At 46.5% G+C, this 576,716-nt stretch overlaps 5 protein-coding genes, 2 long non-coding RNA genes and 2 pseudogenes across 19 annotated transcripts; 5 read left to right on the top strand and 4 right to left on the bottom strand.

Moving 5' to 3' along the window:
- Positions 1–1,129: 1,129 nt before the first annotated feature.
- Positions 1,130–103,171, bottom strand: WASHC4 (WASH complex subunit 4). Of its 4 annotated transcripts, XM_077111894.1 has the most exons (33): positions 103,067–103,171; positions 100,283–100,422; positions 94,851–94,904; positions 94,683–94,748; positions 94,054–94,099; positions 93,096–93,163; positions 65,780–65,862; positions 64,438–64,480; positions 63,858–63,961; positions 63,157–63,277; positions 61,926–62,049; positions 61,690–61,817; positions 60,740–60,900; positions 59,443–59,569; positions 52,586–52,711; positions 44,809–44,916; positions 44,159–44,305; positions 43,949–44,028; positions 35,101–35,206; positions 34,399–34,515; positions 33,397–33,565; positions 32,861–33,015; positions 30,952–31,026; positions 30,600–30,704; positions 23,375–23,509; positions 21,679–21,787; positions 17,082–17,148; positions 16,557–16,643; positions 11,122–11,269; positions 7,081–7,177; positions 6,255–6,451; positions 5,728–5,827; positions 1,130–3,280 (listed from the first exon to the last, which is right to left on the bottom strand). In XM_077111894.1, the coding sequence occupies exons 1-33, from the start codon at positions 103,125–103,127 to the stop codon at positions 3,213–3,215; spliced, it is 3,522 nt and encodes a 1,173-aa protein (XP_076968009.1). In that variant the 5' UTR covers positions 103,128–103,171; the 3' UTR covers positions 1,130–3,212. The 4 variants fall into 4 exon arrangements, with proteins under 4 accessions (XP_076968009.1, XP_076968010.1, XP_076968011.1 ...); XM_077111895.1 differs by lacking the exon at positions 30,952–31,026; XM_077111896.1 differs by lacking the exons at positions 5,728–5,827; positions 6,255–6,451; positions 7,081–7,177.
- LOC143642904 (splicing factor C9orf78 pseudogene) lies at positions 37,179–38,192 on the top strand (annotated as a pseudogene).
- On the top strand, positions 56,526–57,747 carry LOC143642905 (dihydrolipoyl dehydrogenase, mitochondrial pseudogene; annotated as a pseudogene).
- Positions 103,172–124,401: 21,230 nt separating the features above from the next.
- ALDH1L2 (aldehyde dehydrogenase 1 family member L2) lies at positions 124,402–168,606 on the top strand. Its single transcript, XM_077111893.1, has 23 exons — positions 124,402–124,515; positions 134,420–134,564; positions 136,271–136,505; positions 137,979–138,144; positions 139,715–139,816; positions 139,998–140,087; positions 141,400–141,534; positions 142,209–142,334; positions 143,109–143,200; positions 145,512–145,659; positions 149,291–149,410; positions 149,949–150,076; positions 152,082–152,232; positions 154,208–154,278; positions 154,397–154,502; positions 156,621–156,708; positions 157,108–157,201; positions 158,567–158,666; positions 160,898–160,996; positions 163,197–163,362; positions 165,243–165,348; positions 166,260–166,459; positions 167,748–168,606. The coding sequence occupies exons 1-23, from the start codon at positions 124,468–124,470 to the stop codon at positions 167,801–167,803; spliced, it is 2,772 nt and encodes a 923-aa protein (XP_076968008.1). The 5' UTR covers positions 124,402–124,467; the 3' UTR covers positions 167,804–168,606.
- A 5,928-nt stretch (positions 168,607–174,534) lies between these two features.
- On the bottom strand, positions 174,535–199,520 carry NOPCHAP1 (NOP protein chaperone 1). The gene is made up of 4 exons (XM_077111891.1): positions 199,311–199,520; positions 198,033–198,119; positions 181,172–181,308; positions 174,535–179,650 (listed from the first exon to the last, which is right to left on the bottom strand). Exons 1-4 carry the CDS (start codon positions 199,423–199,425, stop codon positions 179,447–179,449), a joined length of 543 nt encoding a protein of 180 aa, XP_076968006.1. The 5' UTR covers positions 199,426–199,520; the 3' UTR covers positions 174,535–179,446.
- Positions 199,521–211,921: 12,401 nt separating this feature from the next.
- On the top strand, positions 211,922–219,458 carry LOC143690328 (uncharacterized). Its single transcript, XR_013179137.1, has 3 exons — positions 211,922–212,199; positions 218,619–218,664; positions 219,348–219,458. It is a non-coding gene; the product is annotated as an uncharacterized LOC143690328 (long non-coding RNA).
- Positions 219,459–235,092: 15,634 nt separating this feature from the next.
- On the top strand, positions 235,093–449,896 carry SLC41A2 (solute carrier family 41 member 2). Of its 10 annotated transcripts, none has more exons than XM_077111884.1 (11): positions 235,093–235,168; positions 272,716–273,335; positions 298,980–299,087; positions 313,743–313,814; positions 316,215–316,359; positions 318,820–318,966; positions 328,665–328,812; positions 335,085–335,164; positions 352,673–352,804; positions 354,146–354,294; positions 391,922–392,300. In XM_077111884.1, the coding sequence occupies exons 2-11, from the start codon at positions 272,877–272,879 to the stop codon at positions 392,105–392,107; spliced, it is 1,626 nt and encodes a 541-aa protein (XP_076967999.1). In that variant the 5' UTR covers positions 235,093–235,168; positions 272,716–272,876; the 3' UTR covers positions 392,108–392,300. The 10 variants fall into 10 exon arrangements, with proteins under 10 accessions (XP_076967999.1, XP_076967997.1, XP_076968002.1 ...); XM_077111882.1 differs by lacking the exon at positions 235,093–235,168 and adding an exon at positions 236,008–236,157; XM_077111887.1 differs by lacking the exons at positions 235,093–235,168; positions 391,922–392,300 and adding exons at positions 251,085–251,312; positions 449,717–449,896.
- LOC143642898 (uncharacterized) lies at positions 349,176–351,017 on the bottom strand. Its single transcript, XR_013155966.1, has 3 exons — positions 351,000–351,017; positions 349,505–349,712; positions 349,176–349,425 (listed from the first exon to the last, which is right to left on the bottom strand). It is a non-coding gene; the product is annotated as an uncharacterized LOC143642898 (long non-coding RNA).
- CHST11 (carbohydrate sulfotransferase 11) lies at positions 448,747–538,804 on the bottom strand. Its single transcript, XM_077168296.1, has 5 exons — positions 538,640–538,804; positions 538,289–538,508; positions 537,833–537,936; positions 524,251–524,337; positions 448,747–453,370 (listed from the first exon to the last, which is right to left on the bottom strand). The coding sequence occupies exons 1-5, from the start codon at positions 538,802–538,804 to the stop codon at positions 452,516–452,518; spliced, it is 1,431 nt and encodes a 476-aa protein (XP_077024411.1). The 3' UTR covers positions 448,747–452,515.
- Positions 538,805–576,716: the final 37,912 nt, after the last annotated feature.

Here is a 576,716-nt window from a genome sequence, read left to right as displayed (position 1 = left end):
CATTCCTGAATATCTCGCCACTGATGGGAGATGGAGGGGATCAGGTAAAGTATGTGGTAAAGGAGAGCCAAACTACTGAATTAAAGGAAAAATATCCATTTACTTTGTTCTACTTTATTTTTTCTATACTGTATATGATTAAGTTAGGGTTAGGGTTAGTTTTATATAAACCTGCATAAAAGGTACAAGGAATTAAAGGGCACAATGAAAGCACAGCAAAAGAGATGTCATATGAAAATCTATGCAAGAAGAGTAGAATACTGTGAACCCAAATGTCAAATTAAAAATGCCAAAGTTTTTAAAAGGTGCAGATTTATATAAATTAAGCTCTAACATAGCCACCACCATCTCAAGTTCACTGCATAGTCCTAGGACTTCAATAAATCTCCATAGATTTCCACTTATTTGGATCCCTTTCTTTTCTTATTTGAAATAGATTAAGCCTATTAACTTGTTCCTAACATCTAAAAACCTTTGTTAAAAACAAATGCAGTACTAAAGCTGCCATAAGAAAAGAAACAGCATCAGTTCAAAAACTCTTGTAATATGAAGCCGGAAAAATAATCAGGCTAAAATTGATTAAAGTCTACCTTTACATTTAGTAAATCCACATAAAAGAATAACATGATGTATGTGATGGTATGACGTCATCTTTCCAACAATCTTACAAATTTACTGTCTCAGAAGAAAAAAACCTAATTAAGCCCTTCCCATGAGCAATTTCTCCAGTGCAGTATTTAAGCCTCTTGTATTACTGCTTTAGTTCAATTCAGGTTTGCCAACAGTACTACCATTACTTCTAACATACTAAACTCTGCAAGCTATGGTCCCTTCCCATGATCAGAATTTAAGATAGAAAATTCATATAAATTCTTTTTACTTGCAAACAGCAAGTAATGGAAAGATTAAGAATTTATAAAAGAAAAAAAAAACTAAAGATCGTCACCTGGGATACATGGAGCAGTGCCAATCTCCCCTCAGTTTACACCTGAAAATTCCTGCCTATGTGTTTGCAGGCATTTTTTTTTAAAACAAATTCCATATATTTTATTAGATCAAAGGAGACCCCAAAAAGGTCTACTGATTTAAGACACTGAATTGTAAACATAAAAATCCAGGGGAAGAACACTTCTGAAATTACATTTATTGATGTTTAAACATATAGTTTATTCTTAGAACAGGGGCCTGGGTGGACATTCAAGAGAAGTTAACAAACTTACATCTTTTACAAGTTACTTAGAACTCACAATGCTACAGTTAGTCCTTAATTCCTGAGAATCTGAATATCACTAAGTTTTCTGTGAGTTTTAACAAATGCTCACATTAGTTTTTAAATTATATTAGTACGTCTGAAAACAATTTAAAAATAACATGTTAGTAAGGAATAGCATTGTCTAAATGTATATATTAAGTGTGAATATACTTGATCCCTGTAACTCTGAAGTTTAATACCATTTAAATATGCTTAATCTTTTCAGAGATTTTATTTCAAATATAAGAATTTATCATAATTTGTCCAGACTGCAGTGACAAAGGCAAAATAATAATCTGTCGTTTTCTTCTTGATTGGAGGTATGCAGGAAGTAAGCATGTGAAATTTATGTAGTATGTAATAAAATAATTTACATGTGTGGGGATAATGAACAGAAGAGAGTTTATCTGATTCTCTTCTAATTCTAATTTGTCAATTAAAGGGGAAGATTTTGAGTAGAGAAGAAAAACAGAAATGGTGACTAATCTGATATAGTCAAATACAAGATCATTAATAAAATACAATAATGAAAACGTTTGAAAATATAATTACGCAGCATGCTTTAGGGCTATTTCTACAGTTAGTATGAATTATGAATATTAAGTGCCTTCAATCTATCCATTAGCCATAATTCTGTAAATCAGGTTTACATAAACAAACAAAATTTCCTACAATGAAAGTGTTTACCTTGGGCTGGAAAGTTACCCTGACTGTAACCAATAAACACAGAGCACTGGACACCCATTCTCAATGCTGGAAATCAAAGAATGTCAGAATTACTTCTAGGATTTACCCAAAGAAATGCTGAACAGGCAAGTACAATGAAAAAAATCAAACATTTCCCAAAATGATACCGGTATTACATTTAAAGTTTTTAACTGTTTCAAAACTCACTGTAAAGGTATTATTTTATTAAAAGAATATAGGTAGGCCACAAGTAGCCATTTTAGTTACTAACTTGCATAACCTTGACAAAAATAAAGCTTAGTAGCTTGCCAGAAACTAAATTTACTCAAAATCTTCCTGTACTTTTTAAATCAATAAATGATTTCATTACTAGAACTTTATTCTCAGTGTTAATAATGATTCACTCTGATGTCTTAGCTTATACTTGCATTTTTAAAAAGTCTGCCCAAACCACCACCAAGATTTCAACTCAACCTTAACAGAGAAATGAATGGAGAAATGAGAGTTCATTTCACTTCCTCTGACACTGGTCACAAGGCCTTCAACCAGAAGTGAAGCTTCAAGCAGGACTCTATGGTTTTATCTGAATTTTCTCTCATCTTGAGTGCAAGTACATCTTAAAGCAGCTGTTGAAGGTTAAATGTTCTCAAAGCCATGTGGACTAGTTAGTTGTAATTTGTCTCAACAAAGATATGAGCAGCTCTTGTGAGTCACAAGAAATTAACAATGAATGAATAACCATTGGTTTATATGGTACATACAATACCTAACAGATTTATGCCTCATCTCTAGTATCAAAGCCATCTTCATAGATTTATTTTATAATAATGATATGTATGCATCATGAATTTTAGGCTCAATTCCTTTTTTTAAAGCATGTATTTACTGGCTGTACATATTATATGCATTGAATTTCCAATGACTTCAGACAAATATGAATCAAAGACCTATGTAAATACAAATTATGAATTCTCACATAGATTATAAGAGAGCTAAGGTGGCAGTTTAAGAATTTGGATTTGCCTTTCTATAACTTCAAGTCCAGAAAAAATCCAGTTTTCAAATCTCATTCTTAGCCTCTGGAAAGTAGGTTTTGGAAAAAGAACGGAAAAGTTTAGAAGACTGCCTTCAGAAGCTGCAGTATCTAAATATTCCCCAGAGATGTAACCCAGAAGTAATTCATCAACAGCTTACTACCATCCAGGTAACAGTGTAGTGGCCACACTATTAACAGATTCTGATGATTTCACATGGGCAGCTCATACCATCGTCATCATTTCACAACAGGATCAGCAGGTACAGTACTGTCGGACAGGTCTCCATTGCTCGTTTTAGTGTCTTCTGGAGGCATGAATTGAAAATAACAATGGACATATTCATGCATTTATGTTCATTTGAAAAGCTGAATTTAAAAATAATACAGTTTGAGAAGAAACAGAGCTATGTTGCTAAATTTCAAAGTATGAAAACGTATCCACCAAATATTTCTCTAATATCAAAAAACATATGTAATTTATCTTCATTTAAATGAGAAAAAAAATCTAGACTAAATAATGCAAATACAAAGTTTCAACTGGTTTTTAATGGGGGTCTGGAGTTGAATGGTCCAAGCTGCATTTGGGGCAGACGTTCTCATTGCACAAATGCCCTCACCTGAGGGGCTCCGTGCCCTTCTCCCTAAGGAAGGCACATGCCCCACAGGCCACAGTGAGCGCTGGATTGCTGGAACACACTGCACGCTCACACACCCGAAGTGTGCAGAGTGGCTCACTGGCCATTTGGAGATCTAATTTATTTCTAAAAGCAACTTATGTTTGTGAGAACAAAGTACTGGCTTTCTGGGCAAAATGTCAAGTGCACATATTTCATTAACAGATTAAACTATTTGACTAATGTATCCAGCAACTACGACTACGTCTCTGACCAGCCTTTACTGAAACAGAGTCTTACAACAGAAGAGCAACCCAGGCGTTCTGAGTGGTGTATACATCAGATCCCTAGAGAACGGCTTAAGGAGGATGGACCAAACTGGGAAGTCTCACTGCCACGAGCTGAAGGTTTTGTTTCCTTTTGTTTTAATGCTTTGGGTCTTAAAGCAAATACCCAATACATCCAAACAGCTGTCCAATCACATGGACTGGACAAGGTTCTGGCATCATGAAATGCCTAAGAAAAAAGTACATAGGAAATAATGGAGGTTCTTCACAATTTCTATTATACTCAATTCAAATTCTTCCAAGGGGCTTTGCTAAATATTCTTAGTCTTGAAAATGAACTTAAAGATAATACATGCAATTTTCATTTGATAACAAACTGAAATAATTCACAAGCACATGCATACTACTTATTCAGTCTAGATTCCAAAAATGCCCTAATATGCTCCTAAGTAACATGTAACTTATACAAACTACCTAAGAATAGGGTGTTCACGTAAGTAGGTCTGCAAATGAGTCACCTCACTCAATGTGAAAAAAAAGTATATTTAAAATTTTAATTGACTTATAAAATAAGGTTAATAAAAACATGAAATTTTATGAAATACAATTAAGAAAAGAGAGAGAAGGGCAAACATGAAATCTGTAAGGATGAACGGAGTGGCTCTACTTATTTTTGAGCTTTCAAGCATACCAAAAGAAAAATGTGTTGCATAAATTCAATGACAATAAAAGGGGAAATGGCTGAACCTCAGGGAAAGTAATTGTTCCTAAATTTCAAATTGGAGAGAAACGCATCATGGGGAAATTAGGAGCAAAACACTGAGCAATGTTCTCAAGCGCTGAGATGTGTAAGTGCTTTCCTACCATCCCATATGGAATTCAATGGACAAAAATTCAGTTCCTTAGCAGCTGGAGCTCATGACTATGATGGTGCATTAGGACAGCTATAACGCAGGTGTGCAGGAACTGCCCTCAGCAGCCTCACACGACACCTGGCCCGTGCGCTCTAGCCGTGCACAACACCCGGCCAGGACATCCTAGCCATGCATGACATCAGGCCACGACATCCAGGCCACGTGCTCTAGCCGTGCACGACACTCGACCCGAGTGCTCTAGCTGTGCACGTTACCCAGTCAGGACGGTCTAGCCATACATGACACCCAGCCAGGACGCTCTAGCTGACCTGGCCTGCACATTCTTAGCCATGCATGACACCCAGGCCATATGCTCTAGTCAGATACGGCACCCAGCCAGGACACTCTAGCTGACCCAGCCCTCATGCTCTAGCCACTCATGACACCCGGCCGGGGCGCTCTTACCATACATGACACCCGGCCCACGTGCTCTAGCCATGCACAACACCCGGCCGGGGCGCTCTCACCATACATGACACCTGGCCCACGTGCTCTAGCCATGCACAACACCCGGCCGGGGCGCTCTCACCATACATGACACCTGGCCCACGTGCTCTAGCCATGCATGACACCCGGCCCACATGCTGTATTCCTCAGCAGCTCTGCTGACAACCCGGCCGCATTTGCAGCTCCTCGTCTAACTGGCTCCTTCCAATCTGACAGAGGTCCAGGGTGAAAAAACAAACCTCGGCTTGTTAAACTTCATTTACATGAAGATGAAACTGAGTAAGGGCCTAAAGTACATAATCTTTGTAACCTCTTTTCAGTGTCACACATGATCCACATAGGCTTTTCTTTTTGGTAGAGGCATTTCTAGGTCTTGTTATTTTCCAGAAGGACAAGAAAGCTGAAAAGTCTGAACAGATAAGATGGAGCATCAGCATCTACTACTCAAGAAAGATTTACTGGTCCTTCTGAATTTAAACCACTCACTGACCTTCCTTTTCTTTCTTTTCCTGGTTTTCTTCAGCTGCAGTCTTGTCTGCTCTGAAGAAAATTCTCGCACTGCTCAGTGAGAAATACAGCAACTCAAACTCCTAAGTAAGCAAAAATGATTTAAAATAAAAGCTGAAAAATTAAAGGATCAAAAGTATTTATATTTTAACATCTATTTTTTATTATTTTTAAAAGCTTAAGTAGAAATCATAAATACAGAAACTGAACTAAGTAAACTGTTCTCAATATCTGAGTCCCATGGTTTCCAAATATCATTCATTCTAAAAAATACTCTTTTTACTTATTTATTTCACTTGTTAAAATGGAGATTACTGTATGGGTTATGTTTCTCAGATATCAAGAAGTAATGGCTATCAAAAAATAAATCAGAGGGTGGACCACGGTAGCTCAGCAGGCAGAATTCTCGCCTGCCATGCCAGAGACCCAGGTTCAATTCCCGGTGAACCTGCCCATGCCCAAATCAATCAATCAATCAATCGAGTCTATTTGACCATTACTCTCCTCTACCTGTAGATAGACATCCAGACGCTTCTGTGTGAGATTCATGGTTTGCAGCAGTTTCTCATCTTGACTAGCTGACTGCACATTCTGTTGCTTAGCAACGGCTCTTATCTCCTTCAGGTACTTTTCTCTAACAGACTGGAACCAGTGAAGTGAATCAAACTCCTGGTACTGATCCAAAAGTTTTAGAATGTAAGCCACACCTGCAGTCATTAACAAAACTACAGTTAAACTGCATTGGGTCCAGTAGTTTTAGTCTATTCTTTCACCAATAACTTCTATCACTAAAATAATCATCTCGAACTAACATTTTTTCAAGTTATACATTTTATAGCACAGGTGACTAAGTTTATCAACATTGCTTTATTCTTCCTTATTAAAAAAAGAAAAAGATGCCAAGGAATAAAGAACTAACCAACCAACTAATGTGCCAACCAGGGAGAAAAACATAAAAAGTGGCCACAAATTCACCTGGAGAAACATGACTCTAAGGGTGGGAAAACCTCTTGAGGTAAACAGAGAAAGCTAACCCTGTAAACCACAACACGACAAAACAAACACAAGATGCTAACCCTGTAAAACCACAACAAAAGCGAAACCTAGCATTAGGTCAAACCAGACTAAGTGATTAGTAATACCAAGAGGACAGTGATAGGTGTAAATGACGGAAAAACAACACTGTCAACCAGATGGCTCAGCAAAAAAACAGTAAACACTGCTTGTGAAAAACACATCTATAAAAACATATAAACCTGTTCTCTAACAAATATTCCTAAGAATCCATTATAAAGTGAATATGAAATTAATAGGAAAACAATTTCATTAAGCTTACCCATGGCAAAACCATCATCAGTAAAAGCAGCTCCAATTTTATTTTTTTTATTCAATTTCTCCTTGCAACTGATAGAATGTTCTACAAAGTTGAGAGTCTAAAAAGAAATACATATTAGGAAAAAAATGTGCTAAAGAAAACTTCAGAATTTAGTTCCCAAAATTATAAATTATAAATCAATTTATATTTGCAACTTATAATCTATCCTTTTAATTCGAAACATTTGCTCAAAGAAATAGTTCCTTGGTAAGGATAAAAATCTGTATAAATCTCTCTTAATGGCTCTTTCTCTTTCCAAGTCCTTTAAACAGGAATACTCCCTCAGTCATCACTTAACCCTAGCATAGTGCCTTACATAAATTATTTGCTAATAAACATCATCCACATTTCAGAAACGAGGGTGCTGAGGCTTGGGAGACTTACGAAGTCACATACGGAGAGCAATTGGAGACAGATGCAGTCCAGCTTCACCACAGCACACACATCCTTCCACCCTCAAACACTACTACTCGTGGTCCTAGTTACAAAGGATCAGTGTCTTCTGGATAAAGACTGAATTCCCCAGTCCAAATTTCATGCCTCTTATGACTGTTATTCACACTTCCTTAAACAAACACACTGCCACAAATCTCATGTACCTGTCACACCACAAGGTTTGTTTCATTCTAGTTTTGCCACTTAATAGCTACATGACCTGGAACATGTCAATCTTTTTGAGGCTTGCGCTCATCTGGAAAAGCAGATGACGAAAGCACCCATTTCTCAGGGCTGTGCGAATTAACTGAGATAATTTCCATAAGAACTCGGTGCAATGGCTGGCCCAGCACTGTGCAGGGACGCGGGGGCAAGGAGCAGAACGGCGCTACCTGAACAGAACAGCACTTCCTCTGGACACTCAAGTCCTCCAAAATACCTTAGCTATCACATAATTTACCTGACAAAGATTTACTGTAGCTTACCATACACCAGCCATTATTAAGCACTTCCAATAAAAAATTTAAGGGAAGAATACCATCAGTATTCCCACTCAAGAGTGACATTGCCGCTACTCAGAGCTGTTGGCACTGATGGTCGACTTCAGCAGCCACTGGACACAGGGGGCCAAGAGTGCTTTACATCTGACTAGTGCTCCTGAGGAAATACACTCTTAATTTTATCAAATGTCGATTAATCTAAATTTAAATAGTCTCATGGACTACACAGGGATGAGGGGTAAAGAGACGTATTTAAAAAATAATTATGATACAATGTGATAAGTGCTATAACCTATTGGAAACAAAATATCACTTTCACTTTTATTGCCTACAACACTTATTTGGCAATTAATCACATATCTGTGACATCTTTACCAACTATTATTTTAATCTTTTGTAGCTAGCTCATTTATGACTGTCTTTTCCTGGAACTAGAGAACGGTGTCCTACACCTCTTTTTTTTTTTTTTTTTTTTATGATTTCCAAAAGTTTATTTAAATGTAACTATGCTTACAGAAATACTCATATCGGTTAATAGAATGCAATTTAAATTTAACTTATGCTACACAATTTGAACCAAAAACTTGGTACATGGTTTAAGATTTTAAAAAAAGAAAGTATTTGCAATCAGGTTTATTTTTTATCTATTACAAATGTATAAAAGATTCTATTCTCCCTCGAATGCTGCTATTGCAGACGGCAAGAACCATGAGAAATTTACCTTTGGTTTGCTTCAGAACAACACGTATTGCACTGTAAAAGTTTTAAAAATTGGTGCAACAAAACACGGTTGTAATGTTTCAATGCCAGCTTACAAAGTTCAAAAACTAATGGATGTGTATGGGGAAAGGGGAAGGGAGTGGGCAGCCTATGTACACACAGAAAACTGCAAAAGCTATCTGATTTAGTTAATATTGCATGTAGACTGCAAATCTACACAAACCAAGATTCAGATAATTCCTTGAGCCTGAATTAACACTATCAAAACTTCAGTTCATCTGCTGAGGTCAAGAAGGAAATTCGGCAGATTGGCTGCAAGTTTTACTGATTTATACGGAAAAGAACAAAATGACATTTCATTCCAGCTTTTCAGTCCAGAGCTAAAACTATTTCTACAGGAAAGGTACTCCTCCTCCAGAGTCAACATTCATGGTGTGACATGCCATGGATCTACTTAGGTGGAAATTTGTATCAGCACTCACATGCAAAATAGTCCCCAAAGTTCAAAGACCACATGACTTGATAAGTGACACAAAAATTAAAAGGGCCTTTCTTGGAAGACTACAGCAGAGTATTCATCCAGTTAAAAGAAGCCTTACCAAAACATTTATCCCCTTGTGAATTTCACCTCAAAAAGAAGAAAAAAAAAAAGGAAAGCAGCCAAAGAAATAAGTAGCTCTGAAAAAGAAAAAATTTAATTTAAAATACCTTGTAAAGCAATGTGAAAATATGCTCAAAAGATGGCTATGGGATATATTTTAATAAAACTACCTAGGATTAGGCTTATAATGTATTCTAGTATTTCAAGTTTTCTCTAGATACGAAACATCAATTTACTAGCAACATGTTCATTTTTTGCTCCTTTATCAAATGGAAAACCTAGCTTAAATTCTACAGGAAGGGGGATGAGAAAATTAACAACTTCCATACAGATATCATGTCCTACACTTCTTTTCAGTGCTCTTAACCCATTTTGTTTTCTTCACCACTAACAGAATTCGGACAGCTGTCCTATAAAACGTCAGCCCCTTCTCTATGCAAACAAATGGTTCATCAACGTTTACTATGCACTGCTTGAGTATATCACCCTTCTAGTTTCAAGAAGGATGCTGAGAATCACCCTAAGTTAACTACACGTGATCAAAGTACGCCTACATCAGATTCCCTTCCAGTCTGAGGTGTTCTTAAGATGATAAACAATGTTATCAGACGAATATGGACACTTCTATTACATCATAATTATGAAATAATTATGATACAGAACAATACATATATATACACAGAAACAGTAAAAAGTAATGAACAGAAACAGTAAAAAGGAAAATTCACTATGTGAATGTCTATGGACCATCAGCTGTTTTCAAAGGGTGATAATAGTTATAATATGTAAGATATGTGTTAATAACAGTTAAGGCAATAATATGAGAAGTTCCTTTTTTTATAAGTTATAGGTTTTACAGAAAAATAATGCAGAAATTAGTGTTTTCAATTACCTCCCCACCCCCCACCACACACAGTTTTCTCTATTATTAATACTTTGCATTAGTATGGTACTTTTGTTACAGTTGATGAAAAATATTATAATTAAACTATTAGCTGAAGTTCATAGTTTACATTAGGGTTCACTGTTCATTTTGCATGGTTCTATGGATTTTAAAAATATTGATTCTGGTAACATAAAAACCCCCTAAATTTTTCCATTTTAGTCACTTTCAAATATGTCCCTTCAGTGGTGTTAATTACAGTCACAAGGTTGTGCTGCGACCACCACTATCCATAACGAAGACTCTCCCGTCACCCCAAACGGAAACTCGACCAGTTAAGCACGGCTCCCTATTCCCTGCCCCACCCCGGGCCCTGGTAACCTATATTCTCGTTTCTCTCTATGATTTGCAAAATTACTGCTCTGTAATCAAAAGCTAATCTGCTTAGTGCTATATTTAGATTATAGAGCTACACACTTACTATTTTTTTTACATGTATTATAGAAACTTTCAGAGAAAAAAAATAACTCTCATTGCTATAAAGGTGTAATTCTGCCCAAAGATAATATGGTCTACATATATTGGTATGCACTCAAGTAATTTATCACACTAAGATTTCTCTGAAAGCTGTTACCAGAAAAGAATCTATTTTAACCATAAATAACTTTTATTCAGCATGGCTAATAAGCAAAATTTCTAATCCACATTCACTGAGATCAGATTTGGTTTCATCTACAAAAATAAAGTCAGCAATATAGTCTGTATGCATTTCATGGGCAAATACACTGGATTTATTTATTATTAATTTGTTTTTTGTTTTTGTTGTTGCTTAAGGATTCATTTTAGGTACCAGAGATACTCACCAGAGGAGGAACAATGATATAGAAATTTCGGAGATGTATATTCTTTGGCCTTCGAAATTCTGGCGCAAAAACATCCACAAGCATTTTGAAATATTCTGTGCCTTCGGCCGAATTTCGCGTGTGATCACTAAGGACTGAATCCAAATGCCTAAAATGCAAAAAAGAATTTACTTGGTTCCTTTCTTAAAAGAAGGTGTAGCTTTTTAAATTCATCTCTCATCATGTTACATGAGAGCACTCAAAATAGTAAACATTGTGACGTTTAACTGTTAGAGTTCAGAATGAATTCATTTTCCTATGGGCAGAAATTAAATAATAATGTTCATTAACCTAGTCCCTAAAATAGAGTATGTAAGGCATCTTGGAACTTAAGAGAATTTTGTATTTCTTCTTCACACGTTGGGCCCAGGAAAACCCCATTTCATTGTAAATAAATTCCTCTTCATCTTAAATCTCTTCACCTAATGCTGCATTTACATGTCCTTCCCTTAAATGAATTTAGGGATGTCCCTTAAATAAATTCAGAATTTAGCACTCCTTTCAACCTTCAGAGACTGATCAGAGGCTTTTTCTTCTGTAACCCTCAGGTACAGCTGCTGCTCCTTACAGATTGGTTCCTCCACCCTTGGGAGGCAGAAATCTCTCACATGGTCCAATACTACCACCTAACTACTCCCTTCTGAAAGCAGGCTTCCAGTGCCCTCTTTATCCTCTGACCCACATTTATCTAGGACTTTAATATCTGCTCCAGTTCCCCTCCATCATTCTTTTGACTTCACTGTCCATTTGGATAAGCTATGTGGTATCATAACCCCAAAACTCCTGACTTTGCCTGCAGTTACTTTTATTTCACTTTCTATCAGCCATCCACTCCCTTGGACAAATCTGGGCCTTATCATTACCAGAGACAGTTTCTACCATAGGGAACCTTAGAAGAATATATTCCACTGTCTGACTTCAATCTCCTTTTAAGTTCTCATTACCACTTTATCAAAATTTTTAACTCTTTACCATATTCCTAATATCATCAGTAAATATATAATTCTAGAACACCATAATACTTGTGCTGGTTTGAATCTTGTGTACCCCAGAAAAGCCAAGTTTTTCAATCCTCACGTAATTTTGCTCAGTGGAAGTTTTTGATTATCCATGGAGATGTGACCCACCCAATTGTGGGTCGTAACTTCTGATTAGATGGTTTCCATGGAGAAGTGTCTCCACTCACTCAAGGTGGGGTTGTTTATTGGAGCCCTTTAAGAAGGAATCACTTTGGAAAAAGCTACAGAGCCCATGCATTAAGAGATCTTTGAGATGAAGAAGGAAAATGCCCCTGGGGAAGCCTGATGAAACCAGAAGACTGGAGACAGCCAGCAGACGTCACCATATTCACCATGTGCCTTTCCAGTTAAGAGAGAAACTTCATCGGCCTTCTTGAACCAAGGTATCTTTCCATGGATGCCTTAGATTGAACACTTCTATAGATTTGTTTTAATTTGGACATTTTCACGGCCTGAGAACATGTAAACGTGCAACTTAATAAATTCCCCTTTTTGAAAGCCATCACATTTCTGGTATATCGCATTCCGGCAGCTTGCAAACTAGAACAGTACTCTAAATAAGTTATTTGTTAAATGAAGCTAAATGACAGTCTATCAAAATTGCCTTCAATCTAAAAGCATAAAACACAGTAGTTACCAGATATCTGATACAACCCTGCATCTAATTCTATATGTAAAATTTTCTATAACTGTAACCTGAGAATTCCTTATTTTCATTCTTTAAAGCAGGGCATCTACAGACCAGTACTAATCTGAACTATCTGTAACCAGTTTATGATGAAATAAAAATAGAAATTGAGCATATATTTAGAGACTTTCATAGCAACTTAACAGAGTAATTATTTCTGATGAATCTAACAAAAACATTGGGATAGTATTTTATACATCTTTGAGGTTTTTCATCTGATTTTTCTAGTAATTCATTTTCATTAAAGTAAAATACAAATAAAAACGTACTACACTATGGCCAATCGGAAATTTAAAACACTGACTTCATACCACAGATAGTTTGAGAAAGCACTGCTACAGAACAGTCACATACTTCTTGGAAAGTTGGATTAAAGCTAAGAATTTTTCATCCAGTGCATTTTATTTTATTGGAATCATGATGATATAAAACAAGGTTTAAAATAACTGCCCTGGTCTTACTTTTTTGTGGAAAAAAAAGGTAAAGTTATATCCTTCACCAAGAAATACATTTTAATTCTGCTCAAAAGTAAATTTTATAAAACAGAATTTTTTTTTTTGGCTTGAATAAAAAGTTAATATTCTTCAGTGATCTTTGATATGGCAACAAATTATCTATCATATCTACTTTTTACTTCTTATTTCAAAGGCAGCAATGAGTAAGAGTAAGATAACTCTTACTCACTAGGGGACACAACAACAAACAAAATCAGAGACCTCACAGCCTCTTTCCTCACAAGGATTCTACAGTGTTTCCAGGTATTTACCAATGTCCACCTCCAGAGCAAGTGAGAAGCTTGTCCAATCTTAAGTTCAGTCCCTAAAACACCTCCTGCAGCATGATCTGTACTTCCGAAAAGCACTACCTTAAAGAGCATGGATTTCCACATTTACCTTATATAATGGTTCCTGGATGACATGTGTTAAAAATCTACTTCAGTCATAAGGCTGAAAACACCTACCACCCACCAAACTGGATCGAGACTTAACTTAATTCTTATAAAACTCTTCTATATAAAGTAATTTGACAGGGAAAATTCAGACTATGCTATAAATTGGAAAATCAGTCAAGTGCTTGTCCTTTGGCACATCTGGAGTGAAACGGACTTGAGAACCGTACAGAAGAACTTCACCAAATCTCTTAGAAAAGGGAGAAGCAAGGCCCGGCTACAGCAGTAAACAAGACATTTCTAAAGACTGCCGACAGAGTTTTTGTCGCCAATGGAAAGCAAAAATTCAAGACACACAGTACTTCTTTTGTCACCAAGGCAATAAAAGATAAATAAGATACACAAGCCATGATTATCTTCATCATTTTCAGGGCATACTGACTTCAAATGGCTTATTAACTTGTATGTAACTTCCTTAATTTGGCAGAGAACTAAGCTACTTATTGGTTATTTCAGAACAAAGCTTCTGTGTTGGTGTCTTATTCATAAAAAATATGCACACATTTTCTGGTATATTTTCTTTTTCTTCCCCCTTTTTTTTTTTTTGTGCATGGGCAGGCACTGGGAAGTGAACCCGCGTCTCAATGGGCATGGCAGGCATGAGAACTCTGTGTGCTGAGCCACCGTGGCCAGCCCTCCCCTAATTTTTTTATTATTAAAAATTTCAAGCTTATTGAAAAGTTAAATATAGTATAATGAACACCCAGATACATCCTTCAATTAGATTCACCACTTAACATAGTGTCACATTTATTTTCTCTCTTTCTGAAACATTTCAAAGTTGTAGACCTTGTGTTTCACCCATAAATACTTCAGTATGAACCCACCAAGAACTAAGCCTACAAAGTCACAAAAGATTTCACACCAATAAAATACAGTATCAGCTAGTATATAATCCATATTCGAATCTCCCCAATTATGCCTCAAATGTCTACTGTAGCTATTTTTCCCCTATTTTAGATCCAATTAAGGATCACCCATTATAGTGGGTTGTTGAATCTCCTTTAATCACTTTTAATCTAGAGCAGCCTCCTTGCCTTTTTCACTGTTTGTGACATCTGACACTTGTTAGGAGTCTATGCTAGGTATGCTGTAGAATGTCCACATTCTGGATCACTCAGACTGTTTCCTCATAATTAAATTCAGAGAAACACATATGGCAAGAATCCAACGTAGACATCTGCCATCATGCTGCATCAGGCTGTCTCATTGTTGGCGATGCTGAGCTGATCACTTCTTAAGGTGGTACACATCAATCTCTCCATTGTAAAGACATGTTTCCCCCTTGTAATTAATTAGCAATTGTGGGATGATATTTCTTTTTAGACTGAATGTTCTTCAACAACTTTTCACCCAATGTTTCATGCCGACTTCAAGTATTCTAACAGTGGCTGTAAAATGGTGAATTTTTTTCCCTAAGTTTTCTCATCCCTTCTAAATTTATCAGTGGGGTCTTCTTCTGTAAAAGGAATTTAACCTCTTTATCCCCACCTTTCATATTATCACTATGACTCATGAATTCATTTTTTATTTAATGTATCTAATGTATTTCCACATTATTTCTTTTTCATATTCAAATTATTTCTACTGTATTCCGGGGTACCCCTTCAGGCCTGATTCAATAAATTGTTATAATTAATAGTAAGAAAATCAAGTTTTCCAAATAAATTCTTATCAATTCTGCATCCCTCACTCAAGTTTCAAATTATGTTACAAAATCACTACTGCACTGTCCAATGTAATACCCACTAGCTATGTAAATTAAGATTAAATTAAATTAAACAAAGTCAAATTCCTCAGTCTCTCTGGCCTTGAAATTTCAAGTGCTCAACAGCCACAGGTGATGGTGGCCACCATTCTGGACAGCACCACTCTAGAACAGACAAGAGGGACTGGCATTCTAGAACTGTGCTGGCAAATAAAAACATAATGTAAACTACATATTTAATTTTAAACTTTCTGGCAGCCACACTGGAAAAAAGTAAAAAGAAACAGGTGAAATTAATTTTATGCATGAGCTATTTGCTATTCCTTTTTTGTACTAAATCTTCAAAATTAATTAATTAATTAATTGTATGCAGACTGCACCTCTCAATTTGGACTAGCCACATGTGGCTAGTGACAATCACACTAACAGCATGCTCTAAAAGATCCCTTTCTAATGTCATTGGAAAGAGCTCAGAATACCAGAGTCCTAAAATAGAAAAAAAATCTTTTCTCATAATCTGAAACCCTAACTTGTATAATAAAAACCCTGACATGTAAATTATTTTATACATTAACCTCCAGTCTTCTCCTTAATGTTTATCTAATTTCAACATACCCTTTTAAAATCTCTAAATTTAGATTACTTCAAAATTATAATGAAGGGTCTTGGGTCAGCCCAGAACTAATCCACCCCAAGCCCTGAGTCATCTTGCTGATGAGACCGGACGGAACCACGTGGGCCGCCTGACATGCGCAGTAGCTCAGACTGTAACCCAGTCACCAGCCCTCACGCCGCCGTCTTCTCACGCACTTTCTGTGACTCAGCCCGCTCTCAATCTGCGCATGTGCAGTCATCACCTCCCCTCCGATCACGTCATCTGATCTGAGACCCTGTGCTCAGTATTCTAAACCCTGCCCATCTTTTTCTCTAATAAAATTGTTAAGACAGACTTTAGGCTGCTAGGCCATCTGCTCTCCTACTAGGTGCCTGATAATAAACTCTTTCTCTCTTTGAAAAAAAAAATTAGATTACCTTGCTGCTTTTAACGTTTCTTCAGCAAGACCTTCTTCTTTTACTAGTTCTTCAAAATTTACAATATCTTCAAGATCAGGGACAAATCTACATAATAATTTGAAAAGCAATTTATTAGGGCAAGTAAATTATATGCAAGTGATGTGGATATGAACGGGGCAATGACGTAGGACCAAATTTTTCAACTATATACTTGGAAAGAAATTTATATTTCAGTTTTATCATTAATTCATGACTTCAGTTTCAAAGGTGACTCTTAATCATTTTAATCCTCAAAATCAAGCAATCTTTAGAGCCATTCCTAAACTGCACTGATAAAATTAACTCTAAACTTAACATAAACATTTTCAAAGGTAAGGTCTGCTGCTGTCTTAAAATTCAAGGAGAAACAAAACAAAACATTTAACTAACAGAATTAACGGCTTTACTTTCCCTTCCCTACATCACTTCCAATAAAGATAGACTTGAATGAGCTAAATTTTAAAATTTGCATAAAGAAGGCAAAAATGATATTTGCATCCATACCTAATGGCATTGCTGCTACAATGAAGACCACCAGATCTTATCATTCGTACATAGCCCATAGCATTACCTTGAAAACCACACACAAAAAAACAGATATTTATATAAATACAGCTAAACTCTAATAATAGTTACATATAGCAGTCAATTACAAAGTGTCCACTCCTAAGTACCAAATGATTCTCTTGTTTTAATTCAGTTGTTCATAAAAAGCAAAACTGTTAAATTTTTCTGCACTTAAAATGTAAATTTAAACAAAAATTTTTAAACAAAATTTTAATATAAAAAAATTTGAAAATGGCATCTACAGAAAAACATCAAATATTTTAGAATTAACATATTAAGAATTTCTTCACTCTCACATTGAGACCCTCTCTCTCACAAACCCACATGCATGCGCACGCACAAACACACACAGATGCATGTGCACGCACAGGCACACACAGATGCATGCACACGCACACACCGGCACACACGCACACACCAGCACACACACCCACACGCATGTGCATGCATACACAGATGAATGCACACACACACAGACATACACCCAGATGCATGCACACACACACACAGGCACACACAGATGCATGCACAGGCACATACCCACATGCATGCGCACGCACACACACGGCACACACGCATGCGCATGCACACACAGGCACAAATGCATGCATACACAGGCACACACCTACATGCATGCGCACATACAGGCACACACCCACATGCATGCGCACGCGCACAGGCACACACACATGCATGCGCATACATACACAGGCACACACACACAGATGCGTGCACACGCATACACAGGCACACACACACACACATGCATACAAAGAGACATACTGCTGGGAATGAAATCAAGAAAGCTTTATTAGATAACTCCCCACATTTTTATCTATAAGCGAGTATTTTTTATCCAATGCCTGCACCTACATGTCTAAGAAGAATTTTAAACTTAGTATGTTCTGGTCAAACTCAAGGCCATAACACCCAGCTACACTGCCTATCTCAGAAAAAGGAAAGTCCGTTCTTCCAGGTGCTTCAGGTCAAATGCCTTGGAGACATCCCTGACTCCTTTTTTTTCCTCTCATATGTTATCTGCTATCGGTGGGCAAATTATGTTGGTTCTCCTTCAAAAAATAATCAGAATCCAATTTATTACCACATTCCCAGCTATTTTTCCAAACCAATGCCATTTCCTACCTATACATAGACCACTGCAATGTGCAATGGCCTCCTGGTTTCCGTCCAATGGCCTCCTGGTTTCCGTCCTTCCACCCTTAACATCATGTCCCATGCCTCACCTCCCCCCCCCCCATCTATGTAACAGCAGTTAGGCATTCTTTTAAAACTAAACCTGAGCGTGTCATGACTTTTCTAAGAAGACTAAAATGGCTTTACATCTTAGAATAAAATCCAAACTCCTTACATGGTCAAAGTAGCCCTGCATGACCGTGCAGCCTGCTAGCTCTGACGTCATATCCTACCACTCAGGTCTTCACTGACTCTATTCCAGCTTCTCTTGTACCTGAAAAGCTGCTAAGCAGACTCCATTTTGTACAGCATGTTTTTCCCCTAAATATGGCACTTTATTTAAATCCCAGCTTAAATGTCACCACCTCAGAGTGTTCCCTGAACATCACTGCATAAATAACACACCCAAGCCTCATTATATCTAGCTGCTCTACTTTTATTTCTTTATAGCACTTATCGCAAACACAAAATATATCCTCCTGTTCGCATCTTCCCAAACTAGAATGAAAGATTTATGAGTAGGGCCTTTGTCTTCTTCCCTCCACTATCCCTAGATCCAACATAGTAAGAACTCAGTAACTATTGTTGAATTGAACTGAAATAACTTGGAATGAAGACAGATAAAAAGGTAAGAGCGGTCAACATTTCACAAGCATTATAATAACGTATGTTTTACATACACCATTGCATCTGATGTTTTAAAACAATCCTACAGAGCAGAACCTGTTTTATGGTATATCACAACTTGAGAAATGGTATTAAAATGTTTTATTTTTTCAAAACGTGCATTTTAGAAAAACAGTATATTATTTCATTGTTTCCCTTTCAATTCAGATCAATGTCTGAATTGATCAAAACGTGTTAGTGAGAGGCAAAAAGCAGAATCCTGGTGAAGAGCAAAGCTCTGAAGCCAGACTACCTGGATCAAATATGGACCCTGCTATTTATTAGCTACTAAGACCCACAGCAAGAGCTTAGTAGCAACGATGTGCTGGGTTTCCTCATCTGTTCAATCAAGTCCATAAGGACAGAGATTTTGTTTGCCACCATATGTATATCACCAGCTCTTAGAAACATTTTCTGTCCTCAATAAATACTCACAGAAACCATGAATGGAAATTATAATTACCTCTTAGTGTTGCTGTAAGTTTTTTGTTTATTTGTTTGCTTTTTAGTATAAGTTTTAAATGAGCAAAAACACATAAATAAAAAGAACAAGAACAGCCCTGGGACACAGGAGATGTTCAATAAATGTTAGTGGTGATGGTATAATTTCATCAGGCAGGATTTTAAAGAAAAGGACTTTTCATTATGCTTCCAGCTATGAGATTCTTTACTCCTTTTCTCAATTCATAAGAACATTATAGGGATATAAGCAGAAACAAAGAATTTGTATTTTCTAAGAGAAAGAATAAAATACTGGAACAAAGCAAGAAGGATAATATTTCCCAACTGTGGTATGCGTCCTGGAGGTACCCCAGGTGAGGTTAGATGGCACACTAATGAACATGTATTTTAATGTGTATTAGGGGAAAAATGACTAGCACACTAAACCTATGATTTGATAACTGTTATTTTAGAACAAAATTATCCTTTTAAAAAATATAAAAACACAAAATAAATAAAAATACAGGTAATTATTACATGGGGCAAAAACTGCAATATTAGTATGTGAATAAAAGTTTAAGAAACACTACTATAAAAAACAAAACAGTTTTTGTTGACCACTCAACACAAACAGGGAACCCTAATGTAAACCATGGACTATATAGTTTATAGCATAATTATAATAATATTCTTGTATCAATTCTAACAAATGTACCACACTAATGCAAGGTGTTAATAATATGGGGATACATGGGAATTCTGTGTTTTCTGTGTGTTTTTATGTAAACCTACAACTTTTCTTATAAATAAAGAAAAGAAACACTGCTCCAGAAGAACAGCTCTTTTTCTGTGATCCATGAACCCTAGCATTAAGGATCTTAATTCACATACGTTACATGCAAAACTGGAGACATATGTGTATATACAGACACTGTTCTGGATGACTCAATCCGGAGCTTTTATCAGATTCTCAAACTACTGCTCCAGAAGCCTGCCAGTTAATATGACATCAAATGTCTCTTTAAAGAAAATAATACTTGTCTGGCAATATCTCATATTAAGTAGTTTAAAATAAAAACTTATGAAGGTTAAGTTCTTGTAACAGTTCTTGTACTAAGCCTAACAGAAATGCCTAATATGCAAACAAACTGATTTATAAAATTTAAGCTACTGATAAGTGATTTCTTGTACTAAGCCTAACAGAAATGCCTAGTATGCAAAACAAATTGATTTATAAAATTTAAGCTACTGATGAGTGATTTTACTCCAGAACTAAGTGGTTGTAATGTCTTTCCCACTAACAAATTTCAAGCCTCTTTTGAGCAAACGTTCTCATCTTTGGTATCCCCATCACTAAGCCAAGTATATGGTATAATAGATTCTTAATAAATGTTTTACAAATGAATGAATGAATCTCAGAAGGCATAATTTTACCAAAATATAGCCAATAAAGATTTACTAACTTTTCAGCGTCTACAACTGTGAAGAATATAATAAAACACCACTTACATATTTCTCTGAGCTCCTCTCTTTTCATCTTTAAAATATAATTATATGCTTATCTCACAGGTTTATTGGGTAGAAATTTACAGAGAGGATTTATATGAAAAACTTATAGAAATACAATATTTTGTATATCTATGATTATTTATAAATGTCCCTCTTACTTTAAATATACTGGAATATATTTCAGAATACAAGCTCAAAAAATTACATGGTATGGCATAAGGACAATACAAGAAATTATATGCATAAATGTGAAATGATGTAGTATAAAAACTAATATTCAATATCCCATCTTTACATGTATAAGTAACTTATTAACTTAAATTATTAGTTAACTTTTCATTAAATCTTTTATACCTTCCCATTTAGACTGCAATCTGAAGGAACCTCCTTTAAGAAACTCCAAACAGCAACTTGTACCATCTTATTCAGCTCTTACCAACTGAGTATTAATTATGGACATGGTCTCTGCAATGAGTTACTTACTAAATATATTTTTTATTTTATTGAACAGGTTTTATTTAACTTGTATTAGTCCCACAGTCAATCAATTATTTCTGCAGCAATAATCATAACCTGAAAACATTTTGGTAATAAAAGAAGAGAAAATTCCTCTAGTGGAATAAAGCTGAACTCTAACATTCACATAATAAGCTGTTTATCAGTATGAAATATCTAATACATGAGATAAAGTCTTAGGATTTATACGTTATTTCCCAACACTTACCAATCTGGCTGATGAGCTGCCTGAACTGATCAAGGTAACTCTGTCCCTCTGGTGTTATTCCAAGTTTTCTGATGCCTCGATTGAATTTTTCTGCTCTTTCAAAAGGATACTAGAGAGACAATTTTAAAACTATCTGAAAGACTCCTAAGGCATAAATGCCTACTAAATCAACCATGTCAACTTCAATTTTCTTTCTAATTTTGTATTTCCATTATGCCTAAAAAAAAATCACGTCTAATGAAAAAAAAAACCCTACAGAGCAAAAAGTACCAGTGTTCAAGGTTAATGTAAACTTTTTTTTTTATTTCTGACTTTAGCTAGGTAGAATAATAATCAATGCCATCAAACAATTTTTTCATGACTATTTGTCTCCTAGCACCCAACTCCTATCATGTAGATAAAGGAAACCAATTCCACCTACACACACTTGTTCAGAGATAAGTGACCAGGTTCCTGTATGCTGAATAAGTATTAGGGACCCAAACACATTCCTTCCCAATTAATACATATCAATTGGGCTAAAACTTGTAGTTTTATTCACCAATAAAAAATTACCTTTTCACATTTTGGTTGATTAAAAGATTTAGGAAATTACTCATTTTATAGTAAAACAAACACAAGAAATTCTTATACAACAATAGCATGATTATGTCACTGAAAAACAGTAATTTCTGTTCCAATAAAAATGTGATAGCTTATAAAATTCTCTACTGATATCTATAACCTAATTTCATTAGATTATTTTTATAGAAGGTAATACTTAGCTACTCTTAACAGTGAAGAGAACTACCAATCATTAAATGAGAGAACCGTAAGAAGGGTAATTAAAATGGCTCTGGGCGTACCAAATTGCAGACAAGACCTCTTGAGGCCTGCTGGTTCTCTATCACATTCCTGTGTATAGTAACCACTTACAGCTCAACAGGCTTTCAGTTCTCAATGAAAACCTCAACCCACAAGATGCAGGGAAGTAGAATTCTTATAAATTATTGGTGGAAATGCCAGCTGGTATAGTATTTTTAAGTGCTTGGCAATATGTGTGTCAGAATTTTAAATACTCATATTCATTGTCCTGGGAATTCCTCTTCAAGGAATCTTTCTTTCAGAAATAGTCTCAAAGCACACAGAAATAGATGTGTATGAACATTATCCCCAACCCTGAACAATGAAGAGTCAGAAAAGCCTAAATGTCCTTCAATAGGAAAAGAGTAAATAAGTTATGATATCGACCCATATTATCAATGCTTAAAAATGAGGTAGATCTGTACATACTGACATGTGACGAGAACAATATGTACAGAACTACTCCATTAAAAAAAACAGTAATAAATGTGCATGTAAATATACATATGTTCATCAGGCAGTTTTCTGAAAGCCATCATATTATATTAACAGCATTTACCTCTAGAAATGGAATTGAGAGGAAAGAGAAATGAGGGAGAAAGTTTACTTTGTGCACTCTACCGTGTTTAAATGTTTCCAAATGAGCTGTATTACTTTTATATTATTTTTAAATAAATAAAGACAAGTAACACTTGGCTACATTGATCATTTAATTTTTCCTTAAACTTTCGTCAACCACTGTAGTAAGAAAACTAAAATCCCCATAGAGATCTAAACAATGAATTTTAGCATAAACATTTACTATACACTAAACAATTTAACCAAACTATCTCAAAAAGAATATACAGAATACCTTATGATCATTTTGGTCCTTGATTTCTCTGAAAAATCGAATATCTTTAATCAGTCTGGATTTGATATGTTCATCATACATAAATTGGCTAAAAATATAGAACTTCTTTTTCAAAAACTGGTAGGTAAAATTAACCTATAAAAATCAAAATTCAAAAATAAAGTTAATATGAAAATAAACTTGGTTCCTGAATAACAATTATCTAAAACCACTGCAGCTTATTACACATTTGTCTTGAAAATATTTAAACAAAGTTTCTGTATTACCCATGCAAATCTAAAGAACTTTCTACATTTCTTATACATTTTTACTAAAAAAGAAAAAAAGAATGGGAAAATGCTATCATGCTAAGACTAGCTGTAGTAAGAAATGGTAAGCCAAACTCAAGAACCTGCTTTTTAAACCTTAAATCACAGTCAGAAGTTTCTATGCTTCTCCATTTACAAGATTACAGATCTAGACTACCTGAAAGTGAGAAGTGTGATGCCCTTTGAACTTTCCTGAAGGAAGACAATAAACATCCAGGTATTTCCCACAGGTATTTCTCAGTGCCTCACACGTGCAAGGGAAAGTGCTTGCTCTCCTGCCAAGTTTACCTTCCAGCAAGGGGGCAGGCATTTTAAAACAAACAATGTTGAATACATTATTAATCACAACTGGAGCAAATTCTAAAATGTAAATCTCAACTTCAGAAGTACAGGCGCTTTGAGAACATATAACAAAAGGCCTTGACAAAGCACTCAGAAAACCCTGAGAAAGTAAAACGTGAGCTGGGAATGAAATCAAAATAATAGAAGATGAATTCTGACCTACAGATGAGAGCCCTGTATGAATTTCCATCCCCATCACTCGCAGACACGCTAATGGCTTGGCAAATGTATGCCCACTTTACTCAGTCTTCATTCATCCAGTTAAAGAAATAGATGCTTTCTCAGACTTTTCTGATGGCTTTAACATTGCACTCTCCCAGCTCCTTTTCTGGGTCTTTGTTTCCTCTTTTGTAGTCTTTTCTTTCTCCTTCCATTTGTAACAGTGGTTAGCTCTGCCGGTCTCTGCCTCTTACCCATCTACATTCATTTTATCATCATCAGACATATTTTTGCATGCCTGTTAGGTACAAGGCAGTGAACAGATACTGGGAATATGATCAGTATAAGACACTTCTCTTGCTTTAGACACTGCTCTCAAAAGGGAGGCAAGGCAGACATACTTAAAAATTAAGAGGCTAGAGAATGTGAGAGATGGAATGATCACTGATCATGTATACTGTGAACCATGTCCTTGAAGAGAGAAAATTTAAAGGAAAAAAGATCAGCAAGCTAAGCTGGCAACCTTCAAATACTTCAATTTCAGATGAAGGAAAAAGAAACTGAACCACGAGAAAAGGAATCAAAAGTGATCAAGGAAACAAAAAAAGAATCATAATAGTACTGACTCTTAAGACTAAATGTTAAACCAATGAATCCCAGTATATTCTGGATCTTTCTATCTACCTGCCTAACACACATTTCCTCTTAGATGTCTCAAAGGTACCTCAAGTTCAAAACATCTAAGAAAAAATTCATGATCTCTATTACTGACCCTCCTCCCAAAATCTTTAGCATTCTCTATCACCACTGGATGATTCCAAATTTTAACTTTCAATATTTCATTTCCATATTGGTAAGGAGCCAAACAGAGCTCCAATAATTTCATTCATCAACTCAAACACTCCAGCAGATTCCCCACTAAAACGGTCCTGACCTAAACTTCCAGGCCTCTCCCTAATCTCTCCCTCCCAAATTGGATTAATATTATTTTGCAACCTAAGCATGTACACTCTTCCCTCATGGAGAAATTCAATATGCCCTGAAAACCAAGTAAATTCAGACTTTTCTTTTTCCACAGAGGGAAAACAAGTGAACAAGTTCAAGAGATCTATCAAGTGACTGGACGTCCATTTCTAAGAAGGTTCAAAATATTCTTAGTAAGTTCCTATTTATTTGGATATCACATAATTAACAACCCCTCCCCAAGAAAGATCTCTATGATGTTAAACAAACTGCTATCTAGGATTTACCTGTAAAAGCAACTTTCAGAGAAATCACATAGATTTTACTATCTCAGGGACATCATTATAAATGATTGGAGATGTGAGAGCTCCATCATTAAATTAAAAAAATATGACTCATCTACATACTGCTTCCAAGAGACTGATTTTAGACCCAAAGATACAATTAGGTAGAAAGTGAACGGATAGAAAGAGACATTCCACTCAAACACTAACAAAAAAAAGCCAGAGTAGCTAAACTAGTATCGGAAAAAATAGACAAGAAATTCAAAAATGTTACAGAGACAAAGAAGGACATCATATATTAATAAAAGGGGCAAATAACCAAGAAGAAAAAACAACCATAAACATCTATGCACATCAGGACTCCCAGGATGAGCTGGGACCCAGCATCAAGGGACTGAGAAAGCCTTCTTGACCAAAACTTTACACCCAAAGCACAAGCAACAAAAGAAAAAACAGATGAACGGGAACTCCTCAAAATCAAATGCTTCTGCACCTCAAAAGACTTTGCCAAAAAGATGAAGAGGCAACCAACTCAATGGAAGAAAATATTTGGAAATCACGTATCAGACAAAGGTTTGATATCCTGTCCACATAAGAAATTATTCAACTCAACAACAAAAGAACACAACCCAATTATAAAATGGGCTAAAGATATGAACAGACATTTTTCTGAAGGGCAAACAGATGGCTCAAAAGCACATGAAGACATGCTCATTTTCATCAGTTATAAGGGAAATGAAAAAGATCAAGACTACAATGAGATACCACCTCATACCTAAGAGAATGGCTGCTATTAAACAAACAGGAATCTATAAATGGAGAGGACGTGGAAAAATTAGGACACTTATGCACTGTTAATGGGAATGTGTAATGGAGCAGCCACTATGGAAGATAGTTTGGCAGTTCCTTAGGAAACTAAATATCAAGTTGTCCTATGACCCAGCAATAGCACTACTTGGTATATACCTAGAAAAGCTGAAAACAATGACACAAACAGACATTTGCACAATGATGTTCAGAGCAGTATTATTCACAATCGCCAAAAGATGGAAACAAACCAATACCTAACAACAGACGAGTGGATTAACAAAATGTGGTATGTACATGATGGAATATTATGCAGCAATAAGACGAAATAATGTCCTGAAACACATGACAAGACGGATGAGCCTTGAGGACATAATGCTGAGTGAAATAAGCCAGACATAAAAGGACAGATAATGCTATGATTCCACTTTTATGACTATAGTAAAGGTAAAACCAGAAGCTTATAATACCAAAATATATGGGTCTTAGAGATACAGAGAAGCTAGAGATGGGTGAATGGTTAGCTAATGAAGTCGAACTCCAATGTAAGGGAATAGATAGAAGTAAAGGCGGTTTTCTAGTGGGTCTATAAGTGATATTACCATATTGAAGATGAACAAGATTGAAAGGAGTTGTATAGACCTATGTGGCCCACTGATTAACACTAGAAATATAAATTAGCTCTTGCAAGTACTTCAAAGGTATGATTCATGTCAATGAGTGTTTGAGTTCAGGTTACAGGGGAAAACTGCTATTGTATGCTATGGGCTATGTTTAAAAAGAAAACATCCACACTACCAAAGCAACAGCACAGGTAAATAATGAGGGGAAAGTTAAGAGGAGGTTTAGATTTCCTATTTGGTGATGGTATGTTTATTGGTTATCTTTCTCCTGGGAACAATGAAATTATCTAAAATTGAGAGTGCTAATGGACTGTAGACTTTGGGCATTATACATGATGCCTGATGAATGTAGGTGGCTGAAGGATGCACTGACTGAGAAGTAGATTGGCGAATGATGGTGTATACACATGATCGAACGCTGTGTAACTACAAAAAGGAACAAAGTCTGAGGCATGCAATGTTGCAAATGATCAATCGTGTGGGACAACTGACTAGAAACACAACAACAAACTACACTGACTCAAGAAGAAATAGACAACCTCAGCAAACCACAAATCACAAGCAAAGATATAGAACCATTCATCAAAACCTCCCTAAAAAGAAAAGCCAAAGACCAGATGGCTTTAGACGTGAATTCTAGCAATCATTCCAAGAACAATTAATACTATTCCTATACAAATGCTTCCAAAAAATTGAAGAGGAGGAAATGTTACCTAACTCATTGTATGAAGTCAACATCACTCTAATACCAAAGTCTGATAAAGATATTATAAAGAAAATTAAAGACCAATCTCTCTGATAATGTGATACAAAAATCCTCAACAAAAACTTGTACAGAGATTCCAACAGCACATTAAAAGGATTAAATACCAAGGCCAAGTGTTTTATTCCAGGTATGCAATGGTGATTCAAGACAAGAAAATCAACCAATGTAATATATAATATTAACAAATTAAAAGGGAAAAAAAATCACATGAGCATCTCGATTGACACAGAAAAAGGCATATGGCAAAATACAGCATCCTCTATAGATAAAAACACTTGGAAAGGTAGGAATCAAAGGAAAATTCCTCAATCATGATAAAGGACATGCATGAAAAATAGAGAGCTAATGTCATACTCAATGGTAAGAAATCAAATGCTTTCCCTCTAAGATCAGGAACAAGACACAGATGCCCGCTGTCACCACTGTTACTCAACATCATGCTAGAACTTGTAGTTAAAGCAATTAAGCAAGAAAAAGAAATAAATGGCATCCAAATTGGAAAGAAGAAGCAAATTCTCACTATTTGCAGACAACATGATCCTGTATTTAAAAAGTCCTAAAAAACCTCTAACAAAGGCACTAGAACTATAAATTAGTTCAGCAAAGTAGCAGGATACAAGGTCAACATGCAGAAATCAGTAGTGTATCTATACACTAGTAATGAGCTAATCGAGGAGGAAATCAAGAAAAAAAATCCACTCACTGTAGCAACTAAAAGAATAAAATATCTAAGAACAAATGTAACTAAGGACTTAAAGGACCTATATTCAGAAAACCCCAAAACATTGCTAAAAGAAATCAAAGAAGACCTAAATAAATGGAAGGACATTCCTTATTCATGTTTTAGAAGCCTAAATGTCATTAAGATGTTAATTTCATCCAAACTGATGTCAAGATGTCAATTCTACCCAAATTGATTTACATGGTCAACACAATCCGAATCAAAATTTCAGCAGGCTACTTTGCAGAAATGAAAAAGCTAAGTATCAGATTTATTTGGAGGGGCCTCAAATTGCTAAAAACATCTTGAGAAAGAGTAATAAAGATAGAGGACTAAGACTTACTGACTTTAAGGCATATTATAAAGCTATAGTGGTCAAAACAGTATGGTGCTAGCATAAAGACAGACATATTGATTGACGGAATTACATTCATTTTTTAGAAATAAACCCTCACATCCATGGTCAACTGATTTTTGACAAGGCTTCCAAGTCCACTCAACTGGGACAGAACAGTCTCTTCAATTAATGGTCTAGCAGAAATGGACATTCATAGCCAAAAGAATGAAAGAGGACCTTTACCTCACACCTTATACAAAAATTAACTCAAAATGGACCAGAAACCTAAAAATGAGAATACCATAAAATTCCTAGAAGAAAATGTAAGGAAGCATCCTCAAGATAGAGTGATACGTGGTGGTTTCATATACCTTATATCCACGGCACAAGCAACAGAAGAAAAAAAACAGATAAATGAGACTGACCACCTCAATTGAATACTTCTGTGCTTCAAAGGACTTTGTCAAGAAAATGAAAAGGCAGCCAACTCAATGGGGGAAATATTTGGAAACTATATATCTGATAAGGGTTTGATAATCAAGAACACAAAAAGAAATCCTACAACTCAACAATAAAAAGACAATCCAATTAAAAAAATGGGCAAAAGATATGAATAGGCATTTTTCCAAAGAGGAAATACAAATGGCTAAAAAGCACATGCAAAGATGCTCAACTTGACTAGTAATTAGTGAAATGCAAATCAAAATCACAATGAGATTATCAGTTCACACCTACTAGAATGGCCACCATTAAACAGGAAACTACAAGTGTTGGAGAGGATGTGGAAAAATAGGAACATTTATTTACTGCTGGTGGGAACACAAAATAGTACTGCCCCTGTGGAAGACAGTTTGGCAGTTTCTCAGGAAGCTAAGTATAGAACTGCCATGTGATCTGGGAATCCTGCTACTAGGTATGTACTGAGAAGAACTGAGAACAGGAACGCAGACATTTGCACACTGATGTTCACAGCAGTAGTCACAATTGCCAAAACATGGAAACAGCCCTAGTGTCTATCAATTAAAAAATGAATAAACAAAATGTGGTATATACATATGATAGATTATTATTCAGGAGTAAGAAGGAATGAAGTCTTGAAGGGACAACATGGATGAAGCTGGGAGACATGTTGAGTGAAATAAGTCGGACACAAAAGAACAAATACTATATGATCTCACTAATATAAACTAATTATAATAAACTCACAGAGATAAAATCTACAATATAGGTTACTAGGAGACAAACTGAGGCTAAAGAATGGGGAACACATGCCTAATGTGTGCAGAATTTTTAACTAGCTTGAATTTAAACATTTGGAAATAGATGGAGGCAATGATAGCACATTATAGTGAGTATAATTAACAGCAATGAATTATGCACGTGATTGTGGCTGGAAGGGGAAGTTCAGAGTCATGTATATCAAAAGAAGGAAAGCTAGAGGATAAAACACAGACTGTGTATCACAGCGAACCCTGTGGTGGACAATGACTAATCAGTAGTACAAATTTAGAAGTGGTCTTTCAGGAACTAGAACAAATGCACGTCTTTATTACAAGGAGTTAATGACAGAGCAGTACATTGGGGGGAAATGCACCTATTGCAAATATGAACTACAGTTAGTAATATTTTAATATACTTTTATCAACAGTAACGAATGTACAACACCAATGCTAGGGGTCAATAATGGGGGGGGAAAGGGGAATGGGATGTTTGTTTCTTTTTTTTTAGTAATCAAAACATTCCAAAACTGATTGTGGTGATGAATGCACAACTAAATGATGATACTATGAACCACTGATTGTATACTTTGGACGGATTTTATGGTATGTGAATTATCTCACTAAAACTGCAAAACAAACAAAAGCAATAGGGGGGTTGTTACCCCGACCCCCATCCCGCAAAAATAGGTTCTTACTGTTGTATTCATGATTCCTGTGCCATGTGTTCGAATTGAATTAGCAATGTGCCGAATATTAATAGTATTCAAATGTTTGTTATTGCTTGTTCGTTCAATAAAAATCTGCAATGAAACAAATTTATGCTCAATAACACAATTTTCCAAAGAAAATTTTACTGTTTCATTTAAGATCATTTAATTGAAATGCCATTAGAACATAATGCATAGCAAAGGAAAAAGCAGATAATCGCAAAATAATATTTTTTCTTTATTTTACTATTTTTCACACTTGAGAAATAATTTCTTGCCCTTCATCCTTCCCATTATAAATCCACCCAAATTCGAAAATAAAGCTCTAAAACTTACCCACCTGATTGTTGAGATTATAGAGGTATCGAGACACAAATATATGAATGTTTCTCATAATTTCCAAAACATCCAGACCCTACAACACAATCCACATAAAAGTGCTACTATTATTAGTTTAAGATAATCAAGGAAACTTGCATCAACATAGTGATTATGTTGTTTCCTAATATTACTAAATTATTTAAAGAAAGAACACTATACAAAAGCTATGACCAAAAGTTAAAAACACCTTATGACACAGGCAATCAAGACCATCTCCTTGGTGAAATCTGACTGCTTGTTTACTCATCTGTTTTGTGCAGATAGAAACAAGTTTGAATATGCAAAGATCTACGACTCACAATCATTTTCCCCACCATCCTAAGATATCTGTTTTCCTTGCCAAGGATATTTTTCTGTATTTTTTTAAAAAGTAAACTAATGGCCATATTCTAAAAGATAGCTGGGAGATGCTAGAGAGCATTTACAGAAACTGCCTACTAATTTTCCACCACTGTGCAAGGTTCTTTATATGTAATTCTCAAAAAATGACGTATAAAAAAAAAGAGGTGTTATTCTCAATTTTACTTTTTAAAATCCCACCAGACTGTAAGTACAATACCTGGAACTGTTATTTATCTTTCTGTCCCTAGACCTAGTATGTACTAGGTTCTCAATAAATATTTGATGTATAAATAAATGAATGAAAGGATATTCAAACTCATCCTGGAAATTTCAGTGAAGCTAAGAGATTTCTCCAAGGTCAAATAGCCAGTAAGTGGTAGAACTTGGGGATTTTAGAAAAAGACTAATTTCAATCCTTATTCTTTTTCTGATTATACCTGACTACCTTTAATGTATAAGTTATTTATGAAGAATTCTTCATTCTTCAGATACTACTTTAATACCTCATGGCATCACATAAATTGTTCCACGGCTTTTCAAACTGAGTCTCAAAAAAAATCACCGTGTCACTTTGATTACGCTTTCATTATAGCTTTTATCATGCTCTATTCTAAAAATCTGCTCAGTCATTTTTTAATCTCACTAGGTTATAAGTACAATATTTGGAACTGTTATTAATCTTTGTGTCCCTATGCCTAGTCTGTAGGAGGTTCTCAAAAAATACCTGACATATAATTAAGTGAATTAAAGGATATACAATGAATCCTGGGAATGGTTCTTACATGTAAGAGGATGAAGAAAAAATTATGGAATTCTACACACGCTTTTGGTAAATATATGAAACAGGCCTGGGTTACTTTATCAAGAATTGCATGCAAATTAACGGGTAACATAAACCATTAGATTCATGCAATATTGTCACATTGTAAATTAGTTCACTGAACTAGCAAAGTTAAGTGTTTCTTTGCACTCCTCATTTCAAGAACAAATACATTTTTAATCATATTTTAAACCATTTTTTCTAAAATATTAAAGTTTACATATTATATTCAGGTCTGAAATCCTTAACTGAAATCCTTTATTATGAGCTTTACTGAACTTTTTGTAATTCTGCAGAAGTCACCTCACTATCCTAATGCATTTCTAAAAAGTTATATCTGGGTGGGCCACGGTAGCTAAGCAGGCAGATCTCTTGCCTGCCATGCTGGAGACCCTGGTTCAGTTCCTGGTGCCTGGCCATGCAAAGAAAAAAAGTTATATCTAAGTCTATGTATATTTCAAATGTTCAACAGTAGGCTGATTATCAAGTAGGTTATGATAAGTTTTTTCATTAAGCAAATTAGCAAGCATCTAATTTTTGTTCTTGTCAAGTATGAGGTTATATATATATATATATATATATATATATATATCAGGTATTTACTTTAAAAGACTACATGCTAAATAAAGTTAAAAAACAAGATTTCCTAAAGAAATGCTGTTACCATGCCACAGTAAGACTATGTTAGAAACATGTTACACTATACCTGTTCCAAAGTCTGACTAGGAAGATGTGCCTCTGTCATAACCAATCCGTAACGCTGAGTAGCCAAGTTTCTCATTTCACTGTAAGTGGCCCAGTCATGGAGAGCAACTGTGGTTAGATTGTAGAATGTTTTGTCTAGGTAGTGAGTTACATATGCTATAAAAATAAAATACAGAAGAATTCTGACTCATTCAACAGTAGAAAAAATAAATATAACTAAAAAGAAAAGTAAACTTGTCATGAACATTAAATTTCTTCCTTTAAAATATGGTGCTAACAAAATTAAAATGGAAAAAATAGGAACAAAAGCAATTAAATAATACATGATTTAACACAAAAGAAGATATCCTCAAAGTATTGTTTTATTTGCTTTTTTTTTTTTTTTTACATGGGCAGACACTGGGAATTGAACCTGGGTCTCTAGCATGGCAGGCGAGAACTCTGCCTGCTGAACCACCAGGGCCTGCCCTGTATTTTTAATAATCAGGGTAAAAGCTACAGAATATATGACTCTAGGAAGGAAAATAGAACACTCACCTCGAATGTCAATGAAACGATTGAAAAACCGAATTGGGTTCAAAGAGAAAAAAAGGGCCAGATCTTTCATGCCAACTTTGAAAGGATTTCGGTCATCCAGTTTTAAATGAGTATGCACAGAAAGCCGCAGATCCTTCTCTATTTCTTTGCACAACTTGTCCAGCAGATGCTATTCATGAAAGAATCGGATCCATACCCTTAATTTTTCAGCATGATATTACAATTGTATTTAACCTCACGTGTATATGCTTTGACTTTAGAGTTTTATAATTAATGCACTGATGAAAAAAATTGTTGAACTTTTTAAGAGTCTAAACACTCCATCGTAAAATCATATTTTTACTGACAAAAAATTGTTGTGCTCTCCATTTTAAGCCAATTTTCTTTTGTTTTGTTTTGATCAGGGAGCAGATAAATGAATTCTAAGCCTTTATTTTCATTCATACTGTAACTTTACCACCCTTGAAAAGAAAATGTAAAGCAAATAACTGTTGGCTTCATTAATAAGGAACATGTAAAATTAACATATAAACAAAAAAAAAAGTACAAAATCAGGGGAACCAACCACAAATGAGGAAAAGCCCTGAGAACATGAAAGGGAGGAAAGAAAAAAAGCTTTCTTGTAATAATCATTAAAAATCAGAAAGTTCATCAAACTAGAGATAAAATAAATCATCTTTTCTGATCTATCATGGAGTTATAGAAAATTAAATTGCCGTAACTGTATTACCATTAGAAGCACTCAGCATTCAAACCAACTTTGCATATGCAATCTTCTAGGAAATTTCAAAATTCCTGGTCTGGGTTTCTACATAAAAATTAAGAATTACAAACCATCTTAACATAGTAGTGATAGTATAACTAAAATTAGTTCCTTTGTTCTACCTAGTGATTCATAAATGATAATTTCAAACTTAATGAAATCTTGTTCTGATCAAAAAACTTTTTAAACACTGGATTCCAAATTAATTTTAAGTTTTTCAATTTCAAATATGCTGTTACCTCATTTAAAATTTCCATAATTTCCTTGTCATAGCAATCGAGAAGTATTTCATAGGATTCTAAATGTCTTGAATGCATCATAGCAGGTACACAGTCACGTAAAGCACTGAACATGTACTAAAAAGAAAATTGAAACGTACATGAGTTTAGAAAAACCAGATTTCTAGTCTAAATTACATAACAAAGGCTAATGATGTCTTGAAGGCAAAACCTGAAGAATGTTTTTCAACAAAACCATCTTACTTTCCTAAATATGCGAAGAGTCAGATTTTATTCTCAAAGGTATATAAACACTTCATTGTATTCAAAAAATTCACGCTCATTCATCCTTTCCTATCTTGAGCATTCAAACACATTTATTCCCATAAAGAAATAGGGAGATTTGAATAACATGTACTTTGCTGAAGAGTAAATGTCAGGTTATTGTGACACAAGCTAAATCAAGTGAAATGGGAATGATCAGGAATGAGAGGATGAGATAAATAAAATATATTAAAATTAACTTCAATCAGTACTAATATTAAACTAAACAACAGAATATATAAAAGTTGACTATGGGTGCATTATGTAAAACTTATTAACAGCCAAGTTTTTATATGACTCATTAAGTCAAATGGTCTGCTGTATTTTAAACTAATTAGAATGGTTTGAACAGTGACTAAAAAAATGACGTGTTTACTCTTTGCATTGTTCTTTACTCACATGTAATCTGGCTGCATCAACAGCATTTTCATACACATCATCTAAATAAATTGGGAAGACAGCTCGATGCCAGTATAAAAAACAACAGTCACATTGTGTTTGGATGCTACAATGTAAAAGTAGTAATTAGTGGCGACAAAATTGAAGTATCCCAAACACCAACAAAAGGAATAGTGGACATTATATATATAAGGGTAAGACCTCTTCTTTCATCATTTTTGCATTCCCTACATCCCTTAACCCAAAACTTAGTACAGCAAAGCCACAAAATTAATATATTTCAAATTAGATGAAGCTAATAAAAAACTCCATAACTGACATTGCCAGAATTCTGTACATATCCTGTAGTTTTCAAAGATAGTGGAGGGAAGCTCTTCTTAAAAAAAAGAAAGTTGAAAATTAATACCTTTTAAATGGGGGATTAAAATAAAATTATTTTCCATACTATTTGCTATGACTACAGACTGACAGTATGGGCATCATGTGTATCATTTTACCTAAATCAAAGTGCAAAGCTAAATCTTCCTAAAAATTATGGTTTAAAAAAAAAGTCACGCGTTACACTTCTATAACCTTTGTCAAGTGACCAATTCACACCTCAGGGGTCAAAGATATGATCTCTAAACCTCGTATAATGAAAGTAAATAGAAGGTTCAAGTATGGAAAGCTAAGTGCTACCAACTACAAAAAAGTCAGCCTCTCAGAGCAGTAAAAAACAGTGTGAATATAAGGATTCATCTAGGAATCAAAATTCAAACCCATTTTTGCTTCGAGAAACTTGCTGCTTATTCAATGATCAGAAAACAGTAAAAAACCGCAAGAAGCTAAAAAAAATGAGCCTTCCAAAAATGAATTCAGAGTCATGGTATGACTCTGATGGATGGTAGAGTAAGACTCTCCAAGACTCCTTCCCCCCAGAGAAACTTTGAACTACCAAAAAGAACTGACAGAAACTTCTTCGTCAAAGTTCTGGAAAACAGTTAAAAGGTTGCAGTAACAGGGTAAATGTAGATTGAAGAAAAGGGCCACTTAAAAGCAGTAGGAAAATCTCCTGGTGCCCGCCAGCTGCTCCCTTGTCCTCACTCTCCCCAGCTGGCATGGTGACAACCCACGGCTCCAGAGGAAGCAGAATAGGCACTGTGCACAAATGAGGGTGCAGGTATGTGTAGCCAAGCTGTCTAGTGATGACCCGAAAGGCTGAACCAAAAAGGCTGAACCAGGAAGAGCATCGCAGGGCTGCCACTCCAGGACAGGCTGGCATGCAGTGGAGGTCAAAGCGTTCCTACACACAGCTGAGGGGGATCACTCAGACAGCAGCTGCCTGGGCTGCCTGGGCAAGCAGCCCCAGCTGGGGGGTGTGCACTGCTGCACCAGAGACATGACAGAACACTAGTGTAGTAGTTAGGTTCAGGTGTCAACTTGGCCATCTTGGCCAGGTGAAGGTGCCTAGTTCTATTGCTGTGGACATGAGCCAATGGCGTGTGAAGCTCATCTGTCACTGATTACATCTGCAGTCAGCTAAGTGGCATGCCTGCTGCAATGAATGATGTGCTGTTTGATTTAATTGGCTGGATGCTTAAATGAGAGAGCTCAACATAGCACACCTCAAGCAGCTCAGCATACCTCATCTCAGCATCGCAGCTCAGCCCAGGCCTTTGGAGGTACAGAAAATCATGCCACGGAAGGATGTTGGAACCCAGAGGCCTGGAAAGAAGGCCAGCAGAGATCGCCTTGTGCCTTCCCATGAAAGAAAGAACCTCAGTTGAAAGTCAGCTGCCTTTCCTCTGAAGAACTATAAGTTAACTAAATAAATCCCCTTTTATTAAAATCCAATCTATCTCTGGTGTGTTGCATTCTGGCAGCTTTGGTAGACTAGGACAGATTTGGTACTGGAGAAGTGGGGTTCTGCTGCAGTTTGCAAATACCAGACAAGTTGGAACAGTTTTTTGGATGATAAGGGGAAGATTTTGGAGGAACTGTGAAGAGAATGATGGAGAAGTGCAGGAGTGCTTGAAGAGACTGTTGGTGTCTCGGCTCCGCTGCGGGGCGGCTTGCCTCTGGAGGGGGCCGGCGTGAGTATGCCGGCCACCAGGAAGGCTTTTCGACGGCACCGTGCTGACTCGGAGTAGGAGTTGGATGAACAAGACTCAGAGGAAGTTCGGTTAAAACTGGAAGAGACCTGAGAAGTGCAGAATTTGAGTAAGAGGCCCAATGGGGTGAGTGCTGTGGCCCTACTGGTAGGAGAGAAAGTACAGGAAGAGACTACTCTAGTGGATGATCCCTTTCAGATGAAGACAGGTGGTATGGTGGACATGAAGAAACTGAAGGAAAGGGGCAAAGATAAGATCAGTGAAGAGGAAGACCTCCACCTGGGGACATCATTTTCTGCAGAAACCAACCGAAGAGATGAGGATGCAGACATGATGAAGTACATTGAGACAGAGCTTAAGAAGAGGAAAGGGATTGTGGAACACGAGGAACAAAAAGTAAAGCCAAAGAATGCAGAGGATTGTCTTTATGAACTTCCAGAAAATATCCGTGTTTCCTCAGGAAAGAAAACTGAGGAAATGCTTTCCAACCAGATGCTGAGTGGAATTCCTGAGGTGGACCTTGGCATCGATGCTAAAATTAAAAATATCATTTCCACAGAGGATGCCAAGGCCCGTCTGCTGGCAGAGCAGCAGAATAAGAAGAAAGACAGTGAGACGTCCTTCGTGCCCACTAACATGGCTGTAAATTATGTGCAGCACAACCGATTTTATCATGAAGAGCTCAATGCCCCCATATGAAGGAATAAAGAAGAACCCAAAGCCCGGCCTTTGAGAGTAGGTGACACCGAGAAGCCAGAGCCTGAGCGGTCCCCTCCAAACCACAAGCATCCTGCTAATGAGAAGGCCACTGATGACTATCACTATGAGAAATTCAAGAAGATGAACAGGTGGTACTGAGGGTGACCGAAGAGAAGAAGTGCAGTACAGGGATGCAAACAGCACCTTTCCCTCACCCTCTGAAAACAGGTTTCCTGGACAGAAGCCTGCTGATTTTACTAGTAGACATTTCCAAACTACAGGCTCTTTTAGTGTTGCTTACCTGCTGGATTTTCAATCACTGAATTTGTAACTTTTTGAAACAAAACCTTGTGCAGTTTTCCTATTTGGGGACAAACTATTCTTGTGACCGTTATTAAATCTTATTTGTAAAAAAAAGAGACTGTTGGTGTAAACAGAACCACTGCCAATCTGGACAAAGGGGACACACAAACAGGGCAAATTGGAGTTTGCAGAGTGAGAACCATGGAAGCTCGGGTCTGAAGCCAAGAAACCTCGGGCCAGGAGAGTGGACCCACCCATACGCATGGAAAGGGTGTTTGCCCTGAAGGCAGAGGATGAGTCTCCCACCTCGTTGCAGTGGGGGAGATGTGCTGCTCAGGCCTTGGAGAGGGTACATCACACTCCCTGGGGACTGGGGAGAGCCTGGCTGCCACCATGGAGGGGTAGAGTGTGTGCCCTGGAGATGGCCCCAATGCTTGGAGGGGGTGGAACTGAGAAAAAGGTGGTCTCCTCAAAGTCCCCTGAGGTTGATTCAGAAAGAGGCGGGCCACTGCATAGGCCCTTGGAGGGGGTGGGTCTGCCACTATTTAAAGCCGAAGGATAAATGACTTTCAGACTTTGAAATCCAATGGTATTTGCCCTACAGGTTTTCAGAACTGTTTGGGTCTTGTGACTCCTGTATTCCTTCCAATTTCTCCTTATGGAAATGACAACATGTATCCTGTGACAGTCCTCCTTTGCATATTGGCACCAGATAACTTGTTCTGAGATTCATAGCCGGAAGAGAATTTTTGCCACTTTAATGTTTAAGGTGATGCGTATAGTTGCCAAGTAGACAAAAGGTGGATATGTGGTGGTTAGGTGAAGGTGCCTAGTTCTACTACTGGGGGACATGAGCCAATGGCATGTGAAGCTCATCTGTCACTGATTACATCTGCAATCGGCTAGGTGGCATGCCTGCTGCAATGAATGATGTGATATTTGATTTAATTGGCTGGATGCTTAAATGAGAGAGCTCAACATAGCACAGCCCAAGCAGCTCAGCATACCTCATCTCAGCACTTGCAGTTCAGCCCAGGCCTTTGGAGATGCAGAAAGGAATCACCCTGGGGAAAGTTGTTGGAACCCAGGGGCCTGGAGAAAAGGCCAGCAGAGATCACCCTGTGCCTTCCCACCTAAGAACCTCAGTTGAAAGTTAGCTGCCTTTCCTCTGAAGAACCATACATTAACTAAATAAATTCCCTTTTATTAAAAGCCAATCCATCTCTGGTGTATTGCATTCTGGCAGCTTTGGAGGACTAGAATGAGGACCTTCTTATCTGTGTAAAAAGAATAATTCCTAGGGCCACATGTGCATGCCCAGAACAAAACACAGTCATAGAGAAGCAATTTTTGCCCCAGAATATTATCCAAACTCATTACGAGGACAAGCATTTGCATAGGCACTGAGACAGCTATTTTCTTTTTCTTTCCTTTTTATTTTTTAAACTACCTCCTGGCATTCAAGAAATATATGCCATATTACTCGCTGGTTACAAGCTTACAGAACAGATACTTCAGAGTCTAAATTCCAGAAATTACATGTTAAAATAACAAAATGTTCCAGCTGCAGCAAAAGATTATTAAACATACAAATAAACAGGAAAGTTCTGGCACATGTAAAGGAGAAAATCAAAGCATTAGAAACTATCAATGAAGAGGACCAGACCTAGGATAAACCAAACAAGAATTAAGAAAAGAAAAGTTTCTAAATATGCTCAAAGAGCTGAAGGAAAATATAGAAAAAGACTAAAGGAAATTAGGAAAACAACAGATGAACAAAAAACCTGTCAATAAAGAGATATAAATCAGGAAAAGGAACAAAACAGAACCACGGACCACAGTAAGAAATTAAAAATTTCAGAGAAGGGTTTAACAGCAGAGTGGAACTGGCAGAAGAATCAGTAAACACCATCAAACATGGCAATGCACACATTATGGGATTCCCAGAGCAAGCAGAAAGGAAGGATCTGTGAGAATGTTTGAAGAAACAATGGGTGAAAGCTTCCAAATCTAATGGAAGACATACATAGGGGCAAGAATCTAGTGGAATAACATATTTAAAGTCCTGAATGGAAAAAAAATTGCCAACTAAGAATTCTATATCCAGCAAAACCGTCTTTGAGAAAAGGAGGGAGAGATTAAGACATTCCAAGAAAAACAGAGCCGAAGGGAGTTTGTCACAATTAGACTGGCCCTATAAGAATACTTAAGGGAACAGTTCAGGTTGAAAGGAAAGGACATTAGGCAGTGGATTAAAGCCGCATGAAGAAATCAAGCCATCTGTCAAAGGTTACAATATGGGTAAATATAAATCCCAGCACTGCTGTATTTCTAGTTTGTAACTCTACATTTTACTTCCTATAGGATCAAAAGTGTAAACACATAAAAAGTAAAGATAAATCACTGGTTCAGGCCTCATCACATATAAATATGTTATCCATGACAAGAACTTCATAAAGGTCCAAGGACAGAAGGATAACAGAACGCAGCTTGTGCATGCTTTTGAAGTTAGTATCAAACCAAACAAGTTGTTACAGATTTAAGATGTTAAGCCTAAATAATTAAACCATATAGGCAAAGTCCCTTGGGAGAAGATATACAGAACCATGAAACTTTATCACCAGGAAACCCCAAATACTCTAACATTAGGGACTCCCAAGTCAATAGGCCAAGGCCAAGCCCTTGATCTTGAGGCTTGCTCTTGTGAAGCTTATATATGTAGTGGAGTAGCTAAGGTAGTATAGTTATGCTTCAGTTACTTCCAGAGGATCTCTTTTGTTGCTCAGATGTTGCCTCTCTCTCTATGACCAATTCTGCAGGTGAAATAATTGCCCTCCTCCCTAAGTGGGACATGATATCCAGGGGTGAAAGTTTCCCTGGTACCATGAGGATATGACTCCCAGGCATGAAGCAGGCCCTGGCACCATGGAATCAACAGTGACTTCCTCATCAAAAAGGGAAAAAGAATTGCAACAAATAAGGTATCAGTGGCTGAGAGGGCTCAAATACAAACAAGAGGCTACTCTGGAGGCTACTCTTATATAAGCTTCAGCTAGATATTGCTCTTTATCATGGTTTGCCAAATCCCAACCAAAACCATCCCTACCAACCCTAAAGAACCTAGGGCTTTATCTGAGATTCTACAAAGGTTCCATGCACTATAATTACTTTCCAGAAACCTACAACCTCCAGACAGGTTCCTAGGCCAGATTAAGCCCTGAACTGCAGAGTGCCCAGCCTCTCCAGAATATCAACTAGTTCCACTGCCTTATCCCATATTATCAACAGCTCATTCCAACATGAAAAAATCAGAATGGGCATGGCCCAAATACCACTAAAGATTAGGAGAAAGATCAAAGGAGAAGGTGGAATTATAACAGAGAAGATAGGATTTAACAAATGAGTATGACTGCTGAATCATATACTGATATTTCTTTTAGTCTCCAGTATCTTGGAGCAACTAGAAGGAAAAAGCTAAAACTATGGAACTGTAATTCATACCAAATATGTTCTATAGCTAATTGTTCTGGTGTGCTTTAAGATTTATTGCTTTTCTGGAGATATGTTATTTTTCACAATTAAAAAAAAGATGTTTCAAATGGTATCTAAGTTAGTGTTTAATACTTAGAATTTAGGAACTCTGCTATTTGAATATGTAGATGTTTTTACTTATTGTCTTAATTTTAAATTGGTTTATGAAACTGTAAACACTGGCTTTACAATGATTATATGGATACTTTATTTAAATATGCCTATGGTTAAGCTGACAAAGATATCCATTTTTGGTGTTCTAAATGGATTGTTTGTTTTCTTAAATAAAAAATATGTAAACAACAACAAAAAAAGACATAATGGGTAAACCAGAGGCACTTCTGAAATGACACCCTGTGGTTACCATTTCCTCCTTAACAAGCCCAAGCCACAAATCTACTTCCTTGCTACCCAATCAGACACTAGTAGCCTAGTGGAGAAACTGGGGCAAGAAGAGGGCGAACAACCATCTCCGCAAGTAAAATGATTACACTCCCCCCTATATGGGACATGACATCCAAGGGTGTGAGTCCCAAGGATGAGCCTAGCCCTGGCACCATAGCATCAACAATGCCAACCTAACCAAAACGGGGAAAAGAAATGTAACAAAATACAGTATCAGTGGTTAAGAGATTTCAAATAGAGTTGAGAGGCTATTCTGTAGGTGATTTTCATGCAAGCCTCATCTAGATATTGCTAAGTCTCATGGTATGTCAAATCCCAACCAACAGTATTCCTGTAAACCCTAAAGAATACCCAGGGCTCTATCTGACAGTCTATAAAAGTTTCAGTCACAAAGTTTATTTTTCAGAAACCTATAACCTCCAAACAGTTTCTAGGCCAGAGAAGCCCTGAAACCCAGAGTTACCACTCTCTCCAAGAGCATCAAACAGTTGCATCCCTCTAAAAGAGGATTATAACAGAAAAGATAGGATTTAACAAATGAGTATGACTGCTGAATCATTATATTGATATGTCTTTTTATTCTCTTGTGTCTTAGAACAGCTAGAAGGAAACACCTGAAATGGTAGAACTGTAACCCACGCTGTATTATGAAATTCATTCTAAAACTACTTGTTAAAATATACCTTGAAACTAATCATTTTTAAGTATATATATATTTCACAATGAAAAAATATTTTAAAAAATGTTAGGCTTAATGAGTGGAGAGTTTCTGTTTGGGGAGATGGGGAAGTTCTGGTAATAGATGGTCATGAGGGTAGGGTAACATTGTAAATGCAATTAATCCCACTAAATGGTATGCTTGGAAGTGGTAGAGGTGGAAAGGTTTAGTTGAATATATGTTTCCACAATTTAAAAAAAGAGCAACTAAAGACAATGACAATGAAATGCAATACATGATCTTGTACTGAATCTAACAATGAAAAAGAAAAGGCTCAAAAAAGATGTTACCAGAATATGAAAAACTGGAATACAGATGGCAAGCTTTCTATCAATGATAAATTTCTTGAACTTAATAACTGTACTTAAGGTAGTTACATAAGTCAATATCCTTGCTCTTATAAGAATGTACAGGAACTATTATATATCCAAGGAACATGACATACACCTACCTTTGAATGTTTAGAAAAAGGTAGGATGGACAGACTGAAAGATGGATGGACAGAATGACATTGCAAATACGGTAAAATATTAAAGTTGATGGATCTGGGTATTGGGGTGAGAGGTGGTATGCTAGATTCTTGGTATCAGTTTTGCATTATTTTTGCAACTGTCCTGTATTTACTTCAAAACAAAGTTTATTTTTAAAAAGATGGTAGGGGTGGGCGGGATCCTAATTCAACTTAGTGACTAGCTATTGACACTATAATTCAAATTCATGTCTCAAAATCACAGATTATGTGTTATGAATCTCTAAAGCACCTCATAAATAAATGAAACCTTGTCAGAAAGCAGAAAATGTTAAAGTCCAATAGAGATACACATCATAACCACAATATGCATTAGGATCTGCTAGTTGCTGTGATGTTGCATCTACTTTTTCTCATGTAGCTTCTTCCAGAAATTATATCCTTAATCTAGAAGCAAAGCTAAAGAAATATGGTCCCTGACCTCAGTCACATTTTGGTTATGCTCAAAGAGTTACTAGAGGAACTAATGATCTATCTGGATTTTACCACTTCTCTTACTACACTGAAAAGAAAAATCCATGTTTCTCTTACCACTGTCTTTTGAGTAGCATTACACATCCCAGTCTTACTTACCGTTCTCTGAGTTCACTGATAAGATCCAGTTTTTTCATAACTACTTGAAGTGGAAAGAGTTCTTCATCTTTAAATGTTTTCTATCAGGAAAGGGAAAAAAAAGGCAGAGAAGTTTCACTGAGTATGGACAGGTTTGTTGGACCAATATCAAGGAAATTTTGAAAGCTCAGATACCATTTTTATTTCATAAGAAAATAACAATATACTTACCATTTGTGTGCCAACACTTAGTGCCAAAGAAACAATAAGTCGTCGTTGCTTTGTGCTTGGTCCATTCAGAATATTTTCAGCCAAAACTAGAGCAGAGAGTACATCAAGACGCTGTTCACTATATTTTTTGTCAGAAATTACTCTTTTCTTAATGACAAAAACAAAGCAGAAAACATTAGTTTTATTTTTGATGCAATTAACAAAAGATTCAGCAGAAAAACTACATTTTTTCAAAAATACAATTTAGAAGAGCTTAGTTAGGCAAAATCTTTCCACGCTGAAATCCTTCTGATAGTGTTGTGCACTTAACTTCTGTAGAACTGTGAGGAATAGCAAATCTATTACTGATGCTTTAAAATTTCCATAGAAATTTAATAAGTAATCATTTCTAAAACATAATGCATCAAACACAAAGACTATGTATAATGTCAACTTTTAAAAGAGGTGTATTAATATATTATATGCTGCAATGTCAGAGTAAAGATAACCCTCATAATTCTCAGTAAAAATCATAAAATACTAAAACTGGAGAAACATGATCAAGAATATTATATCTGAAGGAATGGAGTACACTAGAAAATACATATAAAACAATCTAATTATGTTGAAAAAATAATCGTTTTGTATTCCATTCGTCACTTAACTCATACCTTGGCTACAGAAATAGAATTAAGAGCCTGATGTTGAAGGTGCTGTGTGATATGGGAAACCGAATCAGCCACAACCATGCTTCTTCTGTAGAACATATGCTCTATGGCCTAAAAGGAAACAGAAGTAATTATGCACATATTAATTATGTGCATTTAAAAAATGCTTTCCACTCATTTTTATTATTGAAATTATTTTTATTTACTTGTACAACCATCCAAAGACACATAAACATGGATGTTCAAAGTATTATGTGTAAAAAGGAAAAAATTATTCGATTCCCGGTGCCTGCCCATGCAAACAAAAAACAAAAGGAAAAATTGAAAACAGATTACATGATTCATAACACCTCATACAGGGAAGTATGTATGAGATGGAATACTATGCAACCATATAAAGAATGAGATATGGACAAATCTAGGTATCATTACAATTAGTGAAAGAAAGCAGACGAGAAAGAATGCATGCTAAATAATTCTATTTAAATAATATTCTAGGAAATGAAAACTAACCTATAGATACAAAAATATTAGATTGCTGAGTGCCTGGAGTCAGGAGTGTTGGGAGGGATGGACTGAAAGCAGCACAAAAAAATGTTCGTGGGCTATGGAAATGTTCTTGTGATCACAATGGTGATGTTTTCAAAGGTATATATATATATATATATAGATTACCAAAATATATCAAATTATATACTTTACATGTAATATTTATTGTATAGAAATTATAACTCAATAAAGCTGATTTAAAAAAATGAGGCAAGCTATATGTCCAGGTACAAAAAAAAAAACCAAACCATATTGTTATGCAAAAAAAAGGTATTTAATTTATAGTCCTGTTTGTGCCATATATTTTTTTAAACATGTATGTGCATATACTTTTATATGATAAAGCAAGTTCTAGAAAAATACATAAGATATTAACTGATTTTAATGGTAAGTGGAGACAGGGAGTTACAGGGACTTTCATTACATACATCATTCCATTCTATATGAATATTTAACCATATTTAGGAAACAATATCAAAAAGTCATCTTTTTTCCCTTTTCATTGTCTGTTACTATATATAGCTGAATTGAAAATAAAATACTATTTAGAAACTGCTAAATCAGAGACAGTTTGCCATTTTATATTTATATAAATTTTACCTGAATAACAATTTTAAAATTACTCAGGCATGCCAGCTACTACAAAGACAAAGAAAATAAATATTACAGATTTAGTCAATTTCAAGCAAAACTCTTATAAAATAAGGTGGCTTTCACAGGTACAACTTAGATAACACTGGATAACATTATAAATGCTCCTATTTGCAAGCCAATTATTAAAAAATAACTCCTTAGAAATATATTCCTTAAATATAACAAACCAATTCATAAGTATGTGCCAAAGAATCTGAAAACCTCAAAGAAATGGACAAGGCTATATTGTAAAAAATCAATTATATCAAATAAATCAACAAAACTAGAAGGAGGAAACTAATGAATAAATTATAGTTAAAGGAAATTCAAGTCTAAGAACAACCTGCAGAAATGTTTTCAGACTCTAGTGGATTTATCTAGTAAATCCTATCTGGTTTTGAGTAAAGCTAGTTTTTATGCCATTTAAATTGTGTCAAGACACAGAAGAAAAGACGAAAATTAAATTATATGATGTGTTAGAAGCAGGTAAGTATTAACAGAAAAAGAAAAAGTAGAGCAGGATAGAACATTCTCAACACTGCTTTCTCCCAGTCCCACCCATATCTACTTGGCTAACTTCTTTCTCTCTCTCCCATCTCTGTCCAGCATCTTCTTAGTAATGCCACCACCCCACCTCCTAACTCCCCAGCATCCTTAAATCACTTTTCCCTTCTCTACTTTTCCTTTTTCCCATAATACTTATCTGCTTCTAACACACCATGTAATTTACTTACTACTTTTATTGTTTATTGGCACTGCTAGAATACAAGCTGCAGAGGGCAAGCCAATTGTATATACCAAGTAACTCCTAGTGCTTATAATAGATTAGGCATTCAATAAATATGTCGAATTCACTAATTAACTTTGATGTCAAAAGATGCCTACAAGCACAAGAAAAACAAAATGCAACTCATTTTGCATATAGAGACCTTAAGCGCATGGACTAAAGCCAGATTACTTGAGTTCAAACTCTGATTCCATCAGTACTAGCTATGTAACCTCAGGCAAGTCAATTATCCTTCAGGTGTTTCTCAGTTTCTCATGTGAAAACGAAATATAATAATCTTATCGACTTCATAAACCAACTGAGGGTTAGCTTTAATACATGTAAAGCACTTACAGACCTGCTAAGAGTGTGCACTTTGTCAGCTACTTTCTATTGCTTTTTATTTGTTTGTTTGTTTGTTTTGCATGGGCAGACTCCAGGAATCAAACTCAGGTCTCCAGAATGCAAATATACTCTTCTACTATGACAAATAAAACTTACAGCTACAAAATAGGGCATTATTACAGCAATGTGAGGATAATTCAAGACAGGAAATATTTCTTTTATTGTGAACATTCTGAACATACTAATTTTCAAATAGGGAACAAGAGAACTTTTGTTCACAGCTAGATACCCAATTCCTTATAGTGTGTGTGGCGTACAGGATAAGCTAATTGATTCAATGAGTTTAATAACATATAAAAAACAAAGTGAGCTCAAAATATAATTAAATTAAATTCAATAAAATTTAATACCCATGCCTTAAAAAAACAAAACGCTAACACTCAGAGTACAAAGCTACTTAAACAGGCTGAGACTAGAGAATATCTACTTTCAACCTACAGCTAAGAAGATACTTAATGAGAAAATATTATCAGTACTATAAATAAATCAAGATTAAAAAGAGAATGCGTATTATCACAAATATTAGTTAATAGTATTTTGACATTTCTAGCTAATAAAATAAAGAAAAAATATTGAAAGGTGAGAAGAAACATTACAATAATATATGCTGTTTTAATGAAAAAATTTTCAGGATTAATAAAAGTTTGATAGTTAGATTTAATATTACAAAATAAGAAATATTTTTACATACCAGGATTTAGGACCAGAAAATAAAGTTAAAACTGCATTCACTGGCTATAATGATTAGTTCACATCAGCGACACTGATTAGCTGAACCAATACAAAACAAAACTGCATCGATTCCAGATGTGTTTACAAAATGCATAAAGAATGCAAAAATTAATTCAATTTTATATCAATGCCAAAGGCTGAGTCCCCGTTGTTAAATAAAATCCAGTGAACAGAACACACAGAAAATGAGGAAACATTTTTGTTCTTAGAAATATGGGACACTGGATACCCACATAAATCTTTCAAGTATAAAAGCTCTAAAAGTGCTACAGAAAATTTATTTTTAAATATCTTTATATGCACACTGGTGAGCTTACAGGCAAGTAAGGGAAATCATCAGAAGCCTAAAGAACAAGGAAACGTAAGTCCAGAGAGGTAACTAACCAATGAAGTTAGCGGTTGTCAAGAAGGCCATCCACTCGCTGACTACCTACAACTTCTGGTTTTAAAAGCCACATTTGAGGGCTGGAGACAGGTAGGAAGTAGCAAGGTAAGGCCCCCCGTGAGATCGGACATCATAAAATAACACCCTTAAAAAAAGGACTAAACTGAAAAGAAAACTGCTTCACCTAAGTAGACAATAAGAAAATTGCTCATCCAGGCCTAGGTGCTGAGTGCTAAAACAGAGAAGTATCGCTCCATGATTTGGGCCAGAATTCATGTTACTCTTATGGCCTAAAAAAAAAGCTCCCAGATTACCACTACTTCTCTGGAAGAATTTATCATTAACCTAGACCTCAAAATATCCATAGAAATAAAGTTCCAACAATCATGAGCTCACAAAGAAAATTTTCAAAATATATGAGTAAAATAAACCAATATGAACTGGAGTCAGCAGAAACAATAAACAACAGAATTAGACTCCAACAAAGATTGAAAAGGACAGAAAAAGAGAAAACTCTCCCACACTTTATAAAGATAGCAAAACCCTGATAACTAAACCAGATAAAGGCATTATGAAAAAGCGAAAATACATGCCCATCTTCTTATGAAAATGGTGCAAAATGCTTAACGTATAATAAGAGATAACACATCAGGAACAAACTGCATCTATCTCCAGAATGTAAGGTTGGTTTACCACTGGAAAGTCAACTAACGTAATTCATAATTCACCATCTTACCAGCTAAAAGTGGAATAGCTACATGAACACCTCAATAAATGCAGAAAAAACATTTTTATCAAATTCAACCTCCATTCATGTTGGAAACTCTTAGCAAATTAGAAATAAACGGGAATTTCCTAACCTAGAAAGGGTCATCTAAAAAAATACCCTAGAATAAACATCATGCTTATTGCTAAAACGTTAAAAAGTATACCCTTTAGGTGAAAGTCTCTCAGGCAGCGTGGGAGATGACTCGCAGGGATGAGTCTGGCCCTGGCACCAAGGGATCAACAATCCCATCCTGACCAAAAGAATCTTATACCAGCTTCAGTTAGACATTGCTACCTACCATAACTGCCAAACCCCAACCAAAATCATTTCTGCCAACCCTAAAGAACACCTAGGGCAATATATAAGATCCTACAAAGGTTCCATGCACTAGGGTAACTTTCCAGAAACCTCCAACTTCCAGATGGGTCCCTGGACCAGATAAGTTCTGAAACCTAGAGGGCCCAGCCTCTCCAGAACATCAGCTAGTTCCATCTCCCATCCCATATTATTGGCAGCCCCTTCCAACATGAAAAAGCTAGAATGGCCATAGCCCAAACACCCCTAAAGAGTGAGAGAAAGATCAAAGGTGATGGTGGAGTTATACAGAGAAGGTCGGGTTTAACAAAAAAGTATGACTGCTGATTCATTATACTGATATTTATTTTAGTCTCTAGTATTCAGAGCAGCTAGAAGTAAAAACCTAAAATTGTGGAGCTGGAACTCATACCAAAATCTGAAACCTGTTCTATAACTAATTGTAATGTGCTTTTACTGCTTTTTTGTATATGCTATTTTTTACAAAAAAAGAAAAAAAAAGTCGGTTGTGATGATAAACACACAGCTATATGATGATACTGTGAACCACTGAATGTACACTTTGGATGAATACATATGTGAATATATAATATATATCAATAAAAATAATTTTTTAAAAATGTATATTAAATATTAATATAAATTTCAAAAAACATATACAACTGCACAGATTTAGCAACAGCACCTCAAAATATATGGAACATTTCAAAAATTTGGTGTCATACTTGCGCAGGGGCCATGCATGTTATTGTGAGAATAATTATCAGTGCTCAATGGAGTGTGAGTGTAGTGGAAGGGGGCAAGTTTAGAGCCATGAACACCACCAGAAGGAAAGTCGTGGGTTAGGACATGGGAATGTTTAACAAAATGACTCTTGTGGTGGACAATGTCCATGATAAACGGTAAAAACATTAAAAAGTTCTTTCAGAACTAGAGTGGATATACGACACTATTACAGGAATTAACAAGAGAGAGGTATATGGGAAAGGATGTACCTGCTGTAAACTAGACTACAGCTAGTGGTAATACTGTGAGAGTCTCTCATCAACAGTAACAAAGGGACCACACCAACACTACAGGTCAATAATGTGGGATAAGGAATACAGGAGGATTAGGGTTTTCTTTTTTCTTTTTATTTCTTTTCAGGAGTAATGAAAAGGTTCTAAATTTGATCATGGGTTTGTATGTACAACTATGTGATGATACTGTGAATCAGTGACTATATACTTAAGCTGGTTTGTATGCTGTGTGAATATCTCAATAAAACTGCATTTAAAAAAACATTAACAACAATGTATGGTTATAATTCATCATACATGGTAAATGAAAAAAAAAGCATTAAATTCAGGACAATGGTTTCCTATGAAAGGTACAGGGAGAAACACAGGGGACTTTGAAAATATTTGGTGACTTCTCTTTCTTAACTGAGATGGAATGTGTTTTAGCATTTATTTTATTATTTTCAAAAACTATACTTACGCTATATATGTATGTATATTTATGTACATATACATCAGTATATCTCATAGAACATATATTTAATTACAAATTATATGTCCTAAAGAAAAAAGTCTGAAAATTAAAAGTCATAATCTTCAAAAAAAATCTTTGTTCCCTAAGTCTAAAATTATTAGTAGAAATTTAGCAGCAAATCTTGATTTCAATTTTTATAAAACATTAGGTGTGCCACAAGAGGTGTTATTTTTTTACTTATACAGAGTATGCTAAGAAAATTTTACTGTATTCCCAGAAGTGTGTTTTGATTCTTAATTCATTTGGCTACCTCTACAGACTCCTATTCAAACCACAAAACTACAGCACTTCTAAATTACAAAATAAACAGCCTCACGTTAACGAGCCTCATATGCATTTACATACTATGAAATCATGGATAACGTCCCATAAGTACTTTTAAAACTCATGCAACCTGTTTAAACTCCTCCACCGTCCCTGCCATGCAGACCTTAGTCCCCACCACAACCTTGTCCAACAGGGAGAAACACCTGTTCAACTTGAAGTTTGTACCAAAGAACTCAGCAGAAGTGCCAAGACACACGACAAGGACTGTAAAAGGCCAAAAAGGCCAAGTTTTAAAAAGCCGTTCAGAAAGGCAATGGAAGTTGTTAAGAGTACACGTGGAAACGCCATCCACCAGAAGAACCAGGCAGTGGGCTTACTGAGAACAAGTGCATGCATGGACGTGGACCAGAGTCCAGATGACGGACAATGGGCAAGGTGACCCCGCCCGTGCCGGTGTGGTAAGTCTATGGACAGGACATGAAGAACATGCACCTACAGACCTCCGCCCAGACAAACAAACATGGGCATCAGTGTGATACGCCACCAGCATGACGATGCCAACTCCTCCCCAAAGCCAAGTGGATGTGCCACTTCAGGAGAGGCAGACGAGGCCTCAATCTCCACAACTCCTTCCTCTTACTGAAAGACCACTCCATAAGAGAGTTCCAATGTGTCAAAAAAATAATTATAGGGATTCTCCTGAGTCCTCTGAAAGATCCTAACCAAGTATTCACCATTATAATATATTTCCCATTGTGAATGAGTGTGTTCAAGAAAAAAACTACTAACAAGCAGATGAGGAATGAACTTCATATTCTACAGGTCTTGACTGCTTGCCCAGCATCTCTTCTCTAGAGATCACATGTCCTCTCTCATCCCTTTGATTGTAACAGAAGCAGCATGAATCTCATCCCCTCTTTAGACTGGAAAAAAAGTAATTACAACTTAAAAACAATCTAGTGTTGGATCCACTGGGAGATCAAAGACCCATTTATATGCTAATATTACCAACAAAATTAATATATTTTGTGGGATTAAACAATGTATATGCTTGAACTTTCTTAAAATATGTTCATCTCAAACTAGCAGAATGTACATTTCTATGAACCATAAATAGTATTTTCAGAAGCAAAAAAAAAAACTTCCACGAGTAAAACTTCAGTAATACTACTCAAGCTAGCCAATTACTTTCCTATTTTCTCTCTCACTTTAATAAAGTTTAAATATATTCACAGGAAGTTACTCAGAAACTATTTTCAATGGCTAGTTCCTTTATCCAAGCGAGAGATAAATTCACTTTCCCATAATTTTTTGCTCTCCTATAAAACTAAACAAATCCAAGAAGTCAAATCTTACAAGACCATTATAATTTAAGCCCTAGTTATTTCTCAATTATGATGGCAAGGTAAAATAATCTAACACCTACCTTGAGAAGTTCAACAAGCCTGCATAATGCTTTGACGGAGGTTTTGGTCATTGGCTTTTGCATGGACATGTAGAGATTCATTGTGGTTTTGATAATGGTACTAATACTGTATGCATACAAGAAGCCCTATAAAAAAAATAAAACATTATATTCACAAGCAAAAGATTTCACTTTTATGCAATAATAAGTATTTCTCAATTTAATAAAACCTACTGTTTCAAAAGTTCATTTTAAAGCCAGCGTTTAAGAATTTGAACTATTCTTCCTCACAGAGATAATGCTAAGCATGGTGGTTAACTGTCAAAGCATCCCTTAAAAGTTTATTTAGCATATCATATACCAGATGTTTCGTACTGTTGAAATTATAGTGTATAACCACAGTTAAAGATTTTTTTCCATTAAAAACAAACCTTCAGAGAAACGATTTAGGTGATAGGAAGTTATCTACTCATCCTTATCTTACCTGCCAGTCAGGGGGATAGAGACTCCTATCTACTATAGCTTAGGGCAAGAGCTCAGGATTCTAAGGACCTAAGAACTGAAGAATGAGGAGGAGGAGGAGAGCTGCTCTCTAACCCACACATGAACCCAGGGGTAGATCTGAGTTGCAAGCCAATTTCCCCTTTTCCTTTTCATAGACCAGTCCCCACCATCCACTGCGACCATGTCCCCTACCTACTTTGGTTCTAATCAGGCTCTCTCTCCTTCCAGCCCAATGAGAACAGATTCTAGCCTACCCTTCTACTCTGAAGGAAATACATAGGTCTTGTGAATCTTTTAAATAGTTTTAGTGCCAGTAAACACCAGGAAACAGGGTAGAAAAAGAAAACAGGAAAAACTAGTACTACTTATGAAATATGTTTTCATTTAAACCCAAAAGGGACACACAGAAATAAAAAGGTAAAAATGGGGATTCTTTGGGTTTAAGAAAGACTAAAATAAGATGCATGCACAGTTTAGAGATCAACCTAAACTCCCTTATTTTGAGTATATTCGAGAGCCTGGGGTGGAAGTCAGTGAATCTCAACCCTTTTCTCCTGACCCACATTAGATAAGGGATACAGTACTCTCTCATCATTAACAGTGGGTCATTAAGAGTGACGTTCAATGAGAAATAACGAGAGGTGGGAGTTTCCCTGACCATTAATAGGACTGTAGAAAAGAGATGTGCTAAATTTAAAAAAAAAACTAAGGAATGAGAAAAGGGAGCATTCTACAACAGTCACAATAAGACCAAAGTTTGGGGCACACATGAAGGAAAGGCAAGTCCTGCCTTATCAGCTATGAGGATTACTAGGTGCTGCTCTATTGCAGCACTGGGAGAAAAAAAAAAGGAAGAAATAAGGATGGCAAGAGCATAATCCAGGCAGCCAGAAAAAGGAATCCCTCTTTTGAAGGGAGAGGGGATTCAGCTTAGAGTTCTTGGGCCCATACCACCTCATTCTCAGATGGCCATTAAATTGTGGAATAACATACATAAAAGATGTATTTAAAAACCTAAATTGGGTAGGAAGATTTGTTTCTGTTAATAGAAGAATGAATGTAGACCAACCCTCCCACTGAGAACACGGAAATCTGGGAAAAATATTTTTTTTAATCTCTTGAAAAGCACTGAAGAGATATAAAGAAAATAAAGATCTAGGAGAAGACAGAAACTCAGAAAAGTGAACCTGGTATTTGAGTCTGCTTTCCCTTAGAGACAACTTTCCCTCCAAAAGAGGAAAACGAAGACTGAGAAGCCAAACATCTTCTATCACCTCACAGGAAAGGGGATGAAAATGGTAGTTCATGGCCCATAAATGAGGGGAGGGAAGTCCTGGCAAACTGCCTAGGCTTTGGGGTGGGTCCTGAGAGATGGCCTAAAAGGAAGGACGAATCCATGACTAGACTGAGGTATCTGGGCTAGTTGTCCTAGACTACCCCAAACAAATATAAATCCTCTCTGGAGGAAGAAAACAACATTCAGATCCTCAAATCATGTCTACAGCTTTTCGCATGCAATATCTGGCATAAAAACATAATCTGACACATGAAGAAAGAAGATATTTCCAAATACCAAGAAAACCAAGAGATAAAAACAATTAGGCTATGTTGAAAGAAAAAAACACAAAAGTATTTCAGACTAGAAGTAGAAACTACCAAAAAAAAAAAATTAGTAAAATAATTAAAATTAAGAACTCAGTAGAGGGGTTTAAAAACAGAATAGACATAGCAGAAGAGAAAATTAGGAGAGAGAGAAAATAGAACAGAAGCAGTATTTGAAGATTTAATGGCTGACAAGGTACATCATAATATTGCTGAAAACCAAAAATTAAATCTCACAATCAGCTATTAAAGAAAGACACATGTCCCTAAAGCATCAATACCAAGAGCTGACTTCTGAACAAAACAAAGGCCAAAATAAAACAAAACAATACCTTTAAAGGCTCAAAGAGAAAACTCACCTGCCTAGAATGCTATACCCGGCAAACGTCCATCAAAGAATGAAGTGCAAATGAGGACTTGAGACAAAAACTGATAATTCATCAAGAGAAGCATATTAAAGGAAATATCAAAGGGTATTCTACAGATAGGAGGCGGAAGGCTGAGAGATGCAAGAAGGATGAAAGTAACAATGTGTAAATATGTGGGTAAGTCTAAACAAACAATGACTATGAAAAGAACATCATAATGTCTTGCACAGTTCATAATATATATAGAATCAAAGTATACACTATCACCACAAAAGGTGATGGAGGGTAAAAAGAATTAAGATGTTCTATGGTCCTTACACTGTCTAGAAAGTGGGAAAACCACTTTTGAATTTGAATAAGTCAAAGATGCATCTTAAAGTCTCTAGAGTAACCAGTAAAAGAATATAAAATTAACAAACTAACAGAGAGAAATAAAATGATAAAAAAAATCCAAAAGAGGGCAAAAAAGGAAAAGAGACACAAAATAAGTGAATCAAATATAAAGCAATGAATCAGATGGTAGTTTTAAATCCAAGCATATCAGTAATGACTGTGTCAAATAATTTAATTTAAAAGAAAAAATTTTATCAGACTGGGGAGAACACTGCTGCTTATAGGAGAGACACATTATAAGAAGCCAGAAAGTCTGAAAGTAAAAGGACCAAAAAAAGATACACCATGAAGACATTAACTGAAAGAAAACTAATATATTTATGTTCATATAAAAGACCGAAGGCAAAAAGTTTTACTTGAGGTAAAGAGGAACTTCATACAATAAAAGGTTCAATTCACCAGAAAATACAACCATTCTAAAATCATGATGTGCACTTACTTAGTTCCAAATCATATACAATAAAAACAGACAGAACCACAAGGATAAACAGACAAATCTACAATATTCACAGGAGATTCTAACTCAGCAATCTCAGTAACTGACAGCCAGCACGCAAAATAATTAACAAATATGACCTGTTTGACATATATAGAACCACACAACAAACATGAAATGCACATTCCATTATTTAAGTATACATAGAATGTTTATCAAAATTAACCATAGACTGGATCATAAAGAAAATCTGAAAAATTTCAAGGCACTTAAATTTAAATTACCATTAGTAATTTAAATTACTGTTAGAAATCAGCAATAAAAAGATAACCAAGGGCAGGAGATGGTAGAAGCCTGAACTCAGAAGACAGAGGAGAGAAATCATCAGATGATGATGATGATGACTGCCTTCAGCAGAAGACTAGCAACTCGGGGAGAAAGCATGACCTTGCTGATATCTTGATTTAAATGTTTAGGTTTTAAAACTGTGAGATGTTGATGCTGAGGTACCAGTGATAGGTTCTGTTCCTGGAGGATATGTTGCTGCTCTTAAAGCTGCCCAGTTAGGCTTCAAGACAGTCTGCACTGAGAAAAATGAAACCCTTGGTGGAACAGCTTGAATGTCGGTTGTATTCTTTCTAAGGCTTTATTGAATAACTCTCATTATTACCATATGGCTCATGGAAAAGATTTTGCATCTAAGGGAGTTGAAGTGCCTGATGTTTGCTTGAATTTAGAGATGATGAAGCAGAAGAATATTGTAGTAAAAGCTCTAACAGGTGGAACTGCCCACTTGTTCAAACAGAATAAGGTCGTTCATGTAAATGGATATGGAAAGATAACTAGCAAAAACCAGGTCACACTACAAAACCCGATGATACAAAGAACATTCTTACAGCTACAGGTTCAGAAGTTAGTCCCTTTCCTGGAATCACGACTGATGAAGATAGAATAGTGTCATCTACAGGTGCTTTATCTTTCAAAAAAGTTGCAGAAAAGATGATAGTGATTGGTACAGGAGTAATAGGTATAGAATTGGATTCAGTTTGGCAAAGACTTGTTGCAGATGTGACAGCAGTTGAGTTTCTGGGTTATGTTGTTTGAGTTGGAACTGATATGGAGATATCTAAAAACTTTCAATGTGTCCTTCAAAAACAGGGATTTAAATTTAAATTGAATACAAAGGTTACTGGTGCAACAAAGAAGTCAGATGGAAATACTGACGTTTCAATTGAAGCTGCTTCTGGTGGTAAAGCTAAAGTTCTCACTGTGATGTACTCTTGGTTTGCATTAGCTGAGGACCTTTTACTCAGAAGTCTAGAAGACTAGAGGAGTTAGGCATTGAACTAGAGCCCAGAGGTAGAATTCCAGTCAATTTCAGATTCCAAACTAAAATTCCAAATATCTGTGCTGTTGGTGATGTGGTTGCTGGTCCACTGCGGGCTCACAAAGCTGAGGATGAAGGACATGTGTGCTGAAGGAACAGCTCGTGGTGCTGTGCACACTGACCACAACTGCATGCCATCAGTGATTTACACGCATTCTAAAGCTACTTGGGCTGGCAAATCAGAGAAGCAGTTAAAAGAAGAGGGTGTTGAGTACAAAGTTGGGAAATTCCCATTTGCTGCTAACAGCAGAGCTAAGACAAATGCTGACACAGATGGCCTGGTGAAGATCCTTGCTCAGAAATCCACAGAGTATTAGTAGCACATACTCTAGGACCAGGTGCTGGAAAAATGGTAAATGAAGCTGCTCTTGCTTTGGAATATGGAACGTCCTGTGAAGATATAGCCAGAGTCTGCCATGCACATCTGACTTTATCAGAAGCTTTTAGAGAAGCACACCTGGTTGCATCATTTGGGAAGACGATCAACTTCTAAGTCTTTTTTTACTCTGAAGCTTTCTGGAAGATTTTATAAAAGTCACGTTTCTGAACAGGAAATGTTCACGGCTCCCAGAATTTCTCAGACTGAATTAAGAAACTTTTGGAAGGTATTTAATAGGTTCGAACACAATGGAATAATCACATATTTTTAAAAAATTTGATACTGTTTCAGTGCATCAATATTTCAGGGAAAAAAAGCTACTTATAATAGCACCCTAGACAATTTTCATTAGCCCATGGTTCATGCTGTTCAACTTCACTGAATTTACATTAAGTATCTTTTACCCCCAATACAGTAAAGTTGAATTTACTTACATGGATTTTTAAACTTGGTTTTCACATTGGAAACAGATGTCAAGACATTAAAATGAGATTCACATATGTATAAACCAAACAGATGTAAATAAAAAAAGTCTCACACTTGCTTTAACCTCCAAATTCTTATAGTTTAGAGGCAGAATTTATTTAAGAGATTTCTGAGGTTCCTGATGTCTACAAGTGTGAAGGAGAGTTACTAAATTAATGGAATTTATCTATGAAACTCAGATATTAAGTGGAGACTCAAATGTATTACCACGGAATGAAGATACAGAAATAAACATGTCAAGCATTAAAAAAAAAAAAAAAGATAACCAAGTGTGCTGTTTTGAAATGATGTATGTACCCTAGAAAAACCATGTTTTAATCCTAACCCCATTTTGTAAAGGCAGCCATTTCTTCTAATCCCTATTCAATGCTATATGTTTGAAACTGTAATTAGATCATCTCCTTGGAGATGTATGTGATTTAATCAAGAGTGGTTGTTAAGCTGGATTAGGTGATGACATGTCTCCACCCATTCAGGTGGGTTTTTATTGGTTTACTAGAGTCCTATAAAAGAGGAAACATTTTGGAGAATGAGAGATTCAGAAAGAGAAGAGAAGAAATGACATAGCCACACGAAGCAGAGAGAACCAGCCAGCGACTTCTGGAGATGAAGAAGGAAAACGTCTCCGGGGGAGCTTCATGAAATAGGAAGCCAGGAGAGAAAGCTAGCAGATGATGCCATGTTCACAATGTGCCCTTCCAGCTGAGAGAGAAGCCCTGACTGTGTTTGCCATGTGTCTTCTCACTTGAGAGAGAAACCCTGAACTTCATCGGCATTCTTGATCCAAGGTATCTTTATCTAGATGCCTTTGATTGGATATTTCTATAGACTTATAATTGGGACATTTTCTCAGCCTTAGAACTGTAAACTAGCAACTTATTAAATTCCCCTTTTTAAAAGCCATTCTGTTTCTGGTATACTGCATTCCGGTAGCTAGCAAACTAGAACACCAGGAAATGCTCAAATATTTGCAAATTAAGAAATGTCTTTCAAAATATCCCACAGAGCAAAGAAATCACAATGAAAAATTTAAAATATTTCAATTAAAGGATAATAAATATACAACATATTAAAATGTATGAGACGCAACTAAAAAGCCATGTTTGACAGAAATGTAGAGCATTAAAGGCAGGTATTAGAAAATTTAAATTAATGTGTCCTATGCAGATCATCTAAATAAAACCAAATCCATTTCAGTGTCTGTTTTAAAAGCAAAAATATATGCTATTATTTCCCAGTTCTTTCCAAGTCTCTATAACTTCTATATATCAGATAAATAAATAATTGCCCCCCAACTTATTTTAAGCAAGAAGATATTACCACCTGTATAAAAATATTACATCTATTGATGAGGTCTTCAGCAAATTTATCCATCTTCTGCTCTTTAGATAAAATAGATTCCATTTTCATCATCCATGAGCTCACAAAGACGTAGTAAGACTGTACATCTCTAACGAAAGAAAGGGGTTACTCAAAATTTACTTTCATTTCTTCATATTTTCATTTCTTCATATTTCTGCATATTTCCTTACACCAGCGATTTCATTTCTCTGGTTTCCAAATAATAGATATCAATATACATATACAATTTAAGCACTCAACAATCACTGAGTACCTATATAACCCAAGCACTGTTTTTCAGCACTGGGAATAATACAGTGAAATCAACAGTAAACAAAACAGGCAAAAAACCCTGCCTTCATAAAGCTTACATTCTAGAAATGAGAGTTCTATTGTCAAGAAATCAATAATTAAAATCTGCAAGATGTCAGATGATAACTGCTATGGAAAAGGGATAGGGTCTAGGGTGGGTGGGGTGCACAATTTTAAATAGAATGATCAACGAAGACTCACTGAGAAAGCAATTTTGAGCCAAGACTTGTATAAGATGAATCTGAAAGAACAGAATTCTAGAAAAGTAACAAATGCAAATATCCTAAGGCAGAAAGTGTGTCTGGCATGTTCAAATAATAACAAAAAAGTCAGTATTTTTTTATAATGTGAAAGCTCCATGGTTCATGCTGTTTATGAACCATGAACATCCCTCTCTGACAGAAAAACAGGGCAAGGAAAATCAAACATAATTTATCCACTTCTCAACTCTTCTTGGACTGCATTAGGGCTTTCAGAAACTCTTGGGACACTTGCGACAGGGATGAGAACAGAAAAGGAGAGCAGATAGATAAATGTATTTAAGGCCCCATAAGGAGCAAGGACTTGGTGAATGAGATGGGAAAACCACTAGGTTTGAACATGATGATTTGGTCTAACTTTGTTCTTAAGAGGATCATTACCACTTTAGTTTATGTGAAATAAACTATAAAAGGGATGGAGGTAGAAGCAGGGAAAACTTGGGAAGCTACTGTAACAATGCAGGAGAAAGCAGACGACAGCTTGAACCAGAATGGGAGCAAGGGAAGGGACCAGAATCTGACTATAAACATCACTACAAAAAAGTTCCTAGTTTTCCTGGAAAATAAATCTCCTGGAGAGTGCCCAACCCTTTCTCTGGTAATGAGTAATAATAATAAATTGTAGTGCAATTCCTCTCCATACATTTAGAAAGAGTTGAAAATATAAGCTCCCTTACTATGTTCATTATGGTTGCTTATAAACCTACTTGGTAAGGGACTGAGCTTTCTGCTGCAAGAAAGTATCCCTGTGCATTTTAATGGCTTGAAGATTTTTTCTATCTAGAAGTTTGGCAGCTGCTGGTATCTTCTGGATCAGAAAATTATCAGGAAACCAAATAATATTAGCTGTTAGAGTGATGGCTGGTACCTAAAATAGTAAAGGTAAGGGGGGAAAATCATTAAGTGCAGGCTACATGATATGCTGTTTAAAAGTTCTTCAATACACAATAGAAAAGTTTTCATTTCAAGAAAAAAATAAACACAAAAAATATTAATATATCATATGACTAATATTTTACTATGGCACAAATCTATATCTAAACCTATATCTGTGTTGAGCTTGAAAATAATTTTATTCTACCTAAATATTAAACAACAGATGTATGCACATTATAAGCTAATGGATTTTCAAATGAATAAAATATGCAAAAAAGTAGAAACTTTTAATACCTCAAGACCCTTACTTTCACTTTACATTAATGAAAAAAATTAAAATTAGACACCCAAGATGGCTGGGTTCTCAGGGTCACATATCACATGACTCTATACACAAACAAAATTTTCAATTGTGAAATCATGTGGCATACATCATGGAAATAGCAAAATTTAGAAAAACATTATTTTAAGCTTTTTCTGTATCAATAATGAGGATGAGGCAAGAAGAGGACAACAGAAAGAGAAAAGAAGAGAGAAAAAATAGTACTGATAGCAAAAATAGCAAGTTAATGTTCTGAAAAATACATACCAATATGTATTTACAGAATTATGGGTATTTTCATTTACTATGTTACTTATTTTTGGAATGGCTGGATATTTTAAATGAGTATTATGAAATTTTAGCTTTTGTAAGAAGGAATAAAATACATTTTTAAATATCTATTTTTACCAAAATCTTTTTATCTGATCAAATTGAAAAAATAAAATTCCAAGTACTTACTTTCTTACAAATGTCCAGTAAAGATTTATAAAACTTTTTATCAACAGTTCGAAAAATTTGAAAGTGTAAGACAAAGAGTCCACAAATTCCAACATACTTGTCTCTCTGGTCAATTTCAGAAGGCTCTCCTTTTAAAAAAGTAACATGAAAGAAAAGGAAAATAGATATTTAAATTCTGCTTTTAAGAAAATGCAAACCTTATTAAAAAAACAAAAAAAAAGTGCATTTTACATTACCAAGTTTGGCTTCTACATTTGCAAAAATTGAACGAATACTATGTGCGAATTCTTCAGCAAAAGTGCTATTTTTTGACACAGACACTCCTCCATTGAGAGAATCAAACTGCTGCTCTATACAGGACTAGACAGGAAACGTGAAAAAAAAATTTAGACTCTTATAAGATATTAAACAGACCCAGAGTATATGAAAAATTTCTACCTTGATCATTTTAATTTTACTAAAACTGAAGCTCAAGTATTTTACCTTAATCTACTACAACATTTAAATCCAAATCCTTGTTAATGGAATATGGATATATATTTTTATATTTTGAGTACCAATTATGTGAAATAAAACTGAACCAAAAATCTATATTTTTGTGTAACGACATGGGATGCTCAATGGTATACAGGCAATATATCTGATAAAGCACTGGAAAACATGTTTTCTATTTTACTTTACACTTAAGAGCAACTTATTTTTTCTGTTTACAACTATCTTCCCTGCACTTCTAACTCTAATGAACTAATTTAGTTAAATGGACATAAACAAGAATCAGAATCAATCTGTTAAAATTGTAATCATGTATAATATAAATCAGAGGTAGCCTTGAAGCTTGAAGCAGATTTAAAATGGAATATAATTCAATTTCTGGTGGAAACTACCCAAAGCAGTACTGTCCAAAAGACTTTTCTGTGTGGATGGAAATGTTCTACATCTGTGCTGCCCAACATGATAGCAAGCCAAGAACTATCAAGTGCTTGAAATGTGACTATCAAGTGCTTGAAATGTGGCTTGTGTAACCAAGGAAGTAAAGTTTTTATTTTACTTCATTTTAATTTAATTTTAATTTAAATAATCATATGTGGTTACAGGCTACTATACTGGACTGTACAGAACCGAATCATATTTCCTGAGTTTAGGAAGAATCATTATTTTAAAAGGTAGTCTTATAAAAAACTAAATCAAGATGGTAATAGAAAACAGAAAACTGAATACCACTGCTTGAATAGCTTCTAAGATCCCTGAATAGTTTTATTCTTTTTATACAGTTGGGGGGGAAAAAAGCCTTATACTAGTACATTATTAATTTTGCTTGATACTAGATAATGAAATAATTACATTACAGTACACTAACAATTTAAGCCAAAACACTGTTTAAAGAAAAACATGGACAACAGTATTATATTAAAGAGTCTCCCTAGAATTCTGAGTTGGTCAATGAAAATAGCCTGGTATTATACTTACCTGGAATATCATTCCATCAAGTAACTGCCCTTCTAGTTTTAGTAAGAACTTTTCAAATGGCTTTAATTTTTCTTCCTGAATCCCAAATTTTGAAGGATTGTGATGGATAGATTTCAGTAACCTTGTGGAAGAACACAAAAAAGAGTTTATATTTGCCTACTAAATTCTTAAATTAAAATTTCCCCAGAAATCAAAATTCTATATTTATGATTCTTGTTTGAATTTACACATTGGAAAATGTGAACAAAAACAATACTAGTATATTTAATTTTATCATGTCTTTTTACAGTCTTAAATTTATATGTCTAGTGCTCTGGACATACTTATAATACTGAAAAAAATAAGACCCCTTCATCTACAGAAATCTTGGAAAATTTAATAAAATGAAACCAAGGTCAGGTAAAAAACTGTCATTCTGATAAAACACAAAACAAAAATATGAGTTCTAAAGGTAGGCAAATGAACATCCTATTACAGTTTAAGAATCAGAGTGCTTTATACAGGTATACAATACCCTCAAACAAATTTACCTGAAACTAAAGAATGGCTACTGTCTTCATAGAAACATCTGATATGAGATCCTTCTAAATATAAATCTCCAGGTCTTTTAAAGGACCTGCATTATTTATACTTGTTTATTTTTTATTAACACATTAACTATACAGTATAGAGAATATTTTAAAATATTTTATTTGGCTCACCTTTTGTACATAGTCCAGTGGTCTTTCAATGTGATATGATTATCAATAATTTCATCGAGGGTGAGCAAAACTGTTAACAGCTCTCCCAGATGTTCATACATAGTCTGTCAAAAAAACCTTTAATGATTATCACTTAATCACTAGTTAGAAGTTAAGCTTCATGGGGATTTTTAAAGCAAAACCCATTTGGACAAATTATTGAAATTAACTAATTTAGTTAACTAAATTAAGCTACAGGTTTGGTCCTCAGGCGGGACTATGAGCCTTAAATGGAGAAACATTTGGCCTTGCGTATTTGTTTCACTGTCCAAATTTTAACCTGTAATTTGTTTCACTGTCCAAAGAGACAATCTGGACAATCTAAATTGCGTCACTACTGGGAAAAGGAGTTACCCTGGGTCAATAAGGCCTCATCACCTCCCAGATGAAAAGAATGAAGAAAAAAAAAATTTAGTATTCCTGCTGTAATTGTTGTGCTCCCCAATCAAAAACATACTAAAATTCAGAGGTTATATATATAAATTCCAAAGTGAAATACCATAAAAATTAGTTTTAAAAGGTCAAGTTAAATCACTTTTACCTGAAAATGAACTCCAGTTGTCTCTATAATTTTGGGTGCAATCCTGTAATAGAATTAACATCCAGGTAAAAAAAAGTTTCCTTTTTGTTACAGTTCATTTTTATTTCAAGAAATGTACATAGCAGCAAAAGCTCTTGGAATTTTAATATGCAATTATCTTTATTAAGGCTTTAGTTACTAAAATGTAAGAGATACAAGGAATTACTACTACAACTTTCCCAAAAGAGTCTTCCTCTCTTCAGTCAGGTTTATTTCTGAGTTCTCATCCTTACTGAAAACAATTCATACTCCTAGAATTATACTAAAATCATAAGCCTCAGGATAATTCAAACATTACTTTATAAAGATTTAATTTGCTCAAGGGTAAATAATGTAATATTCTTATATTAAAGCAAATAACAATATTTTACAAAATAAAGCATTTTTTGAAGACTAAATACAAAATTCAAAAAAATTTCCTCTGGGAGGAGAGACTCCTCTTAGGAGAGCTAGGCTCTTCTACCATAAGGGGAACATTCGTGAAAGACAGAATATTAAAAAAATACACCTTGACTGAAGAAGAAAACATGGGAACAGAAGCAGTTAACAGTTTTCCAGTGCATCTTAAAGAGTGAAGATAGCACAGCAGAGTGACAACAATGGATGGACGAGTGACAAGAAAAACAGATCTAAACTGCCATGCGATTTTGGCAAACAACTTCTCTGGGCCTCAGCTACTTGTTCTGATAATTGAGACTATCCAGTCATATATCTAAACAAAGTTATTGTAAGGATTTTAGGTATAACACTTAATCAAATATGAGATATTATTTTGTGGTAATAAGAATAGCAAGGGCTCTGTGAAAATCTGATCATCTTTCTTGATTTAGAACAGTAGTACCCAAACTTGGATAATCATTAGAATTACTGGGGACTTTTTTTTAAATGTAGATTCCCTAGTCCCAGTCCCCAAGATTGTACATTTTAAGAACACTCACAAGACACTAATGAGCCAGGAACCATTAATTTAAAAGAGAAAGGAAAGGAATAAGGATAGAGAACCTGGTCCTCATACTAACTCCACATGAGTCCTTTTCTTTATAAATGCATTTCTTTGCTAAGATTATTCTGTTTACATTCTCATCCAGACAAATGACGGGTTCACTCAACATGGTAGGGGCTGTCTTATTAACCTTGTACTATACACATCAATTAGCATTTGAACATCCTAAGTGTTCAAGAACGCTGAATAAGTGAATAAATAAATGAATGAGAAGAAAAAAACTATTTCAGGTAATTAGCAAGTTTCAGTAAAACATTTCTCTCATCTCTAAAATGAAGAAGTATTTCTGAAGTCCATTACTTGTTACTGGTATAGAGGGCAGCCAACTGATGGACTACATTCACCACCACTTCACAGCACCGCGTGACGAAACAAGACAGTTCCTGAAATGACAAGTTGAGTATATGTTATAAAGTTGCTTTTCAACTGCCACCATTCTGACTGAATTTTACGGTAATAAATTCTAAACACAAAATAATTTTCCAGTAAAATCTCCAGTTAACCAGCACCCAGACAACTCAGGCATGTCTAAAGCAATCACTACGTAGGACTCACCTCCTGCATTCCAAGGTCAATTCTACCTCTGTGCCCCAACAGCATTTCACTCACACTTTCAGTATGCTTTACTTGCTCAAATAACTCCTAAATGACAGGGACTGTCTCATTCCTTCGAGTATCCACTGCCTAGAACCGTGGCTAGCATGCACCTGCTTCTCAAAAAAAGGATGTCCTAGTAAATGAAGAAATGAATGAATAGCTGAATGAACGAAGGAGCTTAAAAGGTACCAGTTGAGAAAGCAAGGTGATGAGAGGAAGGGGCCTCCAGAAATTACTCTGAAATAACTTCATATGTTTCTTACCTTTCCCCATACCCATCATCAGACTTAGCACAAACAAGTGAAATATCAATTATTCTTGGGATATGTTTATCATTAACATTTAGCTGCCATATGCCAAGTCCCCAGACCTTCTAAAAATCTGTATCTAAATTATTTAAATCTGATTAAACCTAAGCTATTCTAAATTTTAAGCTCTATACAAGCAGGACCTGTTAGTTTCAAGAACCACTGTATTCCCAGAACCAAGAGCAGTTTCTAACATATATTAAAGGCTCACAAAAAGTATTTGTTGAATATTTAAAAACTGAATTTTATGCAGCTGTCCATGAGATCCAAAGCAATTTTAGACTTAAAGTTTATAAAAATGAAAATCACTAATACATCTCAATTGTATTTCAAAGAGCTGGTCTTATATCTTATTAAACTTCTAAAACATTTGCATTTCTTACTTTCAATTTCCATGAAATTCTAATTTCTTCCACTATACAAGTTCAACTCAAGAAAACTGAGGGTCAATTTTGAATATTTACAATATCTCTTTCAAAGTATTTCACCATTTTCATAGGTCTGTTACTCAAAATTATAAAAATGGAGAGATTCATTTTTCAAATATATGGTTTAGATATAAGTATCAATCTATATATATATTTGTAAAATAGTTCAATTCCCTATTAGGTTCTGGCAATTTGCAAAACTTTAAAGGGAGAGTTAATAAAGTCAGCTAGTCCCTAATATTGTGACTTTGGTGATATGAGTTTGTTGCATGTTAATCCACAAGAAAAAGATCTACCACCCATAAAAGGGGTGGCAGATCTGCTCCCCATTTTGGGGTAGTCTAAATATTTAAATACGTAAGATATTCTCCAGTCAAAAGTTAAAAAAATGGCAGTTCATATGAGAAGATTGTTAATTTTTTTCAGATACTGCAGAGTAAGTTTACCAATCTATCTTGAATTTTAACATATGCTCCTATTAACAAGGTACATTCCATAGTCAAATTTATATTACACTGAATATAAATGTTTAAAGTTATCTTTCATCAGGATATAACAGCATCCAATTCACTAACCAGAGAAGTATTTTTCTTATTTAAGTAAGAATGACATTCCTTTTCTTAAACAACATAGATGCCCTAAATACATGACAGAAAAGCATTTTATACTGTTCACTATCCATTCCTCTTAAAAATATCCAGAAATTGAGGGATAAATGCAGACTTCACCTTGATTAAAAAAAAATCACAAGTCAAGTAGCAACTTCACCCTAACAGTATTTTATAACATAGCATTTTATTATTAACATAGCACCCTAACATATTAACATGGCACCCTAATAGCATTTTATAACATATGCTATAACATTTATAGCATAAATAACAGGATTTCCCAAAGTGTATTTTGAAGAACATGGAATACTCTCGGGTACTGTGTTATCCAGGGATAAATAACATCTAGAAAACATAGTTCTGAGTAAAGTCAATTGCAAGGCAAAAACTACCTTTTCTCATCACTATCAATCATAATACCAAAAATCAATCCCACGAAGCAAGTAGAGAAAAAACACATGAGGGATAACTCTAAGAAAGGATGTTGTAAAATTAATGTTTTTAAATGAACTGTCTTATATTTTCAAAATAGAAAACTGAAAAAAAATGGAAAGTATTAAAACATTATAATGGCCAGTAGCAAAATAAAAATACAAAAGTCAAAGCTTTCCTATGTAAAGAATAACACAATTGTTATTTAGAAATGTCCTGAGTGCATTCTTGTGATTAATATAACAGAACGAGAAAGAAATACAAAAATTTCGTTACTAAACAGATCAATCATCAAATGAAAAACATCTGATATTGTGGAACACTGTGAAATCCTAAAATGAGAGCAGTTGGACCGGGAAGACTTGAATGGAAAACCAAAGTTCTGTAGCAATATGAGTCTGGGCAATAAAGTGAGGAGTACCACTTATTAAATATATTTCTGAACTCTAATAAAGCCTAGAGAACAATGATACTGCTTTGTTTTCAAAATAGTAAGTGTATGTAACCATAAACTACTATAAAAACAGGGTGCACAGGTGGTTCAGCGGTAGAATGCTCAGCTTCCATGCAGAAGACCTGGGTTCGATTCCCAGATCAAACATCTGCCCCACCCCAAAAAGAAAAAAACTACTATAAAAGCAAAAGACAAACAATGGAAAAGGTATCTGTAACTCTTATCATAAAGGGTTAATTTCCTTACTATATTTTTCAAAAACTTCCAGAAATTAATAAAAGACAAAATATCCTACTGAAAACACAGAGATAAAAATTACAAAAGGAGGCATGAAGAACTGACTAAAATTTCTAAAATACATCTAAGTCCAGAAGGAAAACAGAGAGAATGAGGAAGAGACAGTATTCAAAGAAACAATGGTTGAAAACTTTCTATAAGAGATGGAAATAAATCCATAGTTAGAAGAGTATCAAAATCAGGATAAATTCAAAAGAATACCTAGGTTTCCATGCACTATTGTAACTTTCCAGAAACCTACAACCACCAGATGGGTTCCCAGGCCAGCTAAGTCCTGAAACCCAGAGCGGCCAGCCTCTCCAGAACATCAACTAGTTCTATTCCCTTATCTCACATTATCGTCAGCCCTTTCCAAAACAATAACGTGAGAATGAGCAGAGCCCAAAAACTCCTGAAGAGAGGGAGAAAGATTAAAGGTGTTGGTGGAGTTATAAAAGAAACAATAGGATTTAACAAATGAGTAGACTGCTGAATCATTATATTGGTATTTCTTTTAGTCTTTAGTGTCTTGAAGCAGCTAAAAGGAAAAACCAAAAATTATGGAACTGTAACCTATACCAAACTCTGAAATCTGTTCTATAATTAGCTGTTGCAGTATGCTTTGAGATGATTGCTGTTTTGTACATACATCATTTTTCACAATAAAAAAAAAACTTTTTTTTAAAAGCAGGATAAAGAAAAAGGCATTCTAATTGAAAACCAACAAAGCTTAATAATTATACATTAAAGTACAATGAAGAAAACAGAGATAAAGAGAAGATCATAAAAGTTGGCAATAAAGGGGCACAAGGATAGTTCAGTGGTAGAATTTTCACCTGCCATGCGGGAGACCCAGGTTCGATTCCCGGCCCAGGCATGTCATTAAAATATATATATATATCAACAAATAGTGCTACAATAATGGGATACTCACATGGAAAAAGAATAAAATGTAACCTCCCACACACCAAAAAAACAAGTAGCCCATAAAGAAAAGAGAGATTTCCTATAAGGAATAACAAAAAAAATGATAGCAGATATCTCATCAGCAATAATAACAAAGCAGAAGCCAGTAAAATAATGTCTGCAAAGTACTTAAAGAAAATAATTGTCAAATAAGAACTGTGGATCCAGAAAAACTGTCTTTCAAGAACAACAGATACTTTCAGATAAATAAAACCTGAGAGTTCACCAACAAATCTTAAAAAAGAACTAAAGGATTTACTTCAGCCATGAGGAAAATGATCCCAGAAAGAAGACATGAAATTGAAGGAGGGAGGTCAAGAAATTGGCAAAAGATACAGATTATATAATGAAACGCTTTATAAAATAAAAATGTCTTAGTTAAAAAAAAAAAACTAGAGGAGGGGGCCAAGATGGCGGCTTAGCAATGTGCACATTTTAGTTTGTCCTCCAAAACAACTACTAAATAACCAGAAACAGTACAGAACAGCTCCCAGAGCCACGTCAGTGACTGGAAATACAGCGTACCCCAGTCTGGACCAGCTGGACCGGCTGCAAGCCTCCCCAAAACAGTGAGTTCCCCAAGCCGCGGCGTCTGGCACCCGGTGCCCCTCCCCCACAGGCGGCTTCCCAGAGGGAAAGGAAAGACACTCTAAACCTGCTCAAGGCAGAATTTGCTCATTGGGCTCACGGAAAAAGAGGAAAGGGGAGGAAACAGAGGTTTTAGTGGCTGTGTTTCTACAGAGACTTGGCAGCCTCTGGATTCAGCGGCGGGACTACTCGGGCTGCAACGGCCCCAGTCATAGGCAGAAACGGGCTGCTTTCAGGGCTGTCTCCCACCTGTGCCTTCCCCAGGGGAGGGGTGAAGCCCAACTCAGGTGGAATCCCTCTCTTAAGGAATTCAGAACCCAGGGCTCGGCAATTGGAAGCCAGTAAAACCAGCCAACAACCTATCCTCCGTCTCTACCACGCCCACGGCAGGGAGAGTCTGCCAAAGTTAAAAGTGCTGTATCATCTTCTGCTGGTGCGACCCGCAGGCAGACGTGCCATATACTGGGCAGGATAAGAAAAAACAGAGCCCAAAGACTTCACAGGAAAGTCTTTTAACCTGCTGGGTCTCACCCTCAGGGAAAACTGACGCAGGTGACTCTTTCCCCCTGATAGGAGGCCAGTTTAGGCCAGGAAAACCTGGCTGGAGTCTATAATACCTACGTAGACCCTCCTAACGGTGGGGAGGGAAAAGGCACCATACAAACACGGCAAGAAACAAGAAAACAGGAACTGAAAACTTATCCTCTGTTGAACAAAATCTAAGCTAGAGGTCCAGAAAAAGCTGAACTGAAGGTCAAAGAACAGATAGACAACAACCTCATCTAGCAAGAAAACCCTAGGTAAGAGAAGTGAAAGCAATCTCCAGAATAAACTAATTAAGGTAATTAAATGTCTAGATGCCACCAAAAAATAACAAATCACACCAGGAAAATTGAAGATATGGCCCAGTCAAAGGAACAAACCAATAGTTCAAATGAGATACAAGAGCTAAGACAACTAATTCAGAATGTACGAACAGACATGGAAAACCTTATCAAAAACCAAGTCAACGAATTGAGGGAGGATATGAAGAAGGCAAGGAATGAACAAAAAGAAGAAATGGAAAGTCTGAAAAAAATCACCGAACTTATGGGGATGAAAGGTACAGCAGAATAGATGAAAAAAACAATGGAAACCTACAATGGTAGATTTCAAAAGACAGGTTAGGATTAGTGAACTGGAGGATGGAACCTCTGAAATTCAACAAGATACAGAAATTATAGGGGAAAAAATGGAAAAATATGAGCAGGGACTCAGAGAACTGAATAATATGAAGCGCACAAATATACGTGTTGTGGGTGTCCCAGAAGAAGAGAAGGGAGAAGGAGGAGAAAAACTAATGGAAGAAATTATCACTGAAAATTTCCCAACTCTTATGAAAGACCTAAAATTACAGATTCAAGAAGTGCAGCGCACCCCAAAGAGAATAGATCCAAAATAGATGTTCTCCAAGACATTTACTACTCAGAATGTCAGAGGTCAAAGAGAAAGAGAGGATCTTGAAAGCAGCAAGAGAAAAGCAAACCATCACATACAAGGGAAACCCAATAAGACTATGTGTAGATTTCTCAGCAGAAACCATGGAGGCAAGAAGACAGTGGGATGATATATTTAAATTACTAAAAGAGAAAAACTGCCAACCAAGAATTCTATACACAGCAAAACTGTCCTTCAAAAATGAGGGAGAAATTAAAACATTTTCAGACAAAAAATCACTGAGAGAATTTGTGACCAAGAGCCCAGCTCTACAAGAAACACTAAAGGGAGCACGAGAGACAGATACGAAAAGACAGAAGAGAGAGGTGTGGAGAAGAGTGTAGGAAGAAGGAAAATCCGAAATGACATATAAAATACAAAAGGCAAAATGGTCGAGGAAAGTACTACCCAAACAGTAATAACACTAAATGTTAATGGATTGAACGCCCCAATCAAAAGACACAGACTGGCAGAATGGATTAAAAAACAGGATCCTTCTATATACTGTCTACAGGAAACACATCTTAGACCCAAAGATAAACACAGGTTGAAAGTGAAAGGTTGGGAAAAGATATTTCAGGCAAATAATAAACAGAAAAGAGCAGGAGTAGCTATACTAATGTCCAACAAATTAGACTTCAAATGTAAAACAGTTAAAAGAGATAAAGAAGGATACTACGTACTAATAAAAGGAACAATTCAACATGAAGACATAACAATCATAATTATTTATGCATTATTTATGCACCGAACCAGAACGCCCCAAAATACATGAGGCAAACACTGCAAACACTGAAAAGGGAAATAGACACATCTACCATAATAGTTGGAGACTTCAATTCCCCACTCTCATCAATGGACAGAACATCTAGACAGAGGATCAATAAAGAAACAGAGAATTTGAATACTACAATAAATGAGCTAGACTTAACAGACATTTATAGGACATTACACCCCACAACAGCAGGATACACCTTTTTCTCAAGTGCTCATGGATCATTCTCAAAGATAGACCATATGCTGGGTAACAAAGCAAGTCTCAACAAATTTAAGAAGATTGAAATCATACACAACACTTTCTCAGATCATAAGGGAATGAAGTTGGAAATCAGTAATAGGCAAAGCGCCAGAAAATTCACAAATATGTGGAGGCTCAACAACACTCTTAAACAACCAGTGGGTCAAGGAAGAAATTACAAGAGAAATCAGTAAATATCTCAAGGCAAATGAAAATGAAAACACAACATATCAAAACTTATGGGATGCAGCAAAGGCAGTGCTAAGAGGGAAATTTATTGCTCTAAAATGCCTATATAAAAAAAGAATAAAGGGCAAAAATACAGGAATTAACTGTCCACTTGGAAGAACTGGAGAAAGAACAGCAAACTAACCCCAAAGCAAGCAAAAGGAAAGAAATAACAAAGATTAGAGCAGAAATAAATGAAATTGAGAACATGAAAACAATAGAGAATATCAATAAAACCAGAACTTGGTTCTATGAGAAAATCAATAAGATTGATGGGCCCTTAGCAAGATTGACAAAAAGAAGAAGAGAGAGGACACAAATAAATAAGATCAGAAATGGAAGAGGAGACTTAACCACTGACCCCACAGATAAAGGAGGTAATAACAGGATACCATGAACAACTTAATGCCAATAAATACAACAATGTAGATGAAATGGACAACTTCCTAGAAAGGCATGAACAACCAACTTTGACTCAAGATGAAATAGATGACCTCAACAAACCAATCACAAGTAAAGAAACTGAATCAGTCTTTCAAAAGCTTCCCAAAAAGAAAAGTCCAGGACCAGACAGCTTCACATGTGAATTCTACCAAACATTCCAGAAAGAATTAGTAACAATCCTGCTCAAACTCTTCAAAAAAATTGAAGTGGAGGGAAAGCTACCTAATTCATTCTACGAAGCCAACATCACCCTCATACCAAAACCAGGCAAAGATATTACAAAAAAAGAAAACTACAGACCAATCTCTCTAATGAATATAGATGAAAAAATCCTCAACAAAATTCTAGCAAATCGAATCCAGCAACACATTAAAAGAATTATACATCATGACCAAGTAGGATTCATCCTAGGTATGCAAGGATGGTTCAACATAAGAAAATCAATTAATGTAATACACCATTATCAACAAATCAAAGTAGAAAAATCACATATCATCTCAATTGATGCAGAGAAGGCATTTGACAAAATTCAACATTCTTTCCTGTTGAAAACACTTCAAAGGATAGGAATACAAGGGAATTTCCTTAAAATGATAAAGGGAATATATGAAAAACCCACAACTAATATCGTCCTCAACGGGAAAAAACTAAAAACTTTTCCCCTAAGATCAGGAACAAAACAAGGATGTCCACTATCACCACTGTTATTCAACATTGTGTTGGAAGTTTTAGCCAGAGCAATTAGAGAACAAAAAGAAATACAAGGCATCAAAATTGGAAAGGAAGAAGTAAAACTATAACTGTTTGCAGATGATATGATACTATATGTCGAAAACCCTGAAAAATCCACAGCAAAACTACTAGAGCTAATAAATGAGTACAGCAAAGTAGCAGGCTACAAGATCAACATTCAAAAATCTGTAGCGTTTCTATACGCTAGTAATGAACAATCTGAGGGGGAAATCAAGAAACAAATTCCATTTACGATTGCAACTAAAAGAATAAAATACTTAGGAATAAATTTAACTAAAGAGACAAAAGACCTAGACGAAGAAAACTACAAGAAACTGTTAAAAGAAATCACAGAAGACCTAAATAGATGGAAGGGCATACCGTGTTCATGGATTGGAAGACTAAATATAGTTAAGATGTCAATTCTACCCAAATTGATTTACAGATTCAACGCAATACCAATCAAAATTCCAACAACTTACTTTTCAGAAATAGAAAAACCAATAAGCAAATTTATCTGGAAGGGCAGGGTGCCCCGAATTGCTAAAAGTATCTTGAGGAAAAAAAACAAAGCTGGAGGTCTCACGCTGCCAGACTTTAAGGCATATTATGAAGCTACAGTGGTCAAAACAGCATGGTACTGGCATAAAGATAGATATATCGACCAATGGAATCGAATAGAGTGTTCACATATAGACCCTCTCATCTATGGACATTTGATCTTTGATAAGGCAGTCAAGCCAACTCACCTGGGACAGAACCGTCTCTTCAATAAATGGTGCCTAGAGAACTGGATATCCATATGCAAAAGAATGAAAGAGGACTTGTATCTCACACCCTATACAAAAGTTAACTCAAAATGGATCAAAGATCTAAACATTAGGTCTAAGACCATAAAACAGTTAGAGGAAAATATAGGGAAATATCTTATAAATCTTACAATTGGAGGCAGTTTTATAGACCTTACACCTAAAGCAAGAGCACTGAAGAAAGAAAGAAAGAAATGGGAACTCCTCAAAATTAAACACTTTTGTGCATCAAAGAACTTCATCAAGAAAGTAAAAAGACAGCCTACACAATGGGAGACAATATTTGGAAACGACATACCAGATAAAGGTCTAGTATCCAGAATTTATAAAGAGATTGTTCAACTCAACAACAAAAAGACAGCCAATCCAATTATAAAATGGGAAAAAGACTTGAACAGACAACTCTCAGAAGAGGAAATATAAATGGCCAAAAGGCACATGAAGAGATGCTCAATGTCCCTGGCCATTAGAGAAATGCAAATCAAAACCACAATGAGATATCATCTCACACCCACCAGAATGGCCATTATCAACAAAACAGAAAATGACAAGTGCTGGAGAGGATGTGAAGAAAGAGGCACACTTATTCACTGCTAGTGGGAATGTCAAATGGTGCAACCACTGTGGAAGGCAGTTTGGCAGTTCCTCAAAAAGCTGAATATAGAAATGCCATATGACCCAGCAATACCATTGCTAGGTATCTACTCAGAGGACATAACGGCAAAGACACAAACGGACATTTGCACACCAATGTTTATAGCAGCATTATTTACAATTGCAAGGAGATGGAAACAGCCAAAATGTCCATCAACAGACGAGTGGCTAAACAAACTGTGGTATATACACACGATGGAATATTATGCAGCTTTAAGACAGAATAAACTTATGAAGTATGTAACAACATGGATGGACCTTGAGAACATTATGCTGAGTTAGACTAGCCAAAAACTAAAGGACAAATACTGTATGGTCTCATTGATATGAACGACATTAGTGAATAAACTTGGAATATTTTGTTCATAACAGAGATCATCAGGAAATAGAAATAGGGTAAGATATTGGGTGATTGGAGCTGAAGGGATACAGATTGTGCAACAGGACTAGATACAAAAACTCAGAAACAGACAGCACAATACTACCTAACTGTAATATAATTATGTTAAAACACTGAATGAAGCTGCATGGGAGAATGATAGAGGGAGGAGGGCTGGGGACCTAAATGAAATCAGAAAGAAAGATAGATGTTAAAGACTGAGATGGTATTATCTAGGAATGCCTAGAGTATATAATAATAGTGAAATGTACAAGGTACAATTTTAAAAATGTTTTTGCATGAGGAAGAACAAAGGAATGTCATTATTGCAGGGTACTGAAAATAGATGGTAATTAATATTTTAAAATGTCACCTTCTGTGTGAGACTAAAGCAAAAAATGTTTATTAGTTACAAAATTTATATTTTGACTAGTGCATTTCCTAATATAACTTATGTAGATAGTTTGATTGAACGCCATAAGTACTTGGAATCTCAGGTAGGACATGAGATTTTGCTGGTTTGTCCAGAGTGATGCTCCGATGAATCCCACAGTGATTGGATCAGTGAGTGGAAAAGTACCTGCAAAGCCCCCTTCAGGAAGTGGTGAGAATGGGGAGAAATTCAACTTTCCCAAGTTGAATTCTTGATATTCTCACAAGCAGTGTGGACAACCAAAGCTATAGGCAGAGCCCCCAGTCTTGGGATTTGTTCATATGAAACTTAACCCCGCAAAGTATAGGTCAAGTCTACTTAAAATTTAGGCCTAAGAGTCACCCCCAAGAAGAGCCTCTTTTGTTGCTCAGATGTGGCCCCTCTCTCCAGCCAACACAGCGAGCAGTCTCACCACCCTACCCCTCTCTACGTGGGACATGACTCCCAGGGGTGTGGACCTTCCTGGCAACGTGGGACAGAGATCTTGGAATGAGCTGAGACTCAGCATCAAGGGATTGAGAAAAACCCTAGAATGAGCTGAGACTTAGCATCAAGGGATTGAGAAAAACCCTAGAATGAGTTGAGACTTAGCATCAAGGGATTGAGAAAACCTTCTCGACCAAAAGGGGGAAGAGGGAAATGGGACAAAGTGTCAATGGCTGAGAGATTCCAAACAAGAGTCGAGAGGTTATCCTGTAGGTTATTCTTGTGCATCAAGTAGATATCATCTTGTTATTCAAGATGTAATGGAGAGGTTGGAGGGAACTGCCTGAAAATGTAGAGCTGTGTTCCAGTAGCCATGTTTCTTGAGGATGATTGAATAATGATACAGCTGTCACAATGTGACTGTGTGATTGTGAAAACCTTGTGTCTGATGCTCCTTTTATCTACCTTGTCAACAAAGGAGTAGAACATATGGAATAAAAATAAATAATAGGGGGAATAAATGCTAAAATAAATTTAGTTTAAATGCTAGCAATCAATGAAAGCAAGGGATAAGGGGTATGGTAGGTATAATCTTTTTTTTTTTCTTTCCTGTGTTCGTTTTATTTCTTTTTCTATTGTCTTTTCATTTCTTTTTCTGAATTAATGCAAATGTTCTAAGAAATGATGAATATGCAACTAAGTGATGATATTGTGAATTACTGATTATGTATGTTGTTTTATTTTGCTTCATTTTTTAATTAATAAATGAATTAAAAAAAACTAAAATATTAAGCAATAGCTTGAAAGTCTGGAGAAGAAGTAATCAACGATAACTCGTCTAAGGTTTTTGTCAGTTGTTTGGAAAGAAGATGAATTGTTAAGAGTAATTAACACAATACTTGGAATAGAGTATTTAATTCGCAAACCAATAGAGGAGTAGGAGGGATAAATTACGAAAGAAATCAACCAACTTTTAAAACTCAGTAAAGAAAAACAAAGAAAAGTAAATAGAAAATGCAGGACAAATGAAAAGAATAAAGTAAAAGATTTCTATCTTTTATACATTATTTACATAATATATACATTATTATAGCTAACGAGGTAACCACATAATGATAAAAGGTTCAACTTATAAGTAATGATTAACAATTCTAAACTCACCAAAAAAAAAAGTCATCAAAATATAAAAAGCAAAATTTGATAAAACTACAAGGAGAAACTGACTCCTTTACTGGAGCCATGAGTACTGCATTGGGACCCTGCAATGTTCACTTTTTAGACAAATATGTCCAGCAGGCTTCCTGCCAGGTTCTGCCAACAGGGGCACTGCAGGGAGGCCGGAAGGCAGGAGAACGATAGATAGCCTTTTATTTCTGATAGGTGGAAGCAGTTCGTTCCAGCTTCCAGCTTTTTCCAGCACTCCAGAACCAACTTCCCAGTTGCTCTCAAAGACACAGCCAGGAAGTACTGCTTCCTCAGACATCTGAACAACAATTTCAGGGGGCTCCTCTAAGCTCTCAGATTCTGGCAACCCCAATCTTTGTCTGTTCCCCAGCTCCAGAGGTGGCATCTACTTCCTCTGGGGTACCTGTGGGTCTCCCTTTTTCCTATATAACCAATTTCCTATATTAAATCTCCCCTTCTGAAGTACATAGTATGATGTGATTTCTGGAAGGCCCTTGACTAAAAATATACCATAAAAGGAGATTTCAACAAACTGCTCTCAATTAGGTCAAGTACATAAAGACAATAGCAAAGTTACAAAACAGCAACATTAGCCTGCTCGCTTTAATGAAAATATATCAAATCTTCCATCCAAAAGAGAGTATTTTCTATTCTAAAACACAAAATATTTATAAAAATTGACTACACATTAGTTTCTCATGCAAGCCTCAACAAATTTCAAAGACTAGGTATACAGATCACATTCTTTGATCATTATGAAGTTAAGGTAGAAGTAAATTACATAAAGAAAATTTTTTTTTCTAGGTCTGAATTCATTTTCTCCTACAACCTAATTCATCTTCATCTTTCCTAAGGATAACCTTACAATTGTTCAATTAAACAACAAAAATAACATACATGATGAAACAAAATTGATACTTTAAAAGAAATATATAGACCTTGATACTCACATAAGAAGAAAACCAAAGATTAACTGGATAAGCAACCGACTTAAGAAACTAGAAGAGTTAAAAAGTCCACAAAAATGATGACAATAATAGAAAGAAGATGGTAAAAATCAAGGGAAATTTCAAAAAATAAATACATAAAGGATGTGATACCAAAAGCAAAACACAGTTCACTAAAGGCTAAAAAAATAATAGATAAGCAATATTAAAAAACATTATCTAAAACTACAAAAGAGATTTAAGAGATCATCTACCTATATGCTATCTACAAGACACTCACTTGGTACAAAAGTAAAAGTCTGGAAGTAAAAGGGTGGAAAATGATACTTCATGGAAACAGTAATCAAAAGAGAAGAGTGGCTGTATTATTCTAAGACAAAATAGACTACGTCAAAAAGTTAAGAGACAAGAAACATATTGTATACTCAAAAAAGGCTCAATCCAGCAGAAAGATATAATGATTATAAATATTTATATACCTCACAACATAGCCCCAAAATATGTGAAGCAAAAACGTAAGGATTGAAGGAATAAACAAATACTTTTAATACAGTAGCTGGAGACTTCAATACACCGGTTTCATTAAATGATAGAACACCTAACCAGAAGATCAATAAGAAAATAGACTTTGAACAACACTGTTAATCAGTGAGACAAAATGGACAGAGAACTTCATACAATATCAGCAGAATATGCATTCTTCTCAAGTGCACATGTGACATTTTCCACAACAGGTTACATGTTAGGCCACAAATCAAATCTTAATAAATTTTAAAATATTGAAATTATACAAAGTGTCTTCTTAGACATAATGGGATAAAGACAGAGATCAATAACAGAAAGAAACCTGGAAAATTTACAAATATGTGGAAATTAAACAACAAACTATTAAACAACTAATGGGAGGTGGGCCACGGTGGCTCAGCAGGTAAGAGTGCTTGCCTGCCATGCCCAAGGACTTGGGTTCGATTCCCGGTGCCTGCCCATGTAAAAAAAAAAAACTAATGGGCCAAAGAAAAATCACAAGGAAAATTAGGAATTATCATGAGACAAGTAAAGAAATAAAAAATACAACATACCAAAACTTATAGGATGCAACAAAGCACTGAGAGGGAAATGTTAATCACTAAATATCTATATCAAAAAAAGAAGAAAGATCAGAGAGCAATAAACTAACTTCACACCTAAAGAAACCAGAACAAGATCAAACTAAACCCAAAATTAGTAGAAGGAAGGAAAGAGAAAAGATTAGAGCAGAAATAAATAAATAGAAAAGAAAAACAATAGAGAGAATCAATGAAACCAAAAGTTGGTGTTTTTAAAAGATCCATAAAATCAACAAACTTTAACCCAGACTAACAAAGAAAAAGAGAGAGGACACAAATAACTAAAATCACAAATGACACTGGGGACATTACTACCAGCCCTACAGAAATAAAATGGATCATAAAAGGGTACAAAGAAAAATTATATGCCACTATTAGAAAAACTAGATGAAATGGATGAATTCCTAGAAACATACATATTTCTTAAACTGACAACAAGAAGAAACAGAAAATCTCAACAGACCTATGAAAATAAAGAGACTAAATCAGTAAGCAAAACCTTGCAACCAAAAAAAGTTCAGGGACCAGACAGTTTCATTGCTCAATTATACCAAATATTTAAGGAAGATCTGACACCAACCCTTTTCAAATTCTTCCAGAAACCGAAGAGAAAGGACTACTTCATAACTCATTCCATGAGGCCAGCATTACACTGATACCAAATCCAGATAGAGAAAGCTCAAGAAAATTACAAAGACAGGGGTTATGGAAGAAGGCAGAGTAGGAGGTCCAGGACTCAATCCTTCCACCAAAACAACTATTAAGCAGGAAGAACCGTCTGTGCAACAATTTTGAAACTCCAGGGGCCAGAAGACCACTGCACAGCATCCAAGGAAGAGTGGGAGGCAGAGGCAAAAAAATTATAGGAAGAACAGTAAACTGCTCTTTCCAGGAGGGGTTCTAGTGCCCACCCCTACTCACAGGTGGCCTCTGCAGTCCAGTTCCTGGCTAAGTCAATTGTGACAGAAAAAGATGTAAAAATCCTCTTTCCGAAGGGGAGTGGTGGGCACAGCCCATCAGTGATCACAGCTCGGATTAGCAACTTCAGACCACTGGGGAATCATTGTTTCAACCCGCCTTGGACAAAAGCCCCAGCAGGCACTTAAAGAGTTACACTTGTTCAGAACTGCGGGGACAGTTATGGAGGGACACATCAGTCAGGCAGGCTAAGAAAGCTCAGCTCTGGCGTGCAGTGGAAGAAGCTTTTGGTGTCCTTCCCGACCTGCTCCCCAAGGCATCCCGGGGAGCCGCTCCCCAGCAGCACCCAACCCTGTGTGCTGGTTCTGCTTCAGCATGGAAAGAACAACCTGGGAAAGTCTCTGGAGAGATCCTCCTCCCAGAATTTACCCACCAGGCAAAAGCAACTGAGACAACAAAAGAAGTAAATAAAAACTACTATAGGAGCAAAGGCTTCTTAAAGGAGAGAGAGAGAGAGCTGTCTCCTAGAAAACAGAGTAGACAGCCAAATTCCTATAAACAGGGGAACTTCAGAGCAACTAACAAATAAAAGCCAGGCACTGAAAGCACTGCATTCACGCCAGGAGGGCCACATGATAGGAGAACTGATGCCCAAAAACACCTCTGTCTTATCACCAGCTGATTACAAAACCAAGACACAGATATCCAGGCAATAAATCTCAGACTTAATGTTTTAAAACATTAAAACATTCAGGCAAAGAGGGGCCAAGATGGCAGCTTAGTGAGGTGTAGAATTTGGTTCATCCTCCAGAGCAGCTAATAAATAGTCAGGAACAGTACAGAACAACTGCTGGGGACATCTCAGTGACCAGAGACACAGCATACACCAATCTGGACAAGCTGGACCTGCTGTGATCCCCCCAGAACCATGAGTCCCCCAAACTGCAGAGGCCACTGCCCCTCCTCGGCAGGCTGCTTCCCAGAGGGGACAGGAAAGGGACTTTACCAGCAGCAGGGGTTGAGTGCAAACAAGCTCCAATTGTGGAATTAACAAATTCTGACTGCAAAAAACAGGCCCCCACCTCAACTGAAGCTCGAGTAAAAGCTGAGGTTGCTGGTTTTTGGCCCACTGCAGAGGGGGCAGGGCTGACAGAAAAAGAAATAAGGAAAAATAAACCAACATTTTTTGGATCGTATAGCACATAATACTTAAAGGGTCTTGGCCTGGAAGGAAAGGAGGGGGCACATAGGACCTGGGGAATCAAAGACCAACATACCAACTTAAGCTCTTGATTGGCTAATCCCAGGAAAGGGGGGCCTGCTCTGAAAAGGATTTTTCTCTCTTTTGTGGCTGTGTTTCTACAGCTTGCTTTGGATACAGTTGCAGGTCTTCTCAGGCACCAACTGTCCCAGGCATAGGCACAATTAAGCTTGTCTGGAGCCAGTACCTTCCCCAGAAGAGGAGCAGGGCCCGGCTCAGGTGGACTCCCTCCATCAAGGAATTCAGACCCCAGGGTCTGGAAAAGTGAAGCAATTAAAGCCAGCCTACAACCTCTCCTGTCTTAACCACACCCCAGCAGGGAGAGTCTGCTGAAGTTAAAGGTACCACATCACCTTATGCTGGTGGGAACCTCAGGCAGAAAAGCACCATGTACTGGGCAGGACAGAAAAACGCAGGGTCCAGAAGCGTCATAAAGTCTTTCAACCTGCTGGGTCTCACCCTCAGGGAAAACTGATACACGGGACTCTTTCCTCCTGAGAGGAGACCAGTTTGGTTTGGGAAAATCTGGCTGGGGTCTATAATACCTAAGTAGACCCTCCCAAGTGTGTGTGGGGAAGCACCACAAAGGCAGGGCAAGAAACAAGAAAACAAGAAAAGAAAAATTCTGATCTGTTAAACAAAATCTAAGCTAGAGGTCTAACATAGGCTGAACTGAATGTCAAAGAACAGACAGACAACAAAGTCATTCAGCAAGAAAATCCTAGGTAAAAAAAGTAAAAAAAATCTCCAGAACAATAATTAAGGTAATTAAATGCCTAGACACCAGCAAAAAATAACAAATTATACTAGGAAAATTGAAGATATGGCCCAGTCAGAGGAACAAACCAACAATTCAAATGAGATACAGGAGATGAAACAATTAATTGAGAATGTTCAAACAAACATGGAAAACCTCATCAAAAATCAAACCAATGAACCAAGGGAGGACACAAAGAAGGCAAGGAATGAACAAAAAGAAGAAATCAAAAGTCTGAAAAAACAAATCATGGAACTTATGGGAATGAAAGGCAAAACAGAAGAGATCAAAAAAAAATGGAAACGTACAATCTCAGATTTCAAGAGGCAGAAGATAGGATTAGTGAACTATAGGGTGGGACATCTGAAATCCAACAATCAAAAGAAAATATAGGGAAAGGAATGGAAAAATATGAGTAGGGACTCAGGGAACTGAATGACAACATGAAGCGCACGAATATACATGTTGTGGGTGTCCCAGAATGAGAAGAGAAGGGAAAAGGAGGAGAAAAACTAATGGAGGAAATTATCACTGAAAATTTCCCAACTCTTATGAAAGACTTAAAATTACAGATCCAAGAAGTGCAGCGTATCCCAAAGAGAACAGATCCAAAGAGATGTACTCCAAAACACTTACTAATCAGAATGTCAGATGTCAAAGAAAAAGACAGAATCTTGAAAGCAGCAAGAGAAAAGCCATCCATCACATACAAGGAGAGCCCAATAATACTATGCGTAGATTTCTCAGCAGAAATCATGGAGGCGAGAAGACAGTGGGATGATATATTTAAGTTACTAAAAGAGAAAAACTGCCAACCAAGAATTCTATATCCACAAAATTGTCCTTCAAAAATGAGGGAGAAATTAAAACATTTTCAGACAAAAAAAAGCACTGAGAGAATTTGTGACTAAGAGACCAGCTCTGAAAGAAATTCTAAAGGGAGCACTAGAGACAGATAGGAAAAGACAGGAGAGAGAGGTGTGGAGAATACCTATAGGAATGAAGACTATTAATAAAGGCAAAAAGAAGAAAAATTAGATATATAAAATCCAAAAGGTAAAATGGTAGAAGAAAGTACCGCCCGTACAGTAATAACACTAAATGTTAATGGATTAAACTTCCAATCAAAAGACACAGACTGGCAGAATGGAATAAAAAAACAGGAACCATCTATATGCTGTCTACAGGAAACACACCTTAGACCCAAGCATAAATATAGGTTGAAAGTGAAAGATTGGGAAAAGCTATTCCATGCAAATAACCAGAATAGAGCAGGAGTAGCTATACTAATACCCAACAAATTAGACTTCAAATGTAAAACAGTTAAAAGAGACAAAGAAGGACACTATGGATTAATAAAAGGAACAATTCAACAAGAAGACATAACAATCATGAATATTTATGCACTGAGCCAGTTGCTCCAAAATACATGAGGCAAACAATGAAAACACTAAAAAGAGAAATAGACACATCTTCCATAATAGTTGGAGACTTCAATTCCCTACTCTCATCAATGGACAGAACATGTAGAGGGAGAATCAATAAAGAAACAGAGAATCTGAATAATACAATAAATGAGCCAGACTTAACAGACATTTATAAAACATTACACCCCACAACCCCAGGATATACCTTCTTCTCAAGGGTTCATGGATCATTCTCAAGAATATACCATATGCTGCGTCACAAAACAACTCTCAGTAAATTTAAAAAGACTGAAATCATATAAAACACCTTCTCAGATCATAAAGGAATAAAGTTGGAAATCAATAATAGGCAGAGCGCCAGAAAATTCACAAATATACAGAGGCTCAACAACACACTCTTAAACAACCAGTGGGTCAAGGAAGAAATTACAAGAGAAATCAGTAAGTATCTTGAGGCAAATGAAAATGAAGACACAACATATCAAAATTTATGGGATGCAGCAAAGATAGTGAGTGCTAAGAGGGAACTTTATTACCCTAAATGCCTATATCAAAAAAGAGCAAAAACTGAGGAACTGATTGTCCACTTGGAAAAACTAGAGAACGAACAGTAAACTAACCCCAAAGTAAGCAAAAGGAAAGAAATAATGAAGATTAGAGCAGAAATAAATGAAATTGAGAATATGAAAACAATCGAGAAAATCAACAAAATCAGAAGTTGATTCTATAAGAAAATCAGTAAGATTGATGGACCCTTAGAGACGCTGACATAAAGAAGAAGAGAGAGGATGCAAATACATAAAATCAGAAATGTAAGAGGATACATAATCACTGCGCCTGCAGAAATAAAAGAGGCAATGAGAGGATATCATGAACAACTTTATGCTAATAAACTAGATAATGCAGATGAAATGGACAACTTCCTAGAAAGGCATGAACAACCAACAATGACTCAAGAAGAAATAGATGACCTCAACAAACCAATCATAAGTAAAGGAACTGAATCAGTCATTAAGAAGCTCCCCAAAAAGAAAAGTTCAGGACCAGATGGGAATTCTACCAAATTCAAGAAAGAATTAGTACCAATCCTGCTCAAACTCTTCAAAAAAAGTGAAGAGGGGGGAAGGCCACCTAACTCATTCTATGAAGCCAACAATATCCTCATACCAAAGCCAGACAAAGATATTACAAGAAAAGAAAATTACAGACCCATCTCTCTAATGAATATAGATACAAAAATCCTCAACAAAATTCTTGCAAACTGAATCCAGCAGCACATTAAAAGAATTATACACCATGACCAAGTAGGAGTCATCCCAGGTATGCAAGGATGGTTGAACATAAGAGAATCAACTAATCAAAGCAGAAAAACCACATGATGATCCCGATTGATGCAGAAAAGGCATTTGACAAAATTCAACATCCTCTCTTGTTAAACACACTTCAAAAGACAGGAACAGAAGGGAAGTTCCCCAAAATGATAAACGGAATATATGAAAAACCCACAGCTAACATCATCCTCAATGGGGAAAAACTGAAAACATCCCCTCTAAGATTAGGAACAGGACAAGGATGTCCACTATCGCAACTGTTATTCAACACTGTGTTGCAAGTTCTAGCCAGAGCAATTAGACAAGAAAAAGAAATACAAGGCATCAAAACTGGAAAGGAGGAAGTAAAACTCTCACTGTCTGGAGATGATATGATACTATATGTCAAAATACTAAAGCTATTAAATGAGTACAGCAAAGTAGTAGATTACAAGATCAACAATCAAAAATGTGAAGTGTTTCTACACACTAACAATGAATAATCTGAGGGGGAAATCAAGAAAAAAAATTCCATTTACAATTGCAACCAAAAGAATAAAATATTTAGGAATAAATTTAACTAAGGATGCAAAAGACCTATACAAAGACAATGACAAGAAATTGTTAAAAGAAATCACAGAAGACCTAAATAAATGGAAGGGCATATAATTTTCATGGACTGGAAGACTAAACATAGTTAAGATATCAAGTCTACCTAAATTGATTTACAGATCAATGCAATACCAATTAAAACCCCAAAAACTTACTTTTCAGAAATAAAAAAAACCAATAACCAAATTTATTTCAAAGGGCAGGGTGCCCCAAATAGCTAAAAGTATCCTGAGAAAGAAAAATGAAGTCGGAGGTCTCATGCTACCTGACTTTAAGGTGTATTACAAAGCTACAGTGGTCAAAACAGTATGGTACTGGCATAAAGACAGACATACTGACCAATGGAATTGAATAGAGTGTTCAGATATAGACCCTCTCATTTATGGACAATTGATCTTTGATAAGTCAGTCAAGCCAACTCATCTGGGAGACAACAGTCCCAGATGAGACACAACACTCTCTTCAATAAATGGTACCTAGAGAACTGGATATCCACATGCAAAAGAATGAAAGAGGACCCATATCTCACACCCTATACAAAAATTAACTCAAAATGGATCAAAGACCTAAACATTAGATCTAAGACCATAAAACTTTTAGGAGAAAATGTAGGGAAATAGCTTATAAATCTTATAATAGGAGGCGGTTTCCTAGACCTCACACCCAAAGCACAAGCACTGAAGAAATAAATAAATAAATGGGAACTCCTCAAAATTAAACTCTTTTGTGCATCAAAGAACTTTGTCAAGAAAGTAAAAAGACAGCCTACACAATGGGAGACAATATTTGGAAACGATATATCAGATAAAGGTCTAGTATCCAGAATATATAAAGCCATTGTTCAACTCAACAACAAAAAGACAGACAACCCAATCACAAAATGGGCAAAAAGACTTGAACAGACACTTGTCAGAAGAGGAAATACAATGGCCAAAAGGCACATGCAAATACGCTCAACTTCCCTGGCTACTGGGGAAATGCAAATCAAAACCACAATGCAATATCATCTCAAGCCCACCAGAATGGCCATTATCAATAAACAGAAAACAATAAGTGCTGGAGAGGATGTGGAGAAAGAGGCACACTTATTCACTGTTGGTGGGGATGTCAAATGGTACAATCGCTGTGGAAGGCAGTTTGGCGGTTCCTCAGGAAGCTAAGTACAGAATTGCCATATGACCCAACAATACCATTGCTAAGTATCTACTCAGAGGACATGAGGGCAAAGGCACAAATGGACATTTGCACACCAATGTTTATAGCAGCATTATTTACAATTGCCAAGAGATGGAAACAGCCCAAATATCCACCAACAGATGAGTGGCTGAACAAGCTGTGTTATATATATATATATATATATATATATGATGGAATATTATGCAGCTGTAAGACAATGAAGTTATGAAGTATGTAACAACATCGATGGACCTTAAGGACATTATGCTAAGTGAGATTAGCCAGAAACAAAAGGACAAATACTGTATGGTCTCACTGACATGAACTAACATTATTGAATGAACTTGGAGAATTTCAGTTAAGAACAGAGGTCATCAGGAGATAGAAATAGGGTAGATATTGGGTAACTGGAGCTGAAGGGATACAGACTGTGCAACAGGACAGACTGTAAAAATTCAGAAACAGATAGCACAATACTACCTGATTGTAGCACAATAATGTTAGAACACTGAATGAAGCTGAATGTTAGAACAATAGAGGGAGGAGGCCTGGGGGCACAAATGAAATCAGAAGGAAAGATACACAATAAAGACTGATGGTATAATTTGGGAATACTTAAGAGTATATAATGATAGTGACTAAAGTAGAAATTTTAAAATGTCTTTGCATGAGGAAGAACAAAGGAATATCAATACTGCAGGGTGTTGAAAATAGATGGTAATACATATTTTAAAACTTTAACTTATGTGTGAGACTAAAGCAAAAAATGTTTATTGGTACAAAATTTATATTTTGACTAATGCATTTTCTAATATAACTTATGTGGACAGCTTAATTGAACACCATACGTACATGGAATCTTGAGTAGCGCATGAGATTATGTAGGTTTGTCCAGAGTGATGCCCTGACAAATCCCAGATTGATTTGAACTGTGAATAAAAAAGTATTTGCAAAGCCCCCTTGGGGGAATGGCAAGAAAGGTGGAAAACTCAACTGCCCCAAGTGGAGAATTCTTGATATTCTCACAAGCAGTGGGGACAACCAAAGCAAAAGGCGGAGCCCTCAATCTTGGGGTTTGTTCATATGAAACTTAACCCCACAAAGGATAGGCTAGCTTACTTACTATTAGGTCTAAGAGTCACACCCAGAGAACCTCTTTTGTTGCTCAGATGTGGCCTCTCTCTCTCTCTCTCTCTTTCAGGCAATAAGACAAGCAAACTCACTGCCCTCCCCATCTCTACGTGGGGCATGATTCCCAGGAGAGTGGACCTTCCTAGCAATGTGGGATAGAAATCCTAGAATGAGCCAGGACTCAGCATCAAGGGATTGAGAAAACCTTTTAGACCAACAAGGGGAAGAGTGAAATGAGACCAAGTATCAATGGTTGAGATATTTCAAAAAGAGTCCAGAGGTTATCCTGGAGGTTATTCTTATGCACTATATAGCTATCACCTTTTTAGTTAAGGTGTTATGGCGAAGCTGGAGGGAACTGTCTGAAAATGTAAAGCTGTGTTCCAGTAGCTGTGTTTCTTGAAGATGATTATATAATGATATAGCTTTTACAATGTGACTATGTGATTGTGAAAACATTATGTCTGATGCTTCTTTTATCTACCTTATGGGCAGATGAGTAAAACATATGGATTAAAAATAAATAAATAATAGGGGAGAAAAATAAACAAATAAATAATATGGGGAATGTTAAATTTAGTAGACTGAAAAGCTAGTGATCAATAAAAGGGAGGGGTTAGGGGTATGGTATGTATGAATTTTTTTCTGTTTTTTTATTTCTTTTTTTGAATTGATGCAAATGTTCTAAGAAATGATCATGATGATCATGATGATGAATATACAACTATGTGATGATATTATGAGTTATTGATTATATATCAAGAATGGAATGATCATATGGTAAGAATGTTTGTGTTTGTATACTGTTATGTTGAATTAAAAAAAAAAAGTAAAAAACAAAAATTATAGGTCATAGCTACAAGGGCTGATGGGGCTACATTGTGGGGGCTCCGGACAGATGGCAGTGGAGACCCTGTCGCCCGACTGGGACTTCGACCGTGTTGACGACGGCTCACAGAGTAAGGGAGCATCACGGCAGGAGCTGCGGGCGGCCGCGCCTGGCCAGCCCATCCCTGAACCCTCACCCTCTCTACCCCTGGGGGCGTGACAGGGACGGTGGTCCAGCCCTACTTCCGGTGTGGGGTCCGCGCGGCGCGGCCGGCTGGCTGACAGGGCTCGCGCTCCAGGCGCTGACGCTCCCGGGGACCCCCACGTACTCCAGTCCGCGCCCACCTCCCCGGTCCAGGGCACGAGAGGCCCCGGGAGACCTGGTGGCCCGGCCGCAAGGCGGCGCCTCTCTGGCTGGTGTTGGGTGGTTTCCTTTCCTCCGCTTGCCCCAGGTTCCCGGAGCACTCAGCTCTTGACGAGGTTGATGTCTGGGTTCCTGTTTCAGTTTCCTGTTTCTCAGGGTTTCCTCCCAAACCAGCTTTTGGAAGGTTGAGTGTTTTTTCTTCCACATTCTTTTAACCCGGGAAAGAGCGAAAAAGAACTCTTGACATGTTAAAAACACATCAATGTCACCTTATCCCCTTCCATGCCTTTTATCGTTAAGTGGTTTTCCCCGGGTCCTGCAGTTAACGGTGCGACTGGAAGACTTCAAAAATTACAACTAATCTGTTTCATATTTTACTTCATAAAATCAAATTGTCTGATTCTAACCAACAACATAAAAAAAAACCTAAGAGATTCAGTTTCAGCAAAATGTAAAGGACAAATAATAATTTTAGTGAAATCTGAGAATGCAAGTTGGCAATCTGTTTTTCATCTCTGGTGGTGTTAATCTGTATAAACATTATGAGATAGTAGGGCTCATTGCTCGGAAATTTGCTTTTTTCATGCCCAGTTTTCCCTAAAAGCAGAACAGTTACTTTTTTAATCCCAGGTGAATTCTGCTTGATTTGTATTACAAAGAAAGACCAATGTCTGTAAAATTAGAGATAGGTTTTATCCACTTCTCAAAGAAAGGTGTACTACATCCCGGATGGCCTGCACTTTTCACAAACCATTCCACAGGGGATTAGCTATTAAGCAGCAGGAAAAAAAAAAAAACAATCTTGGTGATAATGATAAAACATACAGTGTGCAACAAAAGAGTACAAGACAAACAAAGAAACAGGAAATGACAGCCCATCCAAAAGAAGAGGATAAAAATCCAGAGAACACCAAGGAAGACCAGAATGTGGACATACCAAACAAAGATTTAAAAAATACCTCTGGGACAATGAAGAACACCAATATACAGACTATGGGGAGTTCCAGAAGAAAGAGAGAAAGGGCAGAAGGAATATGCAAAGAAATGACAGAGAACTTCCCAAACATAGCAACAAATACGAGTGTGGACATCCGAGAACACCACACAGGACGAATGTGCGGAACAACACAACCCATCACACACCAATCACTCTATGGCATGTGAGGGACAAGGACAGAGCTCGGAAAGCTGCAAGAGAAAAGCAACATGAGGTGTACAAGGAAGCCCAAATTCGACTGAGTGCTGTTAAACCATGGCGGCAAGAAGGCAGTGTGCTGAAATACCTAAAGTCCTTAATGAAAACAACTGCCGACCAAGAATTTTATAACAAGCAAGACTTTCTTACAAAAAAGAGGAAGATTAAGACATTTCCAGATATATGAAAGCTGACAGAATTCATCACTACTAGATCTGCCCTACAAGCAATGTGAAACATTCCTTCCTTCAGGCTGAAAAGAAAGGACACTAGATAATGAATGGTTCAAAGCAGCATAAGGAAATAAAAGACCTGCAGAAAAGGTATAATCAACTGGGTAATTAGAGATGACGGTATTATTGAAGAATACTGTTTGGTATATAACTTCTACAACTCAACAACAAAGACAAACAACCCAATAAAAAAAAATTAGCGAAAGACTTGAACGGACATCTCTCCAAAGAAGATCTACAAATGATCAGAAGGCATGTGAAAAGAGGTTCAACATCATTAGCCATCATGGAAATGCAAATCAAAACCACAATAAGCTACCATTTCACACCCATTAGAATGGGTGTTATTAAAAAAATGGAAAGTAACAAGTGTTGGAGAGGATGTGGAAAAACAGGAACAGTCATTCAATGCTGGTGGCAGCCACTGTTGAAGAGAGTTTGGCAGTTCCTCAAGAACTTCAGCAAAGAACTACTATATGACCCAGCAATTCCAGTACTAGGTACATACAGAACTGAAAGCAGGGATGCAAAAAGATATTTGTACAGATGTTCAAGGCAGCATTATTCTCAACTGCCAAAGAAGGAAGCAACCCAAGTGTCCAGCAAGTGATGAATGAATAAACAAAATGTGATATGTACAGACAATGAAATATTATTTAGCCATAAAAAGGAATGAAGTACAGATACATGCAACATAGGTGAAGCTTGAAAACATCATGTTGAGTGAAATAAACCAGACCCAAAAGGGCAAGTATTTTGTGACCTCACTGATTTGAAACAATCACTGATTTGAAACAATCAGAATAAGCAAACTCACAGAGTCAGAAGCTATGGGTTATCAGGGAATGGGGTGAGGGAATGGGAAGCTAGGGTTTAAAACGTACAGGATCCTATTAGGAATGATGATGCTTTGGTAATGGATGGTGGTGATGGTAGCAAAACATTGTGAATGCAATTAACAACACTGAAATATGTATCTGAATGTGATTAATGGGGGAAATGTTAGGTTGTTTATATGGTAACTGAACAAAAATTTTTTTAAAAAATCCATGGAACTACTCTACAAAACAGTGAATACTAAGTTAAAACATGGACTTTAATTAATAGTACAATTATAAAAATGTGGTAGCATCAATTGTACCAATGTTCCACACAAATGCAAGTTCTTAATCATAAGGTGGTATATGGGAATCCTGTATTTTATACATCATTGTTCTGCAAATCCACTTCTTTAATAAAGAAATGCAAAAAAAAAAAAAACACTCAAACAAAACAGAAAGCAGACTGTACAGTATGCTGTCATATCACTTCTGAAGCCCAAATATCTCAAAAGTGAAGCACATTATCTCCAAGGTAGGTGGAATTACGGGTATTTCTTTCCTAATCGCAAACTTTTACTTTTTTCATACGGTACACGTATTGCCTTTATAAAGGGACCTGGGTGGGGGAAATAAAGTTCTTTCTCCTTCTGATAAAATTAAACCAAAAGACCTAAATGTCTAGGTTTTGCAGTACTGAAGAGCATACCTAAAGTGAAATGTTTGGTTGGAGGCATCAAGTGCTGCTGCTTTTAACAACCTTAATTAACAGCTTAATTATCACCATTACCTTTCCTGAAACAAATCCCTCTTTCCTGCCTCATACAAAGTTTAGATTATTTTAAAAGGCACAGTGACAGCTTGTCCGTAAGCAAAATTAGAGAAATAAACTTATTCTAACACTCATTTCACTTCTGCTAAGAAAATCTTTCAGTATTATGAATTCCTAAACCATAATCCGATGCTGATTAAGTGCCCAACCCTCAGAGCTGGGCACCGTCCTTAGCATCTGAAGCTTTCAAAAGCCTTTTTAATTACTTGTAAATTTACTCAAAGTTTTCAAACATAAAGCTCAATAGAAAGAATTACCTGTAAGAATGAAATAAATCTCCCCATTTGAACTTGGCAATCGCCTTCCACCATGCTGGAATCTGTGGCTTTAAAAGGAAACATAAGGAATTTCACTTCAGTTTTTAAACTCAATCAACAACAAAAAAGAAAAAAAAGTGATTTTTATTTCATTAGGGCATCTAATCTACATAATATTGTAAAGCATAGAATTTTTATACTGAAAAGAAAATGAGACAATCATAAATGTCACAATTAAAATGAAACACCTATCTCACTGATAAATGAACTTAAGGAAAATTCTCATCTAGCTATAGTACTGTATAACTCATAAAAATATCATAAATCAACTTTAGAGCATTTGCAATATTTTCATCACTCAGGTTTTTTCACCTGTCTACCAAAAAAGTAAACAAAGTACTTTAAATGAAAAAAAAAAAAGTACTTTGAACGCTTAGTTTCCTACACTCACACAGTATATAGTCATGCTGGTGTTGGGAATTGAATCATGTTTCCCATAAAAGCATGTTCAAGTCTGTGTCCCCGTGGGTGGGAACCCATTTGTACATAGGATCACTAATACAAACTCATTGATAAAGAGAACCTTTGAAGACCCTATTTAGATGAGCCCAACTGAATCCGGGTGGGCCTTAATTCATAAGACTGGAATCTGTATAAGGAAAGAACTTAGAATGCAATCAGTCAGAGAAAGCACAGAATGGGACCACAAAGACAGACAGCCATGTGATAGATGCAGGGATGCAAGTCAAAGAAGCTCAAGGGCTGTGGCAAGCCAGCATAGAACGCTACAGACTCCAGGAGAAAGCATGGTCCTATCAGGACCTTGATTTTGGATTTCAGGCCTCCAAAGCCACGACACAATAAATTCCACTTGTTTAGTTTATCCTAGCAAACTAGGAAACTATTCATTTCAAGTTCAAGAAAGGTATCACCACAATTTTAAAATTTTAAGACTTACCTCCTTCTCCATAAAACAAGAGACCATTATAAAATTTAGCTTCAGCCTGAGTAAAAAAGATAAAATAAAAGGATTTCAAATGTGTTCTTCTTTTTCCTATGTTCTTTTAGTTCTCCATACTTAATAAACAAAGGACTACATCATTTACAAACAAATTCAATTATACTACTGAGACTCAAATCTATTTCTTGGTTTGTTTACCATTTTCTTTGTCCTATGTGACCTCTCTTTCCCATGTTATCCATAATGGCTAAGGTAAGGAACACAAAATTAAATATTCAAAACTTTAGAAATAAGATTCATTATATCTACGACGCCATTATATATGGCCGGTAATACAAACTTTGGAGGTATGCAGACCTAGATCCAAAACCTTATTACAAGTAAGATGTTAAGCTCAGTTTCCTCATCTATTCTCACCTACCTCCCGGCTGCTACAGGTCTAAAAGAATTATCACAGTGTTTACCACATAGCAAGTAAACAAGGAACAATAATCATTATTACTTATTACTTTAAATAATTCTTTTAACACTCAATGAATATTTATTGTACATTGTACATTTATAGAACATATTTGCTTTTAAATCATCTGCTTTTAAAGTCTTAAGACAATAGTATAAATAATTACCTCATATTTTAACTTCTTGATTTCGCAACAAAGTGCAGCATAAACAGTGATGACTTTGTTTAAGACCTAGTTTCATGCATAAACACATAAAAGAAAAAGTAAATTATAATAAATAACTTTTCTAAAAAGCACTTTTGCAAACAAATTTTCAGGTTTGGCAATCTGTACCTTGTTTTCAGTCTTTATGAGTTCCAAGAGCGAAGACTGTTCATAAGGCATAAGCTATAGGAACAAAGAAAAAGGACATTTCTTTTTAAGATGAAAAATCATTGAAATTTTAAATACACTATTTTTTTAAACTTGCATTAAACCCTGTATTCAGCATCAGCACCACACCAACTCTTTTGTTCAAAGCAACCTCTTAACAGGATAATAAGGAAAGTGAACAAGTTCAACATGACACAATCATGCTGCAGTGACTCTGATGGGCCTCTAGGGCATCATGTAGCTGATGATGAGGGTGGTGTAGAAAAGAAAGGTAACAGTAATATTAGGACCACAAAAAAAGACCTCTCATTGCTTTAGAATTTGCCCTGCAAATATGAATTTAATAAGATATCGTAGCTAAAAGGGTCAAAATAAGTTATCAGACACAAAGAACAAGGTAGAAAAGAGAAAATATTTTGTATAAATCCATGGCACACACACACTTAAAATACAGTGTGCAGTTCACTTATCTTCTAAGCCAGCTGACTTTCCAGTTCCTTCCTGATGATCATCTTTAAATGATCTCATTATTAAGTATAGTCTTAGATCTTCCCTTTGACAGTGATTCACAAGAAAAATTAACTATACAGGTAAATTATATATACCTTTTCTCACTAGGTTGTAATTTTTGTTCAGAGATCTGAGTTTATGGTTTACCCATATTAAACAAAACCCCTGTGTAATAAAGTCACACAAAAAAATAATAATAATTGCCTAATAATAAAACCAAAAAAAGAGGTTTCAAAGAAAGGAATGGTAGAGAATGAAGGACTGGAAGGGAGTGAAGACGTTTCAATGTAAGGAAAATTTTTAATGATTAGAACTCTTCTTTCAAAGATAAAAGCTGAGAGATGATTTTACCTTTTGTAAAATCTGATAGCTGAGACAAACACAGAATTTTATTATAACCAGTGGAGGCCATTAAAGTCCATGAGCAAGTTTTTTAAAAATATAGCATATAATGGCAAGTAATAAATATATGAAACTCATTACTCCCAGAGATAGTAGACTGAAAATGACAATTTTCTAGTGGAAATATTGTAACCAAGAAGTCAGGATTTATGGGATGGGTATGATTACTTAATCATTACATAGATGTCTCGTTTTACTTTCTGATAGATTAGATAGGGAAATACCTGAAATCTATGAAGTGTAATCCAGCTGCCTTGATCTCTGATGATTGTTCAGCCATTATCTTGTGCCCTTGTGATAGTAAAAACCTCATGACTGACCCTCACTTGTACCCCTTTTATTCTGTTTTTCACCTTTAGGGTCTTAGGACCACTACATACATCTCCTAATGTTTAATAATGAAGGGTCTTGAGTCAGCCCAGATCTAATCTATCCAAAATTCCAAACTGCCTTGATAAAGGAAACTGGATCTAACCAAATTGGGCTCGCCTTACAAGCACAGTTTAAATTTAAACCAATAACTGACCAATACCTCATCATAATAATAAAAATTATGCCCATCATATTAAGGCTACCAGTTTCTTCTGTACCTTCTATGACCAATCTGCACATGCTCAATAATTAGATCACCTCTAATTACATTATCCAGACACTGTGCTCATTATCCTAAAACCTGCCCAGCTCTGATACTATAAAACTATCAGAATTACTGCCATTCAGAGAGAGATTTTTAGGCCAATAGGTTGTTTGATCTCCTGCTTGCTCTCAGCAATAAACTCCTTCTCTCTTGAAACACTGGTGTCTCAAGAATTTGTCATTTGAAAGCATTCGGCAGAAAACCCACCACTTTTGATCATTATCAGTATTATAAACAGTGATTCCAATAAAGAGATTAAGAACAACCAGAGACAATGACAAATCCGAGGGAAAAAATTTTAAACTAAGAATATTCAGTCTGCAAAAGTGAGTGTTAAGTAGCTTCAGTTTTCAAATATGTAAAGTATTAGAGAGGTAGATAAGAGTAGTGGAAGGACCAAACTGCCTGATACTCGTTTCTGGCCTTTTCACTTAACCAGATGTATAACTTAATTGAACAAGGTACTTAACATCCTTATCCTATGTATTCTGCATTTCTAAAATGGAGACTGTATTTACTCTATACATAGGGTTACTAGAGTCAATATTTGTCCTACAACTCATCAGTAAAAAGACAAATAATCCAATTTTAAAAAGAGCAAAGGATCTGAATAGACAATACTCCAAAAAAGATACACAAGTGGCCAATAAGCATATGTAAGGATGCTCAACCTCATTAGGCAACAGGGAAATGCAAATCAAAACCACGAGATAACACTTCACACATACTAGGGATGGCTCAAATTAAACAGATGGATAATGAACAAGGGTTAGTAAGGATGTGGAGAAATTAGAAACCTCATACAGTGCTGGTAGAAAAGTGAATGAGGTAGTTACTTTGGAAAACAGTCTGGCAGTTTCTCAAAAAGTTTAAAACATTTTTTCCGATATACCCCTTATTATTAACTCCTAATAGTGTCATACAGCCTATTGCAAGCTATGGACATTAGTTAACAGTAATATTTTAATACTCTTTTATCAACAGTAACAAATGTACTACACCAATACAATGGGCCAATAATAGGGGTGGCAGGGGTGTAAATCTTCTTGGCAATATGGGACATGATTCCCAGGGATGAGCTTGGACTGAAAAGCCTTCTTCACCAAAAGGTGGAAGAGAAATGAGACAAAGTTTCCATGGCTGAAAGATTTTTTAAAAAGAATTGAGAGATCATACTAGAGGTTATTCTTATGCAATATATAGATATCCCTTTTCAGTTTTTGGTGTGTTGGAGTAGCTAGAGGGAAATACCTGTAATCAACAGCCTTGATTCATGAAGACATAATTGAATAACTACAGAGTTTTTACGGTCTCTCAATGCGATTGTGAAAACCTTATGACTGACACTCCTTTTATCTAGTGTAAGGACAGATAAGTAAAAAAAGATAAAAAAAAAAATAAACAATGGGGATGATGGGGAGATAGGATGCTTTGGGTGTTCTTTTTACAATTAATTTTATTTCCTCAAAAAAAAATATATACACACACACACAGAGCTCCTATCTGGAATGATGGCAATGTTTTGATAATAGATAGTGGTGATAATAGCACAACTTTGTGAACATACTTAACAACACTGAAATGTATATCTAAATGTGGTTAAAAAGGAAAAAGTTCTAGTGTATATATGGTAATAGAATAAAAATTTTTGAAAAATCCATGAAACTGCACTATATAAACAGTGAACCCTAATTAAACCATGGACTATAGTTAATAGTACAATTATAAAAATATGCTTTCACCACTTGTAACAAATGTACCACACCAATGCAAGGGGGGGTATATGGAAATCTTGTATTTTATGCATGATTTTCCTGTAAACCTACTCTAATAAAAATTAAATACTAAAAATAATAATCACAGGAGCAAATAAGGGGTATGGGAGGACGTAGTTTTTCTCTTCTATTTTTATTTCTTTTCTAGAGTAATGAAAATATTCTAAATTTGACCATGGGGGATGTATGCACAACTAAGTGATGATACTGTGAGCCAGTGATTGTATACATTGAATGATTTCTATGGTGTGTGAATAATCTCAATAAAACTGCAAAAAAAAAAAAAGTGAAACATACAGTGGCCATAAAACCTGGCAATTCCATTCCATGCATATACCCAAAGAAATAATAGCACAGACATAAAAACCATGAAGGTTTCATAGCAGCATTAGTCATAACAGCCAAAACGTGGAAGCAGTCCAAATGTCCATGAAATGATGAACATATAAATAAAATGCGCGGTACACACAGAATATTATTCAGCAATGAAAAGAAATGAAGTAGTGACACATACTCCCACATGGATGAGCCTTGAAAACATTAAGCTAAGTCAAAGAAGTCAGTCACAATGGACACATATTGTTTGATTCCATTTACATGAAATGTTAAGAAAAGGCAAATTTAATACAGAAAATAGATTCATTAGTGGTTGTGTGGGTCTAGGAAGGGGGATGGAGTTGAGAATGACTACTAATGGGCACAGGATTTCTGAGGTGATGAAAATGTTCTAAAATGTGTTATGATAATTGTTGTACAAGTCTATGTATACACTAAAAGTCACTGAACTGTATACCTTATGTGGATAAACTGAATGGCACATGAATTATATTTGAAGAAAAAACTGTTTTTTTTTTAAAGTCAATATGTGATTTAGGACAGGGCCTACAGAATAAATGCAACAAATATTAGTTATTATTTAAGCGATAAGAGACTACAGTTTCAAAGTTAGTACAAGATAGTAAAACCTCAAAATGGACTTATTTCATACATCAAAAATAATTACTCCTATATTAAGATCCCTTAAATAACATGAAGGATCTTTCTGGAAGTGATGGAAACATTCTATTTCTTGAATGGAATATGAGTCACATGGATATATATGTTCAAAAAAATTCATTAAACTGTACACCCAAAATCTGTGAATCCCAATGTGAAATAACTTCAATAGGAAGAAAAAATAATATTCTATTCCAATTTCATTTTCTTGATGATGAAAATAAAGGCTCATTCAAACATTGGCATTTGTTGTCATTCTTTGATGCTGAAGACACTAAATCAGTGTTATTCTTTAAAATGTGTGAGTGAGGTGGAAGGGGCTGAAGTTTAGAGTCATGTATGTCACCAGAAAAAAAGGTGGAGGTTAAAATATGGGAATATGGGAGTGAATTTTGTGGTGGACAATGTCCACGATTAACTGTACAAATACAGAAAAGTTCTTTCATGAACTAGAGCAGATATACAACACTATTACAAGAGTTAATACTAGAGGGGTATATGAGAGAAAATGCACCTATTGCAAACTATAACTATAGTTAATAGTAGTATTTTAATATTCTTTCACCAACAGTAACAAATGCACTATACCACACTATGGGCCAATAAAAGGCAGGGGGTGGTATGCACTACATGTGTGTGAAGAGCTGTCAATACAAATATAAAATAAAATAAAATAATGGGGGGATAAAGGGTATGGGAAGATTAGCATTTTCCTTTTATTTTTATTTGTTTTCCTTTTATTTTTATTTCTTTTTTAGCAATAATGAAAATGTTCTAAATTTGATTATGGGGATAAATGCACAGCTATGTGATGAGCCAGTGACTGTATTCTTCAGATGGTATCTACGGTGTATGAATATATACCAGTAAGATTGCAATGACAAAAAAAAATCTTTTTTAAGACAGCTTTCCTGAATGCCTTAGAGAAAAGGAAATTACTTTTTTTTAAGTTTCTTTTACTTTTCTAGATTCCAAATAATAAAAATATATTTACATTTTTAAAAATGTTTCCAGGATATGCTATATCCTAAAAGCATACATACAAGCCAAGAAAAAAATTTTTTAAATCAAACCTTTAATGCTATTGGATCAAGATTGAAATCCCAAACGTCCCCGACTGAGTCATCCAGGGCATCTTCAATTCTTCTCAACTGAGATGTATACTCCTCAAGAAATTTCCCATAATTCTTAAGTTGGACTTCAGCATGAATTTCTAAATTTAAATTTTAAAACAGTATGTAATAAGTACAAGTAACAAGTTACAGGACATTTACTACAAACAACTTCAAAAGTCAAAGCAAATTGTACATTGAGCACTGTTAAATTTATTACTTCAGAATGTCTGATGTTCTTGAATGTAAAGTTTTGAAGTTAAACAAAATAACTCAGCTTTCAATCTTTTCCAACTAGATAAAAGAATTTTAAAAGCAGATGTGAGGGCACATTCAGTGGTAAAATGCTCGCCTGCCAGGTGGGAGACCTGGGTTCAATTCCTGGCCCACGTACCACCACCACCACCACCACCCCCAAAAAAATGCAGTAGATGTTATCATACACAAAGATATTATTTTACAACTCTAAAATATTATGAAAAAACCTCTAGCCCTTTACCCCACAAATTAGGGCTTTTAAGCAATCAGAATAAATGCCTTAGGCAACTTAATGTCTTGACTTTATGTTTCAGTTGTAAGCAACTGAAAAAGAAATAATCATGACCTGTTGAGGGTGCAAAAATATCTGCGTTGTCATAGTAAAATGACAATTCTTCTTTCTGTACACAATGATCTGTTTTAAAATACGCCTACAAATTCTATTTTAAATGGAGGTTTTAGACTTTATTCACATTAATGAATATTATTTAGACTTTATTCACATTAATGAATATTATTCCTGTAAGGTCCAACATTTAAGAAGATATTTTATTTCATTATTGTAATAGAGTTGAAAGAGTCTGTAAAGAATATTGGCTAAATAGAGAATACTGTGCTAATACTTAGGGATTCTATATATTATTACATAACTGTAAGATCATTGCAATAAACTGGACAATAAATAAAAAATGTCTATTCCACAAAATGAAAGTAAATGTTGTGGCTTATACATAGAACACATTACTTATTCTCAAAGGCAGCAAATTCAAATTCAACTTAATTTTTTTATTGATGTGACTAGTCAATCTCAGTCTTCTAAACAGGTAGAATTTCTCTCTTCAAATAAGCAATGTGAAGCAAGTCTAACACAAGAAGGTATGTTCTGAACCCTGCTATATTAAAGTATAATGACCTAGCTCCCCCTTCTCCCTGATTTTGCATATAATGCTCTGAATCTTAGGTGGGTCAATTTAGTTCATTAAGGTTCTGATCTCAGTAAATTTTGAAAGACAACTGGTCTACATACAATGTATACTCCAAAAATTAATGAAAACCAGACACAGAAAAGGCATGCAAAGTTTTCTCTTCCCTACAGCTTAAATATGAAAACTGCATGAGATTCTCAAAATCCCAAGTAGACATCTTATTCTCCTTTGCATGAGAAATGACCAAAGCTGCATGTAATCAGCAAACAAGTATTTAAAGATAATGTTAAAAAAAAAACAACACAGCCAATATACTGCTCCTTCACGAAAAATGTCACAAAGCAGCAGGCAACAGAGAACCTATAAAAATACTGTGACGATCCTTGCTGAGAGAAAATGAATAGCTGTAAAATCGGTGACTTAAAACATTTTGAAGAACTACACAGTGATTCTTCAAAGGCAAAATTCTAAAAACCCATTTACATGCTTGTATCCTGCAAAAGACAGTCTTTCTATCATAACCTGGCCTCGGGCCTGGAATGTAACAGAGAACGTCCACTGGGTGAAGAAAATCATTCTACTATAAAGTAAACCATTTTCAAACTCAGTAACCGCTATTGTACCAACTTTTTGTAGACACTTAAATAGGCTTTGCTCATAAAATCCATATATGACAATGTAGTTTCACGTCATAACAGTAAATACAGAACCTTCTGTAAGAAAGATTGAAGGATGTCTGTCATTACCAAAAGGCTGGGTTTGTTTTTCCCCGAGCAAATTCGCGAGCAGTAAGTCCTCCCTCACAACGCTCACACGGACCACAGAGACGAAAACTCATGGCCAAGCTGCATCCCCAGATTTCATTAAAATTAGTATCTGTCCTTTACATTTCGCTGAAACCGAATCTGTTAGGTTTTTTATGTTGTTGGTTAGAATCAGACAATTTGATTTTAGGAAGTAAAATATGAAACAGATCAGCTGTAATTTTTGAAGTCTTCAGTCGCACCGTTAACTGCAGGACCCGGGGAAAACCACTTAACGATAAAAGGCATGGAAGGGGATAAGGTGACATCGATGTGTTTTTAACATGTCAAGACTTCTTTTTCGCTCTTTCCCGGGTTAAAAGAATGTGGAAGAAAAAACACTCAACCTTCCAAAAGCTGGTTTGGGAGGAAACCCTGAGAAACAGGAAACTGAAACAGGAACCCAGACATCAACCTCGTCAAGAGCTGAGCGCTCCGGGAACCCGGGGCAAGCGGAGGAAAGGAAACCACCCAACACCAGCCAGAGAGGCGCCGCCTCGGGGCCGGGCCGCCAGGTCTCCCGGGGCCTCTCGCGCCCTGGGCCGGGGAGGTGGGCGCGGACTGGGGTACGCGGGGGACCCCGGGAGCGTTAGCGCCCGGAGCGCGAGCCCTGTCAGCCAGCCGGCCGCGCCGCGCGGACCCCACACCGGAAGTAGGGCTGGACCACCGTCCCTGTCACGCCCCCAGGGGTAGAGGGGGTTCAGGGATGGGCTGGCCAGGCGCGGCCGCCCGCAGCTCCTGCCCTGACGCTCCCTTACTCTGCGAGCCGTCGTCAACGCGGTCGAAGTCCCAGTCGGGCGACAGGGTCTCCACCGCCATCTGTCCGGAGCCCCACAGACGAAGCCCCGCCCCGGATTCCAGCGGCTCCGCCGAGGAAGACATGCACGTCATTTCCGGCGCCGCCCGCCCATGAGCGCCGGCCGTGGCCGCGGAGGCCGCTGGGAAGGCGAGTCCTGCGCCGCCTCGTGGACGACATGGAAGCGCTACCTGTGTGGACTGAAGGTGGCGGAGCTGGGGGGAGGGTCCTTAGGGGAAGGGGTAGACGACCAGGGGCGCTGATTGTGTTGCCTGAAGATGGCGGCGCTGGGGCGAGGGCCCTCAGGGGAAGGGGTAGACGACCCGGGGCGCTGCCTGTGCGGCCTGAAGATGGCGGCGCTGGGGGGAGGGCTTCTCCCCTGGCTGTGGGCCTGTAAAACTCAGGGCAAGTTATTTGCTGCCAGCATACAAAGGGCGGCCGTCATAGGATAAACACCCCCACTTCCACAGAGAGAAATTGGAAAGAACATGGGGGTCTCCCAAGCAATCTTGAAAACCTGCAGGGCAAACTCCACTGGATCTCGAAGTGTGAGACTCATTCATCTTGGGGGCTTTAGAAAGCGGCAGTCCCACCCTTTCCAGGGGCCTATGTGGTGTCCGGCCTCGCTCCAAATGCAATCTTGGGGCTCACTGGGGAGACCCTTTTTCTCGCTGCACCCTCTCCAGATCGGGGCTGCACTGGGCTCACGCGCAACCCTCGCCGTGGTGGCAGCCAGGCTCTCCCCAGTCCCCAGGGGATGTGCTCCACCCTCTCCAAGGCCTGAGGGCACCGCTCTTCCACTTTCCACATTTAACTTGGAGATCTCTTCTGCTAAGTATCCAAGTTCATGGCTTTTAAAATCTCCCTTCCAGCCAAAGCCACTAGTCAATTTTACCAGATTAACTGCCATTTTAAAACAAGGGTGGCCTTCCTGCCAGTGTACAATAACACGCCTGATTTCTGTCTAGAGCCTCCTCAGAGGTATCTTTAGAGCCCACGTTTCTACCAAAGCTCTTTTCAAAGCATTCTAGGCCTTCTCTGTCAAGCTCCTCACAACTCTTCCAGAATCTTCCGCTTACCGATTTTAAAAACTTCCATCGTGTTTGGTATTTGCGACTGCAGCAGCACCGCACTTTTCCAGTACCAAAATCTGTTCTAGTTGCTAACTGCCAGAATGCAATACACCAGAAATGGAATGGCTTTTAAAAAGGGAAATTTAATAAATTGCGAGTTTAGTTTTAAGCCATGAAAATGTCCCAATTAAAGAAAGTCTATAGAAATGTCCAAATTAAGTCACCAGCAAGAGGTTACCTTCACTCGAGTAAGACTGGTGACGCTCAGGGTTTCTCTCTCAACTGGAAAGGCACACGGTGAACATGATGCTGTCTGCTAGCTTTCTCTCCAGGCCTCTGGTTTCACGGAGCTCCCCAGGAGGCGTATTCCTTCTTCGTCTCCGAAGGTCTCTGGTAGCGTCATTCTCATGACGGCTCTGTTGCTCTCCCGTTGTTGTGAAGCTTCCTCCAAAATGCTTCCCTTCCAAAAGACTCCAGTAAACTAATCAAGACCCACCTGGAATGAGTGGCGTCACAGCTGCCTCTAATGAAAGGTTAATACCCGCAACTGGGTGAGTCACATCCCTGTAGAGATAACCTAATCTAGTTACCAACCTATATCATTGAATAAGGATTAAAAGAAATGGTTGCTCCCCCGAGGTGGATTAGGATTAAAACATGTTTTTTCTAAGGTACATAAATCCTTTCAAGCTGGCACGGGGACTTAAGCCCACAATTTAAATCTCACTTCTATGCAAAATATTTTAATTTGCTTTATATAGCTAATGTCTTTGTTAATTTGTTTCTTGATAGCCAATTAAAATATACCTCAGTTCTAGTTTGCAAGCTGCCAGAATGTGATATACCAGAAACAGAATGCTTTTACAAAGGGGAATTTATTAAATTGCAAGATTACAGTTCAAAGGCTGTGAAAATGTCCAGATTAAGACACTAGCAAGAGGTTACCTTTACTCAAGAAAGGCTGATGATGTTCAGGGTTTCTTTCCAACTGGAAAGGCACGTGGTGAATGTGGTGGTGTCTGCTAAATCTTTCTCTCCAGGTTTCTCGTTTCATGAAGCTCCCCTGGGGAGTTTGCGCTGCAGGTTTTCGAGACTGCTCGGGTCCAGTGACCCCTGTGTTCCTTCTAATTTCTCCCTATGGAAATGGGGATGTTTATCCTATGACTGTTCCTAGTTTGTATGTGGCAGCAAATAACTTCTTCCGAGTTTTATAGGTTCACAGAAAAGAATTTTGCCTTTGGACAGACCATGTCTCTAACTAATTTTGATGAGCTTTTGTGCTGTTTCTGACTTGTATTGCATTTGTATTGTTATTGAAATGCTTTAAGTCTTTCTGATATTATTGTGGGATGAATGTATTTTGCATTTCAAAAGAAGATGTCTTTTGGGGATCCAAAGGGTGGAATGTGCTGGTTCTCCATGGGAACAATAAAAAAGATCCTAGCCAGCAATATTGAATGAGGATTAAAGGACATGGCTTTTCTGGGCCCACAAATTTAAACCAGCACATTCCACCCTTTGGGCCCCCAAAAGACATCTTCTTTTGAAATGCAAGTTCCCATGGAGATGTGTCCCACCCAATTGTGGGTGGTAACTTTTGATTAGATGGCTTCCATGGAGTTTAGGTGGGTCTTGATTAGTTTACTGGAATCCTTTAAAAGAGGAAGCATTTTGTAGAAAGTCCTTTTTTAAAAGGACTTTAAAAGAGGAAGCATTTTGTAGAAAGTCCCATTCTAGGTGGGTCTTAATTAGTTTACTGGAATCCTTTAAAAGAGGAAGCATTTTGTAGAAAGTCCTTTTTTAGACCCATGCGAAGCAGAGAGCCCACGCTACCAGAGACCTTTGGAGATGAAGAATGAAAATGCCTCCTAGAGAGCTTCATGAAACAAGAAGTCAGGAGAGAAAGCTAGCAGATGCTGCCATGTTTGCCATGTGCCGTTCCACTTGAGAGAAAGAAACCCTAAACATCATGGGCCTTCTTGAACCAAGGTATCTTTCCCTGGATGCTTTCGATTGGATATTTCTGTAGCCTTGCTTTATTTGGGACATTTTCATGGCCTTAGAACTGTGGATTTGCAACTTAATAAATTCTGTGTTTTAAAAGCCGTCCTGTTTCTGGTATATCACATTCCAGCAGGTTGCAAATTAGAACAATTACTGTGCTCATATACTTCAATTCTGTGCCCCCCTCCAGACCTCCCTCTCCTGCCTTTTTTCATCAAGTAACAGGGCTCTCTTTTGTATTTCTTGTAGCACTGGTCTCTTGTTGACTAGTTCATGCAATCCTTCTTTGTTTTTGAAGATTTTAATCTCTCCAATTTTGAAGGATAATGTGGCTGGATAAAGAATTCTTAGTTGAAAGTCTTTCTCATTCAGGATCTTAAAAATATCATACCGCTGCCTTCTTGCCTCCATAGTGCCTGTTGAGTAGTCTGATGTCAGGCTTATGTGTTTTCCCTTGTATGTAGTAGATTGCTTTTCTTGTGGTGCTTTCAGGACTTTCTGTTCTCTTCAGCACCTAACAGTCTGATTAGTATGTGTCTTGGGGTGGGGCTGTTCAGATTTATTCCATTTGGAGTTCACTGGGCCTCCTTGATTTGCATATTCATGTCTTTTATAAGGGTTGGGAAGTTTTCTTTGATAATTTCTTCAACTAACTTTCCTAACCCTTTACTTTTTTATTTTTTCTCCTTCTGGGACACCAATGATTCTTATATTTTTGCACTTCTTGTCCATCAACTCCCCAAGATGCAGTTCCATTTTTTCCATCTTTCTTGATGTTTGTTCTTTTGTGCTCTCTGGTTCAATTGTTCTATCTTCTAGTTCACTTAGTCTTCTTTCTGCTTCTTCAAGTCTAATATCGTGTGACCCCAGTATATATATTTTTTGTTTTGTTTTTTAACATGGGCAGGCACTGGGAATCAAACTCGGGTCTCTGGCACGGCAGGTGAGAACTCTGCCACTGAGCCACCGTCGCACCACCCTCCAGTATGTTTTTAATTTGGTCTACTGTATCTTTCACTTCTGTGAGAGCTGACATTTTTCTATTTAATCTCCTGAATTCTTCTTTATGCTCTTCTAGTGTCTTCCTGATATCTGTTATTTCCTTATAAATATCCTTGAGTAGTTGTTCCATACTCTGTGTCCTGTCTGCAATTTTGATTTAGTCATTTGGCTGGGCCATTTCTGCTTGGATCTTTATGTGTTTTGTGATTTTCTGTTATGTTCGGGGACTTTGATTATCTTTATATGGTTATTTTGCAAGTTGGTTTCTTTCATTCTTCCAAAGTTTTGTATTTAGCTTTTGTCAACTGTTTCCTTTTACACTTTGTCAGTTATTCTCTGCCAAATCAAGGTCCAGATCTCATGTAGGGTCTTAGGGATCTATTAGGAGCTGGCCAGGGTGCACGGGTCCTGAAGTGGCAGAATGGCTGCCTGCCACATGGGAGACCCAGGCTTGACTCCCAGCCTATGCACAAAAAAAAAAAAAAGAGAAGAAAAAAGAGATAATAATAATAATAAAGTAAAATAATAATTTAATTAAAATATGAAACACAAAAACAAGAACCCCAACAAAATACACTCAATAGTAGTAGGACCCAGAATCAAAAGGAGACACCCCAGGATATACTAGGGGTTAAATCAGGCTGGTACCCACCAGAGAGAGAGAAAATTTAAGAGAAAAATAATAATAGTAATAATAAAAATAAATGAAATGGAATAATAAAAAATAATATGTGAAATAAAAAATAAGAAATAAAGAATAAAAAGTTAATATAAAATATCTATAAAAATTTTTAAAATAATGAAAAGAACAATTATATTACTCATAAAAATGTATCAAAAGAATATGTTTTAAAAGGGGGGAAAGATGGATGCCTTAGATTGGACATTTCTATAAACTTGTTTTAATTGGGACATTTTCATGGCCTTAGAACTGTAATCTTGTAACTTATTAAATTCCCCTTTTTAAAAGCCAAAAAAAAGGGGAGGGGAGAAAAAAAGGCTATTAAGAAAAATAAAATGAAAGGCCTAGGCAGGGAGAAGTCAGCTTGCCTGCACTTTCCCTTCTACCCAGCAGGTGGCGACCGCGAGGCGCCTCGGCCCTCAAGCTCCCCTCCGGGTGTGGTGCAGCCGACCTGCATTTGCTGCATCCTGCGGGCACACGCCCGCTGGAGTCCCCTCCCCACCCCCACCTCCCCCCAAACCCCCGAAAGACCCTCCTGGCTTCCCCACACCCGGGTGTGGTCAGAGCACGTCCCCCGTCCCCTGCTTGTTTCCCGGAGCAGAGGGGACCACTCCGCTGAGTCCACCGCCTTCCCGGAACTCCTAGTGACTTGCTTTTGTTCTTTATATATGTCTCTATTTTCCAATATTCAACAAGGAATGGAAGAAAAAAAAATCAGTGCTTTCCATCACCTGCTGGCGTGGTACACAAGTCCCGTGAGAATACTTGTTTTGGTGAGCAAACTGATTCCTGGAGCTTCCTAATCCACCGTCTTCCTTCAGCCCTTCATCTGCTTTGCTCTTAACAAGTGACTTAACTCTAAGATTAGTTTGTAACCTCTAATGCCAATCCTTAATCTACCTGAAAATATATTGAGAACTGTAAAATGCAGAACAGGTGCCTGTACGAGTTCAAATCTGTTGTGGACCCCAGAAAAGCCACATCCTTTCATCCTCATTTAATATTGCTGGGTGGGAGCTTTTTATGGTTTCCATGGATATGCGACCCACCCAGGTGTGGGTAATAACTTTTTTTTTTTAATACATGGACAAGCACCAGTAAACAAATCCGGGTGTCCCGCATGGCAGGGAGAACTCTGCCTGCTGAGCCACAGTGGCCTGCCCTTGGGGGTTATAACTTTTGATTAGATGATTTCCATGGAGATGTGTCTCCATGGATGAAAACCATTCAAGGTGGTATCACTGGATCCCTTTAAGAGGGAAGCTTTTGGAAAAAGCTTGAAAGCCCACCAGAGACCTTTGGAGATGAAGAAGGAATACACCCCTGGGGCGTATTCATGAAACAAGAAGCCTGGAGAGAAAGCTAGCAGACATCACCATGTTCGCCATGTGCCTTTCCAGTTGAGAGAGAAACCCCGAACTTCATCGGTCTTACCTGAGTGAAGGTAACCTTTTGTTGATGCCTTAATTTGGACATTTTCACTGTCATAGAACTGTAAACTTACAACTTAATAAATTCCCCTTTTTAAAAGCTGTGCTGGTTGGAAAGGAAGTATGCCCCCTAAGAAAAGCCATGTTTTAATCATATTCCCATTTCATAAAGGTAGAATAATCTTTATTCAATACTGTGTGTTTGAAACTGTAATGAGATCATTTCCCTGGAGATGTGATTTAGTCAAGAATGGTTGTTAAACTGGATTAGGGGATGACATGTCTCCACCCATTTGAGTTGGTCTTGATTGGTTTACTGGAGTCCTATAAAAGAGGAAACATTTTGGAGAGAGAGATTCAGAGAGAGCAACACTACGAAGCAGAGAGTCCACCAGCCAGCGACCTTTGGAGATGAAGAAGGAAGATGCCTCCCTGGGAGCTTCATGAAACCGGAAGCCAGGAGAGAAGGCTAGCAGATGACGCTGTATTTGCAATGTGCCTTCTAGCCAAGAGAGAAGCCCTGACTGCATTCACCATGTGCCTTTCCAGATGAGAGAGAAACCCTGAACTTCATCGGCCTTCTTGAACCAAGGTATCTTTCCCTGGATGCCTTAGATTGGACATTTCTATAGACTTGTTTTAATTGGAACATTTTCTCAGCCTTAGAACTAGCAACTTATTAAATTCCTTTTTTTAAAGAAGCCATCCCTTTTCCGGTATATTGCATTCTGGCAGCTAGCAAACTAGAACACTATGGCTAAGAGATATAAAATGGAGTAGGGGGAACTTCAGGAGGTAACTCTCATGCACAACTCAGCCAGATATCAGAAATGGCCATAAGCCACAAAGTTCCAAAACCCTAAGGACACCTGGACACCACAAGATAAAGAAATCGATAAACTTTCTAATCTGAAGGATGGTTGGTGCACCCAGGATATCCAACAATCCCAGATGATTTACATGCCCATACTATTTTTTTAAACCTTTGCTTAAAAGGGCCAAGAAGGGACACAATTTGGGTTGTTACCTGAATCCCCAAATTGCCATCCTACAACCCCAAATAAAGTTTTTGTTGCCTTTCAGCTCAACTTTTTGTTTCTTAGTCGGCACCATGAAAACAAAAGCAGGAGGACCTAATTTCAGGGCAGTGAGTGCACTGGTCAGATTGCAGCCTTTTCACAGAGCAGGTCTGGAATACTTAGCAACTGAATGAGTAAGCACTATTTCTTCTTCTGGAGTGATGCAAATGTTCTAAAAATGATCATGTGAAGAATACACAACTATGGGACGATACCAGGAGCTAATTATTGTATACCACATATGGACTGTATATGTGTGAATATTTCTCAATAACATTTTAAAAAAGAAGCCCAACAAACTCCAAAGAGGGTAAGTACAAAGAGAACCATGTCAAGACACATCACATTCAAACAGTCCAAATGCCAAGGACAAAAAGAGAGTTTTGAGAGCTGCAAGAGAAAAGCAATGATTTAGTACAAGGAAATCCTAATAAGATTAAGTACTGATTTCTCATCAGAAACCAAGGAGGCAAGAAGGCAGTGGGTTTTAATATTTAAAATTCTGGAGAGGGGGATTGCCAAAAAACAATTTATATCTGGCAAAACTTTCTTTCAAAAATTGGGGGGAAGCAAAAAAAAGTGAGGGGGAGTGCACAGGTAGTTTTGTGGTTGAAGTCTCACCTGCCATGCAGGAGACCAGGTTCAATTCCCATTCCAGGCACTCAAAAAAAAGTTTTCAACAAATGGTGCTGTAATAACATATTCACATGGAAAATAATGAATTGTGACCCCCACCCCACACCGAACAAAAAAAAAGGAGATGTTAAAACATTCTGAGATAAACAAAAGCTAAGGAAGTTTATTACCACTAGGCCTGCCCTACAAGCAATGCTAGAGGGAGTTACACACTGAAAGGAAAGGACACTTGAGACTGGATCAAAGCAGCATCAAGAAATAAAGACCTCCGGTAAAGTTAGCCATATAGGTAATTATAAATGCCAGTACTATTTTGTTGTATTTTTTGGTATATGACTACATTTCTCACAGGTACTAAAATTCAAATGCATAAACAATAATAAAATAATAAATCTATGGATTTGGACATGTAATACACAGATTTGTAAAAATTACAAGAAGAAGGAGGGGGGACAGAGTGCTATAGGAACAGTGTATGTCTATGCTATTGAATTTAAGTTGGAATGTAATCAAATATAGTCATTATAGATTTAGGATGTTAAATTTTAACCACTTAGTAAGCAAAAAGAAAATTTATGAAAAATGTACTCAGAAATGAGAAGGTCTCAAAATGATACAATATAAAAATAAAATAAATATGATACAGCATTAATGGAAGAATTGACTTACAAAGTCAAAATAGCAAAAGGACAACAGAATTCCTGCATTATGAGTGGTTATGTTAAATGTAAATGGATTAAACTGTCCAGTCAAAAGGCAGAGATTGGCAGAATGGATGAAAAAGAATGACTCAGCTATATGCTGTTTATATGACACTCACCTTTAATTCAAAGACATAAGTAGGGTGAAGTAAAGGGATGGTAAAAATATATGCCATGCAAATGGAACTGAAAGAGAGCTGAGGTAGCTATACTAATATCAGAAAAGTAGATGTCAAGTTAAAAATTGTTTTGAGGGACCAAGAAGGTCATTTCATACTGATAAGGGGTCAAGTCAACAATAAGATGTAACTTTTATAAATATATACACACCTAACAGCAGAGCCCGAAAATATACAAAGCAAATATTTACAGATTTGAAGGAAAAATAGATAGTTCTACATTAATAGTAGGAGAGTTCATTGCACCACTTTCAGTATGGATAGACCTGCTAGACAGAAAATCAGTAAGGTATTAGAACACTTGAATGATACTGTAAGCCAACTAGACCTAACAGACATTATATATATATAAAACACTTCCCATTTTATATATATATATATATAACACTATTAACCAATAGCAGCAGAATACACATTAATCTCTAGTGCACATGGATCATTCTCCAGGAAAGACTATATGTTGGCTCACAAAGCAAGTCTTAATAAATTCAAAATTATTGAGATTATGCAGTATATCTTCTTAGACCACAGGAGAATGAAACCAGAAATCAATGACAGGGAGAGAAATAGAAAATTCACAAATATGTGGAATTAAACAAGAGGCTTTTAAACAATTAATGGGTCAAAGAAGTCACAAAGGAAATTAAAAAATAACTTGTAAATGAAAATGAAAACACAACATACCAAAACGTATTGGATGCAGCAAAGGCAATGCTGAGAGGGAAATTTATAGCTCTAAAGGCTTACATTAAAATATAAAAAAGATCTGAAATCAGAGACCTAACCCCAAACTGGAGGATTTAGAAAAACACAAACTAACTACAATGTGAGAAGGAGGGAAATAACAAAGATTAGAGTGGAACTAAATTAAATAGATAATTTTTAAGCAACAACAATGGTAGAATTAACAAAACAAAAACTTGCTTTTAAAGACCAATAAAATTGACAAACCTTTAAATATACTGACAATGAAGAAAAGAGGGAGGACACAAACAGTTAAAATGAAATGAAATGAGAAGGGGGCCAATACTACTGACCGCACTGATGTAAGAAGGATCATAAGAGTATACAATGAACAACAGTATGCCAACATATCAGATAACCTGGATGAAATGGACAGATTCTGAAAAACACACAGTTATTCAATGAGAGATAGGAGATATAAAAAAAACAATAACTAAGGGTGCATGGGTAGTTTAGTGGTTAGAATGCCTGCCTTCCATGTGGGAGACCCAGGTTCATTTCCTGGACCATGCACCCATAAAAAAGAACAAACAATAACTAGGAAAGAGGGACCAGATGGCTTCACAGAGGAATTCTACCAAATGTTTCAATATGAATTATTAATCCTGCTCAAATGCATCCAAAAAAATTGAAGAGGAGAGAACATGACCTAACTCATTCTATGAGGCCAACATCACCCTATTCTCAAAGCCAGACAAGGATACTACAAGAAAAGAAAATTACAGACCAATCTCTCTAATGAATATAGATGCAAAAATCCTAAACAAGATACTTGCAAAAAAATCAAATGCCATTATCAATGGATTTTAGTCCAGTTATGCAAAGTTGGTTCAACACAAGAAAATCAATTAATGTGATACATCACATTAACCAATCAAAAAAGAAAAACCACATGATCATCTAGACTGATGCAAAAAAGACATTTGACAAAATCCAGCTTCCTTTCTTGATGAAAACATTTCAAAAGTTAGAAATCAAAGGAAACTTCCTCAATATGGTAAAGAGCATATATGAAAAACTCACAACTAACATCATACTCAATGTTGAGAGACTAAAAGCTTTTCCTCTAAGATTGAGAACAAGACAAGGATGCCCACTGTCAACACCGTTATTCAACATTGTGCTAGAAGTTCTAGCTAGAGCAATTGGGCAAGAAAAAGAAATCAAAGGCATCAATTGAAAAAGAAGAAGTAAAACTTTCACAATTTGCAGATGACGTGATCCTGTATTTGGAAAATCCCCCCAAAAATCTATGACAAACCTACTTAGACCTAATAAACAAGGTCAACAAATGGTGGGGTATAAGATCAACACCAAAAATCAGTGTGTTTCTATAAACTCATAATGAGCTATAAGGAAGAAATCAAGGAAAAAGTTTCACATACAACAGCAACTAAAGGAATGAAATTTCCAGGAATAAACTTAACAAAGGTTGTAAAGGACCTATATTCAGAAGCTACAAAACATTGCTAAAAGAAATCAAAGAAGACCTAAATAAATAGAAGGGCATTCCATGCTCCTGGATTGGAAAGCTAAATGTCATTAAAATGTCAATTCTACCCAAATTGATTTACATTTCCAACATGATCCCAATCCCAAAATTCTCTCTATTTTTCAGAAATGGAAAAGCCAGTTATCAAATTTATTTGGCTATTGGGGTCTCAACCAAAATATCTTGAAAAAGAAGAAAGAAGCAGAAGGACTCACACTTCCTGCCTTTAAAGCATAGTACAAAGCTATGGCCATCAAAAGAGCAGGTTGGGCTGCCAATGGTGGCATAGTGGCAGAGTTCTCACCTGCAGTGCAGGAGACCCGTGTTTGTTTCCCAGTGCCTGCCCATGTGAAAAAAAGAAAAAAGAGCATGGTACTGGCATAAAAATACACAATGATCAAAGGAATCAAATTGAGAGTCAGAAATAGAGCCTCACATTTATGGTCAGTTGATTTTTGAGAAAGCTACCAAGCCCACTCAACTGGGACAAAACTCTTCAACAAATAGCACTGGGAGAAGTGGATATCCATTTTCAAAGGAATGAAAGAGGGCTCCTATCTCACACTATATACAAAAAATTAACTTAAAGTGGATCAAAGACCTAAATATAAGAACCAGTATCATAAAAGTCTTAGAAGAAAACATAGGGAAGCATCTTCAAGATCTTCTGGTAAGAGGTGGTCTCTTAGATCTTAACATCCAAAGCACAAGCAATGAAACAGAAAATAGATAAGTGGCACCTCCTTCATATTGAATGCTTTTGTGCTTCAAAGAACTTTGTCAAGAAAGTGAAAAAGGCAGCCTACCTAATGGGAGAAAATACTTGGAAACCACATATCTGAATATCTGATATTCATATCCAGAATATAAATTCTACAACACAACAATAAAAAACAAACAACTGGGCAAAAGACATGATAGGCATTTTTTCAAAGAGGAAATAGAGATGGCTAAAAAGCACATGAAAAGATGTACAACTTCACAAGCCACCAGGGAAATAAAAATAAAAATCACATGAGATATCATTTCATACCTACTAGAATGCCTGCTATTAAACAGGAAACTACAAGTGTGGGAGAGGGTGCAGAGAACCAGGGACACATAGTCACTTCTAGTGGGAATGAATATAAGGCGGGATAGCCGCTATGGGAAAAAGTTTGTTGGTCCTCAGGAAACTAAGTATAGAACTGCCATATGATGTGGCAATCCCACTACTGGGCATATAGCCAGAAGAACTGAAAGCAGGAACTCAGACGTTTGCACACTGATGTTCATTATTATAGTTGCCAAAAGATGGAAGGAACCCAAGTGTATTTGTGACAAATGGAAAAACAAAATGTGATCTACATATACAACAGGGCATTACTCAGCTGTAAGGAGTGAAGTCCTAATGCATGAGACAGCATGAATGACGCTCGAAGACCTTATGTTGAGTGGAATAAGCCAGACACTAAATTTGGTATGATCTTGCTAATATGAACTAAATATAATGAACAAACTTGTGGAGTTATTACCCAGAACATAGGGTGACAGAAAATAGAGTGAGAATAGGGATTGGGGAACTGATGCTTATTTGTGTAGACTTTTTTAGTAAATGTTTGGGAATGGCTGGGGCCGTGGCAGCCTGTTGGGGTGTGGAGACTGCAGTGCCATAGGGGGTGTGAAGTGGCTGAGGGGAAGCTTAGAGCCTGCGTCAGGAGGGAAGCTAGAGGGGGAGCCAGGGGCTGTGTGCACAGCAGAGCCGTGGTGGGTGAGGAGGGTGGCAGGTGGCACAAAAGCAAGAACATTCTTCCATGAATTAGAGCAAATGTATGTCACAACCTCGGGTGTTGATAATAGGGCGGTACATGGGGAGATGCAGCTGATGCAAGTTTGGGTTGCAGTCACCAGGGACGTCTGAGCGCTGGTTCTTTGGCTGTAACAGGGGTACTGACACCCAAGCCCAGGCCAGTCACAGGGGCATGGAACGGGTGTGACGTGTTCTTTTCGGTGCTATGAAAACGTTCTGAAATTGATCATGGCGCTCTAAGTACAGCTCTGTGATTATACTGAAACCACTGATAGCACACTTTGGATGCATGGATGGTGTGAATGAAAGTGTGCTGAGGCCGGGCAGGTGGGGGATCCGGTGTGCTGCAGCTTGAAGCTGCCCCTACACGTGGGTGATGGTTTTGAGTCACAAAGCAGAAGCAGGTGTCATCGCCAAACCTCAGCCCCCGAGGCACACTCAGCTCATGAAAACGGCCCTCCGGGAGGATGGGACCCACTGTGACCAGGGCAAGTGCCAAGGGCTGCGGCTGGATGTCAGTGAGGAGATAAGTTGCCCTGCCAGTACCTTTCCTTCAGTGGCCTAAGCCTACCGAGCCAGCCCCACCTACTCCGTGTGCAGCAGTGACCCCACACCAACTTCCAGAAGTGGCTGGAATATCCAGTGGGCAGAGGCAGCTGGAATATGCAGTGGGCAGAGGCAGCTGGAATATGCAGTGGGCAGGTGCAGCTGGAATATCGAGTGGGCAGAGGCAGCTGGAACATCGAGTTGGCAGAGGCAGCTGGAATATCCGGTGGGCAGAGGCAGCTGGAATATCGAGTGGGCAGAAGCAGCTGGAATATCCAGTGGGCAGGTGCAGCTGGAATATCCAGTGGGCAGGTGCAGCTGGAATATGCAGTGGACAGGTGCAGCTGGACTAATGCCTGAGACGCGCGCATGGCAGCCTTCTTGCGCGGGACTCGGCAGCGGAGCCCTGAGCTGGAAGCTGAGCCCCGTACCGGCTAAGCCGCCTCAGACCAGGGCCTCCCCGGCACTGCCCACCTGCCCCCTACCGGCTGCCCACAGTCCGTCTCCCGCCTTCCGTCACCCACTCACTCAGCAAACGTGCATTTATAACAAAATTCTAAATCGTGGGGAAAAAAATGGAGTTGAAACAATATATATAATAAAATATATTTTTAATGAAAAATATTATTGAGGACAAAGAACGATTGCTTATATGAGTTTTATCTATCAGTATTTTCCATGTTAAAAATTAAACAGAAAATTTTTAAATATTTATTTACTAATTCATTTAAAATAAATAATGTTTTTATGAAAAATTATTAAATTTTCCAAAACAAAAATATATTAGTTAGAAGAGTGAAATTGTTTTACTTCTTTTTTCAAATCACTTTAGCATCTGGTTTAATAGAAGACAGCTGGATTCTCAGTTATTTCTATATTCAATCTGTCACAATATATTCTTTTGAATGAAGTATATGCAGCAAATCCAGCCTTATACAGATGTGTAATTAGAAAAAGGAGGGTTTTAATAGACTCCTAAAATAATGTGCGGACATTCCTCGTGGATATCACACTAACACTCAACAAGTGGTAACTTCTCTAAAGTTTAGTTGCAATTTGGAATTTGAACCCGGATAAATGTTTGTGTACCATTTGCTCTGTATTAAAGAAAAAATAAAGGAGCAAAGCAGAATCTCTTTGTGGTCGGGAATGTCTTCCTAATCTCTCAGCAAAATGATTAATCTTCTCAGATGTATGGATTAGAGAAGAGCTAGCAAATATCAATGAAGAAACAAAAGACTAAAAATTACGTAAATTCTACTTGAGGATGCTTCTAATCTATGTATCGATCCTGTGCTATTAAACACACTAATTTACTTGCTCAACAATCTAGTCTCTCATCATAAACATATTTCCTTATAAACTGATGCTTCGATGTATAAATGAGCCCACAATGCATTTTGACTTCTATTTTTCTGCCTGTGGGGGGAAATGAGAAGTTGAAACATTTTTAATAGCAGTGGACATGCTCAAGGGAACCATATGTACATTTTTGGGTTACTAGAAAGCTGTTTCACCAGTGGAAACAAAATCCAAAAGGAACGCTTGGTCCAAAAGCTGGTTTTGTGCAAGTAAAAGATGACAATGAAAATCAGTTTATTTCAGGTTTCTGATGCGCATTGTCATGGTCCGTCATTGTAAAGTTGTCCCAGAAAACATTATTAAAATTCATATGCGTAATCAGATCAAGCACAGAAAAAAGGGAAGTGAATGCTAATGTTAAAGTGCATGCTTAGAAGCGAGATATGTAGTTATTTGCTGGGGACATATTCCGCATACTCTTTGCATTAGGTAATCTAATCATACAAAGCTTAACTGACAACTCATCATAACATTTGAAATTATTTACCAGAATTCAGCTCATCCAGTTTAGGTCCTAGACCTTAAGTGTTTGATTTTATCCTAAAATTATTTTTACTTAAATAATAATCAAGTATTAGTAATAATATACATTTAAGAGCAGTTAATAAAAATGAGAATTTATAAAGAAAACACTATTCTAATGACCATAAAGTGGAGCATCCAGCAGAACAAATTAAATGGAATTGGGATACAAATTATATGCTGTGAGAATCAGTGTCTGCTGCAAGATCTAGAAGCTTGTGCCCTTCCCTTCCTTACTTTTTGCTCTGACTCAGGCAGCAAAAGGCCTTTTCCACTATCCTAAAGGCTTGGTTTACATTTAATTTCTTCCCCACTCAACAACTCATTGTGTCTGTCTCTTCCTGAGTTCCCGACGTCTGTCCCCTATTCATGTCCTGCAGTCTTCTCTTCTCTGTCTGCCTCGCTTCTCCCTACTCAAAGCTTCCAACGTTACTGATTTTCTTTTTCAATAAATTCTGCAAGGATAAAGAAAAAATATATATATATATGCATCTATGTTCCTAAATAGCCAAAACTATTTAGGAACATAAATGACTCAAAACTAGTCTCGAGTCAATTTGAGTCAAATAAGCAACCCCTACAAAAAAAGATTATTCTAAAATCCCTAAAGTTGACTCTGGAAAAAGTACAATTTTTCTACATTAAAAAAAACTTATAAATTACATGACTTGAAATTTCATAAAATTCTGAATGAATGTTCTGTCTTGGGTAAAAATAGATTCCTGAACAACATATATTTTCACAAGGCGCCCAAACATCCCAAATATTAGTCACATGCACAGACTTAGGTTTAGGCAGACTTAGTAAATATTTCAGTTTGGTATCTGTAAGCCCGAGATTATAAACCACTCTTAATATACAAACTCCTGCACTTTTGCATAGGAATGCTTGGGTTTCTAGTTAGTACATCATCTATTTTCTAACGTGTGAAATTAACTCAGACATTTGCAATAAGTTATGCAAATAATTGTATTTACAAAAATGGCACAAAAGAATTCAGCAGCCTGTGCACGTGCACACTTCATTCACAACTTAAAAAAGAAGAAGTACTATAGGACTGTACAACCTGAGGTACACGGGCAGCTTCTAAGTTAGCACTAAAGAAACACAAGGTTACACCAAGAATGGGGAAAATTGCTGAAGAAAAATTCTGTTAAGATGAAACAGATTTATGGCCAATCAAGTTCAAATGTAGAGATACAAATCTTTCAGAATCTCATTTGTTTGCCTATTTGAAATCTGCCCACCAATTTGTGGTCTGATACTTCTGTTTTACAAAATCCAAAAAGAAAAAAGTCAAAGTAACATAACAGTATGTGAAAGATAAAAAATATTACAAGTTTATAATGAAATGAGGAAAGCCAAAACATTAAAATCATAAAGCTTTCTTATCACCTGTTGGAATTATTCTGACACTAGGAGATAGGAAATCTATACATTTACTTTCAGTACATCATATGGCTGTGCTGTGTCTCCTTCACTGGTGCATGGTTCAGCTAATGAGAAGACCCTATCCAGGACACTCACATGTTAAGAAAATAATCCATTAACAGCAGCACATCCCACTGCTACCTGCAGAGTTGTCAGCCTCAATGATTTACTGCATGGAAGGAAAGCAAGAGCAGACAAGTAATACATTAAGGAGAAATAATGGAAATGAGAAGATTGAAAATCCACCGCTTCATCAGCCAGCCAGGCTGTTAAGAACAGGAAGGACTTCCCTGGGATGGGGGTTGGGGGGTCTCTAGGGATTTCCCTCTTTCTGGAGCTGCAATGGGAATTTGCGTTATCTATGTCGTAATCCCCAGAATTTAAAAATAAATAAAAGCAATTTCTGCAACTATTTCCTCAAGAAATCTGAATCTCCAAATTTCCATCCCAGATGAGAAGAACTTGTTTTCAAATCTTGCTTCTTCAGCTTTCTATAGATGAGTTACTTTTTTGTTCATTTCCTTCTGCTCCTCAGCCAAAGTTAACCTGGGGAATGTCTGCAGGGGCTGCCTGCATGCCAAATGCTGGAAAGATGCGAATAATAGGAGGCAAAGGACATGCCACCCGTGCCAACCACCTCTGTCATAATTTAGAAGCACATTTAGTAATTTTCAAAAAGTGCAATGATGAAAACAATACTACCGAACTGTAATATAATTATGTTAAAACACTGAATGAAGCTGCATGTGAGAATGATAGAGGGAGGAGGGCTGGGGACATAAATGAAATCAGAAAAAAAGATAGATGTTAAAGATTGAGATGGTATAATCTAGGAATGCCTAGAGTGTACAATAATAGTGAAATGTACAATGTACAAATTTTTAAAATGTTTTTGCATGAGGAAGAACAAAGGAATGTCATTATTGCAGGGTACTGAAAATAGATGGTAATTAATATTTTTAAATGTCACCTCATGTGTGAGACTAAAGCAAAATGTTTATTAGTTACAAAATTTATATTTTGACTAGTGCAAAAAAAAAGTAGCAATGATGCTAATTATGTATTGATTTCTAGTTAATTCCACTGGTCAAAGACCATACTGTATGATTTTAATTATTTCTACTTAACAATTGGTGAATTTTTGAAAATATTTTGTATGTACTTAAATGTATAGTCATAGTTGAGTACTTCCATGTTTGGTAACTGGGTCAAGTGCATTAATCGTCTTATTAAGATATTTCTGTATCAGTGCTGATTTGTTTGACTGATTCTATCAGCAATTGAGTCGGGTATATTAAAATCTACAAATTGTAGATTTGTCTATTTCTCCTTAGAACTGCTTATTTCTGTTTTATAAAATTTGAGGCTATGATACGTGTATACAAATTTAAAATTTTTATATCTTCCTGTTGACTCAACACTGTATTTTGGTTAATGTTTGAGTAGAGGGTTTTTTTTTATCTTTCTGTCATCCTTTCTGAATTTTTATATTTTAAGAATCTTTTTTGCCAGAGTTTTGTTTTTTAAACAATTGATAATCTTTTCCTTTCAATTAAACATCTAGTCTGTAATTTCTGGTATTTTTAGGCTTACACTTAACTTATTACTACTTTTCTTCTATTTGTTCTATCTGTTCCATGTTTCTTTTTCACTCCTTTCTTATGTTCTTTTGGACTGATTTTTAAAAAATCATTATTATCTTGATGCTTATATGTTCTATTAACTTGGTACATTTTACATTTTAGTAGCAGAATTTCTAACAAAAAAATGGCTCTGGTGGGATCACGTGTCGGTTCCTCAGCCAATCCTGATGGCTAGAAAAACTGGTGTTATGACCAGCCGGGTCTGAACTTATCCCTAGAAGGACTGAGGGACGCGAAGGAGAGTGAATCCCACTGGAAGCACAGGGACTAAAAGGAGGGAAGGGATGCCTCTCCAGTGGGTGCCTCGCTGCCCTTCCAGAGAGAGGACCAGACGAAGCTGGGTGCTGGGAGGCGCCCTCTGCGCTGCCACGCCAGCGCTTCCCATGGGTTGCGGAACTCTGCGGGTTTGCTTTATTTCACACAACCTTGACTATCCAGGTCATAGCTGTACGTCCAGGGCCTGTTGCACTGATAGAGTAAGGGGGAAACTACGATTTACCAGTAATTTCTTACCTCTCAGGGGTTGGGCTCTGGAGCGGGTGGGGACCACAGAGATGACCGGGCAGAAGCTGAGAGCCAGGCTCTGAAATCTGAGCACGTGGCAAGTTTGTTTCCTTTCAAGTGTCTGTTTCCTCCCAAGTGCTGCCTAAGGCTCTGGAGTTACCATTTCCAAAACTTGCCAGCCTATCAGAACGGACTGGTCAAACCTCAAATTATCAAGGGAACTACACTTCTGATTCTTTCAGAATCAAACCTTGGCTACCAAGAATATTTCATTACATTTCGTGGAACATAGAGTCTACACTTCCTGAAGTTGAGACTGGGCATCTATCACCTTGGACCCCTACTCAGGAAAAGCCACACCCTCATCCAGCCTAAGGACAAACTAAAATGAATCCCAATATTAAGAAGCTTAAGCAAAGGAAGAAGTCACAGTGTCCAGTCAGAACAGCGGGTTGGACTGGCGAGGGGCAGCTCGGTCTGCTTGGCCGTGGAGGTGTCTGGAGGTAATAGACAGTGGACTTTCCAGAGCAGGACCCTGGGGGTTTGCTGCAATGCTTCAAGCTTTATGAATTCTTTTTCCTTTTTTCATGTCCTCCTAAACACATTCATTCATTCATTCATTCTTTCTCCCTTCCGACAAGTGTAAATACCGGTCATTCTCTGACCAGTGGTCTCAGATGGCCAGTCCCTGAGACACAGAAGGGTTCCAAGAGAAGCAGGTTCTTGTTAGGGGCAAAGCAAGAGTTCACATGGTCTGTGGGCCTGAAGATCTGTCTCTCAGAGTCTTAGGAGTTCAAGGTTTTTGTAGCTTCAGCAAGGAGAGATGGAATTGTTACTGTTTCAGTAAAAAGCAGAAGCCGAAATAAAGGAAGATGGAGTTATTACGATTTAACAAGTAGACGCAGAAACCAGGGGAAAGGGAGTTATTACCCTTTCAGTACTAGCAGCTTCCACTTAAAAGTATAAAGGAGAGGCGCTGTGCTAGAACCCAGCTAACCACAACAAGACTAAGTCAACGGTTACTTCTGAGCTGACTCAATTTCCTTTAACTGCCTTTGTGATTGTACCATTCTAAAGTTGAAAAAAAAAACTGGATAAAGGCGGTACAAGTGAGGGTCAGCTACCAGGTTTTAGTATCACTCTGTCACAAGATAAAAGCTATATGATTATACAAGCATTATCAAAGATCAAGACAAATGGATTGCAGTTCAGGAATTTCCTCCACCAATTCGAATACACTAGAATGTTTTAAAAAATCTATATAATGATTCAGTAGTCATACTCATTTGTTAAATCCTAACTTCTTGGTTACAGTATTTTTTAATCCAATGTTATTGAGATATTCACACAGCATACAAACCAGCTTAAGTATACAGTCACTGATTCACAGTATCATCACATAGTTGTACATACAAACCCATGATCAAATTTAGAACCTTTTCATTACTCCTGAAAAGAAATAAAAAGAAAAAAGAAAACCCTAATCCTCCCGTATTCCTTATCCCACATTATTGACTTGTAGTGTTGGTGTGGTCCCTTTGTTACTGTTGGTGAGAGACTCTCACAGTATTACCACTAGCTGTAGTCTGTAGTTTACAGCAGGTACATCCTTTCCCATATACCTCTCTCTTGTTAATTCCTGTAATAGTGTCGTATATCCACTCTAGTTCCGAAAGAACTTTTTAATGGTTGTACCGTTCATCACGGACATTGTCCACCACAAGATTCCCTGCGTTAAACATTCCCATGTTCCAACCCCCGACTTGCCTTCTGGTGGCGTCCACGGCTCTGCCCCTCCCAGCACACTCCACCCCACTGGGCACCAGGGAACCTCTACCCGCGCCCCTGCCCATTTCCCGAGGGGCTCGCCGGGCTGGGCACCTGCACGGGCTCGGCGCGGCCACGGGTCTGCAGGAGCTGCCCGCGGTTCCGGCCGCACGCCCCACCCGTGGGCGCCCACTCGGCCCCGAGCGTGCCCCGGGGGAGACGCGTGTGCGAGCGACGGGACGGTCCGGCGGGGACGCTGCGCGGGAGACACCCGGGAAGCCCTTTGCAGTCCCGGGGAGGACGAGGGAGGGAAGAGTCGGGGGGCAGTGTCTCCGGGAAGGGCGCGCGGGCGCTCCTTGGAGGACAGGGGAGCTGCGTCTCGCGGGGGCGGGGGCGCCAGGGACCAGCTGAGCCGGGAGCCGGGGCCTGGGAGGAAACGCGCAGGAGCGGGGGTGAGTTTCCCTGCACACCGTACCGGGGCCGAGAGCGCAGCCCGCGGGCGCCCGATGCCCGCCGCCGTCCCCGCGGGAGGGTCCCCGCGCCGCCGAGTGCCCCGCGCCCCTCAGCCTTCCTGGACCTGGGACCGGGCGTCGCGGGGCCCGCCGGGCAGAGCCTCCCAGCGCTCCGAGGGCGCGGCCGAGCGACCGGCCAGCGGTGGGGGCGCCCGCAGGCCGGGGGCGGGGCGGGGACCGGGCGGGGTTCGGACTCGTCCGGGCGCGGAGCCCACGCGGGGCCGGGGACCGAGGCTGCGGCGGTGCCGAGACGAGCCACCCCGAGATGCTGCGCCGGGGCCCCCGCGCGCTGCGGCGCTTCTCCAGCGGCCGGGTGAGGGCGGGGGCGGACGGGGGCGGGCGGGGGGCGTCGCGGAGGCCGCAGGGCGCGCGGCTGCTCTGGGACGCGGCGCGGCTGGCGCCCTTCGGGTCTCCGCGCGGACACGGGTGGGACAGCCGCTCAAGGGACCGACGCCCCGGGGCGAGGCTGCGGGGGGCCCGGCGGGGCCTGGGCGCGGGGGTCGCGGGCGGGGGTCGCAGGCGGGGCTGGCCTAGGGCCCGCGAGGTGCGGGCGGCTGGGCCAGGACCCGACCCCTCCCGGCGGAGCCCGCGGCGGGGAATTGCATCAGCGGCTCCGGAGGCGGCACGCGAGCCGACGTGGCAGGAGCCGCTTCCTGGAGCGTTTCGGGGGGCCCGGGAGAGGTGCCTTCGTGTGTCTGGGCGGACCCCAAGCTGTTTAGAGAAGGAAGAAAAACCCTTCCTGGGTGCGTTCTCTCCTTTGTGGGAAGGTGCACGCTTGCTGGGTGCCGAGGGATTGGCCTTTTCTTAGGGTCCCTTTGCCAACGGGCTGCACCCAACTGTAAACTTAGGGGCAGAGACGCGCGTGGGCATCACCGAGAACTGCCTAAACTTGAATGAAAGGAAAAGCTCTCTCCTCCCGCGACCCCAGAGAAAGAGAATTCATTTTACCCCGTACAGTGGTGTCAGTTACTTCGGGGAGGGGCCTCCTCAGAAAGCAAGTGTTTCTGTTGAATATTGTGCAGAAATTTGAAACAATGAATATGTGCACTGACGAGGAAAGTTTTGGAACATTGTACCTGTATGATGCTGTGGTGTCATTGTAGAAACACAGGACAACACTTGATGTGTGTGAAGCCTCAGAAGTCTGGTTAGGGCGCACAGCAAGCCGTTCAGCAGTCCTTTCCATGGAGGGGGAGAGGGGCCTGGAAGGGGTAATGACCAAAGGGGGCTTCAGTCTTACCTGTGGCCTTTTTGTTTCTCCTTTTAACAAGGACATTGTGTGTATATGTGTTCTAGTTTGCTAGCTGCCAGAATGCAATATACCAGAAACGGAATGGCTTTTAAAAGGGGTGATTTAATGAGTTGCTAGTTTACAGTTCTAAGGCCGAGAAAATGTCCCCATTACAACAAGTCTATAGTAATGTCCAATCAAAGGCATCCAGGGAAAGATACCTTGGTTCAAGAAGGCCGATGAAGTTCAGGGTTTCTCTCTCATCTGGAAAGGCACATGGTGAACACGGTCAGGGCTCCTCTCTCAGCTGGAAGGGCACATGGCAAACACAGCATCATCTGCTAGCTTTCTCTCCTGGCTTCCTGTTTCATGAAGCTCCCCGGGAGGCACTTTCCTTCTTCAACTCCAAAGGTTGCTGGCTCGTGGACTCTGCATCGTGGTGCTGCAGCATTCTCTGCTCTCTCTGAGTCTCTCATTCTCCAAAATGTTTCCTCTTTTATAGGACTCCAGTAAACCAATCAATACCCACCCAAATTGGTGGAGACATATCATCCCCTAATCCAGTTTAACAACCATTCTTAACTAAATCACATCAACCAGGGAGATGATCTCATTACAGTTTCAAATATACAGTACTGAATAAGGATTATTCTACCTTTTAGAAATGGGATTTATATCAAAACATGGCTTTTCTTAGGGGGCATACTTCCTTTCAAACCAGCACAATATGTTACATGTGCTATTAAAAAATCAATTTCAAAAATTCAGTATAATTACAATATCACAGGTAAAAGCTATGTGCTGAAGTCCTGCCTCTCCATGCAGGCCCTGGGTCTGTCCTTGCTCTAGTCCTTTGGGTGGCCTTTTCCTTTTATTCAGAGGCATCTTTGAAATGTCCCCTTGTGGTAGTTAGAGTCAGTTGTCAACTTGGCCAGGTGAAGGCACCTAGTTCTGTTACTGTGGACTTGAGCCAATGGTACGTGAACCTCATCTGTTGCTCCTTACGTCTGCAGTTGGCTAGGAGGCATGCCTGCTGCAATGAAGGACGTTTGACTTAATTGGCTGGTGCTTAAATGAGAGACCGCAGTGTAGCACAGCCCAAGCAGCTCAGCATACATCATCTCAGCACTCGCAGCTCAGCCCAGGTCTTTGGAGGTGCAGAAAGAAATCACCCCGGGCAAAGTTGTTGGAACCCAGAGGCCTGGAGAGAAGGCCAGCAGAGACCATCCTGTGCCTTCCCACATAAGAAAGAACCTCAGTGGAAAGTTAGCTGCCTTTCCTCTGAAGAACTGACAAAATAAATCCCCTTTTATTAAAAGCCAATCCACCTCTGGTGTGTTGCATTCCGGCAGCTAGCAAACTACAACACCCCTATCACCAGCCTCACCCCACAAGCTTGCTCCTCTCCCCAGATCCAGGACACCCTCTTTCTGGCCTCACCTGCTGATAGGCCCCGTGTTGACATCCCTCTTTTTACAACTGTTTATCCTTTTTTTTTGTCCCAATTCAGTGGATTTGGGGGCCTTACTGAAGATCAGTTGACCGTAGATCTGGTGGTCTACTTCTGCACTCTTGATTTAATTCGGTTGGTCAGTGCTTCTATCTTTGTGCTAGGACCATGCTATTTTGGCCACTGGGGCTTTATAATAAGTTTTAAAATCAGAAAGTGTTAATCCTCCCCCTTTGTTCTTTTTTATATGCTTTTAGCTATTTGGGGTCTGTTTCCCTTTCAGGTGAATTTGGTACCTAGCTTTTCTAAGTCTTCAAAGTAGGTGGTTGGAATTTTAATTGCTACTGTGTTGAATCTGTCAATTTGGGGAGAATTAACATCTTAACTACATTTAGCCTTTGTACCCATGAGCAGGGATTGTTCTTCCACCTATTTAGGTCTCCTTTGATCTCTTTTAGCAATGTTATGTTGTTTTCTGTGCACAAGTCCTTTACATCCATAGTTAAGTTCATTCCTTGATACTTAATTCTTTTGGTTGCTATTTTGAATGGAATTTTTTCCATAATTTACTCCTCAGTTAGGTCATTACTTGTGTATAGACATTATTATATCCCATCACCTTGCTGAATTTATTAGCTCAAGTAACTTTGTTGTAGATTTCTCAAGATTTTCCAAGTATGGTATCATGTCATCTGCAAATAATTAAAGTCTTACTTCTACCTTTCCAGTTTGAATGCTTTGTATTTCTTTTTCTTTTTTGATTCCTCTAGCTCGTACTTCTAGTTCAGTATTGAATAATAATGGTGACAGAGGGCATCCTTGTCTTGTTCCCAGTATTAGGGGCAAGCTTTAGTCTCTCAGCATTGAGTATGGCGCTGGCTGTTGGTTTTTCATATATGCCCTTTATCATGTTGAGGAAGTTACCTTTGAGTCCTGCTTTTTGAACTATTTTTTATCAGAAGAGGATGTTGAATTTTGTCAAATACTTTTTCAGCATCAATTGAGATGATCATGTGATTTTTCCCTTTCAATTTCTTAATGTGCTGTATTACATTGATTGATTTTCTTGTGTTGAACCATCCTTGCATTCCTGGTATAAACCCCACTTGGTAATTATTTTAATGTGTCATTGGATTCAATTTCTGAGAATTTCTGCATCTATGTTCATTAGGACACTGGTCTGTAGTTTTCCTTTCTTATAGCATCTTTACCCAGTTGGGGTATTAAAATGATTTTAGCTTCATAAAATGAGTTAGGTAGTATTCCTTTTTCCTCAATTTTTTTTGAAAAGTTTGAGCAGGATTGGTGTTAGTTCTTTCTGGAATGTTTGATAAAATTCCCCTGTGAAGCCATCTAGCCCTGGGCTTTTCTTTGTAGGAAGATTTTTGATGACTGATTGAATCTCTTTACTTGTGATTGGTTTGTTGAGATCTTCTATTTCTTCCTGAGTCAGTGTAGCTTGTTCATATGTTTCCAGGAATTTGTCCATGTCATCTGAGTTGTCTAGTTTGTTGGCATAGAGTTGTTTATAGTATCCTTTTATGATTTTTAAAATGTCTTCAGGGTCTGTGGTAATGGCCCCCCTCTCATTTCTGATTTTGGGTATTTGCATCGTCTCTATTTTTTTCTTTGTCAGCCTTGCTAGTGGCCCATTGATTTTATTGATTTTCTCAAAGAAGCAACTTTTGGTATTATTGATTCTTTCTATTGTTCTTTTGTTCTCCCATTCACTTAACTTTGCTTTAATCTTTGTTATTTCTCTTCTCCATTTGCTTTGGGGCTAGTTTGTTGTTCTTTCTCTAAATTCTCCAGGTGAGCATTAAGTCCTAGATTTTTGCTCTGTCTTGTTTTTTAATATAGGCATTTAGGGCAGTAAATTTCCCTGTCAGCACAGCCTTTCCTGCATCCCATAAGTTCTGATATGTTGTATTCTTATTTTCAGTCATCTCCAGATAGCTACCCAATTCTCTAGCAATTTCTTCTTTGATCCACAGGTTGTTTAAAAGTATGTTACTGAATGTCCATATATGTGTGAAAGTTCTCATTCTTTTAGTGTTTTTTAATTTATATTATTTTATATAAATTTTAAAAAATTATGTATACTATAATAAAATATTATATACCACTATTGTATATATAATATAATAAAATATATAATGTTATATATATTGTATATATAATAAAATATTATATACCACTATTGTATATAATTCAGTGATATTAATTAGATACACAATATTGTGCTACCATCACCACTGTCCATTATCAAATTTTTTTCCTTACTCCAAACAGAAACTCATACTCATTAGGCAATAACTCCCTAATCACAACCATATTTGACAACTCAAAATCTTCATCAAAGACTTTCATGCTTACTCAGATCCAGCTTCATTACGTTGTGATCAGAGAAAGTGCTTTGAATAATTTCAGTGTTTTTAAATCTAGAAAGACCTGTTTTGTGCCCCAGCATAGGATCTATCCTGGAGAATGGTCCGTGAGCCCTAGAGAAGGACGTGTATCCTTGTGCTTTGGGGTGCAATGGCTTATATATGTCTGTTAGGTCTGATTCATTTATCAACTTGTTCAGCTTCTCTATTTCTTTGTTGATCTTCTGTCTGGTTGTTCTGTCTACAGAGGACAGTGGTGTAGTGAAGTCTCCTGTTATTGTTGAAACGTCTATCGATCTTTTCAGTTTTGCCAATGTCTGTCTCATGCACTTGGGAGCTCCTTGATTGGGAGCATAAACATTCATGATTGTTATTTCTTCTTGCTGAATTGACCCTTTAATTAGTACATAGTGTCCTTCTTTGTCTCTTATGATGTCTTTACATTTAAGGTCTATTTTGTCGGATATTAGTACAGCTACTCCTGCTTTCTTTTGGTTACAACTTGCATGGAAAATTTTTTCCATACTTTCACTTTCAATCTATTTGTATCCTTGTGTCTAGCATGAGTCTCTTATAAGCAGCATATAACTAGATTATATTTCTTAATCCATTCTGCCAGTCTGTATCTTTTAATTGGTAAGTTTAGTCCGTTAACATTCCAAGTTATTACTGAAAAGACATTTCTTGAATCCACCATCTTATCCTTTGGATTTATTTGTCAATAAAAAATACATAGATATTCTTTTCCCTCTTTCTCTTTTTGTCCTTTAAGTTACCCTTACTGGTATTCTTCAATTCTGTGCCCTCCTCCAGACCTTTGTCCGTTCCCTCTCCTGCCTTTTTTTGTTTTTGTTTTTGTTTTTTTTGGCTGGCACAACTCTTGTATGGTGTTTATCCTTTTTATGATGAAAAAATTACACTGGCCAGATATACGAGACAGTCCTCTTTATATAACTCTGCAATAGGAAAATGAAGCTGCACTAGTTTATCATGTATGCTGGTATCTTAAATCTTGCTTGAAATGGGTTTCTCTGGCACAGATTTACCCCTGTTAAAAGTGTGGTTCATTGCTTCTGACTCAGCGTCAGAGTCTGTTATAAGAGGTAAGGAGCGCACACACCTGCTCCCGGTTATGCCTGTGCATCTGCTGGAGCTGGGTGGTGAGGCAGCTTTCCGCACACTCAGTCTGCTCAGTTCTCAAATGCTAGAGGAGCTGGCCCTGCCAGGCACACTTGCCTGGGTGTCTACTCAGCGAGCCGAGCCTGGGCCCACTCCTACTCAGCCACCGTCCTCAGGACCAGGTCCAGGCGGGCCGGGCTGGACTCTGCCACCGGCGTCCCCTGCCCTCTCTGTCGCGTAGGGCCCCCGCCCTGGCTTCCCGGCCTGCGCCCCCTCGGTCGCTGTTCGCGCTGCTGCTGTGGCCTGGGACTCCGGAGGCCGTGCGCCCTCCTCCCGGCCGCGCGCAGGACGCGTCTTCGCAGAGCCAACGAGGGAGGCTGCCGCTCCGAGTGCGCGGCCGGGGCTTCCCTCGGAGCCTCCCCGCTGTGGGGCCGGCTGGGGACGAGTCGCTTCCCTCCGCCGCTGGTCCGGGAAACCCGGAGCCTGTGCCACGGGCGCGGGGCCGTGCGGGAGCTCAGCCTGCGGGGCCGGCGGGGAGGGCGCCCTGAGCCGCATTTCCTCTCGCTGGGTGCCTCCTGCCGGCTGGGTGCCGCCTGCTCGCTGGGTGCCGCCTGCTCGCTGGGTGCCACCTGCCCGCTGGGTGCTGCCTGCTGGCTGGGTGCCACCTGCTCGCTGGGTGCCACCTGTCCGCTGGGTGCTGCCTGCTGGCTGGGTGCTGCCTGCTCGCTGGGTGCCGCCTGCTGGCTGGATGCCGCCTGCCCTCTGGGTGCTCCCTGCTGGCTGGGTGCTGCCTGCTGGCTGGGTGCTGCCTGCTCGCTGGGTGCTGCCTGCTGGCTGGATGCCGCCTGCCCTCTGGGTGCTACCTGCTGGCTGGGTGCTGCCTGCTGGCTGGGTGCTGCCTGCTCGCTGGGTGCCGGCTGCCCGCTGGGTGCCGCCTGCTCGCTGGGTGATGCCTGCTCGCTGGGTGCCACCTGCCCTCTGGGTGCCGCGTGCCGGCTGGGTGCCACCTGCCCTCTGGGTGCTACCTGCGGTATCGCATCAGCGTGCATGGCAGCCGGCAGCGCATTCCGGTACGGCAGGGTGCTAACACTTGCTGCACAGATACTGTCGTCAGTCACTGCTCCAACGCGCCTCGTGCTTGTCCGGCAGCGGCCTTCCAGGTTGGAACTCTCATTACTCCAGTTTAATTGCTGAGGGAAAGTGAGACCCAGCTCCAGACCACACAGCTGGGGGCAGCTGGGCACTGACCTGAGTTCAAATCTCAGGGCAGCTGCTTGTAGCTGATTGCCGCCAGCTCTCTTCAACGTTTTGTCTTACCTTCTCTATCAGTGACACCTGTGTGCGGAGATCATGGCAATCGAATGACATAATGTGCAATGCTGGCACATCCTAGGGGCTCCTTAAGGTATTTCTCTTGTCTCCATCCCTCCTCCGCACCCACCCTCCTCAGGGCAGACTCTCCTGCGGGAAGGCACGCAGGCCCCAAGGCGCAGACACCCTCCCGGGGCTTCAGGTGCCCGGAGCCGCCGGCAGCTCGCGGCAGTGCAGCAACTGGGCCTGAGGTTCTCCCTCAGTAGATTTAGATGGACCCGGGAATCCCCATTTTCAACAAGTCCCCCCGCTGCTTCTGAGATGGACAGTAAATGCTGGGGCCGCACGTGAAGAGCCAGGGGGGATGGGACACCTCCCAGTTAGTTTCTGGGATTCTGCAAACTCAGAAACACAGAAAATCCGAAAATTTCAGAGTGTTAGAAACTCTCTGTGGCAGCTTCAGTTTAGGCATAAAGCCCAGAAAGTGTCTCAATGACGCATCTGGAGATACCAACTGGTTTCCTTGGGAGCCGCCCCTCGGGGGCACCAGGAGGATGGGGGCATCAGCGCCAGCCGCGCCTGGGGCAGCTCGTTTTCCGAAGAAACGTTTTAAACGCTGAAATCTGTTCTGGAACTACTTGTTGAAGTGTACCTTGGAAATCATTGCTTTTTCTTTCTTTTTCCTTTGTATGTATGTTATATTTAACAATAGAAACGTTTTTTTTTTTTTAAGTAGTGTTTTAGATGTCTTAAAATATCTGGCATTGGTGATGGTATGAGGTAAAGCCAAAATGTGTCAGTGGGCCAAATTGTGGGTTCTGTTTCAAGCCATAGCACTAATTACGCGGTTTGAAGATAGAATATTTACAGAATATGTTGATTTTCTGTTGAGGAAATGAAATAGCCAACCATTCATTACCTGTAGGCAAACTGTGCTGTTGCAGAGGTTTTTAATCTGTTTGCTTCCAAGCTTTTTAGACATTAAACCTTAAATTAGGCTCTGTTGGGATACAAATTTTGGCTGGGCTGGGAAAGGATTTTAAAACCAAAACCTTTGGACGAAGCCCTGGCATCATTGGAATGAGAAAGCCTTCTTGACCAAAAGGGGGAAAATAAATGAAACAAAATAAAGTTTCAATGGCTGAGAGACTTTGATAGTGTCAAGAGGTCATTCTGGAGGTTACTTTCACGCAGGCTTCACCTGGCGTCACGAGTTGCTGCAGGACGGCAGGCACCAGCCAGCGGTGCTGCTGAAAACCCCGAAGAGTACCCTGGGCTCTATTTAAGTGTCCATAAAAGTTTTTCTTACTAGTTTATTTTTTCAGAAAGTTAAAGCCTCCAGATTTCCCTCTGCCAGAAACGCCCTGAAACCCAGAGGCACAGTCTCTCCAAGAACATCAGCCAGTTTCAGTCTTCTGCCCAGAAGGTCACACCCTTTCCAGCATGAAGTTAAATAAGTGGTTATTGCCCAGATATTCCTGAAGACTGGAAGAACGATCGAATTAGAGGGAAGAGGTTTGTGTTAGTCAGGGTTCTCTAGAGAAACAGAATCAGCAGGAAACATCTGTATTTATACAGATGTTTTTATATTTAAACATAACTGTATTTATACAGTTTTATATTTAAAATAACTGTATTTATACAGTTATTTTATAACTTATAAAAGTTATAGAAGTGTCTCATGTAACCATGGGAACGTAGAGTCCAAAATCCGCAGGGCAGGCTGTGAAGCCGACAATTCCGATGGAGGGTCTGGACGAACTCCACAGGAGATGCTCGCTGGCTGAAGCAGGAAGAGAGCCTGTCTCTTCTGAATCCTCCTTAAAAGGCTTCCAGTGATTAGACTGAGCATCACTCATTGCAGAAGACGCTCCCTTTGGCTGATTACAAATGGTATCAGCTGTGGATGCAGTGGATGTGATCATGATTTAATTCTATGAAATGTCCTCATCGCGACAGTCCAGCACTTGCCCAACCAGACAAACGGGCACCACCACCTGGCCAAGCTGACACACAAACCCAACCATGACAAGGTTTAAATGAGAAATTTGGATTTAACAAATGATTATGATTACTGATTCATTATATAGATTTTTTTTTTAATTTCTAGTATGTTAGACTAGCCAGAAGAAACTATCTGAAATTGCTGATGTAATCCAGTAGCCTTGGTCTTTATTAGTGATTGTATTATTAGATAGCTCTTATCGTGTGGCTGTGTCACTGTAAAACCCTTGTGGCTGACATTTCCTTTATCCAGTGTATGGAGAGATGAGTAATCAAATAAAGACATGTGTGAAAATGATAATAGCAATAGGTCAGGAATGTGGGGGGAAATGCCCTTTCATAAAACATGGACAATAGTTACAGTTCTACTTTATTAATCTTTCATCAATTGTAACAAATGTAACTACTGTTAAAAAATAGAATTACAAAAATGTGTTGCCATCATCAATTGCACCAACACTTATGTTGGTGTGGGTGGTTGATGGAAATCTTGTATTTTATGTGATTATTTTGTAAACCCACAACTTCTCTAATAATTTTTTTTTAATTTTCTTCTGTTTTTAAATACAAAATATTAATTAGCTTCAAAAGAAACATACGCATGTTAATATGATTTTTGTAGATTTTTCAGGTCATCTTGCTTGCCTTAAAGGTACTGATTATCTACATGTTTTCCATCAAGGCTGACAGCTGTCATCACTGGGTTGTTTTGCAGGCTTATTTCCAAAACAAGCTGAGGCTGGCACTCATCGGGCAAAGCCTCTTCGGACAAGAAGTCTACCGGCGCCTCCAGAAGGAAGGCCACCGAGTGGTGGGTGTCTTCACCGTTCCAGACAAAGACGGGAAAGCAGACCCCCTGGGTGAGCACATGGGGCCAAGGGTCTGCCCTGGACTCTCAGCTCCTCGGCCCCTCGGCCCCGCGCCCTCACAGAGCCGGTCAGCGCCCTGTGCTCCCTCTGCACCAACCAAGGAGCCCAGCTGCCCCCGAGTTCTGCCCTGTCCCTCCCACTTGTCGAAAGCCTTCTCGGGCCATGTCCCTTTGCCCAGGTGACGTGGCTTCCCTGCCCCCCTGCTCCGTGGCTCTTGCCAGCAAGTCCATCACAGAGCAGCCAGGCCTGTGTTTTTTCTGAATCACGCATGGGGCTCCCTAAAGGTGCTAGGGCTCCTTGAGAAGAATGCCCGGTGCAGAGGTGCCAGTGTCACTGGGCAGACATTGGTGTGGGCCGGAGAGAAGGTGCCCGGGCTATAACAGACGCAGGCTCTGCAGCTTGGCTGCTAAGGCGGGGTGAGAAAAGAGCGGTCCCCAGCACCTGCCCCGTGGCGCCAGTTTGCAAGCCATCATTTTGTTGAGAAATGGGTGTAAAACAGAGATGGAAACAATCCCCAGTAGTACAGTGGGGAGTCAGAAGGAGTGACTGGCGATCTTGACTTGCAGCTTACATCTTCATAAATCAGCAGTTTGATGCTGCACACTGGTTGGAAACTGTGATCTGTGATGACCCTAAAATTGTACTGTTTTTCTAACTCAGAAGAAGCTGTGGTGGAGTTGATGCTAATTTTTGTTACCTCTTTTTAAAATTGTATTTTAACTTTTTAAAAGTCAAGCTAAAATTTAAAATAAACCTTTGGCCCAAAGCAAGTATGGATGGGAATTTCATCATGTGAGCTAGAAATTACCCTTGTTTCAGAAAAAGCTCCCTTCAGCCCCGGGAATCTGCAGGAAATGGCCTCCTGGGGTCGTCGCCCCCCTGGGGGTGGGGATGGGGCCGGATTCCTGGGGACGGGGCTGTTCGTCCATGGTTATCTACTCCAGACAGCTCTGGGGAAGGGGGTTTGGGGAGGACCATAGCTGGGATATCAGTTTTATTGTCGAATCGAGAGGCCCCCAATAATAGGAGCTGAAAATACCGGAGGAGTGAGCGGACCGAGGTGGCTGGCCGGGCCGTGATGACCCTCGCCTGGCCGCGGCTCCTGCCGGTCTTGTGCCGCTGGGAATTCTGGGTTCTACCTCATGGCCCAGGGTAGTTGCTTGGGCCCCTACTATCTCCACCGCCTTCCAGCAAGCAGGAAAGGAAAGAGCGGAGCAGAGGGCAAGCCCTTAACGCTTCCTGGCAGGGCTGCTGTGGGGAGTGGGGAGGTCACGGTCGTGACTCGCCTGGCCCCACTCTGGCGCTGAGACGCAGCCGCGCGCGTGGTCGTGGGACGGCCATGGAGAAGGTCGGACCCTGTCCCGGGGCGTCTCCAGACTGTCTCAGTGGAGAGCATTCCTTAAATGAGTCTCCTAAGCTTCCATCACCCCATTTTTCTTGGCTCTCCTAATAGCGTCCCATTTGCACCAGCTTTCCCCAGGCACCATCTGTCCATTTTCTTGCCAGCTGACGTTAGGGTGGTTGACGGTTCTTCCGCGGGTTATGACACTCACGTTGCGCGCACGCTGTTGCGCTCCCGGGTTTCTCTGTCAATGCGCCATGAAGCCGTGCGGCTGCGCTCTGTGGGCCCGCAGCCACGTGGGATCGCGGCACGCGTGTTTCGGGCACAGTAAGTAACCCCCTGTTTCCGTGCTCAGCCTCAGCTGCGGAGGAAGACGGGACCCCCGTGTTCAAGTTCCCTCGGTGGCGCGTCAGGGGCGAGACGGTGAAGGCGGCGGCCGAGGCGCACCGGGCGGTGGGCGCCGAGCTCAACGTGCTCCCCTTCTGCACCCAGTTCATCCCCATGGACGTGATCGCGGCCCCCGCGCTCGGGTCCATCGTTTACCACCCGTCCCTCCTGCCCAGGCACAGGGGCGCCTCTGCGGTCAACTGGTGAGCCGCGCCCTCGGGGTCCGAGCAGCGGGCGGGGGGCGCAGCGGAGCGCACATCCTGGGCCGGGCCAGGCCGATGCGGCGCTCTCGGGGCGGGAGCCGGGGCCTGGCCGCCCCCCACAGGGCCAGGGTGCGGGGTCTCCAGACACCCTTGGCCCCGCACTCCTTTTGCGCCGAGCAGCTCGAGCGCATCGCCGATTTGGGAAGGCCGAGGGAGCCGAGATGACCTTCATCCTGTTTTCTCCTGTTCGACTTGACGCGTCCGGACACCGGGGCCTACGACCTGCGTGTCGTTGCTGTTGAGGTCACCTGCTGCTTCCGGGCTGCTGCTGCGGGCAGACCCCTCCCCCTGGTGTCCCTCGGTGCCAATTCACGGAATAGGCAGAAACTCTGCTCTTGTTTGAGATGTGATGAAAAATACTTGACTGAATTTAAGGTTTTATTACATGAATTAATATCTTTTTTTGCTCTTGTAAATAATACAGCAGTGGATATCTTTGCACTTAAACTTGTTTCTCCCATTCCCCATTGTTCCCACATGGGAATCATTGGATCAAAGTCAATGGATATTTAAGAGCTTTCAGGCCAATTAATTTCTCAGTATCGCTGAGAAGAGCATTAGGCTGTCTGGTGTGGATGTTCGATGCGTGTTTGCATGACTGCATGTACGTATGTCTTGCCTACCTAGTACCTCAGAGAAGTAAAAATGATTTGGACGTAGGACCTGGCTGAGCCACCACCTCACACTCTCTCTGGGCTAGTGGCCCTGATAGGCGTTTCCATGGATTTGACCATTTGGCCAGTATATTGTTGTATATTATTGGCTCCCGTAGGCCCAGCGTTTCTCTGACGTTAGGATTGATGGAGTTGAATTCACCAGCTGCCTTTCACTACCGCTTATGTCCACGATCCACCCCTCAGTGACGTGCCTGAACCGCACAACCTGAGCTGGTCACCAGTTCCCCAGCTCACATTGCACTTGGGAGTCACTGTTCACCGGCCATTGCCTTACCTGCCTGGCGCAGGGCCAGGTGTGATGCAAGGATTGGACTCAGGTGGGCAGGACTCGTTGAGCCTGCAGAGAGGGTGACACCCGGGGCCAAGGAGTGGAGTTAGGATGGACCTAATGCGTCTCAGTTCCCAAAAATCATTGCTCTCAGCTAGCAAGGAAGAACAGAGATATCAGGGAGTTTGAAATCAACACCATTAGACATTGCTTTTGTGTGCGTGTATTTTGTTTTGGGGGTGCATGCGCTGGGAATCGAGCCGATGTCTCCTGCACGGCGGGCAAGCCGAGCATTGCTCTTGGCCAGCGCTCGCATCCCTTCTCTAGCCCCCAGCCCTCCTGGTAATTCCTACTGTAGTCCACTCAGTGCCCGTTTTCCATCGTGGCTCCCATGTATGTCCTGTCGCTGACTCATCTCTTTATGATTCTGCTAACCAACCCTTTCAATTGGTGTTTTTCTTTTCGCAGGACTCTGATTATGGGAGACAAGAAGGCTGGGCTCTCTGTGTTCTGGGCGGACGCCGGCCTAGACACAGGGCCCATCCTCCTCCAGAGGGCGTGTGACGTCCAGCCCAATGACACCGTGGACACACTTTATAGTCGGTTCCTCTTCCCTGAAGGCATCAAGGCTATGGTCAGTATATTTGTGCCACCAAGGAGAATCGACCAAATTCTTTTGAAGCAGGTTTTGGAAATATTTTATTGTGAATTTTCCCATATGAATCTTCAGTAAAAATATAAAGCTGAAAAACAGAATTTAATTTTATGTTTACCAATAGGGTGGCATATTAGAGTAGATATCTGAGCTTTTCTTAATTTCATGATCTATGAGGTTAATTTGTAGTTCTACTGAGAACAGTGATCAGATAGGTTACGTGGCAATTGAACTGCTCCGTTTACTTTGCCAAATACTTGAACGTCCAACCCTGTTTATGATGACTAATCATAAAGCAATACAGGGAATGTCAATAAATTTTGTTCTAACTCTGTGTAATTTTGTAGTTGAAATCAGCCTACATACTGGGGTGAAATCTGCTGTTGCTTCACTTATTCAGATGTGCTCTGGGTGAAAGGTCCAGTGTGTACACACAACAGAGTAAAAGTGTTCCCTTTTTAAACTGCTAAAAGGTTCAGCAAGTGTTCCCGTTGTCGTTTAATTTTTTCCAGAGTTTGGTGTGGCAGAAGGGGTTAGGGCTGGAAGGCACAGACGCAGGCACTGGTCCTGGAGCGGGGAGCAGAGCTTTGTCTGCACCGTTTTAGCTTCGGAAAGATCGGATTTAAGTCCCTCACTCCTCCCTTGTGTGACAGTAGGAAAGTTGCTTAGCACTTTTACCTTCACTTTCCTCACCTAAAATATGTGGAAAATGCCTCCTGACTTGTAGAGTTGCTGTGAAAATCAAATGAAATATTTTATGTAAAGCATTTGCCCGAGAGGCGCTCAAAAACGATAATCACAAACAAAATATTATTTTGTGTTCAGTAGCATTTTGTCTAGCCTGGGTTCCTTTAGCTGACGGTATCCAGGACACATCCCCAAAGGCACACAAACTCATGGATGGATTCTAACTTTTATTTAATCCAGTGTCCTGGGTAAGGGAAAAAAGCTGAATTAATTAAACACAATAATGTATCATTTTCCTGAATCATCATGATGAGCAAAGATAACCAGCAGTTTATTTATATTACAATTATATTCTTGCAACTTCCATTAAAGGGGAGATTGAAACAAGTCACTGTTTTTATCAAAGACACTGTAGGTTTACAGAAAGATCATGCATAAAAAACCGGGTTCCTATGTACCCCCCCCATTTTTAGTACTTTGCATTAGTGTTACGTGTGATAAAAGAATATTACTGTAGTTGTTCGATTAACTACAGCCCGTCGTTTTCACGCGGCTTCACTGTTTTGTACCGGCCCAGGGTTGTTTTTTGAAGATTTTTGTTCCAGCAACATGTAGACCTAAAGTTTCCCCTTTTAACCACCTTCAGATGCATACCCCGCTGTCCCCTCCGGGCAGCTCCGGGGCGCCGACCACAGCCCCTGCGCCCTGAACCGGCTCTGCAGCGGGGCGGGCGGCAACTCCCGGCTGTGCACACCCCGCCCGGGCGGGGGCCTGGGGGCGGGGCCTGAGGGCGGGCCGGGGCGGGGCCTGAGGACGGGGCGGGTCATCGAGGCGGGGCGGCGGTGACCGGCTCTGTCCCCAGGTGGAGGCGGTGCAGCTCGTGGCCGACGGCAGGGCCCCGCGCGTGCCGCAGGCGCAGGAGGGGGCCACCTACGAGGGCGTGCGGGGGAAGGACAACGCCCAGGTACCCGCGCCCAGCCCGGGACACCCGGGGCGCTCGGCTGTCATGCGCTCGGTGGCTCCCGGCGTCCCCCCACCCACTGTCCCCCCCCCGCCCCCCACCCGCCTCCACTCCCCGCCCCCGCCCCTGGCCCCCGGGAGAGGGGAGCGCGGCCACCCTGAGCGCGCTCCTTGTGCCTCCCTAGCTGCCCTGGGACCAGCCCGCCGAGGTTCTACATAATTGGATCCGAGGCCACGACAAGGTCCCTGGAGCGTGGGCAGAGGTCCAGGGGCAGGTACGCGCGGCCTTTCCTTCCCCAGGTGACCTCAGGAGTGACAGCCAGGCCCGGGTCCTCTGCGTCCAGGTGTGGGTGTCGGCGGCCGGAGCTGAAGGGACCCCCCTCCTTTATTCAGTGGCTCAGCCCGGGGCCCCAGGGCTTTAAGGGGAAGGCAGGAGCTTGCCAGACGCCAGACAGGGAGGTGGTGCCCCGCTGAGGCAGGAGGGGAAGGGGGGAGGACGGGCGGGTGGGGGGCAGGGGGAGGGGGCAGGGGCTGGGCCGGGACAGGAGGGGCCTCAGTCCCCACACCCCATCCAGTTGTGGGGCGCAGCTCACGGTCCCCCTCCTCTGAGAATGGCCCCCCGACGCCTGACGGGCTGGGTGCTCTCCCCCCCCCCCACCTGCTCTTCCTGGCGGGCACCTCTGTCCTGGACACTAGAAGGGAACCCATTTGTGTCCCCACCTCATGGCTTCACATCTGGATGTTGATAACCCAGCTCTCAGAAGAGGGGGTGAGGGGGGAGAGGGCAGGGAGGGGGCAGCGTGTAGGGGTGCGATCCAGCTGGGGGGGAGATGACCCCAGCGTGCCCCTGACTATGCAGCCCCGGGCAGGTCACTTACCTGCTTGGCCTTGATTTCCTCGCTGTAAAATGGGATAATAGCTTTGATTAAATGGGATGGTGCCTGTTAACCCAAGGACTAGTTACCCCAGCACAGGGCAACCCTTCGAGTGGTAGTGGGCAGTGGACGTGGGAGAAACTTATTACCACAGGCGCTCCTCGCTGGGCCCTGCTGTCCGGAGCTGGCTGTCCCTTCCCCACTGCACTGACGCGCATTTGCTCCTGGGCCCCCTCAGACCTTCCTCCCCCCAGACCTTCCCCTCCCCCCCAGACCTTCCTCCCCCCAGACCTTTCCCTCCCCCCCACTTTCCCCCAGACCTTCCTCCCCCCCCACCTTCCCCCCAGACCTTCCTCCCCCCAGACCTTCCTCCCCGCCAGACCTTCCCCCCAGACCTTCCTCTCCTCCATACACCCTCCCCCCATGGACTATAAAACTTGTGAGAGCTTTTTATTCCCCATCCCTTTGAACTGGTGTGAATAAGTAAGAAGTACTGGAAGACCCAGAGGCAGGCATTTTTCGGTCACACCTCACAGACCCTCTCTTGCCTCAGGCCATTTCTTCACCAGCCCAGCACAGCGACCTGCAGCCTGGGTGTCCCGTCCCAGGGCGATAACCGCTCTCTCCGGGTCCTGCAGGCCTTGCTGCTTGCACCTGGCCCTGGGACTGCCTTCTCTTCCTGAAGTCACGTCCAGGCCTGTCTCTTTACCAGATGCTCACTTTCTATGGCTCATCGCTGCTGAGTGGCCCTGTGCCCCCTGGAGAGCCGCTGGAAATTAGAGGTGCCAAGAAGTCTGGCCTTGTTACCAAAAACGGACTTGTTCTTTTTGGTAATGATGGAAAAGCGGTGAGTGTTCCGTCTGGTCACTCATGAAACAGCTGCCTTGGTCTCCTTTCACCGGATCTGTCCTGGGCATGGCTTCTGCAAGACGGGCTGGGGGGGGCGCACGTGGGCCCCCATTTCCCCAGGGCTGATCTGGTCCTGGGCCCTAACGGCGTGGGGGTAAATGCGGCCTTGGGCCTGGACCTCTGGTGTCCGTCCTGTGCGGGGAGGGTGGCGCGGGGAGCGTGCGGGGGTCAGCGCCTGTCGCTCCTGCGGCCGCAGTACAGCTCGGCACCAGCTCGGCACCAGCTCGGTGCGCAGAGCCCTCACCCCCCACCAGGAGACGGGGTGGCCCCGCGGCGCCCGCTGGGTCTGGAAGGTCCTCTCCGTACTCACGAGGCCCCTGCGTGGGCCCCAGGAAGGGCAGCTGCCATTGTCGTGCAGATTTTAGCCGGAACACCCGCCTGCAGCTGTCAGGTTTTCAGGGGCTTGTTATCTATGGTGAGATGCATCCACCCCGAACCTCACTTTCTCCTTTCTCCTGCTGTCATGAAAGCGCCATTTCAGGGCTTTTATAGGGTATTTTCCAAAGAAGCTAGTTCTTGTCCCTGCGAGCTTTATGAGTCCCTCTCCAGTCAGCCTCGCTTTCAGGCTGACCCGACGCTCACTGCACCTGCCCGTCTTGTGCTATTTTGTAGCTGATGGTGAGAAATCTGCAGTTTGAGGATGGAAAAATGATTCCTGCCTCCCAGTACTTCTCAGCACGTGAGACGGTGGTGCTGGAGCTCACAGCCCAGGAGCTGGAGGTGGCTGAGCTCATCAAGGTAGGCCTGAGACCCTCCCAGTGCCCTCCCCCTCCGCCTCCCTCTCCCCCTCCCCCTCCCCTCCCTCTCCCCCTCCCCCTCCCCTCCCCCTCCCCTCCCCCTACTGCCCTCCCCTCCCCCCTACTCCCCTTCCCCTCCTCTCCCCCTCTCCTCCCCTCCGTCTCCCCTCCCCCTATGCCTCCCCCTCCCCCCGGCCTCCCCCTCCCCTCTCCCCTACTCTCCTCCCCTTCCCCCTCCCCTCCCCTTCCCCCTCTGCCTCCCCACCCTCCCCTCCCCCTCCTTTCCCTTCCCCTCCCCCCTTCCCCTTCCTCTCCCCTTTCCCTCCTCCCGTCACTCTTCCCTCTCCTCCTCCTCCTCCTGCCGCATGGGCTGCAGAGGGGGCTCTGGTCCTCCCTGCTCCCTCCTGCACTGGCTGTGGTGGGAGCCCAGCCCTGAGCCTGCACGCTCCTGCACAGAATATACACTGACTCCACAGCCACCCTAATGACCCGGGCAGTTCCAGGCTGGCCAGAGGGGGGCGCCTTTGGGGACCCAGGCTGGGCATCTTCAAGGCCACCCTGGGGGCCAGCTCTATTCCGTACCCAGAATGGAAGAGAGCCTGGAGAGCTGCCAGGAGGAGGCTTTGCACGGCTGCCTGGAGGGCTGCCAGGAGGAGGCTTTGCACGGCTGCCTGGCAGGGCTGCACTGCCCACAGAGGCTGAAACCTGGCCGAGCTATGGCCTCTGCCCTGGCCGCCAACCGGATGCTCCCGCATGGGTCTCCCGTTTGGTGCAGGGCATCTGGGCTGGAATTTTAAGCAACATCCCTGTTATTGAAGACTCAACAGACTTCTTCAAGTCTGGAGCGAGCTCCATGGATGTGGTCAGGTAAGACCCTCCCCGTCGGCTCAGCCCCCTTTCCTGGCTCCCACCTTTGAGAATCAAATGCACATCTTCTGTTCTGGGTTCCGTTGCTCCTCAGTACCTGGCTGCTGCATCTCTCTCCCCTTCTCTTCTTTTCCTTCATGGTTGCACACCTGCACTTGTTCCTTTGTTTGTTGATTCTGTATTCCTTGTATACCCCAGTGTTCTTGTTTGCTAAAGCTGCCAGAATGTGATATACCAGAAACAGAACAGCTTTTAAAAAGGGACATTTATTAAGTTGCAAGTTTATAGTTCTAAGGCTGTGAAAATGTCCAAACTAAGGCATCCAGGGAAAGACAGCCCAACTCAAGAAAGGCCTGTGGGTCTGGTACAGCTCTGTCAGCTGGGAAGGCACGCTAGCTTTCCTGTCTTCTGGTTTCAAAGGACTTCCCTGGGGGAGTTTTCCTTCTGCGTCTCCAAAGGTCTCTGGCTGTGTGGGCTCTGTCTATTCTAAGCTTTTTCCAGAAGGGTTCCCTGTTATGGGCTTCAGTGAGCAACCCCATCTGGAATGGGTGGAGACACATCTCCGTGGAAACCATCTAATCAGAAGTTACCACCCACAATTGGGTGAGTCACATCTCTATGAAAACAACCAAAAGCTCCCACCCAGCAGTACTGAATGAGGATGGAAGGACGTGGCTTCTCTGGGGTCCACAACAGATTCAAACCAGCACACCCAAAAAACTCATGCCTCCCGATATTTTTTCTTCCTCTTTAAAATCTGTCCTTGTGTTGTTTGGCTTAATATTTTTTCCCTCCAATGCAACACTGGAACTGGGACACTCCAAAGGGAGATGTGTGAGGATGTCAGGAATTTCCTGTGAAGACTGATCCAGAACATGTGACATTCATTGCACTTCCCTCAGAATTTTTTTCTCCTACTCCCTCAAATTACCTGTAAGAGCTGGAATGAGCGTTTCAGGCTATTTGCAAATGGAGCATCACCCTGCAATCAGAATTACTGCACAGAGGTTTATAGCAAGCCCAAACGCCTGAGAAAACCTTTTGTGGCAAGAAAAAGTGTGCCAGGATTGGGATGGTGCAGAGTTCTGCGGCGGTGGTTTTCCTCTGAGCAGCTGGGATGAGGAGGTAGCGGGAACTAAGCAGGGCAGTGGGGTCGTTCAGCGGTGGCTGCAGGGAGCAGGAGCTCAGGGAGCCAGAGCCACCAGCAGCCACTCCATGTTCAGGCGGAGAGTCTCCTCCCCTCGACTCCTTTGTGTGACAGAGCGGGAGTTCTAAACGAATATTCTGTTTATTCACCCAGTCACTCTTTTATCTTTCAGTTTATTGAACGCCTGCATGTCAAGTACACAGTTTTAGGCGCGGGGTTCTAGTCACGGACAAAGCAAAGTCCCTCCCCTCCTGGAGTTTTTATTCCAGGCATTGAAAGTGGTCACCAATAGTACACAAACAGGATTTTCAGAAGTCAAGAGTTTGACAGATTTTTCAGCTATGATCCGTGAATTATGAGAAAATCCTAATTTGCTCAATTAAATATTTCAATACTGTCCAATTAATAGAATATTTTTTGCAAGGCAAAAATTTCCTGCAGGAAACAGTCGTTCCCTAACTGAGGTCTGACTTAGCTGAACCATCCCATGTTATTACCTCAAACTACCAATCCCGCTCATCTCTCTTAGAGAATAAGTGATTTTAACAACCACCGTGCCGTGGCAGGCTTTCTGCAGTGTAGCTAGTACCCAATTGCTAGTCAGGAAGTGCTAAATAACAGCTGTAATTTGACAAATTAAAGGTAAAAATCAAAGGATTGAGAGGGCTTCAAAAATTATGTGAAAATTTGAAACATGTAATACAAACAATATCTGTTTTATCCTTGTACATGATCTAGAGAAAATATTCTACAATATGACTTTGGTTTCTCATATACATATTTTTTCCTGTAGTTAGGGAGTTTCTTTTATTTATTTCTTGTTTCTTGAAAACATTTGAAAGGAAAGGAATTGACCTTATGCGCCCCTTAGAATTGTGCTTATAAGTACTGACAGTGTTTTCCCTTGACTTCTTTTATTTTTAGCCATGTGTAAAGTTAAAAACAAAACAAAAAATTGCCACTTTCCTTCAAGACATATTTTAAAGTTTTCTTTCCCTCAGTCTCATCAGCGTCTCTGATTATTATCACAAAACATCTTGTAAGATATAACCAGTCCTGTGATGTAATTCTTACTTCAAAACAACTTAACAACAAATGCTACCAGTACAATTCCTGTAAACCTTTCTGAAAATGACCGTAACGTGAGCTGGTTCTTATTTTAAGGTTGGTTGAAGAGATCAGACAGAAATGTGGTGGGCTTCGCTTACAAAATGAAGATGTTTATATGTACACCAAGTTTGAAGATTTCATTCAAAAGGTGGTGAGGAAACTGAGGGGAGAGGATCAAGAAGCGGAGTTCATAGTGGATTATGTAAGATTTACCTTAGTGCTTCAGATTTAAGTCATTACGAGCCATGCTTTTTTCTTTAAATAATAGCCTTACTGAAATAATTCATAAACCATAAAATCCACCCCTTTGAAATGTACAGTTCAGTGGCTTTTATGCATTTACAGAATTGTGCAACCCTCGCTTGTATCTAATTTTAGAACATTTTCATCACCCCCAGGGGAAACCAGCATCTATTGGCACCTGTTAACTTCTATTAGCATCTACTAGCCATCACTCTCCTTCCCGCTTCCTCTAAGCCTTGGCAACAACTAACCTGCTTTTTGTCTCTGTGGATTTGTGTATACTGGTAATTCACATGGAGTCATTCATGTAAATGTCGGGTTTCTTTCAGACAATGTGACATTTTCACGGTTCAGTCATGCGGTAGTGTGCCTCATTCCTCTTTGTGACAGAATAATAGTCCATTTTGTGGGTTAAGGTTAGCTCTGCTGCCCTGGGCATGTGTTTTCAGTTGTCTTGGGTATACACCTACATTATAGGCTAACTCTGTGTTTAACTTTCTGAGGAGCTCACAGATTTTTTCAAGGCAGCTGCACCATCTGACATTTCCGCCCGTACCCGAGGTGCCCGGGTCTCCAGCCCTCGCCCACACATGCTGTCACATTTTTATTCTAGTTATCCTGTGGGTGCGAAGGGAAGGTCTCGTGGTCTCAGCTTGCATTTCCATAGGGGCTTAGGATGTGGAGCATCTTTTCCTCCCTTCCTGGGTTTGCATTTCTTCCTTGGAGCAATGTCTGTCCATTGCTCTTTTGCCCATTTTTAATTGGATTATTTATCTTTTTGCTTTGTTGTAAAAGTGCTTTATATAGTCTCAGTAGTTGTCCTTTATCATGATCTGCAAATATTCCTTCCATTTCACTTTCTTCACTTTCTTGATGGTGCTCTTTAAACAAACAAAAAATAATTTTTGATCAAGTCCAATTTGTCTATTTTTGTTGTGTTGTTTGTGCTTTGAGTTTTATATATAAAACATTGCCTAATTCAAAGCCATAAAAATTTACTGTTATGCTTTCTTCTGAGAGCTTTATAGTTTAGCCTTTACATTTAGTGCTTTGATGCATTTTGAATTCATTTCAAAGTGTGGTGTAAAGTAAAGGTTGAATTTTCTGTTCTTTTGCATGTAGTTGTCAGTTGTTCCAGCACCCTCTGTTGAAAAGATGGTTCTTTCTCTTATTGAGTGATCTTGGCACCTTTTTGAAAATCGTTTGGTCATAAATCAGAGGGTCTATTTCTGGACCCTCCGTTCTAAATGGGGTCTGCTCTGTCTGTCCTTGTGCAGATGCTGCTGTGTCTTGAAATGAATACTTGTGTGGGGAGGGGAAGATGCCCTCTTGCTACTGTGTTCTTTTAAAAGCATTATCAGTTTCTCATATGAAATGCTTTTTAAATCGTTTACTTTTCTTTTTACTACTTTGGAGGGACACGAAGCTTTGAGTCCAGTAGTGCTCTTTCACGTACATTATTCAGAGACATGGAGGTGGGGGTCCCACCCCCATTCCCAGCTGAAAAGTCTTAGGCTTGTGGAAGTCAATTAACTCACCTCAGTCTACTTGCTGGGCGGTGGTACAGAACACAGTTTGGCCAACATATTTGTAACTGAGAGAAAATTAAAATAGGAGAAAGTTTCTTTCTTCAGTAAGAAAGTATAAAAATGTCAAAAGCATTTTCAAAGGTTTAAGTGAAACCAGCGGCTGCGCTCGTCTGTGCTTCCACTAGAGGATGGCGCTTCGCTCTTGGGGAGCTCGTCCCCCGGGGAGGAAACGCTGAGCCCTGGGCCTGGACTGGGCCCCAGACCTGGACTGAGCCCCGGGACTGGACTGAGCCCCAGACCTGGACTGAGCCCCGGAACTGGACTGAGCCCCGGGCCTGGACTGAGCCCCGGGACTGGACTGAGCCTGGGACTGGACTGAGCCCCACACCTGGACTGAGCCCCAGACCTGGACTGAGCCCCGGGACTGGACTGAGCCTGGGACTGGACTGAGCCCCAGACCTGGACTGAGCCCCGGGACTGGACTGAGCCCCACACCTGGACTGAGCCCCAGACCTGGACTGAGCCCCAGACCTGGACTGAGCCCCGGGACTGGACTGAGCCCCGGGACTGGACTGAGCCCCAGACCTGGACTGAGCCCCAGACCTGGACTGAGCCCCAGACCTGGACTGAGCCCCAGACCTGGACTGAGCCCCGGGCCTGGACTGAGCCCCAGACCTGGACTGAGCCCCGGGACTGGACTGAGCCCTGGGCCTGGACTGAGCCCCGGGACTGGACTGAGCCCCGGGACTGGACTGAGCCCCAGACCTGGACTGAGCCCCGGGCCTGGACTGAACCCCGGGACTGGACTGAGCCCCGGGACTGGACTGAGCCCCGGGACTGGACTGAGCCCCAGACCTGGACTGAGCCCCAGACCTGGACTGAGCCCCAGACCTGGACTGAGCCCCAGACCTGGACTGAGCCCCGGGCCTGGACTGAGCCCCAGACCTGGACTGAGCCCCGGGCCTGGACTGAGCCCCAGACCTGGACTGAGCCCCGGGACTGGACTGAACCCCGGGACTGGACTGAGCCCCAGACCTGGACTGAGCCCCAGACCTGGACTGAGCCCCAGACCTGGACTGAGCCCCGGGCCTGGACTGAACCCCGGTACTGGACTGAGCCCCGGGACTGGACTGAGCCCCGGGCCTGGACTGAGCCCCAGACCTGGACTGAGCCCCGGGCCTGGACTGAGCCCCAGACCTGGACTGAGCCCCGGGACTGGACTGAACCCCGGGACTGGACTGAGCCCCAGACCTGGACTGAGCCCCGGGACTGGACTGAGCCCCACACCTGGACTGAGCCCCAGACCTGGACTGAGCCCCACACCTGGACTGAGCCCCAGACCTGGACTGAGCCCCGGGCCTGGACTGAGCCCCAGACCTGGACTGAGCCCCAGACCTGGACTGAGCCCCGGGCCTGGACTGAGCCCCGGGCCTGGACTGAGCCCCGGGACTGGACTGAGCCCCGGGCCTGGACTGAGCCCCAGACCTGGACTGAGCCCCGGGACTGGACTGAGCCCCACACCTGGACTGAGCCCCAGACCTGGACTGAGCCCCGGGCCTGGACTGAGCCCCAGACCTGGACTGAGCCCCGGGCCTGGACTGAGCCCCGGGCCTGGACTGAGCCCCGGGACTGGACTGAGCCCCGGGCCTGGACTGAGCCCCGGGACTGGACTGAGCCCCAGACCTGGACTGAGCCCCGGGCCTGGACTGAGCCCCAGACCTGGACTGAGCCCCAGGACTGGACTGAGCCCTGGGCCTGGACGAGCCCTGGGGAGGAAACCCTGAGCCCCGGGCCTGGACTGAGCCCCTGGCCTGAGGTCCTGAGCCCCAGGCCCAGCCCAGCCCGAGCGCTTCTGCTGTCGCAGGTGCCCCTCCCACCTGCAGTGGCCGCTGGGCACCAGGCGGACGGAGCTGACACAGAGTGTGTCTCTTCCGGGCAGTAGAAGCTAGGACCCAACTTAACTTCTTTCCCTGTGTGACCGAGTAAGCCTCTTTACTGCTATTTGGCATCACGTGGAGAGCGTGGAAATCCAGCCAAACTGTTCACGTGGATCTCGCTCAGGTTTCAAAGGAGGTGAACGGAATGACGGTGAAAATGCCACATCAGTGCTTCATAAACGGGGAGTTCGTCGATGCTGATGATGGACAGACGTATGACACCATCAGCCCAACAGATGGGTCTGTGAGTAGCTTGAGTGGCTGAAGCCACCGCTCTCTAGGTCAGCTCAGGCCTCGCCGCACTCAGTGCCCGGCTGCAAGCGCTCAGTCAACTCGCATTCCAGGCACTTTTTCAACCATTCAGTCCCGTATTGGCTGCTGTTAACTAAACTAATTTATTTAATAGAACAATACTTGTGAAGGATTTAAGCATAACTGTGCCTATAAACCCAGGAGGCACCCCCGCACACACGTACACACAGAGCTATACGGGAGGAAGATTTTCAGATGTTGCAAAGAAATTCAGCTTTCCTATGGCACTAAGAAAAATTATTCTTCTTTCTAAACATCTTAGTGTAATGTGAGATAAATGACATTTCAAGTACCTAATTTTCATGTTAAAATGGTTTCTTTTTCCTCATTACTGAGTATATTAATTTTCCATCATAAAATTATTTGGATTTTGTAGGCACTATTCTATTTTTCCTATTAATATAATATGATTTCCTGGAAGCATATTTATATATCCCTTATGTAACCAATTTTTGCTTATCTTGAAATAGCCAATATGCAAGGTATCCTATGCTTCTTTAGCGGATGTTGACAAAGCAGTAGCAGCAGCAAAAGATGCTTTTGAAAATGGAGAATGGGGAAAAATGAATGCAAGAGACAGAGGGAGACTGATGTACAGGTATGTTTTTGAAAAAGGCAAGTCTGTTAGCTTTTGATAGCCTTTGTATATCAGCTAAGATTGACAAGATTTTAAAAATTTCTTCAAAACTATTCTAGTATGCACTTACTATACTCTGTTACTTGCACTTTATAAATCTAATATATGAACCACTGATTGTATACTTTGGGTGATAATATGGCCTATGATTCTATCTCAGTACAATTGCATTTAAAAATATTTTTAAAAATCCAATATATGCAAGTATTAATCAGGAGCCTGATGGGAAAAGGAGTGAAGGGACTGCTTACAAAATTGGGAGCAAGGTCCAGGGAATTCAACAAGGGTGATAAAACTGCCGGCCAGGCTGGCAGTGGAGAGGGAGGTGCTGGGCTCCAAGGCCTAAGAGATGGAGAGGGAGCGGTTACCACCATGTGCAAACTGTGGTGTTGCTTCCTGTTGAAACAGAGCTCGAAGGATATTAAGGAATGATGAGAAAGAGAGAAAGAAAGGAAGAAAAGAAAGACAGACACAAATGGGTTCAGGGGGTCTGAAGCTTAATTCTACATCAGACATCAGACAACTTTATTCTCAACCAGATCCTGGTTATATACCACAGGATGTCAATAGACATGCAGGCATTTCCTGAGGGAACAAAGTTCTTATCTTTCAGTGTTCTTCATACTTAACATAACCATTTGGGGTAAACATTCTCTTCCTCCCAGACTGCTCTACATAACAATCTCCACAGTTTACTGCCACCATCCTGAGGCCAGCTGCTTCCAACAAATTCTGCAGGTCTTGTTTTAACCCTTGGCTCCTACCCTGTTGGCAGCGCAGTGGTCTCTGGAGAAAGGGGACAGACAGCAGAGGGGACTCTGGAGAAAGGGGACAGCAGCTATGAAGCCAGGTGCATCGGGAGGGAGCGAGAGAACGCACGCCCGGCGGTCCTTCCGGCTGGCTGCCCCGGGGCTGCTGATGGCCTGATGCAGCCAGAAGCCCAGAGCAGAGGGGCCAAGTGACCTAGAAAGGTCACAGGCCAGGGCCGAGAGTGATGTGGACAGCTTGATGGTAGGAAGGAGGAGCAAAGGAGAAAAATACCAAGGCCTGGGCAGAGTTTTATAAATTGGCAACTAAGTATGCCAAAGGTAGTTAGATTCAATTGCAGATTCCCTTTTCTACAAACCTAAAGTCGACGTCTGACGTGGCCTGGCTCCTTGTGGGGCAGGACCTGGAGGAAACACGGGGGAAGGAGGATTTCCAGCCCGGTCTAGAATGGCCCAAAAGGAACAGCTCACTCAGAAAACCATGAAAAGAAGGGAAAAATGCAAAGGATGGGCTTTTATTATTTCATAGTCTTGGATCTTTGTACAGGTCTGCATTTATCTTCCCACAGAAACTGGATACCGAAAAGAAACCTGTTGTGGCATTGGCAGCTCATCTTCATATTTCTAACTTGCCCTCTCCAGTTAGTGCTGAGCAGCCTGGCACGCCCAGTGCTCACTCGCCCTGGGGCACACGTAATGTTAACCTCCCCACGTGCCTTGCAGCCTGGCACGCCCAGTGCTCACGCGTCCTGGGGCACACGTAATGTTAACCTCCCCACGTGCCTTGCAGCCTGGCACGCCCAGTGCTCACGCATCCTGGGGCACACGTAAGGTTAACCTCCCCACGTGCCCTCTGGAACTGCCCACATCCCCACACGCCTTCTCTCACTGATCTCTTTGCATCATCATGGCTCAGTCACCTTTCTGCCTTCCAGGACATAGAGAAGTCATACATGCTTCTAGAACTTTCTACTTCTCCTTTGCAACCCTTGGAACAAATTATTTATGAAAGAATTTGTTTGCCGTGTCTTCCCTGCTACCATAATCACCGCGGGGGCAGAGGTGGTCCACCTGTGTCCACCTCTGAATTCTTCGCCCTTAGACAGGTCCCCTGTACCCAGGAGAAATAAGCTCAATTCATATTTGTGTATTTTTTTCAATCATTGTGTGCTGAATGAATTTATTTCACTGCCTTACAGACTTGCAGACTTAATGGAAGAGAACCAGGAAGAGCTGGCAACCATCGAAGCCCTCGACTCGGGGGCTGTCTATACTTTGGCTCTGAAGACTCACGTTGGGATGTCGGTGCAAACATTCAGATATTTTGCTGGCTGGTGTGACAAAATTCAGGTCAGCACAAATGTTATAAATGAGTCCAAAAGGAAAAAGGATGAAGGTTTGGTTTGAGCAAGGCGCTGTGTCGAAACCCCTCTCTGTATGTCCTAACAGCTTTGCTGTGTCGAAACCACTCTCTGTGCGTCCTAACAGCTTTGCTGTGTCGAAACCACTCTCTGTGCGTCCTAACAGCTTTGCTGTGTCGAAACCACTCTCTGTGCGTCCTAACAGCTTTGCTGTGTCGAAACCACTCTCTGTGCGTCCTAACAGCTTTGCTGTGTCGAAACCACTCTCTGTGCGTCCTAACAGCTTTGTGGTAGAAGAGCTGCAACCCGTTTCTGCAGACGTGGGACAGACGCCCTGGGAAATGGACGGCTTGCTGGCAGCCAGCAGCTGGTGAACCACAGAGCCAGGGCCTGGATTCGAGACTTTCTGAATCTAAAGCCTGACACTGTTCTTTGCTTTTCACTGTAATGTCTCCTGAGGGCATCCAGCAGTTTTTTAGACATAAAAATAGGGATAAGGCTGGTATCATGTAGAGGTGACAGGGTCACGTGCCTGCAGAGGGCAGGGAGCTAACATCGGTGGACAAAGCAGGCTGGGTATAAGGAAAATTTTCATAAACACACCGGTACAATGAATATTTTAGTTCCCTTTTACTCTAAGAAGGTAAATAGCACATGGGTGATGATAAGTGGCAACTATACTTGGCCTCAATATTGTGGATACAAAAGGAGAAGTCAGGGCCTGTGGCAAACTGCCCATAGACTCATGGGAGCTGCTGCAGTACCAGCCATCACAGCCACATCCCACAAGGAAGAGGAGGAAGTAGAGGATGGGAAGAAGGGTAAAGGGGCTTTAAAAGTACTTGCCCTTCCCAATGCCTTACATCTCCCATTGGACATCTCTATCTGCTAAGAAACTATGAAATACTGTATTTTATTTTGGTCCACTGCTACACCAATAGTATAGAGTCCGAGAGACCTGAGCTCATGTCTCAGATTTACACTTTACCAGCTGATGGTGTGAAACTTATTTTACCCTCTGAGCTTTAATTTCCCTGTCTGTAAAATGGGCGCAATAACACAGACCTTGCAGGTTGTGTCGTGAGGCCTAGAAACGTGCATTTATACACCAGAGTTAGCGAGTCTGGCGTAGTAGGTCTGGCTACTATGTAGTAAAACCATATATGTGGTTTATATTATTGTTCAGCCACAAAGTCATCCTATAGCCTCAATGACAAAAATCCACATAGCTTTGACACATGAAAATTTGTTTGATTGCTTCAAACTATTTTGGTATCAAAACCTGACCTGAACCAACATGAATCTATTTATAATAATTATTTATACACGAGTTTACTTTTCTCTCCATTCAAGGAGTCCAGAGGCAGGCAGCCAGGGCGAGTAAGTTAGATGCAAGCCCCTTCTCTTTAGTCCGCCATCCTTCGTGCCCTGTGACCTCCATCCACCCTTTAGTCTTTCTCATGGTCTCATAATGGCCACTGCAGTGCCAGCCATTGCAGCCAAATTCCCAGCAGGAAGAAAGAGGAAGCAGGGGCAGGGGAAGAGGGTCTAAGGGTACTCTTCTGAGTCAGCAAATTGAAAGGGAATTTTCTCCCAGTGCCTTGTCCACGGGTCAGCGCCATCTATGAGGGACACCGAGAAGCTTAGTATGAACGCTGGGCACATGCTGCCCCTACACACATGGGCTTCTCTCATAAGGAGAGGAAAGAATGGGTGTGGGGCGGGCAAAGGACATCTTCTGCTATGCCAGGAAATTGGGGATGGAGGGCGACAATTAGAATAATGTCCATTCTTGTGTTTCATGGTTCTTTAGAGGAGGAAAGAGCAGCTTCTTTTCGATATCAACGTATTTCTTATAAAGGGAGCACTGCCTTTTCATGTCAGCTAAGTCAGGGGGACAGCAAATGGCTTCTTCGAGAAACTGGTCTAAATAGTGAAGCCCCTGCCAACCCTGTACCCCGTAGGGCTCCACAATTCCAGTCAACCAGGCCCGGCCTAACCGCAACCTGACCTTCACCAAGAAGGAGCCACTGGGGTAAGCTGGCGCAGGGCGCGGGGGTGCAGGGGGGTGGGGGGACGCGGGGGGCCGGGATGGGGGCGGGGGGGCCGGGGGTGGGGTGCTGGCGGGCGCTGAGCGGCGCGTGTCTGCGCAGCGTCTGTGCCCTGGTCGTGCCCTGGAACTACCCGCTGATGATGCTGGCCTGGAAGAGCGCCGCGTGCCTGGCGGCGGGCAACACGCTGGTCCTGAAGCCCGCGCAGGTAAGCCATGCTCCCGGGCGGCCGCGGCACCTCTGCGCGTGGGCAGCGGCTCACCCCGCCAGCTGCCTGCCGGTCTGCCTCGATCTAAGTTTTTCCTGGGCAATATATGTATAGAATGCTACGTTTACGTGTGTTTCGCTGGATCAAAGATACGTGCGTGTGTGTGCAGAGAGCCCTCTGCAAGACACCTCGGAGCCTTCAGGACACGCGGGCGCTCAGGGAGGGGGCGGGACCTCTAGTAGCCGCCTCTTTGAATTTTGAAACTTTTAATGTAGCACCGATTTTTTTTAATGAAATTGTTTTTATGAGTAAAACAAGAAAAGATTGACATAACTCCGTGACCGTGGCCGTGCATGGCTCCACGTCGCGTCCCGGTTCGCAGTGGAAGCAGAGCCCTGAGCTGCATCAGTTCTTGCCAAAGGCCAATGTTCAACAGCAGACCTCGTTCAGAGGAATATGATACTCAAAAGAGAAATATTATACAGGTATTCAAATTTTAATTGTCTAAATTATTGTGAAGATGCAGAAGGAGAGAGAAAAGCATACAATTGTGGCAACTGTGCAAACGTGTACGTGTGGATAACAGAGAAACAACTTGAAAAATAGTTTTGGTAAAATATTTCTTTTTTAAAAATCCTTTGATGCTACAAAAGCTTTTCAAGAAAAACTGCGTGGCCGCCCTGGCAGTGGCTGCGAGTCCCCGGGCAGGAGCGGGCGGCCGGCCCCTGTGCACCGAGCCACGAGTCACTGCCCGGCCACGCTCCTTTTGTTTCTTCTCTTAGAACTTAAAAAAAAAAAAAAACAGTTTTCATTGGCATAGCTGTGTGGTCACGGAGTTATGTCAATCTTTTCTTGTTTTACTCATAAAAATAATTTCATTAAAAAAAATCGGTGCTACATTAAAAGTTTCAAAATTCAAAGAGGCGGCTACTAGAGGTCCCGCCCCCTCCCTGAGTGCCCGCGTGTCCTGAAGGCTCCGAGGTGTCTTGCAGAGGGCTCTCTGCGCACACACGCACGCATCTTTGATCCAGCGAAACACACGTAAACGTAGCATTCTATACATATATTGCCCAGGAAAAACTTAGATCGAGTTGTGCTTCCGATGAGCACTAGCGCCACGTGGCACCTGCCCCCGCCGCTGCTGGGCCGTGTCTGCCGGACCCTCCGGCTGGCTGCGGGAGGCTGACTCAGTCTCGGATGGGCTGTGCCGCTTTCTCCCCAGCCCGGGTGAGCTCCTCGGAGCACTTCCTGCACTTTTTAGTGTTGAACGGATGAGTGGCTGTGTTACAGAGCAGGGGAGCCAGGTTTCTCAGTGCTGGAGAAGGGACTTACCCGTGTGAAGAGGGGGATTCTAGATGGTTCCCGAGTTACCGGGAGAGGTATTAGTATAGACACAGGGATTTACATGTATTTATATAGTTAGATTTAAAAGTGGATGCAGATGTGGGGAATATGGAAATGTGCATATATGGAAATGTGGTGAGAGAGGACAGCTTTATCTAGGTAGAGAAACATGGGGGGCCCAGAGGCCGCGTGCTGCGATCATGCCAGTGTCTTGGTTTCTGAGCACCTTCCTCCACTGGAAAGAACCTGCACCCCCTGGAGAAATGGCCGATCCCAGGGCTGGTTCATGGAAAACACAGGGTGAGCGTGGAGTATCTTATGTGGCAAAAAAAAAATTAAGGAAAGGCTCAAAGAATGAAAGGGACATGTGGGGACACCGGGGCTGGGCTGGAGGGGGCACCCCGGCTGATGCTGGGACATGGTGGGCATCAGAGCAAACAGCAGGCGTCCAGGGTTACAGCCTGTGCAGTAAAGACCACTGAGTCCACATTGACAGTAACTAAGCCCTTAACAAAAACATTACAGGGTGGGAAAAAAAGAAAGCATAAAACAAATGTCAAGTGTTGACGTTTGAGGAGCCTGGATGGAGCACAGCTAAGAATTCTTTGTACCATTGCGGCAACTTTGCTGTAAATCTGATGTTAGGTCCAAACGCTTAAAAGATAATAAAACAAAGTAAAAGAAAAGTGGAATGAGTTCTAGTGCAGCCAGCGAGCCCCGTCAGGAGGGCAGGCAGCCGGGTCCAAGGAAGGCCGTGCTGTCTGCTTCCCTCAGGTCACGCCTCTGACCGCGCTCAAGTTTGCGGAGCTCTCGGCCCGAGCGGGTCTGCCCCCGGGAGTCATCAACATCGTGCCGGGCTCAGGTACGGGCGGCGCCCGCTGCAGGCTTGTCCGGAAGGAAAACTGCTAGCCCTAAATGCAGGTTACCACGCAGCTGCTTTAAGGACGAATAGACTTAGAATGTGATAAAACCTTAAAGTGGCCATACATGCTGCGGGAGGGGACACGCAACACGTTAAGTACCCGGAGGAGGTGCCCGGCGATATTTACAGAGTGCCTGGGGTAAAGCCAGGCTGCCCCGACGCTTGGGCTGATGGTTGCACGGGGTGTCGTTTTGGATTGATCACTTTGTAATTAATACAGGAAATGTAAAGCCAGATTCAAACGAGGGCTTGGAAAGGCACCTCACTGAATTCACGCCCGCTCTCATCACGGGCGGAAAGGGGTCGTCCTTTAACGCCTGTTTTGCCGCGGTGCTGCAGGGGGCGTCACGGGCCAGCGCCTGGCCGGACACCCGGACATCCGCAAGCTCGGCTTCACGGGCTCCACGCCGGTGGGGAAGCAGGTCATGCAAAGGTACCGGCGGGTCTTACGTGCGTTGATTTTCTGCAGACCCTGGACACTGTGTTTCTGTTTGCTTTTTAAATGGGGGGAGAAAAAGCTATCAAAGTTAGAAAAGAAATCTACTTATCACTTCTGGGTATTTAAATATAATAAAATGCTCGCCAAAGTTTTATCAGCACAACTCATCCCACATCAAAATCCCACCCCTCTGGCAGCTTCAGCCGCGTGCAAACGCAGGTCAGAGACCGTAGGCCGAAGTGACAAGTCTGGACTACACAGAGTTTAAAAAGCAATGCTGTTAATTTTAAAATTGCAGGCATCTAAACGTCCAGGGTAAGAGGTGGATAAAGTATGTGAATGCAGCGGAGCACTGTGCAGTCAGTCCTTAGTTTAAGGAGAGTTTAAAAAATGTCTTCGTGGAGAAGTTGTGGTTTACGGAATAGACGTGCGTGAAACCCAGGGCTGCCGGCAGCGCCAACCCTTCCCTGGGGTGGAATCGCCTCCCCGCACCGGACAGTAGCCGGGCCGGCCGCCCCCACCCACCGCCCTCGGCTCCCCCCGTCCGCCCCCAGCAGCCCTGCCCTGCCTGGGACACCGCGGACTCTGCTGCCCGGGCTCTCCCCCGTGTCTCCGGCCGGGGGGTGGGGGGGATGTGGGGGGGATCTCGGCCGCGGCCCTGAGCAGCTTCGGCGGTTCCGGACGGAGGTCCCAGCGCCTGTGGCGCCCTCCTCCCGCGTCCAGTGCCCTCGGGGTTCCCAGCCAGGGGCTGGCCCCGTTGTTCCCTGAGCCCGGGGAGAGTCTGGGGGTCCCGTGTCCCCTGGACATTTAACGACATTGAAAAGTGCTGCTAAGTGGTAAATAGAAAGAAAAAGAAGGTATAAAATTCTATGTATAGGGTCACCCCAACCCCTTAAAAAGAAACCGAAGTGGAAAGGATGAGTGATAGGAACACCAGAGTGGCAGCAGGAATTGTCGCTCGGCGTGGGATGAAATTTTAGGGGTTTTCCCTTCCTTATGCGTCTTTGTGGGCATTTTCCAGATGTTTTCACCAGAAACTTTGGTAATGAGGGAAGACTACAGCGCCCACTTCTCTAAGGCATGGCCTTTGCCTCCAGGTGCTCTGGCTGAGGCTGAACCCCTTGCACCCAGAGGTCCCCAGTTTCCACAGAGGCCCCCAGCCCCAGCCCTCAGGAACCCCCACCACCACTTCTCACTATGGGGAACCCTGAGTGTCCACAGACGCGTGGCATATGGGGTGCCCCCCCCTGGCTTCAGTGGTCGTCGCTGTCCCCCTCGGGTTGGACGTGGGGGCGCATTGGCTCGCGTTTCGGGGTGTCGGTTGCGGGGACGCTAACGCCCCCACTTTCCGTCCCCCAGCTGTGCCGCGAGCAACCTGAAGAGGGTCTCCCTGGAGCTGGGCGGCAAGTCCCCGCTCATCATCTTCAGGGACTGCGCGCTGGGCCCCGCCGTGCGGACCGTGAGTGGGGCTGGCGGGGGGGAGGGGAGGGGGAGGGGGAGGGGCGGGGGAGGGGGAGGGGCGGGCGGGAAAAGCCTCCCCGGCTCGTGCGTGCCCGGGGCGCCTGGTATTAAACTGACCGCCCTCCGGCGGCCCCCGCCTGGCGTCACCAGCCCGCGAGGCTGACCCATCAGGCGGTTCCCTCGACGCTGCGGAGCATTCTCGGCCCCCGCCCCTTCGCATTGCCCTGAGCTTTACCGCCGGGCGTCGGGTCGGGGGCGTTGCACCACCGATGGGCCCCCCTTTTTTTCCTATGCTGCATGGTGAGGGCACGTTTCATTTTCTTCCACGTGAACATCCCGTTATTGCAGCACCATTTGTTGAAATTTTGTTTATTTGTTTTGGTGTGTGCAGCGACGGGAACCGAACCGGGTCCCCCGCGTGGCAGGCGAAATCCCTACCACCGAGCACCCACCCGTGGTTCTTACACTGCAGCTTCCCCCGGCGTGTTGGGCTGGGAGAGCCGCGTGGGTGGGGCGCACAGGCGCAGGGCTGCTCCCCCCCGCCCCCCCGGGAGCTGCGGGACCGACCAGAGGCGCAGAGCCGGTAACAGCGCGGAGCCCCCGGCCGCCCTCCCCAGCTCCAGCGGGGTCTCCACGCTGCTGTTTCAGCTCCCTGCTCCCGTCCGCGGCCCGGAGAAGCCCACGGTGAAGGCGTCCCGCGTGGACGCTTTCCCGTCCTCGGCGCCCGCGGCCCCACCCGCCCCTCCTGCCCGTCTCCCCTTCCCCCTCCCTATTCCCCCCCAGCCCTGGACGGAGGAGCGCTGGCTCAGCGGGGCCCCCCCCCACCGCAGCCCCCCGAGAGGGTTTTGTTTAGCGGGGCCCCGACAGCAGCAGGTTGAGGGTCCGCAGCCCAGGCCAGCACCCCTGACCGGACCGCGCAGAGCCTGTGCCCCTCGCCCGCAACTGCCACCATGGCGGGCCCCCGCGGGCCCCGAGACCGGGTGGAGGCCGAGGCACAGCAGCCGGGGGCCGAGCAGCGGGGGTGGCCCGGGGCCCTGGGGTCTGCGCCTGGGAGAGCCTTCGGGGAGGCCCGGAGACTGAGAAGAAGAAGGGAAGGGGGAGCCCGCCTGCCCGGCGCCCACCCACCCTGCACGGCGCCCACCTGGCGCTTTGCGCCCTTCAGAGCTGGACGGGCGGTCCCCAGGCCACACACTCGGGTGAGGTGGCCGGGCCGGAGAAAACGCCTCCCCTGGTCTAGCGCGAGGGTGCCCGGGGCGCCGGGCCTGACTTTACCCAGCGGGGGCCTCTGGAGACATATCGCCCTAAATTGTCCTGGTCGCCACCATTTTAGGGACCCAAAATTCAAGACACTCGACTTGCTTTTGAAAATGTTAACTAGAAAAAATGGATGTGTGTGGAAGACATGCACTTTCTAAAGGGATCCGTTTTAATTCTCAGCTGGTCCAGGGAGGTTTCCTGGAGGAACTGGATGGAACCTAGGGGTGGAGAGGGAGGAGGGAGGAAGGAGAGGGAGGAGGGAGGGGGAAGGAAGAAGAGGGAGGAGGGAGGGGAAGAGGGAGGAGGGAGGAAGGAGAGGGAGGAGGGAGGGGGAAGAGGGAGGAGGGAGGGGGAGGAGGGAGGAAGGAGAGGGAGGAGGGAGGGGGGAGGAGGGAGGGGAAGGGGGGAGGAGAGAGGGGAGGAGGGAGGGGAAGAGGGAGGAGGGAGGAAGGAGAGGGAGGAGGGAGGGGGAAGAGGGAGGAGGGAGGGGGAGGAGGGAGGGGGAGGAGGGAGGGGGAGGAGGGAGGGGGAAGAGGGAGGAGGGAGGGGGAGACGGAGGGGGAGGAGGGAGGCTGCCCACGCCCTCACTCTCCCTAATGGTCACTCCCAGAGGCCTTTTCCTTTCAAAGATCTTTCAAATGTTCCCTTGAAAAAAGACTTCCTTTTTTGGTTGGGGGCGTTTTCTAAACATTTGTGGTTTATATAAATGATGGAGAGATTGCAAATGCAAAATTTGGCATGTCCATATTACATTTAAATTTACGGAAGAATTCAGATTCCTTGCAACACAAAATTCGCCCTTAGAGTTATGTTTTTACTCCTTGTTACGCACATTTTCTTTAAAAAGTGCTAATGGGGCCAAGAGAAGGAAAGGAGAAATAAAACCTCTAAAAACGTGCCTGGTCACGCGGCGCCTCTGCCAGCAGCCCCTAAAGCAGTCCCGGCGCCCCTGCTGACCACGCTGTCCCCCAGGGCCTGGGAGCCGTGTTCTTCAACAAGGGTGAGAACTGCATCGCGGCCGGTCGCCTGTTTGTGGAGGAGTCCATCCACGACGAGTTTGTGACACGAGTGGTAAGGCATCCCACCCGTTTATGAGTCGTAAAGAGATTATTTTTACCTTAAAAGTACTTCTTGGACTATTAATGAATTTCTAGGTGTGACAACAGCGTTTTGGTTATACATGGTATTTTTTTAAGTATTTTTTTATTGTGAAATATGACATATATACAAAGAAGCAATAAATTTCCAAGTACATTTTAACAAGTAGTTACAAAACAGATTTTAAAGTTTGGTGTGGGTTACAGTTCCATGATTTTTCGTTTTTTCTTCTAGCTGCTCCAAGACTCTGGGGGCCAGCAGAAATATCAGTGTAATGATTCAGCAGTTGTACACGTTTGCTAATTCCTATCTGCTCTGTTTTACTCCTCCTCTTTAAATGACATATTTACATAAAAGCAATAACTTTCAAAGTATATCGCAATAATTATTTGTGGAACAGATTTCAGAGTTTTGCATGGGTTCCAGTAACACACTTTTAGGTTATTATTTCTAGCTGCTCTAGGTTACTGGAGACTAGAAGAAATATCATACAATGATTCAGCACTCATGCTCGTTTGTTAATGGTTATACATATTTTAAAATCAGTCCTTGTCTTTTGGAGCTATGTGCTGATGTATTTGCCGACTAAGCTATGCCATGCTAATTGCTCCAGCCCCAGGTGGGACAAATTGGGGCTGGGCTGGTCACTGTGGACTCCGGCTGGGCGCAAAAGAGTCTCTGCGTTACCTGCTGTTGTATATGCTTGTAATTCCTCATAGCGAAAGTTACAGTCTCTGCAAAAAGCTTTAAAGAAGATACTTACGAGCTATTCTGACCTCTGTCTTGCTTTGTACTTTAAATATTATAAGTCTGTGAATTGATTATGAAAGGTCTGCCACAACCCTCACAGATCCCCCATTCACAGCTAGCACAGGATTCCCTCCACTAAAATAAACAGACACATGAGTAAATAAATCATCCTTGTAAATTGAATGTGACTGCATAACTGTGAGACTAATTACTGAACTATTGAAATGAGTTCTGAGGTTAAAGTAAATTCTAAACTACACTAAATTAGATTATTGTGAGGGAATATTAATCATGTATTTGCTTATAATTGCAAAATGAGCACATGGCCTTTTTTTCCCCCCAAAACCTCCTTCTATACCCTCCACTGCTCACCCTGTCCTCACCAAAAAATAAAAAAATAAAAAAGCAGAGGTATTCCTCCCTCCTGAGAAAGGAGAATGAGGAGGGTGGCATGGCGCTCAAGCCTCCAGCCCCCATGATGGGACCGCACCTCGGCAGGGGACAATTCACAGGCCACCTCTCATGGGCGCTCAGGGTTGCCTACAGGCAGCTGAAATGTCAAGTGCTAAGATCAGATGTGTCAAGGATTTGCTGTTTTAGGCCATCAACAGACACATGATGCATACATTATTCCTAGTCATTCGTTCGTCCAAAGGTACTTTTTTTGCACCGGCCAAGTGCCACAGGTCGTGCTGACAAGGGGACCCGAAGGCTGTCCCCAGGCAGGCATGGTCTCGGCTCAGGGCTCCTGACCAGCACTGGCTTACCACAGGGCCCTGAGGGTCAGTGCCCAGATAAAGTCTAATGCATAGCCCTTGATTTCTATCCTGCTGGGTCGGGGTGACTCCCATTCTGTCTTCTCACTAGAATTGGGCTCAACATTATAAAATGCAGAATAGATTCAGATGACTGAGGGGCACGGGAAGAAACTGCAGACCTGGCCGTGAGGGGCCGTGCGCAGCGGCGGCTGCAGAGATTCCTCTGGCTTAGCTGTGCCGTGAGACTCAGCAGGGCAGCCTTGCACGCTCAGGGAGAAAGAGGAGTTACCCTTTGGCCACTTTAGAGCACTTTCTGCTGTGAAGGGTGTGTGCGGTGTTGATGCGCTTTCCAGAACATCAGTTTGCTGTTTGAATGGATTAGCACTGAGAATAATTTAATAGTAATGTATACCTATGCTGGTCAGCAGCTTGGGCTGTCAGTATTTCCTGGGGTGTGCTCTGGGGAAAGTCTCTTAACCTCTCTAGGCCTCAGTTTTTCCACCTGTAAAACTGAAATAATAAATCCCTGCCGCTGGCTGTGAAGGCTGAGCAGTAGCACACCTGGAAACAGCTTTGCGGGGCTATCCCCACCGGGTAGAAAGCCTTCACGGGAAGCTGTCCTTATTATTAACAGAGCATTGTCTTTTGTGACCGGTGACATACAGGTAGAAGAAATTAAAAAGATGAAAATCGGTGACCCACTTGATAGAGCTACTGATCATGGACCCCAAAATCACCAGGCCCATCTGGAAAAGCTTCTGCAATACTGTGAAACTGGAGTGAAGGAGGGGGCCACCTTGGTGTATGGGGGAAAGCAGGTCCAAAGGCCAGGTATGGTCACCTCTGCAGGGTCCCAGGGCACCTGGCTTCTCAAGCGGGATGGACAGACCAGTTTTCATTGCAGCACTATCTTGCCTCAAAAGTAAATAGTGAGGGCAGGCCATGGTGTCTCAGCAGGCAGAGTTCTTGCCTGCCATGCCAGAGACCCGGGTTTGATTTTGGCTCATGCACTTCCCAAAGCAAACAAACAAGAAACCAACAAAAACAAACAATTCAACAAATGGTGCTGCAATAACAGGATACTCACATGGAAAAAGAATGAAATGTGACCCCACCATATAGCATACAAAAGAAAAAAAAAAGAAATAAAAGTAAATAGTGGCATTGATAGTATAATCAGAAAATTAATTTCTAGATCCTGTTTGGTTGTTTATAAGCATGATAGCTTGGACAATGCAATTTTTCTGAGCCTCGGTTTTCTCCTCCATGAAATAGGAAGACATGTACATCCTATTTTACAAGGCTAGTAAAATCAAATAAAATGGATGAAACAGGCTCTGAGCTGTGAACAAGCAAAAATCTTGATTTTTGGTACTTTAATCTTGGCAAACACAGAAGGGGATGGATTTATGTTCTCTAAAGCATGGCCTGCTACTGAAATATTTCAATGGCTCAATGTCATGATACTCAAAAAGAAAGACAAGCAACAACTTCAAAAATTCATTTTTCATCTTTGTAATTTGTGCACCAACTCCTTACTTTGAAAATTAGTAATTAGAAGAAAAATATTCAGTATTTATCCTGTATTTCCTATAGCTACTGAATTTCAGGGTAATTGAGTAACTGATAAAAGGTCTCCCTTTTTAAAATTAGAATTTCTGCTAATTAATGTAGAAAGTATGATAGAATAGAAAGATCTTTGCTTTGTGCCCCTAAATCAATGAAATAATTGACCTGGGCAGTGCTCATTAATAGAGATTAAAGTTATTGGATGGAATGTTGATAGGGGACTATTAGTGAGGTGCTGACGTGTTGCCCCCCAATATCGTTCAACACACGCACGAGGGGAGCCACTTTGCAATGGAGGGGTCCTGCTGCTGCTGCCTGGAGCCAAGGGTCAGTTGCAGCATCACAGGGATGGTGGGTCTCTCCTGGTGGGATGCAATGCTAATACATAGCAGCAGCCATTTTTCTTGACAAAAATGTTTAACATGAATCTAATCATGCCTTTAGGTCAAATGCCATTCCAGGAGATATGAGGGGTAGGGGAATACTTATACCACCCCCAGGAAGCAATGACAAATAAACAATGGGAGATATTCTACAGGACCATTGACCCACTTCTTTTTTTAGAAAAGTCAATGGCATGAAAAAATAAAGGGGAAAAGAAAAAGGCGGAAATGTTCTAGATGAAAATTAGACATGTAAGAGATCTAACAACCAAATGCAATGTGTAGACTTATTTTAATACTGAATCAAATAAATCAACTGTGGAAAGATATTTTATAGGTAATCAAAGAAACTGAAATATAAACTATAGATAAAGAGTTAGTATTAATTTTGTTAGGTGTGATAATGTACAGTGGTTATGTAAGAAAATACACTTATTTTTTCCAGATTCATACTGAGATACTTGGGGGTGAAAGTTATGATCTCTGGAATTTGTTTTAAAATATCTCAGCAGGAAAAAAAGAGAATCAACTATAGCAAAATATGAATAAGTATTCAGTAGACTATTTCCCCTACTTTTATATATTTTGAAATTTTACAATATATAAAAAAGCAGACATTAGAAAGCTGGAACCTAGGAAGGCTCTTGCTAAAGAGAGATGAAAATCTTGGTTTTGCTGAGCAAAGGGGAAGAGACCGTGATGAGTAACCCGACTGTTAGCTGGCGGCTGCTAACCGGTCACCGGCCCCTTCTTCCCGAGGCTTCTTCTTGGAGCCCACGGTGTTCACGGACGTGGAGGATCACATGCAGCTCGCCAGGGAGGAGGCCTTTGGGCCCGTGATGATCATTTCCAAGTTCCCGGACGGGTGCGTGCTCCGTCCCCGGGTCCCGACGCGGGTGTGCGCCGTCCCCGGGTCCCCGCGCGGGTGTGCGCCGTCCCCGGGTCGCTGCGCGGTTATGTGCGGGACCCGGGTCCCGACGTGCGTGTGTGCCCGTCCCCGGGTCCCGACGCGGGTGTGTGCCCATCCCCGGGTCCCGACGCGGGTGTGCGCCGTCCCCGGGTCCCCAAGCGGGTGTGCGCCGTCCCCGGGTCGTTGCGCGGGTGTGTGCCCGTCCCCGGGTCCCCAAGCGGGTGTGAGCCGTCCCCGGGTCCCCAAGCGGTATGTACGGGCCCCGGGTCCCGACGTGGGTGTGTTCTCCGGGCACAGTTTCACTTAGGCTTCCACTAGGCATGTCATTTTTCCTCTGCCTTGCACTAAATAGAGCATGAAATCAGTGAGCACGCATTCTCTACCCCGAGAATAACCAACTGGATTAGAAGTCACACTTTCACTCCCAGGCCGCACCCCGCCGCTCTGGACGCGCTGACCGCGGGGGTCCGGCCACGCTCCGGATCTCGCGCTAACCCGCCTCCTCCTGCTGCTGACCCGGCGCCCAGCGGGCGGGAAGGCAGGGCGCCCCGAGGGCCACGGAGGGCGGCGCAGGGGGGGTGGCACCCGGGGTCCTCGGCCCACTGACGCCCCTGCACCCCGGTTCCTTTCCTGTGAAGCGGGGGTGAAGTGCGTGGTTCGCACCCACTGGCCACGTCGTCAAGTGCGCGGGCGTTTCCTTTGGTGTCAGCCTGGAACATTTCATCGATTAAACGTAAACAGGGTGCTATTAACGCTTTCCTGCTGCTAGAGATGAATCGCAGGGAGGGGAAAATTTCAAATACAAAATGAGAATATTTTGCTTTACGGTTAATGAACTTTCATGTTTTCCTAAAAATACCCTGTAGGGACATCGACAGTGTGCTGCAGCGGGCAAATAACACCGAGTACGGCCTGGCCTCGGGGGTGTTCACCAGGGACCTGAGCAAGGCCATGTACGTGAGCGAGAGGCTGCGGGCGGGGACGGTTTTCATCAACACCTACAACAAGACCGACGTGGCCGCCCCGTTCGGCGGGTTCAAGCAGTCCGGCTTCGGGAAGGACTTAGGTGCGTTCGGTCCCCGCGACGGCGCCCTCCGCCCCGTGGGGCCTGGGGCGCGTGGTCCCCGCAGGCGGAGCTGGGGCTGGAGCAGCCTTCACCGGGGACGGCTGCTAGAAGGGCGCGGCATTTGCTTTAACATAAACTACATACAAAAAAGTACAAAAGCTGCAGGAAAATCCTTTCTTTTTTGAAAAAGAGAAACTTTGAAAGAATGGGGGGAAAAAAGACCCTCTGACAATAAACAGATAACTGGGTGTTTGGTTTTGGAAGTGCCGCCCCGCTGTCCCCGGGCTCGCCTCCCCACCATCAGTCTGACAAATTATTTCAAAAATTGAAAGGTTTGTGATTTACTTGAAATTGCAAGCTGCTAATCTAAGCTTGGTTCATGTGGGGCGTATTTTCCCTTTTCTGGTAATTCTGGCAGTGTGTGTGCAGCGCTGGGCCGCAGCTCCGGTGTCCCCATGCCTGCCCTGGCGTTCTGGACCCTGGGGTGGGGAACACAGGACACTTAGGCACTACTTAGCACACCAGGCGCCCTGTGCTGTTTGCCTTTGGAAGAGTGAGATAAACCAGCTTCAGGTCCGTGCTTTACTGCAAAACACTAGAGTCTGCCTGATCGATTCTTCCTCTCCAAATTTTAAAATCCTTTTTGCTCAGGGGTTCTCAACCTTAGCTGCCTATTTGGTTTGAACCACCTGGGAGCTTTAAAACCAATTCCTGACTTGGAGCAGGAGTGTGAAAGCTCCCCAGGTGGCTCTCGTGTGGAGACAAGAGCCCTTGGCTTCACTCAACTGCCATAACTGCATCCTTGGGTCACCTGTGGGTTTCACCTTTGGCTGTAGAAACACATGGTAGGACTGGCTCAAAATAGGAGCTGCTGAGGAGAGGCAGACCCGTTCCTGCCAGCATATGCGCTTGGCTCTGAGCATACTACCTGCATCAAGGAAATTGTATTTCCTTATCGTCAAAGTACGATGCAACCGAATGGTCACAAACATTCTTCCCTGTGCTTTACTTATTTATTTTTTATTTAACATAATCTGAAGGACAGTGTCCTGGTCAGCCTAAGTGGACAGGACAGAGATGGACTTGGTCATCCGTGGGGAAATGAAGGAGAAAGGCTTGGGGTTTGAGGGGGACAGTCCTGGTTCTCAGAGGCTGGTGACTGGGTCCTGGCCCTGGGCCCTACTTCTCAGACCCCGTCCCAGGCTTGGCAGAGTCAGAATCCGCACCTGCGCCCGCCACACCCACCCGCTCCGGGACCTGGGCCTTCAACTGCTTCTCTCTTCCCCAGGTGAGGAGGCTCTGAACGAGTACCTTCAAATCAAGACCGTGACGCTGGAATATTAGAGAACCTCGGGTCGGGAGCCCTGGCAGACACGACTCCTGGGCTCTGGCACACCGGAGAAGCCCAGCGGGTCGGTGGACGCAGTTACCAGCCAGGGCCCACCCCCCAACAGCGCTCACCTGCGCCTGAGCCTTCTGCAGCTGAAGTGGTCTGCAGTTGTTGGCTTCTGTCTGTTGCATAGTATACATATTCTAAAATACCACGCTGCTTTTGTTCCCACTAAGATTAATCTAGCCATGCCTGGGTATCTTCACACACCGATATCATGCAGTTACAATATAAAGGGCACATTTATTAGAATATTAGTGTAATGTGTTCAGAGCCATACCTTTGGAATTATTAAAAATATTTTATATTATTTCCTCTCAAGGAACAGTATCTCCTGTAAGGAATGTGAATGTAGTATATATAAATTTTTAAATTTGGAAATAAGATGCATCTTTGTGCTTTGTTCTGTTTTTTAACCCACTGTCCTGAGTGGCCAGCCCACAGCGGTCCTTGAGCGCTTGTTGGGTACAAGGTGCTCTGGCATTGTGCGGATCACACGTTTTTAATCGCATGATCTCTGGTCCCAAATAGTTTAAAATCTATACATATTCCAGTACATTCTCCAGTAAATTCTGAAATAGTGGAAAGCTGGTAGCCTCTGAAGGCTGGCTGTTCACGTCGTGCCACTTTACGACCTGTGTGACGTTTCTGCGGCGTCTCTGAGCCTCGGCTCCTTCAGTGTCAGACGAGGAGGCAGCAGCTTCCTCAGGGGTCATTAAGAGGATTCAGTGCAATAATAAAAGTTAAATGCCTTGCATTGCGTGCTTTTTTGCAAATACTCAATAGAAATGAACTGTTTTCCCCATTCTTGTTAAGACCGTGCATTGTGATGAATTAACCAGACGCATTCCCTCCCGGGGCTCTGGAGCGGCCCTCTGGTCCCGCGCTCTTCTCACCTCTGATGCGGCAGCACTGGAAATGCCGAGCCAGGAGACATGGCAGTGGCCCAAGAACGGTTGCTTTTCTCTCTGGGGCCCCTTCCCTGCGTGGGAGACCCCATCTGCGCTTCTCCCCCGCCTGCGCTGCTGCGCGCGGCCGCGCATCTCAGGAAGGAGCCTCCGCGCGGGACGGGATGCGCCGCGTCGGGCGTGGGGAAGGGTCCACGGAGCCTCGTTTGCTGCCTTGTGTGGCTGGAGGGGACGCAAGGCGACGCCAGCAGTGGCCGCTCTGAGCGGAGGGCTCGCAGGTGCTGAGTCCTGGGGCCGCGAGCGGCCCTCGTCTGCGTCCGGGCTCTGGCGCCCGGTGCCTCGTCCTTCCCAGCCGCGCCCCGTGCGCGCCACCGGGCCCCGCGTCTGTCCTCTGGGCGGCCTCTAGCCTCTCACAGGGCCCCCGATGGGCTCGCGCCTCAGGAGGCGGCCGAAGCCCAGGTCCCGCGGGGGCGCCGCGGCGGGGAGGGACCGGCCGTCCCCGGGGAGCCGCGAACCGCCTGGGGCGACGCGGCCGCGGAAGGACGCCCGGAGCCTCGGGACCCGCGGACGGCGGAGGGAGGCGCGTCTCCGCGGTGGGGCCTCTGGAAGCAGCTCCGAAGACCCTTCTCACCCCTACTGCCCCGGCCGACACCCGTCTCCGGCATCGGGGCGCAGGAGCAGCCACTGACCTGGGGCGGCGGGACGGGAGCCGAGGGCCCGGGGAAACGAACCTTCTCCAGGCCCAGATCGGCGGTTCATGTTCCAATAAAGTAACAAGGTCCCCTTGAAAAGGAACCACCTTTAAGGAGAGTGTTTTAACTAATTTCAGGGGATTTAACATATCACTTGGGCCAGGACTTTAAAGGCAGATGGCAGCCGGCTCTGGGCTTCGGGCCGCCGCCTCGGGAAAGCGGTAAAAGCCATGCGCCCTGCCGCCCACTTCTACCCCCAATATCACATGCACCCACATAATTGTGCAACTATGTCCCAGGGACTCACGGTCTCTTGAAGCCCACGCTTGGGTCTCAGGTTCAGAGCTGCTTAAGAGCAAGTTCCGTCAAGTTCTCCCTGGCTGGAGTTTTTACATCTGCTGTCCCATTCAAAGCGCCACAGAATTCCGACTTGCCGAGGGAATCTGGGTGGGATATGATGAGCAGCCCGCTGGGGACTTTGTCGCCACTGGGAAAGGAAATGGGCACCACCCTTCAGATTTTGCTAAGTTGAAAGTAATAAGGCTGTGCACTGATCATCACCTGAATTTGGCATGCAGACACTTCAAGCAGTTCTACATTCCTTTTAATTCCTGGTCCCTTTTGCTCAAACTCCTTTCCTACCTGCCAGCTGGGCCAACTCTCCTCTGTGCGCCCACCACCTCTCGCTTAGCAGGTGGCAGCTGGTGAAACTGTTTGCCTTCCCAACCAGGGGCAAGCACCCCTCTGCTCCCCACCGTTAACCCTGTCGTTTACTGAAGGTCTCCTGTGTGCCAGACGTGATGCTAAGCACTGGACAAATGGTCTCTCATTTAATCTTCACAACTCCACCTGAAAGAGCGAGACACCGAGGTGCTCTTCTTACCCATCCAAATCACGCCCTCCTCCTCTCACTGCCGGGGTCCCCACCTGGAGCCCTCCCGGAAAGTCCTTGTCTGCGGAGAGCCCTGCCATGGCCTCCGCTTTGCTTGGCCACGTCCCACGCGGCCCTGCCCCGGGGCTCACCTGACATCTCCCCTGCAGCCCGGCGGCTCCGCCTGCCTCAGCCTCTGCGCTCAGTGCCACATCTTCCCAGGGGCAAATGGGGGCAACTCCGATGAGCAGCGTCTGGGGGTGACCCTCTCTTGGTCGCTGGGCACCTGCAAACACTCCCTAAGGCTGACGCCAGGCCACCACCTTGACTTCATGTGGAAGCGAGAAGGGACGGCGCCAACCAAGCCCTCCCCGAAACTCTCTCCCCAGGCATAATGCTCAGCCCCACTTCTTCAGTCTCTTCTCAAATATCAAGTTACCAGCCACGTTTCCTGAGTACTCTACATCGCGCATCTGCTCCCACATTCACCCCTCATCTGTTCTGTCGTTCTGTATTTCCCTATCTGCATTAAATTCACAGCCCTATCATTTCCTGATGGATTAGCTAGTTACCATCCATCTCTCCCCATCAGAATGTAACGTTCGATGCTGGACCGTGCCTGACATGCAGTGGCTCAGTAACTACCTGTTTCAAATGAAAGAGGCTAAGTACACTGTCCTAAATCACACAGCTAGTAAGTGGCAGGACAGACTCAAGCCACAAAGCTGGTAGTCTTAACCTGCTGAGGCAACTTTTATTTCTAGTGCCTAAATCAGAGCCTGGGTCGTGAGTGGTAGGTACTCACTTAGTACCTGTCAAACTAAAACCCTGAGTAAAATGGACATTATCTGCAAGAGCTTTTGGGGAAGTGGCTAGAAACCAAATTTGGTTCTCCCACTCTTGCCCCCCCCAAAATGAAAACTATCATGGGAAACCTAGGCTTAAGCAGATACTGTCAGTCGTGAGACATGTTGGATAAGGAGGGTTTTTACTTAGGAAGACTCAACCGTATGTCTTCACACGTAAATAATCACAGGTATCTGGGATTGTTCCAGACATTTTCTATACATGCCTACTTAATACTGTACATAGTTTTATCTGCTTTTTTTCAATTAACAGTGTATCACGAGTGTCTTGCTCTGACAATAAGCATACCTGTATATATTTTCAGTGGCTTTTATTCCATCAAATGGTTGTACCAGTTTACTCAACTTGTTACCCATTATTGGACATTTAGATTCGTTTTTTGCCATTTCAAGTATGGCAATAAAAGTATCTTACATACAAATTTGTGAGCGAATTTAATGAGGATGAATTCCTAGAAGTGGAATTTCTGGGTCAAAGGCTGTACCACTCTAATGTCTCACCGAGTGTTCTAGTTTGCTAGCTGCTGGAATGCAATATACTAGAAACAGAATGGCTTTTAAAAGGGGGAATTTAATAAATTGCTAGTTTACAGTTCTAAGGCTGAGAAAATGTCCCAATTACAAGTCTATAGAAATGTCCAATCAAAGGCATCCAGGGAAAGATACCTTGATTCAAGAAGGCCAATGAAGTTCACGGTTTCTCTGTCATCTGGAAGGGCACATGGCGAGCACGGCGTCATCTGCCAGCTTTCTCTCCTGGCTTTTAGTTTCATGAAGCTCCCTGGGAGGTGTCTTCCTTCTTCATCTCCAAAGGTCAGTGCTCGTGGACTCTCAGCTTTGTGGTGCTTCAGCATTCTCTGCTCTCTCTGAATCTTCCATTCTCCAAACATTTCCTCTTTTATAGGACTCCAATAAACCAATCAAGACCCACCCAAATGGGTGGAGACATGTCACCTAATCCAGTTTAACAACCACTCTTGACTAAATCACATTATCCAGGGAGATGATCTGATTACAGTTTAAAACATACAGTATTGAATAGGGTTATTCTACCTTTATGAAATGGGATTTTGATTAAACCATGGCTTTTCTAGGGGGCATACATCCTTTTAAACCAGCACATCAATTTTCCCCAAATCTTTGCTATTCATAATGTATGAATTTTATAGCGAAATAACACCTCATAACTATTTAGCACTGTTCTAAGCACTTGATATGTATTGACTTTCTCACAAAAGCCCTATGACAGAGATACTATTATCCCCACTTCGTAGACAGAGAAACTGAGATTAAGGCAGCTGGGCTGGGATTCGAATCCAGACAGCTTCCATGCCTGTGCATGTGGCCCAGTGGCTGAGGTCGAATGGCCAGGTGTGTCTGCCTGAAGTTAAATCTTGGTCCCACCAAGATTGAGAGTCCTTAGGAAACTGGCTGAGCATCTCCATGCTAGTAAAATGGATAAAAGCAGCTTATTTCATAAGGTTATTTTTTTTTTCTAACAAGAAAATTTGTTGTGCTACAAAAAGGTGAGTCCAGCGATAGTGCAGTCTATTGGGCCACTTGATGCGATGAGGCTCATGTTCTTTGCTTCTCTGCTCTTTGGTTTGCCCTCAGGCTGGCTCCATTTATGGCCACTAGAAGGCTGCAGGAGTCCATGAATCACACCCAGACGTGGTCAGATAGCCAATCCAGTTCTCACCAGCCATGGGGACAAACAGTTCAACAGGCCGAGCCCTTAATCTTGGCTTTTGCCCCTCTGAAACTTATTCCTACAAAGGAGAAGCTAAGCCTACTTACAATTATGCCTAAGAGTCACCCCCAGAGAACCTCTTTTGCTCAAATGTGGCCTCTCTCTGGGCCAACTTGGCAGGTGAACTCACTGTCCTCCCCCTATGATGGACATGACTCCCAGGGGTGTAAATCTCCCTGGCAACATGGAACCCGGCATCAAGGGATTGAGAAAGACTTTTTGACCAAAAGGGGGAAGAGAGAAAAGAGACAAAGTTTCAGTAGCTGAGAGATTTTTAGTCGAGAGGTCATCCTGGAGGTTATGCTCATGCCTTTTTAGTTTAGGGTATATTGGAGTAGCTGGAGGAAAGCACCTGAAATTGTTAAGCTGTGTCCCAGTAGTCTTGATTATTGAAGACTGTGTATATTTACAGTGTGACCATGTGATTGTGAAACCTTGTGTCTGATGCTCCTTTATCCAGGTGTGATGGTTTAAAAGGATTTATGTACCTAGAAAAACCGTATTTTAATCCTCATCTACTCTTGTGGGAGCAACCATTCCTTCTAATCCCTATCCAGGACTGTATATTAGAAACTTGATTAGATTATCTCCAGAGATGTGACTTGCCCAATTGTGGGTACTAACTTTTGAATAGCAGGAGATGTGACTCCACCCATTCCAGATGGGTCTTGATTACTTTATTGGAATCCTTTAGAAGAGGAAGCATTTTGGAGAAAGCTTGAGAATGACGAGAGCAGGAGAGACACGAGAAATAAAGTCCACTGGCCAGCGATCTTTGGAGATGAAGAAGGAAAATGCCCGTGGGGGAGTGTCATAAAGCAAGAGGCCTGGAGAGAAAGCTAGAAGACACCACTATGTTCGCCATGTACCTTTCCAGTTAAGAGAGAAAAACCCTGAACGTCAGCAGCCTTCTTGAACCAAGGTATCTTTCCCTGGATGCCGTAGATTGGATATTTCTATACTTTGGTTTAATTGGGACATTTTCACAGCCTTAGAACATGTAAACTTGCAATTTAAGAAATCCCCCTTATTTAAAAGTTGTTCCGTTTCTCGTATAGTGCATTCCAGCAGCTAGCAAAGTAGAGATGAGTAAAAAAAGGATTAAAAAGAAATAAATAAGGGGGATAAAGGGTAAAAAATTAGGTAGTTTGAAATATTGGTGGTCAATGAGAGGGAGAGGTAAGGGGTACGGGATACGAGTTGTTTTTTTTAGATTTTTTTTCTGGAGTGATACAAATGTTCTAAAAATGATCATGGTGATGAATACATGTGACGATATTGATTATATAGTTTGGATGGACTGTAAGTGCAAGAAGATATCTCAATAAAAATGTTAAAAAATATATATATACCCAATCCAGTCCTTTCTTCCAAAAACAAAAACCATCCCTTCATGATCCTTTTATGGAATGAGAAATTCCTTCCCGAAAGTCTACTACAGATGGTCCTCCCGCCTCACTGGGAGGGTCTGGGCCACATGCCCATCCCTAACCCAATCACCAACAAGAATTTTACACGGATTTTTTTTTTTAAGAATATAATTTATTACATATTTTACTGTGTTTTGGGGTCTAAGCAATATCAAATTACAGCATGTATTTGTTTTCAACTTTTTTATTGTATAGTATGACATATATACAAAGCAAAGAAATAAAAAAGGAATAGTTTTCAAAGCACTCTTCAACAAGCAGTTACAGGACAGATCCCAGAGTTTGTCATGGGCTACCACATGATCCTCTCATATTCTTCCTTCTGGCTGCTCCAGAATATAGAAGGCTAGAGGGCTTAAATACTTTATCATCACAATCGACTTTTTTTCTTTTTTGTGTGTGAAAAATAGCATATATACAAAAAAGTTATAAATTTCAAAGCACAGCACCACAATTAGCTGTAGAATATATTTCAGACTTTGACATGGGTTACAATTTCACAATTTTAGGTTTTTACTTCTAGCTGCTATAAAATACCGGAGACTAAAAGAGATATAAATTTAATGATTCAGCATTCATATTCATTTGTCAAGTCCTATCTTCTATGTATACTTTCACCATCACCTTTGATCTTTCCATACCTCTCACTGGGGTTGTTTGGGCTATGGCAATTCTAAATTTTTTATATTTTCTGTCACTAATATGGGGTAGGGAGATGGAACTATCTGATGTTCTGGACTTATCTGGACCAGGGACCCATTTGGAGGTTGTAGGTTTCCGGCAAGTTACTCTAGTGCCTGGAACCCTTGTGGAATCTTATAAATTGCCCTAAGTGTTCTTAAGGATTGGCTGGAATGGTCCTGGTTGGAGGTTGGCAGGGTATGACAGGTAGCAAGGTCTACCTGATGCTTGTGTAAGAACAACCTCCAGAGTAGCCTCTTGACTCCATTTGAACTCTGTCATCGATACTCTATTAGTTACACTTCTTTTCCCCCATTTGGTCAGGATGGAATTGTTGATCCCATGGTGCCAGGTCTGGATTCATCCCTGGGAGTCCTCTCCCACGTTGCCAGGGAGACTTTCACCCTAGATGTCATGTCCCATGTAGCGGGGAGGGCAATGATTTCACTTGCAGAGTTGGGCTTAGAGAGACTGAGGCCACATCTGAGCAATAACAGAGGTCCTCCAGAAGTAACTCTTAGGCATATCTGTAGGTAGTCTAAGCTTCTCCACTACCTACATAAGCTTCACAAGAGTAAGCCTCATGATCAAGGGCATGGCCTATTGATCTGGGTGTCCCTAAAGTTTGACACAGTATCAGGGGATTCCCTGAATGTAAGGTTTAATAGTTTTATAGTCTTTCTCCCCTCCCTCAGTGGACTTTGCCAATACTTTTTTATTATCTGCTTAATATACTCTAGGATGTATCTAGGCATTACAATAATCTATACAGGATTAAAGAACCTCTTTCTTATTCTGTGCTTCCTGTGTTTCATTTGTTCAAATGAGCTGTACAGATAGGCTGAAGTAGATGATGCACTACAGAAAACTTCAGTTTCAGATCAAATAAACCTTTCTTCCATTGGTCTCAAAGAGTATGTGTGGTTTTAAAATATACACACAGTCTTCCTTACCCCTAAGTTCTGAATTACTTTAACACCAACCTGTTAGGTTTTGCTCTTATCTCTAAATATCAGGTTACGTATATAAAACAGCCTCTCAAAATCCAGGAATACTAATCACCATTCCGGACTTAATGTGTCTGCTGTAAAAGCTTACAATCTAGGCCCCTGTTTTCTTATAAGCATTTTCCTAAGCTGACCATACCATTGTTGTTTTTTTGTTTCTGGCTTATTTTGTCTCACCAAATGTCCCACATGTTCATTCACATCCTTGCATGCCTCACGACTTTGTCCCTTTTTGTAGCAGCACAACCTTCATTCATAAGTATACACCACGTGTGCCAATCTACTTCTCCGTCAGTGCGTCCTTCAGCCACCTGCATTCATCAGGCACTAGGCATAATGGCCAAAGTCCACAGTCCACCAACATTCTCAATTTTAGATAATTTCATTGTTTTCAAGAGACAGAAAACCAATAAACACACCCTCACTAAAGAGAAAATCTAAACCTCCTCTTAACTCTTGTCCTTACTCTCATTATTTACCTCTGCTGTTGCTGTGGCTGTGCTGATGGTTTCCTTTTGAAACAGCTCATAGCATGCAATAGCAGTTTTTCCCTGCTATTGTACCCTGTTGTACCCTGGACTTAAACACTCTTTATATAAGAATCAAATCTTTGAAATACTTCTTACAAGAACTCACTCCTGCTTCTAGTGTGAGTCAGTGGGTCATGAGGGACACGCTGATCTATACAACCCCTTCAATCTTGTTCACCTTCACTATGGCAGTATTACTTACAGACCCACTAGAGAACCACCTTCGCTCCTATCTATTTCTTTATATCAGAGTTCAGCCTCATTAGCTAACATGAACCATGGATTTTTAATCCAAATTACTTCAACTGGCATGAAGAAAATAAATGGAGCTGTTTTAGAGAAGATTTGTTGTATATTCCACCTGAGTGAAAGGCACTGCAGGAAACACAAATAAAACGAAGACACTTTCTTCTCGACTTTTTAAAACCATAGTAGTGGATACAGGCACAATTATACAAAGTACTCTGCAAGGCAGTTCTTTAGAAGTACCATACATATTTGATGAATATTACAGGGACAGACGACGGATTGAAAATTTTGCCTCAAGGAGCATCACGTGTAATTTTCTGATTTATGACTGTCACAAAGCCATAGAAAAATGGAACCCCACATGTCCAAAGAGAAGGTTTCATCAATCTTAGCAGAAATAGGAGAAATGACAGCTGAGCCATCCGCCAGAGGAGGCACAGAAGTGGACCACCCAAAAGTCCAACAGTGACTGACTTCCTAAGAGACTGCAGTACAAACCGCTAGAAACAGGACACTTTCTACATGAAGGCATTACTGAAACACCTAAACCAGTGTTAAATTTACATACGGATGAGTGGTGGCAACTCTTAAATGAAAACACTGATAATATCTGACACACAGAAAGTGCTAAGTAAGTACCAGCTATTGTTTCACCTGCCAAGTCAGCAGGTAAAACACACCATCTAGGTCTCATCTGCATTTCTTTGATAAATAGGGTTGAAGATATTTTTTTCATGTGAATTTTATTTCTTCATGTCCAACTACTGAGGTATTAGTCCTTTTTTACCAATTTATAAGTGCTGTTTATATACTGATACCCTATATAATGTCGGCTTGTCCTACGCCTTTTAAATTTCTTTGCTACCCACTGGTTTTTCATTTTTAATGTGGTTAAAATTTTATCTTCTTTTTCTTAGTGATGTCAGGCTCTGATTTTATGCTTTCCAAAAAAACCTTTCCTGATTTCATTATTAAATAGTCATCCATATTTTATTATGGAACTCTTATAACTGTTTTTTTTACATTTAAATCTTAGTCCATGTATAATTTATTTTGGCAAATGGTAGTTAGCCAAATAGTTAGCCAGTCCTGATATCACATACTGAATAATTCATCTATTTTACACTTACTTGAAATGACGTCTTTAGCATGTTTCTCTTTAGCATTTATTTTCCTATGTGTCACATCAATGTCCAAAGCACCTGAATTTAGTTGACTCACTTAACTTACAGGAAATCTAGCTACATACACATAAGCTAGTCACGGCAGAAGATAAATAGTAAAATCTTTACACACTAGTAACTATCTCTAGCCTAACCAATTATTCAGTGATAAGTCAGCCATGTCTATATGGGTATTTCAGTGGTTCCTGTGAAGTCACTTCCACAGCCACTGCCTGGAGTGGTCTTCTGCGGTTTAAATGCCCTGCTGCCCACACACCTGCAGACGTGGGTGCCTGCTGTGCCACACGCCACACACCGAAAGGGCAGCTCTTCCCACAGTGAAGCACAATGCCCAGTGGAAGGCGATCTTTCAACATTTACACAACCACTGCCCACAGCTGTGGGGTGCGACGAACCACAGCACGAACCCCTTTAGGGCTGAGAGATTCTCATTGCGGACCTGTTCATTTCGCCCAGGGCAGCTGATGGTTAGTGCTCGTTTCCAGTTTCCAATGAGAAAGGCCAAGCAGACCCTGACAACTCTCCTCATGGTATTTCCAGGGAGCTCAGGCTATCAGGAGAAGGAATAAAGCCCTGGGCTCAAGCAGAGACCCACACACTAGGCAGCAGCTGGATGAGTTCCACAGACTGGAAGGCTGGATGGCGGATAAGATCCCCAACCGTTACCAGGATCAAGGCGGAGGCAGAAGGCAACTGCAGCTTGGCACCACTCTGACCTCTGAAAGGAAAACCAGCCACTGCCCTTCTCTGTACCACACCTCCCCCTTTTCCTGCGCTTCTAGTTTCTGCATTTGATGGGTTTAACTGTGGGCAGCGGTGTGAAACAGTTGTAATAACTCAGATAAAAAGTGTTGCTTTACGAAAAAAGAAAAGAAAACCCACTCCCAACCAGTAAATTCTACATGCATTCAATGGCTGCAGTCACTGGCAATGACCAAACCACACAGCATTGGTTTCCTAGGCTCAAAGTGGAAAGAAATATTGTTTTAAATGTAGGGATATGCCTAAGGATAAATATAAGTAACTTTTTCTTTGCAAAAATATTTTTCCTTAAAAAAAAAAAAAGTCTCCCTCATTGAATGCACTTTGATGGTGACTAAGAAATTTGACTTTATAATAACCTAAAAAAATTTAGGTTTGCTTCATCCAGGAGGACAAGTTAAACAAAAACAGTAAGACGCCAACAAATTCATGCCTCACCATGACAAAGTAAAGCTTTCTAAATGTGAAATCTCTTCAGCATGCAGAGAAGTTAAGTCTATCCCCAGATGATTCCAACTCCTTTAAGCAGCTTTTGTTTCTCTGAGAAACAGATACATCCAGTATGACATAAAAGCACCACAGAGACCTGAAACGTAAAATAACATGAACCCACATTCTTTCTCACAGAATTAGCAAGCATATTATCACCTGTTTCTTTTCAGATAATTTATTCCACTATCTCTTTTTTTTTACTTGCAGGACTGTCCAAAACTTCAATCTTGCCTTTCCCACCTTGGGAATTAGGAAGTTTAATGTTGTTTATGTTGACTTCGTAAGGCAGGCTGTCGTCCTCACCCTCAGACTCTGAGCTCTCCTCTGAACTGTCGTCTTCTTTTGAATCAGACTGACTCATCTCAAATAAGGCGACATCCTGCAAAAGAGTAATGCGCAGGCAATTTATTTCAGTAGCCCCTCGTTAAATTATGATAAAGAACACTGGGAACAAACAACATTCAGCACAAATACTAAAGTGCAAAGGGTAGAAACACTTTTAATACAACACGGCACTTTCGTTCTTTCTGTTGTCAGCGTCCACCAAAATGACTCGCATGTAGTACAAGCCTAAAAAGTCTCCCGTGACCTAATTCTATATATTCTGAACACATTCAACAGCATTCACTCCACAAACTTCAACACGAGCCGAGCACCATACCAGACACTAGAGACTCGACAACATTAGAAACCCTTGCCTTCACGGAACTGACATTTTTGAGCAGTGTTTGGCAAACTTACTGTCTGTAGGCAAAATACAGGCTGTTACCTATTTTTGTTCAGCCTGTGAGCTAAGAACGGTTTTATGTTATTTTAACGGTTGGGAAAAAAAAATCAAGAGAATATCTGAAGGATGTGAAAATTATTCAAATAGTATCCAAAGTAAAGTCTGCAAGTCTTGCTTGTTCATTTACACATTGTCCTCGCTGCTTTCAGGCTGCAGCGGCAGAGGTGCGTGGCTGTGCAACCACATGGCCCCTTACAGAAAACGTGTGCCGACCCTGCTCTAGTGGGGAAAGAGACAGTAAGAGAATCCATAGTAAAACAGTGTCAGTAGTGAAAATAAAGAAAACTAAATGGGGTAATAGCAGGGTCATTAGGGAAGTTCTCTCGATGGGGTGGTAATTGAATAGAGATCAAAGGAGTCAGAGGCAGCCGTCTGGGGACAGCATTCCACAAAGAGGGAAGCCCAGGGAAAGGCTGGACCACGGCAGCTCGAGTGTGTAAGTGCAGGGGCGAAGGGCCTGGCAGGGTCCCACGGGAGACCTGGACTCATCAGAAACGTGCCACACGTACTGGGTGAGCAACAAGCGCGACGGAGGAAGAGGGGAGGGAGGCCTGCTAGATGACCGCAGCAGTCCACGGCAGCTCAGGTCACAGGGGTGGCGGCAAAGGTCGTGTGAAGGGGCTGGGTGTGGGGCATTCCAAAGGCCAATCACCGGATTTGCCGATGAATGTGATATTAGTGTTGACAATGGTGTCAGCCCTTCCAGTTCAAAAACAGATACGAGTATAAACTGAGTGACCGCTTTCACACACGATTTATACACCCTGCCATTCTGTTACACACATCATTTATTTTTGCACACTCAGTGAACCAGATGATCACCTCCTTTGACGCTTGGTTGGAAAAAAGATCCATTAGGACATTAAGCAAATGAATACTACGAGAGAGCAAATGTACTATGTGACTTCAAAAGTTTCCTGTGAGAACTGAACTTCACCTATGAGTACTGACGGACCCGTCAGGCCCTGCTCCACATCACTAAGCACCTAAGGACTGGAAACCTGAGCCGACCTCCAAGAACACCTGGAATTAAATGGAAAAGTTCTCTCTCTTTTTAAGTGAACATGCACACTGACAATCTCCCTTTAGGAAATGAAAGCAAAGCACAGTTACCATTTGTACAATTCTCCCAAGAGTCCCATCAACATTCTCAATATCGAATCGACCAGGTGGTGCAGTTGCCATTTCTCTCCTCAGCTTTTCATTTGCCTGGGCCATCTGTGGAAGAAATGTCCGCACTTGGTCCAACACTAAGAAGAGAAACACAGTATTATTTATGTTAGCATTTGGCCAATCTTCAAATTCTAAAATCCAGGATTTCCTGTAAAATACTTCAGAATTTAGTAATAATCTTTCAAGTCCATTCTGAATTCTTAAAGCAATAGGGCTCCATAACTCAGTAATTCTCTCTCAAATGTTTTATTCAGCTGGCATTTAACAAATCGTACCTGAGTAAGGAGGCAGGAGGCTCAACGGCTAAGTGCAGCAGGCTCTGGGCAGGACGTCGGCCCACTTGATGGAGCCCCAGCTCCACTGCTCATGACCCCGGCTACATGGGCGAGCTCACTAAGGACTGCTGCTCCTGCCTCCCAACACCCGTTTCCTGACTTCTGATTCCATAACCTCACTTTCCTTTTAGGCTCTGTCACTCCTGCATGTTCCAAAACCAGCAGCTCACAGTGACAGTGACCCAGCAAGGGGCTCACAGTGACAGTGACCCAGCGAGGGGCTCACAGTGACAGTGATCCAGCGGCTCACAGTGACAGTGATCCAGTGGCTCACAGTGACAGTGATCCAGTGGCTCACAGTGACAGTGATCCAGTGGAACCAAGACAGCCCCCACCCCAAGCTTTTGCTTTAACCACTGAAACTTCTTTCTGCTGTGGAGTCTAAGCCTGGAGCTGCTGCTAAACTGGCCAAGCCCCACCCTTCAGGTAAGGGCCTGCTCTAGGTTATGACAACATCCAGGAAGCAAAGCTCAGAGATATGAAATTGAGCACCTGGAGGGTTCCTTGTTTTGTTTAATTATTTTCCAATAAAATGAGTCAACCTAATTTCTATTTTTTGTTTACAGCAGTCTGAGCTGAGCCTCAGTCACTTGCAACCAAAGGAGTTCTGACTAATAATACATTTAACACTCTAAACTTCAGTTTACTCACCTGTAAAACAGGGGTGATAACTGCTAGGTAATGTACTAATTACGGAAGAATCAAAGAATGAGTGTATTAACTTTCTTATCTCTCAAGAGACCCAGCACATAGCTATGCAAATAACATGCTCTCAAAACCTGCTAACTAACTAACGCAGGCTACCCAACAGATGACTAAAATGTCCAGAATAAAGAGGAAGAAAGGAAAATGGTGATAAAGGCCAAGCAAATGACCTTGCGTTATAAAATAGGGCTACTGGGAGGATTCAACAAGGATCCCACACTGGCTGGCACAAAGCAGACAGTGAATAAATGTGAGCTCCCACCCTTCCCAGGTACAGAGGGAGGAACTGCAGAGAACAGTTCCCGCATGTTCACACCCATGCTACTGCCAATGCGAGAGCCGGCTCAGACTGCACCGTCTGTCTTGAGCTGGAGAGTCACATGGAACAAGCCCCTGCTGACCTGCACATGGGGCCTGAACCAGGGATCTAAGCAACCAGGTGGTCCCGTGGCACCGCAGGACCAGCGTGGAAGAGTCCACGCTACACCCTGAAGCCGGGCCACTTTTACTACTTTTTGAAAGCACTGGCCATGCACTTGGGGACTCATGTTTTGAGAGCAGAAGAGGTGGTGTATCAAATAAACCTTTTCTTAATCATAAATACAGGAATGTGGCTGTTACATGAGACACCATCTATACCACTCCTGTCCCACGTCTAACCATGCAAAAGCAAACACTGAAATAAATGTCATAAACACAATTTTCAAAAGGCACTTGTGCCAGGACCCTGAGCTCCAGAGGGAAAGCCACAACCACAAGTTCTTGTTTTTGCACCTAGTGTTTCATACCAAATGCGTTTCAGCATGTGACTCTGAGGGCATTCTGATACCACACATGCGATAATCAGAATTTTACCAACCAGACAACAGTCTACTCAGGCAAGTTTATTTCTTTATTCAATTTTTATATCACAGTTAAAATGTTATCTTTTTTGCCCCATTTTTACTGTACTAAAATTGTTATCACCTGGGTCATTTCGATCTCAATTTCAGTGCAATTATTTTCACTCACTGACTAATTTTATGACCATATAAAATACACCATAGTTTTAACCACTGTCAATTTTTTTATGGCCATCATTTTTACCATGTCCAATTTCATAATTTGCAAATTTAAATTCTATCCAGAGGATTTTTCTGACTTTATGTAAAAAGTAAATTTTACTTTAAGATTATTTCTACCAATTCTAATGTATCCTGATCATTTTTTACAGCTTTCAATGTTAATAATAGTAATGCTTTAGGCAATATTTTATCTATAATATGTTTTACCATGTAGTTTTGATGACCATTAATAATATATCTTCCAGGTTAAAATAGATAACATAAAAAATACACAATGGGTCTCACCAATGTCGATTTTCCCCCCGATTATTTATTTATTTATTAAACATAACCACATACAAACATTCTTACCATATGATCATTCTATTCTTGATATATAATCAATAACTCACAATATCATCTCGTAGTTGTATATTCATCATCACGATCACTTCTTAGAATATTTGCATCAATTCAGAAAAAGAAATAAAAAGAAAACAGAAAAAAATTCATACATACCACACCCCTTACCCTCCCTTTCCTTGATCACTAGCATTTCAATCTACTAAATTTATTTTAACATTTGTTCCCCCTATTATTTTTAATCCATATGTTTTACTCATCTGTTGATAAGATAGATAAAAGGAGCATCAGACACAAGGTTTTCACAATCACACAGTCACGTTGCGAAAGCTATATCATTATACAATCACATTCAAGAAACATGGCTACTGGGACACAGCTCTACATTTTCAGGCACTTCCCTCCAGCCTCTCCATTACACCTTGAATAACAAGGTGATATTTACTTAATGCATAAGAATAACCTCCAGGACAAGCTCTCAACTCTGTCTGGAATCTCTCAGCCATTGACACTTTATTTTGTCTCATTTTGTTCTTCCCTTTTTGGTTGAGAAGGTTTTCTCAATCCCTTGATGCTGGGTCTCAGCTCATTCTAGGATTTCAGTCCCACATTGCCAGGAAGGTCCACACCCCTGGGAGTCATGTCTCACATAGAGAGGGGGAGGGCAGTGAGTTTACTTGTCTTGTTGGCTGAGAAAGATAGGCCACATCTGAGCAACAAAAGAGGTTCTCTTGGGGATGACTCTTAGGTCCAATTTTAAGTAGACTTAGCCTATCCATTGCAGGGTTAACTTTCATATGAACAACCCCAAGATCGGGGGTTCAGCCTATACTTTGATTGTCCCCACTGCCTGTGAGAATATCAAGAATTCTCCACTTGGGGAAGTTGAACTTTCTCTCTTTCTCACCATTCTCCCAAGGGGACTTTGCAAATACTTTTTGACTCACTGTTCAAATCACTCTGGGATTTATTGGGGGATCACTCCTGACAAATGTACAGAATCTCATGTCCTACTCAAGGTTCCATGTACTTATGGTGTTCCATTAAGCTATCCACATAAGTTATATTAGGAAATGCACTAGTCAAAACATAAATTTTGTACCAAATAAACATTTTTTTGCTTTAGTCTCACATATAAGTTAAAGTTTTAAAATATTAATTACCATCTATTTTCAACACCCTGCAGCACTGACATTCCTTTGCTCTTCCTCATGCAAAAACATTTTTACATTTGTACATTAGTCACTATCATACACTCTAGGCATTTCTAGATTATACCATCTCAGTCTTTATCATATATCTTTCCTTCTGATTTCATTTGTGCCCCCAGCCCTCCTCCCTCTATCATTCTCACATTCAGCATCATCCAGTGTTCTAACAAAATTGTATTACAGTTACGTAGAATTGTGCCATTTCTGAATTTTTACAATCAGTCCTGTTGTACAATCTGTATCCCTTCAGTTCCAGTTACCCAATATCTTACCCTATTTCTATCTCCTGATGGTCTCTGTTGCCAATGAAATTCTCCAAGTTCATTCACTAATGTCAGTTCATATCAACGAGACCACACAGTATTTGTCCTTTTGTATCTGGCTAATCTCACTCAGCATAATGTCCTCAAGGTCCATTCATGTTGTTACATACTTCATAACTTTATCCCATCATATGTATATACCACAGCTTGTTTAGCTACTCGTCTGTTGATGGACATTTGGGCTGTTTCCATCTCTTTGCAATTGTAAATAACACTGCTATAAACATTGGTGTGCAAATGTCCATTGTGTCTTTGCCCTTATGTCCTCTGAATAGATACCTAGCAATGGTATTGCTGGGTCATATGGCAATTCTATACTTAGCTGCTTGAGGAACCGCCAAACTGCCTTCCACAGCTGTTGTACCATTTGACATTCCCACCAACAGTGGATAAGTGTGCCTCTTTCTCCACATCCTCTTCAGCACTTGTCATTTTCTGTTTTATTGATAATGGCCATTCTGGTGGGTATGAGATGATATTTCATTGTGGTTTTGATTTGCATTTCCCTAATAGCCAGGGAAGTTGAGCATCTTTTCATGTGCCTTTTGTCCATTTGTATTTTCTCTCCTGAGAAGTGTCTGTTCAAGTCTTTCGCCCATTTTGTGATTGGGTTGTCTGTCTTTTTGTTGTTGAGTTGAACAATCTCCTTGTATATTCTGGATACTAGACCTTTATCTGATATATCGTTTCCAAATATTGTCTCCCATTGCATAGGCTGTCTTTTTACTTTCTTGAGAAGTTCTGTGATGCACAAAAGTTTTTAATTTTGAGGAGTTTCCATTTATTTATTTCTTCAATGCTCGTGCTTTGTGTGTGAGGTCTAGAAAACTGCCTCCTATTATAAGATTCATATTTCCCTACATTTCTTCTAAAAGGTTTATGGTCTTAGATCTAATGTTTAGGTCTCTGATCCATTTTGAGTTAATTTTTGTATAGGGTGTGAGACATGGGTCCTCTTTCATTCTTTTGTATGTGGATATCCAGTTCTCTAGGCACCATTTTTTGAAGAGTCCCAGGTGAGTTGGCTTGACTGCTTATCGAAGATCAATTGTCCAAAATGTGAGGATCTATATCTGAATACTTTATTCTATTCCATTGGTCAGTATGTCTATCTTTATGCCAGTACCATGCTGTTTTACCACTGTAGCTTTGTAATACGCCTTAAGGTCAGGAAGCGTGAGACCTCTGACCTCATTTTTCTTTCTCAGGATATTTTTAGCCATTGGGGGCATCCTGCCCTTCCAGATAGATTTGGCTATTGTTTTTTCTATTTCTGAAAAGTACGTTTTTGGGATTTTAATTGGTATTGCATTGAATCTGTAAATCACTTTAGGTAGAACTGACATCTTAACTATATTTAGTCTTCTAGTCCATGACACAATATGCCCTTCCATTTATTTAGGTCTTCTGTGATTTCTTTTAATAATTTCTCATAGTTTTCTTTGTATAGGACTTTTGTATCTTTAGTTGTAAGTAAAGATTGATCTTGTAACCTGCCACTTTGCTGTATTCATTTATTAGCTCTAGTAGTTTTGCTGTGGATTTTTCAGGGTTTTTGGCATATAGTATCATATCGTCTGCAAACAGTGAGTTTTACTTCTTCCTTTCCAATTTTGATGGCTTTTTCTTGTTGTCCGGCGCCGTCTCGCTCAGCTTCTGGTCCCCGGCCGGCGGAGGGAACAGGAGGGAGAGAGAGACAGACGCAGACAAACCGACTCAAGTGACAGACACGGGTTCGAGACACGCTGCAGTTGTGAGCACAGACCTTTACTGGAGCTAAGCTTGCAAGCTCTGTTACAAATTCCGCGCGGGACAGAATACCCCGCGGGGGAACAACCTCTATGCGGCCGTCAGGTACGGCTCCCTATGGGTCGTCTCCCCCCACCCTGTCCGGGTAACCTCTTATATACTGTGCCCAAACCCAATAGGTTAGTGCCACGTATACAGAGGTGATTGGAAGATAGGGTTGGTGGGCGCGTGCGTCATACGCGGAAACAGGATGCGGGTGCCATCTTGACTCACTCGATGGGCGGGGGGGAACTCTAGAGCAGGCCGCAGCGTGTCCACTAGGCCAGACCCGGGAGGCGGCTCTCCACATCTTGTCTAATTGCTCTGGCTAGAACTTCCAACACAATGCTGAATAACAGTGGTGATAGTGGACATCCTTGTCTTGTTCCTGATCTTTGGGAGAAAGTTTTCAGTTTTTCCCCATTAAGGATGATGGTAGCTGTGGGTTTTCGTATATTCCCTTTATTATTTTGAGGAAGTTCCCTTCTATTCCTGTCCTTTGAAGTGTTTTCAGCAAGAAAGGATGTTGAATTTTGTCAAATGCCTTTTATGCATCAATTGAGATGATCATGTGATTTTTCTGCTTTGATTTATTGATATGGTGTATTACATTGATTTTCTTATGTTGAACCATCCTTGCATACCTGGGATGAATCCTACTTGGTCATGGTGTATAATTCTTTTAATGTGCTGCTGGATCCGATTTGCAAGAATTTTGTTGAGGATTTTTGCATCTATATTCATTAGAGATAGGTCTGTAGTTTTCTTTTTTTTGTAATATTTTTGTCTGACTTTGGTATGAAGGTGATGTTGGCTTCGCAGAATGAGTTAGGTAGCCTTCCCTTCTCTTCCATTTTTTTGAAGAGTCTGAGCAGGATTGGTACGAATTCTTTCTTGAATGTTTGGTAGAATTCACATGTGGAGCCATCTGGTCCTGGGCTTTTCTTTTTGGGAAGTGTCTTAGTGACTGATTCAATTTCTTTACTTGTGATTGGTTTGTTGAGGTCATCTGTTTCTTCTTGAGTCAATGTTGGTTGTTCATGCCTTTTTGGAAGTTGTCCATTTCATCTACATTGTCTAGTTTATTAGCAAAAAGTTGTTCATAGTATCCTCTCATTACTTCCTTTATTTCTGTGGGGTCAGGGGTTATGCCTCCTCTTCCATTTCTGATTTTATTTATTTGCATCCTCTCTCTTCTTCTTTTTGTCAACCTCACCAAGGTTGACAAATCTTACTGATTTTCTCATAGAACCAACTTCTGGTTTTGTTGATTTTCTCAATTGTTTTCATCTTCTTAATTTCATTTATTTATGCTCTAATCTTCATTATTTCTTTACCTTCTGCTTGCTTTGGGGTTAGTTTGCTGTTCTTTCTCTAGTTCTTCCAAGTGGACAGTTAAATCCTTGATTTTTGCTCTTTCTTCTTTTTTGATATAGGCATTTAGGGCAATAAATTTCCCTCCTAGCACTGCCTTTGCTGCATCCCATAAATGTTGATATGTTGTGTTTTCATTTTCATTTGCCTTGAGATATTTACTGATTTTTCTTGTAATTTCTTCCATGAGCCACTGGTTGTATAAGAGTGTGCTGCTGAGCCTCTGTATGTTTTGAATTTTGTGACACTCTATTATTGATTTCCAACTTCATTCCTTGATGATCTGAGAGTGTTTTGTATGATTTCAATCTTTTTAAATTTATCAAGACTTGCTTTGTGACCCAGCGTATGGTCTATCCTTGAGAATGATCCATGAGCACTTGAAAAAATGGTGTATCCTGCTGTTGTGGGGTGTAATGTGCTATAAATGTCTGTTAAGTTAGCTCATTTATTGTGTTATTCAAACTCTCTGTTTCTTTATTGATCCTCTGTCTACATGTTCTGTCCATTGATGACAGTGGGGAATTAAGTCTCCAAATATTATGGTAGATGAGTCTATTTCTCTTTTCAGTGTTTACCTCACATATTTTGGAGCATTCTGGCTTGGTGCATAAATATTTGATTGTTATGTCTTCTTGCTGAATTGCTCTTTTTATTAACACATTGTCTCTTTTAACTGTTTTACATTTGAAGTCTAATTTGTTGGATATTAGCATAGCTACTCCTGTTCTTTTCTGATTGTTATTTCCATGAAGTATCTTTTCCCAACCTTTCACTTTCAACCTATGTTTATCCTTGGGTCTAAGATGCATTTCCCATAGACAGCATATAGATGGGTCCTATTTTTTAAACCCTTCTGCCAGTCTATATCTTTTGATTGGGAAGTTTACTCCATTCACTTTTAGTGTTATTACTGTATGGGCAGTACTTTCTTCTACCATTTTGCCTTTTGGATTTTATACGTCATATCTAATTTTTCTTCTTTTTACCTTTACTGATAGTTTTCATTTCTACACTCTTGTCCACACCTCTCTCTCCTGTCTTTTTGTATCTGTCTCTCCTGCCCCCTTTAGTATTTCTTGCAGAGCTGGTCTCTTGGTCACCAATTCTCTTGGTGCTTTTTTTTTTGTCTAAAAATATTTTAATCTCCCCCTCATTTGAAGGACAATTTTGCTGAATAGAGAATTCTTGGTTGGCAGTTTTTCTCTTTTAGTAACTTAAATATATCATCCCACTGTCTTCTCACCTCCATTGTTTCTGCTGAGAAATCTACACATAGTTTTATTGGGCTTCCCTTGTATGTGACAGATGGCTTTTCTCTTGCACCTTTCAAGATTCTCTCTTTTTCTTTGACATCTGACATTCTGATTAGTGTCTTGGAGTATGTCTACTTGGATCTATTCTGTTTGGGGTATGCTGCACTTCTTGGATCTGTAATTTTAAGTCTTTCATAAGAGTTGGGAGATTTTCAGCGATAATTTCCTCCATTAGTTCTCCTACTTTTCTCTTCTCTTCTACTTCTGGGACACCCACCACATGTATATTCCTGTGCTTCATGTTCTCATTCAATTCCCTGAGTCCCTGCTCATATTTTTTCATTCTTTTCCCTATATTTTCTTTTGCTTGTCAGATTTCAGATGTTCCATCCTCCAGCTCAATAATCCCACCTTCTGCCTCTTAAAACCTAACATTATACGTTTCCATTGTTTTTTCATCTCTTCTACTGTGCCTTTCATTCCCATAAGTTGTTTGTTATTTAGACTTTCGATTTCTTCTTTTTGTTCATTCCCTGCCTTCTTTATATCCTTCCTCAATTCATTGATTTGATTTTTGATGAGGTTTTCCATATCTGTTCAAACATTCTGAATTAACTGTTTCAATTCCTGTATCTCATTTGAATTGTTGGTTTGTTCCTTTGACTGGGCCATATCTTCAATTTTCCTAGTATGAGTCGTTATTTTTTGTTGGCATTTATGCATTTAATTACCTTAATTAGTTTATTCTGGAGACACAGAGAGCAATGTACCAACTTAAGCTCTTGATTGGCAAACCTGAGGAACGGGAGTCCTGCTCTGAAGTTTCTACAGCTTGACTACTCTTTAGGTACAGCTGCAGGGCTTCTCAGTCTCCAACTGCCCCGGGCATGGGCAGAATTGAACTTGTTTAAGTCCTATGAGCCTCCTCCTTTCCTTCAGGGCCCAGACTTTTTCAAATCCAAAAAAACCTCTGTTTCTTTTTTCTTTTTCAGTCAGCCCTGCCCCCTCTTCACCAGGGCAAAACCCAGAAACTTCCACTTTTAATCGAGGTTCAGCTGAGCTGGGGATCTATTTTTAGTAGTCAAAATTTGTTAATTAATTCCACAATTGGAGCTTGATTGCGCTCAGCCCCTGCTGCTGGTAAAGTTTCTTTCCTTTCCCCTCTGGGAAGTAGCCTGTGGGGGAGGGGCACTGGCCCTTGGAGAACTCATGGTTCTGGGTGGGTTTGCAACTAGCCCTGCTTGTCCAGATTGGGGTACACTGTGTGTCCAGTCACTAACGTGGCCCCAGCAGTTGTTCCATACTGTTCCTGGCTATTAACTAGCTGCTCTGGAGGATGAACTAAATCCCACACCTTGCTAAGCCACCATCCTGGTCCCCAGGAATCTAGAAAGCCTATCAATGTTGAATTTAACTTATGAAAATTCAACTATATAGGCTGTCATGGGCAGGTTCATGTATCAACTTGGCCATTGGTGGCACCTGTTTGTCTGGTTGGGCAAGTGCTGGCCTGTCTGTTGCAATGAGGACATTTCATAGAATTAAATTATGATCACGTAGGCTACATCCAGAGCTGATTCCATTTGTAATCAGGAAAGGGGGGTGTCTTTAATGAGTGAGGCTTAATCTAATCACTGGAAGCCTTTTAAGGAGGATTTAGAAGAGACAGGCTCTTCCTGCTTTGGCTGGCGAGCCTCTCCTGTAGAGTTCATCCAGGCCCTCCATCGGAATCATCGGCTTCACAGCCTGCCCTATGGATTTTGGACTCTATGTTCCCATGGTTACGTGAGACACTTTTATAAATTTTATGTTTATGAACATTTCCTGTGATTCTGTTTCTCTAGAGAACCCTAATTAATACATAGGCTTAGCAAAAAAGAGGCAGAAATAATAATTTTCTAGCCACATTTTACCCTCCCAAATGAAGACACCTAGAAAACTGGACAAAAGACATGAAACGACGGCTTCTGGACACAACACCAGGGAGCCCACCAGTGCCTCATAAGGGGAAAGGAACAAATGTGGCAAACCCCCCAGTTGTGCTTAAGGCAGGGACCCGAGGCTGGAGGTCTCTAGCTGAGGAGACAGATGTCAAGCTTTGGAAAGTTAAGGTAGCTATAATTTTCAGAGTGAATACTGGGAAGGAGCCTGGAGAGAGGCCTCCTCAAGCCTTGGCCGGCCTGACCTACAGAGCACGTGAGGAACTTACCCAAGTGGAGAAAGAACCTCCTGAAACCAACAGGCAAACAATCTGGCCCGCACAGGGTGGGGGTGGCCTGTACCCCCACTAGAGAGCCATCAGGCGGACCTGAGAGGGACATGCCTTAGCGGCAGAGGCCAGATCAACCCCAAGCAGCAGGGTGGCCTGGACCGAGGCCAGCAACATGACAATAAGCCTTAAGGGATCGAACAGATTCCTAGTAATTTAACTGATCCCAGAACAAAGACTCATGAATTTTTTTTTTTCTTTAGCACGGGCAGGCACCGGGAATTAGACCTGGGTCTGGGTCTCTGGAATGGAAGAGACTCATGAATTTTAATGAAATAAACCCAGCACACATCACAAAAGTCACTATGTCTGGCATCCAATAAAAGATTACCAAGCACACAAAAAAGCCAGTAAATATGATCATATGGAGGAGAAAAAACAACAGAAATAGATTCAGGACAAATACATGACAAAATTAATAAGAATGTTAGGACAGCTCTTATAAATATACTCTATATGCCCAAGAAAGCAGAGGAAAGGATGACTGTGACAAAGAAAGAGATGATAGAGAAAAGAAATGATAGACAAAATAAAAAAAACACTAAAACCAAACTTCTAGAGACAGACACTGCAACAGTTGACAAGTGAAATCACTAGACAGGGTTAACTGAATAGACACTTTCTGAAGGAAAATCAGTATAACGTACCAACAGAAACTAGCAAAACAAAATTTTTGAATAAACCCATCAAGACATATGGAACAATTATCGGTCAATCTAACATATATGTAACTGCAGTCCAGAGAGAGAAGACAGAGGACAGAAACAAAATTTGACAGAAAAATTTTTAAAGCAGCCAAAGGAAAGACATTCTATACAGTGCAACATGTATTAGAAAGACAGCAGACTTCTCATCAGAAAGCATGCAAGCCAGAAAATAATACATCATCTTGAAAACATTCAGAAGATAATCTGTCAATCTACAATTCTACCCTCAGCAAAAATATCTTTCAATAAAAAAAGATAAAAGACTTTTCAGACAAATGTCTAACCAAAGGCTTGTACAAATGCCCATAGCAATTTATTCATAATAGCCAAAAAGTCTTACGTAAATTACACTTCAGTAAAACTCTAAAGGTGACAAAACAAAACTCAGTGGGGGAATAATCTTTTACCTATTATGATCAGATGGCCTGACAGACTTCCTCTTTCAGTCAAGACCAGATTTATCTTCCTGTCTGAAACTACAAAATCAGGGGGTGGGAAAGGGATGACATGATTTTCAGACATTAGACACCACAAAGCACAGTGATCCGAGAGGATAAATATAAAGGATGTCAGCCTCACGTTTGCTCCCTGCTTGCTGTCTGCAGAGTTCCCTGGCCATGACATAGGGAGGGGAAACTGAGGTAGAGCTCAGCAGTCTCCGTGAGTGGGGCAGACAGGACTGGGAATCTAGGGAAGTACACTGACCAGAGGGCTCAGGGGCGGTGGAGGGAGCTTCCCAGAGAGACTCTCAGGACACGCAAAGGCCCCACAAGTCTCCAGCTAAGTCCTGATCACACATGCAAGGAGGTTACTCACCACCAGGGAGGAACCATTCCAGGGAGCAGTGAGAACAGTCCCTGGAACTCACTAAGGTCCAGAACAGTTCGTGTTCACACCAAAAATGTGTAGTTCACGTGATGCTAGGTGGAGTGTTCAGAAAGGTATGCCTCAGTGTTGACAATGCTTAATGCTAGGAGCTCTGGTCCCACCTGACAATGCCTGACTGAAAGGGTCAAGGTTTCCAAGTAACTTAACTGCAACCAGAACAAAGTTAAAAAATATTTGAATTAAAAAAATATCCAGCATCCAACAAGGTGAAATTCACAATGTCTGCCTGACAAACAATACAAAATTACAAGGCATGCAAAGCAGCAGGAAAATTCAACCCATAATGATGAGAAAAATCAAAAGAAACAGACCCAGAAATGTCCTCAATGACAGAATGAGTAGATTTGGACATTGAAGCTGTTATTATATGTACATTCCATGTGGTCAGGAAGGAGAGGAAACACTGAGCATGTTGAACACAGGAATGAGGACGGGCCACGGTGGCTCAGTGGCAGAGTTCTCGCCAGCCACGCCGGAGACCTGGGTTCAATTCCCTGTGCCTGCCCATGTTTAACAAAAATAAACACACAGGAATGGGAGATAGGAAAAAGAACCAACTGAACATCTAGAGATGAAACTATAATATCTGACATGAAAAATACACTGGATAGGATTAAAATCAGATTAGTCAATACATAAGATTCGTAATAGAAATGATCCAAAATGAAACCAAGAAGAAAAAGGACTGAAGAAAAAATAGAACTGCCCATCAGTGAGTTGTGGGATAACTCCCAGTGGCAAAATCACGTGTTAACTGGAGTTTCTGAGGAAAAGGAGAAAGAGGTGGACAGAAAACACATGGAAGAAACAACGGCCATTTCCGAACCTGATGAACACGACAAACTCAGAGACCCAGGAAGTTCAATGACCCCAACGTCGACAATCACAAAGAGAACGACACTGAGACCCAGCGCCGTCAAACTGGTAAAACCCTGGAATACCGAGAAAACTCTCAAAACAGCGAGAAGAAAAAAGAAACACTTAGCTCAACAAAGATATGGATGACAGCAAACTTTCATTAGAAACAACGCAAGTTCTCCTCCGAGTTCTCATGTTCTCAGCTTACAGATGCAGTAACCTTATGCATCATTTACACCGTCACCGAATTCTTACCTCTTTTATAAAATCATTCATTTATATAACTTTATAAAATTGAAAAATGCAACTGCATTATACATCATTTTCCAAAAGCTTTTTAAATTCATTTATCATGGACATAGTTGATATCTCTCTAGATGTAACTAACTCAGTTTTTAAAAAGCTGTATAGACTTCTAATGCACGAATACCACAATTAAATAACAATTCCTCTCCATAACTGTTAAAATAAAACCATAGGAAAGTTTTTTTTCAAGCAAGAATAAATTTGTATTTGTAGTGTTAGTTGGTTAGTCATGGGTTAGTTGGACCCATGATTCTAACAACCCTTTCACACATGCTCGCCTTCAGTACGGTAATATTATTTTCACACATGCTCACCTTCAGTACAGTGATATTACTCTCACACACACTTGCCTTTAGTACAGTAATATGACTCTCACACACACTCGCCTTTAATATGGTAATATTACTCTCACACACGCTCACCTTCAGTATGGTAATATTACTCTCACACATGCTCACCTTTAATATGGTAATATTACTCTCACACATGCTCGCCTTCAGTACGGTGATATTACTCTCACACACGCTTGCCTTCAGTATGGTAATATTACTCTCACACATGCTCACCTTTAATATGGTAATATTACTCTCACGCATGCTCGCCTTCAGTATGGTAATATTATTCTCACACATGCTCGCCTTCAGTACGGTGATATTACTCTCACACACGCTCGCCTTCAGTATGGTAATAATACTCTCACACACGCCCGCCTTTAATATGGTAATATTACTCTCACACATGCTCGCCTTCAGTACGGTGATGTTACTCTCACACATGCTCGCCTTCAGTACAGTAATATTACTCTCACACATGCTCGCCTTCAGTACGGTGATATTACTCACACATGCTCGCCTTCAGTACTGTGATATTACTCTCACACATGCTCGCCTTCAGTACTATGATATTACTCTCACACATGCTCGCCTTCAGTACGGTAATATTACTCTCACACATGCTCGCCTTCAGTACGGTGATATTACTCTCACACATGCTCGCCTTCAGTACAGTGATATTACTCTCACACATGCTCGCCTTCAGTACAGTGAAATTACTCTCACACATGCTCACCTTCAGTATGGTAATATTACTCTCACACACGCTCGCCTTCAGTATGGTAATATTATTCTCACACATGCTCGCCTTCAGTATGGTAATATTACTCTCACACACGCTCGCCTTCAGTATGGTAATATTACTCTCACACATGCTCGCCTTCAGTATGGTAATATTATTCTCACACATGCTCGCCTTCAGTAGGGTGATATTACTCTCACACACACTTGCCTTCAGTACAGTAATATTACTCTCACACACGCTCACCTTTAATATGGTAATATTACTCTCACACATGCTCGCCTTCAGTACGGTGATATTACTCTCACACATGCTCTCCTTCAGTACAGTGATGTTACTCTCACACATGCTCGCCTTCGGTACGGTGATATTACTCTCACACATGCTCGCCTTCAGTACGGTGATATTACTCTCACACATGCTCGCCTTTAGTACGGTGATATTACTCTCACACATGCTCGCCTTCGGTACGGTAATATTACTCTCACACATGCTCGCCTTCAGTACGGTAATATTACTCTCACACATGCTTGCCTTCACTACGGTAATATTACTCTCACACATGCTCGCCTTCAGTATGGCAATATTACTCTCACACATGCTCGCCTTCACTACAGTAATATTACTCACACATATGCTCACCTTCAGTACGGCAGTATTACTCTCAGACACTCGCCTTCAGTACGGTAATGTTACTCTCACACACGCTCGCCTTCAGCATGGTAATATTACTCTCACACATGTTCGCCTTCAGTATGGTACTATTACTTTCACAGAGAGCCTGAGATGGGTGAACAGTTAGCTAACGAGGCTGGACCTAATAGTAACGGAATAGATAGAAGTGAAGGCAGTTCACTACGGAGTTGATAGGAAAGTTTTAAAAATAAGTTAAATTTAATTCTCGTCAGACATAGGAGATGGATTCAAGGAGTGTCAGTTATGAAGAGAGGAAATAATGTTACAAGACTGGACACCATCTGATTTTTCTGGTAAATTTCATACTCTGAAACATCAAATTAATTTAACACATAAAAATGAAGGAATCTAAAATTTTTAAAAGTTAAAGAGTTCCTTCACCTTTATTTATATGTTAACTCTTTTTATTTATTTTAGTTGAAAAACCAAAACAACATACAAACACGAACATTCTTAACAATCAAACTTTGCACACATGGTGTACAATCAATGGCTCACAATGTCATCACACGGTAGCATTGAATTCTTATCTTTCTTCTTTCTTTTTATAATGGTAACATAAATATGACATGAAATTTCCCATTTTAACCACTTTTAACTGCACAATTCAGTGATATTAATTTATTGTACAATATTGGGCTATCATTGTCATCTTTCATTATGACAATTTTTTTTTATCATGAAAACAGAAACTCTTTACCCTCTTAAGCAAAAACTCCCATTCTCCCTTTCCCCTGGCCTCTGGTAACCTCTAATCTTCTGTTACTATGAATGTACTTATTTTAGATATTTCATATTATTGCAGTCATATGAAATGCAGCCTTTTGTGTCTGGCTTATTTCATTTAGCATAATGTTTTCAAGGTTCATCCACGTTGTATCAGAACTATTTCGCCTTATGGCTGAAGAACATCCCAGTGTATGAATGGGCCACATTTTGCTTATCCATTTATCTTTGATGGATATTGGCTATTGTCAATAATGCTGCTATGAATATTGGTTTACAGAGATTTGAGTTCCTGCTTTCGATTCTTTAGGGGTATATACCTAAGAGTGGGTTTATTCTTTTTTTTCTAACATTAAGATTATAGAGACACTGAGTATCACATGAATGCAATGGAAGCACAATCTGAGTGAGGCTCGTATCAGCAATATTACAGAGTAAATAATAAAGAGAATTGACCCCGTTATATTGTGTTAAAAATAATATTTACTATTTAAGTAATTGTCTCCAATTTAATAGAATGTGGCGGTACTTTTTCACCAAAAAATGTGTGAAATTAAATTTGTGTGTATTAAATTTGGGGCGCAGTAACTTCCTCTGAATAATAATAATAATCGTTTTTTACTTCCAAAAATTCACCCTGAAAGGAGTTTTTCAGGGAAAAACTACCCTCTTAAGGCAAGGCAATGATGTAATGAGTTCTACTCTTATACTGATCTTACAACCTAAATCCCAATTACGTAAGAGTTGCTCAAACTCTGTGGCTTGATACCTGACCATGAAGGCAGGAGTTGTTTCATCAAGTAAAGAATTAATTAGGCAAAATTTGGTATTGGAGAGGGCTCTTGAGAAAAAGAAAGAGCAGGGGGAGAGGGTACTTACAGGGACTCCTCTCTACCCGAACTGTTTGAAGAGTGGAGTTCTTTTCGGAACTGGGCCTGGAGTTGATGAGCAGCCTGTCCAATATGCCTGAAAAACACACACACAATTACTATGGCATAAAATACACAGGGCCTCCCAGCAAACCTGCCGCAACCACTCAAGTCTTGATTGTTCTGCAGTCCCTAAAGATGTTTCTTTTTAAAAAAAAGCACACCAAATTCCATTATGAATTGCTCATCATTTTAGCTCCTCATAGGTATCCACCTCCTCTTTCTTTCGCTTCATCCATCTCTGTAACCCCAAAGCCAAGTAATAAATGCACAACTAAACTGCATCTTTCTAGGTCAGGAATCCAGCAGCAGAACCACGTGGGTCTGCAATAAAGGAACCGAGAAAGCAGCGAGGATTGGACAGTGGGTAAGTGAAGCCAGCAAGGGCTGCCGGCTGGGCTGCAGTGGGAAATGCCCTAACCTCCCCGAGCATTAGCTCCCTCATCTGCAATGCGCCCGCAGCTCCCTTTTAGAGACGCACAGCCTGGACAAAGAAGCCCCTGGGGGGCTGCCCTTTCGCCCCACCACCTTTTCAGCCTCGGCTCTCATCACTCCTCAACTCGACCCAATCCCCAGCCCTCAGAGGCCGGCTCCCCCCATCCGGATCCCGTCACAGCCGACAGCAGAGTCCGCACATCGGACGCCGGCGGGTGCCTCCCGCTTACCCCTCGCAACCGGGCGCGCCGGGGGCGCGGACTCCCCCGTGCCGCCTCCCGGCTGTGACCCCGACATGTCACCTGCCTCGGTTTCCTCCTCCCCAAGCCGGAGACGAAGCAGACGCCACTTCACAGGCTTGCTGCGAGCCCGGGGTCGGCAAGTTCTGACTCACCGTGCGCATCACACAAAAGCTCTTCCCTTCTTCTCGGGCCCGGGGCGCTCCGGGCTCTCAGAACTGACCACACCGAGCCTGTGTCCAGCTCCTTCCCGCTCCTGCCGCCGGGAAGGCACCACCCCGCCCCTCGCTCCCGCCCGGGAGAACCGAGGCCCGGACCACCGCCCCAGGCCCCCGCCGCGGCCCAGCTTCTCCACGCCCTCAGGCTTCCCGGACCCTCGGCCGGGTCCCCGGACCTCAAGACCCACGTCGGCCTCTACAGAAGGGTGACGGCCGCCAGGCCCCCGCGGCCCCCTGCAGTCCCCCCACGGCCCCCTGCAGTCCCCCGCGGCCCCAGCAGTCCCCCCGCGGTCCCCTGCAGCCCCCCCACGGGCCCCGCCGCCGCCCGCCCGGCACCTGCGCCGCTGCCACTCCCGGCCGCCAGCAGCTCCTTAGACACCGAGACCCGGGCACAACCCCGGGAGGGGGGCGGGCAACTCGGCACGCGCTGGTTCCCACCGCACAGCTCCATGCTCCCGCGAGCCTCCCGCGCCCGCCTCTGAGGCCCGGATGCGGAAAGAGCCGAGAGCTGGGGACCTGGCGAGGGCCGCGATAGGCGAGAGCGCGGAGGTGGGTGGGGCCAGGGTGAGAGGGAGAGGGCCGCGATAGGCGGGAGCGCGGAGGTGGGTGGGGCCAGGGTGAGAGGGCGAGGGCCGCGATAGGCGGGAGCGCGGAGGTGGGTGGGGCCAGGGTGAGAGGGAGAGGGCCGCGATAGGCGGGAGCGCGGAGGTGGGTGGGGCCAGGGTGAGCGGGCGAGGGCCGCCATAGGCGGGAGCGGGGAGGCGGGCGGGGGCCGCAATAGAAGGAAAGGCGACAGTGGGCGCGCGTGGCTGGGCGCGGCTGCGCGGCGGTGGCCGTTGGATCCCTGCGCTGGCTCCGGGGAGTAGCAGAGCGGTCAAGGCTTGACTCAGCTAAACGTCCCAGGGTGCGGACGTGGGGCGCCAGGCCCTCCTCCACATTCTTTACCCGATGGTCTGGCCGGCAGCCCGTGCCCAGGCCGCGTCCACAGGCTGCGGGCTCATCGCAGAAGCGGAGTCTTGGACCAAACTTTTCCACCCATTTCTAGCGGAGCCGGGATTCCAGTCGGCCGGATGGACCAATCCCCCCAGACCCTTGTGTGTTTGTTAGCCATGCGTCCGCAGGTGGTCAGTCCCCCCAGACCCCCGTGTGTTAGCCGTGCGTCTCCAGGTGGTCAGTCCCCCCAGACCCTCGTCTGTTAGCTCTGCATCCGCTGGTGGTCAGTCCCCCAAGACCCTCGTGTGTGAGCCGTGCGTTTGCAGGTGGTCAGTCCCCCCAGACCCTCGTGTGTTAGCCATGAGTCCCCAGGTGGTCAGTCCCCCCAGACCCTCGTGTGTGAGCCGTGCGTTTGCAGGTGGTCAGTCCCCCAGACCCTCGTGTGTTGGCCGTGCGTTTGCAGGTGGTCAGTCCCCCAGACCCTCGTGTGTTAACCATGCATCCCCAGGTGGTCAGTCCCCCCAGACCCTCGTCTGTTAGCTCTGCGTCCGCAGGTGGTCAGTTCCCCCAGACCCTCGTGTGTTGGCCGTGCGTCTGCAGGTGGTCAGTCCCCCCAGACTGCTTGTGTACCAGCTCTGAGCCTCAGCAGCATGCCCTGTGTTCTAGTTTGCTAGCTGCTGGAATGCAATATACCAGAAACGGAATGGCTTTTAAAAAGGGGAATTAATGAGTTGCTAGTTTACAGTTCTAAGGCCAAGAAAATGTCCCAATTAAAACAAGTCTAAAGAAATGTCCAATCAAAGGCATCTAGGGAAAGATACCTTGGTTCAAGAAGGCCGATGAAGTCAGGGTTTCTCTCTCATCTGAGAAGGCACATGGCGAACACAGTCAGGGCTTCTCTCTCAGCTGGAAGGGCATATGGCGAACACGGTGTCATCTGCTAGCTTTCTCTCCTGGCTTCCTATTTCATGAAGCTCCCTGGGAGGTGTCTTCCTTCTTCATCTCCAAAGGTCGCTGGCTGGTGGACTCTCTGCTTTGTAGTGTTGCTCTCTCTGAATCTCTCATTCTCTAAAATATTTCCTTTTTTATAGGACTCCAATAAACCAATCAAGACCCACCCAAATGGGTCTTGTCATTAAGACATGTCATCCCTTAATCCAGTTTAACAACAACTCTTAACTAAATCGCATCATTCACAGTTCTGATTACAGTTTCAAACATACAGCATTGAATAGAGATTATTCTACCTTTAAGGAATGGTATTTATATCAAAACATGGCTTTTCTTAGGGGGCATACTTCCTTTGAAACCAGCACACCCTGGAAAGCCGGGACCATGGCATGTGCTCAGGCTGCTGTCCAGGGGGCAGGGGGCAGAGCAGTGAAGGGTAGGCACTGGTTGCTGGTTTTCGTCACAATAGTTTAACATTATATTATAACCAATTCACAGGGAGAAAGGACTAAGCACTGAGGAGGAAAACATTAAGCAGTACATTTTAAAATGGATTTCATTGTCTTGACAGAAGAGAAGGGAAGGGACAGTTCCTTTTGTGTGTCCTCAGTGCCTACCTTTCAGTCAGGCACAGAGTTAATGATTCATCTGAATTTGATGACTGAACAGAAAAGTTGACCAATAATTAATTGTTAATTAACTGTTTTATTGATCGATTGCCCAACTGAGAGTATTTTCACCTCAGTCAGCTGGAAGGTCCCAAGTCTCTTGTGAACCCCACAGGAGCAGCACTTACAGAACCCATAGTGGGGCATTGTTGGTTTATAATAGTAATTTTGAATTTCAAATAGTCAGTCTGGCCAAGATAGAGTAGAAGATGCAGTGACAAAATTCAGTCTTCCTTGTAGCAAGTGATGTTGTTAACCAAGCAATAGACATTATAAAAAGCAGGTAAATATAAAATATACTTTTTCCACTTTCAGTCTCTTTAAACAATGATGACTGCTTAAAAGAATATAAATAATGTATAATGGAGATTATAATGTGTAGAAATAAAATGTATGACAAAAATGGCACAGAAGAGGGGAGGTGATAAATAGAGTCTGCTATTGTAAGCATCTTATATTTTATGTGAATTGTTTTAACAGGATTTGAAAGTAGATGGTGATGTTAGGGGTTTATATAGAAAATTCAGGAGTGACTCTTAAAATATTAAAAAGATGAATAGTTAATAAGCCAATAGTGAAGGTAAAACAGTAAGTAGGATAAAAGAAAAAGTGGTGGGAGAACAAGTGGGACAAATAGAAAACCAGTAAGATGGCAGACTTAAGCAATACCCATATCACTAATTACATTAGTTGTAAATTGGTCTATTTAAAAGGCAAAGATTGCCAGACTGGATAAATAAGATTCGACTGCATGCTGTCAACATAAAGACAGAGAATTTAAAAATCAAATGATGGAAACAGAGGAACCCATACTGCGATGCTGCTCCACTGACCAGGGCAGGCACTGGCCTGGCCATTGCTGCAAGGATATTTAGTGGCTGGTTGGTAAACCAGAAGGCTGGCATATTAACTCATCTATCAGTTGATTGCATCTGTGGCTGATTACATCTGCGATCAATTATGGCCAGTCTTCTGCAAACAAGGTAATCCAATCAGATGGATTTAATCCAATCAGTTGAAGACTTTGAAGGGAGAAGAGAGAATTTTTACTTCTTCAGCCAGCTAGCCTGTCCTGTGGAGTTTGGTCAGACCCTTCATCGGAGCCGCCACATTCACAGCCTGCCCACGGATTTTGGACTCTTCCGTTCCCACTGTTGCATGAGACACCTTTATAAATCTCCTATTTACAGATCTCTCCTGCTGGTTCTGCTTCTCTAGAGAACCCTGACTAACACACATACAAACACTAACAAAGCTGTAATAGCAATAGAACTATTAGACAAAGTAGATTTCAAAACAGTAAAGAGGGACATTTCATAATGATTAAGGGTTACAGTCATCATAATAACATAATTACTGTATATGCATCTAATAACAGAGCTTTAAAGTACAGTAGCCAAAAAGTAATAGAATTAACAGAGAGGTAGACAAATCTGAAATTTTGTTGGAGAGTTCTTGTCAGTAGCTGATAGAATACATAAACATTTTAAAATGAGTAAGGATAAAGAAGATGTGAACAGTCAACACACTTAACCTAACAGACACAACACCTACCTGAGAAGAACATATGCTGTTTCAGTTGCACATAGAAAAATCAAAAGATAATGTGTAAGGCCAAAAACAAGTCATAAAAAATTAAAAGGATTTAAGTCATACAAAATTTGTTCATTGCTCTCAACAGATCTAAACTAAAATATGGAAAAGATTTCTGGAAAAGTCTTCAAATACTTGGAAATTAAATACAAAGCCTCAAATAACCCATGAGTCAAATAAAAAAGTAGAGGGAAAATTATAAAATATGTAAAACTCCAAGTAAATAAAAACAGGAAACATCAAGAATTCGTGTGATGCAGCTGAAGAAGGGCATAGAGGAATACACACAGCGTTAAATGTTTACATTTAAAAAGAAAGTCTTGAAAATTTATCTAAGCTTTCATATTAACTGGGAAAAAAGGAGTAAATTAAGCCCAAAGCAAGCAGAAGGAAGAAAATGGTAGAAATCAATGAAATTAAGAAGGAATACGATGGAAAAAACCAAAACCAGCAGATGGTGGCGACGTCCAGGTGTCTCTCGGCCTGTTGTTGTGCAGCTGTGGACTTGAACCACCAGGACGTGAGACTCAGCTATGGCTGATGGCATCTGCCTCTGGCTAAGGGGTGCCTTCCACAATCAGTGAGGTTTAACTTAATTAGCTGGGGGCTTAAAAGACAGAGGTCACTCCAAGACACTAATCAGATGTCAAAGAGAAAGAGAATCTTGAAAGCAGCAAGAGAAAAGCCATTCATCACATACAAGGGAGGTCCAATAATACTATGCGTAGATTTCTCAGCAGAAATCATGGAGGTGAGAAGACAGTGGGATGACATATTTAAATTACTAAAAGAGAAAAACTGCCAACCAAGAATTCTGTATCCACAAAATTTTCCTTCAGAAATGAGGGAGAAATTAAAACATTTTCAGGAGAAAAATCACTAAGAGAATTTGTGGCCAAGAGACCGGCTCTGCAAGAAATACTAAAGGGATCACTAGAGGCAGATATGAAAAGACAGGAGAGAGGTGTGGACAAGAGTGTAGAAATGAAAACTATCAGTAAAGGTAAAAAGAAGAAAAATTAGATATGACATATAAAATCCAAAAGGCAAAATAGTAGAAGAAAATACTACCCGTACAGTAATAAGACTAAATGTTAATGGATTAAACTTCCCAATCAAAAGACATAGACTGGAAAATGGATTAAAAAACAGGACCCATCTATATGCTGTCTACAGGAAACACATCTTAGACCCAAGGATAAACATAGGTTGAAAGTGAAAGTTTGGGAAAAGATATTTCATGCAAATATAATCAGAAAAGAGTAGGAGTAGCTATACTAATATCCAACAAATTAGACTTCAAATATAAAACAGTTAAAAGAGACAAAGATGGGCACTATGGATTAATAAAAGGAACAATTCAACAAGAAGAGATAACAATCATAAATATTTATGCACCAAGCCAGAATGCTCCAAAATACATGAGGCAAACACTGAAAACACTGAAACAAGAAATAGACACGACTACCATAATAGCTGAAGACTTCAATTCCCACTCTCATCAATGGATAGAACATGTAGACAAAGGATCAATAAAGAAACAGAGAATTTGAATAATGCAATAAATGAGCTAACTTAACAGACATTTATAGAACATTACACCCCCACAAAATCAGGTTATACCTTTTTTGCAGTGCTCATGGATTATTCTCAAGGATAGACCATATGCTGGGTCACAAAGCAAGTCTCAATAATTTTGAAAAGATTGAAATCATACAAAACACTCTCTCAGATCATCAAGGAATGAAGTTGGAAATCAATAATAGGCAGAGTGCCAGAAAATTCACACATGTGTGGGGGCTCAACAACACACTTTTAAACAACCAGTGGGTCAAGGAAGAAATTACTAGAGAAATCAGTCAATATCTCAAGGCAAATGAAAATGAAAACACAACATATCAAAATTTATGGGATGCAGCAAAGGCAGTGCTAAGAGGGAAACTTATTGCCCTAAATGCCTATATCAAAAAAGAATAAAGAGCAAAAATCAAGGATTTAACTGTCCACTTGGAAGAACTAGAGAAAGAACAGCAAACTAACCCCAAAGCAAGCAGAAGGTAAAGAAATAATGAAGATTAGAGCATAAATAAATGAAATTAAGAAGATGAAAACAATTGAGAAAATCAACAAAACCAGAAGTTGGTTCTATGAGAAAATCAGTAAGATTTGTCAACCTTGGTGAGGTTGACAAAAAGAAGAAGAGAGAGGATGCAAATAAATAAAATCAGAAATGGAAGAGGAGGCATAACCCCTGACCCCACAGAAATAAAGGAAGTAATGAGAGGATACTATGAACAACTTTATGCTAATAAACTAGACAATGTAGATGAAATGGACAACTTCCAAAACGGCATGAACAACCAACATTGACTCAAGAAGAAACAGATGACCTCAACAAACCAATCACAAGTAAAGAAATTGAATCAGTCACTAAGACACTTCCCAAAAAGAAAAGTCCAGGACCAGATGGCTCCACATGTGAATTCTACCAAACATTCAAGAAAGAATTCGTACCAATCCTGCTCAAACTCTTCAAAAAAATTGAAGAGGAGGGAAAGCTGCCTAACTCATTCTACAAAGCCAACATCACCCTCATACCAAAGCCAGACAAAGATATTACAAAAAAAGAAAACTACAGACCAATCTCTCTAATGAATATAGATGCAAAAATCCTCAACAAAATTCTTGCAAATCGGATCCAGCAGCACATTAAAAGAATTGTACACCATGAACAAGTAGGATTCATCCCAGGTATGCAAGGATGGTTCAACATAAGAAAATCAATTAATGTAATATCCCATGTCAACAAATTAAAGCAGAAAAATCACATGATCATCTCGATTGATGCAGAGAAGGCATTTGGCAAAATTCAACATCCTTTCCTGTTGAAAACACTTCAAAGGATAGTAATAGAAGGGAACTTCCTCAAAATGATAAAGGGAATATATGAAAAACTCACAGCTACCATCATCCTTAATGGGGAAAAACTGAAAACTTTCTCCCAAATATCAGGAACAAGACAAGGATATCCACTATCACCACTGTTATTCAACATTGTGTTGGAAGTTCTAGCCAAAGCAATTAGACAAGAAAAAGAAATACAAGTCATCAAAATTGGAAAGGAAGAAGTAAAACTCACTGTTTGCAGACGATATAATACTATATGTCAAAAACCCTGAAAAATCCACAGCAAAACTACTGGAGCTAATAAATGGGTACAGCAAAGTGGCAGGTTAAAAGATCAACACTCAAAAATCTGTAGTGTTTCTATACACTAGTAATGAACAATCTGAGGGGGAAATCAAGAAAATAATTCCATTTACAATAGCAACCAAAAGAATAAAATATTTAGGAATAAGTTTAAGTAAAGAGACAAAAGACCTATACAAAGAAAACTACAAGAAATTGTTCAAAGAAATCACAGAAGACCTAAATAATGGAAGGGCATACCATGTTCATGAATTGGAAGACTAAATATAGTTAAGATGTCAATTCTACCTAAAGTGATTTACAGATTCAATGCAATACCAATTAAAATCCCAAAAACTTACTTTTCAGAAATAGAAAAACCAATAACCAAATTTATCTGGAAGGGCAAGTTGCCCCAAATAGCTAAAAGTATCCTGAGAGAGAAAAATGAAGTCAGAGGTCTCATGCTACCTGACCTTAAGGCATATTATGAAGCTACAGTGGTCAAAACAGCATGGTATTGGCATAAAGATAGATATACTGACCAATGGAATCGAATAGAGTGCTCAGATATAGACCCTCTCATCTATGGACAATTGATCTTTTATAAGGCATTCAAGCCAGCTCACCTGGGACACAACAGTCTCTTCAATAAATGGTGCCTAGAGAACTGGATATCCACATGGAAAAGAATGAAAGAGGACCCATATCTCACACCCTATACAAAAATTAACTCAAAATGGATCAAAGACCTAAACATTAGATCTAAGATTATAAAACTTTTAGAAGAAAATGTAGGGAAATATCTTATAAATCTTATAATAGGAGGCGGTTTCCTAGACCTCACACCCAAAGCACAAGCATTGAATAAATAAATAAATAAATGGGAGCTCCTCAAAATTAAAAACTTTTGTGCTCAAAGAACTTCATCAATAAAGTAAAAAGACAGCTTACACCACGGGAGACAGTATTTGGAAATGATATATCAGATAAAGGTCTAGTATCCAGAATATACAAGGAGATTGTTCAACTCAACAACAAAAGGATAGACAACCCAAGCACAAAATGGGCAAAAGACTTGAACAGACACTTCTCAGAAGAGGAAATACAAATGGCCAAAAGGCACATGAAAAGATGCTCAACTTCCCTGGCTATTAGGGAAATGCAAATCAAAACCACAATGAGATATCATCTCACACCCATCAGAATGGCCATTATCAATAAAACAGAAAGCAACAAGTGCTGGAGAGGAATGTGGCGAAAGAGGCACACTTATCCACTGTTGGTGGGAATGTCAAATGGTACAACTGCTATGGGAGGCAGTTTGGCAGTTCCTCAGGAAGCTAAGTATAGAATTACCATATGACCTGGCAATACCATTGCTAGGTATCTACTCAGAGGACATGAGGGCAAGGACACAAATGGACATTTGCACACCAATGTTTATAGCAGCATAATTTACAATTGCCAAGAGATGGAAACAGCCCAAATGTCCATCAACAGTCGAGTGGCTAAACAAGCTGTGGTATATACATATGATGGAATATTATGCAGCTGTAAGACAGGATAAAGTTATGGAGTATGTAACAACATGGATGGACCTTGAGGACATTATGCTGAGTGAGATTAGCCAGAAACAAAAGGACAAATACTGTATGGTCTCATTGCTATGAACTGACATTAGGGAATGAACTTGGAGAATTTCATTGGCAAAAGAGACCATCAGGAGATAGAAATATGGTAAGTATTGGGTAATTGGAGCTGAAGGGATACAGATTGTGCAACAGAACTGATTGTAAAAATTCAGAAATGGATACCATAATACTACCTAACTGTAATACAATTATGTTAGAAAACTGAATGATGCTGAATGTGAGAATCATGGAGGGAGGAGGCCTGGGGGCACAAATGAAATCAGGAAGAAACATAGACAATAAAATCTGAGATGCTATAATCTAGGAATGCCTAGAGTGTATAATGATAGTGACTAAATGTACAAATTTAAAAATGTTTTTGCATGAGGAAGAACAAAGGAATGATTGATAATTAATGTTTAAAATTTTTTACTTATGTGTGAGACTAAAGCAAAAAAGTTTATTTGGTACAAAATTTATAATCTGACTAGTACAGTTCCTAATATAACTTATGTGGACAGCTTAATTGAACACTATAAGTACATGGAAACTTGGGTAGGGCATAAGATTTTGTAGGTTTGTCTAGAGTAATGCCCCAATAAATCCCAGAGTGATTTGAACAGTGAGTCAAAAAGTATTTGCAAAGTCCCCTTGGGGGAAAGTTGAGAAAGAGGGAAAATTCAGCTTCCCCAAGTGGAGAATTCTTGATACTCTCACAGGCAGTGGGGACAATCAAAGTACAGGCTGAGCCCCCGATCTTGGGAGTTGTTCATACGAAACTTAACCCCACAAAGGATAGGTCAAGTCTACTTAAAATTAGACCTAAGTGTCACCCCCAAGAGAACCTCTTTTGTTGCTCAGATGTGGCCTCTCTCTTCAACCAATACAAGAAGCAAACTCACCACCCTCCCCCTGTCTACGTGGGACATGACTCCCAGGGGTGTGGACCTTTCTGGCAATGTGGGACAGAAATCCTAGAATGAGCTGAGACTTAGCATCAAGGGATTGAGAAAACCTCAACCAAAAGGGGAAAGAGTGAATTGAGACAAAATAAAGTGTCAATGGCTGAGAGATTCCAAACAGAGTTGAGAGGTTTTCCTGGAGGTTATTCTAACCATTAAGTAGATATCACCTTGTTAGTCAAGATGTAATGGAGAGGCTGGAGGGAACTGCCTGAAAATGTAGAGCTGTGTTCCAGTAGCCATGTTTCTTGAAGATGATTATATAATGATACAGCTTTCGCAATGTGTGTGATTGTGAAAATCTTGCATCTGATGCTCCTTTTATCTACTTTATCAACAGATGAGTGAAATAATGGAATAAAAATAAGTAATAGGGGTAACCAATGTTAAAATAGAGTAGATTGAAATGCTAGTGATCCATGAAAGGGAGGGGCAAGGGGTATGGTATGCATGAGTTTTTTTCTGTTGTCTTTTTATTTTTCTGAATTGATGCAAATGTTCTAAGAAATGATCATGATGATGAATATGTAACTATGTGATGATATTGTGAATTACTGATTATATATGTAGAATGGAATGATCATATGTTAAGAATGTTTTTGTTTGTTAGTTGTTATATTTAAAAAAAAGAGAGAGAGAGAGGTCAAAAGAGAGCTCAGCAGCTCAGCATACCTCATCTCAGCACTTGCAGCTCAGCCCAGATGTTTGGAGATACAGGAATCATCCCTGGGAAGGTCGTTGGAGAGAATCCAGAAGCCAGGAGAGAAGGCCAGCAGAGATCACTCTGTGCCTTTCCATGTGTGCTGGTTTGAAAGGATTTATGTGTCCTAGAAAAGCCATGTTCTAACCCTAATCCATCTTGTGGGAGCAATGGTTTCTTCAGATCCCTATTCAGTACTGTAGGTTGAAAACTTAATTAGGTTGTCTCCTGGAGATGTGACTCAATCAGTTGTGGGCATTAAACTTGATTAGATGGAGACGTGTCTCCACCCATTTTTCATGCGTCTTGATTAGTGCCATGACAGGAAAACAACAGAGCACAGAGTCATGATGAAGCCGAGAGCCCACTCTGTCAGAGACCTTTGGAGATGAAGAAGGAAAACGCCCCCAGGGGAGTTTCATGAAAGAGGCCTGGAGGGAAAGGAAGCAGACAGCGCCATGGGCACCCTGTGCCTTTCAGGTTAAGAGAGAAACTCCCACCATGGTCATCGGCCTTGAGCTGAGCTATCTTTATCTGGATGCCTTAGATTGGACGTTTCTATAGACTTGCTTTAATTTGGATATTTCCACAGGCTTAGAACATGTAAACTAGCAACGTAATATATTCCCTTTCATAAAAGCTGTTCCATTTCTGCTATAATGCATTCTGGCAGCTAGCCAACTAGAACAGAGGCATTAGCCAAGAAAATTAGATAAAGAACAATTGAACACATAAGAATTGGAAAGGAAGAGGTAAAACTATTTCTGTATGCAGATGTTATGATGGTAAGTCTAGAAATAAAAAAGGAACAGAAAAACTCCCTCAAACAGAATTTAGTAAAGTGGCAGGAAATAAAGTGTGTGTACAGAAAGTGATGGTTTTCATATATACACATGCCACCCAGTTAGAGAGTCCAAGTCTCGGAACGGACTTTATTGGGACGCAGCCTGGAGGGGTGCCGACTCCGCCCCCGGGGGAGGGGGCAGTTAGAGGCCCTTTGTATCTGCGGGGCCGCGGGAGGAAGAGCGCTGCGGTAGCTGGGGAGCTCGCAGCGCTTCATGGGGCGGGGGCAGGGGTGGGGCGGTAACTGCCCGAGCCCGGGGGGCTCTGAGTGAGGGGCTGGTCACAGACGCAGGAGCCCGAGGGCGCGCGCCAGGTCGAAGGGTTCCGGCAGAAGTGCGGCCTGTGTTACTGGCTAGAGGGGGAGGCTGAGGGTCCTGGGGAATTCTAACAAAGAGAAAACCCATTTATAATAGGAATAAAATAGAGTGTCTAGTTATAAACTTAACAAAATGTGTAAGTTATATGTGAAGAAAACCATAAAACATTCCTGAAAGACAAAACAATAGATTTGAATAAATGGATAGCTTGGATGGAAAGATTCAGCAACAAAAGTGTGCCAAAATGTTAATCTCCCAAAGTACTTTAGGAATTTTTCACAATCCTGATAAAAATATCAGGCATTTTTTTTCCCTTTGAGTGAGAAACCTGATTATAAAGTTTATATAAAACAAACGCGCATCGGGAAGGGACCCTGCGCAGACCCCGCAGCGCGTCCGGCGCCCCCGGCGCCCCACCCCCAGCGCACCGCCGAGTCCGCCCACGCGGGAGCCCGAGGCGGCTCTTCCCCCTCCGCACGGTGGGCGTTGGGACCCGGTGGGACCCGCACCCCAGGGCGGCCAAGCCGCGGCGGGCCGGCCGCGGGTCGCTCCTCGTCGGGCAGGCGGGGGAGGCCCCGGGCCAGCGCTGCGCCGACCGCGGACCCTCCCGACAGGCCTCGAGGGTGTCCGGCCCGGGACCTTCCTGCGCCTTCGGCGGTCGCCCGGGCAGCGGCCTCCCCTGCAGGGACCGCGCGCCCCCCAAGCCCCGGGAGCTGCGGCAGGAGACGGAGGCTGCGCGGAAGAAGGTTCCGCGTGCGCGCGACGGCGGCCGAGCGGAAGGCTCCGCCCGGTGGGGACCAGGCAAAGCCCTCGTCACGCGCGCCTTCCCCCGGCGCTCTCCGGGGCTGCAGGGCGACGTCCCCGTGGTGAGCCAGTGACTGGGCTGGGGCTGTCTGCAGCCGGACACCTGGAAGATCCAGTCCCCCTGGCGGGCACGGTGAACCTGGTGAACCTGCGGGCCGTAGAGCATGGATCCCATCTGCAGGAGTTAAAAACGTAATTCCCAAAGTGAACGCATCAAATAACAGCTGTCACAGCGCAACTCCAGAAGCGCAGAGATGGCTTTCACAGAACGGCGCCGGCTACCCTCACAAAGGGGCCCTTGTGCGATCATTTAAACTCCTCTGATGCGTTCAGTTGGCTTCCTTCAGGAGCAGGGTCATGGTCATCGACCCCACAAAGCGTGCCCGGCCTCCTCCTGTTCATTCCATCTGCTCTGGCTCCACTAGATGCCTTCTGTTTCCATGTACGCAAATTATAACTCAAACATGGGGGAGACCTTTTCATCTTCCAGAGTTCCTGCCAAGAGCAACCCCTTCTCCCCTGAAGGAAATCGACGATACCTGCAAGTTAGGAGCCAGAGAGCTCACCAGACAGCCCCCCTGTGTCACCCCAGTTCAGCCGGAACCAGCCAGAAGGACAGGTGATTCCCAAGGTTGGAAATAGATATTGTTCTAAGGGGGAAGTTGTAACAGTAACTTTCGAAGTTCAGTAATCTTAAAAGCAAGCTGGAAATTGTAATAGTAGCCTTTACACATAACCTTTAAAATAGCCTCTAAATGTAACTTTAAAATTGGAAGCAAGCAGTGAATAAGAGCTCTTAGTCTCACAACGGAGCGATAAATAAATGTGAAGTCTGCACAGGGATGTGAATAAACTTTCATCTCTTACCCCGGCTTGGAAGCACCTATCTCAGGTTTACAAAGGATGTAAACCCTAAAAGAAGTAGGAAATAACTGAGATTAAAAAAACAAAACAAAAACTTCCGAAGTTCTCCAGACCTCTGTTACCTGTTGATTGAGATGATGACTTCTCTTTGTCTCTGATGGGTATAAAAACCAGTTGAAGGGCGGTGGGACCGTGATGTAGAGGCAGAAGTTTTGTCTGCCATGCCGGAGACCCGGGTTGGATTCCCAGTGCCTGCCCACCCATGCGTAAAAAAAAAACCATTGAAAAATCACTGTAGGGAGGCAGATTCGGGAAAGAAATCTCCTTTGCCCTCCCATTGGTATAAATAAATCTTTTTATCCTCCTCCTCAAAAAATAAAATAAAATAATAAAAAAGCGTGCACAAGAAAATGACATTGAGATACAATTTCTCATCTATCAGATTGGCAATAAAAAAAAAAATCTCAGTGTACTCCATTGGCAAAATCCCGGAACAGGCACTGCTCCGCATTAACGTTGGGATTGCAAAATGCAGTTCTCAGTGGAAGAGGACTGGCGTCATCCAGCAAAATTACTTACCCATTATCTTTTCACCCAGCAATTCCTAGCAGTGTTCCTGGGAAAAAAACAAATTAACATGTACTGGGACACTATGTGTAATTGTAAAAAACTAAAATAATCTAGATGCCCATCAATAGGTGTCTGGTTGAATAAACACATATTGGAGAATTATGCAAGAATAAAAAGGAATGAGGAAGATTTCTATCTACTTCTATGGAACTTCCAGGATATACTGGTAAGTGAAATTGTAAAACAGTTTTATAGTGTGTTAAAAACTGTGTAATAAAGTGAGGGGAACATATATACATATGTGTATATATGCAAACACACATTTATACATGTGCATATGCTTATATTTTCAAAAAGGAACAATAGAGGGATTTGCCAAAAACCAATAAAACATTTACCTAGAATGAAAAGGAAGAACAGGTAAGGACATTGTTAGACTTTTCTGAATGTCTTTTGTTTCTTAGTTTTAATTTTGAAGTCATCTTACATAATAGACCTCCAGTACAACTGTACCCCATATATGAGGTCCCGGCCTTGGTTTGGTGGGGAATTACTGACAAACCAAATGCGAAAGGAAACCTTCAATGCAAAATCAAATAAATATAAAACTTTAGTTGAATGAAAGAAACCAACTGAGAAAATTATCTTAAGATAATCAAATGCCCTGAACACAACAGAAAATCACAAAGCACATGAAAACCTAAGCAGAAATGGCTCAGCCAAATGACCAAATTAAAACACTGGAGGGAACACAAAATATGGAACAACAATGCAAAGATATTTATAAAGAAATAAAGGATATCAGGAAGACACTAGAAGAACATAAAGAAAAATTGAAAGATTAAATAGAAAAATGACAGATCTCACACAGATGAAACATAGGGTAAACCAAGTTAGAAATATACTAAAGACACACAATTGCAGACTTCCTTGAAGAAGCAGAAGGAAGAATAAATGAACCAGAAGAAAGAACAATTGAACTAGAGCACACAAAAGAACAAATGGCAAGAAAGATGGAAAAAATGCAACTGGATCTTAGGGAAATGATAGACAATAAGTGGGGCACAAATATCAGAATCATTGGTGTCCCAGAAGGAGAAGAGAAGAGCAAAGGGCTGGGAAGATTAGTTGAAGATATAACTGGGGAAAACTTCCCAATCCTCATAAAAGATAGAAATACATAAATCAAAGAGGCAAGACACATCTTAGACCTAAGGATGCAAATAGACTGAAAATGAAAGGATGGAAAAATACCTACTTGCAAGATGTAACCAAAAGAAAGAAGCTGTACTAATATGAGATAAAATAGACTTTAAATATAAAGAAGTCATAAAAGACAAAGGACACTATACAATAATAAAAAGGACAATTCACCAAGAGGAAATAAAATCATAATTTATGGTGCCAATCAGGGAGCTCCAATGGACATGAAGCAAACATTGGAAAAACTGAAGGGAGCTATAGCTGTTTCAACAGTAATAGTGGGAGCTTCAATACACCACTCTCCTCTACAGACAGAACGAACAGACAGGATCAACAAGGAAATAGAGAACCTAAACAGTGGGATAAATGAATTAGACCTAATAGGCATTTATAGATCATTACACCCCCAAACACCAGGATATTCATTCTTCTCTAGTGCTCACGGGATGTTCTCCAGGATAGATCATATGCTGGGACACAAATTGAGTCTATAAATTTAATAAGATTGAAATTATCTAAAGGGCTTTGTCTTACCACAACAGAATGAAGTTGGCAATTACTAATAACTTAAGAACCAGAGCTTTCACAAATATGTGGAGAGGAAACAACATTCTGTTAAATAATCAGTGAGTTAAAGAAGAAATTGCTAGAGAAATTGGTAAATATCTGGAGATAATTGAAAATGAGACTACAACATATAAAAATTTGTGAGTTGTGGCAAAGGCAGTGCAGAGATGGAAATTTATTGCCCCATATGCTTATATTAAAAACCAAGAGTGAGCAAAAATCAAGGACTTCATTGCTCACCTAGAGAAATGATAGAAAGAACCACAAACTAACCCCAAAGCAAATAAAAGAAAAGAAATAACAAAGATTAAAGCAGAAATAAATCGGAGAACAACAACAACAAAAAATAGAATCAACAAAACCAAAAGTTGGTTTTTGAGAAAATCAGTAAAATTGATGGACCCCTAGCTAGACTGACAAAGAACAACAGAGAGAGGACACAAATAAACAACATCAGAAATTAGAGGGGGATCATTATTATAGATCCTGAAGAAATAAAAAATAATCATAAGAGAATACCATGAACAACTATGTACCAACAAACTAGACAACTTAGATGAAATGGACAAATTCCTAGAAACACACAAACAAGCTAAACTGACTTTAGAAGAAATAGAAGATCTCAACAAACCATTTACAAGGAAAGAGATTCAATCAGTCATCAAAAATCTCACAAAGAAAAGCCCAGGACCAAGTGGAGTTTATTCCAGGAATGCAAGGGTGGTTCAACACGAGGAAATCAATCAATGTAATACAGCACATTAACAAATCAAAAGGGAAAAATCACATGGTCATATCGATTGATGCTGAAAAGACATTTGACAAAATTCAGCATCCTTTCCTGATAAAAACACTTCAAAGTTTAGGAATTGAAGGAAACTTTCTCAATATCATAAAGGACATATAAGAAAAACCCACAGCCAGCATCATACTTGATGGTGAGAAATGAAAAGCATAATGCCTTAGATCGGGAATGAGACAAGGATGCCCATTATCGCCACTATTATTTAACATTGTACTGGAAGTCCTAGCTGGAGCAATTAGACAGGAGAAAGATATAAAAGGCATCCAAATAGGAAAGGAAGAAGTAAAAATTTCATTATTTGCACTTGACATGACCTTATATTTGGAAAACCCTGAGAAATTTATAATAAAGTTACTTGAGCTAATAAACAAGATCAGCAAAGTGGCAGGACACAAGATTAATGTTCAAAAATCAGTAATGTTTCTATACACAAGTAATGACCTATCTGAGGAGACTATTAAGGAAAAAATTCCATTCAAAATAGCGACCAAAAGAATCAGATATCTAGGAAAAAGCCTAACCAGGGATATCAAGAACTTGTACACAGAAAACTACAAAACATTACTAAAACAAATAAAAAATGACCTAAATAGAAGGAAGGATGATCCATGCCCATGAATAGGGACGTTGAATGTCATTAAGACATCAATTCTACCCAAAGTGATCTACAGAGTCAGTGCGCTGCCAATCAAAAGTCCAACAACCTACTTTGATGACTTTGAAAAGTTAGTTATCAAATTTATTTGGAATGGAAAGAGACCCCAAATGGCTAAGGATATCCTAAATAGAAAAGTGAAGGGGGAGGATTAACATTTCATGACTTAAAACTGACTACAAAGCCATAGTGGTCAAAACATCATGGTACTGGCACAAAGATAGAAGAATTGACCAATGGAATAGAATTGAGAGTATGGAGATAGATCACCAAATGTATGGTCAGTTGATCTTTGATAAAGCTCCCAAATCCACCGAATGGGAACAGAATAGTCTTCTCAATAAATGGGCATGGGAGAACTGGATATCAAAAGAATGAAAGAGCACCCCTACCTTACACCCTATACAGAAATTTATTCCAAGTGGATTAAAGACCTAAATGTAAGAGCTGGTACCATAAAACATCTAGAAAAAAAATGTAGGGAAACATCCTCAAGATCTAGTAATAGGAGGTAGCTTCTTAAACTTAACACCCAAAGCACAAGCAATGAAAGAAAAAAGAGATAAATAGGAACTCCTTATGATCAATAGCTTCTGTGTCTCAAAGGACTTTGTTAAAAAGGTGAAGAGGCTGCCAACTCAATGTGAGAAAATATTTGGAAACCACGTAATGAATGTAAGTTTGCTATCCTGTATAAAGCTGTATAAAGAAATTATATAGCTCAACAACAAAAGAACCAAAAACCCAATTATAAAATAGGCAAAGAATATGAATGGACAGTTTTCTGAAGAGCAAACACTAAAAACCAAAGCACATAAAAAGATGCTCATTTTCATTAGCTATAAGGAAATCAAGATGCAAATCAAGATGACAATGGTATATGAAATCACACCTATAAGAATGGCTGCTGTTAAACAAACAGAAACTACAAATGTTGGAGAGGATGTGGAGAAATAGGAACACTTATTCACTGCTGGTGGGAATATAAAATGGTTCAGTTTCTGTGAAAGACAGTTTGGTGATTCCCAAGAAAACAAAATATTGAGTTGCCCTATGACACAGCAATACTAATACTTGATATATACCCAGAAGATTTGAGGGCAGTACATGGTGCCACCTAACAGGCTTTCTTGCCAAAATAACACCAACAACAACGACAACAGGTAAGCCTTCCTCTGCTTGAGCACCTACTTATAAGTGCTGGTTTACGGGGAATGGAGAATAGAGGGACAACTGTAACCACTCAGGAAAGCTACTAGCCAAATCTACGATGTGGGGAATTCTACAGAATAAGTAGTGCCTTATTCAATGAACAAATGATATTTGTGAAAAAAGAGGATATGCTCTCTTTTTTGTAAATTTTTAGATACTTAAGAAGCATATAAAAGTAAATATGCTGGTTGATTTGCATAGCACTGTATAGTTGTTGTGGGCAAACTTTAATCAAGAGAACTGAAGCAGCAGCTGACAGCTGATTGGGTACCATAATGAAATTTATTTTCTCAAGGAATTAGAAATAAGAGAAATAAGATTGCCATATGTTTTAGTTTGCTAATGCTGCCAGAATGCAATATACCGTTAGTTTGCTAATGCTGCCAGAATGCAATATACCAGAAATGGGTTGGCTTTTATAAAAGGGATTTATTAAGTTACAAGTTTACAGTTTTAAGGCCATATAAATTTAGTCCAAACTATGGCATCCAGAGAAAGATACCTTAACTCAAGAAAGGCCAATGATGGGCCTGGAACCCCTCTGTCAGCTGGGAAAGCCCCTGGCTGGTGTCTGCTGGTCCTTTGGCTTCTGGTTTCAGTTTCCCCAGGGTTTTTTCCTTCTGCATCTCCGTATATCTCTGTCTGTGTCAGCTCTGAAGGTTTTTCCAAAATGGTTCCTCGTAAAGGACTCCAAGAAGCAGATTATGACCCACCTCGAATGGGCCGAGACACATCTCCATGGAAACCACCTGATCAAAAGGTCCCACCCACAATTGGGTGGTCACATCTCCAAGGAAACAACTTAAAAAGGTCTCACCCAACAACAGGTCTGCTCTCAGAAGACTGGATAAGGGAAAGAATGTGGCTTTTCTGGGGCGCATAACAGTTTCAAACTAGCACACCATCCAGAAGTTAAACTTTAAAATTAAACAAGTTGAGTCTTGGGCCCACCCTTGAACCATCTGTGATAAGGGGAATGGAATTACCCTAATTGGTTTGACCCATCATGGCCCAGCTGTGTAGCTGGGGTGGGGGTGGCCGTCCCACCTGAAGGCACAGCTGCTGTGGCGGGAGAGGGTCAAAAGGAGAGGACAGGCCCTCACCACCTGTTCTGCATTCAATAATATTTGGATTTATAATGAGATTTTTCTAAAAGTTGACTTTTTTCTTTCAGGTTCACTTGTATCTTGAGCATACTAACCAAATTGATTATTATGCTGGTAAGTTTTCAGAAAACTGCTATTACCTGCTTCCCTTGGGAACAATTATCTACTTAATTTTATTACCCAAGTTTGCAAATCAAAACTATTTTATCTCTAGAGATATGTCTACTAAACACTGAAAAGTGTGGTGTAAAAATACTTCAAATAATTTATTTTAGCTAGATTCTTAATTAATCTATTTTAATCCTATGGGTAAAATAAAATATTTGTTTCAAAGAAATGCTTTATTTTCTAGCCACATAAATTTTGGCTTGGGGGCTGGGAGGGCTGTGGAGTCAGGATTTTATTTGTAGTAAACTAGTACCCTGAAGAATAGCCTCCTTAAATTGGAGTTACCTTGATTCTCTACCTCATTTGCTGAAATTTTAAAATTACTAAGTTGTAAAAGTGTTAGATTTCATATATAGCACAAGGTACCATTTCTTCCTCAAAGTTCGACCTGTGGCATGGTGCAGATAAGAGCTGTGCTGAGTTCTGCTGAATATCAATGGATCAAAAAAGACAGCATAGTTTTTTGTTTTTTGTTTTTGCATGGGCTGGGAATCAAACCTGGGTCTCCCCCATGGCAGGCGAATAGCGTAGTATTTTACTAAATGGTGAAAATGGCATTGGGGGAGCCATATCCTATTATATATTTTTTCTACTTTAGTCCATTGTTGTTTTCATTCACTTTTAACTAGTTTCCTGGTTGAGTCTCCTGTGTTGCACAAGCAAAAAGAAAGGTGCCTAAGGCTAGCTGGCCGGAATCTCCTTGGAAGTATTTAGAAGATATCTACACAATTAAACCAACAACCACATATTACGATGATACTGTTTTATATAATGATAGGACTATAGATGGGGAAAGCATTAAGAGTAATCAATCAGAAGAGCAGCTACATATACAATGAGTTAAATCAGGGCAGAGGGTGGGAAGGAAACTTTCTCTACATTGGAATATTGTGTCCAGTCTGTACTGTTCTCTTTTCATCCTACACTACCTCTTATCTATCTCATATTAGGGATGTTTTTGCAAGCTTAGACTTTCTGATTACAAACTGTTACCAGTGCCCTCAAATTGCTATCCAAGACAGAGAGTTCTCAATTATTTTGAAAAATATTTTCCATGTGGTCACCATAGCCATTTTCCCCTGTGAAGCTGCCAGAACAGACCGCCTGCACAGCTGCTATAAATGATTTATTTACCCAGGGATACCGAAACTGTCGGAAGACGGGTGGTGAAAGAAGGAATACGTCACTGGCTTCTCCCTCTGCACTGACGGGCCCTGCCAGAGACACTGCTGTGCCCTTGTTCCCCCACTTTGCATTTTGTAACTTTTAATTGTGATACAACTTCAAATTTACAGAAAAATTGCAACAATAATGTACCTCTTGAATACCTTTCACAAATTGATGCATTTTACCCCATTTACTTTTTGGTTTATCATATTGTCTCTCTGTCTCTCTGTCATACAAACACAATCTTTGAACAATTGTCTCTCTGTCTCTCTGTCATACAAACACAATCTTTGAACAATTGTCTCTCTGTCTCTCTGTCATATAAACACAATCTTTGAACAATTTGAAAGTCAATTGTAGACTGCATGCCTGTTTACCTGTTTAGATACTTCCTAAAACAGTATTCCTAAAAACAAGGCTATTCTCTCACATAACCACAGTATAATTACCAAAATCAGAAAATTTAATGTGAATACAACACTATTATTTAAGCTACTGTCCAAATTCAAACTTCAGTCATGTGCATAGCATTCTTTATAACTACTTTTCCCCCACGCAGGGTCCAAGATGAATATGCACTGCACTTCAGGGTTGTTACTCTTTAGTCTTCCTATCTAGGACAATTCCTCTGTCTTTTTTTTTTTTTTTTTTTTTTTTTTGTCTTTCCTGACATTGACACTTTTGAAGAGGATAGGGCAGTTATTTTGTAAAATGTTCTGCAATTTGGCTTTAGCTGCTGTTTCTTTGTGATAAGTTTCAGATTACGCATTTCTGGCAACAATGCCACAGAAGTGATGTTGGGTCTCTTCAGTGCCTCTTAGGAGGCGCATGATGTAGATTTGTTTATTATTGTTGATAACTTTAAAATTTAGTTAAGGTGGCATCTGCTAAGTTTCTGCACTGTAAAATTACTGCCTTCTCTTTGCCATTAACAAGTATTTGTAGGGAGATACTCTGACATTATATAAACATACTATCCCTTATTAAACTTTCACTCACCGATTTTTTTTTAGCTTTGAAGTAGTTCCTGGAAGAATTTATTTATATTTCTAGTGTGAGTCAGTGGGACACGTAGGTCTATACAACCCCTTTCAATCATGTTCACCTTCAATATGGTCATATTATGTATAGACCCATTATTGAACCACCTTCACTTCTATCTATTCCCTTACATTGGAGTTCAACCTCATTAGCTAACTGTTCACCCATCTCTAGTTTCTATGTATCTCTAAGTCCCCTATACTCTGTATTATAAACCTCCGATTTTACCTTTAATGGTCATAAAAGTGGACTCATACAGTATCTGTCCTTTTGTGTCTGGCTAATTTCACTCAGTATTATGTCCTCAAGGCTCGTCCATCTTGTCATGTGCTTCAAGATGTCATTTCATCTTACTGCTGCATAATATTCCATCCTATGTATATACTACATTTTGTTGATCCACTCGTTTGTTGATGGACATCGGGATTGTTTCCATCATTTGGCGATTGTGAATAATGCTGCTATGAATATTGATATGCAAATATCTGTTTGTGTTGTTGCTTTCAGCTCTTCTGGGTGTATGCTAAGTAGTGCTATTGCTAGGTCATAGGGCAACTCGATATTCAGTTTCCTAAGGAACTGCCAAACAGTCTTCCATAGTGGCTGCACCATTATACATTCCCACCAGCAGTGCATAAGTGTCCCAGTTTCTCCACATCCTCTCCAACATTATAGTTTCCTGTTTGTTTAATAGCAGCCATTCTCATAGGTGTGAGGTGGTGTCTCATTGTAATCTTGATCTGCATTTCCCTTATAGCTAATGATAATGAACACCTCTTCATGTGCTTTTTGGCCAACCATATTAGCTCTTCAGAAAAATGCCTGTTCATATCTTTAGCCCATTTTATAATTGGGTTGTTTGCCCTTTTGTTGTTGAGTTTTATGGTTTCTTTATGTATATAGGATATCAAACCTGTGTCCTATGTGTGTGATTTCCAAATATTTTCTCCCATTGAGTTGGCCGCCTCTTCACCTTTTTTACAGTATTTTGAGGTGCAGAAGCATTTGACTTTGAGGAGTTACCATTTATCTAATTATTCTTTTGTTGCTTGTACTTTGGGTCTAACATTTAGGAAGCTATCTCCTATTACTAGGTCTTGAAGATGTTTCCCTACGTTTTCTTCTAGAAGTTTTATTGTGCTAGTTCTTATACTTAGGTGTTTGACCTACTTTGAGTTAATTTTAGTATAGGGTATAAGGTAGGGGTCCTCTTTCATTCTTTTGGCTATTGATATCCAGTTCTTCCATGCCCAATTATTGAAAAGACAATTTTGTCCCAGTTCAGTAGATTTGGGGGCCTTGTCAAAAATCAGTTGACCATAGATTTGGTCTATTTCAGCACTCTCGATTCGATTCCATTGGTCAATGCTTCTATCTTTGTGCCAGTGCCGCTGTTGGCTGGGACAAAGTGTTAATCCTTCCTCTTCATTCTTATTTTTTTCAGGATGCTTTCAGCTATTCGGGGTCTCTTTCCCTTCCAGATGAATTTGGTAATTAGCTTTTTCAAGTCTTCAAAATAGGTTGTTGGAGTTTTGATTAATACTGCATTGAATCTGTAGATCAATTTGGGCAGAATTGACATCTTAACTATATTTAACCTTCCTATTCATGAGCAGGGAATGTCTTTCCACTTCTTTAGTTCTTCTTTGATTTCTTTTAGCAATGTTATGTAGTTTTCTGTGTACAAGTCCTTTATGTCCCTAGTTAAGTTCACTCCTAAGTACTTGTTTCTTTTAGTTATTATTTTTTTTCTTTTTTTTCTTAATTTTTTTATTAATCAAAAAAAGAAAAGAAATTAACACAACATTTAGAAATCATTCCATTCTACACATGCACTCATTAATTCTTAGTATCATCACATAGATGTATGATCATCATTTCTTAGTACATTTGCATCGATTTAGGAAAAGAACTAGCAAAACAGCAGAAAAAGATATAGAATGTTAATATAGAGAAGAGAATTAAAATAATAATACTAATAAAAATATATATATATATAAAGGAAAAAGAAAAAACAAAAACAAAAGATACAAACAAACAAACAAGCAAAAAACCATATTTCAGATGCAGCTTCATTCAGTGTTCCAACATAGTTACATTAAACTTAGGTATTATTGTGCTGTCCATTTTTGAGTTTTTGTATCTAGTCCTGTTGCACAGTCTGTATCCCTTCAGCTCCAATTACCCATTATCTTACCCTGTTTCTAACTCCTGCTGGTCTCTGTTACCAATGATATATTCCAAGCTGATTCTCGAATGTCGGTTCACATCAGTGGGACCATACAGTATTTGTCCTTTAGTTTTTGGCTAGACTCACTCAGCATAATGTTCTCTAGGTCCATCCATGTTATTACATGCTTCATAAGTTTATTCTGTCTTAAAGCTGCATAATATTCCATCGTAGGTATATGCCACAGTTTGTTTAGCCACTCGTCTGTTGATGGACATTTTGGCTGTTTCCATCTCTTTGAAATTGTAGATAATGCTGCTTTTTAGTGTTATTACTGTTTGGATAATATTTTCCTCTACCATTTTGGCTTTTGTATTATATATATCATATCTGATTTTCCTTCTTTCTACACTTTACTTCATACCTCTCTCTTCTGTCTTTTCGTATCTGACTCTAGTGCTCCCTTTAGTATTTCTTGCAGAGCTGGTCTCTTGGTCACAAATTCTCTCAGTGACTTTTTGTCTATAAATGTTTTAATTTCTCCTTCATTTTTGAAGGACAATTTTGCTGGATATAGAAGTCTTGGTTGGCAGTTTTTCTCTTTTAGTAATTTAAATATATCATCCCACTGTCTTCTAGCTTCCATGGTTTCTGCTGAGAAATCTACACATAGTCTTATTGGGTTTCCCTTGTATGTGACAGATTGTTTTTCTCTTGCTTCTTTCAAGATCCTCTCTTTCTCTTTGATCTCTGACATTCTAACTGGTAAGTGTCTTGGAGAACGCCTATTTGGGTCTATTCTCTTTGGGGTACGCTGCACTTCTTGGATCTGTAAATTTAGGTCTTCATAAGAGGTGGGAAATTTTCAGTGGTAATTTCTTCCATTAGTTTTTCTCCTCCTTTTCCCTTCTCTTCTCCTTCTGGGACACCCACAACATGTATATTTGTGCGCTTCATATTGTCATTCAGTTCCCTGATCCCCTGCTCAAGTTTTTCCATTCTTTTCCCTATAGTTTCTGTTTCTTTTTGGAATTCAGATGTTTCATCCTCCAGTTCACTAATTGTAGCTTCTGTCTCTTTAGATCTACCATTGTAGGTATCCATTGTTTTTTCCATTTTTTCTTCTTTGTCCTCACTCCCATAAGTTCTGTGATTTGTTTTTTCAGATTTTCTATTTCTTCTTTTTGTTCAGCCCATGTCTTCTTCATGTCCTCCCTCAATTTATTGATTTGGTTTTTGAAGAGTTTTTCCATTTCTGTTCGTATATTCAGCATTAGTTGTCTCAGCTCCTGTATCTCATTTGAACTATTGGTTTGTTCCTTTGACTGGGCCATATCTTCAATTTTCCGAGCGTCATCCATTATTTTCTGCTGGTGTCTGGGCATTGGATCAGATTTCCCTGGGTGTGGGACCCGGCTGGTTGAAAGGTTTTTCTGTGAAATCTCTGGGCTCTGTTTTTCATTTCCTGCCCAGTAGGTGGCGCTCATGGCGCTCGTCTGTCTGCGGGGCCCACTAGTAAAAGATGCTGTGGCTACTTTAACTTGCCAATCCGAATCTCACAGTCGGCCCGGGAAACCGCGCGTGAAGGTGAGGGTCGCTGGCCGCCGCGGCTTGGGAGAGTGCCGGTCCAAATTGCCCAGCTGGCCCGAGACGCCAAGCGTGGCAGGAGGGCCCCGCTATCCAACGTTCCCAGTCAGACCGGGGAGCCACATGCGTGGAGGGGACCCCAGTTGCCAGCCGCCCCAGCTGGGAAAACGCGTGCCCCTCGGGTATCTCACCGCAGCGGATTCTCCCTGCCCGTTCAGCCGTTCCAGAATGGGGTACGCTGTCTTTTTGGTCTCTGTCATGGCTCCGGGAGCTGTTTCGTATTGTTTCTGTTTCTTTAGTTGCTTTTCTGGAGGAGGAACTAAGACCCGCGCGTCTTACTAAGCCGCCATCTTCTCCGGAAGTCCCTAGTTATTATTTTGAATGGAATTTTTTTCCTTAACTGACTCCTCAGGTCATTGCTTGTGTAGAAATGTTACTGATTTTTGCACATTAATTTTATATCCCAGTACCTTGCTGAATTTGTTCATTAGCTCAAGTAACTTTGTTACAGATTTCTCAGGATTTTCCAAGTATAGTATCATGTTATCTGTAAATAATGAAAGTTTTTCTTCTTCCTTTCTAATTTGGATGCCTTTTATTTCTTTGTCCTGCCTAACTGCTCTAGCTAGAACTTCTAGTACAATGCTGAATAATGGTGGTGACAGTGGGCATCCTTGTCTCATTCCTGATCTTAGGGGGAAAGCTTTCAGTCTCTCTTTGTCAAGTACGATGCTGGCTATCAGTTTTTCATATATTCCCTTTATCATATTGAGGAAGTTATCTTTGATTCCTATCTTTTGAAGTGTTTTAATCAGAAAAGGATGTTGAAATTTGTCAAATGCTTTTTCAGCATCAATCGAGATGATCATGTGACTTCTCCCTGTTAATTTGTTAATGTGCTGTATTATAGTAATTTATTTTCTTGTGTTGAACCATTGTTGCATTCTGGCATAAACCCCACTTGGTTGTGGTGTATAATTCTTTTAATGTGTTGTTGGATTCAATTTGCTACTATTTTGTTGAGAATTTTGTATTTATATTCATTAGAGAGATTGGCCTGTAGTTTTCCTTTCTTATAGCATCTTTACTCTGTTTTAAATGATATTAGCTTCATAAAATGAGTTAAGTAGTGCTCATTTTTTCTCAAATATTTTTTGAAAAGTTTGAACAGGATTGGTGTTAATTATTTTTGGAATGTTTGACAAAATTCCCACGTGAAGCCACCTGGCCCTGGGCTTTTCTCTGTAGGAAGATTTTTGGTGAATGATCAAATCTCTTTACTTGTGATTAGTTTGTTGAGACTTTCTATGTCTTTCTGAGTCAGTGTATCTTGTTTGTGTGCTTTCAGGAATTTTCACATTTCATCTAAGATGTCTAGTTTGTTGGCTAGACATAGTATCTCTTATGATTTCCTTTATTTCTTCAGGATCTGTGATAATGCACTCCTTCTCATTTCTAATTTTGTTTATTTGTATCCTCTCTCTGTTTTTTTCCTTGTCAGTCTTGCTAGTGGCCCATCAATTTTATTGATTTTCCTCAAAGAACCAACTTTTGGTTTTATTGATTCTTTCTATTATTCTTTTGTTCTCCCATTCATTTAACTCTGCTTTAATCTTTGTTATTTCTCTTCTATTTGCTTTGGGATTAATTTGCTGTTCTTTCTCAAGTTCCTCCAGATGTGTTGTTAAGTCCTCGATTTTTGCTCTGTCTTGTTTTTTAATATAGGCATTTAGGGCAATAAATTTCCCTCTCAGACAGCGTTTGCAGCATCCTATAAGTTCTGATAAGTTGCATTCTCATTTTCATTCATTTCCAGATAGCTACTGATTTCTCTAGAAATTTCTTCTTTGACCCACTGGTTGTTTAAGAGTATGTTATTTAATCTCCTTATATTTGTGAAAGTTCTCATTCTTTGGTTGTTATTGATATCTAGCTTAATTCCATTGTGATCAGAGAAAGTGCTTTGAATAATTTCAATGTTTTTAAATTTATAAAGATCTGTTTTGTGCCCCAGCATATGATCTATCCTGGAGAATGTTCCATGAGCACTACAGAAGAATGTGTATCCTTGTGTTTTGGGGTGCAATGACTTATGTATATCTGTTAGGTCTAATTCATTTATCAAATTGTTTAACTTCTCTATTTCCTTGTTGATCTTCAGTCTGGTTGTCCTGTCTACAGAGGAGAGTGGAGTATTGAAGTCTCCTATTATTACTGTTGAAACGTCTATTGCTCCCTTCAGTTTTGCCAATGTCTGTCTTATGTACTTGGGAGCTCTTGACTGGGAGCATAAACATGGTGGTTAGTTCTTCTTGGTAAATTGTCCCTTTTATTAATATGTGGTATCCTTCTTTGTCTCTTATGGCTTTACATTTAAAGTCTATTTTGTCTGATATTAGTATAGCCTACTCCTACTTTCTTTTGGTTAAAGCTTGTGTGGAACATCTTTTTCCATCCTTTCACTGTCAATCTATTTGTATCCTTGTGTCTAAGATGAGTCTCTTGTAAGCAGCATATAGCTGGATTATATTTCTTAATTTGTTCTGCCAGTCTGTATCTTTTAATTGGTAAGTTTAGTCTGTTAACATTCAAAGTTATTACTGAAAAGGCTTTTCTTGAATCCACCATCTTATCTTTTGGATTTGTCTCTAAATTCTTTTCCTTCTTTCTCTTTTCATCCTTTAAGTTACCCTTACTGGTACTCTTCTATTGTGTGCCCTCCTCCAGACCTCCCTCTCCTGTATGTGCGTGTGTGTGTTTTTCTCCAGCTGGCAGAATTCCCTTTAGTATTGCTTGTAGGGCTGGTCTCTTTTTGACAAATTCTTTTAGATTTTTTTTGTCTTTGAAATTTTAATCTCAAAGAACAATTTAGCTGGATACAGAATTATTGTCTGGAAGTATTTCTCTTTCAGTATCTTGAATGTATCATACCACTGCTGTGGTAGTTAATTTCAGTTGTCAACTTGGCCAGGTGAAGGTACCTAGTTCTGTTGCTGTGGACATGAGCCAATAGTACGTGACCCTCATCTGTTGCTCATTACATCTGCAGTCAGCTAGGAGGCGTGCCTGCTGCAATGAATGATGTTTGATTTAATTGGCTGGTACTTAAATGAGAGAGCTCAACGTAGCACAGCCCAAGCAGCTCAGCCCAGGCCTCTGGAGATGCAGAAAGGAATCACCCCGGGGGAAGTTGTTGGAACCCAGAGGCCTGGAGAGAAGGCCAACAGAGATCGCCCTGTGCCTTCCCGCATAAGAAAGAACCTCAGTTGAAAGTTAGCTGCCTTTCCTCTGAAGAACTAATGAAGTAAATCTCCTTTTATTGAAAGCCAATCTGCCTCTGGTGTGTTGCATTCTGGCAGCTAGCACTCTAGAATAACTGCCTTTTCACCTCCAGGGTGCTAGTTGAGTAGTCTGAACTAAGTCTTATGTAAGTTGTATGTAGTAGATTGTTTTTCTCTTGCTGCTTTCAGGATTTTCTGCTTCTCTTCAATATCTGACAGACTGATTAGTATGTGCCTTGGGGAATGCCTATTTGGATTTAATCTTTTTGGAGTTGGGCCCCATTGATTTGATATTTATGTCCTTTATAAGGGTTAGGAAATTTGCCCCCAATTATATACTCAACTAATCTTCCTAGACCTATACTCTTCTCTTTTCCTTCTAGGACATCAGTGATTCTTATATTTGTGCACTTTATTTTGTCCATCATTTTCCTCAGATCCATTTCAAATTTTTCCATCTTTTTTGCTATTTGCTGTTTTGAGTGTTCAAAATCAGTTGGGCCTGTCCTGTAGTTTACTTATTCTTTCTTCTGCCTCTTCAAATCTTCTGTTGTGTGTCTCTAGTGTATATATAAATATTATATATATAATTTTTATAAATATATATTGTGTCTCTAGTATATATATACTAGATATATATTTTTAAATATATATAAAATTTATGTATTTTTAATATATATAATATATATTTGTATATTTTAAAATTATATATCTCTCTATATATTTTTGTATGGTGGGGTCACATTTCATTATTTTTCCTTGTGAGTATCCCGTTATTGTTATTGCAGTACCACTTGTTGATTTTGTTTGTTTGTTTTGCTTGTGTTTTTTTGTTGTTTGTTTGTTTGTTTTTGGGAGGGATTGCATGGACCAGGGATCAAATCCAGGTCTCCTGCATGCCAGGTGAGAATTCCACTACTGAACTACCCTGCACCCCTCCAGTATATTTTTTTATTTGGTCTATAGCATCCTTAATCTCTGTGATATCTGCTTTTTTTGTATTTATTCTTTCAAATTCCTCTTTATGCTCTTCTACTGTCTTCTTGATCTCCTTTATGTCATTTGCTATCCCACTTATTAAGTAGAGTTGTATGAACATTTTTGATTAGTTGTTCCAACATCTGTGTCTCCTCTGGTGTTTTAATTTGGTCATTAGGCAGGGCTATATCTGTCTGCATTGTGATATGCTTAGTGATCTTCTGTTGTCTTCATGGAATGTAAGTATCCAATTGATTTACTTTGGGAGTTGATTTCCTTCACTCATCTCAGGCCTTGTGTTTGTGGGATGGATGTGGTGCAGGGAGCAGGTGCTGGGAGGGGCACAACAGTGCAGTGACACACTGCTACACAGGTATGGGTGCAGGTTGGGGACGCCATGCTGATGCCTGTGAATGTGGGCACCCAGCGACCAGGGAGGATGTAGCTGTGTGGGTGCAGCGGCCTGGGGGGGTGTAAGCCTGGTGTGCGCTGGTCTAGGGTGCATGTGCAGAGCTCAGGGCAGCGGGTGGGCACAGGTAGCGCTTTCCCAGAGTGAGGATCGTGACTGGGGGGTCCGTGCACATGCATGGGCCTGGACAGATGCGCTGAGCTCAGGAGGGTGGGGCAAGGGTAGCCTGGGGGTGGCGGTCAATGCCTGCTGCCTTTATGCACTGGCAACAGCCTGCAGGGAGCAAGGAGGGGGAGCTAGTGCTTGGGAGGGGTGCAGGAGGGGTGGACTGGGCTGTACTTGGGGTGGGGGTGTGGGGCAGTTACGTGCACTGGGGGCTGGTAGGGTGGGGCACCTGGAGTGCTGGGAATGGGAGCGGTGATGGGGTTCAGGTGCATGGGGCATGGGGTGAGTCCCAGTCATGGGGCTGCGCTGGGGAGGGTAGCGCCCAAGGAATGCGCCCTGGCTCACTTCCTAGTCCCTGGCTACTGTCCGTGCCTCCTGAGGGCTCTGGGCCTCTGCATTAGGCTGTTTGCACCAGGTGGATGGTCTCTGGAACTCTGCGTCTCAGCTCCTCAGCTTTGGCAGCCATGGCTGCCCTCAGGGAGGTTCTCTATGCAAGGGTGTGGTGCGCTGCGCTTCGCTGAGGGCTTGGCAGTGCAGAGAGGAAAAACTCCTACCTAAGCACATGGTCTGGTTTCCAAACTCCACCTGGCGGCGGCAGCGGCTACAGGCCCCGACTCAGCTGATCGCATCCCCAGCCGCACTCACTAATGTTTGCATCTACTGATGATTTTCTAATTCTTTCATTCTCTTTCTATGTATTGGTGGTATTCTACCATGAAGAAGACATGAAGAAGAGCTTTCCTCTAGCCTCAGTTTTTTAATGTATCCATTTATTTATTCAGTTTTGACTCATAGATTCTTACTTTATTTAATGAGTTGTAATCCATGACTGTCATTATGTACTTTGATGCTAAAATTGTCCCAGTGGGAGTCTCTTCCACATGCAGCTCTCTCCTTTTTATATATTGCCATAATTTTTTAGCACTCCCTGAATTTCTGGTGCAACAAATTATTCCAGGCTCAGTTTATACTTCTTCCGTCCCAGTCCTGGAATTAACCTTTTCTCCAGGGAAGTCTGGTTCCTTTAAGTGTGAAGAATGGGTTTTTGAAAGTGAAACCTCAATGTGTCTAGGCCTCTGATTGAAAAGAGCTAGGACACACACACGCGCACACACACACAATCACTCATATCCTCATATGTCTATTTGTCTATAGTTAAAAAGTTCAGCAACGAGAAACCAGCAGTAGTATGTGGAAGCCAGTTTGAACTGGTTTACGAGGGTTCATTACTAAATATTTGTACTTTTGTGAGTTGGCTGAAACTTGAAATCAGCCATAGGAGTATTCACACCAAAGAAATTGCAAATGCTACAGATCAGAGCCCTCTGCCTCCTCTCCCCCCGGGGCAGTTCGCATCAGACACCGGACACCTGACCTCCATTATTCTCAGTGAACATTCCAGGAATGCTCAAAAACTAGTTTAAGATTTGCTTACACACAGCCCTGTAAAAAGCGACCTCAAGGTCAGAATTTGTTTTTTCTTTTTTAACCCTTGATAAAATTTACATTTAGTGAATCACAAATTTTAAACGTACAATTTGACAAGTTTTGACAAGTGCATTTGTGCATTAAACCACAGGCCTATCAAGATAAAGAATATTTCCAGTACCTGCAGAAAGTTCCTTCCTACATCTTCCTGGTCAGTCTTCCTCTACCTAGAGGCAATCCCTTTACCTCTCCACCTCTTCCTCCTTCTTCTTTACCAGAGACGCATTCCACTGTGACTACAGCATCGTTCACGTGGAACCACACACCTTGGTGGGCAGCAGCTTCCGCCCGCCATGTCCCTGTCCCGGCGCAGGAGCCCGTGCATATGTCAGTGTACAAGACCAAAGGCAGGGAAGGCTGCAGATGGAATTAAAGTTGCTAATCAACTGATTTAAAATAAGATTATCCTGGGTTATCCACTTGGGCCCGATACAGTCACGAGGGTCTTTAGAAGTGGAAGAGGGAGGGAGGCAGGATAAGCATGTGAGCGAGACGCGGGGACAGGCAGGAAGGAGAGGAAGGGCGCGCCGCGGAAGAGGGAGCACGGAGGCCGCGGGTCATAGGCACTGGCTTCTCCCTGGAGCCCCCGAAGGACTCAGCCTGGCCCACACAGCAACGTTAGCCCAGGTAAGACCTGTGTCACATTTCTAACCCAAAGTAATGTATGATGATAAATTTGTGTTGTTTTAAGCCACTAAGTTTGTGGTAATGTTACATGGTGTGTACAATTTTTTTGTCAGTTTCTCTCAGTGAATGTCAGTGCCAGTCATCCATCTTGTTGAAAACATCTGCAACTTGCTTCATTTTGTTTCTGAATAGCATCCCATTGTGTGACCATAGCATAGTTCTTCCATTCTCCTGTTGATCAACTTTTGAATTATTTCTAGTTTGGGACTAGTGAATAAGCTGCTATCAGCAGCTGTGTGCAAGACTTCCTGCTGCCACCACGCCTGCATCTCTCGGGCTCGCTGGGCCCTCGGGCCAAACACCACCCGCAAGGCCACTCCTTCCCCCAGCAGACAGCCAGTGCCCAGCTGTCCCTCACCAGGATCTCAGCTGTCGCACGCCAGGGTTGCAGAAAGCCCAGCAGTCAGGTGTTTCAGTTTGTGGGAGCTGCCAGAATGCAACATACCAGAAATGAACAGGCTTTTATAAAGGGAATTTAATAAGCTACAAGTTTACAGTTCCAAGGCCATAAAAATGTCCAAACTAAGACATCCAGAAAAGATGTCTTGATGCAAGAAAGGCTGATGTCTTTCATGTGGGAAGGCATATGGCCGGCATCTGCTGGCGCTTGTTCCTGGTTCCATTGCTTTGCTTCTGATGCCAGTGGCTTCCTCCTTAGGTGTTTGTGGGTCCTGACCTAGCTGCCCCAGGGCAGAACTCTGGGTTGCATTTCGGAGCTTAGCATCCCATGGAAGGCACATGGCGACGTCTGCTGGGCTCTGGTTCCTCTCTAGCTCCTTCAGCTCTCTCAGCTCCTGGTGGGTCTTGGGGCTTCTGCATTTCCAAACATCTGCGTCTAACCTTTCTCTGTTGGCACTCCAAGCATCTCCAAATGTCTGCATCTATGCCAGCTCCGAAAAAACTCCAAAATTTTTCTCCTTTTAAAAGACTCCAGTAAATGAATCGAGACCTACCTTGAACGGGTGGGGTCACATCTCCATCTAATCAAAAGCTGAGTGGGTCAGTTTCCATGGAAACCACCCAAACAACAGGTCTGCCCGCACAAGACTGCATTAGGAAAAGAACATGGCTTTTCTGGGGTACATAACAAGTCTTAAACTAGCACATCAGGTAAAGGAAACTGGAAGTATGTAACCTATAATTTTTAGAAATATGTAAAAACAAACAAAAAAACCCCACCTGCTAGGAGTGGAACCAGAATAGGAAGTCAAAATGCCAGTAGCAGCCCCACTTAAAGTAAAGGAAGGTAAATTAAAATGTATCTATTCATTCACTTCAGGGGCAAAAATTATGCTGCGCTCACTCAGGGCTCGCAGCATTGTGCCAGCCTGGGGCGCGAGGACTGCTGACAACCTAGCTCAGAGATGAGCAGATGAGTAAACCACCTGGTGTTCTTTCTTTCTAATTTTTTTGTGGGGTGGGGGGGTATGTGGGCCAGGAGTGGAACACGGTCTCCCGCATCTTTCAATGTTCTTGAGCACTATGGCCATGCTGATCACCAGCTCTCATGAAAGCCAAGCAGAGTGATCTTAAGTCCCCGTGGAGGGTGGGGGTTCCCAGCAGGGCTCTGAGAGGATGGGGCGCTCTGGTCAGCGGGCAGCGAGGCCAGAGCCTGGGGCAGGAGTGGCGGCACACGAGGGACCACAGGGCCTGCGGGCACGAAAGACAGGCCGTGCCTTCTGAGAGACACATCACAGACACTGGGGACAGGGAAACCTTGAAACACTGTCATGAGTTTGTGGAGAAAAAGCTCTCAAATAGGGGCCAATCAATAAGTTGCTGTAAAAGAAATACAAACATCATACTGATATTCTTTCAAATTCCACAAAATTGCCCTTTTTTCCCCCCACATGTAGTTCCCTCCACCTCGAACGCCCTTCCCTGTCCCCCACTTTCCACACCTCCCTTAGCGTAGCGATTGGTCCCTCAGACTTCAGCGTGACAGCACGTTCTCTTGATGTCTTCCCTGATGGCTCTCTCCTCCTTTCTGCCAAACTGTCACATGTCTGCTCCGTACAACCTTGTACCCCCACTTTCCCTACTGCAGCTCTGTACACTGCGGTAATTATTTGTCTGTCTCCCGACAGACAGCACAATAGTAAACTCAAGACTATTATTATCCCCATTTCACAGATGTGGAATCAGAGGCACCTTGTAGGGAAATGCCTCAATGCCTCATCTAGAAGTAGGAATAACAACAGTTCCTGCCTCGGGGAGCCATGTGGATTGAATGACTTCATACACTATTTTCAGTTAAGGTGTGGCCAACTGAATGGGGGGGGCTTAAGGATTAAATAAAACAACCTGTGGAGCGTCCCACACATAGTAAATAACAGGTTCCCTTTGCTTCTGTCCAAGTTTCTCAAGTTTAGAGGTTAAATTATTATAAATAAGTCATATTATTGTTCTTTTGTAATTTACGTGTGATTCCACCTCAACTTTGAGCTCCAGATTTATATTTCAAATACATATTCAGCATCTTCTCTTAGATGTGTCATAAAGACATCAAACTCAACATACCTAAAGCAACTCAAATTGTCTTTCAGACCACCTCCTCCACGTTCCCCACCTCAAGGCGTGCCACAAGCTCAAGCTAGAGAGCTGGGAGTCATTTTTTGACACTTTTCTTCATTTTCCACAGGCAGTTGATCAAATCTTAGCAGTTCTAATGCTGACCTATTTCCTTGATCCACTGTCGTCTCCAAATCTCCATTCTTCACACGGCCTGTTGCTCCCTTATTCTTGCTGCAGCCAGATCAATCTTTCACCAGCTCAAATCTGATCATGTACAGATGGTCCCTTTCCAATTGTCAGTGGATTCCCTTTGTCTTCAGGGTTATGTCTGGCCTCAGCGCGGCCCTCAAGCCTCCTACCGGCCCCTCCTGCAGAATGAGTGTCCTTGCAGGGCCCTGCAGTCTCCATGGCTTTCAGTGCACTCCCCTCCCCACTCCCCAAGCTCAGATTAAATATCACCTCCTCAAGCAGATCTTTCTTGATCCTCCAGAGCAGATAGGTCCTTTTGTCACACATTCTCATGACCCCCAGGGGTTTCCCCCCAACTATGATCACAACAGTGACTACTGCATAACCTCAGTTCTAAGCCACTTGCGTCATATTTTAAGTTGCCAGCTGCAGGGCAGAGGATGAAGTGACAACGTGATTACCATTGCCTGCACATACTAGGATAATTTTGCAGACGGTTTCTCCTCATTTGATTCCACCTGAAGTGATTTTCAGGGCTGAGATTTAATTTAGAATTTTATCCCAACTGGAAGCTCAAAATCTCATGCCGTGGCACAGCGAGTGAAGACTCCAGTGTAAGTAGCAGGTCCCGGCCACGTGCCACCAGTGAGTAGGGAGCACGGTGGCCGGAGCGCCAGCCCCAGAGGACGCTGGCCGGTCTGGAAACCCCGAAAGAGAAAGGCCCCGGTGAGGGACACCCAGGGGCCGGAACTTCTAGCAAACCTTTAAGAGCAGGTGATTACCTTCTCGCCTATGTAATTCTAAACAATAAGAACAAAACCGCGTTGCTTTCCCACACTGCTTGGGCTGCACTTCGGGTCCTAAAGCTGCGGCGGAGAAGGGCGGCCCGGAGAGCCAAGGGGCCTGGGGCCGCGGGGGCTCCGCGTAGAGCAGAGCGTCCTCAGGGTGCTGGAAGGGGCTGGGCCTTGGAGCGGGCCGCGAGACCGCAGTTCGCGGGGAGACGCGTGGGGTGGGGCCCGGGGGCGGAATCGCGAGCAACCCGGGCTCGAGAAGCGGCCCTTAAATAGCCTTTTACCGAATCTGCAATCACACGCGGGAAGGCTGAGAAGCCCCACCCCGGCCGCCCCCGCGGCCCTCGGTCCACGCGCCCCCACGTCCCGCCCCGCCCGCCCAGGGGCACGCCATGCGCCCCACCGGCCGCCCACCCACGCCTCTTCCACGCCGGCGCGCCGCCCAGCGGCTCCACGCCTCCCACACAGGCCGCTCACACACCCACGCGCCGAGGCTCCCACGCGCCGCCCGCGGTCCCGGGTGCGAGAAACCCGCTCCTGGTCTGCGGTCCCCAGTGGCGGCTGCGCGACGCCCACAGGGGCGAGGCAGGGCCGGAGCGGTCAAGGCCCTTCTTTCCCGGCAGGTTCCCAACACCGCCCTGACCTCGCCGCGAGCCGGTCCGCGCGGACGCCGGCAGGACACGCCCAGGGCCCGGGAGGGGCGGCCCCGCTCCCGTCGCCGCGCCCGCGGCCACATCACCAAGCGCTCGCTGCCCAGCCGGCCGCCCCGCCACTGCGCCTGCGCCGAGCGCCCGCGGGCTGGGGGGCTGCTGGGAGCCGGGGGGGCTGCTGGGAGCCGGGGGGGCTGCTGGGAGCCGGCGGGGCGCTGGGAGCCCGCGGGACGCTGGGAGCCGGCGGGGCGCGAGGAGGTGTCCCGCTGTCAACGCGAAGAGGACGGAGCCGCAGACCCAGAGCCGCCGACCCCGGGACCAGGTGGATGTCCTACCCCTCTTCCCCTCCCCCTCCCGGGACCAGGTGGATGTCCTGCCCCTGCCCCTCCCAGGACCAGGTGGATCCCTTGCCCCTCCCCCTCCCGGGACCAGGTGGGTGTCCTGCCTCTTCCCCTCCTCCTGGGACCAGGTGGATATCCTGCCCCTCCCCCTCCTCCTGGGACCAGGTGGATGTCCTGCCCCTCCCCCTCCCGGAACCAGGTGGATGTCCTGCCCCTCCCCCTCCCGGGACCAGGTGGATCCCTTGCCCCGCCCCCTCCCGGGACCAGGTGGGTGTCCTGCCTCTTCCCCTCCTCCTGGGACCAGGTGGATATCCTGCCCCTCCCCCTCCTCCTGGGACCAGGTGGATGTCCTGCCCCTCCCCCTCCCGGAACCAGGTGGATGTCCTGCCCCTCCCCCTCCCGGGACCAGGTGGATCCCTTGCCCCGCCCCCTCCCGGGACCAGGTGGGTGTCCTGCCTCTTCCCCTCCTCCTGGGACCAGGTGGATATCCTGCCCCTCCCCCTTCTCCTGGGACCAGGTGGATGTCCTGCCCCTCCCCCTCCTCCTGGGACCAGGTGGATGTCCTGCCCTCCCCCTCCTCCTGGGACCAGGTGGATGTCCTGCCCCTCCCCCTCCCCCTCCCGGGACCAGGTGGATGTCTTGCCCCTCCCCTTCCCGGGACCAGGTGGATGTCCTGCCTCTTCCCCTCCTCCTGGGACCAGGTGGATGTCCTGCCCCTCCCCCTCCTCCTGGGACCAGGTGGGTGTCCTGCCCCTCCCCCTCCTCCCGGGACCAGGTGGATGTCCTGCCTCTTCCCCTCCTCCTGGGACCAGGTGGATGTCCTGCCCCTCCCCCTCCTCCTGGGACCAGGTGGGTGTCCTGCCCCTCCCCCTCCTCCCGGGACCAGGTGGATGTCTTGCCCCTCGCCTTCCTGGGGCCAGATGGCTGTCCTGTCCCTCTTTCCCTTCCCCTCCTGGGATCAGGTGAAGGTCCCTGACCCTGGACCTCCACTTACTGCTTCCTGGGGCAGGTGGTGATCAGGGGGAGTGAGGGGCCAGGAGCCAGCGTCGAGGCTGCAGGAAGGGTGGGTATGTCCATGGGAGGTGTGCCCATGGAAGGCATATTGACAGAAGGCGCGTCTGTGGAATGCCTGTTCGTGGAAGGTGTTTCGGTGAAAGGCATGCAGGTGTAAGGCATGTCCGTGGAAGGCATGTCCATGGAAGGCAGGTCCACGGAAGGCAGGTCTATGGAGGGCTTGTCCGTGGAGGGCGTGTCCATGGAAGGCAGGTCCGTGGAAGGTGTGCTGGTGGAAGACATGTCCGTGGAAGGCGCGCTGTGAGGCTGGCCGGAAACACCCCTAATTCACTGCTTCAGGCTCAGCAGTTACCCATGGCATTCTTTCATTCTTTATGTGAAGTACATCTCAGTTAAAAAATTGTTCATTTAGATATTACACTATATATGTATTCCCTTTCTCTAAGTGAGCAAGTGAGCAATTTCTTTTTCTATTGCGATTACCTTAGATACTACACACTCACTCTTTTAAAATGTAGATACTCAATGATTTTTAGTATTGTCACAGAGTTTTGCAGCTGTCACCGCTATCTAATTCTGGAGCATTTTTACCACCTCCAGAATAAACCTGGTACATATTAATAAGTACTCCCCATTACTCCCCACTCACACTCACACCAATCTTTGGCAACTGTTAATCTGCTTTATGGATTTGCCTCTCTTGAATATTTCATATAAATGGAATCATACAATATGTGGTCTTTTGTGGCTGTCTTCTTTCACATAAGAAAATATTTTCAAGGCTCATCCATGTTGTAGCATGCTTTATTCTTTTTCATGGCTGAATAATATTCTACTGAATGATTATGCTACTAAAAATCATTGAGTATCTACATTTTAAAAGAGTGAGTATATAGTAACATTATGCTATAAGATATTTTCTTTGTCCATTCATCACTGATGAACAGTGGTTGTTCCCACGTTTTACTGTTATGAATACTGTGATTGTGAACATTTGTGTACAAATTTTAGTATGGCTATGTTTTCATTTCTCTTAGGTATATATCTAGTTCTCTATGTTTGACTTTTTAAGGACGTGCCCGAGTGTTTGCCAAAGCAGCTGTGCCGTTTCACATTCCCACCAGCAATGTCTGAAGGACCCAATTTCTCCACATCCTTGCCAATATTTGTTACAGTCTTTTGTCTGCTTTTCATTATAGCCATTCTAGTGGGTGTGAAGTGGTAACTTGTTACTTTTGATTCGCATTTCCCTAATAGCTAACAGTATTAACCATCTTTTTCAAAATTATGAAATATAGTGTATATACAAAAAAGCAATAAAGTTTAGAGTACATTTTAATAGTTATAGAACAGATTTCAGAATTTGGCATGGTTACAGTTCTATAATTTCAGATTTTTCCTTCTGGCTGCCCCAAGAACCTGGAGACTCAAAAGAAATATGAATATAATGATTCAGCAATCTCATACTCATTTGTTAAATCCTACCTTCTCTAACTCCTTCTCCTTTGATCCTTCTCCCAGTCTTTAGGGGTGTTTGGGTTATGCCCATTCTGACTTTTTTTTCATGTTGAAAAGTGGTGTGGACGATATGGGATGGGGGTGGTGGGGGGGTGGAACTGGTTGATGACCTGGAGAAACTGGGTTTCAGGACTTATGGGGCATAGGAAATGTTTTAGTTTATAAGCTGCTAGAATGCAGTATACCAGAAATGGAACGGCTTTTAAAAAGGGAATTTAAGTTGCAAGTTTACAGTTCTAAGGCCCTGAAGATGTCCAAACTAAGGCATCCAGGGAAAGACACCGTGGCTCAAGGAGGTTAATGATATTTAGGGTTTCTTGCTCAGCTGGGAAGGCACATGGGAAGTCTGCCAGCTTTCTCTCATTTCATAAGGCCTCCCTGGGGATGTTTTCTTTTTGCATCTCTGAAAGTTTCTGCAGTGGAGTTCTGTTGGTTCTAAAGCTTTTTCCAAAAGGGTTCCCTCTTAAAGGGCTCCAATAAGCAACCCCACCTTGAATGGCTGGAGACACAGCTCCATGGAAACCATCTAATCAAAAGTTATCACCCATAATTGGGTAGGTCACATCTCCTGGAAACAATAAAAAAGATCCCGCCCCACAGTACTAAATGAGGATTAAAGAACTTGGCTTCTCTGGGGTACATGATAACTTCAAACCAGCACACGAGCCATCTGAAGGTTTTAGATTTCTGAAAAGTAAGCCTAGTGTGTGAAACATTTGTAGATTTTCAGATAGAACCTTGGGTATTCTTTTAGGGTTAAAAGGAATGATGCTGGTTGAGGTTTGGCAAACCGTTTTAATTAGCACTATCTAGCTGAAGCTTATGTAAGAGGGACCTTCAGAATAGCCTTTGACTCTATTTGTACTCTCTCAGACACTGAAACTTTATCTTGCAATTTTTATTTTCCCTCTTTTTGTCAGAAAGTTGTCGTTGATCCCACGGTGCCAGGGCCAGCCTCATCCCTGGAGTCATGTCACGTTGCCAGGCAGACTTTCACTCCTAGATGTCACATCCCACATAGGGGAGAGGGTAATGATTTTCCTTGCAGAGTTGGGCTTAGAGAGAGAGAGGCCACATCTGAGCAATAAAAGAAGTTTTTTTGGGAAACAACTCTTAGGCATAGCTATAGGTAGGCTTAGCTTCTCTACTATAGAAATAAGCTTCACAAGAGCAAGCCTCAAGATTAGGGGCTCGGCCTGTTAACTTTTTTTTTTTATCGTATAGTACAACATATATATAAAGCAAAGAAATGAAAAAGCAATAGTTTCCAAAGCACTCTTCAAAAAGTGGTTACATGATAGATCCCAGAGTTTGTCATGGGCTACCATACCGTCCTCTCATGTTTTTCCTTCTAGTTGCTCCAGAATATAGGAGGCTAGAGGGCTTAAATACTTTATCATCACAATTGACTTTTATTTCCTTCTTTTTTTGGTGAACAATAACAAATATACAAAAAAGCTATAAATTTCAAAGCACAGCACCACAGTGAGTTGTAGAACATATTTCAGACTTTGACATGGGTTACGATTTCACAATTTTAGGTTTTTACTTCTAACTGCTCTAAAATACTGGAGACTAAAAGAGGTATCAAATTAATGATTCCGCATTCATATTTATTTGTTATGTCCTATCTTGTATGTACAATTCCACCATCACCTTTGATCTTTCCATACCTCTCTTTGGGGTTGTTTGGGCCATGGTGGCCTGTTAACTTTTGATAATCTTTTCATGTGCATATTGGCCATTTGTTCATCTTCTGTAGGGAAATATCTGTTCATATCTTTTGCCCATATTTTAATTGGTTTATTTGTTTTTTTTATTGTTGATTTGTATTGCTCACTTATAGAAAAAAGTTGTAGATTTAGAGACTGGCACTGACTCAAAGAGCTAACCAGATTGATACCAAACAACATAATGCTTATAATTAGGTAAGGTAGAATAGGTGCTGTTTAAGTCTCAGAATACACTATCTCTAAATTTTGGGGCATCTTATGGTCCCCCTTTTCCTTTTCTGGTATTTGGAGAAAAGCGGCAGAGGTGTGTTCCTCACAAGAGTCATCAAACCCCACTCACAAGCGGCATTTTCGTATTTTCCTAGCTCCATTTGAAAAGTCTCAGTTACCAATTTTATTACAAATAATCTATCTTGATGGCTGTTTTGGTTTGTTAAAGCTGCCATAACGCAATATACCAGAAAGGGAATGGCCTTCATAAAGGGACTTTATCGAGTTGCAAGTGGGCATTTCTAAGGCCCTGAAAATTTCCAAACTAAGGCCCCCAGGGAAAGATACCTTTACTCAAGGAAGGCCGAAGGAAAGCCAAAGGAAAACACGGGGGGTGTTTTCTTTCTGCATCTCCAACCTTTGTGTCTCATGGTGGCTCTGCCGATTCTGAGGTTTCTCAAAAATGTCTCCCCTTTTAGGGCGGGCCGCGGTGGCTCAGCGGGCAAAGTGCTTGCCTGCTATGCCGGAGGACCTCGGTTCGATTCCCGGCCCCAGCCCATGTAACAAAAAACGGAAAAACAAAATACAATAAAACAAGAAAATGTTTAAAGATGTTTCCCTTTCTTCCTTCCTTCCTTCCTTCTATCCTTCCTTCCTTCTCTCTCTGTCTTTCCTTTAAAAAAAAAAAAAAAAAAATGTCTCCCCTTTTAAAGGACTCCAGTAAACTAATCAAGACCCACCCTGGATGGGCAAAGTCACATCCCATCTAATCAAAAAGTCACACCCACACTGGGTGTGCCACATCTCCATGGAGATAATCTGTTCAAAACTTTTCCATCCCACAAATATTGAATCAGGATTAAAAGGAACATGGCCACCCCCACATGTTTGGATCAGGAAAAAGGACGTGGCTTTTCGAGGGTAAATAACAGCTTCAAATTGGCCCTGTGACAAACTAAACAAACTAAGAAAAATGGCAAGTAGAAATCATTCAATTAAATTTCATGTGCTTAACTTCTCAAGCAAAGTAGAGGGTCTTTTCCTACTCTGTGTAGTCTTTGTTACAACTTTGTTCATAATGTGCGTGCTAAGTGAATCTTTCTGATGGCACTCAAGTTGAGGAACCATTGACATATGAACGCTCATCTCATTGGTTAGTTTCTGAGTTTACACAAATTCAGCCTTAGGGCCTCGGGTCTTACATAGCAACACAATATATGACAATACATGACATTTACCTCCCAGGAATTCAAGTTCCTTTTTAAGTAAAACTAATCTGACTGTTTAAAAGTATACCAAGTTTCAAACATGTTCTAGAAAATAACATTGAAGATTTCCAAATGGAAATAATGGAGAAGTAACTGATTAAAAGAGTAGTCTAATCCTACTTTTCAACTAATAAGTTATAAAACAATGGAAATATTGTTTAATCCTTTTATTCCACCATTCGTAGAATAAGGCTAACAATTTCAATATATAGCTTGAGTGAATGTTTTCATTTTGTTTTAGCTAATAAAATGATTATCAAACATATTGAAAATATAAGCTATCTAATCTAATATAGATTGTTACGACTTAACCAGTGGATATACAAATATCTTGTAGCTACAGATGCTCTCATGAGTTAGCCTCCCTCTGCTGACCCAAAGTCGAACTACCCTGGGATTTTTAGCGCCACTTATTAGGAAGGATTGAAAGTGGAGGACAGTGGAAAGTGGGAACATGTCTGGGGACATGGTTCCTGGGAAATGCTGGTCACAGCTGACTTGTCTACTTTGTGGAGGGCTTCTAGGCGTCCTCACCTTCTATCTGAAATCACTCTAGATTTATTTAGTTTAAAATATGTAGGAATATAAAGCAAACATAAATGGAAATATCGCCAGTAGGGCTTTAGGGACAGCTGTCAGACAGTCATTCTGTTTTAATTTCTTTTTTTTTTTTTAAATATTTTTATTTAAGAATACAAAAATATACTTAGATCAACCAAAAATGGATATCTTTGGTAGCTTATCCATAGGCATATTTAAATAAAGTATTCATATAGTCATTGTAAAACCTGTGTTTATGCAGTAAGTTTCATAAACCAATTTAAAATTAAGGCAACAAGAAAAAAGTCTACAAATTCAGATATCAGAGTTTCTTAAATTCTAAATATTAAATACTAATTTAAATGCCATTTGATCAGCTGTCAAAACTGTAAATGTTCTCAAAATGTCAAGTGGAGGGCGGGCCGCGGTGGCTCAGCGGGCAAAGTGCTTGCCTGCTATGCCGGAGGACCTCGGTTCGATTCCCGGCCCCAGCCCATGTAACAAAAACGGAGAAACAGAATACAATAAAAAACAAGAAAATGTTTAAAAATGTTTCCCTTTCTTCCTTCCTTCCTTCCTTCTATCCTTCCTTCCTTCTCTCTGTCTTTCCTTTAAAAAAAAAAAAAAAAAAAAAAAAAAAAAAAAAAAAATGTCAAGTGGAGAGTTATTACATATCAACATTGCTGTAGTAATGACCTATGTTGCTAAACATTTTCCTGTTTTCAGGAAAATATAAAGATACAAATATTTTTACAATTAGCATATGAAAATCTTAACCACCTTAAATGTATAACTTAGTTACATTATCCATAGGCATATTTAAATAAATGTCTAAATAATCATTGTAAAGACTGTTTGTACAATATGTTTCATAAACCAATTTAAAATAAAATCAAGGAAGGAAGAAATCTACAGATACCAATATCAGAGTTTCTTAGATTCTAAATATTAAACACTATCTTAAATGCCATTTGATTAACTATCAAAACTGTGTGCATTCTCAAACTATCAAGTAAAAAGTTATTACAGATATCCACTTTGCTATATGTTACTTATGTTACTAAACATTTTCAAATTTTAGATTTCAAGAATTTATTTTATCTAATATTAATATAGCTGCCTACAGTTTTTTTAACCATTTTTTTTGGTTGTAAAATATAACATACAAAGCAAAGAAAGAAAAAAAAGCGATAATTTTCAAAGCACACTTTAACCAGCAGCTACAAAACAGGTCCCAGAGTTTGTCATGGGCTACCATGCCCTGAACTCAGATTTTTCCTTCTAGCTGCTCCAAAATACTGGCAGCTTTATCAGAGTCATAATAATGAAATCATACAATATCTATCCTTTTGTGTCTGGCTTATCTCACTCAGCATTATGTCCTCAAAACTCATCCACGTTTTCATGGGTTTTGGGACCTCATTTAATCTAATGCTGCATGATATTCCATTGTATGTATATACCACATTTTGTTTATCCACTCATCAGTTGATGGGCACCTGTATTGTTTCTGTGTCTTGGCAATTGTGAATAGTGCCTCCATGACCATTGGTGGGCAAATGTCTGTTTGTGTCACTACCCTCAAATCTTCTGGGTATATACCAAGTATTGGTATTGCTGGGTCGTAGGGCAACTCAATATTTAGTTTTCTGAGGAATCACCACACTGACTTACACAATGGCTGAACATACATGCCCACCAGCAGTGAAAGTGTTCCAATTTTTCTACATTCTCTCCAATATTTGTAGCTTCCTGTTTGTTTAATAGCAGCTGTTCTTATAGGTGTTCTTATAGCTGTTCTTATAGGTTCTTATAGGTGGTATCTCGTAGTCTTGATCTGCATTTCCCTTATAGCCAATGAAGATGAGCTTCTCTTCATGTGCTTTTTTAGCCATCTGTATTTGCTCTTCAGTAAAATGTCTATTAATATCTTCTGCCTATTTTATAATTGAGTTGTTCTTTTGTTTTTGAGCTGTATAATTTCTTTATGTATGTAGGATATCAAGCCTTTATCCAGGCCAATTATTTTCTCTCGTTGAGTTGGCTACTGCTTCACCTTTTTAACAAAATCTTTTGAGCACAGAAACTCTTGATCTTAAGGAGTTCCCATTTGTCTATTTTTTCTTTTGCTGCTTGTGCTTTAGGTGTAAAGTTTAAGAAGCTACCTCCTATTACTAGATCTTTAAGATGTTTCCTTATATTTTCTTCTATAAGTTTTATGGCACTGGCTCTTACATTTAGGTCTTTAATCCATTTTGAATTAATTTTTGTATAGGGTGTAAGGTAGGGGTCTTCTTTTATTCTTTTGTTTATTGAAATCCAGTTCTCCCATGCTCGTTTATTGAAAAGACTATTCTGTCCCAGTTCAGTGGATTTGGGGACCTTATCAATGATGAAATACCCATAAATTTGGTGTCCATCTCTGCACTCTTGATTCTCTTCCACTGGTCAGTCCTTCTGTCTTTGTGCCAGTACCATGCCAGAACCAAAGCTGCCACTGTGGCTTTATAGTAAGCTTTAAAGTCAGAAAGTGATAGATCTCCCAGTTTGTTCTTCTTTTTAAGGATATCTTTAGCTATTTGGGGTCTCTTTCCCTTCCATATAAATTTGATAACCAGCTTTTCAAGTCTTCAAAGTAAGTTGTTGGGATTTTAATTGGTATTGCATTGAATCTATAGATCAGTTTGGATAGAATTGACATCTCGATGACATTCAACCTTCCCTTTCATGAGCATGGAATGTCTTTTCATCTATTTAGGTCATTGTTTATTTCTTTTGTAATTTTCTGTGTCTAACTCCTTGACATACCTGGTTAGGCTCATTCCTAGATACCTGATTCTTCTGGTCACTATTTTGAATGGTAGTTTTCCTTGGTTGTCTCCTCAGATAGGTCATTGCTTGTATGTAGAAACATTACTGATTTTTGAGCATTAATCTTGTATCCCACCACTTTGCTCAAGTTGCTTTGCTGTAGATTTTGTAGGGTTTTCTAAGTATAGGATCATGTCCTCTGCAAATAATGAAAGTTTTCCTTTTTCCTTTTCTATTTGGATGCCTTTCATTTCTTTCTCCTAATTGCTCCAGCTAGTACTTCTAATACAATGTTCAATAATAATGGTGACATTGGGCATCCTTGTCTCGTCCCTGATCTCAAGGGGAATGCTTTCAATTTCTCACCATTAAATGTGATACTGGGTATGGGTTTTTCATATATGCCTTTTAAGATATTGAGAAAGTTTCCTTTGATTCCTAACTTTTGAAGTGTTTTTATCAGGAAAGGATGCTGGGTTTAGTCAAATGTTTTTTCATCATCAATTGGTATGATCATGTGATTTTTTCCTTTTTTTTTTTTTGTTAATGTGCTGTATTACATTGATTAATTTTCTTATGCTGAACTACCCTCGCATTCCTAGTATAAATCCCACTTGGTCATGGTGTATAATTCTTTTAATGTGGTGTTGGATTCAATTGCTAGTATTTTGTTAAGAATTTTTGCATCTACATTCATTAGAGAGATTGGTCTGTAGTTTTCTTTTCTTGTATTGTCTTTATCCAATTTTGGTAGTAGAGTGATGTGAGCTTCATAAAATGAGTTAGGTAGTGTTCCTTTTTCCTCAATATTTTGTAAGAGTTTGACCAGGATTGGCATTAGTTCTTTTTGGAATGTTTGATAGAATTCTGTAAAGCCATCTGGTCCTGGGCTTTTCTTGTAGGAAGATTTTTAATGACTAATTAAAACTTTTGGTTTTGTTGATTCCTTCTATTTTATTGTTTTACACCTTGTTTATTTCTGCTTTAATCTTTGTTATTTCTCTTTTGTTTGCTTTGGGTTTTGTTTGCTATTCTTTCTATAATTTCTTCAGCTGAGCAGTTAAATCATCAAGTTTTGCTCATTCTAGTTTTTAATATAGACATTTGGGACAATAAATTTCTCTGTCAGACCTGCCTTTGCTGCATCCCATAAGTTTTGATATATTGTATTCTCATTATCATTCATCTCCAGATATTTACCAATCACTCTAGCAATCTCTTCTTTAACTCACTGATTATTTAATAACGTGTTGTTTAATCTCTCTATATCTGTGAAAGCTCTGCTTCTTTGGTGATTATTAATTTCTAGCTTCATTCCATTGTGATCAGAGAAAGTGCTTTGGATAATTTAAATCTTATTAAATTTTAAAGACTCAGTTTATGTCCTAGTATATCATCTATCCTGGAGAACATTCCATATGCACCAGAGAAGAATGAATATCTTGGTGTTTTGGGGTATAATGGCCTAAATATATCTATTAGATCGAATCCACTTATCCAATTATTTAGGTTCTCTATTTCCTTGGTGATCCTGTGTGTGGTTGTTCTATCTGTAGTGGAGAGTGGTGTATTGAAGTCTCCCACTATTATTGTTGATATGTCTATATCTCCTTTCAGTTTTGTCAACATGTGCTTCTTGTATTTTGGAGTTCCTTGATTGGAAGTATACACATTTATGATTATTTCTTCTTGGTGAATTTTCCCTTTTATTAATACGTAGTGTGCTTCTTTGTCTCTTACGATGTCTTTACATTTAAGTCTGTTTTGTATGATATTAGTATAGCTACTCCTGCTGTCTTTTGGTGACAGCTTGTACAGAAGATCTTTTTCCATCCTTTCACTTTCATTCAGTGTCCTTGAATCTAAGATGCGTCTCTTGTAAATAGCATATGGATGGATTATGTTTTTAAATCCACTTTTCTAGTCTGTATTTTTAATTGGTGAGTTTAGTCCATTAATGTTCTAACTAATTACCGTCAAAGCAGTTCTTAACTCTATCATTTTGTCCTTTAGTTTTTATTTGTAGAACTATATATCATTTTCTTTCTCTCTTTTTATCGTTTAAATTACTGTTACTTATATTGTTCAATTCTGTGCCCTCCTCCAGACTTCCCTCTCATGTCTTTTTTTTTTTTTTTTTCAGCTAACAGGATTCCCTTTAGTATTTCTTGTAGAGCTGGTCTCTTGTTGAATAATTCTCTCATTATTTCTTTGTCTTTGAAGATTTTAATCTCTTCCTCAATTTTGAAGGATGAGTTGGCTGGATAAAGAATTGCTGTCTAGAAGCCTTTCTCATTCAGGATCTTAAATATATCACACCACTGCCTTCTTGCTTCCGTGGTGCATGTTAAATTGTCTGAAGTCAGCTTATGTGGTTTCCCTTGTATGTAGAATTTTGCTTTTCTTGTGCTGCTTTCAGGTCTTTTTGCTTCTGTTCAGCACCTGACAGTTTGACTAATATGCGTCTTAGAGTAGGCCTGTTTGGATTTATTCTATTTGGATTTCATTGGGCATCTTTGATTTGCATATTTGTGTCTTTTATAAGAATTGGAAAGTTTTCACCAATTTTATCTTCAACTAACTTTCCCAATCCTCTACTCTGCTCTTCTCCTTCTTGGACACCAGTGATTCTTATATTTGTGTGCCTCTTGTTGCTGTCATTTCCCTAAGATCCAGTTGCATTTTTCCACCTTTCTTAACATTTGTTCTTTTGTGCGCTCTAGTTCAATTGTTCTATCTTCTAGCTCACTTATTCTTCTTTCTGCTTCTTCAAATCTGCTATTGTGTGTCTCTAGTATATTTCTAATTTGATCTACTTTTTCTTTCATTTCTGTGAGAGCTGCCATTTTCTATTTAACCTTCTGAATTCTTTATGCTCTTCTAGTGTATTCCTGATATCCTTAATTTTTTAATAAATATTCTTGAGTAGTTGTTCCATGTTCTGTGTCCCCTCTGAACTTTTGATTTGGTCATTTGACTGGACCATTTCTGCTTGGATCTTCATATGCTTTAAGATTTTCTGTTGTGTTTGGAGTACTTGGTTATCTTGATATGCTTATTTTGCAAGTTGGTCTCCTTCAGTCTTCTAAGGTTTTGTGTTTATTTGATTTTTGCTGAAGGTTTCTTTTTGCACTTGGTTTGTTGGTTATTCTCCACCAAATCAAGGTCCAGATCTCACGTAGGGGATACAGTTAAACTTGAGGGTCTCCTAGAAGCTAGGTTGGAATGCATGGGTACTTCAGTGGCAGAATGGCTGCCTGCCACATGGTAGACCCAGGCTCGACTCCCAGCCCATGCACCCAAAAAGAAAAAGAAAGAAAAAGATAGTAAACTAGGAATATAATAAAAATATGAAACACAAAAACAAGAACAGCAAAACACACCTCAACAGTAGTAGCAGGCCCCAGAAGCAAAAGGAGACACCCTGAGGTATGCTGGGAGTGAAGGCAGACTGGTGTCCACCAAAGGGAGAGAAAATTTAAGAGAAAAAAGTAATAAAAGTAAATGAAATGGAATAAAAAATGTGGAATAAATAGAAAATAAAGAATCAATAAAAACATAAAATATCTATAAAATAAGAAAGTGAAAAAACAATCATACTAATAAAAATTTATGGGAGAAATATATTTTTAAAAGGGGAACAGGAAAAAGACTATTAAGAAAAAAATAAAAAATCGATCAAAGCTTGGGCAGCTATGGGGGCCGCCTGCCTGCACTTACCGCGCCTGCCCTGCAGGTGGCGACCCCGAGGCGGCTGGAGGGCGGTGAGCCGGGCCGGCGGGTGGACAGCCGGTGTCTGGGGGGCCCGGGGAGCCGACCGACGCCCGGGGTGGGGGCGGTCCGTGGCCGCAGCGCTCGTGGGTCCCCCGGACACCGCTCCCGGCGGGTGCTCACGGCCCCGCCCGAGGCCCACCCCCGGGGGGACGATGGGGTCCGCCTGGACCCTGGGGCCGAGGCCGGGCACCCCCCTCGCCCCTCCCCGCTGCAGCCGCCCACTGGGGGTCTCGGGCCGCCCGCCGCCCCAGAGCTCCCCGGAGACCCTGTGTGGCCCCCACCCCGCCGCGGCCCGGCCATTCTCTCGGCGTCCCCGCCTTGTCCCCGGGCCGGAGCCCCAGCCCCCGCCACCAGCTCCCCCGAGGCCCTGGTCATGCAGTTTTATGATTTAATGGGCATGGATTTAATCCGATTGCTGACCCCCGAGCAGCTGCACTTAGGAGATGGGAGTTTTGACTGCTGGACGGATAACGGGGTAACTAGGATGGGGTCAGGAAACATTTTGGAGGTTTGTGTAAAACTTGCCCTATTTTGGGAAATAAATTTTGAAAGTGGCGGTGCTTGGACAGTCTGGTGGATGGGAAAAGAACAGTTTGGAAGGAGAGGTTATGGAATAGAAAGAGATTTAATTTATTCTGCCATGTTTGGCCGAGGGAAGTGGCTGAGTGGGAGAGGTGGAGGGGTCACCTGTCCTGCCCCTGCCCGCCATGGGCGCGGACAGCGGCCGGGATTCGACCTCCTTCCTCTGCACAGAGTCTGGGCAAGTGGGGATCGGAGTCAATCCAGGTAAAGATTAAAACACTATTAGAAGTTCAGTTTTCATTTCTTGTAAAGCTGGATTGGATAACTCGTTTTTTGTATTCTTCCTTTCTCTTTTTTACTTTTATTTTTCGTGGGGGCCGGCACTGGACCGGAACCCGGGCCTCGGGCGTGGCAGGGAGCGCCCAGCCGCCCGCCCTGCCTTCTTTCCTCCTGACCGCCCAGTCGCCACCAGCGCCTGAAACATGTCAGCTTTCCCTCCTAACTCCTATTCCCGGGAAGTTTATCGAGAGTTAGGATGGACAGAGGACGTTTCTCTCTTTAAGCCTTCAAGTCCAAGAGAGCCAGCGAGAGCCCAGCGCGGCCTGTGGGAAACGCCGGCCGGCGCCGTGGTCACATAGCTGGTGGCGGCCGTCCTCCCGTCCCCCCATCTCCCCGTCCTCCCGTCCTCCCGTCCTCCCATCCCCCGGCCCCCGGTCCCCCCGTCCCCCCCGTCCCCCCGTCTCCCGTCCCCCCCGTCCCCCCGTCCCCCGGCCCCCAGCCCCCCGTCCTCCCGTCCCCCGGCCCCCCGTCCTTCCGTCCCCCCCCGTCGGCGGCGGGGAGGACTGGTCCTGCCGTGGGGGGGGAGGAGGGCGGCGGGAGGAGGGCGGGGGAAGGAGGGCTGCGGAAGGAAGTATGAGGCCCTTGGCAGCCAAGGGAGGGGGTGAGGCGCAGGGCTGAGGCCGCGGGGTGGACAGGGGAGAGGGACGCGCATGGCCGGGGTTGCAGCGGGAAGACCCCTGCGGGCAGCCGAGCCGTAGGCACTTTTCCAGTCGGGGCCCTGCTCGTGCGCCGTGGAATCAGTTCAGTGGGTTGTGACCAGCGTGTTTGCAAAAAGAAATAAAATAGAAAATGAGTGCGCCACATACACCCACATTCACTAGGCTGCTTTATAAGTTCGAAAGTTCCGCAATAGAGGAACAGAGCGAAAGTCCAACGTGCGTGAGTAGGGGCCGAGTGTCGGCAGGTGGGAGTAATGAGGCGGAGGTCAGCCACCGAGGGCACCTCTCTCACTTATTTAAAAGCAGCACCAGTTTTACAAACAGGCCTGTAGTGCCACGTTCAAACAGTAGGAAAGAGGGGAGCAGACCCGAGAGGCTTGGACTTTGGAGTTTCTCTCCTGGGAGTCCGCAGCCCGGGTCTCTGGCATGCGCGCGGCCTCCGGGCACTGGCAGCAGCTCAGGGGTGGTGAGAATGCTGGGAGCCAGTTAGAGGTTCACAAAGAATCAACAAAACGTTTGGCTTTGATTTTAGAGGATGTAGAATAGAATCTCCATACACCCCAAAGAGCCTGCAAGTGAGAATTTAACGTTGTCGGTGTGTTGCCTGAGAGTGATTGTGCTGTCATAGCAACTGTGACTTCATGGGATCAAACAGTGAGACCCATTCGCGAGGGACACATCCCTTTCCAGTGTGTGGTCCTGATGAGTGGTAAAGGAGGTGATGAAAAATTCACCAACGGTAAAGAAAGTAAGTTCTGATTCAACTTTCTTTTATTATGTTTTTAAGAGGTGTGGAAACATGGCTAATTAGTTTTGTAAATTAGATTTTAATATATTTTAAACTAGGCTACTAGAATAAAATTTTACTAATATAGGATGGCTTTTTAAAATATTTTAATTTCTGTGGGGGCTTATTAAAAGCAGGGTAATGCAGTACTTAAATGGAAACTATTTAACTTTTAGAATGTTATCCTAAGAAAGTAATTCTAAATATGGGAAAGTATTAGGCAAAAAGATGTTCATTTTCATTTGAGTGCAATTTAGTCAGCAAATTAATGATTCATTAAAATACAGTAATCCACTTGAAGCAATACAACCACTAAAAATGCCTTTTAAAATCAATTATTTCCTCTTATTTGTTAATTTTATAATTACAAAGCAAAAGTACTCAATATAAATGAAAGCTAAACAATATAAAAATAAATGATTTAAAAAACAAGTGAAAATGGTGTTTCCCACCCGCCCTGGGCCCTCACACCCTGGGCCAGCCCAGCTATCCAGAGAGCCATGGTTTTCTCCAAATGCTATGACCATTTGTCTCTTCTTCCAGACCTTTCTCAACTAGTGATTTTCCCATGTTGCTCTGTGGGTCTTTGGGGATGCCCTCGCCAGGTGCGGTGGGGCTCGTTAAGTGGGAACAGGTGCTTCGGGGCCTGCTTCGCTCTTATTTATTTCAGATATTGGCATTCCACATGGGGTTCATGAGGAATGAACCGAGCCGAGTTCCTCTGCATCACAATAAATGTTTAGAAGCAGCTGAACTAGTTGAGACATGAAGTCTTGGGCCCCTGGCAGGAACTCCAGAGTTCCCCGGTGAACCATTCTGCCACTTGGCCACAGGGATCTTCTGCTCTGAAGCTGGCCTGTCCACCCCTGTCACCTGTGGACACACTCCTTTTTTCCCTTCTCTAGATCTTTCCTGTTCTTTAAGGCTCGGCTCATCGTCTTCTCCTTCATTCCTCCTTTTACCAGGTGTTTAGGGGATCACTTTCAGTTTATTGAAAACTGAGTGAGGAAAATGAAATGGATAAGATGCAGAAGTGTTTATCAGGTAACTAATAGGCTAATGAAGGTGACTTTCATGTAAATAATGCAAAAAAGCATAATGAAGTAGGAGCAGTCGGGCGTGCTCACTTCCTCAGCTGTTCGAAGCAAACAAGGCACGGTGGGTTGGCGTCAACAATGGGGATTAACTTGCTCATGGTTGTGAGGCCAGGAAAATGTCCAAATCAAGGCATCATCAAGGCAGTGTTTTCTTCCCAAAGACTGGCTGCCAGCGATCCTTGGCCCCTCTGCCCCGTGGCAAGGCACGTGGTGGCATCCTCTGGCCTCTCCCTTCTCTTAGTTTTATTGATTTCACCTTCTTGCTTCTGTGGCTTTTTTCTCTCTGCATTCATTTTGTTTGTACATGGCTTCAGTAATAGAGTGTGCTGGTTTGAATCTGTGGACCCCAGGAAAGCCACGTCCTTTAATCCTCATTCATTATTGCTGGGTGGGAGTTTTTAAATTGTTCCCATGGAGATGTGACTCACCCGATTGTGGGTACTAACTTTTGATTAGATGAAGATGTGACTCCACCCATTCCTGCTGGGCCTTGATTAGTTTACTGGAGTCCTTTAAAAGAGAAACATTTTGGAGAGAGTCCCCTTTAGAGTCGAGAACCCACACAGCCAGAGACCTGTGGAGATGAAGAAGGTAAACGCCCCTGGGAGAGCTTCATGAAATGAGAAGCCAGGAGAGAGAGCTAGCAGACATTGCCATGCTCACCACATGCCTTTCCCATTGACAGAGAGAAACCCTGAACTTCCTCGGCCTTCTTGTTATCTTTCCCTGGATGGCTTAGATTGGACATTTCTATAGATTTGTTGGTTGGGACATGTCCACTCCTGTAGAACTGTGGACTTGCGACTTAATAAACTCCTCCTCCCTTTAAAAGCCATTCTGTTTCTGGTATATTGGATTCCAGCAGCCAGTAAAGTAGAACAGGGACCAAGTCCCATCCTGAATGAGGTGGGTCATGCTTTAACTGAAGTAGCCCTGTCGAAAGATCCTACTTACAGTGGATTCACACTCACAGGAGTGGATTAGATTTAAGAACATGTTTTTCTGGGGCACGTACAGTTTCAAACCACCACACTCTGTACTCTGGGCCCCCAAAAGACATGTTCTTTCTATATGCAAAATACATTCATTCCATCACAATATTCCAAAACCCAGAAACCATTTCAGAAACGTTGCTTGTAAAAATCTCATCAAACTGGTTACAGTTGTCTGTCCTGGGGCACAGTCCCCTCTGGGTATGGCCCTCTGAAGCCTGGAGAACAAGTATCTGCTTCCAGTATACGGAGGCGGAGCAGGCCTAGGACGAGCATTCCCTTTCCCACAGGGAGAAATTGAGGGAAACAGGTGACAGATCCTGAACAATTCCCAAACCCTTCCCTGTTTCTATTAGACTTACATGTTTTGTCATCAGGACCTGATGGAGCAGCAGCCCTGCCCTTTCACGCACTTGCACAGGAGCCTTGTTCTCTCGAATACTGCGGAGACGGCGCCGCCCTCTGAGAACAGGGGGAGATGGGGAGCCCCTGGCACAGGCCCCTCTGAGAATGGGGGGAGATGGGGAGCCCCTGGCACAGGCCCCTCTGAGAACGGGGGGAGATGGGGAGCCCCTGGCACAGGCCCCTCTGAGAACAGGGGGAGATGGGGAGCCCCTGGCACAGGCCCCTCTGAGAACAGGGGGAGATGGGGAGCCCCTGGCACAGGCCCCTCTGAGAACAGGGGGAGATGGGGAGCCCCTGGCACAGGCCCCTCTGAGAACGGGGGGGGATGGGGAGCCCCTGGCACAGGCCCCTCTGAGAACGGGGGGAGATGGGGAGCCCCTGGCACAGGCCCCTCTGAGAACGGGGGGGGATGGGGAGCCCCTGGCACAGGCCCCTCTGAGAACAGGGGGAGATGGGGAGCCCCTGGCACAGGCCCCTCTGAGAACAAGGGGAGATGGGGAGCCCCTGGCACAGGCCCCTCTGAGAGCAGGGGGAGATGGGGAGCCCCTGGCACAGGCCCCTCTGAGAACAGGGGGAGATAGGGAAGCACTGGACACAGGCCCCTCTGAGAACGGGGGGAGATGGGGAGCCCCTGGCACAGGCCCCTCTGAGAACAGGGGGAGATGGGGAGCCCCTGGCACAGGCCCCTCTGAGAACGGGGGGGGATGGGGAGCCCCTGGCACAGGCCCCTCTGAGAACGGGGGGAGATGGGGAGCCCCTGGCACAGGCCCCTCTGAGAACAAGGGGAGATGGGGAGCCCCTGGCACAGGCCCCTCTGAGAGCAGGGGGAGATGGGGAGCCCCTGGCACAGGCCCCTCTGAGAACAGGGGGAGATAGGGAAGCACTGGACACAGGCCCCTCTGAGAACGGGGGGAGATGGGGAGCCCCTGGCACAGGCCCCTCTGAGAACAGGGGGAGATGGGGAGCCCCTGGCACAGGCCCCTCTGAGAGCAGGGGGAGATGGGGAGCCCCTGGCACAGGCCCCTCTGAGAACAGGGGGAGATAGGGAAGCACTGGACACACGCCCCTCTGAGAACAGGGGGAGATGGGGAGCCCCTGGCACAGGCCCCTCTGAGAACAGGGGGAGATGGGGAAGTGCTGGGCACAGGCTCCTCTGAGAACAGGGGGAGATGGGGAGCCCCTGGCACAGGCCCCTCTGAGAGCAGGGGGAGATGGGGAGCCCCTGGCACAGGCCTCTCTGCGAACAGGGGGAGATGGGGAAGCGCTGGACACACGCCCCTCTGAGAACAGGGGGAGATGGGGAGCCCCTGGCACAGGCCCCTCTGAGAACAGGGGGAGATGGGGAAGCGCTGGACACAGGCCCCTCTGAGAACAGGGGGAGATGGGGAGCCCCTGGCACAGGCCCCTCTGAGAACAGGGGGAGATGGGGAGCCCCTGGCACAGGCCCCTCTGAGAACAGGGGGAGATGGGGAGCCCCTGGCACAGGCCCCTCTGAGAACAGGGGGAGATGGGGAGCCCCTGGCACAGGCCCCTCTGAGAACAGGGGGAGATGGGGAGCCCCTGGCACAGGCCCCTCTGAGAACAGGGGGAGATGGGGAGCCCCTGGCACAGGCCCCTCTGAGAACAGGGGGAGATGGGGAAGTGCTGGGCACAGGCTCCTCTGAGAACAGGGGGAGATGGGGAGCCCCTGGCACAGGCCCCTCTGAGAACAGGGTGGCAGCTCCTTCTGGACAGTGGGTGGAAGGGCCACCCTCTCCAGGCTTGGGCTGGACTTGCTGTCTTTACATAACTGGGCCTGACCTCTTGGCCTTTATCTCTTTGGTCCAGGCCTCAGCTTCCACGGTTCTGCCCTTGAATTGATTTTTCCTTTAATCTGTCCCTTTGCTGTCTGTTCTAGTTTGCTAGCTGCTGGAATGCAACACACCAGAGACGGATTGGCTTTTAATAAAGGGGATTTATTTCGTTAGTTCTTCAGAGGAAAGGCAGCTAACTTTCCACAGAGGTTCTTTCTTACATGGGAAGGCACAGGGTGATCTCTGCTGGCCTTCTCTCCAGGCCTCTGGGTTCCAACAACTTTCCCCAGGGTGATTCCTTTCTGCATCTCCAAAGGCCTGGGCTGAGCTGCGAGTGCTGAGATGAGGTTGCTGAGCTGCTTGGGCTGTGCTACGTTGAGCGCTCTCATTTAAGCACCAGCCAATTCAATTAAACATCATTCATTGCAGCAGGCACACCTCCTAGCCACTGCAGATGTAATCAGCAACAGATGAGGTTCACGTACCATTGGCTCATGTCCACAGCAACAGAACTAGGTGCCTTCACCTGGCCAAGCTGACACCTGAACCTGACTACCACACTGTCCTGTTTAGTCCACCCTGGCAGTGGTTCTGTTCATACATATCTCACGGAAAGCTTGTCAGCTTTTCATGTAGTGTGCAGTGGCCCAACCACAGACAGTAGAGCTTCCCACGGAGCTGTCTCAGATAGCTGCAGCTCCAATCCTGACTTGCACTGAAATGCCAGTGGACAAGTGTTCCTCTTTCCAATCCTCTCGAGCATTTGTAATTTTCCATTTGTTAATATTAGCCATTCAGTATGTGTGAAGTGGTATCTCATTGAAAATTTCATTTGCTTTTCTCTAATAGCCAATGATGTTGAGCATCTATTATGTGGCTTTTGGCCATTTATATATCTTCTTTGGAAAAATGTCTTCAACTCTTTCGCTCTTTTTTATTTTTATATGCTGTATGGCGGGGGTCACATTGCATTTTTTTTTCCATGTGAGTATCCCCTTATTGCAGCACTATTTGTTGAATATTTGTTTGTTTTGGTTTTTCGTTTGTTTGTTTGGGAAGTGCACAGGCCTGGAATTGAACCTGGGTCTCCTGCATTGCAGGTGAAAATTCTACCACTCAACCACCCTCGCACCCCTTTTGCTCATTTTTGAATTGTGTTGTTAAGTTGTAGGATTTCTTTATATATCCTGGATATTAAACCTTTATTGGATATGTAGTTTCCAAATATGTTCTCCCATTGTTTAGGTTGTCGTTTTACTTTCATTATAAACTCTTTAGCTTTCCTATCCATGAACACAGAATGTCCTTCCATTTATTTAAGTCTTTGATTTCTTTTAGCAATGCTTTGTAGTTTTCTATGTACAAGTTGTTTATATCCTTGGTTAGATTTATTCCTAGATATTTGATTCTTTTAGCTACTATTATGAATGGAATTTTTTCATTGATTTTTTTTCCTTCAGATTGATTATTACTAGTGTATAGAAATACTACTTATCAACTACTGCACATTGATGTTGTACCCTACCACGTGGCTGAATTCATTTACTAGTTCCAGAGGCTTTGTTGTGGATTTTTCAGGGTTTTCTGTATATCAGGTCATGTCATCTACAAATAGGGAATGTCTCACTTCTTTCTTTCCTGTTGAATGGCTTTTATTTCTTTCTCTTGCCTAACAATGTGACAGTGGGCATCCTTGTCTTGTTCCTGATTTTAGAGCGAAAGCTTTTTGTCTTTCCCTGTTGAGCGTGATATTAGCTGTGGGTTTTTCATCTATGCCCTTTATCATTTTGAAGAAGTTCCCTTCTATTCCTTGTTTACAAAGTGTTTTATCAGGAAGAGGTGCCTTATTTTGTTAAATGCCTTTTCTTCATCACTTGAGAGGATTATGTGTTTTTCTCTTCGTCCTACTAATGTGGTATAGTACATTTGTTGATTTTCTTATGTTGAACCACTCTTGCATGTGAGAGATGAATCCCACCTGATTGTGATATATAATTTTTTGATGTGCTGTTATATTTGATTTACCAGTATTTTAAGTGCAACATATATATTTACCAATGTATTATAGATGATATTTGCATCTCTAGTCCTGAGGGATATTGGTCTGTAATTTTCCTTTCTTGTGGAATCTTTATCTGGCTCTGGTATGAGGGTGACTTTGGCCTCCTAGAATGAGTTAGGGAGTGTACCCTCCTCTTCAGTTTTTGCTGGAGTTTGAGCAGGCTTAGATTTAGTCTTGGAATATTTGGTAGAATTTCCCAGTGAAACCATCTGTTTCCTGGGCTTTTCTTTGAGAGATTTTTGATTACTGATTCAATCTCTTTACTAGTTACTGGTTTATTGAGATCTTTGGGTTGAGTATTTTTTTAGTAGAGAATTGGAAAACAGTTAATTTGAAAATTAAATTGAGTGTTCAAACAGCAATGTGTAGGACTGAGTTTCTGATACACGTGACAACATAGATGAACCTTGACGACATTATGCTGAGTGAAATATGCCAGATTCAAAAGGATAAATATCATATGCTCTCACTGATATGAACTAATTGGAATAAGCAAACTCATAGAGTCAGAATCTTGTTTGAAGCTGTCTGTGCCCCAGAAAAGGATGGTACCTTTTTTTTTTTTTGATTTTTTTTTTATTAATTAAAAAAAAGTAGCTAACACAACATTTAGAAATCATTCCATTCTACATATGCAATCAGTAATTCTTAATATCATCACATAGATGTATGATCATCATTTCTTAGTACATATGCATCGATTTAGAAAAAGAAATAGCAAGACAACAGAAAAAGAAATAAAATGATAATATAGAGAAAAAATAAAAATAAAAAATACAAAAATATATAAGAAAAAAAAACTATAGCTCAGATGCAGCTTCGTTCAGTGTTTTAACATAATTACATTACAATTAGGTAGTATTGTGCTGTCCATTTTTTTTTTTTTTTAGAAATCATACCATTCTACATATGCAATCAGTAATTCTTAACATCATCACATAGATGCATAATCATCGTTTCTTAGTACATTTGCATCGGTTTAGAAGAACTAGCAATACAACCGAAAAAGATATAGAATGTTAATATAGAGAAAAAAAATAAAAGTAATAATAGTAAGAACAAAACAAAACAAAACAAAACAAAAACCTATAGCTCGGATGCAGCTTCATTCGGTGTTTTAACATGGTTACTTTACAATTAGGTATTATTGTGCTGTCCATTTTTGAGTTTTTGTATCTAGTCCTATTGCACAGTCTGTATCCCATCAGCTCCAATTACCCATTATCTTACCCTGTTTCTAACTCCTGCTGAACTCTGTTACCAATGACATATTCCAAGTTTATTCTCGAGTGTCGATTCACATCATTGGGACCATACAGTATTTGTCTTTTAGTTTTTGGCTAGACTCACTCAGCATGATGTTCTCTAGGTCCATCCATGTTATTACATGCTTCATAAGTTTATCCTGCCTTAAAGCTGCATAATATTCCATCGTATGTATATACCACAGTTTGTTTAGCCACTCGGCTGTTGATGGACATTTTGGCTGTTTCCATCTCTTTGCGATTGTAAATAACGCTGCTATAAACATTGGTGTGCAAATGTCTGTTTGTGTCTTTGCCCTTAAGTCCTTTGAGTAGATACCCAGCAATGGTATTGCTGGGTCGTATGGCAAGTCTATATTCAGCTTTTTGAGGAACCGCCAAACTGCCTTCCACAGTGGTTGCACCATTTGACATTCCCACCAACAGTGGATAAGTGTGCCTCTTTCACCACATCCTCTCCAGCACTTGTCATTTTCTGTTTTGTTGATAATGGCCATTCTGGTGGGTGTGAGATGATATCTCATTGTGGTTTTGATTTGCATTTCTCTAATGGCCAGGGACATTGAGCATCTCTTCATGTGCCTTTTGGCCATTTGTATTTCCTCCTCTGAGAGGTATCTATTCAAGTCTTTTTCCCATTTTGTAATTGGGTTGACTGTCTTTTTGTTGTTGAGTTGAACAATCTCATTATAAATTCTGGATACTAGACCTTTATCTGATATGTCGTTTCCAAATATTGATTCCCATTGTGTAGGCTGTCTTTCTACTTTCTTGATGAAGTTCTTTGATGCACAAAAGTGTTTAATTTTGAGGAGTTCCCATTTATTTATTTCCTTCTTCAGTGCTCTTGCTTTAGGTTTAAGGTCCATAAAACTGCCTCCAATTGTAAGATTCATAAGATATCTCCCTACATTTTCCTCTAACTGTTTTATGGTCTTAGACCTAATGTTTAGATCTTTGATCCATTTTGAGTTAACTTTTGTGTAGGGTGTGAGATATGGGTCTTCTTTCATTCTTTTGCATATGGATATCCAGTTCTCTAGGCACCATTTATTGAAGAGACTGTTCTGTCCCAGGTGAGCTGGCTTGACTGCCTTATCAAAGATCAAATGTCCATAGATGAGAGGGTCTATATCTGAGCACTCTATTCGATTCCATTGGTCGATATATCTATCTTTATGCCAATACCATGCTGTTTTGACCACTGTGGCTTCATAATATGCCTTAAAGTCCGGCATCGCGAGACCTCCAGCTTCGTTTTTTTTCCTCAAGATGTTTTTAGCAATTCGGGGCACCCTGCCCTTCCAGATAAATTTGCTTATTGGTTTTTCTATTTCTGAAAAATAAGTTGTTGGGATTTTGATTGGTATTGCATTGAATCTGTAAATCAATTTAGGTAGGATTGACATCTTACCTATATTTAGTCTTCCAGTCCATGAACACGGTATGCCCTTCCATCTATTTAGGTCTTCTGTGATTTCTTTTAACAGTTTTTTGTAGTTTTCTTTATATAGGTTTTTTGTCTCTTTAGTTAAATTTATTCCTAGGTATTTTATTCTTTTAGTTGCGATTGTAAATGGGATTCGTTTCTTGATTTCCCCCTCCGCTTGTTCATTACTAGTGTATAGAAATGCTACAGATTTTTGAATGTTGATCTTGTAACCTGCTACTTTGCTGTACTCATTTATTAGCTCTAGTAGTTTTGTTGTGGATTTTTCCGGGTTTTCGACGTATAGTATCATATCGTCTGCAAACAGTGATAGTTTTACTTCTTCCTTTCCAATTTTGATGCCTTGTATTTCTTTTTCTTGTCTAATTGCTCTGGCTAGAACCTCCAACACAATGTTGAATAATAGTGGTGATAGTGGACATCCTTGTCTTGTTCCTGATCTTAGGGGAAAGTTTTCAATTTATCCCCATTGAGGATGATATTAGCTGTGGGTTTTTCGTATATTCCCTCTATCATTTTAAGGAAGTTCCCTTGTATTCCTATCCTTTGAAGTGTTTTCAACAGGAAAGGATGTTGAATCTTGTCAAATGCCTTCTCTCCATCAATTGAGATGATCATGTGATTTTTCTGCTTTGATTTGTTGATGTGGTGTATTACATTAATTGATTTTCTTATGTTGAACCATCCTTGCATACCTGGGATGAATCCTACTTGGTCATGATGTATAATTCTTTTAATGTGTTGTTGGATATGATTTGCTAGAATTTTATTGAGGATTTTTGCATCTATATTCATTAGAGAGATTGGTCTGTAGTTTTCTTTTTTTGTAATATCTTTGCCTGGTTTTGGTATGAGGGTGATGTTGGCTTCATAGAATGAATTAGGTAGTTTTCCCTCCACTTCGATTTTTTTGAAGAGTTTGAGGAGAGTTGGTACTAATTCTTTCTGGAATGTTTGATAGAATTCAGATGTGAAGCCGTCTGGTCCTGGACTTTTCTTTTTAGGAAGCGTTTGAATGACTGATTCAATTTCTTTACTTGTGATTGGTTTGTTGAGGTCATCTATGTCTTCTTGAGTCAAAGTTGGTTGTTCATGTCTTTCCAGGAACCCGTCCATTTCCTCTAAATTGTTGTATTTATTAGCGTAAAGTTGTTCATAGTGTCCTGTTATTACCTCCTTTATTTCTGTGAGGTCAGTAGTTATGTCTCCTCTTCCATTTCTGATCTTATTTATTTGCATCCTCTCTCTTCTTCTTTTTGTCAATCTTGCTAAGGGCCCATCAATCTTATTGATTTTCTCATAGAACCAACTTCTGGCCTTATTGATTTTCTCTATCGTTTTCATGTTTTCAATTTCATTTATTTCTGCTCTAATCTTTGTTATTTCTTTCCTTTTGCTTGCTTTGGGATTAGTTTGCTGTTCTTTCTCCAGTTCTTCCAAGTGGACAGTTAATTCCTGCATTTTTGCCTTTTCTTCTTTTCTGATATAGGCATTTAGGGCAATAAATTTCCCTCTTAGCACTGCCTTTGCTGCGTCCCATAAGTTTTGATATGTTGTGTTTTCATTTTCATTCGCCTCGAGGTATTTGCTAATTTCTCTAGCAATTTCTTCTTTGACCCACTCGTTGTTTAGGAGTGTGTTGTTGAGCCTCCACGTATTTGTGAATTTTCTGGCACTCTGCCTATTATTGATTTCCAACTTCATTCCTTTATGATCCGAGAAAGTGTTGTGTATGATTTCAATCTTTTTAAATTTGTTAAGACTTGCTTTGTGACCCAGCATATGGTCTATCTTTGAGAATGATCCATGAGCACTTGAGAAAAAGGTGTATCCTGCTGTTGTGGGATGTAATGTCCTATAAATGTCTGTTAAGTCTAGCTCATTTATAGTAATATTCAGATTCTCTATTTCTTTATTGATCCTCTGTCTAGATGTTCTGTCCATTGATGAGAGTGGTGAATTGAAGTCTCCAACTATTATTGTATATGTGTCTATTTCCCTTTTCAGTGTTTGCAGTGTATTCCTCACGTATTTTGGGGCATTCTGGTTCGGTGCGTAAATATTTATGATTGTTATGTCTTCTTGTTTAATTGTTCCTTTTATTAGTAGATAGTGTCCTTCTTTGTCTCTTTTAACTATTTTACATTTGAAGTCTAATTTGTTGGATATTAGTATAGCCACTCCTGCTCTTTTCTGGTTGTTATTTGCATGAAATGTCTTTTCCCAACCTTTCACTTTCAACCTATGTTTATCTTTGGGTCTAAGATGTGTTTCCTGTAGACAGCATATAGAAGGATCCTGTTTTTTAATCCATTCTGCCAATCTATGTCTTTTGATTGGGGAATTCAGTCCATTGACATTTAGTGTTATTACTGTTTGGATAATATTTTCCTCTACCATTTTGCCTTTTGTATTATATATATCATATCTGATTTTCCTTCTTTCTGCACTCTTCTCCATACCTCTCTGTTCTGTCTTTTTGTATCTGACTCTAGTGCTCCCTTTAGTATTTCTTGCAGAGCTGATCTCTTGGTCACAAATTCTCTCAGAGACTTTTTGTCTGAGAATGTTTTAATTTGTCCCTCATTTTTGAAGGATAATTTTGCTGGATATAGGAGTCTTGGTTGGCAGTTTTTCTCTTTTAGTAATTTAAATATATCATCCCACTGTCTTCTAGCTTCCATGGTTTCTGCTGAGAAATCTACACATAGTCTTATTGGTTTTCCCTTGTATGTGATGGATTGTTTTTCTCTTGCTGCTTTCAAGATCCTCTCTCTCTTTGACCTCTGACATTCTAACTAGTAAGTGTCTTGGAGAACGCCTATTTGGGTCTAATCTCTTTGGGGTGCGCTGCACTTCTTGGATCTGTAATTTTAGGTCTTTCATAAGAGTTGGGAAATTTTCAGTGATAATTTCTTCCATTAGTTTTTCTCCTCCTTTTCCCTTCTCTTCTCCTTCTGGGACACCCACAACACGTATATTTGTGCGCTTCATATTGTCCTTGAGTTCCCTGATACCCTGTTCACATTGTTCCATTCTTTTCCCGATAGTTTCTGTTTCTTTTTGGAATTCAGATGTTCCATCCTCCAAATCACTAATTCTATCTTCTGTCTGTTTAAATCTATCATTGTAGGTATCCATTGTTTTTTCCATCTTTTCTACTTTATCCTTCACTTCCATAAGTTCTGTGATTTGTTTTTTCAGATTTTCTATTTCTTCTTTTTGTTCAGCCCATGTCTTCTTCATGTCCTCCCTCAATTTATCGATTACATTTTTGAAGAGGTTTTCCATTTCTGTTCGTATATTCAGCATTAGTTGTCTCAGCTCTTGTATCTCATTTGAACTATTGGTTTGTTCCTCTGACTGGGCCATATTCTCAGTCTTCTGAGCGTGGACCGTTATCTTCTGCTGCTGGCGTCTGGGCATTTAGTCAGATTTCCCTGGGTGTAGGACCCAACAAGGTTGTAAGATTTTTCTGTGAAATCTCTGGGTTCTGTTTTTCTTATCCTGCCCAGTAGGTGGCGCTCGTGGCACATGTTTGTCTCACGTGTTTGGAATGGATCCCCCCCTGTCACTGATCTCCGCGCCCTGGGGATTTCCGATCCAATTCTCTCCGTTGGTTCAGGGGCCACGTGTGGTGGGGGCGTCAGCCGCCGCAACTTGAGGGGACCCTGTGGCTGGTCGCCGGCCACAGTGGGCCCGGGGAATTCGCTACCGGACCAGGAAGTCGCCCACGGGGGAGGGGCGTCGGTCACCGGCCGCCGCGGCCTGGGGAATTCCCCACCGAACCAGGAAGCCGCCCGCGGGGGGGGCCACCACGGCTTGGATAGCCCTCTGATCCGAGACTCGTAGCCACAGACGCGAAGCCGAGACTCGAAGCCGCCCGCAAAAGAGGGGCACCGGCCGCCTCGGCTTGGGAAACTTTCCTCTCCGAGACTCTCAGCCGGCCTGGGAAGGAGGGAGGGAGTGGCTCCGGCCGCTGCAGCTGCCGCTGCTCGGGAAATTGCGTGCCGCTTGGGGATCTCACCGCAGCCGAGTCTTGCAGTCAAACTAGCCAGTCCAGACTGGGGTACGCTGTGTGTCCATTCCCTGCCATAGCCCTGGGAGCTGTTCTGCAATGTTTCAGTTCACGTAGTAGTTGCTTTGGAGGAGGAGGAACTAAGACGCATGTACCTTACTAAGCCGCCATCTTGGCCCCAGGATGGTACCTTAATCCCTCCTGTGCATGCGAATCTGTTGTGGGCGGGACTTTTGCTTAGGTTTTTTCCATTGAAATGTGACCCACCCCACTCAAGGTGGGCCTTAATCCTTTTACTGGAGTCCTTTATGAGGATAAAAGGCAAAAGAAGCCCAGAGAGCTTAGAGAGAAACGGCCAGAGAAATTCAGAGAGACTTTGGAGTGACAACCTAGAGATGCTGCGAGAGCACCTGCAGCAGCTCCAAGAGGAGGCTGCTGGAACCAGGATCTGAAAGCAACGAAACCCAGAAGGAAGGACCACATGGGCTGGCCACGTGCCTGGCTCTCTGACAGAGGAGCCCCAGATGCCAACGGCCTCTCTTCAGAGAAGGTATCGCCCTGCTGATGCCTTAATTCGGACATCTTCATGGCCTTAAGGGCTGTGAATTTGTAAACTGATAAATCCCCTTTGTAAAAGCCGACCCATTTCTGGTATATTGCATTCTAGCAACTTTATCAAATTGAAACAGAATCTAAAACATAGTTTACCAGGAGACAGGGTTGGGCTAAGGTTTAAAATGTACAGAGTTTCTGTTTAGCATTCTTTTAGTTTCCTAGGGTGCTTCAGCAAGTGCCATATGTTCTAGTTTAAAGCTACCAGAATACAACACACCAGGGATGGATGGCTTTTAGCAAGAGGATTTATTTAGGTAAAATCTTATAGTTCTTCAGAGGAAAGGCAGCTGGCTTTTGTCTGAGAGGCTCTGTCAATGGGAAGGCACAGGGCGATGTCTGCTGGCTTCTCTCCTGCTTCTGGGTTCCTTCCTGCACCTCCACACGTCTGGGCTGAGCTGCCGAGCTCTCTTCGGACCTCTCCCTTTCAAGCCCTGCTAGTTAGGTTAACCACCACTCCTGGGGAAGGCGCTCCCCTAGCCGACTGGGTGTGATCAGCACAGATGAGTTTCGTGGTGACGGTCCATCCCCAGCAGCAGGGCAATGGGCGGCATCCCCTGGCCGAGGTGAGGCCTGAGCCCGACTGCCCACCAGACAACAGGGTGACTTAAACTGCGGGGATTTATTCTCATGGTCTTGAGGCTGGAAAAAGTCCAGATGGAGGCATGGTTAGGGGGATGCTTGAGCATCCTGTATACCTTCTGCCACGACCCTCAGCCCCTCTGCCGTGCGGCCACTGCTTCCCCTGCTGGCTTTGGTCATCTCGGCGCCTTGCTTGCCTGCCTCTCTCGTGTCTGAGTCCATTGCATTTTTAAAGGCGGCAGTGATAGGATTAAGACCAGTCCTGACGAGGTGGGTGACCCCTAACTGAAGTAGTCGCGTCCTTAAAAGGTCCCACTTGCAATGGGGGCCCAGGCGTGGAGCAGACTGAACTTACGGCCATGTGTTTCTGGGGAGCCTGTGACGTCAGACCACCGCAGGGACGATGGAGGGCTTCGGTCATGCGCAGTGGGGATGGTGACCCAGTGGTGTGGCCGTCATCAGCAGCACTGAATCGTACATAGAATGTGGTTAAAAGGGAAAATTTTAACTGTGTATATGTTGCTAGAATACATGGCTTTGAGAAGTCCATAGAGCTGCACGATGCCGGGAACCCTGCACTGAACTGGGATGGAGAGCCAGTGCTTTCGGGAATTGTGACAAACGCCGCACCCTGTGGCGAGGTGTGATGGGGTGGGGCGTGGGGACAGCTGTTCTGTAAAGGCATGACTGCCCTAAAAGGAAAAACAAAAACACCGTGGGCGGCGTTTCTGTGATTTGATGTTGTAGCGCGTGTGGTAGGAAGGAGGCGGGAAGTTGGGTTTAGAACTTGCTACCGGCATGTGCGTTGGTGACGGGGCCACGTGACCAGCCGACGCTCCCTGATTGGTTTCTCTCAGCCCCGCCCATGATCGGCCACGTCACCCTCAGCGTCACCCCGTGAGGGACGCACTTCCCAGGAGCCCGTGCTGGCGGCGGTGCTGGCGCTTCCGGACACTTAGATGTTCCGAAGCAAATCCTCGCCGTGTTGAAGGGCGCAGGCCCGCCAGACAGGACGCTGGAAGGTCCCCGTGAAGTCAGCGCGCGTCCCGCTGGGGTGTGTCCGTGTGCAGTTCCCATTCAGCAGTGCCGCGGTGGACGCAGCACCCTTCCCTACCCCACGCCCTTCCCTGACCCCGCGCCCTTCCCTGACCCCACGCCCTTCCCTACCCTGCGCCCTTCCCTGACCCCGCGTCCTTCCCGACCCCGCGCCCTTCCCTACCCTCACGCTCTTCCCTACCCTGCGCCCTTCCCTGACCCCACGCCCTTCCCTACCCTGCGCCCTTCCCTGACCCCGCGTCCTTCCCGACCCCGCGCCCTTCCCTGACCCCGCGCCCTTCCCTACCCTGCGCCCTTCCCTGACCCCACGCCCTTCCCTACCCTGCGCCCTTCCCTGACCCCGCGTCCTTCCCGACCCCGCGCCCTTCCCTGACCCCACGCCCTTCCCTACCCTGCGCCCTTCCCTGACCCCGCGTCCTTCCCGACCCCGCGCCCTTCCCTGACCCCACGCCCTTCCCTACCCTGCGCCCTTCCCTGACCCTGCGCCCTTCCCTGACCCCGCGCCCTTCCCTGACCCCGCGTCCTTCCCGACCCCGCGCCCTTCCCTGACCCCGCGCCCTTCCCTGACCCCGCGCCCTTCCCGACCCCGCGCCCTTCCCTGACCCCGCGTCCTTCCCGACCCCGCGCCCTTCCCTGACCTCACGCCCTTCCCTGACCCCACGCCCTTCCCTGACCCCGCGCCCTTCCCGACCCCGCGCCCTTCCCGACCCCGCGCCCTTCCCGACCCCGCGCCCTTCCCGACCCCGCGCCCTTCCCTGACCCCGCGTCCTTCCCGACCCCACGCCCTTCCCTGACCCCGCGCCCTTCCCTACCCTGCGCCCTTCCCTGACCCCACGCCCTTCCCTGAACCCACGCCCTTCCCTGACCCCGCGCCCTTCCCGACCCCGCGCCCTTCCCTGACCCCACGCCCTTCCCTGACCCCACGCCCTTCCCGACCCCGCGCCCTTCCCGACCCCGCGCCCTTCCCGACCCCGCGCCCTTCCCTGACCCCGCGTCCTTCCCGACCCCGCGCCCTTCCCTGACCCCGCGCCCTTCCCTACCCCGCGCCCTTCCCTGACCCCGCGCCCTTCCCTGACCCCACGCCCTTCCCGACCCCGCGCCCTTCCCGACCCCGCGCCCTTCCCGACCCCGCGCCCTTCCCTACCCTGTGCCCTTCCCTGACCCCACGCCCTTCCCGACCCCGCACCCTTCCCTGACCCCGCGCCCTTCCCGACCCCGCGTGCTTACTGACCCGCGCCCTTCCCTGACCCCGCGTCGTTCCCGACCCCGCGCCCTTCCCTGACCTCACGCCCTTCCCTGACCCCACGCCCTTCCCTGACCCCGCACCCTTCCCGACCCCGCGCCCTTCCCGACCCCGTGCCCTTCCCGACCCCGCGCCCTTCCCTGACCCCGCGTCCTTCCCGACCCCGCGCCCTTCCCTGACCCCGCGCCCTTCCCTACCCTGTGCCCTTCCCTGACCCCACTCCCTTCCCGACCCCGCACCCTTCCCTGACCCCGCGCCCTTCCCCGACCCTGTGCCCTTCCTGACCCCTTGTCCTTCCTGACCCCGTGTCCTTCCTTTTCCTCACGCCTGAGCTCTGTGAGCTCGCGTGCACGGTTTTGCGTGTGCGTAGGGGTGTGTTTGTGAGGAAAGATGAGGAAAATTTCCTAAGAATTTAATGTTTAAATATTTTAAAGAGCTATGAAATAGTCTTTGTGAGGAAAATAAGACATTTTTATGGCCCTTACACTTATGTTTTTGTTTGGCGTGGTTTTATTTTGAGTTATACTTGGTGGGAGTGGGGAGACACCTTCCACGTGCTGGAGAGCTGGTCCCTCAGTCGCGGGGGGCGCGGAGGGCGGGGGGTGCTGGGGGGCGCGGGGGCGGGGCGCGGAGGGCGGCGGGTGCTGGGGGGCGCGGAGGGCGGTGGGGGGGTGTGGTGGGGGGGCGCCCGGCGCTCGTCACAGCTCTGCCCGGGCGCGGGCGGGGAAGGGAGGAAACGGTGGGGTTTGGGAGGAGCGGGCGGGCAGCCGGTGCCGGTGACTTGGTGGAATATGGTTACGAGAGTCTCACTGATACTCCCTAAAATTGAACAGCCGGGGACAGTGCGGTGTGTGCAATGCGAGTTCATTTTCATTTCAGGATATGTAGAGAAAGTAAAGTCATCACGTGTGTGCAGTCGTGCGTGATCACCCCTGGATGTGCGTGAACTTTTGTTAACCCTTGGCTTTGTGTGTGTGTGTGTGTGTGTGTGTTTAACACACTCGCTTCAGCAGAGAAAGGAATAAAGGGGAATTCTATGCGCGTGACCTGAGAACACAGAGTCAGAGGAGCCGGGAGAGAAGGTGTGAGACACTTCAGGAGCAGAGGCCACGCTGTGTGTGTGTGTGTGTGTGTGTGTGCGTGTGTGTTCAGGAGCAGAGGCCACGCTGTGTGTGTGTGTGTGTGTGTGTGTGTGCGTGTGCGTGTGTGTTCAGGAGCAGAGGCCACGCTGTGTGTGTGTGTGTGCGTGTGTGTGCGTGTGTGTTCAGGAGCAGAAGCCACGCTGTGTGTGTGTGCGTGTGTGTTCAGGAGCAGAGGCCGTGGTGTGTGTGTGCATGTGTGTTCAGGAGCAGAGGCCACGTTGTGTGTTCAGGAGCAGAGGCTGCAGTGTGATGGCCACACTGTGTGTGTGTGCGCGCGTGTGTGTTCAGGAGCAGAGGCCGTGGTGTGGTGGCTACACTGTGTGTCCCGGGTTTGAGACTAGATTCACCTTAAAGAGGAAGACCTGGGCCCTTTACCTCCGGCTTTCTTCTTTTCCAACCTAAACCAGTGATTTGAATGAATTGTGCTCAGCCTGGAGCAGGGGGCGGGGCGCTGGTGGCTGGCAGGGTCCTCGGCCGGGTTGGGTTTGTTGCCAAGTCCCTGCGCGCGGCCCGAGGCCTCCCGTCCCCTGCGACCGGGGCAGGTCTGAGGGCGGAAGGGACTGGGGCAGGGCCTGGGCGTGGGCCACCGTGCGGGGCACCCTGTGAGCTGGGCAAGGGCTGCCCGCACCCACTCAGGCCCTGCTCCGGCCTGGGCGCCCCTCCTCCCCCCATTCTCCCCTCCTCCTTCCACCCTCCTTCTTCCTCCCCCATTCTTCCCTCCTCCCCCTCCCTCCTCCCCCATTCTTCCCTCCTCCCCCTCCCTCCTCCCCATTCTCCCCTCCTCCCCCTCCCTCCTCCCCCATTCTCCCCTCTCCCTCCTCCCCCTTTTTCCTCTCCTCCCCCTCCCTCCTCCCCCATTTTCCCCTCCTCCCCCTCCCTCCTCCCCCATTTTCCCCTCCTCCCCCTCCCTGCTCCCCCTTTCTCCCATCCTCCCCCTTCTCCCCTCCTCCCCCTCCTCCTCCCCCATTCTCCCCTCCTCCCCATTCTCCCCTCCTCCCCCTCCCTCCTCCCCCATTCTCCCCCCTCCCTCCTCCCCCTTTCTCCCCTCCTCCCCCTCCCTCCTCCCCCATTCTCCCCTCCCTCCCCTCCCCTGGGATGGGAAAAGCCTCAGCTCTCCAGGCAAACTTTGGAAATGTCGCAGCCCCAAATTATGGGACACACTTGGTCTTAAAAATAAAAGAAGAAATAACTTCACATGTGGCACACCATTTTTACAAAGGTTTGTTTTCCTTTTAAACTTTGACACATTGGCTTTCTTTCTGCACCTTAAAATGCTGGGAGCTTTAAAATTTTCAGTTTAATTGTACAAAAAGTCATGTTTTGCGTTGATCCCAGAAGTGGGTTTACATTTTAAAAATAGAACTCTAAGAATATAAGGACGTGTTAAGGTTAGACGTATGAAAGTACACTTTGTATGTTCTGAATAATGACTTCTACTCATTTAAAATGCCAATGTACTCCAGTTTCAGCTGTGCCAGTGCCAGAGAAAACAAGGGCGGGAAGGGATGTCATGTTTCATTCCGGTGTGTGCCGTCTTCTCGGACATGTGTTGAGGCAGCTCGTAAAAACCATCACCCACAAGAAACACTGACTTCAAACGTAGACATGTATGGTTCTACCAGATGAGATAAACTGTCGGCATAACCTAAAGTGAACAAACTGATGATGCGATTTGAGTTTCCGATGTAGCTCTTGGTTTTCTCACTGATGAACTAAAAAAGGAGACTCAGTTTTATTAGTGAAAAGTGAAAATACCAGTTTTTAGCAGCAAGGTTTTCTGCAGCTGTAATTTCTAAGCAATGTTTCTTACGTGGCTTTCTGTGTGCGCGGAGGTAGCGAGAGAGGATTTCTCCTGCAGTTTGCAGGAACTTAGTGAATCTTAGATCAGTTGTAAGAAAGTTTTTAATGTTTGGGAAATTTTTAAGGTAAGATACACATAAGAAATGTATATTATAGTGCAGGAGAAATATACCTTTTTTCATTTAAAAGCAATTTTCTCAACTTCAAAGCAGAGCCCTTTGCCCCCCTCGTGTGCTGTGCTGCTGGCTACTGTCTTGCTTTATCAGCACCCTTTCCGAAGCACCTGCTTCCAGGTTACACAAACTGTCTATTCCTGTCAATTTCACAAAAATTCCCCTCGGGGATTGGATGTTCTCACTCTTCGGTTGGCTGGTTTGACTGACCGCACACCCTCTGGCTGACGGCACCTGGGAGAGGACAGTGGACTCTGTGCAGCCCACTCTGGACACGTCATGTTTATTCTGTCAGCATTTCTCAGGAAATGGCTTAACTATTGTGGATTGTATTTTACTTTAGTTGATTCATTGACTTGTTTTTGATGTATTCCTCTTAAAAATAAAGCATTAATTTAAAAACTCTCCACTTTTAAGAGCTGGTGGGGTTGGGGGTTTTGTGATTCTGAGGCTGAAATAAGCTGCTCTGGATCTGGTTCGATTTGAAAAATTATTATTTGAGATGTGTTGGGGTTTTACCATACCGAGGATTTATTACACTCATTGATTGTAACTCTGGGTTTAAACAGATTCTTTACAAATACTGCCTGTCTTTTAGGCTTACAGAAATTTTGATTGATAAATTTTATAACACTGTTCTTCTGTCCCAGGATAATCTCAGAAATTGGTGATGTTGTATGGAATCAGCTGGGTTTTTGACAGCAGTAGCTGAGTAGTGATGATTAAATTGCAAGATGAAGGTAGAGAATTAGTGTGGCCAGTGGGGTCTGGCCTGCCTGACACTGGGAGCTCCTGGACTTCACGGGACCACCTGCTGGCCACCTTCACTCTTTAGAAATGTGCCTGTGACTCGTTCCTCTTCTCCGATGACTGTGGAATTCAACATACTGTATTGAAAGTGTTTTTTTCTCCTTCTTATGCATAGGTAGCATGAATTTAGCCCCACCGAGCACTGACAGTGTATTAGTATCTTTTTTTTTTTTTTTTTGGCATGGGCAAACTCCAGGAATCAGACCTGGGTCTCCGGTGTGGCAGGCGAGAACTCTGCCACTGCGCCACCGTGGCACCACCCGTATTGATTTTTAACTTTTGAGGGCCAAGTGATATATTGGCTATCACAGGAAACAGGCTGTGACCTCTGCCGTGTGGGACTTGGCAGTGGGAGGCCAAGTGGCCAACTTAGTGACCTAAGTGGAGGGGGTGGTGCCCGGCAGGTCTCCCGTGTGCAGCCGAGAATCTCCCCCTGGGCAGCCGGGCCCCTGGGCCCCTTTCTCTTGGTGTGACCAGCCTGTCTCATGCCGCCTTGTGCGCCGCGCAGGGATCTCCTCATGGGGTGCTGGGGAAGGAAAGCAGCCCCCTGTGCCCCAGGCTCTGTGCATGTGCCACGTGGGCGCTGCCTCTCACCTAGGAGCCTGTCCCATTTCTGGCTGCCTGGGTGGCTGGGTGCCTGGGTGTAAATCAGATCCCTTTGCACGCCTTGGGAGGTGTGTGCGGGCCTGGGGGAAACTGGAAACACAGCTGCTGGGCTCAGTGCGTCCAGCCTGTGACCTGCTAAGGCTCGCGTCCGGCCTTTGGGGTGATTGAAACCCATGTGTGTTTTACAGACCCACGTGAAAATCAGAGTTCTAGCGTAGCTTATCTGATTTTTCAACACTTTTATTTTTTTTGTTCCAGATCCAACCCCTGCTGTGGAACTAGTAAACATCATTTATCAGTGGAAACAGTACCCTTTTCTGCAGAACAGAGTGCACGTTCTCATGCTCGTGTGGCTGCGACTGGTCGGCTCTGCGTCCTGAAGCCTGAAGTCGAGGAGCAGGGGCCTTTGTGATGACAGCATGGCCAGCAGTAAAGGAAGATGCATTATTAGCCAAACGGGTGACGGTGCGCGTGGCGGCGTTGGTTTTGTGGACTGGACTTTGACTTTAAGTGCAGTTCAATCTGATAAGTTTTTTGACCTACTGATGAGTATGGCTCCGGTCATTTCCCAGAACAACCAGGAGGACAGGCACAAACCAGCCACTGGCGTCTGGAGAGATGGGCTGGCGGCGGCCGCGCGCACCTGTGACCGGGGCCCCGAGCCACAGCCCCGCCTGGACCCTGCCGACCACCTCGGGCAGCACCCTGAGGCCTCCGAGACCACGGCCATGCTGGGGGGCGACGAGCGGGCGGCCGGGCCCGGGAGCAAGCGCCCGTCCGAGGAGTCGGCTGTGGCCATGGCACTGCAGATCCTGCTGCCCTTCCTGCTGGCCGGCTTCGGCACGGTCTCCGCTGGGATGCTTCTGGACGTGGTGCAGGTGGGCCTCCCGTTTGCCTGGCTCGCTGCCTGTTTGACAGTCCCCTTCTGTTTAAAATGCTTCCCGTAGGGTACAGGCCTCAGACAGTACTCTAGCTGCCCACCGTCCGCACGGGACTGGGCTGGGGCCGCGTTCGGTAGAGAAGCTGTTATTTCTAGGAGTGTCTTCTCCCTGAAGGGGCCCTAAGAGAGAGTGTCACCCTGCCCACAAGGGAACTCCCCTCTGCTGACCCCAGGTGGGAAAGCAGTCAAAAAAGCAACGTCCAGTCAGTGCCACATTTAAATGTGCCTTTTTTAAAACTGAAAATTTATACACATTCATTAAAGTGAGTTCAAACAATGAAGTGTATTAAATAAAAGATGAAAAGTCTCCCTTATTCCTCATCTCCAAAATAAAAACCCTTCTCCCCAGGGATCGCTGTTAATAAGAGTTTGTGGATATATACTTGCAAACATATTTCTATATGCTTTTTCTTATGCTTACATAGACATACATGCAGAGCTTTTCAAAACTTAAAATGAAATGTTACATCTGTTTTTCTGCAACTGATTTTTATTGCTTAACAATACATCTTGCACATTTTTCCAGGTTGGCCCACAGGATTATTTGCATTTTTAAATGAATACTTGATATTCCATTCAGTGCATATACCATGCGTTGCTCTAACAACTCTCCTCACAGATTGTCTTTACACACTTGTACTAATATTTTTGTAGGATAGACTTTAAAAATGGAATTGCTGAGTTTTAGTGTATGTATGCATTTAAAATTTTAGATGTACTGTCAAATTGTCTTCCAAAACGTTTGTACTGATTTACATTCCTACTCTCGATATATAAGTACTTTTATTTCTTCAAGTCCTTCTCAGCATTATATATCCTGAATATTTTTTAGTTTGGTCAATCTGATGGGAAATGTGTCCTTTTTTTTTTTTGCCTGGGCAAACACTGGCAGTTGAACCTGAGTCTCCAACATGGCAGGTGAGAACTCTGCCTGCTGAGCCTCTGTGGCCACCCAATGTGTCTTGTTTTAATTAATATTCTTTATTATTCATGTTTAGCATATTTTTGTCTTTTATGATGTCTATATTAAAGTCTATTTTGGGGTGGGTGGGAGAGTTTAGTACTTCCATATTTTTTCTCTAGTCCCTCAAGGGATTCTACCAGCACTTTTTAATTATCAGCCCACCATAGTCTGGGATGTATTCAGGTATTACCTTAAACTATACGGAATTACGAGGCCTCCTTTTGTTCTGGGATACATGTGTTTGGGTTGATTTAGGCAGGTTGATTTAGGATGTGTGTTATAGAGGATTTACTTTCTAGACACAATAAAGCTCTCTGCCTTTGGTCTCTAACAGTAGATGAAGCTGTAGAATACATACACTGTCATCCTTTGCCTTGCCATCTGATTTACCTTATCCCCAACCAAATTGACTCTGTTTTTTTTAATCTCTAATTGAAGCCTGACCTCTTTTCAGTTACTTTAACAGTTGTATGTAGCAATGCTGACTTTCAGACCTACAGAACTCCAGCTCTGAGTCTTAGGTGTCACACAGGTACCCCAAATTCTAAGGAAATAGCAATGTAGCACAGCATCTCAGAATCTAGAAATACACTTAAACTTAGGACGAAGTGTGACTGCTATAAGAGCTTACAATCTAGGCTCCAATTTTCTTACAAGTGTTTTCTAAAGGAAACCATACCATTTTTTCCCTTTTGTTTCTAGCTTATTTTGCACAACACAATGTCCCCAAGGTTCATTCACTTTGTTGTGTGCCTCGTGCCTTCGTTCCTTTCTGTAGCTGCACAATATTCCATCATGTGAAACCATCACAGTTCAGCATTCTGCTTTTCAGCCACTGTACCTCGTGGCCCCCTCCATCTATTGGGTTTTGTTTTACTTTGTCAGAGCTATCAGAATGCAATATACCAGCAAGAGAACAGCTTTTAAAGGGGGAATTTATCACACTGCAAGTTTATAGTTTCTAAGTCCGCAAAAACGTCCAAACTAAGGCATCCAGGTAAGGATACCTTGACTCAAGGAAGGCCAGTAGTCCACAACCACTCTTTCAGGGGGAAGGCATCTTCTGGCATCTTCTGGTCCTTGGGTTTCTGGTCGTCAGCTTCCCCGGGGCCTTCTCTCTCTGCTTCTCCAACGTCTCTTGTCTGTGTCAGCTCTGAAGCTTTTTCCAAAATGGTTCCCTCTTAAAGGACTCTTGGAGGTGGATTAAGACCCACCTTGAGTGGGCAGAAACACATCTCCATGGGAGCCACCTAATCATAGGATCCCACCCACAATTAGGTGGTCACATCTCCATGGAAACAACTTAATCTAAAAGATCCCACCAAGTAATATTGAGTCAGGACTAAAGACCATGGCTTTCCTGGGGTAGACAACAGTATCAAGGCGTTCATTGCTAATTACAAAATGAACAATCCATGTCTTATAGTGTCCTCAGTTGTATAGACAGCAGCACTCTCAATTTTAGACTGTTTTCATTTTGGTCCAGAGACAATGAACCGATAAACACAGCTTCACCAGATATCCAATCTAAACCTCCCTTTATCACTTGTCCTCCCACTCCAATCATTTACTCCTGGTATTGCAGTGGTACTGTTGATGGCTTCCTGTTAACTACTGGCCATAGCATGTGGTTTAGTTTCTTAAGCTGCCAGAATGCAATATATCAGTAATGGAATGGCTTTTAAAAGAGGGAATGTATTAAGTTGCAAGTTTACAGTTCTAAGGCTGTGAAAATGTCCAAATTAAGGCACAAACAAGAGGTTACCTTCACTCAAGAAAGGCTGATGTCATCCAGAACACCTCTACCAGCCACCTGGCTGGTGGCTTCTGGACACCTCTCTCAGCTGGGAGGGCACATGGTGACGTCTGCTCGCTTTCTCTCATTTCATGAGGACTTCCTGGGGGTGGTTTCCATCTGTATCTCAAAAGTCTCTGGCTGTGTGGGCGTTGTTAGCACTGAAGCCTTTTCCAAGATGGTTCCCTCTTCAGGGGCTCCAGTGAGCAACCCCACCTTGAATGGGTAGAGACTCATCTCCATGGAAACCATCTAATCAAAAGTTACCACCTGCAATTGGGTGGGTCACATCTTCATGGAAACAATAAAAAAGATTCTACCCAGCAATACTGAATGAGAATTAAAGAAGATGGCTTTTCTGGGGTACATGATAGTTTCAAAACCTAGCACAGCATGCAATATTAGCTTTTCCCCTATACCCGTCTATTGTTGTCTCTTTGTACAAGATCAAACCTTTGAAGTAGTTCATGCAAGAACTCATTTATAAACTGTAGAGTTCATTGGTGTGCTATATAATGCTATACAACCCCTTTCCATCCTATTCATTTTCCATATGGTAATGTTACTCATAACCCCACTAATGAGCTACCTTTACTTCTATCCAGGCCCTTACATTTAAGTTCGACCTCACTGGGTAACTGTCCACCCATCTCCAGCTTCTTGAAACTCAAAGTCCTCTGTAGTCTACACTGCAGGCCTCTGAGTTTACCTTTACCAGTTACAATAGTGAAATCACACGGGATCTGTCTTTTTCCCCTGGCTTATTTCACTCAGCATTTTGTCTTCTACATCATCCATGTTGTCATGTGCTTTAGGACCTCACTTTATCTTACTGCTGCACACTATTCCATTCTATGTATAGACCACATTTTTGTTTATCTGCTCATCTGTTGATGGTGGTGGGCACTGGGATTGTTTCCATGCTATGGGCAGTAGTCAATAGTGCCCATTTGAACAGTGGTGGGAAATGTCTGGGTCCCTGCTTTCAGCTCCTCTGAAATACCAAGTAATGAGATTGCTGAGTTGTAGGACAACTTGATATTTAGTTTTTCGAGGAACCGCCAAACTGTCTTCCACAGTGGCTGTACCATTAAACATCCCACTAGTAATGAATAAGTGTTCCAATTTCTCCACAATTGGAGAATTGTAGTTTTCTGCTTATTTAATAGCAGCTGTTTTTTTTAAGTTTATTTTTATTGAGATATCTTCACGCACTTAACGTCTATCCAAAGTATACAATCAGTGGCTCACAATATCATCACATAGTTTTGTATTCATCACCACAATCATTTTAGAACACTTACATTACTCCATAAAAAGAAATAAAAAGAAAAACTCATAATACTATACCCCTTATCTCCCTCTCATTGGCTACTAGTATTGCAATCTACCCAATTTTTTTTACCTCTTGTCCTCACCCTATTATTATTATTTTTTGCCCTTATTTTTTCACTCATCTGTGCGTGCCCTGGACACAAGTTTTTCACAATCACATGGTCACATTGTAAAAGTTATATAGTTATACAATCATTCTTAAGAATCAAGGCCACTGGAACACAGCTCAGCAGTTTCAGGTGCTTCCCTCTATCCATTCCAATCAATCATACACTAAAAAGGGCTATCTATATAATGCATAAGAACAACCTCCAGGGTAACCTCTCAAATCTATTTGAGATCTCTCAGCCACTGAAACTTTGTTGTATCTCATTTCTCTGTTCCTCTTTTTGGTGAAGAAGACTTTCTCAATCCCATGATGCTGGGTCCTGGCTCATCTTGGATTTCTGTCCCATGTTGCCAGGGAGGTTTACACTCCTGGGCGTCATGTCCCACGTAGAAAGAGGGAAGGCAGTGAGTTTGCTTGTCTAGTTGGCTGAGAGAGAGGCCACATCTGAGCAAGAAAAGATGTTCTCTGGGGGTGACTCTTAGGCCTAATTTTAAGTAGGCTTGACCTATCCTTTGTGGAGATGTTTCATATGAACAAACCCGAAGATTGAGGGCTCAGCCTGTTGATTTGGTTGTCCCCACTGATTGTGAGTCCTCTTTTTAAATAACATATATACATAAAAGCAATAACTTTCAAAGTATATCACAACAATTAGTTGTAGAACAGATTTCAGCGTTTGGTATGGGTTACAGTTCCACATTTTTAGGTTTTTATTTCTAGCTGCTCTAAGGAGACCAAAAGAAATGTCAGTATGATTTAGCAGTCATACTCATTTGTTAAACCCTACCGTATCATAACTCCACCCTCACCTTTGATCTTTCTCCCGCTCTTTAAGGGTATTTGTGCTATGCCCATTATGATTTTTTCATTTTGGAAGGGACTGTTGATAATAGGGGATGGGGGGATGGAACTAGCAGATATTCTGGAGAGGCTGGGCCTTCTGCCTTCAGGACTTATCTGGTCCAGGGACCCATCTGGAGGCTGTGGGGTCTGGAGAGTTACCCTAGTGCACGGAACCTTTGTGGACTCTTACATACGCTCTAGGTGTTCTTTAGGATTGGCAGGAATGGTTTTGGCTGAGGTTTGGCAGGTTGTGAAAAGTAGCTGTGTCTAACAGAAGCTTGTGTGAGAGTGAGCTCCAGAGTGGCTTCTCAACGCGATTTGAATTCTCTCACCCACTGATACCTTATTTGTTACACAAAAATAAATCAGACTTTGTTGATCCCACAGTGCCAGGGCCAGATTCATCCCTGGGGGTAATCTCCCATGTTGACTTTCGCCCCTGGATGTCATGTCCCACATACGGGGGAGGGCAATGATTTCACTTGCAGAGTTGGGCTTAGAGAGAGTGAGACCACATCTGAGCAACAGCAGAGGTCCTCCAGAAGTAACTCTTTGGCATAACTATAGGTAGGCTAAGCTTCTCCACTATCTACAAAGCTTCACAACAGCAAGCCTCATGATCAAGGGCTTGACCTATTGATTTGGGTGTCCCTAATGTTTGGCACAGTATCCAGGGTTTCCCTGATGGTAAAGTTTAATAGTTTCATTTCTTTCTCTTCCATCCCTCAAGGGACTTTGCCAATACTTATTGATTATCTGCTTAATAAATTCTAGACTGTATCTAGGCATTACATTGAGCTATACTGGATTAAAGGCCCTCATTCTTATTCTGGGCTCCCTGTGTTTGGATTGTTTAAATGATCCATCCAGACAGGTTGTGTTAGATTATGTGCTACAGAAAGCCTAGGTTCTGGACGTAATAAAACTTTCTTTCTTTGGTCTCAAAGAGTAGGTGTTACAAATGTCTTCCTTACCCCTGTAATCTGGAGTACCTTAAACCCAACCTGATTAGCTTCATTCTTGTCTCTAAATGCCAGGTATTACATACATAAAACAGTCCCTCAAAATCCAGAGACAACAATTACTGCCCTGGACTAAATGTGACTGCTGTCAGAGCTTACAGAAAACTAGGCCCCAGTTTTCTTAGAAGTATTTTCTAAATGAGATCATACAATATTTGTTCTTTTGTTTCTGGCTTATTTTGTTTGGCCTTTTTTTTTTAAGAAAGATTTTTGATGATTGATTGAATCTCTTTACTTGTAATTTGTTCAGATCCTCTATTTCTTCTTGAGTCAGGTTTTTGTGTGTTTCTAGGAATTTGTCCATTTCATCTAAGTTGTCTAGTTTATTGGTATAATAATTCATAGTATCCTCTTATGATTTTTTAAAATTTCTTCAGGATTCATGGTAGTGACCCCCTTCTTATTTCTGGTTTGATTTGTGTCTTCTCCCTTATTTTTCTTTGTGAGCCTAGCTCTGGGTCCATTGATTTTACTGATTTTCTCGAAGAACCAACTTTTTTTTTTTTTTATTCTATTGTGTTTCTGTTCTCTAGTCCATTTATTTCTGTTAATCTTTGTTATTTTTGTTTGCTTTTGGGTTAGTTTGCTGTCCTCTTTCTGCTTCCTCCAAGTGAACAAGTTAAGTCCTTGATTTTTCTCTCATTCTTGTTTTTTAATATAGGCACTTAGGTTTATATATTTCCCTCTCAGCACTGCCTTTGCCACATCCCATAAGTTCTGACATGTTGTATTCTCTTTTTATTCATCTCCACATATTTACCACTTTCTCTATCAATTTCTTCTTTGAGCCACTGATATTAAGAGTACATTGTTTAATCTCCATATATTTGTGAAAGCTCTGGTTCTTCGGTAGTTATTAATTTCCAGCTTCATTTCATTGTGGTCAGAGAAAGTGCTTTGTATTATTTCAGTCTTATTAAATTTACAAAGATCTGTTTTGCTTCCCAGAATATGATGTAATCTGCAGAACATTCTATGAACACTAGAGAAGAATATATATCCTGGACTTTTGGGCAGTAATTATCTAAATATGTCCATTAGGTCGAATTCCTTTATCACATTAAGTTCTCTTTTTCCTTGTTGATTTTTTGTGTGGTTTTCTGTCTATAGAGAAGAGTGGTGTACTGAAGTCTCGGGCTATTACTGTTGCAAAATCTATAGCTCCCTTCAATTTTTCCAGTGTTTGCCTCATGTACTTTGGAGCTCCTTGATTGGGAGCGTAAACTTTATGGTTATTTCCTTTTGGTGAATTGCCCCTTTTATTAATATGTAGTGTCCTTCGTCTCTTATGATGTCTTTACATTTAAAGTTTGTTTTGCCTGATAATACTATGGCTACTCCTACTTTCTTTTGGTTATACCTTGTATAGGAGGTCTTTTTCCATCCTTTCACCTTCAGTCTATTTGTGTCCTTGGGTTTAAGATGAGTCTCTTGTAAGTAGCATATAGATGGATCACATTATTTAATCCATTTGGGCAATCTGTATCTTTTAATTGGTGAATTTAGTCCATTAACATTCAAAGTTATTACTGTAAGAACAGTTCTTGATTCTACCATCTTATCCTTTAGTTTTTAGTTGTCAGATTCTTTTCCCTCTCTCTCTTTTTATCCTTTAAGTTACCCATACTGATACTCTTCAATTCTGTGCCCTCCTCCAGACCTCCTTCTGTCTCTTTATTCAGCTGACAGAATTCCCTTGAGTAGTTCTTGTAGGGCGGGCCTCTTGTTGACAGATTTTCTTAGGCTTTCTTTTGTCTGAGAAGACTTTAACCCCTCCCTCAATTTTGAAGGACACTTGGCTGGATAAAGAATTCTTGCTGGAAGTCTTCCTTGTTCAGGATCTTAAATATATCATACCCCTGCCTTCTTGTCTCCCTGGTGCCTGTTGATATGATATAACTTTCACAGTGTGACTGTGTGATTGTGAAAACCTTGTGTCTGATGCTCTTTTTATCTACAGTATGGACAGATGAATAAAATATATGGATTAAAAATAAATAAATATAGGGGGAACAAATGTTAAAATAAAAAAATATATATATTGGGTAGATGGAAATACTAGCGGTCAATGAGAGGGACATGTAAGCGGTATGGTATGTATGAGTTTTTTCTTTTTATTTCTTTTTCTGGAGGGATGCAAATGTTCTAACAAATGATCATGGTGATGAATATACAGCTATGTGATGATATTGTGAGCCATTGATTGTACACCATGTGTGGAATGTTTGTTAAGAATATATGTGCTTGTATGTTGTTTTATCAATAAAAATTAAAAAAAAAAAAAAGGGCAGTGCGATGGTGGCTCAATGGTAGAGTTCTCACCTGCCATACCGGAGACCTGGGTTTGATTCCCAGTGCCTGCCCATGTTAAAAAAAAATAGATTCGATTTGAATCTATTATCTACCCAAGAAAAGTCATGTTTTGATCCTGATCCTATCTTTGGGGGAGAGGGCAGCTTTTCTTTTAATCCTGAGTTACTATCATAGGGTGGAAAGTTTGATTAGATTATCTCCACAGGATTGCGGCATGCCCAGTGGTGGGTGTGGCCTCGGATAGGTGGAGACATGACTCTGCCCACTCCAAGTAGGCCCTGATTACTTTACCGGAGTCCCTTAGAAGGGGAAACAGTGTGGAGAGAGCACAGAGCCTACAGACGCAGACACTTGGAGAACAGTTGTTTCAGAGTGTCAAAGCCCAACAGCCAGGGACCTTTGGAGATGCAGAAGGAAAGCGCCCTGGGGAGCCTGGTGAAATGAGGAGAGAAGCTAGCAGATGTTACCTTGTGCCTTCAAAAGAGGTAAAAACAACCACCAACTACCTCTTTATGCCTTCACGTCACACATAAGATAAAAACTAAAAGTCATTTATTCAGATATTTGTTGAATGTTTTCAGTAGGTTGGAGTTTTTTAGATATTAGAGAAAGACAAAGTTACCGTCCTCATAGAATTCACATGCTCAAGAGAGACTTCAAAAAACAAAAGCAAAACCAGAAAAATCAAGTAGGATAACTGCAGACTGATGCCGTGTAAGGAAATGAAGGGGGAGTGGGTCGGGCTCCTTCAGATGCTCCAGTCACGTCCTGTGGTTGGCAGTGATGGCTCCCAGAATTCTGCGTCCCAAGCCCTGGGGCCTTGGAGATGCTACATGGCAAGAAGGAATTAGGGCTGGACATGGAATCCAGGCTGCTAATCAGCTGACCATGACCTGAGGATATTAGCCTGGATTATCCAACGACTCATTGTGTCCATGAGCCCTCCTAACTAGAGGAGGTCAGGGTGATAGGATTGAGAAAGGCTTGACCAGCCGTTGCTAGCTTTGAAGATTTGGTGGGCTGTGAACCAGGGGATGTGGGCAACCACTAGAATTTGGGAAAGGCCAGGAAGCATCCTCCATTTAAGCCTCTGGAAGGAAATCCGTCCTGCCGGCACATTGGCTCAGCCCATGGAAAGCCATCTTGCACCTCTGACCTCAGAATTCTAAGATTGAACATTTGCGTTGTTTTAAGCCACCAAGTTTGTGGCGATTTGTTACATCAGCCCTAGGAAACTACACACGATCTAGAAGGCTTTGTATGAATTTCCATGTCCACCTTCTCAAGCTTACCTTCGTCCACTCTCTGTCCTGTCCTCCGTGTTCTAGCCTCACTGGTCTTTTTTTGATTCCTCAAATGTGCCATTTTCTTTCATGTCTTAGATGCTTTGCTTAGAATATTCTTTGTCCCATTCAGAATTCAAAGCACCCTTTAAATTTCATCTTAACTGTCACTTCATCATAGAGACATTCTTTTTTTTAATCATTATTTATCTTGTCTTTATTTTAGTGGAAAATAGCCATTTTTAAACATTTTTATTGTAAAATATAACATACGCAGAAAAGTGATAGATTTCAAAGTATATTTTAACAAGTAATTATACTCAAAGTATGATGTGGGGTACAGTTCCACAGTGTCAGGTATTTCCTTTCGCTGCTCAAATACACTGAGACTAAAAAGAAGCCACCATATGATTCAGTAGTCGTGCTTTGTCAGGCACTATCTATGCTGCTATAGCTCCTCCATCGTCTTTGATCCGTCTCCCACTCTTTCGGGGTATTTGGGCAATGACCACTGACCTTCTTCCTGTTGGGAGGGGTGGCGACATTAGGAGGTGGGGAGATGGACTGGTGGATGCTCTTGGAGACACTGGTACCTCTGGGTTTCTGGGCTTATCTGGCCTAGGAACAATCTAGAGGTTTTAGGTTTCTGAAAAACAAACGAGTGAAACTATTATAGGGTCTGAGATGGAGCCCTGGGTATTCTTTAGGGTTTTCAGAATACTGTTTGTTGGTTGGGGCTTGGCATACCATGGTAATTGGCAGTATCTCACTAAAGTTTGCATAAGAGTCACCTCCAGAAGAGCCTCTCGACTCTATTTGAACTCTCTTAGCAACTGGCACCTTATTTTGTTGCTTTTCTTTTCACACTTCTGGACAAGAAGGCATTGTCAATTCCATGATGCCAGGGCCAGGGTCATCCCTGGAGTCATGTCCTGTGTTGCCAGGAAGACTTTCACCCTTGGGTGCCATGTACCCATGGAGGGTAATGAGTTTATTTGCAGAGTTGAGCTTAGAAAGAGAGACCACATCTGAGCAACAAAAGAGGTTGTCTGGCAGTGACTCTTAGACATAACTATAGATAGACTTGGCTTTGTCATTACAGAAATAAATTTCATAAAAGCAAGCCTCAAGATTGAGGACTTGGCCTATTAACTTGGGAATCCCCAATGCTTGAGAGAGTATCAGGAACTTCCCAGGTGGGGAAGTTTAATAATTCCATATTTTTTCTCCAGTCCTCAAGGGACTTTGCAAAGACTTTTTTATTATCTGCCCAGCATACTCTAGAATGTATCAGGGCTTTACATTAAGCCATACAGAATTACAAGACCTTATTCCTATTCTTGACTGCATATGTTTATGTTGTTTAAATGAACTGGCTAGACAGTTTAAGGTAGATTATGTGCTACAGAAACTATAAATTTTGGACAAAATGAACAGCTCTTCCTTTACATGCACCATCTCATTGAGTCCTTACAAGAAAACTGTGAAGGAGATATTATTACCTTTATTTTATAAAATAAAAGCCTGTATTATTAGGTCTTGGAGCTGGGGCTTGGATCTTGGTTTAACTTCAATGCCTGTCCTCTTAACAGTACATGACTTTGTATGCACAGGAGAGCATTTCCAATATTTTAAAAGCTATATAACTCTGAAGTGGTAGAGTTCAGGGCCAGTTTTAAACAACTAAAAAATTTAGTTTGTCTTGGGTGCTGTTACCTCAGCTAGATCATCAAATTTAGGATAAGGAGTTAAATGGTCATTAGTGTCTTAAAATAGTATTCTAATATTGTGACTGGCTTATTAGGGCGGACTACCTAGTCATTACCCCCTTCTATTTAATAGCCCTTCTTCTTGTTTACATAGGAGACCTGCTCTCTAGCCCTGGCTCTCTGCTTTCTGCTTTTCTTCCTCGATTGTCAATCAGCTTTGAGTTATCCATTGATGTTTATGAGAAAAATCGACAGGATCACTTGTGCTGAGTTGGAGGTATAGTTCAAAGACTGAGTTTAGATACTATCTTCACTTTACAAAAGAGGGAACTGATAGAGTTCAGAGTTCACTTAGCTAGTAAGTACAGGTTGGGACTTCAAATACAGATTTTTACCCCGAAGTCTATGCCTTTTTGGTAGGAGTACAAAATACAAATACGTGAACTATAACTATAGTGTTTGGCTGAATACTCAAGATCCTTAAGAGGTAAAGTGAGTACTATAGGAATTCTCCAGTGGTACCAAAAAAGACTGATAGGTATGTGAGATCCCTGCTCCTACATATTATTTTATTACCATATGACTACTGCGGTATGTGTGTTTGAGAATTCAGATGGCATGGTATAATATCTGAGTTATGTTTCTAGTCCTGGAACTTTGAATAGGGCTATTCTTCTGTGATAGAAAGTTTTGTAAAATTCTAGTGTTTTAAATGTGCAAAGGGAAGACTAAAGGGCAGTATCAATGTTAGAGTAATTTTTGTAACCAGTTTCTCAGTTCATGAGAATGGTATCTCCGTATTTTCCTCCTGTATAAACTAGAGCTTGTATTAAAGGTAAAATACCTGTCTTAACCCCATATGCTAGATACCAGCACTTCCTTTGATGTAATAGTTTATTTATATTTAAAAAGTAATAAATGGACTTCCACTTCTGGGAAGATGAGGTAGTTGCGCTTAAAAAATTTTTTTTGTTGTTCCATTAAGTGCAACTAAAATCCCTGGAAATTTGATAAAAGAACAAACATAGGAGACTCTGACAGTTGGAGAGAGGAAGATGAATTGGCTAGAAACCTTGGAATACAAGGATCCGCACAATTGTGTGTTGCCTAGAATTTCATTTTGCCTTATATATCCTAGAATTGGAGCTGAAGAAACTAGCAACCTGTAAATGCCAAAGCCTGCTTTCTCTAGCCAAAGGACCCAGAAAAGGGCAGCTTACCAAGACAAACCTTGAAAGCACTAACAGGCCTATTCCATCTAAATTCAGAAAGTGTGGCCCACTCACACTCACACCAGCCATGGCCCAGGAGAAAACATGGGCCCCACCCTGGTGAGGTGGTCTAGGCACGCCAACACCCTGCTCAGGGTGATGTCAAGGAAAGCAAGTAGGAGCTAGAGCCTCAATCCCTGCCAGCTGATGAAACGCTCTTCCTCCCACCACTGCAGTGTCAGTGGAGAAAACATGGGGAGCTGGACGTCCCTTCCATCCAACACTCGCAAGGCATCTCATCCTCTCCCCACTGCAGTGGTATCAGTGGTGACCTAGTGGAGAGTCAGAACCTTCACCATTGCCCAGGAATAACAAGACCACCAGAGTGTCAGTGAAGACCACGTGGGGAGATGGAATTGCCACCTCTCCCAGCAATAATGAGGACCACCTCCTCCCCAGATGTCAGCAGAGATGGACTGGGGTCCTGGGCATCCACCCCCACCTGGTAGTAACAAGTTGGTCTCCCCCCTTCTCCTACCAGAGCAGTATCAGAGAAAGCCAGCTAAAACAGAATGTTTAGCTAAGATCCAGAACATTATAATATAATACAAAAATGTACAGATTGCAATAAAAAATCATGCATCATTCCAAGAATCAGAAATACCTCAAATGGAATGAAAAAGACATTCAGTAAATGCCAGTATGAGGTGACAGAGTTGTTAGAATTAAATGACCAAGATGTTAAAGCGGCAATGATGAAAGTACTTCAGCAAGCAATTATGAACATGCTTGAAACAAATGAAAAAAAAATGGAGTTTCAACTAAGCAATAAAAAGTCTCAGCAAATAAATAGAAAAGATAATAATCAAATGAATATTTTAGAACTGAAAACTACAGTAACTGAATTAACAAACTTGGGGTCAATAGGCTCAATAGCAGAATAGTGGGAACCGAGGAAAGAATCAATAAACTGGATGATAGGATAACACAAATTACACAATATGAACAGAGAAAAGAGATTGGGCCAAAAAAAAAGAACAGAGTATTAGGGACCTGTGGGACTATGAGAAAAGATCTAAAATTTGTGTCATTGGAATCCCAGAAGGAAAGGAGAAAGAGAAAAAGGCTGAAAAAGTACTTCCAGAAATAATGACTGAAAACTTTTCCAAATTTGGCCAGAAACATAAGCTTACAGAGTCAGAAAGCTGAGTGAACCCCAACAGGATAAGCCCAAAGAAACCAACACCAAGACCCATTATGATTAAACTAAAGACAGAAAATATCAAGAAAGCGATAGATGAAACGCAAATGACAGTGTATTTCTTAGTAAAAAAAACATCGAGGCAGAAGGAAATGGCACACTATTATTCAAGTGCTGAAAGAAAATAACTGTCAACCCAGAATCCTGTATCCAGCAAAACTATCGCCCAAAAATCAAAAGAAAATAAGACATACTCAGTAAAGGAAAACAGAATTTGTTACCAGCAGACTCACTCAAAAAGAATGGCTTAAAAAAGCTCTCTAAACAGAAATTAAATGCTACAAGAAGAAATGAAGGGAAGGAAGAACATGGCAAGTAGAAATATGAGTAAAGATAGTAGGCTTTCCTTCCCTTGAATTTTCTAAATTATGTTTGATAGTTGAAACAAGTATAACACACTCTGATGTGGTCCCAAATGTATGTATGGGGATATTTCATACAATAATTAATGAGGGAGAATAAGGAAGTAAAGGAATACTTCCCCCAAAACAGTAAATGGTAATATCAGTAGGTTGTGATAATGCATTATGTATATATAATGTAATGCCCAGCATTACATTAGCAATCACTAAAAAGCTACAACTGAGTTTTGAAACACACTCAAAACTGTATAGATAAATCAAAATGGAATAATAATAAAAAAGTTCAAGTAACCCACAGTAAGGCAAGAAAAGAAGACAGAAACCAAAAGTAGAGAGAAAGAACAGAAAACAAAAGTAGAAGACACAGCCTTAACATATTAATAATTATATTGAAGAAAATTCTTTAAATATTCCAACTGAAAGACATTGGCAGAGTGTACTAAAAACATGATCCAACTATATGTTATCTATAAAAAATTACCTTCAAATATAGCAGTATAGGCAGATTGAAAGTAAAAGAAAAGATAGAAAAAGATCCATCATCCAAATATTAATCCAAGGAAAAGAGGAGTGATATATTGGCTATATGATAAAGCATATTTCATAACAAAGAAAATTAACAGAGAAAGACATTATATAATGATAAAAAGGTCAATCTACCAGTAAGACATAACAATCTGAAATAAATATTTACCATTCAGCAGAGCTGCAGAATATGTGAAGCAAAACCTGATAGAAAGAAAAACCCACAAATTGTAGTCTGAAGCTTTAGCACTTCTTCTCAATAATTGATAGAACAATTAGAAAATCAGTGAAATTCATGGTTGGCAATTATTTTCTTTCAGCACTTTAAATATTTTGTACCACTGTCTTCTTGCCTGTATAGTTACTGATGAGAAATTGACATTTAATTTTATTGGGATTCCTTTATACATAACACATTGCTTTTCTTCTTAATAGAATAATTTAGGGTAAAAAAAGCATATGACTTACAAAGACAAAATAGCAGAAGAAATTCCTGCATTAAAACTCTCCAGTTAGATTGGGAATAAAAAGCATGACCCAACTTGTGCTGTTTACATATGACTCATCTTAAATTCAAAGCAACTGCAAATGGTAGCCAAAAGAGAGCTGGGATAGCTATGCTTTCAGATTAAATAGACTTTAAAGGAAAACTTTTAGGGAGAGACAAAAAAATTGACCTCTTTATATACTGATAAAAGAGGTCAGTTCAACAAGAAGACATAATAATGAAAAGTAGCTATGCATCTAATGGCAGAACCCCCCAAATATATGAAGCACCTATTGTCAATTTGAAGGGAGAAACAGATGTTTCTATATTAATAGTAGGGCGCTTCAGTAAACCACTCTCAACAACAGATGGAGCATCTGGATAGAAGATCAAGGGAGAAACAGAAGGGTTGAATGACTATAGATCAGCTGTACCATATATATATATATGTTTGTGTGTGTGTGTGTGCATGCATGTGCAGAATACACATTCTTCTCTATTGCACACAGTCATTCTCCAGGCTAGTCATCTACTAGGTCCAAAAAACAGTCTCCATAATTTAAAAAATATCAAAATAATACAATATATCTTTTCCATCCACAATGGATGAAGTTAGAAATCAATAACAGGGAGAATTGGAAAATTCACAAATATGTGGAAATTGAGCAAACAATTTTGCTCAAACACTCGGAGCAAACAATGGGTCAAAGAAGAAATAAAAAAGAAATTAGGAAACTTCTTGAGGCGAATGAAAATGAATGCACGATATATCAAATCCTATGGGATGCAGCAAAGGCAGTACTGAGAGGGAAATTAATAGTTCAAAATGATTACATTAAAAAAGGAGAAAAATATAAAGTCAGAGGTATAGCTCCACAACAGGAGAATGTCAAACAAGATGACCAAACTAAACCAAAAGGAAGCAGAAGAAAAGAAACAACAAAGATTAAAGCAGAGATAAATAAAATAAACAATTAAAAAAACAAAAGAATCAATGAAATGAAAAGTTGGTCCCTTGGAAGAGCAGTAAACTGACAATCTTTAGCTAGAATGCCAGTGGGAAAAAGGAGAGGAAGCATGTGCATAAAATCAGAAATGAATGTGGGGACATTCCTCTCATACCCACAGAAATAAAAAACATTATAAAAGAATAAAAAACTGTACACCAACAGATTAGATAACCTAGATGAAAATGGACAAATTTCTAGAAATACACAAACTGTCTGTACCAATTCAAGAAGAAATGAAAAATCTCAACAGACCAATAACAAGTAAAGAAACTGATCAGTAATCACAAACCTCCCAACAAAGAAAAACCCAGGATCAGTTGGTGTCACTAATGCATTTTATCAACATTCCAAGAATTAGCACCAATCCTGAAGCAGAGGGAACACTTCGTAACTAAGTCTATGAGTCCAACAATGCCTGAGTACCAAAGCCAGACAAAAACACCAAAAGAAAACTACAGATCAGCATCCATTATGAATACAGATGCCATGTTAGTTTGCCGGCTGTTGGAATGCAGTATACCAGAACTGGAACGGCTTTTAAAAAGGGGAATGTAATAAGTTACGAGTTTACAATTCTAAGCCTATGAAAATGTCCAATCTAAGGCATTTAGGGAAAGATACCTTAATTCAAGAAAAGTCAATGGGTCAGGAACCCCTCTGTCAGTTGGGAAGTCACGTGGCTGGCATCTGCTGATCTCTTGCTCCTGGGCTCTGTTGCTTTCAGCCTCTGAACCTGTGGTGGGTCCTCATTTTACTTCTCCAGGGCTAGCTTTCATCACTGGGTTTCCTTGGCTCTCTCCAGGTTTTAACTTCTCATGGTGATGTCTGCTGGGCTCTTAGTAATGAACAATCTGAAGGAGAAATCAATAAAAAGTTTCTTGTACAATAACAATTGAAGGTGTCAGTTATCCAGGAATAACGTTAGCTAAGGATGTTAAAGACCTGTATACAGAAAACTACAAAACATTGTTAAAAGAAATCAAAGAATAACTAAATAAATGGAAGGACATTCTATGTTCATGGATTGGAAGACTTAATATTGTTAAGATGTCAATTGTACCCAAAATGATTAACAGATTCCCTGCAATTCCAATCAAAATTCCTATGTCTTCTTTGCAGAAGTGGAAAAGCCAATCATCAAATTTATATGGATGCTTAAGAGGCTTCCAATAGCCAAAACCGTCCTGAAAAATAAGAAAGAAATCGAAATACTAACAATTCCTAATTTTAAAACTTATTACAAAGCCACAATAATCAAAAGAGCATGGTACTGGCACAAGGACAGATGAATAGAACAATGGGATAGAATTGAGAATTCAGAAATCAACCCTCATATTCATGGCCAACCGATTTTTGACGAGGCTGCAAGTTCACTCAATTGGGAAAGAATAGTTTTTTCCAAACGGTGCTGGGAAAATTGGATATTCATATGCAATGGAATGAAAGTGTTCCTCTACTTCACACCATTTACAAGAATTAACTCAAAATGAATCAAGTTCTAAATGTAAGAACTAAATCTAAAATTCCTGGAAGAAAATATAGGGAAGCATCTTCAGCACCTTGTGTTACATAAATGATTTCTTAGACTTTACACTAAAACCACGAGGAACAAAAGAAAAAAAATCAATGGGATTTCATCAAAATTAAAAACTTTTGTGTTACAAAGGACTTCATAAAAGTAAAAGGACAACTTACAGAATGGGAGAGAATATTTGGAGGCCACATATCCAATGAATGTTTAATACCTAGAATATATAAAGTAATCCACCTCAACAAGAAAATGCCATATGACCCAAGAAAAAAAATGGGCAAAAGACTTGAAGAAACACTTCTCCAAAGAAGATACAAATGGCCAAAATACACAAGAAAAAGATGCTGAACATCATTAGCCAGTAAGGGAATGCAGATGACAGTGAGATACCATTTCACACCCACCAGAATGGCTACTATTAAAAAAATGGGAAATAACAAGCATTGCAGAGATGAAGCAACAGAAACACTCCTTCATTTTTGGTGTGAATGTAAAATGGTGCAGCATTTGTGGAAAACAGTTTGGCAGGTCCTCAGAAAGTTCAGTATAGAATTCCTGTATGATCTGGCCATCCTCTTTCTATGTACATACCCCAGTTAATTGGGATTTGATTAGATATTTGCACATTGATGTTCACAGCAGCATTATTCACAATTGTCAACAGATGGGAGAAACTAAGTGTCCATCCACAAATGAATGGATAAACAAAATGGTATGTACAGACAATGGAATAATACTCAGCCATAAAAAGGAATGAAGCCCTGATAACATGAGACAGCACGGATAAACCTTAAAGACATCATACTGAGTGAAATAAGCCAGACAGCAGAGGATGAATCCTGTATGATCTCACTGCTACGACACAGAGTAAGCAAACCCATAGAGTCAGAACCTAGAATGCAGGTTACCAGGGCGATGGGGTGGGGCAGGGACGGGAATGAAGGTTTAGATGTGCAGGGCTCCTGTTGGGAGTGATGGGAATGTTGGTGACGGATGGTGACGGCAGCGTGACACCGTGAGTGTAACTGGCAGCGCTGCAGTGTTTTCTGAAGGTGGCCAAAAGGGGGACGTGTTAGGTCGTTTAATGGCACCGAGTAGCCACGCCACACAAACGGTGAACCCTGAGTGGCGACTGCATTAATAGCACAGCCTTGAGAATGTGCTGTCATCAACTGTAACAAGTGCTCCGCGCCAGTGCCACGTTTCAATAATACGGTGGCAGGTGGGAATCCTGTAGTATAAGCGTGATTGTCCGGTAAACACACAACTTTTCTAATAAAGAATAAAAAGGAGGGAGAGTTTAAGACAACCCCAAATAGACAAAAGCTGAAACTGTTGGTTATCACTAGATTGGGCCCCCGAGAGCTGCTGCAGGAGCTCTCCAGGTGGAAAGGCCAGTAGACAGGAGATCAAGGCACTGAAGAAATAAAGACCTCCGAGAGGATGAGGCTGCGGGGGATGTAAACGCCCTGCTCGGCCCCAGGGGACCCCTCCTAGCGCAGCCCGTGACGTCCCCGCCCCGATGTCAACACCTGCCTCTCATCTGGAGCACCAGGAGCCTGCAGTGGCTGGGCCGTGCACTTGGCTTACCTGGAGCTCGCAGCGGCTGGGCTGTGCACCTGGAGCCCGCAGTGGCTGGGCCGTGCACCTGGAGCCCGCAGCGGCTGGGCCGTGCACCCGGAGCCCGCAGCAGCTGGGCTGTGCACCTGGAGGCCGCAGCAGCTGGGCTGTGCACCTGGCGCCCACATGGCTGGGCCGTGCACCTGGCACACCTGGAGCCTGCAGCGGCTGGGCTGTGCACCTGGTGCACCTGGGGCCCACAGCTGGTCCTACAACTAGTGCTGGGCCACACACCTGGCACCCACATCCCTAGCCTGGCGCTGGCCTGAAGCCTCAGAAGCTGAAGCTGTGCTACACCCTGGCGGCTCCTCTGCCATCTGCACTTTTTTTTTTAACTGTCCTGTAAAGTTGAAAGTATTTCAAAATAAAAATTTTGTTTTCTTTAAAAAGGGCATTGTCTCTCTAGAATATTCTTTGTCAAGAATGCTTAACATTAAACTAAGCATTCAACTACCATATGACTCAGTAGTTGCACCACTGGGCATTTATGCCAGAGAAATGAGGAATTCTGTACACAGAAAATCCTGCCCACCATGTTTATAGCAGGTGTAGACTGAACACAACCCAGAAGCCCTTCAGTGTTTGAGGGGTTAAAAAAACTGTGGACCATCCTTGCCCCGGAATACTTCTCAGAGACAAAAAGGAACCAGCTCTGATGCATGCAGCAACGTGGCTGAATCTCCAAAAAATTATGCTGAGTCAATAAAGCCAATCTCAAAAGGCTATATACCATATAATGTCATTCATATACCATTCTTAAAATGACAGAATTATAGACATGGAGAGCATGTTGGAGGTTGTCAGCGGTAAAAAGGAATGGGGTGGAGAGAAGGGAGTGGCCAGAAAAAGGCAGTGCCAGGGTGCAAGGGTGGTTCGGTGGTAGAATTCTCGCCTGCCATGCGGGAACCCGGGTTCAATTCCTAGTCCATGCACTTCCCAAAAAACGAACAAGCAAAACAAACAACAGACAAACAAAATTCTACAAATGGTACTGCAATAATGGGATATTTACATGGAAAGATAATGAAATGTGACCCTGTCATATAGCCGGGGGGCCTTGTGGTGATAGAATGCTCTGTATCTTGACTGCCAGTGTTTCCTGGCTGTGATACCGTGGAATAGTGTTGCATAAAAGGCAATGGGATCCATCTGTATTATTTCTTAACAACTGCTTATGAATCTACAATTATTTCAAACTTAAGTTAATTTAAAAAGTATTATATGTACCTGCTGAAGCATATTTTAACTGTACGAAAGAATAGATAGTGAATTCTTTCTCCTCCCTCATAGCCTTTCCCTGTTCCTTCCTGAGAAATTAGTTACCAATTTTTAAATGTTTTCTCCAATAGAAAGTAAATGCCTATACTTGCATTTATTGATGTATTTGCTTTTAAAAAAACCTGCAATGCTGCTCTTCACCTCATTTGTACTGAATTTATCTTGGAGCTCCTTCTATGTATGAAAACACTAAATAGATTTACCAAATTCTCCAGCTGTATAATTGCTATTGTAAGGTTGTATCATAATTTATCCATCTAATTACCTCATGAAGGGGATTTAAATTATTTCCAATCTCTTGCTATCATAAACAATGATGCAGTGAACTCATTATATTTCTATCTTTGAACTCATATACAAGTTTATTTGTAGCATGTGGTCCTAGAAGTTGAATTCTGAGTTGAAGATATTGTTTATTTTACATTTTAATTGAAATTACCAAATTCACCCGCTGAGGTTAGGCCTTTACCTTCTCACCAACAGTGTAATAGGGGCCCTACTTGCTTGTACTAACAGTGCATTATCCAACTTTTCTATCTTTACCAATATCACAGAGGAAAATTTATTACCTTTTAATTTGCATTTATGTAAGTATTAGTGAGGTTGGTAATTTAGCCATATGCCCAAAATACAATGGGTTTATTTTTTTTAACTAAATTAAAATGAGAAACTAAATCTTCTCCAGATACAAGGATTTTATATATCTTAAAATTCATGTGTGTTTCTTAAAATTCATAGACTTCTTTTATCAGTTAATTTATATTTTACTTTTTGTGTTATTTTTATTTTTATGTAAAAACTCTGCACATGTGTTCCTCAACTTATATTACTGTGTTTTTTTTTAAAAAATTCATCTTGTTCTTTTGAGCATTTAATAGACTTTCAGGTTTTGAATCTAGTACATAGATAAGCTGTCCGGTGTTATGTCTGATGTGTGAGAGCCTCGATATTGACAGGACCCAAGGCTAGGTAAGGCTGGACGCTGTTTCCTTTAGGGCAGGTTCCTGAAGTGAAGTTTGCTGGTTCACAACAATCTGCATAGCCTCAGGGGGTGTGTTTATACCATTGCAGAATCTGTAAGTGGGTGAAGTTCGTTTGTTACTAGTCCCATCCGTGCCCTTCTCTGAACTTCTGCATTATCTCCTCTTGATGGGAAAATTAACTGATAATGTTCCTGGTGTTACAGCCAGTGAGTGCTCAGTGTTGTTATCCTTTACAGTGTGAGGCCCAGCCCTGAGCACACTTTATGTAGCACGCACAGTGCGTCCGCTTTTAGGTGAAGAAAGGAAGGCGTGGTTGCTGAGTCCCAGGATGCAGAGCTGGGATTTTGGCCTGCGTAGCTGGCTCTAGCCCTTCCTCGTGACTGCTGTGCTGCACTGCTTCTCACTCTCCCCAAAGATCCCAAATGGAGTGTCAAGGCCCACCAGGGTGCCGCAGTGAACTCAGAGGGGTGCCCAGAGCATTTTACGTGGGAGGGGGGCACTGCGACACTACACAGACACTTAGCTCACGGTGGTTCAACATTTCAACATCAAATCACACGCAATTGCTTTTTTCCTCTTCTTTTTTAAAAAAAATTAATGCAATTTTATTTATATGTATTTTATATTCACTTATCATGTAATCATCCAAAGTGTACAATCAGTGGTTCACAGTATCATCATATAGCCGTGCAACACAATAGTTTTTTTTTCTTTTTTTTGAAAAATAACCTATATAAAAAAAGCAACAAATTTCAAAGCATAGCACCACAATTAGTTGTAGAACATATTTCAGAGTTTGGTGTGGGTTACAATTCCACAATTTTAGGTTTTTACTTCTAGCTGCTCTAAGATACTGGACACTAAAAGAAATATCAATATAATAATTCAGCATTCATTCTTGCTTGTTAAACCTGACCTTCTCTGTGTAACTCTACCATCACCTTTGATCTTTCTAGCCCTCTCTTTAGGGGTATTTGGGCTGTACCTATTCTAACTTTTTCACATTGGAAGGGGCTGTCAAATGATAGGGAGATGGAAATAGCTGATGTTCTGGGAAGGCTGGTCCCTCTGCATTTCAGGACTTATCTGGTCCAGGGACCCATCTGGAGGTTGTAGGTTTCTGGAAACATCCCCTAGTGCATGGAACCTTTGTAGAATCTTATATATTGCCCAAGGTCTTCTTTAGGATTGACAGGAGTGGTTTTGGGTAGGGGGTGGCAAGTTATGATAAGTAGCAATGTCTAACTAAAGTTTGTGTAAGAGTGACCTCTAGAGTAGCCTCTCGACTCTATTTGGGCTCTCCCAGCCACTGATACTTTATTAGTTACACTTCTTTTTCCCCCTTTGGTCAGGATGGAATTGTTGATCCCATGGTGCCAGGACCAGGCTCATCCTGGAAGTCATCTCCCACGTTGCCATGGAGACTTTCACCCCAAGATGTCATGTCCCACGTAGGGGGGAGGGAAATGATTTCACTTGCAGAGTTGTATTCGAGAGAGTAGGGCCACATCTGAGCAACAAAAGATGTCCTCCAGAAGTAACTCTTAGCCATGCCTATAGGTAGTCTAAGCTTCTCTGCTACCTGCATAAGCTTCACAAGAGTAAGCCTCAGTATCGAGGGCATGGCCTATTGATTTGGGTGTCCCTAATGTTTGACAAAGTATCAGAGGATTCCCTGATGGTAAAGTTTAATAGTTTCATAGTCTTTCTCCCCTCCCTCAAGGGACTTTGCCAATACTTTTTGATTATCTGCTTAATATATTCTAGAATGTATCCTGGCATTAAAATAATCTATACAGGATTAAAGGTCCTCTTTCTATTCTGGGCTCGCTGTGTTTCAGTTGTTTAAATGAGCTGTACAGATAGGTTGAGTTAGATCGTGTGCTACAGAAAAGTTCAGTTCCAGACAAAATAAACCTTTCTTCCTTTGGTCTCAAAGAGTAGATGAGGTTCTAAAATATAGATAATGTCTTCCTTACCCCTGTGTTCTGAATGACCTCAATCCTGACCTGACCATCTTCATTCTTATCTCTAATACCAGATTATATGTATATAAAATAACCTCTCAAAATCCAGAAATAGCGATTCCCGCTCTGGACTAAATGTGACTGCTGTCAGAGTTCACAGTCTGGGCCCACTTTCTTATAAGTGTGCTCTGATGCTTTTGATGACATGTTTACAGTGCTGGGTTTTCAGCGGTTGCTGTGATAAAAAGCAAACATCATGAAAAATCAATGTGGAACAGGGAATGAGGATCGCAGCTTCTAATCTGACTCCAGATTTGAGAGGTTGGGCAGTATCAACAGGTGCACCCATCCTATGATGAAGTCACTTCTGTTATTTAAGAATGACAAGGTAATATTTTTCCCTTCCCATTTGATTGTATTATTTCTTCAAATGGTTACTAAATTGTTAGGATATAAGTACTTATTATTTGGACCTAACTGCTTCATAATTAGGATGTTATTATGAAGATATTTATGTTAAATATCTCTTTTGGCCTAAGGGTGCCATGAAAACATTACTAAAACACTAAAGGTGCTTAGTGAACTGAGAAACTTTGGGAACCTCTCAGGTGTAGAGAAAAGACTGTCCACTTTATTTGGCATGAGGGAGGCAAGTAATAATAAATCTAGTTGTTACTACATCAGTGCTAAGGTGTTAAGGATTTTATTGTTTAATTCTCACAGAATAATTGTATTTGACTTGAACTTGGAAAAGGTCATAATAACCCAAAGGGCTGCATCCAACAGATCTAAAGGAGAATGGCATGTGACTGGGTCTTTGGATATTATTCTGGCATTTCTAAGATCAAAGCATATAGGTAGGAATATTAGAATGATGATCTTGGTAAGATGGATTCCTGAATTATCTCTGATCTGATAAAAATAACATCTATCCCATGGGTGTGTTTTGGAGAGTAAATGAGTAAACATAAAGAACAGTGCCTCGTACATTGCAATCTTTCGGTGATCATTCGCTAATATCAGTATTTATGTTGTTGCCGGTTCTCCTTTCTGGTCACCAGCCCCGCGTCATCCCGAGGGAAGTGTGGTCCCCCAGCGCACGGGGGTCCTCAGCGCATCCTAAAGCGTTTTAGCAGGAAACAAACCTTAATAACATGAGTGAAACAGCACTTCATGTTGGTGTGACCTTTTCGTTTAAAAGGCGCTCAATACCTTTTATTTTCGTTCTCGTGGTGTTCCCTGAGGCTCGGCAGGGCAGGTGTTTTCTTCTTCCATGAGTAAAGAAATCAAGACCAGAAGGGCCCGTGGCTGCGGGACATGCGGCCGGTCCGCGTCCCGCGTGGCCCCGCGCCCTGGACCCACGCATCGAAACGGGGCCAGAACAGGACGCCTCAGACCCCGGAGGGCAGCGCCAGGCCCGGTCCTTGGCCCCAGGAACCGTGTGGCTTCTCTGAGTCCTTACTTCCCCACTTGGAAAGTTAGATAAAAGACTCGGTGGTCTTCCTGGTGGGGGCGGAAGGGTTGGGTCTGGGAGGCAAACGAGGGTTTTCTGGCTCCAACAGCCGGCTTGCTCTGCTGCCGTCCCGTCCCGCAGGCGGACAGAGCATGGCGAGTGTGCCGGGGGCGGGGCTGCGGGGCGGGGCCTTGGTAAGGGGCGGGGCCGTGGTGAAGGGGCGGGGCATGCGGGAAGGGGCGGGGCTGTGGGGAAGGGGCGGGGCCGTGGGGAAGGGGCGGGGCATGCAGAGAAGGGGCGCCGGGAAGGGGCCGGGCGGTGATCTCTTGTGCGTCTTCCCAGCGGGGCCAAGGCGTCCCCTGAATGGGGTCAGCTAAATGCACCCGCTCTGGTGACCTTTAGTCGGTCAGAATGTGGATGTAAAGTTGGGGAAAAGGCTGCGGTTTTTAGAAATGTCTTTGTTCTAAAGCGTTTTTTAAAGATTTTAAAGATTGTCAGCAAAGTCTGTTTTTTTCTTACAGCACTGGGAGGTGTTCAAAAAAGTAACAGAAGTTTTCATTTTAGTTCCTGCACTTCTCGGTCTCAAAGGGAACTTGGAGATGACCCTGGCGTCCAGACTGTCCACTGCAGTAAGTTTCCTCCCTTCCCGGTCTGTAGCTGCCTATACTGTGTGTCTTTGTGCGGGAGAACTTCTGTCCAAACTTTTTCCCCTGTCTGTCTGAGAAGTGTCTGGCCCTGGGCTAGGTGGTACCCGCCACCCCTGAGAGTGCCCGGTGATGTCCCCTTTTTCCCGAGAACAAGCAGCACACTTTTTGCCTCTTTTTGTGACACAACGTTCTGGCAATTATTGGTGCCAAAGATGTGGGACAAGGCACATATTGAGATTCCTCGTTGAGTGGCTGGTTGAGTAATATTTAAACGTTTTGTGTTTATGAAAATATTGCATGCTTATCATAAAGTCTGAAGAAAAGGAAAAAAGTATAAAGAAGAAAACTGAAAACTACGACCTATTCTCCACACAACCGGTTGGACACACGTCCCAAGTCCGGGTGTGAGTGCGCGCGTGTGCGTGCGCGCGGCCGCACGAGGGGCTGGGACCCCTTGTGTCCTTCTCCGCGGTCTCGGCCGTGGGCACGTCCCGAATCAGAGCCGCAGGCCGGAAGGAGACCGAATGCGCCCGGGTTGTGGAGGAGGGAAGACTTGACCGCCATCTCTGGCCCCCGAGGCCGGTTGGCTGCTCGGGCCACCCACGGGCTGGTCCAACCCGGATCCCGCCGGGTCCCCGCTTTGCCTGGCTCCCTGGTTCCCTGTTTGACCCTGTCTTTGCGCGTCTGGCCCGGTGCCCATCGCTGGCTCAGAGGCGCCCTCCCGGCCGGCCGGTGTGAGAGCTGACCCTTCCGCCCACACGCAGCGTGGAGGTAGGCCCTGGTCGTGGATGTCACTGGCTGTGGACATTAGTGCTGAATAGCCCGGTTAGAGTTCGTCCTCGCCCACGATTGATGCACAGGCTCTTTCTCTTATCGATAATGTGATCTATGTACTTGAGCGTACATTTTTGCCTATTTTCTTATTGCTGTGGGGTAAGTTCTAGGATTGTAATGACTTTTAAGGGAAAAAAGCATATCTTTAAGGCTTTAGCTGCCTCTTGCTCAGTGGTCGCCAAGAAAGGGTAACACTTTGAAGCCACCGCCACCAGCAGAGTCTGAACTATTAAAAGTGCCGCAGCTGACCGGCCTTGGGCAGGGGGACGCGCTGCCGCCCTCGCCCGCCCAAGAGCTATGCTGCCAGCAGGCATCACTCATGGTGATGTCTTTCGTATAGAAAGTGAGTTTTTTTTCTTTAGAGAAGCTACAACAAATGAACCAACCCATGAAACAGGAAAACAACACGTGCATTTAAAAGTAGCAAAGAACTGGAGGTTAAACATTGTACTGCTGATGGGACTGCTCCCTCACCCCAGCTCCCCCTTCCTCCCTTCCCCCAACCAGCTGCGATCCCCTAAAAGCTTGTGAGTAAAGCAAATGCTTGAAAAGGAAATGCGTTCAACAATGTCTTACTAACATTGGTTTGCTTTGCATGCTTTGTGGAACTCTCTAAGGCCGTCCTTTTACAGGCCGGTGTAGGGGTCCACCCTGGCCACAGGCTCTCCTCCCTGCAGACACAGCTAGAGGAAGGCGGGGCCCCTAGGCCACAGGTCCCAGCACAGCCCTTTTGCCCAGATTTAGACAACTACTGATTCTAGATCCCAGGATGGCCAACTTTGGGCTAAGGAAAATTACAGGACATAGAAGAGACCTCGAAACTGCCTTGTGAGGTTTCTCTGCAAGATGGAAAACAAGATGAAAGACGAGTTATGCATCAAAACACTGCTCAACAAATTCATCAAGTCCGAATCTAGACTTGAGGTTTGCAGGGGACGGGTCGGGATGGGACTGGAAGGTTGAGGCAGAACATGCCCAGGGTCCCACTGGGGACGAAGGAGAAGTTTGGGGATGGATGGAAGTAATGGCAGCACAGCTGTGTGAGCCCAGTAGCTTTGAAATATGTACCTGAATATGATTAAAAGAGGAAATGTTAGATTGTATATATGGTAACAGAATAAATTTTTTAAAAATCCATGGAACCACACTACATAAACATGAACCCTAATGAACCCATGGACTTTAGTTAGTAGGACGGTGATGAAAATGTGCTTCCATCAGTTGTAGCAGATGTTCCACAGCAGTGTAGGGTGTGTTTACGGGAGGTGTCCAGGAATCTGTCCTGTATGCATGATTGTTCTGTAAACCCACAAGTTCTCTAGTAAAGAAAACAATTTAAATTTTAAAAAAAGTTGCTTGACCAAAAGAGCCTTAATATTATACTCTGCAGATAACAATATCAACATAACAGGTTTTACTAATGACCAGTGGTTGCTTGCAGAGAAAGCTGTTTTTTTACTGGAGCCTTCTGAAGTAACCAACCTGGTGTTCTTTAAAGCATGCAAGTATTTCTTAGCTGATATGTGCTGTAAAAGTACTGTCATTCTGCTCTTGAGAAGGTACTGAAATTGGCCTGGATGCAATAAAACCTAGGTGGGAATTTGTTACTTTTTTTTGGTATGCTGAAAGTCAATTTCATGTCTCCACTGTCACACATTTAGCTCCAACGTTTAAGGAGAAATTTTTCTCAAGTGATTGTGTAAAGCAGGAAATTCATGTAAAAATATATTTCAAAAAGATAAGAACAGTCTTAGACTCATTTGAAAATATTTAGGAAGTGTCATCATCAAGCACTGCACAGAGCTTCAGTTTACAGAATTATTTAATGAGGTTGCATCGCCACAGTCACCCAGATCTTGAGACACGGGAAGAGGAGCGGAGCCTTCATCTGAGTCAGTTCTTAGGTGAAAGGAAAGGAGGTGGGACCTTCCTCGGCAGCACCTAGACCGGCAAAGCAAGGAGAAACCCTCACAAAAGTCTTCCTTCTCCACTGGCCTTGTTAACAGTGGCCTATAGAGCGTCGGCCATCAAAAAATAATGACCGCAGGGTCAGGCTAGCAGCAATCCAACCAATAAATCATTTCTAAACATTTAGTATTAAATTTTAATTAAAATTTCTACTTTGATTAAATTTCAGCTTTATTATTATATCTCAAATGTATTTTGGTGACCTTTGGTTTCAGCTGAATATTGATTTTAACATTTGGCCATTTGGCATCCAGCACAGTATATGTCTAGTTTATGGCTTAAAAAAGAAAAACAAAAACCTTTTATGTAATTTTACTGAGGTTTTGAGAGTTAGTGAAATTGTGTGCCTGTGCTCCATTTGCCATCTTCTCCTGCACTCCATATTATGGGAAGTAGTGGATCAGCTCTGTAGAACCCAACCCGGGCAGCTTTTTGGCAGGAGAATAAAGAGAAGGAAAGAAGAGGTCTTTCAGTACAGAAGTGGGACGTAATGCTGAGTGAAATGAGTCAGACACAAAAGGACGGATATTGTATGATTTCATTAATGTGATCTGGCTAGAATACATAGTATCATCACCAAGCAGTGCACAGAGCTTCCGAAGATGTAGAGTATGGAAGACCCAGAGAGAAGCTAGAGGAGGAAGCGGAATGTGTAGCGAGGCTGAACTTACATGTCTGCAACTAGATGTGGAGTAAGGGTTGCTCGGAATTGGGAATATGAAGATAGCGCTGTGTGGCAGGGGAATTCGGTTGAAAAGGGTGATTTAGAGTCTTCCATGTCACTGATTAACACTGAAAATTTATCTAAGTTCTTGCACGAACTGGCCCAGATGTACAGCACTGGTACAAAGAGGCAATAAATAGTGTTGTATGTAGGAAAAAATACCTGCTGCAAGCTACAGGTTATAGTTGACAGTACCGCCTTAAGATTCCTTCACCAGCAGCAGCAGTGACTACTCCAGTACTGGGGCCAGGATCGGGGGAGATGAGGGGTGTGCGGTGTTTGGGGTTTTCTTTTTTGTGTCTGATAATTTTCTTTTTGTAGCAATGAAAATGGTCTGAAATTGAGTGTAATGATTGCACAGCTAAGTGATGATACTATGAGATATTGATTGTTTACTTTGGTTAGAATATTTAAGAGGATACATTTTAACAAAATCTGCAAAAAATGGCAACATTTGAGGGAGAAGAAAATTATTTGAAAGGTGGCGTTAGTAAAATTTTGTTGAAAAATGAGCTTTGGTGTGATAAATATAGTTGCACATGCAAGCATTTGAACTTGGTAACTTTGTTAGGAGAGCAGAAGTTTGGCTCACTAACCTCAAATAAAATATTTCTAAAACCAACATTCTTGAGGTTTATCCAGCATTTGTTTAGATCAAAATACTAGATTAAGCAGAGCAATCCATTTTAAAATCAAGCATGCTGCAGGGACTCTGGTTGAAAAGGGCGACGCTGTAAATGACATCCTGTTTCATTTTATTAACCATTACCATTAAATTGAATAAAGGTGAATTTAACCTTAGTCTTTTTTGTTATCTTAATTTTTCTTTCTTTATCAATTTATCCACCAATAAAGTTTAAAGTCTGTTCTTCCAGGCCTGTTACAAAAAACAAAACAAAACAGCAGTCTCCTACTCCTTACCCCACTTCTGATTTCTCAATCTCAGAGGTAATTACTTTGAATGCTTTTACCGGGTTTTTTGGTATTTATCTCTGTGTCTCTAAAAAACAGTGCTACTTCTTTCTTGTTTTCTTAGTTTTAAGCATTATCTATTAACTTCTCAGTTGGCAGGCAAAGAATTTAGTCATATATACTTCTGGCTCCCACATCCTAATATAATAAAAAATACATTTTAAAAATTGGTGTAAACTTTATTCACGATTTATTTTACTTGGAGTTTATTATTATTATTATTATTATTTTTAGTATATACTTGTCACCACATTACTCCCAACCCTAAACACGTTTAGTTTTCTACACAGCATCTCAATACATTTATTCCCGTAAGTTGTTTCGTGTGTTCTTGATGAATCTGTCCCGGCCCTTCTGACTTGCTCCATGTAAACTTGTTCTGTGGACTTCTACCCTGATGATGCCGTAGGATTCCCCTTCACCATCCTTCTGGGAGTTCCCTCTGCCTCTCTTTTGTGTTGGTTCCCCTGTTTCCTTAATCCCATCTTTTTTCTTGCCCCAGCTCCTTGTTTGGATAGCGGACACTATTCACATGGTTGGAAATGCTTTTTCTTCAGAATCCTGCAGGCATCGCCCCCTCCATTCTGACCGTTATCCAGGAGAAGCCTGATTCACTCCTGCCATCTCTCCCTGCTGTGACACTCGTTCTTCTCTTTGAAGGATGCTTCCATTCCCTGACCACTAGAACAAATCCCATGCAATGGGTCGGCTTAAGCGAGGGAGTGTTCAGGGCTGCGAGGCTAAGAGGAGCCCAAGTCCAGGCGTCACCCAGCCGATGCTTCCCCCCAGGACTGCAGCGGTCGAGGCCCCTGGATCTTTGGCTTCTCTGAGCTTCGCTGACTCTCCTCTTCCTGTGGCTTTCCCTGTGCGGGGGAACCTCATTCTGTTTGTGAAGGGCTCCGGGATGGGGTGGAGGCATGCTTGGATTGCTGGGCCACACCTCAGCTGAAGAGGCCTCTTCAGGGTCCTCTTCAACAGGAGCCATGCCCAGGCCGCACCCCAGGTCATACCCCAGGCCACACCCCAAGCCACACCCCAGTTCACACCCCAGGCTGCACCCCAGGTCACACCCCAGTCACACCCCAGTCACACCCCAGGCCACACCCCATGTCACACCCCAGGCCACACCCCAGTCACACCCCAGGCCACACCCCATGTCACACCCCAGTCACACCCCAGGCCACACCCCAGTCACACCCCAGGCCACACCCCATGTCACACCCCAGTCACACCCCAGGCCACACCCCAGTCACACCCCAGGCCACACCCCAGTCACACCCCAGATCCACACCCCAGGCCATACCCCAGGCCACACCCCAGGGCCACACCCCATGTCATACCCCAGGTCACAGGTCACACCCTCAGGCCACACCCCAGATCACACCCCAGATCCACCCCCAGGCCACACCCCAAGTCATACCCGAGGTCACAGGTCACACCCCCAGGCCATACCCCAGGTCACAGGTCACACCCCAGGCCACACCCCATGTCATACCCCAGTCACACCCCAGGCCACACCCCATGTCATACCCCAGGCCACACCCCAGGCCACACCCCAGTCACACCCCAGGCCACACCCCAGGCCACACCCCATGTCACACCCCAGTCACACCCCAGGCCACACCCCAGTCACACCCCAGGCCACACCCCAGGCCACACCCCAGTCACACCCCAGGCCACACCCCAGGCCACACCCCAGGCCACACCCCAGGTCACACCCCAAGTCACACCCCAGGTCACACCCCAGGTCACACCTCAGGTCACACCCCAGGCCACACCCCAGGCCACACCCCAGGCCGCACCCCAGGTCACACCCCAGGTCACACCCCAGGTCACACCCCAGGTCACACCCCGGGTCACACCCCGGGCCACACCCCAAGTCACACCCCAGGTCACAGGTCACACCCCGGGTCACACCCCAGGTCACACCTCAGGTCACACCCCAAGTCACACCCCAGGTCACACCCCAGGTCACACCCCCAGGTCACACCCCAAGTCACACCCCAGGTCACACCCCAGGTCACACCTCAGGTCACACCCCAGGCCACACCCCAGGTCACACCCCGGGTCACACCCCGGGCCACACCCCAAGTCACACCCCAGGTCACAGGTCACACCCCGGGTCACACCCCAGGTCACACCTCAGGTCACACCCCAAGTCACACCCCAGGTCACACCCCAGGTCACACCCCCAGGTCACACCCCAAGTCACACCCCAGGTCACACCCCAGGTCACACCTCAGGTCACACCCCAGGCCACACCCCAGGCCGCACCCCAGGCCGCACCCCAGGTCACAGCCCAGGTCACACCCCAGATCACAGCCCAGGTCACACCCCAGATCACACCCCCAGGTCACACCCCGGGTCACACCCCGGGTCACACCCCGGGCCACACCCCAAGTCACACCCCAGGTCACAGGTCACACCCCAGGTCACACCCCGGGTCACACCCCGGGCCACACCCCAAGTCACACCCCAGGTCACAGGTCACACCCCAGGTCACACCCCGGGTCACACCCCGGGCCACACCCCAAGTCACACCCCAGGTCACAGGTCACACCCCCAGGCCACACCCCGGGCTACACCCCAGGACTGCACCACGATTTAGAGCAGGTTTCCTGGGGCCATCGCTCCATGCTGCCACAGAAGCTTTTAGGATTTTCTTTCTGTTTCTGGAAATTTCCTGAAGCTGCCCTAGCATATTTATCCAGGTGCTGGACACTCACGGGCCCTTTTGTCTGCAGTATAAAGTACTTGAATTTCAAAAAATTTCTCTGAATTATTTCTCTGATAATTTCTTCTCTGTTTTCTGTACTCTTCCCTTATGAAATATTTGTTTAGATAGTCAACCTCTGTTCTTATTTTTTTTTCTTTTACATTTATTTTCTATCTTGTCCTTTTTGTTTACTTTCAGGAAAATTTCCTCAGATTTAGCTTCTAACTCTTCTAATGAGTTTTTCCTATATGCTATCATGTTTTTAATTTTCAGGATCTCTTATATGTTTTTAACTTTTCCTTTTTGCATTTTAACATAAAGCATCTTGTTATTATTTCATGGCTGTAGTATCACCTGACTTTTCTAAGGATATTAATGATAGTTTTTTTTAGAAAAAAAATATTTTTATCAACACAGGTACACCTGTATACCAGCCATTTCCAACACTGTGCAATGCTGACATTCATTTGTTCTCCCTCGTGCAAAAGCACATCGTCCTCTCCAGGCATTCCTACATTGTACGGTCTCAGTCTTTATTGTCCATCTTTCCTTCTGGTTTCATGTGTGCCCCCAGCCCTCCTCCCTCTATCATTCTCACTTACAGCTTCATTCAGTGTACTCATGTTCTTGTGCTACCATCAGGTGGTATTGTGCTATCCATTTCTGAATTTTTACAGTTAGTCCTGTTGCACGATCTGTATCCTTCAGCACCAAATTCCCAATCTCTGCCCTATTGCTGTCTCCTGATGACCTGTGTTCTTAACTTCAATTCTCAAAGTTTGTTCATCAGTATTAGTTCATATTAGTGAGACCATACAATATTTATCCTTTTCTTTGTGGCTAATTTTACTCAGCATAACGTCTTCAAGATCCATCCACGCTGTAACATACTTCATGATTTTATTCTGTCTTACAGCTGCATAATATTCCATCATGTGCATATACAACAGCTTGTTTAGCCACTCATCCATTGATGGACATTTGGCTGTTTCCATCTCTTGGAAATCGTAAATAATGCTGCTATAAATGGTGTTGTGCAAATGCCCGTTTGTGTCCTTGCCCTCATGTCCTCTGAGTAGATACCTAGCAATGGGATTGCTGGGTCATATGGTAATTCTATACTTAGCTTCCTAAGGAACTGCCAAACTGCCTTCCACAGCAGTTGTACCATTTGGCATTTCCACCAATAGTGGATAAGTGTGCCTCTTTCTCCATATCCTCTCTAGCACTTGTTGTTTTCTGTTTTTTTTTTTATAATGGCCTTTCTAGCGGGTGTCAGATGATATCTCATTGTGGTTTTGATTTGCATTTCCCTAACAGCCAGGGAAGCTGAGCATCTTTTCATATGCCTTTTAGCCACTTAGTGTCTTCTGAGAAGTGTCTGTTCATGTCTTTTGCCCATTATTAATTGGGTTGTTTGTCTTTTTGTTGTTGGGTTGAAGAATCTGTATTTTCTGGGTACTAAATACTTCTCTGATATGTGGTTTCCAAATATTGTCTCCCATTGCATAGGCTGCCTTTTTACTTTCTTGACAAAGTTCTTTGATGCACAAAAGTGCTTACTTTTGAGTAGTTTCCATTTATCTATTTCTTTTTTCAGTGCTCATGCTTTTGTGTAAGGTCTAGGAATCGTTGGCTTCACAGCCTGCCCTGTAGATTTTGGACTCTGCAGTCCCACAGTTACATGAGATATTTTTATAAATTTTATATTTGTGAGTGTTTCCTGTTGATTCTTTTTCTCTAGAGAAACCTAACTATAACATAAACCTTTCATTTTCAACCTATTTTTGCTCTTGAGTCTAAAATGAATCTCCTGTAGACAGCATATAGATGGGTCCTGTTTTTAAATCTGTTCTGCTGAATGTTTTTAAATCTATTCTGGCTAATCTTTTGATTAGGGAGTTTAATCCATTAACATTTAGTGTTATTACTGTAAAGGCAGTACTTTCTTCTACCATTTTGTCTTTTAGGTTATATATGTCATATCTAATTATTTTTCTCTTTTTACCTTTACTGATAGTCTACATTTCTACACTTTTCTTCAGACCTCTCTCTCCTGCCTTTTCCTATCTGCCTGTGGTGCTCCCTTTAGTATTTCTTTCAGAGCCTGTCTCTCCATCACCAATTCTCTCAGTGATTGTTTGTTTGAAAATATTTTAATTTCCCCCTCATTTTTGAAGGATAGTTTTGCTGGATATAGAATTCTAGGTTCGCAGTTTTTCTCTTTTAGTATCTTAAATATATCATCCCACTGCCTTCTTGCCTCCATGGTTTCTGCTGAGAAATCCACACATAGTCTTATTGGGCTTCCCTTGGATGTGATGGATTGCTTTTCTCTTGCTGCTTTCAAAATTCTCTCTTTCTCTTTGACCTCTGACAGTCTGATTAGTAAGTGTCTTGGTGTATGTCTAATTGGATCTATTCTGTTGGGGTACACTGCATTTCTTAGATCTGTAATTTTGTGTCTTTTATGAGAGGTAGTGTGCTGGTTGAATCTATTATGTGCCCCAGAAAAGCCATGTTTTAACCCTGATTCCAATCTTGTGGAAGCACCCATTTCTTTAATACTGATTCAATACTGTAAGTTGGAATCTTTTGACTAGATTTTCTCAGGGAGATGTCATACACCCAATTGTGGGTATTAACTTTGATTGGATACAGATGTGACTCCGCCCATACCAAGTGGATCTTAACTCGCTTACTGGAATCCTTTAGAAGAGGGAACATTTTGGGGAGAGTCAGAAGCAACAGCATCAACAGAGCTGACAGAAAGGACCGAGTCCAGAGAAACAACAGAGGCCTCAGAGGTGACAGAAACTTCACAGTGGAGCTGACACAGATGCAGATACTTGGAGAACAGAGACAGATGTTTGGAGATGCTTTGAGACCAGCAGAAATTGCCTTGAGATGTTAAGCAAGTCAGAACCTGGAGAGAGCAACCAGAACCAACAGCCAACAGAACGGACAGAGGCCCGGGGAAGCTGTTGAAGAAGCCTGGAAAGAAAGCTAACAGATGTCACCATGTGCCTTTCCACCTGAGAGAAAAACCCAAAACATCATCGGCCTTCTTGAAAACAAGATATCTTTCCCTGGATGCCTTAATTTGGACATTTTCATGGCCTTAGAACTATAAACTTGCAGCTTATTAAATTCCCCTTTTGTAAAAGCCATTCCAGTTCTGGTATATTGCATTCCAACAACTAGCAAACTAACACAGATGGGAAATTTTCAATGATTATTTCCTCCATTAGTCTTTCTCCTTCTTTTCCCTTCTCTTCTCCTTCTGGGACACCTACAACATGTATATTCATGTGCTTCATGTTGTCAGTCAATTCCCTTGAGACCCTGCTCATATTTTTCCTTTCATTTCCCTAAATTTTCTTTTGTGTAGGATATCAGATGTCTAGTCCTTTAGTTCACTCATCCTTTCTTCTGCCTCTTCAAATCTGTTGTAGGTTTTGCTGTTTCTCTTCATCTCTTCTGTTGTGCCTTTTGTCCCCATAAGTTTTGTGATTCATTTTTTCAAACTTTCAAGTTCTTCTTTTTGTCCCAGTGTCTTCTTTATATCCTCCCTCAATTCATTGATTTGATTTTTGATGACATTTTCCATGTCTGTCTGAACATCCTGAATTAGTTATTTCAATTCCTGTGTCTCATTTGAATTGTTGGTTTGTTTCTTTGACTGAGCCATATCTTTGATTTTCCTGGTAGGATTCATTATTTTTTGCTGGTATCTAGGCATTTGATTTCCTTAATTGGTTTATTCTGATGGTTGTTTTCATGCTTTTACCTAGGATTTTCTTGCTCGATGGCTTTGTTCTCTGTCTGTTCTTTAACATTCAGTTCAAGTTATTCTAGACCTCTAACATAGGTTCTGTTTAATCAGAATTTTTCAGTTCTTGTTTTTCTGTTTCTTGCCCTGCCTATATGGGGCGCTTTTTTTTTTTTTTCCTTAGGAGGGTCTACTTAGGTATTATAGACTCCAGTCAGATTTTCCCAGACCAGACTGGTCTTCTCTCAGGAGGAAAGAGTCACCTGCATCAGTTTTCCCTGAGGGAGAGACCCAGTAGGTTGACAGATTTCCCTATGAAGCCTCTAGACTCTGCGTTTTTCCTGTCCTACCCAGTGTGTGGGCAGGCTTTGTCTGCCTGCAGGTCTCACCACCATAAAGTGATGCAGTACCTTTAACTTCAACAGACTCTCCCTGCTGGGGCCTGGTTGAGAAGAGGGGAGGTTGTGGGCTGGGTTTAATGGTTTCAGTTTTCCAGACCCTGGGGTTTGAATTCCTTGGGGGAGGAATTCCACCTGAGCTGGGCCCCACCCCTGTCCTGGAGAAGGCACAGCCTCCAGTGAATTACCTCCTTTCACCTGACCACCTCTTTGTTTCTCAGACAGGCTTAATTCTGCCCTTGCCCAGGACAGTTGGAACCTGAGAAACCTTCAGTTCTATCTAATGAGCTGTTAGGAGTAGAAAAAAAGACTTTTCAGAGCAGGACCCCTGTTCCTTGGATTTGTTCATCAAGAGATTAAGTTGGTACTTGGCTCTAGGTAGCTCTAGGCTCTATGGCCCCCTTTTCTTAGGATCCAGTCCTTTTCTTGGGGTCCAGCCCTTTTCCAGTATTTTTTGCTCTCTGACTGTAGAAGTCTGTGCAGTGGCCCGGCTCTCTCCAAATGCTGGGATGAGGACTGCAGCACTGGGGCACACCTCCAGCCTCACCCTCCTCAAGCATCTGGGTGGCACCCGGACTCTCTGCCATCTCCAGTACACGCTCCACCCCTTCAGAACAATGGGGTGGCAGCCAGGCTCCCCCAAATCCCTGGGGAATGTGCTCCATGCTGTCCAAGGCCTGGGGTGCCAGAACTCTCTCTGAACACTGAGGCGAAGGTCTGCCCTCTGCCTCCAGGGGAACGCACCCCTGCTCACACACAGGTGGGTCCCTAAGATTTCTTGGCTTTAGTTCTTAGCTTCCATGGTTCTGCCTCTGAGGTCATTTTTCCTTCTGTCCGTTTTCTGTCCCTTTTTGTCCAGACTGGCAGTGGTTCTGTTTATACAAGTCTCACAAAAAAATTGTTGACTTGGCATGTAGCATACAGGGATTGAAGTCATCAGACAATAGGACTTTGTACAGATCCTTCCTGGGTAACTCCATCTCCAATCCTGGCTTTCTCTGAAATGGCTGACTACTTCCATGTTTGGTTAAATCCTCTCATGGGGCACTATTCTCTGGGGTTTCACTGTCTGGAAGCCCAGAATTTTCCAGATCATCAGTTTCTAGTTTCTTTGTACCCCAAAGTTGAGTTCTTAGCATATCCCTCTTTTGTTGCATGTTACCACAAGCTCAAGGAGAAACCAGGCTTTATCCTCCGCACTCAGTTTGGAAATCTCCCTAGCCAAGCATCACAGATTGTTGAATTCAAATTTTGCCTGCCCCCACCCCAGGTATGCCAGCACCATTCCTGTTATCTCTAACTAGGTGCATTTTTGTCAACATTTTTCTTTATTTTTTGATCCTTACTTCTAAATGTCTTTGCTTTGTAAAGGCTTATTTGTGAATTTATTCTATCTTTTCACATCATATGTTGTTTTAGCCTGCTATGTATTATGTGTCTTAAAGGAAAAGAACTGCAGATTCAGAGACATATAAATCTGGAAGGGATTTAGAGATTGGAATGTTCATAATTTATAAATCAATTAATTGAATAAGCTAAGGTGGCTCCATCAGTCTGGGCTTCTTCAGAAAAACAGAACCACGATCCATACTGTGGGTATAAGGGGCCATTTTAAGGACTCTGGGCTTGGGGGGATGTGGAGGCACTTGGGGAAGTGAGGATCTGGGCAGGGTGAGTGCCGGCTCGAAGCCCTGGGGCAGGGGCGAAAGCCGCCAGGCCTGGGAGGGGGACACCTGCGCGTCTCCCACCAAGGGCTCCAAAAATAAAGCCCTCAGTTTCACGCCCACCTGCCAAACCTTGAGCAAGTTCCTCTCGCCGGCAGGCTGGAACTTGAAAGTGCGAGGAAGGGGACTTTGGATATGGGCTCCAGGCTCTCGCAGCGAGTGGCGCAGATGGCACAGTTGTCATTTCTTTCGTCCCGCCTGCCCCAGCCTTTCCCAGACCCCAGGTGCACGCGTGCATCACTGGTCCCCAGGGAATCCTGGATCCGAACACGTTACACTTCCTCAAGCCATCATTTCAGAGTGTGTCCTGTAGCTGCAGCCGTCTCTGCAGCACCATCAGCTTCTCTTGAACTCGGAGCTGAGGTGGACTCACATTTTAAACTCTGCTATAGTTTATTACTCCCTTGAGGAAGGACCCAGTGTGCTGAGCTATAAACACTGATTTCATCCGAAGTTTAGATTTCCAGGCTTACGGCATGCATTCTTAAACACTGAGAAATCTCAACGTTTCATTTGCTTTGATACTTTGAGGCCGAAGTCCAGATGAGGCTACAGAATCGAGTCTGCTTTCCAGATGGGTTGGTAGAGGAGACGCTGACGTGAGATACTTAGGTGATCTGAAGCCAGTGAGCAGAATTCTAACTGTCCATGGCTGAAAACCACTTCAAAAGAAAACCTTTGTTTTCCCCCCCTACATTTTTTTTTACATTTGAAAAACTTCCATGACTAAGCAGATGATTAATAATTGAAACCCAGCTCAGACTGGTATTTTTAATAATGCTTGTTCATTGTTTTCCAGTTGACTTCTTTAGATATACTTGACAGATTTGGATGTAAATTTTTTGAATTGTAAGTGGTTGAGAAAGTATGATTTAGCTTACAGTGCAATTGAATATGTGAAATAGTATTATTTTTGCAGAGTATTCTTGCGTTTAGCAGAATGATGTATAAATTTTAGTAGTGAGGTAAATGATCAAAATACATAATATGTGAATAGAACAATTTTTTCCTGCTAACATGAGAGCTTGAGAAGATCCAGGCTTTGGTGTAACCAGTTATAATTATGACACAAATATAAATTACACACATAGGAATGATTTGTTTATATTTGGGTTTTGTTTTTTTTTCTCAATAATCCTGCAATTTAAGTTAATTTCATAGTGTAACTTTAAATATTAGCAGCTCAGAATTATATGATTATTTATATTGGTCCTGCATATACAAAGTCTAGCATGTTGGAGTGACACTGGGTGATGTTAGTTGTAAAACCACATCGGTGGGGGTGGGGGTGGGGGTGGTGGTGGGCTAAACCGACTGGACCACTAGTTCTTGTGAGCTGATGAAGTAAAAGAAAAAAACTTTCTCCCCCCAAACGTCTCAGGCAGTGGAATATTAGATGCAAGACTGGTAATGATGTCAGAATTATAGTTCAGATGCAACGTAGTCACCAACGTGGCCTTGAGAGCTGTGCAGCCGAGCCCCTGTGCGCAGACTGCCGTGCGTGTGAGAATCCTCTCCTTCCTTCACAGGTGAACGTCGGCAAGATGGATTCGCCCATTGAGAAATGGAACCTGATCATTGGAAACCTGGCCCTAAAGCAGGCGAGTATCGATTTGTTCATAGATCTTGGTTAATATCTTCAGTGAGGCTGTTACCACGAGAATGTAGTACATTTTCGTACTATTAAGGCTACCATTTAATAGTTTCACAGGACACCAAAAAGATAATTTAGTTCCTTGAAAAAGTGATGTAGTAAACGGATAGTGACCTTTGAAAAGTATTCTTCCTTTAGAAACTGATCGGGTTCTTCCAACAATGAAAAATATTAAAATATACAATATAGAGAGAAAATATACAAAATGTTTTGTATCATCAATGTGTGATAGAGTCAGAATTTTGAATTGATATCTGTACAAATAAATATTAAGCTTTTCATTGCTTAGATGCTGTTTTGTACTTTGATTTTTTGAAGTAAATCATCTGTTTAATTAAACTGAGCTCTTTAAAATACATTATGGTTGGATGTTAAAGTTGGGTTTTCCCTAATCATTAGCGTTAATATAAACTAACATGTGCAGTCTTGGATTAGGTATGCACTAAACTCTGGATCGTATAGAGATTAGCGACACTTCTTTCCAATCTCAGGTCAATCTCCTCCTTCCCCCAACCTTTCCAATCTTGCAGCTGCCCTGGCAACTTTCAAGCTCAACTTTCCCCCGGCCCCTCGCTTTTGCGGCCCTGTCCCTGCACTCCCTGCTTTTGCGGCCCCCTCCCCTGCGCGCTCCGCTCCTCCGAGGGCGTGATGCGCGCAGCCGGGACCCATGCGGTGCCGCCCAGTGGCTGGAGCCCCGGACCGCGGGGACGAGGGCTGAGGGGGAAGAAAAGGGCCAGCCTGTGCCCCTGCCGGGGCTGGGCTGAGTGGCGGGGAGGAACCGGGGCCACCGCGGTGACCTGCTCCGAAGGGGCCCGGGCAGATGCGCCTTCAGACCCCCGGAGGTGCAGGGAGGCTCCTGAGCCGGTGACAGCTGTGCCTAAGGCGCGGATCCCCACTGCAGCCCCCTCCCCGGGGTGCCCCGCAACATCTGTTAGGCCCGTGGCCCCTGGTGGCCCCCCAGTTACCCCTGACCCCAGGCTGTGCCCGCTGGGTCAGTTAGGCCCCCTTCCTCAGGTTTGCAGAGCTGACGCCCCACCCCGGCGGGCGCCTCTTCTCCCAGCACCCTCACGGCGCAGCACCCGCAGCAGGGCCGCGGCTCTCGGCTGGCTCCGGGGCCAAACCAGGAGAGAGTGCTCGCGTTGTAGTATTAATGATTTCACTGCTTTCCTTATCAACCAGACAAAATAATGGAATATTTTAACAATTGGCACCCCATAAGTGGCGCTTCCAGCGCGACTCTCCTCTCCGAGCCAGCCGCGCCGGGACGCGCTGCGAGGACTGGGGTCCCCTGTCCCGTCTCTAACTTGCGGCCGGACGGGGTCGCCCTGCTCTCCGGGACGGGGACTGGCCGCCGAGTCTGCAGGCGCCCAGAAACCCTGCTCACAATAGGGGGTCCTCAGAAGCTCCCTAAGAGGCGGGTCTCTGCTCTGCACGTTGGCACCAAAGTGCCACGGGGGCCCGTGACCAAGCAGTGAAGAGTCCTCCAGGGGCGCGGGGAGTTCTGACTTCCCATCAGCTGCGTCCAAGACTTCTGTGCAATGCTGCGCTTCTCGGTGGCCGATCTGTGCGCAGCTTTGAGTTCTTTATACGGCCAGAGATTCAGGAGTAATTCCCCTCAGGGTCACCCTTCGCGTTTGCTGTCACCGGAATTGTACACGTGAGGAGCCCACAGTTTTAAAGCACTCATTGCAGTTGTGAACATCTGTGAGGTTGATTTTGGTGTTTTCTGAGCGCACGGGCTGGGAATCGAGCTCGGTATCCCGCGTGGCAGGGGAGAACACTCCCGCCGACCACCCCCGTGCACCTCCTGTGAGGTTAGTTTTTAATGTTTCTCTCCTCACGGACCGAGGGCTCCGAGAGAGCAGGGAATGCAGCTCCTATGAGCGCTGTTGCAGCCCACACCAGGCACAGCTTTGTACTTGGAAGATTCTAAACAAATGCTGCTGAGGTGGGTGAATTTAAATCACTTGCCAGAGCGGGAACCAAGCTGAGATCCTCGGATGTAAAGTCGGGTCCTGCAGCCGGGCCTCCAGAGGAAGCCCCCCGTGTGAGGACGGGGTGCCGTGCGGTCGGTCCGAGGGCGGAGTGTTCATAGATGACCTTGAACGGCAGCCACTCGGGTGGGTTAAAGGTTCAGAGCCCGCCCTCCGTCCTGGGGCTGTCACCCCGGTGCAGGCAGGATGCCTGCCTGGGGCGTCCACGTGCAGTGGCGTCTTTAAAAGGGGAGCTTTCAATAGCACGTGCGGTGCCTGCTCCTGACTGCTGGTAATGTGCTATTTACATGATCAAGTAAAGAGAAACGTGTTAAGAACGAACGATTGAGGTGGATTTTGTGGACCCTTCTTAGGTCCAGGCTACAGTGGCTGGCTTCCTAGCAGCCGTGGCAGCGGTGGTGCTGGGCTGGGTGCCCACAGGGAGATACCACGCGGGCCACTCGCTGGTGCTGTGCTCCAGCAGCGTCGCCACAGCCTGCATCGCGTCCCTGCTGCAGGGTGAGTCACCGCGGTGCCCAGCTGCCGCCTTTGCTGTTACATAGTTTATTTGTCAAGATGACCGTTTTTATCTGGATGTCTGTTCATTATAAAACAACCGAGAAAAGCCGGCTTGTGGAGTATGGTAATGACTGCAGTTAGGTTACATCCCAGCAGGGCAGGGCAGGCCAGGCCCGGAGCCTGTTTGCCTCTGTGAGCTGAGTTACTTGCCAGCCTCTTTTCTAGAAATCATGCAGTGTAGGGCTTGTCATGCGAGGAACAGTGAGCATTGCAGGAATTCTGAGTTTCAAAAGCAATCCCTCTGTTAAAAGTTTTATGTTTCAAATTTCAAAAAAACTCTTCACTGTTTCTTTGGCAAGACCTTGCCAAAAGGACCTTGCTGAGCACACACGTCACTGGTTGTAGGATCGAGACCCGGAAGGTTTTAGAAAGTAGCTGCCACAGAATTTGCCAGTTAGAGCATCTTTCTTTATAGTTATTTATTAATATGAATTCTCCATGAGAGAAGTCGCTTATTACCAATCGAAACCATACGCACATGGTTCTTTTATTTCACAATTACCATCTCACCCTCACAGCACTAGCAGGGCTGAGAATGGAGGTTTGGACCCAGGTGGTAGAACCAGCATTTTTAACCGGCTCGGCGGAGTGAGGGGACCTTTGAACGTTGAGACTTGACTTTAAGCATCTTACCGCATTTTGTCTGAGCACTTGAATTACTCCGGGAGCAGCTTCTTGTCTTTATACGGAAAGACTAAAATTGAATGGAGTTAGTAGTGGCCAAAGTAGAGTATTGGAAATTAAATTTCTGGTAAAACAAACAAACAAACAAAAAATCCAAAAGTATTAGCAATTTCTTTCTTTAGGCTCATTTGCTTCGTTTTCTTTCCAATTGTATTTCATTTAGAAAGAGTTTAAAATTTTTCATTCTAACACATTTGTAATGCTTAAGAGATTCACAACTATCAAAATTCAGATTTTTTCAAATGCATTTGTTTAAAGCTCCTTACTTTGAATAATGTATGCTCTAATTTTATGATGACTTGACTCTCATAAATGTCTTGCTCTGTGTAAAGCAAATATTAGTGACAACATTTCGTAGGTGAGAAAGCAGTCACTCCTACAGGAAGGTGATTTGTCCAATTGTATCAGCTTGTTAGTAGCAGAGCCAGAATTCAAATCCAAGTTTTCTGACTACCAGCTCCTTCCACTAGCCCATGCTTCGTGCTAAATACTTGTTTTCAACTGAAAAGATGTAAATGACATTCTGCATAGGAGAACTTTCCATATAGATCTTTAAATGTGCTGATTTTTTGAAAAAGAGTCTATACAGGCACATCGTGATGGATTACTACATAAGAATTTAAAACTTTTCTGCTATTGCCTTTTTTCCTTTTTACTATGGTATTATGGAAGGTAAGTCCAGTGATTGAAAAAGCCCCCAGAATGCAAGCTGTGTGGCATTGTTTGAAGCAAGACAAATAATCCTACTTGTTTAGACAAGTGGGGGAAATGCTGGAACAGCGTTATTTTCAAGCTATGGGACCTCAAGCAAGTATTTGAACCTTGCTCCTTGGGACCTCATCTTTATCAACCATGAAATGAAGTAAAAACATCTTTGAGTCTTGCAGTCTAAAAATGGGGTGAGATCCTGTCCTGTTGATGGTTTTTTTTTTCCATAGCCATTTAGGCTTCCATATTGATTCATGATCAGCACATAAATACTAAATGTTCTAAACTTTCTGTACATAGCATCCTCTCCAGGAATGGGTTAATACAAGAAAATTCATACAGTTTATGCAATTGGCTAGAAGTGCTACTGTTTTTTCACCCATTTGTGTGATTCAAGAAAAAAAGGATTTAAAGTACAAGTACACAGTTCCATTTTCATGTTCTATTTTTGAGTTGTATATTCATAGACAGAAACCATGGATTTAAAGAATATCGTTTACAAAGACCTCCTTGTGACCTGGTGCCCAGTGTTGAAAATTTACTTTCCTCCTCCTATAATTCAATACTTTTAAATGGTAGCAGGAAGCATATGCATTTCTGGTCTCTGCTGTGTAAACAAATCTGTTCTTGTTGGTTTTCTTCCCAGTTGTTACTCATATAAATCTGCTTTAGCATACTTTGTTTGAGGATTAAAATTAAAATTTCTGGGTTTTATACATGTGAACAGATTAAGTCTAAGGCATATATGTTACTGAATTTGAAACTTTAGCTTTAATGTAATTTTATGGTAGCATTTCAGGTTTCTAAGGACATTAAACGTCTCAAATCCTCTGTGATGCCCACTCATAATTTGTTGAAAGACTGTTTGCTAAAGCATTAGAGTAAAAGGTTTTGCTTGCTTTAGTCAGTTTATCTAAGCAGTCTTGCTGTTTGCTTATCTTGCATGTTTAGGTATCTGGGAATTGGTTTTCTTTAAGTCACAGACGTGATGGGCACTCTTTCTTCTAGGAATAATAATGGTCGGGGTTATCGTTGGCTCCAAGAAGACTGGCATAAATCCTGATAACGTGGCCACACCCATTGCTGCCAGCTTTGGGGACCTGATAACTCTTGCCATATTGGCTTGGATAAGCCAGGGCTTGTACTCCTGTCTTGGTAAGTTGACTTGAAACTAAATACAGTGTTTTATTGATTAGGCATTTTTGCAGCCACCCTACAACTCTGTGCTGTCGTTGGGGCTGATAAAAACAGGAGCCACCACTGGCTGTCACCGCTGTTTCGTGTGGTTCTCACAGTAACTCTGTAAGATAAGGATCATTAGTTCCAGTTTCAGGTGAGTAAACCGAGGCTCGCGGGGATCCCTGTGTCCTCCAGGCTCTTCACGGGGCCGGCCGGGCTCCCCTAACTGGGCAGCTGTTGCGGGGCGGGGGTGGGCCTGTGTGTCCCGAGGTGCCTCTGGGCAGCTGCCCCAGGCCCATGGTCAGGTAGTTCTAGACATTTAGCCCCTTTTTCCGCATCAGAAACCCACAGATCTCAGTAGCTTCATGGCAATGTATAAAAATAAAAATATCACCTAGGGCGGGCCGCGGTGGCTCAGCGGGCAAAGTGCTTGCCTGCCATGCCGGAGGACCTCGGTTCGATTCCCGGCCCCAGCCCATGTAAAAAACAAACAAACAAACAAAATACAATAAAACAAGAAAATGTTTAAAGATGTTTCCCTTTCTTCCTTCCTTCCTTCCATCCTTCCTTCCTTCTCTCTGTCTTTCCTTCCCTTCCTCCCTCTCTCTAAAAAAAAAATATCACCATGAAAATGAGCCTGAGTGCTGTGGGGTTGGAGTCACGTATTTGCCACTCGCAGCCGCCCCAGAATATAATTCTGCATGGAGACAGCTCCCGAGGCTCTGAGAGTGCTCTGTCACCATCCATGAGTGCACAGAGCCTCGGCAGCTGTCTCCAAGCAGATTTATATCCTGGGACAGCTGCAAATGGCGAATGAGCGTGCGCGTCAGCATTGCTTAGTGTGAAAAGTTGATGGTGGTTTAATTTTTTTTAGATGCAAATGTAAAAGAATAAAAAGAGAACAGAACCCCATAGTAATATAAGAAAAAAGACAGTTTATAAGGCAAGCCAGAAGCAAACATTTATTAGCATTTATCCATATGTTTTCATGGATTCTATCAGACTTATGCTGTAGTACTTCAAAATAAATGTAAAGTACATTTTGGTTGAAAGAATAAGAGTTGCTGATATATGTTCTTAAGCTAAAGGAAGGGTTTTAACCTATCAAAGGCAATGATTTTGGCAATGTCAAGGGAAGATTTATTGAGTATATAAAAAAATGAATGGCATAAAAGCAGTATTCAATGAGAGTTGACCTACCTGTTCCAGGAAATGTTTTCTCCTTTAGAGGGGGAAGGGGTGTCTTCTTCAGGCAGTGTGGAGGGCTAGGGGTGCGCGGCCAGGGGTGAGGCTCTGGGCGCCCCAGGATGCCCAAGGCCGAGGCGTGGTCGCTGCTCCCGCACCAGGAGAGCCCCAGGTCGGCGCTGAAGCCTCTTGGGGTGGGGGGGGGGGGGTGATCGGCAGTTCTTTCCTCTCCATTCTTATACGGTATAGACAGACGCTGCTTCGAGCGCACCCCTCGCGGGCGGCTACACGGCGGCTGCTTGTGCTGGGCCCCCAAAGCGAAGGCCAGGGGGGGCGCGAGGGGACGCTCAGGTCCCTCCCCGCCCCGGGGCAGCGGAGACCCCCGCCTTGCAGAGGGCGGGGAAAGCTGGAGGTGCCCCTTCCCCACGGCACCCGGGGCCGCAGCCCCTGGTTCTGGCCAGGAGCTCCGGGGTGAGGGTGGGGGCCGGGGATCGGGGTGGTTATGGGGTGGCTGCCTTACATGGGAGCGTTTTCTTTAAAAGCTTATCATTTGAAGACTTGGGTCCTTAAATTATCCTCGGGTCACTTGTAACACATCTTATAGTTGCTTGCTAAATACCAGGGTCTTGTCAATTGAAGCCACAGTCAAGAAAGTAAGGCGAGAATGCCAGGGGAGAATGCCGTCATCCTAGAAGATAGAATTGTGGTGACGATGCAGGCTAAGTCATGAGACTCCAGGGGCGAATCAGCTGCTTGGGGAAATAACGTGTGCTGACTCTTAAATTTTTGTATTTTAAAATCTTGTTAAAGACTTAGTCAGTAATGCATTGCCATCTAAAGTTTAAGTGTTATATAATGATGCATTCGTAGTTTAACTGGGTCAGGACATTTAAAAATGAAATAGAATGGTACTGTCACAGTAGCATTCAATTATTTTATTTCATTAAGTTTTAAAATAGTAAAATAATTTTATTATTGAATTTTGCTTAGGCTATTCTAAGCCTTTGAGAACTGACTCAGAGTAATTCAGGATGAAGTGATTAGAACGGGACCTTGTATCCTGCTTAGGCCACCTGACGATGCCACAGCTGAGGGAGCAGCTGAGGCCTTTCTGAAGCGCCAGCGCGTTCAGGTCTCAATGCGCCCATGAGGTGTCTGCCCTGGGCCCGGTGTGGGTGGCTGCACGCCCAATCCACAGATGAGAGAAGGAGCCTCGCGTTTGGAAATAAAGTTTTAACTCCTTAACTATATTGGAACACTGAGCAGTCTTTATAGGTAAAAAGAAGATTTTTTGGCCACGGCAGGCTTTGGCCTGTGACGGAGGCCACAGGTCACATGGCTGCCAAGGAACGGGGTGGTGAGAAAAGACCCCCGGCTCAGACCACTGGGCATTCCCAGCTGCCCTGAGCCCCTCGTGCTCTGCTGCCTGCTGCCTGAGCTGGACATGCGCCATGCTCACGCGGGGCCACCTCTCCTCCCTCGTCCTGCTGCTTTAGCTGCTGTTCGGCTTTTCACAGAGTCTTTGCAGTCACAGCTCCCAGCTTGTCTGCCACACCCGGTTTGTTTTGTTTTTGGGGGACGTTTGGTGACTGGTGAGTCCTGTAGTGAAAGCACCTCCTATTTGGAAGCTGAGTCTGAGGCACATATGGAAACCCCTGCCCTTCCCGCTGCGTTCTCAAAATAGAACTGAGCAAGGAACCCAGACCAGAGCGTGCCCGCTGCGGCTCTGCCCTCGCTCTCTGCCTGTCATGGGTGGCAGCAGCTCACCTTAGGCCGCGCCGTGCCTCCCTCCTGTCCCCTCTCCTCCAGCCACCTCCCATCGTCGCTGAGTTTCGCATCCTGCCCGTGATTTCTGTCTCTCTGTCACCGCCCTTCCCAATCCCATCCATGGTTCTAGTCGAAATCCTTCTCATTTATCAAGGTGAATTCATAGACTTTCCTCATCTCCTGTGGCCTTCTCCCCGGAATTCCTGTAGCATCTTGTCGGCAGTCTCTGTACCTGACCGTCATTGTTTTACATGCAGATGCAGTGCCTTCCAGATGGGGCTAAAGCTTCTTGAGGACAAAAAATTGTGTTATGCATGTAATTTTTTGTACCACCTGAAGTACCAAATATATAGTAGAGTTTTAATAAGTAGCACTTTACCAAGTGCTTTATTCCCTTTGAAAGATTACCCATTCTATTCAGGAAGTAGTATATGTCTGGAAAAGAGAAGATAGGTATTTGTTTGAATTATTTTTGTCACAGTAATTTTCCAATATAATAGATTGGAACAAAAAAGATATTTTTGATGAGGACATAGTATCAGGGAAATACTGGGAGGGTATCTTGCCTTGGCAAAAAGTCTAGAGATTAATCTAGAGATTAGTAGAACTGTACAAAAATAAAAATGACAACACATGGCTAGAAAAGATTTAGTTCAAATGGAAATAGAAGAGGGAATAGAAAACTAGAGCTAAGCTTTGGATTATGATTTGCTTTGGTGTGGCCCGCAGTGACACCATTCGTGCTTGCTGAGAAAACACAGAGTAACTGTAAAGGCGATTTAACAGGCCTAAGGTTGAGCCAGCAACTGGAATACCTGTACAATGGTTATTGCCTTTTCTTTTTTCTGGTTTACATCAATTTAAGAGGATTTCAAAACTCCCTTTTCATTTATTTGTAAGTGCGTGGCGACATAATTCTCGTCTATATGTGATGTTTTTTGATTTGGAAATTATTAGCTTTTTTCATTCTAGGCAAGGTCTGAAAAGCAAAATGTTGGCTGATTTCTCATTTTCCAAGGTTGGCTTTTAAAAGATGGCTTAGCTGGAGCTGCAGGTGTGGCCTTCGGCTTGGGCTGTGTCCCCTCGAGACGTCGCTGCTTTCCCGCGGCAACGGGGCAGCCTCCACGCGTCCCTTGCGTGTCCCTGGGCCTCAGCTCGTCGGTGCCTTTCCACCGTGGCTCAGAGCCATTCCCAGAGTGCTGGTTTACTGGGAGACTCGGGTGGTTATTAAGAAGAGCGTTTGGAAAACTTACTTACCCTGCCAATTGGTTTGTTGTTCACGTGGAAACAGCTAACATGAAAACTGCCCCTTACAGAAGCCACAAATTTCAGAAGAATGTGGGCCGAGAATAAAGAGTGCAGTTGATGAATTATATAACAGTGGTTAGAAAATGCTACCGACAATCTAGAGAAAGGTAAAAGCACTGTGAATTAGAAAGGATGGCACTTGTATTTGGCAGCCAAGTGGAATCTTAGCAATTTGAACCACTCTGTGTTAACCCTTCCTTTCCTGTAGTTTGCTTGTATTATGCAATCAGTGCTAATGTGCATGGATGTTTATTAGACATAAAAATCCAGAACCTTTTATATATACCTGTATTGGTTTCCTACTGCTGTTGTAGCAAATTCCTACAAACTTAGTGGCTTAAAACCACATAATTTTGACAGTTCTGGTGGCCAGAAGTCGTAAAAGAGTCTTAGAGGACGGAAGTTGGGTGCAGACAGAGCTGCTCTGCCCGGGGTACAGGGGGCCTGTATCCGCGGCTGCCAGCAGGTCTTGGCTGGCGGCCACATCGCCCCCCCCACCCCTGCGCTCAGGTCCCCTCCTTCCCCGCCCCTATCATCATGCCACCCTCAGCTGGCCCCTTCCTGTGAGGACCTGTAGGGGGCTCACTGAGCGAATCCATAACGTCCCCATCCCAGGGTCCTTGATGTTTGGCATCTGCAGAGTCCCACTTGTCGTACAGTGAGCGACACTCCCGGTTCCAGAGCATAGGCCGTGGATGTCCCTGGGGCCACTGTTTGGCCGACACAGCACTCATTACGACATACCCAGAAGTGATGCAAAATACTATTTAAGTGCGCCTCATTTACAAGGAGAAACTTGAACAACCTTCTCTTGGTGGTTGCGTCATTAATGGGTTTCTAAAAGTAATTCTTTCAATTTTAGGATATCTATAAAATACCAAGCTATACTAAAAGAAGGAGTATTTGTAGCATCTTCTCTCTTTCTATAATTGTGATTTCCCCCCCTAGCTATCTGAATTAGATTCGAAGTTAGCCAGGGAAAAAGTAGGAGGGTCTATGTAATTACACATAGAAAGAAGCCAGTGTCTGTGGGAATGGGCATGTTAGATCTGGCAGCAAATTGGAATAGAACACATTTCCTGTAAATCATTTTGGAAAATCTGGTTTCATTATAACTTTTCCACCCTTAAGAAAACTTCTAAAAATTTTTATATGGAGGTAATTTTAAATTTACAGAATACTTGTAAGAACTAAAATAGTACCAAAAAATACTTGTGCATGCTTTACCCAGATTCACCTGTTAGCACTTTGCCCTGTTTGTGTCACCTCCTGTCCCCTCTCCTTCCCCTAGGTGTGGCTTTGTCTTCTGTGACCTTTATCCTCTGTGACCCTGGCCTTTTGGAGAATACAGTCCTCTCTCCTTTTTCTTTCTCCATCATTGGAATGTTTTTTTTTTTAATTGAGCTATAATTCATGTACTATATAATTTACCTTTTTAAAGCGTATAGTTCAGTGGCTTCTAGTGTATTCACCAGAGTGTACGCTGTCCCCAGTATCTAGTGCCAGAGCGCCTCGTCACCCCCAGGCGCGGCCATTCTCCGTCCCCCTTCCTCCAGCCCCAGCCTCTAATCTGCTTCTCCTCCCTGTGGAGTTGCCTGTTCTGGACATTTCATGTGAACAGCGTCATGTAACGTGTGGTCTTGGATGCTGGCTTCTTGCACCTGGCACGGTGTTTTCAAGTGTATCCCTGTTGCGGCATGAATGACTACCGAACCGAATATTACTCCGTACCCATTGCTGTCCCATCTGCGGCTGAACCGTAGTCCACCCTGTGGATATACCACGCTTTGTTTGTCCCTTCCTAAGTTTCCACTTCTTGGCTAGTATGACTAAAGCTGCGATGGACATTCATGGTCACGTTTTGGGGGGAACATGCTTCAGTTCTCTTGTGTGTGCATATGTGTGGGTATGTACACACACATAAACACACACACACACAAGTGGAACTGGGGGGTCATATGGTAACTCAGCGTTTAACTTTTTGAGGAACTGCTCACTCATCATTTTTAGTTTCTTTCCTGAGAAATATTCCCCCTCTTTGAAAATTCAGGGCGTTGATTCTGGGCTTGGGTGGTAGGTGCTTTTTTCAACTTCAGACTTTCTCCAAGCGCTTAATGCTGAGGACGACTCCTTCAGAGCCTGGCACGGGCTCCTTAAGGAGATGGGGTGCTAGATGATCTGCCCTTGCAGCCTGGTTCTTTGATTTGCGCTCAGATGAACGTAATGCTTCTTGTTTCTGACACTAAAAGAAAATTGCTGGCAGCCTCAGTTGCCCTAGGAGATAAAACTGTCTCCTAATTGGGATGTTATTTATCCATATCTAATGGTTTAGAAATAAGAACTGGGAGTCCATTCAACAAATGAAGGTGTTTCAATCTTTTGAAAAATTATGGAGAAAATGACACTGAATATAGCATCAGTCATAGACCTTTAAATGGAAGAAAATATTAAAATGAACTTTGCTAGTAGAATTATTGTGACGATAGGATGGCAAATACAGGTAAAATCATGGGAATAAAATTTGATTGGATATTTTAACGTCCATAATTATTTTTGGTTCTATATGATTGGAGAAAAATGAAAAAATTTCAGTTTCTATCTAGTACAAAGATCTTTAGTCATAGGAGAGAAGACCTTTTAAATCTCTTAAGAAGCAAAAGAAATATAAAACTTCAATAAAAATAAAAGCCTCGTTAGAGGTTGTAGAATTCTGTGAGATAGAAAAATTTAGGGACATTCAACTTAAATCTAAGGCTATAAACTACAAGAACTGTGAGGTCAACTTTGACTGTAAGTATTGAAATCCCTTCTGCATAATAAGTATGATAGTCACTGAGAAGAACCCAGGAATATCCTGGCAGAAATCTCTGATAATAAATCTTAATCAGCTAAAATGATATCACCCAAAGTGGCTTGGGATGACTTAATTGTTTCTCTAATGGTTAACATTCTCTAAATGTCAACCCCAAGGAGATTTAGAATTAAATATAAATGCACTTGAGATTCAGACTCATGGCATTAGTAATTTTATGCTAGAGAGCAGCAGGTGTGTTACTGATCTATGCACACATGTGTAACCTGGCCCTTTGGAGCAACAGTTGTTCTATGGATTCCAATTTAAAATTTATAATTGAGTAATTGATGTATTCTTGTGATTATTAAATAGAAATCTTGCTAAATTTTGCATACATTATAAAATATTTAAGAAGACTTAAGGTTCGTATTTATAAATTTAATTTATTGATTTATGTAGATTTAAGTACTTGGAAACTTAAGCTATTTGAAATATTTGAAGTAAACAGAACGTCAGTGTAAATGGGACCAACTATTACTCCCAATCCTGAAAAATCATTGTCGGTTAGATGCCGGGCCTTGTGAGTGCAGTGTTGTCGAGTGCTGGCTTGTGTTTTGTTTTTGTGGTTTTTCTTTGGAGTGTTGGAGTTTGTTCTGGCAGGCAGCTGTTTGTGGACTAGCTTGACCTTTCAAATCTGGTTCCCGGCTCCTGCGGGGCAGGTCTAGAGCAGCTTTCCAGCAGGGCTAGTTCTGCTCAGTGCTGATGCGGCCTGCTGACCTTCGTGGTGCCTCCAGCCCGCCAGACTCAGGCAGGTTTTCACTTCAGATCCCTGGTCGCTCCTGGCCTTGTGGCGTTTCACCCTAAGCATGCGTGGCTCAGTGTCCAGTCCTTAAGCTCTTTGTCCGAGAGATTCTTCTCCGGTGCCCTTCCCACCTGTGTTAGTTAGATTCAGTTGTCAACTTGGCCAGGTGAGCATACCTAGTTCTGTTGCTGCGGACACAAGCCAATGGTACGTGAACCTCATCTGTTGCTAATTACATCTGCAGTCAGCTAGGAGGCGTGTCTGCTGCAATGAGTGACGTTTGACTTAACTGGCTGGTGCTAAAATGAGAGAATGCAATGTAGCACAGCTAAGCAGCTCGGCATTCCTCATCTCAGCACTAGCAGCTCAGCCCAGGTCTTTGGAGATGCAGAAAGAAGTCACCCCGGGGAAAGTTGTTGGAACCCAGGGGCCTGGAGAGAAGACCAGCAGAGACCATCCTGTGCCTTCCACGTAAGAAAGAACCTCAGTGGAAAGTTAGCTGCCTTTCCTCTGAAGAACCAACAAAATAAATCCCCTTTTATTAAAAGCCAATCCGTCTCTGGTGTGTTGCATTCTGGCAGCTAGCAAACAAGAATACCTACAGACCCCTGCTGCCTCTGCCTCACCAAACTCTGGTAGTGTCTGTTTACATCTCGTCATCCAAAGCTGGACAAATGGCCAGGCCCAGAGTCAGTGAGGCAGAGCCGTACACGCTCCCTGTAGGAAAGGTGACGGGAGTCGGGGACAGTGGCCACCTGGGACCAGTCAGGTGCCACCACACAGAGAGAAACAAGGTTGTGGCAGTCTGCTTCTCCAGGGGGTCCCAGGAATGAGAGGTGAAGACGAAAGCCTGTGAGGGGAGGATGACAGCAGTACAGCGCTTCACAAATGTCGGCTGTGTGTCAGGCACTTTTCTAATCGATTTACATGTATTAATTCTTCTAAGCCATAATAATCCCACCAATAGGTATTGTGATTATTACATTTAAGATAAGAAAATTGAAGCTTAGAGTTAAAATTCTTGTCCAAAGTTGGATGCTGAGTTGTGAAACTAGGTGGTCCGACTTAGATGACACCAGTGGCTTTTGGCCAAGATACGGTTAGTACAGTGACGTGGCTTCAACCCTAACCTCGAAAGCGGGGGAGGTGAGGGCTCTGCAGTGAAGACGTCTGTCTAACGCCGTCAGAGCCGGTTGCTGAGGGTTTGTTTTTGATCTTGGCACTCTGTGCAGAGGTTGGGGGCATCTGCTGTGAATCCGTGGACCGATGTTCCCCAGAACGCCGTGTGATAAGGTCCTTGCGGGCAGAACCAATATCCTGATGACTTTATAGTGTAAAGTCCGAGCACTGACTTCGATGTCAGGTGTGTGTTTTTCCCAATTCTGCTTGCTATTCCTTAGCTATGCCCTCGTACCCTCTAGGCCTATTTCTCATAAAAAGGAATAATAACAATATCTACCTCATTCTTGAAGGGACAATTAAATGAGATGATCAATATGAAGCATTTATCACAGTGCTTGGTAAATAGTAGGAGCCGAATAAATGTTAGCATTTACTGTTGTTCTTATTATTGCCATTTCTATGTTAGTCATATTATTTTAATTAGTATTTATTGAATTAATGAATTAGCTTTCAGATCTATTATTTAATACTTTACATTATCTACAGTTTTACATTTGGTTGAAATTTATAGAAAACACACAGCATGTTAACGTGTCTGATAGCATCATCTCCTCTGACAAACTTTTACTTTTAAGGATTCAGATTTGCTTTCTGGAGAGAAGAGGGACTGACATGCTGTCTCTTCTTTCATTTCAGAGACGTATTACTACATTTCTCCATTAGTTGGTGTCTTTTTCTTGGCTCTGACTCCTGTCTGGATTGTCATCGCTGCCAAGCACCCAGCCACAAGGACGGTTCTCCACTCGGGCTGGGGGCCTGTCGTGACAGCGATGGTTATTAGTAGGTTAGTACTGAAATGTGCCGTCTGCTTTGTTTGCATGTATAATGCGTATATTAAGACTAATATACTTTTAATAGTAATTTATTTCTGGGATCATTTTATATAGCCAGTCCTTTATTATCCCAAGTAATAAGGAATGTAAGTGACAGGAGTCATTAAAATCAGTAGACGAATGGAACCTGCAGCTGCCAGTTTCAGACTTCCCTCCACCTTATCCTTACCAGATTCAGAAGTAAATTTATTATTATTATTCTGTGTGTTTTAGCCTGACAAGGACATATGTTATTTACTTTGAATAGTAAGTTGCCCACATAAGAATCAGAAGCTTAGGACTGTACATACTATTTGGCTACTTCCAATTTTAAGACTCTGGCAGGACTTAAAATATGGCTAAGGATGTTTGCAAAAGATTTAGCGGTAAGAACCTCATCGCAGTGGGGTTTTTGGTAACAAAAGAGAAAGAGATCTTTAAACAACTTAAAGATCTAACATATCTATCGATATGGAAAGAGGCTCATTACATAGTTGGTGAGAAAAGCAAGCTATGAAAGGATATGGACTTCCTGTTTAGCTTGGCAGATAGGCACACATTCACTTCTTCCTTCCTGAAACTACTGAAATGAACAAGAAATATAGAAATCACAGAGACAGATGCGTGGAAAGCAGCAGCAGGTTAGAGGCACCAGCCCTGGGATGACGGGGCAGGTGCTGGATGGCAGAGTGCAGAAGGCTGGACCCCTGAAGGAGGACCCGGATGCTCGCGTGCCCCAGGTGGCCGGCATGCAGATGGCTGGCTGCAGGTGTGTCCGCAGCAGTGTGGCCCCAGGTGGCCGGCGTGCAGACGGCTGGCTGCAGGTGTGTCCGCAGCAGTGGTCCCAGGTGGCCGGCGTGCAGACGGCTGGCTGCAGGTGTGTCCGCAGCAGTGTGGCCCCAGGTGGCCGGCGTGCAGACGGCTGGCTGCAGGTGTGTCCGCAGCAGTGGTCCCAGGTGGCCGGCGTGCAGACGGCTGGCTGCAGGTGTGTCCGCAGCAGTGGGGCCCCAGGTGGCTGGCGTGCAGACGGCTGGCTGCAGGTGTGTCCGCAGCAGTGGTCCCAGGTGGCCGGCGTGAAGGTGGCTGCAGGTTTACATCCGCAGCAGTGGTCCCAGGTGGCCGGCGTGAAGACGGCTGGCTGCAGGTGTGTCCGCAGCAGTGGTCCCAGGTGGCCGGCGTGCAGACGGCTGGCTGCAGGTGTGTCCGCAGCAGTGGTCCCAGGTGGCCGGCGTGCAGACGGCTGGCTGCAGGTGTGTCCGCAGCAGTGGTCCCAGGTGGCCGGCGTGAAGGTGGCTGCAGGTGTGTCCGCAGCAGTGGGGCCCCAGGTGGCCGGCGTGCAGACGGCTGGCTGCAGGTGTGTCCGCAGCAGTGGTCCCAGGTGGCCGGCGTGAAGGTGGCTGCAGGTTTACATCCGCAGCAGTGGTCCCAGGTGGCCGGCGTGAAGACGGCTGGCTGCAGGTGTGTCCGCAGCAGTGGTCCCAGGTGGCCGGCGTGAAGACGGCTGGCTGCAGGTGTGTCCGCAGCAGTGGTCCCAGGTGGCCGGCGTGCAGACGGCTGGCTGCAGGTGTGTCCGCAGCAGTGGTCCCAGGTGGCTGGCGTGCAGATGGCTGGCTGCAGGTGTGTCCGCAGCAGTGGTCCCAGGTGGCCGGCGTGAAGGTGGCTGCAGGTTTACATCCGCAGCAGTGGGGCCCCAGGTGGCCGGCGTGAAGATGGCTGGCTGCAATGTATGTCCACAGCAGTGGGCCCCAGCTGGTCGGCGTGCAGACAGCTGGCTGCAGTGTGTGTCCGCAGCAGTGGGGCCCCAGGTGGCTCCCTCTGGTCTGTGCGCCCCAGGGCAGCCCCGCCCACCTCAAGGGGACGGGAATTAGCTCAGGGAGTCTAACTGCAGAGGCTCTGGATGCAGAAACACTGCGCAGGAAGAGCTCTTGGGAATTTAAAAATGTGTGAACAGCAGAAACAAGACAAATGACCAGTAGAGAGGTTGGAAGAGGAACTTCCTGTTCTGGAAAGCAGGACAGAAAGCAAACAGGTGGACGATAAGAGGCAGACAATGAGGAAGAATTTTCAAAGAGATAATAAGAGAAAATTTTCCAGAACTGACAACACGAGGGTCCTGGTTGTGAATTCCCTCTGGCCCCAGCGTGACGGAAGGGAGGAGAGCCAACAAGGAGGCCACTGCTAAAAGGGGGTTTGGGGTGCCAATGACACGTGCTTTTCAGTTGTAAATCAAAAGCAGTTTCTTTATAATTCTGAGGGAGAATCATTTGGAACATAAAATTTAGCTACAGCATCCAACAAGCATTTAGAGGTAGACTAAAGGCATTTTCAGACATGCAGGATCTCAAAACATTTATTTCCAAATGCCCTAGCTGTATAAAGCTAATCAAGGATTTGGTCTTATCAGGATGACGAAGGCAGTCTAGAAAGCGACAGCAGGAGAGCAGGGAGTGTGCGTGAGGGTGCGTGGCTCATCCGCTCGGTGGACGGCCTTCTCCTGGGGTGCAGCCAGCAGGAGCCCGGGAAGTTTCGGGACTTGGGCACAGCTCAGTGAACAGGAGCAAACCCGGGAGGGATGACAGGAAAGGTCACGGGTGGCAGCGGGCAGTGGCCCTGGGCAGAGGCCAACTGGCCAGAGAGCAGCAGGCTTGAGGAGGGGTGTCTGAGAAGGTGGACCTGACCGGTGGCGTGACTAGTTGGACTGTATCGAGAGGCTTTGAGCTTTCCTGCCCATTTGAGGGTGAATCACTGATAGGTTCCTAAACAGCTAAAAGAAAATATGAGGCAAAGCAGAAAGTACAAGTCGGGAAATGTAATGATTTGCTTTGTGATGGGCAGTGAATAGTTCCGTAGCTAAAATGCTCTAAATACGACAACCACGTGACCCAGCCAGCAGCGTGGGGGAGACAGGAATTGTGAAGACACGGGGGTGGGGTGGGCTGCACACTGGCCAGCCATGGCTGGAGGTCACCAGCTAATATCCACAGGTGAAAAACCGAGAAATAGCGCCACAAACATGTTACTTAAAAATAGAGGATTAAATGTCAAAAGAAACAGCTAAAGAAGTTACAGAGAATTGCCAGTGGAGAGCAGGGGACTGGGGGTGGAGCTGCAGACTTATTTTATTATGAGCTACGTGCTACTGTCACTTTTTAAATAATCCACATGCCTGTTTGATAAAAACAAAATGTACTAACAGTGAAGGGCGGTGCGATGGTGGCTCTGCAGGCAGAATTCTCACCTGCCCTGCCAGAGACCTGGGTTCAATTCCCGGTGCCTGCCCCTGTTCAAAAAAAGTAATAAAAGTAAAGAAAACTACTTTGACAATTTAATCTGGGTTTTATTTCTTAAGATACGCTTATTAAAAGTCTGGAAGGCTACACCATTAAACTGTCAGAGCAGTTTAATTCTGGGTAATATGACTGTAGGTGATTTTTATTCTCTTCTTTTGTTGGTCTTTTTAAAATTTTTTTCTGTATTAAGTTTTAGAACCTGGTTTACAAAAACATTTTCAAATGTAATTTAGCAGGTGTTCATGTCACAGCTCCAGCACGATCTGAGTGTTGTGGCAGGAAGACCGATTCTCTGGCTCATGACTAACCTGTTCTCTGAAACATGCATCACATGTTAAATTTAGGGCTTGAAATACTGCAGTACCGTAGGGATGACAATTTCGGACTTCACCGCGGGTGTTTCCTGCATCCTGCAGGTCGGGCTCGGCAGCTTCTGGGACGGGGCGGGGCCGAGGGTGACCCGCAGCGTCCTGGGACTGGACACGCTCCGGCGGTGACCAGTTGTTCTCCGACGCTGTCTGCGGGGCCGCACTGTCGGCCTGCAGTGTCCAGGGGCCCGGCAGGTTACAGGGCCCGGCTCGGCGCACCTGGAGCCTGAGGGCCGCGTGGAGCACCCGAGGACCGCCCCCAGCACCCGAGGGCCGCCCCGAGCACCCGAGGGCCACCCGGAGCACTGACGGCCACCCGGAGTACCCAAGGGCCGCCCCGAGCACCCGAGGGCCTTCCCGAGCACCCGAGGACCGCCCCCAGCACCCGAGGACCACCCCCAGCACCCGAGGGCCGCCCCGAGCACTGACGGCCGCCCCGAGTACCCGAGGGCCGCCCCGAGCACCCGAGGGCTACCCCGAGCACCCGAGGGCCGCCCGGAGCACTGACGGCCACCCGGAGTACCCAAGGGCCGCCCCGAGCACTGATGGCCGCCCCGAGTACCTGAGGGCCGCCCCGAGCACCCGAGGGCTACCCCGAGCACCCGAGGACTGCCCCCAGCACCCGAGGGCCGCCCCGAGCACCCGAGGGCCGCCCGGAGCACTGACGGCCACCCGGAGTACCCAAGGGCCGCCCGGAGCACTGACGGCCGCCCCGAGTACCCGAGGGCCGCCCCGAGCACTGACGGCTGCCCCGAGCACCCGAGGGCCGCCCCGAGCACCCGAGGACTGCCCCGAGCACCGACGGCCGCCCCGAGCACCCGAGGACCGCCCCGAGCACCCGAGGGCTGCCCCGAGCACTGACGGCCGCCCCGAGTACCCGAGGGCCGCCCCGAGCACCCGAGGGCTACCCCGAGCACCCGAGGACCGCCCCGAGCACCCGAGGACCGCCCCGAGCACTGACGGCCGCCCCGAGTACCCGAGGGCCGCCCCGAGCACTGACGGCCGCCCCGAGCACCCGAGGGCCGCCCCGAGCACTGACGGCCTCCCCGAGCACCCGAGGGCCGCCCCGAGCACTGACGGCCACCCCGAGCACCCGAGGGCCGCCCCGAGCACCCGAGGGCCGCCCCGAGCACTGACGGCCGCCCCGAGTACCCGAGGGCCGCCCCGAGCACCCGAGGGCTGCCCCGAGCACCCGAGGACTGCCCCGAGCACCTGAGGGCCGCCCCGAGCACCCGAGGACCGCCCCGAGCACTGACGGCCGCCCCGAGTACCCGAGGGCCGCCCCGAGCACTGACGGCCGCCCCGAGTACCTGAGGGCCGCCCCGAGTACCCGAGGACCGCCCCGAGCACCCGAGGACCACCCCGAGAGCCTGAGGGCCGCCCCGAGTACCCGAGGGCCGCCCCGAGCACCGACGGCCGCCCCGAGCGCCCGAGGACCGCCCCGAGCACTGACGGCCGCCCCGAGTACCCGAGGACCGCCCCGAGCACCGACGGCCGCCCCGAGCGCCCGAGGACCGCCCCGAGCACTGACGGCCGCCCCGAGCACCCGAGGGCCGCCCCGAGCACTGACGGCCGCCCCGAGTACCCGAGGACCGCCCCGAGCACTGACGGCCGCCCCGAGCACCCGAGGGCCGCCCCGAGCACTGACGGCCGCCCCGAGTACCCGAGGGCCGCCCCGAGCACCCGAGGACCTCCCCGAGCACCCGAGGGCTGTCCCGAGCACCCGAGGACCGCCCCGAGCACTGACGGCCGCCCCGAGCACCCGAGGGCCGCCCCGAGCACTGACGGCCGCCCCGAGTACCCGAGGGCCGCCCCGAGCACCCGAGGACCTCCCCGAGCACCCGAGGGCTGTCCCGAGCACTGACGGCCGCCCCGAGTACCCGAGGGCCGCCCCGAGCACCCGAGGGCCGCCCCGAGCACCTGAGGGCTACCCCGAGCACCCGAGGGCCGCCCCGAGCACCCGAGGACTGCCCTGAGCACCCGAGGGCCACCCCGAGCACTGAAGGCCGCCCTGAGTACCCGAGGGCCGCCCCGAGCACTGAGGACCGCCCCGAGCGCTGACGGCCGCCCCGAGAGCCGGAGGGCCGCCCCGAGTACCCGAGGGCCGCCCCGAGCACCGACGGCCGCCCCGAGCGCCCGAGGACCGCCCCGAGCGCCCGAGGACCGCCCCGAGCGCCCGAGGACCGCCCCGAGCACTGACGGCCGTCCCGAGAGTCTGAGGGCCGCCCCGAGCGCCTGTGGTCGTGCGGGTGGTGGACCGCGTGGTCGGCTCGGCCCTCCCAGGGGAAGGCTCTGTCCACCACGGCCCCGGGCAGGGCTGTCTGGGCTGTCTGTCTGTCCCTGCAGCCACTTCCACGAGGGAGGCGCTCGGCTCTTCCCGTGACAAGTTCTTCAGAGATCCGAGAACCCTGAAATGGGGCTGACGTTCCGGCCGCGTTGTATTGCCGGCGGTCACTGCTGACACTGGTTTTTCCTTTATTAAAACCACCTAACTGTTGCAGTGTGAAGTGGGGGCGCCGGCAGGTGGCCGCGGTCCTCAGCCAGCGCCCCTCGCCCGTGCCCTGACTGCGGCTTTCTGTCTTGCAGCCTGGGCGGCCTCATCCTGGACACCACCGTGTCTGACCCCGACCTGGCCGGGATCGTGGTGTACACGCCGGTCATCAACGGTGAGGCTGCTGGGGACGCGGGCCGCGGGGCTGGGGCCCAGCTCGGGAGGGGCGGCCGCACCCCCACTTCCCTCCGGCCCTGGCTCTGGCTCCCGCTGGGACTCGCTGTCCAGGGTTCAGGGTGCAGACCACAGGCTAGAGAGAGGCTCCCCGACCTGACCACCAGCTCCTTGGCAGCTCGGGCATATGTGGGTTCTGACTAGGGCTGGTGGGGCGCATGCACTGTTGCAGCTGTGCGTCACTTACCTGCTGTCCTACCTTGTCGCTGCAGCTTCTGTCAGTTTTCACAGGGAATTGGTGTTAATCAGGCTCAAGTTGATTAAGTCAACTCAGTCCCTTAAAACCTAACACCTCCCTGCCAAAGAACCCTGTACAATCTGCCTGACGTTTTTTATCTACTAAATGGGACTTAGCCCACTTAAGTGCACAGAGATTTTGTAGGAATTACATTTAACAAGATAATTTTAGTTCAGACCTACTGTCTTTTGGGCTGCCATTAGGTGATAGCTGGTCTGTACTCAGGGAAGACGCACTGGACTTTAGTATATCCTAGGTCAATATAATTTAAAAAGTAATTCTTACTGGGGAAAGCCATGCCATAGAATATATTGCATATTTAATATAAATTACTTTTTGTGTTCATATATCAGAAAATATTGTTATATAAAGCCAAGTTCTCCAAATCTAATTTCATACCTGAAGTTTCCACTGAACACTTGGATTTTTCTTTTCTGGTAGAATGCCCATGAATAAAGTTCCCTGTAGACTGACCTGTCTGCTTGGTGCCAATTCTCCTGTCTCCAGCCTCGGCGCCAGCCTGTGCGACCTGCCTGCCCCCAGCCTCGGACGGGCGGTCGCACACCTTGTCGGGCTCCCTTGACCGTAATTCGCCTGTCACTTATTTGCATGGGAGCACGTCTCACCACTGCAGTCTGCTGATGCCACGCTCCGTGCCTGTAACAAGTGGCAATGCGATTAAATGTCACTAGCGGGCTAGTCTTCCGTAAATGTTTTTATTGCAATAATAATACTGATGAGCCTGCAGTGGTTTCCTGGCGTCTCTTGAGTCAGGTTGACTTCCTCTCCTGCTGCCAGGACCCTTCATGACTGTTGGGCCTGATGTTCCCAGAGGACGCCCACAGCTTTCCTGTGTCCATCTAACTGTGATGTGGCCTACGCAGGCCTTCTGTGCGCCTTACCTGAGTGACCACTCGCATCCTGCCGGCTCAGATCCCCAGTCTAGAGACTGTCAGCCAATTAGGATCTAATAACGCTTACTGGAGCTGTATTGCCAATATTTCCACAAGAAATTTAACTTAGGTTGTAATGGTCTCTTTATGTAAGGTTTAATAAGTATCTGTGTAATCTTCCCTTCTGTAAGAAATGTTCCTTGAGCTTCACGGTTCTCAGTTGTGTCCTTGGAGGCCTGGGTCACGGCAGTGCCTGGTAGAGGAATCTTTTTTTGTACCTTAGTAAGTGAACCTTTTAGTTGAGTGCATTCATCCCGTTCTTTAAAAGCATTAGTTGTGAAGACTCACTCCGTTTTCCTCAAAAAAGATGGAACTTTTGAAAAATGAATTTTATTTTAAATATTCTGGGGAATATTTAAAGGAACCCTTTGCTGTTGTTTTGTCGTTACCACCGGCATCCTTTGTTATTGAGTGGGCGCCTGCTGGTTGCCGCATAATGTCTAGGCCTTTTATGTTTGCATCTTGTTTGCTCCTGACAATGAGGTAATTTGTCCAGTGTCTTATATCTTGTAAGTGGTTGAATCAGGGTTTAAACACAGGCTTGTTTGAATCCAAAGCGTGTGAATTTTTCCTTCAAAATAAACAGATACTATTTGTCTGCTTTATTAGATATAAGAAACCACACGGTGTTTACAGTACCTATATTGATTGAAATGTCAACAGTATCAATAGTTGTGATTAGGAAAGCTCTGAGCACTTACTAACATCTCAGAAACAGCATTTTTTCCCAAAGTATGTTTCATAGTAATGCGAGTTCTGTGAGATGTTATTTTCAATGAAAATGACTTGAAAAGTGAGTTCTGTGGTCAATTAAGTTTGGGAAACAGTTGGGTTAAAAATTTCTTAACTGCAGGATTCCTTGTGGCTGTCCTGGCGCTTGTGTGCTCTGAGTCTCCGTGTGCACTCTGTTAGCTGGGCGTTGTTACTCCTGCGTCTGTCATCCTTGAAGGTTTCTTTTCTGCTTTGCCTCTCTGTCGTTTTGGACCCACACCCTGGGAGAGTTCTTTGCCTCCAGTTCCCAGGCTGCCACGTTGTCCTGCAGCTGCATTTTCTTTCACCCTTCCATTGAGTTCTATTTCTACATCATGTTTTTCCTTTCAAGATTATTTAATTGGCTCTTTTTGAAATAAACTTGTTCAAGGATACATTAGGCTCTTTGATTTCTTTGAGTATAGTGTAATTCTTGGTAAAAATTTTTTTGGTAAAATGTTCTTAAGGAAGCCTACTGTGTGTGCAGTAACGTACTGAACTCACCAGCTGTTGCACAGGGACCATCTGTCTCACCGCGGGTCTTCTGAAGGGGAGCCTTCTCTGTGGGTCGTCGCCTGTGCCTAAGGTGCCAGTTCTTCTGTTTCCTTTTTTGTTGAACTTTTTTTTATTGTAAAATATAACATACAGTCAAAGCAAAGAAAGAAAAGAACAATAGTTTTCAAAGCACACTTCAGCAAGCAGCTACAGAACAGACCCCAGAGTCTGTCATGGGCTGCTGTTCCACCTCCAGAACCCTGGAGGCTAGAAGGAATGTTAATATAATGATTCAGCAGCCATAACTCGTTTGTTAAATACTATTTTCTCTGTTATGTCTCCTCCTTCTCCTTTGATACTTCCCCCATTTTATAGGGATCTTTGGGCAATGCCTGTTCTTAGGTCATGAAACCTTTATAGAGTCTCAGTTCAATCCCTGGGTGTTTTAAGAGTCAACAAGAGTGATGATGGTTGGGGGTTTGGCAAACCATGGCCATCAGCACTGTCTAACTGAAGCTTGCATAAGAGCAGCCTCCAGAGCAGCTTCTTGACTCTATTTGCTCTCTCTTGGCCACAGATGCTTTATTTTACTGCATTTCTTTCCCCTCTGTTTGTCAGGAAGGTGTTGTGGATCCTACAGTGTCAGGGCCAGGCTCATCCCTGGGAGTCCTCTCCCACGCCACCAGGGAGACTTTCACCCCTGGATGTCATGTCCCATGTTGGAGGAAGGGCAATGATTTCACTTGCTGAGTTGGGCTTAGAGAGAGAGAGAGGCCACATCTGAGCAACAAAAGAGGTTTCCTGGAAGCAACTCTTATGCTTTGTTATGAGTAGTCTTAGCATCTCCATTACAGTAATAAGTTCCATAAGCGTAAGCCTCAAAATCTAGAGCTTGTCCTATTTTGAAATCACCCCCCAAAATGTGTTTCCCAATGGGAGAGTTTAAGTTCCATATATATATATATTTTTTTTTCCCCTTTAGATCCTCAAGAGACTCTACCCATACGTTTTAATTATCAGCCCCCCAGAGTCTAAGATGTATCCAGGTATTGTATTAAGCTGTCCAGAATTACAAGGCCTTGTTCGCTTTCTGGACTCCAGGAGTTTAGGTTGTTTAAATGAGCTATTCCGACAGGTTGATTTGGATTGTGTATTACAGAAAATTTAGGCTCTAGACACAATAATCCTCTGCCTTTGGTCTCACACAGTAGATGAAGTTCTAGAGTACACACATATCATCTTTTGCCCTGTCTTCTGATTTATCTCAGACCCAGCCAGAGGGGCTTCACTTTAAACTGATTGCAGCTTGATCTCCCGTTATTTAACTGCTATTAGACGGAGCTCTGCTGGCCCTCAGGGCTGCAGCTCTCCGCCTCTGGGTCTCAGGGGTCACAGAGCTACTCAGAGTCCCAGGGAAACACCAGCCGATGCACACAGCTCAGCGTCTCGGAGTCCAGAGATAAGCCCACAACCGCAGACTCTGCTGCTGCTGTGAGGGTCCACAATCCAGCTCTGATTTTTTATAAGTATTTTCTGAGAGAGACCTTAGCATGTTCGTTCTTTTGTTCCTGGCCCATTCTGCACAGTCTGTCGTGTGCCCCTCGACGTCCCTCCTTTTTGTAGCTGCCCCACAGTCCATCTCATGAGCGTCTGGCAGCTCACCTTTCTGCTGCTCAGTCCCTGCACCGTCGGCTCCTCCACCTACCCGGCACCCGGATGACATCCAAAATAATCAAACCACGTCTCACAGTATCCTCTCTTGGTTGTGCAGTCAGCAGCACTCTCAACTCTAGACAGTTTCCACTGGTCCATAGTGACAAAGAACCATCAAACACAGCGTCACCAGCTATCAAATCAAAACTACCCTTATCCCTGTCCCTCCCCTGTTACGTTCCCCTGGCCCTGCTGTGGTGCTGTGGATGCCTCCTGCTAACGGTTGGCCTTGCATGCATGTTAGTGTCCCCCATGCCCCTCTGCCATTGATTCCTTGTCCAATATCGAACCTCTGAAATAGTTGAGGTGAGAACTTATTTATAATAGCAGAGTTAATCAGCGGGGTACATGGCACTATACACCCCCTTTCTGTAGGAGCCAGAGGGTTAAAACAAGACCTGCAGATCTCTCTCTCTCTCTCTCTCTCTCTCTCTCTCTCTCTCTCTCTCTCTCTCTCTCTCTCTCTCCTTCCCTCCCTGCCTCCCTCTCTCCCTCCCTCTCTCCCTCTCTCCCTCTCTCCCTCTTTCCCTCTCTCTCTCCTCTCTCTCCTCTCTCTCCTCTCCCTCTCTCCCTCCCTCCCTCTCTCTCGAGTCATTCCTTAATATCCTTCGACCTCCGTCTCATGGGAAGCAACACCTTTCAATTCACCTTCAGTATGGCAAGGTTACTTATAAACCCACTAATTAGTTACCATCACTTCTATCTGTTCCCTTGCATTTAGGCTCACTCTCTTTGGGGAGCCTTCCCCTCCCCCCCACCTCTAGCATCTGTGGACCTCTAGGTCTGCTGCATCTACAGAGTAACCTCTGAGATGACCTTTACCAGGGTCATGAAAGCAAAATCACACAGTATCTGTCCTTTTGTTCTGACTTATTTCACTCAGCATTATGTCCTTGGGGTTCATCCACATTGTCATGTGCTTTGGGACCTCATTCCATCTTACTGCTGCATATATTCCATCCCATGCATACACCACATTTTGTTTATCCATTTGTCTGTTGATGGGCACCTGGATTTTTCCATCTCTCAGTTCTTCTGTTTTTGGTTTGGCAATTCTTTCACATGATTATTTCTTTCTCATAATTTCTTTGCTTAAATCTCATCTTTGGGATTTTTGGTGCCTTAGCTGCTGGCTCCTTTTACTGTGCCTCCTGTAATCTTAGAGGAAGGGGGGGATGTGCTGGTGGTGGTGGGAAGAAGGGGAGAGAGGGGACTGGGGGGCTAACCTTCCTGACTGCTTAAATTATGCCCCCAACCAACTATTCCAGTCATTGTTACAACCTCCTTATATTCCTTACATCTGCACTAATCTTCTTCACCTTTCCCAGACATTCTTATCAGTTTGATCCTGCCTGAGTTCTGACTTTCGAGAATTCCTCAAACTTTATGGTAGAACATGGGATCTTCGTTAACCACTTATTTAATCACTGAATCATTTTTTCAAGGATCATTTCTTGCATTCAGGAACACATTTTGGGAAATGGTTCTCATAGAACTCTAAATTTTTCATTTTGAATACTTCACATGCTAGCTTACTTTTGTTGTGGGGCGCACCAACAGAAAGACCACACAACGTCAATTTGCAAGCCAATTAGGAGTCTTTATTAGCCCGCTAGCGCCTGCCTCAGGAATCCCAAGGAGAAGGATTCAGAGAGCAGCACCATGGGGATTGCAGGGTGGCCTTATAAAGGCTGAGACTGCAAGCTTATTCACAGAAGCAGGGAAGTGTCCTTTGATTCCCACATCCTGGCCCCATTACCGGGTGTTTTTCATGGGCCTGGGGGGCGCTTTCCACGTGGCTGGGGTTGAGCTCCTGATCCCTTCCACTTTGTTTTCAGAACCCTTTAAAAATACTCTCAAACTTTTTTGAGAATCCCAAAGAGTTTTTGTTTATGTGGGCTATATCAGTTATTATTTGCCACATTAGAAGTTTAAACTGATAAATTAAAAACATTTATTTGTTCATTTAAAGTCGCAACAACAACCCATCACCCCGTGCCGGGGAGTGGGAGGGGTGCAGCGAACACCAGCAGTGCTGGAAAACGCGTTCCAGCCAGCCTCCGCGGGGTGGGAGCTGGTGGGCGCCCTCCCCTGCTTCTCTTCTCTCCGTATCAGATGGTGACTGCAAAGCCTGTTGCTCCTTTGGGAGTAAATCGGTGAAGAAGCGTCCTTTAAGTCCTCCCGACGCCAGCTCTGACCCAGTTTCACAGAAAGAGCGGGCGGTGAGCCGTGCGCTCACGCGGGCGCCCTCGGATTGTCTGGAGTCGGGCCGGGAGCTCCTGGGCCCGGCGGGGAGGGGGTGCACCCAGGCAGGGCCCTCGGAAGCCAAGGCGGCGCCGTGGCCCTCCCGCCGGTGTCCACACTGTCGGGGCTGAGATGGTCCCGGAGAAAACGTGGGATCCAGGCAGGGCGAGGGGGCGTCACCAAGTAACTGAGTCCCCGGGATGAAGGGGAATGGCCGGCGGCCACCCACACCCGGGCTGCGTACGGGGCACGCGGCCCCGCGGAGTCACGGGGGCTGGCGGGCGTGCTGGGGCTCCGGCTCGCGGGCTGTGCGCACCTGTCCCGGTGCCGGAGGGCCCGGGGACAACGAGCCCGCTTGGGCGCGGAGAAAGCGGCGGGACGGGTGCCCGGTCACCGCTGCCCCGAGAAATGCTGCCTGGCTGGAGAAACGCACGTGTCCCGGTCCCAGACACGTCGGGTGGCACCGGGAGTGGCTCTGGAGGGGACTCGCGGGCATCACACGCGGGCACCGCAAACTGCCCAAGCGCGCAGCGCCGGGAAGCGCCTCCAGATATCGGGGCGCGCAGGTGCCGTAAAGGGGCCCCCGGAGCGAGGTGAAGCCCCTGCCCAAGCTGACCGGCAGGTGGGCACCCGGGCTCCACGCGCGGCGTGTCACCTCCCCTTAACACCCTGGGCCGGAAGTGCCGAGACGACGTGATTTGGGTGAAAGCCTGAAGCTGTGCTCCCCAGATGGCAGCTCTAAGGTCCAAATAAGCATCTTTATTGTCCTAAAGAAATAGAAATAAAAATCACAACTATAAACCCATGAATACTCACATATATAACTTTTTAATGTGACAATTATATTTTCCCAACAAAAAAAATTTAGTGAGAAAGGTGAAATTGTTAACACTGCAAATATCATGAATGCCTGGCCTAACAGAAGAGAGCTGTGTGTGTTGAGTTGAACTATACGGAGAAAATCCAGCCTCCCACTGAAGTGTGGCTGGGAAAGGGAAGAGTCTCTCAATAGTGATTTCAGCCACTTGTGGTTATTCGTCTCTGAGATCGCACAGAAGTTTTCTAAATGATAGGTTCTTTGCAGGTTAGTTGAAATATTGAATGTGAAACCTTATTGGTGATTTTTAAAAAATAATCTGTTAATTAAAATCCACTGGTCTATTTTGCACTTTAAATAGATTTTTTTACCAGTGTGTTGTTTTGACCTCACTGAGTCCCAGGCCTTCCCAGGCTCACCTTAAGAACCACTGATCTGGAATTTTTTTATAAGCATATTTAACTTTTCACAGTCTACTTTCAAATAATAATATAGCACTTTACATATAGAATAAGAGCCTTAAATCAGTAGTGTATTTTCAGCCCTGCATTCTTTGTTTTTTCATACATTCTACTTATATTATAAACCCTATAATACATTATTTTTGTGCTTTAAATAGTTTTCTTTAGAGCTTAAAAGTGAGAAAATTTGTTTTATATTTTCCCACGTATTTATCGTTGCCTCATTCTTCTTTCCTTTGTGCAGATCTGGATTTCCATCTGGTGTCATTTTCCTTTTCCCTGAGGTTCCTTGAATGCTTTTTGTAGGTATGTCAGCTGGGTGTTCAATTTCCTCAGCTTTTATCTTTAAAAGTCTTTATTTTGCCTCCACTTTTTAAAGACATTTTCAGTGGGTATTGACCTCTAGGCTGGAGGTTTTTTTCTTCAAGTGTATCAGCGTCGTCACCCCGTGGTCTCTAACAGGAAGGGTGCCGGCATCCTCTTTGCCCCTCTGTTGGTACTGCATCTTTTTGCTGCCACTGCTTTTAAGAGTTTCTCTTATTGATGATTTTCAGCATTTTTGTTATGGTGTGTTTTGGAGGTTCTCTGTTATGTTTTTGCTGTTCAGGGTTCTTTCTGCTTTTTAGATCTAAGATCTGATAGTTTTCATCAAATTTGAAAATTTCTACCACCACGTTTATTTTTCCGATCCCTACTCCTCTCTTTCTGGGGTTCTGTTTAAGCTTGTGAGTACCTTCTCAGCGCTTTATCTCCAGTTATCCCTGTTTTTGTGCTTTTTCCCTCACCAGGATACATGATACACGCATTGGAACAGCTTGTGCACGGATACTCTGTGAACATTTTCGGTCTTTTTTTCTCCATGTGCTTCATTTGGGACAGATCCTTTTCCTGTATCTGCAAGTTCATTGATCTTTCTGCTTTTGTATCTCTTCCACTGTTGTTCTCCTCCAGTGAAATTTTCAAATACTGTATTTTTCATCTCTGTAAGTTCTACTTGGTTCATTGTTTTAGGATTTTTATTGTAGTGACGTTAATACAACTTCAAATTTCCCATGTTAACCACTTTCAAGTGTACAATTTCGTAGTATTAATTACATTCACAGTATTGTGCTACCGTCACCAACATCAGTTATCCCCATTTTTTTATCACCCCCAAACAGAAACTCTGGACCCATTAAACAATAACTCCCTATTGTTTCATTTTTACATCTTCAATTTTTCTCTTCATATGTTGACATTTTTCTTCACTACATGTTCTAGTTTGCTAGCCGCCAGAATGCAGTATATCAGAAACAGGATGGCTTTTTAAAAAGGGGAATTTAGTAAGTTGCTAGTTTACAATTCTTAGGCCAAGAAAATGTCCCAATTAAAACAGGTCTATAGAAATGTCCAATCAAAGGCATCCAGGGAAAGATACCTTGGTTCAAGAAGGCCGATGAAGTTTAGGGTCTCTCTCAAGTGAGAAGGCACATGGTGAACACAGTCACGGTTTCTCTGTCATCTGGAAGGGCACATGGCGAGCATGGCATCATCTGCTAGCTTTCTCTCCTGGCTTCCAGTTTCATGAAGCTCCCCGGGAGGCGTTTTCCTTCTTTCGCTGGCTGGCGGACTCTGCTTTTCATGGCTATGTTGTTCTGCTGTGCTCTCTCTGAATCTCTCGTTTTCCAAAATGTTTCCTCTTTTATAGAACTCCAGTAAACCAATCAAGACCTACCCAAACGGGTTGGAGACACATCTCCCCTAATCCAGCTTAACAACCACTCCAGAGTGGGATCTAATTACAGATTTAAACATACAGTATTGAATAGGGATTATTCTGCCATTACAAAATGGAATTTTGATTAAATCATGGCTTTTCTAAGGTCCATACATCCTTTCAAACCAGCACACTACAGAAACAGAATTTTAATAGCCATGAAAAATATTTTACTGGGCAGGCCATGGTGACTCAGCAGGCAGAATTCTCGCCTGCCATGCTGGAGACCTGGGTTTGATTCCCAGTGCCTGCCCATGCTTAAAAAAAGAAAGAAAGAAAAAAAATATTTTTACTGAGAAATCTTCACACACGCAATCATAGTATACGGTATACACTCAGTGGCTCACAATATCATCACATAGTTGTGTATTCATCACCACGATCATTTTTAGAACATTTATATCACACCAGAGAAAAATAAAAAGAAAAAAGAAAAAATCTCATACATACCATATCCCTTACTTCTCCCTCTCATTAACCACTAGCATTGCAATCTACCCATTTGTTTTTTACTCCTTATCTTCTCTATTCTGTATATGTTTTTATCAATATTTTTTTACTCATCTCTCCATACGCTGGATAAAAGGAGCATCAGACGCAAGGTTTTCACATTGTAAAAGCTATATCATTATACAATCATTTTTAAGAATCAAGGCTACTGGAACACAGTTTCAGGTACTTCCTTCCAGCCACTCTAGTACACCATAAACCAAAAAGGAATCTCTCTATAATGCGTAAGAATAACCTCCAGGATAACCTCTCGACTCTGTTTGAAATCTCTCAGCCACTGAAACTTTATTTTGTCTCATTTCTCTCTTCCCCTTTTTGGTCAAGAAGGTTTTCTCAGTTCTATGATGCCAGGTCCCGGCTCACCGTGGGATTTCTTTCCTATGTTGCCAGGGAGAGTTACACCCTTGGGAGTCATGTCCCATGTAGGGGGAGGGCAGAGAGTTCACCTGCCGAGTTGGCTTAGAGAGAGAGGCCACATCTGAGCAACAAAAGATGTTCCCTGGGGGTGATTCTTAGGCCTAATTTTAAGTAGGCTTAGCCTATCCTTTGCAGGAATAAGTTTCATAGGGGCAACCCCCAAGATTGAGGGCTTAGCCTATTGAATTGATTGTCCCCATTGCTTGTGGAATATCAGGAATTCCCTGAGTGGGGAAGTTGAATATTTCCTCCTTTCTCCTCAGTCCCCCAAGGGGACTTTGCAAATGCTTTTTTATTCACTGCCTAAATTACTCTGGGATGTATCAGGGCATCACACTAACCTGGACAAGCCAACAAGGTCTCATGCCCTATTGAAGATTCCATGTATTTGCAGTGTTCAACTAAACTGACTATGCAAGTAGATCAGGTAATGTGCTACCCAAAATATAGATTTTGCACCAAATAAACGTCTCTCCCTTTGGTCTCACACACAGAAGTTGAAGTTTTAAAATATGGGCCGTATCATCCATTACCCTGTATTCTGATTTATGTTTTTCCTATCTAGATCAGCTTCATTTATATCTCTAGTTGAAGTCTGATTACTTTTTCAACTTTTTTAACAGTTGCTGTGTGCTGTATCAGGTACTGCTGACTTTCATAGTTTCAGTGCTCTAATTCAGAGTCTCAGGTGTCACATAAATACCCGAAGTTTCAGGGAACGACCAAGTTATGCACAAATAGCTCAGTATCTCAGAATTTAGAAATAACAGTTTCAACTCCTGAATACGTGACTGCTGTAAGAGTTTACAATCTAGGACCCTTTACAGTAGGCCCCAACCTGATAACCCATGCTCTAGACTTCAGTTCACTGAATTTTTATGTTATAGTTAGTCCATATGAGTGAGTCATGATAATATTTGTTTGATTCTGACATTTATTCAACATACTGTCCACAAGGTTCATTCACCTAGTTGTATGCCTCTTAATAGCCATTTTTAGAAGCATTTTATTTTAGATTGACAGAAAGTTTGCAAAAATAATAGAGTTCTCTTATATTCCCCACTCTATTTTCCCCAATGTTTGCATCTTATGTATCCATAGTGCAGTTATCAATAATAGAAAAAACATTGGCATTGTATTATTGACAAAACTAAACATCTAATTCAGAATTCACCAATTTTTCTACGAATGCTGGTTTTCTGTTCTAGGATCCTGTCAGGGTCACATCTGTCATTTAATTGTTTCTTAGACCCCTTCAACCTCTTTCTCAGTCCCTCCTTGGTTTAGGTATGGGACACTTTTGTTATTACTATAGATTCAATCATTTGTTCTAAATAATATTTATTGTTTGTGAAAAGGGGGATTTTAACATTTTTCTCAAGGAAGGTGTAGGGGGGGCAGGCCACAGTGGCTCAGTGGCAGAGTTCTCACCTGCTGTGCTGGAGACCCGGTTCGATTCCTGGTGCCTGCCCATGGGAGAAAAAAAAAAAAAAGGAAGTGTAGGGGAAATCATATTTGATCTTGAGTAGTAGGTCTTCAGCTCAGGCAACAAAGAAGGTCTTTGATGAATCTCTTTAATAAAATCTTTCAAAACTGCCATAAATCTCAGTCACAATATATTCTCAGGTGCTCATCAACTTACATCATTAAAAACAGACTTTGATAAGAATGTTTGTCAGGTGAATAAGCTCCTGGTATTTCCCATAACTCTGAATTCACACAATATTAAGTTGTCATTTTTATAATATGGCTTTTGAATTAGTTTCAGTTTTATCTTCTTATTAGCTAACTTATGAATCTAAATGAAATATATTCATTTAGAATATATTGTTAAAATGGTACATGTTGTCATAATTTTTGTTATAAAATCTATATGTATGAAGATAATATTCTTAATGGAAAATAAAAGTATCCAAAAAGCAGTGTGCGAGGGGCTCGTATTTTAGGACTAGGAGTGCCTGGGAGGAGTGCGGCTCTACTGTAAATGTATTTTAATGTAAGGACATTGCTTTCTAGGTGTGTTTTGGGAGTCAGAGTAAGGACCAATTGAAGATAAAGTATTTTAGAAAAGTTTTAGGTAGAGATGCCATCTTGCAGGTAGGACACTTTCGTGGAGCCTGTGTTCTTCCATTTTGGTATCCTCGGGGTGGGGGTGTCTGTAAGTGGGGGCTGTTGGTCCAAGGACACGTTGATACCTTTGAGATGCATTAATAATAGGGTTAGGGTTAGGGTTAGGGTTGGTTAGGGTTAGGGTTAGAGTAAGGGTTAGGGTTGGTTAGGGTTAGGGTTGGTTAGGGTTAGGGTTAGGGTTGGTTAGGGTTGGGGTTCGGGTTAGGGGTTAGGGTTAGGGTTTAGGGTAAGGGTTAATTAGGGTTAGGGTTAGGGGTAGGGTTAGGGTATAGGGTTAGGGTTGGTTAGGGTTAGGGGTTAGGGTTAGGGTTAGGAGTTATGGTTAGCGTTAGGGTTAGGGATATGTCCGCCTGGCCTGCAGGGACTTGGGTTCGATTCTCGACCCATATACCCCCACCCAACCCCCCAAATGCCAATTATTCGATGTTCTATTCCAGCATTTACTTTAGGAAATAAGCTTCTCTTAGAAAACCAAGATTTTTTATCGTCTTCACTAACTTGTAGTGGAAAATTCAAGGTGTAATTACAGAAGGCAGTTTATAGGTTATTTAAAATATGGGCACCAATGGTTAATTATACATTTGAATGTAATTAAAATGTAAACTTTAGGTTGAAGATATGTTACTAGAATACAATTTAAAAACAAAGCATATTACTGCACAATGCAAAGTCTGTAGCTAATAGTACAATTAGAAATCTATTAATCAGTCATCATAAATGTACCAAGTAAATGCTGGTTGTTAATCATAGGGAAGAGGACAGATTTTTTTTTTTTAATCCAAAAAAAAAAAGTAAAAAACATAGGCATTAAGTGATTTTTTTTAAAAAACAAAATAATACATGAATTGAAAAGCCACATATTTCCTAGGTAAATGCTGACGAAAAAAATACTCCAGTAAGTTAAACTTCAGGATTCACTTCAGAAAACACCTAGTCAGAATCCCAGTATTTGTATAAATTGTTTATTATTGATAATAATTTGTTGAGCTTTTACAAACTTTTTACCACGTCTAAAAACTGTGCTAAGCATCTTTCATGTGTGCATTATTTTATTTAATTCTCATGTATTAAGTTATGCTCATATTTCAGTTAAAATAACTAAAGCACATGAGGGTAAACATCACTGAGGCCGCTACCATCCAGTGGTTGAGTTTGTTTTCACACCCCATGTGTGTGGCAGTCGGAACTCTGCAGAGAAGAAAGCTCTGCCCTGTGTGCCTTCAGAATTTCACCTGGTCAGGGCAACCTTGTTTCCCTTTTCAATACATTTTTAAGGAAATTTCTTTTCCTCTAGAACACTTTTCTGAATGCATTTTTAAATGATGAACTACATTTTAAATTTTCTTAAGTATTTGCTTCTAGCAACATTTTTTATCTACTAAATGAGATGCAATATGGAAATATGAAGCTGCAGTAAAATCATCATTATATTATCAATTTTAAAAGTATAATGTTTAAATTGCTTTATTTTTGGTGTATTGGCCCCAAAAGTTCAATTTCTCAGCTTAAAAATAAAGGGGGAAATGAAAAAAAAAAAAGAAAAGTAAAGAGGGGAGGTTCGTGCTTTTCCTCTTTCTTTCCTTGGGCAATATATAAATAGTGACCGACTTTTAACAAGCAGATACACCTCTGGAATTTGGAGACTGCTGGTGTGCCACCTGCTGCTGGGTCCTGAATTACCAAGCAGTGAACTCGTTACTTCCCAACATCTTGATTTCCTGTTACAAATAAACAAGAAAATCTCATCTCATGTTTTTTGGGGGAAAATCAATCTTGCTCCCAGGTAACCGGGCTTACCTAGCGGGTGTTAGCCCTGCCAGAGCACTGCTGCCTTCCGTGCACTTGGATATCATGACAGCTTGGCGGCAGCACCTGGTCCAAACTTCTCTCTGGAATTCCTCTCCAATGCTTCATCCAGTGTGATTTGAATGGAGTCCTTCCTGGACTTAGTTTAAGATTTCCAATTCTGACGATTTCACACGTTTTCAAAGCTCAGTCTTCCAGCCTAAAGCAAAGGGTAAAGTCGAGGGAAATGGGCTACTGGTGAGTTGTTCTCCAGTGGGCTTTCCCCTCACAAATAAGCTAAGTGAATCGGACTCATTCATTCCACACGCCTTTAGGGAGGTGGGACTGTGTAGAGGCACTGTTCTGAGCTCTGGGGATAGAGCCCTGAAGAGACGGGCAGTAAACCACAAGCATAAGCACATAAATAAAAGGGTGAGTTATAAAGCGGTGTGTGCTGTGCAAACATGGGCAGAAAGAAGGGGAATTGGGAATGCAGAGGAGGGGGCTGTGATTTTAAACTGGGTGGTCCAGGTAAGCCTCATTGGTTTGATAAATTTACCCATAATTTAGGTTTCATTTATTTTTACAGCAATCTGAGATTCTAAAGACAATATTTAAAACAGGTTTCTTTAATTACCATTTTGCAGAGGATGTAGCAAAGGCTCAGAGAGGCTCACCTGGTGGGGGTCACAGAGCTGGTGAGGGGGAGAACTAAGACTCACATCAGGCCTTGGGACTCCAAACCAGTGCTCTGTCCACTGCACTGCACTGCTGCTAATTCATATCTAAATATCCCTTTTTGAAAAATAATATATTAACTGCCTCCTAAGAAAGGCAGTTAATTATATAATTATATTAATGACATTAATTCATCAGTTCATGAGAGGGGGTGTTTAAGTCCCTAAGTAAAAATGCACACCTGTCTATTTCTTTATTCAGATTAATTGGTTTTACTTGACATATTTTGAAGATCGAGTGTCAGGTGCATCTACTCTCAGGATTGTTGCATCGGGGTCCTGAATTGAGCTCCTTAAGCGTTATTAAGTGTCCTTCTTCATCCCTCCTAATATTCCCCATTCTAATGTCTGCTTTTTATATTGATAGAGCCATGCCAGCTTTCTCTTCACTAGTGTGTGCATAGTAATACCTTTTTCCTCACCTTATAAAATGCTTTTTTAGCATGCATGCTGCACACCTCCACTCTGTGTGAAGACAGGTTGTGTCCTGTTTTAAAGTTCTTGTCAGTAGTTCTGACAGAGGAGCCACCCTGGGCTGATTCTGCTGTTTACTCCTGACAGGGGCTGCTTCCTTTAAGCTCTTTAATGTGTCCAGTAAGTTTTGACTGAGTGATGGGCATTATATATACAAAGAACATTAGATGCTGAGATAAATATTGTTTGTGCCTAGAAATGGACAGGCCTTTCTTCTATTAGCTCATGAGTGGGGAGGGTTGAGCACATCTCTCCATTTGTTGCACTGAGTTTAGTTTTATGGTTGTTAAAGTTACCTTGTTGCTAATCCTTCATTGGTGGGCTCCTGCCACTAGGTGCTTAGTGGCAACCTGGAGTGCTGTCTGTCTGTAGCGTGGAGCCCTGTCTGTTTGCAGCGTGGAACTCTGTCTGCAGCATGGAGCTCTGTCTGTCTGTAGCGTGGAACTCTGTCTGCCTGCAGCATGGAGGACTGTCTATCTGCAATGTGGAGCTCTGTCTGTCTGCAGTATAGAGCTCTGTCTGTAGCGTGGAGCTCTGTCTGCAGTGTGGAGCTCTGTTTGTCTGCAGCATAGAGGGCTGTCTGCAATGTGGAGCTCTGTCTGTCTGCAGCATGGAGCTCTGTCTGCAGCATGGAGCTCGGTCTGTCTGCAGCGTGGAGGGCTGTCTGTCTTCAATGTGGAGCTCTGTCTCTGCAGCATGGAGCTCTGTCTGCAGTATGGAGCTCTGTAGCGTGGAGCTCTGTCTGCAGTGTGGAGGGCTGTCTGCAGTATGGAGCTCGGTCTGTCTGCAGCGTGGAGGGCTGTCTGCAGCATGGAGCTCGGTCTGTCTGCAATGTGGAGCTCTGTCTGTCTGCAGCATGGAGCTCTGTTTGGAGCTCTGTCTGTCTTAGCATGGAGCTCTGTCTGTCTGCAGCATGGAGGGCTGACTGTGCTCTTTGTCCCCCTCCCATGAGAAGCTGCTGCTATTTGTGTCCGGTGCAGGCTGGGGCCTGAGGGTCCTGTGCTCTAAGAAGCCCTGTGCACCTGGCCCTCGGGTGGGGCCTTCTCCCCCATCTGCCCTTCCCCCCTGGGCAGCCCGACTCTTGGAGCACAGGGTGGCCTCGGCAGGAAGGTTTTATCCACTCCCCCAGCAGCAGGCAGCTCTGGCTTGGTTCCTGCTCCAGCTTGAGGAAGGAGCTGTTGCTCCCCAGGTGGGGCGGCTGTACCTGAGGGGACTGGAGACGCCGGCCCGGCTGGGCTCTGGCAGGTCTCTCCCAAGTGCCCAGTGGAAGCTTCTGGAAAGCAGCTGGCGATGGCTGTGGCCTCTCCTTGAGCCTGGGTCCCAGTGTCGTGAGGGTCACTCCAGCCTGTTGGCTGAAACTCTGAGACTCAGTTGTCCTCCTCCTTCTTGCTTCCATGACAACTGCTTCTTTCTCTCACATTCCGCCCCACATGGAAGTTGGGGCATCCTGCCCTCTTCAGAGGGGCTCACCTCCCTTTGGAATTTATTTCTCCTCTTAGCACAGACTATTCTTTCCCAGAGTTTATGAGATGATAATTTAGGTTGAAAGATGATTTTCTGGAGGTTTGGGTTTTTTCAGTGCCTTGTATTAATTTCCATAGTAACCTGAAAAGAAAAATTTCAAGCCTTGCTGGGTTGAAGAAATACAGCCTATTTTGTTCTCAGTAAATTAAAAACATGAAAGGTTTTGTTACTTAGTTTCATACCTTAGTTGTGATGCCAAGCTTTAAAAACGATTGGCTCCTGGCCTGCTTCAGAAGGGGTCAGGTTTGAGAACATAATGAATGACTCTGCATAATAACTAGTTCATGTTTTTGGACTATCTACCTCGACATTAAATAAATCAACATTTGAGAAGAAGCCTTTTTTCACTGGCCAGGATGCGGTGTGAAGGCACGCGGCTTTAGCTGAGTGTGCGGGTGTTGTGTGAGCGGGAGGCTGACCACTCCGCCTTTCCTTCCCCACCCAGGGATAGGCGGGAACCTGGTGGCCATTCAGGCCAGCCGCGTCTCCACCGACCTGCACCTGCGCAGCGTCCCGGGCCAGCTGCCCGACGAGCCCGCAGGCTGCTGCTGCCCCTGCCGGACTTTCTTTGGCTCAGGTACGTGTGGGTGGGTTTGGGTATTCTGAGCTGATCAGTGGCAGCATTTGTCGGACTTTTCTGTTTGTGAGCATTGGGCAATTTTCCTGTTCCTGAGAGCTGGTCTCAGCGAAGGAAAGTCATTTATACTAATTCCACAGCTGTTGAGGGACTTCTCTTAAAACCTCTACCTGGGATATCTCCTTTAGGAGTCAGGAAAAAGGAACTGGATGCACACAAGAAAGCATTTCTTGGTGATTTAGGGAAATAATGCACTTTTTTTTATCTTAAACTTGCTGGCCTTTCTAAATGTAGACATTTGATCCCAAACAAACAGGATGAGAAGGGTTAGCATTTGTTATAAGGAACAGTTACATCAAGGCATATATGATCACCAAAAACCAACACCACAATTTCCAAACCTCACAAATCGTGTCACTTTTTTTCCTCATGGAAAGAAATGTGGTTAGTGACATTTGAATGAAGATCAGAAATGCTCAGCCTTGTAAATGAGGGATAGAACTGTAAAGGAATATTCTAGTTTGCTAGCTGCCGGAACTCAACACACCAGAGATGGATTGGCTTTTAATAAAAGGAATTTGTTTTGTTAGTTCTTCAGAGGAAAGGCGGCTAATTTTCCACTGAGGTTCTTTCTTATGTGGGAAGGCACAGGATGGTCTCTGCTGGCCTTCTCTCCAGACCTCTGGGTTCCAACAACTTTTCCCGGGGTGATTCCTTTCTGCATCTCCAAAGGCCTGGGCTGAGCTGCGAGTGCTGAGATGAGGTTGCTGAGCTGCTTAGGCTGTGCTACGTTGAGTCTCTCATTTAAGCACCAGCCAATTAAGTCAAACATCATTCATTGCAGCAGATACCGCCTCCTAGCCGACTGCAGATGGAATCAGGAACAGATGAGGTTCACATACCATTGGCTCGTGTCCACAGCAGCAGAACTAGGTGCCTTCATCTGGCCAAGTTGACAACTGAGTCTAACTACCACAAGGAATAATTAAGAATAAAAATGAAAACATTCCAATACTTTAAGAACTTTCTGTTTTATCTTCTGCTTTCCCTGTTTTATGATGAATATTAAAGTCTGATAGTAATGTTCTTCACAGCAATTATCATTTATTCAATTATCTTTAATTTAATTGTATAACATAAGTAGTAGGAATTTTAAAGAATTAAGTGAATTGTAAAAAGTTGGAATTTAATTTTAGCAATTGAATTTTATGTGATGCTGGCAGTATAGTAATTAGAAAATAAGACTCAAATTTTCATAACTGTGACTTATTGTCACAGTTTTGGTTAATCAAATTTGTTAACCAAAATATGATTTTAACAACTTTTAATTTTATATTATAGGAGTAAATAGTAAGTCTGCCCAGGTTCTACTGCTTTTAGTGATTCCTGGACATTTAATTTTCCTGTACACTATACATCTGATGAAAAGTGGCCACACATCTCTAACTCTGACCTTCGTAGCTGTCTACCTGTTTGCTGCCGTGTCACAGGTAAGAACTGGGGACCCCGGGCCCCTCTGACGCCTGGGTGCTGCGGGACGTAACTGCAGTCGGGCACGGGGCTTATCTCAGCAGTTCAGAAATCCCCTGAGGCCTTCATGTTGACGTAAAGCCAGTAAACTCAGGGGCACTTTATATAACCCGGTAAATGGAACCTTTGAATTAATCCACGTCACACTGTGGTTAGTGATGAAGAGAAAGTCTGATTTTAATTGGACTTGAAAACGAATATTTAAGGAGTCATTAAAAAAGGTCATTAATCTTGTCTGCTGTGCTAGAGACCCGGGTTCGAGTCCCCGAGCCTGCCCATGCAAAAAAAAAGGTCATTAATGCTACTAAGTTAATATTTATATTTAGATCCTCAAATGTCGCGTACAGCCCAATTTTATAAGAGATTAAGGACTGATTGAAATGTAATCCCACCTCCATGGCCCTCCGTCCTCGTAGGGCAGGCGCCTGGTAATTACAACATCAGCTCACGTGGGGCGTTGTCCTTACACACACGTGTGCAGATTCTCTCAGACCCAGGAGCGAGAGCCCCTGCCCAGGTGCAATCTGAAGAGTTGTGGTTTACAGGGAACTAAACTGGGGAGCAAGACCCTTATAAAAGAATGGTGAGAAGATGAAAAGTAGGAAGTGCCATAGAGCAAGCCTGTGTGAAGGGTGAAGGAGCTCAGAGAAGGGCTTCACGGTGGAGGGAAGAGGCCTGACCCGCACGCGGGCCTCAGACTCAGCTCAGCCCTGCGTCCGGCCTGCTGCCGGGAAGACTCGGCCGGGAGGAGCTGCTGCAGTGAAACCTCAGATCAGTCCCTTCCACTCTGTTTTCTCCCTCTCTGTCAGTTATACATGGACATAGCTGAAAGACTCAGTGGTTTTTACGAGGTTTGTTGAGAAAAACAATCCTGCTCAGCTCCCATCTCCTGCTTCCCACCCCTTCAAGCCAGTCTTTTTATCTCTTTATTTTTGTATTTTCTCCTATAGCTCTGAGGAACATGTTTGCCCTCTTGCGTTTAGCCATTATCTAGTAATAATGGAAGATGGTGATGTTGCTGTCTTTCGTTTATTCCAATACCGCGCCTGCTCCCAAGCCCGCTTTCTCCCGCTGGGCTTATGCTCAGCTTTGGCTAGAGAATATTCTGTTGCTTTAAGATGACACAGTCGCTGCTGGCAGTTGAGCCCTCAACTAGTCTTGATTCCCTTTTCTCTCGAGTTTTGTTTTTCCTGGAATTTATAGTTGTCTTGTTTTCTTCTTTGCTCAGTTTTCTGTCTGCCTTTCATGGCGTCATCCCCAAGCTCTCCTGCAGTTGTTTAACCTCCTCAGATACACAAAGCCCCCCGTGGAGCCTTCTGCATGGCGGTGGTCCTGAAATTTGTTTACCGGAACTCTTGGATTAATTGTTTTTCTTTTTGTCCATTCTTTTCCCTTTTTCTTCTTCTTTTTCTCTTCTTTTCTTTCTTTTTAGGGCAATATCCGTGCTTCTCTAAAGCTTTTCTCTGTCACTTTTAGTGGAGTTCCAGAGAAGAATAGGTCGGTTGCTTATGTGCTCAACTTGCTGTTTTCAAGTGGAGGGCTTTTAATGTTAAAATTAAAAATAAATACCTTTGTTTTCAAAATGTGATCAATATAATACATGTACAAAATCTTTAAAATTAAATAGTACTGAAAGGTTCTTTCCAATCCCACTCCTCAGAGTCAATCCCTTTGAAATAGTTCAGCTGTTTCTTCTGATATTTATAAGTTTTAAGGTAACATGCCTAAACTTCTAATTATGATGAATATCTTTTAGACTTATGCTAACTAAAATTGAGGATTTGGGGGCTGTTATAATGCCCCATCTTTCCCATGGAATTATATCACAATTTTTGTTAGATTAGCAGCCACTATTTGTATTAGTATTCCTATGCAAACATTGTGTACGATAGAGCCAGGGAAAGTATCATATTTCCTTTCTTGGATATCTTCTTTTTTCTTGGGGTTAAGAATTAGGAATTTTCATTGGCATCATTTTCTATAAACTCATCTTTAATCTTTTTCTGTTCCAGCTCTGTTTTGGTTTCTTGAACATGGCTTTCTTCTAAACTCTGATAGCCTTGATTTGATGCCCTGCCAGCACTTGACCTTGGCCTTTGAGGGCTTCAGCCTTGGGAATGGGGAAGGGAATAGGTGCGGGGACATTGCTGATGTATCGGTGATGTGATGATGTAGCTGACATTTATAGTGCTTCCTCTGTGACTGCCCAGTTCTAAGCATTTTACATATATCCAGTTAATTCTCACAAAAGCCTATGAAGTGTTTTCTGTTCATGTGAATTAGCAACTTTCAAAGTGGAGTGCATGCAGGACAATGCATGGTAAGAAGAAAAGATGAAAGCTTCTATTTATGTATTTTTACCTCATTTGTTTAAAATATCTATTTTCTTCTATTACTGCTTAGTAATAAGCATATTAGTACAGTGTTAAATAAGTATCCTCAAATATGTTATACAGACAAGGCTGCATAATCTAAAACGTTTAGGGATTACTGAGTTAAAGCACAGCGATGAAAAAGCACAGAGCTTACCAGAAAGAGAGAGTAATTCGTGCACAGGAACTAAGAGGAGGGAGTAGAAGAGAAAAATCAGATTGAGACGGTGGATTGTGGCCGGGTGCAGGCTTTGAGTGCCAGGCAAAGGAGAGGAGAATCTGTTCTTGAAATAACAAAGTCGCTTATGGTTTAGTTGAGGTTTTTAAACTTTTGTTTAATGCTTTATAGTGCCTTGATTTTATTAAAAGTTATGTAACAAATCATCCATTTGTTCATTCAGTAAACCTTCATCCTAGATGTAGGGATGGAGTCTAAATCCCAGGGTGCATAAATTCAGGCCCTGCCCTCGGGGATTTATAATCTGGAGGAAAGGTGACTCATGAACAACTCATCGCATTGCTGCACAATAGAACCTAAACGCTGGGTAAGCGAGGTGGGAAGTGCTCTCAGCCTTCGGGACAGAACGCAGCTGGCTCTGCCCGATGAGTGATATTTTCTACTGCTCACGAGGGACAGAAGTTATTTCAAGTGCTTTTTACTAATGGCTGATTTTATTGATGTATTTACTATCATCTGTTTCCATGTGTGTGAGTATTGTGAAAACAACGCTTTCCTTAGCTCCAGGGCGAATATTCAAAGACTCCTCTCCGGTCTGTTGATAAGTGTGACATTTCCAGCAAGTGTCCCCTTTACAGCCCTCCCTGTTCGCCTGGTGAAGTGACACGACTCACAGGTCCATGGCTGCAGTAGCAGCCGGGCCTCACCTCAGGCCAGGTCAGGGAAGGATGAGTTTATGGAATAATTGGATTTCAGCCTGTCCTCACAGTATACCTCCATGTTTTTGCTTTTGTTTTAAGCTCTGATGGACATTCTCACTACAGGGAGCGTAATCTGGGTTCTTCTGTCCTTGAGGGTAAATACCAGACCTTCTTCCTCTGAGCATTCCCCACAGGACACTGTGCAGTGGCTGTTTGCAGAGTTTCGGCTCCACCGCCCGTCTAGACGAATGCTGAAGGGCCTTCCCCACCTAGTCCCCAGCGGCTAACTGAAGGGAACGTGAGGTGGGACTTCTTGTAATAAATCACTTTCCCAGCATCTTAGCAGTCACTCAAATGTCGTCTCTTCCTGGAAGACTTTCTTGGGGCCTGATTTGCTCCAAGTGCCCTTATTCTCATTTCCATAGTACCCTGTGAATACCGCTGTCCTCACCTTCACCGTGTTATACCGACATGACCTGTTCATGTGCTTTTTTACCATTGTAGAGATAGGATCTTTGTTTTACTGATTTTTGTACCTCCAGCAGACCCGTCGCTAATGTTCAGTTAGTGTTTATTAAACTAAATAACAGTATTTTGTCTCCTTGTTCAGTGGAAGAGAAAAGTTTGCAACTGTACTTAGGTATTAGAAGTTCCAGAAGGACTAAAAAATGTAAATTTTCTTCTTCTTGCTTTTAATAAATACCATTTTCCTCTCTTTCAGTAACATAAGTATTCACAATTAAAGGCAATGAAAAATAGAACACAAAACTCCACAAATTCTAGCAATGTTCAAATCAAAATCATGACTTTTTACTGAAATGTTTGGAGATAAAATGACATGCTATTTAGGAAAAAGCAAAGTAATATAGATGAAACAAGATGGGTCACGAGTTGGTAACTGATGAAGTTGAATGATGACGCCTGAGACTGAGGTCAGGTTAATATTTCATTTTGTCTTCTTATGGATATGTTTTAATATTTCCCTAATAAGAAGCTTAAAGAACCAATATTTTATCCCAGACATTAACATAGGAGATTTTTCAGAGCAAATCAGCTGTTTTTGGTCCTGACTCTTTTACTTCAAGCAAAAAGTAGAAAGTCAATTTGATTTTGAGATTGTTTGGAATTTGGAATGCTTGAGTATTTTCTTATTTTGCCCCTGGAACACACTGATTCCCATTATTGAAACTATTTTTTTAAACTAAAAAAATCTACAAATATGTCACAAATGATGTTGTGTGGGGTTACTTATTATGTATCTTACACCTCGACGATCCTAACCGATGCGTTTTTGTTATGTGGAGTTAAAGCCCTGGAACCACGGCTGGTTGGGTGTGGTCCTCTTCTCGCTCACAGTGTTGGCCAGCGCCTGAGAGCTGGTTGGGTGTGGGCCTCTTCTCGCTCACGGTGTTGGCCAGTGCCCTAGAGAAGCAGAGATGCGACGTGTGCTGTGCTGAGAGGCATCAGATGTGTGTACCGCCAGTCATGGTACCATTTTAAATGCGATTTTACTGAGATGTATTCACATATCAAATAATCCATCCAAAGTAAACAATAAGTGGCTCACAGTGTCATTATATAGTTGAGCATTCATCACCAGAATTAATTTTAGAACATTTTCATTACTCCAAGAAAAAAATAAAAAAGAACACCCAAAACATTCCATCTTCCTCTCCCCATCTATGTAGTCTTTATTTTATTAGTCATCTGCCTATAAACTGGATAAAGCTGAATGCCATTCTCAAGGTTTTCACAATCCCACAGTCACACAATAAAAATTGTGCAGTTTCATTATCATCATCAGGAATCCAGTCTACTGCATTACAGTTCAGCAATTTCAGGTATTCCCTTCTAGCTTCTCTAATATGCTAGAAACTAAAAAGGAGTATATATAATACATACAAATAACCTCCAGAATGATCTCTTAACTCTATTGGAAATCTCTCAATCCCTGAAACTGTGTTTTGTTTCATTTCTTTCCCCCTTTTTGGTCAAGAAGGCATTCTCAATCCCATGATACCAGGGCCAGGCTCATCCCTGGGAGTCATGTCCCACTTAGGGGGAATGGTAGTGAGTTTATTTAGAGGTCACATCTAAGCAACAGAAAGGTTCTCTGACTCTTAGATAATTATAAGTAGCCTTAGCTTCTCCTTTATAGGAATAGGTTTTGTACGGGCAGGCCCCAAGATCAAGGGCTTGACTTATTAAATTGGGAGTCCCGAATGCTTGTGAAGAATATCAGGAATTCCCCAGGTGAGTAAGTTTAATATTTCCACATTTCCCCCCAGTCCCTCAAGGGGCCTGTTCTAGCTGCCAGAATGCGATATACCAGAACTAGAATGGCATTTAAAAAGGAAAATTGCTAGTTTACAGTTCTAAGGCTGAGAAAATTTCCCAATTTAAGCAAGTCTATAAAAATATCCAAATTATGGCACCAACAAGAGGTTACCTTCACTCAAGAAAGGCTGATGAAGTTCAGGGTTTCTCTCTCAACTGGAAAGGCACATGGTGAACATGGCATCTGCTAGCTTTCTCTCCAGGCCTCTTGCTTCATGAAGCTCCCCCAGGGGTGTTTTTCCTTCTTCATCTCCAGAGGTCATTGGCTGGTGGACTCTGTGGTTCTCTCATCATTCTGAAGCATTCTCCTAAATGTTTCTTCTTTTAAAGGATTCCAGTAAACTAAATCAAGGCCTAAGTGAAATGGGTGGAGTCACACGTCCCTCTATTCAAAAGTTAATACCCACAATTGGGTGAGTCGCATCTCCATGGAGATAACCTAAAGTTTCCAATCTTTGGTACTGAATAGGAATTAGAAGAAACGGTTGCTCCCACAAGATTGGATTAGGACTAAAGCATGGCTTTTCTAGGGTACATAAATCTTTTCAAACCAGCCCAGGGCCTGTGTAAACACTTTTTTATTTTCTGCCTCAAATACTCTGAGATGTATTGGGCTATCACATTAACCTCTACAGAATGACAAGATCTCATTCCCTATTCTAGGTTCCATGTCATTATGTTGTTTAAATAAACTGACCATACAGGTTAAATTAGTGTGGTACAGTCTCATTGTGCGTGCGCGCCTGGCCCTCCCGTCTCGTCGTGCTCGTTTGCTCACACTTCCCATATCATCATAGCTGCAGCTTCTCCTCATTCTTGTCATTGGCCTCATTCTTTTCCTTTCCCTCATTTTGGGATATTCGGTGCCTGAGACCAGTGCCACCACCTCACCACCCACTTTCCTAACTCTTCATGTTCCTCTGAGAGCCCTGAGCTTCACATGCCACCTTTCACTGCTCACTTCTGAATCGACATCTGCAGTCTAGACTCTTACTGCACCTGTCCAGTTAGATGCTCAAGCCTAAAGTAGGTTCAGAGAAGAGGAACTCAGGCAGGCTATGATCCCCTAGCCCTCTTGGCCCTCACTGACCCATAAAGGCCTTTGGACTGGAAGGCCTGGCCTAGGCCTCCTCACCCCACCCCCTAGGTATGTCTGCCCTGCTTTGCCGCAGCTCAGGGCCGCCCAGTGGGAAGACTCCTGGATTTAGGAAGAAGAATTTCTGAGTTCTGATCCTGATTCCTGACTAAACCTTGACTCTGACCAAGAGTGGCTATCATGTTAGACAGCAGACACAAAGCAGAAGTCAAAATAATCTGACTCGTAGAGATTTGTGGCATTGGCTAGTAAATCATGGGCTACTTAGAAGTACAGTAGATGGGCAGTCTACTAAATTCGTGTTTGAGCTGTATAAAAAAGGAGTTCTAGGTCAAGTGAACAGAAGTCTAACTTGAATTACAAACAGCAGAGAGTCACAGCCGCTTAATCAATTTCCAGACTTGAGACAGTTTACAGACCCAGAGCCCCTTGAATGAGGGGGAAGCTAGGTCCCTTTGAGTGAGGACCCTGTTACACTTCCCAAAATTTATACTGTTAATCTTTCTCCAAGCCTTCCCCAAGGACACCTATGCCTTTTTTCAGGATAACTGTGCATTGGGGAAAAGGAAATGATCAGATATTTTGGGGATTATTAGACACTGGTTCAGAAGTGACATTAATTCCAGGGGACCCAAAAGGTCACTCTGGTCCACCAGTCAGTGTGGGGGATTAGGGAGGGCAGTGATCGATGGAGTTTTAGCTCAGGTCAGTCTCACAGTGGGTCCAGTGGGCCCCCAGGCCCATTCTGTAGTTATTTCCCCAGTACCAGAATGTATAATTGGTATAGACATTCTGAGCAACTAGCAGAATCCCCACATTGGCTCTCTACCTCATGGAGTGAGGGCTATTATGGTGGGAAAGGCCAAGTGGAAGCCATTAGAACTGCCCCTACATACCAAATAGTAAATCAGAAGCAATACCAGATTCCTGGAGGGATTGCAGAGATTACTGCCACTCTTAAGGACTTGAAGGATGCAGGGGTGGTGATTCCCACCACCCATCCTCATTCAACTCTCCTATTTGGCCTGCACAGAAAACAGATGGGTCTTGGAGGATGATAGTGGATTATCGTAAGCTCAACCAGGTGGTAACTTCAATTGCAGTTGCTGTTCAGGATGTGGTATCATTGCTTGAGCAAATCAATGCTGGTATGCAGCTATTGATCAGACAAACACTTTTTTCTCAATAGGTGTTAGTAAGGACCACCAGAAACAGTTTGCTTTCAGCTGGCAAGGTCAGCAATATACTTTTACTGTCCTACCTTAAGGGCATATAAACTCTCCAGCCCTATGTCATAATCTTGTCCACATGGACCTTGATTGTTTCTCCCTCCTACAAGACATCACACTGGTCCATTATATTGCTGATATCATGTTGATTGGACCTAGTGAGCAAGAAGTAGCAACTACTCTAGACTTATTGGTAAGGCATTTGAGTGTCAGAGGATGGGAGATAAAGCCAACAAAAACACACAGGGGCCTTCCACCTCAGTGAAATTTCTAGGTGTCCATGGTATGGGGCGTGTCAAAATATCCCTTCTAAGGAGAAGGATAAGTTGCTGTATCTGGTCCCTCCTATGACCAAAAAGAGGCACAATGCCTAGTTGGTCTCTTTGGATTTTGGCGACAACATATTCCTTATTTGGGTGTGCTACTCCAGCCCATTTATTGAATGACCAGAAAAGCTGCTAATTTTGAGTTGGGACCTGAACAAGAGATGGCTCTGCGACAGGTCCAGGCTTCTGTACAAGCTGCTCTGCCACTTGGGCTGTATGATCCAGCAGATCCAATGGTGCTGGAAGTGTCAGTTGCAAAGAGAGACACTGTCTGCAGCCTTTGGCAGGCCCCCATTGGAGAATCACAGTGCAGACCCTTAGGATTTTGGAGCAAAGCCTTACCATCTCCTGCAGATAACTACTCTTCTTTTGAGAAAAAGCTTTTGGCCTGCTACTGGGCCTTAGTAGAGACTGAATGCTTAACCATGGGCCACCAAATTACCGTGAGAACTGAGTTGCCTATCATGAGCTGGGTGGTGTCTGACCCACCAAAATAAAGTTGGGTGTGCACAGTAGCACTCTATCATAAAATGGAAATTGTATATATGAGATAGAGCCAGAGCAGATCCTGAAGGTACAAGTAAGTTACATGAGAAAGTGGCCCAAATGCCCATGGTCTCCACTCCTGCCACATTACCTTCTCTTTGCCAGACCAGAGCTATGGCCTCTTGGGGAGTTCTGTATTAGTTAGGGTTCTCTAGAGAAACAGAATCAACAGGGAACACTCGCAAATATAAAATTTATCAAAGTGTTTCACATGACCATGGGAATGCAGAATCCAAAATCCACAGGGCAGGCTGTGAAGCCGACAATTGCAATGGAGAGTGTGGACGAACTCCACAGGAGATGCTTGCCAGCCAATGCAGGAAGAGAGCCTGTCTCTTCTGAATCCTCCTTAAAAGGCTTCCAGTGATTAGATTAAGCATCACTCATTGCAGAAGACACGCCCCTTGGCTGATTACAAATGGAATCAGCTGTGGATGTAGCTGACATGATCATGATTTAATTATATGAAATGTCCTCATTGCCACAGACAGGCCCACACTTGCCCCACCAGACAAGCAGGTACCACCACTTGGCCAAGTTGACACATGAACCTGACCATGACAAGTTCCTTACAGTAAATTGTCTGAGGAAGTGAAAAATCAGGCCTGGTTTATAGGTGGTTTGGCACAATGTGCAGGTACCACCCGAAAGTGGACAGCTACAGCATTCTAACGCCTTTCTGGGGTGTCCTTGAAGGACAGTAGTGAGGGGAAATCCTCCTAGTGGGCAGAACTTTGAGCAGTGCACCTAGTTGTTCGTTTTGCTTGGAAGGAGAAATGGCCAGAAGTACATTTGCATACTGACTCATGGGCTGTTGCTAATGGTTTGGCTGGATGGTCAGGGACTTGGAAAGAGCATGATTGGAAAATTGGTGACAAAGAGGTCTGGGAAAGAGGTGTGTGGATAGACCTTTCTGAGTGCACTAAAAACATGAAGATATTTGCATCCCATGTGAATGCACACCAGAGGGTGACTTCAGCAGAGGAAGGTTTTAATAATCAAGTGGATAACATGACTCGTTCTGTGGATACCAGCTAGCCTCTTTCCCCAGCAACTACTGTCATTGCCCAATGGACTCGAACAAAGTGGTCCTGGTGGTATGGATGGAGGTTATGCACGAGCTCAGCAACCTGGACTAATACTCACCAAGGCTGACCTGGCTATAGCCACTGCTGAGTGCCCAATCTGCCAGCAGCAGAGACCCACACTCAGCCCCTGATATGGCACCATTCCCCGAGGTGACCAGCCTGCTACATGGTGGCAGGTTGATTACATTGGACCACTCCCTTCATGGAAGGGGCAGAGATTTGTTCTAACTGGAGTAGACACATACTCTGGATATGGGTTTGCTTTCCCTGCACGCAATGCTTCTGCCAAAATTACCATCTGTGGTCTTATAGAATGCCTTATCCATCATCATGGTATTCCACACAGCATTGCTTCTGATCAAGGAACACACTTCACAGCAAATGAAGTGCGGGAAAGGGCACATGCTCATGGAATTCCCTGTTCTTACCATGTTCCCCATCTTCCAGAGGCAGCTGGATTGATAGAACAGTGGAATGGCCTTTTGAAAACTCAATTACAGTGCCAACTAGGTGGCAACACCTTGAAGGGCTGGGGTAGTTTCTCCAGGAAGCTGTGTATGCTCTGAATCAGCATCTGCTGTGTAGTGCTGTTTCTCCCATAGCCAAGATCCATGGGTCCAGGAACCAAGGGGTGGAAATGGGAGTGGCACCACTCATCATTATCCCCAGCAATCACTAGGAAAATTTTTGCTTCCTGTCCCTGCGACCTTGAGCTCTGCTGGTCTACAGGTTTTAGTTTCTAAAGGGGAGTGCTTCCACCAGGAGAAACAGCAATGATTCCATTGAACTGGAACCTAAGACTGCCACCTGGTCACTTTGGGCTACTCATGCCTCTGGATCAACAAGCCAGGAAGGGGATTATATTATTGTCTGGGGTGACTGACCCTGACTATCGGGGGAAATAGGACTGCAACTACACTCTTGCAGTCCTACTCCTGTAATCCAGGAAAACTCTGAAAGATCCCCTAGGGCGTCTTTTAGTACTACTACCAAAACTGCAACAATCCAATCCAGGCAGAACTACTGTTCTAGTTTGCTAGCTGCCGGAATGCAATATACCAGAAACAGAATGGCTTTTAAAAAGGGGAATTTAATAGATTGCTAGTTTACAGTTCTAAGGCTGAGAAAATGTCCCAGTTAAAGCAAGTCTATAAAAATGTTCAATCTAAGGCATCCAGGGAAAGATACCTTGATTCAAGAAGGCCGATGAAGTTCAGGGTTTCTCTCTCAAGTGGAAAGGCATATGGCGAACATGGTCAGGGTTCCTCTCTCATCTGTAAGGGTACATGGCGAACATAGCATCATCTGCTAGCTTCTTCTCCTGGCTTCCTGGTTCATGAAGCTCCCCAGGAGGCATTTTCCTTCTTCATCTCCACAGGTTGCTGGCTGGTAGACTCTGCTTCTCCTGGCTATGTTGTTCTGCTCTGCTCTCTCTGAATCTCTTTTATTCTCCAAAATGATTCCTCTTATATAGGACTCCAGAAACTTATCAGGACCCACCCAAATGGGTGGAGACATGTCATCACCTAATCCAGTTTAACAACCACTGTTGATTAAATCACATCTCCAGGGAGATGCTCTGATTACAGTTTCAAACATACAGTATTGAATAGGGATTACTCTGCCTTTATGAAATGGGATTTAGATTAAAACATGGCTTTTCTAGGGGGTATACTTCCTGTCATACCAGCACAACTACCAATGGCTCTGAAACTTCAGGAATGAAGGTTTGGGTCACCCCACCAGGCAAAGAACCACGGCCAGCTGAAGTGCTTGCTGAGGGTAAAGGGAACATGGAATGCGTAGTGGAAGAAAGTAGTGATAAATATGAACTACGATCATGTGATCAGTTACAGAAACGAGGACTGTAATGCTGTTTTGTTCCTGTTATAGTATTTTAAGTTGTAAAATATCAAGTTTAAGAATGAATATTACCCAAGGACTTGCACCCTATTCTGGGGAGATATAATGTGTTTCTGGTTGTACATGGGACAATTGAATATTGTTAGGAGAGGAAAAAATGTGTCTTTTATTGTTTCTATTTAGAAATTAAGTATGGCTTAAGATGATGTGTACAGCTGCCAAGTTGACAAGGGGTGGGCTGTCATGTCGGGTTCGTGTGTCAGCTTGGCCAGGTGGTGGTGCCCATTTGTCTGGTTGTGCAAGTGCTGGCCTGTCACTAGGAGGACATTTCATAGAATTAAATCATGATCACATTGGCTGCATGCACAGCTGATTCCATTTGAAGTCAACCAAGGGAAGTGTCTTCTGCAGTGAGTGATGCTTAATCTAATCACTGGAAGCCTTTTAAGGAGGATTCAGAAGAGACAGTTTCACTTCCTGTTTTGGCTGGTGAGTCTCTCCTGTGGACTTTGTCCAGACCCTCCATCAGAGTCCTCAGCTTCACAGCCTGCCCTGTGGATTCTGAACTTTATGTTCCCACGATTACATGAGACACTTTTATAAATTTTATATCTATGGATATTTCCTGCTGGTTCTGTCTCTCTGGAGAACCTAGCTCATACAATGTCCAAGTACTGTACAAGTGGCTATCGAAGAAGCATTGGAGGCTCTGGACAGTGGCCATCAAATCACCATGAAACATGCAAGAATAATTAGAAGTATTATGAGAAGAAATTAGAAGTCATTTCATAACCATAACCTAAGATTTCTCAGGCCTGTAAACCATCCCCAGTGGTATCCCTGGAAATCAGGCTGTGTTTTCTTTTAGCATGTATTTAGTTTATTTCGCCTCTCCCATTAATTCCCATGTGACATGAAGTGTCGGCACTGGTGCAGACTCCCTGCTGCTTGGTTAAAGAAAGTCTAAAGCAATTATCTATAACTATTACTTATTAGCTCAAACTATTTGGGTTAAAGAAATTAACTATGCCCCCGGAACTAGGACTGTGCTACTTAATATGTCAGCCGGAGTAAGAGATGGACTTTTGTTGACCGCCTTGAATGTCCAGCTCCTGCTGATGGGACGAGCGTGCACAACAGTGGTGTTACCTGTGCCCCTGATAAGGACACCTGATTTGCTTCCAATTTGGGTCTATTGTGAATGAAACTGCTATCACCGTTCATGTACAAGTCTGTGCATAGACTTGCGTTTTCACTTCTAGTTGGGTAAATGCCCAGGAGTAGTACTGCTGAGTCTTAGGGAAGGATCATGTTTAACTTTATAAGAAACTGCCGAGCTGTTTTCCAAAGTGACTGTCCATTTTGCCGTTTCACTAGCAATGTGTGAGAGTCCAGTCGCTCCATTGCACACTCACCTCATGTTGTCAGCGCTTTTCCTTCTAGCCAGTGGAGTGGGGGAAAGATAGGACCTCGTAGTGGTCAAACTTTGTATTTCCTTGTGGCTGCTGGTGTTGAGTGTCTTTTCGTGGGCTTGTTGGCCATTAGCATGTCTTCTTTTGTAAAGTTTAAATCTTTGCCCTTTTGTAATACTGGGTTGGCGTGTTGTTACTGAGTTGTAAGGGTTCTTTATATTTTCTGGATACAAGTCCTTTGTCAGTGTGTATGTTGATAGTATTATGTCCCAGTCTGTGGATTGGCTTTTCATTTTCTTCGACATGTATTTTTAAGGGCAGAAGTTTTCATTTTAATGAAGTTCAGTTCATCAACTTTTTGTTTTATGGTCAGTGCTAGTGCGTCCTATGAACTCTGTGCCCATCCCAAGGTCATGAGGGTTTCCTTCTATGTTTTCTTTTAGAAATTTTCTAATTTTAGCTTTTATTTAGGCTTCTGTTCCTTTTTTATTTTCTTTTTTGGCTTAATAACAGAGATGTGTTGGCACAGGTCTCCAGGGCTGGAGGCTGCTCCTCCTGCACTCAGTGCTGTCCTGCTGGCCAGCCACCCTCGGCTCCCTGCTTGCCTGTCCCGGGGCCCCCCTCCCTGCCCCTCTGGCTTCTGCTCCTCCAGGGGCTTCCTCCCCATAAAGCCGCCAACAACGGGCTTAAGTTTCAGCCTCATTCACAGCTTAACTAAACACAGCGTCGGTCCATTGTGAATCATTTTTGGTGCGGCATGAGCTCAGGATTGCATTCTCCACCCCCCAGGTACAGCCAGACCTTCTAGCTCTTTCTCCCTTGAACTTACTTGATATCCTTGTCAGAAACCGACTTACTGTATCTGTATGTGTCTATTTCTGGACTGTTCCATTAATTTATGTATCTATTCTTATTCCACTGTTGTTTTCTATTGAGCCTTAACATGTTCTTTATTTGAGCCTCAAAAAATGTCATTCTACCACTTTTTTTCATTGAACTCTTGTTTATGTAGGCTTTGGTTCTCTTATGTTGTATTTATACTTACAGGTATAAATTATTGAATAACCGCTGTGATTCCTGCCAAATCAACATCCTCTTATTCTCTACTCTCAACATAGAGTCCTTAGCACGTCAGCATTTTGAAAGCAGCAGTACTGACGTCCGTGCCCCCTTATGTGACACTGCATCTCAGACCTCCTGGGGGTCCAAATTGATTATGTCTGTGTTTTCACACTTGTCACATTTCATGCCTGCTTTCTCCAGGATGTTAAATGGATTAATGAAGCGTCCTCCTTTTGTACATCCAGCTCTGTTTTCTGCTTTTCTCCGTATCTGTCTCTAACCTTTCTTTACTCCTTTCTGTTCCTCCCATTAAATTGACTGTCTTTTCAGGGTTTGTTCACTTTTCTCATGTCAAGGACGTTCAGAGTTGTACTTCAGACTTTTCACTTTACCTGCAATTAAAATTTTTTCAGATAATTCTGTTTTCCAACAATATCCTTTTCTCAATTTCTGTGGATTTCAGAACTCTGTTCTTATGTCTATTTTATTAGGCCATATACCACCTAGTCAAGTATAGAAACAGGTTTTATACTCAGTTTAGGCAAAGACCACACTACAAATGTCTTGGTGTGCTATTCAAAAAATATGATTTTTTAAAAGATTACTTCTTAATAGCATGGAAAGCCACCTAATAAATAGTTTTAAATGAATGGACATTCTCTTTTTACGTTGCGATGTCTCACTAGGTGGCCTGCATAGAGGTGCCTCCTGGAGGGAGAGAGGCTGTGAGGAGCAGGCCTGTGTCGGGGCTGGGGGCAGAGGGCGGAGCGGGGACGCCCGTGCCTCTCTGGGCCTGACTGCACTTGGGTGGTTCCCTGCATTCTGCGGGTGTTCAGAGCTGTAGACTTAGCAAGTGGCAGGAAACCAATCAGTGCTCGTTTCCTAGAGCTGCTCATGTGAGCTTTCCTCCCAATTCCTTTAGTTTCCCTCCTTGTAGAGATTAAGAAATAAGAAGCACCTCACTTGGTTTGGAGTTTTCTTTGCTTTTTTGGCTGCCCGTTTGGATGTCGGGTGCACCACCCATTGGTCTTTGCGTGATTAGCGCAGAATGGTCTAGATGAGGAGCAGTGACCACTGCAGGCCAAGCCAGGTGAGGAGGGGCGAAGGCCAGCACAGCCAAGTTATGTCTTCTTAACATTTGTAATTATATAAAAAATGTTGACTAGATGAACAGGAATGACATGCTCAAAGTATAAAGAATAATAATGCAGCACGCACCAGGGCACATTAACATCAGCTAAAAGAATATGACCTAACGTGTCCCCTCGTTCCTCTCCCCCAGCCCAGAAGCGGCCGAGCCGGTGCTAAGGACGGCAGAGCTGTGCTTTCCCTACGGCCGCGCTGCATCTGTTTGCGTCGCTGAGTAATAAACTTTTTGGTTGTGCATGTTTGGAGTCATGACAAATATATGCCAGTGAGAAGCTTCTTTTGCTCAGTATTATGTTTGAGATTTATTTATGTGTGTAACTATTCATTGACTTTACTGCTATATAGTATTCCACTGTATGAATATTACAGACTTTATTCATCCATTCTTCTCTTAGTGGACTTTTAGGAAGTTGTTTTTGTTTTTTGCAGTTACAAATCAAGGCTATGAATATTCGTGCATATGTCTCCTCGAACACATTCTAAGACGTGCTTTGGGGCAGAAGCTCTTACCTATGATTGTGCCATGGACTCTTAACCGTCCGATGCGTAGTGTACATTCCATTGCAAAATAAGATTTTTAAAATGCATGTGAAGAATTGCACAGGCTTAAAAGGATTTTTATTATTAGATTCAACAGACATCAAATTACATTTCAATAAATATAACCAGAGAAAACATGCAGAAAGAATTACAAAATTGTATACATTATTAATTAAAAGTTCTTGTTTAGATAATTAATGTAAAGAATCTGTATTAAACTTTTTATCTTTCCACTTTGGAACTAAACAAAAAGTTCTGAATGAAATAGCAGTTCCTCACCTTAAATGTCTATGTGTACCCTTTGAACAAACACCAAATATATGAATATTTCAAGTGTTTAATGTGACAAATGACCTTGCTTCTTACTTGTGAATTACCTAATCTATGGCAACGCTACTCACAGATACAGTCTGTATGTTGACTGCATGTTTCGTTTCAACGACAATCACAATAGAGAAGCCAGTCTCCCAGAGGTGTATTGATGGGAATGGAGGAAGACATTTTAAAGCATTTCAGCACACTCAGGGTAATCATTTTTAACTGTTATTCAAAATGAAGCATATTTTCAAAATTCATCCTGAACTCTTCATTAGTAGTCAGTCCCAATTTATATGTCCTGCAAATTGTAGTTAAATTGAATATGGTTTGATGAAAAAAAAAAAGATTCTGGATCGATGAGTTTCCTGAACGTTGGTCTTTTTTTGAAGCAAAATAAAATTCACAATATTCTATCAAATGGTAAGAGGCTCAGGCACGACTTTCTGCAGATGTGTTGAGTTAATTACTTATTTCACTGACCACTGCCAGGTTGGGGAACATGATATAATAATCTGTAGAAACTTTGTTTTCTCAAGTTTCTAATTTTTGTCTTTGCTCTTTGATATCATCTCCCATTGAAAAAATATTGTATTTTTCCTTGCATGAGATTATTAAGATAATGAAAAATCCCCAAAATATCAGACAAATTTGCAAGTCTGATTATACACGTCACATCTCTAAAAAGTTGACATCAAGCTTTCTTCGTATTTTTCAAAAGCATTAAAAATTTGTTCTGTAGTTCATTATTTAAAAATATTTTAGATATAATTCACAAGCCATAAAATGTACATTTTATAATTGTACAATCCAGTAGTTTTTAGTATATGCAAAAGGTTGTGCAACCATTACCACTGATTCCAAAACATTGTCATCACACCAGAAAAATCTGGCACTCATTGGCATCACTCCCTATTTCTCCTCTATCTGCTCCTGGCACCCCCTGATCTACTTCTGTCTCTACAGATTTGCCTATTCTGGACATTGTATATAAACCAAACTGTAGAATTTGTGGTCTTTTGTGACTTATTTCTTTGACTTGGCATAATGTTTTTGAGGCTTATGCAAGTTGTAGCATATCAAATAACAGTTCATTCCTTTTTATGGCCAAACGATATCCCGTTTCATGTATATACCACATTTATGTATCCATTCACCAGTTGATTGACATTTGGTTGCTTCCAGTTTTTGGCTATTATGGCTAGTGTACTGCTATGAACATTTGTACTCAAATTTTTGCAAGGATGTATGTTTTAATTTCTCTTGCATAAGTACCTATGAGTAGAAATACTGTGTCGTATTATTATGTTATACTGTGCTGTCTGCGAAAGCAGCTTCACTGTTTAACATTTTCACCAGCGGCATGTGAGGTCCAGTTCACCACAAGTTCATCGACATGATTGCTGTTTGTCCTTTTTGATTATGGCCATCCTAGAGGATATAAGGTAGTATCTTACTGTGGTTCAGATTTGTATTTCTCTGACGGCTAATGACATTTAACATCTTTTTATAAGCTTGTTGGCTATTTGTATGTCCTTGGAAAAATTCAGATCCTTTGCCAATTTTAATTAGGTTACTTGTAGTTTTTATTATTGAGTAGTAAGGGTCCTTTATATTTTCTGGATATATTTGACTTACCAGATATATGATTTGCAAAACTTTCTCCTATTCTGTGGGTTGTCTTTTCACTTTCTTGATGCTGTCCTTTGAAGCACAGAGGTATTTTGATGAAGTCCAGTTGATCTATTTTCTCTTTAGTTGCTTGTGATTTTGGTGTCATGTCCGAAAAGGCGTTGCCTAATTCAAGCTTATGGAGATTTACACCTACGTTTTCTTTAAAGAGTTCTATAATTTTGGCTCGTGCATTTAAGCATTGTTTAGTTTCCTAAACCTGTGGAAATGCAATATACCAGAAGTGGGTCAGCTTTTACCATGGGGAGTTATTAACTTAGAAGCTCCTAGGTCTGAGGCCATGAAGATGCCCAGATCGAGGCATCCACAGGCGACGCCGGAGCCCAGCTCCTGGCCAGCGTGGGATCCTCTGTCACATGCGTGGCACAGGGTAGTGTCCCGGTGTCCCGGGTTCCTGTGCTTCCAGGCTCTGGCTGCGCTTTCTGTGCTTTCTTTCTCAGCTTCGCTGGCTCTCTGCTTTCATCCTCTTCTAAAGGACTCCAGTGAAGGACTGAGGTGTGTCCTGGATGAGGTGGGCCACACCTTAACTTGAGATGTGTGAGTGTGAAACCTGTGTCTAATGAGAGATGAGTAAAAATTATGGATAAAAATAAATAAATAATGGGGGATAAGGGGTAAAATAAATTGGCTATATGGAAACACTAGTGGTCAATGAGAGGGAGGGGTAAGGGGTAGGGGATGTATGAGTTTTTGTTTTTTCTTTCTTTTTGCTGGAGAGATGCAAATGTTCTAAGAGATGATCATGGTGAGAAATACACAACTACTTGATGGAATTGTGAGCCACTGATTGCACACCATGTATGGGCTGTATGTGTTTGAAGATTTGTCAGTAAAAAACATACTTACATATAAAAAAGAAGAGCACAACTTTCCTAATTGTTAAAAAATAAAAAAGATCCTACCCGCCGACCAAAGGAAGAGATTTTTATTTGGTGCAAAATTTATATTTTCTGTAGCCACACTATATAATTTAACTTGTATGGTCAGTTTATTCAAACACTATCATTACATGGAACCTTGAATAAGGAATGAGATCTTGTTGGTTTGTCCAGTTTAGTGTGATGCCCTGATATATCCCAGAGTAATTTGGGTAGAGAAGAAAAAATTATTTGCAGAGTGGGTTAGTTAGATTCAGTTGTCAACTTGGCCAGGTGAGCATAGCTCGTTTTGATGCTGTGGACATAAGCCAATGGTACGTGAACCTCATCTGTTGCTAATTACATCTGCAGTCGGCTAGGAGGCGTGCCTGCTGCAGTGAGTGACGTTTGACTTAATTGGCTGGTGCTTAAATGAGAGACCGCAGTGTAGCACAGCCGAAGCAGCTCGGCATTCCTCATCTCAGCACTCGCAGCTCAGCCCAGGTCCTTGGAGATGCAGAAAGAAGTCACCCCAGGGAAAGTTGTTGGAACACAGGGGCCTGGAGAGAAGACCAGCAGAGACCATCCTGTGCCTTCCACGTAAGAAAGAACCTCAGTGGAAAGTTAGCTGCCTTTCCTCTGAAGAACTAACAAAATAAATCCCCTTTTATTAAAAGCCAATCCATCTCTGGTGTGTTGCATTCTGGCAGCTAGCAAACTAGAACAGAGGCTCTGTGTTCTAGTTTGCTAGCTGCCAGAATGCAATATACCAGAAATAGATTGGCTTTTAAAAAGGGGAATTTAGTAAGTTGCTAGTTTACAGTTCTAAGGCCAAGGAAGTATCCCAATTAAAACAAGTCTATAGAAATGTCCAAATTAAGACACCAACCAGAGGTTACCTTCATTCAAGAAAGGTCAGTGAAGTTCAGAATTTTTCTCTCAGCTGGATGGGCACGTGGCAAGGTCTCAGCTTTCTCTCCTGGCTTCTTGTTTCATGGAGCTCCCCAGGAGACATTTTCCTCCATCTCCAAGTCACTGGCTCGTGGACTCTCTGCTTTGTGATTCTGCAGTGTTCTGTTATGGCTTTCTTGTGGCTCTAAAACGGGGACTGTCTCCAAAATGTTTCCTCTTTTAAAGGATTAATGGGCGGAGTCACAACTCCGCTGTGGAAGCTATCTGATTAAAAGTTATCACCCACAATTGGGTGGGTCACATCTCCATGGGAACACTCAAAATGCTTCCAGCCAGCACTATCAAATGAAGATTAAAGGACATGGTTTCTGGGGGCCAGCACATATTCAAACTGGCCCCCTTGAGGGACTGGGGAAAAATGTGGAAATTAAACTTCCCCACCTGGGGAATTCCTGATACTCTCATATGCAGTGGGGACAACTAATTCAATAGGCCGAGCCCTTGATCTTGGGGTTCACCCCTTTGAAACTTATTCCTGCAAAGGAGAGGCTAAGCCTACTTATAATTATGCCTAAAAGTCACCTTCAGAGAACCTCTTTTGTTGCTCAGATGTGGCCTCTCTCTCTCTCTCTCTAAGCAACTCGGAGGTGAACTCACTGCCCTCTGCCCTCTGTGGGACATGACTCCCAGGGGTGTAAATCTCCCTGGCAATGTGGGACCGAACTTCCAGGATGAGCTGGGAACCTTCTTGACCAGAAGGGAGAAGGGAGAAATTAGACAAAATAAAATTTCAGTGGCTGAGAGATTTCCCACAGAGTTAAGAGGTTATCCTGGAGGTTTTTCTTATGCATTATATAGATATCCCTTTTTAATTTTTAGTGGATTAGAATAACTAGAAGGAAATACCTGAAACTGTTAAACTGTAATTCTTTAAGATGATTGTATAACTATGTAGATTTTACAGTGTGACTGTGTGATTGTGAAAACCATGTGGCTGAAACTCCCTTTACCTAGTGTATAGACAGATGAGTAAGAAAATAAGGATAAAAGTAAATAAATAATTGGGGTGGATAAGGGGCATGGGATCTTTTGAGTGTTCTTTTTTATTTTGATTTTGAGTCTTACATGTATTTTGGGGGAGTATGAAAATGTTCAGTAATTGTGGTGATGGATACACAACTACATGATGATATTGTGAACCAATGCTTGTACATTTTGGATGATTATATAGTATGTGAGTATATCTGAATACAATTGCATTAAAAGAAAAGTCCTACTCACCAAAAGATCCTACTTACAATGGTGTAGGCCCAGCGGGAATGGGTTAACTTTAAGAATGTGCTCATCCGAGCACGTTCAGCTTCATCGTAGGTCTTGGCCCATTTTGACTTTGTTTTGCTATGTTATGTGAGGGAAGGAACCAGCTTCCCTGTTTACATCTGTTTAACCAGTTGTCCGAGCACCATTAATTGAGGAGATATTTTTTCATCAATAATTGTCTTGGACCCTTGTCAAAATTTAAGTGATTATAAATGTGACGGTTGATTATGAACACTTATTTCTGCCCTATTTATTGCATGTCTATCCTTATGCCGGTGCCACACTGCATTGATTACTGAGACTTTGAGGGCAGTTTGGAAACTGGAAAGTGTGAGTCTCCATCTTTGCTCTTCCTTGTCAAGATTGTTTTGGCTGTTCGGAATCCCTTGGATTCCTGTATGAATTTTAGGATTCGCTTATCAGTTTCTGCAAAGTAGGCAGCTGGAGTTTTGGTAAGGATTTGCACTGACTCTGTAGATCAGTTTGGGGAGTATTGCTGTCTTAGCAGCAATAAGGCTTCCAGTCCATGAACGCATGACATCTTCCCATTTATTTAGACCTTTAATTTGAAAGATAATGTTTGATAGTTTCAGTGTACAAGTCTTGTGCTTCTTTTGTTAAATTTGTTTCTAAGTATCTTATTCTTTTTGATGCTATTGTAAGTGGAATTGTTTCCTTACTTTCACTCATGGATTATTCATTGCTAGTGTATATTAAGGACAACTGGTTATTATACATTGATCCTCTATCCTGGCGCCGTGCTGAATGCGTTTGTTAGTTCTGTTAGTTTTCTAGTGGATTTCTTGGGATTTTCTATGTACAAGAGCATGTCGTCAGTAAACAGAGACAGTTTTACTTCCTTTCCAATCTGCATGCTTGTTATTGTTCTGCTTAGAACCACTAGTATATTACTGAATAAAAGTGGCAAGAGCAAACCTCCTTGTCTAGTTCCTGACCTTCAGGAGAAAACGTTCAGCCTTTTACCACCACGTAGGACGTTCGTTGTGGGTTTTGTCATGGATGCCTTTTATTAGGCTGAGGAAATTTCTTTCTATTTATACTTTGTCGTGTGTTTTTATAATCAAGGTATGCCCTGTAGGTTTATTATTCAGTTATTTTTTATCAGACTAAGTACATTCTCATCTATTCTGAGCTTATGAATAAAACTTGTTGTTTTAAGATCAGAAGTGGAATTTTATTTAACAATATTTATGAATTTATTGAAATGATAATATGACTTTCTTCTCTAATCTGACAGTATGATAAATTACATTAATTTTTTAATGTTAGTAATTGATTAATGTTATTGATTGCATTCCTGAGATAAACCTAACTTGGGATTTTTTGTACCTTTTTTATACATTGCTGGATTTTTTATTTGGTAATATTTTGCTTAGTAATTTTGCGTCTTTTAATGAATAAGGTTGACCTATAATTTTCCTTTCTTTTATTATCATTATCTGGCTTTGGTGTCAAGATTACACTAGTTTTATAAAATGAGTTGGAGTGTTTTTTCTCTACTCAGGAGTAGCTGGTGTGAGACTGGAATCATTATTTGTTCTGTGAATATTAGTTAGACCTCACCAGAAAAGAATCCCAAGAAAGTCTGAAATTTTCTTTGTGAGAAGATTTTTAGCCAATGATTTAATGTTGTTAATAATTACAAGACTATTTAGATTTCCTATTGATCCTTTTAAATGGAGTGTTTAGGCCATTTAAAATCTTCTTCAATCCAATATTATTAAGATATCTACAATCTTATTGTTTTCTATTTGTTCTGACTTTTCTTTCTTCCCCTTTTCCTCTTTTCTTGCCTTCTTTTGCATTATTTGCACATTTTCAGTGTTCCATTTTAGTATCACTATTGGCTTTTTTTGACAATGCCTTTGTTTTTTCATTATTATTTTTGTGGGAGAGGGAAGATTTTTTTTTTTTTTTTTTTTGCATGGACAAGCACCAGGCATGGCAGGCGAGAATCCTGTCACTAAGCCACCATCGCATTGTAGGGGGAGAGGAGCATGGTCCAGGAGTGGAATCCAGGTCTCCTGCATGGAAGTGAGCATTGTACCTCTGACCTGCCTGTGTACCCTGTTTTGTTATTTTTAGAAGTTGCTCTGGGGTGTACATATACTTCTCTAAGTTATCACGTTCTGCCTTCAAATAATGTTATGAAACTGCGTGGGTCGTATAAAATATTTACAACAATATGCTTCCATCTCTGCCCTTCTAGCCCTTATGTTTTGATTGCCAAAATTTTATTTCTACATAAATTATACTCCCGATAACATGTTTTATCCCTGTAAGCTATCAGTTCTCTTTTAAAAAGTTTTCCTGATTAGAAAAAAACCCACAAACTTGTTATTTCTAATGTTCTTTATTCTACATAGATCCAAAGTTCTTTTTTTATTTTGTTGTTGCCACTTAAAAACTTCCTTTAATATTTCCTGTAGTACATGGCTACTAGCAATGAATATTTTTAGCTGTTATTTTTCTGAAAAAAAATATTTATTTTGCTTTTATTTTTGAAAGATATTTTCCCTGGATATAAATTCTAAGTTGATAGGTTTTTTCAATCTACATTCCTAAAAATGGTTTCTGATGTGCAATCTCATTTTATTTCTTTGTTCTTCTCTATGGAAAGTGTCTTCCCCCCCCTTTTTTTTTTCTTTTTATGAAGGTATAGCCCTTTATTTTCCTTTCTTGGATGATTGATTAAGAATGGCAGTCTTTAAAAAAGGTTTTTTTAAATGGTGGTTGTACTGAGTCACCGAAGAGCGGCATTTTGTAGGGTGGTGCTGGACTCCTGTGCTTTGGTATCTTTTTAATTTTAAGCTTTTTTCTTTTTTTTTTTATTTCCTCTATAACATATATACAAAGCGAAGAAATAGAAAAGCAATAAATTTCAAAGCACTCTTCAACAAATAGTTACAGGACAGATCCCAGAGTTTGTCGTGGGCCACCGTCGACCCTCTCACAGTTCTCCTTCTGGCTGCTCCAGAATATGGAAACCCAGAAGGCTTAAATATTTTTTTATCATCACAATTGACTTTTCTTCCTTCTTTTTCTTTGTGAAAAACATATATACAAAAAAGCCATAAATATTTTCCTTTTTATTTATCTGACCACCTTCAAGATTTTCCCTTCATCACTGTTTTTTGTTTGTTTCTTTGTTTGTCTTTTCAGCACTTTGACTATAAAGTACCATGGCATACCTTTGGTATATTTATTCTGCTTGGAGTTTGTTAACCTTCTTGGATCTATGGGTTTATAGTGTTCACCAAAGTTGGAAAATTTGTACCCTTATTTTTACTGTCTCCCTTCTCTTTCTAGGCTTTCAGTTGCATGTGTACTAAACTTCCTCGTATTGTCCATAGGTCACTACTGCTCTCTTCGTTTTTTGGTCTAATTTCCCTAAATGTTTTATTTTGGGATAGATTTTACTGTACCTTCAGACTCTGATTTTTTTCCTGCACCTAAGCCCATACCCTGTACTTTTCATTTCAGGCATTATAATTTTCTTCTTTAGAAATTCTGTTTGTTCTTTAAAAAATGTATTTCTCTCCTTCTTTCAGTTCATGTTTTTCTTTACATCCTGTGCACAGTTATTATATTTATGACAGCTGTGTTAAGGTCTTTGCTAATTTCATTATCTTTGTCATGTCTGGGTCTATTTCTGTTGACTGATTTTTCTTGTGGTATGTGTCATATTTTTCTACTTCTTTCTGCATGCCTCATAATTTTTGCTTGCATGTCAAAGAGTTTGAATTTTATGTTGTTGTGTGTTGGATTTTTTGTATTCCTATAAAGAGTGATGGACTTTGTTCTGGCACTCATGTGTGTTTGGCAAAAGTAAGTGTTCCAAGTGTTAGCTATGATGTTCTATGTAAATACTCATTAGATTAAGCTTGTTAATTGTGTGTTTTAAATAAACTGTATTTTTTTCAGATTTTATCCAGTTGATCTATTCCTTAGAGAAGTGTGTTAACATCTCACACTGAGATAGATGGTCAATTTCTCTTAAACTATTCCCTGTTAATTCTCTTCTGTCCTTCTAGATTTCCTGATATTTAGACAATTCCTTATACTATCCTCCATATTTCATATATCTTTTTTCATATTCCTAACTCTATATCTCTGTACTAGTTTTTCAGTAATTCCTTTAGACTCATCTTCCAGTCCATTAGTTCTGTTTTCACCCGTGTGTAATCTGCTGCTAATCCCATCCATCTATTGGATTTTAACCAACGAAAAATATTTAACCTCCATGATTAAACATTTTACTTCTAGAAATCCTATTTGGTTCTATTTCTAACTTATTTGTTCATTTTTTTTTAACCTTCTCTGATCCATTCTAATATTTCTGGATGCATTTATTTATTTGTTTATTTATTTATTTAAAAATATGTGACAGACTTATATTTTGTGCCTGATTTATCCAGTGTATGCTGTCTTTGTGGTTCTGAGTCCGCTCTTTATTATTTTTGCTCACAGTGCTTCCTTTCATTTCATGTATTGTGACTGTTAACATGAGCACATATTCCTTATACTTGAAATCATAAAAATTCTTTGAGGCTTGTGTTGAAGTTGAACTGTTCCAGGGAAGTTTTGTTATACTTTTTCCAGGGACCTTGGGAGAATCTGAGAACAATTTGCGTTCTTAATTTGCGGTTTTTTAGACTACATTGTAGTTAGATTTTAGTCTCAAATCCATGTAAGGATTACTTTGTGATTATGAACTCTAACGGGATATTTTCCCCTTCCACTTAGAATCGCAGTGAGAGAAGTTTCCTTCCTGCCTTTTCTGGGGCGCAGGTTTATTTCCTGTTCAGAGAGGGGTAGCTCTTTGGGTCCTGGTGATGCCCTGTTAGGCCCCCACGGAGCAGACCTGACTTTACCCCGGCCATCCCAGAAGGTGTCATGGGGGCTGCCTTGTTAGGGGTGCAGACCGCCCAGAGTGCCTTGTGCCTGCTGGAGCATCTCTGCTCAAGGGGCCTTTGGGGTCAGAACAGCTCTAGTCTTCTGCTTTCCTCTCTGAATCCCTGCTTTCCCTTTGTTTTTGACCTTGGAGGAGTCCTTGCTTTTACATCATACAGTCCCACTCAGTAATGCATTTTAAAATATAGTTTTATATTTCATTATAATTTTAAGTTGTTTCCAGTGAGAGGGCTGTTTCAGGTATTTAATTTACAGTGCTTGAGTGTTGTGTCGTCATTTGTATCCCCAGGCAGAAGCGCTTTCTTCTCTTCCCTGGCTGCCGGGTCACTGCCGGGGGTGATGTGCTGCAACAACCGGGACTTGGAGATCACCTCGGTCCCCAGTACTGACCAGTTGTTTACTTGAGAAAGTCACATAACCTTTTTGCATCTAAATTTCCTTTCTGAAAATAAGTATAAATAATACCCAAAATAGTACCCAGGAAGAAAAACAAAATCAGGCATCAGTTTTCTTATCCTCAGCAGCATTCATTTCCCACCTTCCCCTCCCAGCCACATCACAAAAATAGTTCAGACCAAAGGAAAGATGCTTTAATCTGAATATGGGGAGTAGATTGTTGGGCCTAAATTCCTAGCAGACTTTAAATATTAGATTTTAAGGAGTAGGGATTTCAGCCTGGAAATTGGATTAGGGAAACATTTTTATAGAATTTAATTAAACTTTTATAAGTGTAGGGGTTGGGAAAACAGTGCAGCTTTAGTATTCCTGGGGTTTATTATTCCTGGGGTATCATATTTCTAAGCATTCCTCTCCCAAAGGTATCGTTTTTCTTCATACAGTACACACAGTTGTCATTAGCAACTGAGGCAACAAGACCATGCTAATGTATGGGGACGTTGATTCTAATTCAAAGAAGGAGCTGGCTGAGGGAATCAGTATCTTCCAAAGTAAATGTGCATTCTTCTTCTGTATATATTTATTTAAATTCTAAGCAATGCGTCTAGAACATGCGTAAATAGCTTAGGTTAGAAAGTTACCTTTTTAGAAGGTATTACCTTTTCAGAAGGTATGTCTACCTAAAGAAGTTTTGCATATTTCATAAGGAACAAACAGAATATGTAAAAATACTGCCTACTCTTGATTTGATTTTAAATGTGTTTTCCCAGTGAAAATCATAAATTCCTTAAATGATCATTTAGTTTTAAAACAAAACTTGTTGTTTTAAGTCGGATTTGATACTTATTGTGACTTCATTAATTCATTATATACAACATAACAAGGAAACACGATATCCTTTATTGTGGTGCTTTGTTTTGCTAAAATGCAATATACCAGAAATGGGTTGGCTTTTACAATGGGTGTTACAAGTAAACCTACAAGTTTGCAATTCTAAGGGCATGAAAAATGTCTAAATCAGGGCATCTTCCAGATGGTACCTTCTGCTGAAGAAAGGCTGCTGCCCCCCCAGATGCCTCTGTCGTGTGGAAAGGTGCATGTGACGTCGGCTGGTCTCTCCCTCCTTTCCCCGATTCTGTTACTTCCAGCTTCTGGCTGCACTGGCTTCCTCTCTGAACTCCTGTGTGGGTTTCTCTCTTTTCGCTGTTGTCCCGCATAGTTTCATCTGCCTTTTATCCTCTTGTAAAGGACTCCAGTGAGAGAATTAAGACCCACCTTGAATGAAACGGGTCACATCTCAACGGAAACCACTTAGTCCAAAGGCCCCCCCACCACAACAGGGACCTTTTGGGTTCCTACTGGGTTAAACCTAATGGAGTAGCTGGTCTTCTCTGAACATGATCTTTTCTGAGGTACAGACAACTTCAAACCATAACAACTTGAAAAACATTTTTTAATCTGCTTGAATTAAAGTCATCACAATACCCTTATAAAATAAATTGCATGGATGGAATCTAATTTTATGGCATGTGGTATAAATGAATCCAATAAATGGAGTAGGAATTGGGTTGGGGCAGGGGCAGGAGTCCAAAGCCAGCTAGGCGAGTCACTGCCCCCTTTGAGCCTTTGAGCCAGAACAGGCTCTGAAGACATAAACGATTCCATTTTAAAGAAGCTGAACTAAGGCCCAGAGAGGGGAAAAGCAACACAGCTGGTTAGTGCTCACACTGGTGTTCACAGTTCTATTCCAGTAACATTTTAAATAAAGGTCTTATACATACTGAGACAGTGTAAAAATTGATAAATAATGATGATGACATTGACACTACACTCCAAAAGAACTTCATGAGTTTTCCAGACTATATAGACAGAAATCAGAGGAATATGTGCGGGAATGGACATTAAGGGGCTGGGATAATGGTGGAAGGAATATAAAGTTGGATCAAGCTGAATTTATTGATAATGGACCCACTAAGCAGAGATTCTGCATTCAGTGTTATAGATTAAGGGGTTAGAGAAGGCATCCACAGTTTGTTTGGATGGTTGGCTGAAACATGGATCAAAAGTGGCCAACATTACCTGAGGTTGAAATGCCAGAACTTCCCTGGTATAATGGAGATGAGGGGATCCAGTGGCTTAGAGAGTTTGGAATGGTAGAGTGGATTTTTCATGGAAAGCGTGCTCATATTCCCCAGGAATGTCCAGAAGACACGTCTTTCACCTTGAGAAATAAATTCATGATACTCGCTCTACCATCCCTGAAGAGCTGTGTAGTCGCCCTTCTCTGTAGAGCAGATATTACTGTGGGAACTGCTATCACTGAGCTGGAATCCTTAAACACAATGGGGATGACCGGATGCTGAGCTGGCAGAAGCCAGGTGGCTACAGTTAATCACCATAGATGAGGTGGGCCACCATAACGGACAACAGACTCAAAGCAGCAGTCAAAATAATCTCACTTACAGAGACTTGTGGTGGTGGCTGGTAGAACATGGGGTACCTAGAAGTACAGTAGATGGACAGTCTACTAAATTCGTATTCAAGCTGTATAAACAAAAGAGTTCTAGGTCAAGTAGACAGAAGGCTAACTTGAATTACAAACAGCAGAGAGTCACAGCCCCTTAATCAATTTCCAGACTTGAGACAGTTTACAGACCCAGAGCCCCTTGAATGAAGGGGAGGGCCGAGTACTGTTGGGGAAGGACCATGTTACACTGCCCAAAATGTACCGTTAACCTTCCTCTAAGCCTTCCCCCAGGAGACCTATGACCTTATACCAGTGTGACTGTGCACTGGGGAAAAGGAAATGATCAAATATTTCAGGGATTATTAGACACTGGTTCAGAAGTGGTATTAATTCCAGGGGACCCAAAATGTCACTCTGGTTTACCAGTCAGAGTGGGGGCTCATGGAAATCAGGTGATCGGTGGAGTTTTAGCTCATGTCCATCTCACAGTGGATCCAGTGGGTCCCTGGACCCATTCTGTAGTTATTTCCCCAGTTCCAGAATGCATCATTGGAATTGACATACTCAGCACTGACAGAATCCCCACATCGGCTCTCTAACTCGTGCAGTGGGGGCTATTATGGTAGGAAAGGCTAAGTGGAAGCCAGTAGAATTGCCTTTGCCTAGAAAAATAATGAATCAGAAGCAATACCAGATTCCTGGAGGGATTGCAGAGATTACTGTCACTCTTAAGGACTTGAAGGATGCAGGGGTGGTGATTCCCACCACATCCCCGTTCAACTCTCCTATTTGGCCTGTGCAGAAAACAGATGGGTCTTGGAGAATGACAGTGGATTATTGTAAATTCAGCCAGGTGGTGACTCCAATTGCAGCTGCTGTTCCAGATGTGGTATCATTGCTTGAGCAAATCAACACATTTCCTGGTACCTAGAATGCAGCTATTGATCAGACAAACACTTTTTTCTCAATAGCTGTTAGTAAGGACCACCAGAAACAGTTTGCTTTCAGCTGGCAAGGTCAGCAATATATTTTCACTGTACTACCTCAGGGGTATATCAACTCTCCAGCCCTATGTCATAATCTTCTCCGCAGGGACCTTAATTGTTTCTCCCTCCCACAAGACATCACACTGATTCATTGTATTGATGATATCATGTTAATTGGAACTAGTGAGCAAGAAGTAGCAACTACTCTAGACTTATTGGTAAGGCTTTGCATGTCAGAGAATGGAAGATAAATCCAACAAAAATACTTCCACCTCAGTGAAATTTCTAGATGTCCATGGTATGGGGCGTGTCAAAATATCCCTTCTAAGGTGAAGGATAAGTTGCTGCATCTGGCCCTCCTACAAGCAAAAAAGAGGCACAATGCCTAGTTGAGCTCTTTGGATTTTGGAGATAACGTATTCCTTATTTGGGTGTGCTAGTCCAGCCCATTTATTGAGTGTCCAGAAAAGCTACTAATTTTGAATGGGGACCGGAACAAGAGGAGGCTCTGTGACAGGTCCAGGCTGCTGTACAAGCTGCTCTGCCACTTGGGCCGTATGATTCAGCAGATCCAATGGTGTTGGAAGTGTCAGTGGCAAAGAGAGATGCTGTCTGGAGCCTTTGGCAGGCCCCTATAGGAGAATCACAACGCAGACCCTTCGGATTTTGGAGCAGTGCCTTACCATCTGCTGCAAATAACTACTCTCCTTTTGAGAAACAGCTTTTGGCCTGCTGCTGGGCCTTAGTAGAGACTGAATGCTTAACCATGGGCCACCAAGTTACCATGAGACCTGAGTTGCCTATCTTGAGCTGAGTATTGTCTGACCGACCAAGCCATAAAGGGGCATGCACAGCAGCACTCCATCATAAAATGGAAAGAGTATATATGAGATAGGACCAGAGTGGGTCTTGAAGGTACAAGTTAAGTTACATGAGGAAATGGCCTTCACTCCCGCCACAGTGCCTTCTCTTTCCCTGACCAGAGCTATGGCCTCTTGGAGAGTTCCTTACAGTGAATTGACTGAGGAAGAGAAAACTCGGATCTGGCTTACAGATGGTTGTGCACAGTATGCATGGACCACCCAGAAGTGGACAGTGACAGCACCCCAACCCCATTCTGGGGGTAAATCCTCCCAGTAGTGGAACTTTGATCAGTGCACCTGGTTGTTCATGTTGCTTGGAAGGAGAACTGGCCAGAGGTGCGTTTGTATACTGAGTCATGGGCTGTTGCTAATGGTCTGGATGGTCAGGGACTTGGAAGGCGCATGATTGGAAAATTGCTGACAAAGAAGTCTGGGGAAGAGATATGTGGCTAGACCTTTCTAAGTGGGCTAAAAACATGAAGTCCTATGTGAATGCACACCAGAGGGTGACTTCAGCAGAGGAAGATTTTAATAATCAAGTGGATAAGATGACCTGTTCTGTGCATGCCAGTCAGCCTGTTTCCTTAGCCACTCCTGCCATTGTCCAATGGGCTCATGAGCAAAGTGGTCATTATGGTAGGGATGGAGGGAATGCATGGGCTCAGCAACATGGACTTCCACTCACCAAGGCTGACCTGGCTACAGCCACTGCTGAGTGCCCAATCTGCCAGCAACAGAGACCCACACTCAGTCCCCCATATGGCACTATTCCCTGATGTGACCAGCCGGCTACCTGGTGGCAGGTCGATTAGATTGGACCACTCCCTTAATGGAAGGGGCAGCACTCTGGCTATGGGTTTGCATTCCCTGAACACGGTGCTTCTGCAAAAACTGCCATCCATGAACTTACGGAATGCCTTATCCACTGTCATGGTATTCCACACAGCATTGCTTCTGATCAAGGAACCCACTTCATGGCAAATTAAGTGTGGGAATGGGCACATGCTCATGGAATTCCCTGGCCATACTATGTTCCCCATCATCCAGAGGCAGCTGGATTGATAGAACGGTGGAATGACCTTTTGAAGACCCAATTACGGTGCCAACTAGGTGGCAATACCTTGCAGGGCTGGGTTACTGTTCTCCAGGAAGCTGTGTATGCTCTGAATCAGTGTCCACTGTATGGTGCTGTTTCCCCCATAGCCAGGATCCATGGGTCCAGGAACCAAGGGGTGGAAGTGGGAGTGGCACCACTCACTATTATCCCTAGTGATCCACTAGGAAACTTTTTGCTTCCTGTCCCTGAAACTTTAAGCTCTGCTGGTCTACAAGTCTTAGTTCCAAAAGGAGGAGTGCTCCTTCCAGGAGACACAGCAATGATTCCACTGAACTGGAAGTTAAGACAGCAACCTGGCCACTTTGGGCTTTTCATGCCACGGAATCAGCAGGCAAGAAGGGGGACTACCGTTCTCTCTGGGGTGATTGATCCTGATTGCCAAGGGGGAAATAGGACCACAACTACATAATGGAGTTAAAGAAGAGTTTTCCTGGAATATAGGAGATCCCCTAGGTCGTCTCTTAGTGCTACCGTGACCTGTGATTAAAGTCAATGGAAAACTGCAACAACCCAGTCCAGGTAGGACTACCAATGGCTCAAAACATCAGGAATGAAAACCTGGGTCATCTCACCTGACAAAGAACCATTGCCAACGGAAGTGCTTGCTGAGGATAAAGGGAACATGGAATGGGTAGTAGAAGAAGGTAGAGATAAATATGAACTACGACCAGTTACAGAAATGAGGACTCTGATTGCATGAATATTTCCTCCCCGTTTTGAGTGTGTTTGCATTTGTACATAAGCAAATACCTTGTTTTCCTCTCATCATATGACACAAGTTGTATTATTCATGTGACATTTATAGTATCACATAACTTAAGTCATAGGATGTGAAGTTTAAGAGTGAATGTCACCTTAGGACTTGTACCCAGTTCTGGAGAGATGCAGTGCATTTCCAGTTGTACACAGGACAGTTGAGTATTGTTAAGTGAAACATGTCTGTTTTTGTCTTGTATCTGGAAATTAAGCATGTTTCAAGGTGATGTGTCTAGCTGCCAGGTTGATAAGGGGTGGACTGTGATGTTACGTTCTTGTGTCAACTTGGCCAAGGGATGGTGCCAAGTTGTGTGGTCAGGCAGACATACTTCCTGGCTGGTTAATAAACCAGAAGGCTGGTGTATTAAATTATCAGTGAGTTGATTGCAGCTGTGGCTGATTACATTTGTGCTCAACTAAGGTGTGTCTCCTGCAGTGGAGATAATCTAATCAGTTGAAGACTTTTAAGGAAGAAGAGAGACTTTTTCACTGCTTCTTCAGCCAGCGAGCCTCCTGTGGAGTTCATCCAGACCCTTCATCGGAGCCGCCAGCTTCACAGCCTGCCCTGCGGATTTTGGACTCTTCCTGCCCATGGTTGTGTGAGACACCTTTATAAATCTCCTATTTACTAGATCTCTCCTGCCAGTTCTGTTTCACTAGAGAACCCTGACTAACACACTGTGTGTGTTGACACTTTCTATTCTATTCCTTTCTATTCAGTTGTTCTATTTTTCTTGTTAAAGACTAGTTACATTCATGACTCATTCATGGCTCACATACTGGGAAAAAGAGATATACAGAGATATATATGGATGACCAGGTACCAACAGTCCTCCAGAGTTCTAGCTGTATTTTCTGTTGTTTAGCTCCATATTTTATTTGTATTACAAATTTTGCTTTATCAATTTGAGAAATTACCTATTGACCTCTGGTTATAGTAGATGAAGATTTAGCTCTCCTACCCTATGCCTTGTTTTCCTGAACACCATTCTCCCAATGTATTCATGGCGCAATTTTAACTTAATAACTAAGTATTGTTTATATTATTATCCCATAAATATAATTTGTCACAAAGCCAAGTAGTGTATTATAATTATGTATTTTTTCTTTTTATCTCCTCTTAATTTTTTTTGGAGACAATTGCCATGTTTTTCCCTTACATAGTTTTTTATATTTTTTTTCCAAGTGCTCCATCAGAGCTATCACACCCTTTTAGTTTGTTGCCCCAAGTACTCCATTGAGTCAGGTAATCTGTTGATTTGCCTTTACTCGGAGACCTCATTGTTGGGCAGGCTCCCTGTTTCCCCCGAGCCTTCCTCCTTTTCTTTCTGGGTTCAAGACCCCATTTGGCTGCAACACATCAAGGAACCAGAGAGAAAAAGGAGACACTTCTTTGAGCACATACACATCTTAAAGTGTATGTTTTAAAATAAATGTCCGAAGTGCCTCGGCATGGTCACACATCTGGGCACAGAATGATAGCGCTGGTTTCGGTCGTGGGGGGCCCTGCGCCCCCGGGACTCGCGTTCGTGGCCTCTTGCCGGGGAGCTAAGGGTGCTTGTCTAGGCTGAGAGAGGGCGGAGGCGTGGGCAGGTTGCAGGGCGTGGCCGAGGTGGGCTTGTTAGCTGGGGCCTTGCTGGGGGCGGAGGCCGGCCGTGTGCCCCGGGCCGGGCCCGCTGCCTCCTCCCCCGCGGCTGCCCCCACGGCTGCCCCTGCTCGGTGGTCCTCTAAGGGCCTCGTCTACACGTGTCTCCCGGGACCCGGTCACCAGCCGGCCGCTCCCTCGCCGGCACCCGCGCCCCCCAGGCCCGACCGCAAGCCCCCCGCAGGCGCCAGGACGCGAGGTGCCGAGGCGCACAGGAGTGAGGAGAGGACAGTGACCCGCGGCCACACCGGCTGGTACGAACTTAAATGACCCGCAGGAAGTATGTCAGAACCACACGCGGAGGGGCACCACCCACCCGCAGCCTCTGGGCTCACCCCTCCCCGGCTCTGTCGCAGGCATGGTTTTCCACCATGGCTACAGTCACACAGTGGTAAATAGTATTCTGTTTTTATAATAACAGAATATTCTGTTTTAATAATAAATAGTATTATTTTTACCATGCACTTTATATTCCGAGACATGGTAATGTTGATTCATGTAGATCTGGGCCCTTCATTTTAGTTCCCATTTAGTGCTCAGCTGTATGGCTTAAGTATTTATTTAGCCATTTCTCTGTGAATGGGCATCTTAGGTGATTTCCAACTTCCTACCCTGAACTCAAGGCCGCAGTGAACACTTATGCATGTGTCTTCAGCATGTTCTATGAGAGCTTCTCGGCAGAGCTTCCTTCAGCCCAGGGTGTAGGTTCTCTCAGTCCTTGGGGTACCCACGTGGGACCTGGTCAGTGCATGCCCTAAGCCGCCCTTAGCCACGAGCAGTTGCATCCTTTTACTTCAGTGTTACATTAAAAAGCAACCATTGTTTCTGTGTGGAATTGCTGAATTCAGGGGATGTGCATCTTCAGATTTAATAGCGATTGATAAATTGCTCTCCCAAGCAATTGTACCAATTTATACTCCCGTTGCCAACACGGAAGATTCCTATTTAACCAGAACAGCAGCCTGGGGTGGCAGCTGTGAGCTCGGGGCAGGGGGCCCACACTCTGTGTGCCTCGGATATCACAACTGGGTGAGAGGAATTCCTAACGGATGTTTGGGACTTGAGAGACTTCCTCCATGTGAAGCCCTTAATGCTGCACAGCCTGTCATTAGAAAGGTGTCTGTTGTCCAACTGCGATTTGCCAGACAGATATGAAATGGAGTTAACGTGGTTTAATTTGCATTTCCTCATTATCTTTGAGGTTGAGCATCTTTTCCTATATTCGTTGGCCATTCAGGTTTCCTTTTCTATTCTATTGGATTGCTTCTTTTTCTTATCAAGTGTAGGAATTCTCTATGTATTCCTTCTATGTATTCTGAATACTAATTCTTTGTCAGTTATATGGAATACAGAATTCTTTTCCAAGCTTGGGGCATGAATTTTAACTTCATTTATGGTATTTTAATGTAATTTAATTTATCAAATAGTTCCTTTAATATATCATGCATTTTGTTTCTTGTTTATTAAATCATTCCCAACAGTAAGGTCATAAAGACATTCTCTTACGTTTTCTCCTAAAAGTTTTCAAGTATTGCTTTTTATACATGGGCCTTTACCTGAAATTTATTTGGGGTATGAAGTGAGGATGCCATTTTACTTTTTTCTATAGGAGCAAATTTGTGCCCTGAGTAGGGGTTGGGCCACTGGCTTGGGCTGGGCGGGCTGTGGTGGCGGCCGTGACTGTGCCATCGCCGGTGTGCTGCCAGCGCAGTTACCTCCCCTCTCCTGCTCGATTTCTCCAGCCAGCGTTAGGGACTGTTACTCAACAGTCTGTTGAGTAAACAATTAGTCTAATAGACAGTCAATAAATAGTTGGGTGTGGTTGTATTGCAGTAAAACTTTATTTACAAACAAGAGGCAGGTTATATTTGGCCCGCAGGCAGCAGCTTGCCAGCCGGTCTCAGCCAGTCTCCCTTCAGTGCAGATGCTACCTGGGCAGCCAGCACGCTCTTACCTACTTACCTGGAAATTTGTAATTATATTATAATTATTTATATATTTATAATCTGTTCTCTGATTATTTGCATATTTATAATTTATTTATATTTCCTACCACTCCCAGAAAAATTAGCTACTGTTATTCCCTTTAAAATGATTATTTCTATCCATAGTCATCACTCTTTCATTCAGCGGTAGACTTTATATGGCTTGTTCCATTCGTAGACAACACAACTGTTTTGACAAAGTTTTGTCTTAAAAACCGAGTGTCTGTCTTCTGAAGAATTATTAGAAGCCTCGTGTCTCCTGACACAGCCCTGGCGTTCTGCACTAGAGTGACCCTGGGCAGCTTAAGTCCACGTCTGCCTCCCGCCTGTGCCCCTCGCAGTCCCTCCCGCCTGTGCCCCTCGCAGTCCCTCCCTCCTTCCCCGGCTGCTGCTGGCCGTGCCGGCCACGGGGGTGCAGGGGGCAGGTCCCTCCTTCCCCGGCTGCTGCTGGTGCCTGCTGGCCGTGCTGGGTGCCTGGCGCGGGGGTGCAGGGAACAAGTCCCTCCTTCCCCGGCTGCTGCTGGGGGCCTGCTGGGCGCAGGGGTGCAGGGGGCAGGTGCCTCCTTCCCCGGATGCTGCTGGTGCCTGCTGGCCGTGCTGGGCGCAGGGGGCAGGCCTCACATGCAAGCAGAGCACAGGCCTCAGGCCCTGTCTGGCCCCTGACGCAGCAGCTTTATTGCTGTGCCCTTCACCCGGGCTTTCCTGTCCCTCAGAGGGAGGGTGGCAGACGTTAGGCCCCTTGTGTTTGTTTTTCACGTGCGGAAATTTAAATCAGAGTGGTAGAAACTCTTGCCCGAAGTCACATAGCTGAGAAGTCATAACAGAACCGAGGATCAAATGCAGATTTTATCGCCTCCAGGTCCGGGAATCTTTCTGATCCTCCCTCCCCAGTCTCTTTCCCGTCGGCCTTTCACTGCGGTGCACGTGGGAGTCCCCTGCGTGCCCGAGACTGGGGCGGAGGGGCAGCGTCTGCGTCTCAGAGCCCAGGTCCGCTGAAGCGCTTGTCTGGAGAAGGAGCGTGCCGGAGCCTCCCTCCTCCCCGCGCCCTCCCCGCCCCCCCCCCCCCCCCCCCCCCCCGCGCCCTCCCCGCGCCCTCCCCGCCGCCCTGGGGCAGGGGCGCGTCCTCAGGCCTCGGGGAGATCTGGTGACCGGCGGCGGCGGCTGCGCCCGGGATGTCCCCGCGGCTACATCTTGCTGTCCATCTGCGGGGCCCCGGGAAGCTCCCACCAGCCTCACCCGACGGGTGCGCGGGCCACTGCGTGGTCACTGTCGGCTCCGCCTTTCTCCTCCGTTTGCCGCGGAAGACTTCGGAGCTTGGCCGTGGTTTGAGAGGGCCCAGCCCCTCTGCAGCGGGGGGGGGGGAGGTGTGTGGCTTCGGGGGGCGGCTGGTGGGAACCAGGGGTGGTGGCGGGGGTGGCGGCCTGACCTCCGCTGTCCCCCAGGTGCTGGCGCTGCTGTGCCTGGCCGACTGGATGGTCCGCCACTTCTGGAGGCGAGGACAGGACCCGGACAGCTTCTCCATCCCCTACCTGACGGCGCTGGGCGACCTGCTGGGCACCGCCCTGCTGGCCCTGAGCTTCCGCGTCCTCTGGCTGATGGGGGACCGCGACGGCGACGTTGGCGACTGAGGTCCTGCGGAGGGCCCGCGGCAAGGGGCACCAGTCCGAACCCCCAAATCAGGCGCTGCACTTCCGCCAGGCACTTTCCACTTGGCCCTGACTCAGTTAAACAGCCTTAACTTTTTTAAAGGAATTTGTGTTGAAACCAAAACGAAGACTATTCGTGCTGCTTTTCATAAAATAAATGATAGTTTGACACTAATGAAGATACTTCGTGCTCCGAAGTTAAATAGGAAGTGATGTGGGACGTTGGTAGCGGATAGCACGGACCCCACGCGCGCCGAGGCGTGGGCTGCATTACATCTACCCTGGAGTCTGGGGCACAGCCTCGCCCTGCCTCTGCGTCTCGTGGATTCTCACTGGTAAAGGAGAGGGGCCAGCCCAGCTCTCCGCAGTGGTGACCAGGCCCACCCTCTAGGCCAGCTCAGGGCACATTTACCAATCACTCATTCCTAAACTGGCCTAAAAATGTCATGCTGAGCAAAGATAAACGCACTTTTACTTGAATCTGTGACTGCCCCTGCACCAGTGCTAATTTCATTTCAGCTCTCAAGTTCTTGACAGGCTTTCTTTTAAGCATAGAATTGCCAAGACGTCTTCCATGCAAGATCATGGGTCATTTTTGATTGATCAACAAATCACTGATTTGTTGATTTCTTGGAAGAATAATGATCTTTTCAGAAAATTTTTAATAGTCTAAACCAAAAAGTAACCTGTGCTGCTTCTGTAGGGACACGAGAGTGTGAGGAACCGTGAGTGTGTGTGTGTGCACGCCTGTGTGTGTGTACGTGTGAGTAGAAGAGGGTGGGGGAAAAGGAGAGGTTTTCAACTGAGAACTAAATCTTGAATTGTTGCCACAAAGATTCGGGGGCTATTGGAATGTTGATGTTATAGAATTATTCTCAAACACATTTCATTTATATGCTTTTGTCATTTGGGCCAAAAATTTTGTTATTGTCCAGAATTTGGTATTTGTTACCTACATTGTAATTAATAGCTTATTCTCATTTAAAAAAAACTGTTCCATTTAATATAACCAAGGTATTAGTAAGATTTAGAATGAACAAGTGATTCATTTGCTCTTTTCAAGAAGTCTATTAAAACTCTTGTCTTACCCATTTGAAAGAGAGGATGCTGGGCGACTCGATTCTGGTCGGGCCTGCAGATGTCATCTATTTAGCAGACTTATTTCTACATGGGACCTAGCATATACACTGCTACGGTTCCCAAATACTTTTCTAAAACTATTTTCTAATCCTTGATCAACCCCTTATCTGTTCCATAAGGAAGCATTTTTGTGTGATACCTAGTTCATGGGAAAACGCAGTGGGGTCCTCAAGACCACCAGGCATTTAATAATTTAACTATAAGGGAAGAAAAAAATCGGAATTAACTTTGATCAACGTGGCTTAATTGTGGGTTAATGTTAGCATTTTATAAATAGTTAAGTTGTTTATAAATATATTGGGGGAAGTGTTCCTGTTAAGTCCTTTAAAGTAAGGGATTGTGGGTTAATTATATATTTTTGTTTATTTTTAAACTTTATTCCATTCTTCTGCCTTATAATTAAGCTTCTAAGGTAGAGAACAGAACTAATTAAAGGAATTTCTCCTTTGGAGAGTTATAATGTCACATAGTAAATATTCTTATAAAAGAAAGAATAAGATTAAATTGATGATATTTAGAATAAGATTAAGTTGATGATAATATTTAACTGCAAAATTTTTTAATTTAAAAAAAATCCATGAGTAATTTCATTGTAAAGCATTTGTAAATTGCTTAACATTTAGGCTGTATGACTCATAACGATTTGAATTTTCCAATGATTTCTCTTTTGATTTTTTAATGTCCCAAAACATACAGCAAGCCACATTTTTAAGCATTCACCAACAACTTTAGTGCATTACCTATTTCAAAGCACATTTAAAGACACTGCATTACTTAGTGCACACGTCAGTGAGTAGGCCAGGCGGATATGTTGTCTCTTCTACACGAGAGGGCACTGAGCCTCAGAGGAGTCACACGTGTGAGGTTGCACAGCTATCAAGTAGCCCGACTGCACCTGGAGGCCCTGAGTCCAGCTGTACCACCTGCCCCCGCAGCCCGGCCCCTTCTGTGGCGCATCTCCAGGAGCCCACGGGCAGCACCGCTTACCCGACAGGAAGCTGGCTGCAGAAACAGGAGTTTCCAAAGCCACATCGAATATTGCTACCTCTTAGGTAGGGTGGGTGGTCTCCATTGGGTGTCCCTCCAGCTGACGGCGCCGATGCCAGACGACTCGGGTTCTGAGATCAGGGAGGACAGTGACGGGAGGAGCCTTCGGAGTCAGAGAATGTGTTCTCGCCCCCACCTGCCCCACCTGCCCCAAGTCTAGACGCTGGCCACACATGCCACACCGAAGGTGCCTCCTTTACCTCCTTCCTCTTTTGCAACAAAATGTCTCAAAGGCAAGTAATGGGAAAGAAAAGAAAAAAAGGACATGGAAAAAATAAGTTACCTGTTACTAAATTATAAAAGGGATATATATCTGTCCTTTAAAAAATGATCACTGGGGGGGGGGCAGGCCATGGTGACGCAGTGGCCAAATTCTCCCCTGCCATGCCGGAGACCCAGGTTCGATTCCTGGTGACTGCCCATGCGAAAAAAAAAAATTTGTAAAAATGATTACTGGCAATTTGAAAACTTTCCCATGAGTATGCAACCACTAAGACGGCTTTTATTTATCCATGAAAAAAAATTAGTATCAGTCTTATGTAGTGTAAACTCACAGTATTTCTTTTTATACAATATAAAAACCCCCACTATCCAAACCTATTTCTTTCACTAATTTATCAGACACTTTACATATACACAAACAACCTGTTTTAAATATCTTTTTCATTCTTGCCCACTAAGCATTTTTCCCTTTCAAAAACAAATTAGAAGCTTATATGATGGGAACTTATGGTAATGCATCTGAGAGACATCAAAATTCACTGCCATACACTGTCAATGATGCGCATTTTGTAAGTCTTTCAGTAATTGACTTCCTTGCCTGTGTGTCTGTTGTATAGTAAGCCCATTTGTAATGGGCTTCTGCCATCTTTGAATTATAAATTAAGAATAAAATTTAGGAAATTTGTCCAGCCTTGTGTTTGCTTCGTAAACGAGAGGAACAGTGGCCACGCAGGAGTAATCCGGAGGAGACTCAGGTGGCCTGTGTGTGTATACTGTATTTATGGAGTATAATAAATTGGATTTTGACCGAACCTTCCAACCCATTGATTTCACCACTTTTTCACTATTAAGTACACTCCTCATTTCCCCTGGCCCTCCTTCCCTAGCTTAGGTTCCTTGGTCCATCTGTCCATCCATCCATCTGTCCATCCGTCCACCCATCTCAGCTGTGTCCTTCAGACTTAAATGTCTGGCAGAAGCCCAGCTTTGGTCAAATACAGCTCTCTGCCTGTTCCTTGCCTGCACCTGAACGGCTCAGTGGGGCTCATGAAACACACACGCCTGTTCTGACAACGGTAGATCAGCACTAAATCTGAGACTGTCCGCCCTCCTGTGCCCGGCAGACCTGTGGGGGCAGTGCCCTGGGCCCTTCCCCTCTGCTGCTCTGCTCTTCCCCACACTCCAGGAAAGCACCTCTCAAGGTTGCCGGACCCAGTGATGGATTCTCAGTAAGAATTATCGTCTTATTTAGTCTCTAAAAGCATTTGGCAGGGCTCCCTCCTCCTTGAGACACTTTTTCTCCTTCCTTCCACAGTCTGCTGGCTGCCTGGCTGGCTACACCTTCTCCTCTTCTCAAGTTTCCAATGTCGGGATGTTCCAGGACTCAGGTTTTATCACCTCTTCTCTGTCTACCTTCTTGAGGTGCTCTCACCAGGCTCACTGTCCTGAGGGGTCCCACGCTTGTCCCCCAGTCCTAGCCTCTCACCTGAGCTCCGGCTTCGCACCTGCTGCCTGCGGACGAGCCTGTCTGAATGACTCCTTGCTGGCATTCGAGCAGCTCCCACCTGCCTCAGCCTTGACCTGGAGCCCAGCACCCAGCCAGCACTGCGAGCACGCAGGCCCGGCGCCTCACCACGCAAATGACCCCGAGAAATCCGGGGGAGAAATCCAGCAACCCAGTAGTAGAATAGCCAACAAAGCAAAACAAACAAAACAGATGGTTCACAGAAAAAAAAAAAAAAATAGATATTCAATATACTTCAAACTAAAAGAAATGCTAATTAAAATCACGAAGATACCACTTTGCACCTATTGTATTGGCAAAAATTCAAAACTGGATAAAATGTTCTCTTGCCAGGGCTGTAGAGAAAGGGACACAATGGCTGGTGACAATACCAAAGGCTGAAACTTCTGTAGAGTAGAATTAGCTCCGTCTACAGAAATTACAGACGCCCTTAGAGTCAGCAGGGGCCAGCTGGGCCTCAGCCTCTCGATTTGAGAGGGCCCGCGGGCCGGGCCCTTAGGCTCCCTTAAAGGCAGCCTGCTGCGTTTTCAGAGAAGTGTCACTGGAGCTCAGTCCCGCTTGGGGCCTTGTACAGTGTCCTTGGCTGTGTTCCCGCGACACCGCAGAACTGAGCGGGTGTGAGAGAGACCAGGTAGCCTCCAGGGCCTGAAATACTTACCTGCTGCCCTTGACAAAAGGAGGCTCACCCAATTCTCAGAGTGACCTGCTGGCGTTCCCTGGGGGCTCCCAGGGTGGGGCCGGCCTCTGGCCACGGTGCTGCAACCTGAAGGGGTCCTTTACGGTCTCCAGTGCCCAGAGGGTCCGTCAAGGCCAGCTCCCACTTCTCCTCTCCCGTCCCCCTGCCTCCCTTAAACTGACCACCTCCCAGGCGTGGGGCAATCAGATGCCCCAAGGAACTCGGGGCCCTCATGCCCGTGGGGCAGTCTCAGGACCCCACAACTGCCCCAAGATTCCAGGAGCAAGTTGGCGAGCCCGTGCCTCTCCCTGGATGGTGTGGTGCTGGCTGCTGATGGGGCAGCTCTCAGGGCGGACACTGACAGGCCCATGGCTGTGGCCACTGCCCACCCACCGCTCGCCCTGGGCTGGGGCCCCACTCTCTGGTCAGCATTCTGCTGACGGCGTCACTTCTGGTCTGGAGCATCTGAGGGGGAGCCCGTGCGGTCCTGCCACATGCTCCAGGAAGTGCGAGGCCCCCACCCCCAGGATCCAGGCCGCACGACTTCTGGGTGGGCATGCCTCCCTTTCCTGAGGGCTCAGGACGTCGCCCCACAACCAGGCCCTCCCCTGGCTTCCAGCCGATGCGGTGAGATGCTGCCCTCCCGGCCGGTCTGGAACTGCCAGCAAGAAGCGAGCATCGTGGTCAAGTGGCACCCGCTGCCAGAGACCCCGCACCTGCCCTCTCCACTGGTGGGAAGTGTGTGCAGGGCAGGGGTGCCGTCCACGTGGAGAGAGAGGGTTGCCGTGATTGCAGCCTGAAAGTGCAAGACTATGCACTGGGAAGACCCGTTCTACACCTGGTCGTGAAGTCCCCAATAGTAAACGTGGCTGTCGCCCAGCACTGTGTGCCTGGGGAGCCTGCGCCTCTGTCCGCACCACAGCATGTCCCTGGGGAGGGCAGCGAAGGCAGCGCTTAAGAAGAGGGGCGCGGACAGCACCAAGCAAGGGCCTCAGGCAGCTGCACCGTGAGAACGTCCTTGTAGTTCCTGTACAAACAGGCCCTGGTCACCACGGCGGGCAAACACCCTAACGCCTGACACCCTGACGCCAGACACCCTGACGCCAGACACCCTAATGCCTGACACCCTAATGACTGACACCTAATGCCAGACACCCTAACGCCAGACACCCTGACGCCTGACACCCTAACGCCAGACACCCTGACGCCTGACACCCTGACGCCAGACACCCTGATGCCAGACACCCTAACGCCAGACACCCTAACGCCAGACACCCTGACGCCTGACACCCTGACGCCAGACACCCTAATGACAAACACCTAATGCCAGACACCCTGACGCCAGACACCCTGACGCCAGACACCCTGACGCCAGACACCCTGAAGCCTGACACCCTGACGCCTGACACCCTGACGCCAGGCACCCTGACGCCAGACACCCTGACTCCAGACACCCTGACGCCTGACACCCTGAAGCCTGACACCCTGACGCCTGACACCCTGACGCCAGACACCCTGACGCAAGACACCCTGACGCCTGACACCCTAATGACTGACACCTAATGCCAGACAACCTGACGCCAGGCACCCTGACGCCAGACACCCTGACGCCTGACACCCTATTGACTGACACCTAATGCCAGACACCCTGACGCCAGGCACCCTGACGCCAGACACCCTGACGCCTGACACCCTGACGCCTGACACCCTGACGCCAGACACCCTGACGCCAGATACCCTGAAGCCTGACACCCTGACGCCTGACACCCTGACGCCAGGCACCCTGACGCCTGACACCCTGACGCCAGACACCCTAATGACTGACACCTAATGCCAGACACCCTGACGCCTGACACCCTGACGCCAGACACCCTGACGCCTGACACCCTATTGACTGACACCTAATGCCAGACACCCTGACGCCAGACACCCTGACGCCAGACACCCTGACGCCTGACACTCTGACGCCTGACACCCTGACGCCAGACACCCTGACGCCAGATACCCTGAAGCCTGACACCCTGACGCCAGACACCCTGACGCCAGGCACCCTGACGCCTGACACCCTGACGCCTGACACCCTATTGACTGACACCTAATGCCAGACACCCTGACGCCAGGCACCCTGACGCCAGACACCCTGACGCCTGACACCCTGACGCCTGACACCCTGACGCCAGACACCCTGACGCCAGATACCCTGAAGCCTGACACCCTGACGCCTGACACCCTGACGCCAGGCACCCTGACGCCTGACACCCTGACGCCAGACACCCTAATGACTGACACCTAATGCCAGACACCCTGACGCCTGACACCCTGACGCCAGACACCCTGACGCCTGACACCCTATTGACTGACACCTAATGCCAGACACCCTGACGCCAGGCACCCTGACGCCAGACACCCTGACTCCTGACACTCTGACGCCTGACACCCTGACGCCAGACACCCTGACGCCAGATACCCTGAAGCCTGACACCCTGACGCCAGACACCCTGACGCCAGGCACCCTGACGCCTGACACCCTGACGCCAGACACCCTAATGACTGACACCTAATGCCAGACACCCTGACGCCAGGCACCCTGACGCCTGACACTCTGACCCCAGACGCCCTAACACCTGACACCCAGACACCGTAATGCCTGACACCCTAACCCCAGACACCCTAACGCCAGACACTGTAACACCAAATATCCTAACACCTGACACCCTGATGCATGCTTCCTTTCTCTGGCCGCGGGAGGCACGAAACAAGCAGAAACGGCACCTCTGACAGGGAGGGCATTGCCTGCTGGCCTGGCCTGGGACACCGTGTGCACCCATGGCAGTGAGTGACACCCTGTGCCTCCTGCCCTCTGCTCCGATATTCATCACAAGTCACTGGGGCCCACCTGGCACCCCAGTCCCACTGTGGGGCCCACCCAGAAGCACCCCAATACCACTGTGGGGTTCACCCAGGAACACCCCAATCCTGCTGTAGGGCCCACCCCAGAGCACCCCAAACCTGCTGCAGGGTCTGCTCTCCCAAGCCCAGAGGGGACATGGAGCATCAGGGCTGAGTCTCCCCAGCTTTACCAAAGGGCAGGAGGCAGGAAGGGGCCCTAGTGGGGGTCCATGTGGGGCCACAGAGGAAGGTGGAGGGTCTCAGCAGCGGGTGGGGGGATCTGCAGGAATCACAGTGAGATGGGGCAGCAAGGCACAAGCAGTCTCGTGTGTGAGAAGGGGAGGGAATAAGTATAAGCATTCCAGAAAGGAAAACTGGAAGGAAGAACAAAAGTTTAGTGAAAATGGTCAGCTGTGGTGGACACGGAGCAGCCCAGCCTGTGGGGCGGTGAGAAGAGCCTCAGTATCCACTTTGTTCGTCACTTCAATGTGTGAACCATGTACACGTATTACTTAATCTTAATTTAAAAATTCTGAGATGTATATTATTTGAGCCACTGATCTCACTTCCATAAATCTGCTCCAACAAAATAATCAGAATACACACTGTACTAATTTTCAGCTTAAAAATGTGCACTTGAAAACAGGCTGAAAGTTCAATGAAAAAGTGACTGGTCTAGCTGCTGGTATATGATATACCAGAAACAGAACAGCTTTTAAAAGGGGGAGTTTAATAAATTGCAAGTTTACAGTTCTAAGGTCATGAAAATGTCCAAACTAAAGCAAGGCTATAGAAATGTCCAATCTAAGGCATCCAGGGAAAGATACCTTGATTCAAGAAGGCTGATGAAGTTCAGGGTTTCTCTCTCAACTGGAAAGGCACATGGTGAGCATGGCGACGTCAGCTAGCTTTCTCTCCTGGCTTCTTGTTTCATGAAGCTCCCCCAGGGACATTGTCATGGTCAGGCTCATGTGTCAGCTTGGCCAGGTGGTGGGACCTGTTTGTCTGGTTGGGCAAGTGCTGTCCTGTCTGTTGCTATGAGGACATTTCATGGAATTAAATCATGATCACATCGGCTGCATCCACAGCTGATTCCATTTGTAATCAGCCAAGGGGAGCGTCTTCTGCAATGAGTGATGCTCAGTCTAATCACTGGAAGCCTTTTAAGGAGGATTCAGAAGAGACAGGCTCTCTTCCTGCATTGGCTGGTAAGCCTCTCCCGCGGAGTTCGTCCAGACCCTCCATCGGAATCGTCGGCTTCACAGCCTGCCCTGCAGATTTTGGACTCTGCGCTCCAGTGGTCACGTGAGACACTTTTATAAATTTTGTATTTGTGAGTGTTCCCTGTTGATTCTGTTTCTCTCGAGAACCCTAACTAATACAGGCGTTTTCCTTCTTCATCTCCAAAGGTCTCTGTCTGTGTGGGCTCTCGTGGTTCTCATGGCTCTTTCCAAAATGTTTCCTCTTTTAAAGGATTCCAGTCAACCAATCAAAACCCACCTAGAATAGGTGGAGTCACATCTCCCTCTAATCAAAAGTTAATACCCACAATTGGGTGAGTCACATCTCCATGGAGATGATCTAGTCAAGTTTCCAACCCACAGTACTGACTAGGGACTAAGAGAAATGGCTGCCCCACGAGATGGAATCAGGATTAAAATTTGGCTTTTCTTGGGTACATAATCCTTTCAAACCAGCACAGTGACTAAATATGGTACATACATATAATTCATTGCCAATTAATTCATATTTTAAAGCTCCTTTAATGAATTAGAAAAACGCTCATGACAATGTGTGAAAAGGGATGTGCACAAAACTATATATGGAATGACCCTAATTTAAAAAAAATTTGTCAAAATATTTAAAATTTTTTCTCTAGGTGTTGGGATTATCAATACTTTTTTCCCTCTTTAGACTCTTTTGTATTGTCTATACTGCCAGCAATGAACATGTCATTTTTATATTTATTTGTAAAATTACTTTTTGGAGACTTTTTCCATAAACTGTTTTTTTTTTCTCAAAGTTATCTCAAACTTACAGAACAGTTGCAAAAATAATACAAAACTCCTAACACATAACTATAGCTTAACTTCCCCCAGACACCAGAGGCACCAATTCCAACATTTTGTGTCCGCGACTTCTCGCTCAGCGTCAAGCCCCCGGCCGGCGGGTGAGACAATGAGGAGAGACAGAGAGACGCAGACAAATCCGCGCTGGTGAGAAACACAGGTCCAAGACACGTAGCAGTTGTAAGCACAGACCTTTACTGGAGTTAAGCTTGCATTCTCTGTTACAGGTTCCGCGCGGGCGAAATTTCCCGCGGGGGAACAACCTCTATGCGGCCGTCAGGCACGGCTCCCTGTGGGTCGTCTCCACCCACCCCGTCCGGGTAACCTCTTATATACTGTGCCCAAACCCAATAGGTTAGTGCCACGTATACAGAGGTGATTGGAAGATAGGGTTGGTGGGCGTGTGCGTCATTTGCGGAAGCAGGATGTGAGCGCCATCTTGGCTCACTCGATGGGCGGGGGGAACTCTAGAGCAGGCTGCAGCGTGTCCACTAGGCCAAACCCGGAAAGCGGCTCTCTACATCTCCCCCTTTTTGTTTTTATAAGAGGCATGGTCCGTAGACCGTATTCTTTTTTTTTTTTTTTTTTTTTTAAAGGAAAGACAGAGAGAAGGAAGGAAGGATAGAAGGAAGGAAGGAAGGAAGAAAGGGAAACATTTTTAAACATTTTCTTGTTTTATTGTATTCTGTTTCTCCGTTTTTGTTACATGGGCTGGGGCCGGGAATCGAACCGAGGTCCTCCGGCATAGCAGGCAAGCACTTTGCCCGCTGAGCCACCGCGGCCCGCCCCGTAGACCGTATTCTTGTACCCAGTGTCTCTATTGATGATGGTGCTCCCGTGGGCCTGAGTGGCTCACAACATAGTTTGGTGCTTTGGGGAGTCTGGACTAGGCTCGCGTCATCACACGACGGAGCCTCTGGCACCGACCAGAATGCTCACCTCATATAGAGACCGGAGAGTCCGTGAACTGGATACCACGTGACTCCTCCCTGCAGTGCTTCGCCTCGCAACTGGGTCAAGCGGGGATTATGAGAGCGACAGCCAGGGCATAGGAAACGCTGCGGAGGCCTCGGTGCAATGGCTAGAGCCAAGCCCAGTCTGGCCAGGACTGCGGCCGCAGCTCCACCGTCGAGGCGGCTAGGCGCGCAAAATTAACAGCCTCTGGTGCCTAGCTAAACACGGGTAGTGGCCAGGGAGCCTGCAACAAACCTTGCTGACAAGAGCTTTGCCCCAGGTGATTCAGACGGGCTATCTATCGAGGAGGGACGCACACCCACATTTGACTGGGAAGACATAGCTAACATGGTAGAAACACGTAGTTGCTGCTGTGTCTGGAACAAGCGTTCTAACAAACATTTAACAGTGACTAAGCCCACTAATAGTCCCACTGCCACGAGAATCCAAGTAGTCAAATTGGGCCAAGAGAACCAAGAGGTGACTCGGTTCCACAGACTTTGTACAGTCTCGCCCAGTTTGGAAAGGTCGAAGGCAACGGGGGTTATTAAAACTGGTCCCCCTTCTAAACAATCGAAGGGTGACCGGCGCTTTCGTTGCTATCTCGTCAGTCGCCGCCGTCATCAGCAGAGTTGGAGGCCTGATCTGATGGTTCAGGTTGAAGGCTTGTTGGTTTTTTAGGCAACAGCTCCGTGGCCTCCTCGGGCGATGTCACGGTTCTCACCAGTCTTTCCGGAACCCACACTGGTTGACGTCCTGGCTCCTGGGGAAAAACACAAACAGAGCCTCTGGCCCAGCTGAGCACTGGGTCAGGGCCTTGCCATTGTCCTGACAGGACATCCTTCCAACGGACTAGACCTCTATGTGGAGGACTTGGAGTGGTGTGCTGAAGGGCAGGTGTCATTCCTAGTGAATTTTCATTTAAAAAATTGTACGTAAACAAGGCTATAGACAGTTGAGCCTTTGGGGACAGGCCGTGACCTATTCCCCCTTTCTGTTTCTTTAGTAAGTCTTTGATGTCTAAGATGAAAATAGACCAATGCTCTGGCAGAGCTGAGAGAAGGGGCAACCCCATCTGAACAGGTCCTAAGGACTCCATGCAATTATTAACGGCTCTTAAATCATGTAACAATCTCCATCTGCCTGATTTTTTCTTTATGACAAAAATAGGGGTGTTCCAAGGTGATGTAGAGGGAATGATGTGGCCCTTTTTTAACTGATCTGACACTAGAGTGTGTAATGCTGAGAGTTTTTCCTGTGATAATGGCCACTGAGGCACCCACACCGGGGTACTGGTCTTCCATTTTAGTTTTATAGGTGTGGGTGGGAATCTCCCCTCAGTGGCCCCTAGGAAAAACCCAGGCCTCGTCTGTCAGAATTGGAGACAGCTTGTATAGGCCTTGCGCGCCCGTGCAATGAGGCTCCTAAGCCTTTGCCGGGGACATATCCCATTCCTTTTAACAAGCGCTTAGAAGTTGGAGAGCAGCCACTGTAATTACCTGATTCGGCCACCAGAGGGAGCCCGTGGTGAGGGTTTTTGGCGAGATCACCAAAACCATTCACCGGAAGCCGCCGCGCCCCTGCAGCAGGCGCTGGCGGGGCGGAAGGCTGCGTGGGTGAGACAGGGGGCCTCCCCCAATCGATCAGCGGAGGCGCGTCTGCACCCTCGGTCTCATTACTATCTGACTCCGAGTCAGAGCTGTCTGAACTATCGCTTGACTCTGGCGGCTTGCCTTTACGGGAGCCGTCCGCAGACGAAGCTGACTGAGTTTCTTGGAGCGCGTGCCGTGCCTGCAGCAGGGCGGAAGACGGACTGAGGCCTGAAGTAGACTCTGCCTCAAGGCAAGCACGGACGGTTTCCCAGATAGGGACCAGGATCGGATCCATACAAAGGCCCGTCCGGCGCGCCCGTTCTATGTCATTACCAAGTTTTAACCAAGAAGGCAGACTAAGGCTCCCGGAGTGGGCGAACCAAGGTGCAAAAGCAGCAACATCGTCTAAGAACCGCAGGAGGGAACTCTTCCTAACCGAGATACCCCACTGCTTCAAAAGGGTCTTTAAGGGAGCTAACAAAGGTGAACTTCCTGACTGCCCCATGCTTGCAGTCGGCACTGTACTTTAATCAATCGGGGAGCTCTCCCGATTCACTGGGGCTACCTGAACGCCCACAGCCCTTAACTCTCACGTAATAAGAAGCACTCACCTTCTCGCGGTGATCAAGCGCGGGAAGTCCGCTGCGAACTCAGGATGCGCGTCCTCACCAGCTCGGGGAAAGGCAGCAGAAGGGTTCCCCGTACGGGCCACCACTTGTCCGCGACTTCTCGCTCAGCGTCAAGCCCCCGGCCGGCGGGTGAGACAATGAGGAGAGACAGAGAGACGCAGACAAATCCGCGCTGGTGAGAAACACAGATCCAAGACACGTAGCAGTTGTAAGCACAGACCTTTACTGGAGTTAAGCTTGCATTCTCTGTTACAGGTTCCGCGCGGGACAAGATACCCCGCGGGGGGACAACCTCTATGCGGCCGTCAGGCACGGCTCCCTGTGGGTCGTCTCCACCCACCCCGTCCGGGTAACCTCTTATATACTGTGCCCAAACCCAATAGGTTAGTGCCACGTATACAGAGGTGATTGGAAGATAGGGTCGGTGGGCGTGTGCGTCATTTGCGGAAGCAGGATGTGAGCGCCATCTTGGCTCACTCGATGGGCGGGGGGAACTCTAGAGCAGGCCGCAGCGTGTCCACTAGGCCAAACCCGGAAAGCGGCTCTCTACAATTTTGCCACATTTGTCATATTATTCAATCTTTTCACCCATCTATTAATCCATTTATATATCTATTAGATTACTTTTATAATCTGTATTTTTTCAGACAATAAATCATAGTTCAAATTAGTATTTAAACATTGTTTTGGCACTTAAAAAAGATTGATTTTGTTTTGTTTATTAATCATTGCCTAATGTTTTAAAAAATGTGAACCTCCTTTTAATTCTTGCAGGTGAGGAAGGATATTCAGCAAAAATCAAACATTTCAGTACTTAATGACACTGGTAGCAGTAAGAAGAAATATCAAATAAATACAGGTCTTGAAGTGAGGAACATTTTCTTCCTATTGTCTGCTGTTTAGGCTTGTTATGGTGACGTATATAGGCGTTCACGTGTTTTACCCCTGCTGCTCAACTCCACGAGCACATCCTGGGGCAGGCTGAAGCTCCTCTGTCCCCCTCTCCTCTGTCCCCCTCTCCTCTGTCCCCCTCTCCTCTGTCCCCCTCTCCTGTCCCCCTCTCCTCTGTCCCCCTCTCCTCTGTCCCCCTCTCCTCTGTCCCCCACTCCTCTGTCCCCCATTCCTCTGTCCCCCTCTCCTCTGTCCCCCTCTCCTGTCCCCCTCTCCTCTGTCCCCCTCTCCTCTGTCCCCCACTCCTGTACCCCTCTCCCCTGTCCCCCACTCCCATCCCCCTCTCCCCTGTCCCCCGCTCCCCTGTCCTCCTCTCCTCTGTCCCCCTCTCCTGTCCCCCTCTCCTCTGTCCCCCACTCCTGTACCCCTCTCCTCTGTCCTCCTCTCCTCTGTCCCCCTCTCCTCTGTCCCCCTCTCCTGTCCCCCTCTCCTCTGTCCCCCTCTCCTCTGTCCCCCACTCCTGTACCCCTCTCCCCTGTTCCCCACTCCCGTCCCCCTCTCCCCTGTCCCCCTCTCCCCTGTCCCCCGCTCCCCTGTCCTCCTCTCCTCTGTCCCCCTCTCCTGTCCCCCTCTCCTCTGTCCCCCTCTCCTCTGTCCCCCACTCCTCTGTCCCCCTCTCCTCTGTCCCCCTCTCCTCTGTCCCCCACTCCTGTCTCCCTTTCCTCTGTCCCCCTCTCCTGTACCCCTCTCCTCTGTCCTCCTCTCCTCTGTCCCCCACTCCTGTCCCCCTCTCCTCTGTCCTCCTCTCCTCTGTCCCCCTCTCCTCTGTCCTCCTCTCCTCTGTCCCCCTCTCCTCTGTCCCCCACTCCTGTACCCCTCTCCTCTGTCCCCCTCTCCTCTGTCCCCCTCTCCTCTGTCCCCCACTCCTGTCTCCCTTTCCTCTGTCCCCCTCTCCTGTCCCCCTCTCCTCTGTCCCCCTCTCCTCTGTCCCCCTCTCCTCTCCTCTGTCCCCCTCTCCTCTCCTCTGTCCCCCTCTCCTCTGTCCCCTTCTCCCCTGTCCCCCACTCCTCAGCAGCTGAGCCCCCCTCCCGAGCCACAGGGTGGGCCCCTGGCACAGCTTCCCTCCAAGTGTATCTCTGCCTCTACGGTTCTAAGTTGTTCAAAGCCAGCTGGTCTACCCATCCCTTTTCTACCACATTTCTCTTCAGTACCAGTGGCTTGCTCAGCTCCGAGATAAGCCTCCCCTAGAGGGAAAAGCCTCTCTTGGCCTCGCTAATGTGGTTCTCCTTCTCTTCGCTTTAATGGCCACCTTTCTGGAACAGCGGGCCTCCCTGCCTCTCTTCCTCCCCATTCCCTCTCCGATTAGCAGCTGCCATCCCCATGAGCTTTTCTTGTTTCTCTTCTCTGACCTCTGGGCTGCCTTGCCTGTGCGCCTTCTTCCTTCGAGCTCTCACGTCCTGGGTTTCCATGTGTAATGACAGGGGCGGAGTGAGCACAGGCTTTGGCGTAAAAAAATACCTGAGCTCACATTCTCACTTGTTTGGCAATTGGTCAACTTAGTATCTTAAAGGTCAGTTTCTTCATCTGTAAATTGAAGATAATATTTGTCCAAGCAAGGTAGCTATGAGAATTAAAGATAAGGTACAAAGAATGCTTGGTATATAGTATAAGCACTTTTCAAATGCTAATATAATCATTTTCTCACTTCTTCAGCCACTGCCTTCCCATCTTTTATGGCTTTACCATCTTGTTTTGGTTTGATTTTGCTAATTATTTCCTTTTCATTTTTACACCATGATAGGTATTTTGACCAAGTGTTCTTTTGCTCTGCCAGTGATTCTAAAAGTGGGAGGTCAGTAGACCCTGAGGGGAAACAAAGATGACATAGGTCACAGCTTCTGTGGAGCCACCTTCATTAAAGAGGCGTTCATTGAGCCCCTGGGGGCAGGTGAGTAAAAACAAGCAAAGATTTCTCTTCATAGAGTTTAAAGTCTGTGCTGAAAAACAGACTTCAGCGATGACACAAATAAACACAATTGTAACTGAGGCACGTTACCCAGGACAAGAACATGGTACAATAAGGTTTTGTAACAGGCTTCCGTGCGGGATGAAAAACGTGGATGCGGAGGTTTAAATAATGAACACAAGTGAATTAAGGCAAAAGCAAAGTTGGGGAAAGGCAGGGACGTCCCAAAGAGAAGCAGAGTGTACAGAAGGCCCTGTGGCAGAAGTGAGATGATTGGGAAACCAGATGGCCCAGTGGCCAGAGTGGCGAGGGTTTGCCACGGGCAGTGACCTCAGGCCACACTAAAGACTTTGGTCTCTACCCAGAGAGAAGCCGGTGGGTTCCAAGTGACAGGATCAGACCTGTCTTTCCAAATGATCATCTCCTCGCTCTGTTGGGAATGCAATTAGAAGGAAACCAGGGAGGGCACAGAAAACCAGTTAGGTATGATCACCGCTGTCAGGAGACTGTGTAGCTGGACCAGGAGAGTGATGACGGAATTCATAAGAAATGAATGATTTTGAGAAGGGGGAGAAGTCAAAGATAATTATTAGGTTTCTACTTTGCAAAACTGCAAGGATGGTGGCGCCATTTCCTAAGAGAGAGAAGGCGTAAAAGATGTGACCAGACATGGGGTAAGATCACGCATTTGCTTTTGGGTGAGTTGAGTCTGAAGTGCCTTTGAGACCCCCAGATGCAGCTGTCAAATAGGCAGCCGTTTGGCTCAAATGGCTGGTGCCAGGGAACTAACTGTATCATCTTCAGCTGCACTTAACTGGGGTCAACCGAGAAGCCGAGGATCACCGCTTAGTCTCAGCCTTGGGACTCTCAGGGTTGAGGCGAAAGAGCCTGCAAAGGAAAAAGCAGGAAGTCATCAAGGTGGGGCAAAAACTGAGAAATTGGTTGAAATAAGGGAAAGAATGTTCCAAGAAGGGACCAGTCCGCAGTGCTACATGTTGCTGAGAAAGTCAAGAAGGTAAAGACTGAGAAAATCTCCACTGGATTCAGTGAATGAGAGCACGGCGGTGACGTGCCTCTGTCCGTCCAGAAGCTTTCCTTGGGTTAGTTGATAACAAACCTCTCAGTTTACATGCCCAGTCCCACCCAGAGCTGGTATGTGGCACAGCCAGACCACCCCTAATCCTTTAGGAAATGTGTGCTGGCGCTGTCAGAGAAGACACCTGGACTCGCAGACTCTGAGGGCACAGACCTGGAGGCCCCTGAGACGGTCTACTGCCATGGACAGCGGCTGTGCGTGCGAATACCAAGCGGAGTCCAGGGACCCCGCGGTGACACCGTCTGACTCCTGGACCCAGCCATCACTGACGCCCACTCAACCTGGCAAAGCTCCTGGGAGGGCCATGCTTTAACCCAAGGCTCAGTTCCATCTTTCCCCTTAAGAACCTTTTTCTTCGTCTAACTATGAAACGTAGAGTCAGCACATTCGGGAATCATAACTTTCTAGGTAAAGAAAAGCCCTAAAAAGCCAATTCCCTATTCCCTTGAGCCTCCAGCGAGCTCGGAAGTCTTCCTGAGGCTTAGACAGCTCGCGATGACCGTCATGCTGTCCGCGAGCCAGCGTTTCCCACTTCTCCACTCTATACGCTATGGGATGTGTCCTTCTCGGATGTTTTGAAGATCTCCTCTGGGTCTTTGATTCTAGGAGTTTGGATTCTCGATGTGTTATTTTGTTTTTCAAACCTGTTTTTAGATCATGGGCAGTTTTCAACTGTTAATTTCTTCAAATACTTTTGCTGCTCCATTTTCTTTCTTTTTTCCTTCTGGAACTCCGTTTACATGTACATTAGACCATTTTATATTGCTCCATGGGTCTTCAAGGCTGTTTATGTTTTCTTTAATTTTTCCCTCCGCTTTTCAGATTGTGTGATTTCTATTGAAATATTTTTAAGCTCATCAACGCTCTAACCAGCTCCAATCTGCTGTTAAGCCATCCAGTGGATTTTTCATTTCTGTTATTAAAATTTTCTTCTCCAGAATTTCCGTTTGGCCCTTTCTTTATAGGTACAAGGGAACCTATAGGAAAGTCCATTTGGACTTTCCATTTCTCTGTTGTTGATTCCCCTGTGTTTATTCATTATGTATATAGTTTTCCTTAAGTCTGAACATATTTATAAAGCCACTTTAAATCTGTCTGCTAATTGCCACACCTGGAGTCATCTATGCATGAGTTTCTGTGGACTGCTTTTTTCTTAAGTATCGTTTACATTTTCCTATCCTCACAGCTTATGATCTTTTTTATTGGATACTAGACATTACGAGTGATATTGTAGGGACCTGGGATTCTATTATGTGGTTTCAACCAGAAAGTTTCTAGCAGGCTGAATGCAAACACTAATTCTTCATTCTAGAGGTAGGTATTGAAAATAAAAAGATAAAGAAGATGTCAGCTAAGGATAGGACTGTGGAGCGGGGACACCGGGCCCTCTGCCCAGATATTCAGACGTTCGGGGAAAACGCCGTCTCTAAGAATGTGGAGCTGCAAGCTCTGTTTCTAGAAAGAGCCAACACGGAAGGTGGCTGCCCCCCTGATGCTCCCCCATGCTCCTTGCTCCCTGCGACTGCCGGGTCTTTGGCTTTGTTCCCGCCACTCACGGGCGCCAGGCCAGGCCGGCTGGGGCTTCTCTAGTGCGCCTGTCAGCAGGGCCGGGCCTGAGCCTGAGGGACGGCAGCGTGGGTGCACCGCTGTGGCTGCTGCACGGACGCCGGCGGAGCTCACCGCACTGGGGCTGCACTGGCACCAGGCCATCTTCCAGGTGTCGCTCCGGACCCTGCGCCGTGGAGCCCACTTTCTCACTCTGCCATGGGGCCCCTGCCCTGCCCCACAAACCCATTTGCCCTCCTTCTCATAGCTGCAAGGCCAACATGGAAGTGTATTTTTCAGCAGAGCAGTTAGCAAAGTCATTTTACTAATTGTCCTCCCCACTGCTGCACAGGAGAATCGTTACCCATCAGTAAAAGAATTTCTTTAAATTCCACTGTTACTCACCGTGGCACGTTCTAGCTGAAGATGCCCATATAGGAAACAGTTGGGTTGTAAATCAGTGGCTTCAATCTATGGTGCACCAGTTGACCTCTCATCTGAGGTGCAGAATTGCCTTCTCCCTCACGATCTGAACAGGAGGGCTTCTCATCTGCAGTCCCGAGGGGCTTTTGGTTTTCTCTAGTGGCAGCTGCTGTGATCAAGATGGCTGTCTCTTTGAAGTATGTTTCCTGGCATTTCAAAAAGGACATTTGTAAATGCCACCCTCTAGTCAAATCATTCCAAAGAGGTCCTGCATGTTTGCAGAAATCTATGCAGCCATTTTCAAGTGGTCGCCATGACAAACCCAGATTTCCCGTGGGGTGACATGGATTTCCCGTGGGGCGAGGAACGTAGATGTGACCGTGTCACCGCAGAGGCCACACGCTTCTCAGAGGAGAGCCTGGCTCTGGGTTCCAGTCGCAGTTTCACCCTTGAGCAGCCCTGAGACCCACTTTGGGCAAATCAACCTCCCCTTGAGGCCAGTTTTGTCCTCTCTAAAACACTGCTGATGCTTGACTTACGGCTTTCACGAAGATTAAATACACACACACAGTGTGGGGGCCAAATAAGAAGCAGCTGTTGTAGGAAGGTGCTGTGCCAGGAGACAGGAGGGGACGCCACATGGCCAGGGGATGAGAGGGGACACCATGCAGCCAGGGGACAGGAGGGGACGCGGAGGGATACCACATGGCCAGGGGACAGGAAAGGACGCAACACAGCCAGGGGATGGTGCGGGCACCCTTGGGGCAGGGGACGGCACTCCGAGCTTCCTCAGCCTGGCCTGCCCTGCAGGTCGTCGGACCCCCCGGGCCTGCTCCCACGATGGCGCCTGCGACCCCAGCTGGTTCGGGGATCGCTTGGCCGTGGGCACTTTTGGCACAGGCTTAGGTGGGGGCTCTGGAGCGCAGGGCTCCTCCGCACCGGCGTCTCAGTGGGACCCAGGTGCAGCTCCTGCTTATTCCCCGGTAGGGCCACATGTGAGTGCCACTAGTGAAATGGAGGGTGGCCGCATGTGAGTGCCACTAGTGAAATGGAGGGTGGCCGCGTGTGAGTGCCACTAGTGAAATGGAGGGTGGCCACGTTTGAGTGCCACTAGTGAAATGGAGGGTGTCTGCGGTTTGATGCCAGTGGGGGCTGTGCACTCCTGCCCCCCCGCCCCCTCCTGACCCCCCCCTGCCCCTACAAGAATTGGGGAGGAGCAACCAGGCCACCTGGATTTAACACTTTTCCTGGTCACCTAATACAAGGAAAGATTTTAAGACAACCCAGGCAAGGAGGAGTGAATTCCTCAGGAAGGAAATAAATCCTCAGAAAGGTCATACATATAATTTAAGGTCTTATTTTTAGAAAACAGCCTCAGAACTCACCTTTACCCCACAACCTAGAGTCAGGAAGCAGAGACCCCTGCCCACTGCTGCCTGAGGGGACCCTGCCCGCCCCGAGGGACCACCAGACTGCAGGAGGAGACAGCCTCTGACGTCTCCCACCCAGGAAACTTGCTAGGCAGGAGCAGAGTTGGGGGGGTGGCCTACTGCACCTGCAGGGGTGAGGCAGGAGCAGAGCTGGAGGGGGTCCTGCTGTACCTGCAGGGGTGAGGCAGGAGCAGAGCTGGGGGGTTGGGTCCTGCTGCACCTGCAGGGGTGAGGCAGGAGCAGAGCTGGGGGGGGTCCTGCTGTACCTGCAGGGTTGAGGCAGGAGCAGAGCTGGGGGGGATCCTGCTGCACCTGCAGGGGTGAGGTAGGAGCAGAGCTGGGGGGGGTCCTGCTGTACCTGCAGGGGTGAGGTAGGAGCAGAGCTGGGGGGGGGGCTGCTGCACCTGCAGGGGCGAGTAGCAGGTGCTCAGCGGGAAGGGGCCGGGGCACGAGGGGCGAAGGGATAAGAGGGAATAGCTGCGGTGCAGGCGAGCGCCAATCCCTGCAGGCTGAGCCAGTCTCTCCCTGGCCACACCTGCCGGTCACCTGAGTCCCCAAGGAAGCTGCTGCCTCAGTCCCACGGCAGAGCTCTGGCAGGGCACCCTGGGGCCAGTGAACACGGAGAGAGCAAGGTGCCGAGTGGGGGCAGCAAACTAGAGCCCCTCCCCAGCCTACAGTTACTTGCCTTGCAGCAACCTCCACGTTGTCCATGCAGGGACGTCCACTCCTCCGTCCACTCCTCCGTCCCACCTGAGGCAAATCCTGAGCCACCACCCAGTGGGTACCAAAATTCTAGGGGCCGCAGGTCAGCGGGCCCCAATGTCCCCCACCCCAAGGAATGCTCTGGGGATAGCAATGAGGAGGCACCTCCCACAGGCTCCCAGTGACCTTGAATCAGGCTGCAAGGGGAGAGGAAAGGGAGAGAATAAATGTGTGTGTGATATGGAACTGCACTTTTAAAGGAAACATACCAAAATTCTGAGATTGTATTAGAGTGAGATTTTAGATGATTTCCTTCCTTTTCGTGCTGCTCTACATTGTGTAATTTTTTTGCAATGAGCTTGTATTATTTTTGTATTAAAACAAACAAAAAGCTGTCCCGTCTCAGTTTCCCAGCTGCTAAAGCAAACACCACACAGTGGGTTGGCTTAGACAGTGGTAGTTTATTGACCCACAGTTTTGAGTCTAGAAAAAGTCCCCAGTCAAGGCGTCAGCAAGGCGGTGCTTCCTGCAGACCTGTGCTTGGGGCTGACCGCCAGCCGTCCTCTGTCGTGTGGCACTGGAGGTGGTGATGACGGCTCCCTTCTCCACGCCCCGTTCATTCCCAGCTCCTTCCTCTCCCTCTCTGAGGTTCGCTCTGCTCATAAAGGACCTCATCACACAGCCCAGCCTCACTCAGCCTGAAGGGTCATCCAGAGATTCCATTCCCAGAGGGTTCACACCCACCAGAAGGCCCGAAGTGGGGTACACAACTCATCCGCCACAGTCTGCCCCCTGCACCCCAAGAAGACATGCTCTGCCTACATGCAGGATGCACCCACTGTCACGACGTCCCCAAACCTCAAACATTTTAGAACAACGCTAAGTACAAAACTCTCATCATAATCAGTCACGAGTGTCAGTCCCTCCACGACCGTGGGAGCCCTGCCCGAGCGGCCCGGCGGCCGGACGCCCCGCGGCCCCTCCCCGGACAGCGGCGTCTCATTCTCGCGCCCTGAGGCGCCTCCAGGCTGGACCGAGCCTCGGGCAGGAAATGCTCCGGCCGCCGGTCGTGGCTCAGGGGCGCGGCAGCCCCAGCCCCTCCCCTCCAGGACAAGCTGGCCGCGCCCTCCTCGGTGCAGTGTCCAGGCCCACGACCGGCGGGGCCCGCGGTCTGGCAGACGCCACAGCGGCCCCAGGTCCTCTGCCACTATAGCTGCCCCCGCCCCGGGCGTCCGGATTTCCACCAGGCCCCGTCCATTGGGCCCTCCAGCCTCCAGCCTCCAGCTTCCACCCTCCACCTTCCAGCCTCCACCCTCCACCTTCCAGCCTCAAGCCTCCAGCCTCCAGCCTCCACCCTCCACCCTCCAGCCTCCACCCTCCACCCTCCAGCCTCCAGCCTCCAGCCTCCAGCCTCCAGCCTCCAGCCTCCACCCTCCAGCTTCCACCCTCCAGCCTCCAGCCTCCACCCTCCAGCCTCCACCTTCCAGCCTCCAGCCTCTAGCCTCCACCCTCCAGCCTCCAGCCTCCAGCCTCCACCCTCCAGCCTCCACCCTCCAGCCTCCACCTTCCAGCCTCCAGCCTCCACCCTCCAGCCTCCACCCTCCAGCCTCCAGCCTCCAGCCTCCACCCTCCACCCTCCACCCTCCACCCTCCAGCCTCCACCCTCCACCCTCCAGCCTCCACCCTCCAGCTTCCCCCTCCAGCCTCCAGCCTCCACCCTCCAGCCTCCACCTTCCAGCCTCCAGCCTCCACCCTCCACCCTCCACCCTCCAGCCTCCAGCCTCCACCCTCCAGCCTCCACCCTCCACCCTCCAGCATCCAGCCTCCACCCTCCAGCCTCCAGCCTCCACCTTCCAGCCTCCAGCCTCCACCCTCCACCCTCCACCCTCCAGCCTCTGGCCGGTCCGGCTGCTGGGCTCCTGCTGCGGCCGCACCGGCCGTGCGGTCCCAACGTGGCCGCAGAGACGCGAAGCGGACCGACAGCCCCGCAGAGATGTTAACACCAAACTCCGACCTCCGGAAAGGTGGTGGACTCAGCGGAGTGGTCCCCTCTGCTCCGGGAAACAAGCAGGGGACGGGGGACGTGCTCTGACCGCACCCGGGTGTGGGGAAGCCAGGAGGGTCTTTCGGGGGTTTGGGGGGAGGTGGGGGTGGGGAGGGGACTCCAGCGCGCCGTCTGCCGGCAGGATGCAGCAAATGCAGGTCGGCTGCACCATACCCGGAGGGGAGCTTGAGGGCGGAGGCGCCTCGCGGTCGCCACCTGCTGGGTGGAAGGGAAAGTGCAGGCAAGCTGACTTCTCCCTGCCTAGGCCTTTCATTTTATTTTTAATAGCCTTTTTTTCTCCCCTCCCCTTTTTTTGGCTTTTAAAAAGGGGAATTTAATAAGTTACAAGATTACAGTTCTAAGGCCATTAAAATGTCCCAATTAAAACAAGTATAGAAATGTCCAATCTAAAGCATCCATCTTTCCCCCCTTTTAAAACATATTCTTTCGATACATTTTTATTAGTAATGTAATTGTTCTTTTCATTTTAAAAAATTGTATATTATTATATTTTTATTATTTATTTAGCATATTATTTTTTATTATTCCATTTCATTTATTTTTATTGTTACTATTACTATCTCTCCCTCTGGGGGGGCACCAGCCTGACTTCACCCCCAGTACACCCTGGGGTGTCTCCTTCTGACTCCAGGGCCTACTACTGTTGAATGTATTTTGTTATGGTTTTTGTTTTTGCATTTTTTCTTTTTTTCTTTTTTTTCTGTGCATGGGCTGAGAGTCGAGCCTGGGTTTCCCGTGTGGCAGGCAGCCATTCTGCCACTTCAGGACCCGTGCACCCTGGCCAGCTTCTAATAGATCCTTCAGGTGAATGTATCCTGTACATGATATCTGGGCCTTGATTTGGCAGAGAATAACTGACAAAGTGCAGAAGGAAGTATTCAGCAAAAACTAATACAAAACTTTATAAGAGTGAAGGAAACCAACTTGCAAAATAACCATATGAAGATAATCAAATGCCCCAAACATAACAGAAAATCACATGTGAAGATCCAAGCAGAAACAGCCCAGCCAAATGACCAAATCAAAATTTCAGAGGGGACACAGACAATGGAACAACTACTCAAGGATATTTATAAAGAAATAAAGGCTATCTGGAAGACATTAGAAAACCATAAAAAATAATTCAGGAGTTTTAACAGAAAAATGGCAGATCTCACAGAAATGAAAGATACAGTAGACTAAATTAAAAATATGCTGGAGATGCACAATAGCAGATTTGAAGAAGCACAAGGAAGAATAAGTGAGCTAGAAGACAGAACAATAGAACTAGAGCACACGAAAGAGCAAATGTTAAGAAAGATGTAAAAAAACATGCAACTGGACCTTAGGAAAAGGTGGACAACAAAAGGTGCACAAATGTAAGACTCACTGGTGTCCCAGAGAGAAGAGAACAGTAAATGGCTGGAAAAGTTAGTTGAAGATATAATCAGAGAAAACTTCCCAACCCTTATAAAAGACATGAATATGCAAATTAAGGAGGCCCAGCAACCTCCAAATAGAATAAATCTGAACAGCCCCACCCCAAGACACATGCTAATCAGACTTTCAGGCATTGAAGAGAACAGAAGGTCCTGAAAGCAGCACAAGGAAAGTGATCCACACACACAGGGGAAAACACATAAGCCTGACATCAGACTACTCAACACGCATCATGGAAGCAAGAAGGCAGCGGTGTGGTATTTTTAAGATCCTGAATGAGAAAGACTTCCAGACAAGAATTCTTTATCCAGCCAAGTTATCCTTCAAAACTGAAGAAGAGATTAAAATCCTCCAAGACAGAGGAAGATTGTGGGAACTAGTCAACAAGAGACTAGCCCTACAAGAAATACTAAAGGGAGCCCTGTCAACTGATAAGAAAAGATAGGAGAGGGAGGTCTGGAGGAGGACACAGAATTGAAGAATTTGAGTAAAGGTAATTTAAAGGAAAAGAGAGAAGGAAAATAATATGTAGATTTGACAAAAGCTAGAGGACAAGATGGTAGAGTCAAGAACTGCTTTTATAGTAATTACTTTGAATGTTAATGGACTAAACTCACCAATTAAAAGATACAGACTGAATAGATAAAAAAATATAATCCATCTAAGTGCTGTTTACAGGAGACACATCTTAGCCTCAAGGACACAGTTAGATTGAAAATGAAAGGATGGAAAAGATGTTCTATGCAAGCTGTAATCAAGAGAAAGCAGAAGTCATTATACTAATATCAGACAAAATAGACTTTAAATATAAAGACATCATAAGAGACAAAGAAGGACACTACATATTAATAAAAGGGACAATTCACCAAGAAGAAATAACAACGATGCACGTGCACGCTCCCAACCAAGGAGCTCCAAGGTGCGTGAGGCACACACTGGAAAAACTGAAGGGAGCTACAGACATATCAACAGTAATAGGAGGAGACGTCCGTACACCACTCTGTGCTACAGATAGAACAACACACAGGATCAACAAGGAAACAGAGAACCTAAACAATAAGATAAATGAATTAGACCTAACAGACATATACAGATAATTACATCCCAAAACACTGGGGTATACATCCTTCTCCAGCACACATGGAGTTCTCCAGGATAGAACCTATGCTGGGTCACAAACTGTATTTCTATAAATTCAATAAGATTGAAATTATCCAAAGCACCTGCTCTGATCACAATAGAATAAAGTTGGAAATTAATAATCACCAAAGAACCAGAGCTTTCACAAATATATGGAGATTAAACAACACTCTCTTAAGTAATCAGTGAATCAAGGAAGAAATTGCTAGAGAAATCAGTAAATATCTGAAAACAAATGATAATGAGAATACAACATATCAAAACTTATGGGATGCAACAGAGGCAGTGCTGAGAGGGAAATTTATTGCCCTAAATGCCTATATTAAAAATGAGTGAGCAAAACTTGAGGATTTAACTGCTCACCTGGAGAATTTAGAGAAAGGACAGCAAACTAATCCCAAAGCAAGTAAAAGAAGAGAAATAATAAAGATTAAATCAGAAATAAACAAACTGGTGAACAATAAAAAATAGAAGGAATCAACAAAACTAAAAGTTGGTTCTTTGAGAAAATCAATAAAATTGATGGCCCCCTAGCTAAACTAACAAAGAAAAAAAAGAGAGAGGACACAAATACACAAAATCAGAAATGAGAAGGGGGTTGTTATGAATGATCATGAAGAAATTTTAAAAATCATAAGAGAATATTATGAACAAGTATATGCCAACAAACTACATAACTTAGATGCACTGGACAAATTCCTAGAAACACATGAATTACCTATACTCACTAGAGAAAAAATAGAAGATCTCAACAAACAATTAGAAGGAAAGAGATCCAATCAGTCATCAAAAATCTTCCTACAAAACAAACAAACAAACAAAAAAAACAGCCCAGGACCAGATGGTTTCACAGGAAAGTTTTATCAAACATTTCAAAAAGAACTAACACCAATTCTGCTAAAACACTCCCAAAAAACTGAAGAAAAAGGAACACTATCTAACTCAGTTTATGAAGCTAACATCACTTTAATACCCAAATCAGATAAGATGACACAAGAAAAAAAAACAAAACTACAGATCAATCTCCCTAATGAAAATAGATGCGAAAACTCTTTAACAAAATACTAGCAAATCATATCCAACACCACGTTAAAAGAATAAAACATCATGATCACATGAAATTCATATCAGGAATGCAAAGATAGTTCAACATAAGGAAATCAATCAACGTAATACAGCACATTAGCTAACTGAAAGGGAAAAATCACATGATCATATTGATTGATGCTAAAAAAAGCATTTGACAAAATCCAGCATCTTTTCCTGATAAAAACACTTCAAAAATTAAGTATCAAAGGAAACTTTCTCAACATTATAAAGGGCATATATGAAAAGCCAATAGCCAGCATCATACTTAACAGTGAGATTGAAAACATTCCCCTGGAGATCAGGGAAGAGACAAGGATGCCCATTGTCACCTATTAGTCAACATTGTATTAGAAGTACTAGCTGGAGCAATTAGACAGGAGAAAGAAATAAAAGACATCCAAATAGGAAAGGAAGAAGTAAAATTTTCATTATTTGCAGATGATATGATCCTATACTTATAAAACCTTGAGAAACCTACAGCAAAACTGCTTGAGTTAATAAACAAATTCAGCAAAGTATCAGGACACAAGATTAATGTACAAAAATCAGTAATGTTTCTATACACAAACAATGACCTGAGGTGACAACTAAGGAAAAATTCCATTCAGAGTAGCGACCAGAAGAATTAGGTATCTAGGGATAAGCTTAACTAGGGATGTCAAGGACTTACACACAGAATCACACACACACACACACAATTGCTAAAAGAAATAAAAAGTGACCTAAATGGATGGAAAGACATTCCATGCTCATGGATAGGAGGGTGAGTGTCATCAAGACGCCAATTATTGACCCAAACTGATCTACAGATTCAATGCAATACCAATAAAAATCCCAACAGCCTACATTGAAGACTTGGAAAAGTTGGTTGTCAAATTTATATGGAAGGGAAAGAGACCCCAAATAGCTCAAGATATCCTAAAAGAGAAGAACAAACTGGGAGATCTATCACTCCTGACTTTAAAGCTTACTATAAAGCCACAGTGGTCAAAACAGCATGGTACTGACACAAAGACAGAAGGACTGACCAATGGAATAGAATCAAGAATGCAGATATTGGCCACCAAATTAATGGACATTTGATCTTTGATAAGGTCCCCAAATTCACTGAATTGGGACATAATAGTCTTTTCCATAAATGGGCATGGGAGAACTGGATTTCAATAGGCAAAAGAACGAAAGAGCACCCCTACCTTACACCCTATACAAAAATTAATTCAAAATGGGTCAAAGACCTAAATGTAAAAGCCAGTACCATAAAACTTCTAGAAAAAAATGTTAGGAAACATCTTCAAGATCTAGTAATAGGAGGTAGCTTCTTAAACTTTACACCTAAAGTGCAAGCTTTGAAAGAAAAAATAGAAAAATGGGAACTCCTTAAGATCAAGAGCCTCTGTGCTTTAAAGGACTTTGTAAAGAAGGTGAAGAGGCAGCCAACCCAATGGGAGAAAATATTTGGAAACCATACATCAGATAAAGGCTTGAGATCCTGTGTGCATAAAGAAATTGTACAGCTCAACAACCAAAGAACAAACAACCCAATTATAAAAGGGGCAGAGGATGTGACTAGGCATTTTTCTGAAGAGCAAACACAGATGGGTAAATAGCACTGAAGAGATGTTTATTTTCATATCTATAAGGGAAATGCAAATAGAGATGACAATGAGATACCACCTCATCCCTATGAGAATGGCTGCTGTTAAATAAACAGGAAATTATAAATTTTGGAGGGGATGTGGAGAAATTGGAACACTTATTCACTGTTGGTGGGAATGTATAATGATGCAACCACTGTGGAAGTCAGTTTGGCAATTCCTCAGAAAACTAAATATTGAGTTGCCCTATGACCCAGCAATACCAATACTCGGTATATACCGGGGGGTGGGGGTTGAGGGCAGTGGCACGAACAGACATTTGCACACGGATGTTCCTAGCGGCTCTATGCACAATTGCCAAGAGATGGAAACAATCCAGGTGCCCATCAACAGACGAGTGGATGAACAAACTGTGGTTTATAGACACGATGGAACATCATGCAGCAGTAAGACAAAATGACAATTGGATGAAACTTGAGGACATAATGCTGAGTGAAATAACTCAGACACAAAAGGACAGATACTGTGTGATTCTGTTATTGTGACTCTGATAAAGCCACCAGTGTTTTGGAGCAGCTAGGAGGAAAAATCTGAGATGAGGGCATGGCAGCCCATGACAAACTCTGGGACCTGTTCTGTGGCTGCTTGCTGAAGTGTGCTTTGAAACTTCTTGCTTTTTTGTCCTTTTCTTTGTATATATGTTATAATTACCCAAAAATGTAAACAAAAGAAAAGAAAAACTATAGGCAGCTATAGTAAAATTAGATAAAATAAATTCCTGAAACAAAGAATTTGAAAATATTTAGGAACACAGGTCACTACTATAGCAAAGTGAATATTTGTAATAACTTTTTACTTGATATTTCGAGAATGCACAGTTTTGATAGTTATCAAATGGTATTTAAGATAGTGTATAATATTAAGAATTTAACATCTGTATCTATAGATTTTTTCTTTCCTTGCTTTAATTTTAAGTTGGTTTATGAAACATATTGTACAAACGGGCTTTACAATGATTACTTAGATTTTTTTTTTATGTGTGCCTATGGATAAGCTAACTAAGATATCCATTTTAGGTGGTTAAAATTTTCATGTTAATCATAAAAATATTTGTATCTTCCTACTTTCCTGAACTCAAGAAAATGTTTATTAACTGGTCATTACTGTAGTAGACATTTGTAGGAACTTTCCACTTGATATTTGGAGAACATTCAGTTTGACAGCTGATCAAATGGTATCTAAGTGTTAATGTTTAGAATTTAAGAACTTTGCTATCTGGATTTGTAGATTTTTTTCCTTGTTGCTTTAATTTTAAACTGGTTTATGAAACTTGCTGTGGAAACGCAGGCTTTACAATGATTGTCCGATACTTTATTATGCCTGTGGTTAAGCTAATACACCCATTGTCAGTGGTTCTAAGTGTATCATTTGTTTTCTTAAATTAAAAAAAGAAAAAGACATGTGAAAGAGTAAATCCACGTGACTGGGGGCATTGGCAAGTCACAATTCCACAGGGCAGGTTGTGGGCTGGAATCTCAATAAGCTGAAGATGAATTCCCCGGGAGAAGCTGCTCTCTCAGAAGAAATTCTTCCTTCTGACTGCTGAAATCCTCAGTTCTCCCTTGAAGGCCGTGGCTGATTGGAGGAGACTCCTTTCGTCACTGGAGGCATCGCCTGTATTGACTGTAGATGCAACCAGCCGTAGATGCAGTCAACTGACTAAGGACCTCAACCTCATAGTAACCATCAGCCAGTGCTGTGCTTGGACGCTGTCACCTGGCCAAACTGACACACAAAATGGACAATCACATTCAACAGTAAAAGCAATCCTGACCTTCCAAATGGGGTTTTCAAATGAAATTTGGTGTTCTTGTGACTTTCTTGACGTCGTGTCTAACTGAGGCACCTTCATTGTCCAGGACACAGCTTGTCACCATCCTCAGGAGAACACTAAGCAGACTGACATCATCACAGGCGAGTGATTAAGGATTTCCTGGGCCTTTCAAGGCGATCTCGGTGAGCAAGGGGTGGCTTCTGTGTGAAACAGCCAGGAGCACACAAGACAAATGAGCGCTTCCTTGCATGTCCCAGGCTTACAACACCTCTCCCAGACAGATGTGGGCACGATGCCCACGTGTTCTACAGCATATTGCAGCCTTGGGTTCCTGCACGTGAGCTCTGGGGTGCAGGAGAATACACTAAACTCCCACTTCTGGGGAGGTTGGGACGCTTGCTGCCCCTCGGAGCCAAACGGATCACCCCCATCCGTCGAAACGACCTATCAGAGGTCAGATGGGCCCCCACCAATTACCAGTGGGTGGCCACCAGAGCGAAGGGTCACACCTAAGGATGTTCAGCCCGAGGAGCCGAGGAGATGCGATGGCTGCCCGGAAGGACCTCGGCTCCTGGAACCACGAGCTCTATCTGTGAACGTCCTTCTGAGGGGCTGTGAAGGGTGGAAGCCCCGTCACTCTGCTCTGATGGGTCTAGCCAGCTTCCCGACGCAGAAACGCCACCAGGACTGACTTCGCGCTTGAATTCAAAGATGTTATGAAGTGTTTCACGTGGGGAGAATGTGGGACTCCTTGCTGTTTGTCTGCAGGTTGAATCAGCTCAGGTTAAAAGGTTTTATTAAGGCCCAACCATGAACCTGGGCAAAGGAGAAGGGGGTTAGTGCTCTCGGAGGAGCCAGCATATTAGCCGTCTGGAGAGACTCTAAAACCATCCCGTGTGGGTTAATGGATACAGTCAACGCCAAATTAGGTACCATGTGTAAGTCACTGAGCCTTTTAACACTGTCATTGACCACACAAGTCTCTGGGCTGTGGGCTAGGCGGCTGTACAATTCATTAGAGAACGTAATTAGCAAGACTTTCATTATTGGCTCTGGAGCAGATTTGCCTGAGAAATACCTTGGTAGGCACTTTTCTAAGAAGAATGCCCAGTGGTTGCGTCAGTGTTTCATTTTAAATGGGTAAATGTGTATTTTCAGGTGCAGAGTGGTGTGTGACCCCCGTGCGGACGCTTCTGCACTGTCCGTCCAGCTGTCCTGACGGACGCTCGTGGCTCTCCAGGGCTTGGGGCGCGGCCAGTGGGGACCTACTTCTCAGCCTGGTGTGCCCGTGAATCACTGGGGGTTTCTCAAAATGAGATGGACCCAGTAGGTCTGGGGAGGCTCGAGGGAGCTCCCGGGGGTGTTGCTTGGCTGTGGCCCCCACTCGGAATAGCCAGGTCAGGAGACAGCGGCCGCTGGGACCGGCCAGGCAGGCTCAGGGCCTTTCACATCCAAAGGAAGCTGCGAACAAACGCAGCTGCGACGTGCCCAGTCTGCGCGCAGTGTGGTGGGCTTACAGGGCCCCTGCCGGGTGAGGGGCGCAGCCCGGCCAGGGGCCAGCGAGGGAGCAGCGTCGCGTCCGTCTCAGCACAGGAGGAGGCAAGTGGGTCCCAAACCGAAAATCCCTCCTGGGCTGAGCCCCGACCCCAAGCCACAGAGCAGCAGGGGTGGGGGGGCGGCGGGGGCGGCTCGGGGGCCCGCTTGGCCGGGTGAGGGAGCCCAGTGGCCTGGTCAGGCGAACCCTGGCCTGACGGTTACAGGGACATTTCCTAGACCCAAGTCGTCAGTAAGCCGATGGCATCCATGGCTGTCGACGTCCGTGATGAGCTGAAGGGACGCTCCCGCCCGGTCAGCCACGGGCTGCAGAGCACGCGTGGCCGTCTCCGCCGTGGGCCAGCTGCTCCTGGGCCGTCAGAGCCTGGCCACGCAGCCCGGCGACACTGGGCTCGTGCGTCTCCACCGCGGCAGAGACCGTTTTATAAACGCTCACACTACGAACATCTCCTGTTGGGTCTGTTTCCCTAGAAAACCCTAATGCGTGTGGCCAGTGCCCATAGATGCTGCAGGGCCAATTTTCCTAGTTTTTTTAGCATGAGGGTGGCCCATTTTTATCATTTCAAAATGCATCTGGAAATTGACACTCAAACAGTAAGGAGACAAATCCTGGCTTCCCATTCTTAAGGCTAGGGCTCATAAGGAATCCCTTCTGCCTATTTTAGTCTTTCCATAGCTGCATGGATCACTCTGAACTGTGCTTAAACATCTGCTTCACGATCTCTCGCCTTGAAGCAGCAGCTACTAATAGCCGAGGTGAGTGATGAGAAACGTGATTCGCTGATATGATGCCTTTTCTGAACCCCTCCTCCCGACTTTGTTGGTTACTTATTTTTAAAGACTGGTTTTTAGTTCAGTTACTTTAGCAACTTTAAATAATGAACTTGCTCTACAGCCAGTCATCTTTAGCCACTGTTTCTTTCTTTGACAATAGGTAAAATAAGGAAATTGCATCTTTGAATCTTCCGCCACTTTTTCCTCTTTCTCCTTCTCAAATCCTGTTAGCTGTGTGGTTATTTGTCGAAATTTCTCTAGACCCAGCACAGACGTTAGACGGTTGTGACTGATACGCTGGCGGAGGCGGGGGTGAGTCTGACCGTGGCCGCCCGCCCAGGCCTCGCAGGGTGGGGCCTTCGAGCACCAAGGCCGAGTCTCTTCTCTTCAGTGTCACCAAATACGATAAATCGCACTATCGTTGCCTTTGGTGTTTGAATTGATGCTCTTGTACAGTCCCTCTTTATCCCCCCAGGGTTTTTTAAAATTACTTTTTACTTCCTTGTTGACAGGAAAAAAAAACGCCCCCTATCACCAGTGTCGTTGCTGTTTAATGTGTGATTTCTGCACACGTGAGTGTGCTGACTTCTCTCTGGGCTTCTCCACGGGAGACACCCCGGGGTTACTTTCGTTACACTCTTGAGTTAGTTCCACTGCTCTTGGAGCACACATCGCTGTCCTTCTTTGGTTTACTTTCTCTTTTGCTGCACTAGACCCTTTTAGGAAAAGGTACCCAGATTTTTGCATATCTGAAAATGAATTTTTGCATAGCTGAGTTTTTGGATGTTTGAAAATTTGTTTATATTCATCTGATACTTGATTAATATTTTTGGTAATTATTATATTCAAAATGAATTTTCCTGGGGACTTTGAAGCCATTGCTCTCCTGCCTTCTAGAGCTCAGGGTGATTGAGGAGGAAAGGGTGGTGAAGACGTGAGCCAGCCGGGGGCTTTGGGCTCAGGCCAGCCGTGCCCTGGGCAGGCCCTGCAGTTTTCTCCTCTGAAAATGGTAGTGATGGGGCAGCAGCCGACCTAGAGGCCCGCGTGAAGCAAGTCCTAAGAAGGTGTTCGCTGTTCTTGCTATCACCGCCAGCACCCACGCTGCACCTTTACGGGCGCTGAAACCCCACGTGCTCCACCGATGGGTCCCTCTACTGAGCGCCCTTCGCACTCGGGGGACCATTAGAGCATCTGCCGTTTGGGGAATTAAAGATTCTTAAACAATTTCATAGCCTTCGCTTTCTCTTTCTAGAACTTCTTAGGTAAACGTGGACCCTCGGGTTGGTTTTAAGTGTTTCTTATATTCTTTTCTTTCGTTTTCCATTTCTTCTTCTTTTCGTTCTCTATTCTGAGAGATTTCCTCATCCACTTCTCCAGGCAGTTTATTACGTTCTTATTTTCTGCATTCTCATCTGTGATTTCCACAGGCTACTTCCTGCCCTGTGTTTCTTTCAGTTAGCACTTTGGATGGTTTATGCACATAGTCTGTGTCCGTATCTCCTTGTTGACTGAGATTTGCTTCATGAGCCCCAGTTCCTGTGAGGGTCTATCTTGGTTCCTTCTGGAATGCGATGGGCAGGAACAGCCTTTACGAGGTCTGAAACCTCTGGGACACACTGTGCATTTTGCCAGTTCTCCATGGTGTTAATCCCCCTCACATAGCACACATCTGTATAAAAATCACAGTTTCCTGCCTCCCTGATGGTGGAGGGTTCCGGGAGTCCTCAGAAAACTGAGACCTCGGCCGAGACCCCAGCTGGGGCTCGTGACTCACCTCAGGAAGGACCCGGGCCAGTGGGCGTGGACGGCAGGCGCCGCTGGAAGGCGGGGGCCCTGAGGTGGCCTGAGGACCTGGAGGCTCCCCTCGGCCATGCTGATGGGAGGGGATAGGCCACCCTTGGCGGTGGGTTCTCAGGTGCCCCTGAGAGGGGACTGTGGGGGGACTGGGTGTGGGCTGGGCACACGGGGTCTGAGCAAGCAGGGCTGGGTGGGTGCACCAAGAGGGACCCTCTGATATGGCTTTAGGATCCCCCCGCCCTCTGCTCCTTTCCCACCTGCCTCACGATGAGGCTGCAAACTCTGGTCCAGTCAGCGAGAACGTGCCCATTCGAGCACCTTCCAAAGTTAGCCCCACCAGGAAAGTGCCAGGGCACCTGGGGCCCGCTTCCAGGCCTGGAGAGAGGCGGAGATTCAGCGCGGCTGGTCAGTCCCAGTGGGGGGCAGCGGGTCCCAGGGAGCAGCCCCCCGCGGCCTGGGAGGTGTGGTGGACACTCGGCCTCCTGGGGGGCCTCCAGGCCCTTCAGCACTGCCGAGGCCCTCACAGCCAGGACTAAACTCCTTCCTGCCTCGACCTGTCCCTGGCCTGGCATCCGGACAGCACTCGTGCCCTTGAGTCGTCCCTCCCGTAGTGTGGGGTGACACGCGGGCTCACCCCCAAGACGGTGAACGAGTCTGTGCTGCCGTCGGGAGCTCCTCCCCTGGGGGGGTCTTGTGTCCTCCACCCTGGGAAGGCTCCGCACTGGGTGCGGGGGAGACGGGTATAGATGGGGGGCGGATGGGGAGACCGTGGGAGGATGGGGGGCTGCTCCAGCCGTGGCCCGGGGAGCCCCTCTCCCCAGCCGAGCTTTCGGCCGCAGCCAGGACAGTAGCGAGGGACCTCGGGCCCTTACCTGGGTAAAGGTGCGCAGTTTCTCAGCCGTGGGTCCTTTGTTTTTTAAGAAGTGAATGCATATAAGATGCTTCATGGGTATGCTGTCTCCTGCAGCCTTTTTTTTTTTTTTGATAGCTTAAGTTTTTTTAAATTATTTTTCTAAATTTTTTATTGTAGTAACATGTACAACCTAGAATTTCCCGTTTGAAGTACTTTCAAGCGCACAGTGCAGTCGTATGAATTACATTTGCAATACTGTAAATCCTTTACACTAACTCTTCATCATCTCACAGTGAAACTCCGCACCCATTAAGGGTAACTCGCCTCCTCCGAGCCCCGCATAACCTTTAATCTATGAGCTGAATCTAGAAGTTTGTTTCTTCTCCGTAATTCACAGAAGGAGACACGAGTGAGCTTGTACCATGTTTGTCCTTTTGTGGTGCCTTCAGGGCTCACCATGTTTGTGGCATGTGTCAAAGCTTCGTTCCTTTCTACTCGGCCTCTAAGTTTGGGGCAATTGTTATGCAGCAATAAGTAACACGGGTATCACAACTTTAACTTGTCTCAACCGAAGCTCCTATGTCGCCCCACGCACCCCACCCACAGTGCCCCTCCTTCCAGCTGCAGAGACCAAGAACTTAACGTCATCCTGACTCCTCTTTTCCTTGCAGACCTATAGCCAATCCATCCACCTGCAAATCCTGGCCTCTCTGTCTTCAAGATTGCTCTAAAGTTTCTCTTCACTTCTATTCCTACCACCCAGACCAAGCCATGGATCGTCATAGAAGCAGATGAGCCGGGCAGAGCTGATTCTGCTCTGGGACTGAACGTGGCCACCTGGTTCTCGGTCTCCCTGGGTTTCTCTCCTTTGTGCCGTGGCTTTTCCTGGGCCGTCTGGGACCACTGGGGACCTGTTTATATGGAGAATGAAATACTAGGCTCGTTGATTTAGATATTTGGCATGATTTTCTCTACCGTTACCAACCTCTGCCCTGAATGAGAGGACAAACCAGAGTGAGTGTGAGTGTGTGCGTGTCTAAGTGTGAGTTTGGAGAAGTGCTGGGTGTGCCCAATGGCAGGCCTCAATAAAAGCCGGCCCAGGTTAGGAGCAGGCAGGTAGGTGGAGTTTCTCCTTCAAACGCCCAAAAAGAGATGGTTCCTTCCCCACCAGTGTCTCAGCCCCGCTGAGAAGCCCAGACCTTCCGGGCTCAGCTTTCCAGAGGATTTCAGCCTAGAGGCAAAGGCGCCTGTTGTAGTAGTTTGCTAGCTGCCAGATGCAACACACCAGAGATGGATTGGCTTTTAATAAAAGGGGATTTATTTCATTAGTTCTTCAGAGGAAAGGCAGCTAATTTTCATCTGAGGTTCTTTCTTACGTAGGAAGGCACAGGGTGATCTCTGCTGGCCTTCCCTCCAGGCCCCTGGGTTCCAACAACCTTCCCCAGGGTGATTCCTTTCTGCATCTTCAAAGCCCTGGGCTGAGCTGCGAGTGCTGAGATGAGATGGGCTGAACTGCTTGGGTTGTGCTATGTTGTGCTCTCTCATTTAAGCACCAGCCAATTAAGTCAAACATCATTCATTGCAGCAGGCATGCCTCCTAGCCGACTGCAGATGGAATCAGCAACAGGTGAGGTTCACGTACCATTGGCTCATGTCCACAGCAACAGAACTAGGTGCTTCACCTGGCCAAGCTGACACCTGAACCAAGCTACCACAGTGCCAGTGCTGGCGGGTGGGGGAGGCTGAGAGCGCCCATGCCCCGGGCCTGGGCTCAGCCGGGAATGCAGAGGTTCATTCCTTTTCTAGTCTGGACTCTCTTCTCTTGGGCTTCTTTCTATCGTTTCAATGAGTTTCCTGGAACAGAAGGCAGGAGACACAAATGCTCCCATGTCATCTTCAACCAGGAGACACTGTAGTTTCTATTACTTGTTTTGCCCACTCTATGGCAGTTTTGTTTATTTACTTGCCTTTATTTTCCTTTACCAGAAACTTTTTCTTCCTGGTGTTATCACATTTCATGATTTGCCTCTGGGTGTGTGTGTTTTTATTCATTGTGCTATGCACGAAATCCCTCCTTTACTTCTGAGGAAATTTCCACTTTTTTGATACTTTCCTATTCACTGTTTTATCTTCTCGGAATTCCTGTTAGTTGGAAATTGTGCCTCCTGGGTAGATTTACCACCTCTCTTGTCTTTATTTTCTATCTTTGTATTTTTTTTAGTCTTCTTTCCACAAGGCTTCTTCAACTTTATCTCTCAATCCTTCAATTCAGTTTATTTTGGCTATGCTATTTTTAATTTCCTAGGGCTCCTTTTTATTCTCCATCTGTTCCTTGTTCTTGGCATTTGTTGTTGTGTGAATACAATATTGTCTTTTCCCTCTACTGCTTTTTGATAAATCTTTTCATTTTCCTCTGGATTTTCTTCTTTGTGGCTGCTCTTCTGTGTTGCACGGCTGCCCCAGCATTTGGTGGTTCCTGACTGTGTGCGTATATGCAGGAATCAGCCCGCACCTGGGCGTCACTTGTCGTCTAATGGGGTTCACTGTAGAATAGATAGGACAGCTGGGCATTTCTAAGGAGGACATTTCTCTAGGACCCTGAGTGGCATGTTTTTCTTGTAAGAGATTTGTTTCCATGTTGGGAGGCAAGGAGCAAAAGTCAATCGCAGAGCGGCCAACGCCAGCAAGAAGCACCGTTGTCTACACGTGACTTCCCCAGGACCCTGAGCTTTGCCTCACCACATCCCCTGGTTATTGTCTTGTTACCTGTGACCACCTTGTTCCGGACCCGCCTGAGAGCACCCAGTGTCTCACAGGTGTGGGATGAGCAAAGGGGGACCAAAGCCTGTGGAGAGCCAGGAAGCGCCCTGCCCAGCACACCTGCGTGCGTGGCCGTGAGTCCCTGACCCTCAGGGCACAGCCGGGTGGAGCTGGTGGCCGAGCTGGTGGCCGAGCAGGAGGCAGGTCTCAGCAGTGGGGACGAATACTCGTTTAGGTCCTTTGTGCCGAAGTGGAGGTCGCGGCTTCCCCTGTAGTAAGCGCTGACGGTCGTGTGTGTTGGGTTGGGGCATTTTCCGCTTTTGTACTGGCCACATTTAAACTGCCACCACATCAGGCCGTTTCACGGAGCTGAGGAGCTACTTGGCTCCCGAAAACGAGCCTCTCTGAGGTGAGGGCCCTTTGTCCCCTTTCCAGCCATGAAAGGGACACGAGCCTAACTTTTTTCCCCTGAGTCAGCTTGTCGTGTTTTCCCAATGCCAAGATAATTACACATTTTTAATAGGTTCTCTTAAGGTTTCTTGGAAGTATAAATAGATGATGGCTTCCCCATGGAAAGCACTTATTATTCACTCCAGGATTTTACAGTTTAGTGGAGGAAAACCCACACATGCAAGTAATATAAATGCGGTAAATGCTATGTGGGCACTCACACCTCTGGGCGAGCACGGAGGGGCAGAGAAGAAGCAGAGGCTTCTGAAGAGCCCCCAGATACCCAAGTGAAATTTAAAATCAGTAAAAATTACCTCGTGCTTTTTTCTTTTATCACTTCCAACTTAGATTTGTAAATTAACAAATGGAAATCCAAATTCGTTCACAGATTTTCACACAAATCCAGGTGTGAAAGGGAGCTAAAGAAACAGCTGCTTTAAGGAATAATATTGAAAATGTATCAAAAACTGTTAATAAATAAAAAGAAGCCCATATGTGTGTTTTAGAAAACTCAAACACTTCTTTTCTGGCTTCTTCACAATCTCTAAATGTAAGTCGCTTAAAAAAGAAATTAACCAAATTATCCCCCACAGGGCAGAGCTGTCGGGGTCGGGGATGGTGGGTGGGGTGAGCTCGCGGACTCCAGGGCGGACCCCCTGAGCCACCCATGCGCTTCTGCCGGGACAGAGCTTGGTTTGCTTAGGCAGAGGAGGGGAGGGAACGACCAAGCCGAGCTCCGGGCGACGGGCTCCCGGAGGATGCGGCCGTCGGGGGTCCGGGCCCGCTGCGCCCGGCAGGGCAGGGTCGGGCTCTTCTCACGGTGCGCTGGGGCGCGGCTGCGGGGAGGCGGCACCGGAGCGCAGGAGCAGCACCCGTGGGGGGTGAGCGAGCTTGGCCTCCCCGCAGAGGGGCCGTGGGCAGGAACCGGGGCGCTCGTCCTCACGGCGCCGCGCAGGAATCGGGGTGCTCGTGGGGACCGGGCGCGCACAGGAACCGGGGCGCTCGCGGGAATCGGGGCGCGCGCAGGAACCGGGGCGCACCTGCCTGGAGAGGCGGCCGTGCGGGGTGGGCCCGGGCAGGTCGGTCGGCGCCGCGCACGCAGAGGCGGGGGCCTCCCAGCAGGGTCCCGGGTGGGCTTCCATGGGGAGACAGTGGCTGTGCCGCCAAGGGGATGATGTGGAAATCCGGGGTTTGACCCGGACCCTCTCGCGGAGGCGGTGGGTCCCTTGAGCCCCTGCTCAGCTCCGAGGCTGGAGACTTGGTTAGATTGTCTCCACGGAGGTGGACGCACCCACTGGTGGGCATTCCCCTCTTTCTGAGGGAAATCGGCAGGATCACGTTTGTAATGACCCGATAGGAAGGCATTATCACACCGTGTCTTGGCTCAGAATACGGAGGAGGGCAACGCTGTTCAGCAGGGTCACGACATCCTGGGGGGGTTCAGGGAAACGGGGAATGAGGAGCGAGGGGCTCCATGCAGACATGGACAGCATTACGGCTCCTGCTGGATGCGTCTCCCTGCAAGCCCCACAAGCGGTCAGAATTTAAATGTGGGGCTCGGGGCAAATGCTGGGTGGAATTGTGTGTAATATGGTGTGAGAGAGAAGCCACAGTTCCCAGCTCGCGTCTGGGCTTGACGTTTTCCAGCTGCACACAAAGCCCGTAGGCTCGTTGAAAAGATCATATTGAGAGCACCCGGCCTGCCTCCTGGCGCCTGGTAAGTGTCCAGACTGTGCTGGCTGCGGTCACTACTGCTGCCTGACAGTCGATGGTCCAGCCACAAGGCCGAGTGAGAGCGTCCAGGGTACGCAGGACAGGAGAGACTGAGATGGGAAGTTCAGAGCAGGGTGGGAGAAGCAGCAGGGAGGGGGGGCAGTCAGTCGGTGGGAAAAGCTTCAGAGAGACAGGCGGGAAGAAGCCAAGTGCGGGCTCCTGGGGGTGTCGGCCGAGAGGGACGCTCTGAAGGGCTGTAGGGGGCAGAGGGGATGCTCTGAGGGTTGCAGAGGGCAGAGGGGATGCTCTGAGGGTTGCAGAGGGCAGAGGGGATGCTCTGAGGGTTGCAGAGGGCAGAGGGGATGCTCTGAGGGTTGCAGAGGGCAGAGGGGATGCTCTGAGGGTTGCAGAGGGCATCGGGATGCTCTAAGGGGCTTCAGAGGGCATCGGGATGCTCTAAGGGGTTGCAGAGGGCAGAGGGGATGCTCTGAGGGTTGCAGAGGGCAGAGGGGACACTCTGAGGGCTGCAGAGGGCAGAGGGGATGCTCTGAGGGGCTGCTGCAGAGGGCATCGGGATGCTCTAAGGGGCTGCAGAGGGCAGAGGGGACGCTCTGAGGGCTGCAGAGGGCAGAGGGGATGCTCTGAGGGTTGCAGAGGGCAGAGGGGACGCTCTGAGGGTTGCAGAGGGCAGAGGGGATGCTCTGAGGGGCTGCAGAGGGCATCGGGATGCTCTAAGGGGCTGCAGAGGGCAGAGGGGATGCTTTGAGGGCTGCAGAGGGTAAGGGCAGGTGCCAAGCGTTGGTGGAACGGGTGAACGAACGAACGAGTGAATGAATGCTGGAAATAACAAGCAGGCCATCAAAATGACCTCAACTCAGGACTCAGCTGAACCCCAGTCCTGATTTCTTTATGACCTTGGGCCACTCACTTCCGGTTCTAGGTCTCCGTTCTCATCTCTAAAGTGAGAAGTGGGGGGCGCAGGGCGCTGCGCTGCGCTCTTCTCACTTTTGCTGCGTGTGGAGTAATGAAGGTGTTCGAAGTCGGGTGTGGTGGCGAGTGCACAGCCGTATACCGACAGGGCACCCTGGGTGATTGTGCGGTGCGGGGAAAACATCTTGATAGAATCGCGCTGAGAAAACCCACGGGTGACCCCCGCGGGGCGTGCCGCTGCCCCCCGCCCAGTGCACAGACGCACTGCTCCACGCACTTGTCTGGTCTGAAGCTCCTGGGTCCCCCCTGCCCCCCAAGAGCACCCTGTTAGCCCCACCCCTCCTGCCTTAGGGCTTTTCAAGAATTTAGGCCAGTTTTATTGATTAATTGACTTTTATTTAAGAAAACAAACAATACACCAACAATGGATACCTTAACTAGCTTAACCACAGGTATATTTAAACAAAGTATCCACATAATCGTTGTAAAGCCTGTGTTTGCGCAGTAAGTTTCATAAACCAACTTAAAATTAAGGCAACAAGGGAAAAAATCTACATATTCAGATGGCAAAGTTCTTAAATTCTAAACTTTAAAAACTAACTTAGATACCATTTGATCAGCTGTTGAAACTGAATGTTCTCAAAATATCCAGCAGAAAGTTCTTAGAAATATCATGTCGGTTATTTTTTAACTCCATGAGTTGGGCACTATTATTTTATACAAGCTGGATTTGTTTAGATTCACAAATATTTGGCATCTTTATTTGCTTTCCATTTCTTCTTGCAGAGGCTAGTTTCCTTCTTCCTGCATGTATCCTTTAGAAGTTTCTCTTTTCTTAAAACTTTATTTTGAAATGATGTCCAGCTTACAGGACAGTTGCAAAAATAATAGAAATAGAAACTCCATATTTATCTGTTTTCTAAACATTTGAGAGTAGGTTGTACATCCTACTCCTTGAACACTTAGGACTTAAACGGACGTGTCCTGAGAGCAGAGACTCACTCACGCCCCACGTGAGTGAGTCTCCTGGCCCCTACCGCCACCGGCCCCAGTCCAGGACGGCAGGCTGCCCTGACGGTCACTGTCTCCCCATCACTGTTTCCTTAGACCGTAGCCGTCGTGGGGTCGCCACCTCCCCGGCTGTGCCCCGCCCCCGTCACCGGGCCGCCCCCATCGCCCCGACAGGCCCTAACGCCCCACCTCTCCTGCCCCTCGTGACCTCCACTCCACTGCTGTCTCGTGGCTGGGCATGTTCCTGCCACTTCACGGGAGTGAGCTCCGCGGCCCACACGTCCCCTGCGTTGGCTGATTCCGTGCAGCAGACGTGCTCGCATCAGGACACGTGGAGGTCCCTCCTTTCACGGCTGGATGTGTTGCACGGCATGGGCACACCATATGCTGGTCTCTCACTCACTCACGCCTGGTCACTTGGGCTGTGCCCCCTTTAGCTTTGTACATAAGGCTGCTACGGGCACTGACGCTTGGGTCGCTGCCGAGTCCCTGTTCTGTGCGCTGGGGGCACACCTGGGAGTCCCTGTTCTGTGTGCTGGGGGCACACCTGGGAGTCCCTGTTCTCCACGCTGGGGGCACACCTGGGAGTCCCTGTTCTCCACGCTGGGGGCACACCTGGGAGTCCCTGTTCTCCACGCTGGGGGCACACCTGGGAGTCCCTGTTCTCCACGCTGGGGGCACACCTGGGAGTCCCTGTTCTCCACACTTTGGGGGCACACCTGGGAGTCCCTGTTCTCCGCACTTTGGGGGCACACCTGGGAGTCCCTGTTCTGTGCGCTGGGGGCACACCTGGGAGTCCCTGTTCTCCACGCTGGGGGCACACCTGGGAGTCCCTGTTCTGTGTGCTGGGGGCACACCTGGGAGTCCCTGTTCTGTGTGCTGGGGGCACACCTGGGAGTCCCTGTTCTCTGCACTTCGGGGGCACACCTGGGAGTCCCTGTTCTCCGCACTTCGGGGGCACACCTGGGAGTCCCTGTTCTCCGCACTTCGGGGGCACACCTGGGAGTCCCTGTTCTCCGCACTTCGGGGGCACACCTGGGAGTCCCTGTTCTGTGTGCTGGGGGCACACCTGGGAGTCCCTGTTCTCTGCACTTCGGGGGCACACCTGGGAGTCCCTGTTCTCCGCACTTCGGGGGCACACCTGGGAGTCCCTGTTCTCCGCACTTCGGGGGCACACCTGGGAGTCCCTGTTCTCCGCACTTCGGGGGCACACCTGGGAGTCCCTGTTCTCCGCACTTCGGGGGCACACCTGGGAGTCCCTGTTCTCCGCACTTCGGGGGCACACCTGGGAGTCCCTGTTCTCCGCACTTCGGGGGCACACCTGGGAGTCCCTGTTCTCCGCACTTCGGGGGCACACCTGGGAGTCCCTGTTCTCCGCACTTCGGAGGCACACCTGGGAGTCCCTGTTCTGTGCGCTGGGGGCACACCTGGGAGTCCCTGTTCTCCGCACTTCGGGGGCACACCTGGGAGTCCCTGTTCTGTGTGCTGGGGGCACACCTGGGAGTCCCTGTTCTCCGCACTTCGGGGGCACACCTGGGCTGCTGGGCCGCGTGACCAGGCTACAGGCAACTGTTTGAGGAACTGCCTGTTTTCCACCCTTTAGAAGTTTCTTTAGTGAAGATGTGGTGGTAATAAGTACTGTTTTTCTTTTTCTGAAATTGTTTCATTTCACAAAGGTTACTGAAAGATAATTTTATTGTTTTCACGATTCTCAGCTGTAGCACTTTGAAGACGGGATCCCTCTGTCTTCTGGTTCACCCTGTGCTGAGGGGGCTGCTTTCATCCGAATCGCTGTGCCGTTGTGAGTAGCCCGTCTTCTCTCTGGTTCTTTTAGAGCTACTGTCTTTGGGGCTGTGATTTCACGATGCCTTTTACACTGATTTCTGTGTATTCATCCTGGTTGAGATGAGCTGTGTTTCTGAATCTATGGTCTCATGTTTCTCATCAGTTCTGGAAAATTCTTAAGTCTTCAAATACTGCCCTGGTTCCACTCTCTCCTTCTGGGATTTTGGTTTCCCAGGTGGTAGAACTCCTTGTTCTACCCTCCGTGTCCGTTAACCCTTTGCATCCTCTTATCTCCCTTTGTTGCTTTACGGGCAACTTCTTCAGATGCTCCTACTTCCCTCTGGGCTGAGTCTAACCCACTCTGAACCCTCCTGTGAATTCCGTCATGTTAGCAATTATGGTTTCATCTCTAGAAGTTCTTTCAGTTCTTTTTTATATCAACCTGGTCATTCCTGACAGCCTCTGACTGCTTGCTTATATTTGCAATTCTATCTTTTACTTCTTTATAAGCACTTTATACAGCTCATTTCATGTTAGTCCTGGGGAGTTGGGTCGGTTGTTTTCTGACTTGCCCTCATGGTGTCCACTTCCCTCGTGCACTTGGTGAAATCTGAGTGTGAGCACACTACTAGCTCGCTCTTTGGGTGTGCCCTGGGTGGCTAAGACAGGGCTGTTTCACTCCAAAAAGGATGTGTGTCTGGGGCTGTGCCTGACCCGAGGCCGCTGGCCCCGCTGGGCAGTTCCCCAGCTTGCTGAGGTCAGGCTGAGCATCCTTCCTGGGTGCTGGCCAGCAGTGCAGCCGTCGCAGCGGGCTTGCAGGGCAGTCCTGTCTGTCCATTTCATTTCCTGGTTTCAGCTCAGTTTTAAGGGTTAGGAAAGAGTCCTAGAGAACTTTCCCTTGGCTCTTGCGAACACAGAAATGTATTTAAAAGTATGTTTTATCCAGTAATAGTCCTTTATCTACTTTCTGGGCAGCACCGAGCATTGTTTTTACAGGACTTTGTGTTTCTGTAAGATTTGCAAGACTAAAGTATGTTAAAATCAGTTGAGATGTCTACTCTTCCCTCCTAACTTTCCCACCCTCATGTGCCCCTCTTGAACTGGTGTGCCTGTGAGGTGTGCGGCCACACTGTGCTGCTCGAATAAATGAGGTGTGTGCGCTGTGTGACGCCCACACTCAGCTGGCAGGACGGACGGATGATGCCTGCTGGCTGTGCTGTGGGCACACGGTCTATTCTCTCTGGGTGGGGTGGGGCCTGGGGACTCAACATCGGCCTCAGCCTGGCCTCGCCCTTTGGACAGGACTGCAGAGGTAGAGCTGAAGCCGCCGGAGAGTCAAACCACATTTCCAGCCAGCAAGGTTCTCGGGTTCACAAACGTGAGCTCAGTGCCCGGGTTTTGAAACCAGACAGACCCGGCTCTCCATGGGGCAGCATCCAGCAGTGTGACGCCCACGAGAGCCTGGGTTTCCCTGTCCTGAGCCTGGTGGTGCAGTGAGGAACGGATGAGGGGCGCTTTGAGCCCAGGACGCTGGGGCACACGTGACTCTCTGTGACTTTGGGGTGTGATGAGAGAGGCTGACAGTCGGAAGGAGCCAGGGCAAGGCCCCGGGCACAGACGGGCAGATGCTGCGGCCTCCGCGCTGCCCATGCTCTGTTTTGTTCGTCCGATGCTCGCCGAGGCCAGCGCCGTGTGGATGCCGGAGGGTCACAGTGGGTTACAGACATTCGCTCTTGAAGAGCTCTCAGTTCGTGGAGCCAGGGCAGCAGGTGGGGGTGTGCGCGTGCGTGTGGCCTCCTAAGTGTGTATGGGGCCTTACGAGTCATGTGTGGCACTGTGAGTGTTTGCACACGTGCACACGTGTGTGTGTGAGGGTGGGGAGGTCGGGGAGGCCCCCGGGGTGAGGACGGTGTGCCACTGAGCCACCTGCGAGCGGCTGATTTTCCGGCGGGTCCCTGTGGCCGTAGCGCGTGTGATGCTGGCAGTGCAGTGACCACGTCGCTCACATCGGCGGGCCCAGCACGGTCATCTCAGCCCCTGGCCTCTCGGCGACTCAGTGGCGGGGAGCGCCTGGTGGATGAGGAAAGGGACTTGCCGACCTCGCGCCAGGGCTGGAGCACCCGCCCCCGGGGACCCCACCGGCCCTCGCTGACCGAGGGCCACGTCGGACCCAGCCGGCCAGCTGCGGCCACGGGGGACAGGGGCGCCCATAGCCAGGCCCGAAAGCGGACGAGCTGCCCGGGCTGCGCGCACGGGAACCGGGGATGGGGCAGGAGGGGGCGAGGATGCAGCGCCGGGAGCACCCCCGGCGGAGAGCAGACAGGACAGCCTGGGAAAACGGAACAAAGAGAAGAGAAACGGAGACGCCCGTGCTTGCAGACCTTCCCTTCAGAAGCCACACGAGGTTAGTAAGGGGGGCCCAGGGCAACATTCAACCAAACCCTACGGCCCGGAAACGAGACGCAGCTTGTAGCTCAGCTCCAGAGTGTTTAAGATGAGCATGCATTCACGCAACTGACTCCCTCGCCTCAGATTAGGGTCACAAGGACTGGTTTTTACAGCTATTTTTAGCAATTCTTTAAGTTAAAAAATTTTAAATTTAAAAATTTAAAAATCACTGTGCCAGCCCTGTGCCGGCGCTGGGAACATGTTGGTGATAAAGCGACACGTTGGTTTGAGGACTTTAAGGTGCAGAATCCTGAGAGCACAGAATAAAGGGAAATCAAGATGCCTAAGTTTACTACGGCAGATACGCAAACAAAAGGGGAAAGCAACTAAAAATGTACATAAAGGATGATGAAAAATACAAATGTATCAATTATATTTAAGGTTATTATATTTATCTTATAAAGAGCTACTGAATTAATAAATCTAAAACAAATCTAACGATCTGTTGCTTAAAGAAACACATAAAAATGAGTCATATGTAAACTAAAAGAGGGGTTTAAGTTATGTGAAAAGCACAACAAATAATACCTTACTATCTTAAAATATGTAATAAGGTCCTGCAATATAAATACCCTAATTCCACTTGATGCATAGTTTATACGTAAGAATATTCAGACATTTAATTGTCTGATGGGAAAGTGCACAATTTTCCTAGCAATATAAGAAAAAACAATGAACTGAACCATCCTCCAGGACCATGATTCACAATTGCAACTACTAAAGCGAATTCAGGCTGTGGAGTCTGGCATGCGCAGCTGCAGCAGGGCACGTGCGTGAGCTCCCAGCCTCAGCGGGGCACGTGCGTGAGTTCCCAGCCGCAGCGGGGCACGTGGGTGAGCTCACATCCACAGTGGGGCACGTGGGTGAGATCACATCCACAGTGGGGCACATGGGTGAGATCACAGCCGCAGCGGGGCACGTGGGTGAGCTCACATCCACAGTGGGGCACATGGGTGAGATCACATCCACAGTGGGGCACATGGGTGAGATCACAGCCGCAGCGGGGCACGTGCGTGAGCTCCCAGCCTCAGCGGGGCACGTGGGTGAGCTCACATCCACAGTGGGGCACATGGGTGAGATCACATCCACAGTGGGGCACATGGGTGAGATCACAGCCGCAGCGGGGCACGTGCGTGAGCTCCCAGCCTCAGCGGGGCACGTGGGTGAGCTCACATCCACAGTGGGGCACATGGGTGAGATCACAGCCGCAGCGGGGCACGTGCGTGAGTTCCCAGCCACAGCGGGGCACGTGCGTTAACTCACAGCCGCAGCGGGGCACGTGGGTGAGCTCCCAGCCGCAGCGGGTCACGTGCGTTAACTCACAGCCGCAGCGGGGCACGTGGGTGAGCTCACATCCACAGTGGGGCACATGGGTGAGATCACAGCCGCAGCGGGGCACGTGTGTGAACTCACAGCCACAGCAGGGCACGTGGGTGAGCTCACAGCCGCAGCGGGGCGCGTGGGTGAGCTCACATCCACAGTGGGGCACATGGGTGAGATCACAGCCTCAGCGGGGCACGTGCGTTAACTCACAGCCGCAGCGGGGCACGTGGGTGAGATCACATCCACAGTGGGGCACATGGGTGAGATCACAGCCTCAGCGGGGCACGTGTGTGAACTCACAGCCGCAGCGGGGCACGTGGGTGAGCTCACATCCACAGTGGGGCACATGGGTGAGATCACAGCCTCAGCGGGGCACGTGCGTTAACTCACAGCCGCAGCGGGGCACGTGGGTGAGATCACATCCACAGTGGGGCACATGGGTGAGATCACAGCCACAGCAGGGCACGTGGGTGAGCTCACAGCTGCAGCGGGGCGCGTGGGTGAGCTCACATCCACAGTAGGGCACATGGGTGAGATCACAGCCTCAGCGGGGCACGTGCGTTAACTCACAGCCGCAGCGGGGCACGTGGGTGAGATCACATCCACAGTGGGGCACATGGGTGAGATCACAGCCTCAGCGGGGCACGTGTGTGAACTCACAGCCGCAGCGGGGCACGTGGGTGAGCTCACATCCACAGTGGGGCACATGGGTGAGATCACAGCCTCAGCGGGGCACGTGCGTTAACTCACAGCCGCAGCGGGGCACGTGGGTGAGATCACATCCACAGTGGGGCACATGGGTGAGATCACAGCCACAGCAGGGCACGTGGGTGAGCTCACAGCTGCAGCGGGGCGCGTGGGTGAGCTCACATCCACAGTGGGGCACATGGGTGAGATCACAGCCGCAGCGGGGCACGTGGGTGAGATCACATCCACAGTGGGGCACATGAGTGAGATCACAGCCACAGCGGGGCACGTGTGTGAACTCACAGCCACAGCAGGGCACGTGGGTGAGCTCACAGCTGCAGCGGGGCGCGTGGGTGAGATCACAGCCACAGTGGGGCACATGGGTGAGATCACAGCCACAGCGGGGCACGTGTGTGAACTCACAGCCACAGCAGGGCACGTGGGTGAGCTCACAGCCGCAGTGGGGCGCGTGGGTGAACTCACAGCCACAGCAGGGCACGTGGGTGAGCTCACAGCCGCAGCGGGGCACGTGGGTGAACTCACAGCCACAGCAGGGCACGTGGGTGAGCTCACAGCCGCAGCGGGGCACGTGTGTGAACTCACAGCCACAGCAGGGCACGTGGGTGAGCTCACAGCCACAGCGGGGCGCGTGGGTGAGCTCACAGCCACAGCAGGGCACGTGGGTGAACTCACAGCCACAGCGGGGCGCGTGGGTGAGCTCACAGCCACAGCGGGGCGCGTGGGTGAGCTCGCCACCCCAGGGAGGCCGAACCTTCCCGGCTGTCGCAGAGAATGTTGCAATGAGGACTACAAAGTCGGCCACATCCCGTGTTCTGGTGATTCCACCAAATCTCTAGGAAACGCCTTACAAAGGGGGAGGAAGAGTATTTTTACAGTAATAGTCATACTGACACTGGTAACAATTTTTTTTTAATTAGAAGAACAGTCCAAACCAAGGCCTGGCGGATTACGTTCACAAGCCAGGGCTGCTGGCGCGCCGCAGCTGTGGAGCACAGAGAGCCTCTGCAGCCGACCCGGTGGGGCAGGACAGTCCGGAAGCAACTCCCCAAATAAGCAGCTAGAAAAATGGACTTTCCGAGGCTGAGCAACAGCGGGCATGGCCTGAACGCCTGAGGAAGGGAAGGGGGGACCTGACTCCGAGTGGGGGCAGCAGCGCCGCGCGCCCAGGAAGCACCCGCCACCTGGGAAAGAGCCTCAGACACGCGGCGAGAGGTTCCCTGAGTCTTCGCCCATGGCTGGGGTGGAAGCCTGAACGCTTTTCTCCCAGCCACCTCCGCTGAGCCTTGTATCAGCGGCTCCTAAAGAGGCAGGAAAGAGAAGCACATGGGGGGGATTTCCTGTGGGAGACAGGAATGAAGGCGTGGGCAGCCTGCCGTCCGTCTCTGTGGCCTCGGGCCAGTGGAGCTGCAGCGAGTTCCGGAAGAGAAGCAGCCTGTGGCCACTTCACTTTAGACGAAGGCAGCATGGCCACCCAGCGCGAGGAGACGGTCAGCGAATGGCCTGAGGACATCTGGATGTGATGTGGTATGACCCTTACTTCATACCAGACACGAAAATGAACTCCAAATGGATCCAGGCTTAAATACAACAGCAAAACCAAAACACTCCAGAAGAAAACAGTTGGAGAAAATCTTGGAAGCTTTAGGTTGAGCAAAAATTTCTTACACAGGACACAAAAAACCCAACCATAAAATAAAAATCGATAAATTGAAGGTCGTCAAAATTAAAACCTTTTGTTCATTGCAGGAAACTGTTAACAAAAATGAAAAGTCTGCCGGAGACCTGGGTTCGATTCCTGGTGCCTGCCCATGCAAAAAAAAAAAGAAAAGGCAAGCCACAGACTGGGAGAAAATATCTACAAAACACATTTCTGATAAAGGGCTTTTATTTGGAATTTATAAAGAATTCTTACAGCTCAATAATAAAAACAATCCAGTTTTTAAAATGGGCAAAAGATTTGAACGAACACTTCTCCAAAGAAGATATGGAAATGTGAATATAAAATTGTAAGATGATAAATACACATAAATGTGTAATTCACTTATACACAACGGAAAGAATCAGAAAGGGATGAGAAAACTTTTGAGTTTAATATCCTCCGCAATTTTTGAAATAAAGTTTTGGACGTAAAAAGTTTGGGAATGCTCTAAATATAGTTACGACTAATGGAAAAGCGTTGATTTGGGTGATGCGATGCCACATTCCCAGCAGTCACCCCGTGGCCACCCCAGTGTGCCAGCACCAGAGTGAGGGCTGCAGGTGTGAGGACAGCGCGTGAATTCAGCCGTAGGGTGTGCAGGAGTTTGGAAAGCGCAAGCTGTTGGCCCTCCTCGGGCGCTGGGCACCCAGGTCTCTTCTGCAAGGCGGGCGCCTGCTGCAGTCACAGCAGGAGCTCCAGAGCCCACGGCTGCCAGCTCAGGTCGCAGTGGGCGTTCGGGGTCAGCATCTTGGGCAGGTGACAGTGGGCAGCCCTACAGCTCCGCCCAGGTCCGCGTGGCGTCCACCTCAGCCGTCCACCTGGATGCCTCTGTTCTGCGAGGTGCTGAATGACAGAAGCTTCCAGAAGGCTGTGCACTGCCAGGACATGTGAAGGCGACTCAACGTGGCCTTCCCGGCGCCAGGGGGCTGCAGCTCATGGACAGGGCTGGTGTCCCACTGGGGTGTACCTGGGCCCCCCCTCAAAAGGCGGCCCTAGTTTCTGCTACCTGCTGCACAGGTGTTTCTGTCCCCAGTCCACACTGCCCGGGCGGGGAGGCTGGACTGTCCACCCAGCAGGGCCCTCCTCGGCCCTGGAGCTAGTGTGCTGTGGCAAGAGCCGGCGCGGAACACGACGCCTCGTGCTAGCTTCGTTGTGACCCAGCTTCCTGGGCCTCAGTTTCCCCGCTGGTAGGGTTGGGTTAGAACACGTCCACATTCTCCTTTGAAACACGTGGTCAGATATGCATAGAATCCTGAAGTTTTCAAATTTTAGAAAAGCAGTTCTGTGCGCCTGTGTGCACTGCACACGCAGACACGGTGCCCGATGCCCTGCAGGGCGGAGAACACGCAGTCATGGCAGCCACCCTACCCGAAGCCACCCTCACCTCGGACTCCCCGCCGAGGCCAGCGCCTCCCCGATGCACACCGGCCACCTGGGGCGTGGCGTGGAGGGGGCGTGGGGTGAGGGCCACGGAGCCCGCTGTGGGGACGGCACCCCGAGCCATGTCCGTCTATCCCGGCCGCTGCCCCCCATGGCCCTGGCGCCCACCCCACTGCCCGCCCCGGGACCCACTCCTCCTTGCCCATTCTGCCCCGTTGGTCCTAAGGCCGGCCTCTGGTCCTGGAATATTCTCTGCACCGGCTCCCCGCCTCGGCCCTATTTGCCCTGCCTGCTGGCAAGCCTATCCACCCATCCACGCCGTCCACCCGTGCACTCGTCCACCCGTGCACTCGGCCACCTGTCCACCTGTCCACACATGCACCCATCTACCTGAGCACCTGTCTATCCAAGCACCCGTCCATCCGTGCATCCGTCCACCCATCCACCTGTCTACCCGTGCACTCGTCCACCCGTCCACCCATCCATTCAAGCACCCGTGCACCCGTCCATGTGAGCACCTGTGCACCCGTCCACCCGCCACCCGTGCACCGGTCCACCCAAGCACCCGTCCATCTGAGCACCCATCCACCTGTCCACCCGTCCATCCGAGCACCCGTCCACCCGTCCATCCGAGCACCCATCCACCCATCCATCTGAGCACCCATCCGCCTGTGCACCCATCTACCCGTCCACGCATCCACCCTTCCACTCGTCCATCCGAGCACCCGTCCACCCGTCCATCTGAGCACCCATCCACCTGTCCACCCGTCCATCCGAGCACCCGTGCACCCGTCCATCTGAGCACCCATCCACCTGTCCACCCGTCCATCCGAGCACCCGTCCACCCGTCCATCCATGCACCCGTCCACCTGTGCACCCATCTACCCGTCCACCCGTCCACCCGTCCACCTGTGCACCCGTCCACCCGTCCATCCGAGCACCCGTGCACCCGTCCATCCATGCACCCGTCCACCTGTGCACCCGTCCACCCGTCCATCCGAGCACCCGTGCACCCGTCCATCCATGCACCCGTCCACCTGTGCACCCGTCCACCCCGCACCTTCTCCCACCTCTCCCCCAGGGAGGGGCTGTGGCCCCCACCGCCCCACGCCGCCCTCCTCCTCCGGCCCTGGAGCACCCGCCACATCCGCAGCACTCCTGCGTCCCAGGCCCCGGCTTGGAGCTCACTTTTGCTGCTTGACTTTCCAGTTTCCCGAGCCCCGCAGCAAGTGTCCCGCCAGCCTTGCACGGACCTGTTGTGGCCTCACAGGTAGAAAGTGAACTTACTTGGGCAGGTTTCTGTGGCTACTTTAGCCTGAACTTTGCCCTTTCGAAAGTCTTGGTTCTTTTGTCTTGTCCTGTTTGCATGTCTTTTCGTTGTGCGCAGTCAGCCCTTGCGTTTGGCTCAGCACCAGCCCACTGCGTCTCCTCATAACAGTGCCGCCCACACAGGACCCGGGCCCAGGAGCCACACTCGCACCACACAGTAACCCTCAGCCTGCGTGGTGACCCCCGGCCCGCACAGTGACCCCTGGCCGCATGGTGACCCCCGGCCGCATGGTGACCCCCGGCCGCATGGTGACCCCTGGCCCGCACAGTGACCCCTGGCCGCATGGTGACCCCCGGCCACATGGTGACCCCCGGCTGCATGGTGACCCCTGGCCCGCACAGTGACCCCTGGCCGCATGGTGACCCCCGGCCGCATGGTGACCCCTGGCCCGCACAGTGACCCCTGACCGCATGGTGACCCCAGCAGCACGGTGACTCGCAGTCTGCGCTGTGACCCCCGCCTCGCGCAGTGACCCCTGGCCTGTGCAGTGACCCCCGGCCCACGCAGTGACCCCCGGCCTGCGCGGTTACTCCTCGCCAGCCTGCTCAAAGGTGGACTTGGAGGACGTCTACTTCCTCCTGCCTGGCCGGGCGTCGTGAGGGTCCAAGGGAACACACAGTGCCACAGAACAGTTAAGAAAGTCAGTTAATAGGTGCTAGCCATTTTTATGGTCACCTTTCTTATGAAACTATGTATTTTTGGAAAAGACCACATTAAAAGCGAACATTTCTAACCCCCTTCAGTTGATCTGTGGTCGTTGTGCAATGACTATTCCTGCAGGCAGAGGCCCCTCTCCTTTCGCCTCTGGGCATTTTTTTCCCCACCCTGGTGCCAGTTTGGCTCAGGCACAAAGTTGTTTCTGGCTTGAAATGTCAGGTGAAGATGCAAAGCTGGGCCCAGCCACAGGGAACATCTCCTCTGGCTGCTGGTTGCTCAAACCAACGGGAAAGCCAAGCCCTTGCCACTCTCCCATAACGAGACGCTCTATTAGTTTTAAAAACAAACGTTGAAAAATAAAAGGCAGACTAATACAGAGACTGTTCCCTTCCAGTCTCTTGTATTTCAAATTAAGAAGGTTTTGTAGGAATTTGGAGTCTGTTTCCTTGGTAGACTCTGCCTGGAGAGGAGAAGCTTTGGTTCCACGTTGAATCTGAGTGTGAGCTACTTCTCAGCTGCATCTGCTTCTACCTTTTTACTTCTCTTTCTCCTTATTTCTTTTCTTCCATTTTAATCTCATTCTAATACTGTTGCCTTGACTCCCTCCTCGAAGCAGCTTTTACTTCCAGGGCACCACACACTCAGCTCATCAGTGTATCTGCTGGAAAACCCTAGAGGGAGACTTGGTCAGCACAGAGAACGTCGAGGCTGGCGTTTCCAGGGGCCGTCTGATGGGTGCCACTCACCCGTGTCCGGAGAACCCTACGGATCTGCTATGGGGAAAAGAGGCTGCAGGCCTCGGCTTTCCTTCCATCGTTGCATCTCTGCATCGTCTCGTTACGTGAGTCTTATATTTGAGGCCTATTTAAAGAAAATAAAACAGGCTGAAACTAGCTGTATTAGCTAAGGTTCTCTAGGGAAACAGAATCAGCAGGAAATATCTGTAGATATAAAATTTATAAAAGTGTCTCACATAACCACGGGAACGTAGAGTCCAAAGTCTGTAGGGCAGACGGCAAGCTGGCAACAATGATGAAGTTCCTCAGTAAATTCTCAGGAGAGGCCAGGCAACTGTGAGAACGCAGAGTCCAAAATCTGCAGGGCAGGCTGTGAACCTGACAACTCCAATGGAGGATCTGGATGAACTCCACAGGAGAGGCTTGTCGGCCAAAGCAGGAAGAGATGCTGTCTCTTCTGAATCCTCCTTGAAAGGCTTCCGGTGATTAGATTAGGCATCACTCATTGCAGAAGATACTCCCCTTGGCTGATTACAAATGGAATCAGCTGCGGATGTAGCTGAGGTGATCATAATTTAATTCTATGAAATGTCCTCACAGCATCAGCCAGGCCAGTACTTGCCCAACCAGATGACCAGGCACCACCAGCTGGCCACGTTGACACATGAACTTGACCATGACACCCACCAATCAGCTCAGTCCTTTCACTGTCCAGTTGAGGTCCAGACAGGGAGGAGTCATTGCAACTTACAAACAACTCCTTGGTGGGTGGCCTGGGACTGGTCACTTCCAGGGGCCTCATTTATCTGGACCTTGGTGCAGCACAGGCACCACTGCCCTATCTCAGAGAGGAAGCAGCTGTGCAGTGCGTCTGAGCAGCCCCAGCGGCTCCGTCTGGACGCAGCAGGCCATCTGCACCTGCGTCGTCAGCAGGTGGGGAATCCTGAGAGCTGTGAGGGGCGGTTTCTGTTCCGTCCCGTTCGTCCTGCCAGGACGTCCCTTCTCGCATTGCTGACCGCCCAGGCCCAAGATGTCTATGAAGCTCCCGCAGGCAAACAGGGCCAGACCAGCCTGCCCCCACCCTGGCTCCCCGGGACCGCAGGCAACCCCAGGCGCTGGCCATGAGGGCCTGCAGGAGCCTGGGCCCAGGGTGCACTCAGCGCGGCCTCGTCTGCGGGAGCGAGTCCCCAGGGCCCCCAGGGCTCTGCACCCCCAGCCCTCAGCCTCCCCCCACCCCTCACCGCATCTCACATGCACCAAGACCAGTTCCTGGTTTCTGGAGGCAGCAGGACTCTTTGAGAAAAAGTTTAAAATTTCTGAAGGGGCTGACATGGGACTGCCAGCATCGTATTTATCTCCTGGCATCCATGAACGTGTACTTCTCTAAGAGGACGGACATTCTCGTACTCTCGATGAGGAGGACGCTGTGAGGAAGGACAGCACAAAAGCCAGGCTGCGTGGTGTGTGACAGGCTGCCCAGCCCGGCTCTCGTCCGCTCAGCGGGGGTCGGGCTCCTCCTTGGGCCTGGCCCTGGCAGCATCCGCCACAAGCCCCTGCAGCACCAGGCGGGCAGCTCGAGCGCGGGGCACATACCCGGTGGGCGGCTGGCCACTGACAAGGGGGCGTTTTCGTCTCATGCTGAGAGGGGTAAACTGAGGCTGGAGATATCCGTCCAGCCTTGCTTCCCATGGACATTGTATGATGCTCCAAGTGAGAGAGGACAGGCTGTGGGCATGTGGATTCACTGGCCACACGAGAAATTAATTTAAGTTCAGATGCCCAAGCGTGACGATGTGGCACCTCCCCATCGGGTGGGACGGAGCGAAGATGGCACTGATGTGGGGACTCCGGGAGGGCAGGGAGCCGCTGCTGGGTGGACTCTTGACCCCCAGCTTGTCTGCCTGGAGAGGGGAGCTAGGGTCTCCCCCAGTGTCTTGGGGTTCAAGTGTCTGGGTAATAAAATAGAGAAACCAGAATGTGACTCCTTCTTTGGCAAAACACAAATCAATCATTTTACCAATAAGGCCAAATAAATTGACAGTCAATAATGCTGAAGGGACCCATGTGGGCCTCAGGTGGGAAGGGTTTGGAATTGGAAACCGGAGGTGCAGGTGGGGTGCGTGGCTGCCGCTTAGACGGGGTGTCGTGTGGCCTGAGCCCACCTGACGTCACTGGAGCCATCTGACCGCTCGGACGTGTCAGGGCCGGCTTTCCAGCGCCTTCTGCAGGCGGCACAGGATGTGGGCCTTCGCGGCCGCTGCAGGCAGACAGGCTGGGCTGGTGGGCTTGACCGCAGCTGGGCTGGCCTGTGGGGCCCGCTCCCCCACCCCGCTTCCCACCCACTCCCCACCCCAGGCACGTGCACGGCCCCTCCAGGAGCAGAGCACCCCCTGCACACGTGCAGCCCCCACCACCCCAGGGGCAGAGCCCCCCCCCACGCAGCACCCCTGACACGTGCAGCCCCCACCACCCCAGGCCCCCCCCACAGCCCCCCCACTCCTCCCAGGGGCAGAGGCCCCCCCACGCAGCCCCCCCGACACATGCAACCCCCCACCACCCCAGGCCAGAGGCCCCCCCCCATAGCCCCCCACTCCTCCCAGGGGCAGAGGCCCCCCCCCACGCAGCCCCCCCGACACGTGCAGTCTCCACCATCCCAGGCCAGAGCCCCCCCCCACAGCCCCCCACTCCTCCCAGGGGCAGAGACCCCCCCCCGCAGCTTCTGTCACTGAGCCATGGACAAAGCACACACACAGAGAAGCTTCTTTTTTCCTTCAATTTAATTGAAGTTACTTAGAAAAATAATCAGGCTTGAATGGCTTTTCCGGGAGGCGGTTCATGAACCTTTCACGCTGTGGCTGGCCATGTGGACTTCAGCTTCCTGCGCCAGTGCGGTGAACAGGGAGAGTTCTCGACAACGAGCCTTCTACTACATACAGACATGTGAAAAAGGAAATGCCCCATGAAGGGTTAAATTATATGTCCACACGCCACCGAGCATGCGCGTGGGAGTGTTAGGGCAGCCCCCCGCCATGCCGGACAAGTCTTAGTTAGCACAGACTAAGATTTGCCTGTTAGCCAAGGGTCAAGCTGCTTCTAGAAGGTACTCTCGCTTGCAGCTGTGGTCCAGCTGGCTGTGGGAACTGGGGGAGCAGTGGGGTCAGTCCTGCTGACACTGAGGTGGGCAGGGAAGGGGTTTTAGCTGTGGGACTGCACAGAACGGGACAGCCTGGGTTGTGCGCGTGGCAGGGAGGGCTGGTGGACCCATGCTCAGCCCCTCTGCTGGACGAGGACTTTTGCAATCACCGTCGCGGCACTGGTCCAGACCCTACCAGCCAAGCGGGCTGGGGACCTGCTTTTGTTCGTGAAGCTTTCTAGAAGCCTCTGCATGGGCCATGGCTCAGGCCCCTGGCTGCAGCTGCTGCTGCCCACGCTCTCTGCTGGCTCCAGATCCTGAACGAGCAGGACGGCCGAGCCAGGAAGGCAGTGCCCTTCTGACACCCCTCCGTCCAGCAGTCTGCCCTTCCCCCCAGGCCAGCTGGGGGCTCTGAAAAGCTGCAGGAACAGCTGTGGCTAATCAGGGACGTCCTTGCGTACACTGCCTGGCTGAACCTTGGCTCTGGACATGGCAGCACCTCTGGAAAGCGCGCAGAGGTGGGCTCCGCTGTACTTCTCTCCAGCTAAGCATGTTAGAGAAAGCATTTTCAAACATTTGTCTTTTAAAAAACACTCACTTTTGTTTTCCAGGCACATTTTCATCATTGGATCATTTTAAACCAAGGACAGAGCATACTTTCTACATTCTGCAAAACAGCTGAACCAATTTTTAAAAAAGTATTTATACCATCGGAAAAAAATGTGAACGTAAAACAAAACATGAGGAGAGAGACCCTCATTTCAGAAACCTACTAATGCCTGGTTCCCTGAAGGACAGCCTTTCTCACTTAAAGAAGAGGGAGAGAAGGAGGTGGGCTGCATGGAACTGAGCCTGCCTGAAAGCTGATTAAAGCCTGGCAGGAAATGCAGACCCCCAGGACAGACATGAATCTCCTTTTACAACCGCACGCGCCCGGCGAGCGACTGCGTGTGCACTGAAGACGTGCTCCTCAAGGGCTGAGCCGCTCGGGCCCACGGAGCAACCTCCACAGTTTGAGGAGCGGTGGCCAAGTGAGCAGGGGCCACTCGCCTCCCGCCCTGCTGTCCCCTCAGGGCCGCCCACTCCCCTGGGGAGGGTGGGCTTGGTGCCCGCGGCATGCCCGGGATTAGAACTGCTGCACGCCATAAAGGTTTCGCTCCTTTGATAAAGTGCCCCTGTTGCTATAAACCAGATGGAGACTGTAGTGATTTTTTTTTTTTGAGAGTGGTGGGGAGGAAGCTTTTATTTGGGGAAACCTCAATGTGCTGAATCAGCCAAACCAAAGTACACTCTGCAGGACACACACTCAGGGACAGGCCTGCACAATGGAGACTCACAAGGCACAGTGTCCATTCAAGGCTCTGAAAAGTCCTGCAGAAAGGAAATGGACTTAACTGTTTCCCGAGGGTGTCTGACCCACAAAACCCTTATTGCGTATCATGCCCATGTGATGTCCTCTGAGCAGGTTCTGCAGAGCATACATTTGATATGACGTGTGGCCTGCCTGGTTCACAGGGCCCTGCGTCTGAGGGTGGGGTCTCCTGCCTTGGAAATAGGGTCCAGACCCTCGACTGGAGGGTCAGCCCAAGGTCTACCACTCCGCTTGGTAATGCGCCTGCATGCCTGGCTCCTCCTCGAGAGTGGACATGCCCTTCGCGGAGCGGAGAGCGCGGGGGAGGGTCCGAAACATCGGAGGGGTGCACCCACCACCCCTCCACAGCACGCCTCGCGCACAGGAAATGAAACAGTTTCCTTGGTGAGACGCTGCAGCTGCTGCCCGCTAAGCTTGCTGTGAGCTTCACAATACGACCTTAATAGTTTCTGTGCATAAATTATTCATTTTGTTTGTTTAGAATATTCTTCTCTCCTCTTTACTATACACTGCATCAAAAACAAAACAGAAGGCAAAAATTATCCCCCCACCCCCCCCCCGACTGTTAGAACTATTATTTTCATCATTATTATCATACACAGAATCTGCGACCAGCCCCTTCACCAGCTGGAGGAGGGAGGTGACCAGACACGACTGAGCCGGCAGGAACGGCTACAACGGGACGCACATGGCGATGTCATCCGCAGGGGACAGGGACTGGGCAGGCCCGGGCTTCCGGAGGGACAAGGCCGGGGGGAGGCCCACGGAAGGCTGTCCTCAGGGCCAGCCGAGGACCCGGTGGCCTTTGGGGGATTGGGGAGCGTAGGACTGTGTGCACAGAGCCCCCAGGCCACACCTCTGCACACCCCAATGTACGAGCCCTGCACAGCACGTCCCTCTTCCGGGCAGCAGGGACTAGAAAAGAGCACTTTTGGGAGTGGGGGCTGGGCTGAGATGACCGCAGGGCCATGCCCAAGGCGACGCCACTGACGGGTCACACCCGTGTCTACGGCCTGGCCATGTGGGCTCTGAGCAAGCATGCAATCAGCAGCACGGGCGCATGAGAGAAAGCTGGGTGATGAGCCTGGTTGCCAAGCTAAGCGGCCTGCGCCAGGCACAAAGTCTTCAATTTTGTGCCACTGAAATGCACAAATGTTCAGGGTCGGGAGCATCTGTGGCCACTTATGAATAGCCCGGACCTCACGCCAAGTCCGTGAATGTGGGGGTTACTAACTGCGGACTGGACGAGGGCAGAGACTATTGGATTTATTCAATGCTGTCTCCCCAGGGCCTGGAACTGGGTCTAGCACACAGTAGGTGCTCAATAAATAACTGTTTCATATAAAGCAGCCACTTCACCTTCAACGCAACTGGCACTGCCAGTTAAAAATGCCTGTGGAGAGCCGTATTCTACCAGACTGCTAACTCTGGTGAATGAAATGCTAGTCAGCTCCTCCTTGGGTTAAAAAAAAAAATCACATTTCTTTATTGCAGAGGACTTGCAGGTCAATTGAAATTGGTTGTGAATTTTTCCCTTGCAAAGATGCCTTTTCCTAAGTCCAACAGTGACTGTTTCCACCAGAATTTCAAAGACAGCAGCTATGAGCAAGCACAGCTCCGGGAGAGGCAGGAGAGCAGATGGGCCAGCGAGACCCAGCAAGCAGAGCACAAAACACTGATTTCTTCCACAAAGCCATGAGAATTCTGCTGCCACAAAAAGAAATCTATACAGAGACAATGTTTAAATAACTATAAATAATTTCAATTAGAATTTATGGAATGCACAATTCATGGAATTCACCGGAACGCAAGGAAACCTTTGGGACAGTGTCGCAATGTGGATGTGTGAAAGCAGACGCCCCCCGCGCCCCTGCAGAGACAGCTACCTGGCTCTGCAAGGGCCTTAAATAATTCTCAGCATGCCGCTAGCAGCATCATCCCCGGGAAATATTAACTTACAAAATAACCCACTCTCCATAGACCTCTTTTGACAAATAAACATCTTAAATTAAAAAGCACGCGCCCTCCCCGCCGGCCCTCACTGCAGTTTCAGGTAGCTGGGCGCTGAGTAATTGAACATGAGGAAGTCCAGCTTGTAGACCTGGTAAAGCTGCGTCTGGTGCTCGGAGCTGATGTTCTGGAAGAACTCCGAGGCCATCTCGTCCGTGGTGCGCGTGGACTTGGCGTAGGTGGGGAACTTGAGGCGGCCGCCCACGCCAGCCAGGCGCAGCACGTAGTTGGAGTCCTCCTCCAGCGTCTCGTACTTGCCCACGAGGTCGTAGCGGATGTGGCACGGGTGGCACAGGGCGTGCACGGTCTGCCAGTGCTCGTTGAAGGGCTCCTCGCGCTGCGTGTGCGGGTCCACCAGGTACGCCACGAACTCCTCGAAGCGCACGTCGTGGCCGCGGCGCAGGGCCTCGCGCGTGGCGTTCCTGCGCTGGCGCCGGATGATCTTGGTGCCGTAGCGCTTGTGGAAGGACGTGTTGTACTTCTGCGTGAACTTGTTGCGGTAGGCGGACACCAGCCGTTCGAAGGGCTCGCGCACGAACAGGAACTTGAGGTAGGTCTTGAGGCGCTGGTTGATCTCGGCGGTGCTGTACTGGCTGAGCGTCCTGAGGTTGGCGGGCACGTGCGCCTCGCTGGCCGGAATGGCCATGGGGTCGCTGTACCTGCCCCGCCCGCTCAGCACCATCATCAGCCGCTTCCAGTTGGTGCAGGCCACCTTGGGCACGTAGCAGTAGATGAGCTTGTGGTCCTCGTCCACCACCAGGTGCCGCAGGTCGCCGGGCGTCAGGACGCGCCGCTGCCGGCTCAGCGCGCTGCTGGCCCGGCACGCGTCCGCCAGCTGGTCCCGCCGCATCTGGTGCAGGACAGCGCTGCTCGACAGCTCCAGCTGCAGGGGCACGAGAGGAAGGGGGCTCAGGGCCGCGCCCGGGACGCCCGGCCAGCCCCAGCCCCCGGCGGTATCCCCCGCCCCCCGCAGCAACCCAGTCGCCTGGCCAGCTCCTGCCCCCGCGGCGTCGGGGATGCCCGGCCAGCCCCTCCCCGCAGCACCTGGGGCGCCCGGCCAGGCCCGTCCCCCGCTGCACCCCCGTGTCCCCTGCGGCACCGAAATACCCCACCAGCCCCACCCACGCCCCGTGGAAACCCCGCCCCGTGGCAACCCCGCCCCCCCGCAGCACCCCCCGCCCCCCGAGGCACCCAGGACGCCCTGCCAGCCCCTCCCCGCAGCACCTGGGACGCCCGCTGCACCCCGTCCCCCGCGGCGCCCGAGATACCCGGCCAGCCCCACCCACGCCCCGCTGCACCCCCGCCCCCCGCGGCACCGAAATACCCCGCCAGCCCCACCCACGACCCGTGGAAACCCCGCCCCGTGGCAAACCCGCCCCCCCGCTGCACCCTCGTGCCCCCTGCAGCACCCCCCGCCCCCCCAAGGCACCCAGGACGCCCTGCCAGCCCCTCCCCGCAGCACCTGGGACGCCCGCTGCACCCCGCCCCCCACGGCGCCCGAGATACCCGGCCAGCCCCACCCCCGCCCCGCTGCACCCCCGCCCCCCGCGGCACCCAGGATGCCCAGCCAGCGTCCCCCGCCCCACACGGCACCCCACCAACCCTGGGGAGCCTTCAGTCCCGCCACACCCGAGACCCAAGCACGTCACGAGGCGCTCCTTAGGCACTTTTCCTGTCCTCTGGGCAACGACTGCGAACCGGCATTGCTGCCTGAATACCCATACCCTCCTCCTGGGCTGACACCGCGCCCCACGCCGTGGTACTAAAACCACGGGGGCCAAGGAATGCCTCCATGGAGCTCACCTGCCAAGACAGACGGAACTGAGGGCCAGAGAGGCTAAGCCGGCAGGTCAAGGGCACACAGCGAGTAAGACCACAGCCAGGACTCAAGGTAGGTCCCCCCGCGTCACAGCGGGTCCACCCCGCCCACCCCGATGCCTTGTCCTCGCGCCTTCTCATCGGAAGGGGGAAGAAGGCAAGGGCAGAATATGTGTCTAGGAATCCGTGAAGGTGCACGCCGATTGCTTTTGGCTTCCTCTGGTGCCCTCCCTCAGCTCCCTTCTCCTGAGGCTGCTGAGCTGAGGAAGTGGTGGCCTGGAGCTGGGCGTGGGGGCGGGTCCCCACGAGGGGAGGCGGCTGTGGGATGCAGGGGCCCAGGAAGAATGAGCAGAGGCCAGGATCCGTCCCCAGAGACCCCGACACTGCCAGGCCCACAAGTAGCTCCCGCTGGACGCCAGCGTGAATCCAGATTGCAACCAGCCAAAGCACGGGGGGTGGGGGGTGGGAGGGCTTGCGCCGTGGCCTCTGACCTTTCCCCCTGCCCGCCTCCTCCCCTGACCCAAGTGTTCCGACATGTCGCCACGGGGTGTCCAAGGCTCCGCTTGGACTTTTCCTCGAGAACGCCAGTGTTGGGCCATGCAGCTGGCCTGGAGAGAACAACAGCTTCTCTGCAGAGCGGGGTCTCAACAGAAGGCAGCCCCCATGTGCCCAGCGCAGCCACGGGGGCCACTCGGCCTCACCCTCGCCCCACCCCCAGCTCTGCCCCACGACCCCGGGCCCTGCGGGGGTTGTTCCCTGTGAGTCCCACGGCCCCCCTCACCCCCTGGATGCGCAGGAATAAAGGGAATTCCTATTAACTGTGGTCAAAGCTACAGAGAAACGGGGCTGAGGCCATGGCGTGGATTCTTGGGGCTGCAGGTAACGTGGAGCCGGGACCCCCGAGAACGAACCCCCTCCATGCACCAGGCCCCTAGAGACCCCACAGCCCCTCCCAGCCGTACCCCACCCTCCGGCCTCATGTGGAAAGGAGGCGTCTCCCTTCCTGCTCTGCCGGGCTGGCTGTCTCACCTCGCCATCTCTGCTGGCCCATACCAGACAGCCGTTAAGGCCAGCGTGTCCCACCTGAAGAGAACTGCTCCCTTCTCCCAACACCCACCACACCAAAGCCACTGGACGCCTGACTTCTGACGTCCCCCTGCACTGTCAGCGCCCAGACCCTGAGTCCTGCAGGCCCCAGGGGCTCCGGGCCGGGCGGCTGGCCGCGGTGTGCGACCCACAGCAGCCTGCAGGCTGGGGCAGACCCGAGGGCCGGGGGAACCCAGGAAGCGCCCCCAGCACCCGACTCACTCACACCCCGAACAGCTCACCATCAGTGGACGGGGGCGAGGAGGGGCCTCGACTAGGGAAAGTGGTGCGTAACGGGGACCCCGAGACACCTGCGGCCTCGGAGGGGGGGCCAGTGCACCCCACACTGACCCCACGCCAGTGCCGGTGACACCAGAGGGGTGGCCACAGCGGACAGCACGGGCGCAGCTGCTGGGCGAGGCGCGGCTGAGCTGCTCCACACATCATCTCCGTGTTCCCAGCATCATGGAAATAGTCATAAGCCCCTCCCTGCGTGCAGGGACAGCTCCGTGCGCGTCCCGTAACCATGGTGACTTGTCCAGGGCTCTCCATGGCCCCACGGGGGCCCACCGCGCCCCACCCGCGGGGAGCACCGACAGGATGCTAATGTTGAGAACTTGTTCAGGTGGGGTGAAGCTGCTCCTCAGCACCCCCATTCTGCCATCGGGGGCCGGGGGCTGAGGGGGAGGCCTGAGGAAGGACAGGCGTGGGAAGCAGATCCGGGACTCGGCACTTCCCCACGCCACGCAGGCGCGACGCGGGGTGCAGGGTGCGGGGCTGCGTCCATGAGATATTGGTGGCCGGAACGAGTGAATTAGTTAATAGTCTCTTCAGGCAGCTGTAGCCAAAGAAACTCCCCAGTGTTCTCTTAAGAGGAGCCACGGCTTCACATCTGTCACGTCGGGCTCACACTAACGTCCAGCTGCCTGGGAGACGATGACATGCCTGAGATGGTGTCCCACACAGGGGGAGGGGAGTGGACAGAGAACGGGGTCTCGGGCCCCCCACCCCCACCCCCGCAGACCAGGCGGGTCAGCCGTTCTGTAAAGAGCCCCCGAAAAGCCACGCGCTGTCCCCGTCCTGGTGCAGGCCTGTGGTGGGTAGGCCCTCTGGTCAACTGAGGGACCCGCCCAGTCAAGGTGCCCTTCATCCGTTATTGGGGTCCTTGGTGAGGACAAAAGGGCACCCAGAGAGAGCGAGCTTCGAGAGAAGCGCCCAGAGGCGCCAGGAGCCCCGGGACGAGTCACAGCGGGGCCGGAGCCGGCCGCTGTCCCCACGGGCAGTGTCTTCCTCTTGGGGCCTTCCTGGGCACACTGTCATGTCCTGAGAACTGGACATTTGTGAACTAATAACGCCCCACTGAAAAAGCCAACCTATTCCTGGTGTATTGTATTCTGGCAGCCTCAGCAAACTGAAACAACAGTAAAGTCTAGTACAAGATTTCAGCAAAATGTGGTCCACTGTGGGTGGCCAATGCATTTTTTAAGGAAAAAAAAAAATCCGAAAAAGAAGGCCAAGAATCAAAGACAAATTTCACCAGCTCTATAATTTTGCTGCAGGCTGGCTTTAGGTCACTGAATTCAACAACTGATTTTGAAGAGGAAAAGGCCAACTTGGCATGTTCCAACCCCTTAGCAGATGTATTCACCTTGGGAATATATGGGCCACTCAAAGAAAACAAGAAACAAAGAAACTGGCTTAAAGGAAACCAGGTTCGGGAAGGAGAAAGGACCCGCCCACTGGCCTATTTGGTCGCTAAGGACAGCTCTGAAGGGGGCCAGTGACCAGCCTGAGTATGGGGTCGGGGCCTCTCGGATTTTCTGAACCTCTTCGCTGGAGACAGCTCCTGCCCGCTGAGCCGCGAGGGAGGGGCAGGTGGCCAGCGCCGCGCTGCGGACCCGGGAGTCGAGGGTCGCCCAGGATGGCTGCAGGTCCGCGCGCAGAGGCGGGAAGCAGCCCCGGGAGGCTGTGGGCGCGGGGCTGAGGACCCACTTCCGTACCCTGGCTTCTCCCCACAGGGGCCCTGCCAGGGGCACAGCGGCCCCCGGAGCGCTCAGGACACGGGTCAGGAAACGCAGTCACCCCTGGTCGTGCCCAGGCGCCTCCAGAGGGAGGACGTTCCCCTGGCATCTCATGTTGAATTAAAAAATATATATATGTATGTTTAAAATTTGTGTTTAAGATAATTCCAGACTAGTGCTGATTTAGAGTATTTAAACCACAATGTTACTTAACTGTGCAAATACATAAAACCGGGCCCAAGAGCAGACCTCGCAGACATGATGCCAGCACCGGCAGGCAGAGGGCGGGGCCGTCTCACAGGAGCGGGGGTGGGGGCTGCGGGGGGGCGGGGTCCGGGGGCTGCTGGGGCTGCAGGGTTGGGGGCTGCAGGGGCTGAGGCTGCGGGGGCGGGGGCTGCGGGGGCTGAGGCTGCGGGGGCTGAGGCTGCGGGGGCGGGGGCTGCGGGGGCTGAGGCTGCGGGGGCAGGGGCTGCAGGGTCCGGGGCTGCGGGGGCTGAGGCTGCGGGGGCTGAGGCTGCAGGGGCTGAGGCTGCAGGGGCTGAGGCTGCGGGGGCAGGGGATGCGGGGTCCGGGGCTGCGGGGCTGAGGCTGCGGGGTCCAGGGCTGGGGGCTGCGGGGACCCGGCCTGCGCTCCTGGCATCACGCCGTTCCTCCCCCACAGCGGGCTGCTCACACTTCCCACCACTTTCTCGTTCAAGTTACTGTAAAATTTATCCCCTGGGGCCATGTCTGACCTTGACTGGGCACAATCTCATCATTTGTATGTTATCTCCCATTTCTCGTAAGCCAAGATAATTTAAACGGAGCTACAGGTACCGGAGACAATACGCGAATGCCTATGCCCGATGGCACGTGGCAGGCTAGGACGTGTCCGCACACGAGACAGTGAAGCTTTCAGAGAACAGTCCCATCACAGCCAGGATGCAAAATCAATGTGGTTCCCGGGCAGGACCCCAGGCCCCTGGGGGGCATGTGGACCTGGGGGTCTTGGCTTAGAACCGGGGTTAGGGCCCTGCCCAGACGGGAGGAGGAGAGAAATTCCCCTGGCTCGTGCCAGGAGCGTGCAGGAGAGACTCTGAGGCTGCTGCAGAAATCCACAGCCGCCCCCAGGGCCACCAGCGCATCCGAAATGCCGCCAGCAAGGCAGTGGCTTCCAGTCCCGGACAAGCCAAGCCTAGCTGTATCCCTGCCACACGCCCGCTGCCGGACTCACAGCCCTCATGCCCGTCGGACTCCAGCGACAGCACGAACCGGGGAAGCGTCCACGCGGACAGCAGGAAGATGGGGCGTCCACGCGGACAGCAGAAAGACGGGATGTCCACGCGGACAGCAGGAGGACGGAACGTCCACGCGGACAGCAGGAAGATGGGGCGTCCACGCGGACAGCAGGAGCTGGGGAACCGTCCACGCGGACAGCAGGAAGACGGGACGTCCACGCGGACAGCAGGAAGACGGGACGTCCACGCGGACAGCAGGAAGATGGGGCGTCTACGCGGACAGCAGGAACTGGGGAAGCGTCCACGCGGACAGCAGGAGCTGGGGAAGTGTCCACGCGGACAGCAGGAAGACGGGACGTCCACACAGACAGCAGGAAGATGGGGCGTCCACGCGGACAGCATGAGCCGGGGAAGCGTCCACACGGACAGCGGGAAGACGGGGAGAAAGGGCTCCAGGGAGAAGCTGCTGCCTCATCACTGAGGAGCTCTGTCCTTGCCAACCAAGGCCCTGAAATCAGGTGCTGATCTGAAATTATCTGCACTGAGAGGCTAATTTTCTCCTTTATTCCCTTTTCTCTCTCCCCTTCTTTTTTTCTGACAGGGGATGTGACAAAACCAGAACAAAGGAACGCTGCCCGGGATGAAAGCGAGACAGGAAAGCAGGTGCAGAGCCGGGAGGGCTGGGCTGGAGCGTCCCGTTCGGCTGCCGCATCCCAGGGCAGCGACAAGGGAACCTCGTCCAGCCCTCGCTGGCGTCCCCCCCGCGCAGGAAATGTCCAGGATTTTCAGGGCCTCACTAGAAATTTCAGTTAAGGACGGCGACGATGCTGCAACAGGTAGTTGTAGAACAGATTTCAGAGTGTGGTGGGGGCTACAGTTCCACAATTTCAGGCTTTTACTTCCAGCTGCTCCAAAAGGAAATGTCAGTTTTACCGTTCAGCACTCTTCTCACTTGTTAAACCCGACCTTCTCTGTGTAACTCCACCACCACCTTTAATCTTCCTCCCTCTCTTTAGGGGTGTTTGGGCTGTGATAATTCTAACGTTCTCGTGTGGGAAGGGGCAGAACTAGCTGATGTTCTGCAGAGGCTGGGCCCTCTGGGTTTTGGGGCTCATCTGGTCCAGGGACCCATCTGGAGGTCGTAATTTCTGGAAACTTGACCCTTGGGCAGGGAACCTCTGCAGAATCTTCTGTAATGCCCTAGGAGGACTTTAGGATTGGCTGGAGTGGTTTTGGGTGGGGTTTGGCAAACCGTGACTGCTCAGGTCTTTCATTCTCCAGCTGTCCTAGGCGGGTGGCGAGTCCCTCCTCTGATGCTCACAGGGCACAGCAGCACTGTGATGGGTCACTCCTGGGCCAGCTCAGTGGGCAGTTCTGTCCGGATGCTCAAACCCGGGCCTGGCTGACCTTCAGGAGGTCACTGGACACCGTGGGTGGGCTCCCCAAATTGGGAGGGACCCTGCCCAGGACCGCACACCCCTTTCGTCTCTGGTCTTCCTGCGGACTGGGACAGACGACAGGATCCTCCGCCTCGGACGGGCGCTGCAGGATCTGGACGGTCAGTGGCCACGCCCGGTGGACAGGGCCCTTATGATGCGCCCCTCTCCCCACCACTCACCGCCCAGTGCTCCGGGGGTCTGATGATGTGTTCAAAGACCCCACTGGGGCATTTCTAGACTTTTCCAAGAGACCCCAGAGCCTAGCGGGACGGCACTCCCCGCCCCCATGCCCCCGGGCAGGCTCCCCCGCCCCCGCGCTGATGACGTTTATGCCGTGATCCTCGGTCTCACGTGAGGCCGCCGGCAAGGCTTGTTCAAATGGTTTTCTGGGTTTTGCCTCCAGTTTCTGGCTCCGTTGGTTGGGACGAGAGACCGGACCACCAAGTCCCCGATGGGCGCTGACCACCCCCCCCCCCCCCCGCCCCCGAGCTGCCCTCGGAGCAGGGCCCGGGCGCACCGCCCGCTGCCAGGACCCCTGGGCCCCAGCCGGACCCCCAGCCCGAGGCCAGAGGACGCTGATTCCAGGGACGTGCGCGTGGCACAGGCCTGGCTATTGTCATCCTGGACGTTTAAAAAAGGCAACCATAATTAAAGTACCAATTTAGGAAAAACTTCAGTAGGTTTCATCCTAAAAGAAAGAAAAGTTGACTTCCCTTAAATTAAAGCATGGTTGTGTGGTGTTTGCATTTTCACTCTGGCCCAGGAACCCCGACTCGGCGAGCTGCTCCTTTGCTGGTGCGGGGTGGGGGTGGGGGGTGACGGGTGGGGGCGGTAGAGTAGAAGCGGGAATGGAGTGAAGGGGGGTGGGGGGGGGGTGAACCGGGCAGGAAGGCGCTCGGGCATCACTCCCCCCGGCTGGCAGCACCCAGGTCCAGCTCCACGTCTCCCTCACCACGCGCGAGCCTGGACACGAACCTCGGTTTCTTCCCCCGCATAAGTCCCCCAGCATGGCGGGAAGTCGGGGCCCCGTGCCCGGGTTTCCCACGGGAAGCGCGGTCTTCCGAGACGCACGTGTGCCTTAAGAAAAGCCGGAGACCCGGAGGCCGGTGCAGCCGCCTCTCCTCCGCACGCGGGTCAACGGCGGGGCCTGGGCGGCGGGGGCGGTCAGGGGGCCTGGAGCTGGCCGGAGCCCCGCTGCCCTCGCTCCGCTGACCCTCCTGCTGCCCCTGCCCCCCGCTGCCCCCCCACCCTTGCGCCCCCTCGCCCGCAGCCCCCCCCCCACTGCCCCCACCCCAGGGATCGCAACCTGCAGCCGCGGCCTGGGACAAGGCGTGGGAGCCCCGCCCAGCAGGAACCGCAGGCCCCGGGCACGCGCGGGCCCCGGGCACGCGCAGGCCCGGGAACGCGCACGCGCCCCCGCCCGGCTGCGCTCGCCCTCCAGGGCTCTTCTCAACACTGACTGCAGAGGGCGCTGCTCTTCCCTTTCCCCGTCAGTGTTTTATTCTCAGTGCCTGAAACAGGGCCCGGCATAGACTACGCGCCCCAGAGTTTGGCCCAATGAATGAATGAATGAGTGAATGAACAAACGATTGGGGATGGTAGGTTTTATGCATCAGGAAATGGCTGACGAGGTTGCATGCATGGGCCTCCCGCAGCCCTCCCCCTGAGGTGCGCCTCAGGGGGCCTTACATCTCAGACCAGCTGCTGCAGGCCCTGAGAGGGCCCCCCCTTTACCAGGACCCAAACCCACCTCCTCCTAATGCCAGCCTCACATTCGGGGCCCCTCTTCAGAGGCGGGGCTGCCTGGAAGGTGAGACACAGCCGCTGCGGCCCATCTCCCCGGGCCTGTGTGGTCTCAGGCAAGTTCCTTTACCTCTCTGGGCTCACTCTCCTCCACTGAGGGGGGAAGGATTTTAGCACCACAGACCATGTGACACACACAGAGGAAGGCCTGGTACACCGCAAACCCCAAAGCTGCTGCCTTTCTGCTGCTGCCCCCCACCTGGCTGAGGTCGAGCCCTGCGGGGGGCCAGGCTGGACACCGAGGCAGCAGGCTGGCCCCTTTGTGGCATGCACAGGCCCCGCGTGCCCCCTGCCTGCAAAGCCTGACCGCTTCCCTCTTCCACCCGGAATCCCGGGTCCATCTGGAGATCTCCACCTGTGGCATGCTGACAGCAGGACCCCAGACCCCGTGACGAGAATATCGGGTCTGCCCCAGGCCTGCTCCCCTCCGTGAAAGGGGCTTTGCTTAGACTTTGCTGACCCTTCCCATGTCGCCTTCTGGCCACAGAACCCAATGGCAGCACAGCAGTGTGGGAAATACCACTGCGGTCCGGGGATGGACAGGCCACCCTGGTGTTTGGGCCTCGTGTCTGCTCTCCTCACAGGAGGAGCCCGTGAGGATGACCTGAGGCCATGGGTGTCCAGTCCCAGCACGGGCTGATGGGGTGTCAGGACGTGAGTGTCCAGAAAACAGTGAACTCCAGGGAGAGGGGAGACCCCAACTCCTGTGTCGTCACCCAACAGTTCGCCACTGGCTCTGCCAGCTGAGCCACTAAGTGACAGGGGCAGGAAGTGCGGGGCATGTCCGCTTCTGGACATGCCCTCCTGGACCTGCCTGCTGGACCTGCCGCTGGACCCGCCCCCAACCCGCCTGCTGGATCCACCGCCAGACCCCAGACATGCAGCCAACCTGCTTGCTGAGCTGAGGCTTGAGGCACCTACTATGGCACCTCGGCCAGGTGTGCCCAGGTGTGCCCAGGTGGCTGCGCTGGGGCAGTGCCTGCAGCAGGGCTTCCGCCGCCCCGTCCTGGGGTTCATGCTCCTTGGTGGTCAGAGGAGGGACAGGAGATGGGAGGAGACACAGGAGAACAAGGTCTCTTTTAAATTAGATGGCTACCTTAGAGAAGGCCGGTGACATGGCTGTGAGGCCACCTGCAGACGCCTCTGGTGTCAGGTCGGCCAAGGGACCTGGCTTGTCTGGGGAGGCCGGGGCTTGCAGTGCCAAGGACGTGTGCGGTGCCCATGTGGGCAGGCGATGCCTGCCTGGCCCTTGTCCCTAGCAGGCAGCACAGGCCACTGGCTCAGCTGCTCCCGACACACCCTGCCCAGGAGGCTGTGCCCCGAAGCCGATGTGTGAGGTGCCTCCGGAGCCACGTTTCCCGTCACCGTGATGCGTCCTCTCCCATGGAGGGCTAGACACGCCGGGGCCGCTGCGGTCCCTCCGCCTGGACGCACAGGGGACGGGTGTGCGGCCATCACTGCCCCACCGCCAGCGCCAGCAGCGTCCCGACTGCAGCCACAGGGCCCACGAGGCAGACGCGTCTGTCCCACCCTCAGTGGCGTCCCCGCGGCCCGGGGTCGTGCTCAGGCTCTGGCAGTGACTGGTTGGGGCGCGGCCACATCTGGGAAGGCCAGACTTGGCCTTGGCCGGGGATTTCCTTAATACCCTCAGCCCCGGGAGGTGACACGCTCTGGTGCGGCTGAGGACGCTGCGGGTGCTGAGGCTGGTGAGGGGGCAGGGGACCCCACACACGGCCTTTGGGGTCGCTCTCCCGGGCTTCCCATGGGGCGGGTGGGTCCTGAGCCCCGGGGGGAGTAGACAGCGCCCGCCCCCCACGTGGCAGGAAGGTGGACCCTCGCTGGCCCGTCACTCGGGCTCCTGCTGGCCCCGAAGTCAAGCCCCCCGCTGTGGGACAGGAGCTGCTCAGGGGGCCCGTGATCCCCACGAGGGGCGCGGCGTGTCGGGGTGACGGCCCCGTGTGCTCCCCGAGCCTCCCGGCAAACAGGGCCCATTCCTCCAGGGAAGGTCCGGCCGGTCTGCGGCCTTTGGCTTGGGATGTGTGTGGGGGGGGTGGCGGGGGTACGGCGGGGATATGGCGGGGGTGACGGCGGGGGGACAGTGGGGGGGACGGCGGGGGGTGGCAGGGGTGACAGCGGGGTGACGGCAGGGGGACGGTGGCGGGGGGATGGCAGGGGGACAGTGGGGGTGATGGCGGGGGGACGGTGGAGGGACAGTGGGGGTGACGGCGGGGGGACGGCGGAGGGACAGTGGGGGTGACGGCGGGGTGGATGGCGGGGGATGGCGGGGGGACAGTGGGGGGGACGGCGGGGTGGACGGCGGGGGACGGCGGGGGGACAGTGGGGGGGACGGCAGTCCACACATGCGGATGAACAGAATGAAGCGGCGCAGGCAGACTCGGCGCCGGCCCTGCCCGGGCTGCAGGGGTCCTACTGCACTTGGCATGGGGGGTACGGAGAGGCTTCCGGGAAAGCTAATGTCCCTCTGTCGCCCCCGCCCCCACCCTCGCTGCCCTGCGATGTGGTCAGCTGTGGCGTCCCGCAGTGAACACCCTTAGGAGAACCCTGTGGTCAGAACCGTTCTTCTCCCACTTGACACAAGAGGCCAGGAGGACAGAGAGGTCAAGTGGTGGGCCCGAGGTCACTCAGCAAAGCACATGGCCACACAGGACTCCAGCCGAGGCATGTGGCGCTGGAGACAGCGCCTTCAAACGACGGGAGGGCTGCAGGGGGCAGAGACTTTGGGGCTGGGGGAGCCAACCCAAGACACAGCCCAAGACCCAGCCAGCCCAGGGGGTCGGGGGTCACGGTGCCAGCCAACAAGTCAGTCCTGCCCTGCCCCCCTGCTTAGCTGGGCGGCCCACTGGATGCCATGTCCCCTTCCTGAAGCCAAGGGCTCAGACCCCTCCCCAGCCCCAGGACCCTGGGTGGGCTGCTGCTGAGCTCCCAAGTGCGTTTGCAATTGGACCCTCGCGTCCTCTGTGCCGGCGACACGGGCATCCACTTAGTTCTGCAGCTGCCGGAGGGCAGTGACCGGACGCAGCCTCTTCTGGTCAGCACGGCCCCCCACAGGTGCCTCCACGCCTGGCCACGGTGCTGTTCCCTCTAAGCCCCCGGGTCTCCAAGCTCAGAAAACAGCAGAGATCGGGGTGGGGGTGGGAGTAGGCAGGTGCACACCTGTGCATGCACACACACGCGTGCACACACGCGTGCACACACATGCAGGCTCACTGAAGTGCACACTCCCATCTTCTACCCCTGGGATCCTGTCCAAGCTACGGGCCCAGGAACCTGCATTCCCAGCACACTGCCCGTGTGGACCCCTGCCAAGCACTTTAGACCCTCAGCCTGAACCACCGGCGAGAGCCATGGCTGCGCAGTCTCCGGACTCGCCGTCCGCCCTGCGTCCTCTCGCTGGAGCAACCGCCAGGGGGCCAGCAGGGGCAGAAGACGAGGCACCGACATCCAAAGAAGGGCTCAGGGCAAGTCGGAGGGGCCAGGGACGTGCGAGACCCCTGGTGTGTCAGTGCCCGTCACCCCACGTGTCTGTCTGTCTGTCTGTCTCTCCTTTTGTCCTCCCTGTTGTTCTTAAAACAACTGTAGAGACTAAAGGCAATGATTAGAAGTAACAGAAAAAGGAAGATAAAAATTCTCCAAACTTCCATGAACCAGAGATAGTTCTTATCAATGCTTTTACAGATTCTTCCAGTTTTTAATATTTTAATTGGTGTTACACTGTCTCAGAACCCACTGTCCACCCCACAGTCAGTCGGGAACAGGACGGCCTGCGGGAGCGGCCCTGGAGATGGAGGAAGACCGACTCGTGGCCCCAGGCTCTCTCCTGTCTGCCCATTTCCCTCCTCGATGTTTTTCACCCTTGTCCACCTCAGCCAGGAGAGGGGCGGGTGGGCCGGGGGGCCCGAGCACACACCTGCCGGAGACTCACGGCCGAGGTCACTCTCCACTCCACACCAGCCTGGGGCGCGTGACCTCGGGAGAAGGAAGCCGACTCTTCTCGTGGGGTCTGGGTCCTGAAACCCTCCCTGACCCAAGTGGGGGGGACAGGCTGGTGTCCAGCTCCAGCCTCTTGAAGTGGACATTCCCAGCTGACACAAACTGACCAGTGCTCTTTTCCTTTTTTAAAGGAGTTTACCATCGAAGACACATGATTATTTAAGACACTTCTGAATGGAGAGCAAGAGGCTGGGTGCTGGCATGTGCTGGCGTGTGCCAACGGGAGGCGGCTGCCCCTCTCTTGTCTGATCGTCCTGGTTTCCTTCACTTTCCTTTACCCGCAGCACAGCCTGCGGAAGTGCTAAGGCCAAGCTTGAAAAGATTTTCAAATCGGTTCCGGCCAAGGACTTCCAAATAGCGGAACAGAAACAATTCCAACCTCTATTTCTAAAGAAGCCCCTTACCCAGTTAGAACCGAGGCCCGTGAGGGGGAGTGAAGGTTCTCACAATGGAGGGCAGTGAGGAATCACAGCTATTGTCATCCTCTTTAGTTTAAATCGCGCTATGTCTAGAAGCCATCAACTCTTCAGATTCTGGATATGACAGTCCAGACGGCAGAGATGTCAGGCCCACTTCTCCCGACTGACTCCTACCACCTGGCACACCTCGGCTAAAAGGGGACTTCCCAGGGGCTTCCCTGCCCAGGTAAGGGTCGCAGTCACCCAGTGGTAGAGCACCTGGCGCCTCTCTTAGTCAGCAGTGAACACTCTGTACTCACTCGCTCATCCTTTCCCTTGTCCGTGGGCTCCCTGTGCTCATGGAGAGAGTCCGCCGTCATCATCGCGGTGCTGCCAGCACCCGGCATTTGGTAAATGCTCAGCCGATGCCTGTCAGCTGGACTGGTTGAGCCAGTCATGTCACTGCCACCACGTTACCACCCAACATCTGCCCCAGGGCGTGGCGAACCTGCTGCCCCGAGCCCTGCACACGGCCTTTGCCGCTGGCCGGTGCCACCACCCTCCGCGCTGGGCTCTGCGGAGTGAGTTTTGGTTGGGGTTGGCGTAACCACCCGCGGCACAGGAGGCTCCCCTCACAGGTCTTGTTGTGCCAGGTTAACACACCACTGCTCCTCCCAGGGGGTTAAATGAGATGAGCGAGAAGAAATGTTTGGCTTTAAAGGGTCTTGAATAGAGCACCCTGAGGGGTACAACACAAAATTCACCCAATGAAGAGCTCAGGCACCCCCCAGGGAGCAGCAGGGGTGGGCACCGTTCCTTCCAAAGGTCCTAATGACATCATTTGTTGTTGCCACACCTCTACCACCACTCTTCAGAGGAGGGTGTGGCCAAATAAACCCCACGCGTTTCCATCGGGGTCTCCAGAGACCCACCTGCTCACAGCTACGCAGGCAAAGTCACCTTTCCTGGTGGCAGTGATCGCGGACGTGCTCTAGACCTGCCCCAACACCTTCTCTGTTCCCTCCAACAAAACGCACCTGCCCAGGCCTCTGCCAAGGACAAGACCCGTCCCACAGATCCTGGCTGTTCAGCTGTGTGAACCCTCGCTAATGGACTCTGGGCTGTGTGTTAAATGACATACAGAACCTTGTCTAACTCCAGTTAAAGTGCGCGTGTCTACAAGACTCCTGAGAGGTCGCACTCTGCTGTTCCCACCTGAAAGCGGGTGCACAGGCCTTCAATGCCCCGATTCCCACCACATCCATTGCAGCTCATTTTACCAATTTACGGGGCTGACCCTTTCCAGAAAAATCCCATTCTGGACCAGGGTCACTGGGCCCACTTGTCTGGAAAAAAAAATATGGGGCGGCAGATATGTGCTGCCTCTCATTTTCCAGCTGCCAGCGGCCACCGTCAGGGGCTCTCAGCTGGCTCTGTGATGGGTCTGTGCTTAGCTGGCAGTTCCAGGAACTCATCCCAGATCTCGGTTTATACCACAGGCATGTAATTACCAGCTCCCAGCTCCCACTGCAATGCAGCTGTCTTGGTTTTCTGTTAGGACAGGCTGGAGGGCAGATCCAAGGCTGAATTCAAGCCTCTGCACCTGGGGTGAGTGGGATACAGTTTTCAGTGGTCAGCAGAGACCACCCAACACCCATCCTGTGAATGGTCTGTTAGAAAATGAAAAGGACAAAACTACCTTTGAACTCTGCAGCTTAAATCGAAGGATTAAATGGGTGTTGGTGACATATTTTGCTAAGGATTGAAGATGAGACGCTTAGAACCCCTGTGGAATATTCAATTATTTCTCTTTGCAGGGCGGGAAGGGGGCATTTTCTTCCCGCCCTGACCTCTGGAGGACAGAGGCCTGGCTAAGACTGTGGTCATCACAGGCACTGCCAATCCTTCTGTCCTGGCTTAAGGGACGGACGAAGAGAGGCTGACGTCTTAAAGACCGAAGAGATTTCCAGGTTACCTGGCTGCCTCTTGCCCACTCTGATGGTGCACGTGAAGCCACGGGGTTGATAACCGCCACCATTCCCACTTCCTTCGGGAGCCACGCAGAGGACCCACCGATCCTGCCTGAGCGGGCGGTAAGCCTGCCCATGGAGAACCCACCCAACAGGGTCTGACGTGCCCACCTCAGGGACTCGCCCCCCGCGAGATCTGCGGAGGACAGTGAGAATTTGAGCACGGAGACCAAGTCGGAGCCACACTCTGCCACGTGCAGCTGTGTGACCCCGAGCAAGTTCCGTGACCTTTCTGGGTCTCAGGTGTCCCGTCTTGTGTTTGTAAGCATTTGGTGGGAAAACTGAGCGCCAAGCGCAGTGCTGGAGGAGGGGAGGCTGCTTCTGGATTTATCACAAACAGCGTTACTAACGTATCATTTTCTCTTCCAAATTTACAAGGATCCTTCAAAGTGCCTAATTCAACGCTTTTGCTTTAGAGCTGGGGCAAGGGAAACTCAGAGAGGTGAAGTGACTTCACCAGGTCGCACAGCACTTCGCAGCAATCAGCACCACAGCCGAGAGGGCCGCCAAGTAAAGGGCTGTGATTTTTAATTCACAAAGGAAGGAAGAGAGCCACACCAACCTGAAGAGCCAGCACCAACGCTGACCATGCCGAAGGCTTCACAGTGCTACCCTTCGGTCCTGTGCCGTCCCACAAAGGAGGAAGGCACTGCTATTACCCACATTGTGACATACGGGAATCAAGGCTCAGAGAGGTGAGGAACTTTCCCAAGGCCCCCCAACCTCAGACCCATTCCTTCTGGAAAGCGGTACCATGGCAGAGGCCGCAACCCTGACCGCTGATGGGTCCGCAGGCAAGGAAATGACCACAAAATATGTGTTTTGTTTAAAATATCTGTGATTCAAAAAAAAATCTGAGACTGATTCCCCCACTAGGTGTGGAGGGGCCCGAAGCCCAGAAGGCCGGACAGTCAGGGGCGGGGAGAGGAGAGGAGGCCAGACGGGCAGGGGTGGGGAGAGGAGGCTGGACAGTCAGGGGCGGGGAGAGGAGAGGAGGCCAGACGGGCAGGGGTGGGGAGAGGAGGCCGGACAGTCAGGGGCGGGGAGAGGAGAGGAGGCCAGACGGGCAGGGGTGGGGAGAGGAGGCCGGACGGGCAGGGGCGGGGAGAGGAGAGGAGGCCAGACGGGCAGGGGCGGGGAGAGGAGGCCGCTGATCGAGCCAGGGAGGAGGCGCCGGGCCACTGGGCCACCGCTCGCGGCTGGGGGTAACGTGCCCGGGCAGGGCCGCTGGGGAGGGGCCTGAGCTCGGCCCTGGGGGCTTCAGTGCCGCCCCCCCTCTGCACGCAAAGCCCTGGACCGGGAGGGTGCCGGGCAAAGAACGGCCAGTCCAGCCGGCCGCGGGTTTGTCCTCGCAGTCCTGGGGCTAAAGACGCTTCTGAATGGCATCATCTTCGAATCTGCCTCTGGGCCCAGAGAAGCTCTTCCCCCTCCGCGCTTCACAGTGATTCTGCCGCGGAGCCAGGAGAGGCTGCCTGCGGGGAAGCCACAGCCTCCTGGCCGCCGCCCTCAGCTCTCAGCACGCACCGCTCCGCTGGCGAACTCCTACTCATCCGTCACTCTCAGCCGCCCAGCCTTCCCCCGGACGTTCCATCGGCACCCACCTCTGCACCCCACAAGCTCATGGCCCTGAGACCCCTACGTTACTGCAGCCTCCACACGGGCAGGCGCTGCTCTGCCAGCGGCATGAAGCTGCAGATGTCAGGGTAGCACCCCTCCCGGTCTGCCCACGACGACCCAGCTTATGCCCATCGGTCGGCATCAGTGACACCCCGTCATGCTGCTGATGTCCCCGATTGGAGCACAGCATCTGTTGCCATCCTCACACTGAAACAGTTTAGGAGCACAGGCTCTGGGTTCCATATTCTGATGTGGGTAATTTCCTTAACCTCTCTGAGCTTGGTTTCCTCATCTATAAAATGGGGATTACAGTATTTACTGCATTGTTTTGTTGTTAAGGTTCAATGAATTACAGTACATAAAACACTAAAACGATACCCGGCAAATAGCAAAATTTAACATGAGGGTCAGGTGCTCTTGTGCATGGCCAGTCCCCAGGCCTGATGTGGGATCTGTGCACAGCACGGGCTGGAGGAAAGCGAGCCTCCAGGAAGCACAAGCAGCACCCGACCTGCATACCAGGAAGTACTCAGATGCAGGAGCACTCAGCTGCAGGGGACTTAGCTGCAGGAATACTCAGCTGCAGGAGTACTCAGCTGCAGGGCACTCAGCTGCAGGAGCACTCAGCAGCAGGGGACTCAGCTGCAGGGGGCTTAGCTGCAGGAATACTCAGCTGCAGGAGCACTCAGCTGTAGGGGCACTCAGCAGGAGGACCACTCAGCCACAGAGCACTCAGCTGTAGAAGCAGTTGGCAGCAGAGCCCCGTGCCACAGAGCACTGAGCTGCAAGGGTGCTGAGCCGCAGAAGCACTCATCTGCAAGAACACTAGGCAGCAGGAGCACTGGGCAGTAGAAGCACTCAGCTGCAGAGCACTGAGCTCTGGGGGTCACTGCCTGCCGGCTGAGGCTCACTCGGGGGACACGATTGTCAAGATTTCAGGGAAACTGCTCTGTCAGGAGCAGGTGTCCCATCTGGGAAGAAATGAACCTCCCTTGCATAATTTCATCATCTTGCTCTGAACATCCAGAAAACTTACATGCATTTTTGAAGTGATGTAACAAAAGAAAAAACAAACAGATGAATGGGGCTTCATTAAAATTAAAACCTTTTGTGCATCAGAGGATGCCATCAAGAAAAGGAAAAGACAAGCCAAAGAATGTTGAAAACAGCTGCAAATCACACATCTGAGAGGGATCCGCATCCAGACTGTGTAGAAAGAAGCTTTACTGCTCTGTAACAAATGAGAAATTGGTAAAGGACTGAATGGGCATTTTTCAAAGAAGACATAGAAATGGCCAAAAAAACAGAAAAGATGCCCAACATCAGTGGCCATTAAGGAACTGCAGCCGCAACTGTGATGAGAATACGTCGGACTTGTTAAGATGCTGCGATAATTTAAAAAGGAAAGTAAGTGTCGGCGAGGATGTGGAGAGATCAGAACTCTCGTATATTGCTGGTGGGAACATAGAGAGGTGAATCAACTGTGAAAACAGTTCTTTAAAAAGATAAACACAGGAAGATGGCGGCTTAGTAAGACGTGCGGATCTTAGTTTCTTCTCCAGGACAGCTACTAGGGGAGTAGAAACGATACAGAAAGCGCCCAAAGCCACAACAGAGATAAAAAAGACAGCGTACCCCATCCTGGAACGGCTGGCTGGCTGAGAGAAGCAGCTCGGGTGAGATCGCCGAGGCGCGCGGGCCTTACCGGGCGGGGTGGCAAGCGGCCGGAGTTACTCCCTTCCCCCTTCCCGGGCCGGCTGGGAGAATTGGAGAGGCGGTCCCCTGAAACCGCGGCGGCTGGTGCCCACACCACGCGCAGGCCCCCCGGACCAACTGAGAGAATTGGATCGGAAATCCCCAGCCCGCGGAGAACGGTGACGGGTGGGGGAGGCCCCTTCCAAAACCGTGACTCCCTGGGAACGTGCACTCTCCCGGGCGGGCCGCTGCCGCTCTCCCGCCACGCTTGTCGCCCGGGCGACTAGGAAATTCGGACGGGCGCTTTCCCGGCCTGCGGCAGCCAGCAACCCTCCCCGCATTCGGACCCCGGGCTGGCTCGAACCCTTCCAAGCCGCTTCGGCTAGCGAACTTCCCGGACGGCGAGAGTTTTCCAAAGTTTAAGGTCCCACAGCACCTTTTACTGGTGGGACCTGCAGACAAACGTGTGCCACGAGCGCCACCTACTGGGCAGGATAAGAAAAACAGAACCCAGAGATTTCACAGAAAAATCTTCCAAACTTTTGGATCCAATACCTAGGGAAATCTGACTAAATGCCCAGATGCCAGAAGATAACGGATCACGCTCAGAAAACTGAAAATATGGCCCAGTCAAAGGAACAAACCAATAGTTCAAATGAGATACAGGAGCTGAGACAACTAATGCTGAATATACGAACAGAAATGGAAAACCTCTTCAAAAACGAAATCGATAAATTGAGGGAGGACATGAAGAAGACATGGGCTGAACATAAGGAAGAAATAGAAAATCTGAAAAAAAAAATCACAGAACTTATGGAAGTGAAGGACAAAGTAGAAAAGATAGAAAAAACAATGGATACCTACAATGATAGATTTAAAGAAACAGAAGATAGAATTAGTGATTTGGAGGATGGAACATCTGAATTCCAAAAACAAACAGAAACTATCAGGAAAAGAATGGAAAAATTTGAACAGGGTATCAGGGAACTCAAGGACAATATGAACCGCACAAATATACGTGTTGTGGGTGTCCCAGAAGGAGAAGAGAAGGGAAAAGGAGGAGAAAAACTAATGGAAGAAATTATCACTGAAAATTGCCCAACTGTTATGAAAGACCTAAAATTACAGATCCAAGAAGTGCAGCGCACCCCAAAGAGATTAGACCCAAATAGGCGTTCTCCAAGACACTTACTAGTTAGAATGTCAGAGGTCAAAGAGAAAGAGAGGATCTTGAAAGCAGCAAGAGAAAAACAATCCATCACATACAAGGGAAACCCAATAAGACTATGTGTAGATTTCTCAGCAGAAACCATGGAGGCTAGAAGACAGTGGGATGATATATTTAAATTACTAAAAGAGAAAAACTGCCAACCAAGACTCCTATATCCAGCAAAATTGTCCTTCAAAAATGAGGGAGAAATTAAAACATTCTCAGACAAAAAGTCACTGAGAGAATTTGTGACCAAGAGACCAGCTCTGCAAGAAATACTAAAGGGAGCACTAGAGTCAGAACCGAAAAGACAGAAGAGAGAGGTATGGAGAAGAGTGTAGAAAGAAGGAAAGTCAGATATGATATATATAATACAAAAGGCAAAATGGAAGAGGAAAATATTATCCAAACAATAATAACACTAAATGTTAATGGACTGAATTCCCCAATCAAAAGACATAGACTGGCAGAATGGATTAAAAAACAGGATCCTTCTATATGCTGTCTACAGGAAACACATCTTAGACCCAAAGATAAACATAGGTTGAAAGTGAAAGGTTGGGAAAAGATATTTCATGCAAATAACAACCAGAAAAGAGCAGGAGTGGCTATACTAATATCCAACAAGTTAGACTTCAAATGTAAAACAGTTAAAAGAGACAAAGAAGGACACTATATACTAATAAAAGGAACAATTAAACAAGAAGACATAACAATCATAAATATTTACGCACTGAACCAGAATGCCCCAAAATACGTGAGGAATACACTGCAAACACTGAAAAAGGAAATAGACACAAATACCATAATAGTTGGAGACTTCAATTCCCCACTCTCATCAATGGACAGAACATCTAGACAGAGGATCAATAAAGAAATAGAGAATCTGAATATTACTATAAAGGAGCCAGACTTAACAGACATTTATAGGACATTAAATCCCACAACAGCAGGATACACCTTTTTCTCAAGTGCTCATGGATCATTCTCAAAGATAGACCATATGCTGGGTCACAAAGCAAGTCTTAACAAATTTAAAAAGATTGAAATCATACACAACACTTTCTCGGATCATAAAGGAATGAAGTTGGAAATCAATAATAGGCGGAATGCCAGAAAATTCACAAATACGTGGAGGCTCAACAACACACTCCTAAACAACGAGTGGGTCAAAGAAGAAATTGCAAGAGAAATTAGTAAATACCTCGAGGCAAATGAAAATGAAAACACAACATATCAAAACTTATGGGATGCAGCAAAGGCAGTGCTAAGAGGGAAATTTATTGCCCTAAATGCCTATATCAGAAAAGAAGAAAAGGCAAAAATGCAGGAATTAACTGTTCACTTGGAAGAACTGGAGAAAGAACAGCAAACTAATCCCAAAGCAAGCAAAAGGAAAGAAATAACAAAGATTAGAGCAGAAATAAATGAAATTGAAAACATGAAAACAATAGAGAAAATCAATAAAACCAGAAGTTGGTTCTATGAGAAAATCAATAAGATTGATGGGCCCTTATCAAGATTGACAAAAAGAAGAAGAGAGAGGATGCAAATAAATAAGATCAGAAATGGAAGAGAAGACATAACTACTGACCTCACAGAAATAAAGGAGGTAATAACAGGATACTATGAACAACTTTACGCTAATAAATACAACAATTTAGATGAAATGGACGGGTTCCTGGAAAGACATGAACAACCAACTTTGACTCAAGAAGACATAGATGACCTCAACAAACCAATCACAAGTAAAGAAATTGAATTAGTCATTCAAAAGCTTCCTAAAAAGAAAAGTCCAGGACCAGATGGCTTCACATGTGAATTCTACCAAACGTTCCAGAAAGAATTAGTACCAATTCTCCTCAAACTCTTCAAAAAAATCGAAGTGGAGGGAAAACTACCTAATTCATTCTATGAAGCCAACATCACCCTCATACTAAAACCAGGCAAAGATATTACAAAAAAAGAAAACTACAGACCAATCTCTCTAATGAATATAGATGCAAAAATCCTCAATAAAATTCTGGCAAATCGTATCCAACAACACATTAAAAGAATTATAGGTGCGGCGCCCACGCCCCGCAGCAGCCGAGCCGCCCGCCCTCCTTCTCCGCTCTCTTTCTCCGCCGGCCCGCCGCGCGGCGCCCACGCCCCGCAGCAGCCGAGCCGCCCGCCCTCCTTCTCCCCTCTCTTTCTCCGCCGGCCCGCCGCGCGGCGCCCATGCACCGCAGCAGCCGAGCCGCCCGCCCTCCTTCTCCCCTCTCTTTCTCCGCCGGCCCGCCGCGCGGCGCCCACGCCCCGCAGCAGCCGAGCCGCCCGCCCTCCTTCTCCCCTCTCTTTCTCCGCCGGCCCGCCGCGCGGCGCCCACGCCCCTCAGCAGCCGAGCCGCCCGCCCTCCTTCTCCCCTCTCTTTCTCCGCCGGCCCGCCGCGCGGCGCCCACGCCCCGCAGCAGCCGAGCCGCCCGCCCTCCTTCTCCCCTCTCTTTCTCCGCCGGCCCGCCGCGCGGCGCCCACGCCCCGCAGCAGCCGAGCCGCCCGCCCTCCTTCTCCCCCCTCCTCCCCCTCCTGCTCCGGCTGCTTTCCAACCACCACGGTGCCCTCTTCCCCCACCTTCACTGTGCTCCTCCGCCACCAGCCTCGACAGCCTTGCCGCCCTCCCTTTCCTCCTCCAGAACAGCTACTGGGGGAGTGGAGATAATACAGAGCAGCTCCCGGAGCCACGAGGGAGATCAAAGGGACAGCGTACCCCATCCTGGAACGGCTGACTATCTGGGAGAACCAGCTCCGGTGAGATCACCAAGGGGCACGGGCTTTCCTGGGTGGGACAGCAAGCGACCGGAGTCCCTCCCTTCCACCTTCCCGGACCAGCTGGTAGAATTGGACAGACGGTCCCCTTAGGCCGCGGCGGCTGGTGCCCCCACCACACGAGGCCCCCCGGAACAACTGAGATAGTTGGGTCGGAAATCCCCAGACTGTGGAGAACAGTGACCAGGGGATCCCTTCCAAACACGTGACTCCCCCGTCGGCTGGGAACAGTGCACTCTCCCGGGCTGCGACAGCTGGTGCCCTCCCGCCACGCTTGGTGCCCCGGGCCGACTGGCTAATTTGGCCGGACGCTCTCCTGTGCTGCGACGGCCGGCGACCCTCCCCGCGTTTGGAACCCCGGGCCGGCTGGCATTCTTCCAAGACGCTTCGGCTGCCGAACCTCCCCTACGGCGAGAGTTTTCCAGAGTTGAGGGACCCACAGCAACTTTCGCTGGTGGAACCCACAGACAGGCGTGTGCCACGAGCGCCACCTACTGGGCAGGATAGGAAGAACAGAACCCAGAGATTGCACAGAAAAATCTTTCAACCTGTTGGATCCAATACCCAGGGAAATCTGACTAAATGCCCAGACGCCAGCAGAAGATAACGGATCACGCTCAGAAAATTGAAAATATGGCCCAGTCAAACGAAGAAACCAATAGTTCAAATGAGATACAGGAGCTGAAACAACTAATGCTGAATATACAAACAGAAATGGAAAACCTCTTCAAAAACGAAATCGATAAATTGAGGGAGGACATGAAGAAGACATGGGCTGATCAAAAAGAAGAAATAGAAAAACTGAAAAAACAAATCACAGAACTTATGGAAGTGAAAGATAAAGTAGAAAAGATGGAAAAAACAATGGATACCTACAACGACAGATTTAAAGAAACAGAAGATAGAATTAGTGATTTGGAGGATGAAACATCTGAATTCCAAAAAGAAACAGAAACTATCCGGAAAAGAATGGAAAAATTTGAACAAGGTATCAGGGAACTCAAGGACAATGTGAACCGCACAAATATACGTGTTGTGGGTGTCCCAGAAGGAGAAGAGAAGGGAAAAGGAGGAGAAAAACTAATGGAAGAAATTATCACTGAAAATTTCCCAACTCTTATGAAAGACCTAAAATTACAGATCCAAGAAGTGCAGCGCACCCCAAAGAGATTAGACCCAAATAGGCGTTCCCCAAGACACTTACTAGTTAGAATGTCAGAGGTCAAAGAGAAAGAGAGGATCTTGAAAGCAGCGAGAGAAAAACAATCCGTCACATACAAGGGAAACCCAATAAGACTATGTGTAGATTTCTCAGCAGAAACCATGGAAGCTAGAAGACAGTGGGATGATATATTTAAGTTACTAAAAGAGAAAAACTGCCAACCAAGACTCCTATATCCAGCAAAATTGTCCTTCAAAAATGAGGGAGAAATTAAAACATTCTCAGACAAAAAGTCACTAAGAGAATTTGTGACCAAGAGACCAGCTCTACAAGAAATACTAAAGGAAACACTAGAGTCAGATACAAAAAGACAGAAGAGAGAGACATGGAGAAAAGTGTAGAAAGAAGGAAAGTCAAATATGATATATATAATACAAAAGGCAAAATGGTAGAGGAAAATATTATCCAAACAGTAATAACTCTAAATGTCAATGGACTGAATTCCCCAATTAAAAGACATAGACTGGCAGAATGGATTAAAAAACAGGATCCTTCTATATGCTGTCTACAGGAAACACATCTTAGACCCAAAGATAAATATAGGTTGAAAGTGAAAGGTTGGGAAAAGATATTTCATGCAAACAACAACCAGAAAAGAGCAGGAGTGGCTATACTAATATCTAACAAATTAGACTTCAAATGTAAAACAGTTAAAAGAGACAAAGAAGGACACTATATACTATTAAAAGGAACAATTAAGTAAGAAGACATAACAGTCATAAATATTTACGCACCGAACCAGAATGCCCCAAAATACGTGAGGAATACACTGCAAACACTGAAGAGGGAAATAGACACATCTACCATAATACTTGGAGACTTCAATTCACCTCTCTCATCAATGGACAGAACATCTACACAGAGGATCAATAAAGAAATAGAGAACTTGAATATTACTATAAATGAACTTGACTTAACAGACATTTATAGGACATTACATCCCACAACAGCAGGATACACCTTTTTTTCAAGTGCTCATGGATCATTCTCAAAGATAGACCATATGCTGGGTCACAAAGCAAGTCTTAAAAAATTTAAAAATATTGAAATCATACACAACACTTTCTCGGATCATAAAGGAATGAAGTTGGAAATCAATAATAGGCAGAGTGCCAGAAAATTCATAAATACATGGAGGCTCAACAACACACTCTTAAACAACAAGTGGGTCAAAGAAGAAATTGCAAGAGAAATTAGTAAATACCTAGAGGCAAATGAAAATGAAGACACAACATATCAAAACTTATGGGACGCAGCAAAGGCAGTGCTAAGAGGGAAATTTATTGCCCTAAATGCCTTTATCAGAAAAGAAGAAAAGGCAAAAATGCAGGAATTAACTGTCCACTTGGAAGAACTGGAGAAAGAACAGCAAACTAATCCCAAAGCAAGCAAAAGGAAAGAAATAACAAAGATTAGAGCAGAAATAAATGAAATTGAAAACATGAAAACAATAGAGAAAATCAATAAGACCAGAAGTTGGTTCGATGAGAAAATCAACAAGATTGATGGGCCCTTAGCAAGATTGACAAAAAGAAGAAGAGAGAGGATGCAAATAAATAAGATTAGAAATGAAAGAGGAGACATAACTACTGACCTCACAGAAATAAAGGAGGTAATAACAGGATACTATGAACAACTTTACGCTAATAAATACAACAATTTAGAAGAAATGGACAGGTTCCTGGAAAGACATGAACAACCAACTTTGACTCAAGAAGAAATGGACGACCTCAACAAACCAATCACAAGTAAAGAGATTGAATTAGTTATTCAAAAGCTCCCTAAAAAGAAAAGTCCAGGACCAGACGGCTTCACATGTGAATTCTACCAAACGTTCCAGAAAGAATTAGTACCTACTCTCCTCAAACTCTTCAACATAATCGAAGTGGAGGGAAAACTACCTAATTCATTCCATGAAGCCAACATCACCCTCATACCAAAACCAGGCAAAGATATTACAAAAAAAGAAAACTACAGACCAATCTCTCTAATGAATACAGATGCAAAAATCCTCAATAAAATTCTAGCAAATCGTATCCAACAACACATTAAAAGAATTATACATCATGACCAAGTAGGATTCATCCCAGGTATGCAAGGATGGTTCAACATAAGAAAATCAATTAATGTAATACACCATATCAACAAATCAAAGCAGAAAAATCACATGATCATCTCAATTGATGCAGAGAAGGCATTTGACATGATTCAACATTCTTTCCTGTTGAAAACACTTCAAAAGATAGGAATACAAGGGAACTTCCTTAAAATGATAGAGGGAATATATGAAAAACCCACAGCTAATATCATCCTTAATGGGGAAAAATTGAAAACTTTCCCCCTAAGATCAGGAACAAGACAAGGATGTCCACTATCACCACTATTATTCAACATTGTGTTGGAAGTTCTAGCCAGAGCAATTAGGCAAGAAAAAGAAATACAAGGCATCAAAATTGGAAAGGAAGAAGTAAAACTATCACTGTTTGCAGACGATATGATACTATATGTAGAAAACCCAGAAAAATCCACAACAAAATAACTAGAGCTAATAAATGAGTACAGCAAAGTAGCAGGCTACAAGATCAACATTCAAAAATCTGTAGCTTTTCTATACACTAGTAATGAACAAGCTGAGGCGGAAATCAAGAAATGAATCCCATTTACAATCACAACTAAAAGAATAAAATACCTAGGAATAAATTTAACCAAAGAGACAAAAATCCTATATAAAGAAAACTACAAAAAACTGTTAAAAGAAATCACAGAAGACCTAAATAGATGGAAGGGCATACCGTGTTCATGGATTGGAAGACTAAATATAGTTAAGATGTCAATCCTACCTAAATTGATTTACAGATTCAATGCAATACCAATCAAAATCCCAACAACTTATTTTTCAGAAATAGAAAAACCAATAAGCAAATTTATCTGGAAGGGCAGGGTGCCCCGAATTGATAAAAACATCTTGAGGGAAAAAAACGAAGCTGGAGGTCTCGCGCTGCCTGACTTTAAGGCATATTATGAAGCCACAGTGGTCAAAACAGCATGGTATTGGCATAAAGATAGATATATCGACCAATGGAATCGAATAGAGTGCTCAGATATAGACCCTCTCATCTATGGACATTTGATCTTTGATAAGGCAGTCAAGCCAACTCACCTGGGACAGAACAGTCTCTTCAATAAATGGTGCCTAGAGAACTGGATATCCATATGCAAAAGAATGAAAGAAGACTCATCTCTCACACCCTATACAAAAGTTAACTCAAAATGGATCAAAGATCTAAACATTAGGTCTAAGACCATAAAACAGTTAGAGGAAAATGTTGGGAGATATCTTATGGATCTTACAACTGGAGGTGGTTTTATGGACCTTAAACCTAAAGCAAGAGCACTGAAGAAGGAAATAAATAAATGGGAGCTCCTCAAAATTAAACACTTTTGTGCATCAGAGAACTTCATCAAGAAAGTAGAAAGACAGCCTACACAATGGGAGACAATATTTGGAAACGACATATCAGATAAAGGTCTAGTATCCAGAATTTATAAAGAGATTATTCAACTCAACAACAAAAAGACAGCCAACCCAATTACAAAATGGGAAAAAGACTTAAACAGACACCTAGCAGAAGAAGAAATACGGATGGCCAAGAGGCACATGAAGAGATGCTCAATGTCCCTGGCCATTAGAGAAATGCAAATCAAAACCACAATGAGATATCATCTCACACCTACCAGAATGGCCATTATCAACAAAACAGAAAATGACAAGTGCTGGAGAGGATGCGGAGAAAGAGGCACACTTATCCACTGTTGGTGGGAATGTCAAAGGGTGCAACCACTGTGGAAGGCAGTTTGGCGGTTCCTCAAAAAGCTGAATATAGAATTGCCATACGACCCAGCAATACCATTGCTAGGTATCTACTCAAAGGACTTAAGGGCAAAGACACAAACGGACATTTGCACACCAATGTTTATAGCAGCGTTATTTACAATTGCAAAGAGATGGAAACAGCCAAAATCTCCATCAACAGAAGAGTGGCTAAACAAACTGTGGTATATACATACGATGGAATATTATGCAGCTTTAAGACAAGATAAACTTATGAAGCATGTAATAACATGGATGGACCTAGAGAATATTATGCTGAGTGAATCCAGCCAAAAACTAAAGGACAAATACTGTATGGTCCCACTGATGTGAACGGACATTCGAGAATAAATGTGGAATATGTCATTGGTAACAGAGTCCAGCAGGATACAGACTGTGCAACAGGACTAGATACAAAAACTCAGAAATGGACAACACAATAATACCTAATTGTAAAGTAATCTTGTTAAAACACTGAATGAAGCTGCATCTGAGCTATAGGTTTTTGTTTTGTTTTGTTTTGTTTTGTTTTGACTTTACTATTATTACTTTTATTTTTGTCTCTATATTAACATTCTTTATCTTTTTCGGTTATGTTGCTAGTTTTTCTAAACCGATGCAAATGTACTAAGAAATGATGATCATGCATCTATGTGATGATGTTAAGAATTACTGATTGCATATGTAGAATGGTATGATTTCTAAATGTTGGGTTAATTTCTTTTTTTCCGTTAATTAAAAAAAAAGAGAGAAGGGATAATTGGAGCTGAAGGGATACAGACTGTACAACGGGACTGGATATAAAACTCAGAAATGGACAGCACAATACTACCCAATTGTAATGCAATTATGTTAAAACACTGAATGAAGCTGCATGTGAGGTATAGGTTTTTTGTTTTTTTTTTTCTTTTTTCTTTCTATTAATGTTTTAATTCTTATTCTGTTGTCTTTTTATTTCTTTTTCTAAATCGATGCAAATGTACTAAGAAATGATGAATATGCAACTATGTGATGATATTAAGAATTACTGATTGTACATGTAGAATGGAATGATTTCTAATTGTTTTGTTAATTCTTTTTTTAATTAATAAAAAAAAAAAAGATAAACACAGAGTCACCATGTGATTTAGCAATCCCGCTCCTAGGTATATATCCAAGGGAAACGGAAACTGCGTTAGACACAATAGCCAAAAGGTGGAAGCAACCCAGATGTCCACTGATGGATGGAGAGGAGAACAAAACGGGTCCAGCCATACAACGGACTATTACTTGGTCATGAAAAGGAAGTTCTGATACCACAATAGGGAAGAAACTCAAAAACATGGTGCAAACACAAAGAAGCCAGACACAGAAGTCATTATTGCATGATTCCTTTTATAGGAAGTATCCCCAATTGCCAAATAATAGAGGCAGAGCAGGCTGCTGGCTGCCAGCAGCTGAGTGGGGAGGGATGGGCTGCCGCATGGGGCCCCTGGCACCCTGCCCCGAGCCCCAGCAATGGAAGCACGCACCCTGGGCAGCCTTCTTCTCTCGCCCTCTACAAAACCGCAACTGGTCGATGGGGTGGGGGCCATGGGAAACCTCCGCCATGCGGGTGGGCGCACAAAGCCTCCCGCCCCTCAGGGACACAGGAGGTGAAGGCAGCTTCAAAAGCAGGCCCCGCGGCTGGAGGTGGGGGACACAGCGCACGGGGGCCGAAGCTGTGGGGAGCCCAGTCCCCCCGTCCCCCTGCCGCCGGCCCCATGGCCCTTCCAGTCAATTCCGCCGTGTCAGCGCTGCCCGCCAGCCCCTGCCGTGTCATTTTAATGAAAAGTGAGCCCCGCCCGCTCTCTTCCCAACCCTTTCTCAGCCCAATCGAGTTCCTGCGGCCACAGGGGGCCACTTTGTATTTAAACCCTCACCTCAGTCACAGAGGTTGCAGGCCCCTGAGCCGGGAGATGAGCGCTGCCACCGCATGAGCCGAACGGCTCCAGCCCGTCACGCAGCTCGCCCCGCGTGGCTCATTCTGCAGACCCAGCTTCCCCCAAAGCACAGGTCCTGCAAAATGGCTTGGAATCAAAACCACCTCCCACACTGGGTGGCTGAGGCGTGGGTGGGAGAGCGGGACGGAGGACAGCGGGATGGAGGACAGCAGGACGGAGGACAGCGGGACGCAGGACAGTGGGACGGAGGACAGCGGGATGGAGGACAACAGGACGGAGGACAGCGGGATGGAGGACAGCAGGACGGAGGACAGCGGGATGGAGGACAGCAGGATGGAGGACAGCGGGATGGAGGACAGCGGGACGGAGGACAGAGGGACACAGGACAGCGGGACGGAGGACAGAGGGACACAGGACAGCGCGACGGAGGACAGCGGGACGGAGGACAGTGGGACGCCACGAGAGCCGCTTGCTCGGGGCCACTCCCAGGAAATCCCCGGGTATTATAAGACCTGAAGCTGTGACAGGAAACGCTTCTTTGGAGCTACCTGGAACCTGAGAATTTCCGACGGACAGGCCAGTGTCTCCAGAAGGGCTCTGAGGCGAAGCTGACTTTGCACCGCCCCCTCAGCTCAGCCCCTGCTCGCGTCCCAGAAGCTCTAAAGGCCACCTTAGGTGCACATCCTTGTTCCCTGCATTCCGGATGTGACTTTGGGCAAGTTTTTAAGCTATTTGGACTCAGCCTCTTAATCTGTAAAGGTCCCTCACAGTGACCTGCAGGCAGATGTCCACCCGGGAACAGGAATGGAGCTCAGAGGCCAATGGACCAGCCCAAGTCACACAGCCACAAGCGTCTGAACCCCCCGTCACCACCTCAGGCTTTATGCCTTAATTATTAATGTTTCAAAATGGAAAAAAGGTGTTCAGAATTTATCACCGGATAATAAATTACAGCTTAATATGTTCAGTAAAAAGCAACTCTGAGTAACTTGAGACAGGCATGTGTATAAAAAGTCATAATGTAGTCTGCGTTTCTTATACCAAGCAACCTAATTTCCTTTACACATATACCAAAGAAATGGAAAAGCAGAATTTCAAGCCAAACTGAATAAAAAGCAGGAGTAACGTACACCTCAGCCCTTCCAGGAGGCTGTGTGCTAAGATTTCTTTGGGCCTTGCATCTAAGGCGCCTGGAGCGATAAGACAGATGAGGTTTTACAGATTTATTTCAGCATAAATTAATGCTAACCCTCTGTATGGATAAGATAAGCAAAGAGCCTAAACTCTTGGCAGCCTCCACTCTCGGAAAGCGCACAGAGAGGGGGGAAATGTACATAGAGGTTGTTGGAGGAATCCCAAAGCGATCAGAGTTGATCAAGAGCCTGGCTTCCTCGTGCGCTTGGGTCCTGATACATTTGCAGCTTGGCGAGCAGACAGACTTGGGGAGGAGTCAGCTGGACGACAATTCCTGACAGCTGTGGGGCACCTCGGCTTACCCAAACACGTCTGGCCTTTGTTTTGAACTTTCTGAAACCACCTGGACCTGGGGAGGGCAGAGCTGATCTTTCCTTTGTTCATACATGAAAATACTGGACTCACCAGGGAGAAGCTAAGCAGTTCTGTTCAAAGATCAAGGCTGTTTTCACTACCCCACACTGACCAGTCTGTCCATCCAACGCTATTTGCTACCAATCCCTCCCTCCATCCACCTCACCCACCTTTCCATGCGCCCATCTGGCCATCCATCCATCCAGCTGAATGTCTGTCTGTGCATCCATCCATCCATCCAATTGTCCATCTCTCTGTCCAGCCAGCCAGCCAGCCAGCCATCAGTCCACCCATCTGTCCAGCCATCTATCCATCCATCAGTCTACCCACCCCTCCATCCATCCGTCCATCTGCCCATCTGTCCACCCATCCACATGTCCTACAAATTCCTCTTTATTCCGTAGTCCTTTGAGACAGGAAGGAGGGAGGCCGTCCTTTCAGAGGAGCCTTGCCCGTGTCTGGGCCCAGCCAGGCCTGGAGCTGCCCTCCCGCCTCTGCCGCATCTACCCTCCTTCCAGGGCCGTCCGCCTCCCCAGACATGTGTGCTCAGAGGCCACGCAGGCCACTACGGGGACATTCCGTCCTCTCACTGCCCTCTGCAGCCCCGGGGTGGGCAGGACACAGGCCCCTGCAGCGTGGGCCACAGGTGAACACGTGCTAGCGAGGCGAAGGGCCACGGAGCTGAGCCCCAGGCGCACGTCCAGCAGCAGAGAACGTCCCTGAGAATGTGGACGCGCTTCCATGCAATTCATTCATTCGCCTTCTTGTGCCTCCTTAATCCGACAGATGGCTGTGAGCGTCTCCTAACTCCAGCATGGTGCCCAAGGGATTCATTCATGAAAAGACACAAATGTCAAAAGGAAAAGGAAAGATAAAGTAAAACGTCCATGCATCACAGTTACAAGGTCTGGGAGGACTGTGGGAACGGCGCAGTATCTTACTGTATTCTGCGGGGAAGGCAAGCCAGGCCCCAGGGTCCGAAGTCTCATTTAGACCCACTAAGGGGCTCCGGGCAGTTACACGAACACTGTCTGGTGCGGCCACAGCGGAGACTAGGCCTCTGGCGGCCGGAGACCCCACAGCCCCTCACCACCATGAGCCAAGGACAGACACGCCGAGCCACGGGCCAGGTGTGAGCCGGCCACTTCTGGGCCCTGACGATGGTTCTAAGAAGCAAACACTGTCGCCGCCAGCACACGCGTCCCGTGCTCCCGCACTGTGCACCCCGTCCCCGCTGCGGTGACCCTTTCCAGGCACACGGCTTGACTTCTGAAGGGGAGTCCTGTCCTTGACCGCACAGCCCCGGCGGGCCCAGGGCCATCTCCGCTGCTCGGATGCAGGTCGGTGCCGGTCGCGGTGGCTACGGTGAGAGCGCTCGAATCCAGGGCCTCGCCGGGTCCCCATGCTGCGTCCTCGGCTGGCCCCACCGCTGGGATTGAACTCCCCGGCTGGGTGGCAGGCTCACTCCCTAACGAGGCGCTTCGCAGGAGCAGAGGGGTCACCACCGCCCTCCCCCCTCCTGCCCCCCAAGCCCCCGATTTCCTGTTGGTGGGTGAGAGACAAGACCACGAGCAGCGCCACTAGCTCTGCCTTGTGGTCAGCGAGCGTGCCTTGCGCCAGGGACCTAAGAAAGCCCCCTACGAACTCTCTGCTCCTCCAGGCAGGGCGAGCCCATCGGGCGCCACAGAGCTTTGGACGCTGCTGCGTCCACCCAGGTCAGCCCAGCAGACGCCTGCTCACTCCCCAGGGCAAACAGCAGTGGCTGCGGGGCACTCAGGGCATCCTCGGGCCGCGGCCTCCTCTGTCCTGCAGCGGCAGACGCAGCACCCAGAGAGCTGGAGAGCAGAATAAGCCCGAGTCTGGACCTAAGGGTCAGTCACAAACGGCACCAGAGGCATCACCAACCGCGGCCGAGGCAGCCCGTCTTCAGAAACCCGCCAAGCACCCCGTATTTCCACCTTTCCACTCCCACATCGACATCATCACAGCGGCTGCTGGTGCCCTTACTCCACAGAGATGCTCAGAGAGGGTGTGCGTTTGCCCACATCACACAGCACCCGGCTTGGCGCCCCACGCATTGGGAAGCAGGGGCCTTACCCCCGAGAAAGCCAATGAGAAAACGCGCTCCTGGTCCAAGCAGGGAGCAAAGGGTCCCCTGAGGCCCGGCCCCTGTAGCCGGGGCTGTTGAAGCGGCCTCGTCGCTGAGAAAAGTCGTCCAGTTCAGGAGTCAGTGAAGACAGGGCGGGTTCTGGAGCTCAGACGCTTCCCGGGGGCCCTGGGCGCTGGGCTGGACCCCCAGGGTCCTGACCCCATTTGGAAATGGAGGCTTGGGAGGCGACTTAGATCAGGGAGGGCCTCAGACCAGCACCACCGCTGTCCTTACCGGATGGACGGATGGAGGGGACGGCGCCACGGACTGCCCCGAGAGGACAGGGTGGGGACTGGGACGCCGGTCCCGCCGGCACTGTGGCTGGACGCCCAGGGATGCCCAGGGTGCAAGCGAGCACTGTGGCCCCGGCGCCCGCTGTGGCTGACCCTCGGCCGGCTGGGCTCCTCCCAGCACAGGGAGGTGGGGGAGGCGCCTGTAAGGTGCCCGCGGGCGCCGGCGGGCAGGGCTGTGCAGGGTGGGCGTCAGGCCCAAAGGGTCACCCTCGCCAGGGTGACCGCGGAGGGTGATGACCACATGGCCAGGGCAGGCTGGGAGATTTGGACCCACAAGGTGAGCATTTACCTGGAAGCCTTTTAATTAACAGAACAGCTGAAGTCTGATCAGATATGACAACTTCGTCCCCAAACAGGCCAGCACAACACTGCTTCTGGGAGGCAGCCTGGAAGGTGCTGGGCTCAGGGGACTCACAGCCCAGGGAGGGCCAGGGAGGGCGGGGGGAAGCAGGCTGACACGGGGTGCAGCCGGCAGCTGTGGACCCATGAGGGGAGAGGGCACCCCCTCTCACGGAGCAGCAGCACACTGCAAGCAGCTGTTTTCTCACTGCTGGGCCAAGGGGTTGATGTTGACTCCATCTTGTGTGACAACCACTTTCACTCTTTGTCAGCCTTTCAGGCTCAGAGAGGTTAAGGAATTTACCCAAAGTCACACAGCAAGTCAGATGTGGAGTCACAGGTTCTGAGCGTCTCCCACGAAGCTGAGAAGTTGGGGGCCACGGGGCCGTGCGGGGCCTCTCTGTGTCTTCAGCCACATGAGACAATAACAGTACCTGTGGGTGCGATGCCCCAGGTGGAGTCACAGCTTAGAGGGAGCCATTGTGTGAGAAGAAGGTTTGGGAGCAGAGGCTGGCCTTGCGGGGACGCTGGCTTTTCCCACACAGTGACTGTCCTGCAGAGTGGATGAGATGTTGTCCTGGCTCCTAATCGTGGCCCCTGGGGGAGGCAGGAGGTCACGGGGGGGGGTATAGGTCACAGTAGGGGAAGCAATAGGCCACTGGCGCCAGTTCAGTCTAACAAGCTCTTCAGTAACGGGAGAAATGGAGATACATGACCACAGCATAAGCCGCCAGCACGCCGAGGACTGTTTTCCACGGTTTGTGTTTTTACCTGAGACGATAAAAGGAATTTGCCAGCAGGTGGGCATAAGGGCCCACAGGTAGCTGAGGCTTTGGAACCAGTGCAGCGGGGTCTCGGGCACCCAGGGCCCATCTCTTCCTGTTGGCACGTCCTCTGCAGTTCTGGCCTCGTTGCCGATGCCTCGCCAGGCCGGGCAGCTTCCAGGGGCTCCCAGGGCCGTGCTGCCCACTTTTCTGTCCAGCTGCACCCCCCCCCCCCATTCCCAGCATCTCTACCAGGCCTGCCCTGACAGGGCCAAGCAGGCCCCGTGTCCATGAGTGCCGTGACGGGGCCCAGCCCAGGAGAACGGCTCGACGGGAACTGGGGAGGCTGCGCGGGGGCTGCGGGGGGGGCCTCGCTCCACGGAGGGGCAGTCCCCAGCCAGCTGTCAGGAGGGCGAACATCCCCATATGTGAGAGCCATGTTTAAGTTGTTCCTGTAGCAGACTTCCAGGAACACGGCGGAACAGGGCAGCTCGAGGTCAGCCCTGCTCCACGAAAAAGTTACAGGAAGGACAGGAGGGCAACGGAGGTTGCGATTCGGGAGTGCGGCTGGCCTGGGAGAGCGTCTGCACCACATGCAGCAGCCCTGGTTGCAGAGGCCGAAGAACTGAGAGGCAGAAAGCTGGAGCCTGGCACGGAGACACGTAGCCCGTGGGAGTGCGTGGATGGGAGCTGGGGAATAGGAAGTGAGCCAGGCCGCATTTCTGGGGTGCTACCCTCACCGGCACAGCCGCATGACTGGCGACTCACCCCACACCCCGCACACCCGAGCTCCATCACCCGCTCCCATTCCCCACATTCCAGGCGCCCCCACCCCACCAGCCCCCAGTGCACGTACCTACCCCCACCCCCACCCCAAATGCAGCCCAGCCCACCCCTCTTGCACCCCTGCAAGCACTACCTCCCTCTCCCTGTTCCCTGTAAGCTGTTGCCAGTACATAAAGGCTGCGGGCACTGACCTTCATACCCAGGCTACCTCTGCCCCCCACCCATAGTGTAGCACAGTCTCACTCCGCCCCTGCTGAACTCAGTGCATCCGTTAATGGCACTCCCAGCCCATGCATGCGCATGGGGCCCCAAATACATCATTCAGCTCTGCAACCGCACTTTACAGCAGTCCTCAGCCTCACTCCCCAGCTCTGAGAAAGTGCCAATCTGAGCAGCCAGGTCACATCTGCCCCCAATCCATGAAGGTGTAATACCAACCTGCTGCCACAGCTCTACACATGTGTGCAAAGGGCCCCATGCCTTGGACCAGCTCACACCAGGATTATGTACCCCAGACTGGTGCACCTGCACAGCTACATCCTCCCTGGCCGCTGGGCGCCCACGTTCACAGGCATCAGCATAACATCCCCAACTTGCACCCATACCTGCCCTGAAGCAAATCATCACACTGAGTGCCCCACCCCATGCCCTGCTCCCTGCTGTACAACCATCCTACAAACACAAGGCCTTAGACGACTGAAAGAAATCAACTCCCAAAGTAAATCAATCAGGATATTTACATGCCATGAAGACAGCAGAAGATCACTAAGCATATCACAATGCAGACAGATACAGCCCTGCCTAATGACCAAATGAAAACACCAGAGAAGACACAGACGCTGGGACAACTAATCAGAGATGTTCATACAAGTCTACTTAATAAAATAAGTGGGATAGCAAATGACATAAAGAAGATGAAGAAGACAGTAGAAGAGCACAAAGAGGAATTTGAAAGAATAAATACAAAAATAGCAGATCTCGCAGAGATGAAAGATTCTGTTGACCAAATAAAAGACATACTAGAGGCTCACAACACCAGATTTGAAGAGACCGAAGAAAGAATAAGTGATATAGAGGTCAGGATAACTGATTGTGAACACTCAAAACAGTAAATGGCAAAAAAGGTGGAAAAACTTGAATTGGATCTCAGGGAAATGACAGACAAAACAAAGCGCACAAATATAAGAATCATTGGTGCTCCAGAAGGAGAAGAGAGAAGTAAAGGGCTAGGAAGAGTAGTTGAGGATATAATGTGGGAAAGCTTCCCAACCCTCATAAAGGACATAAACATACAAGTCAAAGAAGCCCAACAAACTCCAAACAGAAAAAATCCAAATAGGCCTTCCCCAAGGCACATACGAATCAGTCTGTCAAATGTTAAAGACAAACGAAAATCCTGAAAGCGGCAAGAAAAAAACAATCTACTACATACAAGGGCAATCACATAAGACTGAGTTCAGACTACTCAACTAGCACCCTGGAGGCGAGAAGGCAGTGGCATGAGATATTCAAGATCCTGAAAGAGAAAGACTTGTAGCCAATAAGTCTGTACCCAGCCAAACTGTCCTTCAAGATTAAAATTTTCAGAGACAAACGAGTCCTGGAAGAACTTGTCAACAAGAGACCGGCCCTACAAGAAAGACTAAAGGGAGTTCTGCAAGCTGAAAAAAAAAAGACAGGAGAGGGAGGTCTGGAGGAGGGCACAGAATTGAAGAGTACCAGTAAGGGTAACTTAAAGGATAAAAAGAGAAAGAGGGAAAAGAATATATAGATCTGACAAATAAAATTTAAAAGATGGTGGATTCAAGAAACACCTTTTCAGTAATAACTTTGAATGTTAACGGACTAAACTCACCAGTTAGAAGATACAGATTGGCAGAATGGATTAAGAAACATGATCCATCTATATGCTGCTTACAAGAGACTCATCTTAGACACAAGGATACAAATTGAAAGTGAAAGGATGGAAAAAGATGTTTCACGCAAGCTGTAACCAAAAGAAAGCAGAAGTAGTGATACTAATATCAGACAAAATAGACTTTAAATGTAAAGACATCATAAAAGACAAAGAAGGACACTATACACTAATTAAAGGGTCAATTCACCAAGAAGAAATAACAATCATAAATGTTTATGCTCCCAATCAAGGAGCTCCAAAGTACATGAGACAGATATTGGCAACACTGAAGGGAGTGATAGATGCTTCAACAATAATAGTAGGAGACTTCAATACTCCACTCTCCTCTATAGAACAACCAGACAGAAGATCAACAAGGAAATAGAGAAGTTAAACAACATGATAAATGAATTAGACCTAACAGACATATGTAGGTCATTGCACCCCAAAGCACAAGGATATACATTCTTTTCTAGGGCTCATGAAATATTCTCCAGGATAGAGAGTATGCAAATAAACAGAATCAGAAACAGAGGGAGCACTACCACCGACCCTGAAGAAATAAAATAAATCATAAGAGGATACTATGAACAGCCATACACCAACAAACTAGACAGCTCAGATGAAACGGGAAAATTCCAGGAAACACACAAGCAATCTACACTGACTCAGGAAGAAACAGAAGATCTCAACAAACCCAAGTAAAGAGGTTCAATTGGTCTCAAAAATCTTCCTACAAAGAAAAGCCCAGGGCCGGATGGTTTCACAGGGGAATTTTATGAAACATTCCAGAAAGAACTAACACCATTCCTGCTCAAACTTTTTCAAAAAATTGAGGAAAAAGGAACTCTACTTAACTCACTATATGAAGCTAGTTCCATTTTAATACCAAAACCGAGTAAAGATGCTTTAAGAAAGGAAAACAATAGGCCAATCTCCTTAAGGAACATAGATGCAAAAATTCCCAATAAAATATTAGCAAGTCACATCCAACAGCATGTTAAAAGAATTTTACACCACGACAAAAGGGTTTATACCAGGAATGCAAGGAGGGTTCAAGAAAATCAATTAATGTAATACAGCACATTAACAAATCGAAAGGGAAAAATCATCATCTCGATTGATGCTGAAAAAGCATCAGACAAAATACAACACCCTTTTCTGATAAAAACACTCCAAAAGACAGGAATCAAAGGTAACATCCTCCATATGATAAAGGGAATATATGAAAAACCAACAGCCAGCATCATCCTCACTGGAGAGAGACTGAAAGCCTTCCCCCTAAGACCAGGTACAAGACAAGGATGCCCTTTGTCACCACTATCAGTCAACATTGTGCGAGAAGTTCTAGCTGGAGCAATTGGGCAGGACAAAGAAATAAAAGGCATCCACACTGGAAAGGAAGAAGTAAATTGTTCCTGGAGCCGAGACCACAGTTTTCCTCGCATTCTCTGAGACTCCAGTCTCTTCTCACTAAAACACACCCCCACCCCAGAACTGGGGGCAATTTCTTAGAATTCTCCATCATGAGTCGGGTTCAAAAAACACTAGGCTTTGGATGGACTGTATGGCATGTGGATACAGCTCAATATAATTGCATTAAAAATTAAAAAACAAAAGTACACTGGGCCCTAAGCGCTGCACATGGATTATCTCATTGAATATTCATAAGAACATGAGACGGGGTTAATACGGCCCCATTAGCAAAGGAGGAAACTAAGGGCGGCAGAGTCAATGCCAGCGTTGGTAGGCGAGCTGAGCGGACAGCCTGGCAGGGGTCCTGCCACCCACTGTGTCCCCTGAGGGGCTCCGGGAGCACAAGAAGGTGTGTCCGCTCAGACTGAAGATCCTGAGAGGCTTCCTGGAGGAGGAAGCAGACCAGGTTTAACCGAAAAGGGAAAGAAAGTCTGTTCCCAGCCTATGTAATGCGCTGCCGTTGGGCCCCAAGCCTTCCGTCTGAGGGGCGTCTTCTCACCCCACATCCCATCTTCAGGCCTGTGGCTCCCTTTCACCCTCAGAGGGAGAGTCAGAGACAACAGTTTTGTTAACTAGGGACCCACCCACGGGAACTGCAGAGACTAAGAGGCAAATGCAGGCCGTGGGTGGGGAGGGCTGCAGCCCGGAGGCACTGCGCTTGGGCAGAGACGGGGGGGGGGGGGGGGGAAGGACATCCATCTGCAGCCACGTGGGGGCCGGTGCAGAGGGTGGTCTCCCGGGGCCAAGGCAGCCCCTACAGCCCGGGGCCGAGGCAGCCCCTACAGCCTGGGGCCCAGGCAGCCCCCTACAGCCCGGGGCCGAGGCAGGCCACAGTGTCTGTGAGCTTCTGTGGGCAGCGCACCCTTGGCCCGGGCACACCGTCCCCTCCCCGCGCGAGGTCAGGGCAGTGCGTTTCAACCTCCAGCGCACGGAATGGGCAGCAGGGCCTTCCGAGCCGCCCCGCAGGCGTCCGCTGCTTCTGGCCGCTGGTCTGAGTCACGCTTTAGGAAGGAGGGAGCCGAGGGCATGTATGAGCGCACAGGGGCAGTGTGCACACACACATGCAGGGCACACGTGCATGAATGTGTGTGCACACACATGGACTTCTCTGGGTCTCTCAATTACCATTAGCCCTTGCCACGCGCAGCATCAGCACGCCACCTGAATGGGCCCTCTCGTCCCTCACGACTTTGGAGAGAGTCACAGCCGCTATTTCCATCTTCAAGACGAGGAAACCGAGGGAAGGGAGGCACCCAGACTCCAGGGCAGGGAACTGAACCCGGGCAGTTGGTCTCTAGGGCCAGAGCGGCAGGAGTTATCCGTCACCCTCCTGTTTGGACGCCCAGAGCTGGGCTGGCGCCCAGGGCTCGGAGGCCGTGCACGGCACCCCCTTGGCTGGCCTGCACCCCAGGGAGCTGCAACCCGCCAGGAAGCATCTGCAGTCTCTCTGCTGGCGGAGGCGAGGCCGGGAGGTGCGCTGCAAACATGAGTCTGGGCCCTAAGAGTCCATGGGCAGCAGGAATGGAGAATGGACAGCCGAAGGTTGCACTCAGAACCCAGCCCTGGGGCAGTGGCAGCAGCCAGAAGATTCCTTCTCAGGGAAAAAGGAACCATTTGCACCATTTCTGGAAGCTGGAGGGGGCGTGGATTCAAAACAAGCAAAGCTTCCCAAACAGCGGTAAATACTTAGGTTGCCAGCGGGTTGGGAGGCCAGAGCGCTCCAGCCTGTGCTTTGTGGAACAGCGCATTCGGGGGGCACCGGCTGCCCAGGACACTTGGCCCAGCGGGCAGGAGACAGGCTCAGGTAGCACTGGCTGCGCTTGGGGGCTGGTTCCTGGGGTACCCCCTGCCCAGGAGGCAGGAAAGGGGCTCCCGGCTGAGGCGGCTGGCCGAGAGCACCTCCGTTCAGGACCCAGTCCTGGGGACCCAGTCCTGAGGCCAGTGAGGACGGCGGGTCACTGAGGGCCATGAGCCCCCAGCTCCGGGTCCATCAAAGAGGGGGTCTGGGGCAAGCTGCTGCCATGAGCCCACCCCAGGGAGACCCGGCCAGCGACAGCCGCGTGTGGCGGCCCACCCACCACGTGGCAGCGTTCAGAGCCCAGCCCCAGGGGTCCCCCCACTGAGGCCTGGGTGGGCTCCACACCTCTAAGACTCCACAGCTGGGTGCCTGTTTGAGGGCAGGAGACGCGGGTGATGAGCGTGCCCATGATGCGGGCGGACAGGGCAGGACGGACTGACGGACACGATGCGCCTCGCACCTGCGCGGCCCCACTCGAGACAGGCACCGGGTTCCGGCCATCAGCCCCCTGCGGCTGCGGATGGGCCGTCGCTGAGGGTTGGGCCTCCCTGGGGTGCAGGGGCCACGGGCATGCAGGGCGGGGCCAGGCTTTCTGCCGTCGCCTCCCAAGTCCGGCTGCACAGGCCACACCGCGGCCGGAAGCACACGCCCCACGAGCCTAGTTCCCTCAAAATCAGTGGCTTCGACGCCAGCGGGCAGGCGGTCACCCCTGGGCCTTTAAACTTGCTGAGCTCTGAGTCTACCTCCGGACAGGCAGATGCAGGAGGGCTGGGGGTCGCAGAGCCCCCCGAGCGATGTGGACCCCGGCCCCGGCCAGCAGCCCCAAGCCCGGCCAGCATGCAGTGTGGCACCACGACCCTCACGAGCTCTGCGGCGGGACCAGGATGGCGCTGCTTGCCGGAGGGAAAGCTGAGGCCGGGGGCCGCAGGCCGCTGCAGGCCACAGGCGGCCGGAGGAATGCTCGCGTCCCCCCCAGCCCCACACTCTGCCCGGGATGGACACGTGGACCGAGAGCCCAGGGCTGGCCATCTAACCCCACCTGTCCCCACGGGGCCCTTCTGGGGCAAAGCGCAGGCTGTGGTCAGACGCCCGTGGGGGTCGGGCGGGAACTCCGGGGCCTGCGTGTCCAAGCGGAATTTATCCAGAGCTCAGCCCGAGGAGGACCAGCTGAGGCACGCGGCCTCCGAGCTCGGGGCCACATGGGGGTGGCGCTGGGGTGGACGCCGACCCCGCGCAGCGTGTGACAAACGCGGACACGTGCAGGCTCCAGGACGTGAGGGCTTCCCGCCAGAGGCCGGAGCAAAAGGTGTGCGGTCAGCCGCAGGGGCCAAGGGACCGTCAGGACTGGAGACTACTGGACAGAGGTGACAAAACTGAGTGACCCCCCTGGACGGGGTCAGCGCTCACACTCTCGCCACCAGCACGCATTCTGTGAGTGACCGCGGCCATGGCACGAGGCCACCTGGAGCGTCCAACAAGCCTTTCCAGGCACTTCCTTTGCCCACATGCGGGCACTGGTGGGGGCACGTGCCCCACGCCGCCTCGCCAGCAGCCCTGCCCCGTTTCGGGGAACGGGGAGGAGCCCCGGATCACGGCTCTGGCCCTTCCAGACCCACCGGGTTTATGGGCCCTCTCCTGCCTGACTGGACCCCAAGCTCCTGCCACGGGCTGAGCTTTCGTCTCTCCCCCTCCCCATCCCTCTTCTCTTTCCCTTTCTTTAAAAATCAAGAAACGTGCGCTGGCCAGCAACTGTGTTTCAAACAAAATCTGTACTCCAGGCATGCTGAGACACAAATGCCAAGGTTGGATCCCACTGCACAGCTTCTTGTAACGTCCCATCGCGTCCTGCACCGCGTCACACCCCATCCCATCCTCCTCCACGTAACACGACGAACATCCCATCGTGGACACACGCGAAACTACCAAACCCACAGCGTCCTCAGGAGGAAACTGAAGATTTGGCTTCATAAAATCTCGCTTCGGCAAGGCAGAATTTAAGGCTGCAGGGTCTGCTCACGAGTAATAGCAACCGCCAGCCTCCTGGGTTTGGAGGGGATGGGAGGCTCCCTTTAATAAATTCCGTACTCTCCATCCAAAGGTGAACTGTTTCGGAAAGTTTTGATGAAAATAATTTAGTGTTTTTTGTGGGGAGAGAACCTGTACTTTCAAAAATAAGCACAATTTAAAAAAAAAAAAAGCATAATTTTTAACTCCTACCCAAGCAAAACCTACAACTGGTAGCAATTTAAATAAAGTACCTCAAAGCCAATTCTATATAAGTTAGTCTAAAAATGTATAAAAAAAAACCCAAACAAATGTAAAATAGGCATTTGCTCTACCCAGATAAAACTCCGATGGTGGTGTTTCAAATTCACAACTGGGAATAACGACCCGCATTGTGGAGCACGCGTGCCCGCTGCGCTCTGGACTGACTGCCCGAGTGGATCCCATCGCAGCTCCGGGCCGGTGCCCAGACAGGGGACAGGCCTGGAGCTGCCCGAAGTGGCCGGCCACAGGACCCCACTCCGCTGGCGCCCGGCCCGCAAGCCCTGCCTCAGGTGGCCACGAAACAAACCTCCCAGACTGCGATGAGTTTCTGACGTTGGGAAAGGGGCATGTTCTCTTCCTTTTCTTTCCTTTGCTCAAGTAGTCCGAGACCTATTTTCAGAAACTCCCGGGAGGGGTGATGGCAGCGCTCCTGCGTCACAGCACAGAAGGGACCCCAGGAGGTCGCAGCCACCAAGGCCGGGGCAGTAACGAGCGTGGACCACACGCAGACCCCGGCTTTCACCCGGGGTCCCAGGGCGGCCCCCACATCTGCTCCGGGCGCGGGTCAGACCCAGCAGTGCTGCCCATGGCACGCGGTGCTCAGGGCAGGGGCCTGTGTCCCCAGAGCCACACGGTTCTCCCTGGCTGGAGCTGTTCAAAATGCTGTGGAATTTACAATAAAACCCTTGGGTGTATTGTAAGACATACGCTCTAACCCACAAATGTAATACATGGGCCCCAGCGGGCGCCATGAAAATGCTTCCCCGGAGAGGTTCTGGCCTGTTCACAAACGGCACATGTAAAACTTGAGGACGCGTCGCCGAGGCCCTCTGGTGGAACTGTTTCCTTGGAAACGTAGGACGCCGAAATGGTACCATAAAAACAAACAGCCCCACTTCGGTGGGGACGCCCTGGGAGGGTCTACCCCTGTCCCAGGAGACGGTGGCCCGGCATCGCCCGGCCCTGTGCGGGCAGAAGCAGACCTGCCACTCTGTGTTGGGGACCAGAGGCTAAGCTAAGATGGTGATTAAGCCAGCATGGCCACCCCGGCTGATGCAATAGCACCTACATATTACAACAAGGTTCTTCACGGAAATAGGTTCCCGCCAAGAGTCTGTTCTGCTCCTTTCCCCCGGCAACAAGTGCCACCAATCATCTAACCAACCCTTCCCGCCGGCGCGAACTCCCTCCTATCATAATGCTCCACATACCCTACTGCCCTCCCCAAGTCGGTATATATACGCCCGGCTTGCTTAATAAAATTTGCAGCTTGATCAGAATCCTGTCTTGCTGTCCTTCTTGCGTCTCTCTGCCCCACAGCCATTCTTCCCTCAGCAGGTGGCGGACCCCGTTGACTGTCCTGCGGGTCGGGACAGCTCTGCACCGAGCCGAGCTTCTCCACGAGCAATTGGAGGGAGCGAGCACACCGGGCAAAGCTGGACAAATCAGCCTCGCTGCCCCCAGACCCACGAGGCCCACAGTGCAAAAGTGAAACCTAAAGTAGCCAAGCTTTGTCACCCCCCATCCTTCCTTGCTGTGCGGCACGGGAGCCGCTGAGAACCCGCCCTCCACGTCCTTCAGGCCTCGCCCTGGCCGCGGGACGGCTCACCACGGGGACCGCGGAGGGGATGCCCAGAACGGGGAGCCGAGGCCGGGCCCTCGAGAGGCTGCGTGTGAAGGGCAGCGGTCGGCTGTCCCCAGGCTGGACGGGCCAGTTCCGTGGCGCAGCGGTGACGGCGCCCGCCTTGGGCCCAGGGCTCCGGGGACACTGAACCCCTGGGCGGGGCCTCACCGCTCAGCTCGGGCCCCGCAGCCCGGCTGCCCACAGTGCACACGCAAGTAATGGATGGCGGGCCAGTGGGTAAATGGAGGACGGACGGACAGATGAGCAGTAGGACAGACGGCTGGAAAGGCAGGAGGAGGAAAGGAAGGGAGCTGGACGGGCAAAGCCGTCCTTACCTGGGAGGCTGGTGGGAACGGGAAGGGCGGATCTGCCCAACGTCGGTGCCCTTGAAATGAAACTGAAGGTCACGGGGGGTTCCGAGGAAACCCGGACAGAAATGCAGCCTGCCACAGCCTGGCCGCCCCTGCGAGGGTGCAAGGCGGCCAGTGGAGGAAAAAGCTCAAAAATGACTGTGACTACCAGAGCTTAACAAAAAACACACACCATGTATGTCCGTTTAGAAAAACACAAAAATGCATCAGAGAAAAATTATTGACAAAATGGTAACCATGAGTCCTTCTGGATGGTGGATCTGCTGGATTTCCAGCTTATTCATCTGACTTATATGTATTCTTTATGTTTTTCTGTAATAAACAAGTATCTCTTTCCTATGAGCAAAAAAGAAAATTCTTTTTTAATGAAAACAAGCCTCTGACTGCCCTGGATTAGAAACAGTGACAGCAAAACACACCCACTGAAACCAGCCCCAGGAAAACCAGGTTTGACGGCAGGTCGCAAGGCTGGAAGAAACCCTCGGAGGCCCCCCGCAGCTGACGTGGGGCAGGTCGCATGACCCCAGAGCCAGTGTGAAATGACCGGAGGAGGATGGATGGGCCCTCTGGTCACTCCCCACTGCAGAGACATCCGGCTGACGCACAGGCATGAGGGCAAGTGTGGCCGAAGGGGTCGCCCGGTCCCCGGGGGCAGCCCTGCCACACCCCCCACGGCCTGCAGAGCCCACCGCACGGCCCCCTCTGCCTGGGGAACAGCGGGTGCTGGTTCCCGCTGGCCGGGCTACGGGGCAGGGCACAGCCTCGGTCATGTGGAGTAACCAGCGGCCCCAGGGCACACTCTGCAGTCCAGGCAGGGCCTTCAGGTTTGCTAGTTCAACAGAATCATCTATCACTCTCTTCGCGGGTGTCAGTAAATCTCAGCATCTGGGGACTTGCAAACACTGAAATAAGAAGCTATAAAATATTAGTAAACCAATTAAAAGCTCAAGTAGCAATAAACTCTCTTTGCAGTACACCTGAAAAACAAAAACAGGATCTTCCTCTCTGGAATTAAACAAACATTCCCTATCAGCAGTTTTTCAAAGAGCTTTTCTCTTTCTTCTCAAAAGAGCCCCCGATCTCTTTTCGGGGTTCTGGTGAGCTAGGGATCATTCACAGACCAGGCAATGAGGGACAAAGGATAGAAGAAACCTAAGTTTCTGTCCCCAGAAAGCAAAAGTGATTCATATTACTTTGAATCATGGTTAAGAATCTACTATTTACCCAAATCAAACAAATATGATGCACAATTATTATAATTAATAACAGAGAAGATACGAAACAGCCTTTGGGGTTCAGCCATTTTACAAAGCCCTTCCATTCGTTATTCAATCTCACAACCATCCTGTGAATTAGGTGATTGTGATTACTCAGTTTTCAAGGTGAGAAGCCCGGGGCTCAGAGAGGTTGAGTGGCATGTAACCAGCACACAGCGGGTGAGAGGCAGCGTCACCGTGGAGCCCACATCTGAGCTCTGGGTCCCTTTCCACTTCTTTCTGGCAGCTTCAGGCCCGGCCAAGGCGGGGCCCAGTGCACAGGTATCCCGAGCTGCGCCGGCACTGGGGAGCTCGAGTCAGTTATTTGGTGACCGTCTAAGTTAAAATGACTCCCTGCTCTTCTCCGTTTCCACCACACGGAGCTCACGGAGAACCCCAAAATGAAAATGAGGTTCTGGATGTTTAAAAGTAACATCTCCTTTCCACCAAGATTCCATATTCAAATCCCAGCATTAACAGGGGAGGTCCCGTCTCAGACACGCACCTCAAGGGAAGCTGCGTCAAGATTTGGGCTGGGGTGCACCTGCTCGGACGTCCTGTTAACTCAGCCACACCACCCTGTCCCTCAGACGAGCAGCGGGGCAGGCCAGACATGTGGTCATCGGAAAGCGGAGCCGGGAGACAGGGAGGCAGGGAGACAGGGGAGCTGGGGGGGACAGGGGAACAGGGGAATCGGGAGGGGGGGACAGGGGAGCCGGGAGACAGGGGGACAGGGGAGTCAGGAGATGGGGGGGACAGGGGAGCTGGGAGATGGGGGGACAGGGGAGTCGGGAGATGGGGGGGGGACAGGGGAGCCGGGACGGGGGGACAGGGGAGTCGGGAGATGGGGGGGACAGGGGGGCTGGGAGATGGGGGGACAGGGGAGCTGGGAGATGGGGGGACAGAAAGACAGGGGAACTGGGGGGACAGGGGAACAGGGGAGTCGGGAGATGGGGGGACAGGGGAGCCGGGAGATGGGGGGACAGGGGAGTCAGGAGATGGGGGGGAACAGGGGAGCCGGGGGGGACAGGGGAGTCGGGAGATGGGGGGACAGGGGAGCTGGGAGATGGGGGGACAGGGGAGTTGGGAGATGGGGGGGGGACAGGGGAGCCTGGACGGGGGGACAGGGGAGTCGGGAGATGGGGGGGACAGGGGAGCTGGGAGATGGGGTGACAGAAAGACAGGGGAACTGGGGGGACAGGGGAACAGGGGAGTCGGGAGATGGGGGGGACAGGGGAGCTGGGAGATGGGGTGACAGAAAGACAGGGGAACTGGGGGGACAGGGGAACAGGGGAGTCGGGAGATGGGGGGGGACAGGGGAGCCAGGAGACGGGGGGACAGCGGAGCCGGGAGCCGGGGGGACAGTGGAGCCGGGGGCCTGTGAAGACCCTCAGCCCGGCACCTCTCTCGCACGCCTTGCCTGCAGCGCCGTCACAGAGAACCACAGAAATCCAGGAGATGAGGAGGTGGCGCGGCAGCCTCTGTGAGGCCACATCAAGCGTGGATTCCCTGGCCCTGAGATGCTGCCCCCGAGACATGCCACACATCCTGAGAAGTGTCGGCCTGGAGGCAGCTGGCCTCAGTTTCCAAAAGGCCAGAGGGTGGCTGACCTCACCGCCGGCGACGCCCCCGGGAAGGAGGGGAGGGCAGGTGAAGGCTGAGACCCCCTGCACGTGGAAGGGGCCTCGATCTTGGCAGAGCACACTCCTGCTGCCGCGCTGGGCGGCTCTGCGAACCCCCACTGGACAGATGGGGAAACTGAGGCTCACAAACCGCCTTCCTTGTCTAATGCCTGGTAACCCGGAAGCCTGGCATCCAGCGGCCACGCCATGCAGAGAGGAGCATGGGTGGAAGGTGGGTGCTACGTCAGGCGGTGCTGTGCAGGGGAGGGGCACCCCCCAAAGAAACCCCTCTCAGAAGTGGTTTTTGCTTCTGGGGGGCAAAAGCTATGGCCAGGAAGGTGGACGGGCAGGTCCCTAAGAGCTGGGCCAGGGCGGGGCAGTGGAGGGAATGCGTTCTCTCGCCTAGGGAGAAGGGACAGTAAGGGTTCCCGGAGCCCAGCTGTGGGCTCTGGTGGGCTTCCCCAGAACCCCTCAGGACGGCCTGGGATGGGCCCTTCAGCTCAGCTCCAGCTGGTCCAAAGAAGGCGAGGCCCAGCCCAGGGGCCCCCGGCAGGGGCAGGAGGCAGGAAGGAAGGACAGCTCCGCTCAAGGGGCCACGGGAGCTTCGCTGCCTCCGGCCGGGGGTGGCCGCCAGGAGCCCTGCCCGCCTCGCTGTAGCCGCTCTGGGCCGTGTCTGCAGCGTGGCGGCAGGAGCCTCCGTCCATCCCCAGCCCCTGTGCTGTCCGGCGGGCACGCACCCCCGCCCTGAGGGCTCCGCTGTGAGGCCCCCGTGGATCTGGACAGGGAGCTCGTCCTCCCTGCAGCACCTCACAGAGCGCAGGACGCAGTGGACGGGGGAGACACCTGTACCGGGGCCGGGCCGCTCCCTCCATCCTGTGCCGAGAAGTGGACACCTGCTCAGCGCAGCCGGTAGCCCCCGCCGCAGCCGGCTCCCTCTGAGCGCGGGGCGGGGCTGTGTGGGCGTCTGTGGACCCTCGGCGCCTGCTCCGCCCAGCACCTCCTGTGGGCACTGCAGAGATATCTGTGGGCTGAATGAACAGGTGCTTGGTTGCCTCTGCTGAAGGGGAGCTTCCCACCTGCCAACTCGGTAACGATTTGCCGATCACGCCACTGATGGCCCGTCGGTCACGGCTGCCGTCCTGGCCCCGCCTTCCTGCGCGCTGAGCCCCACCACGCGTTCCCGCACCAGCGTCGGAAGGGCAGTGACCAAGCAGCCCTGCAATCTTGGAGCAGCTCCACACCCCTCCGTCTCTGCTCCTGCAGGCTGAGCATCCAGTTTCCTTTCCACGACAAGGCCTGTCACAAGAAAAGGGCTTCGAATTGCTGACCGTGCCTAGAAAGGAGACAGCAGCGCTGGCACGTGGGTCCTGGCGCCCTGGGCCTGGGACAGGTTTTCCTCTGAGGTCTGGGACTAGAAGAAGCTCATCGGCTGGAGGGCAGTTCCCGGGTCCCTACAGACCTTCCGTGCCGGCCTCAGGCAGAAGTACGTGCCAGGACAGGGGGCACAGGGAGGGGAGACCTCAGCCCTTCTCTGCAGACTCGGAAAGGCCTCATAGGAGGAGATCAAAACTGGTAAGAAGATTTCAGAAGGCGTCCCAGAGCTCCAGCGCTGCCAAGAGCCGCTCTCTCCCCCGGGCTGCAGGGGTGCAAGGCGAGGCTGGGCAGGCGGCTCGCACCCTCCACCTGCCCACTGGCTCCATGCTGGAGGCGGCCGCCATGCCAGCCGAGGTCCCCAGGCATGTCCCGCGGACGTGCTTTCCTTCTGAGAGGTGAGGGCAGTTCTCCTGGGGTGTGGGGAGCTCGGCAGTGGCCTCTCAGAGCTGCAGTTCAGGAAATGCAAGGCCGTCGGATGCACAAACAGCCTCCACTGCAAATTAAACAACCCGAGAGCCACTGCTCGGTGCATACTAAGCCATTACAGTGAGAACCCGCAGAGCATTTTCCTGGGAACCGAAAGCCAAATTGAAAATCAGGATTCTTACATCTGGTATGAATTTTGTAATGCAAATAAGGAATGAGAACAAAAGCTCCAGATTGCTTTGGAAATTAATCTGAGGGTGGCATCCTGGAGGGTTCTGAGCAGGGAGGCGACTCGGGGCCCGGACCACCAGGCAGGAGGCAGGAAAAGTCCAGGTAGGAAAGGCCGAGTTACTCGGAAATGGGGCTTAAAATGAGGGATGACGTAAAGGCGCAAGGTCCATGCGCTCGGTTCTCTCGGAGTACGCGTTACTCAGCCTCTGCGGCTACCCGACGTGGGGCTGTGACCGTTGGGCCCATCTAGGTCCTGCTGGCCGTGGGCCCGGGTTTCAGCTGCCCCCGCCCCCCGCCCCGGCTTGATGCTCAGGGGGCGCTGCTCGGGGGGTGCTGCTTGGGGGGCGCTGCTCAGGGGGTGCTGCTCGGGGGGCACTGCTTGGGGGGCACTGCTCGGGGGCGCTGCTCGGAGGGTGCTGCTCGGGGGGCGCTGCTCGGGGGGCGCTGCTCGGGGGGCGCTGCCCGCACCTTCACACTGCAGGCTTGCAGCACACATGGCGCCACACTCTCCCGGGAACTGTCCCCCCCGGGCCTGGCCCTCGTTTCCCCGAGAATGCCCGGGCGCCCTGACCCCCACCACCCTCTCCTCTGGCATCTCCAGACAGAGCAGGGTCTGGGGAGGGGCCCCTCTCCCAGCAGGGCCGGCTCAGCAGCGAGACCAACTGGCAAGCCTCGGTGTGCGGTGGACCAGCCTCCAACCCGGGCTCTGCAGCTCTCTGCACTGGCCGGGCTCCGTCCAGAAGAGAAAGGACACGGCAAACCCCCCAAACCTGCTGGTTCTGGCCGAGCGTGAGGACAGCTTGGCCAAAGAACTGGCCCACGGAGTCCTGTCCCTACAGGACACTCCAGACCCTCCTTCACCCACGTGGCCTGCACAGGTCAGTGCCCCAAGGCCGCTCCTCTTCCGGGAAGAGCCCTACAGCATGAGGAAAACAAACCAGGGCAGTTCCTACATTTTTTACCCTGTGTCCAGCACGGGAGACAGACTGGGTAATTTTTGTCTCCACTTCATCCTTATGATTGCCAAGTGCAAAGCACAAAGTTCTGTCACCATGTTGCTGCTGTGTCCCCCCCAGCAACCCCCAGCCCTTTGCATCATCAGGGAAACTCCCTCCAGAAGCAAGGAACTGACGGGGCCTCGTGGCGCAGGGCTGCCAGGGCACAGATTCCAGGGGCGCCTTGTGGGGTGCCAGCCTTGGCCGGCAGCGCACGGCAGCGTGACGCGCTCTGGAGGTCACCTCTGCTCCCCGCACGGACTGCTGCCCACCTTGTCCCCTCGGCCCTTTCCCTTCCTGCCTACTCTCTATGCACTCAGACAAAACTCACATTCTGCCAGAAACGGAGTTCCAATTCCTGAGCAGCTGTCTGGACGGGTTGGTGTGTTAAAGCTCCCTCCCGCCCCTTTTCTTTTTTCTTTTCTCTTCTCCTTTAACGTTAGTATTGCTTTTAATACGACTGCTCCATTGTGGGAAAACCCACCGAGGGTGCTTGCAGGAAGCAGGTGGCTCAGCCCTTAGGTGGGTCTGGGCTGAGCCTCAGAGGAGGGCACTTCAGTTCAGAGGAGAGCAGATGTGGGTCCCGGACGAGCTCAGACACCGGCTCGGGACCCAGGCAGGACGCTGAGCCTTTCCAAACCCACTTTCCCACGCCTGAAACAGACTCATAACAACATGGGCCTAACAGAGGCCATAAGATTAGAAAGAGAAAACATAAGGTGCTTAATACATTTCCCTGTACGAGAAAAGCGCTTACCACATGCTAGCTACTGTAGCTGCTAAGGCTATCGATCACAGGCTGACCCCCCTGCCCGCCAGGGTCCTGCTGTCCTGTCAACCCTGCCCGGGACACGCCCCCAGGCCGCCCCTGGTCCGCGCGGCCCCCCTCGTTCCTGCCCCCCTCCCCCGCTCTCCGCCCTTCTCGTCCTCTCTGTTCCCAGAAACCGGCCCCCGTACACGGGGCTCCTTCTGGCCAACTCTGTGGGCTGCAGGAGGAACCAGCAGGAAATGCGGACTAAGGGGGGGGGGGGCAGCGAGACAGAGACGGACAGACGGGGTGTCTCCCCTGCGTCCGCTGTGGCCCTGGCAGGGACTGGGCCTGAGGTGGTCCCAGCTCCCGCTCGGAGTGGCCCTTCCACCGTCTCTGGGTTGTCTTCTGTTTCCTGCTGACCGGCTGAGTCACCCTGAGTCACCACAATGAGGCCATAGCCCTGTGCTGACCGGACTAAGTGAATCACACGTGGACCAGGTGCTTCCCCACGGCAGCTGCCCGAGGCATTCGGGGACGCGCATGCCACTGGGCGCCAAGCCGTGAAGCAGCACGGAGGCCCAGTAAGGACAGCTGCTGAGCAGGACGGCATGTGGTCAGCCTCCGCCCGATCCTCGCCTCTCGCACCCACGCCCTGATGGACTCCGTCCACTCTGAACAGGGCTGACCTGAGTGACCGACACTGTCTGAATGACTATGGCTGAGGCGAGGTCACAGGAAGGACACAGCTTCTGCCCAGCAGCCTCGCTCTCAACTGCCCACTCCAGGGGAAGCTGCCACGGGAGGCCATCACCAGCCCGAGGGAGAGGCCAGGTGAACAGCACGGCACTCGGCCATGCAAGTGAAGTGGCTCCTCCTTGGAAGTGGTCCCCCCTGGAAGCAGATTCCACCCCTGGAAGTGGGTTCCCCTGGCAGTGGCTCATCTGCTCCAAGCCTTCAGACGGGCTCTGCCCGCCCGTCACCGATCGTACCCTCACGAGAGACCCCGTCCCCTGGATCCCAGGCCCACACAAATAGTGAACGATAATGATTGCTGCAGTTTTAAGCCACCAAGATTCGGAACGGTTTGTTATGCAGCGGAGATAACAGATGCAAACACCATACAGTAGAGAAAATGTTCCTTTGGAACATTACTTAGTGGTGTAAAAAGTCTCAAGATCTATCCAGTGAAAGGACAGGGTACAAGATCTGATTCCTTTTTTTTTCTTGCGTGGGCAGGCACCGGGAATCGAACCCAGGTCTCCATAGCATGGCTGGCAAGAACTCTGCCACTGCGCCGCCGTGGCCCGCCCCTGATTCCATTTTTTAAGTGTATATTTTTATATATTCATTAAAAATGACTGAAAGAAGGTAAATTTAGATGTTTAAAATAATTTTCTTTGGTTAGAGGAATTAAAACCCTTCTAATTTTAAGTTTGTGTTTTCAAAAATGTACTTAAGTTTCTTGGTATATTAAAAAACGGGGAATTTATTTTGCATAAAGTAAAAATGTTTAATTCCAGTTTTCAAGCTCAGCCTTCGACTGGTGGGGATGAGTGCGCCCGCCTGGGCTCTCGCCCTGTCCTCTTCTCAACCCTAGGCCTCACCTGGCCTGAGAGCGACGCCGCAGCAGCCTGCCTGCAGATCTCCCAGAGCACTGTGATGGCAAAAGAGACCCTCACGTGCTCGTGCAGGGGACCCACACTGCAGCCGCGAACACGGGTGGTCCAGGCTCTAACCAAACACTTTCCATGGCGGAGCCTCCACACGGGGCGGCCAATCCACTGGTGAGCAGCTCATTGTTAGAAAAACCCAGCAGGAAGGAATTGGCATCACTCAGAACTTCTACAACTCAACAGCCAAAAGGCACAGGACCCAGTTTTAAAATGGGCCAAAGAATCCCAGGGGACAAGTCTCCAAAGAAGATACGCAAATGGCCAATAAGCAAATGAAAAGATGCTCGAAGTCATTAGCCATCTGAGAAAAGCAATTCAAAGCCGCAGTGGGGTGCCACCTGACACTGCCTCGAATGGAAATTAACAAGTGTTGGAGAGGATGTGGAGAAAGAGAATCTTCACATCATGGGTGGGAGAGTGAAACAGTGAAGCCGCAGCAGTAAACAGCCTGAGGATTCCTCAGAAAGTTAAGGACAGAACTGCCACTGGGCCCGGCAATTCTGCTTCTGGGTATGTAACCCCAGGACCTGAAAGTGGGCACTTGGACGGACATTTGCACACCAGTGTTCACAGGGACACTGTTCCCGAGAGCCAAAACGTAGAGGCAACCACGGGTCCATCAAAAAATGAGTGGATAAAAAAAACGTGGTGTAACTATATTGGAATATCATTCAGCCATAAAAAGGAAGGAAATTTTGATGCTACAACATGAAGACATCATGCTGCGCAAAATAATCCAGACACAGAAGGGAAAATATTATGGATCTCACTGATCTGAAATAACTAGAATAAGTAAATTCATAGATTCCAAAACTAGATTAGAACACAGGTCAGCAGGGGCCCGGTGTGGAGGGGACGGAGGAGTTGATGTTTAATTGGCATGGCGGTCCAACTGTGCATGTGTAATTGACACCACTGAATTGCATATTTGAAAAGTAATCAAAAGGGAAATTTTAGATGGTATGTAAGTTGTCACACAGAGTGAACCCTAATGCAGATGGGGCTAAAGTTAATAGCAAACATATAAAAATATTGTTCCATGAATGTCACAAAGGCAGCACAGTAACGCAAAACATTAAGAACAGGGAGAATTGGGGGGGCTGTGGGGATGCTGTGCATTGTGCGTGCGTTTCTATAAACCCACAGCTGCTCTAAGGAAAAGAGGGAATCATGCCGAGCACTCCTCTCATCTCGTCACAAGTGCTGGGCAAATCCTCCCTCCAGCTGCCCTGACCCTTGGCTTCCTCTCCCGCGGCCAGGTGAGGGGCAGAGCACCTGCCCCTGGGGATTACGGCAAGTTCCCGGCACAGGGTGGATGCTCAGATAACCGCAGGGGACCCGGATAACCGCGGAGGGCTCGGATAACCACGGGGGGGCCCGGATAACCGTGGAGGGCTCGGATAACTGTCGGGGGGGGGGGCTTGGATAACCGCAGGGGGCCCGGATAACACGGAGGGCTCGGATAACCATGGGGGGGCTCAGATAACTGTGGGGTGCTCAGATAACCGTGGGGGGCCCGGTTCACTGCGGGGTGCCCACATAACCCAACAGCTGCATTTACAAGTGCGCCTGCCAGTGGTTCTGCGGTCCTCGCAGATGAGCCACCGCCTGGTCCACCCGTGACCTCTTCTGACCCCAACTACTGCCCAAATTCAGGTCTCTAGGGTTCGGCCTCAAGCCTACTGCAAGGGCCTGAGTCCAGGGCCCAGATATCCTGCCTCCCTCAGCCGGGGTACAGCTGATTCACCTGCCGAAGCTGGACATGCAAGACTCAGGCCCAGCCTGTGGGCCCCGTTCTTCCCGAGGCTGTTCCTGGGCTCAGAAGCACAAGGCCGGCCCCTCTGCAGGACAGCAGCCTGGCTCCAGGGTGCCCTGGGAGCCGCAGCCAGCGGTGGGGCTCAGGAGCATGCCCGGCAGCTGTGTGCCTCTGAGGGGGGCCCTGGCCACGCGCTGGACACTGGCGGCAGGAGGAGCCTCAGCACACGTGGAAGCCATGCAGATGTGCAAAAGGCGGGGAGGGAACCCTCCCGGTTAGAGCCCTGGCACGTTCCCTGGGGTGGGGGCAGTAAGGGACAGTTCCCATCAGCTCTAAGCGCAGGGGTGCCCGTGACCACAGGATGTGACATGTGTCATCACCATCACCATCATCACCATCATCATCGTCATCATCACCATCACCATCATCACCATCACCATCATCATCATCACCATCATCATCATCGTCATCATCACCATCACCATCATCACCATCACCATCATCATCGTCATCATCACCATCACCATCATCACCATCACCATCACCATCATCATCATCATCATTGTCACCATCATCACAATCACTGTCACCGTCACCATCACCATCATCATCACTATCATCATCATGATCACCATCATCGTCACCATCATCACCATCGTCACCATCATCATCATCACCATCACCATCATCACCACCACCATCATCACCATCATCATCACCATCATCATCATCACCATCATCGTCACCATCATCACCATCACCATCATCATCACTATCATCATCACCATCATCATGATCATTATCATCATCACCATCATCGTCACCATCATCACCATCATCACCATCACCACCATATCATCATCGTCATCACCACCATACATACCATCATCATCACCACCACCATCATCACCATCATCACCATCATCATCATCACCACCATCATCATCATCGTCATCATCACCACCATCACCATCATCATCACCATCATCACCATCATCACCATCATCACCATCATCGTCACCATCATCACCATCACCATCATCACCATCATCATCACCATCATCATCGTCATCATCACCACCATCATCGTCATCATCACCACCATCACCATCATCATCATCATCACCACCATCACCATCATCACCATCATCACCACCATCATCATCGAACCAGCTATTGAATGCTGACCGGATGCTGAGTGACGCTGAGACGCAGCCCCCTCCCCAACCCCGAGGGGCGCTGCACCTGCACTGGGCACCTGAGAGGAATGGAGGAGGAGCAGCTGGCCCTGGGACTGTCCACTCTCGTTGGCCAGGGGGTGGCAGAGACTCCTGAAGCCCCGAAGACCTGGCTCTGGGGAGAGGATGTACTGATGTGCTGCCAGGACACTCATCCCTGAGGCAGTCAGTTCGATTTCTATTAATAAACAGCACCTCATTCACTAATTTTTTAAAGCACCTACATCAGCCCATTCCCCGGGACGTCTGTCCGGAAACACGCCTTTGCATCCACAAATAGATTTTAAGCCCCATTTGGGGTGTGCGCAGCCAGAGGCAGCGCGTGGCATCTGTCGGTGCCTCCCAGGGTGAGGCTCGTCCACGCCCTGCTTCGCTCGCTCTCCCCACCCAGGACAGCCCCACAGCCCTCCCTGTTTCGCAGGGAGCCAGTGAACGCCGCGTTCAAGGTTCCCGTGGATAGACAGATGCCTATTAAAAAAGAGCTCTTAGTAACATGATTATAAGGGGGAATGTTGGTGAGTATGAATTATACGGAACGTTTTATGGGGTTTTAAAAAAGCTTTTTTTTGCTAACTAACTATAAAACTTCAAGAAAACAACTCAGACCAACTCGGTGGGGGTGGGAGGAGGCCAGTGTAGTAAGTGGAAACCCCGAGATAGAGGATTCTAAAAGAAATTCACTTTTAATACCTGAAGTACAGAGTAGCGAAGATCCCCAGCTAAGACAGTGCCCACGTCCTCCACGATGCCCAGGACTCCCCGTGTCCACTTGTGTCCTTCAGAGGTCAGAAGCCCACCATGTGAGCTCGAGGGACGGCTGTCACCCAGGGCCTCGGCCTTCATGGGCAAAGAGACAGGCTCTGAGGGAGAGGCCAGTGAGGCAGGGCTGCCTCCCACACCCACGTCTGCTGTGCCCTGCTCCCCTTTACCCTGCTCACGCCTTCGGGGTGAACTCCGGGGAGACGCTGTGTATTCTAAAGCAGCAGCTCAAATGAGGGATCCCCACCGCCTTCCTGGCAGGTTTGGGGAGGAAAACGGAGATTGGAAGAGAAATGACTGCACAGGACTCGCTCAGACAGTCTCAGACCCCGCCGGGCTTCAGCCCAGGCTCCACCCTATGGGGCCGACTGGAGAGCTTAGCTGTCTTGCTTTGTCCCACCCTCACCCCAGAGAAAGAGCATCGCTGAGCTGCCTGGGTGCCCAGAGGCCAAGGGCAGAAGGATGGCACCTCGGGACAGTGGACGCAGCGCTGCCAGGTGGAAGGATGCACACTGGGCACGGCCGGCCGGGGTCCCAGGTCCAGCCCCTCCAGCCCCACGCCCCAGGAGGGACTTATTCCCATGCCTCAGGAGGTTCTGGGCAGTTGCTCAGGACAAGTTCAGCCTAACGACCACAAAGGCAATTGTGAGTCTTTACTGGGAAAATGCACTAGAGATACAAGTTAACTGGCATCAGGTGTGGTGCCCACTTCACCCTCACGGCACCTGGTGGAGCAGGGACTGGGACCATCTGCATTTTCCATGAACTACTGCTTTATTATTCATTCATATTATTCATATTATTCATGAATTAATATGTTAATTCATTCCTTCAACAAACACTGGCCAGCACCGTCTGTCCATCTGTCCGTCCATCCGTCCATGAGATAAGCATGTCCCAAGCACTACACCTGCCACTCACTGCTAGGAGGCCACTCTGCTGAGGGCTCCGGGTCTCACCTCCCTGGAGACATGGGCAGGGCTGGGCACTGTCCCTCGGCCGCCCACTCCCCCGCCACTCAGGCCCCGGTCACTGCTGCCTCCGAGGCAGACAGACTCGCTCGAGGGAAACCGCCCCTCCCGATTCCATGCGCAGCGGAGAGGGCAGATGGCCCCAGCCAGGTGGGCCTGGAGACCAACCTGCACGGGGCGGGACACAGTCACAGCGCTCACCGTCCCTCCACGGAGGTGCCACCACCCCCTTCCAGAGGCCAGGGCGGGCACAGAGCCACCCACAGAGGGAGGCTGGGTTGGCCCAGGACAGGGGCCACACCCAGCAGAGGCCCGTCTACACTGTGCCTGAACCCACCACGGCCCATCTACACTGTGCCCGAATCCAGCACGGCCCATCTACACTGTACCCAAACCCAGCACAGCCTGTCTACACTGTACTCGAACCCAGCACGGCATGTCTACACTGTGCCCGAACCCAGCACGGCGTGTCTACACTGTGCCCGAACGCAGCACGGCCCGTCTACACTGTGCCTGAACCCACCACGGCCCGTCTACACTGTGCCTGAACCCAGCACGGCCCGTCTACACTGTACTCGAACCCAGCACAGCGCATCTACACTGTGCCCGAACCCAGCATGGCCCGTCTACACTGTACCCGAACCCAGCACGGCCCATCTACACTGTCCCTGAACCCAGCACAGCCTGTCTACACAGTGTCTTAATCCAGCATAGCCCATCCACACTGTGCCCGAACCCAGCACAGCTCGTCTACACTGTGCCCGAACCCAGCACGGCCCGTCTACACTGTACTCAAACCCAGCACAGCGCATCTACACTGTGCCCGAACCCAGCACGGCCCATCTACACTGTCCCTGAACCCAGCACAGCCTGTCTACACAGTATCTTAATCCAGCATAGCCCATCCACACTGTGCCCGAACCCAGCACAGCTCATCTACACTGTGCCCGAACCCAGAACGGCGTGTCTACACTGTGCCTGAACCCAGTACGGCCCGTCTACACTGTACCCGAACCCAGCACGGCCCATCTACACACTGCCTCAGCCCACTGCACACTGCCTGAACCCACTGCACACTGCCTGAACCCAGCACGGCCCCGTCTACACTGTGCCTGAACCCAGCACGGCCCATCTACACACTGCCTCAGCCCACTACGCACTGTCTGAACCCTCTGCACACTGCCTGAGCCCAGCGCCGCCGTCTACGCTGTGCCTGTGGTGCGCTGAGGGGTGTACCGCCGACCTCTGGGTCCGCAAGGTGGAGACCGCCTGTTGACCGAGGGAGCCAGGCCCTGGTCAAAGGCCGGGCACAGCGACTGGCCTGGCGCCATAGACTGTGGAGTGGGAAGGCCTTGGGGTGCCCCTGCCCGTGGGCAGTATGGAGTGAGCAGGTCAGTATGGACCACAGGGGTCCACTGGCCTGGCTGCGATGGCTGGGACGGCGCTGGATGTCGTTAGAGGCCCCCCATGCTTCCAGCACCTCCTCATCATCGCGCTGTGTCACCTTTGTGTACTCGGCAAAGCTGACCTGCGCGCAGGCATTACCATTACCTGGAGAGATGGAGTCTGGGGCAGAGCGAGGCCACATAGCTGCCTGAGGCAGCCCAGCAGCTGGCACTGCCCCTTGCCCAGCACCTGCTCGCACTGTGTAGCAGACCCTTTCCGCCTTGTGCCCAGGCCACCCTGCCAGCCCACGAATCCAGAGCGGGCCTTCGGAGAGGTTCGCGACGTCTCTGAGCTCCCATCCCATCCTCCGCACTCAGACCCACATGTCCCACTCTGGGTGGGGCAGGGAGCCGAGCTCTGGCCACAGAGGTGCGTGTGTGTCAGCTTCCCACTGCTGCTACGACAGACCACCACAGATGCAGCGGCCTGAACAACGCAGAGTGTTTGCCTGCAGCTGGGAGCCAGAGGCCACGAGGGGTGGGACTCGGCCCCACACTCCTTCCAGCTGCTGGAGGCTGCCCACAGGCCTTGGCTCACGGCCCCCCTTCACCCTGCCCTCGGCCTCCTGCTCCGTCTCCTCGTCTGACTGTGACCCTCCTGCATCCTCCGTGACTCCAGGGCCCGCCAACTCCGCAGGGCTTCCCGCCAAAGGCCTCGACCTGACCGTCTGCGTGGCCATTTCAGCCACAAAACGTCACACACTCAGGTCCCTGCGAAGAGAGCACCCAGGGTCACTGCTCAGCGCCGGGCAGGCCAGGGGCTGCAGGCTCCACTCCAGAGGGGAACACGGGACCCTGTGGCCCACGCCGTCCAGGGTTCATGGCACGCGCCGCACAGAAGCCATGTTTGCTTTCGCGCCACGTGTGCTCCCCAGACGGAGCCTATGAGATGGTGGCTGGAGTGACCCGGAGACCAGGGGCCCAGGCCTGGGGTTTCCCAGATCCCATGGGGAAAGCTGCGACTGTGGCCGCGGCCCCCACGGTGTGCACCGCGTCTGGACGCCGCCACTTGGTAGGTTAGACGTGAACAGCCGAAGGGGTGAAGCCACGCGGTTCTCAGGCCACGGGGGCGGCACCTGGCGCAGGAGACAGCGAGGCTCACCTGGGCTCAGCCTCCCAAGACTCCCGTCACTTCCTCCCCTCTCATCTAGTTAGGCCATACATCCACTGCAACCGAGTCTTGGATCATTTCCTAGTTCCTGGTTTTTATTTCAAGATTATTTAGGCCTGAATCCCAATACGTTTTTTTTAGCAAGAAGAAAATCACATTATATGCTGTTTCTCTGATAAGACAAAGGGTGAACAAACCAACTCACAAAATAAGTTGATTTTGTCACTTGCTCAAGAAAAATGACACTCTATTCTGGGTAAATAATTATGAGGAAAAAAAATCCAGTTCCTTTAGATGCTGCTGATTAAGGGGATGGCAAGTCATGTCTATGCACTAGTCTCTCAGGCTCTGGCGCTGGGTAAGGGCGTGTTGGTGGAGAAGGCGACTCACCGTCATGAGGAGGACGTGTGTAGACCTCTACTTTCCACTCGCCCCCTGCCCCTGGGAGCGGAGACAGCTGGATGTCAGCTGCTTCTGAGCTCCCCTATTACCCAACAATCCCTTAAAGAAGTCACTTCTTTTCCTAGCTCCAGCTCATTCGTCTGTAAAATGAAGGGAACCTACCACGAGCACAGGCTGGGATTTTAAGCGAGACCAGCTGTCCCCAGGATGGAGAGGCCCTGTGCAGCCAGCGGAGAAGGGGTCGGTGCAGCCTCTGGGTGTAAAGTACCTCTGAGGGACACGTCCAAAGATGGCCTTCCAACCTCCTAATTTCCGGGGTCACTATAGCATGCAACTTTCCCTGGAAACAAGCACTGAAGACCTCGGCAGCCCCGTGAGAACTTCAGGGGAGGTCACCCAGAGCAGTGACAACTGCTGCGCCCTAAGTGGCTGCTGGTGGTGGCCGGACTCACTTGGTAGCTGAGGGACTGGCTTTCTCCATCCCAAATGGTTTCTCCTTGTGAACAGGCTGTCAGGTCGCTCTTGAGAAGTGAGAACCAGAATGCTCCATCGGCAAAAGCCAAGGGCTCAGTGTGAGCTCATCGCACGCTTTGCTCTAAGTTAATGCTTTCCCACCAATCCCTCCACCGCCGGCACAGCGGCCCCGGGGCTCTGCCCAGGCAGGGCCAAGACTCCCCCACACAGCCCCTGCGGTGCCCCCGCCAGCTGCCTGCTCAGCCTCACCCTCACTGGTGGTCAGCTGGGAGCCCGAGGGCTATCTGGCTGCAGCTGGTCCCCAATCCTGGGGGGGCTCTGGCCAGTGGATGGGGGTTGGCAGCCAACAGGGTCAGGCCCCTCCCAGCAAGGGGAACGACTGAGAGGAAAATTATAGAGGCCCCTGCACCTAGCAGGAAGAGCCGGAGACGGAGCTTCTAAAAGCAGATCCCCAACTCTTTTTTTGGTGCAAATTCCAGAAAGCTGCAAACCCACAGGAGAGTATCCCTATTTCGGGAATAGCCGCTGGTCTGAGTGACCCGCCCCTGGCCCCATGGGCTGAGTGAGCAGCCAGGACAGTCCCAGGTCCCGATGGCCAAGGCGTCCTCTTCCGAGAGCCCCAGCTGGGACACGGGGTGCCTCCAGGGACGAGGCCGCACCCCCACCCAGCATGTGAGGACGGAGGGCACGTCCCCTGCGTACCTGCCCTGAGCACCGCCGGGGCTGGGCGTCGGCCCCAAGGACACCGACTCCAGAGCTAAATCCACCCCGGCGGGACGACAAAATGACCGTGCTGCTGGATGACAGAACTCTGCGCTTAGCTTCCTACTCTATAAAACGGAAAATGCCACACTCCTCTCTCCCACACTCCCTCCTTCCTCCACGCTCTTCCTTCCCCGCACGCTGCCGCCTCCCCGCACGCTGCCCCCTCCCCGCACGCTGCCCCTCCCCTACGCTCCCCCTTCCCACACGCTGCCCCCTCCCCGCACTCTGCCCCTCCCCTACGCTCCCCCTCCCCACACGCTGCCCCTCCCCTACGCTCCCCCCTCCCCACACACTGCCCCCTCCCCGCACGCTGCCCCTCCCCTACGCTCCCCCTCCCCGAACACTGCCCCCCCCGCACTCTGCCCCTCCCCTACGCTCCCCCCTCCCCGCACGCTGCCCCCTCCCCGCACGCTGCCCCTCCCCTACGCTCCCCCCTCCCCACACACTGCCCCCTCCCCGCACGCTGCCCCTCCCCTACGCTCCCCCCTCCCCACACACTGCCCCCTCCCCGCACGCTGCCCCTCCCCTACGCTCCCCCCTCCCCGAACACTGCCCCCTCCCCGCACGCTGCCCCCTCCCTACACGCTGCCCCTCCCCTACGCTCCCCCCTCCCCAAACACTGCCCCCCCCGCACTCTGCCCCTCCCCTACACTCCCCCCTCCCCACACACTGCCCCTCCCCTACACTCCCCCCTCCCCGCACGCTGCCCCTCCCTGTACGCTGCCCCTCCCCTATGCTCCCCCCTCCCTGCACGCTGCCCCCTCCCTGCACGCTGCCCCTCCCCTACGCTCCCCCCTCCCCGCATGCTGCCCCTCCCCGCACGCTGCCCCTCCCCGCACACCCGCGGGACGTGAGCTCCTGGTCCGAGGTCACTGACTGGCGTGGAGGGCCCAAGTCTGCACCGGCAGGAGGTGGGTTACACCGGGGTCTGCGGAGGGCACACGGGCAGGGACAGACGGTCAGCAGCTGCCAGAAGCAGGGCCCTGGGCACTCTGAGCTTTAAACCGGCTGGAGCTGACGGAGGACCCAGAGAAGGAAATGTCGCGACAGGCGCTTTTCGGCTGTGGCGGGCTCCAGGCTCACCTGCCCAGGCCGGGTCACCTGCCCACGTCGCTGCTGCCCCATCAGAGAACCCAGCAGCGGGAGGTACTGGGCTGGCCTCGCCTGTTCTTCAGGGACGCGGATTCGGCCGGTGTCCACAGCAGCGGTGGTCACGCCCTCCAGAGGCTGGAAGCAAGCCAGGCCCCATCCCCAAATGAACGGGCAGACAGCACACCATGGAGTACCACCCGCAAAAGGAGGACGTGCTGACCCTGCTTCAGCCTGGAGGCACCGCGAAGGAGCACGGACACTAGAGGACACGGACACTAGAGGACAGACGCTGCATGACCCTACTTACAGGAGACATTCACAAGCGAATTCATGAAACAGAATTTAAACTGCAGGCTACCAGGGGCGGGTGGGCGCGGTGGCGGTTCCCGCGTGATGGTGCCGAGTCTCCACCTGAGCCACGTAGAGTTTTGGTCACGGATGGCGGTGATGGCAGCACGTACGAATGACCTAATGTCACTGAGTGCACACTTGAAAATGGTTAAAATGGCAAACGTTATGTTATGCATATGTTGCCACAATACGTTAAAAACAAAAGTAGAAAAAAGTAACTTCACCTGTTTCTTTTGATTTTTTAAACTACACAAGTGACTCACATTTTACTTCTAGTGGGCAGCACTGAGTAGGAGCATTGAGCCAGGCTTGAGGGGAAAACCAGGGCAGGCTTCCTGGAGGCGCTGACAGAAACATCAGCATTAACTGAGCAGCTTGCCACATGCCTGAATTTCCTATAGATTTCTACTTCGATCCTAAATATTTCAGCCACTGGTGTTTTATTCTTACTTCACAAATGTGGTCTCCAGAGCTCAGGGTGGCTGGGGGCAGACAGGGTGGGGAACTGCCTCGGCGCCATGGGGGGCCCCGCCATGCGCCCCTCCTGCTTCGATCGCTGCTTCAGCCTGATGGTGAAAATCCAACTGGTTGAGAAACCACTTGAGTTACATAACTTACAGAAAAATCAAATTATGGAGAGGCCTTTCATAATTGAGGGTAATTCAGGAAAGACGTTTCCGAAAACGGCAGATTCTACAGCTGCATTAGCATTTGGAAGCTTCCGACGTCACCTGGTCGCCCGGGTGTCCTCCTCCAGTTGAAATAGTGGTTTATACGTGCAGCCCGGCACGTACAGCCCCGTGAGCGCATGGGGCTTACAGCCGGATTTCAATAATTGGGTCAAATTAAGTTTCCTGAAACCGAACAGGGGCCAGCACCGACAGCCTGAAGTCCACGCATCAGCACGACGGGGCCATCGGGGGCCCGCCCACGGACGCCGCCGACCGTCCCCCCGTCCTTCGGGAGCAGGGCGGGCACGTGGGGGGCAATAGGCAGGAGCATTGTCTGGCGCAGGAGCCCACCTCCCAGGTCTGCCGGACACCAGGACCCGCGGTCAGGAAGCGCCATGAGCAGCCAGTTCCCGCTGGGAGGAGGAAGCGTCTCCGCTGGACCAGCAGACAGAGCTCCACACGCACCTCCGCACCGCGTCCGAGGGACAGCGCGGCACCCCCCTCCACCGAGCACGACGCCTGCGGGCCGCCTTGCCTCTGACCCTGACTGCCCAGGTGCTCCTGGTACAAGACGTCCAGTCCCCGCAGACCTGCGCCCTGCAGCACAGGAGGGGCCCGAGGCCGAGAGGTGGGGGCACTGCTGCGGTTACACAGCTGGCCAGACTCCCGATGAGGTAAGAGCGCCCGATCCTCTCCCCCACCCCAAGCCTGACGCGGGCCCCCGCCTGCTGTGGCCGGGCTGGAAACTGGACCAGAGCAGTTCTCGGGTTCAAGGGTATCAGAGCCGTGGGCCAGTCGGAGCTGGTCCCCACCCTGGCTCTAGCTGCCACCAGAGTGCTGGACACCGGCACACGTGGGGCCTCCCCACCCTCACCTCGGGCTTCTGGCCTCCACATCCCGAGACAGCAGCTGAGGACACTGAGACAGGGCTTCGTCCTGAAAGATAGGCCAGGCTGTGGGGGACGGCCGCCACGCCAGGCTGTACGATGCTTTGCACGCGAGCGGTCAAGTCGGGGCCAGAGGAGATCTCCTCGCCCTGGAGAGACCCTTCTTGGCACTTGTGTCCAGCGTGTCTCACCTCTAGCTGCCCATTAAAGAAGCCCAGGGAGCCCTGAAAACACCAAAGCCCCAGCCCGACAGTCAGAATCTCGGGGGTGATGCTGGGCACTGGGCACTTTTAAAAGCTCCCCAAGTGACCCTGATGCACAGCCAGGTGGCCAGCCACAATGTCGTCCAGCCCAGCCATTTATGGCCGAGGACACCAAGGCCAGGAAGAGCACTGCCCGCCGCAGGGAAGGTGTGAGGTCAGCCAGCAGCTGACCAGACGCAGCCTCCGGCGGGTCATGGGACAGGCCGGTCCACACAGCATCCCCAGACCCTGCCTGCACCACAGCCAAGTACCCCCAGCGGACAAGGCCTCAGCCACCTGCCTCTGCTCAGAGCAGCTGCTCCCGCACCCTCACTCCAGCCGAGACACCCCCCCCCCAGCCCTGGTCTCTAATGCCCTGGGGGCTGTGCCTGCCCCTGCCCTCGGGCTGCTGGACCCTCAGTGCTGCCAGGGGAAAGCTGGTGCCTCTCAAGGTCTGGCTCGGACACGCTCCTCGTAAAGCCCCCGCCGTGCCCGGCCTCTGAGGGGCCGAGCCCCCACTCCTGGGTCTCTCACAGGCCTCCAGCTGCACTCACCAGCCACGCACCTCTCCGCGCCTTTTCAGCCGTCTGCTCGCTAAGGGTCTGCAGGAGAAACGGGCCTGCGCGCTGAGAAACTACTGAAGGGGCTACGAGGGTTTGTTCTTCCCTTCCTGGGCTATGATCAGTCTACAACAGTCTGTCAGATTGATGCCCCTCCCCCCAATGTCCCCAAAGGGCGCGTCCCAGAGCGGACGTCTTGGGCGCACAGCCAGTGGGCAGATCTGGGTCTGCAGCTGCACATGGGAAGCACAGGCCCGGCCCCCCACTCCCCGCCAGGCCCCGCCCTCCGTGAGCCCCGCCTCTGGATTTCACCGGTCCTGCCCTGGACACCACTGCTGGGACGAGCTTTCCCACCGGGGGACAGGCCAACTTCCCAGTCCTTCCCGGCCTCAGTCAATTTGTCTGAAAACTGGGGCTACAGGGTACTTTTCTCTTAGGGCTGCTGGGAAGAGTCAACGAGGGATGCGTACACAAACACCTGTCGTCATGAGCACACACGTCCCGTGAACAGAAACTCCCCCGTCTCCTTCTCTTCTTTCCTTCCTCCTCATTTCCCTCTCACTCTCCTAAGCACCTTCCCCTGCAGCCCAGCAGATGGAGAAATAAATTTACTTTAGCACAGGAGACAATGAACATCAAATACCAGATCCTGGTACAGGGCCTGCGGATCTGGTAGAGGCTGTGGGAATCTGGTAACAGCCACGGGGGATCCGGTGGCAGCCATGGGGATCTGGTGGCGGCTGTGGGGATCTGGTGGGGGCCATGAGGATCTGGTGGCAGCCCTGGGAATCTGGTGGCGGCGGTGGGGATCTGGGGGCAGCCCTGGGGATCTGGTGGCAGCCCTGGGGATCTGGTGGCAGCCGTGGGAATCTGGTGGCGGTGGTGGGGATCTGGTGGCAGCCATGGGGATCTGGTAGTAGCTGTGGGCTCAGCAGTAGCTGCAGAAACCACACCATTCTCAGTCTTGCAGCCTTTTTCCCTCACTTACTGATTTAATTTTTTTCTCAAACAGCTCACCCAGTACCCCCTGACACTGGTTGTTCCCCATGGCGGTTACTTTCATTTGTCGATCTGACTAGGTCGTTTGGTCAAATCCTGGCCTCACTGCCCCTGTGGAGTGCCCTGAGGATGGGCTGGCGTCTACAATCAGCTGACCTTAGGTAAAGGCATCTGTCCTGCCCTTGGCCCGTGCTGGGGCTCCTCCCGTCAGCTGAGAAGTCACATGCAGACACCCGCGTGTTCCTGGAAGGAGGGTTCTGCCTCCGCCCCTTCCAGGTTTCCAGCCTAAGGGGTCAGACTCGGGACTTCACCGTCACTCCCTCCTGAGCGGCCAGCCTCAGGCTCCCTGGCGGGCCAGGCTGCCGCCCCCTGCTTGCAAGCCAGCCCCTTGGGACAGTTCCCTCTCTGTGTGCATACCTTCTTCTGGTCCCGCTTCTCCGGAGGACCCCATGACATCCCAGGGCCCCCCAGGAAAGTCTGCAGACGATGTGCCCAGGGCCTGTGCCCCTACAGGTGGACGGTCATCCAGGCTGCGTGTCCCTCTTCTCGGTGCGATGACCACAGAGCCCACCTGGGAACCAGAGCAGGCAGAGGGGGCTGAGCCGCAGGGGGTGTCGTGAGCTTGTGGGACCCGGGGAGGGTGAGGAGCCCGGGGCAGCACGTCGTCTCGGCGGCCAGCAGGGCAGTTCTGCCAGGCCAGGCACCCGGCACTGCCCACAGCTGTGCCCTGGCACCGACGCCGGCTGAGCCGACCGGCAATTACATGTTATTCGGGGGCCAGGGAGGAGCAGAGAGCCGGGAAAATGGTAAGACATCAGAGGGCAGTTTCACTAATACCAGTGACCGTGTGTTTTCAGCCAATTGTTACTCTAATGGTTAGAGGCTCACAGAGTACTAAAACAAGGAAACCTGGATACCAAAATCAGCTTATAGCCGGTTCTCCAGTGGGGATTTAAGCCTTTGTCCAGTGGAAACCTACACTCGAGTCTTTTTTTGGAGGGGCATGTGTCCTTCCTGCCGGGAGAACTTTGCTGAGAGCAGTGAGGATGGTGCGGAGTTGAGGACACCTGGGGTGGCGCTGGTGCTGGCCGGAGCCCTGCTCTGCTCCTCGCCAGCGTCAGCCTCGGCCCCAGCTCCCCAATACAGAGGAAGGGGTAACCCTGCCCAGGGTTCTTTATCGAAGATAAAGATAAAGATGGGATGTGTGTAAGCATCGCATGTCATCGCGCATGATACTGGTTCTTGGTCATTAAGCTGGGGACTTCCTGTCATAATGCTGGTTTCTTATCGTCTAAACTAACGGTCACGCTTTCACCATCCTACACCAAACGCAAAAACCGCTCAGCACGGAAACGGGCAGTGCCGCCTCAGGGCAGGAGGCTCCAAGGGCTGGAGGTTTCTCGTCTGCCCCGGGAGAACACTGTTCCGGGCCCTGCAACTTCACCGGCGGGTGGCAGGAAAGGCGGGAAACTGCACCCACGCCCAGACGGGCGCCAACTTCATAAATCATCTCAGGGGCCCTGAACCCAAGCGCAACAGGACACGTGCTTCCTTCTCTCCCCTTAGCAGCAGCTGCCCGATCACCGATCGGAAAAGCACTGCCAGCAAGCTTGCGTGGGGAAGGCACACGACCCAGCCTGTGAAGGAAACCCCCCGAGGAATCACCTCCAAGGACACGGGTGATTCCCTGCGGCCGCATCTCCCCGGTCACTGCTAACGGGCGCCTGCCCACGGCAGCCCGGCAGGCAACACGCCCCCGTGACAGGGCCCAGGGATGCCTCTCCAGCCCAGTCCCCCAGGCCGTACCCTGGCCCCCCAGAAGCAGGTGGTGGCCTCTACCTGGGAGACCAGCCCTTTCGGTGGCTAGAGGAGGACCAGGCAGGGTGCACCTCGCGTGTCCACTTGCTCACGTCCACGCTGGGAAGAAAGAGTAGCTGGGAGAGGAGGCAAGCCGCACATGGCCTGTTTGCTCTTATGTGTCCAGGGCCTCGTTGTGAAGAAGTGAACACGGGAATGAATGAGTCCACATGCTGAGCAAGGCCTTATCAACACGGCACAGTGACTGCGTGAGAGCAACCACAGAAGGGCCAAGCAACGGGTGGGGTCGCAGAGCTGACGGAGCTGCAGCCAGGCTGCCTGGTCTGCCAGCACTGCCCACTGCCCCGAGGCCAGAGGCCAAAACCAGGTGTGGGCAAGGCTGGCTCCCTGGAAGGCCGGAGGGCAGGAGCTGCTCCGTGCCCCTGGCCCGGCCTCCGGGGTGCCGCCATCCCTCAGGCCCCACCTCTGCTGCCTTCCTGGCCTGGCCGCCTTCTCCCCCGTCCCTGTCCCCTTCTTGCAGGGACACCAGCCACACCGGCTGGGCCCCTAACTCCAGTTCGGCCTCATTTGAACTAACCTCATCTTCAGAGACCCTATTTCCAGACAAGGTCACCTTCACGGGTCAGGACTTCAGCAGGACTTTTGGGGGGGACACAATTCCGGCTTCAGATACTGAGGCCCCCCTTGTGGCCATCGTGGGTGCACCGCAATCACGCAGCCCCTGCCACGGCCGGGTCAGTCCACTCTCCCAGGACCCAAGAGCCTTTGCAGATGGGAAAACAGACACCTGAAGGGAACCCCTCATGATTCCAGATCGCACCCCAGTTACGAGGGCAGCAGGAGCTGGAACCCGACTCTATACCTCCTACCACGAATCGCCAGGGCGCCCACAGAGGAGAGGCCTGGGCCTGGGGAGCCAGGGCTGGGGGGGGGGCGGGCACGGTCTGGACTCTACTTCACATCCACTCTCCCCACAACACCAGATGTTGCCCACAACATTTTCTCAGGACAGCAGTGGCACTCGGCAATTTTGTTTTGAAGGGAAAATTATCTGAGAACAGAGGATCTCAACAAAAACATAGAAAAGGTTTGCATCTAATAGTAGCATGCGTTGCTTTCCGTTCAGCTGTCAAGAAGCCCTGGCCCTTGTCCCAGCCTGACTCAGCTTCTCCTGAGCACAGGCTTTGGGGCAGATAGGACATGCCCCTGTAATGAGCGCGTACCTGTAATAATGGCACACCTGTAACGAGCATGCACCTGTAACGAGCACACACCTGTAATGATCACACACCTGTGATGATCACACACCTGTAATGAGCACGCACCTCTAATGATTACATACCTGTGATGAGCACACACCTGTAATGAGCACACACCTGTAATGATCACATACCTGTGATGAGCATGCACCTGAAATGGTCGGAATTTGAGCACCAAATGAAACCCGAATACCAATTCCCTGAGGGTCATCACCGAACCCAGTGAAGGAAACCCCAGGCCATGCTGAGTTTGCAATTACCCAGCTAACTGGACCCAGCCATGCAGAGCGCCCAGGGGATGGGAGAGGAGCGTCGCCCATGCACAAATGCAGGAGGGCAGAAGCAAGCGTAGACGAGATTTTTGGAAAAGAAGTGGGGTCAGAGCGTTCTCATGCGCACCTCTTTCTAAGACTTCTGAGACTCAGCACTTCTGCTGCCCAAGCGCGGTTGTCCACCCATGGCCTGGGCCCACGGGAATGCTGAGTCAGGAATTCGACACAGAGTAAAGCACAGACTCTCGCCAAGCCAGCAGGCATCGCTCTCCTTTCCCAACAGCTGTCTAGGATCGGTGTGGCTGCCCGCTGCTCCCGCAGCAGCGCTGGGCGACAAGTACAGTGTTCCCACAGACCCCGGCCCAGCACCTGCACACCAGCCGGGAATGCCCAGGGTGCCCGGCGCGTGGCGACCAGCCCTGCTGGACTCGTGCCTGCCTTTCCACGGAGGACGCTGTGCAGGGAGCTTGCTCTGGGCTGGAAGCGGCTCTGCAGCCGTGTGCCGCCTCGGCGACTAAAGCGTCATATTCACGTCACGGTCACTTAGCAAAGTCCCCGCAAAGGGGTCTTGCCAGGGTGGCCGGGGGTGGCCTCCCCCCGCCCCTCGCCCGCCCTGCCCCTCGTCCCCCCGCCCCACCTCCCCCCACTCCCCGCGTCCCGGGCGACCCTGCACAGGCCCCGCCCAGGCACCCCCAGCCCGAGCCCAGCGCCACGCAGTTCAGGAGCTGCGCGGAAGGGTGACCCGCCACCGCCGAGGGCCGAGGGCCGGGCAGGGCCGGAAGCACAGAATCCCCAAACAACGCGGTCTTGGAGGTTCTCAGTAAAAAGCAGGACAACGCGAAGGGTGCGGGGTGCTGGCGCTGGGGGAGCAGGGCCCCGGCTTACCTGGTTGGGGCTGTAGAGCTCCTGCAGGGGGCTTCGCGACCCCTTCCGGCAGCAGAGGTCCACCCCGAACGGGGCTCCTGCGCGTGGCTGCGGAGAGAAAGCGGAGCTGGTCACAGGCCCGTCCTCGGAGGGGCGGGTTTGGGGGGGGGGAGGGCCGAGGGGCGGGGGGCCGGAGTGCCGAGGGGGGTGGGAGGGGGCTGGGACGCCGGGGGACAGATGCCCAGTGGCGGCAGGGGACACACTCCCGGCAGCTGCCCTCCCGGCCCTGTCTCCCCAGCAGGAAGAACCACCCAGAAAAGTCTTCCCAGCAACTTTTTAATAAAGCAGGACCTCCGTCCCGACACCACGGAGGCGAGTCTGTTTGCAGAAAGGATGCTCCTCGGGAGGGAGCTCCGGCATCGGGCTTGCCCTGTGATGGACGTGGCTTCCCCGGGTGCTCCCGGCAGGGAGCAGGCCTGGGGGGGTCGCAGCGCAGCGGGGGACACGCCGCAGCCCAGAGACAGGCCGAGCCGCCCATAAAGTACGTCATTTTAAATCAAAGCAACACTGTAAGGCAGAAAGCACGAGGCAGTGAGTGTAGGCAGAGAGAGCACGGATAATGAATTAAAGACGGGGAGTAAGCAAACCGCCCCCCCAAATCCCACGGCGGGGTTGTCCATTTGTAAATGGAAACGGATTCGTCCTGCTCCCTCCTTTTCCACCCCCCGCCCCCCTCAGGCACAGCCTGGCTCACGGGCATCCCTGGATGATTCTCTGCTGGAAGGAGAGAGGAGGGGAGAGGAGAAGGAGAGGGGGGTGGGGGGTAGCGCTTCCTTCTCACATTAGGAGACGATTTTCCAGCGGAAGGACAGTGGCCGCCTGGTGGGGCCCGGACGGGAGGGTTAAGTGAGCCACTACTACGGCCGGCAGGGGCTGGCAGGATGTTGATGAGACATTCTGTACACGCGTCGAAATTGCCAACTCGGCTGGGACATCACAATGTATGGTAAAGCCACTGTCTCTGTACCTCACCCCAGGAGGGGAGGTGGGGGCCCACAAGGGAGCTGAAAGGACGCCTCGGGGGGCTTCCCTGGCACAGAGCGCCACGGCGCAGGCGGGAGGGTGCCAGTGGGTGCTGTGCCCACCTGAGGAAAGCGGGAGGGAAACCGGGTGTCCCTCAATTCTGCACGTGGCCAGGGGACTCCATGGACTCTCCTTGGACTTCGCCAACGAGCCACGCGCAAAATAACCTTCAATTCCAGGAAACCCAAGGCCAGGATTTCTCGCTCCTTCCCCCCATGAGCAGAGATCAGCAAACTCTTCTGTCAAGGCCCAGACGCAAATCCTCAGGCTTTGTGCAGCGCAGTCCCCACCTACCTGCCCCCCTGTGCGCCATGTCAGAGCACCAGGCACGAGGGGCTGTGCTCCAGAAAAGCGTCATTTATAGACACTGAGATCTGAGTTTCATGGCATGTTCTCATGTCTGGAAACATTACTTTTCCTTTGATTTTTTCTCCAACTGTTTAATAATGTAAAAACCATTCTTAAGTCCCAGCTGCACAAAAACAGGTGGGGGGCCATGCTTGGTCCCTGGGCCGTGGTTTGCTGACCCCTGCCCTGGAGACCTGCCCAGGTGTTCCTGTGGTCAGCCCCCCCCAGCCCTGCACCCTGCAGCCTGCCCTGGGCAGGGGATGCAGACAGGACCTTGCAGCAGGGCCCTCGGCCTGGGCTGGGCTGTCCAACAAACACTGCTTCTTTGTTCTTCCATGGCCGTCCCAAGAAGAGGGAAAAAGTCCACACTGTGTTTTTCTTTAATTTATTACTTCATTTTTCATTTCCACTGAAAACGAGGTAAACTGTTAAAAGCACACAGGCTGCCCTCGGTGCACAGTGACATCGCAACACTTGGGTGGAGAGAAAACAACCGTAAAACTTATAAAATTATGCTCGCACCCTGCAAGACGGAACTCCCCCTTGGCGGCAGACGGGCTCAGGGGGCCTAGGGCGCGGGGCTGCCACGCCGAGAACCCACTGTGGAATCCGCTGAAAGCCTGCTTTCACGGGCCAGTCTTACTTAATGGGCTTATTCTCTAAAGACGGCCTTTAAAATGCTCTGACCATGTGGAGGCTGCACTTGGCGACTCTGCCTAAGGCCACCAGCCCGCCGCACCGCCAGCCTGCCGCCACTTCGTGGGCGCCACGTAAACCTGCTGTGACAGCCCAGGCCACAAAAGCAGGGGGCCTTGTGCGCTTTTTATGGGAACGGTCACAATCCTGCCGTTTACGGAGGGCTTGGTGGGTGCCAGGCACTTCCCTGCAGAGAAAGCACTACCTGCGTCGCACGGGGGGCCTCTCTGAGCCGCAGTTAACTTCAGGAGCTCGGATCAGGGTTGGGTCATGCAGGTGGGAAGTAGCTGAGCTAAGACTCAAGCCTGGCGGGCGCTGTCCTGACCGTCAGTTCACTACTTCTCCTGCAGCACAAGGCCGCAGGGAGCTCAGCTGACTCAGAAGCGCCCATGGGTGTGCTGAACAGGAGACAAGACAGGTCAAGAAAAGACAGAGCCGTCCGTGTCATGCTCTAAAAACACGCCTCTCAGGGGACCGCTGCTCACCGCCCCATCGGACTGCTTGTGAAAAGGCAGATTAGGTCCATCCCAGACTTGCTGGGTCAGAAGGAGAAAAGGTGGCGGCTGAGGCCCAGAGCCTGCATTTTAATAGGATCACTTCCCTCCCACATCACAGAAGGATGATACGACACGTCCATACTCTCCGCGCCTCTAAATCCTGAGAACCAGATTACAGATTACATACCATTTCCACGCCAGGAAACATTATTCTTCTTTTGATTTTTTCCCCCAACCGTTTAATAATGTAAAAACCATTCTGAGCTCCCGGATTACAGAATAAATAATTCCCAACGAGCTAGCTCCATTTGCCGGCAAAGGCACCGGAACGTTTAAGGTGAGAGCTGTGCAGCGTCTCCCACGCCGTGTCGGGTTACGGCACAGCATCTTCCAGAAGGGGGGCCCCACTGCACCCCCTTGTAGGTCTAGGCCTCGGGCGCCTTCGGTGTCTGGGCCCTCGCTGGACTTTCCGGCTAGTCAAACCCAGGTGGCAGCAATGAGAATCCACTGGCAGCTGGATGAAATGGGGAGGCCGGCAGTTCACACGCACATTTACCCCAAGTGCGTCTCAGACAAAGGGGCCGCAGGAGAGTGGGTGACCACTGCACACAGGGGGGCTCCCAAGGCTTAGGGAGCAGCGGCATGTGCCCAGCAGTGGGTCCTGTGGGGAGGAGACTCGCCTAGGTGGGACAGAAGCCCACCCAGGCAGCCGTGCTCTCAGCGGCCATACGGGACCCCCCGTGGGTCACGTAAACCAAACCCCAGAAGTGGCCCCTCCTGGCCTGGGAACCGGCAGCCTGACCACTCCTGGCCAGGTCAGGCGATGCACAGCATGGCCCGGGGTCATGAGACGGGCTCCTTCCACGCGCTCGTCTGGAGCACCTGGGACACAGGTGCGTCCTGGGCCTGGGTGCTGGAGGGGGGGCTCTGTCCTGCTCATGAAGCTCCGCTGCGCCGGGCACCAGCAGGTACTCAGACGCTCATGGAGGAAGTAGGATCAACGCTGCCTGCACGCATCGAAGAGCTGACACCTCCTCCTACCAGGGAAACAGGCAGCAGCATTAGGCTACTGATGGTTTTTCCTTTGAAAATGAAAGGTCTGGTGGTCAAAACCCAAGAAAGAAATCCTGAGGCCATGTCACGGTGGCTTCTGCTGGGCACGATCGTCGTGAGGCTGATTCAGCTACAACACTTGTTTCCTTCTTTCCATGTTCAAATCAGTGGAATTAAAGACGGCGTTGCAAGAACCTAATTGAGTCAATTTACGGATGATTTCTTGGACAGAAGAACAGTTCACAAAAATGAAGCAAAAATTCTCATTAAGCCACTCTGAGGAAGAGCACGTTGTCCCAAGTGGACACCCCACTGCCCTCCTTCACACACAGCCTCTGGGAAGTCACCTGGGACAGGTGAGAGGACCTGCAAAGGGCCAGCAAAGACCTGTGTCCACCTCATTCTCTGAGAAGCTGCTTTGGCCACCGCACCTCTGGGGTCAAAGGGAAGCTGATGGTTGGGGGTTCAGGTCTGAAGATGTAATACAAAATGCTGCAGGTCTGCAGACAGCAACCTGCCTTTCAAGTCTTCTACACAACCAGACACAGAATTTTGAGGGAGTGTAGTCGAGCGCCCTCAATTTACAGAAGAAACTCAGAAGCTTCAGCCTGTACCAAGGTCCCCACTCAGCCAACAGCAGAGCAAGGGTTGAAACTCAGGTCTTAAAAAATACAGTGATGATGATAAGTGAGAATAACCTCAGGAGCCACTGTTAACTGAGACGATTCCATGCGTCTGTGACAACGCTAGGCCCTTTTCTCACTCTGCCTCAGTTAATCCTCTGGATAACCCTTTAAGTTAGATATAATAACCTAGTAATAGTAATCATAGTATTAAATAATTGTTTTATCACTTCTTCCTATTTTACAGTTGAAGAGACTGAAGCCCAGAGAGGTTAAGTAACTTGTCCAAGATCACACAGCCAACACATGGCAGGGCAAGAAGCAAATTCACACCCAGAACCGGTGCTCTTGACCACTGAGCTGTTAGACTTACAGCTCCTATGACAAGCACCAGTGCTCTCCCTTCCCTAAACTTGCAAAGTGAGGCACTTCAGTACCAAACCACCCAATGCCAAAAGGAGCGCCACTCCTCCCACTGGCAAAACACCTGCCGCAAGCTCTGAAACTCAGGTAACATCGGAGACTCCCCAAACCTCCTGACTTGTTCATAACCCAGGAATGGCCACCACGTGCTCTGGGAGTGCAAGGCCACATGCAGTTAAAGATGCTTTTTCCCGAATGCCTAAACTCATGCTGGTGCCCCACGGCTGTGTGGTACGGCCCATCTGAGATGCTAGGATGGGACACTGTCTGATTCCACCTCACCAAGCCAGGGGAGGGGTGAGCAAGCCCAGCTACCTTGCAGCGAGCCGTTCCTGTAGCGCGGGCAGTTCTCCTGTGCAACCCCGTGGCCTGTGCACAGCCTCCCTGCAAAGCTCCTCCCACCCCAGCCCCAGCCCAAAGGTCACGGTGCTGAAGCAAGGGGGGCCAGCGCTCAGTGGACCCCGCAGAGAGGAAGTTTCTAACTCCTAGGCAGGCCCCAGACTGCCTGGGACAGGGTGGTCACCACTGGCGCCCACTGGGGCACAGGGAGTCGGGAACCGAAACCAACCAGACCAAGCCCTGGTCTCACTGTGGACCACTCCTGGGACCTCGGCCAACGTCTTACTCTATCTCCGAACAGTAGATGGTCTTACCCTCTCATTTCATTTCAGAATGAAATGAAAATGTACAATCGCAAAATAGGCTGGCGCATGAGTGGCACAAAAGCCATCCATGCAAGAAAACGACGAGACTCAGGGCTCGGTGATTCCTCAGAAGGTTCAACACAGAACTCCCGTGACCCAGCAATTCTGCTCCTGGGTCCGTCCCCAAAGAACTAAAAAGAGGGACTCAGCAGATGACCTGTACACAGTGTTCACAGCACCGTTTTCACTGCCAAATGTCCACCGCGATGGACGTGGCTAATGTGCATCTGCCTGCGCCGTGGGACGTCACTCGGCCGCAGAACGGAATGGAGTGGCCTGCTTACCGCAGCCCGGGCGAGCCTTGAAGACACTGAGCTGAGTGGAACGAGGCAGACACCGCGGGCAAGCCCTGTGCGCCCTCTGGAAACGAGGCCTCCACAGTGAATAAACCCGAAGCAACGGGGCGTGGTTCAGAGGCCAGCAGGACTTGGGGGGAAAGGGATGCTGCTCGGGGGTGCAGAGGCTCTGTTTGGGGGACGGAAACTGCTGGAGACGGGCAGTAGCAGCAGTCGTACAGATTGTGAAAGCAATTAATGCCATTTAATCGCATACTCAAAAAAAGTTAAAATGGCAAATTTCATGTACTGCATATTTTACCACAGTGAAAGCAATCACATTTCTTAAAGTGAGGGGGATAAAAGGAACTGGACTGACTCCTACCCCTAGCAGTGCCACCAAACAAAGAGCCTCCCTGTGCCCGAACCTCTGCAGCCAACCCATGCCCTCTTCTAGAGGCTGCTGACCCGGATGCAGACATGCTGGGGGCCAGCCGTGCCTGCTCCACAGCGCACCAGGTCCCTGCCCGAGTGCAAACGGCAGGCCCTGCGGCACCCGGACGGGCAGGAGGGCCGCGCTGTGACCCCCCGTGGCTCTCACGCAGACTAGGTGGGTGGGGGTGCTGGGGAAGCATCATCCTCAGTATGGGCAGGATGCACAGCTCAGCGTCATCATCCTGGCACTGGGCACAGCAGACGGCGGGCAGCGAGGGAGGGGCACTGCTGGGAGTTGGGAAGCTAAGAAACTGATTCAGCCAGGCCCGCCCTGTCTCCAGTTCCACTTCACGGGGGGGAGCACGGCCGCCAGGGGAGCAGGGGATCTGTCCAGGGCCACGCATGGCCGCGGTCAGCACGAGTCTCCGGACACAGTCCTCACCTCTTTCGGCTTCTGCATCCAGTTTGCACACAAATACATTAAAGCCAGAGCTGCCACGACTGCGCCTGCTGAAGCGAGCGTCTCCAGCCACTGTGTGTTAATCCTGGCCGCAAGCCATTCTTCTGACTGTATAATACACACGAGGCTCCGGACACGCAGTCCGAAAACCCAGCTTGGACGTCTGGAGAGCCAGGGGAGAGTGTCAGCCTAGGTGTGGTCTGAGGTGGTTGTGAGCTGGGCACACTGAACACAGGTAAGGCACACTCATGGCTTCCGGGTGTCCGCAGATGGTGCTCCCCATGTTCTCCATCACAGCAGATGCCACCCCCGGGCACCCAGCTGTACCCCAAAAGCCAAGGGGTCCACTCAGCCCACCAGCACGTCTTCCTCTGCTCCACCCAGCCCACGGCACCAGCACTGCTCCCTTGTCTGAACTCTCTCCCCACTCTACTGTCTGCCTGCGGCCAGAATAATCCCCTAGAAACACCGATCAGACCACATATCCCTGAAGGCCTCTCACCACATTTACAACAAAACCCAACATTCATGGCCTCCGAGCCCTGGCCCCCCCTCCTCAGTCGTGCAATCGTGCCGCTTCCCAAATACAGCACGTGTGACCTCAGGAGCCTGGCACTCAATGTCCCCTCTATCCCAGCGCCGTGAGCTTGCTCTCTTCTTGGCCCCCGTGTCTGATCACACATCAGCTCCGCTGGGGACCCCCCCGACCTCACTGTCCCCCCCACTCTGTCCTAGTCTTCCTCAAGGCACTCACGACCTCCGGGCTTTTCATTTTAAGTGTGTTATGGTCACTGTCCATCGCGGCCACAGTCCAGTAAGCCCCAAGATCAGGGCCTAAATGAATGAATCATCAGGGCCTGAATGAATGAATGAATCAATGGGCTCGTGCTCCTTTCCCCGAAGAAAGGAAACCAGCCTGTTTTCAAAACACAGTATCCCCTAGTCAGTGTCCTCTGAACTTTCCTAATAAGAGCCATTTGAGGGGCGTGTAAAAAACGCTCATTTCCAGCCCTTCCCAGGCCCCCATACCTCCTGTTCCAGAGTCTAGGGGTCCTGCTGGCCGGGGGGGAGGGCAGCTGGCAGCCCCCAGGCCACGGAGAGGAGGCGGGGGTCACCCTCCAGGGGCGCCCAGGGCTGGCCACGCGGCCCCAGCCCCTCACTTCTGGGAACGGCGTCAAAACGCAGCACCCGGCAGGCCTTCATGGGGGCCACGGGGGGGGTGGGGTGGGATATGAGGGGGCTGGAGGGGTCCGCGGAGTTCTGGGGCCGCCGGGGGGCTCAGTCCCAGCAGCACAGCCCGGGCTGTGGCCTCGGGGCCCCCCAGGGCGCCCATTCCCCGTGTCCTAGGGGAAGGCACCGGCCGCCCTGGGAGCTGCACGCGACCCCCAGCAGCGAGGGTCCTGCCTGGGCCAGGGGGGTGCCCATGGGGTCTGCCCCAGAGAAACACCCCCAGCCAGGCCGAAGCCCGGCACGGCTTGAGACGACGTCCCGGCGTGGGGTGGGGTGGTGACCGCTCCCGAAGTCCCAGATGGTTTAGAATGAACCACAGAAAATGCCCCAAACAGGCAGGTGGAGGGACGAAGGCAGCGAGTGGCAGGCAGGGCGGAAGCGGGGAGGGCCAGCAAACAGACACGAGGTTTCCTCTCAGGGTGATGGAAACGCCCGAAAATAGGTGGTGTGTACTCGCACAGCTCCGTAAATGCACCAAAACTCACTGAGCTGCACCTAAAACAAGTGACTTCCAGGCTAGGCAAACCACAGCTGAATAAAGCAGTTTTGAATCAACTAGACAAATGTTTACAAGAATAAAACTCACAATCTTAACGTTTTCAGGGTTGCATCCTATGCAGGTAGACAGACCTACTTTGCCATTCCAATATGAAAGATTCCGTTGAACAATTCATTTAACTTGAGATTTTAAGTTGAAATCTTCTAAGTTTAGATTTAATATGAGAATCTTTAAGGAACATGTAATGTGCCAAATTTATAGTTTGAGGGATTAGATTTATAAGGACGACTTAAGTCCTTGGAGGAGCCTGCTAATCAGGCAGCTGAAGCACTCAAAAGGGTTTGATTAAACATATTCAATTGTAAATGCAATTTAAAATGCCAAAAGGTTAGGCTTGTTAGAGGGCGACCCCACACATGACTGTTAAAAATTACTAGATTTATCAACAGAACAAGTAAAAATAGACATAAAAATAGAAATAGAAATAGAAAAAGCAATAAGTTACAATTAGAAACAGAAACAGAAATGTATGTTTTGGAAATGGCCACAGAAACTTAAAGACAGCATGTCGGTAAGCATGATTCCTAGCTAGTTTCCTAGGTTTGTGGCTCCACGTGTTCAGAAGCCTGATGCCCCACTCGCCGAGAGAGCAGAGGGCCAGGAGCCGAAGGGGCCTGGGGCCGAGCGCGTGTCCCCCCCCCCCCAGGAGCGCCAGCCCCCCCCCCACGCAGCCGACACCCCCCGGATAGAGGGGTTTCATTCTTGAGAAACTCAAGACCCTGTGGAGAAAACACAGGTCACGAAACAAAAACTGGCAGTTAACCCAGGTGAGACCTTATAAATTACATTTTATGTCCCTTAAATGAAGCAAGGGGACAGCCTGGCCGTGCAGAGCTTATTAACTACGTTTTACACGCCTTAAATGAGTAATTACAGGCACTGCACAGTTAATTCCCATCTACCCTTCTTTGCCTGCTACAGAATTTTTAAACTCTCCCTGGCAATTTCCCTGAAGAGCTTATACATTTATTTTCCAGTGATTCAGGTATTCCCCTGAATACTGTTTCCGCGGCTGGTGTTCCAAGGCTGCCTGGAGGACCGGGCAGTGCTGACGTCCAGCTCGCATCCCCACAGCGGCAGGGACACGGTGGCCCGGGGCACGCCAGGGGGGCTGCAGCCCAGCTGGCCGTCCTCTAGTCCCCGACCTCAGCGGGGGTGTCCCCACCGCCCGCCCAGATCCCCTGCGCCAGGTGGGCTCCGGCACTGGGCCCCCCGCTCCTTCCCAGCTGTGCCGGTGTGAATCTGTGGACCCAGAAAAGCCACCTCCTTTAGTCCTCATTCCGTATTGCCCGGCAGGACCTTTCTAACTGTTTCCATGGAGACGGGACCCACCCATTCATTGATCAGTTTACTGGAATCCTTTAAAAGAGGAAATATTTTGGAAAGGGTTCTTTTAGAGTCACAAGAGCCCACACAGCCAGAGAGCTTTGGAGATGAAGAAGGAAAATGCCCCCGGGGGAGCTTCATGAAACAGGAAGCCAGGAGAGAAAGCTAGCAGATGACACTGTGCTCACCACGCGCCTTTCCAGTTAAGAGAGAAACCCTGACTGTCATCGACACTGAACAAAGGTATCTTTCCCCGGATGCCTTAGATTGGACATTTCCATAGCCTTGCTATAATTTGGACATTTTCACAGACTTAGAACATGCAAACTTGCAACTTAATAAGTTCCTCCTTTTAAAAGCCATCCTGACTCTGGTAATTGCATTCCAGCAACTTGCAAACTAGAACACGGGCCACAGCACGTCCTCACCTGCTCCCACCCCTCTCACAGCCACCTGGGCAGAGCCCGAGTCACGCCTACCCTCACCCCTTCCCTCTCCTCCACCCGTCCGGGTGGCCGCAGGTCATGCTGCACAGAGGGCCAGGGCCCAGGGCTGAGCGACCCACCAGGCACAGCCGCTCCTGGCCTCATCTGTGAAATGGGGTAATGACATCGCCTGGCTCGTAGGGTTTCACGAAGATTGGACCAGTTTGTCCATGTCAAGAGCTGGGAGGAGGGCCTGGCTGGAGCTAAGTGCTCGACATCTACGGTTAGCTCCTGTCCCTGAAGTCTAGAACATTCTTTTTCTAATTATCTGCCCACACAGCACCTCAAAATCCTCTTCTTTTCCCACCCCAAACTCACGACAATAGAAACGATGAGCATGCATCAGGCTGGGGGCACTCGCACACGTGCGTGCAGAAGGCCTGCCACTCTCGAGGGGCCTGGGCTGGGCTGGGCTGCGTGTGGCCCACTCAGGCCGGGGCCCCAGGGGCCGCACAGAAAGGTCGTCCCCACGCCAGGGGCAGGCTCAGCCCACAGGGCCCCGCGGCCACCCCTCCGTCCACCTCATTCTCAGTTCCAGCATCTGGTGAGTTAGACGGGGATTAGTTTTTTAACTGCTCATTTGTATTAATTTAACTGAAGCTTCCCGGGCATAAGAGAGGACACGGACTTTTATAGTGTCCTCACACGCCTGCACCACCGAGCTGTGCCTCTCTCACACTTTCCATCCAGCAGTTCCCTCAAGGCAAATGGCTAAAAGACACATTCACAGAGCTGTGTATCACTGCACTTCCCCTCTAAAGGCCAAAAATTAGATGTTCAAGACTGGAGGAGCAATTTCATAAATCATAGTTCACTTGGGTACATTGTTAATAAATTACAGCACGTTAGCTAGTCGAAATGTGATACTGTTATTACAGTACTAATGTGAAAACATGGAAATGAAGCTTAAGATAAATATAAATACACATATATAAGACAAAATATAAGGATAGAAACAGTTGTCACTGTAGCTTTTACGTTTTCTTTCATGATGTCTATTACTTTTTCCACTTAAAAACGACTTCAATATAAAATTATACCCAAATCAATTCTAAGTGTTGAAAATCTACTATTGAAAGCTGGGACAGTCCTAAACAACGAGCTGGGCATCTCCCAAAGTAAACCCAGACTGTCACCTGCAGCTGCTGGTGTGGACCCCCCCGCCCCCCCAGCAGAAGAAGGGCCTCATGTTTTCATGATCCAGTCACAACTGCTCAGCCCCACTGGCCACAATCAAGAAGAGCTACGGGGGTGAGAGAGAAAAGAAGGTGCCGGAAAGACCCAACCGGCGGGCAGAGGCGGCGGCACGGGCGGCAGGGAGCGCTGGGCGGTGCTTTCGGGTCCCTGCTGCGCTCCAGCCCGGCCCTCTCGGAACCGGGTTGGGGGTGCCCCGCAGCTGCCTCCCCTCAGCCAGGCAGGCCTCGCCCCACCTTCCTCAAACCCAGGTAAATCAGACCCTAATTCAGTCTCCCTCCTTCTACCCAGAAATGTCCTTCTACATGGAAGTTTTTTTTTTAAAAGATGGTGCATTCAGTGAAAAAGGAAATTCGCTCACCCCTCCCTCCGGCTGGAGGAGGAGCTCCCTTCTCCCCTTCCTCCTCCTTCCAGGGTAACAAGGAGGTTAGATGTCACCAAGCCCTGGGCCTCTGCCCGCTGCTTCTCCCTTACAGAGGCCACAGCAGTTCCTTCCTGCACCTCCTAATCCTTGCCTAGCGCCCAGCACAACAATATTTAATATTCAATGAATTAACTAATCAGTCCAGCTTTGCCCCCAAGATGATCCTGCGGGGCACATCCAGTGTTAATGGGGAGCGTGCTGAGGCCCATCTCCAGGGGCTGCTGGCAGCTGCCCCGGGGCTCGGCCCGGCCCCCACCCGCCCCTTAGGGCCTCCTGCCGCTGCTCAGTCCCCAAGGAAGTCCCCCTGAGTACGGACGGGCAGGGGGTCCTGAAGCCCGCGAGGGGACAGGGACCCCAAAGGCACCGCCGGCATGTGACTTCGAAAGCGCTCCACGGGAAGGTCAGCCCCGGGGGAGGGGCACATCGGGCCGGGCCAGGGAGGGCGGACCCCAACCGCAGCCTCCCGAGCGCCCCTGCCCCCTTCCGGGTCTCCACGCTCTCAGGCTTACAGGAGTGGCCAGCCTGCGCGGATCGCCCTGCGCGACGCCAGCACCCGGGCAGCCTGAGCACGGTCAGCCACCCAGCACCCCGCCGCCCACCGGACACCCCAGTGCCGACCTGCTCCCCTCTGCCGCGAAGCTGCCCAAGTGCACGGGCGACGCGCTGTGCCCGACAGCACCCCACCTGGACGCGCCCACAAAGGAAGCCGGTCGGGAAGGCCGTCACCCCAGCGGGCGCGCGGAGAGGACCACCCAGTGGGACCATCACGGACGCGCTGCTGACCTGCAGCTTAGAAAACGCCGCTTAACAGAGCCAGGCTCGTCTGTCCGGTTCCCACCGACGTCCGCGGACACAGCCTCGGGTTCCGGGGGTCAGTGCCCCTGGCCCTGAGCAGAGCACGGACTCACCCCTCACCCGCACCCACCAGGCGCCCTGCTCAGACTGGGGTCGAGTCGCTGACGAGCGGGAGATGAGTGAGACCTTGTTCTAGCGCCACTCCGCTGTCACCCGAACGCAGTTATTAAGCACCTAATGTGTGCACAGCCATTCCTTCCTCGAGTGTCCCCTAAAGAACCCACCAGAATGGGCTGCGGCCCCCCAGACACATCAGATCACACAGAGGCAAAACAGCAACAGCCAGCAGGGAAGCACCCCCAGGGCAGCCCAGAAATGTGTGGGGCGTTGACAGCTTCCCCTGCGCGGTTACCAAATCCCCAGCCTGCGTCTGGGGGGACCCGGAGGGGTGCGTGGCCGTTTTCTCCCTGAGAGGGTCTCAGGCCTGCAAGTCCCCAAGGGCCCGTGGGTGGTGAAATGCAGGTTCCTGGGCCGCGGGCGCTGCCCTGACTCAGGCGTTCTCCTGAAGGCCCAGGGGCTGCCCCTGGAAAAGCAGCTGGGGGGGGGCTGGGGGGATTGGGGATTTACTCGAAAAGCTGGGGAAAGCAGGCTGCAGAGGAGGGGTGGATGAAACAGATGCTAGCCTGAGGATAAAAGCCTCTAAATGTCCAGCCGGGCGACTGTCCTTCATCCTGCCACCGTGTTTTCCCGCGTCGCGGAGGCCTCAGGAGTGAGTCCCCGATGAGACACTGAGGGGCCCAGTGGGGGCGGGGGGACGTCCCAGCCCCTCGCCTGCCCCCGGCCGCGCAGGCATCAGGGACCAGCCCCCACCACCCCCGCTCCCCCACCCCCGGGGGCTCCTGCGGGCCCCTCCCGGGCTGAGCCCCATTGACCCCGGGAAACCCGCGGGGCGGAGGCGAGGGAGAGCCCCACGCCGGGACGGCACCACCGCACCTGGCAGGTGCTCGCTGAACACCTGCTCCCCTCTGCAAGGGGCGCGCTCAGCAGGTGACAGTCGCCACGCGCGTTAGCAACGGAGACTGAACCCTCCCGCGTGGCTCAAGTCACACGGCGGCACGAACGCGCGTGGGCAAAGCCCACCCTGCTATTTTGGTGAGGTGGCTCCGCCTCCCGGGGAAGGCGGGGACTCGGTAAATAATAACCGAGGGGCGTGGGGTGGAGCTGCGCCCCGCCCCTGCTCGCAGACGCCCCGCCCCACCCCTATCTGCCCTGTGTCCTCCCTGCCGGCACCCGCCCCTTTCGCTCCCACGCCAGACCTTCATCGGCTGGAGCGCCGCTCAGGACAGCCCTTTGCTGCTCCCTGCGCCCTCCTCGGAGCGCTGCACTTTCCCTGCCCCGGCTGAGAGCAGGAGCTGCCCCTGGTCGCCCCAGGCCCTCTGCGCCTCTGACCCTCCGTCCAGCTCCTGGGGCGGGTCAGGCTGCCCCGCGGGTCTGGGTCAGCACGGGCTGGGGCGAGGCAGAAGGACTCTGAGAGCTCATGCCCCACGGAGCGGGGGTGTCTCCTCGGGAGCCACCAGATACAGGACAAGTGCTTGATGGGGAAACGAGGCTGCGGGGACACGTGGGGGCTCAGCCCCGAGAAAGGTCTGGGACCCACCAGTGATGCCCGCTGTGGCCACCAGAGGAGAGGGGAGGCTCAGGACATCAGGGAGTTCTGCCTCTGGTAAGAGGAGCTGGCGGGAGAAGCTCAGATTTAAGCGCTGGGGGTGGGGGATCCTAGTACATATAGACGAAACCCACCTGACAAGACCTGCCCTGAGCGAGATATGAAGGTTTCAGCCTCAGGTTCTCTCCCTGTGAAGGTGCATGCTTCCTCAGGCTCAGGTACCACCGAGAAGGAATTCTAAGTGTCCCTTCGGGCTCCGCTGGAAGAGATATCTGGGAGCGACCGGTGATGTCTGCCATGGTGGCAGTCCAGGGGCTGGGCGTGTTTGCTGGTTCCTGGGTCAGCTCCAAGGTTGACCCTGATGGTTCTAAGGTCCTGAAGTATCACCTGATTCCCAAACAGAGGACGTTTTAGACTCGCTGAAGGCCTCTTCTTTCAGATGGTTCCAAGCATGGAATTATGAAGGCCACACCCAGAGGTTCAGAGGGCACAGGAGTCCCTTTGTTGCAAATAGGGGAAAAAACACCAGTTGTGGCGAGCAGATCCCTCCCAGGCCCACTCCCACGAGCTCCTGCAAGCATGCACTACACAGGCCACAAGGTGGTATCCCCACCGATACCTGGTGGTCCGGGGAATGATTTCCCCACATGAGAAGCAAAGTATTTTTGCACAGCTGTTGTCACAACAATAACTTCTATGAGAATCTAAATTATTTGTTATGAGCACTTTTCATTTTATAGACAGACCCCCTCAAAACAATTCAAATAAAAAGGAAAAGAGAAAGGAGAAGTTCATGGGAATGATGTAATGACTTCTATGGCGTTTGAGCTGGAGTCTGGGGAGGGAGTTGAGAAAGGAGCTGGGGGAGACATGCCAGCCCCCAGTTTGCAGGAAATTACACAATTCAGACAGCTGAATGCAGAGGATTACAAACCCTCAACCCCCCAACCTCTCCCTTAAAGCTAATCAGAAAGACGGACTGGGAAGGGGCCGGGGGGGGCGCTTGGGAGGCGAGGCGAGGGCTGGGATTGGTTTCCAGACGTCTCCTAAAGGAGCAGACAGGTGCAGAGGCTTCCAGAGCCCCGGACCCCACTCGGGCACGCCCACCAGCCGGCACAGGCCACCTCTTCCTTTATTTACGAGGCTGCTGAGAAAGGTGAAAAGGCAGAGAGAGAAGCTTTGAGAAAGCTGAGACTGAAATATTGATGAGGGACAGCAACGGCACATCTCCATGACGGGGGCAGGGCCTCTCCATGACGCCCGGGTTGCGACACACCGGGGCGGGGTGTCTCTGCGCGTCAAAGCCGGTGGTTCCGTGGCCCACACACCACTGTTTCTTTCCTCCCCACACCTCCCCCCAGATGGGGTCCACCCTCCCACGAAGCCTCCTCTCGTTGCCCCTGCCTGCAATGATTTAGGATCACTGCCCGAACACTGGCCAGCCACACCCACCCGGGGAGGACCGTCCCGCAGCACGACTTCTTCCCTCACGCTTCTGGGCCCCGGCACATGCTCTTCAGCTCCCGTGCTCCAATCCCTGGCCCCCCTGTCGCTGCCTGGGGTGACCATTTCTAAGACAACCCCTGTGATCCCCAAATCCTGGTCTGCCTTGTGTGACCACTCCCCACCCCCTTGAGTGCAGTGTAGTCCAGCAACTTAATTCTAACTAGTAGCATATGATGAGCGTGAGAAGAAGGTAGTTCCATAATCGTATTACATATGACAACAACTTCCATCTCGCCACCTCTCTCTCCCGTGCTGGCTCTGATGAAGCTGCGCTGTGAGCTACCCTGTGAGCAGGCCCATCTGGCAGGGAACTGACGGTGGTCTTGGCTAACACACAGTAGGATCGCAGGCCTTCAGTCCAACAGCCTGCAAGGAACCAAATTCTACCAGCAACCATGTGGGCTGAGGAGCAGATCCTTCCCTAGCCAGGCCTTCCAGTAAGACCCTAGCCCTGGCTGACACTCCGACTGCAGCCTTGCAAGATACCCTTCACCAGAGGACCTAAGTAAGCCTCTCCGAAACTCCTGGCCACAGAAACTAGGAGACCAGAAACTGTGTGTTGCTTAGAGCTGCTAAATTTATGGAAAATCTGTTACACAGCAATAGGGGACTACTACACTGACCTAAGGAATTACGACTTTCCTTCTGAAATTCAACTCAAGGGGCACCTCCTATGTGAAATCTTTCTGAAAAGTTAGGCATAAAAACCACCACCTCCACCTCCACCATTTCCTTCACCATCACCACCACCACCACCACCATCACCACCACCAGCATCACCACCAGCACCACCACCATCACCACCACCATCACCACCAGCATCACCACCATCACCACCAGCATCACCACCATCACCACCACCATCACCACCAGCATCACCACCATCACCACCACCATCACCACCACCACCACCACCATCACCATCATCACCACCACCACCACCAGCACCACCATCACCACCACCACCACCACCACCACCACCACCATCACCACCACCTTCACCACCACCACCACCATCACCACCTTCACCACACCACCACCACCACCACCACCACCATCACCACCACCACCACCATCACCACCACCACCACCATCACCACCTTCACCACACCACCACCACCACCATCACCACCAGCATCACCATCACCACCACCACCACCACCACCACCACCACCACCATCACCACCACCACCACCATCACCACCTTCACCACACCACCACCACCACCATCACCACCAGCATCACCATCACCACCACCACCACTATCACCACCACCACCACGACCACCAGCACCACCAGCACCACCAGCACCACCATCACCACCACCACCACCACCACCACCATCACCACCACCACCACCACCACCACCACCACCACCACCACCACCACCACCACCACCATCACCACCACCATCACCACCATCACCACCATCACCACCACCATCACCACCATCACCACCACCACCACCACCACCACCACCACCACCACCACCACCACCACCACCATCACCACCACCATCACCACCACCATCACCACCACCATCATCACCACCATCACCATCACCATCACCACCATCATCACCACCACCACCATCATCATCACCACCATCGCTATCACCACCATCACCACCATTGTCTTCACTCTCATAGTCCTCCCAGCTACTGTGTGCCAGGTACTGTGCAAAGCGTTTTACATTTATTAGCACATTTAATCCTCAAGACAATGTATGAGGAAAGTGCAACTATTCAACCCCATTTTATTGATGAGGAAACTGAGGCACAGGGAGATTTTTAAAGTCCCACTGATTAAAACACAGATAGTCTGGAGGCTGTGCTGGTAACTCTCTCCTTGCCCTACCTGTCAAGCTTTCTAACTAATTATTGGCTTTCCTATCTCTCCTTCTAGTCAGTGGGCTCCTCAAGTATAGGAATTCTGACTTCCTTCATGCAACAAATTTTACTGAACGTGTACTATGGGCCAGGTATGCTGCTATGCATGCCTGAGGAAGAGAGGAGGACACAGTAGTGGGTAAAACAGAAAAGGAATATGAAACGAGGTAATCTCAGAGTAAAGTGAGAGCTAAAATAGGGGCAGGGGGAGCTCCTTTAGAACTGGGTCCCCAGGGAAAGTCTCTTGATCATGGTGACATTTCTGCTGAGACTTGCATGAAAAGGAGTCAGCCAGGCTAAGAGCGTCTGCACCCTGTGGCAGGAACAAGCTCAAGCATTTTCACCTTGTCACCCCACAGTGACATGTGGTCTTAGGTTTTGCTCCTTAGGGTGAGGTCCCCTGACCAGCCGCAGTGGCATCTCCCAGGAGCTTGTGAGAAATGCAGAGCCTCCAGAACCCAGACCCTGAATCAGTATCTGCTCTTAACAGGACCCTCTGCTGATGCAGATGCTAAGTTGAGGGACTCCAGCATAAGGCAACAAAGCACGTTGTTGAGCAGATGGATGAATGAATGAGTGAATGAACGAACAAACGAACGAATGCCCTGCAGGTCAGTTTTCCAATCCAGCTGCACCCCTCGCAGCACCTAGACAGAAATGAGAGTGCCAGTCCCACTGTCACCACAGCACGAAGGGAGACCCCCAGGCCGCTGCAGGGTCCAGTCACCCCTAAACTTTGTACCTTCCAGTCTCTCTCTACCTCTCTGCTTCCCCCCAGCCTGACATGATGCTTCAGATTTCATTATTAGTCACCAAATGGCTATCAAACCCACACAGCTGGTAAAAATACTCTTCACACTTGTTAGACTCCATCCCATGAAACCACTTAGAAGACTCTGACAGCTGTAATTAGGGGACTATGTAAACCCGACCTTTTCATGGCAGGTCTCCTAAGGGGCGCCGGCACAGAGAAGAGAGGGCCGGTCATCGCCAGTGTCCTGGGAAGGCTGGAGTGTGCTGAGACCGTGGGCTCGGGGCTGAACCGCTTCAGACCACCTGTCAGCAGCATGTGCTCGACCGTTCTGAAGGCGGCGACGCAGGGTCTCACCCTGGAAACAGGTTCTTGTGACGCGCATTTGCATGTTAATTTTTCCTGCTGAAAGTCTGCCAGGGAAATCACAACATTTATAAAATTGAAAACTGCCTTCCTTTCTTATCGAGTCAAAATGGCAGTCAATCCCAACACACGCTTCAAGACGGCAGGCCTTCCTCCTTCCCGTCCATCCTTTCTTTTAAATATGGCAGGTTTTTGAAAGAAGACCAAAGTTTTAAAATTGCTAAGAAATAAGTTGTACTATGTCTCAAGTGGGGATTGTCAGCACTCACCCTATTGTCCTTTAGCCAGACTATTAGAGGAAGGAAATAAGAAAAGTCGAAGCTAAGTCCTGGGACAGAAAGCTGAGTGGCGCCAACCAGCTCACACGCAGCCATTGGACATCCGGGGGTTGCCCACCCCGCCCCCCCGGGCAGAAATCATGACAGTCCCCGCATCCCCTGACCGTGCAGATCCTGGTGGAGGACTGGGGTGGGCTCACTGCCTCCTTGGCCCCTGCTGACTCAGGTGGAGGAGGGTCTCTCAGCAGAACACCTGACTTTTGCCCTGAATTCTCACCCATGTTGACAGAAGAGAGGCCTCCCTGGTTTACAGTGCACGTGACGACAGTGGCGCTCGGCAGCCCACGGGACCCAGCCCTCTCCTGACTGCCTCCCACCTCCTCGGTTCGCCACGGTGCATTTCTGATTCTTACACCCTGAGAATCCTGACTGCTGGTGGCACAGAGAAGAATGCAAAGACACGGGACAAATGGGACTTGGGTGCGCAGTTAGAGGGAATCGCAACAAAATGAAGCGGGACTAGGGGAGAGAGCAGGGAAGGGGAGCGGGAGAGGCTGGGAGGTGGACGCAGGTATCTGCACGGTGGAGCTGGGCTCTACCCAAGGCTCGCTGCGGGGCAGATCACTGGGGTGAGCGTCGGTGCCTATTTGAGTAGCTGCGAGTTTCTCCAAGACCCGAGAGAAGACAGCTGCCATCACGGGCTCAGAGAACTGGTCCAGAGCTTTTCCTCAGCACCTACTCTTTGCACTCAGAGCCAGAAGTCAGCTGCTCCCTCAGGCCCCTTCTCCCAAGGCCGTGGCCACACCCCGGCTCACCTCCACGTGGCATGGGGCACTGGTGAGAAGGGAGCCTCAAGGCTTCAACTCCCAGGTTCTCTCTGGCTCTGTCACCTACCGACTGGGGCCTGGTCTGGCTTCTGCACCAATTTCTGCATCTACAAAGTCAGGGGCCAAGGGGAGAACTAAGCGGAGGAGAACACCATGGAGCCCTGAGGATCAGGCAAAGGGGAGCACTGCAAAGCCCTGGAGACCAGCCAGAGGGGAGCACCACAAAGCTGCAAGGATCAGGTGAAGGGGAGCACCACAGAGCCCCAAGGGCCAGGCGAAGGGGAGCACTGTGGACCCCTGAGGACCAGGCAAAGGGGAGCACTGTGGACCCCTGAGGACCAGGTGAAGGGGAGCACTGTGGACCCCTGAGGACCAGGCAAAGGGGAGCACTGTGGACCCCTGAGGACCAGGCGAAGGGGAGCACTGAAGAACCCTGGGGATTAGGTGAAGGGGAGCACAGCGGAGCCCCAAGGACCTGACAAAGGGGAGCACCGTGAAGCCCTGGTGACCAGGCATAGGGGAGCACCGCGGAGCCCCGGGGACCAAGCAAAGGGGAGCACTGTGGAGCTCTGGGAACAGAGTCGGGTCTGTAATGGAGTCTCCACAGAGTGTATCTGGTCTTCAACTATCCATCTGCGGCCTCCTTGAGGGTATGTTACCCTGAGTTTTCAAAGTTTTTATTCCTGGCTCTAAAATAGTGCTTGGGTCATATTAGGATTTAGTAAATATTTGGAAAAAATCAACGAAATAGAGCGCTGACTTAGGGCCCTGTGTAGAGCATAAGAATCTAAGAGTTACGAACTATAGACCATGGCCAAGGAGGGTGTAAAGTCTGGTTGGTGACACAGAGGGGGACATTGAAACACAGGAGGAAAATGAGCGAACGCTAAGTCCCAAAAGAAGTTAACAGGCAACAAATGCAGTGAGAGCAGGAGGGGTCCCAGCGGGCTGAGGCTGTTACAGGCTTCAGGGGACCCTGTGAGCCCAGCCTTGGGGAAAGGACAGACCACCGTCAAAGGGGAGCAGGAGTTCCAGCCAGGAGGAGTGAATGTATCAACATAACGAGCAAAACATTTGGCTTCTTGGATCACAGAGTGGGAAGATAGCTGGGGAGTTAGAGAAAAATGAGATGGGCTTGAGCAAAACATTTAGCCCTTCAACCTCAGGATGCTACTTCTCCATTCCTGCAGTACTCATCTGCTGCTGCGTAACAAATTATTCCGAAACTTACTGCTTAGAATAGCAAGAAACCTCTGTCACGTCACGGCTCTGCGGGTCAGGGATTTGGGAGCGGCTCAGCCGGACGGTGGGGGTCTCTCACGAGGGACTGCAGGACCTGCCTCCAAGGGCCCCGTTCTCACGGATGGCGTCTGGTGCTGACTTTTCCAAGGGAAGCTGCCGCCTGGCTCCCCGTCATGCGGCAGGTGGCTCATCCCAGAAAGCGTGACCCAGGAGAAAGCACGGCAGAGCCCACACCTCTTACGATCTGGCCTTGAGTGACACGTCGTCATTTCTGTAATATCCTGCTGGTTCCACAGGTCAGTGGGCGAGGGGACGCCCATGGGGGGAGACACCAGACGGGAGCCACTGGACGATACCGCAGAGGCTGACAGCCACCCGTCCCACACCCGCAATGTGCAGTAAACGTCAGGTCTCTGCAGTATCTTCCGTGGCCATCCGCAGCAGACATGAAGGATGGCTCACTCCACACACGTGCTCCCGGCCTCTTCTTCCTTTGCTTTCCTCTTTTACTGAAGCTAGAAAGTTAAGTTCTCAGTGTCCCAGCATGGTTTGCTGCTAAGGGTGGCCTTGTGGCACCGTTACAGTCCATGGTGAAGGGCTTTGCTGTGTGGTTGGAACAGCCAGAGGCGGCTGGCCCTGTGCGCCTCCCTCTCCTGCCTGGACCATCGCTGAGATGGCGGGACGTCAAGTCCCTCTGCACCCGGGGGCCAGGGAAAGACAGCAGGCGGGACTGCGGCCTCGCCGTCTTGCAGCAGGGCTCCTGCCCCTTCTCTACCCTAAAACACACAAAGCAGCGGGGCAGAAAAACAGAAAGAGCATTGGCTCTTGACGGCCTAATGGACCTACTTCACCAGTCCTGGACTTGTTACATGAGCAAAATAACCCTCATTTGTTTCAGCCACTGTAGCTGGAGTTTCTGTTTCCACCCATCCACACAGCTGCCCGTGCACCAAATTCCCTCCGCTGTCTCTTTTGGTAGATAGTTTCTGGCAGACAACCACGCCACGCGCTCTGCGGCGGTCTTGGCACCAGGCAGGCGAGGTGAGACGTCGCAGCAGAGCCGAACATCGGCCCATCTGCCCTTTACAGAAAAGCTGGTCAGCACTTGCCTTAGAGGAACGGGGCAACTTTCATAACAGACGAAGAGTACACAGCATTTTCCACTCAAAATATCTGCCTGGTGACTGATCACACAGATCCTGGCCTCTAACTTATCTCATTCTGCCTTCATCATCTAAGTAATTCCATCTGTATAGCACAACAGGACGACCACATGGGAAAATGCCAGCCGACCCAAAACACACCCTAACCACAAAGAACCAAATGGATCCCGCTTGGAGGGGCCTGAGTTCCATGTCGGAAAGGCTGCCCAAGACTCCCCCTCAGCAGAGCGGCGAGGGGCTGCTTCGAATCGGCCTTACAAAGCGGCCAGGTAGGAAGGGACCCCCAGAGCCCGGCTTCCAGCCTGCTGAGAAGCAACGGCCCTTTCCCCGTCCGAGTCTTCCCGAGCCATCATTCTCATCTTCAGCTGGAAACCGCTTAGGGCCGTCCATCCATGGACTCCGCTAGTGGAGACATCGGTCTCCGCATATCTTCTATCCCTGCCTTTGTTTTCCCTCACTGGCCTCTGAGAAGGTGGAACCAATAAATCATGTCATCTTTCTTCTTTCTTTTCTGGTTTTAAGAAACTGACACCAGGAAATAAAATCTGCAAAAAAAAAAACTAACACAACAGAAATATGCCTTAGACTAGTTCTTGCCTTTTTTCCCCAACAAATGGCCCCAGTGTAGACACTTCCCTCTGTTACAGCTTTTCAACCTGCCAGGGAACGGTGACAAGCCTGGGCGCCCCTGTTGAACAGTGCGCCCCACAGAAGACGTGAAGGAGCTGACCTCAGCAGGAAGGAATTTCTGCAGTGGGAGCGCCAGGCGGCTGGTTCTCTCCACCCTGACCGCCCTGGCCAGGCCCCACCGCGACCCATGCGGGACCTCACGGACCAACCCCAGCATGTCTGCACAAAGGGGGCTCTTGTTTCCCCGCGTGGGGACTGAACTGCAATCGTGTTTGAAGATCTGCATGTATTTCCTTTCTCCCCACCTCGTTTATCACTGCGGTTGGCATCTGTTTGGTTCAGAAAACCAGTCCTTCCACCGGGAAGGTCCACTGGCTAGGCCTGGAGTGGCATCCAGCAGAGACAGAGACAGACAAGGAGGCATTTTGAGAACTTGATGAAAATGCAGTTTTTGAGACTGAAACAGCCCGTTCTACTTGAAAAGTCTTGCCTTTTTAGGCACTCTTGGCCGCCCATTCGACAGCCCCTGCTCCCCCATGGACAGATGTCTGCCATGTGCAGGGAGGCTGGGGGCCCCGCTCCAAGGAACGGCACAGGACTGTTCTAAGCCGGCTGTAGCACTTCCACTCCTGTTGTGGAATGGTCCTCGCCTCTCTTGCAGCTAGGAAGGGTCACGTGACCCGATTTTGGCCAAGGAGTCATGAGCGGAAAAGCACCAGGAAAAACTCAGAGCTCAGCTCCACACCCCGCAAGCACTCAGCCAATCTGGAGTATTGCCATTTTGTTGTCACTATGACTATCACCAATTTTACTAGAATCTCTCTTTCCCTTTTCTTCGTCCCTCCTTCCTCCCTCCCTCCAATGGTGACCCGATTGCGTGTATCTCTCCTCACCTCCGAGGTCAGGCTGGCAGTCGAAAATCAGCTGTGATGGGAATATTTACACCATCGAAACTGGCAAATGCTGCAAATCAAGGCTTTTTTCCCACCTAGAGAGAGGGTAGCTGAACATTTATCAACCCACACTGCCTGTGTGCCTCCTTCCCTGGCTCACCTCCTTCCCTGGCTCACCTCCTTCCCTGGCTCACCTCCTTCCCTGGCTCACCTCCTTCCCTGGCTCACTTCCTTCCCTCGCTCACCTCCTTCCCTGGCTCACCTCCTTCCCTGGCTCACCTCCTTCCCTCGCTCACCTCCTTCCCTCGCTCACCTCCTTCCCTCTTCCCATCACGAACCACTGAGCACCTGCTGCGCTCAAAGCATGATGTTAGGGTTCTGATGGGATACAGCCTTGCCGTTAGGGTTCTGATGGGATACAGCCTTGCCGTTAGGGTTCTGATGGGATACAGCCTTGCCTTCAGTGAGTTTGCAGTCTCACAACAATATGACTCAGTTAAGATGCTTTTGGCTGCAAGTAATAGAAAGCCCAAGCAGCAGTGGCTCCTTAAGAACATCTCGAGGTCGGCGCTGCTCTGGCAGCCCAGCCACTGCCGTCCTTTGCGTATTGACTTGGCCCCATCTTGCTCTTTGTCTCATGTTTGCAAGAGAGCTGCTACAGCCGTGGTGTCAAGACCACACTCTAAAGCAAGAAACACAGGCAAAAGGCCTTTTCCTTTCCATCCAGGAAGAAAACCATTTAATCCTCATAACAAATTCACGTGATAGCCACTACAGCTCTTCTCATGGCATAGAGGCGACGCTGAAGCCCGAAACGATTGAACAGTTTGCCTGTGGCCAGGAGTCACACAGCCAGTGACGGAGCAGCCAGGACGTAAGCCCAAGTCTGCAGCCTGCAGCGCCTGTGCTCGGGGCGGATATTCTGCTGACCAGAGAGATATTAGCATTTGGAATAAGAATCGTGGCTTCCACTGCTTGACTGTCCTGCCTTGTACTAGTCACTGGCTGTTGCGAGCATTCGTCTCTCAGCCTAAGTCTGTTTACTGCTCAAGGGATGAAAACCCTGTTGGTTCATTCTCCCTGACCCCCCCAAGTGTGGACACACCATCAGGTGCTTGTATTTCTAAACTGACAGGAGAAATGCCCTGTGCACCCAAGTCAGAACTAAGATGACCCAAAGTGAGCGGAAAATCCTGCCGCTCCTGGCACCATCAGGCCTGCACTTGGCTCCTTCCATCCTGATTACCCACTGGGAGCCCAAGGACCTGGGCTCCGCCCACCTGGCCCCTCTGTCTGTACCCCCACTTCCAGGCCTGCATCCCTCCTTACTGTACCCCTGCCTGGGTGCCCCCATGACTCCCCCATGTCACAGGACATCCCCACCTCAAGTGACACCCCATCACAAGCCAGTATTCCTCCCGGATCCAACTAGCGGGAAACATCAGTATCTGCTGGAGTGGCCAGGAGATCTAAGTATTTTATGATTAGTAATTTTTTAAACAGAAAAAGCAAGTTCTCTGCTTGCTTTCACTGGTGTCTCTAGGACATGTGCCAGACTCTGCAGAAAGAGGCAGCTGGTTTGGAAATCTCAGCACCACTCACTAGCACTTGGGAAGACCCAATTCCAGAAACACAGCCTGAGGCTGTTAGTTACAACGCGTTGGACGCACACCTCCTTCCGGGAACTAGAGCCAAGTACCCGAGGGAACAGCCAGTCCTGCCACCGCTTCTCTTTTGAGTTTTGTTTTTGCACTTTCGCTTTTGCTTTGTTCTAGTTTTGGCCAGGAGAGAAAAGAGGCCCTCAGGCAGCAGTGGCTGCAGGAAACTACCAGAAGCCTGACGTGATGAGACTGCCTCCCCACCTCGGAAAAGGGGCCACAGGTGCTAGGAACCCCGCCCTGGGGCTGCCTGCCTTTTCGTGTTTCCTTTTACAAAACCCGTTTTCAGTCTGTGCGGGAGCAAAGCCCAGGGCTGCTCCGAGCACCCACAGTGCTGGCTAAACGCAACCCCGGAAGCAACTTCCCCCAACCGATGAGAAATAAAACTGACCTCCAAGCTGGGGCGGGTGGCGGGCAGCCTGGCCCTCGCTTTCCGATGAACCTGGCGGAGGTGTGAGGCACGCCAGGCTCTGGAGACCGGCCCCCCAGGAGGACCTCGGCGCCGCCACTGAGCGATCGGGCGAGCTCCTGCCTCGTGGGCTCAGAGTCCTGGAGTGCCAGAGTCAGGGGTAAACCTAACAGGCACGTGAAATACTCAGCAGTGGGCCTCACACGCTATCTTCACAATTAATGCTATTTATTATTGTCATCTGCCTCACCAGAACACAAGAGATCACACAATATAACATTTTCAGTGCATGCAGCTCCCATTCAAGAAGTGAATCTCCATTTAAAAAAAAATTAAGTGTCCTGTATCCATTTGTTCTACATGTAAGCCGAGGTTTCTGGTACTCACTTAGGCGGCCAAGCTGAGAAAGACAAGGGCTGTCATTCTCCCATCCTGGCCCTCAGCCGCTTTTCCTCCTCCAGAACACAGCGCCCACTCATTCTCCACGGGCATCCGGAGAGGCTGCACGGGGGGTTCACAGGGGCTGCACAGGGGGGTTGCACAGGGGGCTGCATGGGGGGCTGCACAGGGGGCTGCACGAGGGGCTGCACGGGGGGCTGCACGGGGGAACTGCACAGGGGGCTGCACGGGGGAACTGCACAGGGGGCTGCATGGGGGGCTGCACGGGGGAACTGCACAGGGGGCTGCATGGGGGGCTGCACGGGGGGCTGTATGGGGGGCTGCACAGGGGGCTGCACGGGGGAACTGCACAGGGGGCTGCACGGGGGAACTGCACGGGGGGCTGCACGAGGGGCTGCATGGGGGAACTGCACGGGGGAACTGCACGGGGGGGCTGCACGGGGGGCTGCACGAGGGGCTGCACGGGGGGCTGCACGGGGGAACTGCACAGGGGGCTGCACGGGGGAACTGCACGGGGGGCTGCACGAGGGGCTGCACGGGGGAACTGCACGGGGGAACTGCACAGGGGGCTGCACGGGGGAACTGCACAGGGGGCTGCACGGGGGAACTGCACAGGGGGCTGCACGAGGGGCTGCACGGGGGAACTGCACAGGGGGCTGCACGGGGGCTGCACGAGGGGCTGCACGGGGGAACTGCACGGGGGAACTGCACAGGGGGCTGCACGGGGGAACTGCACAGGGGGCTGCATGGGGGGCTGCACGGGGGAACTGCACAGGGGGCTGCACGGGGGGCTGCACGAGGGGCTGCACGGGGGAACTGCACAGGGGGCTGCACGGGGGGCTGCACGGGGGGCTGCACGAGGGGCTGCACGGGGGAACTGCACGGGGGAACTGCACAGGGGGCTACACGGGGGAACTGCACAGGGGGAACTGCACAGGGGGCTGCATGGGGGCTGCACAGGGGGCTGTACGGGGGCTGCACAGGGGTCTCACAGGGGACTCACAGGGGGATGCACGGGGGCTGCAGGGAAGCCCGGGGCAGCGCGGAGCCAGGCCCTGGTGAGCCCACCGCCTCCCAGGCTGTTCACCGACGCCCTCACCTCTCAGCCCGGCCCCCAGGCCGTCGCCTCCCTGAGGACTTAAGGACAAATGACCTGATTTTTCTGTTTTGCGGTGTGTGGTGGCTCACCGGAGCCCTGGCCTCCCTCCCCTCTGTGGCTACAACAGGGTCTCCGTCAGGGTTTGCCCGTGACCTTCCAGGCTGGGGTGCACCTTGCTTTCCACAGAGACAGTCCAAACAGAAGGGGGTCCCCACCCCGGGCCCCCACCCCCACCGCCTCAGGTCCCTCACCACCACTCTTGGGCTCCTTATTACCCACCTGGACCCCCCACTATTTCCCTGGGGCCCCCCATCCCCACCTTCCCAGGGCCCCCACCACCCACCCAGGCCCGCCCCCCTGGGGGCCCCCACCCTCAGAACAAGGCGTGGCACCGGAGCTGATGAGCCGTTGTTTTCAGCCCCAGGGCACAACTTTTTAACAACACAGCTCCTGAGGAGCGGCCGACATCCACTTCATATAAACTTACTATAGTCATCTGGGTGGCGATGAAAATGACTTTACTATTATTTATTTGAAAAATCCAAACTAAAGTTCCTAATCCATTATGTTCCAGAATCTGGGATGGCCACGGCTCTTGACAGCTCAAACTTCTGACGTCGCAACAGCTGAACACTTCCGCTCCGCCCTCCCTCCCCTCCCACGTGGACCTCCCTCCCGTGACGTGGGCACAGTCCGCCCACCTGCTCCCCAACACCTGCGAAGGTGCCCCGGCGGGACCCCCCTTAACCCAGGGGGGCTGAGCGAGCACTTCTCAGATCCTTCCTGCTCAGCCCAGAGGAAGCCAGGGGAAGGCAGCAGAGGGGGGGAGAGAATTTTACTAAGTGTGATGTGACCTCAGTGCTTCCTGATAAATAAACTCAGCAGGAGGATCCGACCAGATCTGCTGTTTCCCCCGTAAGGCCCCTGCGCCTTGAAGTCTGAGCCTTTGGTGGGCGGGGGGGGGGGGGGGGGGGCACCACATTCCTCAGCAAAACATTAAGATCAAAAAGATTAGAAAAGATCATGGGCTCCTGACTCACTTCCCACCATCACATCCTCAGTCATTCTGTCTTGATTTATGTCTTATATTTAGGATTTCAGCTTTCAAATGAGATTTCTCCATGTTTCAATTCATCTCATTTTGATTTAAATTCATTTCTCAAGGCTTTCAAGGAATTTTCCTTCCTGGACAAATGCAACATCACAGACTACGGATGCTAAGTGTTTCCTTCTGTTCCAAAAGGCGGCGTTACCACTCGGGTTATGAAGGAGCCGAATTCCGCCAACCAGCCAGCACCCACCCACAGCGTGGAGTCACAGGGCGAACCGATAAAATACTGCGCAAAGAAGGGACTGAGTGTCTTCCCAAAGGCAGTTTATGACTTTACTATTAATAAGAAGATCAATCCCTGGAAATAATTAATGTCATTTACAAGGATAAAAACAACTGAACGCAAAAAAGAAAAAAGAGAAGATGAGTCCCTTCCCCCAGGTCAGGAGCAAATGAGAAGCACGCACAGTGCGACACTTTCCAGGACCACGTCCCGCGCAGGAGAGGGGCATCCACCGTGCCCCCAGCCGCGTCTCAGGAGAGGGGCACCCACCCTGTACCCCCAGCATGTCTCAGGAGAGGGGCACCCACCGTGTACCCCCAAGCCATGTCTCAGGGGAGGGGCACCCACCGTGTACCCCCAAGCCATGTCTCAGGAGAGGGGCACCCACCATGTCCCCCCAAGCCGCATCTCAGGAGAGGGGCACCCACCGTGTACCCCCAAGCCGCGTCTCAGGAGAGGGGCACCCACCCTGTACCCCCAGCCGCGTCTCAGGAGAGGGGCGCCCACTGTATCCCCCCAGCCGCGTCTCAGGAGAGGGGCACCCACCCTGTACCCCCAGCCACGTCTCAGGAGAGAGGCGCCCACCGTGTCCCCCCAGCCGCATCTCAGGAGAGGGGCACCCACCATGTCCCCCCAAGCCACATCTCAGGAGAGGGGCACCCACCGTGTACCCCCAAGCCGCGTCTCAGGAGAGGGGCACCCACCCTGTACCCCCAGCCACGTCTCAGGAGAGGGGCGCCCACCGTGTCCCCCCAGCCGCGTCTCAGGAGAGGGGCACCCACCCTGTACCCCCAGCCGCGTCTCAGGAGAGGGGCACCCACCGTGTCCCCAACCAGCCGTGTCTCAGGAGAGGGGCACCCACCGTGTACCCCCAGCCGCGTCTCAGGAAAGGGGCACCCACCCTGTACCCCCAGCCGCGTCTCAGGAGAGGGGCACCCACCGTGTCCCCAACCAGCCGTGTCTCAGGAGAGGGGCACCCACCGTGTACCCCCAAGCCATGTCTCAGGGGAGGGGCACCCACCGTGTACCCCCAAGCCGCGTCTCAGGAGAGAGGCACCCACCATGTCCCCCCAAGCCGCATCTCAGGAGAGGGGCACCCACCCTGTACCCCCAGCCGTGTCTCAGGAGAGGGGCACCCACCGTGTCCCCCCCAGCCGCGTCTCAGGAGAGGGGCACCCATCGTGTCCCCCCCAGCCGCGTCTCAGGAGAGGGGCGCCCACTATGTCCCCCCAGCCGCGTCTCAGGAGAGAGGCACCCACCGTGTCCCCCCCAGCCGCGTCTCAGGAGAGGGGCGCCCACTATGTCCCCCCAGCCGTGTCTCAGGAGAAGGGCACCCACCGTGTCCCCCCCGCAGCCGTGTCTCAGGAGAGGGGCGCCCACCGTGTACCCCCAAGCCGTGTCTCAGGAGAAGGGCACCCACTGTGTCCCCCCCGCAGCCGTGTCTCAGGAGAGGGGCGCCCACCGTGTCCCCCCAAGCCGCGTCTCAGGAGAGGGGCGCCCACCGTGTCCCCCCAAGCCGTGTCTCAGGAGAGGGGCACCCACCGTGTACCCCCCAGCCGCGTCTCAGGAGAGGGGCACCCATCGTGTCCCCCCCAGCCGCGTCTCAGGAGAGGGGCGCCCACCGTGTCCCCCCCAGCCGCGTATCAGGAGAGGGGCGCCCACCGTGTACCCCCCAGCCGCGTATCAGGAGAGGGGCGCCCACCGTGTCCCCCCCAGCCGCGTATCAGGAGAGGGGCGCCCACCGTGTACCCCCCAGCCGCGTCTCAGGAGAGGGGCGCCCACCGTGTCCCCCCCAGCCGCGTCACGGGCTGGCGGAGATGGGGTGGGGGAGACACTGTGCAGGGGACAGGCTGGAAAGCCCAGAGCGGGATCACCTCGGCTGCCAACAGCCTTTATTCCGAAGACACTTTCTTTCCTTCCAGGTCGGCTACCTTGAAATAATTTTCACTGCTCTTTCCGCAACTGTTTTCTCCAGTTCTCCCAAGAAATACAGCAAAGAGCACAGGCGTCCTGAGGACTCCAGACGAGCCCATTCTGAGTAAACATTCCACCCGCAACAGGGGGGTTCAAAAAGAAGAGGCGACGGCCAAAATCATATCTCCAGACGTGCCCTGGGGACACCACAGAAATGTTTAAAATGTTAAAAGAACTACTGCAAAATATCAGGAGAACACCATCGTTATCCATCGTGCTGGGGAAGAGATACTCCCGAGGCCACATGCGAGCAGCACACGGGCCATTTTCAGTGAAAAGGACCTTGGCCAGCAGTGAGAAGGAACCTCCCAGGAGGACATCGACCAAATGCGACTCCACAGCCGGGACAAACTGCTCTTCAGTGACTCCAGTCCAGGGAGGCCACCCATAGGGTGTCCACGTCCCCAGAGGGGAGCCAAGTCGGCACCGGAGGGGACAGCAAGGCCAGCAGAAGGATACCTTAGAAATGTGTGTGTGCACATGAGTGTGTGCGTGTGTGTGCATGTGTGTGCACATGAGTGTGTGCATATGTACGTGTATATGCATGTATGTGTGCATGTGTGTGCATGTATGAGTGTGTGCATATGTGTATGTATGCGTGCATGCGTGTGAATGTATGAGTGTGTGTGCATGGGTGCGTGCATGTACATATGTATGTGTGTGTGTATTGTGTGTGCATGTGTATGCACGTATGAGTATGTGTGCATGCGTGTGTATGGGTACACACATGCATATATTTGTGCACATGTATGCATGTGCATGTATGTGTGCATGCATGTGTATGAATGTGTGCGCATGTACATGTGTGTGTTTGTATGCATGCATGTGTGCATATGCACATGTGTGGTGTGCGCGCATGTGTGCATGTGCAGGCATGCATGTGCATGTGTGTGCACGTGCATGTATTTAAGAGAGGGTGGTAAGGGCAGCTGGACATAGTCTAGAGACATTTCTCCCTCTGGAAATATTCCAAGGAAGGAAAATGCGCATGCCAGGTGGACCCCTTGCACTCACACACTGTGTGCCGGTGTCTCAGGACACTGGGGTGGCTTCTTCAGGTTATCTGAAAGCTCGGCTACTGGCCCTCGGCTCCCGCTATCCAAACCTCGTCGAGGAAGAAGGCATTTTCTGATATAAGTTCAACCTTAACTCAGGAAGCAGAATCTTAGAGGGAAGTCTTAATACTCACCTCAACACACACACACGTGCACACAACTGGATAAAATCAAGTCTCCCGAATGAAAACCTGTGCCCCGCTGCAGGACATCAGAGTTCCTCCTGGCTAACCCTGTGCCCTCCCCTCCTTTCCCCACCAGCCATGGCCACCCCAGCGGACCCTGCCTCTCGCGCTTGCCCGTCTCCCCAGAGGTCCTTTGACGCGGGGTCGACTGTGTCTGGCTGTCTGTGACGCGAATCTGCGTACGGAGCATCCAGCAAGAGCAGGGGAGGCCAGAGCAGCCTCTTGTCACCATGCTGCCCTGCTGCCTCGGTGCCCTGGGTGTGTCTCTCCCTTGGCACACCGTCTCTTACTCTCATTCTTCCCTTGAAAAAAACAACACATGGCTCTCCTCAAAAGGCTGCCTGCCAGAGCTATTGATAGAAGCAAAGAAAAAAATGAAGAAGTCTAGGAATGGATGGTTCTTAGTTAAAAAAAAGACTTAACTTCCCTAAATCGGAAATGTTCCCTGCATTCATTTTGTGGCTCTATATTGCAATAAGTTTTTAAGACACAGAGTAACCTATTGGGAGGCTGTATTTGTTAATGCTATTTATGACTTCTCAGTCCTCTATGTAGATCAGTGCTGAACACCCGACAAGGCAGCTGGATTTTTTTCAGGTTATGCTTTACTGCATTTTACGCTATGGTGCTACTGCAAACTTGGGGTTTAGCATGCCTTGCAAAAGGTTGTGGCTTGTCCTGGCCTTCTTAGTCCCTCCTGTAGTTTAGCACCTCATCTTTTTCTGAGCTTCTCATAATGCCACTATGCAGCCATCCTACTCTTGGGAAATAATCCTATTTTAAATATTTCTTCTCCCCCATAGCTACACTTGTACTTTTCATCCTGCAGAAAATATGTCAGTTTTACTTGTAACATATACTAAACGTCCACTACTTTGGTGCTTTATGTTAGTTATCTTCTTACAGCCTCGCCTGCACATGCCAGTGTCACTATCATCCCCATTTTACAGATGAATAAGCGGAGGAGTGAAATGACCTGCCCAAGGTCACACAGCTGGCACATGGCGAGGCCAGGGCTGACCTCAGGGTTCTCAGCCTCCAGGCCTGGACTCTGCTATTGAAGGAACAGGCATGGGGGGGGCACTGGCTATGTGGGGAGCAGGGGAGACTTTTCGCAAATGCACAGACCACTTTTTCTGTTTTCAAAATGTTACTGCCAATTTTGCAACTGGCTGGCTAAGTTGTGGCAGGGCAGACTGCATAACGATTCTCAAAGGCTCTGAAACGTAAAGGAGGATGTGCAGAGCTCCTGCCTTACCGTGGGCTGCTGTGCGGAGTAAATGAGCTAGCACACGTTGAGCGCACACAGTGTGCCTGGCAAGGAAGAAGTGCAGTGAAGAGGGAGCTCTCTTTGTTAGCACTTGTACTTCCCAGGCCTTGAATAATCAGAAATCAACACTCTTCCCAAAGTATGGGTAGTAAATGTCCTCAATTGATAGATGCTGACATAGGGGCTGGGAAACTGGGAGATCCCAAACGCCAAGTGACCTGGCCAATGGATCTACAATCCTCACACAAATAAGCCGGGAAGGGAGCTGCGATCCAGCGATAAAAATAGGGTAGATTCTAACAAAATGCAGGGTATGGGAAGTGCTGAGCGAAGACAGGGACAAAGGCTTTAAGCAGTGGCTTTGAGGACGTTCCTTGAGCGCGGGCTGCACGCGACGTCCCTCCAGATGCTGCCAGTGGGGGCAGGGCGGTGACCAAAGTCGAGGGGGCCTGGCGGGCGCCAGCTCAGCCGGGGGTCCAGGTCACCCCTGATGTGCTGAGATGAGAACAGCACCCCACCTGTGGCCCCCCCAGACCCATGACCGCAGTCTAGGTACGAGGAAAACATCAGACAAACCCCACCTGAGCGGCCTGGATGACTCTGACCAACCATTCCCAGGACCATCAAGGTCCTCATATGGGGACAATCTCGGAAGCTGCACCGTCCAGAGAAGCCTGAGCAGACGTGGAGCGACTCACCTGCGTTTCTCCTGAGCACTGCGGCTTTAAGGCAGTGAATTAACTTGTCAGGAATCCACCCTGACAGGGAGAGCCGAGGCCCCAATCCAGGCCAGGGGGCTGCAGAGCCCACCATGCTCTCCACACCACCCTGGGACCCCTAAGGAGAGAGGAACCTACACAGGTTCGGACGAGCTGCTGCCCTGGGGTGCCAGGAGGGCTGCAGCCGGGAGTCTCACCTGTGCGGCTGGGTCCCGGGGGCCCAGGACACCTGTGCCGAGGGGTCCCACCTGCACAGCCACCACCTGGTAGGATTTCCTGTTTGAGATCCATGTCTCACAACCACACCCCGGCCAAAAGGCATCTTCCCGGCGGATGGACAGTGCAAGCCTTTATTTGGGCTCTTCATTTTCTGCCTCATTCCAAAGTGATGCGATGATGGAAACATGAGCCGAGACGTTCTCAGCAGCTGCCCCTTTTGCTCCCCACACCTGTGAGCAAGGTGCTGGACCCCCCGAGGGTGCTCACGGGCTTGCCTGAGCCTGGCGGTGAAGGCGCCGTCTTCCCACACGTCCCCAGGGTGCTTCCCTGGACCTAATGTTCCTAGGGGTACCACCCCCCACACACGGAATTTTCCAGAAACTGACGCTGAGCTACACATGCCAGTGCCACAACTATCACGTCATCCATCAAACACGTCCAGGCACAGGGAAGGGGACAGAGGAGCACAGGAGTGGGCCGGACCGGGGGTGCTCTCAAAGGAGGGCACGGCCGGGGGGGCTGACGGAGGCCCCCGCGGGGCACCCCAGCTGGGTGCCCGGACTGGGCGGACCATTGACCAAGCGGATGGCATGGCCAGGCGGGGCCGGGTCACCTGCCGGAAGTGCCCAGGTGGGGGCCGAGCTGCTGGGCCCATGGCGGGGGGGCAGCTGACAGCAGAGGCCAGAGGCCAGGCCAGGGCGGACAGGCAGGACGGACGCCGCCGCACGCCGACAGCCGTCCTGCCACACTAAGGAACCTCCCGCACGGGGACTTCACGGAATCCAGAGCCTCCCAAAGGGCTCTGCTGACTCGTCGGGCCCCCGTGGACGGGTGGCATCACGGTCCCCTCAGCACGGGTTAGCCCCCCGGTCGGGCGAGTCGCGTCTCTGCGGACAGAACCTCATCAAGTTTCCACCCAGCCACGACGGCTGAGGACGGAAGGACGTGGCTTCTCTGGGGTCCGCCACGCACTCAAACTGGCACACGCGGAAATGCAAATGTTTACCCCAGTTGGCTACTTTTTAAAAATGTATAATTCCCATCTTAAATTGCCTAACGAAGATGGGGTGATACAGTTAAGCAGGGACTTGGGTTCTGTGAACAAAGAACAATGGGGCCCCTTAAGAAATGTCTCTTTTTTATTTAAGTTTGAGTTGTCAGGTTCTGGTGTGCAGGAAATCAGCCTGCAAAGAGAAATGACCAAAAGCTCCCGAGAAACCAGCCCGTGAGCCCCTTCCCTTCCCCAGGGTGGCGGGCTGTGGGGGGGTCATGCTGCTCCCCTCTCACCCTGGGACCTCAGGCGGCCCGTGTGGAGACCCCACCGCGTGCCGTCCGCCCGGAGCCCTCGGACACGTGCTGCTCATGTGATAAAAACAGAGGACAAGTCACTCGGTGCAAAGCAACATCCGTCTCGCACAGTGGACGTCATCACAGGGAACCAGGGGCCGCCTGTGAGCTCCCGCTCGGGGAGATCTGCCGCAGAAGCGCCCTGTGGGCCGCGGCCGGATCCGAGGGCCAGGGAGGCCGAGCCGGGAGACGTCAGGAAGCCTCGGGGCCACCCGCCTTTCCGAAGGGAAGGGAAAGAGAGGAGGAGGCCCGGTGTTCATTTTCTCTCCGTCCTTCCCTGACACAAGCAATATTCCCAACAAAGAAGCCGAATTCGTCCCAGAAATATTTGATGAGTTTGCTAAACAAACTAGATCACTATTGCATTAATAATTTTGAAGGCAGAAAGAACTTGGTTGCTTCAAAATGAAGTGAGAAGAAGCCTTGACAGATGACTTAGAAAACCACATTCTCATGTTTGCTTTCTCCACTAAAAAAGATGCATCTCTAGTAACCCAGGCCTTTCTCTCATTAAGGAACAACTTTAATCCCATCAAAAGGATTTTGGAGAAGGGACATTAAATTTGAGTTTCATCCTAGAGAAATGCCTTCCAGCCACAAGCCTTGGCCCAGTCTAACGGACACTGTGCGAAGAGGGGGTGAGCTGCACCCCAAGAAGACGTGTTTGGAAAAACTGCATGTGGCTGTCTCAACAGCGGGTGACTCGAGGGCCATTTCCGAGGGCCTTCTCTCAGTGAGCGGGTGGCCGCCTGCCCATCGGGACCCCCTCGTCACTCCCCCAGGAAGTGGCGATGAGCCACAGGCCACCACGTAGTGTCCTTGCGGAGCTCTGGCTGGAAGGAAACGTACTGAAAAGAACCTGCTTGTAACACCAGTACCTATCCCCTCATTTATCTGTTTATTCGTCTTTTTAGTTGGCAGATCCGGGTTAGCGGGGCAGCGGGAAATCACAGCCATCAAAGTGAAGCCTGATGAAAAGTGCTCTAAATCTTAGTAAACCCCCTTAACTAATCAATTTTAAATGGCCAATTTTTTTGGAATCTGAGAAAATCAAACATGTGCGTCCTTATCCAGATAACTCAGAAAATGCCAACACTTTTCAACTCGATGCCAAAACAACCAAGGAAATGTGACCAAGCCCAAAACTACAAATGCAACTGTAATTCTGGAAAAACTTTTCTAATGTTCACAGGTTCATAAAACTTCCTTCAAGTCTTCCAAACTCAAGGTTCTCGGATTCCCTCAGGCCTCGGCATGTAAGCCACTCGCGGTGACAGCCACGGCAGGACGCAGGGACACGGGCACGACAGGACACGGGTGCACAAGGCAGAGGAGATGCGCTGAGGGGGGATGCATGGAAACGCAGCTGCCAGAGAGGAGCCCCGTGGTCCCGGCTTCCAGGCCAGCTGCCGCAAGACGGCCACGAGCTGGGTGGCTTAAACCAGAAGCCCATTTTCTCGCAGCCCTGGAGGCTGGAATTCGGCAGGCGGGTCCCGTGCACACACCCGGCACTGCGCCCCCTTCCGATGCCGACAGCGCCCGCTGTGGACCCGGTCCACCTGTCACCCGCCTGCGGGCCAAGCTCTGGCACCTGCGGACATTGGCACACAGCGCTGTGGTGACACAGGCGCGCACGGCCACCCCGGGCCCCCTGCCCAGCTCGCGCACCCCAGGCGGAGCTCGGCCGTGGTCAGCTTTCCGGGGAAAGGCCAAGGCCCCGACAACGCGCGGGCTGCCGCACCTCCCACCCTCTCCCACGCTTACCTCCTGGTGCGTTTGCTCGGTGACGGTGTCGGGAGGGAAGTGCTGCCATGCTGCACTGTGAGCTGCGTCTCCCGAAGGCTGGGAGGCTGCGACCTCTCCCTGTGCACTCCGCCATTCGTGGGCCTCCTCGGGAGAACTGTCTACGCAAGCCCGCTGCTATCTGGGCTGTGGCTGGGTTCTGGAGCTTCAGCCTCCTGAGATGCCTGGTTCCGCGTGTCAGCTGCCCCTGCACTGCCCTGGCAGCGTCCTGCCCCTTCCCGACAGGCCCTGGCCATGGACCAGGTCCCCAAGCCACCGTCCCTCTCGCCACAGGTGCAAAGGCCCCCCCCCCAAATAACGTCGCCGTCTCAGTGCCTGGGGGGTCTGGGAGCTTCGACCACACAACCTGCGGACGGGACCTTCGAGTGGAGGCCCACCCGGCAAGGGGTGAGCAAAGGCGTTCCAGACAGACGGGCGGACGAAGGCAGACGCACAGACAGGCGCACGGGGCAGCTGCCAGGTCCCGCGGCCCAAGGCGACAGGACCGGGTCTGTCCCACCGCCCGCCCCCAGGGAGGCGGGACCCTGCCGCGATGCCCGGCCGGACCGCGCACTTCAGGAAGCGGAGAAAGGAGACAAATGGTGAAGGCGGAACCCGGCTGTGGGGACCACGGAGGACCCGCGGCCCCATCACAGACCCCCTCAGGCTCACAGCAGCAGCGCAAGCGCCGCCCCCACTTCAGTGCATCTGAGCCCTGGGGACCCCCAGAACCCCCCAGGAGAATCGCCTGCACGGCACTGAATCCTGAACCAGCGTCTACTAAACCAAGCCTCTCGCCTACTTAGTGCTTCTGAAACAAGATACTGGGCCGCTCCCGAGCCAAGCAGCTGGAGCCGATGGTACCTGGGAGCCCCCAAGCCGAGGCTGGGCATTCTCGCCGGGCTCCGAGGAGAAGACTCAGAGCTGCCAGGCATCTTCAGGGGAGGCGCACAGACAGGTAAAACAAAACTAAACAAAACCCCATGACCTGCACTTAAAGGCAGTTACGATGTTTTCTTCTCTTGATCAGCTTTCCCTGCATTATTTTAATTATGCTATTGAGGGGACCCCCGAGACTCGGCTCTCATGCCCCCTCCTCCCAGCTCTCATGTCCCCAGCAGCTTTCATTTCACTGCGTCCCACGGGACACTGCAGGGTGTGGCTGCCTGCCACGTCGGCACAAAGTAGTAGCAGAAGACATGGGGTGAGCAAACTGTGCAGTGGGCAAAGCACAAGCCCTGGGCAAATGGAAAACACGGGGACAAATGGGAGCTGAGGCCAGGGAGGGGTTATACGGTAAAATCAGAAATGCTGCTGTGGCGACAACTAGCTCTTATGAAGCACATCAGTCTTGCACAGACCTCATGCCTCAGCTCTCCTTCTTCTAAGGTGGGCCAATTTGAATCTGTGGTGGACCCCAAAAAGCCATGTCCTTTAATCCTCATCCAGTATTGCTGGGTGGGGGCTTTTTGACTGTTTCCATGGAGATGTGATCCACCCAATTGTGGGTGGTAACTTTTGATTAGATGGTTTCCATGGAGGTGTGTCTCCACCCATTCAAGGTGGGGTTGCTCACTGGAGCCCTTTAAGAGGGAACCACTTTGGAAAAAACTTTAGAACCACCAGAGCCAGCAGAAACAAAGATCTCAAAGCCAGAGACCTTTGGAGATGAAGAAGGAAAATACTCCTGAGGGAGCTTCATGAAACAGGAAGCCTGAGAGCAAGGGAGCAGACGTCGCCATGCTCACCACGGGCCTTTCCAGTTGAGAGAGAAACCCTGAACTTCATCGGCCTTCTTGAACCAAGGTATCTTTCCCTGGATGCCTTAGATTGGACATTTCTATAGACTTGCTTTAATTTGGACATTTCCATGACCTTAGAACTGTTAAACTTGCAACTTAATAAACACCCCTTTTTAAAAGCTGTGCTGGTTGGAAAGGAAGTATGCCCCCTAAAAAAAGCCATGTTTTAATTTTAATCAAATTCCCATTTCATAAAGGTAGAATAATCTCTATTCAATACTGTATGTTTGAAACTGTAATGAGATCATTTCCCTGGAGATGTGATTTAGTCAAGAATGGTTGTTAAACTGGATTAGGGGATGACATGTCTCCACCCATTTGAGTTGGTCTTGATTGGTTTACTGGAGTCCTATAAAAGAGGAAACATTTTGGAGAGAAAGATTCAGAGAGAGCAACACTACGAAGCAGAGAGTCCACCAGCCAGCGACCTTTGGAGATGAAGAAGGAAAGTGCCTCCCTGGGAGCTTCATGAAACCGGAAGCCAGGAGAGAAAGCTAGCAGATGACGCTGTATTCACAATGTGCCCTTCTAGCCGAGAGAGAAGCCCTGACTGCATTCACCATGTGCCTTTCCAGATGAGAGAGAAACCCTGAACTTCATCGGCCTTCTTGAACCAAGGTATCTTTCCCTGGATGCCTTAGATTGGACATTTCTATAGACTTGCTTTAATTTGGACACTTTCATGACCTTAGAACTGTTAAACCTGCAACTTAATAAACACCCCTTTCTAAAAGCTGTTTCAATTCTGGTATATTTCATTCTGGCAGCTAACAAACTAGAACACAAGATAACGACATTTCAGCAGTGCACATATCCACCCAGCTAAAGGCTAACATTTCTTGGCCTCCCTTATGGGTGATATGGCCGCATGAATAAGCTCTGGCCAAGCCAACTCACCTGGGACAGAACAGCCTCTTCAATGGTGCCTAGAGAACTGGATATCCATATGCAAAAGAATGAAAGAAAACCCATCTCTCACACCCTATACAAAAGTCAACTCAAAATGGATCAAAGATCTAAACATTAGGTCTAAGACCATAAAACAGTTAGAGGAAAATGTAGGGAGATATCTTATGAAACTTACAATTGGAGGTGGTTTTATGGACCTTAAACCTAAAGCAAGAGCACTGAAGAAGGAAATAAATAAATGGGAGCTCCTCAAAATTAAACACTTTTGTGCATCAAATAACTTCATCAAGAAAGTAGAAAGACAGCCTACACAATGGGAGACAATATTTGGAAATGATATATCAGATAAAGGTCTAGTATCCAGAATTTATAAAGAGATTGTTCAACTCAACAACAAAAAGACAGCCAACCCAATTACAAAATGGGAAAAAGACTTGAACAGACACTTCTCAGAAGAGGAAATACAAATGGCCAAAAGGCACATGAAGAGATCCTCAATGTCCCTGGCCATCAGAGAAATGCAAATCAAAACCACAATGAGATATCATCTCACACCCACCAGAATGGCCATTATCAACAAAACAGAAAATGACAAGTGCTGGAGAAGATGCGGAGAAAGAGGCACACTTATCCATGTTGGTGGGAATGTCAAATGGTGCAACCACTGTGGAAGGCAGTTTGGCGGTTCCTCAAAAAGCTGAATATGGAATTGCCATATGACCCAGCAATACCATTGCTAGGCATCTACTCAGAGGACTTAAGGGCAAAGACACAAACGGACATTTGCACACCAATGTTTATAGCAGCGTTATTTACAATTGCAAAGAGATAGAAACAGCCAAAATGTCCATCAACAGACGAGTGGCTAAACAAGCTGTGGTGTATACATACAATGGAATATTATGCAGCTTTAAGACAGAATAAACTTATGAAGCATGTAATAACATGGATGGACCTAGAGAATATTATGCTGAGTGAGACTAACCAAAAACTAAAGGACAAATACTGTATGTTCCCACTGATGTGAACCGACATTCGAGAATAAACTTGGAATATGTCATTGGTAACAGAGACCATCAGGAGTTAGAAACAGGGTAAGATAATGGGTAATTGGAGCTGAAGGGATACAGACTGTGCAACAGGACTGGATATAAAAACTCAGAAATGGACAGCACAGTACTACCTAATTGTAATGTAATTATGTTAAAACATTGAATGAGGCTGCATGTGAGGTATAGTTTTTTTGGTTTTTTTTCTCTCTATTATCATTTTATTTCTTTTTCTGTTGTCTTATTTCTTTTTCTAAATCGAAGTAAATGTACTAAGAAATGATGAATATGCAACTATGTGATGATATTAAGAATTACTGATTATGTATGTAGAATGGAATGATTTCTAAATGTTTTGTTAGTTAATTTTTTTTAATTAATAAAAAAAATTTAAAAATAAGCTCTGGCCAATGGGATGAGTTCTGCAGGCGACTTTCAGGTCATACTATTAAAGGGAAGGGATATGTTCTCTCCTCCCCTCCTCCGGACTGGCTGGAATGTAGAAATGATGGCAGGAACTGAAGCAGCCATCTTGGACCCACATGGGAAGGACAGCAAAGCAACCAGGTAGAGGAGGCTGGGTCCCTGGTGACTGTGGGGCCTTCAAAACCAGCCCCGGGCCTCCTCCCCTCGCCTCACACCAGAGAGAGAGAAAGTTTACCATGTTTACCCGACTAGTATTTGGGGTCTCTTTGTTAGAGCAGCTGAACTGATAAACCTCTGTACCCTCATTTAATCAGCACGCAGACTTGTAAAGCGGGAACCACAGCTGTCTTCAGAGGACACTGGGCCCACGGAGGGACGTCACGCGTCTAGGCACTCACAGTTCAAGAACTTGGTAAGGCCTGGGAGCGAACAAGCAGTCAGGTGCCGGCGGCTAGGACACCTCTCTGCCGTAATCCCAGGCTACTCAAACCAAGGAAGAAATGTGGCCAGCGCCAAACCGTCCAGCCCAGGCCGAGTGACGTCCCCAGCCCGGGGAGGAACACGCTGTGTTCTCAGCCACTCTGCTCTCAGGTAACCAGTTCGTTTCCTGTCTGCCTTCCCAGATGCAGAGGTCGGACAAGCCTTCTCCACTTGGCTTAAACTTCACTTTCTGCACAGGCAGCACGAGCACAGACATGAGGAGGGGAGCCGCTCCCGGGCTGCAGACATGGCCAGCTCCTGACCTCAGTGGGTCTCCGTGCTGGAACAAGGCCCTACGAGCCCCGTGATGTGTTTACTGCATTTCCACACGTCTCTAATCGTCTCACTTCCCTTCCAAAAGGCACAGGTCTCTTCAGAGGACTCTGCGGGACTGACACAATTCAGAAAGAACTGCCAGGTCGGCCCTGGGGATGCATAACAAAATACGGCCAAGTGTGTCAAGTAAGAACGGCCAAGAAAGAAAACGCCCAAAGTCAAGAGTACCTGAAAAGCCTCGGCAGTACCCAGCGTACTTAACCTTAAATACTCTCTCTGGACACCAAAGGGAAAGCAGCAGAGTCTGGTTCACTCACTTACTTTTCTTAGGACCTGGCAAGGTCTCCGGAAACTTCTCCAGGCCTCAGTTTCCAGGACAGCTACTGAGCACGTGGCCCCCTTGCTGCAGGGCTCCCCGTGAATTATTAACAGTTCTAACAAACACAGTTTTTGCTAAAAGCAATTTCTTACTTGGTTCTCAAATGCAAAGTGAGTTACAGGAGGTTTCATTTTTCTTGCCAGTTCCCTGGAATTTTATATAAAGCTGGGCATCTTAAGAAAAATTTGCTTTGGAGTGTCAAGGCCTGCCAGAAAGGATCTGAGTTAAAGAAGCTGTAACGCTCTGATCGTCCTGCTCTCAGCTGGGGCTGGCCTTGTGGCTGTGCGGCTCGAGCTTGCAGGGAGTGAACTTAGCTCTCGGGGCTGAGAAGGCTGACTGAGCTGCGCGCCTGCTGGCATGTAGGGAGTATGCGGTCGGACGCCTGAGGTCACGGGCCTCGTCCCCAGCCTGACCACGGTCACCTGCTGGCCCCATGGGGGCCAGGGCAGCCCAGGGGCCAGGCATGGTCACAAGACGCCGCACACAAGGGAGCCGCACCACGGGTGAGCCCCGGGCTGCAGTGACCGCCGACCCGCCCAGGCCCGAGTCCCATGGGGATGATAGGGCATCCGCTGAGACGCTGTGATTTGGGGGTGTGCACAGAGGATGTGCCACACCGGGGTGGGGAGAGAGGGGCGGAGGAAGTCTGGGGGCCGGAAGGACAGAGCCCAGCACATGGCCGAGGGGGTTGGGCAGCGGGGACCGAGGACAGGAGAGCTGGGCAGTGTCCAGGGCAAACCCTGTCACCCCCTCTCGGGGTCCACTTGATTGCAGAGTCCCTCTTCCCCTTCCAGCACCTTCCCTGGCCTGCCCACTTCCGCCACGAGCCAAACAGCCTGGGGCCGCGGGAAGAAAACCAGAGCTGATGGATGCCAGCGCACGTGGGGCCGGGCACCCCAGGGCTGATGGATGCCAGCGCACGTGGGGCCAGGCACCCCAGGGCTGATGGATGCCAGCGCACGTGGGGCCGGGCACCCCAGGGCTGATGGATGCCAGCGCACGTGGGGCCGGGCACCCCAGGGCTGATGGGTTCCAGCGCACGTGGGGCCGGGCACCCCAGGTCGGCCAACCCCTCTGAGTGGTGCCCCCGAGCCCCTCAGGGTACAGCCCGGCAGGGAGGCCGATAACACCTCATGGCAAAGCCCCCCAGGAGGAACTTCAGCCCCCCACCCCCCAAAAGGCCCAAAGGCATAGGCAGCCCAAGAAGTGGCCACCAAGGCAGAGGACAGCTGAGCTCCTGCCCTGCCCGGCCCCACTTAGTGCCACGGAGGACCCTCAGGGTCGGAAAGACGAGTTCCAGAAGGCGCTCGCGGGGCCAAGAGAAACGCCCTCCCCCGTCCTCTCGTGAAGACACCGCCCACTACACCAACTCTGCTTCAAGCTGTAACATAAAGCCCAACGTGCTGGCCAGTCCTTTAAAAATGCATGCTGTCCATACAAGCAATGGCCTTGTCCATTTGTTGGAGCTAATTTCAGAGCTGACCTGCCTAAAAGACCCACCCCACCCAGGTGCGAGGGCTGGCATCCTCGGGTAGCTCCTTCTCCTTCCCTCTCCCCACACAAGTACCCCCAGCCCTTCAACTGCGAAAACAGCCGTCCTGGGGTCTTCAGTCAACAGGAGCATTGTAACCACTGACGGTGACAAAGCATTACGCCGGCACTGAATGTCCGCAGGCAGGGGGCACGGGGGGGGGGGATTCTTTGTGGAAGAAAAGGAGATGTCTTCAGATGGAGCATGGTGGTGAAGGTGTGTCTGCACACTTGGGCTGGATTGTACGATGTGGAATAAGACTGTCCAAAAACGAGCAGAGAAACAAGTGCAAAGTCACAGAGTAAGCTGTGCCCAGTCACCACCCATAGGGAAACGAGAGATGCAGCCCCTGGAGGGCGGGGGGCGCTCCACAGCATCCTGCAGCCCGCTGCTCTCTGCACACCTGGGGAGCCGAGTGTGGGGCACGAGTGGACATCTGCACAGTGTTCTCGATGGACGGAGGTGGCCTAAGAGTAACAACTGAGGGACGGAAGGGGGGATGCAGTTTCCATACAACAGACAACTGAGCACGAAGGGATGGAGTTGTGAGGCTGCAACGAGGTGAATGGGCCTTGAGGACTGGATGGTGAGTGAAATGCTAGGAACAAAAAAACAATTATCATCATGTCTCACTCATATGGACTAACTATAATATAAAAAGCTGATAACACAGGTTATCGGGTCGGGGTCTAGTGTAAACAGTCCTGGATTATAGGCTCTCACAGCAGCCACGTGTATTCAGGAGTTGTAACTGTAATTTCTAAATTCTGAAATACTGAGCTGTTTGTGTATAACCTGGTCGTTCCCTGAAACTTCAGGTATTTATGTGACACCTGAGACTCTGAGTTAGAGCACTGAAGCTGTGAAAGTCAGCAGTACCCCAAACAGGAACTGCTTAAAAGGTTGAAAAAGGGACCAGACTTCGAGTAGAGACATGAAGGAAGCTGGTCTGAAGAGGACTAAGGTGAATCAGCGCACAGGGGAAGGTGATAAGGGTCCATATTCCAAAGATTTGCTGTGTGAGACCAAAGGGAGAGATGTTTATTTCATGCAAATTTCATGTTTTGGGTAGAACATTACCTCCTTTAACTTGTATAGTCAGCTTATTTGAACACTATAAGTACATGGGATCTTGAGTAGGGAGTGAGAGCTTGTTGGTTTGTCCAGGTTAGTGTGATGCCTCAATAAATCCCAGAGTAATTCAGGCAGAGAATAAAAAAGTTTTTGCAAAGTCCCCCTGGGGGATGGGGAGAAAGGAGAAAATATTAAACTTCTCCATCTGGGGAATTCCTGATATTCTCACAAGCAGTGGGGACAACCAAATCAGTAGGCCAAGCCCTCAATCTTGAGATTCGCCCCTATCAACTTATTCCTACAAAGAAGCTAAACCTACTTAAAAGTATGCCTAAGAGTCGCCCTCAGAGAACGTCTTTTGTTGCTCAGATGTGGCCTCTCTCTCTCTCTCTGTGAGCCAATTCAGCAGGTGAACTCACTGCCCTCCCTCCTATATGGGACATGACTCCCAGGGGTGTACATCTCCCTGGCAACGTGGGACAGAAATCCCAGGATGAGCCAGGACCTGGCATCATGGGACTGAGAGAAACTTCTTGACCAAAAGAGGGAAGAGAGAAATGAGACAAAATAAGTTTTAGTGGCTGAGAGATTTCAAACAGAGTCAAGAGGTTATCCTGGAGGTTATTCTTATGAATTATTTAGATACCCCTTTTTAGTTTATGGTGCATTGGAGTGTCTGGAGGGAACTGCCTAAAATTGTTGCGCTGTGTCCCAGTAGCCTTGATTCTTGAAGATGATTGTGTAACTATAGAGTTTTACAACGTCACTGTGTGATTGTGAAAACCTTGTGTGTGATGCTCCTTTTATCTATAATATAGACAGCATATTAGGGTTCTCTAGAGAAACAGAATCAACTAGAAATACCTATAGATATAAAATTCATAAAAGTGTCTCATGTAACCATGGGAACATAGAGTCCAAAATCCGCAGGGCAGGCTGTGAAGCTGACGATTCTGATGGAGGGTCTGGATGGACTCCACAGGAGAGACTCACCAGCCGAAGCAGGAAGAGAACCTGTCTCTTCTGAATCCTCCTTAAAAGGCTTCCCGTGATTAGACTGAGCATCACTCATTGCAGAAGACATTCCCCTTGGCTGATTACAAATGGAATCAGCTGTGGATGCAGCTGATGTGATCACGATTTAATTCTATGAAATGTCCTCATCGCAACAGACAGGCCAGCGCTTGCTCAACCAGACAAACGGGCACCACCACCTGGCCAAGCTGACACATGAACCTGACATGACAGACAGATGAGTAAAATAAATAAATAAGTAAGGATAAAGGATAAATAAATAATAGGGGGAGATAAAAGGTAAAAACTGGGTAGATTGAAATGCTGTGGGACAATGAGAGGGGCAGGGGGTGTGGATTGTATGAGTTCTTAAATTTTTTCTTTTTATTTCTTTTTCTGGAGTGATGCAAATGTTCTAAAAAATGATCATGGTGATGAACACACAACTATGCGATGACACTGTGAGCCACTGATTGTGTGGTGTGGTTGGACTGTATTGTGTGTGTGATTTCTGAATAAAAATATTAAGGAGAAGAAACCAGCTGTGCACCTCATGAGCCTCACAGGAGGACGCGGGACGTGTTCTGAGAGGCACTGACATTCCCAGGACGTTATTCGTTGCTTTGTACCGAATGGCATCACACATCTTACAGTGATGAAAGCCCTCAAGTTGCCGCTACTTATTTTTCCATTTTATTTTGCTTTTTGCGCCATCCAACCCCTTTGCCTCTGACGATTATCTAAATCACTGGACTTCCCAGAGGGTCTACCTCAGCCAGGCCTGCGGACACACCATGCACGTAGCTGGCACGTCCCCCTCACGGTGATTCTCTCTCCTGTCTTGCAAAGGGGGACCTGAGACTCCGAGAGGCCGAGCCCAGGTTCACGTGAGGAGCAGCCAAGTGGAGACTCAGACCCAGCACGCCTGGCTGTGGACGCCTTACACCTGCCCCATGCTAACGGGAAGTCCATAATCGCAGCTTCTCACCGACCTTCCCGATCCATATATTTAGATTTGTTTTCCACTTCAATTTACCCAAAGCTCAAAAAAAACCTATTTTGAGCTATAATATATAATAATAAATATATTATGAGGCTTAAAAAAACTTTTAAGAATTCTAATAAGATACTTCAAACCTTTTTAATGATAAAATTTGATATTTTCTCTAGATTATAATTTCCCCCTTTTATCCTGTTTAATAATACAAGAGCTTGCAGTGTGCTTAGAGTTATGCAAAACATGAAATCCAACTTTAGTCCTTGGGTTTGTGAAAATGTCACAATGATTACATGCCTTGCTTTGCTCAAAAGACAAAACCAAAGCAAAATAATGCATACTTGACTTAGAATTTAGAAGAGTTCTACTGAGCCCAGACTGCAGGGTCTTTCTGAGGACAGGAACTCTATCTCATTTCGTCATTTTGTCCCGGGAGCCTAGCAGAGAACCAGCACACAAAGAGGCACTTAATAATAATTTGCCAAAATAGAGGATGGATGGTAAAGGACAAATGGACAGATGGAGGGATGGACGGAGGGGCAGATGGATGGATGGACGGATGGAAGGATAGATGGGCAGATGGACGGATGGATGGGTGGATGGGCAGATGGATGGATGGACGGATAGACGGATGGACAGATGGGCAGATGGATGGATGGACGGATAGACGGATGGAAAGATGGGCAGATGGGCAGATGGGCAGATGGATGGATGGATGGACAGATGGGCAGATAGATGGACGGATGGGAGGATGGACAGATGGATAGACAAATGGGGGAGGAGTGGAGGGAGGCAGGGGTGGTCACACCCCTGGTTAAATGCTGGAATCATCTGTAAAGACCTCATTCTCTTTACGTTCCTATGTCTAAGTTTGTTTTCTGGCCGCATATCTATTTTTAAACAATACACCCTTGATTGGGATGAATGAATGGACGAGCTCCGACCCGCAGAGCCAGAAGTGGCTGGACTTCCAAGGTCAACACCAAGGACAGGCATGCCAGTGGCTGCATATTCAATAACTGCCCATTTAGCAAACACAAATTATTGTTTCTGGAAGGCAGCCCCATTTGTTGGCACCAAAACACATTTGTGATTTTCTTCATGTGTCCTTCCTTTTCTTGACTCACTGGCATTAGAAGCGACATTTATTCACAAGAAAGACACTTTGGGTCACGACTACCCAGGAAACAAGTCTTGCTGCAGTGCTGCTCAACTCCAATTAAGGAGCAAAGTAAAAGAAACAGCTTCTGGCTTTCGTGAAAGGGCCTTGTGGAGGCACCGGTCCCTTCAGGGGGATACTCGCTGGCCGACGGGCAGGCGCTCCACAGGGGCTCCGGGAATTGAACCCAGGGCTCCGGCGTGGCAGGCGAGAATTCTACCACTGACCACCCTTGCGCCTCCCTCTCGACGGATTTTTTTTTTTAATTTTTTTTTTTATTAATCAAAAAAAAGAAAAGAAATTAACACAACATTTAGAAATCATACCATTCTACACATGCACTCAGTAATTCTTAGTATCATCACATAGATGCATGATCATCATTTCTTAGTACATTTGCATCGATTTAGGAAAAGAACTAGCAAAACAGCAGAAAAAGATATAGAATGTTAATATAGAGAAGAGAATTAAAATAATAATACTAATAAAAATATATATATATATAAAGGAAAAAGAAAAAACAAAAACAAAAGATACAAACAAACAAACAAGCAAAAAACCATATTTCAGGTGCAGCTTCATTCAGTGTTCCAACATAGTTACATTACACTTAGGTATTATTGTGCTGTCCATTTTTGAGTTTTTGTATCTAGTCCTGTTGCACAGTCTGTATCCCTTCAGCTCCAATTACCCATTATCTTACCCTGTTTCTAACTCCTGCTGGTCTCTGTTACCAATGATATATTCCAAGCTGATTCTCTAATGTCGGTTCACATCAGTGGGACCTTACAGTATTTGTCCTTTAGTTTTTGGCTAGACTCACTCAGCATAATGTTCTCTAGGTCCATCCATGTTATTACTCGACGGATTTTTAAGACAGCTCATGGGGGGGTGGGTGCAGTAGGGATGAGCTGTGAGTTTTCCCAGAAAGTCTTCTGGACTCTGCAAGATTCCCAAGAAATAAACTAAAGTACAAATAATTTGCCATGTTAAACACCGAGAGAAAATGCCAGCTTCCTAGCAAGCAACAAAATGCTCCTTTAATAATAAGGGCGACATGGCTATGGTTTTACAAAGCACTTGTACATAAAATTCGGTTTCCTCTGAGGATGCTGAACCAGGAACGTGCACCCCTGGCTAACAAATGAGGGACACTTTACAGCCACGAACCAGGAAAGGAAAAGGGAAACGTTCCCTTGGAGGGCTTTTGTGCACCCTGCCCTGATCGAGTTCTCTCTGCTCACCAGGACACTTCAGGCTCGAGCTGCGTGCAGGTCGCCCAAGGTGAATTCCGAGCCGGGAACAGATCGCCTCTGTGAAGGGTCAGCCGTGGAGCCAGCTGTCGAGGTATGGCCCAGTACAGGCCTGGCAGGTCCTTCCAGCCCCTCCAGGAAGTGCGGAGAGCGCTCCCGCCGGCAGCCAGCCAGAGGAGAGGGAGACCCCGCCTATACTCCGAAAAAGCATCGCAGAGCGCAGGCTGACCCTGCACCCAAAGCCGTCTGGGAGGCAGCCGTCTGCACGGTGGGGCAACCGCGTGGACAGAGGGCCTGGTCTCAGGAGCGTGGCGCACGCCTGGGAAGGAGCAAATTACCAATTTCTAATCAGTCAAGCACCACAGTATCTCCTACTAGGCAATTACGTTTCCATTCGTGCCATCTCCCACCCTACTCGCCCCAGTAAGTACAAATAACTTCCTGTGGAGAGAGCCAAAAATCCAGCCTGAAAAGAATTGGCCAGAAAATCTAAACCCTCAATGCATTTATCGCACAATCATTTTGCCTTTATTAAGATGATTAGGAAAAAAAAACAAAACCGATCCTGAAGAGGCTCTCAAACAAGGCTGGACAGCCTGTTTCCACCTCAGCAGGTGGGATGAGCGGGTGGGGCAGGGGGCAGGGGTGGAACCTGCTGCCGGAGGTGCTACCTGTTCAAAGGCGTCCCAGGTAATTCTGCTCTTTAATGCAATTTTAATAAGATTTATTATACGCCCAAATACCATATAATCATCCAAAGTGTTTCACGTCGCAGAGCTGTGCATTCATCACCACAGTCGATTTCTGAACATTTTCATGACACCAAAAAATAAAAACAAAAGTAGAAAAGAACACCCGAAACATCCCCATCCCCCTATTATTAAGTTATTGCCTATTTTTTTCACTCATCTGTGCATACATGGATAAAGGGAGTATCAGCCACAGGGTTTTCACAATCACACAGTCACACCTTAAACATGTGACAGTTCAACATATACATATATTGAATATACATAGTTCAATCATCTTAAAAAATCAAGGCTACTGGGTTACAGTTCAATAGTGTCAGGCATTTCCTTCTAGCTACTCCAGTGCAGCAAAAACTGAAAAGGGACATAATGCTTAACATTAACCCCCAGAATGACCTTTCAACTCTGTTGAAATCTCTCAGCCTCTGAAACTTTATTGTTTCATTTCCCCTTTTGGTCAGGAAGGTTCCTTATTTCCATGATGCTGGGTCTCAGCTCATCCTTGGGAGTTATCCCACGTAGGGGGAGGGCAGTGACTTCACCAGCTGAGTTGGCTTAGAGAGAGAGGCTGCATCTGAGCCACAAAAGAGGTTCTCTGGGGGAGACTCTTTAGACACCATTTTCACAGGGGCAAACCTAAGGCCAAGGGTCTAGCTGTCAAACTGGCAGTCCCCAATGACTGTGAGAAAATCAGGTCTTCCCCAGGTGAGGAAGCTTCATATTTCCACCTTTTTTCCCAGTCCCTCCAGGGGGTTCTACCAACGCGTCTTAGTCTTCTGCCCAGCTTACTCTGGGATGCGCTGCCCCAGGGAGTTCTGATGATCAGCTTCTTGGCAACCCTTGCAGTACACTTACACAGACCACCTGGAACGCACACGCCTCCGTTTCCAGGCTCACTAAATTCCAGACGCTGAGGAAAGATTACAGTATCATCTCATGTAATCTTCGCAACATCTTTGAGGTTGGCACAACTTTACCCGTTTGTAGATAGGAAAAACTGGGCTCAGAGAGCTGTATTGATCTATCCAAATTCACACAGCTAAGGAGGTTCAAATTCCTAGGCTTTACCCAGAAATCTGCTCAGCAATACCAGGTTTCACAGAAACATCACCTTCTGAGGAGAAATCCAACGTGAGTACCAGAACACAGAGATCACAAGCATTTGAGAAGCAGGAGCTGGTACAAGGAGTGCCTTGATTTAATTTCCTATCATTGATTAATGTAGCTGAGAAAGAGCTGCCAGGGGAAACAGACCCATCTTACAAGCTCCTGCAGAGCCGCTCCTTCCGGCTTAGGGAGGGTGCCAGGTCCCGCCCGGAATCTCACCACCAGGCAGGAATGGAGCCAAACAAGCTCAGCCTGCGTGGCCTGGGTCCACTCAGCAGCCGGTGAGCACAACCACATCAGCACCTCCCACTGGACTTCAGGCAGCAGAACCCTCCGTCCTAAAGCAGGCTAGAGCAACGACAGCTACTGTCCTGGCTAAGCAGTCCCAGTGGTTACTCCCCACTGACGAACACCCACGAACCAATACCACCCGCCACTGCTGACGAACTAGCATCTGACTGTAGCTAGTCACCAACCATTGGGCGTGCGGCCTCATCTGAAGGCGCCTGCCTGCAGCTCTTCCTGGTTTTTAAGGCCTTTACTCTGCCTCATCTGACGATGGGCAGGACCCTGTGAGGTGAGCAGAGACATTTCTGGACCCACCTGGCAGTAAAGGGTGTCCAGCAGCTCAGGCCCTCCCGAGGGAACCACGGTCCCTACTGCCACCAGCTGCGAAGGCTTTACCCAGACGGCTCTCGGAACAGCTGCCTTGGGGTGACTCCAGGTGGAAGGACCCACGGCCACCACATGTCTACCTGCAGCCTCAGACGGACGAAAATCCCCACCTGAGCCGAGCAAGTCCAGCAGGCTGCCAGGAGAATGTGTGTGGAGTCGACCCCCATGGCCAGGAACTGTCCATCAGGCAGGACTGTGACGGAAACTTGGGGTCCCCTCCCTGGGGCAGCTGGGAGCTGTGTGAGAACTCCGACCTGAGACAGGGAGGGCCTGCGTCTCTGCGGCAACCCCACCCCAACCCCTCCCCCGGGGCTCGGGCCCCAGGGCTGACCCTGC

This window comes from Tamandua tetradactyla, chromosome 7, assembly GCF_023851605.1.
Source record: "Tamandua tetradactyla isolate mTamTet1 chromosome 7, mTamTet1.pri, whole genome shotgun sequence".
Taxonomy (NCBI): domain Eukaryota; kingdom Metazoa; phylum Chordata; class Mammalia; order Pilosa; family Myrmecophagidae; genus Tamandua; species Tamandua tetradactyla.
Note: the sequence above shows the minus strand (reverse complement) of the source record. Positions and strands in the feature narration are given on the sequence as shown.

Bases quoted from the DNA above. Each gene is read 5' to 3' on its own strand.
- ALDH1L2 (XM_077111893.1), top strand. From the start codon at position 124,468: ATGCTGCGCCGGGGCCCCCGCGCGCTGCGGCGCTTCTCCAGCGGCCGG. The intron at 156,709-157,107 runs GTACGGGCGGCG...GCGGTGCTGCAG, and splicing joins CAACATCGTGCCGGGCTCAG to GGGGCGTCACGGGCCAGCGC. The intron at 157,202-158,566 runs GTACCGGCGGGT...TCCGTCCCCCAG, and splicing joins GGGAAGCAGGTCATGCAAAG to CTGTGCCGCGAGCAACCTGA.
- SLC41A2 (XM_077111884.1), top strand. From the start codon at position 272,877: ATGGCCAGCAGTAAAGGAAGATGCATTATTAGCCAAACGGGTGACGGT. The intron at 273,336-298,979 runs GTGGGCCTCCCG...TTTTTCTTACAG, and splicing joins TGCTTCTGGACGTGGTGCAG to CACTGGGAGGTGTTCAAAAA. The intron at 354,295-391,921 runs GTAAGAACTGGG...GCTGTCCCCCAG, and splicing joins TGTTTGCTGCCGTGTCACAG to GTGCTGGCGCTGCTGTGCCT.
- WASHC4 (XM_077111894.1), bottom strand. From the start codon at position 103,127: ATGGCGGTGGAGACCCTGTCGCCCGACTGGGACTTCGACCGCGTTGAC. The intron at 94,100-94,682 runs GTAATTATTTAT...TTTTTTACTCAG, and splicing joins TCAAGAAGTTAAAATATGAG to GCTGAAGCTAAATTTTATAA. The intron at 6,452-7,080 runs GTAAGCTTAATG...TAATGACTGCAG, and splicing joins TGATGATGGTTTTGCCATGG to GTGTGGCTTACATTCTAAAA.
- CHST11 (XM_077168296.1), bottom strand. From the start codon at position 538,804: ATGGCAGACATCACCGGTCGCTCCCAGATATCTCTTCCAGCGGAGCCC. The intron at 538,509-538,639 runs GTGGGTTTCGTC...TGGTGGCCACAG, and splicing joins CTCAGGGCAGGTCTTGTCAG to CGGGCATCACTGGTGGGTCC. The intron at 537,937-538,288 runs GTCAGAGGCGCA...GTGTGACTTGAG, and splicing joins CCCCAGGAGCTGGACGGAGG to CCACGCGGGAGGGTTCAGTC.
- NOPCHAP1 (XM_077111891.1), bottom strand. From the start codon at position 199,425: ATGGAGCTGTGCGGTGGGAACCAGCGCGTGCCGAGTTGCCCGCCCCCC. The intron at 181,309-198,032 runs GTAAGTACCCTC...TTCTCTTCTTAG, and splicing joins TCGGGTAGAGAGGAGTCCCT to TGTTGGACCAAGTGCGGACA. The intron at 179,651-181,171 runs GTAACTGTGCTT...ACTCTTTTGCAG, and splicing joins TTGGGAGAATTGTACAAATG to GATGTCGCCTTATTTGAGAT.